The sequence below is a fragment of the Mesoplodon mirus genome (genome assembly GCF_964341445.2).
Source record: "Mesoplodon mirus genome assembly, chromosome: 9".
Classification (NCBI taxonomy): domain Eukaryota; kingdom Metazoa; phylum Chordata; class Mammalia; order Artiodactyla; family Ziphiidae; genus Mesoplodon; species Mesoplodon mirus.
Window position 1 is genome coordinate 18,136,309 of NC_138985.1, and position 576,716 is coordinate 18,713,024.

Below are 576,716 nucleotides of genomic sequence, written 5' to 3' on the forward strand. Positions count from 1 at the left end.
AACCCATGTTCACTGGCTCCAAATTCCTGACCCTTTTCCATTGAACCCTACAGGACACTTGCCGTGGCCTTAGCAAAGCCCTTTCCTCTAGGCCTCCATAGTGGAAAGCAGGATCAAGAATACAGGCAGGCTGATTGAATGAATGCAACTTCTGTCACCCCAAAGGTGTAAGGCTAGGACCCCTTCAGCAAAGAGCAGGCCAGCAGCAGAGTGTAAATCAGTTAAAACCAAATATTCTTGTAGAGAAGTAATTATTAGGCAGTCCATGAGGTCTTAAGATTGAGCTGTGCAAAACAATGGGCTGTAGAACTTGTTTTCTAGTTACAAACCAAAGGAACGCCTTCACATACACAGAGTATGACAAGAAATGCTGGATCTTATATCTGCAATAACTTACAGTCATTCTGCAAGCCCAGTCAGGCTTCAGAAATTCAAACAGTGCCTCAGAAGCCCTATTGGTCTCCCTAATAGTTTGCAAATAATTTAGTAGTAAGAAGAGACTGAGTTCCAAAGCCTGTGTGAGGTGTGGAATGCCCAAGTAGCTCAGAAGCTGACAGTCTTCCAGAAGGTCTGTTAAACAGAGATTCTGCATGTTTGCATGCAATCTAGAATCCTCACATTGCAAGCCATTCCTCACCCTTGCTATGAAAATGCCCACGTTTTTCAAATGCCATTATCTTTGCTTGCTCAAAAAATATGAAGAGACCTTCAAGATGGCGGGGGAGTAAGATGTGGAGATCACCTTCCTCCCCACAGATACATCAGAAATACATCTACGGGCCTCCCTGGTGGCGCAGTGGTTGAGAGTCCGCCTGCCGATGCAGGGGATACGGGTTCGTGCCCCGGTCTGGGAGGATCCCATATGCCGCGGAGCGGCTGGGCCCGTGAGCCATGGCCGCTGGGCCTGCGCGTCCGGAGCCTGTGCTCCGCAACGGGGGAGGCCACAACAGTGAGAGGCCCGCATACCGCAAAAAAAAAAAAAAAAAAAAAAAAAGAAATACATCTACACGTGGAACAACTCCTACAGAACACCTACTGAACGCTGGCAGGAGACGTCAGACCTCCCAAAGGGCAAGAAACTCCCCACGTACCTGGGTAGGGCAAAAGAAAACAGAAAAAACAGAGACAAAGAATAGGGATGGAACCTGCACCTCTGGGAGAGAGCTGTGAAGGAGGAAAGGTTTCCACACACTAGGAGTCCCTTCGTGGGCGGAGACTGCAGGTGGCGGAGGGGGAAGCTTCGGAGCCACGGAGGAGAGCACAGCCACAGGGCTGTGGAGGGCAAAGTGGAGAGATACCCACACAGAGGATCGGTGCCGACCGGCACTCACCAGCCCGAGAGGCTTGTCAGCTTGGCCGCCGGGGCGGGCGGGGCTGGGAGCTGAGGCTCAGGCTTCGGTCGGAGCGCAGGGAGAGGACTGGCGGCGTGAACACAGCCTGAAGGGGGCTAGTGCACCACGGCTGGCCGGGAGGGAGTCCGGGAAAAAGTCTGGAGCTGCCGAAGAGGCAAGAGACTTTTTTTTTCCCTCTTTGTTTCCTGGTGTGCGAGGAGAGGGGATTAAGAGCTCTGCTTAAAGGAGCTCCAGAGACGGGCGCGAGCCGCGGCTGAAAGCGCAGACCCCAAGACGGGCGTGGGACGCTAAGGCCACTGCTGCCGCCACCAAGAAGCCTGTGTGCGAGCGCAGGTCACTGTCCGCACCTCCCCGCCCGGGAGCCTGTGCAGCCCGCCACTGCCAGGGTCCAGTGATCCAGGGACAACTTCCCTGGGAGAACACAGGGCGCGCCTCGGGCTGGTGCAACGTCACGCCGGCCTCTGCCGCTGCAGGCTCGCCCCGCACTCCGTGCCCCTCCCTCCCCCCGGCCTGAGTGAGCCAGAGCCCCCTAATCAGCGGCTACTTTAACCCCGTCCTGCCTGAGCGAAAAACAGATGCCCTCAGGTGACATACATGCAGAGGCGGGGCCAAATCCAAAGCTGAACCCCAGGAGCTGTGCGAACAAAGAAGAGAAAGGCAAATCTCTCCCAGCAGCCTCAGGAGCAGTGGATTAAATCTCCACAATCAACTTGATGTACCCTGCATCTCTCGAATACCTGAATAGACAACAAATCATCCCAAAATTGAGGCGGTGGACTTTGGGGGCAACTGTAGACTTGGGGTTTGCTTTCTGCATCTAATTTTTTTCTGGTTTTATGTTTATCATAGTTTAGTATTTAGAGTTTATTATCATTGGTAGATTTGTTTATTGATTTGGTTGCTCTCTTCCTTTTTTTCTTTTCTATATATAGATTTTTTTTTCCTTTTTCTCTTTTGTGAGTGTGTATGTGTATGCTTCTCTGTGTGACTTTGTCTGTATAGCTTTGCTTTTACCATTTGTCCTAGGGGCCTGTTGGTCCACTTTTTTGTTTGTTTGTTTAGTATAGTTTTTAGCAATTGTTATCATTGGTGGCTTTATTTTCTGGTTTGGTTGCTCTCTTCTCTCTTTTATTACTTTTCAATTTTTTTTCATTTTTAATAATTTCTTTCTTTCTTTCTTTCTCTTTCTTTCTTCCCTCCCTCCCTCTCTCCTTCCCTTCCTTCCTTCTTTCTCCCTTTTCTTCTGAGCCGTGTGGCTGACAGGGTATTGGTGCTCTGGCCGGGTGTCAGGCCTGCGCCTCTGAGGTGGGAGAGCCGAGTTCAGGCCATTGGTCCACCAGAGACCTCCCAGCTCCACGTAATATCAAACAGCAAAAGCTCTCCCAGAGATCTCCATCTCAATGCTAAGACCCAGCTCCACTCAACGACCAGCAAGCTACAGTGCTGGACACCCTATGCCAAACAACTAGCAAGACAGGAACACAACCACAACCATTAGCAGAAAGGCTGCCTAAGATCATAATAAGGCCACAGTCACCCCAAAACACACCATGAGATGCAGTCCTCCCCACCATAAAGACAAGATCCAGCCTCATCCACCAGAACACAGGCACTAGGCCCCTCCACTAGGAAGCCTACACAACCCACTGAACCAACCTTACCCACTGGGGGCAGACACCAAAAACAACGGGAACTATGAACCTACAGCCTGCAAAAAGGAGACCCCAAACACAGTAAGTTAAGCAAAATGAGAAGACAGAGAAACACACAGCACTTGAAGGAGCAATGTAAAAACCCATGAGACCAAACAAAAGAAGAGGAAATAGGCAGTCTACCTGAGAAAGAATTCAGAATAATGATAGTAAAGATGATCCAAAATCTTGGAAACAGAATAGAGAAAATACAAGAAACGTTTAACCAGGACCTAGAAGAACTAAAGAGCAAACAAACAATGATGAACAACAAAATAAATGAAATTAAAAATTCTCTAGAAGGAATCAATAGAAGAATAACTGAGGCAGAAGAATGGATAAGTGACCTGGAAGATGAAATAGTGGAAATAACTACTGCAGAACAGAATAAAGAAAAAAGAATGAAAAGAATTGAGGCCAGTCTCAGAGACCTCTGTGACAACATTAAACACACCAACATTCAAATTATAGGGGTGTCAGAGAAGAAAAAGAAAGGGAATGAGAAAATATTTTAAGAGATTATAGTTGAAAACTTCCCTAATATGGGAAAGGAAATAGTTAATCAAGTCCAGGAAGTGCAGAGAGTCCCATACATGATAAATCCAAGGAGAAACATAACAAGACACATGTTATTCAAACTATCGAAAATTAAATACAAAGAAAAAATATTAAAAGCAGCAAGGGAAAAACAACAAATAACATACAAGGGAATCCCCATAAGGTTAACAGCTGATCTTTCAGCAGACACTCTGCAAGCCAGAAGGGAGTGGCAGGACATATTAAAAGTGATGAAAGGGAAAAACCTACAACCAAGATTACTCTACCCAGCAAGGATCTCACTCAGATTTGACAGAGAAATTAAAAGCTTACAGACAAGCAAAAGCTAAGAGAATTCAGCACCACCAAACCAGCGTTACAACCACGCTAAAGGAACTTCTCTAGGCAGGAAACACAACAGAAGGAAAAGAACTACAATAACAAACTCAAAATCATTAAGAAAATGGTAATAGGAACATACATATCGATAACTACCTTAAATGTAAATGGATTAAATGCTCCAACCAAAAGACAGAGACTGGCTGAATGGATACAAAAACAAGACCTGTATATATGCTGTCTACAAGAGACCTACTTCAGACCTAGGGATACATACAGACTGAAAGTGAGGGAATGGAAAAAGATATTCCATGCAAATGGAAATCAAAAGAAAGCTGGAGGAGCAATTCTCATATCAGACAAAATAGACTTTAAAATAAAGACTATTACAAGAAACAAAGAAGGACACTACATAATGATCAAGGGATCAATCCAAGAAGAAGATATAACAATTGTAAATATTTATGCAATGAACATAGGAGCACCTCAATACATAAGGCAAATGCTAACAGCCATAAAACGGGAAATCAACAGTAACACAATCATACTAGGGGACTTTAACACCCCACTTTCACCAATGGACAGATTATCCAAAATGAAAATAAATAAGGAAACACAAGCTTTAAATGATACATTAAACAGGATGGACTTAATTGATATTTATAGGACATTCCACCCAAAAACAACAGAATATACTTTCTTCTCAAGTGCTCATGGAACATTCTCCAGGATAGGTCATATCTTGGGTCACAAATCAAGCCCTGGTAAATTTAAGAGAATTGAAATGGTATCAAGTGTATTTTCTGACCAAAACACTATGAGCCTAGATATCAATTACAGAAAAAATCTGTAAAAAATACAAACACGTGGAGCCTAAACAATACACTACTAAATAACCTAGATCACTGAAGAAATCAAAGAGGAAATCAAAAATACCTAGAAACAAATGACAATGAAAACACAACGACCCAAAACTTATGAAATGCAGAAAAAGCAGTTCTAAGAGGGAAGTTTATAGCAATACAATCCTACCTCAAGAAACAAGAAACATCTCAAATAAACAACCTAACCTTACACCTAAAGCAATTAAAGAAGGAAGAACAAAAAAACCCTGAAGTTAGCAGAAGGAAAGAAATCATAAAGATCAGATCAAAGATAAATGAAAAAGAAATGAAGGAAACAAGAGCAAAGATGAATAAAACTAAAAGCTGGTTCTTTGAGAAGATAAACAAAATTGATAAACCATTAGCCAGACTCATCAAGAAAAAAAGGGAGAAGACTCAAATCAATAGAATTAGAAGTGAAAAAGGAGAAGTAACAACTGACACTGCAGAAATACAAAGGATCATGAGAGATTACTACATGCAACTATATGCCAGTAAAATGGACAACATGGAGGAAATGGACATATTCTTAGAAAAGCACAACCTTCGGAGACTGAACCAGGAAGAAATAGAAAATATAAACAGACCAATCACAAGCACTGAAATTAAGACTGTGATTAAAAATCTTCCAATAAACAAAACCCAGGACCAGATGGCTTCACAGGTGAATTCTATCAGACATTTAGAGAAGAGCTAACACGTATCATTCTCAAACTCCTCCAAAATATAGCAGAGGGAGGAACACTCCCAAACTCATTCTACGAGGTCACCATCACCCTGATACCAAAGCCAGACAAAGGTGCCACAAAGAAAGAGAACTGCAGGCCAATATCACTGATGAACATAGATGCAAAAATCCTCAACAAAATACTAGCAAACAGAATCCAACAGCACATTAAAAGGATCATACACCATGATCAAGTGGGGTTTATCCCAGGAATGCAAGGATTCTTCAATATACGCAAATCAATCAATGTGATACACCATATTAACAAACTGAAGGAGAAAAACCGTATGATCATCTCAATAGATGTAGTAAAAGCTTTAGACAAAATTCAAAACCCATTTATGATAAAAACCCTCCAGAAAGTAGACATAGAGGGAACTTACCTCAACATAATAAAGGTCATATATGACAAACCCACAGCCAACATCGTTCTCAGTGGAGAAAAACTGAAACTATTTCCTCTAAGATCAAGAACAAGACAAGGTTGTCCACTCTCACCACTATTATTCAACTTAGTTTTGGAAGTTTTAGCCACAGCAATCAGAGAAGAAAAGGAAATAAAAGGAATCCAAATTGGAAAAGAAGAAGTAAAGCTGTCACTGTTTGCAGATGACATGATACTATACATAGAGAATCCTAAAGACTCTACCAGAAAACTACTAGAGCTAATCAATGAATTTGGTAAAGTAGCAGGATACAAAGTTAATGCACAGAAATCTCTGGCATTCCTATACACTAGTAATGAAAAATTTGAAAGAGAAATTAAAGAAACACTCCCATTTACCATTGTCATAAAAAGAATAAAATAGCTAGGAATAAACCTACCTAAGGAGACCAAAGACCTGTATGCAGAAAACTATAAGACACTGATGAAAGAAATTAAAGATGATACAAACAGATGGAGAGATGTACCATGTTCTTGGATTGGAAGAATCAACATTGTGAAAATTACCATACTACCCAAAGCAATCTACAGATTCAATGTGATCCCTATCAAGCTACCACTGGCATTTTTCACAGAACTAGAACAAAAACTTTCACAATTTGTATGGAAACACAAAAGACCCCGGATAGTCAAATCAATCTTGAGAAAGAAAAACGGAGCTGGAGGAATCAGGCTCCTGGACTTCAGAGTATAGTACAAAGCTACAGTAATCAAGACAGTATGGTACTGGCACAAAAACAGAAATATACATAAATGGAGCAGTATAGAAAGCCCAGAGATAAACCCATGCACATATGGTCACCTTAATTTTGATAAAGGAGGCAAGAATATACAATGAACAAAAGACAGCCTCTTCAATAAGTGGTACTGGGAAAACTGGACAGCTACATGAAAAGAATGAAATTAGAACACTCCCTAATACCATACACAAAAATAAACTCAAACTTGATTAAAGACCTAAATGTAAGGCCAGACACTATCAAACTCTTAGAGGAAAACATAGGCAGAACAGTCTATGACATAAATCACAGCAAGATCCTTTTTGACCCACCTCCTAGAGAAATGGAAATAAAAACAAAAATAAACAAATGACACCTAATGTAACTTAAAAGCTTTTGCACAGCAAAGGAAACCATAAACAAAACGAAAAGACAACCCTCAGAATGGGAGAAAATATTTGCAAATGAAGCAACTGACAAAGGATTAATCTCCAAAATTTACAAGCAGCTCATGCAGCTCAATATCAGAAAAACAAACAACCCAATCCAAAAATGGGCCAAAGACCTAAATAGAGTAAGTAAGACAGAAAGAGAAAAACAAATCCCATATGGTAACACATATATATGGAAGCTTAAAAAAAAAAAGGTTCTGAAGAACCTAGGGGCAGGACAGGAATAAAGACACAGACGTAGAGAATGGACTTGAGGACACGGGGAGGGTTTAGGGTAAGCTGGGATGAAGTGAGAGAGTGGCATGGACTTTATATATATACACTACCAAATGTAAAATAGATAGCTAGTGGGAAGCAGCCTCATAGCACAGGGAGATCAGCTCAGTGCTTTGTGACCACCTAGAGGGGTGGGGTAGGGAAGGTGGGAGGGAGACGCAAGAGGGAGTGGATATGGGGATATATGTGTATGTATAGCTGATCTACTTTGTTACAGAGCAGAAACTAGCACACCATTGTACTCCAATAAAGATGTTAAAAAAAAAATGATACCAGAAAGCACATTCATAACATTACAACAGTTGTCTATCTTATCTAATTTGGCCATTGCCTTGCAAACCTCCTCTGTCATTTACACCTTTTCTCTTCCCCGTAGCATAGTCAGGAGAAACTGTGAGTCTACATGGGTCTGTTTCCTTAGCAAAGATCTTCATGAAACATGGGGTATCACTGAGACAGGCTGGGACCTGGGCCCCTTTGCTGCAGTGCTTGCACCCAGACACACCTCTCCTCCAGCAACAAAATACAAAGAAACTGTATGTGACTAAAAATAACCACGTGCATGTGCAGTTGGGGCAAATTATGGACCCCAAAGATACAAAAAGACCAAAAAACCCACCTGCCACTTTTGAGGAGCCTGGAGCAAAACCAGCGTGTTGGGAGCAAAAGCAGGGTACTGAGCATGCCCCCTGCACGCAACACCACCTAATGGGTGGGCAAAACAACTAAGCCACCCTTCTGGCTTGACCCCTGGACACACCCCTACCCTCACCCCATATAAGGGACAAGCTGGCCCTCCCCCACCCACACCCTTCGAGGGAGCAATCAAGGGAATCTGTTGTTTGTTCCTGCTCCCCCGCTGCTGCAGCAGGGACCCCAGTAAAGGCTTGCCTGAATTTCTTGTCTGGCCTCTAGTCAATTTCTCTAGACTGGGGAAGGCCAAGAACTCTGGTCGGTTTCATCACTGCCTCCCATCTGCAACAGCCCGGGTCTCTCCCTTCCTCCTCCTCCTTCTCCTGTTATTTCATCTAAGACTAGGATTAGTGGCTTTAACTCAGTCTACCAAGATGACAGCATGGCCTAATAGAATTGACTACTTGGAAGTTCCTCACTTTGGGCGTGAATCTCATTCCTCCCCTTCCTTTGTAAACTTTGGCAAGATATGTAGCCTCTAAGTGTCTGTTTCCTTAGCTGCAAGATGATTTAAGAGTTGTTGTGAAGATTAAATGGGACAACGCATGTGAAGTCTCAGCCCAGACCCAGCATATAGTCCTCAATAAATGGTAGCTTCCTCCCGTCACTGCCTGGTTCCTCAGCTTTCATGTATAATATGCCTTAGATTATTTTTATAGGGAAAAAATAAACAGAGGTCAGCCTGGGCCTGGACCAAATTATTTCAGGAATCTATGATCTGAAAAAGGCAATTTGGGTCCTCTTGAGCATGATTTTGTCCCAGAGCTCTCCTTAGGATTTGGTGTGAGAGTCCTGGTAAACCTAATCTTCAAATCCCACTGTGACATGTTTAAATCTAGGATAAGAAAGACTATATAGAATATTGGGTACTGGAGAGGGAGAAAGGGAGCAACTAAAAAATTTTAAAGTCCTTAAAAGAATAGGTGTCGGGCCTCCCTGGTGGCGCAGTGGTTGAGAGTCCGCCTGCCAATGCAGGGGATGCGGGTTCGTGCCCCGGTCTGGGAGGATCCCATATGCCGCGGAGCGGCTGGGCCCGTGAGCCATGGCTGCTGAGCCTGCGCGTCCGGAGCCTGTGCTCCGCAACGGGAGAGGCCACAACAGTGAGAGGCCCGCATACCACAAAAAAAAAAAAAAAAAAAAAAAAAAAAAAAAAGAATAGGTGTCAACTCTGAGTCAGGGAAGAGTCAGCTTTAGACAGTAAGTAAAGCAGGCAAATTTCCCTTTCCCATATCTAGAAATTTCACAAGCTCCTCTTTGCATTGCATGAGTATTTCCTGTTCTCAGGCTTCATCTGGCCCTAGGCAGATCTCTACTTTTGTCTTCCTCTCCCTGGGCAGCATCCCCTACTCAATTTCTTTCCTTCCTCTAAAGGCAAATGTTCTTACATTACTACTTATAGGATTAGAAGTATATTTAGCAAGACAATCTTCCTACTTTACATTGGAAGAGGAAATTAAAAATAAAAATAAACCAAAAACACCCTCTTTATGAGCTGGGGAACAAGGAGAGGTGGTGAGGAAACAAGTTGACATGGGCCCCTGAGGCACCCTGTCCACCCAGGATCAAGCTCAGGAAATGAAATAGTGCAACTTGGACTTCAAGGACATCAGAGGGATAATGTGCCTCCTTCCCCAAGTGGGACTTGGGGAAAGTGGCAAATTTCCAGAGCCATCATCAACTCTGCCCTTTCATGTGATAAAGCAAAGAAAACTGTCTAGGCAGAGAGGGGCCCAAAAGAGTTTAAAGAGTGGAGTGGGGTAGGTGTTGAGTGTGGCTGGGAGTGCTCTACCCCAAGAGCCCTTAGTGTTATGATGAAAAGACACTGCTTCAGAAAGCTCTGTGGACCACACAATTGAGCACCAGATGGGGTTGCAGAATTCTCAGAAGATGCCAGCATGAAGACCCATATCTGAGACCCAGGTGGATGCATATCTCAGGAGGAGTCAGCATGGTCAGACACCAACCACCCTGAAGTATTATGCTACCTAATAACCCCGAACTTGGGTCTCATGCTCAGGAGGAGGAGAGGAAAGGAGAAACATGAATTGATTAAATTTTTTAAAAATTCAGCTTTATTGAGGTATGTAATTTATGTTCAACAAAACTCATAATTTTAAGTATACTAATTTGATGAGTTTTTACAAATATTGACAGTTGTGTAATCACTGCCACAAACATTCCCGTCACTTTAAAAAAGTTCCTTTATGCCCCTTTACAGCCAGTTACCCCTTCTATCCCCATCCCCTCCATCCCAGGCGCCTGGTAACAACCAGTAGTTTTGCCTTTTCTAGAATTTCATATGTATAGAATCATATATATTTCTGTCTTCTACCATTTAAGCATAAGGTTTCTGAGGTTCATCTACACTGCTATGGATATCAGTATTTCATTTCTTGTATCGCTGAATGCTACTCCATTGTACAAATACACCATGATTTATTTGCCATTCTCCAGTTGATAGACATTTGTTTCTCATTTTTGGCTATTATGAATAAAGTTGCTATGAACATTCAAGTACAAGTCTTCATGTGAACATATGTTTTCATTTCTCTTGGGTAAATACCTAGGAGTAGAATTACTGGGTCATATGGTAAATTATGTTTAATTCTATAAGAAACTGTCAAATTGTTTTCCAAAGTGGCTGTACCATTTTATATACCCACCAGCAGTGTATGAAGGTTCCCACTGCTCCACATCCTTGTCAACACTTGGTATTGTCAGTATTTTTAGTTTTAGCCATTTTGGTGGGTATGTAGTGGTATCTAATTTTAATTTTGTGGTTTTAATTTACACTTCCATAATGACTTATTATGATGAGCATCTTTTTATGGGCTTAGTTGCCATTTATGTATCTTCTTAGTTTAAGCGTATATTCAGTTTTTTTTGCTCATTAAAAAAATCAGGTTTTGGGCTTCCCTGGTGGCCCAGTGGTTGAGAGTCTGCCTGCCGATGCAGGGGACACAGGTTCGTGCCCCGGTCCGGGAAGATCCCACATGCCACGGAGAGGCTGGGCGTGTGAGCCATGGCCGCTGAGCTTGCGCATCTGGAGCCTATGCTCCGCAACAGGAGAGGCCACAACAGTGAGAGGCCTGCGTACCGCAAAAAAAAAAAAGAAATCAGGTTTTCTTCTTATCACTGTTGTAAGAGTTCTTTGTGTATTCTGGATACAAGTCCTTTATCAATACGTTTCATAAATATTTTCTCTCAATCTCTCCTGGTCTCTTCATTCTGAAGAGCAAAACTTCTGAATTTTGAGGAAATCCAATTTATTGGATTTTTTTCTTTTATGGTTCATGCTTTTTTTTTTTTTTTTTTTTTTTTTGCGGTATGCGGGTCTCTCACTGTTGTGGCCTCTTCCGTTGCGGAGCACAGGCTCCAGACGCGCAGGCTCAGCGACCATGGCTCACAGGCCCAGCCGCTCCGCGGCATGTGGGATCTTCCCGGACCGGGGCACGAACCCGTGTCCCCTGCATCGGCAGGCGGACTCCCAACCACTGCGCCACCAGGGAAGCCCGTTCATGCTTTTTGTATCTTATTTAAGAAATCTTCACCAAACTCAAGGTCACAAGATTTCCTCCTGTATTTTCTTCCAGAACTTTTATAGTTTTAGCTCTTCTATTTGCATCTTTTAACTATTTCAAATTTTTGTGTATGGTGTGAAGTAAAGGTTGATGTTCTTTTGGAGAGTGATGGACAGGCATATGGATATTTAATGTTCCAGCACCATTTGTTGGGAAAAGCATCCTCTTCCCATTGTCATATTATAATTATAGTAATACCTTTCTCAAAAATTAACTAACCATATATGTGTAGGTCTATTTCTATAGTCTCTATTCTGTTCCATTGATTTAAATGTCTATTCTTATAGCCATACAACATTATGTTGATTATTGTAGTTTTACAGTAAGTCTTAAAATGAAGTAGTATAAGTCTTCAAACTTTGTTCTTTTTTCAAAATCGTTTTGGCTGTACTTGGTACTTTACATTTCCATAAACATTTTAGAAGTTACTTGTCAATTTCTATTTTTTGAAAAGGCTGCTAGAATTTTGACTGAGCAATGAATTAATACATCTGTGGAGTGATATGCCATCTTGAGTCTTATTTTACTTGAATATGGTATTTCTCTTCACTTATCTAGATCTTCTTCAGTTTCTCTCAGCAATGTTTTACAGCTTTCAGAAAATAGGTCTTGCATATATTTCATTAAATTTATCCCTAAGTATTTCACATTTTGTATGCTATTGTAAATGGTATTGTTTTTAAATTTCAATTTCCAAATGCCATTTTTAGTCCTTAGAAATAGAATTGATTTTTGTTATTGACCTTGTATCTTGTAAACTTGAAAACTTTTTAATTAATTCAGTTAGCTTTGTATAATATTCTTTAGAATTTTCTACTTAGATGATCATGTTGTCTGCACATAGACAATTTTACTTCTTTCTGTCCAATGTAGATTCCTTTCAGTTTTTTATTGCCTTATTGTACTGTATAGGACCTCTAGGACAATAAAGTGGTGAGAGTGAAAAACTTTGCCTTGTTTCAGATCTTAAAAGGAAAAAAGCATTCAGTCTTTTATGGTTAAATATGGTATTAAGTGTAAGTTTTTCATAGATGCCTACATTAGGTGGAGGAAATTCCTTCTCTTCCAAGTTTATGGAGGGTTTTTAATCAGGAATGGGTATTGAATTTTGCTAAATGTTTTCTTTTTAATCCATTAAGATCATCATATTTTCCAAAAAATGATGCTGGAACAACGGATCTTTAACATCCTTATGTAAAAGAATGCACCTCAACTCATACCCTGCATGATTTACAAAACCTAACTTGAAATGAGGCATAGGCCTAAATGTAAAACCTAAAAGTAAAAAACTTCCAAAAGAAAATGTAGAAGAAAATCTTTGCAACCTAGGTTTGGAGAAAGTTTTGGGTTTTTTTGTTTTGTTTTGTTTTCAGATGGGACACAAAACCACAATCATAAAAGAAAAAAATAGATAAATTGGGCTTTTTCAAATTTAAAAGATGTGCTCTTCAGGTGACAGTGTTGGGAAACTAAACAAGAGCCACAGGTGGGGAAAAAATGTGACCAAATAATGTATCTGACAAAAGACTGGTATCAAGAATATATAAAGAAATCTCAAAACTCAATAATAAGAAATCAAACAGACCAACAAAAAATGGGCAAAAGATTTGAATGGATATTTCACCTAAGAAGATATACAAATGGCAAATAAGAATGTGAAAATATGCTCACTTCATTAGTAATTGGGGAAATGCAAATCAAACTCATAATGAGAGAGAACTACACACCTATTAGAGTGATTTTTAAAAAAGTGACAATACCAAGTGTTGGTGAGGCTGTGGAGTAACTGGAACTCTCACATATTGCTAGTGGGAATGCAAAATTGGGTAGCTCCTTTGGAAAACAGTTTAAATATTAGTTATAAAGTTAAATACATTTACCACATGACCCAGCCATTCCCCACTCGTATGTAAATACACATTCAAGGGAAATGAAGAAATATATCCATTCAAAAACTATACACAAATGTTTATATTGACTTTATATAGTCACCAAAAACTAGAAACAACCCAAATATCAACTTGTGGATATATAAACAAATTGTGGTACATGCATGTAATGGAATAAAACTCTGAAACCAATTACTGATACATAAAACAACATGGATGAATCTCAAATACATTATACTAAGTCAAATGGCTATACACTATATGATTCCATTTACTATATGAGTTTCTGAAAAAGGCAAAAAGTATAGGGACAGATAATGGATCAGTGGTTGCCAGGGGTGAATGTTGGGGGACAAGGATTGACTACAAAGAGAAATGAGGGAACTTTTGGCAGTGATGGAAAAGTTCTATATCCTGATTGACATAGTGGGTACATGACTCTATGTATTTGCCAGAATTCATAGAGCTGTATACCTAAAAAGGGTGAGTTTTACTGTGTGTAAATTTTACCTCAATAAACTTGACTCTAAAACAAAGCAAAGCAAATAAAAAGAACTAAACCTACACAGAGTGCTGAAATGTAATCTATTAAAACAATGAAAAAAATTCCAAAAATCACCAAAGAGAAAAAGCAGACTCTCCACAAAGCAACTAAATTAAACAGATAGAAGACTTCTCATTAGTAAAAACTGTACCTCTTCAAAGTACTGAGAGACAGTATATGTCAGTTAAATTATTACTTAAGAGAGCAGGTAAAAATAAAAATATTTCAAAGTCTGAAGAAACTACTCAGAGACTCTCATTGGATATATACAATGAATATACTTCAGTAAAAAACTGAGGGGCTTCCCTGGTGGTGCAGTGGTTAAGAATCTGCCTGCCAATGCAGGGGACACAGGTTTGAGCCCTGGTCTGGGAAGATCTCACATGCCGCGGAGCAACTAAGCAGGTGTGCCACAACTACTGAGCCCGCATGCCACAACTACTGAAGCCCACGTGCCTGGAGCCCCTGCTCTGCTACAAGAGAAGCCACCGCAATAAGAAGCCCACACACCACGACAAAGAGTAGCCCCCGCTCAACACAACTAGAGAAAGCCCGTGTGCAGCAACGAAGACCCAACGCAGCCAAAAATAAATAAATAAATAAATAAATTTAAAACAAAACAAAACTGAATCTAGAAGGACAGAGATGAGCAAATAAATTGGTAAATGTTGCTAAATTTAAATAAGCATTAAATATAAATAGCAACAATAATAATAACTATTCATGTGTCTTCAAAAACAAGGTGGAACAAACATACACAAGACAATAAATGACATGGAAGATGGAAGGGAAAAGACATATGTTAAAGAATTCTATTCTTTGAGAGGAAGATGGAGATATTGATTAGCCATTTGCTAAGTCAAGTGAGTATGTGAAAAATTTAAGGATAATGATTAGAAGTAAAATAGCCTTTCAAATTACTACAGAGGGAAAAGGTGAACAAAGAAAAACATTTAAACTAAAGATATGAATGGAGAAAAAGAGGAACAACAGCAACAAAAAGGCCAAAAAAAGGCAAGGTTAATAGAAAACACAAAAGAAGATGGTAGGAATAATTACAAATATAATAGTAATTACCAAAAAAAGTAAGTGGCTTAAATTTACTTGTTGAGATAGATTGTTGAATTGGATTTAAAATATCTATCTGTATGCTGTTTATACGAGACAAGTCCCAAATATAATGTCACAGGTTTGAAATAAAAGGATGAAAATATTATTATTAGATAAAAATATACATCAAGATAGAAAGCAGTACTAGAGATAATGAGGATCATTATTTAATGACAGTAAAATTTTATCAGGAAGCAATATTAATCCTGAACCTATACATAACTAACAGCATAGCCTCAAATTATATAAAATGTAAATGGAATTTCTACTCAAACAGTATATTAATGCTACTACAGTGTAAATGGTTGCAACAGTACTGCTACTTTGTAGAAATGGAATGAAGTGTTAGCACATACAAGAACTCTAGCCTAAAGTGAGCTTTTAAAGTTTTTCTATTATAAGTTAGCTTTCTGTTTGCAATAAATATTATTTTACACACACACACAAATACATATTGCTTTAATGTACAAAGTACTCATATCCCCCGCAACCATGAGAATCTTCTTCAGATATTTGTAAACTAGGCAATTTCTCAAGGTGTTTAAAGTGAGGGAAATTTGACTACATTAAATAACAAGCTTTTTCCTGTACATCATCTACATGAAAATAAATAACATGTAGATTTCAAATAGGACTGCCTACATATTCATTAACTACTTCTTAGTATTGTTAGTTATTTGTTTAGATTATTGAGTTTATTAAGATTCATAAGAAGAACAGAGGTCATAAGATATATTTATTTCAAAAGTTTATGATTAAGAAAGTTAGCAAATTCCTAGGGCTTCCCCCACTTAAACTGAATTCCAGAATCCTGTCTTTAGGTTACATTTTTCCTGAAAACTCTCTCATGCCCTCTGCTGTCCATTTATTGAATTTTTTTATTGAAGTATAGTTGATTTCCAATGTTGTGTTAATTACTGCTGTACAGCAAAGTGATTTAGTTGTATATACATTCTTTTTTTTAATGTATTCTTTTCCATTATGGTTTATCATAGGATACTGAATATAGTTCTCTGGGCGATACAATAGGACCTTGTTATTTATACATTCTATACATAAAAGCTTACATCTGCTAACCCCAACTTCCCACTCCATCCGTCTCCCAACCCTCTCCCCCTTGGCAGCCACCAAATTGTTCTCTGTGTGTGATTCTGTTTCATAGATAATTTCATTTGTGTCATATTTTAGATTCACATATAAGTGATATGGTATTTGTCTTTCTCTTTCTGACTTCACTTAGTATGATAATCTCTAGGTCCATCCATGTTGCTGAAAATGCCATTATTTCTCTCTTCTTCATTGCTGAGTAGTATTCCATTGTGTCTATGTACTACATCTTCTTTATTCATTCATCTGTCAATGGACATTTAGGGTTGTTTCCATGTCCTGGCTATTGTGAATACTGCTGCTATGAACATAGGGGTGCATGTATCTTTTTGAATTATAGTTTTGTCTGGATATATGTCCAGGAGTGGCATTGCTGGATCATATGGTAATTCTATTTTTAGTTTTCTGAGGAAACTCCATACTGTTTTCCACAGTGACTGCATCAACTTACATTCCCACCAACAGTATAGGAGGGTTCCCTTTTCTCCACACCCTCTCCAGCATTTGTTATTTTAGACTTTTTAATGATGGCCATTCTGATTGGTGTGAGGTGATACCTCATTGTAGGTTTTTTTTTTTTTTTTTTTTGCGGTACGCGGGCCTCTCACTGTTGTGGCCTCTCCTGTTGCGGAGCACAGGCTCCGGACGCGAAGGCACAGCGGCCCTGGCTCACAGACCTAGCCGCTCTGCGGCATATAGGATCTTCCCATACCGGGGCACGAACCCGTGTCCCCTGCATTGGCAGGCGGACTCTCAACCACTGCGCCACCAGGGAAGCCCCTCATTGGAGTTTTGATTTGCATTTCTCTAATAATTAGTGATGTTAAGCATCTTTTCATGTGCCTATTGGCCATCTGTATGTCTTCTTTGGAGAAATGTCTATTTAGGTCTTCTGCCCATTTTTGGATTGCATTGTTTGTTTTTCTGTTGTTGAGTTGTATGAGCTGTTTGTATATTTTGGAAAGTAAGCCCTTGTTGGTCACATCGTTTGCAAATATTTTCTCCTGTTCTGTAGGTTGTCTTTTCATTTTTGTGACAGTCTGTTGTGGCTGTCCACACATGGTTTTTGTGACTGATGTCACTCAGAGCATCTTGTAAATCCTAGGGCTTCCTGGAAGACAGTTGCCAATTTCATGCAACTATCATCTGTCATTCGTAAGGTGTAGGAGTTGTAGAGTTCCTCAACTTATAAAACGTACCTGGCATTTTTTAATGCTGTAATGAAAGTACTTATAACAAGTTATCCTCGCCTAGGACCTTGAAGTTGCCAGTCATTGGATCTTTAAGGACAAATCTTTAAGTTTCTTATTTTTGTAGCACAAGGCAAGTAAATTTCCCTTTTTTAAACTTGAGAGAGATCCCTTTCTGAATAGATTCAGTCCACAGAACTTAACATGGCGACCATTTCCTATCATGGACAAGAGGCCTTGGATATTTATGACTTTGCAGCCTGAGAGCCTCAGGGGCTGAGATGGGTCACTCCAAGAGGACTCTCTAAGCCACAGCAGCTGGCCCCTCTGAATGGGATGGAAGACAAACAGAGGGGATCTCCTGAGCTCGGCCAGGAGCCAGGGGACTTCAGCCAAAGTTCAGGAAAGTCTGAAGGAGAGCCCGGGGGGGGGGGGAACTCCCAGCTGCAGGGGCCCCGCCCTCCCTGCCCCAACACTTGAAAAGACTCGGTCCCTCAATAAGAGAATGTAACTCACTTTACAGAATGTATAATCCAGTGTTGAATAAATTTGTTCCATTAGGCTGTCTGAAGTATGTTAATACTTCATCACAGGACAAGGTGTCAAGATTTAATCACTAGGCTAGTTTAGGCAACAGCTGCTTAAATTGTGGCTTTAACTATCAGAATAGTCAATCATAAACTATCTCAGACAAAATTTCAATATGGAATTTTCATTTGGTATATTAAATTGTAGATTTATTGAATATTAATTATTAAATTAAGTAAAATATTCATTTAGAATATTTAGATGGCATTTAGATGGTAAGAAAGACTGGCTCACTATTTGAGTCAGTCTTAGGAAACAATATATGCTAAGAAGTGCGTTTAAATTTTTTAAATTATAAATGTAATATATGTTCATTATTGAAGACACATAAAAAATGAAGAAATAATTCATCTTACTACTTGGAGATAAGCATTGTTATCAAGTTGTGTGTTTCTCTCTGCAATTGTTTCTATGGAATATATGTTAAAATTCCTATTATTATTATTATAGAATTGAGATCATACTATACATACAATTTGGTATTCTACTCATGTCACTTAACATTACTATGAGATAATAGAAATATATATATATATATATATATATATATATATATATATATATATATATATATATATATATATTGGTCTCTGCCCTTGGCTCCTAACAAAGGCTTCCTGAAACCCTTGTAGTTTCCTGGGTGATAGGAGTGTCTTTTGTTCTAATGAAGCACCTTTGGGTAGACTCCTGGATGAGGGCTGGTCACCAGAAAAAACAAGACATGATTAGGAGCTTGGAATCTACAGCCCTACCCCCCAGTCTCTTGAGAAGGAAGAGGGACTGAAAATATAGTTAATGATCGATCATGCCTACGTGATGAAGCTTCCATAAAATTCCCACTAGTATGGGGTCTGGAGAGCTTCCAGGCTGGTGAACACACCCACACCAGGAGGGGGGACACATCCCAGCTCCACGGGGACAGAAGCTCGTGTGGTCCAGACCCTCCCAGGCCTCACCCTCTGCATCTCTTCACCTGGCTGTTCATCTGCATCCTTTATCAAATCCTTTAGTAAAGTGGTAAATTTAAGTGTTTCCCTGAGTTCTGTGAGCCACGCTAGCAAATTAATAGAACCTGAGGAGAGGGTTGTCGGAATCTCCAGTTTGTAGCCAAAGGAGATAGAAGTTGTGGGTAACCTGACGACCTACTGCTTGTGACTGGCATCTGAAGTGGATGGGAGTGGTTTTGGGGAAATGAGCCCCTAACCTGTGGGATCTAACATTAGTGTCAGAAGTGAGTTAAATTGTTGCTTGTTGCAGGGGGAAAACCTCCACACATTTGATTACTAGAAGTGTCAGAAGTGAAGCTATGTGAGTGTGGTAACTGTGTGAGAGTCAAGGAGACATACACAGAAGGAGAGTTGTAGGTTTTTCCTTTACAATTATGTTATGGAAGATTTCCCATTTCATTGAATGGTTTTCAAAATACAATTTTAAGTTGCATAATATTCCATATGTATACTAATTTATGTAACACCCTCCTATTTTTGGACATTTAAATTGCTTCAATTCTTTACTATTGTAAGTAATCCTGAAAAAAAATTCCATAAATGTTAAGTTTTTGTGAACATCCTTAATTTTATGTTTACATTAAATTCCAAGAAGTACAATTTCCAGGTCATGGATACACATATTTTTAAGGTGTTTTATGCATATTGCTAAACTGAACTCTGAAAGTTTCAATAACTTACACTCCTACCAGCTGGACATGTTCATGACCACAGGAATGGCTTTTTAAAAACTGAACGTGTAAAAGTACGCTACAAGTAAACTCTAAATATGCGGGAGAGTTATATATGACTCTCTATTCATTTCATAAATAACTTTTTTTTTCTCCAAAGGTGTCAGGAAGATAGAAGGACCTTTTGACAAAGTGGTAAGAGGGCCAGACCTTCTAATTGTTTTTTAATCTTTCAAAACTTGTTTCTTCATCAATAATGTGAGCAAAATAATACTTGCCCTGCCAAACACAGAGTGTTTTGTGAGGATACTATGAGATGATACATATAAACATGCTTTGAATACTATAATGTCATACAGGTGGAAGGTAGTACTTTTATTGGTCATTACTGATATGTGGACAGACTTGATACATGTCATTAGACTTTTAAAAGTATCAATATATTTTTAATATCTTACGTTAACCTTAATATACATAATTTTCTCCATTTTAAAACTCAGATGATCCAAAAAGTAATTTTTTGTCAATTTTCTTTTGTTTATTTGAAACTAGAAAAACAATGATTTTGCCACATATGCAATTATTGTTCAGTTGCCAATTCCACTAACTAGGTTTGTGTCAGAAAAGGAAAAATTACCATAGAAACAAAATTGTCTATTAGGGTTTTCTATTTAATCTAAAAATATTTGGCATGGGTACAACAAATTTAAGTGCATTCTCAACTTGCTTAAACCAATGCCTTTTTCAAAGTTATTCCCATGGGTTTTCATTAAAAAGACCGTTTGAAGATCAGTTTGAATAATTATAACCAAATGAAACACAAAGCCAAGGATAGAACTAGTATGCAGTGGGAACTTGGTGAACCTAAAACTTGCACCTATTGTGAGCCTTCATAAGGAGGAAGAATAAGGAGGGAGGAAGGACTGGGACAGAAAGGAGGAAAGGATAACTTAAGAAAAACACTGAATTTCTAACAAGGTAATGGCTTGCAAAGCACCCTATGACTTGGGCCCCTGAGGACTTGAGCTCAGTTCATTAGGACTTTAGCCCATTCCTCTACCACTATTACTCCCAGTAATTCTGGTTATTGCACTTGGCCAAGGGCTTCAATTTTTTACGGCATTCAGTTTCAGCCCTTGCATTTTATTGGACGTCATTGTTTGCAGTGTGTCTTTGCTAAAGAACTTAGGGAATAATTTGTAGGAGGAGGAACTGGCACAGAGAGGGAGAGATAGCAGGAAAGGAGAAAATAAATCTTTTCTCATTTTTAAATTGCCCACAAAATAATAAAAGGTAGACAGACCTTACAGAGTCATTTAGTACAATCCTTCTTCATCTTAAAGTGGAAGAAACAGGTGTAGGTGACACAGATAAACCAATGGCCGAGCCAGGAAAATAACCAATTTCATAACCAATTCCATACTCTTCCCATGGCACTATGTCTCTCTCCCTCTCCCCCACCCTCTCTCTCCCCCCACCCCATCTTATTTTAGTCCTAAAACCTAAAACCGAGGATCATTTGTAGTCAAAGAGAACAATGCTGCTGTCAACACAAATCGTGATCGCTCAGATTTTTCTTGGTAAGTTAGAGTCTATGCTATAAAATAAAAATATAATAATTTAAATTGCAACTTGGCAGCCTGTGCAGCGTGTTCACATCCATTATCTCATTTGATCCCTACAAAAACCCTTTGAGGCAAGACAAGGAAGGTATTATTGACCCCATTTTAAGAGCGAGCGGTTAAAACCCAGAGACGTTCAATGACTGACGTAAGATCATTTAGAGTCAGGAAGGAGACAGAACTCTAACGCTATTCCTACATTTGATATCAAAGAGGGAGTTTCCTCAGAAAACACTAACTGGTCTTGATCCTCTTGCCTAGGGATTCTCTATCCCAGGGTACCCCGCACTAGTTTAATGAAGTTTGGAACTAACCACTCACTGAGGGTACTCCTATTTTGCATCTAGTTCTCACCTTTAAAAGCGCAATTTCCTACCACTTCCCTCGGTCCTGATCCTTATTTAGGCTCCTATTTTTCTCTGTCAGTTTTGGCTTCCTCGTCTCGCTCCAAAGCTCCACCCTCTCCAAAGAAGTAGCGTCCTCGGTATCCAAGGAAACCACACAGCCTTGCCCATCTTTCGCCTTCCACGCTTTCCATTGGCCAGTTGGATTCTGGTGTGGTTTTTTTTTTTTTTCCCCCCTGTCCCTCCAATGGATAATTGGCTAGAGGGAAGGAGCGCTTGCCTTCCGAGTCCCGTGTAACCCCTGCTCTTACTAGCCTTAACAACCTTGCGCATTGCCTCTTGGGAAATGTAGTTTCTAAGCCGCCAGAGCCCTTCGACGTCTGACTCCATTAGAACTACCTATCCCACCGGCCTTTGCGAAAGGGGCGGGAGTAGGCGAGGAGTCAGGGTCAGGGTGGATACTTAAAGCTTTGAAATTCCAATTTGCCGCCGAGGCGTGCGTAGCTGAGGTTTAAATTGCTGAACGGAGTGAGCAGTCTTGCTGTTGCTTCAGCACACCCTCTCAAATGTCTCCCTTTTGACTTGCGCCGGCACAGAGGCCAAGTCGACTGGCCGTGGCGAGACTAGCCTGTGGCTGAGGTGATCTGAGGGAGCTTGAGAGCACGCCATGTTCGTCCCCTGCTCGGGATGGGGGCTGGGCTGCCTCCGGCTATGTCTGCGCCGAGTGTGGGCCAGCGAGGTCGCGGGGCGCTGTGCGTGCGGGGCCTGTCAGGTTCGGCTGTACGGCTCAGGTGGGTCCCAGCCCGACGTCTCTCGGTCTGGTCCCGCGCGCCGGACTCTGAAGGAGTGGGCGCTTCTGGTGAGCCCTTTCGGCCGGCTGCGGACGCGGCTCCCGTGCTCCCTAGCCGTGAGGCCCCTGGACCCTCTCACCTACCCGGATGGCGACCGCGTGCTGGTGGCGGTGAGCGGAGTGGAGGGTGGGGCCGTGGCCAGCCTGCAGGTGAGGTACGACGAGGCGCAGAAGGAGGTGGCCATCGTGTCCGACGTCATCGACCCCCAGGCGTCCGTGGAAGTGAACGCGCCCCTGAAGTTTGGCAAGTGAAGTTTAAACGGGCTTGGGTCCCAGGGCACATCCAGTGAATTTATAGAATTAGGCCGACGTGCGTTTTTAATTGGTCCCTTTGGATCTGACTTTCCAACCTAATTTACAATTTACGCCTTCGGAGGTTGCCTCTTTTTTTCTGCTGTGCTTTGGGTTTCTGGGCAGTAGTTAGGAATTAGGTTCTCAATTACAGCAATTTTATAAATTGAACGGAAACATGATTTGGAATAATCTAAGCCGAATAACATTTGTGGAGCCCCTTCTGTTCTCCTTTGGCACTTTGTTCCTATTTGTGTCACTGCACTTTGTCGGTAACAATGTGGTGTATTTTCCAGGGTTAAAGTATCTTGATAATCCACTCAGTGGCATGGCAGACCATCCGCGTTTCCCCTTGCTCACTGCCTGGCGTCTGTCCCCAAACAGCCTTGTCTATAGCATGTTCCATCGAACCTGGACCAGGTGTTTGGTTTCTGATAGGCACCCACCCGGCTTCTTACTGAAAACGTCACCACTCATTTTGGCCTAAGTAAATTTTCTCTGAGTAGCAGGCCATGAAGAAAAACACATAGTAGGATTGCCTGGGAAACTTCAACTGATAATGGCTGCCAGATATATTTCCTAGGTATTTGGGTTCCATGTTATTTCTCACATGGAAACGACTGTGTACGCAGCACTTTTCTAGGAGAGTCTTCCCTGGCTCTCCGACTTCCCGGGACTGAAGGAAGATACTAATGAAGATCGTAATAGCAACTAACACTTCTAAGATAATCTTTTCCAATCCTTACAGTTGCACTGTATTATAGACATTTATTGTCACCATTTAAGATGAGGGAATTGAGATACAGCAAGTTTCATATACTAAGTATTTATTGTGGGTGAACAAGTAGAAGAAATCCGTGCCTTCATGAAATTTAATTTGTCGTGGGGTTAGATCAAGAAATACGCCTATTTTCTCTCAGATATAAAGTGGTGGAGCTGAGATTTGAACTGACTGGGGTCTGCTGAACCACTATGCCTTACTGCTTCTCAACTTTTTTTTAACTAGCCTAGGTGAATAAGAGACCCTGATCTCAAAGTGTTAACAGTCTGGGGTGGGGAGGAAGATTTGCCAATGTATTATGTAGTACAAAATAGACTGAGTATTGAAATAGAGATAAGCAAAATTTTATGGCAGCACAGATAAAAATGGAACTACCCAAACCTTATTATTTGCTGATTCCTCTTTTTAGAGCCAGAATCTCATTTCCAATTTAGTGTTAACATGTGGCTATTCCACAGGCCCCTCAAATCAACATAATTCAATTTTACTCATACTTACTCGTGTTCCTCCAGTTCGTCTATAACTGTTTCAGTGAATGAGTGAGCGTAGCATTACTACCACTCAGTATCTAGCCTTAACTTCTCTACCCACCTACTGAGGCTAGAGTATATTTAGAATCTGTTTTCTTCTCCCCATGCCTATCATTACTGCTTGAGATCAAACCTTAATTTGTAACACTACTTAACTGGCTGAAAGTTTTTCAGTTACATTTGCATCCATGTAAGTATGGGGTAAAATTGTCTTTTTATGTATTTTATATTAATCCCAACCAAAATATTGCCTTTATAGAGACTGCCATATACTCAACTGTAGAAATTGATTTTTATGTCATGACTATTGGAATTGTAGTGCTAAGACCCCAGTAGTTTGTGTTTGGGGCAGCATTAATTCTCTCATCTGGTTTAAGGGAAATCATCAATATTTATTTGAACTGGGTATTAAATATCAGTGTTTTAAAGATTTTTAATTTTTATACGGAGACACCTAAGGTTACACCTTGTATTGAATTTAAAGTTAAACTTTAAAGCTAAGTATGGCTTATTTGCCAAACTTTCTTCATATATATCACTGTTATTTATCCACAATTTTGAGGTTTTAATATTATTCAGTACTAGATTTTTCAAAGTTGTTCCCACTTTTTATTACTTCAAATACCTTGTGATATAGCTGCATGATAATATCTTCATTTTTTACATATGAAAGGTTAGAGGTAGGATTTGAAAACCAAACTCATGGTCATATATACTGATCCATGCTACTCCTGCAGTAGGCTTTTAACTTGGGGGAAGTTTGGGAACAAATCTTTCAACTTTCATGAATATAGAAGAGAATAAGCTAACTGACTTATCCAGTTCACCATAATGACTTGTTAACTTGCTGCACTCTTACTCAAATCTGTGTTTGTGTATTTCCTCAGTGGCGCAGAGGCTTCTATGATCTTCTATAAGAACTGGAATCTTTGACCTGCTTTACTTATCTCCTATGTTACTTTCTCTCTTTAAATGATATCTGCCAACAGAAATAACTGCTTTTTAAAAACTGGTAGAAAAGGGCTTTACATTTGGTCCTGTTGCTGTGGTGGAGATCCCTTACCTTTAGAGAGAGTCTGCAGACAGCTGTGTTCTTTCCAGGATTCAGTAAACTGAGGAGCTGGATTTCTGCGGGACACTGAAATGCTTTGGAGCTCATTAACCGTAGTACTAACTTGGTTTTTCTTTTTTTCATTTCTAGATTTGAATATCAAGTCATCAGGGTCTGGCTGTGTAAAAGTCCAAAATATTGAGTGTGATAATTGCAAAATTGAAACGGAACAGGGGACCAGCATCTTACAGTCAGTTAAGGTAGAAATATTTTTCTAATTTTGTTTCAATGTTATTTTTTAAAACACCTTAAACTATGAACTGCGGTATCAAATTAAGGTTACTATTTGAGCATCATTTATTGGAAATATTGAGTATCATTTATTCATCACTCAGAAATTCCTGGCAAAAAGTTTGTCAGTTCTTTTATGAAAGTATAGAGGTTGTAGCAACTTTGAAGGTTTTTGTCATGTTCCTTTTAGATTTCATTTCAGAGTGTACAAGTGATACTAATAATACATTCTTGGTATTCTCAGATCTTACTAAGTTTAAGAAATTTTAGTTTTAACGAATGATTGTCTTCCATTTATTAAGGAGTAAGGAAAAGTCGTTAAGCATTATAAATTTGCTTAAAATATTAAATTAATCACATTTTTAATGTACCAGGTAGTTCATTACTTAAGGATTAAGTCGGTATTTGTGCTAAACAGCAAATGATTGTCTCACTTTGTAACAACGCTTTTATATTTAATTTTCTTAAAATTAGATTGGTCTCAGCTCTAAATGATTTCAAATACACCTCTGATAAGTTCTAGCTTATTGTTACTACTGATACTACTTACACTTGCATATTCAAAACTCAGTACTTTTTTTTTTTGCGGTACGCGGGCCTCTCCCTGCTGTGGCCTCTCCCGTTGAGGAGCACAGGCTCCGGACGCGCAGGCTCAGCGGCTGTGGCTCACGGGCCCAGCTGCTCCGCGGCATGTGGGATCTTCCCGGACCGGGGCACGAACCCGTGTCCCCTGCATCGGCAGGCAGACTCTCAACCACTGCGCTAGCAGGGAAGCCCCAAAACTCAATACTTTTGTGAACTTTGGTGGTATGTAACTTTGTTGAAGTCAGTCATCTTTGCTTCATAATTGCAAAACATTTTCATTTTTAGATGCATAAACAGTAATTAGTATGATTAATTGGATGCATTTAAAAATTTTTACATTATTTGTTTTGTCCCAGCCACTTTTATTTGCACACCTACCTTTGGCATGTCTTCACATGTGAACCATTTCAGTAAATTTAGTTGCACAGGGACTTCCCTGGTGGTCCAGTGGTTAAGACTCCATGCTCCCAATTCAGGGGTCCTGGGTTTGATCCCTGGTCAGGGAACTAGATCCTGCATGCCGCAACGAAGATCCCACGTGCCACAACTAAGACCCGGCGCAGCCAAAAAAAATAAGAAAAATTTAGTTGCACAAATATAAAAAAAGATTAAAGAATACTATTACATATCCTTCTGGAAAAATGAGATGGTTCCAGTTCTTGTAAAAGATTGCACAATGAAGTTTTCATGTTGAATGACTAAATGGATGAGAATACCATGGTTCCTTTTTGTCCTTATAAATATATTGGTCACTCATCAATGCCTGAATTGCAGAAATTCATCTAGAATATTGTTCTCTGGAGACTCAGAGTCTTAGATTTTCAATTTCACAGCCAAAATTAGAAGCTACTGTACTGCTGTCTGTCTCTTTGCAATCATCTTTTGATCCATCTGATAATTCTGAAAGATCTATTTTGTCAGTTTTCTGCCATTATGTGCATAAAATGAAAAATGATTTCTCAACTTTGGCACTGTTGACATTTTGGGCTGGATAATTCTTTGTTGTCTGGGCTGACCTATGCACTGTGGGATGGCTAGCAGTATTCCTGGCTTCTATCAACTAAGTGCCAAGAAACACACTCCTCACTTAGGACAATGAAAAATATCTCCACACATTGCCAAATGTCCTCTGGGGGACAAAAATCACCTTTAGTTGAGAACCACCACTTGAAGCAAGTTCATCATTCTTCTGTTGTCTTATTCTTTTAGACATTTTCTAGCATAGTTAGGAATAATTGACAAATAATAATGAAATAACTGCTAGGATAATGAAATAGCAAAATGTTATGAGACATATGAAAAATAAGAATACTAAGATCCCATAATGTATTTGAGATTTACAAAGGAGTCCAGTGAACCATTATGGTAATTTTAAGATAGAATGAGTTTTATTCTATTTTAAAAATGAGTAAATTTTCTATTTATTCTTTGGGAGACCTCTAAGAAAGAATAAAAGTCATGAAATTTCAGTCCTACAAATAGAATAGCTCAAAAAAGAAATTCAAGAATTAGAATTGGGTCTGCTGAATCTTAATGGTAGTTAGGAAAATTAAGAGGTAAGAGAATTATTCTTGAGATCTTAGGATTTAACTGACTTAAAATTCAGAATGGGAACGCTTCGTGAAATATCTGGTTTAAGTTTTTTTTTTTTTTTTTTTTTTGCGGTACTCGGGCCTCTCACCGTTGTGGCCTCTCCTGCTGCGGAGCACAGGCTCCAGACACGCAGGCTCAGCGGCCATGGCTCACGGGTCCAGCCGCTCCGCGGCATGCGGGATCCTCCCGGACCGGGGCATGAACCCACGTCCCCTGCATTGGCAGGCGGGCTACCAACCACTGGGCCACCAGGAAAGCCCTAAGTTTTAAATATGGTACAATATCATTATCTCTAATTAGTGATCACCTATTAATGTAAGTTTCTCTTCCACTCATTTTAAGGATTTGAAATATATTTGATCTATGTTATAAGATGTTTATAGCAATAATAACAGCTATTATTTACTGAGTCCTTATTATGTACCCAGAAATATAGCTAAGGCTTCATTTAATCCTTGAATTATCTTCTTTTTATCAAGGAAGAAACTGTGAGCTACCAAGAGATTAAGGAACTCATTTAGGTTCCCACAGCTAATAAATTGAGCTAAGATTTGAACTTGGGTCTTTCTGCATTCCAAGCTCATGCTCTTTCCACCTTTCCTTATTGTCTAAGCAAAATGTCTGGCAGTACTAACTCACTGAATGCCACATATTTGCATTTAAAAAAAATGCAATAGTAATAGTTTATATTACACTAAATTGCTTCTGATTTATTTAAACATTTTAACTACTTTGTTTTGCATATTGAGGCAGGAGATATATGGGCCCCAGGGTAAGCAGCTGGAGTTCATTCCCTGTGGCCAGAAACTTCAAAATATCAATAGCAGGACAATCGAGAGAGGAGGCTGGGCCCTGCCCAGATAAGAGATAAAAGACCACATATTCCTTATTCTCAAAGTCAAGGAGACCTTCCCGACTACACATGCCCAGAAAGGCTTCTTGGAGGCCCAAAAGGGAGGGGGCACCACCTCAGAGTAAGTGACGTCAACTATGCATAGGCCTCTTTGCTAGAATCCATCTTGGCTGAGAGATGCGTGCACGCACATACACGGGGAGGATCCTGAGATATACCAAATATGGACTCAGAACCAGGCAAAGCAAGATGATTGGTCAAAGGAAACCTGGAAGAAATGCCCCATAAAAGTGATTCAAACTACCACAAGGGGGCAACTCTCTCTCTGAGCCCACCCATGTGTCTACCCACAAGAACTGTACTTTTTCCTCCTAATAAACACTTTACTTGCTTCACTACTTTCCATCTCTGTGAAAATTCATTTCTACACAGCTGACAGTCTAGGGCCTTGTCATTGGCCACTGGTCCCCAGTGGTCTAGTGGCTAGGATTCAGAGCTCTCACTGCTGCTACCTGACTTCAATCTCTGTCGGGGAATGGAAATCTTGCTGCAGGCCAAGGCCACCCAAGATCAATATGTTTTTAAATTTTATAATCTACTTTACATTTTTTGAAATTAGATGAGCTTTGAACTTAATGAAAGCTATTAACATTTTTGTGCTTTAGACCTCTTTGAAAATATGACGATTATTTCCTTAGAAAAAATGCACACATATGAAATTTTGCTTACAATTTCATAAGTTTCACAGACTCTCTAGAATGTCGTGTAAACTTGGTTAAGAACTCCTGATTTAAATAAAATAACAGTTGTTGTGGAGATACTTTTTTCTAAAGTTCATCAGTTACTTGTCTTCTTGATAAAGACTATTAAATACAGTTTGACTTCTGACTCATGTTTCTGTGGGCATGAAGTCTACCATGCTGTAATATAGATAAACTTTTTAAGAATGATTCATTTTGCCCTTTTCACCGAATTTTTTTTTTTTTTTTTTTTTTTTTTTTTTTTTTGCTGTACGCGGGCCTCTCACTTCTGTGGCCTCTCCCGTTGCGGAGCACAGGCTCCGGACGCACAGGCCCAGCGGCCATGGCTCACGGGCCCAGCCGCTCCGCGGCACATGGGATCCTCCCAGACCGGGGCACGAACCCGCATCCCCTGCATCGGCAGGCGGACTCCCAACCACTGCGCCACCAGGGAGGCCCTCACCGAATTTTTTGAACTTCATTCCTGGGCCATTTTACCCAAGGTTTTACTGTTTTTCCCCCTGAGTCAAGCAACCAGAAGGTATATGGTTGTTTTGTATTTTTTTCCCCACTTTTTAGATAGATCTCTACCGTTGCTGGTTATGATATTGGTGGGTTTGCTTTTGCTATTTTTCTTCTTCTGGTATTTACCTATTCTTTTTCTCTTTATAGATATGTTAGAACTGAAGACTTATGCAAATATTAAGGTGAAGTAAGCCACCCTAAAAAAATAGACCAAACATCTAATGGCTCACACACAGCTATAGTTTATTTCTCATTTGTGTCCAAGTGTGTGGGTGACTCGTTTCTATTCAGGCATTGTAGGTTCCCGTCATCTTCTGGCACTGCTGTCTGTTAGAGCCTTATTGTAATATACATTCACCTGGTGGAAGGGTCAGAGCACGGAGAACACACATTAGTTCTTCTAAAAGCTCCAGCCTGGAAACTGCACATGACATTTCTGTTTATGTTCTATTGGCAAGAACTGAGCAGCACCTAAGAGGTAAGGGAAGCTGGAAAACATTGTCTCTTCATGGGCCCAGCTACACTCTGTACTTTGGGAAAAAGTGGATTTTTGTGGACCTATCATAGTTTCTGCCACACTTGCCAAGTGTGAAATCAAGTGTTACATACACACACATTTTTTTTTTATCTAGCAGAGGAGGCTAACTGTAACTGCTATTTTCTTAGAGACATTTTCATTTAGTTCCAGTTTCTGGGCTGTGTTGTACTAGAAAGTTTAACAGTCAGTGGGTTGTGTATCCTAAGTGTGAATATAATATACTTCTTCAGGTGACTCCAGCAATAAGAGTGTAGGATTTGAAATCATACAGAGCTTGATTCTGTTAGTTTAGATTTTGTTGTTTTCTAACGTGTCACCTGATAAGGTTGTTTAACCTTTCTCATTCTTGGATTCCTTCCTCTGTAAAATGGGAAAAATATAATACTCATCTCTGAATTGTGAGAATTAAATGTTAGTTCATGTAAAGTAGTGAACGTTGTTATTTGGTGCAAAGAAAATGCCAAGTAAGTAATAAATATTACTGTTATTAATGATGAATATTAATAATGATGAACAGTGATTATTGTTGTCATCCTCATCATGATTTATGTTTAGTTAGCCATTGTGATCTTTGATTCCCAACCCTTTCTTCAGTGAAGCTACCAGAACACCCAAGTATCTTTTTTCCTTTGAGTCCAAGAAGCTTTATTTAATCACTTTAACAGCAGTTGACACTCTTTTCTCACTGATATTATTATTCCAAACAGTGCATTTCTATTCATTTCTACTTCCTCTTTTACTGCTTTATTATTATTTTAAAAGAAATGTATAAAATGTTGGAACATTTTTTATTAGTATAAGTCAAATTTATTCTCTTTTTCTATGTGTGAATTTTTGTATTTGTCTTTCAGAGTCAAAAATTACATATTCAAACAAAAGGAGGTAAAGTGATCTGCCTGGGAACAGTTTATGGAAATATAGATATTCATGCATCAGATAAAAGTGTAAGATTGTAATTTTCTTTTTTAGTACTTGCTATTTTGCATCTGGTTGGCTCACACAGTGGGTAGATTCTACAATATTTGTGGCAAAACATTCCCTTTTTAATGCATTTGCGTTCATTAGTAAATTCAAATTTGAACTGACATGATTAAATATTATACAATTTAATTTTAAATTTGTGATTTAATACTTTTGATAGATATTTAGTTACTTATTTGGAATCAATAACATCTTTTTTTAACTTTTATTTTATTTTTTTTTAAGTTTTTTTTTTTGATGTGAAGCATTTTTAAAGTCTTTATTGAATTTGTTACAGTATTGCGCCTGTTTTATGATTTGTTTTTTGGCTGTGAGGCATGTGGGATCTTAGTTTCCCGACCAGGGATTGAACCCACACCCCTTGCATTGGAAGGCGAAGTCTTAACCACTGGACCACCAGGGAACTCCCTCAATAACATCTTTAAATTCTTAATATTTCTTTAAAAATTTTTTTGTATTGAAGTGTAGTTGATTTACAGTGTTGTGTTAATTTCTGCTGTACAGCAAAGTGACTCAGTTATACACACATATACATTCTTTTTTATACTCTTTTCCATTATGGTTTATCCCAGGATATTGAATATAGTTACCTGTGCTATACAGTAGGACCTTGTTGTTTATCCATTCTATATGTAATAACCCCAAACTCCCAGTTCATCCCTTGCAAATACTTAATATTGAATTCTAATTCTGAAGAGATTTTAATCTTAATGATCATGGGTTAAAATCAGTCATTACATAATACCAAAATAACTGGGATTAAATTTTTCTTATTGTTAGGTTTATTTGAGTATTTTTTCTGAGACCTGTTTATTTTGCCTTTAGGCAATTTTAGGAGTTTCAAAACTCAACTTTCTTCAGTGTTTTCCACAAGATGGCACCATTAGACAGCATTACTGTTCTCCAAAAGCTTTTATTAGCCATAGGAACTTTGATCGTTATAAGACAGTTTGCATTTTTTCAGTCAACTTTTGTTGCTTTCTGTGGTTTAGCATAGTATTAAGAATAAAGGTATAATTTTGAAGTATAAATTGTCACAATTTTTTAGCATGATCAGTAATGTTTTAAATCTTTTAGAAAGGTCTAAGCCACCTTTTATTTTTTTTTTTTTTTTTTTTTTTTTTTTTTTTTTTTTTTTTTGCTGTACGCGGGCCTCTCACTGTTGTGGCCTCTCCCGTTGCGGAGCACAGGCTCCGGACGCACAGGCTCAGCGGCCATGGCTCACGGGCCCAGCCGCTCCGCGGCATATGGGATCCTCCCAGACCGGGGCACGAACCCGTATCCCCTGCATCGGCAGGCGGACTCTCAACCACTGCGCCACCAGGGAGGCCCTAAGCCACCTTTTATTTTACAGTTAGACAATTTGCAAGGATTCTTTTGTCATAAATTTGTTCAATTCCATACTCGGCTGTATTCTCAGATAATTGGTGGGGAGGAATTGTATCTTATATATAGATTATTGTTGGCATAATTAAACAAGGTAGGTTATAACAGTAATTGTTCTACTATTGTCACTTTTATTTTCCATCACCTTTCTCTTAGAACCTGTGAGAGACTGTTTAAACCCAAATATTCAAATTTATCTTTTTAAAAAGTGTTGAAAGACACTGCCTGGCTTTATGTGGCAGCCGTTTTGAGACAGCATTTAGTTTCACCTCTCTGATTGTTGTGGTCTTGGAGGTGCAAAAGGGAAATTGGACAACTGCAGTTGCAGAATATTGCATATTGATGTTCACATGTAACTATCAAAGAAGAATTTAAATCATCTTAATTATTTTCTGTTTTTAATATTTTGACCACTATTTCCACTCATTATTTATCCTCTCAACTTTCATGGTTTATTGAATATTCATTTATTCCTACTTTCTGTTATACTCTTTTGTTTCCTGCCTGATGGAGTTTTGTGTTGTACTAAAGAATCAGTTTTGATATTTCTTTCTATTTACATTATGCATAGTGTTAATTTTTAAGGCGTATTTCTAAGTTTGTGGGGTTTTATATAAATTCTTATGAAATATGTTAACTTTTAATATACAACTTCCATAGAAATGTGTTTTGGTTATTTGAGAGGCAGCATAGTGAATTGGTTTAGAGCACGTAATTGAGAACCAGAGTACCTGGGTTTGAATCCTGGCTCAGCCACTTACTAAGCTCTTTAACTTCAGATGAGTTATTTAACCTCTATGTGTCTTGGTTTTCTGGAAAATAGAATACTAGTAATGACAGTAACTCACACTGGTTGTTTTGAGGATTAAATGAGTTAATGCAAAATACAGATAAGGTACTTAAGATAATGTCTTGCATAGCTAACTCCATTATAGTGTCTATAATGATGATGATAAAGGTACATAAAACACAGGAAAGGTAATTTGGCCAGTCCTAGACCTACCAGTTAACTTTACTGAGACTCTGTTTCATTATTCATAAAATAGGGATGGTATTGTTTGTTTTTTCTGCTCAACAAGATTGTGAGAATCAAGTGAGCATTATAAACACTTAACAGTATATTCTTTATGTATCATTTTATATGGAATGGCTGTTTTTAAATTGTATCCTTAATGTCAGTATCCTAAGTTTGATACAGACAAGGTAGAAATCCATTGTGTGAATGGATTGTTGAATGAATGATTGTAGAATGAATTGATAATATAGTTATCAGTTGACCTTTCTTTCTTAGTTTGGGCTACAAGGCCACAGTTTTTCCTTAAAACTTCATTTTCATTTTATGATGTTGCTTTATAATAACTAAACTTTATGAAAAAAATTTCCTCTTGTGTAGAAAAGCAAATTAATTTATAGCAGTATCTCCCTAAGAAAGGTATTTTTGGATCTACTTTTTGTTCTTTCTTTAAATATCTACTTCACTTAATAAGCAAGTACAGTTTAATCTATTTTTTTGAGTGTTTGTTCCATTAGCATTAGTAACTATAAATAAGATCCTCAATATTTTGCTGTAAACTATGGTGTCCTAAGTTTAATTGTTCTAGTTAGTATCTGATATAGTACATTATATATGGCCCTTAGTGAATTTTCTATTTCTTTGAAATTAATTTTACGGATTGATTGGTTAAAATAGCTATATTATTGTGATGCGGAGTGTTGTACTTTTGCTTGCTTTCATTTAGTTTGGTGGGGCAGGGGAGGATACTTTTTAGCTTCCTACAGGGTAAGATATTTAGTGTTTAATGAACAAAGTAAATCCTTGGCATTTTCCTGATACTCATATAAGGAGTGTCTTAAAAGCTTTATTTGGTTGTGAGGAGAGTCTAATCAAAAATTCCCCCTTGCCAATTCAATTAAGTTTCAAATATTCTTTCAACATTTATCTTTTGATATTCCCTAAAACAGCCTCACTATTTATAAAAAGCTAGAGTATTCAAACTTGTTGTCTGCTTTATGGAAATACTTGGAGAATTTTAAGCTATGCATAAAGCAACTTTTCATGAAGAAATTTTGTAGGTAAAGGATACATTTTTTCAGAAATTTTAAACCTTACTGTTTACACTGAGGAATGCAAAATGTGTATTCTCACAAATCTGAATGTATATCAAATATCTATCTTTCTTTGACAGATTTATTGAAACTAGATTTTTAAAAAAATCCTATGAATCCACAATTAGCTATAGCAGATAAGAAGCAATTGGGTGTATTTTATATACCTAATAAAAGTCCATTAAAAAACAAAATTATATACTTGGAATCTGGACAGCAAAGTAATTTTAGTTTGCTTCCCATAACAACCTCTGGGTACTTTAATTTCTCTTTTCATACTTTATCTGTCTTCTAATATTTTAGTATTCTTGAAACTCAATTCTTATGTAATATTTTGAACTCAACAATTTTTGAAGGAAGTATAACGATTGAATATAATACTGATGCCAATGTGTTGAAAAACAATGATGTTCTTTCTTTAAATACCTCAGTGTAATGCTTGAATTTGACCCTGGGCAAAACTGTGGCAAGCCTTCCTAGTGATTCAGTTTTTATGTCAACAATTTTATATTAATGCTCACTTTATGCTTATAAAACATTTGTTTAAAATACTATAAAGATAATTTGGAATCCTTAATTAGATACCTTCATTTTACATTGGGCTCAATATTTGAGACATAAATGCATACTGAATTTTGTTAGAGAAGTTTAGGGATAAACACAAAAATCCTTCCATTTTGTTCAGTGGAAAGCTACTGACTAATTAGATGTAAAGTGGAAAAATTCTAGAGGTAATAGTGTATTCACTACATTAACAGATGAAATGAGAAAAATCATACGAGAGTCCAATAAAATAAGATAAAGTATATGCTAGGATCTAAAACCAATTCATGAGTTAAACAGCAACAACAACAAAACAGATTTGAAATAGAAGGGAACTTCTTTAATCTAAAAAAAAGGGATCTAGAAGCTATCTATAGCAAACACCATACTTAATGATGCAATGTTGTAAGCTTTCCCTCTGAGAATAGGAATAAGATAAGGATGCTTACTTGTTATCTCATCACTTCTATTCACTGTTAAATTGGAGGCCTGAGCCAGATTGTAAGGCGGGAAAGAACAGGAAAAACAGTATTAATATGAGGATTAGAAGGGAAGAAATGAAAGGATCACTTGTAAAGAATATAATTATACATGTAGAAAAATTGTTTTAATTCAGGTAGATTATTAGAATCAGTTAAGTGAGTTTAGTGAGGTTTTGGATTTAATTAAGGTCAAATACAAAAGCCAGTTAAGATAAAATGAAGTTTAAAAAGCTATCTTTTATAATAACATTTAGTAAACATCAAATAGGAATAAATTTAACAAAAGATGAAGAACTCTACATAGAAAATGCAAAACATTATTAAGAGAAATTAAAGATCTAAATAAATGAAGGAATATAATGGGTCTATTCCACAGAGAAAACACTGTTGCTCATAATCTTGTAATTAGAACTGGGGGATTGAAGTCAATAAATTGACCGTGTACTGTACATATTAGTTGCCCACTAATTCTGGCTTTTTACCAGTCTTCATTTTATAATGAACTGATTTGAGTCTTTCTCTTACTAGACTGTGACCGTAGATAAACTGCAGGGAAGTTCTGTTAATGTATCTACTGAAGATGGTTTGCTGAAAGCCAAGTGTCTTTACACAGAATCGTCATTTCTATCTTCTGCTGCTGGGGATATTACATTAGGAAGTGTTCATGGTAAGGTGACAGAGGCCTAATACATCTTAGATATGCCACATGACATAAATTTTAAGAGATGACTGTTTCTTTGTAGGTGAAGGAGGATCTGCCGTTAGGAAGCTGCCCCTCTAAATAATTAATTTCAGACTAACCATCTTTTAAAAAACCCACAAAATAAAGTGACTCATGTGGTACTGAATTTTATTTTGGCAAGAAATTGAATATTATGCTGTTATACATGAAGCTAATAATAATTCTGATTTTTAATGCATTTCTTTATAGAAGGCAACAAACAACAAGGAAATATGTGCAGGGATATTCAGAGGAAAGCACAATGAAATAAAAGCAGTGTTAAAAAATAAAGATGGGTTCTGGGTGATTGCTTTTATGTTATGATGGGAAAGCTAAGGATTAAATAAATTAATGAAACATTTGTGTGGGATCTGATTATAGCAATTCAGTGATACTAATTTTGGCTGAAATGCTTTATGTGTATTAGTACTAGCACCAGCTCCTCCCAGTGCCCTGCCATTTTCAGTTTTCTTTAATTAAAAATCATCTTGTGACTTTTAAAACATGTCTCTGCAGATATGTAATATTACTTAGTTAACTTTTGTGTTATTGAAAGAAAAGAAGAGAATGTAATGGTGAAGTAATATGGCAAAGGGCATGCTGGTATTCAGTGTCACTCAGCATGCTTCTTAAATTCCCACATAGCAGACGATTTAAGTCCAGATGTTTTCTGAAATATGTACACATAGAATTAAGAATCTCTTATCCTGGCAAGTAGTATATACACATCTGCTAAGTGCCTTTTGGACCATTTTCCAGGAGTTATAGACAAACTTCTGCTGTACGTAGTCCACTCATTTAACTTCTATAGGAAAGCTGAATATATTTATCTATACACTTTGGTAAAACCTCCAGATTTTAGTAGTCAGCATGAATTATTAGGTGGTATTAGAAAACCTAGCTAGTGCTAACCATGCTATTTAGCAAATTGGCAGGTAGTCTTACAGTTAAAAAAAAATCTGAAAAAATGAGTACTTATGTGCTTGAAATAATTCTTGAACCTCAATTTCATAGTTAAACCTCATCAACCATTCTTGTAGGGTTAAGGTATTATTTGAGTCCAAAATAAAGCAAATAATTTTGTTAGTTATTCATCAGTTTTGTTGTTTTTTGTTTTGTTTTGTTTTGTTTACTCAGGTGTGCCTTGAATAGTTCTGGTAATTTGTAACTCCATATTTCAACAATGACTTTTATGTAAGCATTGTATTTTTAACTGTTAATTGTAACTAAAAGTACTGTACTTAATATATTGAGTAATTTTTAGTGGAAAAGCAATTCCTTATCATGTCACATGTTGATTAACACCCATGATAAGAACAGCCCTGTTCTCTGCAGTGCTTTACACCATGTTTACATGGAATTCATTAATGTTTAAATTTTTTTGCTTTCTTTTAAGTAAGTTGAGAATTGAACTTGGTACATTAGTAGCTTACATGATAGTAAAACAGATGTACTTTTTTGAAGCAGTCCTCAAAATACTCTAGGTCTCTTTTTTTTTTTTTAACATCTTTATTGGAGTATAGTTGCTTTACAATGGTGTGTTAGTTTCTGCTTTATAACAAAGTGAATCAGCTGTACATATACATATATCCCCATATCCCCTCCCTCTTGCGTCTCCCTCCCACCCTCCCTATCCCACCCCTCTAGGTGGCCACAAAGCACCTAGCTGATCTCCCTGTGCTATGCGGCTGCTTCCCACTAGCTATCTTATTTGACATTTGGTAGTATATATAAGTCCATGCCACTCTCTCACTTCATCCCAGCTTACCCTTCCCCCTCCCCGTGTCCTCAAGTCCATTCTCTACGTCTGCATCTTTATTCCTATCCTGCCCCTAGGTTCTTCAGAACAATTTTTTTTTTTTTTTTAGATTCCATATATATGTGTTAGCATATGGCATTTGTTTTTCTCTTTCTGACTTATTTCACTCCGTAAAATACTGTAGGTCTCTTGATTACTTACAGTGGCTGAAATGGAAACAAATTGCTAGGAATAGAAGAGTTCATTCTTTAGCCTTTATAAAACCTTTTATATTTACTGACCTTTAATGTGAAGTCAGTTAGCTTTCCTTCGGTGGTTTCACTCTGAGCCAGACCTAGATCCTCTTTTGAACTGTTGTCTCTGGTTGGGATTTTGCAAGAAGACTCTGAGATGGAAATTAGAGTGTAGCCAATTTACCAGGGAGGCCTCTGGGGACCAGTGCCATACAGAGGAACAAAGCCCAGTTTCCACGGGAGAGGTTAGACTTGATAAGTCTCAACAACCCCAAAGGGGTGCTCTGAAGCTGGGATGGTCCTCAGAATTGTCTCAAGTTGGGGTGAGGGGAGATGGACCTTTATATCCCCAATCCTTAGATGCAAACTGCCCCAGAAGCACCATGATCTTGGATCAAATGGCTCTCTTCAGATAAGGCAATTCCCTAAGAGAGCAGAGAGCTGAAGACTGTCTGCCAGCAGTATTCCCAATAGATAGGAAAATAAGCCCTGCAGTTACAGAGGGGTTCTGAATGATGGCTCATAGCACCTACTACCGTTATATTTATTCATTTGTGCAGCACATTTATTGACCACCTACTGTGTGCCAGATTTTCAGGCACCAAGGGTATGAAGTTGGGCAGGAGATGATACCTATCCTTAAAGAACTCATGGTCTAGTGGAAGGATTGAGCATCATCGTTCTTGTTTGTAATACTAGTAGAGCGGAGAGAAGTAGGAGAAGGGAAAATTTGATCCAGTTGCCACTGTAGAAGAGGTTCCATGTTGTTCAGCCCTGCTTTCTCCATGTAGTCCTTGGCCCTCACTCTGCTTGGTTTTTCAGTGGTAGTAAGTATATGAAAGAGAGATTGGAGAAAACCATCTGCATTTCTTAGTCATACTCTGTGCCTGCCTACTTTTTAAATTACCCTTAAGAGAGGCCCAAGTTTCTTGCCTCCCCCTCCTATGCCATCCCTATTTCCATCCTTGTCCTGAGGGATTATATGCACATGTTCCTTGAGTTTGGAGTGTGGAGGTGGGATGGGTACGGAAGAACAGGCAGTGTTCTAGCCCTACATCCTAATAGGTTAGAAGATTAGAGTCATGACTGGTGGAAGGAAGTCCCTATGCTGTAGCTACTGGGATTTTAGTAGGGAGAGATACCTCCCAGGGATCATCCCAAGCTGGAACTCTGAATATATATTCCACTGAAGTCTTTGTTCTAAGTGGTGATGGTCATATAACACCAATTAGATCCATATTTTGGCTGTATTTAAATAAACTAGCTTGGGAATCTTAAAAACTTATTTTTACAGGAAAATATGTTGCTACTTTTATACATCTGACTTACAGAAAACAAATTCATAGAATATACACATTCTAAGACCTGCCTGTTCAGGATTTATTTAGTTTGGCTTCTTTTTCTTTTTTTTAATGTAAATTTATTACTATTTTATTTATTTGTTTATTTTTGGCTGCATTGAGTTTTCGTTGCTGCGCGTGGGCTTCTCATTGCAGTGGCTTTTCTTGTTGCAGAGCACGGGCTCTAGGCGCAAGGGCTTCAGTAGTTGTGCCTCGTGGGCTCTAGAGCACAGGCTCAGTGGTTGTGGTGCACGGGCTTAGTTGCTCTGCGGGATGTGGGATCTTTCCAGACCAGGGCTTGAACCCATGTCCCCTGCATTGGCAGGTGGATTCTTAACCACTGCACCACCAGGGAAGTCCAAGTTTGGCTTCTTTCTCTTAAGGTAGATTTTTTTAAAACCCAACATACAGATGTTGTAAAAAGCCATTTGTACCACAAATATGATGACAATAACTGTCTTTTTCATAGATTCACCGGGTATATGAGTTTGGAGCCCTTGTGTTAATAGGTTGGGGGTGGTTGTTTGAAAGCATGTTGAAAGCAAACATGTATTGAGTGCCTAAGTGAGCCAGCCCATTTTATTTAATGGATAATTGGCTGTTTACAAATGAAGAAAACAAAACTTAGAAATGTCAAATTGTTTGCTCTCAATTATAAATTAATTAGTGGAAGAGCAAGAATTTGATCCAGGTTTCTTGACTTTTTTTTTTTTTTTTTTGCGGTATGCGGGCCTCTCACTGTTGTGGCCTCTCCCGTTGCGGAGCACAGGCTCCGGATGCGCAGGCCCAGCGGCCATGGCTCACGGGCCCAGCCGCTCCGCGGCATGTGGGATCCTCCCAGACCGGGGCACGAACCCGTATCCCCTGCATCGGCAGGCGGACTCTCAACCACTGCGCCACCAGGGAGGCCCGGGTTTCTTGACTTTTTAGGAGATGTTTTTAAACAGTGTTCAAACAAATATGTGCACATAGCCATGGTGAATTTCTTGATTGCAACCCAAATTCCATCATTGCTTTTAGGGCTACCTGGGTCACTCTAGAGATGTTTCCTCTAGACAGACAGCACTACAGCACAGATGCACTGCTTCAGCTGGGTTCTAACTTGTCAATTCCAATTTCAGGATTTTTGTGCCTTATGAAAATGTGGTGTTCCATATAGTGTTTGGGTTCAGCTTAGCTCCGTGGAGCCATTGAGGGACTCGGTTCATTCTTTAAAAGTGATGCTGCTATCTTCAGTGTGTGGCTTCTAAGTCTTCCATGAAAGGAAGACAGCATGAAATTTATTTCTTGTCTGTATATTCTTTTTGTTCATATACCCTGATGCAAACTAATACCCAACATACTGCTGAATACTTAAGAGGTAATGAGGAAAGGGAAAATGAAAGGAGTAATATGTCTATCCTGGCTTTGCAAATTGACTCCTGTGTGTAGAGAAGGGAAAAATCTGTCTTAAATGGTTTTCAAAATGAAATTTTTAAGTAGAGCTAACAATATTTTCTTGGTAAGAAAATGAGTAATCTAATTGACTAGTAATATTTACTATTTGTAATGTTGGTTGAATCACATCTATTAAGTATGTGTGCCTTCTAATACAAAAGAAACTAGTTTATTCACTGACTCAACAAATATTCCCCAATGTTCTGGCACTGAGAACCTAGTGGGAGAATGAGTACTTGGATAGTTTGTGTTTAGATATAAAGTTTTGTGACAGTTTACTACCTTGATTTCCTTCTAAATTATAAAAAATTAGATTCTGTGTAAAGTACATTTTATTATATTCTGCTATTTGAATATTTGTGATTTTAAAAGAATTCTGTACATGTATATATGAGATATACATGTATTTATATATATTCTAGTAAATATATTTTTAAAATATAGATATATAGTCTCCTGACTTAGAAAGAAAAGCTTCCTTGAAAGGCTTGCTGGGATTGATTTTATTTATGACATAATTTAAACAAATTAATTAGGGTTAATATGTAGGAGTACTCATGACAGTCATTTTAGTGTTTTATATTTAACTTATGTTATTATTTGGAATACATGATTAATGAATAAAACTGCATTTAAAATATTTAGATTCCCTATATAACTTGGGGTCTTATCTTAGCCTCTTCGGGAACATACATTAATACATAAACTGATGACTATTAGTTCTCTCATTTTTCTTTACTTCAGACGTCCTTTGTTCCCCAAAGATGTAGCAACTTGTACACGCTTAAACTCTTCCTTAAATAATTACTTTGGATTTTAGAAACTTTCACAGAAGTAAAAGTTATACAGACTATACAAATACAGTTGATCATTTTGATAGCACTCAAAATTTCTTAAAGAGATGTCTCAATTTGCTTCAAGAAGGACAGATAGGCTCTGGTGAATTTATAAATCTGCCTTGTGAATTTAGAAAGTCAGAAGTAATATAAAATTTTAAAAGAAAGGAACTTTTATTGGATTAAATGGAACTCTTCATGAAGTTCATGAAAATGCTTTGTTCTAATTCTAGTGTTTATTCTTAAGTTCCTTGTGAAGTTTGTTTGTCATTTTAACACATGATAATTTATGTTAATGTTGAATCTGGACACTTAAAACTTTTTTATACGAAATACCAGAGGGGAATTACAGCTTCCTTTGTGGTGCAGACAGCATAGGTTTTTTTTCATGATTTAGACATATGATAAAATATGTTGCTATTTCATGCAGTGTTTGGACTCCGCTCAGGTCCTTAGAGGGACTGGGCTCCTTTCATAAAGGTGATGCCGCCATTTTCAGTGTGTGGCTTCCAAGCTTCCACTAAAGGAAGAGAGATCATAGAGGATCATGTGAGAAATTTGTTAGCCAGAATGTTTTCAAATGACTTTAACTGCAGAAGTCTGAGATAAAGAGTTTAGTGTGTTCTAAGGAAGGAGAAAGGCACACAGGTATTAGGGGTACTGGCAGTCTGTGTCACATCTTATATTTATAATTGCTCTTTCTCAAATGTCTATGAGTTCCTCCTCTTTTCACACCCCCTTGCTGTTCTCCAGGATTTCATCCTTGTTTCATTGTTTTTCCATTCTTTCTTTTCCTTGGGCATCTTATACACTTTTGAGTCTCAACTACCCTTGTATTCTGATAATTCAAATATGTATCTCTAGTGCTGACTTCCAGCTTATACATCCATCTCCTTAGTAGATGTAGCCATTTGGATCTTTACAGGCTTCTCAAACGACTTCACATTTCTAACTTCTTTTCTCCTACTTTCCCAGCCCTCACCTCCCCAACCTCATCCATAATATAATCCTCCTCCTTTATTTCCATTTGCAGACTCTAATATTACCATGTACCTAATTTCCCAAGCTAGAATCTAGAAGTAACCCTAAATTCCTCTCTCTATCACCTTCCACATCTATCAATCCCAAAGTATAGGTAGGTTTTATCATCTAAATATTTCTTCAGTCTATCCCAGTTTTTTCTTTCAAACTTCTACAGTTCTTTTGTTTTTTTTAATTTTATTGATTGATTGATTATTTTTGGCTGCATTGGGTCTTCGTTGCTGTGCGTGGGCTTTCTCTAGTTGCGACGAGCGGGGGCTACACTTCGTTGTGGTGCATGGGCTTCTTACTGCTGTGGCTTCTCTTGTTGCAGAGCATGGTCTCTAGGCACGTGGGCTTCAGTAGTTGCAGCACGTGGGCTCAGTAGTTGTGGCTCACGGGCTCTAGTGCGCAGGCTCAGTAGTTGTGGCACACGGGCTTAGTTGCTCTGCGGCATGTGAGATCTTCCCGGACCAGAGATCAAACCCATGTCCCCTGCATCGGCAGGTGGATTCTTAACCACTGCACCACCAGGGAAGTCCCCAAACTTGTACTATTCTAATTCAGATTCTTGTCATCTCTTGTCTCAACTCTCACAGTAAGTTTGCTTCCAGTCTTGCGTTCTTCAAATTCATCCTCTTCACTGTAGCTATGGCTGGTTACTAGAAAGGCACATTGAACGTGGCATTCTCTTACCCAAACCCTTTTCCACTGCCACAGTGACTTAGCTAACTTACTAATTCCTTTTTCTGACCTTATGCTTTGTCTTCTAGAATTACACAGTCTCTTACTTCTTCCTGTATATATTCTTACTTGTTCTTTACTTCTGAGTTTTTGATCAGAGCCCTTGATCATACTGGTCAATTATAGTCTTCCTAAAATGATTTTCCCGGCTTTCTTTATCTCATTGACTTTTAGTAATCTTTTAGTACTCAGCTAAAGCAGCCTTCTCCCATCTCTGGCCTTCCATTGACCCATAAATTCTTGCCTTATTAAAGAGCAAAGGTCGTGTTTTATTTACCTCCATGTTCTTAGCATTTAACCCTGTGGCTTGCAAATAAAAAAATCTCTCTCTTCCTGCTCCCACAGCCCTCCCCCTAAGAAAGAAGCACAAAAAGGATTTAACTTTTAAGGATATTTCCTTTCTCTGTTTGGATTACGAAAGTATATGTGCTGTTTTTACCATAATTACATTTATTTTAGTGAAGAAAAATAAACTGATGTTTATCTTTAAATTGATAGCTTATTTTTCCTCTGACCACACTAGAATGAAGAGTTGCTAGTTAAGGAGAACTATATAATTTCTCAAAAATTGGGGTTTGTGGAAAAGTTTCATAACTTGAAAGAAGAGTAAGCACACATAATTATTACAGACCATATGGCATCTGCTTTATTGGAAGGAAGGCTTTTGCAAAGATCTACTCCTCTCAAATAGTTGATTTGTTTATTTTCAGTGCTTGGAGATGAAATAGGTGAAACCAAAATATAGAAAATTGTGTTAGTAATGCCCATTTGGTTGATTTGTGTACTTTACAATATTCTACCTTATTCCACAAAGTATTGGAGATAAGAGTTCCATGTTGTATATTTTAATGACTTTGGAATATTTCTGTTTAGGGTAGAGGTTTTCTAAATATTTTGATATAAGTGGAGAATATTTTTTTTGTTTATTGCTTTAAAAATCCTTTAGCGTTGATAAAAATATTTTGTTATATTCTTTATATTTAAAATTAGTTCCATACTTTTCTTGTTCTGTTATGCTTTCACTGTACAGAACTCTAACATTCAAGAGAGAGGTAGTTTGAGACTGTACAGATTCTGCTATAATGTGAACTAGTCCTCATTTTTTAATGGATCTAAAGCTTCTATTTTATGGCTCTAAAACCGTTGTTTTCTTGATCACTTCACTTTCATTACAAGCACTAATGATTAACTTTTTGAGAAAGACCACATTTTCTGTTTTCATTTAGAAAAGTAATTTTTACTGCATTCATTGAAGACTAATATAAGGTAATAAAGCTCCAAAATTTTGTCTTTCTGAGTGGGTGACTGAACTTACTACTAGCTAAATGACTGACTGTAGAACTATGTCATAGTTCTTTACTAACAGTTAAAATCACAAATATCAGGGGTCTGCTTTACCTTATTTTTGAAGTATTCATAAGGTGAAAACAGTAAAGAGAATTCTGAGTGTCTCACTCTAGCTTAATTTTCCTAAAGATTAGGAAGGAATACAAGATGTTTTTCTTGTATTGTTGCCTATCTTGAAATTCTTCATTGACTCCTTCAGTATAGGATAAAGTCAATAGACTAAGCACTCTATGGTTCTTCTACAGATTTATTTTTACCTATTTTTCCAAACTAATTTTGAACATTTGTTCAAAAAATAATAGTATTTACTATGTACTGGGCAATATACTAAGCTCTCAAAATATAACCCTAAATAAGAAAGACTTAATTCCTGTCCTCATAGACTTGCCTAATTGCTCCAGCCTAACTGATGAGCATGATTTAAATAATAGCGTGTATAGTTATGCCTTTTTACTTTTGCTTACTTCATTATTTTTTCCACAAAATCCTTTCCCTTCAGCATCAAATTTTACCCACATTTCAAACTTCCACTCTGGTGATATCTCGAATATCACTATTCTCCCTGTTCATGCCAGGTCTTTTTAGTCTGTTTCCTCTGAATGGCTGTGGCACCTAATTCATACTGTTCAGTTACAACGTTCACTTATAATTATTAATAAATTCTAATTTTTAACTTCTCATATGTGCATCTCCCCAGATAGCCTATAAGGTTTTGGATGGCCAGTCCGTTCTCTGCAACCCCTGCAAGTGATTCGGGTCCTTCCTACATGCAAAACACACTCCCTTCATTTCAAGTTTCCCAAAGTCTCATCCCATTACATATCTCCTCAGAGTCCAGGATCTCTACATCAAAATCAGATCCAGATGTAGATGAGCCTCCTTGGGTATAGTTGCTTAAGTATAACTCAAGTATCGTTCTTCTGAATCTGAAGACCTGCGAACTGAAGAGACAAGTTCTTTAGCCCCCTCAACCCACATACACTACCTACACACTCAGAATACAAGGATGGGATATGCATAGGATAATTTCTATAGACTTTCCTGTCCAAAGAGGAGAAAATAAGGGGCGCAAAGGAGTCATTGGTCCATAATGATTTTGAAATTCAGGTGGGCAAACGTTGGAGGTTACTTGATTAGATCTCAAGGCCTTGCAGTAATTCTTTAGGGTTCCAGGTTTGCCCTCTGAGTCATCCTTCCTTTTTCATGAAATGTAGCATGTGTTTGAAGCTGAGGAGTTTTCTCAGTTTGCTTCCTGCCAGCAGAATTTTGGGGGTTGAATGGTCTCATTTCACTTTGTACTGTCACTGTCCTTTTCAGTTGAAGTTAGCAATGTGTTTGCTGATACACTTCTCTCAAAAATTTTGTCAGCCTCCTGTGAATCATATTGGGGTTTATTCCATTAGATAAAAGCCACAGCCAAGCATCTCTTCAAAATATGGACTTCTGCAGAGATATTAAGATACAGTGCTCTCAAGCTTTCTAGAGGACCTATCATTTGAGAGGATCTGTGAGATACCCATAATCTGTTTAACGGACTTTTTGTATAACTGATTAATACTGTGAGGTATCACCCTTGAGCTTTCTGGATTCTTAACAAAAGACTTCACAGTCAATCCACCAGTTTTATTTTTAGGCCGTGTTCTGGCCGTGCCCTGGATTCAAACTTTGTATAGAAGCCATTCTTACCTTGAGCATCTTTTGCCATCTTGAGAAGCTGAGACTTTTTAAAATTACTCATGTCCTGGTCTTTCTGTTGTTTAACAGTCCTTTCTTTAGTTTAGCTTATCTTTCTTCTCTTGCATTTTACTGAAGCGTCAAGGAAAAACAGGCAGCACCTACCACACTTTGACTCTGCTTGGCAGTCTCGGTGGCTAGATCATTCAGTTCATTAGGCACATTTCCTACTTTCCACGGTGCTGATAGTGACAGTGTTGCAGAGTTTCCGATACTACTTAACAGGGATCTGCCTTCCTCCAGTTTCCAAAAACATTTTCTTCTCTTCCTTTTGAGCCTTCATGGGAACTAGACGCAGATTCCAACTTTCTACTAACACATTGTTCAAGCAGTTTGGGCTTTCTCTACCATGCTCCTAAAAATCCTTCCAACCTATGCCTACTGTCAAGTTCCAAAGCTATTCCAATATTTTTAGTTAGTTATTGTGGCATCACCCCACTTCCAGCTTTCAAAATCTTTTCTAGTTACCTCTTCCTGTGTAACAAATTTAGCAGCTGAAAACAACGAACATTTATCTTCTTACACTTTGAATGGGTCAGGAATCTGGGTGTCGCTTAACTGGGTCCTCTGCCTCCAGATCTCTCTCGAAGTTGTAATCAAGGTATCAGCTGGGGCCATGGGCTTATTTGAAGGTTCAGCCAAGAGAGAATCTGCTTCCTGGTTCACTCGTGGTTGTTGGCAGGATTCAGTTTAGATTCTGTTGGCTTGGGGCCTCTTGCAGGTCCTTGCTCTTGGGCCTTTTTCATAGGGCAGTTGACAGCATGGCAAGCTGGCTTCCATCAGAGCAAAAGAGAGCTGGCAAGACAGAAGCCAGAATCTTTTTGTTACCTAGTCTTGGAAGTAACATCCCATCACTTTTGCCCTTAGTATTCTCTTTGGTAAAAGCAAAGCAAATCTCCTACACATGAGTGGAGGAGATTATACAAGGGCATGAATACCGGGAGGCAGGGATCATTGGAAGCCATCTTAGAAGCTATAAGATCTTTGGCTACTACTTGCATGTGAATCTGCATTTACTGGGTTTGAAAATTGGAAGAGTATCTAGAGCACACCGATGAAATAATATTTATTTACTTAACCATTTAACAGGAGGATCTTCACAACCTTGTAACTTACTGAAACTTAAAAATAGTTTTATAAGCTTAACTTCACACAAGCCCAATTTTTTTTTTTTTTTCGGTACGCGGGCCTCTCACTGCTGCGGCCTCTCCCGTTGCGGAGCACAGGCTCCAGACGCGCAGGCCCAGCGGCCATGGCTCACGGGCCCAGCCGCTCCGCGGCATGTGGGATCTTCCCTGTCCGGGGCACGAACCCGTGTCCCCTGCATCGGCAGGCGGACTCTCAACCACTGCACCACCAGGGAAGCCCACACAAGCCCAATTTTATTCATATATTCACATGAAGTATGATGGAATATAAAACTTTTAGAGCACATTTGACTTTGGACAAATGAATCAAGTGCCTTTTTTTTTTTTTTCTTTTTCCCAGGTACTGATACATGTCAGTATTTACAAGAGGTATGAAATGAAGTAAATTATTTCACTTACTCTAGATTAATTCTGAGATGTTATTCCTTTATTTTTACTGTAGTTTTGGAATTATGGTAGAAGAGATAATATTGCCTACACTTTCAGTGCAGTAAATATAGGTAGTATGACTCTACGAGTAATTATACATGCAAACACATATGAAGAAAAATCCTACTGTTTTTGGTATTGGAGGAAGGGGCTGGGAAGAATGGTTGTAATATCCTATACATATCCTGGAAAATATATTTTCATTGAGAGGTGGAAATATTTGAAGATTTTTTTCTTTGTTGGTCATATTTCAGTGTTTTCATTATTCCTGCCCCAAAACTTTTAAACTCTTGGCACAGAAACCGCTTTAATCTAACAGATAGACATGCCAAACTGGCCTGAAAAATAATAGTAATTACTTTTTTCCATGGATTATTTTAGTGTTATTTGGTTCAAAACTTGGCTTTGTGTGGTCTGATAAATATTGTGATGTTTAGATTGAAAATGAGTATTGAGCACATTTAAGTAATTTTTTCGTTTTTGGGTTTTAGAAGAATCATTATTTTTCTTCCATATTTCCCAGAAAGTATGGGGGTTTGTTTTTTAGTTATGCTATAAAAGATTAAGGTGGGGTGGAGGAAGAGATTTTGTATAGTTGCCTAAATCTGTTTATTTTCGAGTTGCAACTGAATCTCTCACTAGGTTTGTGGTCTGAGAAAAATTGCCAACAACAATAACAATGTTATTAAATAACGTTGTGGATAGCTAACCATGTTTTAGGATACCATTAACACAGTTCCTTTTTAGATTATCCCTAATGTATAAAGTTGTCTTTTTCTCTTTTGCAGGTAATGTAACATTACAAAGCAAGATGGGTAACATCACAGTAGGTATGTGCTAAGTGGTTGGTAAATTTTGTGTGCTTTTTAAAATAGCTATATTTGTGATATTTAATTAGAGTAAATAAAGTCTACAGTTTAGCTGATGAACCTAATAGGATCCTGATATACCTATTAGGATTCTGCCTGGTCAAATATAGGCAGACCCAGTATAGGAATATGTGAAATTATTTCTGGAAGTTCATTGGTTCATCATCCTATAAATACTGTATAATTATAGGTTTGGTATCAATCAGAATACTGTTAGAATTCTGATTTCATCACTTTCTACACATAGGCAAATTACCTAACTTCTCTGTACCTCAGCTTACACATCTGAAAAAAATAGAAATAACAGTAAGTACCTATCGTATGGGGTTCTTGTAAGGATTAAATGAGGTATATAAAGTACTTTAGCACAGTGTCTGACGTATGCTTAAATACTCAATAAATAATAGCCATTTAAATTATTGTAATTGTTCTAATCCTAGGCCAGAACTAATAGCGGCTAATGGTACTTTAGACCTAATCACCACACGTGATGCTGTGCCTGTGGGAGCAAAAGTTAAGATTTCCAGATTGTTTGTTTGTTTGTTTTTGGCTGCGTTGGTTCTTCGTTGCTGCGCGTGGGCTTTCTCTAGCTGCAGTGAGCGGGGGCTACTCTTTGTTGCGGTGCGCGGGCTTCTCATTGCGGTGGCTTCTTTTGTTGCAGAGCACAGGCTCTAGGCACGCGGGCTTCAGTAGTTGTGGTTCACGGGCTCTAGAGCGCAGGCTCAGTAGTTGTGGTGCATGGGCTTAGTTGCTCCGCGGCATGTGGGATCTTCCCAGGCCAGGGATCGAACCCGTGTCCCCCACACTGGCAGGCGGATTGTTAACCACTGTGCCACCACGGAAGTCTCTTCCAGATGGTTTAGACAGAGCTTTTCTCTAACCCAAATAGCACCTGCTTGCCTGTTGGGTGAAGGAACACTGTGAGCTCTAAGAATGGTGGTTGTTTTTTAGGCCTTAGAGGGTGGGGATTTGGGGATGGGAAACTCCCTCTTTATTGAGCAGCTGTGGCTTATTGCCAGTGTGAATGCCCAGGCCTCCTGGTTTTGTCCTTTTTGACATTTGACATTTTCTTTTTCTTTGTGCTGACTGAAATAGTGAATATACCCAACAATCCTTTTCACTGTCATTCCTTCTGGATTCTCTGGCTTAGAGTGCACATCCTTTTTTAAGTTTTCTAGACATTATAACTTTTATGTTCAGTGAGGGATAAATAGAAGATAAAGGCTTCCTAAGTGATGATTATAAATCATTTTAACTAAAACATGACAGGATTTACCTGTTTTCCAGTGAGAAAGCAAAGTTCACTGCTGACTCTTCAGGCCATTTCATCAGAGGGTACATCTGGGGATAGTAAGGGAAGTTTCTAGGGTGAAAAAAAAGGTACACTAGTGAGAAGCTGAGCTAGCTGAGGAGAGAAAGTCCTAGACATGGGTGGAGTTTGTAGCAGTAGGGAAGGAGGAAAAAGAAGGGGAATATTCCACATTGGGAGGCATGAGAAGTTTCATTACCCACTAGCAGGCCCTTTAGGCAGATGTGAATATGAGGAATACTTATAATCTAATATAATCGATAATGCTAGGATTATTGTTGGATGGAAGTGTGGGAACATAAAGGGAAAACCATTCTCTCTAAAACTGGAAATAAATGTGTTATTTATCCATACTGAAAAAGAATAGTAATAACAAGGATGAAATGATCAGTAATTTACATCTTTGAAGATGCTTTCACACTCTGTATAATTGATTAGCATTATGAATTCTTGTTAATTTCCCCTATTAACTTTCCCCTTTTCCCAGTATTAAGTATTCGAGAGATTTTAAGGCAAAGTGTTTTATTTTTCTTAAATAAATCTCTGTTCATTCAGAGAAAATTACCTGAGCTCAGTGTTAAGAAATATAACTGACCACAATTATAGAAGTATTTAACGAGCCTTTATAATTTTCTTCAGTGAAACATAAATGGCATCTGTGGCTTTAGGTTGTTCTTAAAAATTCCAAATAAGTGAAGGTAAATAAAGGTTGAATTTCTAATTTTGTAAACATCATTGATAAATTTTGAGTCCTATTTTGGAAGAGTCTTTCAAAATAAGAGAAAAAGTATGCATTTATTAAGTTATGATCTGTGATAGTGTAGAAAAGCATGGACTTCAGAAGACTGTGAATTTTGGTCCTACCACATGTTAGCTGTGTGGCTTTGAAAAAATTACTAAATCTCTCTGAATTTGCATTTTTATACATGGTTACCACCCATATAGCCCAAGGTTTTTGAGAAATTAAATAATGTAAAGCACAGCCCAATGCGTGGTAGTCATTCAGTGTTTAACCTTAATAATAAGGGAAGTGTTCATTTCTTAAATTCCTTTAATTCTTTGAATATCTCTATTAAGACTTTGGAAGAAAGTATAAACTATGTCACTGTTTATATTGATCTTAAGATTGTGTTAGCATTTGAAGACAACCATATGGCAATAACTAGTCTACGTATATTTACCGAGTGCCTGCTTTATAATAGGAAATCGTTTAGGTACTGAGGAATATGTTGGTCAACAAGATGTCTTTATGCTCACCTTCGGGCTGAGAAAAAAAACGGTAGGTATGTAAATAACAAAAGATAATTTCACATAGTACAATGAATAAATAAGAGAGGGTAATGAGATAGAGAGAGGGGAAAAGAAAGCTACTTCGTTTAGCAATCGGGGAGGGTCTGGAGAAGAGATATTTGAATTAAGCCCAGAGTAATGGAAAAGAGGCCTGTAAAATTCTGGATGCACAGCTGCCCAGATAGAGGACAGCCAGTGCAAGCCCTTAAAATGGAATGAGTTTATAATTTTTGAGATATAGAAGGGAGACTTGTGGAGAAAGTGGTGTGAGGTGAGGTAAGTGAGAGCTAGATCACAGGGCCTTATAGATGTGGTAAGAGTTGGGACTTTATTCCAACTACAACAGGGTGTAGCAGGGGAGATATACAATTTGTATTTAAAGAGAACCACCTCGTTGTTGTATCAGAGGGGTGCCAACGTGGAAGCAGGTGACTAGAAAGCTTAGTTTGTTTATCCATTCTCCTGTTGATGGCTACCTGAGCTGTTTCTAGTTTTTGGCAATTGTAAATAAAGCCGCTATGAACATTCTTAGACAAGTTATTTTATGGATATGGAGATTTTATATATAAAATTGACCCTTGAACAGTGCAGGAGTTGTTTCAACCCTCCCTGCAGTCAGAAATCCACATATAACTTTGCAGTTGGCCCTCCGCATCTGTGATTCTCCATCTACAGAGTCAGCCCACTTTAGATTGTCTAGTACTGCAGTATGTATTTAGTGAAAGAAATCATGTATAAGTGGACCTGCGCAGTTCAATCCCGTGTTGTGTGTATGTATTTATTTTATATGTATGTACATATGTATTATATATATGTACGTATATGTATGTATATACATTTATTTTATTTATATGTGTATATATAATATATATGTGTGTATATATCACACATACACACATATATGTATATGTATTTTTTTTTCCTTCTTAATACCTAGGAATAGAATTGCTGGTTTGAGGGAATTCCCTGGTGGTCCAGTGGTTAGGACTCCACGCTTTCACTGTTGAGGGCCTGGGTTCAATCCCTGGTCAGGGAACTAAGGTCCTGCAAGCCACACGGCGTGGCCAAATAAATAAATGAAGAGGGCAGGTGAGGGGGTGACAATAAAATATGGATTAAATTCTAAAATACCAAGTAAAATAATTTTTAAAAAAGAGAATTGCTGGTTTGAGTAGGTATGTTTATGTTTAGTTTTATGGTGAACTACCAGACTTTTCCCAAAGTTCCATTTTACATTTTCTTCTACAGTGTATGAGAATTCTAGTTGCTCTGTATCCTTACCAACATATATTATTGTCAGTCTTTTTGTTTTTACCCATTCTGGCATGTGGATAGTAGTATATCTCTGGTATTAATTTACATTTCCCTAATGGCTAATGGTGTTCAGCACTTTTTTTTTTTTTGAAGTATAGTTGATTTACAGTGTTGTGTTTCTGATGTACAGCAAAGTGATTCAATTATACATATATATTTTTTCATATTCTTTTTTCATTAGAGGTTATTACAAGATAGTGAATATAGTTCCCTGTGCTATACAGTTTATCTATTTTATGTATAGTAGTTTGTATCTGCTCATTCCAGACTCCTAATTTATCCCTCCCCCCATTTCCCCCTTGGTAATCTTAAGTCTGTGAGTCTGCTTTGTAAATAAGTTCATTTGTATCATATTTTAGTTTCTACATAAAGTGATATCATATGTTATTTGTCTTTCTCTGACTGTTTTGCCGAAAGCCTGTTTTCGGTTTTAAGGTTCATTGGATTCGCTGCCAAAATCACCACTTGTCTCACACAAATAAAGTTTTAATCAATTCTTTAATGAGAGGTGATTTAACTTAATTTTAATGTAAAATCATTAGAAGGAGAAGAATAAGAATATTAGAAAAACATTACAGGGTATTTACATCACCGAATTGGGCCAACACCTACTTCCAGATCCAAACAGCAGCTGGGAAGTCCCAAGTAACAGCAATATGGAGCCCCAATTGGGAAGGGTCCTGGGTGGTACGTCCACCACACAGGTGAGACTTCAGACTGGAGTTCTGGGGGCTTCTGTTTATAATTAGAGGCAGCAAACCATTATCAGTTTTTGCTCAGAAATTCAGCTCTGGTTCAGTTGTAACAATGCTGTTAATTTCATCATGTAAGTCACAAGATTTTCCAGACCCCAGGGGACTGGCCAGGTCCCCAGGGCTCAAGAAATTCCAAGACCCATTCCCTTTCTTACCGTAAGTGCTGCTTGGCTTGCCAGCAGCGGTTGTTAGGTGTGCAAGCTGGCATGCAGTCCAGGCAGGGTCACAGGTCCATCAGAGGCCTGCTTCTGCCTCTGACGCCTGAAGGAGACCATTTTACTAGTTTTCCCAACACTGACTTACTTCACTTAGTATGATAATCTCTAGGTCCATCCTTCAGCACTTTCTCACATGCATATTGGTCATTAGTGTACCTTTTGTGAAGTTTTGTTCAGATCTTTTGCCCATTTTTCCATTGGGTTATTTCTTTTTATTATTGAGTTGTAGGAGTTCTTTATATATCCTAGGAACAAGTCCGTTGCCAGATATTGTTTTTCTGTGTTTTCTCTCAGTCTGTGGCTTGCCTGATTATTTTCTTAACAGTGTATTTTGATGAGAAGATGATTTCCATTTTGATGAAGTCTAATTTACCAGTTATTTTTATGGTTATTGCTTTTTGTGTCCTTAGAAATCTTTGTCTGCCTTCAATCATGGAACTGTTATCCTTTGTTTCTTTTAACAGCTTTAAAATTGTTGCTTTTACCTTTGATCCATCTCTAATTTTCGTATTTGTTGTGAGTTAGGAATCAAGATTCATTTTTTCCCATATAGATGCCTAGTTTTACATCACCATTTGTTGAAAAAACTTCCTTTCTCCAATGGATTACTTCCACATCTTTGTCTGAAATCAAATGACTGTATAAGTATGGATCTATTTCTGTACTGTCTCTCCTGTTTCATTGATCTATTTGTCAGTTCTTAGGCTAGTACCACACTGTCTTGATTATTGTAGCTTTATAACAGTAAGTCTCTTTGGGATTAGCAGATGTAAACTAGTATATATAGGATGGATAAACAACAAGGTCCTACTGTATAGTACAGAGAACTATATTCAATAACCTGTGATAAGCCATAATGGAAAAGAATATATATATATATATATATAAAACTGAGTCACTTTACAGCAGAAATTAACACAACATTGTAAATCAACTATACTTCAATAAAATTTAAAAAAATAGTCTCTAAAATAGGTAGTTTTACAAATTTGTTCTTCTTTTTTTAAATTTATTTATTTTATTTATTTACTTTTGGCTGCGTTGGGTCTTTGTTGCTGCGTACAGGCTTTCTCTAGTTGCGACGAGCGGGGGCTACTCTTCCTTGTGGCGCGTGGGCTTCTTATTGCCGTGGCTTCTCTTGCTGTGGAGCACAGGCTCTAGGTGCGCGGGCTTCAGTAGTTGTGGCTCGTGGGCTCTAGAGCACTGGCTCATTAGTTGTGGTGCATGGGCTTAGTTGCTCCATGGCATGTGGGATCTTCCCGGACCAGGGATCGAACCCATGTGCCCTGCATTGGCAGATAGATTCTTAACCACTGTGTCACCAGGGAAGTCCCTGTTCTTCTTTAAAAGTGTTTTGAATTTGATTTTCTATATAAAATTTAAAATTAGCTAGTCAATTTTTTGCCAAAAATCCAGTTGCAATTATATTTGGAATTGTACTGAATCAGTTTGAAGAGAGGAGACACTCACAAAAATTGAGTCTTTCAATTCATGAGCATAGTGTAATTCTTCATTTATATATATGTTTAATTTCTGTCATCTTGTTTTGTAGTTTCCAGTGTAGAGGTCTGACACATCTTTTGTTAAATTTATTTGTGTTTTTGATCCTATTATAAATGGAATTTTAGAAAATTTCATTTTCTAATGGTCTGCTGCTGGTATATAAAAAATACAACTGATTTTTATACATGTACCATATATCTTGTGACCTTGCTAAATTTATTTATTTGTTCTAATAGTGTACTTTTTAGAATCCAGAATTCTTTTCTATGTAAGCAGTCACTCTGTTTGCAAATTAATACAGTTTTACCTCTTTCTTTCCAATCTGTATTTCTTTTTTTTTTCTTTTGCCTTATTAGACTAGCTAGGTTCTTCAGTACGATATTGAATAGTAGTGGTGAAAGTAAGATTCCTTACTCTTGTTCCCAATCCTAGTATACAATATTAGAGGGAATGCATTCATTGTTTTACCTTTTAGGTATGATGTTAGCTATACAGGCTTTTTCTAGATGTTCTTTACCGGACTGAGGAAATTCTTTTTTATTATTAGTTTTCTGAAAGTTTTTTTCTTTTCTTTGATCATGAATGGTTGTTGAATTTTGTCAAATGCATTTTCTGTATTTCTTGAAATTATTGCATGTTTTATTCTTTTTTTACGCTATTAATATGATCAACTACATAGATTTTTGCATGTTAACCAACCTTGTGTTCCTGGGATAAACTGTACCTAATCATGATTTATTATCCTTTTTATACATTGTTGGGTTTGGGTTGCTAATATTTTGTCAAGGATTTTTGCATTCATGTTTATGATGAATGTTGATCTGTAATTTTTTATTTTGTAAAATCTCTGTAGGTTTTGCTATTAGGCGTATGCTGTTCTTTTAAAATGAAGTTGAATAGATTCCCTCCTTTCTCTTTTCTAAATTTATGTAAGATTGGTATAATTTCTTCCTTAAATGTTAGATAGAATTCACCAGTGAAAGCTTCCTTGCAAGTAGGAATGTTGTTGATAATGAATTAAATTTTGTTAATAGATATTCTGTTATTCTATTTCTGTTTTATCTGGTATTACATTTTGGTAAGTGGTATTTTGAAGGGGTTTGTCTGTTTCATTAAATTGTCAAATTTGTTCACATAATGTTCATAGTATTCCCTTATACTCATTTTTATGCTTATAGGATCTATACTGATACCCCCTGTTTCATTCCTGATATTGATATTTATATTCTCTTTTTCCTGATTAATGAGGCTAGACTTTATCAATTTTGTTGATCTTTTCAAAGAACCAACTTTTTACTTTGTTAATTTCTCTGTTGTTTGTTTTCTAATTTATTGATTTTTGCTCTTTATTTTGTTCTTCCTTTTATTTACCTTGAATTTCCTTTGCTCTTCTCTAGCTTCTTCAGGTAAAATGTTAGGTCATTGATTTTAGACTTTGTTAATATTAGTTTTTAAATGATAAGTTCTTTTAAGCAGTGCATCCCCCAAATTTTGAAATGTTGCATTTTTCATTATTATTCATTTTAAAAGATTTTAAATTTTGCTTGTGATTTCATCTTTGGTCTGTACAAGTCTCTTGTTTAATTTTCATATATTTAAGATTTTTCTAGATCTCTTATTTTTATTGATTTCTAATTAAATTTCATTCTGCTTAGAGAACATACTCTGTGTGATTTCAGTTGTCTTACATTTATTATGATTTATTTTATCATCCGGCCTGTGGTTCTAGCCTAGTGCTACATGCCCTTAAAATGATGTGTAAGGCAATTATTTTTTTGTTGTTGTTCTAGTTGTTGTATCAGTTGCTGAGAGAAGGGGTTTAAGTTTTCAACTAATTCTGTCAGCTTTACGTTTGGCTTTTGAATCTCTGTTATTTAGGTACATATGTATTCATGATTGTTATGTCTTCCTGATGAATTAAACCTTTTGTCATTATAAAATGTCTTTCTTTATCTTAGGTAATATTTGTTGTCTTGAATCTACTTTGTCTAATCATAATAAAGGCACTCTTTCCTTCTTATGCTTAATGTTAATAATAATAAAGGCACTCTTGTCATCTTATGCTGAATGTTAGCGTGGTGTATCATTTTCTGTCCATTAACTCTCAATTGGTCTTTATGCTTAAAAAGCATCTTTTATACATAGCATATGGTTGGAACTTGCTTTTTTTAAACTCATTTTTAGAATTCTGTCTTAAAAAAATTTTTTTTAATTAATTTATTTTTGGCTGCGTTGGGTCTTCATTGCTGTATGCGGGCTTTCTCCAGTTGTGGTGAGCCGGGGCTACTCTTTGATGCGGTGTAAAGTCTTCTCATTGTGGTGGCTTCTCTTGTTGCGGAGCACGGGCTCTAGGCACGCGGGCTTCAGTAGTTGTGGTTCACGGGCTCAGTAGTTGTGGCTCATGGGCTCTAGAGCGCAGGCTCAGTAGTTGCAGTGCACAGGCTTAGTTGCTCCGCAGCATGTGGGATCTTCCCAGACCAGGGATCGAAGTCATGTCCCCTGCATTGGCAGGTGAATTCTTAACCACTGTGCCACCAGGGAAGTCCCTAGAATTCTCTGTCTTTTAATTGGAGTGTGTAGTCCATTAGCATTTAATATGATTATTGTTATGGTTAGGTATTGGTATATGGTTGGGTATTGGTCTACCATTTTGTTATTTATTTTGTCCCTTCTATTTTTGTTTCTTTCTTCCTCCCTTTTTTTGACTTCTTTTGCATTAAATGGATATTTTTCAGAATTCCATTTTAATTTTCCTTTTGACTTTTTAGCTATACCTTTTTGCATTTTTTATTGGAGTTTCCAGTGATTTCAATATAGAAATTTAACTTTTCTCAGTCTATTTAGAATTAATATTATGCCACTTCCTATAAAATGCATAAGACTTGCAACCAGATAGATCCATTTACCTGTTCTTGTTCTTTATAGTATAGGCTATCATATCTACATATATTATAGATCCCTTAATATTGATTCATTGATATGACTTTTGCTTTATATTGTTATATGTATTTTAAAGAACTTAAAAGAGAGGAAAGTAATATTTTATATTTATCTAGATATTTACCATTTCCAGTGCTCTTTATTTCTTCCTGAAAATATGATTTTACAAGTGGTATCATTTCCTTACCATTTCTTATAGTCAGTCCAAGTCTGCTGGCAATAAATTCTCTTAGTTTTCTCTGATCAAAAATGTCTTCATTTTGCCTTCTTTTTGGAAGGATATTATCATTAGGTGTATAATTCTGAGTTGATTGATTTTCTTTTCTGTATGAATAAAATATAAACCAGAATAAAAGACAGGTAACAAACTAGAAAGATATCTGATACATATATATAAAATCTCCATCCATATGTACGTACAACAAATGAGAAGAAAAGGAACAATCAGTGGGATGGGAGCATGGATAAACATGAACAAGCAGTTCACAGGAGAAATAGTCCATATACATGTACAATGTTGTTCCACCTTACTGCTAATCCAAAACATCTAAATATAAACAGTCATGATTTAAAACATTGATAATATCCATTGTTGAGAAAGTTATGGTGAAACAGAGATTCCTATCAGTTGTTAGTTCAAGTATGAATTGATCAACCATTTTGTAGGTCAGTTTGGAAGCGTATATCAGAATTGGAAGTATCTACATTTGCTTTGCTCTAGCACTTCCCCTTTTAGAACTTTATCTCAAGGAAAAATCTGGTAAGGATATAAAGATATATGCATGAGGGCATTTATCTCTTTGTTTATGATAGCAAAAGAGAGTGTACATTTTAAGTTGTTCCCAGTAAGAGAATAATTATAGTATGGTACATTCATAAAGTGAATATTACTCAGCCTTTAACAATACAATAACCTAGCTCTATAGTATACAGTATACAATATAGAAAGATATGCCTGACATTTTATTAAATGAATAAAAAAGAGTAAAACATTGTACTATCATTTCAAAGTATTATGTATATTTTTATGTTGAACATTAATTCAGAAAAAGAAGGGAGGGAAAGAGAATGGGAGAGGAAGTGAGAGAGGAGCACAGCAGAAATCATCCAAAATTTATATAGAAATCAAAGCTGTTTAGATCCTGTGATAGGTTTCTTCCTTTGAATATATCTGGACCTAAGTCACTGATTTGGGGGAATACATCCCATTTCTACTGACAACTGGATCAGGAGATGCCATACAATTTTTCAAGAACCCACTCAAGCTCTTTCATAAGTCAAAAAACATTGCTAAATTTTTTGTTTAATAATAGCATACTGCTTAAGAGGTTAAACAAATAAACAGAAAGTTGACATAATCTTTAAGCAAGTCAGCAAAGTCCTAGTTATCTACTTGGTGATGTGCTATTTCTCACTTTAGTAAATTGGATGGAAGCAACTCTATTACCCCTAGAAAATAGTAAGCAGTCAGGGTCAATGAAAAGCTTGAAATACCTTAAGACAACAACTTTTTTCATTTCTATAAGCAAGAATTGTATACCTATCTGTGTACATTACTGAAGCCTTAGAAAAAAGGGCTGGTTTCATTCATAAATCTCTTTGTCTTAAATAGAATCAAATTTTACATTTTGTTTTTTTTGGGGGAAAAAAGCTCAAAACAAAATGTTTTGCTCTAGGAACAGCAGATTTTATCTATAAAAGGCCAGATAGTAAAATTTTTAAACTTTGTAAGCAACACGGTCTATCTGTACTATGCACTTCTCTCACTTTAACATGAAAGCAGCCATTGACAATATACGAACAAATAGTTGTGTCTGTGTTACAATAATACTTTATTAAGAAAAACAAGAGGGGGGCTCTAATTTGGCGACCCTGCTGTAGAGTCTAAAAACCACTATTGTTATGATTCTGGAGAAATTTGGGGTTTGATGCCTTAATCCCAAAGATGACAAGTGGGTAATGTTTATTTGAAATTTCTTGATTGATTGGTTTGCGTTTTCCTTAGAGTAAAAGATCTGCTGGAGAAAGTTGAAGGCAACTGCAAATCATGACACCCTAATTAAAGTCAATTGAGTAACTTGGATTTTGAGAAATTGAGATCAGTAGAAGCAAAACAATTACAAAGAAACACAAAGTGACTTAGGTACCTGAGAGGGAAATTTGTTAGATTAGCAGAGGCTTCAAAATATTGGAATGGATATAAGGAAAAGGCCATTTAATAGTATCAAATTGGGATATTATGAGACTAGAGGTGATTTAGGTATTATACTATCTGATTTCAGGAAAATAGATTGTGTCATCTCCATGATTCCTTTAAGAAGAATATGTGTAATTATGGTCCTTTAATTCTAGTTTAGATAATATAATTGATTAGCTTCTTAGGTAATCTCATCAGTCACTTGGATTTTGTAAATATATTCTAACCTACATCCCCAAACCCTGTTCTTCCTAATTTCCGTAATACATATAGTAGTCTCTTAGAAGCTGAAGTGCTATAAAAAATTTGATTATGTATATCAAAACCCTGATTTTTCCCTAGTCTCATATTTTTAAAAATAATATCTTTCTTCTGGAATACCTGGTCATCTTCCATTTAAAAAAAGTCAGCAGGAGAAAGCAGAGCTTGATATTAGATAATGGTGGAATAGAAGTTGCTCACCCAGCTTTACTTTCCCTGCCCTATGTTGCCTCTTTTGGAAGGCACTGCCAGAAGCCGTATACTGGTAATTATATCTTTTAAAAAAGAATATCTTCATAGGTTTTTTTGGGAGTGTGGGGAGCAGTAGGGGTTGCCTTGTGTGTCTCTCATAAGCCCAGCCTCCTATATGCTATCTCCCTAACATAGAATACCTAGGCAGGACATTAATTTAGAAAACTTTCCTTGAAGTGACCTTAAAATTCTGCCTTTGCAAATCCTTTACATCCTATATATAAAACTCGTTCCTTGTTCTTGCAATTAGTGTAGCTTTGGAAGTGTAGGAATCAAGTTGCAGAAATCAAGAAATATCTTTTGTGTTGCTGTTCCTTAGTTACCTACGTGTTGACACTTGAGGTGAAATTATAAAAATTCAGAAGAATTTTCTGAACATGCTTGAACAATTTCAAGAGAATTCTCCCTTTATCTGAAGGAAAATAGAAAAGTTTGGAATTTTAGCCTTTTGAGCTTAGCTGTTATTCTTTGCTTAATAGCAGAGTACATATCACAAATATCTGTTTATTTGATTATATGTTGTTTTAGCTGGTAGTTGACATCAGTTTTTCTCTTTTGTCTGTGTAATTGTCCAGGAAAACTCAGTGGTCTCTGTCAGATGAACTAAATCTTTGTCCAAAATTGTGGTGATAGAAAACTCTTTGTGGGAGTTTATTCCAGTCACTGTCTGGACTAATAATTTTCTGTTTACTTCTTAATCTCTAATGCATATTTCCCTTAAGTCTTCCTCCAAGAGCTATAATAGAATTTTTCTGTATTGTGAGTCTCCAAAAAATGAAATTCTGTGAATGAAGCCTTAATTTGACTCTTGATAATTAATTTTTCTTTCCAATCATTTGTATTATAGAATACAAAAGAAAATTAGTATTTTTCTTACTATATAGCTTTTAAAATACCACCTTTGCTTTCTCTTTTGAAAACACATCTTGAGTTTTAATTTTTTTGACAGCCTCCAGTGGATGGGCCATGATTAGAGCTCAAGATCGATAACATGAGGATGTAATTAATTAGTGGCTTAGGATATAATTATTTAGGTGTTGTTTATGTCCCATGTGAAGAGGAAAAGAAATAAAAAGTATTGTTTATGAACCATATAAAAATCTTGTGGGTTTTTTCCCCCTAGAGAAAGCAAGAAATTAAACTGTTGTTTCAAATATTTTACTTTGTTCAATTTGGGATAATAGACACTTTGTAGTTCACATTTTTTTACCGTAATATATTTTTACTTACTTATTTAGGATGTAGTAAGAGATTTTTAAAGGAGTTTCTCTTGGTGCCTGAGAAGAGAAATATTCATCCTTTTCCAGCTATTCTGTCATTTATATCCAGTGACTTTTAACTTCCCAGCTTCAGTGTTCGGTTTTGACACTCAAAAATTAAATGCACTGGATCCGATAAATGGCATTTTGATTATAGGTTAGAGATAAATTATTATAAATTATCTTGAAGTCACATTTTAAGCAGTTTCTTCCCAAGTTTTTGTCTTTGTTGAGAGTCATTTAACATTTATTGTAAAGAAGAATGTTGGCTCCTTTGTGAGTATACAAATGTTTTTTTCCTTCACATTTTGCAAAAAGTACAATGTAATTTTTGGCATTATTTTCACCATACTCCCTACTTGGTTTCTACTTTGAAGTAATAAAACCTCCTGATAAAATATGCTTTTTGAGAGATCTCTCTAAAAAAATATGCTTTGCTCTTTTCAGGGCAATCAGATAGAATATTGAGCTGAAAGTTCTGTTGCTGTGGGAGAGGAGGAAAAAGGAGAAGCTACCTAGCACTGACTCTTCAACATAATTCTCTTCTTTATCTGACTGTCAGCTTTCCCTGGAACTTGAAATGTTGGCTGATTAAAAACTGGGTTCAGTGTTGACATAGGGAAATTTGAGTGTCAAATCAGGACCACCTTAATTGTAATTTTCTTCCCCTGACTTAAAGATAATCTGTTCAATTCCAGAAACTTGAAATATTTAGATATTAACAAGCTTCTCCCACTTTTCAGGTCATTCCTTCCCTCCCCCCCCATCTCTGTCCCTCTGAGAAATGCAACAAAACCTTATCTAGAGTAATCTTTCACTATTAGCTGCACTTTTTAGTACTAGCAAATTTGCTAAAAGGAGAAAATATAAGAGTTTTGATTTTTGTTAACTTCGCTACTACTTATACGTGACTGTACGTGAAATAGAGTTCTTTAGTAAATATTGAAAGTTGATAATAAACTAAATGTATCAGTGGTGCTTAATGGTCTTGGCTGTCATTGCTTGTGTACTGTCCTTCCTACACATTAGGTTTTAGAGTAAACATGTTTAGAGTTAAGTTTTGGAGATTACTACAAGCATAGGGATTTTCTTATTAGTTATCCAGCTGTGTATTTCTAGATTGCTGATTCTGTTTTCATTTTAAAACAAAAGATGGTATAGTTATAAGGAAAATACAAAACCTTGCAGGACTCTTAGCTCCTTATCCTAATGCTGAAGTAGAGCCTTTTATTTCAAGTTTATAATTACAGTTACTTAAATAAGACGATTATGCTTATGGTTCTTCCTTCCTCCTAGATTCGTCTTCTGGATGTCTAAATGCCTTGACTTATCAGGGTGCCATAGATGTTTATGTCAGCCAACTGGGAAAAGTGGAATTGAAATCCCATGAAGGTTAGTAAGTAGAATGTTTTATTTTGACATATGGTGTAAGGAAGGTTTTATGTAACATTCAGGAAACAGATGGTCAAATTGTCTTATCTACACTGACATAGAGATTTCAATAAAATTTTTCTCTGTTAGAACCTGATTTAAAGACTGGAACACTAGCCCTCCAGACCAGTGATCTTTGAAACTTTTGGAACAGATGGCCATGAAGACTATCTTTCCTTTTGTAATACAAACAAAAATGTTGTAATTTATTGACTCTTATCGTGGAATTTTTTAGTGTTAGTGTTTGGGTTTTTTCAGTTTAGTTTTATGTCGGAAATAGAATATTCTTTGGAGGGAAAGTGCTCTCATACATTCTTTTGGAAGCTTTCCTACTAACTTATAAGAGGACCTTCTCAGGCCATTACTCTAGAGTAATACTTTTAAAAGCGTGATCCTGCAATAAAGGTATCACCAAAAGGTCCTGTAAAGTGATTATTGACTTAGTCTCTTGTAGTATCAGGCTTATGATGTGTCTCTTTCTGTAATCTTATTTCTAATACAAATAGCTTATTCTAAGAGTCCAAGTCTTTCATTAATAATTATACACTTTTTAATCATCTGAAGGCTGAATATACAAGTCTTTGTGTGCGTGCATGCTGGCAAGTGACTTGGGTACTTGGAGTAGCTTGGCTATAGTGGCTTAAGTGACCTGGGTTCAGAAAGTTAAGAACCATAGCTCTGTATAAAAAATTTTTTAGAGAAAGTCTGGAAGCTCTTGCATATGGGCCAGAACAAGGCTATGTGTATAACAAGGAAAAAACCTCTACAGAGACCAGTTGTTCCTGCTGTTAGTAATTTCTTTGCCATGTTGGCAAAGTTTAGATACTTTAAACCTTAAAGTTTAAATTTTAAATACTTTAAAATTTAAAGTTTTAACACTTTTTAATAGCTTTTTGTCCAGTGAGGCTCTCTTGTCAATGTCAAAATAAAACTACAAACACAGACGTCTGAAACTGAAGTTATTGCTGAGACACAGGTATTTTTTGATTTCTCAAGATCATATTTTTTTTCCTTTTAAATAGGATAATATTATGTTCTCACTAAATTTCTAAGAGCTTCAATAATACTATTCAGGGTATTTTGTAAATGTCAAAGAAAGTCATATAATTGCATTCTTGTATTATGAAGACCCAAGGAGAATAAACATTACTACATTTAACGTAACTAGTAACAGAGTAAAAGCAAAGTTTTGAATAGCAGCTCTTACATGAAAATTATTTCCTGTTTTGTATGGATGGGCAAAAAAGTAAAACAAAACAAACAAAAGGCATTGCTAATCTTCATCCACTTGAATTATTTTTAACTATTATTTGGATTGTTGTTGCAGTAACTTATTGAAATAGCATATGATGTTACAAGATTTGATTGGGATTACAATTTTGTGTTTTCTCCTCTTGGGACCATGATACTGGCAGGAGCTTAAAGATAACTGGAAACAAAGATTTCTGTCTTAATTCAGGTCTCTAATTCTCACTACACTTGGGAACAGTAACTTTCTGGAGTGATGGAAAGTTATTCAGGATTCTATTGCTTAATAGTAAAGACATCTGGAGTCCTTTCCAACTCTGCCACTGTCTTGCTGTAGGGTTTAAGAGCCAGCTACTTGAGTCTCTTAGGCTGTCCTTTCAACTCCTATGGCCATTTTGCCAAGTGAAAAAATGTCACAATGCTTGTTTCCTCTCTTCCTATGAAACTTAACATAGTGACCTTATTCATTCATTCAGAAAGGCTGTGTTATGGCTTGAGAGTCAGAACTGCATCTGAGTACTGACTTTTCCACTTAAAAATTGTCCTTGATAAAGCCACTAATCTTAATATATAGTATCCCTTCAATAAATAATGCTGTTGTTAGTATTAGTTCACCTTTTAATTTTTAAAAAATGGTATTGATGTCAATAACCGTGAAGCAGTTTTTGAAGTGAAAAGAGGTTGAAGACATACAGGAGCTCTCCTTTCTAAAGAAGATAGTCTTAGAGATGGGACATTTGGGAAAGCTTTCAAGTTATGAGAATTCTTCATTCACAAATAGGAGTGGAGTTTTAATAGTGATAGTTTTTGCTTTTAAGGATGTGGAGAGAGATGGGGATAGAACTATCTGCATTGCTTAACATTTTTAAAACTCTGACAGATTTAAGATCCCTTATTTAAGAACAGAAAAGAAAGATGTTCATAAAATTATTATATTTGATGTATTTAGAGATAATGTCCTAGAAAAAGTTTTTAAAATCTGTTATTTTCTACTTTTTAAAGTATGTTTGGTAGAAAAAACATGTATCTTCTATTCTTCCTGACATTTTCCAGGTTTGTTTTTGTTTTGTATTTTCCTAAAGCTCTCATATCTGTTTTTATGGGCAACTCCTGTTAGTAGTTTACATTTAAACCCTGAAAAGCAATTTGTTTTTTAAATAAGATAAACCAATTGTAGTTATGTGCTTTCTTCCCCCCTTTTTGAGTAGTAAATATGAAACGTCATCAGTCTTAACCCCAGATTTCCAGCTCCCATTAGAAAGGCTGAGAAGATATGGAATTATTTAGTGAAACTTAAGCTTATGTTAACCAAACTAGAAAGCACACAAAGACCCATAAATCAATGCCTTCTAAAAGGAATCTTTACAACATTCACAATGGATGTCATCCTGACCATCTTTGTCCACAGAGTTGGGGTGACTGTTTTATGGGAAAGGCCTCTCTTATTTATTTGATACATGAGAAATAGAGAAAGAAAAACTCTTGAAACAGGAGTGTACTGGTGATTTTGCACTGCAAACCACATAATTGTTTTGAAAAATGATTCCTTCCTAACAGACTACTTTTTCTTATTTCGTCCTTTAGAAGTTGAATTATTGTAAGATTGTAGATGGAATAAAGTTGAGTGTCTTGCTTCAGGTACCCAAAAAGTCTGTAATCCATTAAAAAGAAACGTTAGTCAGTTGAAATTTAAATAAATTTTTGTTATCGCCCTCTCCACACCCCCAACCAAACAAGGTACCACTGAAAGCACAAGAACTCAGGGTTCTGGTTGTATTATAATGATCAGGGAGGTTACAAGTTCTGTAATACAATGAGGTAGCCGTGTATGAAACACGACAATGGTTAAGAGCATAGGTTTGTTGTCACTGAAGTGGATCTTGATTCCAGCAGTAGCTGTAGTGGAAACCTGAGCAAGTTCTTATCTGTAAAATCGGAATTATAATAAAACCTCATAAAGTTGAGAGAGAAATTAAAAGATAATATAATGAAGGTGTTTGGCTCTTAGTAAATGCTCAATTAATGGTAAATTCTGTCTATAAGCTGCATGTGTATTAAACTTCACTTTTCTGGTATTGGATGAGCTGACTAGGGCTGTTGGCAAAAAGAGAAATAGTAGTTCATGATGTCCTAATGACTCATTCTTGACAGAAGATACTGTGAATGCCTTGGGAATACCTGGGAGTAAGGAAAAGGTACAGCTATTTAAATAAAATAAGCTGATGAGTAAAGACAGTGTATCAGGAGCAATGCTACGTGTTCAATCATTTTTTATAATAGGCTCTAGTACTTTTTATTTCTTTGCATTAATAAGCTCTCCTTTAAATTTATCACAGGATCTGTTCTTGTCAAGGTTGCATCTTCTCTTCAAGCTTATTTACAGTTATCAGGGAAAGAGATTGATGTGAACTCAGAAGTCCATGTTGAAGAAATGGATGAAGCTCATAAAGATGATGGTATAATAATTACTGGTAAGAAGGCTGCATTTTGCTATGTAAGATGAATAGTCATTGTCCATCTATGAGTAGAAATATGCTACATTTAACTGAAGTTTTAGTCTTTATTCCTTTCTAATGTCACATGTTGGTGTTTGACACTTTTTTCTTCCAACTGCTTATCAGTAACACAATTGCAGACATTTAGTTTGAAGCACTCACTATTCCTAGATAGTGAATAGTCATTGGATAAAATTTATTTGAAAAACTTCCCTATCAAAGAGATATTTGCACACTCATCTTCATAGCAGCATTATTCACAGTAGCCAAGAGGTAGAAGCACCCCAAATGTCTATTGATGGATGAAAGCAAAAATGAAATGTGATATATAAACATCCAACAGAATACTGTTCAGCCTTAAAAAGGAAGGAAATCCTGTCACATGCTACAACATGGATGCACCTTGAGGACACTATGCTAAGTGAAATAAGCCAATCACAAAAAAGACAAATAATGTATGATTGCATTTATACAAGATATCTAAGGAAACAAAGTAGGGGGAGAGGAAAATGAGTTGTTCAGCCGGTGTGAAGTTTCAGTTTTGCAAGATGAAAAAGTTCTGGAGATCTATTGCACAACAATATGAATATACTTAACACTAGTAAACTGTAAACTTAAAAGTAGTTAAAATGGTAAATTTTATGTGTTTTTTACCATAATCAAAAATCTGAAAACCATTAAATTTTTTTTTCTTTTTTGGCACAGCTGCTTTCTGATTCTTGGACTTGAAAATCAACTACAGTTGACCCTTGAACTACAGGGGGTTAGGGGCACTGGTCCCCTGCCCCAGGGCAGTCGAAAATCCACCTGTAACTTTGCAGTCAGCCCTCCATATTTGTGGTTCCACATCTGTAGATTCAACCAACTACAGATCGTGTAGTACTGTCTTACGTATTTATTGAAAAAATCTGTGTATAAGTGGATTCGCATAGTTCAAACCTGTGTTGTTCAAGGGCCAACTGTAAATACATATATTACAGTGTAAGATATAAAGTTAATTTTGTATGATTATAATAAATAGGAGTTTGGTTTGGTATTATGCACATTGTAAACTTGCTCTTTTAGTACGACCTGACCTTTTAGTACAAATTCTCAGTTCCAGAAATGTAAAGAACTTTTCCACATTTTTTCTAATTACCTGTGGATGTATTAATGGCTGATACTACTTTTAAAAAAATATTTATGGTATAGATAATATATTTATATAGTAAAAAAAATTGCTGGCAAACTTTTAAAAATCTTAACCAGAATGACATTGAGAAGGACATTGAAATTACCATGAGGTTTTGATATAGCAATCTATGTATATATACAAGATTGTTTTAAGTTTCTGGTCTCTTAGTTTCAAATGCATTTCCAATATCCTGAATTTGTACTGTCCTCTTCTCATGATTGCTGGTTTTGATATCGTGTGTGTGGATGATTTCCTACCTTTTTTCTATGTTTGCCTTTCCCATTTGTTAGTTTTCTTGTTTCTAATTGTGGCCTTTTCTTTTCTGCATATAGAAGTTCCTTTAGCATTTGTTGCAAAGCTGATCTAGTGGCGCTGAATTCTCTTAACTTTTGCCTGTCTGTAAAGCTTTTGATTTCTCTATCAAATCTGAACATATGTATCTTAAGTATATCATGCCACTCCCCTTCTGGTCTGAAGAGTTTCTGCTGAAAAATCAGCTGATAACCGTATGGGGATTCCCTTGTATGTTATTTGTTGCTTTTCCCTTATCTTTTAATATTTTAAAATATTTTTTAAATTTTCTCTTTGTCTTTAATTATTGTCAATTTGATTAATAGGTGTCTCAGTGTGTTCTTCCTTGGGTTAATCCTGTATGGGACTCTGTGATTCCTGGACTTGAGTGAGTGTTTCCTTTCCCATGTTAGGGAAGTTCTCAGCTATTATCTTTTCAGATATTTTCTCAGTCCCTTTCTCTCTCTCTTCTCCTTTTGGGACCCCTATGATGCAAATGTTCATGCATTTAGTGTTGTCCCAGAGGTGTCTGAGATTGTCTTTATTTCTTTTCATTTTTTTTCTTTTGTTCCGTTCGGCAGCAGTGATTTCTACCAATCTGTCTTCCAGCTCACTCATTCGGTCTTCTGCCTTATTTATTCTGCTATTGATTCCTTCTAGCGTGTTTTTCACTTCAGTTATTGTATTGTTCATTTCTGTTTGCTCTTTAAAGCTTTTAGCTCTTTATTAAACATTTCTTGTATCCTCAGTCTGTGCACCATTCATTTCCTGAGATCTTGGATCATGTTTACTATCATTACTTCTGAATTCTTTTTCAGGTAGATTGCCTATCTCTGCTTCACTTAGTTTTTCTTCCGTGGTTTTATCTTCTTCCTTCGTCTGTGACCTACTTCTCTGCCATCTCATTTTGTTTAACTTCCTCTGTTTGTGGTCTCCATTCCTCAGGCTTTAGGATTGTAGTTCTTCTTGGTTTTAGTGTCTGCCCCCTGGTGGGTGAAGTTGGTCCAGGGGTGTGTGCAGGCTTCCTGGTGAGAGGGGCTGGTGCCTGCCCACTGGTGGGTGGAGCTGCATCTTGTCCCTCTGGTGGGCAGGGTCATGTCAAGGGGTGTGTTTATAGGTGGCTGTTTGCTCAGGACGACTTTAAGCAGCCTGTCTGCTGATGGGTGGAGCTGTGTTCCCACCCTGTTGGTTGTTTGGACTGAGGAGCCTGCAGCCTGTTGGTGGGGCCAGGTCTCGGTGCCAAAATGGCAACCTCCAGGAGAGCTCACGCTGATAAGTGTTTCCTGGAGCGTCCACCACCAGTGTCCTTGACTCCACAGTGAGCCACAGCTGACCCCTGCCTCCACAGGAGACCCTCCATAACCCACAGGTAGGTCTGGCCCAGGTTTCTATGGAGTCACTGTTTTGCCCTGGGTCCCAGTGCATGTGAAAACTTGTGTACATCCTCCAAGAGTGGAGTCTCTGCTTCCTCAGACCTGTGGAGCTCCTGCACTCAAGCCCCACTGACCTTCAAAGCCAAATGCTCTGGGGGCTCCTCCTCGTGATATCAGACCCCCAGGCTGGGGAGCCTGACATGGGACTTGGAGCTCTCACCCTGTGGGAGGACCTCTGCAATATAATTATTTTCCAGTTTGTGGGTCGCCCACCCAGTGGGTATGGAATTTGATTATATTGTGAAAGTGCCCCTCCTACTATCTTGCTGTGGCTTCTTCTTTGTTTTGGGGTGTAGAGAATCACTTTTGATAGGTCTGAGTCCTTTTTGTTAATGATCATTCAGCAGTTAGTTGTGATTTTGGTGTTTTTTTGAGAGGAGGTGAGCTTAAATCCTTCTACTGCGCCATCTTGTCTCCAGCCCAGAGGACATTGAAATTAAAGTGTGTATACGCACTGCACGTATGCCACAGGCTTACCCATGAGATAGTCTCAAGAAAAAGAAAGTGTGGTGGTGGTGTGTGGTTATGGTGGCAGTGGGGTGTCTTCATAGGATCAAGTTTCACAATTATTAACAGACACTATATTAAATCTTGGCAGAGAGTAAAGATTATTTGGGGGAGGGAGTATTTTTTTTTCTCAAAAATAAAGTAATTTATTTAATGACCAAGAAAAAAGATCTCAGTTTTAAATATTCATTTTATATATCGTAAAGGTTAAGAAGTCAGTCTTAAAAATCATAGAATATTAACAAGAAGCACAGCAGTAATAAAAATAACACCTGTACACTTTCAGATTAACTCAGTACCTAATGGGTAGACTCTTAGTTACGCAGAGAAAATTTGATGAAAATTTAAGTGTATTAAATGTGGTAAGAATCAATTTCTTGTGATCTGATATCTTGAATTTGATAGGGAGCTGATACAGTTACCTTTTTTGGCCCTGGTAATGTAAAAATAATACAAATTTGTTTAATAATGCTCTGAATGATAGCATAATCAAATTATTTTACATAAGTTAAGAATGTTTGAATTATAAATTATTTTTTCATTTTTCTTCTGTAACTCATAGAATCATTTGCCTTTTTAAAATTTAGATTTAGTTTAAGTTGCATTTCAAAACCCTGTTCTCATCATTTCAACCATTAAAAAAAAGACCTTATTAAATCCTCTAAAAACAGTTACTAGTCCTGTGATTGGATAAAATCATTATCTGCGGACCCGATCTCTTTATTAAGTCTTGCCCATTTCCATTCCACTAAACAGGTACCACCTCAAACTTAGTATATTTGAAAACAAATATTATTTTTTCCTAGCCTAGTTCCTCTTCCACTTGTCATCTCTATTTTCCTTTATTTGTTCAGTCAGTCCCTCAGCAAACATTTATTGAGTCGGGTACTGCTAGAAATTAGGAGTGCAAAGATAAGAGAATAAAGTATGATCTCTCTGCCATCTGAGGAGGTTACATCCTAGTGAAGCAAGACAGACAAACCAGTGAATACAATACAATAAATGTTATAATAAAAATAAGTACGTGGTACTGTGAGAGCATGGAGGTAGCGCATCTAAATTACACTAGCATTGTGAGTTTGAGGAAGTGAGACAAGTCCAGTATAGCTAGAGTGTAGCGAGTAAGGGCCACAGTGGCATAAAAGGAGGCTGGAGAGTTTGAGAGGGATCAGATCACATAGGGCAGATTTGGCTTTTATACTCTGTGCTTTGCAAAGGCACTGAAAGGTTTTAATCTGGGGTTCATATAATCAGATCTGTGTATTAGAAAGATCACTGAATGTTGAGTGGGGAAAAATTAGAAAGGACAATGGTGGATGAAGGAAAAGTTAATTTTAATTAGCAGGTTACTGTAGTAATTCAGGAGAAAGAGTTCAGTGGCCTGGACTCCACAGTGATCTATTTTAAACTAAACAAATGAATAAATAAGCCTTGGATAAATTTTGCTGGAAAAAATTGATATAGGTGTACCTCATTTTATTGTACTTTGCTTTACTGCAGTTCACAGATACAATTTGTGTTTTTCACAAATCGAAGTTTTGTGACAGCTGTGCGTGGAGTTGTTTGTTGGCGCCATTTTTCCAAGAGCACTTGCTCACTTTGCATCTCAGTATTTCGTTTGGTAATTCTCACAGTATTTCAAACTTTTAAAATTATTATTTGTTTTGTTGATATGTGGTCAGTGGTCTTTGATGTTACTGTTGCAGTTATTTGGGGGCACCATGAACGACATCGCCCGTATAAGACATCAAACTTAATTGATAAATGTTCTATGTCTTCTGACTGCTCTACTGATTGGCTGGTCCCCTGTTTCTCTCCCTCTCCTCAGACCTCCCTATTCCCTGAGACAGAACAATATTGAAATGGGCCAGTGAATAACCCTACCATGGCCTCTAAGTCATCAAGTGAAGGGAAGAGTCGCACATCTCACTTTAAATCAAAAGCTAGAAATGATTAAGCTTAATGAGGAAGGCATATTGAAGCCAAGATAGGATGAGAGTTAGGCCTCATCCAGGTAGCCCAAGTTGTGAATGCAAAGGAACAGTTCTTAAAGGAAATGAAAAGTGCTACTCCAGTGAACACGTGGATGATAAGAAAGCGAAACAGCCTTATTGCTGATATGGAGAAAATTTTAGTGGTTTGGATAGAAGATCAAGCCAGCCACAACTTTCCTTTAAGCCAAAACCTAATCCAGAGCAAGGTCCTAACTCTCTCCAATTCAGTAAAGGCTGAGAGGGATGAGGAAGCTGCAGAAGGAAAGTTTGAAGCTAGCAGAGTTTGGTTTAAGGAGGTTTAAGGAAATAAGCCGTCTCCATATCATAAAAGGGCAAAGTGAAAGCAGCAAGTGCTGATGTATAAGCTGTAGCAGGTTATCCAGAAGATCTAGCTAAGGTAATTAATGAATGTGACTTCACTAAACAACAGATTTTCAATGTAGAAGAAGCAGCCTTATATTGGAAGAAAATTCCATCTAGGCCTTTCATAGCTAGAGAAGAGAAGTCAGTGCCTGGCTTCACAGCTTCAAAGGACTGAATGACTCTCTGCTTAAGGGCTAATGCAGCTGGGGACTTAAAGTTGAAGCCAGTGTTCATTTACCATACTGAAAATCCTACACGCCTTCAGAAATTACGCTCAATCTACTCTGCCTGTGCTCTATAAACGGAACAACAAAGCCTGGGTGACAACACATCCGTTTACAACATGGTTTAGTGAATATTTTAAGCCCACTGTTGATACCTACTGCTCAGGAAAAAAAAAAAAAAAAACGAAAAAAAAGATGCCTTTCAAAATATTACTGTGCACTGACAATGAAGCTAGCCACCCAAGAGCTCTGATGGAGATGTACAATGATATTAACGTTTTCATGCCTGCTAACACAGCATCCATCCTGCAGCCCACAGATCTGGAGTAAATTCGACGAGTCTTATTATTTAAGAAACACATTTTGTAAGGCTCTAGCTGCCGTAGATAGTGATTCCTCTGATGGATCTGAGCAAAGTGAGCTGAAACCTTCTGGAAAGGATTCACCATTCTAGATGCCACTAGAACATTTGTGATTTATGGGAAGAGGTCAAAATAGCAACATTAACAGGAATTTGGAAGGAGTTGAGTCCAACCCTCATGGGTGACTTTGAAGGAAGTCATGACTTTGGAGGAAGTAACTGCAGATGTGGTGGAAGTAGCCAGAGAGCTAGAATTAGAAGTGGAGCTGGAAGATGTGACTGAATTGCTGCAATTTCATGATGAAACTTTAATGGATGAAGAATTGCTTCTTACGGATGAGCAAAGAAAGTGGTTTCTTGAGATGGAATCTAGTCCCGGTGAAGATGCCAGCAGATTGTTGAAATTATAACAAAGGATTTAAAATATTACACAAATTTAGTTTATAAAGCAGCAGCAAGATTTGAGAGGATTGGCTCCAATTTTGAAAGAAGTTCTACTGTGGGTAAAATGCTATCAAACAGTATTGCATGCTACAGAGAAACAATGAAAGGAAGAGTCAGTCAATACACCAAACTTCGTTGTTGTCTTATTGTAGGAAATGGCCATATCCACTCCAGCCTTCAGCAGCCACCAGCCTAATCAGTCAGCAGCCATCAATACTGAAGCAAGACCCTCCACCAGCAAAAAGTATCAGATAATGGTTAGCATTTTTTGTTTTACTCTTTATAAATTTTTATTATATAAAAAATTTATAAAATTTTAAATTATGCTTATAAATGGATGCTATGAGGAAGATGCATGCTTACCTCATTGGTTATTATGAAGTTCCTTAGTCCATTTAATTATTTTTCTGTTATTTGTTACTGTATCTTATACTCTAGCCCCTATTTCCTAAACCAGGAAGGTCCAAACTTTAGAGCAAAGTTTATTTCCTGCCCACAGTCCAAGAATCTGGGTACTGATCAGCAGATTTCTTTTGGAGAGTAGCACATGATGTACAATGAGGTTGGGCCCCAGGTGGATCTGTAGGTTGTCTCTGATATTAGATTAAATCCGTTAAAGTAATAGTACAGAGGGGCTTCAGATAAACACAACTATCTCCTGTGGAGAGAGCTGTATGAACAAGTTATTGGGTTTAGAGAAACTTTTGTTTCATTTTGATTCCAAAACTGGTGCCCAAAAGGCCACAGACCTATTTATCAAGTGGATGGAATAATTTGAGACCTAGAAAATTAAAGCAGATTGCTTTTTCTATGGCGATTTCCAGTCTGAAACCCAAGTTTGGAAGTAATGAGCAAACTTTATGTGTGAGTTGTTATTATAGGCAGCTGAGCTCAGCTCTTTTGGGCCTTCCGTACAGAGCCTATGAGGCATAGAAACAGAAATACTCTCACTGCTAAGAGGTCTGGATTGTACCTGTAGCATGATTTCTGCAAGAAACCATGCCAAATAACTTTAGTTCCTGGGGCTCAGGCTTCCCACAGGGTTTGATGTGTCAGCCCTGTAATTTTATTTAAATTCCTGCTCCATAGTTTCCCTTGTTGTTGCCGTCACTGATAAATAACTGTGTGTTGTGTAATTCTTTTTTTTTTTTGAATTTTTGAATTTTATTTTATTTTTTTATACAGCAGGTTCTTATTAGACATCAATTTTATACACATCAGTGTACACATGTCAATCCCAATCGCCCACTTCATCCCACCACCACCCCCACCCCTGCACCGCTTTCCCCCCTTGGTGTCCATACGTTTGTTCTCTACATCTGTGTCTCAGTTTCAGCCCTCCACACTGGTTCATCTATACCATTTTTCTGGGTTCCACATATATGCGTTAATATACGATATTTGTTTTTCTCTTTCTGACTTACTTCACTCTGTGTGACAGTCTCTAGGTTCATCCAGGTCTCTACAAATGACCCAGTTTCGTTCCTTTTTATGGCTGAGTAGTATTCCACTGTATATACGTACCACATCTTCTTTATCCACTCGTCTGTCGATGGGCATTTAGGTTGCTTCCATGACCTGGCTATTGTAAATAGTGCTGCAGTTAACATTGGGGTGCATGTGTCTTTTTGAATTGTGGTTTTATCTGGATATATGCCCAGTAGTGGGATTGCTGGGTCATATGGTAATTCTGTTTTTAGTTTTTTAAGGAACCTCTATATTGTTCTCCATAGTGGCTGTATCAATTTACATTCCCACCAACAGTGCAAGAGAGTTCCCTTTTCTCCACACCCTCTCCAGCATTTGTTGTTTGTAGATTTTCTGATGATGCCCATTCTAACTGGTGTGAGGTGATTCCTCATTGTAGTTTTGATTTGCATTTCTCTAGTAATTAGTCATGTTGAGCAGCTTTTCATGTGCCTCTTGGCCATCTGTATGTCTTCTTTGGAGAAATGTCTACTTAGGTCTTCTGCCCATTTTTGGACTGGGTTGTTTGTTTTTTTAATATTGAGCTGCATGAGCTGTTTATATATTTTGGAGATTAATCCTTTCTCCATTGATTCGTTTGCAAATATTTTCTCCCATTCTGAGGGTTGTCATTTCATCTTGTTTGTAGTTTCCTTTGCTTTGCAAAAGCTTTTAAGTTTCACTAGGTCCCATTGGTTTATTTTTGTTTTTATTTCCATTACTCTAGGAGGTGGATCAAAAAAGATCTTGCTGTGATTTATGTCAGAGAGTGTTCTTCCTGTGTTTTCCTCTAAGAGTTTTATAGTGTCCGGTCTTACATTTAGGTCTCGAATCCATTTTTAGTTTCTTTTTGTGTATGGTATTAGGGAGTGTTCTAATTTCATTGTTTTACATGTAGCTGTCCAGTTTTCCCAGCACCACTTATTGAAGAGACTGTCTTTTTTCTCCGTTGTATATCCTTGCCTCCTTTGTCATAGATCAGTTGACCATAGGTGCGTGGGTTTATCTCTGGGCTTTCTATCTTGTTTCATTGATCTATGTTTCTGTTTTTGTGCCAGTACCGTATTGTCTTGATTACTGTAGCTTTGTAGTATAGTCTGAAGTCAGGGAGTCTGATTCCTCCAGTTTGGTTTTTTTCCCTCAAGACTACTTTGGCTCTTCAGGGTCTTCTGTGTCTCCATACAAATTTTAAGATTTTTTGTTCTAGTTCCATAAAAAATGCCATTGGTAACTTGATAGGGATTGCATTGAATCTGTAGATTGCTTTGGGTAGTATAGTCATTTTCACAATGTTGATTCTTCCAGTCCAAGAACATGGTATATCTCTTGATCAGTTTCTATCATCTTTAATTTCTTTCATCAGTGTCTTATAGTTTTCTGCATACAGGTCTTTTGTCTCCCTAGGTAGGTTTATTCCTAGGTATTTTATTCTTTTTGTTGCAGTGGTAAATGGGAGTGTTTCCTTAATTTCTCGTTCATATTTTTCATCCTTAATGTATAGGAATTCAAGAGATTTCTGTGCATTAATTTTGTATCCTGCAACTTTACCAGATTCATTGATTAGCTCTAGTAGTTTTCTGGTGGCATCTTTAGGATTCTCTATGTATAGTATCATATCATCTGCAAACAGTGACAGTTTTACTTCTTCTTTTCCAATTTGTATTCCTTTTATTTATTTTTCTTCTCTGATTGTCGTGGCTAGGACTTCCAAAACTATGTTGAATAATACTGGTGAGAGTGGACATCCTTGTCTTGCTCCTGATCTTAGAGGAGATGCTATCAGTTTTTCACTATTGAGAATGATGTTTGCTATGAGTTTGTCATATATGGCCTTTATTATAGGTTCCTTGATGCCCACTTTCTGGAGAGTTTTTATCATAAATGGGTGTTGAATTTTGTCAAAAGCTTTTTCTGCATCTATTGAGATGATCATATGGTTTTTATTCTTCAATTTGTTAATATGGTGTATCACATTGATTGATTTGCATATATTGAAGAATCCTTGCATCCCTGGGATAAATCCCACTTGATCATGGTGTGTGATTCTTTTAATGTGTTGTTGGATTCTGTTTGCTAGTATTTTGTTGAGGATTTTTGCATCTATATTCATGGGTGAGATTGGTCTGTAATTTTTTTTTTTTTTTAGTATCTTTTTCTGGTTTTGGTATCAGGGTGATGGTGGCCTCATAGAATGAGTTTGGGAGTGTTCCATCCTCTGTAATTTATTGGAAGAGTTTGAAAAGGATAGGTGTTAGCTCTTCTCTAATGTTTGATAGAATTCACCTGTGAAGCCATCTGGTCCTGGACTTCTGTTTGTTGGAAGATTATTAATCACAGTTTCAATTTCATTACTTGTGATTGGTCTGTTCATATTTTCTATTTCTTCCTGGTTCAGTCTTGGAAGGTTATACCTTTCTAAGAATTTGTCCCATTTCTTCCAGGTTGTCCATTTTATTGGCATAGAGTTGCTTGTAGTAATCTCTTAGGATGCTTTGCATTTCTGTGGTGCCTGTTGTAACTTTTCCTTTTTCATTTCTAATTTTATTGATTTGAGTCCTCTGTCTTGTGTTCTTGATGAGTCTGGCTAATGGTTTATCAATTTTGTTTATCTTCTCAAAAAACCAGCTTTTATTAGTTTTATTTATGTTTGCTATTGTTTTCTTTGTTTCTATTTTATTTATTTCTGCTCTGATCTTTATGATTTCTTTCCTTCTGCTAACTTTGGGTTTTGTTTGTTCTTCTTTCTCTAGTTCCTTTAGGTGTAAGGTTAAATTGTTTATTTGAGATATTTGTTGTTTCTTCAGGTAGGCTTGTATTGCTGTAAACTTCCCTCTTAGAACTGCTTTTGCTGCATCCCATAGGTTTTGGATCGTCATGTTTTCATTGTCATTTGTCTCTAGGTATTTTTTTATTTCTTCTGTGATCTCTTGGTTATTTAGTAATGTATTGTTTAGCCTTCATGTGTTTGTGTTTTTTACATTTTTTTCCCTGTAATTGATCTCTAATCTCATAGCGTTGTTGGCAGAAAAGATGCTTGATAGGATTTCAATTCTGTTAAATTCACTGAGGCTTGATTTGTGACCCAAGATGTGATCTATCCTGGAGAATGTTCCGTGCGCACTTGAGCAGAAAGTGTAATCTGCTTTTTTTGGATGGAATGTCCTATAAATATCAATTAAATCTATCTGGTCTATTGTGTCATTTAAAGCTTGTGTTTCCTTATTAATTTTCTGTTTGGATGATCTGTCCATTGGTGTAAGTGAGGTGTTAAAGTCCCCCACTATTATTGTGTACCATCGATTTCCTCTTTTATAGCTGTTAGCAGTTGCCATATGTATTGAGGTGCTCCTATGTTGGGTGCATATATATTTATAATTGTTATATCTTCTTCTTGGATTGATCCCTTGATCATTATGTAGTGTCCTTCCTTGTCTCTTGTAACATTCTTTATTTTAAAGTCTATTTTATCCGCCATGAGAATTTCTACTCCAGCTTCCTTTTGATTTACATTTGCATGAAATATTTTTTTCCATCCCCTCACTTTCAGTCTGTATGTGTCCCTAGGTCTGAAGTGGGTCTCTTGTAGACAGCATATATATGGGTCTTGTTTTTGTATCCGTTCAGCAAGCCTGTGTCTTTTGTTTGGAGCATTTAATCCATTCACATTTAAGGTACTTATTGATATGTATGTTCCTATTACCATTTTCTTAATTGTTTGGGGTTAGTTTTTGTAGGTCCTTTTCTTCTCTTGTGTTTCCCACTTAGAGAAGTTCCTTTAGCATTTGTTGTGGAGCTGGTTTGGTGGTGCTGAATTCTCTTAGCTTTTGCTTGCCTGTAAAGCTTTGATTTCTCCATTGAATCTGAATGAGATGCTTGCCTGGTAGAGCAATCTCGGTTGTAGTTTCTAGCCTTTCATCACTTTAAGTATATCATGCCACGACCTTCTGGCTTTTAGAGTTTCTGCTGAGAAATCAGCTCTTAACGTTATTGGAGTTCCCTTGTATGTTATTTGTCATTATTCCCTTGCTGCTTTCAGTAATTTTTCTTTGTCTTTAATTTTTGCCAATTCAATTACTATGTGTCTCAGAGTGTTTCTCCTTGGGTTTATCCTGTATGGGAGTCTCTTTGTTTCCTGGACTTGGGTGGCTATTTCCTTTCCCATGTCAGGCAAGTTTTTGACTATAATCTCTTCAAATTTTTCTCGGGTCCTTACTCTCTCTCTTCTTCTGGGACCCCTATAATGTGAATGTTGTTGTGTTTAAGTGGTCTCTTAGGCTGTCTTCATTTCTTTTCATTCTTTTTTCTTTATTCTGTTCCACAGCAGTGAATTCCACCATTCTGTCTTCCAGGTCACTTATCCATTCTTCTGCCTCAGTTATTCTGCTATTGATTCCTTCTAGTGTAGTTTTCATTTCAGTTATTGTATTGTCCACCTCTGTTTGTTTGTTCTTTAATTCTTCTAGATCTTTGTTAAACATTTCTTGCATCTTCTTGATGTTTACCTCCATTCTTTTTCCGACGTCCTGGATCATCTTCACTATCATTATTCTGAATTCTTTTTCTGGAAGGTTACCTATCTCCACTTCATTTAGTTGTTTTTCTGGGGTTTTATCTTGTTCCTTCATCTGGTACATAGCCCTCTGCCTTTTCATCTTGTCTGTCATTCTGTGAACGTGTTTTTTGTTCCACAGGCTGCAGGATTGTAGTTTTTCTTGCTTCTGCTGTGTGCCCTCTGGTGCATGAGGCTCTCTAAGAGGCTTGTGCAAGTTTTTTGATGGGAGGGACCGGTTGTGGGTAGAGCTGACTGTTGCTCTGGTGGGCAGAGCTCAGTAAAACTTTAATCCGCTTGTCTGCTGATGGGTGGGGCTGGGTTCCCTCCCTGTTGTTTGTTTGGCCTGAGGCCACCCAACACTGGAGCTTACCAGGGCTCTTTGGTGGGGCAAATGGCGAACTCTGGGAGGGCTAATGCCAAGGAGTACTTCCCAGAACTTCTGCTGCCAGTGTCCTTGTCCTCACAGTGAGACACAGCCACCCCCCGCCTCTGCAGGAGAGCCTCCAACACTAACAGGTACGTCTGGTTCAGTCTCCCCTGGGGTCACTGCTCCTTCTCCTGGGTCCCAATGCACACACTACTTTGTGTGTGCTCTCCAAGAGTGGAGTCTCTGTTTCCCCCAGTCCTGTCAAACTCCTGCAGTCAAATCCTGTTAGCCTTCAAAGTCTGATTCTCTAGGAATTCCTCATCCTGCTGCTACACCCCCAGGTTGGGAAGCCTGACATGGGGCTCAGAACCTTCACTCCAGTGTGTGGACTTCTGTGGTATAAGTGTTCTCCAGTCTGTGAGTCACCCACCCAGCAGTTATGGGATTCCATTTTGCTGTGATTGCACCCCCCCTACTGTCTCATTGTGGCTTCTCCTTTGTCTTTGGATGTGGGGTATCTTTTTTGATGAGTTCCAGTGTCTTCCTGTTGATGATTGTTCATCAGTTAGTTGTCACTGTGTGTTGTATAATTCTTAAAGTGATTTACAAATACGTGGTATTCTGAGGTCAAAAGAAAGCCTGGAACTCTCTTAAGGTAAAACATTTACCTACTAAAGAGTTGTGCACAGTGTGTATTCTTTGGGATGAATTCTCTAATCCTTATGAGATCCTTGATTCTAAGTTTTATGCTCTACCCATATATGGCAAATTGGATAGGTGGTGAATACCTTAGATAAGATATTTCTGGGAATAAGTTGACTTCTCTGTTAAGTTTTAGACTGGGTTCATCAACTTAAATATGAAACCTCACCATTGTATATCAAGCCATTTTTAAGACCAAAAATGCATGTGGTACAAAGTCTTTTGGTCTTAAAAATGCCCCAATTTAGATGATTAGAGATAAAGTATGTTGTCAGCCAAATGATTATTGTTTGTCATTGTCTGCATGGTAGGGAAGGTGGTATTACTGGGTTCACTTCATTTTAGTCATACTGGAAATGTAAAGCATAATAAAAATAAGTTCATTTGGTATTAAAATAAACTACCAAGTCAGAAGAGAGTTCTTGTTTGTAGGCTGGAGACTTATACATTTAATGGTATTGTGATTTATAATGGAAAACAGGTTCATTTGTTGGAAAAGATGTTGAAATGGGACCAAGCCCATTGGATGCCGCTTTTAAGAGCTAGAGACAGTATTTTCTCTCCAAATGGCGAAAAAATCTAGTCTTTTGATATGACTCATAGAAATAACTTTTTTTTAAGAACACACTTAAGTTTTGGTTTTCTCCAAGTTTATAGCATATGGATTTGTCAGTCATGTAGATGTGCTTCTGGATGACATGGAAGAAATTTGGTAACAGAATGAAGAATGCTGTAGGTTTATGGCTGTCTGCTCAAAAATACTTTGACAGGGAGTTAATGTAGGAACTGCCTTCAGATTGTTTGTGCTTTTATGGTGTTTTTATTTCTCCATTTTGTCAAAGTGTAAGATCCTGGGAGAGTGTAATAGGTAGACATCAGCTTTGTTTGTTAAGGTTTCCAAAAAAAAAGGAAGATCAGATTTTGTCCCCATTCACCTGTAAACTTTATCTGTTAAGGACAGATTGTAAATGTTAGACTTTGCAGGCTACATATGGTTTCTGTTGTTTATTCTCTTTTGTTCTGTTTTTTATAACCCTTTAAAAGTGTAGAAGTTGGGCTTCCCTGGTGGCGCAGTGGTTGAGAGTCTGCCTGCTGATGCAGGGGACACGGGTTTGTGCCCCGGTCCGGGAAGATCCCACATGCCGCGGAGCGGCTAGGCCCGTGAGCCATGGCCGCTGAGCCTGCACGTCCGGAGCCTGTGCTCCACAACAGGAGAGGCCCGCGTACCGCGGAAAAAAAAAAAAAAAAAAGTGTAGCAGTCATTCTTAGCTCTTAGGCTATAAAAACAGGCGTCAGGCCAGATTTGGCCTGGGGGCCATAGTTTGCTTACCCCTAGACTAGAGATCAAAGTACAGGCCCCACCCAGTCTTAGAGCATGTGAATTCTGTTTGTAATGCCTGGGTTTTTTTGGGGTTTTTTTTTAGTTTTTGTTTTCATGTTTATTTTGGTCATATACCAAACACTGAAGCACAGCCAAATCTTACCCTGAGGAAACTCTTCCCAGTAATGAAGAAAAAAAGATTTGTGCACCTAAAAGTATAATCATGTAAAATTTAAGAAACAGTACAGCCATAGAAGATATAAGATGCCAAGTAAAAACACAAAAACCTGTTCAACATCACTAGCCATTGGTATGGTACAAATTAGAACCAGAATGAGATACTACTACATACCTATTAGAATGGCTAAAATAAGTAATACTGATAATATCAAATGCTGGCAAGGATGTGGAGGGATTGGATCTCTCCTGCATTGGTATTGGGCATGGAAAATAATATAGCCACTCCTGAATTCAGCCTGGCATTTGGTTAAAAAGAAAGTACCATATGACCCAACAATTACATTCCTGGGCATTTATCTTGGAGAAATGAAACTTAATGTTCACATAAAAACCTCTACATAAGTATTCATAGCTTTATTTATAATAGCCAAAAAATGGAAATGACTAAAATATACTTCTACCAGTAAATGGTCACACAAACTATGGTATGTCCATACAGTGGAGTAGTATTCAACAGTGAAAAAGAACAGTCTGTTAATACACACAACTTGGATAGAAGTTAAGGGTATTATGCTGAGTGAAAATAGCCAGTCTCAAAATACTGCATACTGTATGATTACATTTATCTAACACTCTTGAAGTGACATTATTATGGATATGAAGAACAGACAAGTTGTTGCAAAAAGTTAAGAAAGGAGAGGGAAGATAAAACTATAAAGAGATATCACATAGAACTTTCTTTGTGATGATAAAACAATTCTGTATCTTGATTTTAATGATGGTTATGTGAATCTATACATGTGATAAAATCTCATAAAAGTATACACAAAAACGTGTAAAAGAGTGAGTGCATGTAAAAAATGGTGAAGTCTGAGTAAGCTCTGTAGTCTAATTAATTGTATGCCAAACAATTACCTATTTTTGATAATGCACGATGGTTATTATAAGATGTCAACATTGGAGAAACTGGGTAATGGGTGCACAGGACCTCTTTGTACTATTTTTACAGGTTCTTTTGAGTCTTTAATTATTTCCCAACAAGAAATTACAGAGAGCATGATGTAGGGAGGGGGAAAAAGATGGGAAGAGGGAGAAAGAGAGAAAGATTGAAACAGTGAGGGCTTCTAGGCTAGAAGTAGAATAAAAAGGACTGACTTACCCTCTACTTAAACCAAGAACAAAAAAATTTTTTAAATAGACAAAATACATGAAAAAACAGTTTCTAAGATACTGTACATCAGGCAATAAAAGAAAGTGATCACTAAGAGCTGGGAAACAAGCAAAATGAGTCCCTGCTTACTCCCTCGGGAGAGTCTGCAGGCTGTAGTACATGGAGGAGGGACTAATGTAGAGCCCAGCAGACTCCTTGAATTGAGGAAACCATAAGGAGAGTCCACAGAGATTGACAGCTAGAGTTTATAAAGTACCAGAAGGAATAGAACCTAATGCTCACACAAGTCCAGGAAAAATGCCTATCCCACCTGCCAGACTGGAAAATACCATAACTCATGGAGCATTGGGTAGAACACTTAGTAGTTGGAAACAGCCCTAGACTGCTCATTCCTCCAGAACTGCCTAACAAATCATAAAAGCAAGAGATGAAAAGTTGAAATTGTTTCCAAGTACTTTAACTGCATAACGGAACAAAGCTTGAGATTTATAGAAATACAGAAATGCCTGGCACCCAACAAAATAAAATTCACCATGTCTGGCATCCAGTCAAAGGTTATCAGACATGCAAAGAGGCAAGAAATCATGACCCAAAATGAAGTGAATATCAATCGAAAGCTATACAGAAAAGACACAGATGTTAGAATTAGCAGAGAAGAAAAATAAAATAGTTATTATAACTGAATTCCACATGTTGGAATAAAGTTAAGTAAGACATGGAAGATATAAAAAAACCAAAATTGAATTTCTAGAAATGAAAACCACAATATCTGAGATGAAAAATACAGTGGATGGGATTAGACATAAAAGGATATTTCTTGGGCAAAACTGATTAATTGCATACTTGCTCAAAACTTAGTGTACTATTGACTTTTTCATTATTCCAAATAATTGAGAAAATATAATGATGGGCAGCATTATAACTAGCTCAAAAATATTTGCTTGTAAAAATTTGTTGTTAAGATGTCCTGGGTAGCACTTTTCTCAAGGGAAGAACAGATGAAAAATGTTGACAACATTAAAATATTTGGTTTTATGGGATTGTGTGTGGTGTTAGAGCTTTTGTTTGTGAAAAACGTGCATTAAAAATAAGATTTCAGAGTAGTTATTTAAATGCTTTTTCAAAAGTGTATAATTTATTTTCCTAGCCAGCTGGTAAGCTTTTTGAGGGCATTACCATGTCTTTTTACATGTTTTGACCTCCCTAAAGTACTTAGCATGGTGTTTCCCATAGTGGGTGGTCAGTAGTGTTTATAATGTAAAAGAGGGAATCCTCCAACTGTGATGCACTGAAATTTAACCTGTTCCTAATAAGGCAGCACCAGAATTATCCCTCAGAATGTAAGTAAACAAAGTCTGTTACAAGGTTTGGAGTGGGGAGTGGTGGGGTAGGGGACAGAAAGAAGCTCACCTTAGCCAAGAGGCTTAAGCCTATTTTTAAACAAGGAACAGAAATTCTGCCGATTACTCCTTAGAGCCCTATCTTTGTCCGTGACTAGTGCTGATTAGATCAGGTGCATTTTGGGTTAAATAATGAGTAATGCTTATCAACCAGGTATTTGGAAATCAATCAGTCAGTCAAACTTTTGGATATTTATATACTTGAGTAGATTTGGACATGGCAGATTTTGAGAGCAAATGCTAGAGTTTAAAAACATGTCCTGAGAAGAAACTTTTCTCTCACTTAAAGGAAGCCAAGCCACATGGGGATAGGTTAGTCATTTCCCATTTCTTGGTCAAAAAAAATTGTCTGATTTTCATTGGTAAAGGGGATTAAATAAGGAACAAGGTTTCTGCAGCCCCAAGTTCCAATCTCTGTTGCAAGATTTTTGTAGGAAGGAATTTATAAACTTTACAAATAAGAATTAGAATCTCCACAGATTCAACCCAAAGTACAGAGCTTTCAGTAAATTTCTTATTCGCAAGATAAAGCTATTTTCCAGCAACTTAAATGGAACTTTACAAACTGTCTTGCTTGTGAGTATTGTCCCTAAGCTAAAATCACTTGCGTGTTCATTTTGTTAGTAACAATATTACTGTGCATGGTCTGTTCTGCTGCAGAAGGAAATGGGTAGATTTGGCTTCTCTTTCCATAAGCAAGAAACTCATGATCGAGGAGGTAAAAGATCTTAGATATTTGGGAAACCCTTACTATTGTTGATGCTTTACTATTGATATTAAAATGTGTAAAAAAAATAATAGAACAACCAATATTCAGGATTACCAGTTCTTTCCTCTACGTTTATTTGAATTACTAGAAAAAGAAATTCTGTACTATACAAAAACTATTGGGTGTAGATACCTTGAAATCCTGACCTGCTAAATGTGGTAAGGCACAAAAAGATGAACAGATTAAAATTGATAAAGTTGAACCCCTTAATGATGAAGATTAGGGGGAAAAGAGAAGCTTCTAATACAGGGATTTACTAGTTGGAATGAGAGAGATTTTAAGCAGTTTAATGAGAAGTGGGGTTGTGATGATACTGAAAATACAGCAAGAGAAGTGGAAGGAAAAAAAACTCTAGAGGAAGTCATTGAATACGCTGCTGTCTTTTGGGAAAGATCCAGTGAAGATGTAGATAGACAAGATTGTGGCTCAGATTAAAGGGGAGAGACAAGAATTCACAGGAGAATTTGTATCACACAAAAGCACTTGACACAAAGATTGAATGGTACAAAGCACCTTTTCAGCAGCTGGGAACATCATATGATACTAACAAAGAAGAAAACTGTCCTAGAAAAGAGAGTTGTTTCCTGATTTGTGTGCTTGGATTCAACAAAGAACATGTATATGATGAATTGAGCCAGTGTATTCATAACATTCATCAGTTCAGATTTGACTGGTCTCTTAAGTTCAGAATTGCAATGGAGCTCCAGAGGAGGTGTAGCATCGTAACTACCTTGATTGAAAGAAAAAACAGAACTAGAAGACTAGAGATGGGAAACAAACCAGGTGAGCTCCATGATTGCCATAGCCTATTACCTTGAGTGTGTTTCCAGGCTTCAGGGCAGGGATGGGTAACATAGGCAGAGCCCAACAGACTCACCAAGTGGAGGAGACCAGGGCTGCTGGAGTTAACAAGAGAAAGTTCCAGAGCAAACAGAGGTACACAGGGTGCCCATGACAGTTCAGCAAAGTATAGATCAGCATCTATGTGAGGAAACCACCTGATACATGCTACAATATGAATGAACCTCATAATAATTATGCTGAAATAACCTAGATATTTCTTAAAAGACTACGTATTGTATATTTTGTATGACTCCATTTATTAAAATCTTAGAAAATGCAACTAATCCAAAGTGACACAAAGTAGATTAGTAATTATCAAGGGATTGGTGGGGGGGGGTAGAGGTGACAGGCAGGGTGGGGCATGAGGGAAAGATTACAGAGGGGCACAAGGAAACTTTTAGGAGTGATGGGTATGTTCATTATCTTGATTGAGGAGATGGTTTTGCAGACTTTTACATATGTAAAAACTTATTACGTACTTTAAATACATGTATTATTTTGTCAATTGTACTTAAATAAAGCTCTTTATAAAACCTGCATCCAAAAAAGATACAAACAAAAAACAGAGTAGTTTCCCTTTCAGAGTTGTTCTGAGGAAAAGAAAGGAGAGAACAAGCCCAAGTAACCTATTTGTAACTCTCTTCCAACTCAGGTTGTCTTTACTAAGATTTTTGCAGTTCAAAAGTGTTTTTCAGTTTTAGAGATGTAGTGTTAGGATCTGTGTAGTCAAATATTGCTCTTGTCAATCAGGATATAACTTTATGCAATTTTGTATTTCAGGGCTCCTGAATCAAGCAAGCAAACATGAAAAATGGATTAAGGCTGATGCTCCAAAAGGCACTGTAAGCTTTAGAAGCCAAAGCTGGTTTCAGTCCCTGAAACTGCAGGACTGAGAATGGTTTGAGTTATGTTTCTAAATTTTAACAACGATTAGTAGATCTGTGACTACAAAAACTCAAATACCACTGTTCATATAAATGTTGAAAACAATAAATTGGGATGTCTTGGGGCAGGCTTTTCAAAATTTGTACTTAGCTATTAGTTTTCTTCTGTAACAAATTACCACAAACTTTTTGACTTAAAATAATACCTGTTTGCCCTGGGATCTCCTGGACCCTGACTCCACCCAGCAGTAACCCAGCGCTAGCCCCAGGGCCTCCCAGGGTTCTGCCGTCAACCATCAGCCAGTGGCCAGCAGCATCTGCACAAGGCAGGACCTGGCAACCAAGCAGACCAGGGGCCAACCTAGCCTATCAGACCACCTACATAGTCACCCTGCCAAAACAGAAAGACCCACACATCCCTCATAGGAGGAACCCCTAGAGCATATAACTGTTGATGAGAGGAGAGTGCACTGCTGGAACACAAAAGGTCACTTCTTCAAGGTTGGGAAACGTAACCAACCTACCAGGTACATAAAAATAAACACAACTAGTTAGGCAAAATGAGGCAACAGAGGAACATATTCCAAACAAAGGATTAAGATAAAACCCCAGAAGAAGAACTAAGTGAAGTGGAGATATGCAGTCTAACCAAGAAAGAGTTCAGGGGTGTGATTGTACAGATGATCAAAGAACTTGGGAAACAAATGGATGCACAAAGTGAGACGTTAGAAGTTTTTAACAGAGAGTTAGAAAATATAAAGAACAACCGAACAGAGATGAAGAATACAATAACTGAAATGAAAAATACACTAGAGGGAATCAATAGTAGACCAAATGATACAGGGAAACGGATTAGTGAGCTGGAAGACAGAGTAGTGGAAATCAGTGATGCTGAAGGAAAAAAAAAATGAAATGAGGACAGTTTAGGAGACTTCTGGGACATCAAGCTCACTAATATTTGCATTATAGGGTTCCCAGAAGGAGAAGAGAGAGAGAAAGGGGCTGAGAACATAATTGAAGACATAATAGCTGAAAACTTCCCTAACCTGGGAAGGGAAATAGACATCTAAGTCCAGGAAGTGCAGTGAGCGCCATACAGGATTAACCTAAAGAGGAAGACACCAAGACACATTGTAATTAAAATGGCAAAAATTAAAGATAAAAGAGAATATTAAAAGCAGCAAGGGAAAAGCAACATGTTACATAAAAGGGAACTCCCATAAGGCTATCACCTGACTTTTCAACAGAAGCTCTTCAGGCCAGAGGGGCATGGCATGATATATTTGAAGTGATGAAAGGGAAAAACCAAAAACCAATAATACTCTTCAAGGCTCTCATTCAGATTTGATGGAGAGATAAAAAGCTTTACAGAGAAGCAAAAGCCAAAAGAGTTCAGCATCACCAAATCAGCTTTAAAGAAATGTTGAAGGAACTTCTCTAAGCAAAAAAGGACACAAGAAACATGAAAATCATGAAAGGAGAAAGCTCATTGGTAAAGGCAAACATATAGTAAAGGTAGGAAATCATTCATGTACAAAGCTAGTAGGAAGGTTGAAAGACAAAAGTAGTAAAATTGTCTGTATCCACAATAAGTAGTTAAGGGATACACAAGAAAATTATATGTAAAAAATGATATCAAAAACAGTAATCATGAGGGTAGGAGAGTACAAATTCTGTGTTGTTAAAATGCATTGGAAATTAAGAGATCAGCAACTTCAAACAATCGTATATATATAGATTGCGATATGTAAATCTCATGGTAACCACAAGCCAAAAATCTATAAAAGATACACATGCAAAAAAGAAAAAGGAATCCAAACATAACACTAAAGGTAGTCATCAAATCACAAAAGAAGAGAACAAAAGAAGGAACAAAAAAGACATACAAAAACAACCCCAAAACAATGAACAATATGGCAATAAGAATATACATATCAATAATTACTTTAAATATAGATGGATTAAATGCTCCAATCAAAAGACATAGAGTGGGGCCTCCCTGGTGGCGCAGTGGTTGAGAGTCCGCCTGCCGATGCAGGGGATACGGGTTCGTGCCCTGGTCTGGGGGGATCCCATATGCCGCGGAGCGGCTGGGCCCGTGAGCCATGGCCGCTGGGCCTGCGCCTCCGGAGCCTGTGCTCCGCAACGGGAGAGGCCACAACAGTGAGAGGCCCGCGTACCGCAAAAAAAAAAAAAAAAAAAAAAAAAAAAGACATAGAGTGACTGAATGGATTCAAAAACAAGAATAGTATATATGCTGCCTACAGGTGACTCACTTCAGATCTAAAGACACACACAGACTGAAAGAGGATAGAAAAAGGTATTCCATGCAAATGGAAATCAAAAGAAAGCCAGGGTAGCAATATTTATATCAGATGAAATAGACCTTAAAACAAAGACTGTAAGAAAAGACAAAAGACATTACATAAAGATCAAGGGATCAATCCAAAGAAAAGATACAACAATTATAAATATATATGCACCCAGCATAAGCAAAGCTAAACACACAAAGCAAATATTAACAGACATACAGGGAGCAATAGAAAGTAACACAATAGTAGGGAATTTAATACCCCATTTACATCAATGGACAGCTCATCCAGACAAAATCAATAAGGAAACACAGGCTTTAAATGATACACTAAACAAGATGGAACTTACATAAACATTCCATCAGAAAGCAACAGAATACACATTCTTTTCAAGTGCACATGGAACATTCTCCAGGATAGATAACATGCTAGGCCAGAAAACAAGCCTTGGTAAATTTAAGAAAATTGAAATCATGTCAAGCATCTTTTCTGACCACAGTGCTGTGAGACTAGAAATCAACTACAAGAAAAAAAAACCTGCAAAAAATATAAACATGTGGAGGCTAAACAGTATGCTACTAAACAACCAATAGATCACTGGTGAAATCAAAGAAGAGATAAAAGAATACCTAGAGACAAATGAAAACAAAAACACAACAGTCTAGAATCTCTGGGATGCAGCCAAAGCAGTTCTCAGAGGGCAGTTTATAGCAATACAAGCCTGCCTCAGGAAACAAGAAAAATCTCCAATACACAACCTAACATTACACGTAAACGAGCTAGAAAAAGAACAAACAAAACCCAAAATTAGTCAAAGGAAAGAAATCATAAAGGTCAGAGCAGAAATAAATGAAATAGACTCTTTAAAAAAGATCAGTGAAGAGCTGGTTCTTTGAAAAAATAAAGAAAATTGATAAACCTTTAGCCAGATTCATGAAGAAAAAAAGAGGATCCAAATCAAATCAGAAATGAAAAAGGAGAAGTTGCAACTGATGCCATGGAAATACAGAGGATCATAAGAGACTACTAGAAACAACTATATGTCAATAAAATGGACAATGTTGAAGAAATGGGCAAATCCTAGAAATGTATAATCTTCCAAGAGTGAACCAGCAAGAAGTAGAAAATATGAACAGACCAATTAGAAATAATGAAATTGAATTAGTAATAATTAAAAAAACCCTCCCAACAAACAAAAGTCCATGACCTGATGGCTTCACAGATGAGTTCTACCAAACATTTAGAGAAGAGTTAACACTTAACGCTTATTATACTATTCCCAAAAATTGCAGAGGAAGGAACACTTCCAAACTGATTCTACATGGCCAGCATCACCCTGATACCAAAAGTAGACAAAGATATCTCACACACAAATTACAGGCCATTATCACTGATGAACATTGATGTAAAAATCCTCAATAAAACATTAGCATACCGAATCCAACAATACATCAAAAGGATCATATACCATGATCAAGTGGGATTTATCCTAGGGATGCAAGAATTTTTCAATATCCACAAATCAATCAGTGCGATACGCCACATTAACAAATTGAAGAATAAAAACCATATGATCATCTCAATAGATGCAGAAAAAGCTTTTGACAAAATTCAGCCTCCATTTGTGATTAAAAACTCTCCAGAAGATGGGCCTAGAGGGAACACACCTCAACATAATAAAGGCCATATATGACAAACCAATGCTAACATCATACTTGGTGAAAAGCTGAAAGCATTTCTTCTAAGATCAGTAACAAGACAAGGATGCCCATTCTTGCCACTTTTATTCAGCATAGTTTTGGAAGTCCTAGCCACAGCAGTCAGACAAGAAAAAGAAATAAATGGAATCCAAATTGGAAAGGAAGAAGAAAAACTGTACTGTTTGCAGATGACATACTATACATAGAAAATCCTGAAGATACCACCAAAAACTACTAGAGCTCATCACTAAATTTGTAAAGTTGCAGGATACAAAATTAATACACAGAAATCTGTTGTGTCTCTATACACTAACTGAACTATCAGAGAAATTAAGAAAACAATCCCATGTACAATCACATCAAAAAGAATAAAATACCTAGGAATAAACCTACCTAAGGAGGTAGAAGACCTGTACTTGGAAAACTATAAGACACTTATGAAAGAAATTGAAGGCAATCCAAACAGATGGAAAGGTATGCTGTGTTCATGGATTGGAAGAATTAATATTTTTAAATGACCATACTAGCCAAGGCAATCTACAGATTCAATGCAATCTATATCAAAATACCAAGGGCATTTTTTCACACAACTAAAATAATTATTCATAAAATTTGTGTGGAAACACAGAAGACCCTGAATAACTAAAACAATCGTCAGAAAGAAGAACAGAGCTGGAGGAATCACGCTCCCTGTCTTCAGACTATACTGTAAAGCTACAGTTATCAAAACAGTATGGGATTGGCACAGAAAGATATGTAGATCAGTGGAACAGAATAGAGACCCAAGAAATAAACCCACACACTTACAGTCAATTAATCTATGACAAAGGAGGCAAGAATATATTACAATGAAAAAAAGACAGTATTTTCAATAAGTGGCGCTGGGAAAACTGGACAGCTACATGTAAAAGAATAAAATTAGAATATTCTCTAAAACCGTATGCAAAAACAGACTCAAAATGGATTAAAGACCTAAATGTAATACCAGAAAGCAAAACTTGTAGAAGAAAGCATGGGTGGAACACTCTGACATAAATTGTAGCAATATTTTGGGAGATCTGTCTCCTAAAGCAAAGGAAATAAAAGCAAAGATAAGCAAATGGGACCTAATTAAATTTAAAAGCTTTAGCACAGCAAAGGAAATCATTGACAAAATAAAAAGGCAACCTACTGAATGGGAGAAAATATTTGTAAATGATATGACCCATAGAGGTTTATATCCAAAATATACAACAGCTCTTACAACTCAACATCAAAAAAACAGAAAAAAGAAAAAACAAACCTGATTAAAAAGTGGGCAGAAGACCCAAATAGATATTTTTCTAAACAAGTCATACAGATGGGCACAGGCACTTGAAAAGATGCTCAACATCATTAATAATCAGAGAAATTAAAATCCCAATGAGACATCACCTCACATTTGTCAAAATGACTATCATAAAAGATCACAAAAAATGTTGGCAAGGATGTGGAGAAAAGGCAAACTTCTTACACTTGGTGAGAATGTAGATTGGTGCAGCCACCATGGAAAACAGTATGGAGGTTTATCAAAAAAACAAAAAATAGGACTAACATGACCCAGCAATTCCACTCCTGGGTATTTATCTGAAAAAAACAAAAATACTAATTTAAAAAGATACATGTACCCCAGTAGTCATAGCAGTATTATTTATAATTGGTAAAATATGGAAGCAACCTAAGTGTTCATTAACAGATGAATGAATAAAGAAGATGTGGTACACACACACACACACACACACACACACACACTCTGGAATACTACTCAGCCATGAAAAAGAATGAAATTTTGCCATTTGCAGCAACATGGATGGACCTGGAGGGTATTATGCTAAGTGAAATAAGTCAGAGAAAGACAAATACTGTATGATATCACTTGTATGTGGAATCTAAAAAATAAAACAAACTAGTGAATATAACAAAAAATGAAGCAGACTCATAGAGAACACACATCAGTGGTTACCAATGGGGAGAGGGAAGTGGGGAGGGGCAGGATAGGGGTAGGGGATTAAGAGGTACAAACTATATAAAATAAGCTACAAGGATATGTAGTACAACACAGGAAATATAGCCAATATTTTATAATAACTATAAATGGAACATAACCTTTAAAAATTGTCAATCACTATGTTGTACACCTGAAACTTATATAATATTGTATATCAACTATACCTCATTAAAATTTTTTGAAAAATAAAATCAGTTGTAAAGCTGAAAATAAAAATACTAACACCTGTTTATCAGCTCACAGTTCTGTAGGTCGAGCTCAGCATGGTTAGATTCTCTGCTCGAGTTATCCACAAGGCTGGACTTAAGGTGTTGTCCAGGCTGAGCTCTCACCTAGATGATCCGAGGAATAGTCTACTTCCAAGCTCATTCGTATTGTTGGCAAAATGCAGTTCCTTGTGACTGTGTGACTGAGATCTCTGTTTCCATGCTGGCTGTCAGTTGGCAATCACTCTAAACTTCTAGAGGCCACCTGCATCTCTTTTCACATGGCCTTCTCTTCAGGCCAGCACTAATGCAATCAGTCCTTGTCATGCTGTGAATATCTGAGCTCTTTTTCTTCAGCCACCTTGGGATAACTCCGCTTTTAAAGAGCTCAGAGGATTAGGTCAGGCCTACTCAGGATAATCTTTGTTTTGCCATACAGTGTAACAGTCATGGAGTGATATCTCATCATATTCATAGTTTTCACTTACACTCAAGAAGAAGACATTTTACAAAAATATAGGTAATAGGGGGTAGCTATTTTGAAATTCTTTGTACCAGAGCTCTTGGGTAACATGTTTTCTACTTAGTATTGTGCTTACTATGACAACAGTATAACTTTAAACTGAATAAAACACATCACAAATATGATGCAGTTGCTACTGATTCTTATTTTTTGTATGTAATTTAAGACATAATGCATTGGGGGGAGGGGGCATTCAGCTACTTTATATCCTGGTGTATGAAGACAGATTTTCACTTTTACAATGGTGTACTATATAAAGTTATTTTATGAATTCTCTTTCTTTCAAACCTTACATGTTTACTCCTGGAACATTTAAATTATACAACACTGAATAGGCCTATCTACTGGCCTATCCTTATAGGCCTATCCTTATAGGCCTATCCTTATGCTTAGGATAAATCAGTTCTTAACCTCCGATTTTCTAATAAGCCTTTCCAAATATGACTTGTAGTAGTCTCTTTTTGTTAATATTTAATTTATTTGGAGTTCTGTGTTTAAATTCTTATTTATGAAACAAGTCAGCTTTGCAGGGTGTTCTCAAAGTCACTTTTTAGTTCACCCTTCATGAAATCAAAATTTGTATGAGTTTGGACAACACTTACATGTTAGTATGTTTGATGTGGTTGTGGTGTGTGTGTGTTAAATTATTAAGTAGAGGAAACTGGGAAGCAATGAGGCAATTTTTATAATCTTTTTCACCTTATGCAATTATATAAATACTTTCATGACTAAAAATAAAGTTTATGAAATTGGTCAACAGCAGCCAGAAAGGTCATGAGCATAAACAGCAGTCAACTGTATTTAAAATTATTAAAGGAATGGTACATCTTTGGATAACATAGTCAAGTCCAAACAGAAAGGAAATGTGACATGTTTTACTCTCTTGAACACAGACCTATATATTTCAAATGCTTAATATCTGAAGACCTAAGTAATATTTTGGATACCTTGAGTACTTTGCACTGAGAACTTAAAGATTTCACCACCTGTTCTCTCTACTCCTTGGTCCCCTTTCATAGCCCACTTTTTCTAACACCTACCCTTTTTCTTTCATTTCTGTAACTATAAAATGTGTCTCCTCATAATTAACAAATGTGTCTCCTCTTCTTGTTTAAAAGAAGACCTTACTCAAAGAGTTTTGGAGCAAACTTTGACAGTTAAATACCCTGTCTGGTTTCTAGAGAACATAACGGGGTATGTTTCTCCTTAACTCTGGTCTTCCCCATGCAGGTGTTTTTCCTTTAGAAAGCAGTTGCCTCTTGTATAGGTCTCTCCAGTTGTGTGCTTGTGACACTTAGGGGTCAGAAGCCAATTTATATGCAGCTGCCAGAATCTCCAAATTTAGTAAAAAATCACCCTCTGGAACAGTCATCTATGTCTGTTGGGTTAGGTCTTAAAATTTCCTACTCGGCTGATTCCCCTGTCCACTTCCAGGAACGATTCTACAGCTAAATGATACTACCTACTTCAAAAACTTTCAAAACCAACCTAAGAAAGGGGAGAATTACTAAAAGCATTTAGCTGATATCAGAGTACCCTATAATAATACCTTGTAAAATACCTTTTAAAAAAATAAGACCTTTCAAAACTTTTCAAAATAACTTTCATATCTTTTACCTTAAGTTTTATCCTTACTTCACATTTTTGGGTACAAAAGACAGTAACCCCATTTAAGAGATGAATAATGGAGGAAATAGAAAAGTTAAAAGACTGATCTAATATTACCAACATTGTTTGTGGCAGTCAGAACAGATTTCTTCCTTTCCTGGACTCTATAAACATCAGTGTTACGTAGTATCAAATAATGATACACTGGCATGTGATAATTTGAATTCTGTTAAAATCCAAAGAGAGTTATCTTTTACCAGAATGGTAAAAATTCATAGATTAAAGCTTTTAAAAATTAATCTGTAGATACACAATCAGTAACCCATATCTCCTAGCATAAAATTGGGAGCTTTTTTGATATAGCATAGTTTGAAAAATTCTCCTATAGTGCAAATTTGATTAAAAGAAGATCTTTCTGTTTTTTAAGGAGCCTCCATACTGTTCCATAGTGGCTGTACCAATTTACATTTCCACCAACCGTATAGGAGGGTTCCCTTTCTCCACTCCCTCCCCAGCATTTATTACTGTAGGCATTCTGATCAGAGTGAGGTGATACCTTGTTATAATTTTGATTTGCATTTCTCTAATATTTAGCGATGTTGAGCATTTTTTCATGTGCCTGTTGGCCATCTGTATGTCTTTTTTTGGAGAAATGTCTATTTACATCTTCTGCTCATTTTTTTTTTTTTTTTCGGTACGCGGGCCTCTCACTGCTGTGGCCACTCCCACTGCAGAGCACAGGCTCCGGACGTGCAGGCCCAGCGGCCATGGCTCACGGGCCCAGCCGCTCCGCGGCATGTGGGATCTTCCCAGACCGGGGCACAAACCCGTATCCCCTGCATCGGCAGGCGGACTCTCAACCACTGCGCCACCAGGGAAGCCCATCTTCTGCCCATTTTTGGATTGGGCTGTTTGGGTTTGTTTGATATTGAGCTATATGAGCTGTTTGTATATGTTGTATATTAATCCCTTGTCTGTTGCATCATTTGCAAATATTTTCTCCCATTCTGTAGGTTGTCTTTTCATTTTGTTTAAGGTTTCCTTTGCTGTGCAAAAGCTTTTATGTTTAATTAGGTCCCATTTGTTTATTTATTTATTTATTTATTTGTGGTACACGGGCCTCTCACTGTTGTGGCCTCTCCCGTTGCGGAGCACAGGCTCTGGATGCGCAGGCTTATCGGCCATGGCTCACGGGCCCAGCCGCTCCGCGGCATGTGGGATCTTCCCAGACTGGGGCACGAACCCGTGTCCCCTGCATCAGCAGGCGGACTCTCAACCACTTCGCCACCAGAGAAGCCCCCATTTGTTTATTTTTGATTTTATTTCCATTACTCTAGGAGATGGATCCAAAAAGATATTTCTGCAATTTATGTCAGAGTGTTCTGCCTGTGTTTTCCTCTAGGAGATTTATAGTATTTGGTCTTACATTTAGGTCTTTAATCTACTTCGAGTTTATTTTTGTATATGGTGTTAGAGAATGTTATAATCTCATTCTTTTATATATAGCTGTCCAGTTTTCCCAGCAGCACTTATTAAGGAGACTCTTGTCTCCATTGTTCTTCTTGTCTCCTTTTTCATAGATTAATTGACCATAGGTGTGTGGGTTTATTTCTGGGCTTTCTATCCTCTTCCATTGACCTATATTTCTGTTTTTGTGCCAGTACCATACTGTCTTGATTACTGTAGCTTTGTAGTATAGTCTGAAGTCAGAGAGTCTCATTCCTCTTGCTCTGTTTTTCTTTCTCAAGATTGCTTTGGCTATTCAGGATCTATTTTGTTTCCATACAAATTAAAAATTTATTTTTGTTCTAGTTCTGTGGAAAGTGCCATTGGTAAATTGATAGGGATTGCATTGAATCTGTAGGTTGCCTTGGGTAGTATAGTCATTTTAAAAAATATTGATTCTTGCAATTCAAGAACACGTTATATCTTTCCATCTGTTTGTGTCATCTTCAGTTTCTTTCATATGATCCAGCAATCCCACTCCTGGGCATATATCTGGAGAAAACTATAATTCGAAAAGATACTTGCACCCCAATGTTCATTGAAGCACTATTTGCAATAGCCAAGACATGGAAGCTACCTAAGTGTCCATCGACAGATGAATGGAGAAAGAAGATGTGGGGTGTGTGTGTGTGTGTGTGTGTGTGTAATGGAATATTAGTCTTAAAAATAATGAAGTAATACCATTTGCAGCAACAAGGATGGACCTAGAGATTATCACATTAAGTGAAGTAAGCCAAAGACAAGTATCATATGATATCTCTTATACATGGAATCTAAAAAAAGAAAAGATACAAATGAACTTATTTACAAAATAAAAATAGACCCACAGACATAGAAAGCAAACTTACGGTTACCAAAGGGGAAAGGTGGTAGGGGGAGGGATAAATTAGGAGTCTGGGATTAACATGTACTGACTACTATATGTAAAATATATAGAGATCCTTAAAGTCATTGCCCTTACTCAAACTCTTACTCTGATTTATATAGCCTTCTGCTTTCTTTTCAAAAGAGAAGCTTCTAAATTCCTTGTCAATAATATCACATCTCTCAGGATTGTTTCATACAACTGTAACCTTAAATTTGATAATCTCATCAAAACGATTGGTTTGATTAAGATAAATTTAAGTGGAAAATTTACATAGTAGCAGTGCTTGATTTGGCTTTTAATCATGACTGTGAGACAGAAGAACTTATAGATGTATTTAGAAACATTTGTAGCTGGAATAAGAACCTGGAGATGATTTGCTGCTTGTTTACACAGTTAAGATCCAGCTAGTAAAAATACTTGGACAAAATGAAGTTGCCAAGTTCTACATTTTTTGTTCTTCCTGCTTGAGGTTGAAGGTCATACTGCTTCCTCTTGACTACTGTATGTTGACTCTTCCGCCATCAACTCTGAATCTTTAAGTTGTGTTATATCTTATTGCTCTGGAAGAGGCTTGCCTTCGCAATCAGCCAAACCAAAGTGGAGGGTCAGTAGCACTATATTCCTGCTGCTGAACTATAGATGACATTCTCTTAGCTGCTTCCCTGTAATAACAGTGATGAGCATTAGCTAGTTGCAGAAGTAATCACTAGTGCAGAATTTTCAAACTAGATCACAATTTGGAGTTAAAGAACTCACTGTCACAACTTGAATTCCTTTCACATCTCTCTTGCCTTCCAGAGGGGGAGGGTGTGGGTAAATTGTGCTAATAATCAGGATCCCAAAGCTTAAGTAGCTCAATAGTTCTCTGGTTCAGCCAGTTCAGAGATTAACAGATACAGTAAATGGGTAAGGAAACTGCATGGCCGAGGCGTAGGAACACTGAGGGCACTCTATAGCACTGTTAAATGAGCCCTCTGCCTGATATTTCCAGTTTCTTTGATGAGGGAGTATCCTAACCAGCCAACCTGTGAAGGCTGGCCGTGTACCAGAGCAGGAGCTCTTAACCTAGAGTCCGCAGATCCCTGTTGGCTACATGGATGAACTTCAGGGAAGCCCATGAACTTCGTGAAAATTCATGCAGTTTTGTATCTACTATGCATTTTTTTGAGGAGAGGGTTTGTGACTTTTCATCAAAGTCTCAAAGGTGTTCCATGGTCAGAATGACTAAAAATATTGTTACTGTCTCTCTTAGGAGGAAGGAAGCAAAGAAGTCATCTAAAAGTTGTTCAGGACCCCAATTCCAACATGGCGGGAGGAGGGCATTCCCGACACCACCAAGCAATTCTCAGATACCAGCTGGATGTCCTATACAACTCAATTCTGAAGCTATCTACCTGGAAATAGCTTTAGATTCCACAAATTAAGGGCTCAGTTCCACAGATCACCCTCCACTTCAGATACCAGGTTGTTACCTGGGCTTCTGATCTACCAGCTAGAGCTGCTCACAGGACACAGAAACATTTTACTTGCTGGATCACTGGTTTATTAAAGGATATTACTCAAGAACAACCAGGTATCAGAGATGCATAGGGCAAGGTATAGGGAAAGGATGCTGAGCTTCTGTGCTCTCTCCAGGCATACCACTCTCCAGATATATATGAGAAATATATTTTGATCATCTGAATGACCAAATGTATATGTCTTATAAAGCACAATATTGCAGCATCAGAAAAAAAAAGTATATCTAACTTGAAAATAATGTCATTTCCAAGACAGAAGGATTTTCCTAGAAAGTTGGTTTGAATCTTGAGACCAGTACCAAACAGGAAATGAGTAATTGGCAGCTTCCCTAGGATCAGAAATGAGTAATAATGTTTGCCCATGTAGGGGCTACTGTGCCTGTTTTTGCTGTGTATTACGTTGAGTTATTAATTGCAGCAGTTTGGAAACAGTCATTGATATGGAGGCTGGTATTATCATATACTTTGACTTAAGTTTGTGCTCAATGGCTATATGAGTTCTGGTAGGGTAATGAAATCAAAAAGGCTAAGATACATCAGTAGTTTGAAATACTGTTTCACTTGAATCAAATCTTAGGTGTTTTAAAATAACTGTAAGCGGGCTTCCCTGGTGGCACAGTAGTTGAGAGTCTGCCTGCCGATGCGGGGGATGCGGGTTCGTGCCCCGGTCCGGGAAGATCCCACATGCTGCGGAGCGGCTGGGCCCGTGAGCCATGGCCGCTGAGCCTGCGTGTCCAGAGCCTGTGCTCCGCAACGGGAGAGACCACAACAGTGAGAAGCCCATGTACCGCAAAAAAAAAAAAAAAAAAAAAAAAAAAAAAAAAAAAAGTGTGATCCTATGTTTTAAACTTCTTGTATAATCTTTCTATGTCCTCTAAGTAGGATATTATTTTTGCATAATGTAAACACAAGCATTTTTTAAAAGTATCAGGAAACTTGAAAATGTAGAAACTGAATTCTCCTGCCAGAAACACGTCTGTCTGTCTGTCTCAGACTCCTCTCTCTCTTTTTAATAGCTTAATGCTCTAGTATAGATGACAGCTGGGAAATATTGAAAAGAAAATGTCTACTTAGGAATCACTGTGTGTTCTAAGTTTCTTCAAGTGCATGTGGAATCCTTTGAGTACCTTCTACTCAGGTACTTAGGTCTGAGTGACTCCAAGAACTTTTAGGAAATGATTTGGGAATTGAAGCCGTCTACTGCAATGGTTAGTCATTACACATTTAACCTGGCGAGAGAGGTTTCTTTGGATCAGTATAGAACAATGATTTTCAAACACGATATGCCACACAGTTGTAAAGTATCATATGGTTAATAATAATGATATTTTGAAGTTTGTGATTTTTGTTTTTTCTAAATTAAAGGGGATTCAAGGTTATCCCTGTAATAACATCACTTGCCCTCACATTTCCTTCTAGTTTCTTGAGTAAGCTAAAAGAAAGGGGAATTTGGAGCCTACACCAAAGACTACTTGTAATCAGCCTCTTATTTATGCATCAGCAAGTAAATTGGGCAAACAGTACTTGTCTCCCCTTATTGATCAAATCTCTTGAATGTTAGAGCTTTAAAAAACTTGAAAACCACTAATCTAAAGATAAAAGAGCAGCATAACAATGATAAGACCTAGGTACAAAGTATGGCTCTGTCTTTTATTTGTATGACTTTGGGTATGTTATTTAAACTGTTTATACCAGTTTCCTTATTCATTTTTATGGTAATAGGGTATTTGTGAGGATTAGATAATAAACATAAAATAGGATTTAGCACAGTACATGGCAAATGATAATTGTTAAGTAATATTATTTGTTCATATTAATAATAAAATTCAGTAGGTCCAAATTACAAAGGCCTTTCCACAAAGACCTTTCCGTGAGCTAGAGAGGAGAACTCTGAGTTTTATTTCCTAACAACACAGACCTTAGAGTACCTAGGTAGTAATTTATGCTGCCAGGAACTGCTAAATAAGGTCTTCAAGGAATCTCTATACTGCTGTTTGGGGCTCTGAAGACTACCTAGACTTTGTCTACTCATCTCTCTAAAGTTTAAAGTTTTGGACTCCAGACACAAAAATATCAGAAAGGTCCCTTTGCTCTTTGCTAATTATAGACTTAATGGCTCTTCTGCCTCTGTGGTTCAGACCCTCCTGGGTTGTGGAGACCATTGTTTGGGTCTTTCTCCCTCTTTTCCACTATGCTTTTCTTCATCTCCATTGACTGTCTTGCTTTCCCCACAGAGGTCCATAAATTGAAAGGTTAGTTGAATACAACTGCTTCAAATGTAGACAGCTAGATTTTCCCATCAAATTTATCATCTCAGTTATTATTTCTCCTTGAATTAAAGGAGCCTTTATTATGTCTCCACATGGGACTTCTGGAATCACTTCCTGGAATCCCTTCAGGCTCTGGGGTTGTAGAATGACAGCATATCTCATGCTGGAAGCGCTTCAGCCAGTTTGCTCATTGACCAAAAGTTTTCTACTCCCCTAGTTCAGATAGGGTGGGCTGAACAGACCTCTTTGATTTGTAAAGCTGGTGCAGTGTTTTCAGATTCCATTGAATGTGGGGGAATTTGTATATAAAACAGTTTCTTCTGAGGGCTATAATTGGATTTTAAGGGCTGTGTCGTACACTTTTATGTTCAAATGGAATCAGATGTGTGGGAATACATTGCTTTGTGATTCAAAGTCGTTGAACCTCTTCCCAAGAAAAATCTCCTATATCCTAATTACTAAATGTTCCATTTCACCCAGACAAAACAAAGCTCTTGCTGTTGAGGGAGCAGGTGCAAACAGCTGTGCTTTTTTAGAGTGAACATAGGTAAGGGATTAGATGTCATCATGAGCTCGTGTCTTGAAGGGTCCACATTATCTGCAGCACTTCCAGTTCCACCCAAGGATCCCATGGATCTAAGTGGAGAAGAAGATGCTCTACAGTCTCTAGAGCTGACCCCAAACAGCAGAATGTGGCCAGGCCTTACCACTTTTCTAATCAAAGTTTTGAAGCCCAAGTATCTTGGGAGCTCTTTGACTGACAAACAGCATCCTCTCCTAGAAGCAGGATGTCAAGACAGATGCTCCTGGAGCCTAACTAGTCTAGCCACCCTGCTGTGGGGATAGCCCTTCTCCATTGCTAGACAAGGATAGAATCAGAGAATTCTAGGCCTCTTTCTTGCTGGATCTTAGCAGGAGTGGAGCTATAAGGGAGACTACAGTGGTTTGGCCTCTTTAGACAATGAGATGGGCAGACAAGCCAGCTCCCTTCTAGGTATCAGGGCCAAGTCTCTGCTTCTTGCTGATAGGGACAGGCAGGCTTGGTGGTAGAAAACAAAATAGGCCTTTTGGCTGTCCTGGATTAGGTAAAGGAATTTTCCATAGATTCAGTTAGTTAACTAGAGTTTTGCATTGGGTTTTGGGGGCCAACCCCTAGTAGTAAAATCTTATTTGTTTTATTTTCTTTGCATATTTTTAACTAAGGACCTTGCAAGAGGAGTGGGTAGTCAAAGGCAGGAATTGGAAATTACTAGATATCTTGGGTCTTCTTGACCAAGCACCATATTTATTACACTTTAACATCCCGTACCATGATTATGTCCACCATGTTTAGGATCAGAGAGGCCCTGGCTAGAAAGTCTTCATTCATTCTACTTAAAATCCTACGTTTTAGAAGTTCAATAATATTACCTCCCCAAAAGAATGATTGGCAAAATAAAGTCAAAAGATTAGAAGTGCTACACTTGGGCTTCCCTGGTGGCGCAGTGGTTGAGAGTCCGCCTGCCAATGCGGGGGACGTGGGTTCGTGTCCCGGTCTGGGGGGATCCCACGTGCCGCGGAGCGGCTGGGCCCGTGGGCCATGGCCGCTGGGCCTGCGTGTCCGGAGCCTGTGCTCCACAACGGGAGAGGCCACAGCGGTTAGATGCCCGCGTACCACACACACAAAAAAAGATTAGAAGCTAAACTCCTTTGTGTAATATATTAATTCATTTACTGTCATCTTGACCAAAGTTGGCTGTTTAACGATATGACAGGGTCAGCAGGGACTTGTAGGACCTCATTTCATGGTACACACTTTAAATGAAGTTAATAATATCCATGTCAGTCATCTCCATACCTATCAAGAAGGGCTGAGTCTCCACTCCTCTCCAAACATTTTTAAGAACCTGCCCCCTCTTTTCTGATCCAGCTTCAGTTGGCTGCCCTCCTCCCCGGCAAGCCTGGGCCCAGTGGGAGTGCCTATTTTACAAGTAATAGTTTTGTTTTTGTTTTGTTTTTCATTTCATTTTAGCACACACATCCTTAGATCAGAAATCATTTTCTTCCTCAGGCATCAAGTGACCAGATCTCATGGTTCAGCTCATGCCAGGGCTGCTTAATTAAGAAAGTTCTTCTGTGAAGTCTACATGCTTAGAACACATTATGTACTTTGTACTTTGATAATATTAATTCTTAGTATTCATTTTTCCAACCTTCAGAAAAGAACCTGACCTTCAGGGATGGGTCAAGAATTCTCATTTGAACACTCCACAGGTTACTTCAAGAGGTCAGTTAAAATACTTGCACATTTTTACTTTCAGTCAATAGGAAAAAAAATGAGCAATGGAGCAAATAACTGCTTTCTATCTAAAAACTCACAGGACGGACACCTAATACCTTCCACCTTTATAGATTGCTTATTTACCCAACAGTTATTTCATTGGAAACATTTTGTAAATTGAGTAAATAGACATTTGGCCTGTAGCATCAGAATACCTTACTCTGAGCTCTAGATCTTAGTTAAATAACAACTGTTAAACAAATAGCTTTGGGAGAGATGGGGCTCTTAGGATAACTGTTAGTAATTTGTCCATAATTGTGAACTAGTTTAGTCTGATTAGTTTCTTAACCCCTAGAGGAGATTAACTGAATGGAAATATTTTGAGAGAGTAGTAGAGGAAGAGCTAGTGATTATTCTATGAGGAACAGAGTTAAGGCTTTGAGCATCTGCATGGTCAAAGAAGGGGAAGTACTAAGAGTAGAAGGGCTACTGGGAAAGGAATGTGAAGCCACAAAGACTATTTTAGAGGGAGCTTCCCTTGGTTCAGCCCAAAATATTGGCTTCAATTAGTTAAAAAATAAAATGAAACCTTCCTAACTCTGAAAGCCACTATGTATTATGAATGCCGTGGTGACATATTCTATTTTCTCAGAAAGTAGTTCTCAAAGCTTTTCATATTCAGGTACATACTTACTTGGAAATAAGTCTGCAGTATAGCATCTTTAGGATCCGGAGTTGTTTGCAGGCCATCTGAAGGTTCACAAGCATTTGGTCAGTAAGCAGGATACAACCGGAAACATCCAAAATGTGCAGGTAATGGCATTTTGCCGATAACATCTCCAATGCTGAGTCAGTAATCTAAACACACAGCCAAAGTAACTCTGATTATTCCAACAAACTCCATCCCAGGGAAGAATAGTGTATTGGTCAGTTTGGGCTGCTATAACAAAATACCACAGACTAGATGGTTTAAATAGCATACATTTATTTCTCACAGCTCTAGAGGCTGAGGAGTCCAAGATCAAGTTACCCACAGGTTCAGTGTCTGGTGAGGGCCCTCTTCCTGGTTTGCAGATGGCTACCTTCTTGCTGTAGCCTCACATGGCCGAGAGTGAGCTCTAGTTTCTTCCTATTCTTTAAGGACACTAATTCCATCATGGGGGCTCTACCCTTGTGACCTCGGTCTAAACCTAATTAGCCCCCAAAGCCTCACCTCCTAATACTATCACATCAGGGATGAGGGTTTCAACATACGAATTTTGGAAGGACATAAACACTCAGTCCATAACAAATAGAATCAGAACCATTGCAGATTCTCTTTAACTAGCTTGTCACGTGATGAGCCTATATAACTCAAGTTAGTGATTTAAGTCTGTTTCCAGAACAGTAAGATGTCTGTTTCAAGTGACACTAATAGAATTTGTGATCTTGCTGTTATTTTCATTTTAGAGTTGTCTGTTTGGGATTGGAAACTTCATCAAAATTTCCCTAGTAATACCTGTCACACCAATATGAGCAATTTATGAAATGCTGCAATAATGGGATTTAACTTTAAACTTGAAATCCACTGTAAGGCATCATCAATTGGAGAAACATAAGTTTAATGACATCACATGTTACAAAACTATAAAATATATATATCCACTGAAGTTAACCTGCAGACAGGATCAGATTGCTGTGAGAAGGGATCTGGGCATCTCTGATGATTTGTGTATGGAGTAATTGGTTCTGGAAAGGGACAAGTAGGTAAGACAGATGTTTGTAGGCAGCAGGGGAGAGAAGAGTAGAAGCCACAGAGACTGCATGAATCTCACTCTGAGAATTTCTGCTCAGGGTTCCAGTATCTTGAGAGTTTGCCCAGACGTTCTGCAGAGGTAATTCAACTCCACTTCTTGGATTACTTCACTTACTCAAGGTTTAGCTTTTGAATTTATAGCTGAACTGGGACTTGCTGCAAAATCAACTAGATTACTCTTCCCAAAGGAATTTTTTTCCAACTGGATTTAATTTCTTATTTTAAATGTTTGAACATTCTAAAAAACATGCCATGAGGCTAAGCTCTTGTTTTTAACATAAAATTGAGAGAATTATGCCGAAAAACCCTTCAGTTTGAGATGTATACTTTTTTTTTTTGTGGTATGCGGGCCTCTCACTGTTGTGGCCTCTCCCGTTGCGGAGCACAGGCTCCGGACGCGCAGGCTCAGCGGCCATGGCTCACGGGCCCAGCCGCTTCGCGGCATGTGGGATCTTCCCGGACCAGGGCACGAACCCGTGTCCCCTGCATCGGCAGGCGGACTCTGAACCACTGCACCACCAGGGAAGCCCAAAATGTATACTTTTTATGTTTGGAAAAATAGATGTCATTATCTAAGCATGCCCTGTTTCCAGAACTTGCTCAGAACCAAGGTTTAACATTGCATCTGATTCTCACAAAAATGCTTCAGACATTCTTGCTATTCTTTGTGGGTCTCTGAGGATCTGATGTCACTGGGGGTGGGGGTTAACTCTCAGAATTGTAGAGAAAATGAAAGACAATGAGATGATGGAAAAATCCTGGATAGGTAGAGCTCTCAGAATGCTAGGTTTTATTGATACTGTGAGAACTGAAAAGTAGCCCAACATTTCCTGTAGATCAGAATCCCAAATGTTCAGTGACTGAGGTGATGTTTTGGGGACTTATGGGAGCTGGAAACTGGAGGTGGAGATGACTGGCCATGCTCTTAACTCCCAGATACATGGTCTTGATCTCAGTCCTACTGAGCAGAGATTATGTTATTCTCATTTTAGTGCTGGGTGGGATGAGGTCACAGTACTACTCACTGACCTTGGCGGCGAGCTGGTTGAAGGGACCTTCCAGGAGATGGACAAGATGGCCATTCAAGATTGATCCATGGGCTTTGGGGAAACCTAGCCTAGAATGCTGAGCCAGACACTAATGTGTTTCATGGCTCATCAGAAGCAATGGAGCTGAAATGTATTAGGACCACAGCCTTATGATTTCTAAGGCTGTGAGGAGTGTCCACATTGGCCCAACTTATGGCCACTACATCTTCTGAATCAGGATACTCATTTCACCGGCATAGATGGTAAAGCTAAATCCTTCTCCCTTACACTGAGGTTCTGAAATAACTACTCCCCTTCCTTTTTCTCAGCGTAGATCTTCAGTGTAGAGTGATTCATTTTATAATATCTTACTTGTGTGATATCCTCCTTTCTAGGCCGCAAGACAATATCCACCGCACGATTTATAGAAGGAACTCTCAGTTTTTCCTTACCAAAAAAAAAAAAAAACCAAAGTGAAACGAAACAACAACAAAAAATTCTCTGCCTCAATTCCTGTTCTCATTGGAGTCTTTCCTTTTCTCATTCTCCTACTTTCCTCCCTTATTAGTGGAGCCTCTTAAAAGCCCAGTCGACATCTGTGCCTGCTTTACAGCCAAGGCAGTTCCCAGTGAGCCATGTGTTACCCATGTGTCCGTGTGCAGTGGAAGCAAGGACCCTGCGAACCATGACTGCTCAAGCTGCAGAGGGTTCATGGTCGGTGCTGCTAGTGTCCTGAGTTCCTTGACCCAGCTCACTTCTAGAAAAAGATGATGTTGACCGGAAAGGCATCTGGTTTCCCTAGTTCTAAACAAGTACACTATTGTACAAAGAGAATTTTACTGTGACTTTTTTAGATTAATGTCATGATTCACCACGTCTTTCCCACCACTGCCTCCTTTTCCTTATTGTGGCACAGTTAATGATGGAGGAATCAGGAGTTCCTAGCATCACTTTCTTAATCTACTCACCACCCAGACTGAACAACTGAGAAGCTGAATTTTTAGACTAGCTAGAATGAAGGCATCTTGAAAGTTCAGGTGTTGCTTTGGTAAACAGAAGCCCATCAGTGTGCACAAGAGAAGAGGACAAGGTTGTTAATAACCTTGCAATTTCTGAGGATTTTTTTAAAGTTTTTTTAGTTTTCTTCCCTCTGAGTATTTTACTTCCTCTAAGTTTTTCCTGTTAATTTGGTTTGGTCTTTATCTTCCACTTTAGAGGCTTTTCTCTTAAGTCTAGTCTCTTATGTCCTTGATGTCTGCTCATGATTAATAGTGGAGAGCTAAAAGCTGATTGGAAGGTCTGAGTGCATGATATGAGCCTTCTCTACATTAAACTTCAATGGTTTGGATGGGTTATTTGTTGGAAAATCCACATATGTCAGTATTTTTCAATCTTTCATCTTTGGCTAGTCAGAGTCCCCAGAAAAGAGGCTTCCAATCTGCTGCCTGGAGGCAAAGATCTGGCAACCAAATTCTGAATGCTCTGTTGGAAGAGTGCTGAATGTCTCTGCGTTCAGCATTTAGTCACTTAATTCCCATTTTCACTTTTGTACCCAAGCTCTCAATTATACGTGAGTCTCCCAGCTCAGCAACCTTCTGTTTTATTATCTGGAGAGCAGATAATAGAGAGATTTCACTCCCCCGCTCCCAGAGGACACTTAGCAATATCTGGAGACATTTTTTATTATGACTGGAGGTGTGGGGGGCTAGGTGCTACTGACATATAGTGGATAGAGGGCAAGGATGCTGTTAAACATCCTACAGTACACAGAAAAATCCCCCACTACAAAGAATGATCTTGTCCAAAATATCAGTAACGCCAAGGCTGAGAAATCTGGCTGTAGGAAATACATCTCAAATCTGGTGAGAGTGGGGAGGGGCAGTTGCCCAGAGGTATGTAGAGGAGGAGATCTAGAGATCTGTCTACTTCTCAAGAACTTTTAACCCAGTCTTCCTTACTTTAGCCACCCTCTTAACCTCCTTCCAGAAGTACACAGTATTGCCAAGTTTGAAGATATGGTGTAAATCCACTTTTTTCCCAGCTTTCTCTATGTTGTCTTAGGATTCAAAGCTATCTCTGGTATGCTAAATTAGTCCATCTATTTTCAAGTTTCCAAAATTTCGTTGCTCTTGTCTCCTCTACTGTTTTCCCTATCAAAGTGGCCCCTCACCCTTCTTCTGCAGTTTTGGTAGGGTTTCAAGAGGGAACAAAATTGTATGTGTATATTCAATCTGCCATATTAATCCATAACCAGAGATCTCTATTTCTTGACATGGGGATATATGCATGGTATATTAAGAGAAAAGAAAGTAGGTTACAATGTATTTTAGAAAGTATGATTCTGTTCTTTAAAAAACAAGACAAAGCACAAACCTGTAACTATTTATAATTTCTGTACATAGAAAAGAATTCTAGAAGAATAAGTATAAAATGCAACAGTGGTTGTGTCCTGGTTGGTGGTATGACTTTGAATTTTTACTTTCTCCTTCACACTTTTATATGTAGTCCAGAGATTTTGCAATGAGTATATATTCCTTTCAAAGACACATGTCAAGAAAAATTATCCAACACTTGAAAATAAGACAAAAGATGATTGCATATCCTTTCAGTGTCTTACCGGAACTTTGCTTTAACAGGTCCAACTGAGAAATTCTGTAAGAAATTATGCTTTGGTTTGACATACTGTTTAGTATTGATTAGGGCCCAAACTCTGTTATATTTTTGCCCAGGAAAGATGCAAATTATTTTTGTCTGGTAGAAACTATAGCTCCAAGGTTATGGATTTGTTACCTCGTAGGACATTAACCAATTTTGGATTTAACCTAACAATCATATTCCAACATTCTTTCTTCAGTTCCTATAAATACCCAGTTTGATCAAATGCTCTATGAACTGACTTTACCATTTTGCTGGTTCTCTCATTGAATTAAATAATATTTGACACATTTTTATATTTGTATAAGAGTTGTCTTTAACTTCTTGCGGATTCTACTTTGACACAAATGAAATCATAAAGCTATTTCCAATTTGGGGAAAGAAGAAAACTCTAATGAATACCTCAGACATGGCAAAGAAAACAAGTTCTCTTTAAATAATATTTGACACATTTTTATATTTGTATAAGAGTTGTCTTTAACTTCTTGCAGATTCTACTTTGACACAAATGAAATCATAAAGCTATTTCCAATTTTGGGAAAGAAGAAAACTCTAATGAATACCTCAGACATGGCAAAGAAAACAAGTTCTCTGGTGAGTCCAACTGCTAATTGCTACCCTGCCTGGGTTCTTTGGCAATACTTCAATCTGATATGTCTGAGCTGACTCCTGCACATACCTTTGGACAGCCAGCAATGCTGAGAGATGTGAGATTAATACAATAAATGGCCAGTGCTTTAATAATCTCATCTGACAGCTGGGGGCAATAAGAGACATTCAGATGTTCCAAGATCAGTGAGACTTTGCAGAATGCCTGCAAGAAATTCCAAAGTTAAAGGTTTTTTTTCTTTTTCTTTTTCTTAGTCTTTATTCAAATGTTGTGTACATCTATAGCCATCTTACCCATAGCAGTTTACCTAGTATGCATTTCAGTTTCTGAAATATAGATGTGTTACATTTTGTTACAAACAAAAGCCATTATGTCCAGAATTTCTTTATAACAAAAGATACTCACACACCAGTTAACAGTTCAGTAATATTCAAATTCCTGCTAACAGAATTTAGTTTTCCTGAGGTTAGCGCTAATGGAATTTTACCCATGTGGTTAGTAATTATTACAGTTATATTCAGTCCAATGAGTGGAGGAAAGGAAATCTGGAGATGAGAATTGGAAGGCAAACACTCTGGGGTTGACAGTATAATATAATGGAAAAAGCACAGTCTTTGGAACCAGGCCGACCTGAGTTTTAATTTCATTCTACCACCTTATTAGCTTTGAAACCTTAGCAAGTCACTCAATCTTTCTGAGCCTCAGTGTCCTCTTCTTCAAATTAGGGAAAATATCTACCCTCCAGCATTGTTCTGAAATGCCAAATGTTCATCTGAAATTTTTAGGGCTAGAAAAGATCTGGAAATCATGGAAATTCTTCCTTTATCTCAGTAGTTCTTAATTTTCATTCCTACTTTTCAGTAAAAACAAAAAACAAACCAACAAAAAACCTGAGTGATAAGAAGAATCCATGAGGAAATAATGGTCAAATTTTTATAGTTCAGCAGTTATACAAGAACAAAATGATCCGCAGAAGTAAACTAACAGTAACTGTAAAAATATCTTAAGTCAAGATGAGTAGAAATTGGAAACCATGACCAATTCAAGATAACATTAACACTAATAAGAAAAGTCCCTCCCCCAAATTAACAAGAATTACAACTATCAACATGTGCTCAGTCACTCTAAAGGTTTAGCCTCATTGTGAAGCAGCTCAAATTCTTAGAGTACTAAATTAGAGACCTCGGTATATGATAGTTTACCATTTTTAGTTATAGGTATTAGATTTTAGTAATCCTAGAGGATGACTAGTAAGGCATTCCTTATTTATATGTAAAAGTGGATGTCTATCAGACATTTTCCTCTCAGACCTGAGGGAAGGACCTGGGCTGATGGATCAGTAATGGCCATCAGGATGACTCCAGAGGTAAAACCACCAGTGGGCTTCCCTCCCATTGAGTATGCCAATTTCCCCTTATTTTAGCCCTAAGGAAGACTGGAAAGAACTAGTCAGCCACCTGTTTTCTTTAGTAAGTTAATAGAAGAGGGATGGTTTCCTGGAGGGGCAGTTTAGCACAGTAGATAAGACTAGGACGGTGGCATCAGATATAGTGGGTTTAAAAGCCTTGCTCTGCCACTATGGGTTACTGAAACTCACTGAGCCACAGTGTCTCTTTGGGTAAAGTGCCAATGATAACACCCATATCAAAGTTTAGTTGTGCAGATAATATGAAATAATATATGTACCTGATATGGTTCCTAGAACAAAGTCGATTCTCTAGCTAGCTATAAAATTGTATATACAGTGTTACTTGAGACACAGTATAACATGCTTGGCATGTAGTAAGCACTCAGTAACTGTTAACTGTTATTGGGATTTGCATATGATACCAGTAATAATAAAATGCACATTTGTATTGCACTTCAGAGAAAACTAAAAGATATTGGTTATTTTACCCTAAATCATCCTTTTCTGACCACAGCAACCAACAGTGATTCCTCTTTCCTTTGACCTCATACAGAACTTGTCTTTTTCAACTGATTCAGCACTTATAGTACTTGACTCATTCCTGTTTTGTGGCTAAATTTATATGGAGATTTGTTTCCTCTAGCAACTAAGTGATGTCAGAAATTGGAAGGAGCAGTTTGTCAGGAAATATTGAGGTCCCTGTCACTGGAGATAATCAAGCATAGCGGGCACAACTAGTGTGGTGCAGAGGGAAATCTAGCTTTAAAGGACTGGAATTGGTGGTCTTGAAGCTCAGCTCAGATTCAACAAGTTTTTCAACTAGAATGCAATAAGTCTCTCAGAGGTACTGTCTGGAACCCTGCTAGTTTTTTATACCCTTTTCACAAGCATCATATTTAGAATACAGTAAGTTCTCAATAAATACTAATTGCTTCCTCAACCCTTTATGGGTATCTTCAAGGATATAAAGAATTGTTTTAATAATACAAGAATTCTTATGTTGCAAGGGGTAGGATAACATTGTTTCCTGCTTAGAGAATGGTTAGAGTTCAAGGAACCAGAGAAAACGTAAAGCAAGAAGGAATATTTAAACAATAAGAATAGTTTATTGAAAGATGAAACAAGCTTCAGAGGGAGATTCAAGGCTCTTGGTGTCTGCAGACCCTTTTCAGTAGCATCTGTCAATATCTTGGACAGCTTGAATCACTTCTGATTTAAGCCTTTTTTAAAGCTCTGATATTTTTTGAAGTTAAACTTTCTCAGAGGTTTTAAATTAAGAATAACTTATAAAAATGATTACAAGGTCTGTGATACATTCATGGTAGCATTCTCACTCACGGAAAATCTGAGGAACAAAGATGAGTCCAAGGCATTATGCTTGGCATAAATCAGGGCAGATCTGAGAAATAAGTCAGAACTTTTCCTCTCTTATAATGCATATTTTCCTTTAGAGATATGTAAGTCGTATTAAGTACTTAAGTCTGCAGGCATGTTTCAACATAATCATTCATGAAATTCCATTTCCCCCCTACTGATAAGATTATTATATGCTCTTCTGGCTACAGTGTTACAGAATCACACATATATCAGTGCTGTTGATTTTCTTTTCTCGGAAAATGTTAGACTGAGATTCTTAATCTTTTATAGTGAAAATGGAGAGAAAGTCAAAAATTACCAAGTTTGACTTCCATCCCATGTATCAACCAATTTGGCTGTGGGTTAACAATCTTGAAGACAACTTCCACATCACTTAGTGAGTTGAATAATTTCTTCTCTGTATCTTATGAGCTGAGTCACAGTATGGAGGCTTAATGACTGCATTCCTAAGTTGGGTATGTAGAGGAAACTGAGTTTCACTAACATTTACTGACTGTCACAATAATGTGCTTCTCCCAAAATCCTGATTTAAACCACCTCGACAGGTGGCAGCTCCCAGTCTCAAAAAAGCTCACCTCATGGTGCATACTCATAACACCATCTCCTGACTATTTGCCTCATTACATTCTGATTAATTCTGCTACCAACTTCTGTTTGGGGGCGGGGTGGGGTTTCCTGTTGATAATTACAGAAAAATCTTGTGCTACCAAGAACCATTTTCTATAATGAAGACTATTTTGTGCTGCTTCAAAGGCTGAAATACGGGGCTTCCCTGGTGGCGCAGTGGTTGAGAGTCCGCCTGCTGATGCAGGGGACACGGGTTCGTGCCCCAGTATGGGAAGATCCCACATGCCCCGGAGCGGCTGGGCCCGTGAGCCATGGCCGCTGAGCCTGCGCGTCCGGAGCCTGTGCTCCGCAACGGGAGAGGCCACAACAGGGAGAGACCCGCGTACCGCCAAAAAAAAAAAAAAAAAGGTTGAAATACGGGCTTCCCTGGTGGCACAGTGGTTGGGAGTCAGCCTGCCCGTGCTAGGGGACACGGGTTCGTGCCCTGGTCCGGGAGGATCCCACATGCCATGGAGCGGCTGGGCCCGTGAGCCATGGCCGGTGAGCCTGTGTGTCCGGAGCCTGTGCTCCGCAACAGGAGAGGCCACGGCAGTGAGAGGCCCGCGTACAGCAGAAGGAAAAAAAAAAAGGCTGAAATACAACTTCCACAATTCTAAGTTATAAACTGAATTCATAACTACAGTATCTCAAATATCCTTTCTGACCACAACACTATGAGACTAGATATCAATTACAGGAAAAAAAACTGTAAAAAATATAAACATATGGAGGCTAAACAATACACTACTAAATAACCAAGAGATCACTGAAGAAATCAAAGAGGAAATCAAAAAATACCTAGAAACTAATGACAATGAAAACACGACGACCCAAAACCTATGGAATGCAGCAAAAGCAGTTCTAAGAAGGAAGTTTATAGCTATACAAGCCTACCTCGAGAAACAAGAAACATCTTATGTAAACAACCAAACCTTACACCTAGAGCAATTAGAAAAGGAAGAACCAAAAAACCCCAAAGTTAGCAGACGGAAAGAAATCATAAAAATTAGATCAGAAATAAATGAAAAAGAAAAGAAGGAAACAGTAGCAAAGATCAATAAAACTAAAAGCTGGTTCTTTGAGAAGATAAACAAAATTGATAAACCATTAGCCAGACTCATCAAGATTTTTCTTGAGTCTTGGAGAAGACTCAAATTAATAGAATTAGAAATGAAAAAGAAGTAACAACTGACACTGCAGAAATACAAAGAATCATGAGAGATTACTACAAGCAACTATAGACCAATAAAATGGACAACCTGGAAGAAATGGACAAATTCTTAGAAATGCACAACCTTCTGAGACTGAACCAGGAAGAAATAGAAAGTATAAACTGACCAATCACAAGCACTGAAATTGAAACTGTGATTAAAAATCTTCCAACAAACAAAAGTCCAGGACCAGATGGCTTCAAGGTGAATTCTATGAAACATTTAGAGAAGAGCTAACACCTATCCTTCTCAGACTCTTCCAAAATATAGCAGAGGGAGGAACACTCCCAAACTCATTCTATGAGGCCACCATCACCCTGATACCAAAACCAGACAAAGATGTCACAAAGAGATAAAACTACAAGCCAAAATCACTGATGAACGTAGATGCAAAAATCCTCAACAAAATACTAGCAAACAGAATCCAACAGCACATTAAAAGGATCGTACACCACGATCAAGTGGGCTTTATCCCAGGGATGCAAGGATTCTTCAATACATGCAAATCAATCAATGTGATACACCATATTAACAAATTGGAGGATAAAACCCATATGATCATCTCAATAGATGCAGAAAAAGCTTTCAACAAAATTCAACACTTTTTATGATAAAAACTCTCCAGAAAGTAGGCATAGAGGGAACTTACCTCAACATAATAAAGGCCATATATGACAAACCCACAGCCAACATCGTCCTCAATGGTGAAAAACTGAAACCATTTCCACTAAGATCAGGAACGAGACAAGGTTGCCCACTCTCACCACTGTTATTCAACATAGTTTTGGAAATTTTAGCCACAGCAATCAGTGAAGACAAAAAAAGAAAAGGAATCCAAATCGGAAAAGAAGAAGTAAAACTGTCACTGTTTGCAGATGACATGATACTATACATGGAGAACCCTAAAGATGCTACCAGAAAACTACTAGAGCTAATCAATGAATTTGGTAAAGTAGCAGGATACAAAATTAATGCACAGAAATCTCTTCCATTCCTATACACTAATGATGAAAAATCTAAAAGAGAAATTAAGGAAACACTCCCATTTACCATTGCAACAAAAAGCATAAAATACCTAGGAATAAACTTACCTAAGGAGACAAAAGACCTGTATGCAGAAAACTGTAAGACACTGATGAAAGAAATTACAGGTGATACAGACAGATGGAGAGATATACCATGTTCTTGGATTGGAAGAATCAACATTGTGAAAATGACTGTACTACCCAAAGTAATCTACAGATTCAATGCAATCCCTATCAAAGTACCAATGGCATTTTTCACAGAAAAAAATTTCACAATTTGTATGGAAATACAAAAGACCCTGAATAGCCAAATCGATCTGGAAAAAGAAAAACAGAGCCGGAGGAATCAGGCTCCCTGACTTCAGACTATACTATAAAGCTACAGTAATAAAGACAGTATGGTACTGGCACAAAAACAGAGAGATAGATCAATGGAACAGAATAGAAAGCCCAGAGATAAACCCATGCACCTATGTTCATCTTATGTTTGATAAAGGAGGCAAGAATGTACAATGGAGAAAAGACAGCCTCTTCAATAAGTGGTGCTGGGAAAACTGGACAGCTATATGTAAAAGGATGAAATTAGAACACTTCCTAACACCATACACAAAAATAAACTCAAAATGGATTAAAGACCTAAATGTAAGACCGGACACTATCAAACTCTTAGAGGAAAACATAGGCAGAACAGTCTATGACATAAATCACAGCAAGATCCTTTTTGACCCACCTCCTAGAGAAATGGAAATAAAGACAAAAATAAACACATGGGACCTAATGAAACTTAAAAGCTTTTGCACAGCAAAGGAAACCATAAACAAGATGAAAAGACAACCCTCAGTATGGGAGAAAATATTTGCAAATGAAGCAACTGACAAAGGATTAATCTCCAAAATTTATAAGCAGCTCATGCAGCTCAATATCAAAAAAAAAACCCAATCCAAAAATGGGCAGAAGACGTAAATAGACATTTCTCCAAAGAAGATATACGGATTACCAACAGACACATGAAAGGATGCTCAACATCACTAATCACTAGAGAAATGCAAATCAAAACTACAATGAGGTATCACCTCACACCGGTCAGAATGGCCATCATCAAAAAGTCTACAAACAATAAATGCTGGAGAGGGTGTGGAGAAAAGGGAACCCTCTTGCACTGTTGTTGGGAATGTAAATTGATACAGCCACTGTGGAGAACAGTATGGAGGTTCCTTGAAAAACTAAAAATAGAACTACTTATGACCCAGCAATCCCACTACTGGGCAAAGACCCTGAGAAAACCATAATTCAAAAAGAGACATGTACCACAGTGTTCATTGCAGGTCTATTTACAATAGCCAGGACATGGAAGTAACGTAAGTGTCCATCGACAGAAGAATGGGCAAAGAAGATGTGGCACATATATACAATGGAATATTACTCAGCCATAGAAAGAAATGAAATTGAGTTATTTGTAGTGAGGTGGATGGACCTAGATTCTGTCATACAGAGTGAAATAAGTCGGAAAGAAAAAACTAAATATCATATGCTAACACATATATATGGAATCTAAAAAAAAAAAATGGTTCTGAAGAACCTAGGGGCAGAACAGGAATAAAGACACAGACGTAGAGGATGGACTTGAGGACATGCAGAGGAGGAAGTGTAAGAAGGGATGAAGTGAGAGAGTGGCATTGACATATATACACTACCAAATGTAAAATAGATAGCTAGTGGTAAGCAGCTACATAGCACAGGGAGATCAGCTCGGTGCTTTGTGACCACCTAGAGGGGTGGCATAGGGAGGGTGGGAAGGAGATGCAAGAGGGAGGCATTATGGGAATATATGTATACGTATAGCTGATTCACTTTGTTATACAGCAGAAACTAACACAACATTGTAAAGCAGTTATACTCCAATAAGGATGTTAAAAGAAAAAAGGAAAAGAAAAAGAATGTATATATAAATTTATCACTGTCATATTGCTGTAAAACAGAAATTCACACAACATTGTAATTCGACTGTACTTCAATAAAATTTTTTTGTTTGTAAAAAAAAAATTATTTCTTCTAAGAGCATATTCTGAATTTCCTTACCATAGGAAATAGAGCCTTGCCATTTACATAGATATTTAATTTTTAAAGTTAAAGTATAAACAAAAAGATAATTCTTTAACAAACTAATTTTATTTGTCTTGAATATTGACCATCATTTATTTGGTGTTAGCCCAGAAATAAATAATCTTATAACATCTCTATACACAGTTTGGGCATAATAATTTATCCACACACATGGACATATTCAGGTAGTCTAACAACCACTAAGATGTGTACATATATTTAATTTACACACAGGTACTAGACAATTAGGTATATACTTACATGTATTTACATGTAAATATATGTAGTCTAACATGTGCTAAAACTTGTAAATATTTAATTTGCACACATATACTACACATAGGTATACATTTACATACATACTTACAATGTAAACACACACAGGCATATTTTCAGTGCGTACATACATGTGTAAGTCCTTGTGGTGAGACATAACTAAACCTGATTTTCTCCTCTTTAGTGCTGTTTCTTAATCAACTACCTCAACATATGAAAACTGAAATAATAAAAGATTTTTGTCAATCTCCAAGATTTTCACTCTCAAATAACCTGCATAAAGAAAAATATGCACATTCATATGTATGGATATTGCATTAATGTATTTATAGCATACTTCATTCCCCAAAAAAGGGAATGAGAAATAAAAGCTAGATTAAGGGAATGTAAAAAGCAACTAGAGTAAATAATTTTATTTATTCCTTTGGTTCTACCCAAACAACTTAATAAGACAGGGCTTCCAATTTATTTGTATTGTAACATCCCAGTTAGACCAGTTTTTTGCCAAACTTGACAGTCTTTTATTTAAATTCGCAAAATGCTCAAGGAAAAAGTTTCTTAAGAAACGCTCAATTATGACTGTATCAAACATTGCTTCCAAAATAAATGTGTCTTTCAAGAGCACCAAATAATTTTAGTTTAACATGATCCTTGAATGCCTAACGTTCTCAGAACAAAACTAAAGTTGGGGAAAGTAATTAAAACCAGATCCTAAAAAGTCAATACATCTGAGGCTCCAGACACTCAAACTGCATGTGCTGTGGTTTCCAGTAAAACTAAAATGAGGTAATTTTTTATTCCTATAATGTTCATGATTCGTGCAAAACCAAATCAGGGTAAAAATGCTCATCTCCTCCTTTTTCTCATTAAATCATTATGTAGTTTTCAATGTTTTAAGCTAAAAAGAAAGTCTCCTATAGTTATCTTCTAAAGTAATAAGAAACAATGTCCTGGTAAATTTAGGATAACCTAAACATCTCAGTTTAACCACCTTAGGTTATTCTCTTCCCCCTCTCTTGTAAATCCAGATAAGGAATTGTGAAATTGGCTCTAGTGTCACTTTCTCCTCCCCCTTCTTTGTTTCATCTCTTTTGGAACTTAAGTCATTGGGCTGGAGGAGGGAAGGAGGAGGAGGATTACCACATGCCCAGAAGTGTGAACCTTGGAAACTTGGAAGAGGTAAAAGGAGGTTAAATGCCATGACACTCGAGTGTGCACACACACACACACACACACACACACACACTCCAAAAGCAGGGAGGAGAAAAAGAGGGATGATGAGAAAGAGAAAAATTTTTTTTCATGAACTTGAATAGAACAGCTGATCTTATGCAACTAATAATTAAATAATTCTGTATTTCCATATGCTTGTATTCCCCCTGTTTTATTTTAGGTCACTGAAAATCAATACATACCAGTTTTTAAAAGGTTACTTTTTTTTTTTTTTTTTTTTTTTGCGATACGTGGGCCTCTCACTGCTGTGGCCTCTCCCGTTGCGGAGCACAGGCTCCGGACACGCAGGCTCAGCGGCCATGGCTCACTCACGGGCCCAGCCGCTCCGCGGCATGTGGGATCTTCCCGAACCGGAGCACGAATCCGCGTCCCCTGCATCGGCAGGCAGACTCTCAACCACTGCGCCACCAGGGAAGCCCCAAAAGTTTACATTTTTTAAAACTAGGCCAAACTCAGCTGTATGATCATATTCTTAGCATATGGGTAAACGCTTTAATCTAAAATCTCAGAGCACCTAAAAATAGTATGATTTTTCAGGCTCCAAAGAATGTAAATAAAAAGGCCTGGAACCTGTAGACTCAAAGATAAATGGCAGAAAGCACTGGCTTCCTGATACGTAGCCTCAGACTTTGGTCAACCCTCTCTCTCATCCAAAGAAGCATCTTAAAATTAATAAGTGATGGCTATTAAGAGGCCATGTATGTCATCACCATGGTAGCTTTTAATACTTCTGAATGATTTGTAGTTGTTGATCAAATGTGACTGATCACCATATAAGAAATATAACCCAGTATTAGAAATGTTAACACTTAACCATTTTATTTTAATAAACTTTATTCTATCACTTTGTCAGAGACCTTTTGAAAGCCTGACTAGATCATATTCATGGATAAAGTTTTAGGTAAATGCATGTTTAATCCTTAAATGAACTGCAATACGTAAACCATGGTTTAGCCTTACAGGAACCTCTTGACTTTTTCTTCTAGTGGGTTACATGCATTATAACCCCTTTTGTTATTGTAGAGTTACAATCTTGTCCTATATGCAAGTTGTTAGTCCTCTCTGGGATCTTTGTTTTGAAAGCTAGTGTTCGTTCTTTTTAACTCTTTATACAATTGAATGTACTACTAGGTAGATTTCTTAGGAACCTGCTAGAACCTTTGGAACCAGGGTCTGAAACTGGGGGAAATTGACATTGCTTGACACTAATGCCTCTAAAAGGAGACTTCTTAATGGTGTTACATTTTCCTCTTAAGTACCATTACATTGTCCAGATGCAGTGAAATACAGCAAAAATCATTTGAAAACAATTTTTCCCACTGTCATGTTGCCAATCAACCATTTAGAACAGCAGTTCTCTACTTCTACTCTTCGTTTCTGTAAAACTAGATGAGTTAGATTAGTTTGCTGAGATGGCATAGGACTTTGGACTAATCATTTAAGACCTCTGGGCCATAGTTTCCTCACTTGTAAAATTACAGAGTGGTTTAAATGGTTCTAAGATTCCTTGAGCTTCAGAACACTAGAATTCTATGCTGAAGTCTAGGGCACCGTTTGGCCTGGCCCTCTCTATAGCCCACCAGTTCATATAATATTTTAACATTCTCCTATTAGTAATGTTAGAACTTGCAAAGTCCATTTCAAATTCATGGAAGAGAGCTTAACTTCAAGTCTGCCATGCTCTGGTGGACTTCTCAGCTATCATTTGCAGTATCTTTCCACATGTGAGATAAATCCTTTTACCTCAATAAGGGTTTCTATTAAAAAAATTTTTTTTTCTGAGTTTAGCCCCAGATTTTCATAAATGCTTGGGGTTTTGAACTCTCAGGATACTTTAAATGGAGTTTCTGATGCATTTAACAGTTTCCGCATCCCTAGATTATTGGTTCCCTTTAAGAATGTTATCATCCATTATTTTACTAATAAGTAACCAGATTTTGCCCTAGTTCAATACATGTGTGACATATGATTGCAACTTTTCTTCTTTTAACAGCAAATTGAGTTGCTTAATGTTGTGATAAACATTACATGTGGCTTACTCACAATAGCCACTTTATGACTTCCTATATATCACTCAACACCAGGTCTAGGAAATGTGCTTCTCATGAGTTCTTAAAGTACCATTTGAGCACATAATCATTTATCCTATCCAGTTACTTATCTCACGCTTTCCATCCGGGTAAACTATGCTACCAACTATGTTTGAGTAACTTAAGTCCCTAATTGTTAAGTACCTGGTATAGGTTTTCAAAGTCCCCCAATTTTTATGGTTAGATGATATAACACAGATTATCTACAGAACACTTCCATTATATGAGAAGACTTTTACCACATTGCAGTTTATCATTCTACAAGTAAAATGTCAACCTATCCCTAGTTATCCTGTAAGTCTGACATCTGGAAGGGAGAGAGTAGACAAGAAAAGTGGGAAAGCAAACCTCTCAGTCACCTTGGGCTGTGGAGACCTGACTATTGGCAGATGTTGATCTTGGCTCAACCGAGATCACATACGTATTGTTACAGTTCCAATCCATCTCTTTTTTCTGTTGTTACCTACAAAGATTATTTGATTTGTGCTTAATTTTCTATCTTAATTCTTTAACAAAAAACTGTAATTATCTTACCTGAATTCCAATATCGGTGATTTTATCACACTCAGAGAAAGTTCCTTTAATTTTTTATGCCTGGAAAGTGTCATCAAACCCTAAAAATGTTTAATATAAAGATTATTTGATGATTATAATTTAGTATGGAAGGTATATTTCCAATAAGGTAACAATTATGCAAACTAAAAAAATTTAGCTTCTGTCTTCTTAGCTTCTGTAACAAATCATAAAATCACTTTGGTTAGACAATATTGTTAAATAAAATTTTCAGGTTGTCTCTAATGTTTTACAAAAAGTATTAGAAATCCCAGAGCCAGGAAACTTCTTATCTTGCCTTCTGTTTCCAGGTAAATGTTATACGAATCAATATAAAGAAACCTTAAAGACCCCTAAGCTTACAGCTTTGTTTTGAAGACACTTCATGTGGCTAATGAATCTATTTATCAATAAATTCTTTTTTATGCCTAGCCTAAACATCTGAAAATCTTTAGCTCATTTTATTATGTTTAACTGCTTGGAGGGAGAAGAAACATCTTTATATAAAGGCCTATAGACAGATAATCATTCATCAATAGCTCACTTCTTTTTTCAGGCTAAAAGCTTTGTTTCTTTTTATTAAAAAAAAATAGATTGTACTTTTAGCCCTTCATTTTTTTATGTGTGGTTTTGCTGGCCCATTTCTCCATACCTTACCGCCCTAAACTGGCACAACATTCAGATAAGGAACTGACTAATGTGCATTATAGATGCCATCCTCCTGTTTTGCATTCAGGATCATATTACTTTTCAATTTCTGTTAGATATGCTTCCTAGAGCATTTTCCTCATTCTATGGTCCCAGAGCTGGCTGGCAGGGAAAATGCCAGAAATGGTATATGATTTGTCCTTTTTACTTTTTTTATTTTTATTTTTTTTTGTGGTTCGCGGGCCTCTCACTGTTGTGGCCTCTCCCGTTGCGGAGCACAGGCTCCAGACGCGCAGACTCAGCGGCCATGGCTCACGGGCCCAGCCGCTCCGCGGCATGTGGGATCCTCCTGGACCGGGGCACGAACCCATGTCCCCTGCATCGGCAGGCGGACTCTCAACCACTGCGCCACCAGGGAAGCCCTGCCCTTTTTACATTTTATTTGCAGGACTGGTTTACATTTTATTGATCGTAAAAACCACATTTGGATTGTAATTGAAAATGGGTCCTGCAAATATTATATCCCGCTTTTTTCACTGATGTACATATTAGGCCCTTTCATTTTCCAAAAACAAAAGCCAGATCAAGGAGAAAAGTGCTTGAAATTCTGCTTCATTGAAGTCACTGTTTAAATTGCAGTTTCTAATTTCATTTAACAGTCCTGTATACCACACAAAAATAAAATCACTCCGTTTATTCTTTTAATTTTATTGCAAATGTGGATTCTTTTGCTAGGAGCACATTATGTTTTCTGTCTCCTTATTTCAAAACAAAGAATGGTCAAACCCTGTGAAGCCATCACACGTGGTCTGGGTTCCAGATGTGGATGCTGTTTTATTCATGTTAGAAGAATTGGAGTTTAGATACTACCCCAACAGAAACTAAATTGTTTGAACAAAAATATCAAGTAAGAGATGCAAAGTTTTCCTCTTTGCACTGTACTTGATAATAGCTAAATATGTTTTATTATTCTATGTGGAATTTGTCTTATGAAACTATCTCTGAATAGTTTCTCTGAAGTTTTCACTTTTTTTTGTCTATGTAGCCATGTTAGAATTTTTTAAAGATGAGCTGTAATGAAGTATACTTGCTAAGTATGACATTTAACAGACTATAATATCTTTACCATTTTGTTCAAAATTATTTTAAAATATTATTAATTAGTATTAAAATGGAGTGCCACATTTCATCACTGTGGTTGTTCATTAAAATGTATGGCCTCAAAATTTAATTAGTTAAATATCATTAGCCATTAAGTAAATACAAATCAAAACCACAGTGAGATACTAAATACTACATACCTACTAGGATGGCTATAATTAAAAGGACAGATAATAAGATGCCTTAGCATTTTGAAGCTTATAAATGCTCCAAATTAGAAGGTGAAGCAAGTGATGGTTCCAACATTTTACAGTCTTTCTTTATACCTTAAAGAGTCTTAAATCTCAGGTCTAGGTAAAATTCATTCATTCTTAATTCATCATTCAATAAATTTTTTTTTTTTTTTTTTTTTTTTTTTGCGGTATGCGGGCCTCTCACTGTTGTGGCCTCTCCCGTTGCGGAGCACAGGCTCCGGACACGCAGGCTCAGCGGCCACGGCTCACGGGCCCAGCCGCTCCGCGGCATATGGGATCCTCCCAGACCGGGGCACGAACCCGTATCCCCTGCATCGGCAGGCGGACTCTCAACCACTGCGCCACCAGGGAGGCCCCCATTCAATAAATATTTATTTAGCATGTATTATATTGTTCAGGCTCTGGGATAGAAGCTGGGAGTATAAAGGTCAATGAGGTGCAGTGTTTACTGTCAAGGAGCCCATAGTCCGGCATTAAAGACAGACATGTACACTAGATCATTACAACCCTGTGAAAGGTAAATACTGGGCACAGTGGTCGAACCAAAGAGGAAAGATGAGGGCACTACTTTGGATTAGAGGAGACTGCATGGAGGAGAGTCGTGAGTGGGGAAGTGTAAATTGCCAAGAAAGCTACAAAGGGAAGGACATTCCAGGCTGAAGGAACAGAATGTGCAAAAGCATTGAGGTATGAAATAGTATGGCATGTGTATGGAACTATATAGCATGGCATGATTAGATTTACATGGATTTTTAAAAAATCTGAAAAGCTGATCTAAGAATTTCTCTTAAGGAAGAAACTGCAGGGTTTTGTTTTTGTTTTGTTTTGTTTAATACCTTGTTAAGTGCTTGCGGGGGAGAAGTCCTGGGGGTTGGCTGTGCCAAGCTTTTACTTCTGGGAGGGATAAAAAGAGGAAAGTGGGAGGACAAGACAAAGAAAGAAGCACAGAGGAGCCAACCAGATGGAGTGACTGGGCCTCAGTGGGGCAAAGAGCAGGTGGGTACTTAAATTTTCAGGGGAGTTGTAGCATCATGAAAATGTAAATCCTCCTTCATCTCCCTCAGACGTCAGCCAAACTCACGAATGCTTTGCAGGAAAGGTTCTGGTTTATTTTCCCAAAATTTAGAAGGGGCTAAATTTTGTAATCAGGTAAAATGCAAAGGAAAGCAGATGGTGTGGTAGCCTGGAGAAGTCACTAGCATTGCAGGTTGTATGAGAATGCGAAGCTCTAGGAATTCATAGGAATCCTGGGGAGCACTTGGCTCCTTCATAGGCCATGGAATTGAGAGACCTGGATCTTAGGGGTCCAGGCGTCCCTAGTGAAAAATTGGCTTATATTGTAGCTCTGGTCCATTGAAGGGAGTGTCAAGACTGAAGACTCAGAAGGAAGCAGGCACCAAGCCATGAGAGCCTCGTACATTATTCTGGAATGTGGATTTTATCCTATGCAACATTGTTAAACAAAACTTTCCCTCTTTAGGGAATAAGTGACAATAATGCCAAAAGAATGAGGATGTGTTTCAAAAGAGGTATAGAGATCACAGGGCAGGGGGTGATTGCTTTTAGTTGGAAGGAATAGGTGACGGTCTAGAAGAGACTTTCACAGAGGAAGAAGAATCTGAATTAAGCCTTAAAGTCTGGGTAAGATTTTGACAAAGGAATAGGAACAGTGTTTCAAGCATGAAACACTGGAAGCAGCATGAACAAAGGCTTCATTTGGAAAGTGTGAGTTGTTTGGAAAATAGTTCAGACTGGGGTCACTGGGAGTAGTGGGTGGGAACACTGCATGCTGCCAGGAACAGATAGACGTACACCAGATAGTTGGGAGCAAACAAATACTTTGAAAGCTATTCTTTTTTTCCCCCAATTTTACATCTGGAATTGTTTAGCTGATGTAGATAGACATCAGCAATGAACGAGTTACCAAATATTGGAATGGTATGTGTGTCTGTGTGTACTTACTATATGACTGAGTCATACTACGCCAAGCTTAGAATATTACCAACATAAACATCAAACATACTTCCCCCAACTCTTTATTTTGAAAATATTCAAATCTACAGCCAGGTTCAAAGAATGGTATAATGAACACTTATATATCCTTTACCTAAATTCACCAATTATAAATACTTCGCCACATTTTGCTTAATTGCTGTGATAGTTTTACTTTTATGTGTGAATAGAGTTTTATATGTATATATAATATATATTTTTAAAATTCATATGTGTAGTGTGAACCAAATGAAAATAAGTTTCAGCTATCATGATGCTTTACCTCTGAATATTCTATATGCATCTTCCTAGGAATAAGGACATTTTCCTATGTAACTATATAGGATTACGTATATGTAATATGATACTGAAGATTAACAGTACTACCCTAGTATATAATATAGAGTCAATATTCAAATTTGCTTTTTATCCAGTCCTCAGAGTTCACACGTTGCATTTGGTTGCATGTCTCTTTAGCCTTTTTTTTTTTTTTTCTTTAAATGTTGTCTTTCAAGATCCCAGGCCAGCCATTACATAAAATGTCCCACATTCTGGATTTGTCTGACTGTTCCTTATGATTAGATTCTAGGTAAACATTTTCTGTAAAACTACTACCTAGGTGCAGTTTCATTAGAACTGTATTTTTCCTGTTTATTTAATAAATAATCCAAGATGTGATCCTTTGAGACCACATGAATTCCCTGTTTCCCAACAACGTTTCAGTCAATGATTTGAGCGTTAATTGATGATCCTTGCCGAAATCAGTTATTTTGTTGAAAGTTGCAAAATGCTGAGTTTTCTGATTCTATCCTTCCTTCTAAATTTAGAATCTGTTATTTATTTAAACCTTTTTTCCCATCACTCTCTCTTATTTCCTGCTGAATAATTTGAGAGGTACTTTGAACCAAAGATTATTTTAGACATAACAACTAGCTGTCCCAGTTAATTTGTTGTGTTACCTATTAACAGTCTTTTTTATTAAGATATAATTAACATACAACATTATATTAGTTTTAGGTGTACATATAGTGATTCAGTATTTGTATATATCGTGAAATGACCGTCACAATAAGCCTGATTAACATCTGTCAACATATATAGTTACAATTTTTTTTTCTTGTGATGAGAACTTCTAAGATCTCTCTTAGCAACTTTCAGATATACAATACATTATTATTAACTGTAGTCACCATGCTGTACTTTACACCCCATGACTTCTTTATTTTATAACTAGAAGTTTGTACCTTTTAGCCCCCTTCACCCATTTTGCCCACACCCCCCAACTCCACCTCTACCAATTACCAATCTCTTCTATGTGTCTATGAGGTTTTTGTTTGTTTTTTTTTAGATTCCACATATAAATGAGATCCTTCAGTATTTATCCCTCTGTGTCTGACTTTTTTCACTTGGCATTGTGCCCTCAAGGTCCATCCATGTTGTCACAAATGGCAAGATTTCCTTCTTTTTTATGGCTGAATATATATATACACCACATTTTCTTTACCCAGTCATCATCAGTGGACACTTTGGTTGTTCCCATGTCTTGGCTATTGTAAATAATGCTGCAATGAACAGGGGGGTTACATATATCTTTCTAGATTAATGTTTTCATTTCCTTTGGAGATGCTAGATCATATGGTAGTTCTATTTTTGATTTTTTGAGGAACCCTCATACTGTTTTCCACAGCGGCTGCACCAATTTACATTCCTACCAACAGTGCACAAGCAGTCCCATTTCTCCACATTCTCACAAACACTTGTTATTTCTTTTTTTTTTTTTTTTTTTTTTTTTGCTGTACGCGGGCCTCTCACTGCTGTGGCCTCTCCCGTTGCGGAGCACAGGCTCCGGACACACAGGCTCCACGGCCATGGCTCGCGGGCCCAGCCGCTCCGCGGCATGTGGGATCTTCCGGGATCGGGGCACGAACCCGTGTCCCCTGCATCGGCAGGCGGACTCTCAACCACTGCGCCACCAGGGAAGCCCCAACACTTGTTATTTCTTATCTGTTTGGTAATAGCCATTCTAACAGGCAACAGTCTTTTAATTTTCCCAAACTCCTGTTAAGTGCATTTACAAAATGGAGTTACTGTTTTGCTTGGTGTAATTATGTTGTTTGTTGGCAAAAGATGACACACTGAGGAAAATAAAAACATCAGTATTTCGCCCTGTTATAAGACTAAATATTTGGTCATAATTAAAAAACAAGTTTTATATATTGTTGAGGAAACCTTGTTAATCGGCTTCACAATCTGAAAGATTTAGTCTTTACAACTTGCACGTGGCTTTTCTTCTGAGAGTCTGTGCTTTTAGAAAAAGTCTGGAAGATGGTCTAGGCATTATGGAATACTAACTTCAGAATAAAATACAATGTAGTTTATCTGATAGCCACAAACCATCCTTCTTTATGGTATATTTCAGTTTGGAAACTGTCAACACTTTAATACAGGCACACCAGAACAGTAAATAAGCATAAATAAATTTTATAATCTGTTCTGCATATGACTAAAGAAAGTCTCTTGAAAAAATCTGTATAAAATTACATAAGATTGCATAGTTTGTCCAACTTTTAATTCATTTTTTCTTGAATACTCTTTATAAGCAGCAGCTTGTAGGCTTTCAATATTAAAACACTAAAACAAACCTCTCTTCCATAGTCATGACATAAGCCATTGTAAAGTATGGAGAAAATATGAAAATATGACAAATGATTAATAACTACATTATTATAAGGAGTTCATACAAATTGGCAGGAATATTGAGACCCCTCAATATATAAATGACTAAAGAACATAAACAAAATTCACATAAGATAAAATACAATCACAAATATAAACAAATATAGGGGGGAAATTAACTGAGAAATCTATAAATATAATCTATACAATTGAGGATATTTAATATTTGAATATAGGCTGTTGGAAAATACATTCTATGAAATAAGATGGAATGAGGTACCCAGGAGTCTAGGATGACTGAGTACTTTGATGTAATTATTGGGGGTGTAGATCATGAGAAATCTAAAAAGAACAAAAGGTCCCTAACAGCAAACATAAGAAGCCTCCTTTCTTGCTGCTTTTTTTTTTTTTGAGGGTAAAATGGGATATAAGTTGTTGTGATAGAGGGGATACAGTTAGAAGGTGTTGTTGAATATCTTTTGTGTAAATTTTCTGCTTTCAGTAATGCTTAAATTGTAATATATGGAATGCTTATGATTCCTTGTCAAACATACTGAGAAACAAAACAAAAGGGAAGATTCTGAAGTCAAATGGGTGTCTGTCTTTTTTGTCAACCAGGACCAAATGAGCTCTTAGTCAGGAGAGGTGTGTCCTGGTACTGGATTGAAACATGTTGAAATGGAATTCAGCATCTTGTGTCCAAGTCCTAATCCTTTTCTTAGGATTCTTTGCCTGGTTAATGGTACCACCATGTCCACAACTGACCAAATAAAAACCTGGATATTATCTGTGTCTACTCCTCTCACCACTGCTCCCCATATCCAATCAATCACCAAGCCCACCCTACCTATACTACCTCCTAAAAATCTCTTATGCATGCCTCATCTGCCACCATGATCAAAACCTCATTCTTTCTAGTGTCATTGCAATACCTTTCCCATTCTTAAATAGAACCCCCTTACTGTTATGTCTGTGTACACAAATCTGTATGAGTCCTACTCAGAGTTCTTCAGTGGCTCCCACTGCATATAGCACAGTCTGAACCGCTTTGCGAGGCCATACGCATTCTGCCCTCCACCTCTTTCTCCATCCTCATATCCTGCCACATCCTCTGTCTTCTCAGGCCATGCTATGACAATACAAAGTCACCTGTGGATCCCCCAACATATAACCCTCTGTCATGTCTCTGTGCCTTCCCCCCTGCTTCTTCCTACATTGAGAATGCCCTTCTCTTCTTTACCTCACAAACACCTACTGAAGCTCTTAGCTGCACCTCAAAAGCTGAAGAGCATCTCCTGACTCCTCCACAGAGACAACAGAGACAAAAGCAGTCACTTTCCAACTCATCCATGCTGCCAAGATGCAGTGCAGTGCACATATCTCCATAACAGCAGATATACCTCATTATGTCATAATTCCAATAAATTAGTGCTAAGATGCATCGAGTGTTTACCGTGTGCCAGACACTTACGTTAAGCAGTTTACAAATCCTCACGACACTATGAGGAAAGTAATACTATAATAACTGTTTTAAAGAGAGGGTAATGGAGGCACAGAGTAACTTGCCTGAACTCTCATAGTGTTGTGACACCGGGAAGGATGTGAAGCCACACTCTGAACTCATGCTTTTAGTAACTTTTAGCCATGTAATGTTGTTACTCTTGTTGTTGTTGTTTTGCCACTAAGCTGTACCTTGAGACCAGGACTGTGTAAGTTTAGTACTCCTATAACCTTGCATAACATTTGACACACAGTTGACAATGAATAAGTATTTGTGAATGAATGAGTAGTCTATAAAATTATTTTTATGGACCCAGTTTTCCCTTATCTTGCTGGCATACTCTCAGAATACTTGGATGAGAGCTAGTTCCCTTTGTAATTGTGTGAATCAGTTTTACATTTATATAATGTTTCTTTCTGAAAGATTCGCTCTGTTTGGTGTTGCCTACCACATTCTCTTAGGAGTAAAGAACAAAACTTTTATCGGAAATATGTTTTATCTCAATTAACACATCCTCTTTCTAAAATCATTGATAATGCTATCTTGTACAGTGTCCATGAAAATGTATCTTAACCTCACAAGAGATCTTCCCTTTTATACTCTGGTTAGCAATTACAATTTTATAAAAATAATTTACCTTTTCTTCTTAATTATTTTTATTTATTTTTACTTACTTGATTATTAGTATGAATTTTGTATCATACTTCTTTTTAAAACGTGTCAACCTTTCCACCCTAATTTACCAACCTACAAGTCTAAAGGAAAGCAGGCTTTGGTCAATACACAGAAATTGGTCCTCTATATGTTTATGGAGGGAAGGAAAATAAGCATCTCTGTTACCTGGAAATAGAACAAGTCACCTTGAGTCTACTTGCCTCCTACCTGATGGAGGTTGAGAGGAAAGTTATATCAACCAGATCTTCTCCTTGAGGGAAAAAACAAGCTCAGGTTGGTCACTTCTTTTTGCAATGATTTTAGTAGGCATTTTGCTGGAAACAGGAGAAAATTGACTGGAACTTCTATGAGGAAAACCACTATTGCTAGTGATGGAACCAGCAGACTCATATAAGGCCACTGGCTGGGAAGAAGGTCCTGGAATGGACTAAGGAGAGGTCCAGCTTCATATGAAAAAGTTCAGTAAGGCAGACTTCTAATGTGTTTTTTGTTTTTAATCCAAGGCAAATCCATTTGTCTCTGAGTTATTCTGCTTTCTTTTAACTCCCATTCTTTCTATTTCTTAAATCTCAAGTGATTTCATGTGCTTCCTCCTTTAGGGGTTGTGCTGCACTAAACCTCAGGCTTTATTTGTATGTGTGTTCCATGCAGATGGGTGGTCTCTTGAAAGCATATCATCAGATTAAGACATGCAACTGTAAGCTTTCCCACTCCAGCTCAGATCATAGCTAAGAAAATGTGGAATTTTTAAAAGTCTAAGTGTTTGGTTTATAGGAAGGAAATGGTACCAGATCCATTCATTCCCTCACTCACTGACTCACTGATCAAATATTTTACACGCCTCTATGTACTAAGCATTATGCTGGGCATCCCAAAGATAGGATGATCCAGCCTCTACCCTCAAGAAACTTACAATTTGTAAGGAGACAGACATGGAAAAAATATTAAAATATATTGAGCTGATTGCTTTATTGGAGGCATTATAAAGTACAGCAGAAGCACAAGGTAGGTAGATCCTAAGCCTGCCCAGGAATTCCAGAAGAGCTTCACACAGCTGAAACTTGAGGAATAAGCAAGAATTTACTAGGTGGACAAGAAGAAAGGCTGTTTCAGACAGAGAGATTAACTCACAGAAATGGGAAGGCAAGGAGAGCATGACGTGTTTGCGGAGCTGTAGGAGAGTCAGTTCTATGTCTCTGGAGCAAAGATGAAAGGTGGGAGTCATCTGGAAGTGAGGCTGCACAAGTAGGCAGGAACCACTTCAGGAAGGACTTGGCTCTCCACACTAGACTATTTAGACTTTATGCTGAGAGCAACGTAGAGCTCCTGAAGAAGTCTGAGCAAGGAAGTGAAGGGCTCAGATTTGCATGCTGGAAGATCACACCACAGCACAGTGGAGAACAGATTTGAGGACAGTGATACTTAAGGCAAGAGGTTAGTAAGGAGAAATGGTGCTTGAACTATGGCAGTGGCAGCCAGGTTGGAGAGGAGGCAGGGGACAGATATAGGAGATATTGTTAAAGTTCTCACATTGGCTTCTTTTTTTTTTTTTGGCTAGAAATATCTGAAACTAAATGACCTTATAACATATACAATTAAAATTAAGATGGAAACCACACGCCAATAGTCAGTTAGGATTACTGGGTTTTTTTGTTTGTTTTGCAGTTCAATTTGAAAATAATTTGGGTGCTACCCAAATGAGGCCATCTAAAAGCATAACACCCCTCTAGGGGGCTATGCTGTAATGTGGCAGAGATAAGATACAATATATTAGGAACTAAAGAACGCTTACTTATTTAGGAAACCATCTAAAGTAATTAATCTCACCATGTGATTTATGTTTTCTTAAAGAGAGAATGCATCAATAAAATAAAACCTATTGATATTGCATTGAAATGACGTAGGTTGAGTGTGATTTTTAAAAAATTTTATTTAATTAATTTTTTTATACAGCAGGTTCTTATTAGTTATCGATTTTATACATATTAGTGTATACATGTCAATCCCAATCTCCCAATTCATCACACCACCACCACCATCCCCCCTGCCACTTTCCCCCCTTGGTGTCCATACGTTTGTTCTCTATATCTGTGTCTCAATTTCTGCCCTGCAAACCGGTTCATCTATACCATTTTTCTAGGTTCCGCATATATGTGGAACAAATGACTCAATTTCGTTCCTTTTTATGGCTGAGTAATATTCCATTGTATATATGTACCACATTGTCTTTATCCATTTGTCTGTCGATGGGCATTTAGGTTGCTTCCATGACCTGGCTATTGTAAATAGTGCTGCAATGAACATTGGGGTGCATGTGTCTTTTTGAATTATGGTTTTCTCTGGGTATATGCCCAGTAGTGGGATTGCTGGGTCATATGGTCATTCTATTTTTAGTTTTTTAATGAACCTCCATACTATTCTCCATAGTGGCTGTATCAATTTACATTCCCACCAACAGTGCAAGAGAGTTCCCTTTTCTCCACACCCTTTCCAGCATTTGTTGTTTGTAGATTTTCTGATGATGCCCATTCTAACTGGTGTGAAGTGATACCTCATTGTAGTTTTGATTTGCATTTCTCTAGTAATTAGTCATGTTGAGCAGCTTTTCATGTGCCTCTTGGCCATCTGTATATCTTCTTTGGAGAAATGTCTATTTAGGTCTTCTGCCCATTTTTGGATTGGGTTGTTTGTTTTTTTAATATTGAGCTGCATGAGCTGTTTATATATTTTGGAGATTAATCCTTAGTCCATTGATTCGTTTACAAATATTTTCTCCCATTCTGTGGGTTGTCTTTTCATCTTGTTTGTAGTTTCCTTTGCTGTGCAAAAGCTTTTAAGTTTCATTAGGTCCCATTTGTTTATTTTTGTTTTTATTTCCATTACTCTAGGAGGTGGATCAAAAAAGATCTTGCTGTGATTTATGTCAAAGAGTTATCCATTCTTCCTATGTTTTCCTCTAAGAATTTTACAGTGTCGGTCTTACATATAGATCTCGAATCCATTTTGAGTTTATTTTTGTGTACGGTGATAGGAAGTGTTCTAATTTCATTCCTTTACATGTAGCTGTCCAGTTTTCCCAGCACCACTTATTGAAGAGACTGTCCTTTCTCCATTGTATAACCTTGCCTCCTTTGTCAGAGATTAGTTGAACATAGGTTCGTGGGTTTATCTCTGGGCTTTCTGTCCTATTCCTATTGATCTGTATTTCTGTTTTTGTGTCAGTACCATATTGTCTTTATTACTGTAGCTTTGTATATAGTCTGAAGTCAGGGAGTCTGATTCCTCCAGCTCCGTTTTTTTCCCTCAAGACTGCTTTGGCTATTTGGGGTCTTTTGTGTCTCCATACAAATTTTATGATTTTTTGTTCTAGTTCTGTAAAAAATGCCATTGGTAACTTGATAGGGATTGCATTGAATCTGTAGATTGCTTTGGGTAGTACAGTCATTTTCACACTGTTGATTCTTCCAATCCAAGAGCATGGTATATCTCTCCATCTGTTGGTATCATCTTTAATTTCTCTCATCAGTGTCTTATAGTCTTCTGAATACAGGTCTTTTGTCTCCCTCGGTAGGTTTATTCCTAGGCATTTTATTCTTTTTGTTGCAGTGGTAAATGGGAGTGTTTCCTTGATTTCACTTTCAGATTTTGCACCATTAGTGTATAGGAGTGCAAGAGATTTCTGTGCATTAACTTTGTATCCTGCAACTTTACCAAATTCACTGATTAGCTCTAGTAGTTTTCTGGTGGCATCTTTAGGATTCTCTATGTATAGTATCATGTCATCTGCAAACAGTGACAGTTTTACTTCTTCTTTTCCAATTTGTATTCCTTTTATTTCTTTTTCTTCTCTGATTGCCATGGCTAGGACTTCCAAAACTATGTTGAATAATAGTGGTGAGAGTGGACATCCTTGTCTTGTTCCTGATCTTAGAGGAAATGCTTTCAGTTTTTCACCATTGAGAATGATGTTTGCTGTGGGTTTGTTGTATATGGCCTTTATTATGTTGAGGTAAGTTCCCTCTATGCCCACTTTCTGGAGAGTTTTTGTCATAAATAGATGTTGAATTTTGTTGAAAGCTTTTTCTGCATCTATTGAGATGATCCTATGGTTTTTATTCTTCAGTTTGTTAATGTGGTGTATCACATTGATTGATTTGCATATATTGAAGAATCCTTGCATCCCTGGGATAAATCCTACTTGATCATGGTGTATGATCCTTTTAATGTGTTGCTGGATTCTGTTTGCTAGTATTTTGTTGAGGATTTTTGCATCTATATTCGTGGGTGATATTGGTCTATAATTTTTTTTTGTAGTATCTTTGTCTGGTTTTGGTATCAGGGTGATGGTGGCCTCATAGAATGAGTTTGGGGGTGTTCCTTCTGCGATTTTTTGGAAGAGTTTGAGAAGGATGGGTGTTAGCTCTTCTCTAAATGTTTGATAGAATTCACTTGTGAAGCCATCTGGTCCTGAACTTTTGTTTGTTGGAAGATTTTAAATCACAGTTTCAATTTCATTACTTGTGATTTGTCTGTTCATATTTTCTATTTCTTCCTGGTTCAGTCTTGGAAGGTTATACCTTTCTAAGAATTTGTCCATTTCTTCCAGGTTGTCCATTTTATTGGCATAGAGTTGCTTGTAGTAATCTCTTAGCATGCTTTGTATTTCTGTGGTGTCTGTTGTTACTTCTCCTTTTTCATTTCTAATTTTATTGATTTGAGTCCTCTCCCTCGTTTTCTCGATGGGTATGGCTAATGGTTTATCAATTTTGTTTATCTTCTCAAAGAACCAGCTTTTAGTTTTATTGATCTTTGCTCTTGTGTTCTCTTTTTCTATTTCATTTATTTATGCTCTGATCTTTATGATTTCTTTCCTTCTGCTAACTTTGGGTTTTGTTTGTTCCTCTTTCTCTAGTTCCTTTAGATATAAGGTTAGATTGTTTATTTGAGATATTTGTTGTTTCTTGAGGTAGGCTTGTATTGCTATAAAATTCCCTCTTACAACTGCTTTTGCTGCATCCCATAGGTTTTGGATCGTTGTGTTTTCATTGTCATTTGTCTCTAGGTATTTTTTGATGTTCTCCTTGATTTCTTCAGTGATCTCTTGGTTATTCAGTAATGTGCTGTTTAGCCTCCATGTGTTTATGTTTTTAATGTTTTTTTTCCCTGTAATTGATTTCTAATTTCATAGTGTTGTGGTCAGAAAAGATGCTTGATATGATTTCAATTTTCTTAAATTTACTGAGGCTTGATTTGTGACCCAAGATTTGATCTTTCTTGGAGAATGTTCCATGTGCACTTGAGAAGAAAGTGTAATCTGCTGTTTTGGGATGGAATGTCCTATAAATATCAATTAAATCTATCTGGTCTATTGTGTCATTTAAAGTTTGTGTTTCCTTATTAATTCTCTGTTTGGACAATCTGTCCATTAGTGTAAGTGAGGTGTTAAAGTCCCCCACTATTATTGTGTTACTGTTGATTTCCTCTTTTATAGCTGTTAGCAGTTACCTTATGCATTGAGGTGTTCCTATGCTGGGTGCATATATATTTATAATTGTTATATCTTTTCTTGGATTGATCCCTTGATCATTGTGTAGTGTCCTTCCTTGTCTCTTGTAACATTCTTTATTTTAAAGTCTGTTTTATCTGATATGAGTATTGGTACTCCAGCGTTCTTTTGATTTCTGTTTTGCAAGGAATATCTTTTTCCATCTCCTCACTTTCAGTCTGTATGTGTCCCTAGGTCTGAAGTAGGTCTCTTGTAGACAGCATATGTATGAGTCTTGTTTTTGTATGCATTCAGCGAGCCTGTGTCCTTTGGTTGGAGCATTTAATTCGTTCACTCTTAAGGTACTTATTGATATGTATGTTCCTATTACCATTTTCTTAATTGTTTGGGGTTTGTTTTTGTAGGTCCTTTTCTTCTCTTGTATTTCCCACTTAGAGAAGTTCCTTTAGCAATTGTTGTAGAGCTGGTTTGGTGGTGCTGAATTCTCTTAGCTTTTGCTTGCCTGTAAAGCTTTTGATTTCTCCATCAAATCTGAATGAGATCCTTGCTGGGTAGAGTAATCTTGGTTGTAGCTTCTTCCCTCTCCTCACTTTGAATATGTCATGCCACTCCCTTCTGGCTTGTAGAGTTTCTGGTGAGAAATCAGCTGTTAAGGTTATGGGAGTTCCCTTGTATGTTATTTGTCATTTTTCCCTTGCTGCTTTCAGTAATTTTTCTTTGTCTTTAATTTTTGCCAAATTGATTACTGTGTGTCTTGATGTGTTTCTCCTTGGGTTTAACCTGCCTCGGACTCTCTGCACTTCCTGGACTTGGATGGCTATTTCCTTTTCCTGTTAGGGAAGTTTTCGACTTCCCTAACATGGGAAATATTTTCTCGGGTCTTTCTCTCTCTCTTCTCCTTCTGGGACGCATATAATGCGAATGTTATTGTGTTTAATGTTGTCCCAGAGGTCTCTTAGGCTATCCTCATTTCTTTTCATTCTTTTTTCTTTATTCTGTTCCGTGGCAGTGAATTCCACCATTCTGTCTTCCAGGTCACTTATCCATTCTTCTGCCTCAGTTATTCTGCTACTGATTCTTTCTAGTGTATTTTTCATTTCAGTTATTTTATTGTTCATCTCTGTTTGTTTTTTCTTTAAATCTTCTAGGTGTTTTTTCTTTAATTCTAGGTCTTTGTTAAACATTTCTTGCATCTGCTTGATCTTTGCCTCCATTCTTTTTCCGAGGTCCTGGATCATCTTCACTATCATTATTCTGAATTCTTTTTCTGGAAGGTTGCCTATCTCCATTTCATTTAGTTGTTTTTCTGGGGTTTTATCTTGTTCCTTCATCTGGTACATAGCCCTCTGCATTTTCATCTTGTCTATCTTTCTGTGAATGTGGTTTTTGTTCCACAGGCTGCAGGATTGTAGTTCTTCTTGCTTCTGCTGTCTGCCCTCTGGTGGATGAGGCTATCTAAGAGGCTTGTGAGAGTGTGATTTTCTGATAACTACAGATAGCATGCCTAATGTTTAGTATTTATAAAATTACATCCAGAATATCTTAAAAGGCATTATCAGCTTATGTCAAGATGCTACAGCTATTGTCGGGAACATCAGGGATTACTTGCTTAGCATCTACCTACTCAAGCACAAGGATGGGAGGAGGAGCATCCCAAGCAGAAAGTACAATATGTATAAAGATCCTGAGGTAGGAGAGAATTTGGCTTGTTTGAGGAACTTGAAAGTGGCAGTGGGGCTGGAGCAAAGAGAATGAGAGGAGCAGGCACATGAAATGGTATCAGAGGAGTTGGCAGGCATCTGTTTAATTAATGGTAAATGTTCCTTCAAATTTTGGTCTTTCTCCAATTTTATTTTTGTTTTGTTTTTTTTTATTAGTTTCTGCTTTATAACAAAGTGAATCAGTCATACATATACATCTGTTCCCATATCCCTTGCCTCTTGCGTCTCCCTCCCTCCCACCCTCCCTATCGCACCCCTCCAGGTGGTCACAAAGCACCGAGCTGATCTCCCTGTGCTATGCGGCTGCTTCCCACTAGCTATCTACCTTACGTTTGGTACTGTATATATGTCCATGCCTCTCTCTCTCCCTCAACATTCCACACATGACTACACTCACTTGATTCTCTTACAACATTTTTCATCTTCTATCTTTAGTATCCTTCATGGATTCATCTTCTTCCCGTTCTTTAAATATTGATGTTCTATTGTGTTCTTCCTGGGTGCACATATCTCCTTACTCTCTACACTGTCTCTCAGGATCTTGGCCACATTCACACCTCCATGCTGATGACTCCTAAATCTGAGTCTTCCTTCAGGATCTCTCTCCCAAGCCTTTGGCCTGAATATCCCACACATTCTAACTCAGTCTGATAAAACTGAAATCACCTTTCCCTCAAAACATGTTACTTTTCCTACATTACCTAACTTTCTTTCAGGTAGGACTTCCATCTGCCCAAAGCCAGATTTTGGAATCATTCTTATCCTCCCCCTCACCCCCAGGCTCTTATCTTCCACACCTAATCAGTCATCAAGTTCTTTCAATTTTACCTCCTAAGTAGTCTTGAATATGTTCTTTCCATACTACTTCTGTCCTCTGACCTAGTTTATGAACTCCTCATCTCTTTCTTTAACTACTGAAGTAACGCCCACTGGTCTCCCCTCCAGTCTGTCACCCAGAGAATAACCCAAATAATCTAAAATGGGAGCCTGACTCTGACTGTGGCTCCCCTTCTAGATGCTACTTCATCATCCATTGATTCAAGTCCAGGCTCCTTGGGGATAACATGATATTCCCTCAGTGACATCTCCTTTCACAGTATATTCTAGCAGTACTAAGCTACATAAAGTTCCTTGAACAAGCATGCATTTGCATGCTTCTATGTTAGACAGACTGAGTTAATAGATCCTTTTCTCTGCTTCCTCTACCACTACACCATATTTAAATTAGTCACACCCTTCCAAACTGAGCTGCAGGGAACAGATCTTAATCACATTTGGTGCCCTAGAGCTCAGCATTTGTTCCTTCATTCAATGTGTATTTATCGAGTGTCTACTACCCCCAGGGTTCTGGGAAAACAGCAGTGAACAAAACAAAGTCTCAGCCTCATGGATCTCACATTCTAGTGAGGGGACTCCAGGAGATGGCCTACACAGTAGGCACCCATGGCGAAAACTTTTGAAAATCAGGCAAATGAAAGAGTCTTCTTAAACTTCTGACTGAGCATACTGTCTGGAACATTGCTCTGACTCATTTTTCCTTTAAACAAGTATGGTGGTGACTAAAACAGTTTAAGCAACAGATTGAACTGCCCTAACTGTGGATCCTGTGGTCTTCAGCAAATGAGAATTCTCCTAACTAGAGTAGAAAACATTTTCCTGTATACATGGAGATATAACCTTATATTCAAACAATCCTCTGGGGTAAGTAGAGAACAGATAACATCCCACTGAGTTAGACATTAAGAAAAAGTTATAGAAAATTAAAGAATTTTAAAGATAGTTTAAAATACCATCACATTAATAAGCTATTTCCTTCACTTACAAACCCTATCCTGTTTATATTGGAAGAGAAAAATTGATGTTTTTCCTCTTTCTGTAAAATATGCTTATTAGATAACTTCCTAAACAACTTTTATTCATGGATGATGTATGTAATACATTAGTCACTATTCTCCACAAAAGGAATGGCTGAAGACAATAAAATAATTATAAAAAATGTATAAAGTTTGAAATAACTGTGTTCTCTTCTTGGCTTCCCCCATTTAAATTAGCTCTCTCAATTGAACATCTTTTTGGATTTCTAAACATCTATAGTTTTGCCTTTGCTGATTAACTTCCTCATAAGTATCCATGATTTTCTGAACACAATGCCCCATCACCCACTGCAACCCTAGAGAGCTTTTCTACCTCCAAGGAGTAACTTTCACTGATTTCCCTGCTTATTTCCGGAGCTCTTATACATCTCTATAAAGCTGTCTTGCACGTGACTCAAACTAAACATGCCTATTTTCCCAACCTGTAGCCAACCTGTTCCTCCCCCTATGGCAGGGACACAGCTCAGTAAAGGACACCACCATCTATACAGATGCTCAAGCCAAAACTCTGGCATCGTCCGTGATTCCCTCCCTCTCTTCCTTACCCCCATACCCCTTCTATCCCTAGCTCCCATTGATTCTTTCTTCTAAATGTCCCTCAATCTGCTGTGCCAGCCCTACGACCATCTCCCTGGTTATAGCCCTAATATAGACCCTCATAATGTGTCACCTGGATTACTGCTTTATAATTGGTCACTAGTGCATCTATCATCCCCATGTCTATCCAGCCGATAGAGTGGCCTTTTCAAAATGTCAGTCTGACTCTGTTACTGTCTAATTGACAATACTGAATGTCCTTCCATTGCCAACAAGGCAGAGAGCAAATTCCGCACTGTGGCTTCTGGGCCCCTTATGGCCTGGCCCCCGCCTACCTCTCAAACATCATCTCTCACCACTCTCCTCCTAATCAAGCTATACCTAAATGTGCAGATTTCCTTGATACGACCATACTTTCAACCCCTTTACCTTTGTGCGAGCTTTTTCTTTGGCTCACCACATACTCTTTCTCCTTCTCTCGTAAAAGATCTTCTCTGACTCTCTGAGCCAGGTTAAGTTTCCCATCTGTTTGTTTCCCACACCCATCATGTTTTGTAACCACTTGTCTCACACCTGTCTTCCACTAGAATGTAAGGGCTAGGAGGAGGGGCCCTGTCTGTTTTGTTCATTCCAGTATCCCCAGCACCAAGCACAATGTAATTAGAGTAAATATTTGTTAACTAAGTAAGTAGTGTGATTGTAACTAAAAACTCACTATTGAAAAGAATTGTGAGTGAACATAATTATTAGAAAACATAAATTGTTTTTTTCCCAAAGGCGTAAGTGGTCACATTTGATCTCTGGTGACTATCTGTAACATTCCAGAGTTTAGATCTTGAATGTTAAGTCTATAGTCATATTTGCACTTCATCAGACCTATAATCCAGGCTGGTGTTTAGCTGCCTGAGTTGACATCTGGGCTGACTCATTTTAATTTGACTGTTTGAGGTTAGCTTCCACAGCTGTCGTAGCACCATGTTGTCAATCATTTGACTTTTAGATCACAATTTAACTTACTTGGAGGAAGAAAACAACAGCCTTCAGTAGACTTATTTTTCAGTCTTTTAGCAGAAAACAACTAGCTTTCTTCTCCGTAGGTGCTCTTTCAGATTGTGTGTATTCTTTACAAGAAAATTAAAACAGTGAATGGGACTTCAGGCTATATTCCTAAGTTTTTAACTTTTCCTCAGTTAAAAATTGTAATATATGGTCTTCGAAAATAAAAACTGAGCTTTTCACAAATGCTAAAAACTAGCATAGAGCATCTAAGCCTACCTTCGTTAATTCAACAAATGTTCACCAGATACTTCAGGCTTGTGATGAGTGCTGTGGTGGAATTATATTTTGATGTACTTTGTAATGTGCTTTGATCCTTCTTGTTACCCTGTGACCCTTCAGACCCAACAGCCGGGCCTTCTACTTATATGTGTCAGGGAAGGGTTTTTACAGAACAACACAAGAGAAAAACATCCTAGACTTGTAAGCTTTAAATTCTAAACCCTGAAAGACTTGGAACATGACATTTTTAAAAACCATGTAATCAGTTGGCACATTTCTTCCACCCTCAGATTAGACAAAGAATCTATGCCAAGAGAAGAGACGGGGAGCAAAGAAGAGAAGAGGGGAGAGAAGCAGAGGGGGAAGGAGAAGAGAAAGGAGAGAGAAGGGGGGACGGAGGGGAGGGTGGAGGAGGAAAAGGGGAAGGGAGAGCAGGAGGGAAGCAAAGGAATGAGGTGCTGGGATACAGGGCCCTGTTGCAGACCTCCCTGGACTCTATCTCCTGGTAGGCTTGGGGGTCTAAGAGTACATGAGAACTCATTCTACCTTTCCCTGGTATGGCTGTGCAGAGCAACAAGGCAGGAGAGTTTTCCTGCGCTCATCATTGTACCAGCTAAGATCTAATGAGGAAAATAAAAACAACTCTAATTTCAAACTGAGGAAATTTAATTGTGAAAGAGAATTGACGACCTAGGTGTTAGAGAACTGAGGAACCTAATGGAATAATGACAAATCTAGAGATTTAGCAGCAGGAAACCACTACCACCCCTATGCTTGAAGGACAGTGGGAAGCAATGGTGTTTATCAGAGCCCAGAGTCCGAGGTCACGAGGGAACCTAGAACCACAGCAGTTCTGACTAAAGGGACTAGATCACAAAAGACAGCTGATGGTAATAATGAAAGGAAAGGTGGAGGAAAACCCTGGCCTCTCCCTCCTTCTGACCCTCCCATTGTGCACAAATGCCTCGCAAGCACCAAACCCAACTGGAATCTAACGGACATGAATCAGCCATTCTGTAGGAGAGTGAGAAGGGTGAGGCATGGGTCTGAGGGCAAATACACCCAGATGTAACAGCAGGAAAATGTCTGCAGGGGATGTCTGGGATTGTGGACCTAAGAAGGGCCTCACAGAGTCCCCATGCCCCAGGATGACCCAGAGGGGCCCAGAGCAAGGGCCCCTATGACAAAGGAGCCTGAAGACTTGAAGGGGGGCTTGGAGCCAAGAAAGGGAAGACACATCAGGAATTTACCAGGAAGGAAACCAAATGGGCCCTCAGACATCTCACTGGATTCCACCTTGGACAAAAGACAGCATTGAGAAGACCAGGCTTGATTCCACCATGAGTTGACTCCATGTAACTGCCCTGAGCTCCCACTCTCATACTACATTTAGACAACACTCCAGGGAAGGAGAGAGGAGACCACCTAGCAGAATGGAGGCTGAATCTAAATTCAGTCTTAGATAAAGAAAGGAAAGAACCTGAACGAATGAACAGACATAGGTATTTAAAAGAGCCCACTGAATATGTAGGGCAGGATGGACATATAACACAGGTATCAGTAATGCAGTGAGAAACAGAAACAGGTCGTGTTAAAGAATGCACTGTGGCTGGAGACGTACATAGAGAAGTTCCTGTACTTGCCTGTAAGGTAGGACTTCTCAGAGAAGGCCTCAGAGACAGGTGATATTTGATGAGCTTGAGGGATGAATAGGGATCTAGCAAGCAGATTGGGGAGAGATCCTCACCTCTGTTGTCTTCTTCTATCCCTCCCAAAGCTCTGATTTTTAAGAGAAGCCAGTACATTCCTTATCTAACTAGAGTCCATTAAAGTCTTTCAGAAACATGACAGATCTCTGGGTTTATCTTCATTTTCATTAGTAAATGGGGCAGTGCTGGAGTGATAGGATAGGTGTGACCTGTGTTTCAACTCTGACGAGTAGCAACAGCAGCTTGCAAGAAATGAGTTTCTTAAAATGTAGCCTCTTATAGATTTGTAGAGGCCATTTCTAGACTTCAGTTTTGAACTAAGGACTTGGATCTCAAGGCACTCAGGTAGTCTTATAGAATATACAATCCACAGGAAAAATATACCTAAGCCATCCAAAATATATCTCCACAATAAGCAAATGTCTATAATTGAAACACGTTTCAGATCTATCACATAAAACTCTGATCTCTCAGGACTTTCCTCAAAATATTGTGTTTTGCCAATTTTTAAAGCAGAGAAACAAGACCATTGATTTACAAATAACCTCACCTATCGCTATTCCAGAAACAATATTCCCAAACTTGCCCTTTATAATCCAATATTCTAAGAAATAAAAATAATTGTTGTTCTCTTCATTGTTTACACAATGGAAAATGATTATATTACAGAAAGCAATAGAAGTCATTGAATTGTTTGAACACTTTTTTTTTTTACCTCATTAGAGATGTCTGTTCCAGAGAGATCTACTGATACCAAAGAAAAGATGTTTACAATAAATTCAACTCCTAGGTCAGTCAGATGTTCACAATTTCGTAAACTCAAGTAGTTTAAATTAGAGCAGCTGAAAGAAAGTAGCATGAAGAGTTCATTTTAGCTTTTAATCACACTGTCAGTAGAAATTTCTTCATATTAAAAACTACTTGGGGAAAGCAAATGCTATTGAAACAAGGATTTTCCTTTTCTTGTCACAAAAGTAAGCTTAAACGTGTAAATAATTGGGGCTTCCCTGGCTGTCCAGTGGTTAGGACTCCACGCTTCCACTGCACAGGGCGCGGGTTCGATCCCTGGTCGGGAATTAAGATCCCACATGCTGTGGGCAGCACGGCCAAGGAAAAAAAAAAAGTGGGAATAATTGACATTACAAAGTTGAATGAAAGAGAGGTGGATTATTTTATAAAACATTCTGTGATTTCATTTCATATTGCAATTTCTAATAAGAAAAAATATATTACATGCATACAAAAACTATCATGTAAATACCACGGTGAATGACCACTAAAAGTGCAAAGTTAAATTTCTCACTTATCTTTACAAGATTGTTACAAGAATTGTACTTAACCTCTTAGTGTACACAAGACCTTTTACAAGTAAACAGGATCAAGAATAAACCCACCAACTAGAATAACCCTTGGGAAACACTGTAAAGGTTTACATAGAGATGATATCCTTGAAAAGTACAGAGAAGTCACCCAGGTATAGTTATTCATAACTTCATGAGTGATTTCATCTCAAACTTTCTCCAAGTTGAAATTTAATTAGAAACGTCTTAGATATAGTCAAAAGATTAATTCATTCCATGACTCCAATGTCTTATTTTGTTTCGCTGAATATTGGACCAGCTTCTGGGCATCCCTTATGTTTTCCAAATGGCTTCAAAAGTCTGTCTCTGATCTGTCCTATTAACAAATATACAATTACTAATAGCATGATGTAAAATATTATTGTTTTATCATACCGCACTGATAGTTTTGCAATGGAGGCATCACCCAGGTGGATACAGTTACTTAAATTTAGCTCTCTTATCTTTGTGCTTGCAGGACCATCAAGAAACTGCTTTAGTCCCATGTCACCAATTCTGTAGGAAAGAGTAACAAAAGCTCTGCATGTGACTTTATGTATAAATATGTAGAATACTATTAAAATAATAGTTACTAAACCCAATATATTCCAAAACAGCAAGGTGATATCTATATCTGGTATTTTGCCAACATTTGTAAACCAAATTTGATTATATAGCTTTTATTTTAATAGAAAATATATAAATGATAATAATGGGAGAAATATTACTAAAAATGCCATTCCTATTCATTTGTTCATTTAATTAGGTGGCCTAATTATTAATAAAACAGATAGCCTATAAGGTTTCTTCCCTGGGGTTAAAATGTGATCATGTTAAACAGTGCCTGATGCAATCTGCAAAAGAAAAAGACAAAAACTTAGGATAGGGAGAACCAAGCCTAACAGTCAAACTACTGTCAAAATCTTGGAGGAATTTCCACTAAGTACAAGTCAATTTAGCTGGACTGGAAACCTAATAAGTTACCTAAATGTCCTTTCTTTCTGAAACAGAGAAAATCTGAGGCTGTAAGAAGGTCTTGACCTCAGTCTTCCCATACTTTCCTTAATCATAGACACCTATGTGTCAGTGCCATCCCTTCCACCCCTCCCATGTAAGTCCACATTTATAAATGATTCTCTAAATTATAGTCAACCAGAAACACAGTTATAATAAAATGACAACAAAAACAAAGAAAATTGTGCAGTGGTATTAGGTAAAGGTAAATAAAATTAACACAGGGGTGATAGTTTTACATAGAGTTAGAATACTAGTAAAAATATTAAACAAGACTAACAGGGTAATTTTACATTGATTAGGTATCACCCCAATGAAGATAATATGGTTGGGTATAGAATTTGGGGATCATATTCTTTACTGCCATGAAACTGCATACAGTGAAATGGTGTAATGATGTAACAATTTAAAAATATATATATACATGTGTGTGTGTGATCAAAAAAAATCAGACTATCCATAGAAATTAACACAACATTGTAAATCAACTATACTTCAATAAAATAATTTTTTTAAAAACTCAGGGTGGTTAAGACTCCATGCTTCCAATGCAGGGGGCACTGGTTCGATCCCTGGTTGGGGAACTAAGATCCCACATGCTGTGCAGTGCAGCCAAAAAAAACCAAAAAACAACCCCCCCCAAAAAAAACCCTAAAAAATCAGGCTGGCCTTGGATTTCTCCTCTGCAACAGAAATACCAAACATATAAATGTATATATATTATTTAACAATATAAACAATATTAATAAAAATATCAATTATAAATATATTTTCTGTTACAGAAGAGAAATCCAAGGCCAGTCTGGCTCCTTTTTTTTTTTTTGGTAATTTTAGTCATGAACTTTTATGCAACATATAATATAGCATAAATCCAAAATGAAAGAAAAATAAAAATTCAAAAAGAACTTAAGATATAATTTTGTATTAGACTTAACTTTTGACAAACAAAAAAGGGGCCTAAAGTTTAAGTAATATAATTAATGTAATTTAAGTTCCATGGACTATTCATATATATTCAACATGATAAACAACATAACCATCATCTTTTTCACCAGCATTACCCCTAAATAAAGATCCCAAAAGACAGAAGTTGTGCAGCCTGTATTTTTATACTATGATGTCATAAAAGGAAAAATAAGTAACAATGATAATTAGATATAAACTACATGGATATCTGAATACATTTTTAATAAATAATTCTTGGGTAGAGAGAAAATCAGATAAGTATTATAAAACTATATATCTTTCCAAAATTTATATATTTAACATAATTTCAATTAATATCTCAATAGGATTTTTTCTAAAATATGACAAAATTATTCTAAAGTTCACTTGGAAGAATAAACTGGCAAAAATATCTAATAACTTAAAAGAAGACTACTAATAAAGAGAGTCTCATTCTATTAGATATTAAAACATAAAGCAGTAATAATAATAAAGGGTAACATTTCTTGAGTGCTTATTATGTGCCAGACACTATTCTAAGTACATTACATGAATTAACTTATTTGATCCTCACAACAATCCTGAGTATATACTCTTTCTTTTCCCCATTTTACAGATAAAGTACTGTGCAAGATTAGACAGAAAATAGATAAGTGAATGGAACAGAAAAGATAGCCTGAAAACAGACATTTATATACTAACACACACACATATACTGACATGTGTATGTGTATATATATGGATGTGTATATATAGATGTATATATACATTTATATGATAATCCTGGAGGCATAAAAGCCAATAGAAAAGGACTTTTCAGGTAATGGTCCAAGTTAATGGGTTAATGCAGTTAATCCTAAACCTGGCTGTGCATCAGAAGCACCCATGTTGTTTTTTTAAAAATATATAAGCTAGTGTTCCATCCCTAGATATTCAGATTCAGTATCTCTGGGGTAGGGCTTGGGCATATGTAGTTTTATTCAGCTCTTCAGGTGATTCTGCTGCCCTGGAATTTTCACTTTTAAATCATATATATTTTTGAAATTTATCTTTTTATTACTGATTCCTAATTTAACTGCATTGTAGTTAGAAAATATAGTTTGTTTGTTACTAATACTATGAAAGTTGTGGGAACTTGCTTTAAAACTTCATACATAGGGGCTTCCCTGGCGGCGCAGTGGTTGAGGGTCTGCCTGCCGATTCAGGGGACACAGGTTCATGCCCCGGTCCGGGAGGATCCCACATGCCGCGGAGCGGCTGGGCCCATGAGCCATGGCCGCTGAGCCTGCACGTGCGGAGCCTGTGCTCCGCAACGGGAGAGGCCGCAGCAGTGAGAGGCCCGCGTACCACAAAAAAAAAAAAAAAAAAGAAAAGAAAACACAATAAAACTTCATACGTAGTCTATTTTTTGAAGGATTGATATGTGGTTGAGAAAAATGTATACTTTGACTCTCAAACTTCCTGTTTTAGGTGTATCTCTTATAGATGAATTTTAAGAATCTAATCTAAAATGCTGATATTAAACCTTCTCTGTCTGTTGTTATACTCTATCACATTTTTCTTTTTATTTTTTCACTCTGCTGTCATTTCTTCAGTTATCTTCCAGCTCTGTACTTCTCTCTTCAGTGAGTTCTAATCTGCTGATAAGCAATTCATTTTCTTTATTTCAATAACTATGTTTTTTATTTCTAAAAGTTAGTTTTTCAAGTAAACCTAGTTATTTTTATCACATTTTGTTGTCTGCTCATGTTTCTGGTTCCATTACTTATTTCTTCAAATATTTCATACATAGTTACTTAATATTCTATGATAATTCTAATATATGAATTATGGAAGTTCAAATTTATTTTGCTTCATGGTGACTCATATCTTTGTACATTTGATGGTCTTCAGTTGTGAGCACCTATTTATTTGACTTTAACCTATGGGAACTTTGGATGCCTAAAGAGAAGGTGCTTTCCTTCAGAAAAGCTTTGAGCTAACTAACTTCTTCCAGGGGCCTCGGTACTATCTACCTGAGACCACTTTGTCCCCCTTGAAGCGGTCTAGAGACTGCAGAAGTCTCATCCTGCTTCCCTATCTTGAGTCTCGCTAAAACTGATTGTCTCAATGCCTATGTTGAAATGAACATTTATGCTCATAGCATCTCTATGTTTGCTTGGTATTCACTGTTCGTCTTAGAGAGTCTACTCATTGAGAAGGTGGTGAAGAATCATGATATTGGATACTTCTCGTACTCTTTGTGGGCTCAGCAATGTATTGAAAGTATGTTTCATCCAAGATCTAAATTGTTTGTAGCGAGGAGTCCTTTGAAGTGTTTTGTCAACTATGCGGCTAGACGCAGAAAAACCTCCATTTCTTTTAAAAATTAGGTAACCTGCAGAAGCCTGAGTGAAATATATGAATGCAATTCAATTTTATTTCACATGTTAATACAGATAGGGTTAGCTGTTACACACACACACACACACACACACACACATACACACATCCTGCTTGCATTATGATGCCAGCTTGCTCATGAGCTTGCAACCAAGATGCCAGCTGGAACTTTAATCATCCGAAGGACTGACTAAGGGTGGAGGGTCTGCTTCCAAGTTCACTCACATGACTGTTGACAGGAGGCCTCAGTTCCTTGCTGGCTGTTGACTAGAGGCTTCATTTTGTAATCCAGGTTTTTCCCATTCCAAATCCTGTCTTTACCTCCCCTCCACAACCCATGGTGCCTCCCCATTTTAATAATAGGGAACATGGGTTAAGATTTTGTGTAGCTTAGCTTATTACTCTGACTTGTCTTATGTTTTCCCAAATATTAACCAATTTCATTATAGATCAAATGCTATTTTGTTATCATCTGGCCCTTTAATATTATAAGAAATTTATACAAGCAAGAGGCTGAGATATCCACCAGGGAAGAAATTTTAGCAAGAATTTGATCCTTGCCCACCTGAGAATACCAGGATAGAAGCCCATTTGTAACCCAGCTAAAGAAAGGGTTTCAGTAAGAACTTGCCATCTGTCCATCTGTGAGCAAACCCACACAGAGGAGAAATATAACTAGTACCCAAGAGGAAACACTTCAGTAAGATTGGTTCTTCATAAGCAAGTTGGAAAGTCCATTTGGGAAAAAGACCTATTAACTGAACTAGCTGTGAGAACCTTCACTAGGAAAGGTAGCCCATAAGTGTTCCAGCAAATTCATTTAATCTTACAAGGGCCTGTGATTCCACATATCCTGAGCATTCCCTGACAATCTCCCCCTGCCCCTACATAAGTAGTCTGGGTTGGGTGCCCCTCCTTTGTTTTACCGCAGAACTCTGCATTTACCTCCACTTGGACTCCTGACTTTCATGTTTACTCTCCTAACCAATGAGCATCTTGAGGAAGTCTGAAACATTCTAGATAATCAGTGTTTCTTGACTGAATGACTCATTACCTTACACAATTTGCCAGATTCAACATAGTAAGCTGCTTCAAAGCTGAGAGGGACTTGAGGCTACCATCTGTTATTCCCTTGCAGTCCACCATGTAAATGTGACTGATATTTGGAGAATTGTTGTTATAAATTTGAAGCACACATCGGTAATCCTTTTATTTCCTGTTTTTTAAAAAAAGAAGTATTGTATTTGAATTGCCACAAGATTAAAAGTAAAAATTAATGCTAAACCACTTTTTAACATCACAGACCTTCAAATCGGATCTTTCTGAGGTCACAAGTAGAAAGAGCTTTGAAAGTACAATTGGAAATATGTGGTGCACCAATGAAAACTACTGATGTAATTCGATGGCATTTTTCAACTAAAGCCTTTAGAAGAAAAAAAAAAAAAAGGTTAACCAGAGTATAGAGAACAAGGCTTATGAAAGTGATGAGGTTATTTTTTTCCTCTCAATATTTTCAGAAACAGACACATTAACTATTAAATTGTCCTAATTTCAAAGAAAATGGGACGTTTTTTCAATATATTTTAGTACACTTTCATTGAGTAATGCATAGGAATCAACTAAATGATGTTACAAAAGTAAGAGAGGGCTTCCCTGGTGGCGCAGTGGTTGAGAGTCCGCCTGCCAATGCAGGAGACACGGGTTCGTGCCCCGATCCGGGAAGATCCCACATGCCGCGGAGCAGCTGGGCCCGTGAGCCATGCCCGCTGAGCCTGTGTGTCCGGAGCCTGTGCTCCGCAACGGGAGAGGCCACAACAGTGAGAGGCCCGCGTACCGCAAAAAAAAAAAAAAAAAAAAAAAGTAAGGGAAAACATGAGAAAATGGAATGCTGAAAAGAATCACTACATTTAGAAGCTTGACATGTAGAATTAGACTTAAAGTTTATGCTTAAGCTACAATATCATTGAAATAAAAATATCCTAACTATGAAACGAAGCATCTCAAGGTATTTAAGGATTCAAATGTTCAAATGTGTGTGTATAAATTTCCTAATGATTTTCTTATATAAAAAAACTAAAATGAAAAACCCATTCATATTTTTCAATAATTCAAGCCGCTAGAAAATGTGCCAACCAAATGAGACTGAAAAGAAAATATAGTTTCCAACTATGTACTTTTACACAGTTGTCCATCAGAGTTGGCATGTCATTGATGGTCAGATGCCTAATCCCACTGCAGCTGTTTGCAATGTTCCTGAAGCCTTGGACTGAAATCTGAATTGTACAGAGTTGGTGAAAATGTGGGAGAACCCATTAGTATGACCTCTAATAAAACCCTAAGATAGTAATAGCCAAAGTTATGTCATGATTTTGCTACTGTTTTAAAGTTGAAACCGTAAAATATTGCAGACATAAAAGGAAACAAAGAATCTAATATTGATTTCTTTAATTTTTATATGTATGTTTTGTGAAATTATCATCACAGTTAGTCTAGTTAACTTGTTATTCTATTTTTTATTGAGGTAAAATTCATATAACATAAAATCAGTCACTTAAAAGGTCATTTAACCATTCATAATTTTGTATAACCACAACTTCTACATAGTTCCAAAACATTTTATCACCCTAAAAAGAAAGCTTTTACCTATTAAGCAGTTGCTCCCCATACTCACCTTTTCCCAGCCCCTGGCAATCACTAATCTGTTTTCTGTCTCTATGGATTTACCTATTCTAAATATTTCATATAAGTGGAATTATACAGTATGTGGTCTTTTGTGTCTAGTTTCTTTCACTTGCCTTAATGTTTTTGAAGTTCATCCACAATGTGGTATATATCAGTACTTTTTTCATTTTTTATGGCTGAATAATGTTCTATTTTATGGATATACCACATTTTGTTTATCCACTCATCTGTTGATAGATATTTTGTATATTTTGAATAGTGCTGCTATAAACATATGTGTACATCTATTTGTTTGAGTACCGGTTTAAAATTCTTCTCAGTATATACTTAGGAGTGAGATTGCCAGATCATATGGCATTTCTATGTTTAACTTTTTAAGGAACAACCAAAATATTTTCTACACTGGCCGTACTATTTCACATTCTCATCAGCAATCTACAAGCGTTCCAGTTTCTCCACATCTTTGCCAAAACTTATTTTTTATTTTTCCATATTTTCCTTTTTCAAAAAATTTCCTAATGAGTTTGAGGTGGTACCTCATTGTGATTTTGATTTGCATCTCCCTAATGCCTAATGAGATTGAACATCTTTTCATGTGCTTATTAGTCATTTGAATGTCTTCTTTAGGGAAATGTCTACTCAAGTCCTTTGACTAATTTTCAATTGGGTCATTTGTCATTTTGTTGAGTTGTAAGAGTTCCTTATATATTCTGGATTCTAGACCCTTAGGTATATGACTTACGAATATTTTCCCCATTCTTTAGGTTGTCTTTTCACCTTTTAATAATGTCCTTTCATGCACAGTTTTTAATTTTTTTTTTTTTGCTGTACGCGGGCCTCTCACTGCTGTGGCCTCTCCCGCCGCGGAGCACAGGCTCCGGACACACAGGCTCCGCGGCCATGGCTCGTGGGCCCAGCCGCTCCGCGGCATGTGGGACCCTCCGGGATCGGGGCACGAACCCGCGTCCCCTGCATCGGCAGGCGGACTCTCAACCACTGCGCCACCAGGGAAGCCCCTCAGTTTTTAATTTTGATGAAGTCCATTTCTCTGTTTTTTCTTTTGTTGCATATGCTTTTTTTTTAAAGCAATGAATATTTATTTATTTTATTATTTTTTTAACGTTTTTATTGGAGTATAATTGCTTTACAATGCTCTGTTAGTTTCTGCTTTATAACGAAGTGAATCAGTTATACATATACATATATCCCCATATCTCTTCCCTGTTATGTCTCCCTCCCTCCCACCCTCCCTATCCCACCCTTCTAGCTGGTCACAAAGCACTGAGCTGATCTCCCTGTGCTATCCGACTGCTTCCCACTAGCTATCTATTTTACATTTGGTAGTATATATATATATATATATGTCCATAAATACACTACCACTCTCTCACTTTGTCCCAACTTACCCTTCCCCCTCCCCATGTCCTCAAGTCCATTCTCTAGCAGGTCTGCATCTTTATTCCCATCTTGCCCCTAGGTTCTTCATGACCTTTTTTTTTTTTTTTTTTAGATTCCATATATATGTGTTAGCATATGGTATTTGTTTTTCTCTTTCTGACTTACTTCACTCTCTATGTCAGACTCTAGGTCCATCCACCTCACTACAAATAACTCAATTTCGTTTCTTTTTATGGCTGAGTAATATTCCATTTATATATGTGCCACATCTTCTTTATCCATTCATCTGTCGATGGACACTTAGGTTGCTTCCATGTCCTGGCTATTGTAAATAGAGCTGCAATGAACATTGTGGTACAAGACTATGCTTTCAGGGATCATTTCTATAGTTTGTTGCATATGCTTTTGATGTCATAACTAATAATCCATTGCCAAATCCAAGGTCATGTAGATTTACCCTGAGTATTTTCTTGTAATTTTTATCATTTTAGCTCTTATATTTAGGTCATTGTTCCCTTTTCAGTTGATCTTTATATATGGTGTGAGGTAGGGATCCAATTTCATTTTTTTTTTATAATAGTGTTTATTTTTACCTGTTGACAGTTTTGCTTTATTTATTTATTTATTTATGGCTGTGTTGGGTCTTCGTTTCTGTGCGAGGGCTTTCTCTAGTTGTGGAGAGCGGGGGCCACTCTTCATCGCGGCGCGCAGGCCTCTCACTATTGCGGCTTCTCTTGTTGCGGAGCACAGGCTCCAGATGCGCAGGCTCAGCAATTTTGGCTCACGGGCCCAGTTGCTCCGCAGCATGTGGGATCCTCCCAGACTGGGGCACGAACCCGTGTCCCCTGCATCGCCAGGCAGACTCTCAACCACTGCGCCACCAGGGAAGCCCCCAATTTCATTTTTTTTTGCATGCATATATCTAGTTGTCCAGCACCAGCTGTTGAAGAGAATATTTTTTCCCCCACTGAATGGTCTTGGCACCTCTGTTGAAAATCAATTGGCCATAACAGTATAGGTTTATTTCTGGACTCTCAATTCTATACGTCTGTCTGTATGCCAGTACCACACTGTTTTGATTACTATAGCTTTGTATACTGATTTATTTCTTTCAACTATCATTATCCACATTAATGGAAGCAGCAGTGGTAGAGAGTATTCAAACTAATTACTGATCAAGAGATCAAATACCTTCACCTATGAATGAATTACCTTAAAATAACATGTTATTTAGGCTCCATTTCCTAAAATGGTCATGAATGGGAAATGATGTACTGATTCAGTAATGGGAAACTGAGACTCTATCCAGAAACAAACATCAGGGGGATCTCTCCCGCAGAGTCATCTTCACAATAGCATGACAGTGAGAACGAGGAACAGCAGTTGTATATATTATGATCTTAATCTTGTTTTAAAAAAGTATGTGTTGGGACTTCCCTGGCAGTTCAGTAGTTAAGACTCCACACTTCCAATGCAGGGGGCATGGGTTCAATCCCTGGTCAGGGAACTACATGCCACATGGTGCAGCCAAAATAAATAAAAATAAATTAAAAAATTAAAAAAGGTATGTGTCACAGACAAATGGACAAAAAACTAGAAAGACACATTTCAAAATATTGTTTGTTATCTTTGGATGCTAGGAGTATGGATTATTTTTATTTTCTTTTATAATTTTATATAATGAGTGTGTAATTCTTCTCTAATCAGAAAGCAATTTATATCAAAGGAAAGAAGGAAATTCAGTCCTCTTCTTCACACAGTAGGCTTGCAGTCACATACCTAAAGAAAGTGCTGCTGAAATAAGCTGAAAGTGAGCATCTACTGAGAACTTCTGCTCCAGGACATGGTCCTTTTAACTTATTGAAAAGCCAAGACACTGGGTGATACTTGGCCTAAAAGTATCTTGTTAGATGATTTCAAAGACTTCCTGGTAAAGCTCAGGAAAACTTCTGTGGAACTCCTCTTCCTCCCACTCCTTAGTCAGTGACTGGAAGAAAAAGTTGCTGATCAGAAGATCCAAAATGTTCTATGAGAGACTGTGGTGAGCTCAGTGAGTCCAGGAGGGTTTATAATAACTACCATTTAAGTAACACTTATTGTGTACCAGATACTCTTTTAGGCAATTTTCATATACTGGTCTGTGTAATCCTCACAACCACCTATTGGGAGGTTTTTTTTTACAAATGAGAAAAATGAGGCCCAGAGCAGTTAAGTAATGTGTTCAAGGTCATCTAGCTCATAAATAGTGGAGCCAGGATAAGAATCCAGGCAGTCTAGTTCCAATGTACTCATTACACTACCCCTTAAGAAGATCAGCTTGCATTACTGTGCTTAAAAGGACACAAAAGACCTTTCTTTTTTCTTGAATTTTATTTAATTTATTTTTTTATACAGCAGGTTATTATTAGTTATCCATTGTATACATACGTCAATCCCAATCTCCCAATTCATCACACCACCACCACCATCCCCCCGCCGCTTTCCCCCCTTGGTGTCCATACATTTGTTCTCTATATCTGTGTCTCAATTTCTGCCCTGCAAACTGGTTCATCTGTACCATTTTTCTAGGTTCCACATATATATGTTAATATATGATATTTGTTTTTCTCTTTCTGACTTACTTCACTCTGTATTACAGTCTCTAGATCCGTCCACGTCTCTACAGATGACCCAATTTCATTCCTTTTTATGGCTGAGTAATATTCCATTGTGTATATGTACCACATTTTCTTTATCCATTTGTCTGTCGATGGGCATTTAGGTTACTTCCCTGACCTGGCTATTGTAAATAGTGCTGCAGTGAACACTGGGGTACATGTGTCTTTAAAAGGACACAAAAGACCTTTTGCCACTGGACTCTGAGGGAAACCTGCTGCCTTGTTCCTTCACTTTTGGATCCAGATGCTAATGCTACTGTGTTAGTCAGGGTTCCCCAGAGAAAGAGATCCAATAGGAGATGGATGGATGGATGGATGGATGGATAGATAGATAGATAGAAACATACATACATACATACGTAGATACATAGTTATTATAAGGAATTGGCTCATACAACAATAGAGACTAAGAAGTCCCAAGATCTGCAGTTGGTAAGCTGGAGGCTCAGATGAGCTGAAGGTATTGTTCCAGTCTGAGTCCAAGTCTGAAGGTAGGAAAAGACCAGTGTTGTAGCTTGAAGACAGGCAGAGAGTGTATTTTCTCTTTCTCAGCCTTTTTGTTCTATTCAGGCCCTCAACAGATTGGATGAGACCCCCACACTGGGGAGGGCAATCTGCTTTACTTAGTCTACTGACTTAAATATTGATCTCATCCAGAAACACCCTCACAAACAAACCTAGAAAAATGTTTATCCAAAACACTGGGCACCCCATGGCCCATTCAAGTTGACACACTAAAATTAACATCACAGCTTCCTTGAAGACTTTGGATATTGACTTTTCCTAAGACTCATGGTTGATGCTCTTTTTGCTCTTGCCTGCTTTGTCCTGGCTGATCATCTGAGCTTGCCTGGCCACATTTTTTTTTCCAGATTAGCATCTTTGAGACCATTCATCCTATCTTGTACCACTAACTCTCTGAATCATACACAAGTGAAAAGAAAGCCCTAAGACCTTATTGTTGCCTCACATTTTCAAGTTAAAACAGAAACTCTCTAGCCTTAAAGTTTTAATTCTAAATATTTAATTAAGGAACTTTAGTGTCTTAAATTATGAAATTGGTAGGGTAAAAATTCCATTTTTTAATATTTTATTGAAGTATAGTTAATTTACAATGTGTTAATTTCTGCTGTACAGCAAAGTGATTCAGTTATACATATATATTCTTTTTCATATTCTTTTCCATTATGGTTTATCACAGGATATTGAATATAATAGTTCCCTGTGCTATATAGTAGGACCTTGTTTATCCATCCTATATATACTAGTTTGCGTCTGCTAATCCCAAACTCATGATCAAAAATTCAATTTTTAATGCGTATGTATGAGTATTATTTAACTTGTGTAGCCTGATTTCATTATTTAAATTGTATAGCTTAATTTTTATTATTTAACTTGTGTACCTTTATGAGAAATCATGTTTTTCAGCACTGTGAGCGTTCTCACAGAGTACATGTGATTATACCATGTTGTGAAAGGGCTTAGCTCATAACTGACTCCTCACACGTAAAGACATACTATAAAATGGCTAGAGGTGGGAACAGTAGAAAAAGAGACAGGCTATTCTAAGGAGCTTGGACTTCTATAGACCGAGGTAGCCCCAGGAGATAAGGAAATGGAGACTCAGGTCTCTTGATCAATTTTCTCCAGATTACAAATTGATCAGGCAAGAACACAGATGTGCAAACTCTTAATCCAGTACTCCTTCTGATTAACACTCTTCAACAATAACATCCAGTTCAAATGTTCCATTCCAGCTTCCAGAGTTCTTCAAACCTAGTCACTCCAGCCAGAAAGACATCCAACTTCTTCAATACTCAGTGGACCTCTCTGCTCTTTGTCTGACCATCTTACGTTTCCCTGCCTCTTTCTCTTTTCATCTAATCAAGCCTTAACTATTCCTCAAGTTCCAATGACTCCAGCCCTATTCTGCTACCTTCCTTCTCTTTCCCTTACAGGTCTATAAGTATTTTAGCCTATAACTTTCCTATAATCTGTGCATATCTTATTTCCCCTAAGGAGATGATCTTATACTCTTTTTTTTAACTTCTTACTGTGTTGGATAACTATTAGGGGGTGAATGAATTAAATTTAGGAGTAAGACAGAGTCTGGGAAAGAGTACAGAATTTGGCTGAAGACAAGATTGAAAATGATTCCAAGCTGAAAGTAAAGCACAAGCAAAGGCAAAGCAGTGGAAGCACTGGGCTTAAATGAAGTGGCAAGATCACCCTTGAGATGAATAAGAAAACTTAGTAGGTAAAGAGGGAAGGAAAACTAATGGAAGACCCATAAGGCAAAAGTTACGTATTTCATATTGTACTGCCATGGATTCTTGAATAAGTTTTCCATAAATATTCCCAGAGAAAAGTCCAGGGGAGATGAATTAACATTATAAATCTGGAGAACAGAGGAGGGGGAAAGAATGCTGGGCTTGGAGTCAGCAGAGCTGGGTTTGAGTCTGGCACTGCCTCTTTCTCACTTACAACAAAAGGTAACTCAACCTCTCTGATGCTTTATAGATGTTTTCTCATCTATCAAATGGATATAATAATGCTTATGTTAGGAGTTTCTTGAGAAAACAAATAGAGTAATATATATAAAAGTGATTAGTTAGCACAATATCTGGCATGTGCTTTGAGAACCAGTTTTCCTGTTACTGTTCTTCTGGGCACATTGTGAGCCCACAGAAAAATAAAGATTCAGGGCCTTGAAAGATCATTCTAGTCCATCCCTCACATTGTAAACATAAAGAAAAGGTATTTAGAGACATTGTGTGATTTGAGAACAGGTTCCTTATCTGTTCCTCACTGTGCGTCCCCAGTGCTGGACATAGTGTCAGACACAGAGTGGGTGCTCCGTACGTGCTGAATGAATGAAAGTGTTCCCGAGTCACACCGTCAATGGCGGAGCCAAGGATAGAGACCATTTCTCTCGTTGTGACTCACAACTCCAGGGATGGAAACAGTTGTTTTTCACAACATTTCTAAATTCCTCCCCTTTATCTCAGCCCTAGTCTATTACCCTAACACTAGCCTCTTCAATAATGGCTTCCCCAAAACAAGCGAAAACCTTTTTCTGTCTTGCTTTCTTGGAAACATGCTCATGACAAGATTTCCGGAACAAGGGGAAAAAATGAGAGCAGTAATCAGCCACAGCTGAGTGGTTCCTTGCAATGCAGCCAAAAACTGGGTGCTATCAACCAGTAAGATTGTATACAGAAAAGTGGGGGCAGGGAGACTTCTGAGAAAAGCTTTTTAGTTTTGTCCTGGCATGAAACACTTAGTTCTCTACACAGTTTATTTTAGAATATCCAAAGAGTTGCTTGGCTAATATTTCATGACTCAAGTATTCCTGCCAGAATCCTTTGGGGTAACCAACTATTAGTTGTCCTTTCTCTTCACTGAAAGAATGGTGATATAAGCCTGAAATTAAAGATTCCTCTCTAGGAGGAAAAAGCAAACCATTTTACCACGTTAAAATAACGGGTTTCACCACATCTGGTATCTGTGCATTTTCTGTATAGGATTCTTACAAAACTTGGGATCTAATCTCTTGTTGTTCCGTTTTGAGGTGATTTGGGCTTCAGTTTGGGCACCAACTGGAGCCCTGCCACTCTGCTATTTTCTGGTTTAAGTTCCCATTGATTTAGGAACTTGGGGAAGTTGGCCACACCAGTGGTGTTCCAGTCTCAAGTCCCAGCAGACTGCTACTGCTGCTAATGGGGGAGAAACCTTGGTGATCACAGGGAAATTCTCTCCATCTGCCTCATGTGTCTCAACCCATCAGCACAACAGGACAGAGCTGTCTGTGTGGGAAATGAGCTATCGGTGAACCATACAAAATGAAGACGAAAGTGCTGTGCATCAGGGTCTAGCTCAGATCCCTCCTAGCCACTCCAAAGTGGTAAAAAGAAGGAAGAGACTTACCTCAATGAGGATGGCATCTTACCAAGCTCCCACTTTCCACTTCTTAACAACAGTGTCTTTGAATCAGTTAGCTCAACAGCACAGAAAAGAGGTATATATAGGGCCAGACCCACTATGACAGCTAGAAATATCCATCTTAGGTAGACATGGCCCACATTGTGTTCCTGTACCATTTCCAGCTGTTTCTCTCATTCTAACCAGCACTGCAACCAGTGACTAATGTGTAATGTGATGACTTTAGTCATATCCATATATCCTTCATGACTTCTTGGTGACCTCAGAGAAGCCTGGCTTAGCAAGTAGAATGAATTGTTGGAGAGAAAGACAAAGATTTCTCCCAAAACATTATGGAATATTATGTTTTATTACATTCAAATGTGCCACAAGCTTCAATAGCAACACTTCCCAGGATCTGTGTTAACAGGGCTTGACAGGCTTTCAAATATTGTGTCCTCTGTGGCGACAGGAAGAGAGGTCTAATTATTATCCCTGCCAATCTCTCTCTTTGGATGATGCTGTACTTCCCAGTCTATATATTCTTCATGGCCACCCCCTCCTCTATGTTCACTAATGCACTTCTCCCAGGTAGCCCTGGAAGAAGCTTCAGATAGAGCAGTCTCTTTCTGTTACATCTCAGAGCACCAACGACCAGAGCCCTCACTTTGCATTTTGCATCTTCTGCCTTATATGCACATGTCTAATATCTAAACAGCATCTTATCCCTCATGTCCTTTACAGTACAGCACCGTGCTTAGCGCAAAGTATGATGCAACAACCACTTGTTAGTAGACCAAGTAGTTGTCAAACAAGTTGTTTGTAGAATGTAAATTTGTAGTTCCAAAGTGTGTGGGGGGGTGGGGCATAGTCAATACGGTCATTTGTTAAAGATTGCCATATATATCTAAAAACACTGAACAGGGCTTCCCTGGTGGCGCAGTGGTTGAGAGTCCGCCTGCCAATGCAGGGGACACGGGTTCGTGCCCCGGTCCGGGAAGATCCCACATGCCGCGGAGCGGCTGGGCCCTTGAGCCACGGCCGCTGAGCTTGCGCGTCTGGAGCCTGTGCTCCGCAACGGGAGAGGCCACAACAGTGAGAGGCCCGTGTATCACCAAAAAAAAAAAAGAACCCCAAAACACTGAACAGCCAAACATGAAAAAAAACCTTTCATTTTCCAATGTGAGTAAGGAACTAGAACACAAGATTATTAAAGCCTGCAGATGCCAGGAAGGCAAACATGCGTGCCAACTCTGCATGTACTCACCGCGCAATGACTCAGAGCTGCGATCTGCAGAAGCAGGCTGACCCTTCCTAAACTTTACCGTTCTTGTCTAGAGTATACTATGTTGTTCTCTTCCTCACCCACTGGCCAAATTACTTATAGCTTCCCCTGTATTATAACGGAGCTTTATCTCCTTTTTTTTTAAGATTTTTTTTATGTGGACCATTTTTAAAGTCTTTATTGAATTTGTTACAATATTGCTTCTGTTTTTTATGTTTTGGTTTTTTTGGCTGTGAGGCATGTGGGATCTTAGCTACCCGACCAGGGATCAAATCCTCACCCCCTACACTGGAAGGCGAAGTATTAACCACTAGACCACCAGGGAAGTCCCTATCTCTTTTTTAACCAAGAGAATCACAGCTAGAATACTTTATTTTTACAACACAATGATCCATAGAGCTACTTGGTTTGTCTAGATTTATTGAGCTAGATGGTGGCTTTACAGCTACAATCCTAACTACAGGCTTCAACCAGGTCCAGAGACCTAAGTAGAGTTTTATGATCAGTTCATGAAATTCTGTGTGTAAGTCATTTCCTATGATAGGGAACAGAGGAGAAACTAAAATAAGTATGTTTTTTCAGAAAGCATTAAAATTTTTTTCAAACCTTTTCTCCAGAGGGGTAAATATGATCTTAGTGCCCTGAGGCTCATCATTTTGTCTTCTGATTCTTCAAGATCTAAAAATTGTTTCCAGATGTTTTATTTTTTACTACTTAATGTAATAAACATCCTTATACATTTTGGCTACAAAGAGATTGCCTTAATCTATGGATGTTAAACGATGGGTGTTTGTTATATTTCTTTATATTTTATTTTCAGTATGGCTAGTATAAAGTTATAGTCAAACTAATAATAACAACCATTTAAACTTCCCTGAGTCCTGTCTACAAGAAACATAAAAAGATGTTAATAACTTCTTCTATTTTTTTTTCCCAACACGGGTTGAAGTGCGATTCAAACAGGACACAAAGCATTCCTTCAACAAAGGGAAACTCAGGCACAAGAACTGACCCAGAAAAGCAGAAATTGCGCTGTGACTTTTCTGATTAATGGCTGCTTTTCCACTAGAACCCCTCCTTATTGATGACACTTAAGACCACATAACATTTTTTTCAGATACGAAATGCAGCAATAATTTTTTACCATACACAGTATATAGCACTTTATAGTTTTACAGATGATAGTCTAGTGGTTAAGAGCCTGGTCTTCAGAATTAGGTGGATCAAGGTTCTAATCTTGACCCTGACATTTTCTATGTGACCTTAGGCAAGTTACTTCCTCTGTCTTAGCATCGTTTTCAGTGGTGTGTGGAGCCAGCTTATACTAGCTTGCAAGAGCAGATTGTTAAAATGTTAGGAGCTATGGAAGCCAGTTGTTAAACACAGCTAGTTAAAAGATTAAATCATATAAACTTAAATAAACTATATTAACAAGTGTAGTGAATACCCAAACTCATGACCTTCTAATTATTTTACCACATGTTACCATTATCTATGCTCTTGAAGATATGTATGTTTATTATATCTGTATGGTGACCGTATTACATAAGGCACATTTCTTCCTATCTCTCTGTTCAGTGACCTCTTGTTGTTAGCTTGAAATAGGCCATGGTGAGAGTTTTTACACCATGGAAGTCAACAACCACTGTAACTCTGGGATTTGCATGTTCCTATCCAGTTGTTAGATGTTTACCAACTGACCAGTGTTCAGTTTCCACATCTCAAAAATGGGAATAGTGATACTGACCTCATGTAGTTATTTATAAATATTAAATGAGATAATAAATGTAAAACACTTTCTTCAACACCTAGCTCATAGCCAATACCCAACAAATGGTAGCAGTTATTATTACCATCCATTAAAATACAGAATAAGGGAAAATGTAATCAAATAAATATTAACTGAATGATAATTTTGAATTTGGCTGTTACCAATTTATTTTGGTACAGAATCTGTTCATTCACAACTGGTTTAGCTGGTCACATAACTCTTATTGTTCCGTTTACCTCCTGCTGATAAAGTACCGGATCTGTACCTCCACTCCCAGCTGTGCTCCAAGGACCAGACTTCCACTTTCAATTGGTTCTTGTCATTGACGACCAGGTATATCACAGGAACCTCAAAGTCAGCTTTTCCAAACTAACATTCATTATTCTTTTCCCCGAGTCTTACTCCTCCTTTAGTTATCTTGGTTAGCCATCATACAGAAACACAAAATCCTAAAGCTGAAAAATATCTCAGAGATCATCTAGCTAACCTAGCCATTCTACAGAAGAGAGAACTGAAGCAGAAAAAGCAAGTAAATGTCCAGAGTTGCACGAGTGCTTAGTGGCATAGCAAGGACTAGATCCCGGGTCTCTTAACTTCAGTTTGGGGCTCCTTTCACCATCCCACTGCTTTCTGCTGTATGAGAGAGAGGGTGAGAGAGATTGCTCTGCTTATGCAGTCTCTGTTCCATTTGGCTAATACATTCATCCCTGGATGTGCCTCCGTGGCTTTCTCCCACCTCCACCCCAAACCCCAGGGGTGAATAAGTAAGACCTTCCATGATCTTTGCCTCTCTGAAAGGGGAGGTTGGAATTTATGTAGCCTAGAGAGAACTGAAATGTCCTTAGAATCTTCCAGTTTGCAGTTTACACAGTGTACCTTTAAGATTCACGGGTCCCAGAGAGATTTAATAGTACAGGAACTACTGATAAACCATTATTACTATATTGAGTGTTCCAATCATTTGAACATTTCTGGGATGCTGTCCCTTTTCATTGCTGTTGACTTGTGTAGTAACTGAAAAATAATTGATGAAAACATACTTTCACTTTAGTATTTTGTAGTTTCCTAGGCTCTTTTCTCCCTGTAAATCGAAAGAAATGTCAGACCCAACTCTTACCAAGAAAAGATCATCAGACCTTGCTGTGGCAAGTTGCCAACTTCTCAGATACCTAACAAGCCTCCTGAGCGTCCACCTGAAGAACCTGGCTAGCCATACCCTGAAATTGGCTGCAGTTTCATTCATTCATTCATGAAACATTGATCACAGCCCTACTATGTGCCAGGTATTTATTATGCACTGAGGATACAGATACAGGTAAATAAGGCACCATCCTGGCCATCAAGGAGCTCACAGTGGGGCGGAGAGCAGACAAATAAGCAGACCATCAAACACATAGAGGATGCTTAGTGGAGGTGGAATGAAGGGATCTTAACCCAGCTTGGGTTAGGGGAAAGGAGGGGTCAGCGAGGGGTTCCTAGAGAAGGTTGTGACTGAGCAGAGCCTCAAAGGGTATGTGAAAGTTAACCTGGTGAATGGAAGAAAGGGACAGTATGCCGGTGTTTAGTCAGAGGGCAAAAAGTGAGCCTAGTGGAAGTACTTAGGCTGGAAATGAAGAGCACGGGAACAGAGAGGCAGAAACTGTTGTAAGCTCTCTTGCTCTCTGGTTTAACTGAAATCTTAAATCTGAACATGTAAATCTGTACCTTGGCCCAAACTCCCCACTCTTCATCTGGCTCCTTTTCCCACTTCATGTTCAGAGTTACTGGTTTCTGGGCATTTGGGTTTCAACCAGAGATTGGCTTCAGCCTAGCCTTCCTTCCCAGCATAGCTGTGATTATTCCATGCCTAGCTTCCTACATAATGGTATAACCCACTGCTAAACACAATTGGAGATACATGCATCTGTAGAAAAAGTGGCTACCCAAAGGCAATATCAACATGAGAACCCTTGGAGTTACACACAAACAGAGCAGAGGGTAAAGGAAAAGCATAACCAGGAATCACTGCCCTCCTAATTGGCACTTTCTCATGTACGTGTAAGATAGACTTATCCTTTCCATTAAAACTCTTAATCCTACCCGTATTTTCTTCTTTGAGATTTTGAAAGAAACAAGACCATATGTTAGAGAGCTCTGATATGAACATGGAACTAATATGGATCTCTTTGGAGCATTTTAGCTGATGTATTTTTATCCACTTATTCATTCATTTGGGGATATGTGAGAAAGACTTAAAGGAGGTGAGAAAGCCATACAGGTAGCTGCAGAAAGAGTGTTCCCGGCAAGGAAAACAGCCAGTGCAAAAAACCCGAAGGCAAGAGCTTGTGTGTTGAAAGAACATCAAGGAAGCCAGTGTGGCTGGAGCAGAGTTGGCAAGAGGAAGAGTAGTAGGAAGTGATGTCAGAGAGACAATGAGGGAAGGAGGCAGATTCTATGGGATCCTGAAGGTCCTTCCAAGGCTTTTGTTTGATTGAGTAAATAGGAAGACTTGCCAGGTATTTGAACTGAGGCAGAACATTGACTTGGGTTTTCAAAAGACCATTCTAGATGCTACTGTGTTGAGAGGAAACTTAGAGGTTGAAGTGAAAGCACAGAGACCAGTTAGGAAGCTATCACAATAATCCGGGCAAGAGATGATGGTGACCTGGACCTGGGTAGTAACTGTGAAAATGGTGAGGAGTGGTCAGATCCTGGAGAGATTCTGAAGTGATAGTCAACTGGACTTCCTGACAGAGTGCATGTGGAGTGTGAGAGAAAAAGTCAAGAATATTGTAATAGTTGGCTAGGTCTGCTGTAACTAAGTACCACAAACTGGTGGCTTAAACAACAGAATTTTGTTGTCTAACAGTTCTGGAGGCCAAAAGGTCCAAGATCACAGTGTTAGCAGGGTTGGTTCCTTCAATGTGAGGGAAGGATATGGTTCAGGCCTCTCTCATTGGTTTGTAGATGGCTATCTTCATGTTTACATGGCGCTCTCCAGTATGCATGTGTCCGTGTCCAAATTTCCCCTTTTTATAAGGACATCAGTCACATTGGATTAGGGCCCACCCTAATGATCTCATCTTAACTGATTACATCTGTAATGACCTTATTTCCAAACAAGGTCACATTCTAAGATACCAGGGGTTAGGAATTCAACATATTAATTTGGAGCGGATACAATTCAGTCTGTAACAGATGACTCCAAGACTTTTGGCCTAAGCAGCTGTAAACATGGAGCTGTCATTAACTGAGATAGGAAAGGCCAAAGGTGGAGCAAGGAGTTACATTTTCGAGCGGAGATTTTTTTTTTTTTTTTTAAGATTTAAGAGTCTAGGGACTTCGTTCGTGGTCCAATGGTAAAGAATCCACCTTGCGGGCCTCCCTGGTGGCGCAGTGGTTGAGAGTCCGCCTGCTGATGCAGGGGATACGGGTTCGTGCCCCGGTCTGGGAGGATCCCATATGCCGCGGAGCGGCTGGGCCCGTGAGCCATGGCCGCTGGGCCTGCGCATCCGGAGCCTGTGCTCCGCAACGGGGGAGGCCACAACAGTGAGAGGCCCGCATACCGCAAAAAAAAAAAAAAAAAAAAAAAAAAAAAAAAAAAGAATCCACCTTGCAATTCAGGGGACGCAGGTTTGATCCCTGGTCAGGGAAGTTAGATCCCACGTGCCGCGGGGCAACTAAGCCCACGTGCCACAACTGCTGAGCTTGCGTGCCTCAACTAGAGCCCTCGTGCTGCAACTAAGACCCGATGCAGCCAAAAATAAATAAATGAATAAATTTTTTAAAAGATATGAGTCTAAAATTCGAGAGAGAACTCTGGGTTGAAGATATATATTATCTATCATATATATGTGTCTGTGTATGTATACATAATATGTGTATATGTATATATATGTACATGCATATATACATATATTACTTCTCTCTATATATAACATATATAAGTACTCCTAATACATATATACTCCTATAAACACATATACATGCACATGTATATATGCATATATAAACGTACTCCTATGTGCATACATTACATATATATGTATGTGTATATACGTATGTGAGCATATATTCGTGTGTGTATATTATGCATATACATATGTAATGATTTTATATATACATTATATATTTTTTATATATATACATATATGAGTGTTTGTTGTTGGGTTTTTTCGGCATAATTTTAGATTTATAGAAAATTTGCAAAGATAATACAGAGATTTCCCACATACCTCTTACCCAGCTTCTCCTGATGTTAACATCTAAAATAACCATGGTACATTTGTCAAAACTAAAAAATTAACATTGTTACAGTGCTATTAACTAAACTACAAATTCTATTCCTGTTTCACCAGTTTTTCTATAATGTCTTTTTTCCTGTTCTAGGATCTAGTCCAGGATACCATACTACATTTAAAATTTTCTAATTGACATGTGTTGAATTTTTGACATCAGATGGTACAAAACTAGATACAGTCCAGGATTTATATATGATGTAAAGCAAGGATTAGCATTCTCTGAGGCCTGTATATTAAAGATTTCTATGATTATGAGGGCTGGTTGGCTGCACCATATTTCCTTCCCTTCCATTTTTAAGTCGCTGTCCATTGTCATACTCTGTAGCCCCAGTTAAAGAACAGGAAATAAAACCATATATCCTACTTTTGAAACGCTAGTGACCTCTGGTCTGAAGACATGCATGGCACAGACCAGTGTCCTCTAAAGAAAGAGGGAAAGTCAAACTGACCACAAGCCAGAGCTGACAGATCACGTGAGAATGAGGGGTTTGTCTGGATATTCACTACTCAGTCTTCTGCTCTCATTGGAACTGCAGATCTTGGCTTTGTAGAGCCCATGGCAACAGTTTTCAGCTAGGGTGCTTCTGTAATTCTCACTACCCACTTTCAATAGGGCACAGCCTTGTTGTCATAAAAGGACCCGAGACACCCACATGAACAGATTCGTTGGTATTGTAGAGTGTCTCTGAGGGAGCATCTCAGACAGGAAGTGGAAAGTCAGACCTTACATTCTGGTCAGGAACCTGTCCTCTGAGCCTTCTCCCAGTGATGGCTGTGTTCCTGATGCTGAGTGCTGCAGCAGAGGTTGCTGGAAGCAGGTGGCTAATTCTGTATGGGTTTCCGGGCTTGTCTGAAGGAGGGGTCCCTGAGGACAGGAGGCTGATGGTTCATCTCTCACCACGGTTTGTCTAGTCAGGGATTCAGTTCCCTGGCTCCAGCTCTGGTGATAGTATACTGAAATTCCACACCTTTGCCTTACTCTTTTCTGCTAACTGTTCATAGCAGTTCACACACTTCCTTTGACTGACTAGGAAGGCAGAAAAGAAGGAAGCCACTGCCGAAAAAGGTCAACCTGAGCCCTACAGAGAACAGAAAATGAGTATAGATAAAGGAAAATTGTTCTGCTGCTGGAAGGCAGTTGAGAATGAGGACATTATTACTGGACTATCTCTATTGTACCTAGATGCTGTTAATACCTTTTTCACACTGTTGTTGATGGTAATTGTTGGTCTTCCATCTCTACTTTGCTGTGATAACCCTTTTTTTTTTTTTTTTTTTTTTTTCGGTACGCGGGCCGCCTCTCACTGTTGTGGCCTCTCCCGTTGCGGAGCACAGGCTCCGGCTGCGCAAGCCCAGCGGCCATGGCTCACGGGCCCAGCCGCATGTGGGATCTTCGCGGACCGGGGCACGAACCCACGTCCCCTGCATCGGCAGGCGGACTCTCAACCACTGCGCCACCAGGGAAGCCCCTGTGATAACTCTTTATTGGAGTTCTTTTTCTTGATTTAATGTAAGAACACCTTTGGGTTTCCACTCCAACTTTTTTTTTTTCTTTTGTACGCAGAGGAGTTTCTTCCTATTTCTTCTTTATTAGAACCTGTCTTCCCAAAGTCTCCTGCTTACTGATCCAGTGGTCTTCCCTTTCTCTGTAGATGTCTTGTGGCAAGAAGGAAAGGCCTCCAGAGCGGTGTACAGTAGTGAGAAGGAGCTCACTGACCTCCTTGTGAAGGCGAGTGAGTGCCCAGAACTTGAAGGGAGTGTGTGGCCCTGCCACTTTAGATTACCGCATTTTTTCCTCCTTATTTTTGTAATTAAAAAAAATTACTTAATGAAAGTTTATTGTTAAAATAAAACTAAAGAGGTTTAGAAAGTGTCTCTTTACCCAGACATAGGCGAATATGCGTAATATTGTCAAAGACATCTTCAATCTGTAAAAAAGTAAAATGTTACTTATGTTTCCAGGCTTCATAGACGCCCTGTGTAGAAGGCAGATTTAGATATCTTGTCTTAATGACAAGATATGTTTTGTTGGATCAGAAGAGACAAAGGATGGAAACTGGGTCGTAATTTCCTGTACTACCTGAGTCTCAAATCACATGATCTGAGAATGAGCAGTGGTCTCAATTATAATTCAAATAATTCTCATTTTTTGTTGACTTTAAAATTGCCTTTAGCTTTTTCCATTTCTAATCAAATTTATTTTTTAAACCCCACTTTGTCGTATAAAATTGGCATTGGACTGCTGGTCTCTAAGGTCTTTGTGTTTGATCATTGTAACTATGAAACTGCCCATACCTTACTAAATATTGTAGGTTTTGCTCAGCTGTATCTTGACATGATACCCGACCTTACTTCTGTGCTTAAGAATCTTTCAGTGGCTTCCCATTATCTACAGGACAAAACTCAAGCTGCTTATGCAGCAGGAAATACAAGTCCCTTCGTGAGCCAGCTCCCACCTATTTTTTTTCAGCCATTCCTGTTATTTTCCCACATGCACACTAACTACTGCCTTTCTCTTTACAGAGTACACCTTGCTCCTATGTTGTTTTCCTTTCTCTCCTGTTCTTTTTTTTTTGTGTGTGTGTGTGGTACGCGGGCCTCTCACTGTTGTGGCCTCTCCCGTTGCGGAGCACAGGCTCTGGACGCGCAGGCCTATCGGCCATGGCTCACGGGCCCAGCCGCTCCACGGCATGTGGGATCCTCCCGGACCGGGGCACGAACCCGTGTCCCCTGCATCGGCAGGCAGACTCTCAACCACTGAGCTACCAGGGAAGCCCCCCCTCCTGTTCTTAATGATGAATTCCTATTCATGTCTCAAGGTTCCACTCAACAGATAACCTCCAGACCACTCAGGATGTTTGTTATTCCCTCTTTAAGGCTCCTTACCCTCATGTACAGATGTACATCTGGTATCGCACTTAAAATAGTTGTTCCAGACACTCTACTAAGTGGTTCACATGCGTTATCTTATTTACTTATGGCTAGAACCCCATCAGGTAGGTACTATGATTATCCCCTTTAGTATATGTGGAAACTGAGCCTTAGAGAGGTTATTTGACCTAAGAATACACAGCTAGAAGTGATAGGTAAAGCTAAGATTTCAAACTGGGTCTGTTTGGTGTTTTAGTCTGTGCTTTTAACCACAATTATACTTCCTCTCTTACCACATTGTAAAATAATTTTTATGCCTGTCTGTCTCCTCCACTATATTTTGATCTTCTTTAGATTAGTGAACATATCTTACCATTTTTCCAGTTTCTATTGTTGTGTCTCATACCTAGAAACTTTTGTTTGTTGCGTGGTTCTTTTTTTTTTTTTTTGGCGGTACGCAGGCCTCTCACTGCTGTGGCCTCTCCCGCCGCGGAGCACAGGCCCCGGACTCGCAGGCCCAGTGGCCATGGCTCACGGGCCCAGCCACTCCGCGGCATGCGGGATCCTCCCGGACCGGGGCACGAACCCGCGTCCCCTGCATCGGCAGGCGGACTCTCAACCACTGCGCCACCAGGAAAGCCCACATGATTCTTTTTTTTATATGAGTGTTTGTTGTTGTAGGTGATATTTAAAGCCATGATCTAGGTAACATCACCAAGTGCGTGATGAGAAGAAAAGGAGACCAAGAACTGAACCTTGGGGCTCTCTATGATTAAGAGATTAAGGGGTTCGAGAGAAGAGGTGACTGAGGCACCTTTAGAAACATTGTCAGAAATAAGAGAAAGAGCCAGAGCTATAGCACAATATCGTTTATGAGGATTAAAACCCACACACAGAACCACAATATAAGAATGCAAGAAAACATTGATATATATATTAATATATTCCTTTTTGTTGCTAGAGAAAGACTTTTATGTTTTGCTCATTTTTTGAATTGAAGTATGGTTGAATTACAATATTGTGTTAGTTTCAGATGTACAGCATAGTGACTCAGTTTTTTTGCAGATTATATTCCATTATAGGTTATTATAAGATATTGGGTATAATTCCCTGTGCTATACAGTAAATCCTTGTTGCTTATCTATTTTATGTATAGTAGTTTGTATCTGTTAATCCCATACTCCTAATTTGTCCCTCCCCCTCCCCTTCCCCTTTTGTAACCATAAATTTGTTTTCTATGTCTGTGACTCTGTTTCTCTTTTGTATATACATTTGTTCGTATTATTTTTTAGATTCATATCATATGTCATGTCATATAGACTTGTCTTTCACTGTCTGACTTATTTCACTAAGCATAATATTCTCTAGGTCCATCCACATTGCTGCAAATGACAATATTTCCTTTTTTATGGCTGAGTAATATTCCATTGTGTATGTGTGTGTATATATGTGTGTGTGTGATATATATGTGTGTAAATATATATATACACACACACAACAGATGATTGGCTTAAGAAAATGTGATATATATATGTGTATATATATATATATATATATGTATATCTCATCTGTTGATGGGCACTTGGGTTTCTTCTGTGTCTTGACTATTAAATAGTGCCGCTATGATCATTGGGGTACAAGTATCTTTTCAAATGAAAGTTTTAAGAATATATTTGTATATGGAACCACATAAAACAAATTAGAGGGTTTGCTTGTGTAGAGAAAGGGGAACATGAGTGGGAAATGTAGATAAAAGGGAATAAATAAAACAAGAGATCAGCCTTGCATGGACTGATGATGAAAGTGTGCCATGAATTGAGGAGTGTGATTAAATCTGTTACTGGTACCTGAGTTCCAAAATAAGGAAAATAAAATAAATCTAGTATGAAATAAAACAGAAATCCCTGGTTATGTTTCTTCCCTTGAGTACTTTTCCTCTCCTGAAAAATACTGCAGAGAACACACAATATTTTTAAACCTCTCTTCTTATTTTCTTTTATTGAAAGTAGTCACCAGTGATGGATTCTAAATGTTTGATTAAAATAGTTGAAAAGAGGGAAGTTTAATGAAACCGGCTTGCTATGGAAGTGTATATAAGGTGACTTAAATACTTACTGCTAATTTCTGAGAAGGGAAGAGTACTCATCAGCATAGAAGCCCACTCTAGGTTTGAATGTTGTTCTCCTACCTCTCCTGTACTGCACTTTAATTATAGTGTTGCTATGAAAATAAATTATGTGGGTAAATATAGGGAGTAAGTCTGTGGAGCCACAGCATTAGCTTTCTTGCAGAAATCACATCCACATGAGTTTTCTAAATCATAATCATTAGAATTGACACAGCCAATTTAGGAAACTAACGATGATATCAACAAAAGCCAAACATACACGTACTTCACACCCAGCCCATTTGATTCCTATGTGTATACTCAACAGAAATACATTCTGTGTTCACCAAAGGACATGTATATAGCACTTTGTGCACTTTTCTGTATATTATACTTACCCTCAAAAAAGTCATTAGGGAATGCCTTTGCTCAGTATGTCCCAGCTGTCAGTGCCAGCAAAACAGGAAGCAGATTTAATTCAGTTTCTTGGGTGTTAAGGATTGCTTTGTGGTCAGCCACAGGCATGCTCAAAGCAACAAATTCAGGTACATGGTAGAATACAAGCATGTGAAGAGCTATGAGAAACCTTCACAAACTTCCTCTCTTGGGCCTTAGTTTTTTCCTTGAGAAAGGCTTTCCATCAAAGTATTCAGTACCCCAACTAAAAGCTAAATAAGAATCACATCCTCAACAGTTGTACCAGTCAGCTTCCTTGAGTCACAATGACCCAACATAAACTAGCGTAGGTAAAAAGGGAATTAGTGGTATCTCTAACTGAAAGTCCAGCCAAGCAAAAATATACCATCTCTCCTTCTCGAACACAGCATCTCTCCCTCTTGAAGGTCAGCCTCTTTGTGATGATTTTATTCTTTCCCATTGCAGACAAATTTCCTCCATGTTCCTGAGCAAGAGAACCACAAACCAGCCTAGACGTACACATTCCAGGCCCTGGAACCTCAGAAAAAACTGAATTTATTTTTCCCAATGTTGAGCACCTAAAAGAGTTCTGAATAGTTCTGCTAAGGTCATGCTCTTCCTGGAAAAATCATAGCCACTGCACATGGAATTTAGGAATGTCTAGGCCTGGGCCAAATGATAGCGGCCATTGGAAAAATACTAATAGTAATCTAATAATAATAGCTAATGGTGGCTAAGCATTTGCTATATGAAGCCATCATTCTAAGACTCTTTTGTGTATCAAATAATTTCATTCACACAACACACTTAGGAAGTTACTAGTATTTTCCCCATTTCATAGATAAGGAAAGTGAGGTATACAGAAAGCTTAAGTAACCTGCCCCTGTCCCATACCTAGTAAATAGCAAACTCAAGATTAAAATGCAGGTGCCCCAGAACCAATGCTTCCAATTACTGTAGTGTGTTGCTTTCAAGGTGCCACGACTGACAGCTCCCCAGAACCACAAGGGAAGGGAGAGGAGTGGTTCCTTGAAGCAGAGTATGAGATGCAAAGGAAAACTACCAACATCTCATACAGTGGTTCATTAGTTTCACTCATTTAACTAAACATTAATCCAAAAATTCAACAAATATCTGACAAATGTCTACCATGAGTTAGGTTACACATCATTCCTTAGAGCATAAAAAAAGATGGATCCATTCACTGTCGCCAAATGTCTCCCAGATTATAGATGACAAAGGAGCACAGGAAAGAGTACCTTCTTTACGTGATAAAACCATTTTGTCTCCAGAGTCTTTCCAAATTGTATTTAAACATGGTTTTTAAAAAATTATTTTATGGCATGAGGTTAGATTTTATAACTTTGAGTAAGTAGCAAATATAAAAGCAAACAAATTAAATTTGTTCAACGGATTCAGCCAGAATCATTTTGTTAAATGAATGTAGATTTTTTTTTTCTTCTGAAACTACTATAATGAAAATGTTGCACTCAGGCTCTGAAGAAATTTTTTTAGAGAAATATACTAATAGGTTTTCTTTTTTTATCACCAACTGTGTCAGGCACTTAACTTACATTATCTCCAATATTCCCCAGTTTGAAAGAGATTTTTTAATTAATTTGAAAAATATTTTAACATTGGCGCCCTGTTGGGATAAGAATGCTGTCATTCAACAGATATTTATTAAATGCCTGTGTATGGTTTAACTTTGCCTGGTAATCAAAGAAATACAAATTGAAAATATAAAATATCATATTCAATGTCAAATTGGCAAAATTTTTTTATATATAATATATTTATGAAGAGAACAAACTATTTTACATTTATTGTAAGTGTAAACTGACAATCTTTGTAGGGTATGGATGGCCTTAAAAATAACTATATCCTCTGACCATTTCACTTCTAAAAATTTGTACCAAAAAATTGCATAGACATATGCAAAGATATGGCTACAATAATTTTCCTCACAGGTTATTTATGATAGCAAAAAAAATGGTAGGCCAAAAAAAAAGAATTGTAGGCCAATAATGAATAGTTAAATACATATTGGTATTTTGATACAATGAAATACTATATAGCTATTAAAAGTAAGTTACAGGGGGCTTCCCTGGTGGCGCAGTGGTTGAGAGTCCGCCTGCCGACGCAGGGGACACGGGTTCGTGCCCCAGTCCGGGAAGATCCCACATGCCGCAGAGCGGCTGGGCCCGTGAGCCATGGCCGCTGGGCCTGCGCATCCAGAGCCTGTGCTCTGCAACGGGAGAGGCCACAACAGTGAGAGGCCTGCGTACCGCAAAAAAAAAAAAAAAAAAAAGTAAGTTACAGGAAAAATATTTAATGGAATAAAGAGATATTCACTTTATAAAACATTAAATGAAAGATATGTGTACTATATAACCCATTTCAGTTTTTTTAAACTCTAGACAGGCATAGAATAAAGACCCTGAATTCTAGTAGTGTTTATTATTTCTGGTGATGAATTTTCAGGTAATTAAAATTTTTTTCTCTTGTTTTTTTTTTAAATTAATTAATTAATTTATTTATTTATTTTTGGCTGTGTTGGGACTTTGTTGCATACGGGCTTTCTCTAGTTGGGGCGAGCAGGGGCCACTCTTCATTGTGGTGCACAGGCTTCTCATTGCGGTGGCTTCTCTTGTTGCAGAGCAGGGGCTCTAGGCACGCAGGCTTCAGTAGTTGTGGCACGTGGGCTCAGTAGTTGTGGCTCGCGGGGTCTAGAGTGCAGGCTCAGTAGTTGTGGCGCATGGGCTTAGTTGCTCCGCAGCATCTGGGATCTTCCCGGACAAGGGCTTGAACCCGTGTCCCCTGCAATGGCAGGCAGATTCTTAACCACTGAACCACCAGGGAAGTCCCTTTTTCTCCTTTTTTTCTTGTATTTTTCTGCATTTAGCATGTAATAAGAAAAAAAGCAGGTTTTTTAAAAGTGAAAAAAGAAAACTCAAAGTGGCAAGTATATGACTAGAAATTTGCAGAGGATAGTGAGAGCTCACTGGAGCAGCCCTCTCCCAGTTCAGGCCACGTGTGAGCAGAGGCTTTTTCAAGGAGGAGAAACTGGGCATAGGCATCACCTCAACCCCATCAAAGAGGATGACATGCAGGGGAACGTGCAAGTACTGGTACTCATTAGGAAATCGGTCATATTACTTAGGGCACCCTACAGTGTTTATCCAATCCCATAAGAATGCAGAATATTTCTAAAACATATGTAATTGATTTTCACTTTTCTTTGTAGTTCTCCATCATCCACTTATTTAGTTTTTCTAACAAATATGGTTCAAATTCTTTCACAATACTGTATACATCTTTCCTTTTTCGGGCAGCTGTGACTGCATGAACATTTAGCCCTTAACATAATTCATTTATGTTCATCCAGAGCTTCCAAAAGACAGAGATGCTATGTGACTCGTCATTGTGCCCAGTATGCAGCAGGCACTCAATAAACACCAGTGTAAAGCATTTAGTTGTAAGCTTCTATTCTCAACTTTTTGTTTTATTAGGGCCTTTTTCCTTGATCAGATACACTAACACATGACTTCATAGTGCAAAATTCCAAACATAAAAAGAAAATACATTTTACTTTCCAAGGGAAGAACCTGAAAAACCTGTGAATAGTCAACTTTCCTTCTTTGAAACCATTTTATACTGTCATATCAATGCAAGTAGGTCTGGAAGGGTGAAACTATCCTCACACCCAGAGCTAGGGAGGTAGATGGAGCCTCCTCAAAAGACTTAATAAGTCCCTCAGAAGCAGTAACATCCAAGATTCACTGATTCTCTGAAGTTACAGCAGCAGCCATTATTAAGATATCTGTGGTTCATAATGAGCCCGTTTCTTACAAAGTTTCAAATGGTACAGTTTCCAGTGCCTGACACCTAGGGCTAAATCTCTCAAGTAATTAGATTATTAAATGAACAAATGCAAATGGAAGACGGATGAACAAAAAAAAAAAACCTAACATTATTTTGCATAATGATGTGAAATACTAATGTCACTGTAGTTTGAGACTTGCAAATTAAGGGTCAGTTAGGAAAAGAAATCTATTCTTTAGAAATTCAGACCAAACTCAAATACCTACTGGGGCAGGCAGGCAATGCAGTGAATTGGTAGCAGTCCCAGAGTCAGTGCATGTGTGGACGTTACTGAGTGGAGGAGAGGGCGGCATACTGAGGAGGGGACTCCATCTCAAGGGGGTGAGGCTGACTCAGCTCCAGCCTGTTGTTGCCATGTGGGAAAGCAGGCCCAGTTTTGCTAGTTCTTCTGGTTTTTTAAGAGAAGCTTGAAGTCTAGATTTTTATTTGAAAACTCCAAAATTCCAACTGTTGGCTCAAAATTTAAAGACAGACTGTGTCTATATGTTTTGCATATATATCTAGCCAGAGGGTCATCAGTTTGAAACCTCTAATTTTGACCTTAGTGTGTCTGAAAATATTTAACCTTAGGACATGTGTATGTGTGTTTGTGTGTCTGTGCATGTGTTGTGTGTTTTTGCTACAATAGTTACCTGGTGGAAGCTGAGAAGAACAAGGAGGTAAGTCACACTGTACAGAGGGTTCTGAAGCACTGAGGCAAGCTAGGCACGACTGTATGTAAAATAGATAACTAGTAAGGACCTACCGTATAGTACAGGGAGCTCTGCTCAGTACTCTGCAATGGGCTATATGAGAAAAGGATCTAAAAAGGAGCAGATATATGTATATGTATAACTGATTCACTTTGCTGGACAGCAGAGACTAACACAACATTGTAAATCAACTAAACTCCAATAAAAATTAATTTTTAAAAAAGTACTGGAGCATGTATCTTTAGGGGAGAGATTGATCAGTTAGATGTGTCAAGCACATTATTTCTGAATTTGAAGGTATTCTTCCTTTGTGATTAGGCCGTCTGTGTTTGCTAATTGACATCCATGTGGAAGTCAGGCTCCCATCCTCCCACAGAGATGGGGAGATACTGATGCTCTCTCTCTTGATGATTACATATTAAAGGCCGGCTCCCAGGTCTTTGAGGAAGACATTCCTGGGTTGTAAAACTGGCAAGAAGCTTTTTAAGGGCTTTACATCTCCACAGGAGCAGAGAAAGAATGTGCAACCACAAGTTTTCTAAAGTAAACGCTCTAAGAAAAGGGAGGTCAGGGGTCCAGAGTCAAGAAGAAGCCTGTCTGAAGTTTTGTCCATCTGGAGGGAACATTAAGCCCATCTTGGCCACAGAGTGATGGTAGATGTTGATGCTCAGCAAGCTATGTCGCAGTGGACTGGATGTTAAACAAATGCACCTTCTAGCCGTGTCAGCCCTAGCTTGACGTCCCCCCCTTCCCTGAATCCCCTCCACTGAGTGGTGAACCAGGAGACCATGATATGTCAGTAGCAGTGCCATGTAAGATCTCTGTCTGTTCAAGAACTCGGAGGAGAAATCTGTTCGGTCCTTGTATTCCTTCCAGGGAATCTACCTGCTTATAACTGTACCAGTACCATGTGCTTTCACCAGCCATGCAGCCCTGGGAGCCTTGGTCTTTTCATGTCTAAATGGGCATGATAAATACATACTGCACAGCATCTGTATGAGCAGTGAATTTGATCTGTATGAAACAGTCAACATGGTGCCTGGCATATAGTAACAGTTCTCATTTGTGTTCTTAGTCTCATAGAATGATGAACATTCTGTGACACAAATATCAATAAAATACACAGAGAGGTGAAAGAAAAATTAAAAGAACCATGACTGAAATCAAACAAAACAGAGCAGAAGAAACTATCAAGGAGGTAGTAACTGCTTCCGAAGTGCCATGCCCTACCCTCCACAATTCCACTCTTTTCTGCCCAGTTTTCCTTAGTCGTGTTCCTTCAAACTTAAATATTTCCCCATATAGACCTCAAATCGTCATGTTATTTAGCCCAAGGATATAATGCAGTTTTTAAAATCATAATCTTTGGGCTTCCCTGGTGGTGTGGTTAAGAATCTGTCTGCCAGTGCAGGGGACACGGGTTTGATCCCTGGCCCGGGAAGATCCCACATGCCACAGAGCAACTAAGCCCGTGTGCCACAGCTACTGGGCCTGCACTCTAGAGCCCGTGTGCCACAACTACTGAAGCCTGTGTGCCACAACTACTGAAGCCTGTGTGCCTAGAGCCTGTGCTCTGCAACAAGAGAGACCACTGCAGTGAGAAGCCCGCGCCCTGCAACGAAGAGTAGCCTCCGCTCGCCGCAACTAGAGAAAGCCTGCGCACAACAACAAAGACCCAGCACAGCCAAAAATAAAAACAAATAAAAAATAAATAAATAAAATCATAATCTTTGTGTCTTTCCTTTCATGCATTTATCACTTGTAGCATCTTACCCAATACTATTTACTCTCTGAGAGCCCACGTGAGAGCAAACTGACTTTTCAGGAAGTTCTTTGCAAATTCTCCCCACAAAAGGTTTTTCTTTGTTTGTATCTTGGTATCAATTCTAAAAAGTTTTCAAGATTTGGACTCTGGTATTATAACTGTGCTCAGAGTATCTACAGAGAAGTGTTCTGTCTGCTTCATCATCCAGTGAACTCTGCCTGTTAGTGGATGTGGCACTCCAGTGGAAGGAAGCCAAGAGCCTATAGTAGCGATCCTGGGGAAAATTTAAGCAGCTGTGGCCATGTAATTTAAAACCTCCAAAAAGTGTGCTGCGGTCCGTGCACAGCGTTAGTATAACATGAGGGCTGGATATAGCCCGTTCTCATTCTCTGGAGGACTTCTTCGCCTGCTGCAGGAAAGAGAAGGCTGAAAGACAAACCTGGGTGCAGCCGGAAAGGTCCAGATAGATGAGCTTGTGGCATCCATTCCCCAAATTCAGGTACTGTAAACCTTTGTCTGTAAACTTTCTGCAATAAGCCAAACTAAGATTCTGTAAATTGTGGAAGTACCTGAAAAGACAGGGCGAGAGAAGAGAGGAAGGAAAGTGATTATACTTTCGTTGTTTTCTCACATCTTTGTTAAGCCACTGTGACAACGAGAAGTAAAACTGTAAATTAATCTTTTCTCCTTACAGATATTCAAGAGTTGAACTTTATTGTTAATACTCTTACTGTTAAGCAAAGGAGATTGCAGTAGCATATCAGATAATGCATAATCACATTTCAAATGAAAATAATTAAAGATTTGTCTAGATTTTTAAGAAAGCTGATTGGGATAAAGCTTTGGGGGTGGGGGAGGTTTGTGCATTCCTATTGTTTGGAAGTTAGTGTTTGAAAGCAGTTTCAGAGTTTGTGTTATTGCTGCATTTAGGTTTTATCTTTGGAGCACCAAAATAACATGCAAAATGTCTAGGAGGACAAACCCTTTGTAAACATTTAAGTGGCGATTAACTGTTACATGAGAGTTAGGATTTGGGGCAGAAAGGAGGCAAATTGAATATAACAGGCTCTTAAAATGGACATGGTAAGCAAATGGCTTGAAAAAAATAGATTTTTTTTGTAACAGTGCATGATTTTGTATGTAACAGTTTCATTATTATGGATAAAGAAAGACATTGATATACAGAGCTTAAAAATGGGTTAAGAACATTCTGCAAATGAGTGGGCAACATATGAGAGGAATAAAAACTACAATCAGAGGCTATCAATCTCACTGGAGTTGAAACAGATTAAATATGGCATTACCACCGTGACCAAAATGAGTGGACGATTTTCAAAGCCCTCCTAAGCCTGGCATTTTATAAAAGTGCAAGAATTCCCACTACTGCCTGCTCTTGCAATGGAATTAAAAACGTGCTTTTGGTTTGTGATCTGCAACAGTTTAACAGCAAATTAGAAAGCAAAAAGAATGAAAAGTAGGAAGAAAACTCCTCTCTGTGCCTCAAAAGCCCACAAATGACTAATAAAGTTTACCTTCACATAAATGGGAAATTAGATATGCAAACTTTGACCATTAATCAGATTTATTTCCCAAATCTGAAAAAACACAACTATATGATATGATTCACATTCCATAGCAAATTATTTGACTCAGAACACACATTTCCCTCTGGTAATGGCTGTGTCCGTGAGATTCAGGAGAACGGAGAGGGAAGCCTTCTGGATTCCCCAGTGGCTGGGTGGGCAGGGTTCTGAAGGAGAAAGGAGCACTAACATCCCAAAGAACGTCCCTTCTCCTGGGGCCCTTGAGTTAGCTAAGAACATTGCCAAAGTTTTGGAAATGCTCCATCTTCTTCTCCCTGAAGCATACCCTTGTGATTCAGCTGAGTAAGTACAATTTTCTTGGGGGTTGTCATTCCTAACAACCCTTTAGCTCTCTAATTTGGAGAAAGGAATAGTGTGGCAGGCAGCATGACACAATGGAAAATACACAAGGGTTTGGAATCTGACGAAATTGGATTTGAATCCCAGTCCTGACACTTACTGCAACTTCTCCTAACCTCTCAGAGATTGTTTCTGCATCTGTTAAGTGGATATTTTAACATTATCTTTTTTTTTTTTAACCCTCACCAACTGTGGGGCCTCCAGCTTTCCTGAACCTCAGTTTACTCATCTGTAGCATGGATGTAATCCTATCTGCTCTTTCCTCTTAGAGATGTGATAATTACGTAAGCACATAGATGTCATAGTATTATAATGAGGGTGATCTTTTTTTTTTTACATCTTTATTTGAGTATAATTGATTAACAATGGTGTGTTAGTTTCTGCTGTATAACAAAATGAATCAGTTATACATATACATATGTCCCCATATCCCCTCCCTCTTGCGTCTCCCTCCCACCCTCCCTATCCCACCCCTCCAGGCGGTCACAAAGCACCGAGCTGATCTCATGAGGGTGATCTTTGATGATAAATATTAGCAGGGATATGGTAAAACCTTTAAATATATATACATTGTTATTGTTACCACTACCTCAAATAATAATTACACATGAATTATTCTTATGGAGTTTGTACTATCTTCCTTCCATTGAATGGAATAAGTACTCACCTGACAAGAGTGGTGCATACAACTGATACTAAGAGTTTGGGGGGCCTCATATGCCATCTATACCCTCATTTTGGTCATGGTGGCAATACCATATGTAATCTGTCAACTCTAGCGAGATTGATAGCCTCTGGCATGGTTTCTGTTCCTCCCATGTGTTGCCCACTCATTTGAAGACTGTTCTTCCTAACCTATTTCTAAGCTCTGTATATCAGTCAATCTTTCTTTAGATATAATAATCAAACTGTTACTTATGAAATCATGCATATTCAAATATATTCAAATCTGGTCCAAGCCTATTGTTCAATTTCTTTAAGTGCATGCGGTCAGTTAACAAATACCAAAAATGAGAATTGAGCGAGGAATTCTTAATAGATACCTATGGATACCTAATAGATACCTTTGTCAGCATAATGTTTTTTTTTTTATTGGAGTATAGTTGCTTTATAATGTATTATCAACATAATGTTTTTGGACAGTAAGGGAAGAGTCTAGACCTTAAGGATATCAAAGACGTGATAAGACTAAGTTCAGGATGATACGTCTAGCAGCATAAGGCAGAGCATATTGAAGGGAAGAGAGACCAAGAGTGAACCATCAGGATGCTGCGCCAAATGAGGTGCTGAGAGTGCCACCTAGATTGTGGCAATGGGAATAAATGGAGAGGGTTTAATTCAGGAAATATTTAAAAGCAAAAAATGTTTTGGAATGGGCATGAGCTGTGGGCAGCCCTCATTTTCAACTTTAGAAAACTGAGCAAGTCCCCAAAGAAGTGAGGAAAAATATTGAAATAAAAAAGCGGCAAATCACTTTTGCTAAGAAAGGCAAACAAATTACATTTTTCTTTGGAAGGAAACACTAAAGACACAAGAGAGACAATGAGAACAGCAACAAATAACACATCTCTGGTTATTTACAGCTTAACAAATGCTTTTGCATACCCAAGCATGTTTGAAACAATAGAGAGCAGAGCAAAAATAGAGAATCGTTATGAAATGTATTTTTATTATAGATAAGAAAGTCAATGTACATTTTTTTCATATGGCGAAAAACATCAATATCAAGTAGTTTTATCCTAAGTGTTGTCTCAATAGCAAGAACTAGAAGTTAAAATCAAAACAGAATTCTCATTTTGGGTCCTATTTTTCTATCTGTTGCCCACTAAAGGTATAGCTTCATTTGTAAAATAAATGTCCTTAAAAAATTATGCAGAGCTGTAGTGTTATTTTAAATTTCCTAGGAGAAAAAAAGTTTATCTCAAACTATGATTGGAAGGGATGTTTTAAGTTAAAAAAAAAATTTGTACTGTGATATATGCTACTCCCAAATCATCTACATTGAGAGTGCAGATTTTCACATATGGATTTTTTAATATATATATTTCTCTCTTCCCTCTTCACCCCCCACTCTCTTTCTATCTATAGATACATACACACATACATACATAGACACAGGCACATATAATCTCTCTATATATATAAACACACACATTCATACACATTCATGCACATATATTCATCACATATATATCTTAATATGAAAGGTCTAAAGAAAAGTACTGAGTGATGTTCTATATTGCAGGACAAAGAATCCTACAGAATTCCTGAAACGGTCAGGGGCCCTCCACAGTGGTGCTTCTGGAGCTGGCTTGTACCAGCCCATGAGAACCAATTGTTAGCATCTATTCCCAATTCCACATTCAGTGGCATCACGTTGGTAGCTTAAAGTTGGCCATGATGGAATTATTTATATCACAGAAATCAATAAACCCTACAAATCAAAACACACTTTTAGGGCTTCCCTGGTGGCACAGTGGTTGAGAGTCCGCCTGCCGATGCAGGGGATGCGGGTTCATGCCCCGGTCCGGGAAGATCCCACGTGCCGCGGAGTGGCTGGGCCTGTGAGCCATGGCCGCTGAGCCTGCACGTCCTGAGCCTGTGCTCCGCAATGGGAGAGGCCACAACAGTGAGAGGCCTGCGTACCGCAAAAAAAACCACAAACAAAACAAAAAAAACCACACCTTTACTCCCTACCCCAGCCAGTTATTAAACATTTATCGGGACACTGCTGTCCTTGGAACACACTTTCAGAACTACTGACATAGAGAATGCAGTATGCTGAGAAATGTATACAGAAATAAAAATGATGAGAGAGAAGATGACAGCTTTGAAGGACAAGAATAAAAATCGATCTAAAAATAAAAGGGGATTCTTAAGATAAAACCTGAACAAATGGAATAGAAGCATTTAAAAAGAAAAATATCCATCAGATAAACCCAAATTGAGGGACATTATATAAAATAAATAATTAAACCGTATTCTTCAAGTGTCGAGGTCATGAAATACAAGGAACTGCTGAGGACTGGCACAGATTTGAGGAGACTAAGGAGAAATGACAACTGAATGCAATATGGAACCCTACATTGGATCCTAGAGCAAAAATAAAAGGACATGAGTGGACAACTTGATGAAATTTGTATAAAGACTTTAATTAATAGAAAAAAAAAAAAGAGGGCTTCCCTGGTGGCGCAGTGGTTAAGAATCCGCCTGCCAATTCAGGGGACACAGGTTCGAGCTCTGGTCCAGGAAGATCCCACATGCTGTGGAGCAACTAAGCCCTCGAGCCACAACTACTGAGCCCGTATGCCACAACTACTGAAGCCCACGCACCTAGAGCCTGTGCTCTGCAACAAGAGAAGCCACCACAATGAGAAGCCCACGCACTGCGACGACGAGTAGCCCCCGCTCGCCACAACTAGAGGAAGCCTGCGCGCAGCAATGAAGACCCAACGCAGCCAAAAGTAAATAAATAAATAAATTTATTTAAAAAAAAAGAAGGAAGGAAGAGAAAAACACCTTCCTTGGCTGAGAAAAATCTAAGTTTTAATGTTCAGAAGATTTACTATGTTCCAGGAAAAGTTAGTTGAAACAACACAGTTAAGTTTGGAAGATGTTTTTAATTTCTCAGAGAAAAGGAAGTTCATGCCAGCATCTTGGCAGAAAAAAAATAGGTTATCAACAAAGGAAGAGAAAAATCAGGCTGGCTTTAGACTTCTCTTTAACTTGAAATAGTAAAGATTATGGAGCAACATTTGTAGGGTTTTAAGGATAGAGTAAGGGACATGATTCAAGAACCATACACCAAGAGAATTTGTTGTTCATCTTTCAAGACAACAGAAAGTCATCTTCAGAAAGTAATGACTGAAAATCTAATACTTGCACATCTTTCCAGATAAAGAGTTTTTAAAACTATATTTCCAGTCATCCTAGGGTGAATCAAAATCGAAATTAAAGAATAAGGAAATTGTGGAACAAATGGACCATCAATGAATGATAAAACTAGAGTTAGGACTACATAATCATTATAAATATGATTACAATGTTGAGTTCAAACACCAAAAATCAACATTAAAAAGAAAGTTAAATGATTAACAAAAATCACAATTAATAGGTATTTACATATAGGTGAGTGGAAGTAGAAGAACGTCAAGTTTAAGGGAGAATTAAAGTGTATCATATCTCTTGCCTAACACGGGGGAGCCAAAGTTACTGTTTTATCGTGACTTTGATAATTAGAGAAATGCATGTTTTTAAAAAACATACAAATATCCACTAGTAAGAATACACAAGAGAATATGCATATATCTTTGAAATGCATTCAGATTATAGAAATAACACTTTTTATAGCAAAAGGCAGAAAAGATGAGTACAGTGCAGTAACATAAAAAAAATCTAAAACATAAAGCAAGATGATAAAAATAAGACCATACACTCAGTTTTGACAAGAAATATTAGTCTTTTAAACTTCCCTCTTAAAAAGGCAAAGAGATTGAAATTTTTAAAAATAGAAGTTAGCTATGTGCTGCATGTAAAAGATAAACCTAAAATACAGCAACACAAAGGTTAAAAATATGGGTATACATAAAGTTATTCCACAAAACCACAAAAGAAACCAAAGGTGACTGTATAAATAATAGATTAAAAAGAATTTAAGGCAAAGAAATATCAACCAGGATAAAAAATATAATTTTATGTGAACAAATGCTACAATCTGTAATGAAACATACTACTTATTAATCTTTATGTGTAAAATAACAAAAATAAATTAATAGAAGCTTTATCATAATAGGCAACTAATATATCACTTATCTATGACATATCAAGAATTTATACATATATGTGCATATACACCTAGAAATGTTGTTCTCTGAAAGAAACTCTCTTGTTTTAAACATTCATGGATGATTTACTGAAATTGATTATATAAACTAGTCCACCAAGAAATCTCAATAAATTTCAAAAAGTAGAAATAATTCAGTCCACATTTCTTGATGACAGTGTAAGAAACTATAATTAAAAACATAAGCTTAACAAACTTCAACAATTTGAAACCAAAAATCCTCTTCTAAATAATTATTAGGTCAAAGTGGTAGTCAACATATAATCAAATATACAAGTTTGTTTAGAAAACGAGAACAATATTTATCAAATCTTATAAGCTTTGCCTAAGTTCTTCTTTAGAAGTAATTTCATAGCTCTATTTTTTATTTTAAAAGGAAAGAAATCAATTAAATCATACAAATGAAAAGTTTAAAAAGATACATGTACATCATGCCCAAGTCCAAAAGTAACCATTTAGAAAATATAATGAGAAATCATAATCAGAAAAGATACTATTCACAATGGCAATGAAAAAGACACCACAGACTATCCATATGAATAAAACAAAATTTTGAGACATTTAAGAACATTTGAAAGAAGTATACTATGTTCCTGATAGGGAGACTAAATATTATAAAAATATGGATTAGTTCCCAACTTATTTTACCTTTAATTATTGACATACTGGTAAATATCTTACAGCTGGTTCTTCAAAAACATGTATGCATATAAATGTATATATGTTTACTGTAAATTTGTACATCTTACTATTTTCTTAAATACATTATTTTATTTTATTTTATTTATTTTTGGCTGCATTGGGTCTTTGTTGCGGTGCATAGGCTTATTGCAGTGGCTTCTCTTATTGCAGAGCACGGACTCTAGGTGCACAGGCTTCAGTAGTTGTAGCATGTGGGCTCAGTAGTTGTGGCTTGTGGGCTCTAGAGCGCAGGCTCAGTAGTTGTGGCTCACGGGCTTAGTTGCTCCGCGGCATGTGGGATATTCCTTGACCAGGGCTTGAACCCGTGTCCCCTGCATTGGCAGGTGGATTCTTAACCACTGCGTGACCAGGGAAGCCCACATCTTACTATTTTACATTAACTATTTTACATATATAAAAGATGTACAGCACACAAATTACAAATAATAACATACACAATACTGTTTACTGCTAATTTCATATAGTCAGTTGATTCTCACACAATGTTTTCATTCATTGACTTTTGCCAAACTCATAAATATAGCTAGTACTTTTGTCTTCTCCTTTGTGCACACAAAGGAAAAATAAAATTGTTCACTCTGATGTATTTCTTTTTTTTAAACAAAAAATAAAAATAAAGTTCAAAAGCTTGAGGAATGGGTATAATTCCAATACAAATATTTTTATTTATATTAATGGGTAAGACAAAAGTAAAACCACAAAGATTTATGTCCAAATTTCACTCATCCATCAATGATGTGACAGTTTTCAAGTACTGAAAAGGTATTTCCTCAACTTTTTTGTGCTAATCATAATGTTGCAGGTACAGACATGACATACTTTTTTTCAATATTTTTTATTGAAGTATAGTTGATTTACAATGTTGTGTTAATTTCTGCTGTACAGCAAAATGATTCAGTTATACATATATATACATTCTTTGTTAATATTATTTTCTATTATGGTTTATTATAGGATATTGAATATAGTTCTCTGTGCTATACAGTAGGACCTTGTTGCTTTTCCATTCTATACATAAAAGCTTACATCTGCTAACCCCAACCTCCCACTCCATCCTTCCCCCAACCCCCTGCCCCCTTGGCAACCACAAGTCTGTTCTCTATGTCCATGATTCTGTTTCTGTTTCATAGATATGTTCATTTGTGTCATATTTTAGATTCCACATATAAGTGATATCATATGGTATTTGTCTTTCTCTTTCTGACTTACTTCACTTAGTATGATAATCTCTAGTTGCATCCATGTTGCTGCAAATGGCTTTATTTCATTCCGTTTTATGGCTGAGTAGTATTACATTGTATTATGTATCTTCTTTAACCATTCATCTGTCAATGGACGTTTAGGTTGTTTCCATGTCTTGGCTATTGTGAATAGTGCTGCTATAAAATAGCGATGCATGTATTTTTTGAATTATAGTTTTCTCTGAATATATGCCCAGGAATGGGATTGTTGGATCATATGGTAATTCTATTTTTAGTTTTCTGAGGAACTTCCATAATGTTTTCCACAGTGGCTGCACCAACTTACACTCTCACCAGCAGTGTAGGAGGGTTCCCTTCTCTCCACACCCTCTCCAGCGTTTGTTATTTGTAGACTTTTTAATGATGACCATTCTGACTGGTGTGAGATGATACCTCGTTGTAGTTTATTTTTTTTAATTGTTGACTTCTGATAGTTACCTTTTTTTAAAATTTTTATTTATTTATTTATTTATTTATTTATCTATTTTTGGCTGTGTTGTGTCTTCATTTCTGTGCATGGGCTTTCTCTAGTTGTGGCGAGTGGGGGCTACGCTTCATCGCGGTGCGTGGGCCTCTCACTGTTGCGGCCTCTCTTGTTGTGGACTACAAGCTCCAGATGTGCAGGCTCAATAGTTGTGGCTCACGGGCCTAGTTGCTCCGCGGCATGTGGGATCTTCCCAGACCAGGGCTCGAACCCGTGTCCCCTGCATTGGCAGGCAGATTCTCAACCACTGCGCCACCAGGGAAGCCCTCATTGTAGTTTTGATTTGCATTTCTGTAATAATTAGTGATGTTGAGCACCTTTTCATGTGCCTATTGGCCATCTGTATTTCTTCTTTGGAGAAATGTGTATTTAGGTCTTCTGCCCATTTTGGGATTGGGTTATTTGGTTTTTTTTGTTGTTGACTTGTATGAGCTGTTTGTATATTTTGGAAACTAAGCCCTTGTCGGTCACATCGTTTGCAAATATTTTCTCCCATTCTGTAGGTTGTAGACACGACACACTTCTAATCTGCTATCTTGTCTTCTCCAGTCTAAACAATCAACAAAAAAATAAATCAAACCCTAATTTGTATCATATGGCATTTTTCATGGTATGGAGCACTCCCATTTTGGCTGGTTCTGAGCTACCAATGAGAGGTTACTGAACATGGAGTTGGGAAGAGATGCACAGTGCTGTAATATTTTAACCATACAGATACAATGGACATAACCTCTAGAACATAGAGAATAGTAACATGTACAAAAACATTAGAAGGTGATGAGTTTTTAGTATGTACTACCTATATAAAAATTTTAGATATATAAAGAGGTATCACACATCACTTAAGAAAAGTTTTATTCAATAAATGATGCTGGAATAATTGGTTAGTTACTTAACAACTCTTTTTTTTAAATTGCTGAAGTATAGTTAATTTACAATGTGTTAGTTTCGGTGTACAGCAAAGTGATTCAGTTATACATACAAGTATACATATATATATTCTTTTTCAGATTCTTTTCCATTATAGGTTATCACAAGATATTGAATAGGGTTCCCTGTGCTATACAGTAGGTCCCTGTTGTTCATCTGTTTTATATATAGTAGCGTGTATATGTTAATCCCAAACTCGTAATTTATCTCTCCCCCTCCCCTGTCCTGCCCCGCTATCCCCAAGAGTTTAACAACTCTTGATGTGCAAAAAAAATATTCTTAGCCCATGGACTGCACAAAAACAGGCTTTGGGCTGCACAAGTCATAGTTTGATGAACCTGTTAGATCACTGCTTCATTTATCTACCAAAATTAATTCTAGGTTGATTATAAATTTAAATAAAAACAAATCATATAAGAAAAAAAAATAAATGCATATCAAATGCCTGGAAGGAGGAAAACCCTCTGTTTTTTAAAAGACTCGAGAAATTTCAAAGGAAATGTTTGATAGATTTGACTGACTAGAATATGGAAAGTCAATTAATGAGATAAAGCAAATATGTTACCACCTTTTTTTAGTCTTGCATATTTCCAGAAAATGGTTAGAGAGAAAAGATAAGGAAAATTACCACCTATAATTTTCTCTGTTTAAGCTTCTCTAAATGCCTCACTGTTATTTTTCGAAGGATCTCAAAAAAGTTACATTCTCAAAAATGGTTCATTCTTTCGCAGTAGTTTGAAAACTGTTTTGAATCTCTCCCAATATGAGCATATACTCTTCCTGATTAGTCTTTCCTTGGTGAAAATAAAGAATAATTGAATGACATAAATTTTTGATAAAATTGAATATTCTGTCAACTCTTAGTGATGTCTTATATTCTTTCCCTTCTTCTCCAAAGAAGTGCTGGCTTGTCAACAGTCCATAGATCAAATAAACGCAAGCATCAGGTTTCCTGGAGGTGATGGGGGTCCCAACAGGTAACCAGAGCATGGCAACAGGGAACCTGGCTCTGCAGTGCTCAGGGTCTAAGGAGGCAGGATATTGGGGTCCTGTTGTAGAGAAGTCCAAACACTGGATGGGGATTGATGGGCCAGGCTCCAAAGCCCAGGAACGAGGACCAGAAAGAGATAGGCAGAGCCTAACTCAACCTACTGGGCAAACTGCTACAAGAGTGACCCCCAAATACTGGCCAAGGCAAGGCTAAGGAGGGAGAGGTTAGGCACTAGCTTGGGGACTTGAAAGCAGTCCTGTTATCAGAATAGGGGTACCAAGGTGGTGGGGTGTTAGTAAAAGGATCACTGCCTTTGGGGAATACTAGAGCAAGTCAGAGCCTAGAGGAGCATAACTATTTTCAGTGTAATACAGATGACACAAGCATTACCTCGGCAGGAGTCGCATCGTCCTGTTGGTGATAGTTGTGTTAGATAGATTGAGATACAGGACTCCAGGACAGCTCTCAGAGATGTATCTCATTGATTCATCCTGCATAAAAACACAGGGAAGAATCTTATCAAAGTCTAACAGGCTTTGCTCTTTCCCCATTATCTCTCTAGTATCTCACTCCCTGCTCCAAAAAAGTATATGCAAGTCTTGGTCTCTTCATAGTCTTTGTTATCATTTATAAATCAAATTAAGTAGGGCTTCGCTGGTGGCGCCGTGGTGGAGAGTCCGCCTGCCGGTGCAGGGGACACGGGTTCGTGTCCCGGTCCGGGAAGATCCCACATGCCGTGGAGCGGCTGGGCCCGTGAGCCATGGCCGTTGAGCCTGCGTGTCCGGAGCCTGTGCTCCGCAATGGGAGAGGCCACAACAGTGAGAGGCCCGCGTACCGCAAAAAAAAAAAAAAAATTAAGTAGAAGGTGGTGGCTTTGCTTGAAGGTTCATTACTCCCTCCCGTTCCCTTTCTTTGGAAATAAAGTCCCATTGCATCACAATGACACTTCATTAAAATCTGAACCCTTGCCAGTTCAACCCTTTAAGCTCGTGCCAAAGTGTCAAACACTACTGACTGGTTAGATACATGAAAATGATTAAAAATGGATCCATTTTTAAATTTACTAAAATCATTCTGAAAGACAGGATGAAACTCTTTCAACTGGACTTCATTAAAAAGTGAGTCCATATTTATACATGTATATTTATACAGAGGTGTGTGTGTGTGATTAAGTTTCTGTGGTTCTGTTACTGAAGATATTAAAACAGCTAAACAGACTTGCACCAAATTTATGGTAAGTTTGAGATGTCCTGAGGTAAAATATAGGCTGCATACATGTTGGACATGAAATTCAATGCAGAGGGTACTGTAGTGGAGAATATCAAAGATTCAGGGAACCCTCTCCCAGGGAGCTGAAATCCAGTACAAGAGAACAGTATGACTGCAACATGAGAAAGACAGAAAAACACAGAGTGATTTCAAGCATGAGCCCTAAATTGACATTTACAAGACAGATGTTTCAAGCTTTGATTGCAATGGTGTGCTTCTTGTATTGGTAACTATTTATAAAATGTTCTAGAATGAGTAGCAGCGGGTTTGTATTTATTTAATGATTTATGAGTCTCCCCAGGAACACTGAAGAAGTCTGCTAGTTTTAAATATTTGTGGTACATTGTCCTGGAAGAATAAGCCTTTGCAGGAAGAGGTAAACTGGCACTAGGCTAGGAGATGAGGTTCGGGGAAGAATTCTGCATGGTCAATATGGCTTCCCTGAACTCCACTAAGGATGGCAAAGGTTTACTTCCAGCAGGACCATCAATGCCTAACATTCTGTTCCTAGCTACTTCCTGGAATCATGAATATTAAAATAACAAAATCCTGTAGGTCAGAGCATCTTGCACATGGGATAAGAATTGGTTGATTTACAGGGGAAGCAAACCGCACCTTAAAGAGAACACAAGGGTTTTTTTTAAGTTGTAAAACTGTAGTTCTGTTGTCTAAAGGTTCTATGTGCCAATGACGCATGAGAACAAGTGCAGGGCTTTCAATAAACACTGTACTCTTGCCACTGCGTTCAAGATACCAGCAATTTTTCTAGACACTCCACCACCGAAATGTAGGATTTGGATATACATGTACAGATTAAAAAGTATACAGTACACTTTTTCCCAGCAGGAATGGAGAGAACAAACATAATGTGTGGCATTATAGTTCAATACAAAGAATCTATCTTCAAAAATGTTCATGGTGCCAATCACCCGTCAAAGTGATTGTGCACCTGGTGGAAGACACCAGCAAAACTGCAAATGAAATGGGACAAGGAGGAAGATAGAAAGCTGGTTTACACCCTAGAGAAGTGGCCACACAGATGAAAATATATGGGAGCCAGCAAGAGGAAGATGAAGTAGGCATTATGTAACATAGAATAATCTGATTTTCCCTTTGAGATGAGGAGGAAGTTCAAAGGAATTTTGTTCTCAATATTTAAAAGAACTCAAATTTCAATCCCCAAATGTTCGAGCACATAAATGCAAAAATTGTTTCAGTGTCTACATTGCAGGATGGTCCATGAATTTGTCCATGATGCACTCAAAATCTTTCAGGATGTAATATATTCATAAGGCAAGCTTCTTAGAAATCAGAGCTTTTTGAATGAATGTTACTCAACTCCTTAAATGTAAGCCTGTCTCTCAGTCTTTGTCTCAAAGGGAAAGACAATAGTAAAATGTAGCTGGATAAAGTTATCAGCCCTGTACATTATTAAACTCTAAAACTGGAAAAGACTTTGATGTTCACAAATTCAACACAGATGGAATTCTTTTGACTTTCCTATTAGAAAGCCAAATTAAAGAATATGATCTTTTATTCAAGTGAGAACTAAAGCTCCCTGAGGGCAAGAACTGAAACTTAATTCATCTTAAATTCCCTATAAAACCTCTATTTTATAACATGTAAGTTCCCTATATATCTTTATATATAAAGATAAATATATCTTTAACATAGTAGGTGCTAAAAATATCCACAGAAAGAATGAAATCGAGTAGAAATCTGAAAGAAAGAACTGTTAATGAAGAGGCTGGGTAGGTAGCAAGGAAGAGCCAATTCACAAAGTCTTTTCACCTGTGCTGAGGGGCATGGACTTCATCCTGGAGCTGGTGCTTAATGAGGAGGGGGAAGCAATCAGGCTGTTCATTCTTTTCCCTCCTCTCTCCAAGCAAAGAGCACAGCCGGAGCAAAGGCAAAACAGCAAGAGGAGCTTGGTGCATGCAGGAAAGAAAGCATAGCAGCTTGTGGCTGCTGAAACTTAATGTGCATGTAGGATTTATAAGAAGATGAGGCTGGAAAGGGAGGCAGAGACAAGACGACCGAGGGTCTCCAAGGTACAGTAATGTTAAAGAGCTTTGTCTCTATCCAATAGTGTAGATGATAAGTGTGTGTATAAATGATGGCAGATGGTGGTGAAGTGGTCAGATCTGCCTTTAAGAAGGAATATTCTGTGTCCACAGGGTGTAAGACAGATTGGAAGTAGAGGAAAGCCTGGAGACAGGGACCAGGAAGGAGTTGGCTAGAGTTACATATTCATTTCCATCTTCTTTGGCGCCACAGTTGATAGCCATGAAGACTTATAAATTGAGCCTATTGTCTCTGCTGGGGCCCAATTTTTTCTGTCTCATGCACACATGGCCTTAAACATAAATATAATTCATTTTTGTCTAATTGTTGAATAGTTTCCACTTTCCAGAGACTCCAACCTTGGACATATCTACAGAAATAATAAGAGCATTACATAAGTTGGATAAAATTTCTTGCCAGTGTTTAACATAGTTTGCTTTTCTCCATATTTAATCCTAAATGAGCACACAGGCATGTATTTTGGCAGAATCTCTGTGGATTAGTGCTCCAGTGGAGCAAGTCTGAATCTATATAAACAACAGTAAAATAAGCTTCTTATACTCACCGTGAGCATTGGACAGTCAGAGACATTCAGCTCTTGCAAGTTTCTACAGAGGCCTAAATCAAACAAGTTACACATTATTAAACACCATATTACAAATATTTAAAGTTTTTCCATCCTACATTCACTGCTGTGTATTCATCAGAAAACAAACAAAAACCCTGGCAAATAACTTGTTCCAAGTATATGGGTTCCTTTCCCCCCCAAAAAATGATTTATTTTGGCTTTAAAATTAAAAAGTATGCACATGTTTATTATTGTTTGAGGATTAAAGAAGGAAGGAGGAAAGAGAAAACTACTATTTTGGGAAGAAACTGTATATACTTAGAGCTTTCAGCTTTGAAGCACTTGAAGAAAACCAGTCTGCTTTTTTGTGGCATGACATTTTTGTTAATTTGGGGGGTTTTGTTTCCTTTTAACATTCAGACATACAAAAAAGTTGAGAGAATTGAAGAACTGTACAGTGAATGTACCCATCACCCACCCATATTCTACAATTTATATTTTACTATATTTGCTTTATCACATATCCACCTGCACATCCATCTCTCTGTCCCTCAATCCATCTTAATTTTTTATGCCTTTTAAAGTTGCAGACATCAGCACACTTCTTCCCCACAAATAATTAAGCATGAATATCATGAATATCATCATGCATAGTAATTAACAAAATATTTCTATCTTAGGTTAGATTTACATACAGTTTACAACGAGTTGCAGATTGAGATGTGGAGAGTCAGAAAGGTCAAGTGCCTGATTAGTTCTGGAACCAGAGACACCTGCACAGCTTGTGATCTGGCAGGGGAAGCAAGACTTGTGTTATACAGTCAGCTCTCTGGGTCCAGACTAACAGTAAGTAAAACTCCAAATCTGAGACAGAAGAGAAGCAGTGAGGGCAGGGGACACAACACAGTGAATGGGAGGAATGCTTGGGGCAAAGAAGGGGAAAGGCATTCTAGATGGAGGAGACCTGTACAAGCAGGAAACTCCAGGTAAGGGGGTGCTCCTGGCATTCACACGGTTACAATGAATAGGAGACACATCTGCCAGTTATAACCAAAGAGCCCCACAACAATAACAACAGAAATGTTATTAATTATAAATCCATTTTGAATATTTCTGTCTCTGCCAAGAATGAGCTATGTCCTAAGTAATAAGTGCAAACCAAAACCAATTTCAGAATTTTAAAGATGAAAACAATTCTTAAAAATGTACAGCTCTTGACAGCAAAGGAAACCATAAACAAGACAAAAAGACAACCCTCAGAATGGGAGAAAATATTTGCAAACAAAGCAGCTGACAAAGGATTCATCTCCAAAATATACAGGCAGCAGCAGCTCATGCAGCTCCATATCAAAAAAACAAACAACCCAATCCAAAAATGGGCAGAAGACCTAAATAGACATTTCTCCAAAGAAGATATACAGATTGCCAACAAACACATGAAAGGATGCTCAACATCACCAATCATTAGAGAAATGCAAAGCAAAACTACAATGAAGTATCACCTCACAATGGTCAGAATGGCCATCATCAAAAAATCTACAAACAATAAATGCTGGAGAGGGTGTGGAGAAAAGGGAACACTCTTGCACTGTTGGTGGGAATGTAAATTGATACAGCCACTATGGAGAACAGTATGGAGGTTCCTTAAAAAACTACAAATAGAACTACCATATGACCCAGCAGTCCCACTACAGGGCATATACCCTGAGAAAACCATAATTCAATAAGAGTCATGTACCACAATGTTCATTGCAGCTCTATTTACAGTAGCCAGGACATGGAAGCAACCTAAGTGTCCATCGACAGATGAATGGATAAAGAAGATGTGGCACATATATACAATGGAATATTACTCAGCCATAAAAAGAAACGAAATTGAGTTATTTGTAGTGAGGTGGATGGACCTAGAGTCTGTCCTACAGAGTGAAGTGAGTCAGAAAGAGAAAAACAAATACTGTATGCTAACACAAATATGGAATCTAAAAAAAAAAAAAGGTTCTGAAGCACCTAAGGGCAGGACAGGAATAAAGACACAGACGTAGACAATGGACTTGAGGACAGCACGGGGAGGGAGGAAGGGTGAGCTGGGACGAAGTGAGAGAGTGGCATGGACATATATACACCACCAAATGTAAAACAGATAGCTAGTGGGAAGCAGCCACATAGCACAGGGAGATCATGTCGGCGCTCTGACCACCTAGAGGGGTAGGATAGCGAGGGTGGGAGGGAGATGCAAGAGGGATAAGATATGGGGATAGATGTATATGTATAGCTGATTGACTTTGTGATACAGCAGAAACTAACACACCATTGTAAAGCAATTTTACTCCAATAAAGATGTTAAAAAAAATGTGCAGCTCTTGGAAGTCATCAGTAATACGTAAGGGAATAATAGATACCAAAAAATATAATAACTAAATTTATGAGATTATTAATATTTTTATAGAGTGGTTACCTGAATTCATGCAATTCAACAAATATTTATCAAGAACCTGCTATGTGCTAAAAACTCTACGGGTGCTGGAAATACAGCAGTGAACAAAACAGAGAAAAATGTCTGCCCTTACGAAGTTTACATCCTAGTTGAGGGAGAAGGACAATAAACAAAAGAAGCAAAATATCTGTTTTGACAGATGGTGATACGTGCCCTGGAGAGAAATAAAACCAGAAACGGACTAGAGGGCAACCAGCGAGTGGGAAGGGGTACTACTTTTAAATAGAGCAATCAGAGAAGGTTTTGCTGAGAAGGGGACATTTAAGCCAAGATGTGCAGGAAATGACAAGGACAGTTGCAGTTTACCCTGAGCATTTCTGGAGCCCACATTCAACATGATTGGTGATTGGGAGACAGTAAAGGAAAGAAAAAAATAAGCTCAGGAGAACATTCGTTGGAGCCCTACTCTTAATTGCGCATCTCAAAGCTGTAAGGAGAATCCCTTTAATGTCTTGAATCCAGCTTCAGTTTTCATAACGCTAAGTCCTAACAGTGTGGAGTACTTCCCCTGGATCAGGCACTGCGAAGGGTCTGATGCACATGAGCCTGTTTCATCTTCCCAACAATACTAGAGGTATCCTCAGTCCCACTTTACAGATGCTGGAGATGAGGTTAAATAATTAGCCTGAGGTCACACAGTTCAGCAAGTAGAAGAGTCTTGATTCATACTCAGGGCCCAAACACTTAGCCACTAAACCAGGCAAGTAGGAGGGTGTGGAGCCTTCTACAGCACTCTTCTCTACCACTCTTCTGCATGTGCCTTTATTAAGGGAATGCCTTTGCTTAAAAATTAAAGTAACTTGAAAACGTGCACTTATTTGTCAATTGCGGTGCTCACAATGGTCTCAATATTTTTTCCTCCTGCAATCTAGGGACTCCACCGTACCTCAGCTGGGTCTCATGGTTCCTGAACTGCGTTAGTTAGGATTACCCAAACGTGGATTTCAAAGGAATACTTTCATTGTTCCATCTGTCACACCAAGTAATTGGGGCCAGCTGGATGTCAGGATGCGCGTGGTTACCATCTTAATCCTGCTCTTCTTTTGTAAAGCCGCTGAGCGCAAAGGAAGCCCTGGGGGTGCGAAAAACCGAGTGAATCACAGCCGGGCTGGTGGGAGCCGGAAAAGCTCCAGCCTGTTCAAACGCTATGCTCCAGGCCTCCCCTGTGAAGTGTACACATACCTTCATGAGAAATACTTAGATTGTCAAGAGAGAAAACAAGTTTATGTGCTGCCGGGCTGGCCTCAGGATTTACTGCACATGCTGTTAGCAAGAAACAAAATCCGCATACTGAAGAACAACATGTTTTCCAAGTTTAAAAAGCTGAAAAGCTTGGATTTGCAACAGAATGAGATCTCCAAAATTGAGAGTGAGGCTTTCTTTGGTTTAAATAAACTTACCACTCTCTTACTGCAGCACAACCAGATCAAAGTCTTGACAGAGGAAGTGTTCATTTACACACCTCTCCTGAGCTACCTGCGTCTTTATGACAATCCCTGGCATTGTACTTGTGAGATGGAAACGCTTATTTCAATGTTGCAGATTCCAAGGAACCGGAATTTGGGGAACTACGCCAAGTGTGAAAGCCCACAAGGACTAAAAAATAAAAAACTGAGACAGATAAAATCTGAACAGTTATGTAATGAAGGAGAAAAGGAACATTTGGATCCGAGACCCCAAGTGTCAGGGAAACCCCCAGTCATCAAGCCCGAGGTGGACTCTTCTCTTTGCCACAACTACGTGTTTCCCATACGAACACTGGACTGCAAAAGAAAAGGTTTGTAAGTTTCTTACTTTTTCATTTTCATGGATGATTAAAAATGCTTTTTGAATCTTAGGAATCTCTGCATCCCACCATGACTTAGAATTTTGGGAGCATTTCCACCAGAAATCTTTCCCCAATGACAATGGAATTTACTCCGAGCTCAAGGTGGTTTAGTGATTTGGGGAACATTAGAGGAGGGTAGGAGGTATGCTCAGGAGGGGCAGCCATTTGGGTCCTACTCTTATTTGCTCATCGCAAGCTGTGGCTGTAAGAAATTTCTTTAGTCTTAAATCCAATGTAATTTAACTTATGTAGGTAAACCAGTGGGTATGAAATAAAGTGCCAGTGCGCTGTCCGTATAACCTGATTTACACCAGTTAAATTCAAAACATGGTGTGCATCTGTGGGAAGATAGTAACCTTAAGGAAAACCATGTGCAGAGCAGGACAGGTGAGAACACCACGAGAAGGAAGCCAAGTGGGCTGTAGTGATGGTGTGTCTGTAGTTCTTATAATTTAGTCTCAAGGTTTTCAAAAACACTTGCTACCATCCTGTATCTTAATTGTTCCCAAATTATCCAAAATAAAACATAAGAATATTGAAAAAAACTAAGTTGAAAGTATTAATCCAAGAACTATGAGACTAAGAATAGCTTTCTAGAATATTACTTACTTTCTGCAAATCATTACTGGCTTTTACATCACACACAATCTTGGGCTAGTAGTGTGCAGGATTTGTGCATACAGGACAAATTCATGAAATAAGAAAACAGATGGGAGATTTCAGTAAGGCTCTTGACACGTTAGTGAAGACATTCTCAAAGTGTGGTCTGGGCACCGCTAATCTACCCTAGGACAACAAGGCATTTGAGTGTCTGTTTCATTTCTGGCGTGGGTTAATAACTTATATGTAATATTAAATTAAAGCCAGATGTCATTGAATTAGGGTCATATAGAGCATAGTATCATTCCTTCCAGTTATTTTAGGAGGGTTTGTTTTAAGAACAGAAAGAGGAACATGGAGACTGGCTTCTCTCAAGGAAACCCTAGGCAGGAATAAATTTGTTCATTTATCAGCAAAGCATGCTCAAGACTTGCTCCCTCTCTCTGACTGTGGAAGGTGGCACCTGGTTAGGTCACACCATGACTACATGACACCAAAAGGTTTGCTTACGATGACACTCTGTGAATTGTATAGCATTGATGCTAGAGTAAAGCAATTACAGTATCATAACCTGGGAGATGCCGTTATGGGATCCTCTGAGTTTGAGAGAAAGTGCTCATTAATTGAGAACCTACTATGCTCCAGGTATTCCACACACATGCTGTCTACAGCTGCCAGCAAGGTAGTATTGATAGTATCCCCATCTACAGTTGAGGAAAATGAGGCTAAGGGAGGTTCAGTCACTTGCTCAAGGTCTCGCAGGTAAGCAGCAAAACTAAGATTTGAAACTTGGTCCACCTGAGCCTGCTGGCATCCAGAATTAATCTAACCATGTTCAAACAAGCAGCTGGAACAAGGAAAGCATTAAAGAATTGCAGAAAAGTCAGTACATGAAGTTTCTCTGTAGCCAGATTGGGTGGAATTTCCCTAACGCGGTTAATGGTGGGTACTTGGTGCGTCATGCTAAAGAGCATGTTTTACTAGGATTTCCTTTGTGATGCTTAAACACTTGAATTATATATTTTAAAAACTAATACAAAGCTCCTATTCCTAGACTTGAGTTAGAAAAACTACTTGATATCGCTAAGGTTCTATCCTCAAGCTAAAGTTAATTTGCACTTGCTGCATCAGGTGACAAAGAGAAAATAGTAGAGTTAAGCCCATTAATTATCTGAGAAAAATGCTGTTAAGACAAAATTGAAGATTTCTACAGCTATACCACACTGTAATTTAAGAAAAGATAACATAGTAGGAAATAGCTTTCTTTTTTACTGCTTTTCTCCTCTTTGGCCATTCCCTCTCCAGTGAGCCTATTTCTGCCTTTGTCTTTTTTTCCATGATATTTTTCTCTTTTTTCTTGGCAAAAATCAACTTATAAAAATACAAATATATTTTTTATTGCTTTCCTTCCTCAAGTTACTGCTGTCTACACACAACCTTCCAGATATGCCCCATAAATTCATTCCTCATGCTTTAAAAACACATGATTTACTGGGAAACGGTATAAATAAAGTTTATATGACATGCACAGTTAGTACATCTATACTAACACTAAAGGACAACTCAAGTTCCTCCACTTGTTAATGACGACGTAAATCAGAGCCTATACTTTTTAGATTATAAAATGAAGGGTAGTTGTGTCTTTTAGTATCATCAATATAAATCACTCTCACTATGGTTGATATCAGTCCATTGATTCAGCTGATAATTTACTTTTCATTTTTTGATATATTGTTGATTCCCATAAGTTTAAAGTCAAAGGTCTTCTCTATTAAATTCCCTTTGGTACTGCCGGGCACAGGGCCATGTTCTTTAGATTGATGATAATAATTGAGCTGCTTTCTTTGCTCTTAAAAAGCAGTAATTTAAGCAACTTTTAAACATAAAAATACATAGAAGTTAAAAATCATGGCTGGAATTCAAATATGACACTGAATTTTATCCATTATAGTTTTCCTTATCCCATTCTATAACTAGATAATAAATGTCAAATACTGAGAATAAATGTTCAGCAGTGTTCATCTCTAACTCCCTGCCAGAGGGTAGTAATACTTTTGATTGTGCTCACACGTTGGACACTATGGAGGATCCAAAGAAGCCTAAAACATGCCATCAAGAGTGGAACTAGCAGTGATATTCATGAGAGCTGCCATCTAAATGCTCTGTGTGCCTAAGACATAGCAGTTTCATGCATTGTCATTTACTCCTCACAACCTTAAAAGAAATACTAGTATTCTCCTCATTTTAGGAAGGAAGAAGTTGAGGAGTAGAGAAGTTAGGTTGCCCTTTGAAGATCACATAGGCAATCCCTAAGCAGTTCCCAAGCCATTGGCCACCATGCACTGTCCTCTCTTCCTTCAAGATTCTGGTTATGCCTATTAACCAAGAAGAATATATAAGAGCCTTCTGGGTGCTTCCTTCCGGTATTGAACCCTCCTCTTAGGCTCTGTACAATTCATCATGTACATGATCACACTCAAGGAAGCCAAATACAGATTCCCTTAACTCGGGAATTAGTTGTGCCTTTCCCAGCTGACAGATGATGAGTCAGATGGTGTGTGTAGGGTACCTAATACATGCCAATTTGACCACATAGACCTCAGAGATCACTATTTTTGCCTTAAACATCTGACAGCAAGAGAAGGAAACAATAGCTTTATATTCACTGGGTGACAGGCACTTTGCCAACAAAACTTAGTCTTTCAAAGGGAATAGATGTGAGATTAGTTGAAAGCCATGTTTATGCCATATTGAGATGGATGGATTTGCCAAAAATACATGAGAGAGTTTTAAAACTGCTTTTTAGCTTCACATTTACCAGAATAATTTACCATTTTAAGGATTTATTTTACTTCTAAGATTAGGGCTGGGGAGAATTATGACCATAAATTGCTCCCAGCTGCCTCTGAAGATAATTTCACCATTAGTTTGAACAATAATTAAGAATCTTTTATTTGCAATACACAGGGCCATTTATATCTCTTTACCTACCACTACCAAGCCTTCAGAGTAGTTCTGACATTGCTGACAATCAAGGTAGCCTACTAAATGAGAAATTACATGGAAAAAATTTCCCAATTTCCTCCTCAAAATCAGCAAGGTTTGGTTGGGGGAGAGGCAGTCTTGTCAGGGGTGATAATCAAGTAAATATGATATTTGTTGAAGGTTTACCAAAAATCTCAGCAGCAAATAACCGTGTGGTGCCTGGTCTAGAAATGGGGGCATTGACCAAATTTGACTTCTGGTCTGGGGAAATTTGTATTTGTGTAATCTTTATCAAAGACAAACCTACTTCACATCAACATTTGCATTTCTCATTCAAGTTTAAGGTTAAAAACTAAAGAACCGTTTTTACTCATCAATACAACAAATAAGATTTTTCCATGTTTTTCTAAGCCTACTAGTAAAGGCTTTGATTTGCATTTCCTGGTATTACTTGTGGATCCTATTTTTACTCAAGTCTGCTGGTAACAATGCCAAAGTTGGTTCTGCAGTTCATATTCCTCTTCCACAGGTCTGCCACATTGCTTAAGCTGGGTTTCAGGGTGTTCTCATAAGCATTTTTTTCTACCCATTTATTTGTGGTTAACCCACTTTAGCTTGTCCTACAGTGGTTGCTTGGGAGGTCTCTGTCATTCACCCTCATGTGCAGCCCAGCAGATGTGGGTTCAGCAAGCAAGTACTGATAAATAGGCTGTTTTCCAGGACCTAGGAGATACTAACTCTGGTGGCAAGCAAGACCTACAGCCCTTAATGGCTTTGTAGGGCCTTGGTGAGGACTTGGGCTTTTATTCATAGTGAGATGGGAAGCAAAGGGTTCTGCCATCTGGAGGATGGCAAGCCATCTGGTAAAATGATAGGATCTCACATGTTTTAACATGATCACCTGGGCTTAGGACAATATTGGGATAATCCAGATAAGAGGTGCTGGTGGCTTGGACCAATGTGGTAGCAGTGAAGGAAGAGAGGAGAGGTGGGATCCTGGGTATTTTGAAATAAAACTCTATTCCTTTTTTTAAAATCTTCTAAGAAAATGCCACAGCCATTCTCAATAGTTATTCCAAATGCTAAATGTCAAGAAATTATTTCTTCTGCCTGTCCTCAAGTGTCTCTGTGGTTTTCAGTTTTTCCTGGGATATCCATCTCCTTGTTTACATGTAGTGCCCAAGAGAGAATATAGATCTCCAGTCAGGGTCTTGCTGGTCCTAAAGGGAGGATTACCTCAGCGTTGCAATATTATAATAAGTTCAAGTCTTAAAACCTTTCACCTTTCTATATGTTGGCAGACACAACTCTAGGTCAAACAAAACAATGTCTTATCAGAGGATGGAAATAAAATCAATCCAAATTTTCGAAGCATTTTTATTACAAGAGGGCTCAATATTCCTGAATCATTAAACTCAACACATTTAATGAGCTCATTATTTCCCATATGTTAGTTAGATAACTTTATTGCTGCCTAAGAAACTACCCCAAAACTTTGTGGCTTAAAACAACACACTTTATTATCTCACAGTTTCTGTAGGTCAGGAAACCAGACATGGGTTAGCTGGGTCCTCTACTTGAGGATCTCTCACAAGGCTGCAATTAGATGTGGTTTCACCTGAAGGCTCAACTGGAAAAATATCCTCTTCCAAGCTCATATGACTGCTGGCAGGATTCAGTTCCTCAAGGACTGTTGGACTGAGGGCCTGAGTTCCTTGCTGGTTGTTGGCCAGAGGCCAACCTTAATTACTTGCCATGTGAGCCTCTTCAGAATGGCAACTTGCTTCATCAAAACCAGCAAAAGAGAGTCTGCTAGCCAGACAAAAGTCACAGTTTCTTATAACCTAATTATGGAAGTGAGCTCCTATCATATTTGCTGCATTCTATTATTAGAAGCAAGTCACTAGGTTCAGCCCATACTTAAGGGGAAGAGTTTATACAAGGGCATGAATATCAGTAGAGGAGATTGTTGGATGACATTTTAGAAGCTGGCTGCCACATACCACTTATTTATTTATGATATATTAGGCACTGTTCTAAACTTCTCTCAGGAAGCTTCCATGGCAAGGAGGATGCAAAAATGAAAAAAATCAGTAAGATGTACACTGTGCCTGATGCTGATAACTGCCATTGAGAAAAAGCAGGAAATGGTATTAGCATTGCTGCTGTTGCCTACTTGAAAGCAGGGAGATGTCATTTTAAATACAGAGCCAGAAAGGTATTATGGCCATTCCAATATATTGACCCCCACCCCAGTTGCTCCCCAATCCCCACTTAACCCTACATGACAAGCTTGAGGATTCTAAGCGGATGGAACAGCATAAGTGAAGCAGAAAGGTACCATGAATAGGCAGCAGAGCATAGTGGTTAGAAGCATAGTTCTGGGGGCTAGCATGTCTGTGTTTAAATCCTAGAGTGTGTATCAAACGTAAAATAGATAACTAGTGGGAAGCAGCCGCATAGCACAGGGAGATCGGCTCGGTGCTTTGTGACCACCTATAGGGGTGGGATAGGGAGGGTGGGAGGGAGGGAGATGCAAGAGGGAGGGGATAGGGGGACATATGTATATGTATAACTGATTCACTTTGTTATAAAGCAGAAACTAACACACCATTGTAAAGCAATTATACTCCAATAAAGATGTTAAAAAAAAAAAAAAAAAACCCAAACACTCAAGGCAGAGATACAGCAGCAAAATTGTCAGCTGCTTCCCTTTATACCTGCTGAGCCTGGGTGTTATTAAAAAAAAAAAATCCTAGAGAGTGACTATGGGCAAGTTGTGCCTCAGTTTCTTCATCTGTAAAATGGGGATAATGTACTTAGCTCATAGGGTTCTTGTCACATAATACTTGTTAGGGCACCTAGAAAAAGTTCTTGTACATAGGTACTAAGATACCAAGATCCCATCAAGAAGAAAAAGCAAACTTAACAGTAATAAGTATACCAAAGAAGGAACTACCAATACCATCCCATTAACCATGGATTCTGAGCCGTTAAAAGAAGGGATATAAGACTGAGTCTTTATGAAAGTAAACATACTATGAGTTAAGAAATCATATATACCAGAAGGGGTTTTTAAAAAATATTTGGAAAAAATTATCAGTAAGTCAGTTATTCTGTAGCAAAAAGGGAATTATGGATAAATGGATACCACCTTTCATAAACTTACTGTACCTCGTTCAAGGAATTTCTACTTATTCAGAAAGTCGTTGGGTCATGCTGTTTCTCAGGTGTGAACTAATCTGGCCATTTTATTTGTTGCTTCTAATTTTCTTTTGTCTGAACAGCTTTGTTTCTCTTCACAGGCTTCACTTGCCCTACTTAAAATTGAATAAAACCTCTTCAGAATCTTGTGCTAAAGCTTAAAAGAAAGGGCAAGTATTATGCTACAATATAAAATAAACACACTTTATAGTATTTTAAAGCATGATTTAACGACAAATATAAATAGTCAGAGACAAATTCGGTGAACCTTGATTTCCTATTACCCTATGAACCATAACTAGACTCCTCTTCCAGAGGCTGTCTTGGAGTAGTCATTGCCGTCTCAGCAGCAGCAGTCACAGCAGCAGTATTGTTCTCACTGTTTTCCCTGAGGAGTCCAGGTACTTCAGTACCGTGCGAAGAGTCAGCGAGGAGTGGCGGAGTATAAATTGAGTCACAGGAGTCAGGGAATAAGTGGGTGATGAGGAAGCAGGGGGAGCAAATGAGGACTATTCTTCCTCCAATTGTAGCATCCAAGGAAAGGAGAAATAAGGTAACAGCCTGAGGGTCATCAAGGTCCAGGGCTTTTTGTTTCTCTCTTAGGATGGCAAGATCTGAGCTTATTTGTTGACAGAAGGAGTCTGAGGAGAGGGATAAAAGGAAGATGCAACAAAGAGGCAATAATTAATAGTGAAAGCTCTTCGAGGAGTGGGAAGGGAATGGGAGGAGATGCAGGTAGAGTGGTTTGATTTGTGGGTTTCATTTTGTTTCAGCTTTCTGTGTTTAAGAGCATCCCAGGTGATTCTAACAGGCGGCCAGGCTTGAGCCCCACCACCCCGCCTGATGCCCAGCCAGCTGAGCTGCACTGCCTGCTGTCCTGCTCTTGATTTCTTGCCGCCTCTAGGACGTTTCTCAGAACAGTTCAGCAAGGAGTGATATCTGCTCCTCTAAGTGTGATGCACTTGGTTCGCTGGGCTTTGGTGGAATTTAGCATATTCTGAGGCTTGTTCATATAGTAATGTTCTTCGGCTTTAGATGGGATATCCTTTTCCCCTTCAAGAGCTGACTCTTCAGTCACACAGGGATAAGAGTGATAGAGCAAATGGGGGCAAGAGGAGAGCTTGATAACCTGAACATTTTAATTTTTTCCAGAGTTGAAGAAAGTTCCAAACAACATCCCTCCAGACATTGTTAAACTTGACTTGTCACACAACAAAATCAACCAGCTTCGACCCAAGGAGTTTGAAGATGCTCATGAGCTAAAGAAATTAAACCTCAGCAGCAACGGCATTCAATTCATAGATCCCGGTAAGTTCCACAGAATAGCCCTTTAAACAGGTGACAGGTGTTCTCTGTTTTTTCATTATGGCAACATTTATAGTAAATACAATTTAGTTTTTAAAAAACTAGTAAGAAGTTTGAATTTAAATTAAACATGATGCTTATAGTAGAACTTGCTTGGCCCTCAGAAATATTTGCCAAACTGCTGCTTTATGAAGTATGTAATAAGCAACAGTTATTCAGTTGGTCCAAATAAAAGAAGTGTTTTGTAGAATATATTTTAAAAATAAGAGTGTATGGCTAGGGCTTCCCTGGGGCACAGTGGTTAAGAATCCACCTGCCAATGCAGGGGACACGGGTTCGAGCCCTGGTCCAGGAAGATCCCACGTGCCGCGGAGCAGCTAAGCCCCTGAACCACAGCTACTGAGCCTGCGCTCTAGAGCCCACACGCAACAACTACTGAAGCCTGCGCACCTAGAGCCCATGCTCCGCCACAAGAGAAGGCACCACAATGAGAAGCCCGCGTACTGCAACAAAGAGTAGCCCCGGCTCACCACAACTAAAGAAAACCCGCACGCAGCAATGAAGACCCAAAGCAGCCAAAAAAAAAAAAAAAAAAAAAAAATAGGGTATGTGGCTAGTGGTCAATAATATGCTAAACATGTTGTGATTTTTAAAAGGAAATTCAGATCTGGCATTTTCATTGCTTTTCATTAAGTCCAAACTTATTTAAAATAAGGCTTTAACTTGTTTAAAGTAAATTTGAAACAATCTGCTAAGCAGAATAAATTAAGCTCATAAAATTAAGATCTAGTGTGCTCATAAATTAAGATAAAATGTGCTTTAAAAAAAACAAAAAGATAAAATGTGCTCAAACTAGAGCCAGATGGATTTTATCTAATCCTAGATCAAGATCAATTCTCTTTTTCATCCTTCAAATCTCTTCTCCCTTTGCTAAGCAAAGCCTCTGACAAAAATGAGCATGGTAAGTTAACTCACTGAATTTTAGAAAGAACTGAGAATTACTGCAATGTTGATCAGATTTGTAACGTACATGATATTTGTGCCTTCGCAGTGCCTTCGTAATTTGAAAAGCTGTCTTTAAAAATGTGTATTACTACTATTAATAGTACAATGTTAATGTCATAAACATTTTGAGTACAATTGTTTCTTGTTTTCTCAAAGGTAATTTAATACCATTAACAGAACATTAGGATTTTAACATTGTAGAAGTAAAAACTGAAAATGAATATTCTAGAGCTACCAAGGCATATTTTAGTATTAATAACATTTTTAAGTATTAAGAAATCATAATTTTTAAAAATTTTGAAAGGAACAGCAATATGCTACGCTCATACCTTAGCCTGTACAGATAGTGTAAACTTGGGAGTATCTTCAAATTTTGAGATCAAAAGCAATTTTCATTTTACATTGAATAAGAATACTGTAGAGATACTCTTCTCCCAAATGAAGCGGTCATTGTATTAGTGCGCAGGTCAGTCACTGGTAGCCGGTCTCCACAAAGCCAGGCCACAGGGTGAAGAATCTGGAGGTGGAGATCCTCTTTTGCTCAATGAGAACCAAAGAACTGCAAGACAAGCATGCCTGTCTCGGGTCCCTGGGCAAGTGTCTAATTTCCCCCCCGGCTCGCCTGCATGCAGCAACAAAGACCCAACGCAGCCAAAAATAAATAGATAATTTTTTAAAAAAAAAAGAAAAGAGGGCTTCCCTGGTGGCGCAGTGGTTGAGAGTCCGCCTGCCGATGCAGGGGACGCGGGTTCGTGCCCCAGTCCGGGAAGATCCCACATGCCGCGGAGCGGCTGGGCCCGTGAGCCATGGCCGCTGAGCCTGCGCGTCCGGAGCCTGTGCTCCGCAACGGGAGAGGCCACAACAGTGAGAGGCCCGCGTACCGCAAAAAAAAAAAGAAAAGAAAATTGTGAGATCATTAACTCACAAAATGTTAGCAAATCTTTGAAAATGCAGTGTCTTCAGAACTATCATTGCAAGGGCTGACCTTTTGCTCCTCCTCAGCCACCTGCTCCCCTCTCCCAATGACCCAAGTCATTGCTTTGCAACAAAATAGACTTCTTTTAGGGGGAATTAAGGGTTTTGTCTGAGAACAAATAATATGAAAATAGTTAATGGTATTAGTTTGAGAGCATATTTTTCAAATTCAAAATAAGGGCAATGAGAAAAAGAGCAATGAGAAAATGTTTGAAACAGAAACAAAATATTTGAAATCAGCATTGACCTGTAAATTCTAGAGTACCTGGTCATTTTACATCAACTGAAGTAGGGATAATTTAGGTTTAGATTTCTTTACTCTCAGAGGGGGGGAAAAAGCTTTTTGTTGTATTATTTTGTGTTATGTGTTTGATATTTGTTTTAATTATCCACCCTCCAGCAGAATTAAATACATATGAATTCAAAGCTGATAGCTACCATAGCTTGCCAAAATACAACCAGATGTCTTCAAAATGTTGATAAAAATTTTTTTGGTTTTGGACAATGCAAGAATATAATTCCTTCCCCCTGGGAAGGAAACTGGGAAACGGCTATTTTCTAGGCATTTTCAGAGTTATATCCCAGAGAGCTGTCAAATCACCCCCAAACACATTTCTCATTTTTTATGCACTTATGTCTTACATTTGAGATATTTTCCTAATTCATGCCTTTTTTGTGGCATCTTTCCAGTGAGTATTAAAAAATGCACATGAGCACAAAGTACATTTTTAGAAAGCTAACTTAAAACTGATTTTTCAAATAAAATATTGTATTCTAGTCAATTTAATCAAGGGCAAAGCTTTGTCTGAGTAAAAACATATTTCAGAATTTTGCATTTAGACACGTATACTGTTAGGGAAATATAATTAAAACCGAAGTCTTCACTCAGCACAGAAATCCTCTCCACAGTGGTAATAGAGAAAGAAGATTCTTTTATTATTGAATAAGCATTAAACCAGAATGTGATGTACATCACAGGCAATCTGCTAAGAGATTGCAGAAACAGAAAGAAATCTCACCCTTCGTATAGCCAAGCAGATACAACCTAATACATACGTGTTTTCATGATAAATAATAACTAGTTCTTAAGTAAGAAGACTTGACAGCACCATTTGTCAAACATTGTTCATTCTAACCTTACTTCGCAAGTGAGTTGGCATCTGTGTTAGCTAATTGGCTTTATCAAGAGGAAAACAAACTTCTATCTTTATGACAAGAGGTAATTTTGTGACTTGAAAGAAGGCTCCTATCCCCCCACAGAAACTGGGAGACAGGTGTTATCTTCCTTGATGTTTCCATTTCAAAGAGATGGCTCCCAGGTTCTTAAGAAGGACGATCCTCATAAAGCTGAAGAAGGCCTCTTTAGTCTTCTAAAGGATATGTACACAGTTCAAAGAGAAGAGAAAGTACTTGCAAGTTTTCTAAAGTAAGAACTCTGAGAAAAAGGAGGGGAGGGAAATCTTTTCCTTTATTTTCAATAGAGAGAATTAACTCTCTTATTTTTAATTTAAATTTGTCCTTATAATATACAGTGCACTTAACCCAATTACCCAATTGGTTTAATAAATATTTTCTGTTTCTAGCTGCTTTTTTAGGACTCACACATTTAGAAGAGTTAGATTTATCAAACAACAGTCTGCAAAACTTTGACTATGGAGTATTAGAAGACTTGTATTTTTTGAAACTCTTGTGGCTCAGAGATAACCCTTGGAGCTGTGACTACAACATCCACTACCTCTACTACTGGTTAATGCATCACTACAACGTGCATTATAATGGCCTGGAGTGCAAAATGCCCAAAGAATACAAAGGGTGGTTTGTGGGAAAATACGTTCGGAGTTACTATGAAGAATGCCCCAAAGACAAATTACCAGCATACCCTGAAACATTTGACCAGGATACAGAAGATGATGAATGGGAAGAAATACATAAGGATCACACAGCAAAGAAACAAAGTGTAAGAATCACTATTGTGGGATAACTTAGAAATTGTTCTGGTTGCAGCTAATTTTGTATTTGCTAAACCGGTGTCGGAAAACCGCATGTTTAGATTTTGATTAACTGTTTTACCTATTTAGGCAAGGTTACCCAGCTGAAGGAAGGTTCCCTTAATTATTATTATTGTTGTCACAGTATAGTAATCAAGGGAATACTCTCATGCTGCTTGCCTGCCTCTTTGCAGAACAGCTTTTGATGGTGACTCCACACTGGTAACCTGCAGGAGTTGGGTCCTAATGATGGCGTTAGGAGGTCATAATGTTCTGTATAAATGTTTTTACTGCTTTTTGAAAATTAAAAAAAACCTGGTTCATTTTTACATGCTTTTCAAGAGCTGCTTGCATATACCTAAAAATGATCAAAATGAAGAGATACAAATGCTTAGTAATAATAAAATGTAATTCTCTCCCCTCTGCCCCCCAACGTTTTTTTTTTCAGTAAGTCAGCTTATGCATTGAATAAATTTCCATTTCTGATTCCTGTGCACTCCAAAATGAGGTCCTGGTAAACCCAAATTCTCAACTACTTTTCACTGATCCTTGCAAAAATCTGTCAAGCTAGACCTGGAGGAGAATTGCCACAGGCAATAAGCCAAGAATCTGAGAATTATATTAGAGACCGCTCAGAAGATGGGACTCTCAGAAGCAGTTGTAGATGATGTGAACATGAGCTCTGAACAGGTATAAACACTAGTAAATGTGGAAACAGCACTGTTTTTTTAACAGAGTTCAGACTAGGGAGCCACCTGTCAGTGGGAAGGATCTGAGAGCCCTTCCTGCTAAACTAATATGTCAAGGAAAATAAAACAGGATGAAATTAGGATTCAGGGTCAGGAGCTGGGATGAAAAAGAAGCAAACAAAAAGGGAAGTGATATCAGAAGTAACTGAGGGCAGAGGTGGTACCCAAGAGAAGCCCCATGATTTGCATTGCAGGTTAAAATTAGCTCACCTGGAGAAACAATCACCAGAAAGAGAGGAAGTGTCTGGAGACTGACCCCATTAGTTTGTATTTTGATAGTACTGTACTATTAGAAAAATAAAATGCAAAGAAATACGTACCTATCATTAGAAATACCACTTTTTCCTTTTTATGCAGATTTTCTTTTCACTGAGTTGAATGTATTTCCATTTCTTATATCAAGGTATTCATACAAAGTTTAACAACTGGTCTTATCTGATACTTGTACAAATTTCCAATGTATAGAACATGGTAAATAACAAATAGTATTGAGCATTTCTTTTTTTTTTTTTTTGGCTGCACCATGCAGCTTGCAGGATCTTAGTTCCCCAACCAGGAATTGAACCCAGGCCACAGCAGTGGAAGCACCAAGTCCTAACCACTGGTCCTCCAGGGAATTCCCTTGAACATTTCTTAAACACCTATTAGAGGCCAGACACTGTGCTAAGAGCTTCATGTATTCTATTTCTGATTCTCACAAGATCCCTCTGAAGTACATAATATTATCTGCCTTTTCTAGATGAGGAAACCAAGGCTTAGAATGTAGATAACCTGGATAGAGCCACAAAGCTGGCAGGTGGCAGAGCCTGGACTCAGGTCCGCCTAAGTCCTTTCTACTGTGCAAGGCTACAGAGCATTCTAAACGTTACCTTTAGTCATGGCTGCCTCACATCAGAACTTCCAGAAACAGACACTAAAAGAATAGTAGGTGCTTTTTCTCCTGAAACACCTATGAGGGCAGGGGATAATCTTTGGGTCATGTCAGTTAATTCTATTAATATGTATAGGAAACCAAGAGAGTGGGAAGCTGGAACAATTGCTGGAGCTGGTGGTTCAGGAAATGATGCTGGATTGTAAGGTTCTAACCGCTATGCGCATTTTGTCAATGGTTTGGGTCAGGGTGGAGACTTAGAAATACTGGTTCTCAATGCAAATTCTCACATTGTTCAACATGAGGTATTGAAGGTAGCTGTTAAGTCTGAAGTGTTACCAGAGAGATGTAATAAATTCACTTATTGTTGATGAGCACTCAGAGTGGACTATTAAAGAAAACCTCCAAGATTTGATGGTGGAGAAAGCCAGGTGGGACCTCAGTGGAAGACAGAGGCACACAATGGGAATGTGAGGGTTCTGGAAAGAAATAAGGGCATTAAATCTGATTCAGAGAAAGGACCCAAGTTACTCTCTGGTTTAATTTTTGGAGGCTAGCTGGGAATTTTATTGGTTTATTTTTATATTCAGGATCATTCCCAGGGATCTATTTGAAAATAAAGCTCTGGAACACATCATGATAGAAATTGATCCAGACCATCCAAAAGTAAGTCATTTAGAATTGCTAATATCTCCCAGGGTCAAAATTTAAATACATTTTTAAAACCTTAAAATTTGCTTTTTTTTTTTTGTATCAGAGTTTATATTTTTTCAGGGAAGCATAGTTGATCAGTGATGGAATTAATAATTAGATACCTCCTCTTCTGCTAATTTCTTTTTTTAGTTAATTTTTATTGGAATATAGTTGATCTATAATGTTACGTTAGTTTCTGCTGTACAGCAAAGTGAATCAGTTATACATATACATATATCCACCCTTTCTGCCAATTTCATACTTGATTGATTAATAACTTGCCTTTGCAACTTCCTTCTGTTCAATAGGTGATGAAATTCAAGAGATTTTTTAAAAGTATATTTTATGGTAGTCAAAAATAATACAATCCTGAGATCTACATATTTGAACATAAATGTTTAAATATCACTTGAGTTTTTATCCAAATACCCAAGTGTTTTTTTTTTCAACTAGTTCTAAGATTCTTTGATTTTTCTGAAGTAAATAAGATTTACTACAAGCTGAGTTCTCCTGAGTCCTAAGCCTGAGTCAGCTCTGACCTAATTTTTGATTATTTGGGAAATATATTTAACATTAAACAGTTCAGATTATTCATTTACTAACCATCCCCTCCTCTGGAGTTAACGCCCTGGATCAATTAAGGTCTGTTTCTGAGAAATCTGAACAAGTCTCCTGCTCTAGCAAATAGAAGCGATTCAGTAATAAGAATCTACTTGCCTAAATTCTGTGAGATGTTGGGGCTTCTTTCTGCAGGAGGTGGATGGAGTGTTGGTGAATGATGGGGAGATGTAATATGTATCAGTCAGCAGTGTAACAAGGGAACTCCTATGAGACCATCAGCTGCCTTTTCAGCAGAAACTCTTCACGCCAGAAGGGAGTGGCATGATATTTTTAAAATGATAAAAGGAAAAAGAATAATCTACTCAAGGCTATCATTCAGATTCAAAGAAAAGATCAAGAGTTTTATAGACAAGCAAAAGCTGAAAGAAACAGGGTTTACAAGAAATGTTAAAGGGACTTCACTAAGTGGAAAAGAAAAGGCCACAACTAGAAATATAAAAATTACAAAAGGAAAACAATCTCATCGGTAAAGGCAAATATACAGTAAAGATAGCACATCAACCACTTATAAAGCTAGTAGGAAGTTTAAAAGACAAAAGTAGTAAAATCATCTATATCAACAATAAGTAGTTAAGAGATGCACGAAACGAAAGATGTAAACTATGATGTCCAAAACAAACTTGGGGGCTTCCCTGGTGGCGCAGTGGTTGAGAGTCCTTCTGCCAATGCAGGGGACACGGGTTCATGCCCCGGTCCGGGAAGATCCCACATGCCACGGAGCGGCTGGGCCCGTGAGCCATGGCCGCTGAGCCTGCGCGTCCGGAGCCTGTGCTCCGCAACGGGAGAGGCCGCAACAGTGAGAGAGGCCCGCGTACCGCAAAAAAAAAAAAAGAAACTTGGGGGAGTAAAAATGCAGGGTTGTTAAAATGCATTCAAACTTAAGAGATTAGGAACTTAATCAAATATGTATAAAGATTGCTGTATATACACCTCATGGTAACCACAAACCAAAAATTTATAATAGATACACACACACAAAAAAAGAAAAAAAATCCAAACAAAACACTAAAGATAGTCATCAAATCACAAGGAGAGAGAGCAAAAGAAGAAAAAAGTAACAAATTGGTTTAAGATGGCAGACTAAGCACATGTTTCAGTTTTCCTCTCCTACCTAAATTACAAGAAATAAATGATTTTTAATCTATAATATCCTTGGAAAACAAAAAGGAATGGTCTTGGTGGATCAGAAGTTAATAGTTCCTAAAAATCCAAAGGCAGACATGACCAGATTGAATGAGGAACATGCATAAGATGGCTACTGTAAAAGATGGAGCAGCATTATATCTTTATGAAGCGTGTGTCCCAGAAATTAAAAGATATAATAATATTAACACCATTCTCTTTAACAATATGAGAAAAGGACTCAAGAACAAGACAAGATGGCTACATATCCTTGCTACTGAAAAAAAGAAGTAAAAGATACAAGAATAGGAATGAATGGAAATAAAACTGTTAGTATTTCCAGATGACATGATAGTCTACCTAGAAAACCTAAAAGGTTCAACCAACAAACTTAAAACCAAGAAGATAGTTTAATACATGATCAGGTAAAATAACATCATATATAAAGCTACTGCTTTCTTCAGCACCAGCAATAACCAATTAGAATTATTCCATTTTGTATTTTTTCTTTTTTCAATGAAAAAAATATTACAGATAACAGTTGAGACCCCTTGTGAACCTCTTCCCCATTTCATTCAACCCTCTCCACCTCAGAGGTAACCACTATCTTGCATTTGGGGTTTTTGATTCCCATGCATGCTTTTTATATTTTACTGTGTGTGTGTGTATGTACAAGTGCCCTTGAATACACAGTATTGAAATTATTTCCACATATAAAGTATATAGTATTATTTTACACATTGAAAAGTTGTATACAAATGGTATTAGATTATATATATCATTCTGCAACTTGCTTTTGCCCATTAATATCTTTAGACTCATCCATGTTGATATTTACATGTGTTTAGGGCATTCTTTCTCATTATCTGAAGTCAACATGGATGTATACTTTTTGAAATCTATTTTTTCTCTCATTTCCAGAAATACATATGGAAACTTAAAAATGTACCTCAAAGGACATAGGGGTTAATGCAGTGGGCTGAATGTGTTCCCCCACAATTCATATGTTGGAATCCTAACCCCCAGTGTGATGGTATTAGGAGGTGGGGCCTTTGGGATGTAATTAAGGTGGAACTCTCATGAATAGGATTAGTGCCCTTACACAAGGGATTCCAGAGAGCGCTCTCTCCTGCTCTCTACAATGTGAGGATACAGGGAGAAGACGGAAGTCCATGACCCAGAACAGGGCCCTTACTAGAGCCCAGCCATGTTGGCACCCTGATCTTGGACTTTCAGCCTCTAGAACTATAAGAAATAAGTTTTTGTGGTTTATAAACCACCCAGCCAAAATGGAACTTTATTATAGCAGCCTGAACTAGGACAATTAAATACAGACTTCACAAAACAGCTTGGAAAAAACTGGAAATAACCTCAATGTCCATCAATAGGAAGAAAGTTAAATAAGTTACAGTATAGCCATAGTATGGGAAAATAACTTAGTAGTTCTATATGTACTGACATGAAAAGATTTCCAAGACATAATAGAAAATATAAGTATGATCCCTTTAATGTTAAAAATTAAAAATGTGTGTTTTTAATCACAAATACATAAATGTATTTTAGAAAAACAGAAAGACTGATAATGTTGAGTACCATGGGGTAAGTGAATGGGTTTGAGGGAGATGAAGGTAGATTTCTGCTTCTACCGTCTATTGTTAGAATTTCTTTAATGAGAAGTTCTTATATTGTGTTTTATTAGTGGATAAACTAATGACATATAGATAGAAAAATGTTAGACAAAAAAAAAAAAAAAGCAGTCAATAAGAATGACCAAAGGACCAACTCCCAAGGCATACAATCCAGCAAGAGCTGGCTATATTATAGGACTTTTAAATAGTTTTAATAGGCATTCTTATGGCCTAAGGTGGTAATTGAAGTTTCCATTTTAAAATACAGGAAAGCAAGACAAACAGTTGTAATGAACATACTTACTGATAGATCTCAAAGTTTTCAATCGGAGAACACAACCACGAAAATTCAAGCACAGCACATTTAGACGCCACCTTTGCAAAGTAGACACTATGTGTTTATCTGTGATTATATTTTTTACTGCGGAAAAATCAATCTGAAAAGGATAAACAAAAACATTAAGAAATGAGAGATCTTTTGCATGTAAAACTTTAAAAATATTTTTAAAGCATCAAAGAACTAAAATTTCTTCATCTCACCACTCTTTTTTTTTTTTTTTTTGGTTTGGGTTTTTTGTGGTCATTCCCAGGTTTAATTACAAATAGATTTTTTTTTTCATGGTCATTCCTAGGTTTAATTAAAAACAGATTCCAAATGTCCAGTCCAGGTTGACAGCTGGGAGGGCAGGGGTCTCACATCCACCCCTCATCAGAGTCAACTGTCTTAGAGTGGCCTGGATGCCCCCCTATAATTCCAGGTGAGCCCCAAGGCTTCCCCCTTCTTCAGTGTCAGTGAACCCTCCTGGGTTCATCATTAACGTGTGCCTGCTTCTTTTTTCATGAGCACAAACTATACATTGAGTCCTTGACTATGGGAAAGACAATTTAGAGTGTGTGGTCTGTAATGGCCTTTTCATAACTCATAATTTGGAGGGGATAGTTCTAGAGAAAAGGAAAGATGACCTGAGTGTACCTGGCTGATTGAAGAGCACAGAGGTTTAGTGAGCTCCGAATGGCCAGGGCTGGTTGATAAACACTTACATAGTATTTTTTAAATTGAAGTATAGTTGATAATAATAACGTAGTATTAATACTGTCTTTCAGCTAAAAGGTTAAGTATATGAACATTCACTTTCTCATTCTGAACAAAACTATTCTTTGTGCTAAAATGTTTGTTATAGTTGCGCCACATTTGAGCACTCACAAATAAAGGAAAAAATAACTGCAAATGAAGGACAACGCATAACTGAGGAAACAGAAATTTGCTGAACATAAAGCAGCTTAACTTCCTATCCTGGCTTTGTTCTTCACTGCCATATGCTCATATTTTCTTCATCTTTACCCAGTGAAGTCTTGGCAGAAGAGCTGGCTTTTTCTTCCAGTTTTCTGCAAGATTTGTCCTGATTTTAATATTCTACATATTCTTTCTCTTCCAGATCATTTGGATTTATTTATTTTTCTTCTTTATGGGTTTTCCAAAGGAAAAGGTAACACCTAATCTGTCACATAAGTAAGAGATTTATTACTTTAAATCAGTGGTTCTTAGCGTGGTCCTGGGACCAGCAGCATCAGCATCACCCAGGAACTTGTTGGAAATGCAAATTCTCAAGCCCGACCCCAGACCTACTAAGTCAGAAACTCTGGGGGTGGCAACCATCAATCTGTCTTAACAATCCCTTCAAATGATTCTAATGCATTCTAAAGCTTAAGAATCACTGCCTTCAACTAAAAATACATCTACGACAGGAATACTAAATTTGGTAGCTAAGAGGGGTTAACTAAGACAGAAGCACGTTTTCTTATTGCCGTTGCTGCATAAGGTCAGAGTAGAGCAGTATAGCCAAGAATGGGGTGGTGTTCTGATGAGATGTAAAGATTCTGAGTTGACTTACGGAGCTAGAGTCCCTGTACCTTGTCAACTCCTCTTAGTTTCTTTGTCAAAGTTTCTGCAGAATGACCCCGACCACCTATTCATAGATCAGTCTGAGCACATGATATCATTTGTCCTTCAATCAATAGCAATTAAGGAGGGGTGGTGAAGCCAGCTATTGACTGGACTTAGGCAACAAGGAAAATGTTACTACTCCAACATTTGTTGATGGCATAAATGATCACAGTTGTTAAGATTAAATCAATCAACCAAGAAAAAGAAAAGAAAGGTCATCAGGGATAACACATGCTTATTTTCTGTTGTTGGCTAAGACCTACCACCCAATGTCTCTTTGGAATGAAAAATATAAGCTTGTTCTAGTTTATGAGAATAGTACAAAAATAGTGCAATGACAAGAACAGTACAGAGGCATGAGCCTAGGAGTCTGCATTAGAAGCTTCCTGAGTGTGTGTGTGTACATGTGCATGCAAATACACTAAGAATTATCAAATAAGCTTTGCTTACATGTTATATATTTTAGCCCTATTTCATGCTCAGTAATTTTTTCCTTTACTCCATATTTTGTGCTGCTTTGTTGTATTTTTTGAACCAACAATAATAGCTAATATTTACTGAGTGCTGCCTACATGCCAGGCTCTACAGTAAGCACCTTGCTTGCATTTTCTCAATATATCTCTGGAGCTCCTTGAGTAAGGCAATGTTAAGCCTAACTCAGATATAATGGAGCTTTGTTTCAATCCAAAAATAATATTCAATTTATTTCTGTCATGTAAATTAGAAAATACTCATATTAAATCTCTTCAAATAACATTTTTTTATCTTGTCCTTCAGTCTTGTGCCTGGACAAAAGAGAAACAAATGCACCTACTTTTTGTGGCCCCATGTTGTGGAGCAGGGAAGAAGGTATTCCCCATTACAGGTGGCTTTATAGCAGTCTCTTCTCCTTTGAGAACTAGAATAAAGACATAGCTTCAGGTCATGTCTACTTACACCATTCCACAATGAGCTCATTTGTGTCATCAACAACCAGGAGCGATTAACTTGACCACATATTACCACATCTCTTAAACTGAGGTAGGAGAAAATCTAAACACAAAGAAAAACATTCACGATTTTGAAAAAATATGTGAATTTTGATCTAACTCTTTAATTTACCATTTTGTGTGAGTGTGTGTGTGTGTGTGTGTGTGTGTGTATAATGGTAATGTAATCTGTATATTGTAGCAGGGGTTTATGTGCTTGAATTTTATCTGAAGTTAGGAATTTTATCTAGAGTTCTAGAACTTATCTGATGCTGCCTTTGATATAATGTGATCAAATTGATAGCTGCAGAAGGATGGTGAGGAAGATAGATAGATTTATTTTATTTTCTGAGTGAAAGTGGTATTCTGCTAGAAAGTGAATAATTTCCCTAAATAGTAGCTGGTACTACATAGAAAGCATTCAATAATTATTTGCTGAACTGGATTCTTTTTAAAGTTATAGGATTCCTGGGAAAGATCAATAAACCCACTTTGGCTTCTATTTCTAGAATACTGGTAGACTAGAAAATCTGGAAATCCTGTTGATACAAAACATCAGTAAATGCTAAAACAAACATTTTTAAAAATATTTCCTTTTTAATTTTTTTAAAATTTCAGCTTTATTGAGGTATATTGACATAAAATTGTAAGATATTTAAAGTGTACATCATAGTGAGTTGATTTATGTATACATTGTAAAAGGATTCCCCCATCTAGTTAAATTAAACATATCCAACATCTCACATACTTATCTTTATTTATTTTTATGAGAACATTTAAGTTCTACTCTGTGAGCAAATTTCAATTATACAACACAGTGTTATCAACCATAGTCATTATTTAGATTACTTTTAATCTAAAGTGTATTAGATTATTTATCTCCGTGTATTACTTTAGATTCTCAGACCTTATTCATCTTATAGCTGAAAGTTTATACCCTTTTTCCAAACTCCCTATTTCCCCTACCCCATAACCCCTAATAATCACTTTTCTACTCTCTAAAACAAACATTTGTTTTTAAAAAATAACTGAGTTTTCAAGAAAGTAAGGAAAATACCCAGGGCCCCAGTCTTTGTAAACCCAGACGCACACTAAGATATCCATGCCATAGTTGCTTGGGATGGGAGAACGGTGGAGGTGGTTGCTGCTTTTCATAACAAATAAGTTCAGATTTTACTGGCCATGCAGGGACAGAAAAAGTTACCAGGCTTATACAAAGCTGGAGGTCATAACTGAGTCAGAGAGAGAAAGAGAAGGAGACAGAGAAAGGGAGAGACACAGAGAAATCCAGGATTATAAAAAAGAGAGATGTAAAAACAAAACAAAAAACTGCTATTGACAGGAGAAAAACTAAAGTACCTAGCCTGGGATGAAAAAAATTTCCCAAAGAATTTGTAACCAAAGACCACTTATTGTGTGCATTGGAATTTGAATTTTAATTATTTGTGGAATCTAACGTGAATTTATTACCTTTGTAATTGTATTTGATACATTAACATGAAAAGAGTTTTCAACTTGGTAGTAACTATGGGGCATTTGGCAGAAATGAATACCCTCTCTCTAAAGAAACACACCCTCAAACCTGGCCTTGTAGAATTCCTACAGATTAAGCCACAACAAAATGAGCTCTCAATAAAAATTACAAAACACAGGAAGGGAAAAAAGTCCAATAAGAGTCAACAACAGAAAAACAATAACTTCATGAATAAAATTGTCAGTAATCATGAAAACATTAAGGTGATGAAGACAAAAAAATTCTTGAGAAAAGCTGTTGTTGGGCAGATTTATAAAGAAACCAAATAAAATTCATGGCAGTTAAAAACATAATGATTGAAACTAAAAACTCAACAGATGAGTTAAATAGCAGAAGAAACCCAGCTAATACAAGAAATAGCAAACTGGATGATGTATAATGAAATTACACAGGATAAAGCACAGAGAGATAAAGAGATGGAAAATATAAAGGAGGCTAAGAGACACATTATATAACATAAAAAGGTCCAATATTCTATATATCTTTATAGAACTTCCAGAAGGAAGGAACAGAGCAAATGGAATCAAAGCAAACTCAAAAATATTACAGACAAAACTGCTTTAGAAGTGATGAAAAGCAACAATTCTCAGACTTAAGAAGCACAAGAAATCCCAAACAGGATAATCAAGATACTATGGGTTTGTAGTGAAATTGCAAAAGACCATAAGCAAAGGAAAACCTTAAATGCAGCCGGAGACAGATTACATACAAAAGAATGTCACTTAGCAGTCGCAGAAAGCATAGTCAGCAGAAAATACTTACCAATCTCAGATACCACATGCAAGTAAATTACAACTCAAGGATGAGTATTAAGTAAAGACACTCTATGACAAAGACTGAGAGAGTTTGCCTCCAATAGACCCATCACAAAACAACTTCTAAAGGACACTGAAATCAGAGGAAAGGAGTGAGATGAAATAGTAATGATGGGCAAAGAAATTTAATAAGCATAAGGGTAAACCCAGCAACCTTATAAAAACATATAAGGGGGCTTCCCTGGTGGCGCAGTGGTTAAGAGTCCGCCTGCTGATGCAGGGGACATGGGTTCGTGCCCCGGTCCGGGAGGATCCCACATGCTGCAGAGCGGCTGGGCCTGTGAGCCATGGCTACTGAGTCTGCACGTCTGGAGCCTGTGCTCCGCAACAGGAGAGGCCACAACAGTGAGAGGCCCGCGTACCGCAAAAAAAAAAAAAAAAAAAAAAAAAAAACATATAAGGATGATGACACGTGGGAGTACAAAAAACAAGGGACAAAACTGCTGGAATATATTCATATTCTAAGACTGGAGAAAGTAATCAGAATTTAAATGTTCTAAATTCCATTAATTAGGAAGAAAATATAGCTATTAATTTACTTTAGGCTTTATTAAGGTAAATGCACATGTCAAAAATATTTAAGAGAAGCCACCGAAATAGTGGAAATAGAATGGATATCTTCTAACACATGAAAATGGGGACAAGGGGGTAGTTTTTAAAATTCAATAAATAAAGGCAGGAAAGGACAAAACAGAAGCACACAAAAGAGAATAAATAATATAAAATAAGATGAGAAAAATGAATCTAAGTATATCTAATAATAATAAATTTAACAAAATTCACTGCTTGGAAGACAAAGATTATCCCTAATAATGCTTTTGCTTTAAAGTTTTCCCCTCTGATATCAATATAGCTATCAAATTTCCTTTCAGTTGTGTTCATCTTGTTCAGTATTGTATTTTAGGTGGATTTTTAAAATTTGTCTGATAAAGAGGGTCACTACATTATAATTAAAGAAAACAATTCAAATAATTTACTAAATATATATAATAATTCTAAATGAAAGTATCCAGTAGTATAGCTGCAAAGATACAAGGAAAAATTGACAGATCCCAATCATGATGAAAGATTATATCAGAACTCTCAATTGTTGATAAATCAGGGTGAGGAAATAAAAATCTTTCCTAGATTCCTCAATGCTCCTGTAAAACGCTCTAGCCTCTGGAGACAGAAATCTATATGATAAAAAGGTAATGTTTTGTCTTCACTTCCTCTATAAACATTTTACTTTCCACATACTGTGGAGATTAGATCTGTAGCTTTCTGTCTAGTTAATTTCTCTGATCTAAAAGGATAATAAAACTTCTCTTTTCTCCCCAAGAAGGTCAAATGTGTATAATCTGGCCTAGTTCCCTAGGTCAAGCTCCCAAGATGTCAGGAAGATCCCTAATAATTTACATTCAAGGAGATATGTGTTGCAGGACCTGGGAGACATCTATAGATCATAAAAGCTAGAGACACTGGTGCTTATCTGGCCCTTGGAGAGATGTATTTACAAGGAGTCCTACCTCCTCTTTTACTCACAAGGACCCTTGTGATTACGTTGGATCCACCCAGATAAACAAGGATAATATCACCATCTCAAGATCTTTAACTTGAGTCTGCAAAGACTTTTGCCATGTATTCACAGGTTCTGAGGATTGGGGTGGGGGTGGGGGGTGGGTAGCACGGGGGACTATTATTCTGCCTATCAAACTATGTAAGGAAATGATAAACACTAAATTTAAGAGAGCAGTTACTTTTTTTTTTTAAGATCTTTATTGGAGTATAATTGCTTTACAATGTTGTGTTCGTTTCTGCTGTATCACAAAGTGAGTCAGCTATACATATACATATATCCCCATATCTCCTCCCTCTTGCGTCTTCCTCCCACCCCCCCATCCCACCCCTCTAGGTGGTCATAAAGCACCGAGCTGATTTCCCTGTGCTATGTGGCTGCTTCCCACTAGCTATCTATTTTACATTTGGTAGTGTATATATGTCCATGCCACTCTCTCACTTCATCCCAGCTTACCCTTCCCGCTCCCCATGTCCTCAAGTCCATGCTCTACATCTGTGTCTTTATTCCTGTCCTGCACCTATGTTCTTCAGAACCATTTTTTTTTTTTAGATTCCATATATACATGTTGGCATGCAGTATTTGTTTTTCTCTTTCTGACTTACTCTGTATGACAGACTCTAGGTCCATCCACCTCATTACAAATAACTCAATTTCATTTCTTTTTATGGCTGAGTAATATTCCATCGTATATATGTGCCACATCTTCTTTATCCATTCATCTGTCGATGGACACTTAGGTTACTTCCATGTCCTGGCTATCGTAAATGGAGCTGCAGTGAACATTGTGGTACATGACTCTTATTGAATTATGGTTTTCTCAGGGTATATGTCCAGTAGTGGGATTGCTGGGTCATATGATAGTTCTATTTTTAGTTTTTTAAGGAACCTCCATACTGTTCTCCATAGTGGCTGTATCAATTTACATTCCCACCAACAGTGCAAGAGGGTTCCCTTTTCTCCACACCCTTTCCAGCATTTACTGTTTGTAGATTTTTTGATGATGGCCATTCTGACCATTGTGAGGTGATACCTCATTGTAGTTTTGATTTGCATTTCTCTGATGATTAGTGTTGTTGAGCATCCTTTCATGTGTTTGTTGGCAATCTGTATATCTTCTTTGGAGAAATGTCTATTTAGGTCTTCTGCCCATTTTTGGATTGGGTTTTTTGTTTTTTTGATATGGAGCTGCATGAGTTGCTGCTGCTTGTATATTTTGGAGATTAATCCTTTGTCAGTTGCTTCGTTTGCAAATATTTTCTCCCATTCTGAGGGTTGTCTTTTTGTCTTGTTTATGGTTTCCTTTGTTGTGCAAAAGCTTTGAAGTTTCATTAAGTCCCATCTGTTTATTTTTGTTTTTGTTTCCATTGCTCTAGGAGGTGGGTCACGAAAGATCTTGGTGTGATTTATGTCATAGAGTGTTCTGCCTGTGTTTTCCTCTAAGAGTTTTATAGTGTCTGGCCTTACATTTAGGTCTTTAATCCATTTTGAGTTTATTTTTGTGTGTGTAAGAGAGCAGTTACTTCTGAGAGAGGGGGAAAAATGCAGTTAGAGAGGCTTTAATTGTATTTGTTAAGTTTTATTTCTTAAACTGAGTAGTGATTACACATGTTCATTACATTATATTTCTTTTCATGCCTAAAATATTTTATTTTAAAAACCTCACTTTTGAATAAAGTACCCAGGAATAAATTTAACTAAGGAGGTGGAAGACTAGTACACTGAAATTTCTTTCTTTACTGAAAGAAATTAAAGAAGACCTAAATAAATGGAAAAATATCTCAAGTTAATAGATTGGAAGACATAACAACAATAACAATAAAATAAATTTAATTAGACCTTGAAATCTGTCTATGAATAAACACCAAAAACAAACAAACAAACCCACAGGCTCAAAGAGTTTACAAGACTATTCTATCAAATATCCAAGGAATAGGTAATACTAACACGAATAATATTAAGATGTCAGTACTACCCAAAGTGATCTACAAATTCAGTATAATCCCTATCAAAATGCCAGTGGTCCTTTTTTTTCCCCAGAAACACAGAAAAGCCAATCCTCAAATTCATATGGAATCGCAAGGGGCCCCAAGTAGCTAAAACAATTTTGAAAAAGAAAAGCAAATTTAAAGGAGACACACTTCCCAATTTTGAAACTTATTGCAAAGCTACAGTAATCAAAACTGCATTGTACTGGCATAAGGATAGGTAAATAGACTGTTGTAGTAGAATTAAGAGCATAAAAATAAAACAATACATCTATGGTCAATTGATTTTTGCAAGGATGCCAAGAACATTCAATGTGTCAGGAACAGTCTCTTCAACAAACAGTGCTGGGACAACTGGATATCAAAATGCAGAAGAATAAATTTTGGACCTCCTACCTCACATCATACACAAGATTTACTCAAAATGGATCAATAACCTAAATATAAGGCTAAAATCTATAAAACTCTTAGAAGAGAACATAGGGGTAAATCTCCATGACCTTGGGCTTGGCAATGGACTCTTAGATATGACAACAAAAGCATGAGCAATAAAGGAAAAAATAAGTTAGGATTCATCAAAGTTTAAAACTTCTGTGCATCAAATGACTTTATCAGAAAGTAAAAACTCTACCTTTTGTCTGTATGTGCTGCAAAGGGAAAAAATGTGCCACAAATTGTCAGTCATTGAAATGGCCTAGAAGTACTGGAAAGGTATTATGGTCAATCAGATGGCCTGAAAAGTGTACCTGTACAGTTTTGCACATATACTATACTTGAGGAAGTATTATAATAGACAGGGTTTATGCCCAGGGGTAAAAGCAACCTAGAAAATAGAAGTAGCAGCACAGAATAGCAGTAAAAGTGTAGGGCCAAATTTCTGAGACACTAAGCAATGTGAGAACAAGTGACTTGTGTAAGAGTTGGGTAAGAACAGCTTGGAGTAAGAGGGGGCCAGAAAGCAAAGCCCTAAGGGTAGCAAACTGTAATAGAACTAATGAAGACATAAAGTCACTGAAGAGAGCACCTCTGAGTCTCCTCAACACACAAGGAAATGGACACGCCACTGCTCAGGATGGATTGAGCCTTTATTCCAGAGTCACTGCTACTCCTTGGAAGGTTACTCTCTTAGTTTCCCAAGGCTGCTGTAACAAATTATCACAAACTCTGTGGCTTAAAACAACAGAAAAGGGTACAAGTCTGAAATCACAGTGTTGGCAGGGCCATGCTCCCTCTGAAGGCTCTAGAGGTGGCTCCCTCCTTGCCTCGTTCTAGCTTCTGCTGTTTGCTGGCATTCCTTGGCATTCCTTGGCTCATAGCTACATCACTCCCATCTTTTTCACATGGCCTTCTTCCCTCCTGTGTGTTTCTGTGTATCTGGATCTCCCTCTCCTTTCTTTTATGAAGAAACCAGTCATTAGATTTAAGACCCACCCTAATCCAGCGTGATGTTTTCTTAGCTAATTACATCTATTTTCAAACAAGGTCACATTCTGAGGCTCTGGTTGGACATGAATTTTGGAGCAATACTACTCATTTCAATTACCTAACTTCCCTGAGTCCATTTCCATATCTGCAAAATGAGGGTCTTTGATGAGCAAATCTCCCATAGCCTCTTCCATACTGAAAATTTTATGATTACTGTTGTGATTCATGGCCAGATAGTTAAAACTAGACTTCTAATTGTATTACCATTGTGTGATCTTTAATGTTAAGTTTAAAAGGTTGATTTTTCCCATATCATGTAATTAAATTACTTTTAAATGAGAAATCTAACAGAATATTAATTATAACCAAAAGAAAGTCCATTTCTAACTGGATTGTACCCATCATCCAGGTGCAAATTCTTGCATAAATGGAGACAGACTTTTATATGAAAGGCATTCCTGCATTCTTGTCTACCTAGTAGAAAAGCAAGGGGCTAATAGAAAAAGACCATATAATGCCATTTCCGATATGTGGTATTAATTTATTCACTAATTCATTTAACACTTATTGTTAAGCACCTGCTCTATGACAATCATACCTCACTAATCCTATAGAACATTACCCAGAAATATTTAAGAGGCAGGTTTTCCACATCTCAGTGTGGAATAAATTTTTGTAAAGAATTTAAGTGCAATTACCATAAACTTACACTTTCTCCTAGGGAGTCATGCCATTGTTGTGCAATACATATTGAGAGTTCTAAAACATTCATATGCGTTTATACTTGGAAAAACGGAAAATAACTCCACAAGGAACGGGGGCTGTTGCCAACATGGAAACCTGGGAAGAACATCAGGGCAGGTGAGTGTGGATTTCTAATTCAATTCCATAGAAAATTATTGTGTGGTTATTCTATGCAAGGGATTCTAATAACAACAGCAAAAAAAACTGACAAGATGTGACAGAGAATAAAAAGCGAAGTTTTAAGAAAACTTAATACCATGAAACTATATATAAGTATCAAGTATGAGGCTATTCAGTCTTCCTATTTTATATGTATCAGTCAGTACCCACTATGTGCCAGGTGGAGTTGGGATCTTTAGGAGAAGAAAGAACATCTAGTGGTCGTGAAAACATAGTGAGGTGAGCTAGAGAAATGAAAGCCCATATCACAAGGGAATTGGAGGGATGTAACAAAGAAGACAAAATAGGAGAGAAGAACCTTGCGCCCCTAGTAGGGGGAGAACAAAAGAAAAAGAATTCACAAGTTCAAGGAAGCCTGCTTCGCCCCTAAGAACTCAAAAAACAGGTGCTGGTGGTATATGATCCCAGCTAAGGAATATGGCAGCAGCTGGAAGAAGAGTCTACGTAGAGTCTGAGACCTTTCACACTTAATGCCCACTCCTCACTCCTCCTGACTCATGTGGTAATGAATGACACGTGCAAGAGACCAGGAATGGTTCTTGGGTCGGGGAGACTATGAAATGCTGACAGTAAGCTGAAGCACCAGGTGTACAACAGATATTTTCATTTTGACCTCAAATGATAGAACTAGGATCCCTGGGGGGAAATCAATCGCTGACAGATTTCAGCTTTATGTAAGGAAAGTCCTCTAGGCTAGTCCCTTCTAGCACAAAGACTCTATGGTTTTAGGATTTTGTAATTCTCTGCTCTCCCAAGCAAGCAAGTTCCAGAAGAAAAGAATGTATAATGGTCATGGTGAGAATTAACTATATTCTCTAACCCTCTGTGGTGTTCGATTGGTATTGGAACACATATCAGCACATGTGTTCCACATAAGAGCAGGGAGAAGGATCAAGGAAGAGCTGAAGTGAAGTGGGCTGACTAGGAAGGCTGTCTGCTCACTGACTGTGATAGAACATTGAGTGTGTTACCGAGGAGATACTGACTTGGGTAGAGGAGCCTGTTGGAAAAGATGAACTTTAAGTTCCTCCTAGACAAAGATCCTGTTATTCTAAGATTTTGTAATTCCTTGCTTTCCAAGACAAGCCAGCTCTTAAAAAAAAAAAAAAAAGACCTTCATGAGAATTACATCTATCCTCTAGTAACGCCAGCATTCCCTACGTATTTGTTAGGTTGCCTGGATAGTAATGCATTTCGTGTGGCAGTTCTTGCTGTAAGCACAGTGGAAACCAAACAAAAATAAGTCCAGACACTATTGGCACTGGAGGGGGAAAATGTCACAGTATAAATCGTCTAAATCAGACACAATTTACGCATCACAGAATTATGCGACAGTGTGCACCATCAAATAACTGTAGCAAAGCCTCCTGAGCAACTGTATAGCACTCGGTTTACAAAATGCTGTTAACGTGCATGCTGGCCAAGTCATTCTGCAAGGCCTGTGTATTCAAGTTGCTTGGTAAAGCTGAAGAGGGATTCCCTTCAGGTCAAGATATCTGTATTTCTCGAGGTTTATGAAAGAGAAAAAGTAGAAATGAGAAAAACATGCCTGCGAAAGGCTGATTTCCACTAAGCTAAGTCAGGTACCACTCACTGGTACCTCTATCCAATGACTGAGTAGGTGAGTCTGTCAGTGAGTTCTAAACCAAGAGACCATACCTCAGAGCTGGAGAAATGGAGAAGGTCCTTTCTCTTGATGGAAATAAGATATAATACAAATTAAAGGTTCAGTTTTGGTCCATTACACATAATGTGCCAAAGCCTGTGTCACAACCGTCAGGTAGGCCTGGTCCTCTGCCCAGGACTAAAAGAACAAGGGAGGGATGTGAAAACCCGAACCCATCATCTTTCTAAACCTATTACGTGGGACTAACACAGTAGGCCTCTGAGTGGAATGTGAGTAATAGCCACTCCCAGAGGAGGGTGTCCACTTAGGACGGCTACCCAGTGCAGATGTTGGAGCTTCACTTGGGGAGGCGGGCATCCAAGTGAGGCAGGGGTGAGGGGTGAGGGCATGGTGTCGGAGGTGGGGCACCAACAGCATGAGGAAGCTGGCCTGGCGCAGGGCTTAGAGCCCAAGTGCACAGGAAAGTGATCTAGTCAAGCAATGGGGACCCCAGGAGAGATAAGGCAGGTGGTCACCCTGGGGGGAGATGGAGCTTGGTGGTGTGAGAAGCACATCGAATCTTGAGATGAGGGACTGGCCTGTGTGGAATGTCAGAACCAGAGGAGTGTAAGGGGGTGGTACTTGCACAGGAAAGGTGGCCGTGACGGTAGGAGATCAGTACATATGGGGAAGAGGTGGATTGATCAAGTAAGTTAAAAGGCTAAAAATTGGGAGCCGGGTTTCTCCCTCTAGGAGAAGGTAGTTATGAGTGTGGAAAGGAAGAAAACTAGAATGAACCCTGTGGTGTTACACTGGAATTGGGTGTTGGTGGGAAGTCGTGGTTTTCGATTATACACAACTAGATAAATAGGGGAGGCTAGGAGCAGGAAAATCATCCCCTGAAGCTCATGCAGAGTGGACTCTTGAACCAAATCAAGGTTCTGTTAACAAGAAAGAGGGGAGGGATTGACTATTAAGCAGCATCTTGCCAGTCCACCACCCAACAGATCATCAAAGTAGGGAGCAAACACCCTTGGCTTCAGGACGCTTTCACCACCTCTTTGATTTCCTGGGTCATACTCACTAACCTATAGTATTTCTAGGTTATTGCTAGACCAGGGGTCAGCAAACATTTTCTAAAAAGGGCCAAAAAGTAAATATTTTGACTTTGTGGGCCAAGAGGAAATGTCCTCAACTCACTGAACAACAAATCACCAAAAGATGAATGGTCTTTTTTATTTTACATCTGAAAATGTAAAAACTATTTTTAGTTAGAAATTCATACAAAAATAGGTGGTGGTGGGCAGGTTTGTCCCATAGGCCACAGTTTGCCACCCTTGCTGTAGACCATCCCCATCCTCAGCACTCCCAAGATGGGCCCAGCTTGGTGGCTCTTCTGGGACTTAACCTAAAAGAGCTGTGGCAAGATCCCTGGGGGCAAGCCAAATTCTTAACCCTATATGTTTCTTGTCACCCCTGTCCTGAGGGCAACCTGTGTCCTGAAACACTCATTTCATCAGAACAAATAGACCCAAATTTAGGGGCAAGAAATGAAAAATCCCCAAAGATCTTTTTTGGCAACACTGCTTTGCCTCAAAAGGGCCAGTTTTCACAATTCCCAGAGATTAAAAATAGAGTTCTGTTAGAATGTGAATATATTTAAACATTCACTAGTAATTGAGGTCATCATTAGGCAGCTTAGGCCTAAGTGCTTTTTAAATGTCAGAGTAGTCCTCTTGGGTCCATTCCACTATTGACTGTCTACCAGTGGGATTGTTTAGTATTGGTTTAGTCATGTTTAGTATTGGTAGGCTCATTCACAAACATAGTTCACATCAGCTTTATCCCTTTATACAAATCACGAAACTGAAGATCTAAGAGATTAAATTACATGCTGTAGGTTACACAATGTCTCAGTCAGCTCAGGCTACTATAACAAAATACCATGGACTGAGTGGCTTGAACAACAGACATTTATTTCTCACAGTTCTGGAGGCTGGGAAGTCCAATATCAAAGTACTGGCAGATTTGGTTCTTGGTAAGGGCTTTTTTCCTGGCTTGTAGACAACTGCCTTCTTGTTGTGTCCTCACATGGTAAAGAAAGGAAGCTCTGGTGTCTCTTTCTCTTCTTCTAAGGGCAGCAATCCCATTATGGGGGATAATTCTAAACCTAATTATCTCCCCAAGATCCTACTTCCTAACCATCTCATTGGGAGTTAATACTTAAATGTATGAATTTGGTAGGGGCACAAACATTCAGTCCATAACACACAGTTATCCAGAGCTCAGATTCATACTTTGACTTTCTACATTTAGGATTCATTTCCCTACACAATTTCCACTGAAACTTTACCCCATTCTAGAATGATATATTGTTCTCACCTGACTGCCACCTGCCTAGAACAGAGTGAGTCATAAAACACCTTTCAGCATAAATTTTAATCCTCACCATATAACCTCTATTTTGAATATTTTTCCGAAGCCTCATAGTTATTGGACATTTTCCAATAATAAACTACTTGACAGTATGAAAAGACTTACATCATTTTGCTGACAAATTGTCCTAACAGGTATTTGTGTCAAAATTCTGCAAACACCCATTTACTTGAAGAAAAAATTTGTTCGAAAGTAAACCTCAATTGTTTAATGAAGTCATTCTCCTCATCCAAAATCAAAATGGAACTTTTACCAGTACAAGGTCAAGAGTTTTCTGTTCCCTGTTTAAACTAACCATTCCTTTTTGCACAACATCTAATGTCAAAAAATATAACAACACTTTCCCTTCCAAACAGAGGAAAATTTAACCATATCCCATTAGAAATAGAACTCCCAAGAATAGAACACTTAACAATTAATCTGTTTCCATGGCTAAATTGCATGTTCTATTTTAACTTAATCTTAAAAAAATTTAAATATTATTTCAATTCCTGGACCATTCATAGCAACTATCCTGTTCTGCTTACCCAAAGTAGGACATTCTAGAGAAGTTATTTTTGTTTTTAATGCAGTATTTCTGATGTATAAAATGGTAGATATTCTAAAAACTTAACTGTGAGCTTCTTCTCATGTATATAGAATCTTAAGGAAAAATAATAAATTAATGTGAGTTTTTCACTCTGTATCTTTCTTCTATTTCTCCCTAACTTAAACTTATTCTCAAAGGAGACATATGCTCTCTAGAAGGCAGTATCCTAAAAGCAATTCTATATGATTCCCAAATGCCATTAAAAGTCAAAATATTGTTTTGGATATAATAAGTTCCATATGGGTCTGAACTATGGTTTGGTGGTTATAGCCTGACATTCACGAGTTAGATCCCAGGGACATATAGACCAATATTTCCACAAGTGTTACTTAAAATATTAAAAAATATTTGGTAGGAAAAAATAATTATGTGGCCAAATAAGTTTGGGAAGTTCAGATCAAAGCAAAGTAAAATATTATGAAACATTTAAGCATCTAGAGGAAGAAAGAAATTAATAATAAGCACATATCCATTAATCACATTTAACAAATATTACCCTTTTAGAAACTAAAGTCAAGAACTTTTTTCTTTAGGACCTTCTTTTATCTCCAGAAAGACAGTGACGTTAACCACTTACTGTGAACCTCATTTTTGTTTTTTTAATGTAAATTCTCTATTCTCACAGCTTCCAAGATGCCACATGATCCTGGTTTTTCCCTGACTCTCCACCCTGGTTCTCTGCTCTCTCCATTTTTCTATTAGTCTAGGGAAACAATAGGATATATACATATGCGTGCACGCGTGTGCACGCGCGCGCACGCGCACACACACACACACACACACACACACACACTATAAGGAATTGGCTCCCACAATTATGGAAGCTGAGAAGTCCAAGATCTGCAGTTGGCAAGCTGGCTATTCGGCCTTCAATGGCTTGGATGATACCCACTCACACTGGGGAGGGCCATCTGCTTTACTCAGTGTACTAATTCAAATGTTAATCTCATCCAAAAACATCCTCACAGACACACCCAGAAATAAGGATTAGCTAAATATCTGGGCACCCCATGGCCCATTCAAGTTGACACATAAAATTAACCATAACAGTCCCCAGTTGGCTTCCCTGCCTTTTCTTGAATCATGGGTATTTCCCAAGGCTCACCCTTTGGCACCAGCAAATTTTTAAAAATTCTCTCCCTCAAAGAATTTGTTCACTCTTATGGCTTATGTGATATTTTATTTATGACAACTACCTAATCAAAATTTTAATGCTAGACTTTCAGTAAGAAGGGAAAGAAGCTTGTGTGAATGTGGAAAGGGCATTTACATTTATTGTGCACTTCCTCTGTGCTAGGCGTTTCATTTTAATTCTTAGAAGACCCCTGTTATGTGTCCATTGTTATCCTAGTCTAAAGATAGAGGGACCTAACTCTACACCATTTTCCAGGATTAGGCTTTTTTTTACCTGGATTAGGCTTGCTACATAAAATACAGGATGTCCAATTAAATTTGAATTTACATAAACAACTAATAAATTCTTAGTATAAGTATATGCCACATATTGTACAGGACAAAGTTATACTACAAAGAAAAGGAAAACTTTACCTGAAACTTAAATTTAATTGAGCATCCTGTATTTTTACTTGCTAACTCTGGCAACCCTCACCTGAATTGGGGTCCTCCATTGCTTGTTCTGGTCCCTTAGCTCTGTATACAGACTCTCAGTGTCTGCCTGACCACCCGTCCCTCACCACCTGCCTGTTGCCATGGTCACCACATGTAGACAGCTGCCATACCCCGATCCCTGTGTTCTACACACCTGCAGACTCTCACCAGATGGGAATTCTTCCATGCTCACTACCTGGCCTGGCTGTGGCTGTTTGGCCAAATCCTCTGAAGACCATTCTCTACCACAATCAGCTATGGAACAGTCTTCCCCTCACTCCACCCAGAACTAGCACCACCCTGGTGGTCGTGATCCTGGTTAAGTGTCCCACCAGCATATAAACCATGCCCACTTTCCATACAATACAAGGTCTTGTGGGAAGGGGGAAAATATGGATAGAAAACTGATTTTAAAAACACAAAAGGGCCTCCCTGGTGGCGCAGTGGTTGAGAGTCCGCCTGCCGATGCAGGGGATACGGGTTCGTGCCCCGGTCTGGGAGGATCCCATATGCCGCGGAGCGGCTGGGCCCGTGAGCCATGGCCGCTGAGCCTGTGCGTCCGGAGCCTGTGCTCCTCAACGGGAGAGGCCACAACAGTGAGAGGCCCGCGTACAGCAAAAAAAAAAAAAAAAAAAAAAAAAAAAAAAAAAACAAACACAAAAAAGCAAAGCCAGAGAGGCATCTTACAGCTCAGGGCAGCAGAATGAGCCCCAGAAAGGAAGAGTAGACAGGATTTTTGTTCAACATTTTTTCACCATTGATAAAACTGTAAGCATCATGTTTATCAAAGCAGTGAATTCCACAGGCTGTATGACATAGCTAACTCACTGAATATTGGAATTAGAACCAAAATCAACAAGATGAAATTGAACAGGAATAACAGGAACTGCTGTGTTTAGGTTGAGAATAGCAGTGACATAAGGTAAAACTGCTGGCCAACAGTTCAGATAAAAAAGACCTCAGCATTTTTGTTCAACACAAGTTCAAGGATAGGCATTATGATGTAGTAGATGAAAAAACAAGACTTAGATTCAAACATACCCTATCTCAATTCCTGATTTCACCACTTAGGGAAAGAATGGGAGCTTATGGCAGACATCTGTGCTGGATTCCCATGCCAACCCTCCTAAGAGGTGACAGGCCCCATAATGGGAGCCCTCTGAAGGCCACAGCAACTGACCACTAAAAAGCCTGCCTTGAGCGCCATGGTAAAAATCCCTGTGTCCAAGCTTGGTTCAGAAACTGTGGAGCCTCTTGCCTTCAAGGGACTGAATCAACTTAGGAAGCACAAGTGTGGTGGCCAGCACTGGACTTAGTGGGCTCAAGTCCAGTGCTCTTCTTGGGTACTTGAGCTCTAAGAGACCTTTAAGACTCTTGCACAACCAAGGAGCAGGGGCCAAGGGGGATTAGGATTATATTTCATGATTGAGATTGACTTTACTGGCTGCCAAATGGGTGGGGACATGTAGCAGATGGACCTGACATAGGGGAATAAATAAATATGACATTTATTTTCATCCAAATATTAGGGAGTATAATTCACACTCTACAAAGTTTAAAGGACTTGTTCAGTCAGACAGACTCAGACCAATCCCAACCATTACCACTGCGATTTAACCTACTTTCCAAGCATCATTTCATTTATTTGCAAAAAAGAAAAAATAATGCCAAATTCACAAAGCTTTTAGGAGAATTACATGAGATAACTTGTGGTAAAAACCCTAACATATTTCTTAGTGTGGTATGGTTTCATTTTATACAAATATGAATTCTGTGGATTTAACATAGTGCAATAAAAAATATGAGACCCATTATATGGCAAAATTTGAAAAAAACGTGAATCCCATTTTATATTTTTATTCTTATGTGGAAAAACATCTTGAATGGGTATCATTTGCTAATCACTAATTGGATGTGGAGAATAAAAATAAAAGGGGATGTTTAGGATGACCCTCACAGTTAAGATTTGGGTGACAAGTGATGATGCTGTTTACCAAGAAAGGCCAGGAATATGGAGGGGTGGGGAGGAGTCCCCCAAGGGCAGTAGGGAGGTGATGTTTTTAAGTTGGACAAGCTAGGGGTAGATTCTGTGGAACATTCAGGTAGAGGTGCTCAGCAGGTATTGCTGATAGTGGCCTGGGTGTCAGAAGAGAAAGCTGGCTGGAGATACATAGATTTGAAAGTCAGGAGTAAACAGCATATAACCTAAAGCATATATTTGAAATCACCCAGGGATTGAGGATGGAATGAGAAGATCAAAGAAGCAATGATGTAGCCTTTACAAATACTATCATATAAGAAGTGAATAGGAACACATTATCTCTAGAGGAATCTTAAAAGGAATGTTCAGAGAGGTGGACAGAAAACCAGGAGGGAGTGTTGTCACTGAGGCTGAGTTTAAAGAGAGATTTTTCTTCAGTTTTTTAATTGAAGTATAGTTTTTTTACAATGTTCTGTTAATTTCTGCTGTACAGCAAAGTGATTCACTTATACATATAAATACATTTTTAATATTCTTTTCCATTATGGTTTATCATAGGATATTGAATATAGTTCTCTGTCCTATACAATAGGACCATGTTGTTTATCCATTCTATATAAAATAGTTTACATGTGCTAACCCCAAACTCCCAGTCCATCCCTCCCACACCCTCCTGCCCCTTGGCAACCACAAGTCTGTTCTCTTTGTCCATGATTCTGTTTCTGTTTCATAGATAGGTTCATTTGTGTCATTTAGATTCCACATATAACTGATATCATATGGTGTTTGTCTTTCTCTTTCTGACTTCACTTAGTTGATAATCTCTAGTTGCATCCATGTTGCTGTAAGTGGCATTATTTCATTCTTTTTTATGGCTGAGTTGTATTCCACTATATATATGTACCACATCTTCTTTATCCATTCATCTATCAGTGGACATTTAGGTTGTTTCCATGTCTTGGCTATTGTGAATAGTGCTGCTATGAACACAGGGGTGCATGTATCTGTTTGAATTACAGTTTTGTCTGCGTATATGCCTAGGAAGGACTGCTGGATCATATGGTAATTCTGTTTTTAGTTTTCTGGGGAACCTCCGTACTGTTCTCCATAGTGGCTGCACCATCTTACATTCCCACCAACAGTGTAGGAGGGTTTCCTTTTCTCCACACCCTCCCCAGCATTTGTTATTTGTAGACTTTTTAATGATGGCCATTGTGACTGGTGGTGGTACCTCATTGTAGTTTTGATTTGCATTTACAGAGAGATTTAATGCTAAAGAAGTTGTCATCCATGTCAGGTCACAGAAAGGTCAATAAAGTCATAACATTTTCATCAGCTGTTGAAGGTCAATGGAGAGTCTAGCTAGCACAACTTCAGTGGAAAAGTGGGAGCAAAGATGGGCTTCAGGAATGTCCATTTTAAAGGAGGTGATACTTGCACTGGATGCTGCCCTGATCAAATCACACTTGGAATATTTCTTCTAACTTTGGCACTGTTGAGTGTGAAGTACTGATTGGAGGAGACAGCCATTGCATAGGAGAAGAGAGGCAGGCAGGCATCAAGATTAGGTAGTGAAAGAGAAAAACAAATATCATGTATTAACGCTTATATGTGGAACCTAGAAAAATGGTATAGATGAACTGGTTTGCAGGGCAGAAATAGAGACACAAATGTAGACAACAAACCTATGGACAGCAGGGGGAAAGTGGCGGGGGGTTGGTGGTGGTGTGATGAATTGGGAGATTGGGATTGACATGCATACACTAATATGTATAAAATAGATAACCAGTAAGAACCTGCTGTATAAAAAATAAATAAAATTCAAAAAAAAATTAGGTAGTGAAAATAGAAGATAAATTAGAAGGCTCAGGAAAAACCAAACTGATAAGCCATGTTGTATGGAAATTAGACAAAACGAAGGGGGCAGAGGCAGGAATATGGAGTGATTTATATTTTTTAACCACAGAAGTAACAGCAGCCAGGAACACAGTGTGGATCAGACCCCATGGGGTTGAGGGTCTCAGCATGGTGCACATTCCACACCCTATGACTCCGGCAAAGGATGCCTTCATGATGCAAACAGCATTATGAGGAAATCCTCAAGCTCTGAATAAACCCATAACTGGTCAGAGCCTTAAATGACCTGGGTATCTCTATCTGGGAGATAGAGCTTTCCATATAAAAGGATTAACTTGAACCTGGGTGCACGAGACCCACCCTGGGTGCTGTTACTCCCACTGATTCACATCTGACTCAGTGTTGAGTAGTACATCACATGAGTGAATATTCACATTGTCTAGTGTCGTTTTCTCTCACACTGCTACTTGAAGGGAAACCTCAGGACCAGGATAAGGAGGGAGCTGAGTATAAAAGCACAAAGCGATCCAGGCCACCTATTACCTGGAGAGCTCCCCTGTATTGAGAAAGTTGGGCCCATTCAGGGTGGGGAGAAAACATGGTCCATACCACTCTATGAGGGACCTACAAATAGAGAATTCTCAGAAAATGGCAACCAAGACAGTAGCAGGAGTGGAGGAGGGAAGAGTTGAGACTAGAAACTGTGAGAGAAGAATAGACAGTTGACTGAACTGGGAATTTGTAACCACATAAGTACTAGAAAATAAAATCATAGCTATGTTTAATAATTGACAAATTTGTTCTTATTCCTTGTGGATGCAGCAGAAAGAACTAGGGACAAAGGGTGCTTGGGAAGCTGCTTTCTCTGCTTTGATATGAGAAACAACTTGCTAATTACATACCTACTCCTCCCCAAAAGGGAACAGGATGCACCCCAAAGTCAACAGCCTCTCAAGCACAGAAAGTGTTAGACCAGAGGCTGGATACACATTGCTATTACTGGAGATGCTTCATTTTCTTGGCCTCCTATTCCCATCTGAAAGCACTTCAGCAACACTCCAGGGCTCTGTCTCCACCCCTCCCATCTCCCCAGGAGAAGAGGAGGGAGGTACCTGACTGGCGAATTTGGGAGAAATAACCAGGCCTACAATTCAGCTCCCGGTCCACTCTGCCCTGACTCAAAAGCAAATGCATGCATCCTGGCTGCCCTCAGCAGCCTGAGGGAAGGCTGTGGTAGTCCAGGCTGTGCAGTGACTGAGGGTAAGTCTGTCTGATCCAGGTGTAAAGTACTAGCAAGTCACCTTGGTCAATGTCTTAAGCCATGGTTTCCTACCATCTGTATCAGATAATAGCTCTCCAGCTGTCTACTTCCCAGCTGTTTCCAAACTCAGACAAGGAAGAGGGTGTGATTATATTGTCCCCTAAGACTCTAAGAATATCTGTGAGGAATACCGTCCTGGGGGAAATGTTAGACCATATAACTCAGAAGTTGTTCTAAATGGAGGATTCTGTGACTTAATGACTTCTCAGATACTTCTACAATCTTCTAACGTAGTGTCCAGTTGACACTAAATTGAAATTCAATGAATCTAAAATTAAATTTCCCTTCCCCCCACACCAGCTCACTGCCCCAACATTGCAGCACATCAGAAGTGCAACTAGGGCTTCCCTGGTGGCGCAGTGGTTGAGTTTGCCTGCCAATGCAGCGGACACGGGTTCGTGCCCCGGTCCGGGAAGATCCCACATGCCGCGGAGCAGCTGGGCCCGTGAGCCATGGCCGTTGAGCCTGCACGTCCGGAGCCTGTGCTCTGCAACGGGAGAGGGCACAACAGTGAGAGGCCCACTTACTGCAAAAAAAAAAAAAAAAAAAAAAAAAAAAAGTACAACTGGCCTCACATTCATTGAGATTTAAAAGGTTAAAGTTCCCAAATGGTAGGGAAGTTGAAAACATCCCTATCATGATTGCAAATCAATACTGACATAACCAAGTGGTGTTTGAAAATCTGTGATCACAAAGATCTAGTGAGAGTATGGAGAAAAGAGAAGGGGCCAAGGTCAATATCCACAGGTGCTGTGAGGAAGCTGGGGGAGAGGGAAGAGCAAGAAACCTAACATGAGGACAAATAATTCCCAGAGGAAACGACTAGGACGTGTCATGCCGTAGAACCACCCCCCTCCAAAAAGAGCATTTCAAAAAGCATAATCAAATGCTACTCAAAGAACAGGGAAGGAGTGAGCATGAGCTATTGGATTTGATGATTAAGAAATTCCTGGGAGGGGCTTCCCTGGTGGCGCAGTGGTTGAGAGTCCGCCTGCCAATGCAGGGGACACGGGTTCGTGCCCCGGTCCGGGAGGATCCCACATGCCGCGGAGCGGCTGGGCCCGTGAGCCATGGCCGCTGAGCCTGCGCATCCGGAGCCTGTGCTCTGCAGCGGGAGAGGCCACAACAGTGAGAGGCCCGCATACCGCAAAAAAAAAAAAGAAAAAAAAATTCCTGGGAATGAGACCAAGTTTGTGGTGGTGGGGCTGAAAGTGGAAACATCATTTCCCATTCATTTATTCAACCAACATTTATTGAGCATCTAGGGGTTATGAATTCAAAGCATGTAAGCCACCATCCGTGTCCTCAAGGCACTTACCGTCCAAGAGGAAAACAGAAAATAGCAGTTATAACAGACAGTAAGAAATGCTTCAGGGGCTCTGGGAACACATATGAAGAGTAACTAACCAAGACTAGGGGAGAGAACAGAAGATGAAAGGTAGCCTTTCTGGAAAAGATGGCATCTGAGCTGTGCCTAGACAGGAGGGAGCCAGTCAAAGAAGAGAAGGGGACCCTATACAGAAAGGGCATAATGGTTGGAGAGAGTGTCTTACACTTGAGTAGTAGGCTAGGTAACTCAGTATGGCTAGAGCCAGAGTCCTGTGGAGAAATGGTGCAGAATGAAGCTGAAAGGTAATGAGGGGGACAGAAAGGGCTTTGTGGGCAATGATAGAGCCGATGGGAGTCAAGGAGAGATTTTAAGCAGGAAAGTAACACGAATAAATGTGACTTTAGAAAGACATCTCTGGTGGGCAAATGAAGAATGAGTTGGAAGGTCAAGGTCAAGAATAGATGCTGGTACAAAGCTACAGTAATCAAGACAGTATGGTACTGGCACAAAAACAGAAAGATAGATCAATGGAACAGGATAGAAAGCCCAGAGTTAAACCCACGGACATATGGTCACCTTATCTTTGATAAAGGAGGCAGGAATGTACAGTGGAGAAAGGACAGTCTCTTCAATAAGTGGTGCTGGGAAAACTGGATAGGGACATGTAAAAGTATGAGATTAGATCACTCCCTAACACCATACACAAAAATAAGCTCAAAATGGATTAAAGACCTAAATGTAAGGCCAGACACTATCAAACTCTTAGAGGAACACATAGGCAGAACACTCTATGACGTAAATCACAGCAAGATCCTTTTTGACCCACCTCCTAGAGAAATGGAAATAAAGACAAAAATAAACACATGGGACCTAATGAAACTTAAAAGCTTTTGCACAGCAAAGGAAACCATAAACAAGACCAAAAGACAACCCTCAGAATGGGAGAAAATATTTGCAAATGAAGCAACTGACAAAGGATTAATCTCCAAAATTTATAAGCAGCTCATGCAGCTCAATAACAAAAAAACAAACAACCCAATCCAAAAATGGGCAGAAGACCTAAATAGACGTTTCTCCACAGAAGATATACAGACTGCCAACAAACACATGAAAGGATGCTCAACATCTTTACTCATTAGAGAAATGCAAATCAAAACTACAATGAGATATCATCTCACACCAGTCAGAATGGCCATCATCAACAAATCTAGAAACAATAAATGCTGGAGAGGGTGTGGAAAAAAGGGAACACTCTTGCACTGCTGGTGGGAATGTGAATTGGTACATCCACTATGGAGAACGGTATGAAGGTTCCTTAAAAAACTACAAATAGAACTACCATCTGACCCAGCAATCCCACTACTGGGCATATACCCTGAGAAAACCATAATTCAAAAAGAGACATGTACCAAAATGTTCATAGCAGCCCTATTTACAATAGCCTGGAGATGGAAACAACCTAAGTGTCCATCATCGGATGAATGGATAAAGAAGATGTGGCACATATATACAATGGAATATTACTCAGCCATAAAAAGAAATGAAATTGAGCTATTTGTAATGAGGTGGATAGACCTAGAGTCTGTCATACAGAGTGAAGTAAGTCAGAAAGAGAAAGACAAATACTGTATGCTGACACATATATATGGAATTTAAGAAAAAAAAATGTCATGAAGAACATAGGGGTAAGACAGGAATAAAGACACAGACCTACTAGAGAATGGACTTGAGGATATGGGGAGGGGGAAGGGTAAGCTGTGACAAAGTGAAAGAGCGGCATGGACATATATACACTACCAAACGTGAGGTAGATAGCTAGTGGGAAGCAGCCGCATAGCACAGGGAGATCAGCTCGGTACTTTGTGACCGCCTGGAGGGGTGGGATAGGGAGGGTGGGAGGGAGATGCAAAAGGGAGGGGATATGGAAACATATGTATATGTATAACTGATTAAATTTGTTATAAAGCAAAAAAAAAAAAAAAAAAAGAATAGATGCTGGAAGACCCAACTAAGGGTTGGGTCTTTATACATAGATATAGATATAGATATCTAGATATATCTAGGTATCTATATATATCACATTTTCTTTTATCCATTCATCTGTCGATGGATACTCAGGTTGTTTCCATGTCTTGGCTAATTGTAAATAATGCTGCAGTGAACATGGGGCATCTTTTTGAGTTAGTGTTTTTGTTCCCTTCAGATAAATACCCAGAAGTGGAATTGCTGAATAATATGGTAGTTCTGTTTTTAATTTTTTGAGGAACTTCAATGTTTTTCATAGCGGCCACAACAATTTACATCCCCACCTTTGCTTTTGTGGTTCCTTTTCGTAAAGGTGTTCATCTTTTACCCTGATATATTTTCTTCACAGCATTTAATTCTATATGACATGTCCTTGTGTATTTGTTTCCTTGTTTGCTGTCTGATTCTTCACACTAAAATATAAGCCCCTTGAGAGCAAGGTATTTGTCTAATCCACCACTATTTCCCCAATACCTAAAACAAAGCCTTGTACATTGTAGGCGTTCAACGTAGTTATTAAATAAATAAAATAAAATCTTTATTGAGCACCTGCTTGTGCCAACCTCTTAGGTGCTGAGGATAAAGAAATGTAAACAATCAATAAACAGAAACTTCAATTAAATAGATTTGGGAGACCAGAAAGGAGAGCTCTTACACCTGCAAGGATAGCAGAGCCCAACAGGAAGAACTCTTCTTTCCATGGCAAAGACTCAGGCAGGGAGAAGCCATGGGATCTTTGTTTACTTAGCCCTCCCAACTTCCTTTTCCTTCTTATAAAAGCACTCTCCTTCCCTTGCCATTGGGGGACTTGCGCAGGACTCATAATGGTTACAGACCTCCAACTGAAATTCTCTTCCGCTCCTGAATAAACACATTTTGCTGGAGAATTGCCTGACAGTATATTTGTTTTAGGTCAACAGAAGTAATCAAAACAGATGTAATTCCAAAACCCCCAAAGCATACAATTTAGTGGGAGAGACAGACAAAAAAAAACAAGAACACTATTAAAAATAATAGTTATGTACAATGAGAAGTGCTGTGAAGGAAAAGAATAGGCCTTAGAGCAAGGATTGATTTTAGATTGAGTAATCAGGAGAGGTCTTTCCAATGGGGAACATTCTGAGACGTAAGCAGAGACCTAGTCAAACTAACAGCAGATGGAGAAGAGTTCCCTATGGGATATGAGCACGGGCAAAGCCCTCTGTAGGATTTTCTGCGTTCACTTCTTACATTTTCCTCTACTGGGATGCTTGTTTTCATCCAAGAGTCATAGATGTTTAAAGCTGGAAGTGATCCTAGAAGCTATCTAGCCCACCCTCATTTTACAGAAGAAACTACGAACACATACGTACTTTTTGCTGGGAATTTTCAAAGTCTTTAAACTGAGGGTAAGAGAACTTAGATGCCCTGTGGGAGGTCAGCAAGCTGACAGAACCAGCAGGGCTACGTTTAGAATCCAGTCTTCCTGACTTTCTCTTCAGTGGCTTCCTGTCATTCAGCCATCTAAATTCAATATATTAAAAATAGTAACTTCTGAGAAATTAGGTGTGCTGGGCATTGTTCTAAGCACTTTGTGTGTATTAACTCATTTAATCCTCACAATAGCAAGTGCAGGAGATATTATTATTTTCCTTTCATTATAAATGAGACAGCTTAGAAACAAAAAATTAAGCAAGATGCCCAAGGTCATGCAGCTAGTGATGGAATCAGCTATTCGGACTCCAGAGCACACTCTCAATTTCCATGTAGCTGCCTTTCTGTGCTGTAGTTTTTCATCTTACAAATGATGTATCATTTTGCAAGGGTGGTTCCTGCTAAAATTAATGTAGCATCTTCTACAATTTAAAAGTCATGAAAACTTTATATCAGAATCATTTGTAAACTTCTTAACTTAGGTAGTGTTACTGATTAGGGCTGAAGTGATGAAAGCCAGGTCTATGGGCACAGCAATCTTATACCCAAAATAAACTGATCCTAAAGCAATTTTTAGATGTTGGGCTTCATCTGCTTTTTCACCCACACCACAGATTGAGCCAACACACACATAGTTCTTTGATGGAGCAGTGTGGTTTTGGAAGCTCCCTTATCTGAAGTTCACGCAGTACATGCCTAAGAAACTTGGAACCACTCTGCTTTAGTGAATTGAGGTCAGACTGACCTCTGAGGTTATCAAAACATAAACTCAAAAAGTCATTGAGACCACTCTTTTGTTTTAGAATTCCAAGTAATTTAATCTAACAGGCCTGAACCATCTGGTTTCTCTCCTGCAACATGGTACAAGTTTTAACGTTTTTCCAGGGACTTTATTCCCCAAGTGAGATGAGTCATCAACACTATAAAATCTGAAGGTGATTTTACAAGTCTTTGCAAGTCCACACACTATTATCTTTTACAAACAAACAAAAAGTTACAGTTGTTTAAAATGAAAGACAGCCCTAAGATACTACTTATATTATTAAACTAATCAAGCACTTTTTCATTTTAGGACAACTGCATTACTTGACTAGATTATTTAGACTTTCCAAATTCATCAGCATAAGGGTTTTCTCTGTATTGCTTGTCAAACTACACACATACAAAAAAAACGTTGCATTTCCATGGAAAATGATCTTTGCCAAACTTCCCAAATAGCTCTGAGTTTGACTGATAGTGTATGAGCTCTACCATCTAACAAAGCAGCCTTTCGTAATGGGTAAATGATACTAAGGAAACTGATAGTGAAACAGAACCTGACTTGTTTTCATGAGTTGATGCAACTGAACCTAAAAAGCAAGCCTACAGTTTTCCAAGTTAGGTTCAAATTGTATCACAATAATTGAAACTGATTGCTGTTTTCAATTATTCCTTCAAAACATTAGGCAGTCTAAATATACAAATCTCTATTTTGAAAACTAACACTTCCAAACACTTTAAAGTTTAGATCCAACTCACGTTACATTTTTATGTTTTGTTTCTTAAGTCCCTGAGAATTCATTGACCAGAGAAGTCACCAAATTAAATGCCATTTTAAAACTATGATTTAAAAAATTAATTCTGCAAATCTATTGCATTAATAAGCTTAATAAACCCAACTGTTTAAGACAGGAATGTTAGAATCATTAATTTCCAATTTTATAATATTATATAAATTCACTCTTTTATTACCTATACATTTTAATGGATATTCTTGACAATTTATTTGATTGGGAAAAATTTGAGACTATCTCCAAAAATAATTCTGTGCTTTAGTGTCATGTCAAGATTGAGTAATTTTTAAAAGTTCCTCTTGTATTTTTTTAAGGGTAGTACAACTAAACAGATGTATTGAATATAATGGTTCTTTTTTTTAAACATCTTTATTGGAGTATAATTGCTTTACAATGGTGTGTTAGTTTCTGCTTTATAACAAAGTGTGTCAGCTATACATATACATACATCCCCAAATCTCCTCTCTCTTGCGTCTCCCTTCCACCCTCCCTATCCCACCCTTCTAGGTGGTCGCAAAGAACCCAGCTGATCTCCCTGTGCTGTGCAGCTGCTTCCCACTAGCTATCTATTTTGAACATAATGGTTCTTAATTATTGTTTTTTGTTTCACAATTATTTTACTCATATGTACACATATTATAAATGATTATTTTACATATATCAATATAATTACATATATATGTGTGCGTATATATTCTTATTCTATTTCTTTAGAATTCTCCAAGAGGAAAAACCAGAGTGATATAGAGGCTATAATTTTACCCAAGTAGTCAGTAAAACCAGATTCTGGTCTCAGTTTTGTAGTTGTCTGGCTTTGGGGATGTCATTTAATTTCTCAGATCCTCAGCTGTCCCTCCTGAAAAAGGTCATAGCTCAGCACAAAAATCTCTATGTTCTTTTCTAGATCATGCTGTGGTTTGAGCACTCTGGTAGACTCTATAAATCTGATCCCAAAAGGCCTCAATATCATTCCACAAAGAGGTGGGGGTGAGAATTAGGGTGGAAGGAGGGACAGGAAGGCTGATCATAACCCATGACATGACATCATAAAGAAACATTTAAAATGCAAAAACTGGCAATGATTTTCATTGTCCTGAGCAAAATCCCCAGTAATTCTACATGTTTCCCATATCCTGATATGAGATTTTTCCAAAGTGAATCCAAACGTCAATTAATTCAACATAAACTCGTCTCTGTAAGTTTAGAGTTTTGTCGGGGTGATGAGAATGCGGAAGTCTTAAAAATCAAGGGCCAAGAGGGTTGAAACTGCCCAAGGTCGTATTGCTAGTGAGTAGCTAAGGCAAGATATGAACCTAGTTCTCCTGAGCCCTATGCCTGGACTTTTAATCATATTATCAAACCAAAAGACTTCTTATGAGAAAGCATGCAAGTTCATAGCTCATCATAACTGTTGAAGTTTCCATGTACAAGTTTCTGTTAGGGCCCGGATCACATTATAAAGTGGTTTACTGGCTCTGGGTTCTGTGGTTCTTTATTAGTTGACATTTTTGTTTATCTGAACTGGAAGACAGAAGAGTATTAAACCAGAGTTCCTCTGCAGCAACTATGTAAAACATCTTCTTGTTTCTTATCTGTTGTAATTGCTATTTTGCTTTTTACTGAAACCAACATTTTTTTCTGACAAGGAGGAACGCCCTTTTAAATACTGTCTGATGACTGGCAGTTCAAATGCACCTTCAGTGAGGCTGATTGCCCAATTATCTCACCCAATCCCCCACTCAAAGTCCCCTCCTGCCCATAGCAATCTTGCAGTTAGACCTGGCCTAGTGACAAAGTTCTAACCTAAAGCACATCACTGAAATTCTTGACTGTGGGGTCTTGGGGAAACTTTGGCTTTCCTAATAAACAAAGGTAGGGAACCATTTGCCTTCTACCACTGTGATTTTCCCCCTTCTCCTGGCCTGGTGAATGAATATGAGGCTGGAAGAGGAGTAGCCATATTGGAACCATGAGACAATAAGCAAGAGGATACTAAGGACTGTGGAGTGAAAAGACAGAAAATTTCCACTTTTATTGGCATTATGGAGAACGAGCCCTGGATTGCCTTCCTCTGGACTTTGTGTTATAGGAGAAAAATAAGCCCTTATTTCTTTAAGCCCCACTATCAGTCAGGTTTTCCTATATTGGTAGGTGAAGGCAGTATAGGCTGATACCTTAGAGAATTACTAGACCCAGAATATTGTGCATAAAATAGCTACTTTGAAGCACACCGAAGTGTTTGCATCCAATCAGCTTCTGAGACTAGGGACTTAAATGTTTTTATGCTCTCCTTAAGTCATCTGTATGGAGGCCCATAAAAAGAAAGGTGCTGTGTTCTTAAGACCTAAAGATCTTTCAGAACCTTACCCCTTTTCTCTTCTGTTTCAATCAGCCCTAGGATTATTTTTCAGTGACTGAAAGCTTACCTTTTATGTCTATTCATCAATAATTGTTTAGAGATTTGACTGTCACAAGCACAAGAAACAGCCTGAGGAAAACTTTGATGTTTTTATTCTAGATCTGCACCATCTTTCTTAACCTTGAATTGGAGCAGCACAGTATAATTTCTTAAATGACATATTCATTCACTTGATAAATATTTAAAAATATTCTGTATGCTTGTAAATCAGGGAATATAATATGAATAAGACATACTCCTAGACATCCAGGAATAATCTAGTATGTGTATACCATTGAGTGCCTTGACTAACAGGCAACAAAACCATGTTGAGAAACTGTGTTGTATTTGAAGTTCATTATGCAACTTTCTGTCGACTACTCCTCACTGACTCAAAACTGATATTAATAATGGCCTGATAATAGCTTTCATCACTACCCATGGCAGAAATTAGAGAAAAACATCTAATATAAATATGCTACATTATATAGGCAAAATGCCCTTAGAACAGAAGAGGAAGCAAAGATGGGCATGGTTGGTACATTTGAAAAGAGGGTAGAGAGATCAGGAGAACAGGATTGAGGAAAAGGGTCAGGAAGTAAGTTGAAGGAGTTCCTACCTGATGGCATGTATTTTCTCAGTGAAGAAAGATGGAAAGTGAAGGTGAAGGTCAGTGAAGTGGGGGATTTAGCCTGAAAAACTGAAGAGTGGTCATAGTCTGCTCAGGGTACCATAACAAAATACCATAGATGAGGTGGCTTAAACAACAGAAGTGTATTTCTCATAGTTTTGGATGGTGGGAAGTCCGAGATCAAGATTGTGTCCAGTTTGGTTCCTGGTGGGAGTTCTCTCTTCTCTGCCTTCTTGCTGTGTACTCACATGGCGGAGAGAGAGCGCTGGCGTCTCTGCCGCTTCTTATACAGGCAACCACCCTATTGGATTAGGACCCCAACCTCATGATTTAACCCTAATCATCTCTTCACAGGCCCTATCTCCAAATACAGTCACATTGGAAGTTAGGGCTTCAGCACAGGAATGGGGAGGGGAGGACACAAACATTTAGTCCATAAATAAGAGCTGAAACAGTCTCTGTAAGCAATGGAAGGAAGAGACCCATAGAAGGATAGACAGGCATTGTTTGGAGCGACTGAAGTTAAATACCACTCAGGAAAACCATCAACAGTCTTCCACTTCCAGCCACGATAAGGTAATGGTATGAAACTATCCTTCCCACCATATATAACTAGAGAAATGGACAAAATATGTGAAACAACTGCTTTCAGATGTTGGACAACAGTCATCACAATATTCGGATCTGTGAAAGAAGGAAAATAAATGAGATGAGACTTATGATAGCCCAGGCTTTCTGCATGGAGACATTTTTTGGCTACTTGTGAGAGAAAGAGTGCCAGGCAGTCTCACTAAGCCAAGGAGATAGTGGGATTCAAGGATGTTGAGGTTGCTGGAATTTATCGGCAAAGTACTGGAAAAGTGGGAGTTACACAGAAAAGATAGCTTGAGAAGTCTGCATAGGGATCCTTGCATCTTTGCATTTTAAACAATGTGTGTGCAGGGGACACTCCATGAGGCTGAACAAAAAAATGACTACTGGGGACAAAACATCTGTGGGGAATCTGTAAGCAGAACAACTACTATAGTTTGTACAGGATTGGAAAATTTGCAAATTGAGACAAATCAGAGTACAGACATGCCACAGAACACTTGGGGCATTCAGTAAAGACCCAGGAAGGTCACATGATAGGAGTAAGGAAAAACTAGCCTAGAGTATAAGTTATTCTAGTCTTTCCTTAACAAAGCTTAAGTAAAAGCTGAGAAAAGATGAAGCTTAGGGCTTCCCTGGTGGCGCAGTGGTTAAGAGTCTGCCTGCCGATGCAAGGGACACGGGTTCGTGCCCCAGTCCAGGAAGATCCCACATGCCGCAGAGCAGCTGGGCCCGTGAGCCATGACCGCTGAGCCTGCGCGTCCGGAGCCTGTGCTCCGCAATGAGAGAGGCCACAACAGTGAGAGGCCCACGTACCACAAAAAAAAAAAAAAAGATGAATCTTATCTTCAAGTAAGTTAACTGACTACCAAAACCAGTTCAACACTTCTTAAAAATAACAACATAATATACTCAACAATGTAACTTACTAAACATCCAGCATATGATAAAAAAATTACTGTATCTGTAAAGAAGGAAAATCTGACACAACACATAACCAAGAGAAAAATTTAGAATGTAAACACACAGAGAAATTACAGGGATAATAAAACTAGTAAACAAGTTCTTTAAAACAGCTGTTATAAAAATGCTCAAGGATTTCAAAGAAAAATGAGAGAGAAGTGGAGATTTTTTTTAATGAACCACATAAAACTTCTAGAGATGAATACAACATCTATAGTGAAAAAATTCACTGGAATGGCTTAATAGCAGATTAGACACTGACTTTTTTTTTCCCTAAACAAACACTGTTTAATTATTTTGGAGGGAGGCAGTCAATAAAAACAAAAAAATCCCTACTATAAAACTAGGCAAATGCCACTAACGACCAATGATTTTCTTGCTGTACATTATGAGGAAGTTATCGTTTATTGTGCCCTTCCTCTCTGCATCTTTCTGAGATGTTTCTTAACTCAGAATTGACTCATGCATTTTTATCCCCTTTTAAGGTAGTTGAAGAAAAAGGAGGTTAACAAAAGCTAGTAAGAATTTTAAAATATGCTAAGTTCATCCTACTTACAAAATTCAGCAGTATGTTGCAGGCTATCTATTATGCAAATGGTTGGTGCCCTTTTTTTGCCAGTTTTGGTGAGTAATTAAACAGAAGTTAATGGCTTTTTAAAGACAGTTGCATATTTACTGTGCTGAACTTGAAGACATAGCAATAAACACTATTCATAATGAAGCACAGAAAGAAAAAAAAAGGCTTAAAAAATGAACAGGAGCTCAGTGAAATGTGGGACAATATTAAGTTGTTTAATATATGTGTAATCGTTCCAGAAAGAGGAAGAAGACAGAAAAATATTTGAAGAAATAATGGCTGAAAAATATAAACATGTATATCCAAGAGTTCAATGAATTCTAAGAAGGATAAACACAAAGAAAACTACAAGGCATATCAAAATCAGATTGCTAAAGATTCAGTAATAAAAAGAAAAATCTTCAAAGCAACCAGAAAGAAAAAGACACATACATACAAAGGAAGAAAAAAAATATTCCACTGATTCCTCATTTAAAATAACGCAATCCAGGAGACAATGGAATGACATCTTTTAAATGGAATGAATGAAATTTTTAAAAACCTGTCAGTCTAGAAGTCAATGTCTAGAGAAACTCTCTCTCAGAAACGGAGTAAAAATAAAGACTTTTTCAGAGAAATACAAGTTGAGAAAATTAAACACCAACAGACAGACCTGTGCTTCAAGAAATGTTAAAGGAGGTTCTTCATGCTGAAGGAAAATAGTTCCAGATGAAAACTCAAATCTAAACCAAAAGAAAGAAGACCAGAATCAACCTATCTGTGGAAAAATAGAAAATACTTTTTTCTGAGTTTTAAATTTCTTTAAAAGATAATGAACCCTGGGCTTCCCTGGTGGCTCAGTGGCTAAGAATCTACCTGCCAATGCAGGGAACACAGGTTCGAGTCCTGGTCCGGGAAGATCCCACATGCCGCGGAGCAACTAAGCCCGTGCGCCACAACTACTGAGCCTGCGCTCTAGAGCCCACAAGCCACAACTACTGAAGCCTGCTTGCCTAGAGCCCATGCTCCACAACAAGAGAAGCCACCACAATGAGAAGCCTGTGCACCGCAACAAAGAGTAGCCCCCGCTCTCCGCAACTAGAGAAAGCCCGCGCACAGCAACGAAGACACAACCCAGACAAAAATTAAAAAAATAAAATAAATTTATATTAAAAAAAAAGATAATGAATCCCTTCCACTACCCTTTCGCTTTCTTCTTTCAATACAATTCAGTCCTAAAGCCATTAGATTGGTCCAAGCAAAGCAGGCATCCATGCCAGGGTAAGGGACGCAGAGGGGGCTCTTTTGGCCTAGAACAGGGCATCAGAACTAGGGTACATAAAGGGGAGCATCCACTCAGTGGAGCAGCCTTCCTTGCACAAAACAGGTGAGGAGGGTGTCCCCAAGGAGGAATGTCCCAGAGTAGACTATCAGAGCCCCAGTGGAAAAAGGAAGACAGATGAGGAAGCATGGCTCACTGTGGGATGCTGGAGCCCAAAGTAGATGGAGCCCAAAAAGAGGACATCTGCCCAGCACAGGCAATCAGAGAACAAGCAGACTGAGAAGGGCCTTCGTCCACATAGAAGTATAATGTAAGATGTCGAAGTCTGCAAGGAACGAGGAGGAAGTCCCTAAGGAGGGGCAGCCACTGTGGGATGTCAGAACCTGAGCAGGACAAGGAGGGGGAACCAAGGAAGTGAAACCCTGTGTAACATACCAGGAGCTAAGTGGGATGTGGAGAGTGGCTCTACTGGGGGAGGAGGGAGGCATGTGGTGACAGAACCTATTCAGTATAAGGTGGGCATCCCCAAAGAGGGGCAGCCCACGCATGGAGCGTCAGAGCCTGAGTAGGGTAAGGAGGGCACCTACATAGGAAGGTACTCAGTGCAGGGCGTGTTAGCCCAAACAGAGTTAGAAAGGCAACTACGTAGGAGGAAAAGCAACTGGCATAGGATGTCAGAGCCCAAGCAGCGTGAGGAGGGCCTCTGCATGGCGAGGGATGTCAAAGCCTGAGCAGGATGAGGAAGGTAGCCACACAGGGAGGGAACAGTGGCAGCCACGTGTGTGACTGCTTACACACAGGGGGAGTGATCAAATAGGTAAATACATGAGGAATAATGAGAGCTGGGATTCTTACTGTTGGAGAAGGACATTGCAGATATGTAACAGGAGAAGACTAGTATGAGCCGTGTGGTGCTAAATTGGACCTGGAAGTATCTACATACAGTTTAGGTTTAGTTTAGGTTTTTTTTTTTTTTTTTGCGGTACGCGGGCCTCTCACTGTTGTGGCCTCTCCCCGTTGCGCTCTGGACGTGCAGGCTCAACGGCCATGGCTCACGGGCCCAGCCGTTCAGCGGCATGTGGGATCTTCCCAGACCGGGGCACGAACCCATGTCCCCTGCATCGGCAGGCGGACTCTCAACCACTGCACCACCAGGGAAGCCCTATTTTAGGTTTTTTAGGTATATAGAGGTACATAGATATGGGGGAAAATATGTATATGTGTGTTCCTACTTACAGTCTCTAGTTCTGTCTACTGAGAAGGCATGGGAGAAGTAACACTTCAATGGTGATGAACACAGATGGAGTTCAAATCTTGGTTCCTATGTGCAATTCTCCATTAAAAAGGATTCAAAATAAATAAATAAATAAAAGGATTCAAAGAGTCCTAGAGAAATGACCTATCCAGGGTGGAGCACGGAAAGTACAAGAGGAGCCTGGGACATCATGCTGTGCTATAAAGTAAGGAAGTGCTCAGAGGGTGATAGTTATACATCAAAGGGACAGAGAAGACAACCTGAAAGGACTCCCACTGAATCTGGAACAATTTGAGCACCAAAATAAACAGTGATAGTAATGGGTTATAACCCATTGAATAAAATAGAAAACCATGAGTCCATACTGATATAAATAAACTAAAAGTTTGATGAGGAATGGGTATATTTGTATAATTGTAAAGTACCTACCCACGAAATGCACATCCATTACAAAGGGGGCAACTGAATAGTGGAGAAGCCTAGCAGACACCACTTTCAACAAGCAGCCACCGTGAAATCACCAATCCTGGGCAAATCCAAATCCTGTGCCACTGATAGGATGCAGTGAGAAGAGCACGGCATGATGTCTGTGGTATTTCCAGCAAAAAGGCAGAACCCGAATCTATTCTTGAGGAAACATAAAACAAGCTCAAATTAAGAGATCTTCTACAGTAAACCTGGCCTGATCTTCATGTCAAGGGAATGAAAATTAAAGAAAGGCAGACTAAAGGAGAGGAAAGGCCATGATAATCAACTGTTCTGTGTGATTCTGGACTGCATCCTTTTACATTATTGGGACAACTGGGGATACCCAAATTAGGTCCGAGGATTTTGATGGCTGACTGTAAGAGGATGCCCTTGTTTTTTTGTTGTTGGTTTTTTTTTTTGTTTTTTTTGCGGTACGTGGGCCTCTCACTGTTGTGGCCTCTCCCATTGCAGAGCACAGGCTCCGGACGCGCAGGCTCAGCGGCCATGGCTCACGGGCCTAGCAGCTCCGCGGCACGTGGGATCCTCCCGGACCGGGGCACGAACCCGTGTCCCCTGCATCAGCAGGCGGACTCTCAACCACTGCGCCACCAGGGAAGCCCGATGCCCTTGTTTATAGTAAATACACCAATAATATTTAGGGGTGATAGGGCATCATGTCAGCAACTTACTCCCAACTAGTTCAGGAAAAAAAGTTCTTTGTGTTGTACTTGCAACTTTTCTGTTTGAGATTGTTAAAAATGAAAAATACATGCTGAATAAAATATAATTGACCGTTTAAAGCAAAAATAAATTCTAATATAGGGTTTATAAATACATAGAAATAAAATGCATCAATAATAGCATGAAGCACAGGAGGGGGGAAGTGAAAGCATACTCTTGTTAGGTTCTTACATCCTATGTAAAGGGATAAAAAATTATTCTAAGGCATAATGTGCAATATATTAAAAATGCAGCTGCTTACAATGTAAATAAAGAAACAGCAGTCAAAACGTAGGAGTTCAAAGACAAAAAGCAGCTGCATAAGTGTAGGAAGGAGTGTGATATGGCTTAGAAAAATAGCTAAGAATGACATATTAATATGACACAAAAAGAGAAACAATTAGGGCAACAGTAATAGACTCTGTTACTTAAAGCTTTAAAATTTATCTCATCAAAAGACTCCATGGGGGCTTCCCTGGTGGCGCAGTGGTTGAGAGTCCGCCTGCCGATGCAGGGGACACGGGTTCGTGCCCCGGTCCGGGAGGATCCCACATGCCGCGGGGCGGCTGGGCCCGTGAGCCATGGCTGCTGAGCCTGCGTGTCCAGAGCCTGTGCTCCGCAACGGGAGAGGCCACAACAGTGAGAGGCCCGCGTACCGCAAAAAAAAAAAAAAAAGACTCCATGGGCAAAATTGAAAGCAAGCATCAAGTGTAGGGGAAAAAATCTCAAATACATTCCAGGCAAAGGGTGAATATTACCAGTATATAAAGAGCTATTATGAACTGTTAGAAAATTATAAGAATTCCAATTTAAAAACAAGCAAGAGATGAGCAGGCAATTTATAAAGAGGAAACAGTGGACAAAAATGTCCTCATCCTAACTCTATACCATACATAAAGTGCAAGATTAGATATAAATATAGGTATAGATATCTTGTTTCCCAAAATAACCTGAGCTCAAGTCTCTACATTTAGAAGGATGGATTTAATACATGGAATTTTATAATGTAAATCTGCCATCAACCAGAATAAGACGATATTTTACAACTATCCCACCATTTATCAGGTAGTCCCACAAAGTAGAAATTGCTTATTTATCAAAATAGGAAAGAATATAACCAGTAGTTGGAATTATGGCTTATATTTCAGAGATCAATTCAATGAGTTGTAAGCTATAGATACATGATTCTTGTTGTTATGAACTCATGATCTATGGAAGAAAAATGATAGGCATAAATATTTTAACTAACTGAAAGGTGCAATATGACAAGCCCCATTTATATTCTGGGGTGTAGGTATAACGTAAAGATTAAAAGATTAGGGGGCTTCCCTCATGGCACAGTGGTTGGGAGTCTGCCTGCCACACCGGTTCGTGCCCCGGTCCGTGAAGATCCCACATGCCGTGGAGCGGCTGGGCCCGTGAGCCATGGCCACTGAGCGTGCACGTCTGGAGCCTGTGCTCTGAAAAGGGAGAGGCCACAGCAGTGAGAGACCCGCATACCACAAAACAAACAAACAAACAAACAAAAAAAGATTAAAAGATTAGGGATTAGAGATTAAAAGCTAAGCATTGGGTTATCTAAAATCTATTGTACCTTAAATGACAATATATGCTTGAAGGAGGAAGACAGGCATTCCTTTCATTCTTATTTACTATAGCTTTAATTTCTCCATTTTTGATTGTTATAACAATTTACAGCCATCCAAATTGATGACTTCCAAAAAATGAAATAGCCCAAAGCTAGTTGTAAAAAAATATTTTTCTTCAAAATATGGCTTCCATCATTCATGCAAGGTTCATAAAACCACTCTTTAAACAAACATTGTGAAAATAACTAGTTAAGACATATGAATTCATACGAACCTGTAATACTGTTCTTTTGGGTAACTGTGAAACGTCAAATTCAGGAATCTCACCTACAAGAAAGACTTCAGACACATTTTGTTCAGGAGAAATGTATTCTTCTTTAGAATTTACTCTGAGTTTTAACTTGCTTCTCCATTTTTTTAATTGAAGTTCATGCTTTAACATCTGCCATGAAAATAATTTACAAATTCCATGGAACTCTTGTAAGGATTAAATGAGATGATACATGTAAAACACAATGCTTGATACAATCATAGCACCAATTAAACATTATTTATTATCATCGTTGTCATTATATAAATTATCATTACATAGCATGTGTAATAATGTGTAGTCTCTGAATCACCATTATAGATCATTTCCACCAGTTGTCATACAACATTGGCATAGGCAGTCACCTTGAAGGTGTGGTCCAGCCTTCTCTTTTAGAGATGAGGAAGCTGAATCCCAGAGAGTCAAGGTTCTGGTAATGCCAGAACTGGTATGTGGGGCATGGAAGGGTGAGGGTTAGCATGGAGCTGTAGAAGGAGAGTTAGGGGAATTCCCCAGCGGTCTGCTGCTTAGGACTCTGTGCTCTCACTGCCTAGAGCCTGGGTTCAATCCCTGGTTGGGGAACTAAGATCCCACAAGCCACATGGTATAGCCAAAGATGAAAAAAATAAATTAAAAATAAAAATAAATAAATATTTTAAAAAAGAGAGAGAGTCAGAAGGAAAGAATTTGGAGAATTGCCTAATCTATCATTACAGGAAGTCCCCATTTTAACTTTCAATACATTCCTTAAAACTGCATAATCAAGAAAACACCCACAGGGTAAATAAGTGTTGTGCCCATACAAAGACACACACACACACACGATTTTGGTGTAATATATGGATATATTAGAGCCTAAGGAAGAGCACACACTGGAGAGCTAGCACATACAAGTGTTCCCTGCCTCTCCTCCCAGCAGACACCTGCCATCCTCACTCCACCCTAGTGAATACTGGCCTAGTAATATTGTTAGGCCAAGATATCACATAGCTAAAAGAGAACATTTTCTCTAACTATTTAATACATATCTATATTGAGGATATTATTATCATATATATTAATATATATCAACGACTACAAAACATTATGCTCAGTGTATGGGGATGATTAAGAGAACAATACGGCCTGCTCTCAGGGATGTTCAGTTTAAGGGGATGGAAAAGGGGCAACCTGGTCATGCACAGTTACCTTTTCACCATTAGACAATCAATGACCAGGCTAGGGGCCAGGTCAAAACGTTAGCTTAGTACAAAAAGTGGTGGAAAACACAGAACGACCAGACTAAAACATTGGTACCCAAAGTACAACCATTTAACTGGCAACGTTGAAAATGTAGTCCACAAAAGGCAGGTGCTAGAGGACATCCGGTAAGAACACCAGTTCAATACCAGGGGATGATAAACTTTTAGAGAGCAAGAATGATCAGTGCTTTATGCGTCTCAGTCTCCTCCGCAGACTCTAGCACTGTTTCAAGCATTATGTGAGTAATAAATCTTTTCTTACTCTCTTGGTACATACGTAGTATCGTCAGTGTCAATATCTGAAACAATCTGGGGTGAGAGGCACTGATCTTCCCCTCCACAGGGCAACCATAAAACAGGGGGGTTAATTTCTTCCTATTTTTCTCTTTCCTATTTATCCCAACTTTGTATTTCAAAGAATATTAATAAAACGTTACCTACTAAATAATGTAACTACAAAAAATTCCAGCATGTTTCTATGTCTGTTCCTACTAGTTACTATGAATATTCTAAAACAACATTAAATGATAATATACTGTACTGATAGCTAAAGCAAACTAGAGATACTTTTAAGTTTGGAGGAGTTTGCTTGGATCCTCTGTTTTGATTGATTTAATTCCTAATGGGTGTCCCAGTTAAGAATGATCCTTTAGGGCCTCCCTGGTGGCGCGGTGGTTGAGAGTCCGCCTGCCGATGCAGGGGATACGGGTTCGTGCCCCGGTCTGGGAGGATCCCATATGCCGCGGAGCGGCTGGGCCCGTGAGCCATGGCCGCTGGGCCTGCGCGTCCGGAGCCTGTGCTCCGCAACGGGAGAGGCCACAACAGTGAGAGGCCCGCATATCGCAAAAAAAAAAAAAAAAAAAAGAATGATCCTTTAAATTTAGCAATTTAGTAGTTTAAAAAATAATTTAGTATTAAGATTATAATTTATTAAATTGAATGTTGAAAAAGAATAAATAGCAATTTAATCTTATCTAGAAAAGAATAAATTTAGTCTTTATCATTTATTTCTCTGTTATAATCATATCAAACAGTTTCTCTTCCACTTTAGACATCTATATGCACCTAAACACTTGCTTAAACAAAAAATCTTGGTGTCTTTATCAATAAATTTAAACAAAATGTTAAAAAGATTTTTCCTTGATGTTCATAGTTCAAATGAAACAACAAAATTTTTTAGGAAATATTTTGGGTAGCTGAGGTGACATTTAAATTACTAAGTTAAAAGAACAAGGACCCCATTAAAAGTATATAATATTCAGGACTTTAGTGTTTTCCACACAGCATTATTATCTGAGGCAACATCAATGTAACAGCAAAATTCAGTTTCTAAGAAAATTGTTTCCAATATGCCATGCCAGCTCATCGTCTCTCTTTTTATACTTATGTCTTGCTTTATCCCTCCATTTAGTTAGGATAATTATCAGCTTGTAGCAGTAGAACATCTGTTGTACCCGCAGTAGTGTATCTGAAGAAAGTGCATTAGATTACTGTATATAGTTAAAGCTGCTCTAAAAAAACAAAGTGTTTAAGACTCTATCATGTTTATAATATGAACCAATGTTGCATCTGATAGTTTTTTATTTTAATTACATATGAAATTACTTTTGACAGCAGTAGATAGTACTCCTGAGACTTTATTAACCTGTAAACATCACCTTTGCCCTTATAAATTAAGATATAATAGATGCAATAAAATGTCAAGATATATATCATTTCTTTTTTAACAAATCTGTTCTTTATAAAACCAGAACTTCCAAATTTATTCATAGAAATACAATCAAGAGGTAGTATTCTGATTTAGTTAAATACCCTATGATTAAATAGATTGTTCCATATATATATATATATATATATATATATATTTTTTTTTTTTTTTTTTTTTTTCCTAACCAGGGGTCCAAAGCTTAAACATAGGAGCCAGGCTGGGAAGGAGGATGATTAAGGCGGGCCCTGGGGACACCACTCTTAGATAATTGTTTCCTCTCAGAAATAGAGACCCACTACCCTTATGTTAAAACCATCAGAGGGTCCACTCTGAGATACCAACAGGAGCCAATCAAGAGGAAATGATTCTCTGATTTGCAGCAGCCATAAACAAATCAGTATCTAGTGAGCTGGATAAAATCTCTATTCTTGCTCCTAAGAGCATATACATGCGCTGTCCACTCATTACAACTATCAAGGGTTTAAGTAAAACTTAAACTTATTTTTCTTTAAGTTTTCTTAGGTATTCATTAAATGAAATATCTATAAAGAATGAAGAGCTCTCTACAAAAAATAGTCAGTTTTGATATCTATCTATCTATCTATATGTATACCAGCTCTCTGTTATGTAAAAAAGTTAATAGTAGATCCCTATTTATATTGAAACTTGTATATATATATATCACACAAATACATATAGAATTTTATTTTAAATATGCCTGTTTTCTATTACACTAAAACCCTTTGAGACATATCTCATTAAATATTTTAAATTAGTGGCTTTATATTTCATGACCATCCTCTAGACATAAAAATAATAAAAAATTCTTTAGTACAAATTATGTTTAACTGTTAAGTTTGTTGAAACTTTGGATACATGAAAACAAAAAACCAATTGTTACTATGTAAGGATTTACCTTTAAGTCGTTCTTTTCGACCTTTCACATAAGAGTGCCAGTGATGAAATACACATTTTTTAAGTCTGAAATTGTCATATTCTATTGCTTTTTCCATTTTTTCAGCCAGAAGTTCATCTTCATTTGTAGGAGGTATTGCTATCTCTCTCCATGTTCTGTAAGCAGAAAATACAGAAACATAATATTTTGATGTTATGGCAATACATTAGTAAATAAATTGAGAGAGAGAAGAAGAAATACACTGGGCTTCCTTTACCTCCTCAAAAACCACAGCATGAAAGAAATTGTTATTTTTATTGTTTTATTTACAGCCAGTCCTTGCATTTCCTTTAAGCTTGCACTTCCCTTGTCTACATTTCTAAAGCCCAGAAAGCTCTGAAATCCAAAAGTTTTTTTTTTTTTCATAACCTATTTAAGGGCAAAGCTAGACCTGACCTAAACTAATTTTGCAACAAAACCTCTCTGAATCTGACACATAGCTGTTCATAGTCTTTCTTCATTTTACTTAGTAAGAATATGCATATATGTTTTACTGTTGAAATACTAATATGTTCAGATATGTTTGGTTCCAACGTGCCATCCCAGACACCACTGAACATGTTATACAGTACACAGTATGTGCAGAGATTTCCTTTCTAAAAATTTTTCTTAGAAAGGGAATCTAGATTCCAAAACATGTTGTCTCCAAGGGCTTCAGATAAGTGGATTGTGGACCTATACTTTCAATTTTGGAGTTCTATTAAAAAAAAAAAGTGACACCTCAAAGAAGTAAAGAACATCTTTTAAGTAAAAACCAATTAAATATAAAAGAAATATATAATACAAAATTGTGGAAACAAGATTAAATAGGTAGGGACTTCTGTGGTGGCACAGTGGTTAAGAATCCGCCTGCCAATGCAGGGGGACACGGGTTCAAGCCCTGGTCCAGGAAGATCCTACATGCCGTGGAGCAACTAAGCCCATGCGCCACAACTACTGAGCCCACGCACCCTAGAGCCCCTGCTCCACAACAAGAGAAGCCACCGCAATGAGAAGCACGTGCACCACAACGAAGAGTAGCCCCCGCTCGCTGCAACTAGAGAAAGCCCACCAGCAGCAACGAAGACCCAATGCAGCCAAAAATAAACACAATTAATTAATTTTAAAAAAAGATTAAACAGGTAAAATCAGCACAACTGGCCAAAAGTGATGTTCTTCACATGGAGAATGTCAAGAATAAGAACACAAAGAGGAAGAAATAGTGTATAAAAATCATGTTCTTACTAAAAGTGGGTCTTCAGTAAACGTCCAGTATAAAAAGTACATGCTTTTATCATTAATTCTGGAGTCACCTAAAACAAAGAAATGAAATAACAAGCATTAGAAATAAATGGAATGCACAGGCTACCTCTGGAAGATGTACAAGAGAATGAGAGCGATGGTTGCATTTGGGAAGTAGAATAAGGCGGTAGGGAGACAGGAACAGACTAGAAGAACTACATACCATGTATATATTCTGGAATTTTATTGTGTATGCCTATTACCCATTTTTTTAAGTTAAAATCACAGCTTAAAAATTTCCCATTATATTGCACTTACTTTAAAGCATTTTCAGGTAAGTACTATGACATTATTATTATCAAGTATATTGATAGGAAATATTGATAGTTGTGGGTTGGCTGGTCACTATTAAGCTGAATGATTTTGCCTTCTCAAGGGTAGAAAATGAGGGAGGGATAAATTGGGAGATTGGGATTGACATATACACACTACTATATATAAAATAGATAACTAATAAGGACCTACTGTACAGCACAGGGAACTCTACTCAATACTCTGTAATGGCCTATATGGGAAAAGAATCTAAAAAAGAGCAGATATATGTATATGTATAACTAATCCACTTTGCTGTACACCTGAAACTAATACAACATTGTAAATCAACTATACTCCAATAAAAATTTTTAAATAAAAATAAAAATAAATAAATAAAATTAGGGGATGAGCCCCCCCCCCACAAAAAAGAGTAGAAAATGAGATTCTCTGTTTAAAAAAATACAAGAATGCCTCACTTGCCAAGCAGGAATAGGAAAACTATATAAATTAAAAGTCTAAACTGTGGAATATGCTGAAAGAGATGCAGATATCACCTGCAGTTATTCACAGGAACACACATTAATGTGGGAATGGCTCACTGAGGATTGCTGAACTCGTCTGTACTTTCTGTACATTCTTTAAAGAGTAAAGGTCGTATTATATTAACAGTAGGTTAACATAATATAGGTATCTTTACTCCACCTCAGTTGGACCTCAAAGCTCTTAGGAAGGCAACAGCAGCAGCACTAAGCCTCCACCTTCAGATGGCTTCACAGGTTTGGGACAGACACTTGGATTTCTTGAATTCACACAGGACAGCTTTGAGATTCCCAGAAGCAACTGGTTGGACTTTTAAGGAGAAACCGACCTCCTGGGTTACGGAGATTAGGGGCTAGAAGCAGTGAAACTTGGACACTACTATCAACACTGTTACTATCCCAGGATGGTGAGACCTGGGGAAATTTTGTAATAAATGAAAAGATAATGAAACACCATTTACAAATCATGAATGCTAACTTACAAACAGATACCGAATTTATGGCTCTTTAATGTCAGTAGTACTTGGTCCCATTACTTTTCTTTTCTTTTCTTTTTTTTTTTTTTTGGCTGTGATGGTCTTCATTGCTGAGCATTTTCTCTAGTTGCGGAGAGCGGGAGCTACTCTTCGTTGCAGTGTGTGGGCTTCTCATTGCGGTGGCTTCTCTTGTTGCGGAGCACAGGCTCTAGGTGCGTGAACTCAGTAGTTGTGGCTCATGGGCTCTAGAGCGCAGGCTCAGTAGTTGTGGCACATGGGCTTAGTTGCTCAACAGCATGTGGGATCTTCCTGGACCAGGGATCAAACCCGTGTCCCCTGTATTGGCAGGTGGATTCTTAACCACTGTGCCACCAGGGAAATCCCCCCATTAACTTTTAACTTTGTAAGATACTCATTTTATTATATATGAGAAAATGGATGTATTTAAATAATACCTATAGAAAAAAGGTTTTACTTCTATAATACTTGATGTACCTAGTATAGTATAAGTTAATCATTAACTTCAGATTATAATTTTTGGTTTCTGGCATATTATAACATAATTTTTCGTCTGGTGGGCAATTCCTCTTTTTGCTCAGTTAATCCTTGAAACAAGAAATTATATATTAATTGTCTTAACATATCTTACCATATTTTAAAGCACCATGCCTTTATTTCATTCGTGAGCTTTATTAATATCGCATATAGTATCATTCTAGAATAATGCTAGCAAAATAGTATGGAGTTTGCTATAGATTGAATGTTTGTGTTCCCCAAAATTCATCTGCTGAAACCTAATCCCCAGTGTGATGGTATTTGGAGGTGGGACCTTTTGGAGGTGATTAGGTCATGAGGGTGGAGCTCTCATGAATGAGATTAGTGCCTTTAAAAAAGAGACCCCAGATGGGCTTCCCTGGTGGCTCAGTGGTTAAGAATCTGCCTGCCAATTCAGGGGACGTGGGTTCGAGCCCTGGTCTGGGAAGATCCCACATGCCGTGGAGCAATTAAGCTCATGTGCCACTGCTACTGAGCCTGCGCTCTAGAGCCTGTGCACCACAGCTACTGAGCCCACGCGCCACAACTACTGAAGCCCACGTGCCTAGAACCCGTGTTCCGCAACAAGAGAAGCCACGGAAATGAGAAGCCCACGCACCGCAATGAAGAGTAGCCCCTGCCCGCTGCAACTAGAGAAAGCCCACATGCAGCAACAAAGACCCAACGCAGCCAAAAATAAAATAAATAAATAAACCAAAAGAGACCCCAGAGAGTTCCGTCTCCCCTTCTGCCATGTAAGAGTATAGCAAGAAGATGGCAGTTTGTGAACTAGGAAGCAGGCTCTCAAGACATCAAATCTGCCAGCACCTTGATCTTGGACTTCCCAGCCTCCAGAACTGTGAGAAATAAATTTCTCTTGTTTGTAACCACCCAGTCTATGATATTTTCATTATAGCATCCTGAACAGACTAAGAGTTTGTAAATATGTGTTGAATGCATTAATTTAAATCCCTCCCAACTCTGAATTGTTTATTTTTCATAGGCTATAAAAGCTCATAGTAATAACAACAATAGTGAAAAGAAAGCATGTCTTTAATGCAGAAGTGATCACAGTCTAACATACAGTACCATGGCCTGACACAAGTATTGGATGTTTCATGCTGAGTAGTTTTCTTATTTTTTGACCTTCTGCAAATTATTGACAGACCATTTAATGCTCAAGGAGTTTTTGTGCATGGAGGGAAACACTCACTGCTATTTGTATTTTAGAGCTCTGTTTAATAAACACATAGTTAATTCAGTACAACTTGGAAAAATCGATTTTTCTTAAACATGTAAATGTTTATTGCAAATTTCATTGGGTAAAGTCCCTGAAACAACTTAAACTAAATTAAAAACTTACAAAGATGTTCCTTAGAACTCTCAAATGCCATACACAGCAGACACACACACATAAATGCTATATCATTAGCTATTATTACTTATTTTATATTTAAACTTATCCTAAAGTAAACAACATGAATCTAGTTTGTATCTTCACTATTTCTATGCTTCATTATTTTTATGCCTTCCAGATTACAGTAACACTTATTTTGATTCCTCCTCAGGAAACAGTAATCTACCCAATCTCAAAAGACTACTTTGCAAACCAGCAAGGATATAGGATGTGGTTGTCTTGTTTAGGGCACAAGATCTGTCTGCTTCTCCCAAATTGTTAAAACCCCAGCCCCTGGGTTCATAAAATTAAGTTCCCTTTTCATAGTTAAGCTTTGGTTGTTATATCAGTAAGACTTTTTAAGTCTACATCTTTCATTTAGATTTTAGAGTTTTGTTACTCAGTGCTCTCTCTGATAGCATCATTTTAAAAGTCGTATAAGGGAGTGATCTCTAGGACATACTGAGGGAGAAAAGCAAGAAGCAGAAGGCTATATGTAGTCTGCTACTTCTGTGTAGGAAGTCAAGGGGGAGGGGAATACATGTATTTGCTCATATTTTTTCAAAAAAAACAATGGAGAGATAAACTAAATGGTACTAAAATTGGTTACCTAGAGAAAAGGATGGAATAGAGTAGATAAAGAGGCAGGAAAGGGAGCAATACTTCTCTGCGAACTCCTCATTTATTGTTTTGATTTTTGCTGTCATGTAATGTTACAAGTAATTGAAAAAGCATAATTATATCAAAGAAAAAAAAGATGACCATCGACACACAAAAAAGTATTATTTTAATGAAAATACTGGGTAAGATAGATATATCTTAAAAGCAAAAAGAATTGCATAATTTTCTTAAACTGTTTTCCATAATTCTTTGGTTAGTGGTCTTGTGGTATTGTTATTTCAAAACCATCATATGGATGTTACTAATAAGCACTTAGTTAATGTCAGGCAGACCATGGGTGCCTCCTGCTGCGATGCATTAGAAGGAACCCAACATCTCCTCTGCCTTATTCTTGTCATCAGAGAAAAAGAAGGAAAAAAGAGCCTGAATATCGAGTTTGTAGATCTAACTGCAAACTTGCAGGAAATACAAGAAACAGAACAAATGAAAGGATTCTAGAGGAAATGAGCATGTGGGACATTTTACATGACAGATGATCTGTTTTCTTTAATAAATAAGTGGCGTGGGAAAAAAGAAGAAAGGGGAACTATTGCAGATGACAAGAGACATTAGATACATAACAACCAAGTGTAATGTGCGGACCCTGTATGGATTTCAGCTTAACAGAGCCATATGTGAAAAGGCATTTTCGAGGCAATTTGGAAAAAACCCAAATATGGACTGAATATGGAGTCTATATATATCTGAATGTAATCATCACTAGATGATATTCAGGAATTATTACTCATTTCATTACATTTCATAGACAATTGCCCTGTGCTATGCTCTCTAAAAACACCATTTGTTGTTAAAGATGCACACTGAAGTATTTACTGGTAAAGTAATACAATTCCTGGGATTTACTTTCTAATACTCCAGCAAAAAGGGGGAGGGGAAAATAATTAACAAGATGGGCAAAATGTTGATTATTGTTTAAGCTGAATGAAGGGGGCTCATTATACATTCTCTCTACTTCTGAGTCATATTTAAATTCTTCGGTAATCAAAAGATGTTTTTAATGTTACAGATGCCTTTTCTTCTTGTAATTAGTAGGCCCATCTGGAGATTTCATTTCCTAAGAAATGAGAATCAAGTCTGGGAATTTAGTTTCCTCCTTACAATGGTTGATTCTTTAATCTTGGAATACACAGTTAAACTGTCTTTCTGTCTACTGTCATGAGAGTAGTTTCTCTCTTTTTGTTTTTTTTGTAACTGTTTGGCTTACAGTTTCTTGTATTCAATCTTCTCTGTTTGCACAAATAGAAACAAATACATATTTATAAATAGACATGTCCTTGCTGTGGAGGACTTCATAGCGTAAGCCCATAAAAATGACTGCATGCTGAAACCGTGCGAAGCAATCTTAATAATCCATGGGGAAAATTACAATTGTTTGTGATCTGTAAAATATTTTATCAAACCATTAAAAACTCTCTGACTGGCAGTTATAACTATAGGAAAGAAAAATGGGGGGTGGGGAGCAAAGCTAATGTTTATTTAGTATACTGTAATTTAAAATATTAGAAACATTGAGGATTAAAGTGTTTTATGTCTTTGTGGGGAAAAAAAAAACCTTCATTTTTCTCTGAGGGTGAAAGAGAAATGAATTATCTATCCAGCCTAGGTTGAGCCCTCTAAGCAATCCTAGGCATCTAGAGATTTACAGTTTGCAAAGTCATATCTAGTTTCTGTTTTTTCTAACTTATGAAGTGGGCAGCCTTTCTATGCCTTGATGAATTGTCATACTCCTTTCTAAATCTGGATCAGCTTCCAATATTTTGTGCTTTTAATGTCATGAAATATCTCTATGAATTCCTTTTCAAATAAAACTTTAGATTTGAAGTAGCTACAGTGTCTCTTAGAATTCTGTGCAAACTTTTAAAGATTCTCTATAGGCTTCTAGCTAGACATTGGACACAATCTGATTGTTTTATAAGGTCATTTTCAAAATATTGACAATATTTACCCCTCTAGATCAGTGGTTTTTAATAATTTTACTATCTTATAGCAATGGTTTTCAAGTGTTTTTCATGTGACATTATACTCAGTGCAGTACTATTCTAGAGGATAAGGGGTGAGGAGGGGAGGACCAAGAATCCCATGCCCTGGGGCTTCTCTCCCCAGCTCCTGAGGTTGCCCCCAAACACCTCCAAGAACACAGTTTGCAGATATCTGCACTCCATAGTGGATCAAAATTCTGTGGTTGATAAAGTCGTTAAGACACCCACACACCATGATACAGATCAACTATGATCAAACATAAGGGTTCTTCCCAGTGTATTGGTGCCTCTGAGTCATCCCAGGCTTGGCAGAAATATCCCATCCCTCTATTTCTGTCTCTCTGTCGTAGATCACTGATTAGGATCTGGTGTTACTCTCCACCCATCCTTCTAAATGATGCTTCAGATTGTTCCTGGCTCTCAGCACCCACCGTGACCTTGGCTTTGATTCTACTTTGCAGTGCCTGATGTCACCAGCAACTAGCCCTGCCTGTGCTCACTGAGACATCAGCCTGGGATCTAGAGGTATGACACATGGTCCCACACACATCTAATTCGTGTTGCCCTTTCTCTCCGCACATGCCTTTTGCTATTTTAGCTTCTCTCAGGTGCACAGTCTTTGTTCTGAAAGTCTCCATATTCTGAATTACTTCCTTCCCCTCTTTACAGGATCAAAACCAGTTGTTGGAGCTGGTTGTTCCTTTCATTAACTTGGTCTGGTTTTTAAGTTAGGTCTCATTAATGTTTCGGCCATATCTTTGCGAGCATAATTCCCAGGCAGATAGCAGAGAGAATGGAGGGGGCGTGGAATACAGAGGAAGTAGATTAGAATGGAAAGAAAATATCCTCCTTTAAAAAGCTTTCCATAATGCTATTTTTGTCATTATAAAGATACAAGAGAGGAGGAGAAGGAGAAAGGGGGAGATTTAGTAGAGAGATTTTGTCAGAAAGAGAAAGAATAGCTGCCTGTCCAAATGCTTCTTGGAAATTTGGGGAGGTTTCTATGAGTGTGGCTTTGTGCATATGTGTGTAGGGGAGTGGGGTGGGATGTTTGTATATGTGTATGTGATGTTCTTTCATGTCTCTGAGTGGCCCCAATTTCAAAAACAGTGTGACCTCACACCTCTCATGAAATCTAAAATCTTTTTGAGAGCTTCCATCCAAACTTAAGATGTATAGTGTAGAGTGTTTGGTTAATAATACTTACCAGATGATCATCCAGTCCAAAAAGTTGTTCCATGTAAGTTTCCAACAGTCTCCGAATTTTGGGTTTCATTGATGGATCAATGCACGTATCCCTTTAATAAAATCATAAAATGCAGTCAAAAATTAATTTCATTTCATGGTAATTAGTTCCATAATTAGTGATTTTAATGGGTGGAGGGGAAGGGAAGGGAAGGAAAAACACTTCCCCTTGGGAGAGGCATGTCAGAATCACCTGGAGGGCTTTTTCAAACTACTCTCCCTCAGGATCCTGCTGTGCTCCCCAAGAAGGCATAACCTCCCTGTCCTCATCCTCAACTTGAAATAAACTGCCCTATGAGCACACGTTGTTGATGAGAGTGTGCTATGTTTCTAACTTAAGAACCAGTGGAGAAATTGTTCCTATTGAAGTTTGGGGGACTTAAAAGCCTGTGGAGGGGGACTTCCCTGGTGGCACAGTGGTGAAGAATCCGCCTGCCAATGCAGGGGTCACGGGTTAGATCCCTGGTCCAGGAAGATCACACATGCCGTGGAGCAGCTAAGCCCACAACTACAGAAAGCCCGCGTGCAGCAACGAAGACCCAACACAACCAAAAATAAATAAATAAATAAATTTATATATATATAAAAAAATAATAGACTGAAAACTACTTGGGGTAACAATGTCCTAGCTCAATAAACAATCATGATGGTCATGAAGAACCTAGGGGTAAAACAGGAATAAAGACACAGACCTACTTGAGAATGGACTTGAGGATATGGGGAGGGGGAAGGGTAAGCTGTGACAAAGCGAAAGAGAGGCATGGACATATATACAGTACCAAACGTAAGGTAGGTAGATAGTAGGAAGCAGCCGCAGAGCACAGGGCGATCAGCTCGGTGCTTTGTGACCGCCTGGAGGGGTGGGATGGGGAGGGTGGGAGGGAGGGAGACACAAGAGGGAAGGGATGTGGGAACAGATGTATATGTATGACTGATTCACTTTGTTATAAAGCAGAAACTAATAAAAAAAAACAATCATGATGATTATATATATATATAAAAGCCTATGGAGGGATTCTTTGACAATCTTAAGATTGGAAACATTTATTAGCAAGACCTTTTTTTGATAGTATACAATGAGTGTTTTACCTTCAAAATAAAATATCTCCCTACCATAAATCAAAACAATACTTACCAGAGAAGACTTTCAAGACCATTTTCCATTACAGCAGTGATCATTTCCTCTAAATACCTCAGGGGATCCTCAGGACTTGTAACAAGTAGACCACAGAACAGAGCCTGGGAAAATGAAATGGAATCAGTGTTTCTGGATTTGCATGTTCTTACTAAGCAAGAAACTTTCTGTCAGACAAGGTCCAATAATGTGACAGTTTTTAAACTAAACGTGCTTTATAGATACCCCTCTGTATTTATTCAATGTTACCAAATAACCAGAGCAACATGCAGTTTACCTTTACTCCTAAAAATCTTCCATTGTAAATGGCGAGTTGTTGCACAGTGTTTTGCATTATGTGAGGAGTACTTTACAGTCCAATTGAAGAAATAGTTGTGATTACCTTAGATCAATTTTTAAATTGATTTTACCATTTTTAAATATGAGGAACTCCTTTTTTATTGAAGTATAGTTGATTTACAATGTTGTGTTAGTTTCTGTTGTACAGAAAAGTGATTCAGATATAGATATAGATATATTCTTTTTCATTATGGTTTATTATAGGATATTGAATATAATTCCCTGTGCTATACATTAGGACCTTGTGGTTTATCTTTTTTATATATAGTAGTTTGTATCTGCTAATCCCAAACTCCTAATTTATCTTTTCCCCCTCCTCCTTTTCCCTTTGGTAACCATAAGTTTGTTTTCTGTGTCTGTGAGTCTGTTTCTGTTTTGTAAATAAGTTCATTTGTATCATATTTTAGATTCCACATATAAGTGATATCATATGGTATTTGTCTTTCTCTTTCTGGCTTACTTCACTTAGTATGATAATCTCTAGGTCCATCATGTTGCTGCAAATGGCATTATTTCATTCTTTTCTTATGGCTGAGTTGTTTTCCATTATATATATATAATGGAAATTGAATCAGTGATTTTAATGGGTGGAGGGAAAGGACCCTCCACATATATATATATATATATATATATATACATGTGTATATATATATATATATATACATGTATATATATATATGTTCCGCACACAGCAACAAAGACCCAATGCAGCCAAAAGTAAGTAAATAAAATAAAATAAATTTTAAAAATGTATTGGTGAGTCATATATTGAATACCTCTCCATTTGAGACAGAGAAAAAGATTTACAGCACACATCCCACAGAAACCACCTGGAGTGCTTAGACATTTCTCTTTGCCTCTTTGGTTCACTGGTGGGTCTCCTGGTACAGGTGTGGGGATGTGTATGTGTGTATAGTGGGTGAGGCACTCTCTTTGGCCCTCCCTCCACATAAGGCCTCCTCTTGCTTGCTTTTTTCCTACTCCTCTCTCTCATGAACAAAATAATTCCACCTCTGAGTCATGCAGAGTTCTTCCCACCTACCTCCATGAGCCAAGTGTCAACAGATCCAGGCCTGGGGGTCCTGGGTTTTAGACTCTCAGCAGTTCTCATAGTGTTCCTCCACATAAGAGGATAAGTCTCCTGACTGAACCTGCACAACACATTTTCCCATTTGCAGTAGCTCCATGTCCCCCCCCCCACCGCACCTTAGTGTGCAGCCTGTGGGCTGGGAACCTAGCCACTAGGGCTATTGCCAAAGGGTAAGACCTCGATGTCTCTCCCTTCCCAGCTCTGCCTGCGATGTAGCCCCACCCCAGATGCTTACAGTGAGCACTCAGCCATCTGCAGACTAATTTCTTTCTCCCCCAAACCTAAAGAATATAGTGATACAGGAGATCAGTGTTCTCACCAAAGTTGTCAAGCTGGATTTGAATAGTCTTCTATTACCTAAGGGCTGAAGTTGTCTATTCCCTGGAGGCTAGACTTCAGACAGCTCCCTAAATAGCCCTGATGAAAAGCCCATCTGCTTTCTAGCCCTTCTGTGCCTCGATCACTAGAGTACTGAGTTTCTCCACATCCTCCCCTTCATCCTAGTCTGGTACCCAGAGGACATCTGCAGCAGAATAACCTGGGGAGTAAATTGGTCTCAGAGGATGAAGTCTAGGAACCTGCATTTTGATTGGCTCCCCAGTTGATTCCTATCACGCTGAAGCCTTACTGGAATTCAGCTTTAAAGTAAATTATTGAGAAAATTGGGATCTGCTAAATGAATATGAGGAGTTGCTTATTTCTTTATATTTCCAAGCTCCACGGATCAGAAAACTACTTTTCCTGAAAAGTTATCCCGCAGAAATCAAATCAAGTTGAAAGGATAAGTCTATGGAATGCTAATAAAGTCATATGGAACTAGCATAGTTCACATGTTCACTTCTTGCATAAGAAATCTCACTGTTCATAGTTTCCCACTGGGCAAAATAAAATATCCTGAGGTTTCACATCTTAATGTGTGAACAGTGCATAGCTCCATGCAAATAGGAAAGCATCGTTCGTGAATCAATAGATTTTTTTTCTGCTAGAAAACCATTAGCTTGGTCTTTATAAGGAGAGACAAAATATGCAAACATGCCCGCAAAAGGAATGTTTGACTCTCAGAAACAATGAGTAGGGCTTTATTATTGCTAGCCTTCTTAGTAAAAACTTACATGGTCAAGGACAAAAGAAAGACCATGACTTCCTTGGCTTTCTCAGGCTTGTAAATTCACAAAACAATTGTGCAATCCTCCAGTGTCTTTGTCTCTGCCTCCCTGATCTCAGTCCAGAATATTTCTCAAATATTCTGAAAAATGTCTGGGTACTGAGGACAAAGAAGGGTTTATCCAAGACGGTTGTTTCTACTCCTTTTCAGTAACCATCTTACAAGAAGCAAGACAGTGCAGTGAATGGAGGCCTCTGGGTTTAACTCCTGGATCTGTAATTTTCTGGTACGTAACCTCTGACAAGCTACTTCTCTTGTGCTTCTGTTTCCTTAACCATACATGGGATAATAAAGGTATATATGTCATAGGGCTATCATGATAATTAAATGAATTAATATATGTAAAGTACTTTCAATTGTTTTCTAGCACAAAATAAGTACTCAATAGATAATAATGATAGCAAGCCATCATCTTTTTTTTTTTTTTTTTTTTTGCGGTACGCGGGCCTCTCACTGTTGCGGCCTCTCCCGTTGCGGAGCACAGGCTCCGGACGCGCAGGCTCAGCGGCCATGGCTCACGGGCCCAGCTGCTCTGCGGCATGTGGGATCTTTCCGGACCGGGGCACGAACCTGTGTCCCCTGCATCAGCAGGCGGACTCTCAACCACTGCGCCACCAGGGAAGCCCCATCATCATTTTTTAAACGATTCCACTGCTAATTATCACTTCCATTACAGGAAAAGACTTGGACAAAGAAAAAAGAAATTTTAAAATATTCCCTTGTACCATTCAAAGGCCAGTGTAATGACAGAGAAAGAGAGACTTTATACCAAGTCTATTGGAAGAGATTAAGACCAATGCATTTGGTCTTGGTTAGGAGAGAGAAATGGTTAGGAGAGAGAAGTTAATAGAACAATAGTTTAAATATAAATAGCAAGGTAGGAACTGTATATTAGAACTATGGGTAGATATAAGACACTTGAGAGAGCAAGTCTTGTTTATCTTTTTAGATAAACATAGAACAAATGCTAAGGGCCTAAATAGCAATATAGAAGATAATTGCTTCATGAGGGCAGAGATAAAAGTGATTACCAAATGCTTGTGGGGTCCTCAGCAGTTGGAGAAACGTCCAACTGGTAAGGAGAGGGCAAGGGTCTTTCTCTTGGCAAGAACAGAGCCTCAGGGGCACAGATCAGTTTGGCTGGAATGGAGGATAAATGTAAAAGGGAAGCAGACAGAGTCACTCTGTGACGACGTCAGAATTCCATACCGGGACCCAGGGCTGGATCCTCCTCTAGACACGATAGGTCATTCATGATCAAACCCCTGCAAGATCAATCACGTGGCTAAGGTCACAGATGGCCATACAACAGAGAGTCGCAGCTCAGTGTGTTTCCAAGATCCCTCTAGGGTTGACCTTGGCTTTTAGAGGGTATATTCTTGCTTCTGGATTTCACAGATGAGGCAAAGAAGGGCCAAGTGATTCACAGAGCCAGCATGTTTTTAAACTACAAACCTAGGACTCCCCCCTGGCCCATACCATGCACTCAAACAAAATTGTGTGCATGTGTATCTTCCTCCAGAACTTGAGAGGTTTTTTTTCACGTTATCTATTCCAAAATATTTTATTCATATGCCAACCCCCAAACACATTCTTCTTTCAAGTAGACGGTAATCAACATATAGTTTACACCTTGTTTTTTTTCCAGATGAGATTGCTTTTATTTTATTTTATTTATTTATGTATTTTTTTTTTGCGGTACGTGGGCCTCTCACTGTTGTGGCCTCTCCCGTTGCTGAGCACAGGCTCTGGACGCGCAGGCCCAGCGGCCATGGCTCACGGGCCTAGCCGCTCCACGGCATGTGGGATCTTCCCGGATGGGGCACGAACCCATGTCCCCTGCATCGGCAGGCGGACTCTCTACCACTACGCCACCAGGGAAGCCCGAGATTGCTTTTATTTTTTTTTATTTTTTATTGTTTTTTTAATGTATACGTCAACTTTATTACCAGAGGGTATATTTTCAAGGATAGATTCAACTTATCAATAACTTTTAAATACATACACATGAAATACGTTTTGCCCATATACAAATGGGATCGTCTGACTTGTTTCATTTAGATGACAGACACGCACACAATGGGTATTATTGTAAAGCACTAAGCGGGAGTCATAACATTATTAAATATGCCACAGGTTCCAGGTGCTGTATCAAATGTGTCCCAGACATGATTAGCTCAGGGATAGGTAAAGGCTAATTTGCTTCTTCTGAGTTTAACTATGTCTGGGAAGGAGCTGCAGCGTGAAACATCTTCGCAGATCCCAGCAAGAAGCTCCTCTTCCCTGGCATCTGCCAGCAGTAGGCCCTGCAAGCGGAAGATTCCCCTGACAAGGGATTGTGCTGAGCGGCCCCCTCCTCCTAAGCTTCCATGCTTAGCTGCTGCTAAAAACCCAGGCACCTGGCTTCAGAGAATCTCCTGCCCTTGTAGTCAGAATTGCCTCCCAGAAACAGGGTTGATATCCGGCTTGCCTCTAGTAGTTCCACACCTTTTCTCTCTGTGGTGCCACAACCGGGAAATTTACTGTGCAACTTACGTACCCGGCCCCGCCAATGCTGGCCCCGCCGTGGGGCCCCACTGGGCCGTCATCCGCTGGTTTTGCCCTCCCGGGAGGCTGCCCCATCTGACCGGGAGCACCCCGCTGCTCCAGCGCGTGCCTTCTGACCTGGTCGCAGGCTGTCCCACCGGCATCGATCGCCTTTATCGCCTGCCCTTTACATTGCGCCAAGAAGGCGCGGTACAAGGCAGGCCAGGTACAAGGCCCTGCGGGTGCTTCTCTTGGTGAACTGGAGGGGACTCGCCAGAGAAGCCCGTGCTGGCTGCTTTTATTTCCATGACGTTCGGCCACTCGAGAGCCATCAGGATTCCTCCGCGCAGGCTCCAATTTACCCTCCTGCGTTCACCACCTGCTCAGATGGAGATCCTGGAGATGTCCTGCTTCCTTGGAAGCCTGAGTCGCATGCCATGGTGCTCTGTGTCCCAGCCGCATGCCGCTGCCCGCTGTTTCAAATGAAGCTGGTCATCATCAATCGGTGATGGTCATAGCTTCATTTGTATTCATCGACCTGCAGGATGCTCCTGGTAAGATTGTCAGGTTTTAACCAAGTCATTTTCCAGCAAACCTTCTCCCATACGTTTTGGAACTTTCCTTTGCATCTCTGCTTCTCCACGGAACAGCTCCGTTCCACCGAAAGCCATTGCTCTTGCGGGGCATCTGTTTAAAATTAAGCGTTCTCACAGAATGTCATAGTTCAAGGTTTTCAGCACTAAACTCCTCCCCTTCAATAATCCTATTTGCACACAGCGCCACCTGGGCACAATACAACTCAAGTCTCACGCCGAGTCCGGGGCTACCCATTTTGAAATAACCGTTGATCTGGCCATGGGAGAAAGACACCCTATCACAGGCCTCTCGCTCTTAACGTTAGGGTAACCCCCCGCCCCCAAATCCCAGGAATGTTGTCTTCTGCCGGCCGCCTCCCAGGCTCAGTCAGCGGTTGCCCGGGCGTTAACAACCAGACCGCGCGCAGCGCCGCAGCCACCAGCGGCCGCCTCCGCACGCCTAAGCTCGAAGCCGGCCGCCACCACGACTCGGGACACGTGGCGGCCCGGCGGCGCGTTCCTCACGTCCAAGTTTTCATCACCGCACTCTAAGTTCCAATTTCTGAAATCGTTTCACCGTACTGCATCCCCCAACCTAAGCTGCGCCGCCCGGGTTCGCTCGGACAACCGCCCGTAACGCCCGCTTACCTAGTACCACCCGAGATTGCTTTTAAAATTGCAATGTCAGCACCACATAGTTACAGAAACCCCTTTACTTAGGAAGAGGCTTAAGTTTCTAAACATTGTCCAAAGTCCCTTCAACCTCCCTACCCTCCAACCCCCAAAACAAGTCCAAAGTGACATCTCAGAAATGCTCACCATCCCCATCTGTAGTAGAGACGGTGTTGGCATGCTGTAGTTCTAGGAGTGTCTTAATTTTTTTCTATGGAAGTTAGTAAGTTAAAAATTTGTAAATAAAGGGGGTTCTGTGTCTTGTCAACATTTAAATAGACGGTGCTAAATTTTTATTTTAGAAACTCTATAACTAAAAACATATTGACGATTATCGAAAGGGATCAACTGGATTTAGCCATTAAGGAGGGACCCCAGGGACAGGAAGATGCCCCCAAGGCCAGAACTTGAGGGGGTTTTAAGGCAGACTGGACAGGAGAGGAGACGAGGTCTCTATGAGGTGAGAGCAAGACAATAAAAGCAGGATCCTAATACCTGTGGGATTGTGCCTGGCCCAGCAGGGAGGTGGTCACCAGCCATGTAATCCCTAGAAGTAATAAGCCTTTGGGTTGTCATATGCCTTTGGGTTGTTTAAGTGTACCATGGGTTTGCCTCTGGAACTGCATCTATGAACTGGCTGGCTGGGCTAAGGGAACACAGCAAACATAACTGCCCTCAGGGGAAGCCACAACCTTCTAGTCCCAGGGTCCAGCAAAATGAGTTAGTGTGACCAGTTCCTTCTCATCTACATAAGCTTGTGGTCTCTTGCTCATATATTTAGTAATTCCTGATTCTTGCATCTCTGGCAAGTATTTGCAGCTATTAGTCTCTAAAAAAAACTTCTGATAGTAGAGTCTATGTGATTTAGAAATAAATACGTTTTTTTAAAATACAGATTGGAAACTTAATCATGAAAGAAACACAAAGCATAAAAACTGCATAAGAATTTTTTAAAACATGTATTTATTTATTAATTTCTAAAAATAGAAAACTTTGCATAAAGATCATGGTTTGTAACTTAAATATGCCCTCTGCTGGGCAGATCTAGTTTTGCAAACTCCTTTAATCTTTCCTAGTTGTTAAACCGAAACCTGAGCTAACACTTTCTCACTCGCAGATGCTATCTTTATATGTAGGGACTAAAGAGTTTTGTAGACATTATACCCTTAATATCTTGCCCATCTTTGGTCCCTATGGGGCAGGCCTTGTTTGTAGACAGTGTGCTGCCTTCTGCCTAGTATGTAGAAAATTGAGAGAGAAACAGATTTCTAAATACTTCTGATAACCTACCGTTTGATATTCTACCAATAGGGCTTCATTGTATGGACTCCTAGCTTAGTGATAGCTTTTAAAATACAAATGTCTTTTGGAAGGAATATCTCCAAGGAAGGCGATTCCAACAGTGGTGGGATGAGTATTTCAGAGTTCTCAGAGAGAGAAACAATGAATATAGTGAGAGTGAAGAATTAGAAGGCAATATTCAGTTTCCCCACAATTGTATCGAGGCACAGGCTCTCAGTGTCTACATGTAGATAGTTTTTTAAAAAACTTTGAATTTCTGAAATATACTTTTGCCAAATCTTAGAATAATATATAGAAAGTAAATATTTTATTGCCCAAATTCCCAAGTCTTTGATCATTTAGTTCACTTTTTTTTTTCAAATCTAAAATTAAAGTTTAAAACAATACTTGACTCCAAGGTCTAAAAAAAGGTCTCTATGTTTATATCTGTTGTATAAATAATACACCTAGGTTGCATGACACTGTGCTAGGTGCTGATGGTCTATGAGGTCTACTCACTTGCTGCAACATGGAGGACATGAACCATGAAGGAAGAGATTATTTCCTGTGATTGATCACAGTGGTTTCAAATTTTGTTTTTTAAATCAGAAAAAAAAAATCTTAAAAAAACTCCCAAACTCATGAGAATCGCCAAATATAATCTAGATCCTTTCTTAACCTCTAGAGCATCCCCCATAGGAGTCCTTAGAACCCTGGGATTCTGCTAAAAAAGCAAAAAAAAAAACTTTGGAAATCTATCAGTATGCAATTACTCACACACAGGCATACCTGAAAGCAGAGTGAGAAGATTTTATGAAAGTGCCATCGTAAGCAGGAAAAGAGGCTGACCCATCTAGGAAAGAGGGTGTCCAGGAGATCTCAGCTGGCACAGCAGCCAGAGGAAAAGGGCTCTCATCCCAGGGAGACCAGACACAGGCCTGCAAACTGGCCAGCCAGCTGGTTTCCTAGGATGAGAAACCAGCACTTGCCAGCAATGAGTGTTTTTATGCTTCCTATGCTTTCTTTGTTTTTTTTCTAATTCTCCATCAATAAATTTCACTTGATAATAGTATGGGAAAGCAAAAAAGGAGGCACTTTTCCCTACACATAAGCCTGTTTTCATTATTTTGTTTAAATATATGAATTTTTTCTGATTATAAATATAGTATATGTTCTATGTAATTTGGAAAGTTGAAAAAAAATACAAAGAAATAAAAAGCAACCATCATCCTGACAACCAGAAATAGCCTCTAATAAAAATTTTAATTTCAGTCTTTCCTCAATACATATATTTTTACAAAATTAAAATTAGGATCATACTACATATAGTTTTTTTTTAATACATGTATTTATTTTATTTTTGGCTGCGTTGGGTCTTTGCTGCTGCGTGCGGGCTTTCTCTAGTTGTGGTGAGCGGGGGCTACTCTTCATCGCAGTGCATGGGCTTCTCATTGCTGTGGCTTCTCTTTGTTGCGGAGCATGGGCTCTAGGCATGCCAGCTTCAGTAGTTGCAGCATGCAGGCTCAGTAGTTGTGGCTCGTGGGCTCTAGAGCACAGGCTCAGTAGTTGTGGCGCACGGGCTTAGTTGCTCCACAGCATGTAGGATCTTCCTGGACGAGGGCTCGAACCCGTGTCCCCTGCTTTGGCAGGAGGATTCTTAACCACTCTGCCACCAGGGAAGTACCTATATATACCTTCATTTAGTCCTGGCTAGTTATTACATTGCGAACATTTTTCCATGCCACCAAAAATTCTTCAAAACATCACGTATTGAGGTTGGTTGATAACCTATTGCATAAAATTATACCATAAAAGTTTAAAATTTATAAATGGTTGGGCATTTAGGTGTTTTTAACTTTTTCCCATTATTAAAAATTATATGATATACATATTATCACTACTAATGATGAAATGTACATATCTTCACCTCTATTTCCTTAGAAATAGAATATAGAATCAAAATGTATATTTTGAAGATCTTCATACATTTCTCAAAATTGCTTTTCTAAAAAGATATTATCAGTTTATACTTTCATTGATAGCCAGTGGGAGTGTCCCATTCACCTTGCCAACACTGAGAATTAAAACATTTTTATATTTGTTGATTTGATGAAAATAATTCACTTTCATCTACATTTCCTTTTTTTCAGTACAGTTAAATTAGTTTTCTTCAATTTACTAGCTGCTATAGACTGAACCGTGTCCCTGCAAAATTCATATATTGAGGGGCTTCCTTGGTGGCGCGGTGGTTAAGAATCCACCTGCCAATGCAGGGGACACGGGTTCAAGCCCTGGTCCGGGAAGATCCCACATGCCACGGAGCAACTGAGCCCGTGCGCCACTACTACTGAGCCTGCGCTCTAGAGCCCGTGAGCCACAACTACTTAGCCTATGAGTCACAACTACTGAAGCCCGCACACCTAGAGCCCATGTTCCACAACAAGAGAAGCCACCGCAATGAGAAGCCCACACCCTGCAACAAAGAGTAGCCACCGCTCGCTGCAACTAGAGAAAGCCCGCATGCAGCAATGAAGACCAAATGCAGCCAAAAATAACTAAGTAAATTTATTTTTTAAAATTCATATTTTGAAACTGTATTCCCCAGTGTGATGGTATTTGGAGATAGGGCCTTTGGGAGATAATTAGGTTTAGATGAGGTCCTGAGGGGAGGATCCTCACGATGGGATTAGCGCCCTCATATAAAGAGACACCAGACAGCTTGCTCTCTTTCTTTCTCTGCCAAGTGAGGACACAGTGAGAAGGCAGCCATCTGCAAGCTAGGAAGGGAGCCATCAACAGAACTCAGCCATGCTGGCACCCTGATCTTAGACTTGCAGCCTCCAGAACTGAGAAAATAAATTTTTGTTATTTAAGCCACCCAGTCTATGGTATTTTATTATAGCAGTCCAAGCCAACCAAGATACTAGCCATCTATGATTTTCTATACATTCGATATGTCATTTTTGGGGACAGGCTTTATTTAGATAAGGATGCAAGATATAACAGTAACCAAAGAGAGAATCTCAAAAGGATGGTAAAATTCAGAAAGATAGCAGGGCCACTTGTTGAATCTCTACTTATGTCCCCCGAAGTCTCCCCTGGAGTCTTTCTCAGCTAAGGGTTTAAAGGGTTTTGTGGTTTGAGACAAGCCATGGCAGCAGTTAGTCCATGACTTACTCTCTATCTTAGTCCATTTGGACTCCTATAACAGAACACCATAGACTGGGGGACTAATAAACAACAGAAACGTATTTCTCACAGTTCTAGAGACTGGGAGGTCCAAGATCAAAGTGCAGGAAGATTCTGTGTCTGGTGAGCACCACTTCCTGGTTCATAGATGGCCATCTTCTGACAGTGCCCTTACATGATGAAAGGAGCAATGGAGCTCTCTGGACTCTTCACTGTAAGTATTCTAACCCCATCCATGATGGCTCCACCCTCATGACCTAATCACCTCCCAAAAGCCCCACCTCCTGATACCATCACATTGGAGATTGGGTTTTTGTTTTTGTTTTTGTTTTTGTTTTGCGGTACACGGGCCTCTCACTGTTGTGGCCTCTCCCATTGCGGAGCACAGGCTCCGGACGCGCAGGCTCAGCGGCCATGGGTCACGGGCCCAGCCGCTCCGCGGCATGTGGGATCCTCCCGGACCGGGGCACGAGCCTGTGTCCCCTGCATCGGCAGGCGGACTCTCAACCGCTGCGCCACCAGGGAAGCCCTGGAGATTGGGTTTTAACATATGAATTTTGGGGAGACATAAACGTTCAGTCTATAGCATGTTCATATCACTTTGTTCATTTTTCACAATATGAAACTAATCACTGTGATTCCTGAAGATTTGAAAATAGGTATCAATTTATTTCGGTGCATGTGAGAACAACTGTCCCATGTGTGACTCTGATTGCAGGTGACCAGCCTGACTAGACAGCCTCTCCACCCTCCCTGTGCCACTCAGACTCTTCCTGAAGTTCCAGAAGCTTGGTGCCTGTGAAAGCAACAGCCTTCTCCAAGACACAATGATCATATCTGGGTCAAAGGTAACTTTCTCTGGCTTCTTAAATATGTTAATGCATTCTAGACCTGCACTGATACGGCAGCTACTCATTTCACGTGGCTGTTGAGCACTTCGAGTGTGGCTAGTCCAAACTGAGATGTGCTGCAAGTGTAAACTACACACTCAGGTTTGAAGACTTAATATGGTTTTATACGGAGTCCACGTTGAAATGATTATAGCCTGGATAGATTGGTTTGTAGAAAATCTATTGTTAAAATTAACTTCGCCTATTTCTTTTCACTTCTTCAGTGTGTCTGTAGGACACCCAAAGGGATAATGCACAGAACACTCAGGAGAAAGTGTGAGCTAGAGACAGCTTCAGAGTCATAGCTGCAAATGGTCGAAGCTGTTTTCTACTAGCACATGGTAGATTCCCGGCAAATGCCTGCTGATGAAATGGTCAAATGTACCCTTCTTAGCTGACCACTCTTGTCATCCCCTCCAAGAAAAAAAGGCTGGCTGGTGTCCAGAGCCTAATCTGTTGTTAAAAGGAAAAAAAAAAAACCTAACTTGAATTGAACATAAAATCCAGCAGATTTTAAGCGGGTGTGCAAACCTCTAGAAGTCCACAGAGGCTTTCCAAGGGATATGTGAGAGTGAATACTATAAAGGACTCCATTTCCAGATCCTCACCTTTCCCGTGTATTCCTTCCAGAACCTGATTTGCCTCAGGACACATTTTGTGATTTTCTTTTCCCGTTCTTCCCATTCACAATTGCTTTCTCCCACTCTAGAAACTAAAGGCCTGTCTCTCATCCATCTGGAATCTCACTACACAGAACACTGAGGCAGAGAGATTTAGAAACTTGCTCAAAGTCACACAATTAGTAATTGGCAAAGCCAAGAATCAAACCTAGGCAATCTCGTAATAATAGATAATCCTCTTGTATTGCTTTACACACTTTAGGGTTCAATTAATAAGCCCCAACTAAACATGGAGTTTATTGGCTCCTACACTAGAAATTCTAAAGGTAGATCATGCTTTGGATGAATTTAACCCAGTGACTTACTGATGTCACTAGAGGCCTGATTTCTTTCCATTTCCTGACTCTACCTTCCTCAGAATCCACTCACCCTAAAACCATCTTTCCTTGTGGACACAGGAGAATTGGCAATGGCTCCCAGGGCTACATGCTTCCCCACAAACATCCAGAGATGCTATATCTCTGTCCCAGCATTCCAGCCAAGCAACCTGATCTAAACTGGTTTAGGTCACATCTTGCCCCCTCCCATGATCCTCACCACCACCCGTCAGGGAACTTGTGGCCAGGGAACTTGAATGTGCTGGTTGTCATAAGCCAATCAGGGTCCAACCCCAGAGATAGGGATAGTCAGTTTCCCTGAAGCATATGGGCTATATGGGGAAGAGGTAGTTTATGGAATAAGAGTGTAAGAAATATTAGGAAGAGGGAAGTAGATGTTGTGTAGGCAACTTGTTAATGTCCAGTATACATCTGCTCCTGGGGAACACAGAAAAGAAAGAAGAAGGGATATTTATAGAAGGGTTGAGGCCCACTTACTGGGTGATAGTGTTGTAATCCACATCTTATTCGTTCAGATAATACTTTGAGATCCAGCTTGATCCCAGATGCCCCTTGAATGAACAAGCCAGGTATATAGCTGATTGTATTTCCTTAAATGGCCATAACAATATATCCCATCCCATGAGCTCTTTTTGCAATGTGACTTTGATACACTTCCCATCAAGAAGTGGGGCATATGTTCCCTCCTCTTGAATCTAGGTGAAAATAATGTTATGTTGACTTCCGAGCCTAGGTCATAAATGGTGATATAACTTCTACCTAGTTCTCTCTGGGGACACCTGCTCTTAGAACTCAGCCACCATACTGTGAGGAAGTCCAGGCAGCCCATGGAGAGGCCCATATGGAGGAACCAAGCCTCCTGGTTCACAGACCTAACTGAACTCCCAGCCAACATCTGACACCAACTTGCCAGGCATGTGAGTGAACCATCTGAAAAGTGGATCTTTAACTCTCTGCTGATCCACCCTGGATGGTACCACATGGAGCAGAGACAAGCTCGCCCTAAAAAATCTTACAAGAATTTCAGATTTTTGAGCAAACTAAATGAGTCATGTTGTTTTAGGCCATGAAGTTTTGCAGTTGTGTTACACAGAAATGAATAATTGATACAGCAAGCTAACAAAAAATGACTACACAGCCAAATCAAGCCTGTCATTTCATCCATCCCTAGCTACATACATTATGAGAAAAAACACCCAGCCATGACTATCACTTATTTTAACTTTTTATTATGGAAAACTTCAAACGTATATAAAGTAAACAATAGTATAATGAACCCCTATGTGCCCATCACCCAGTTTCAACAATTATCACCATTCTGTGATCTTTGTATTATCTACATATTCACCCATTTTTCCACCTGTTCTCAATTATAATTTTTTTAGGTAAAGTTTACATGAATTCAACACAAATCCTAGCTGTATAATTCTGACAATGGATACACCTACACCTCAGTCATTTTCCAATTCCCCAGAAAGTCCCCTGTGTAGCGTTCCACTTAAGCCTTCTGTATCAGTCAGCGTCCAGTCAGGAGACAGAAATCACACCAGTAAGTTGAGTAAAGAACATTTATTCTATTCTAATCACTAAATTATAATAATTTAATTCAAAGTTATTCATTTTAACAGACAATGGTTTTAAATTAATAATAACTAGCATGTTAAAGAAAACAGGAAATGATAGACAAAATGGATGAAAAGATGCAGAATATTAATTGGAATGTATAAAAAAATCAAATGGACATTCTAGAACTGAAAAATATACCATCTGAAATTAAGAACTCATTTGATTCGAGGTATTTAACAGTAGACGAGACTCAGGATAAAACAGAATCTGTAAACGTGAAGACAATCAATGAAAAATATCCAAACTTAAGCACAGAAAAGAGAATGGGGAAAAAAACAGAATAGAGCAAAAGAGGCATAGGCATGTAGGACTAAATTTTAAAAAAAGAAACTAACATATTTATGATCGGAGTCCCAGAGGGAGAAGAGAGAATTAGGTAGAAGCAGAATTTGAAAATGACCAAGAATTTTCTAAAACAGATGAAAAATATCAATCAACAGATTCAGTAAGCCCAGTGAATCAAGCAGGATTGAAAAAAAAATCAGCCTCTATTCAAAAGTTGGCAGGGAAATGATATCCTAAGTAGACAGCCAGGTTTTATTCAGGACAGGTAGGTGGAGTTCAGAAGAGGTTAAATATACATAGAAATCTGTGATGAAAGATGATGTATTCCAAAACTTGCAGAAGATAGGTTTTAGAAGAGTGCTAGGCATGGAAAATTGGGTCAGGCGAATACATGTACAGGGATATGAGACACAATGGGATTCAGCCTGATAGTCTCTTAGGGGAAGCAGGTAACCAGGTTAAGGTGGGTGTGTGAGGCTCTCTTGCACCTGCTGGTAACGTGGTAGCAGAGGTGAGTGAAGGACTCCTCGGAAGACTATCGTCTTGGGCAATGGGGAGCACTTCTAAGGGCCTCTTTTCTCTAGGGGCAAAACAGTATGGTAGGCTGGTGAGGAAGAGGAGCTCCCATCCAGAGGAGGAACCAGGGATGCCTCTTGCAGCCATGTAGTGTTATGGCAAGTGGAGAGCAAGGCAAGGAGAGGTTCCTACTTTCCTGATGTTCCCTGACCCTCACCTTGAGTCCGTTTGTGCTACCTGCTCCATGGCCAACTTGGACTGAGTCATCACTCAGAATGGCTTTAGCCTGAATCTTAAATAGCCTTCTGTATCTGCAGGTTCTTCATGCGTGGATTCAACCAAATGTGGATCCAAAATGTTTGGGGAAGAATTCTATTGTTTCAAAAAGCAAAAGAGTTCACTATGTGCCGGCAACTATTTACATAGCATTTACATTGGATTAGGTCCTATAAGTGATCTAGAGATGATTTATTTAGAGGTGACTTATACAGTGGCATGTATGTATGCAAATACTATGCCATTTTGTATAAGGTCCTTGAGCATGCACAGATTTTAGTATCCACGGCGGGTCCTGGAACCAACCCTGAGGATACTGAGGGACAACTGTATTAGGTCCTTTGAGGAGGCTCTTTCTCCCCAGGATAGTTTCACCCCTCCAGGCCTACTTGCATTGATATGACAGTACAAAAATGGTTTCAAAGAGGGAAAATTGATGATCCACAGATTTTTCAGGTTCTCCCCTTGGAAACTAAGTCCATTGCCTTTTTATAAGTTTGGAATTTTGCACTATGAAGTCATGTGTTAATATATCTGACCAAGAAAAAGGTCTAATAAAACAAAAAGATGAAGATACTGAGAGAGAACTATACTAACATTCCACTTTCTGACCCCCATCTCCTGTTTTCCAGCTCCCTCACTCGATTACTCCTTCTACCCCTCTTCATTCTCCTCTTACAAACGTCTGCTTTCTACCCACATATCAGTATTATGTCGTGTTCTCATTCCCACCCAGTCCTTAGAGTCCTTGGCCTATCACTTCAGGCACTCTCAAAAGCTTAGCTCCCTCACCATTGCCCTTCCATTATATATGTCTGGCAAACTCCTATCCTGGATGAAGTCAACTCTTATTTGTGTACCTGCATCTGACTTACTGAGTGCTGCTTGAGAAAATCATATAACTGGGAAGATGAGTCCCATGCTTTCTACACATTTTCAAATATAATTGTACAGAGGTAAAACATGAATGAAACTCATCATAAAAAAATTAAAACAATACAGACGTATATGGAGTAAAAGATGAGAGTTCTCTCCTAAAACCACTCCCCAAAACATTGCTGTTAAGTTTGCCATATGTTCTATGCATGTATTATTGTCTTAAATATAGATATATATATATATGCATGTACATATATATACATATAAACACACATATACACACATATACATACATATATGAAATCAGATAGGTAGCTAGATTGTAGTAGACACTTTGTTAAGCAGTTTGCAGTTTTTTCTTTTCTTTTTAAAATTTAATATGTCACGGAGAGCCCTTCTTCTCAAAAGGTACTGGTGTATTTTATTCTACATAATATCCCATTCCCTTACTTACACTTAGGTAATAACCATTTTCACTATGAACAATGTTATAATGAATATACTTGTACATCCTTCTGGTTACATGTGCAAATATGTCTCTAAAGTGGATCCTCAGAAGTGGAAATGCTTGGTCAAAGGGTATTCATATTTAACATTTTAATACATATTTCTAAATTACCATCCAAAAAGGAGGAGCTATACCGAATTGCCCTCCCACCTGCGTAGGAGAGTTACTACCCCACGCTGGGCTCTCAACACTGCCTGGCTCTCCTTCTCTTTCCTTCCCTAGACTTCTAACTCTCCCTCCTTCTCCGCATAACTTAACTACTCAAAACCTCTTCTGCACCCTCCATCCCCACCCAAACATGCTCATTCTTGGCAAATATTTCACCTAATATGAGCAGAGAAAATGGAAGTCACCAGAAGAGAACTTTCTTGACTTCCTGTCCCCAAACCTACAAAACCTATCCACCCCTGTCCTCCTTCCCTCCTGTTACAAGGCGGGTGGGTGAGGACAGTTCTTCCTCCCGTGTTTTAAGTCCTGGTTGTGCGGTCCTTCCCTTCACAAAGGGCTAACTACCTTCCATCTAAAGGTCTCAGCTTCCACTCCTCAGCCAACTTAAATCTATTTTCTGCTTTCATCGCTCTACTGAAAACCCAAACTCACCTTGGGTCAAATCCACTACACCTTTTCAGGTCCTTATCTTAGGTGACACTATTACCCACTCTCTTCATAAAGCCACACTCTCCTGCTTTTCCTTCTCTGTCTCCACAGCACTTCATTCTCACTCCTCTAGTCTTCAGGCTCCTCTTTCCAAAACTTAAAAGTTGGAGTTTGGGGTTTCTGTCCTGAGGCCCTTTGTTCCTTCTCTCTGGGACATGTCACCCATTCCCCCCTTTCAGCCACTGTCACCCCTCTGTCTTCAACTCTCTGATCTGTATGTTCAGCCCAGACCGCCGACCTGCCCAAATCTGACTTCATCCTTTCCTTTCTCGCTCCTCTGAACCTCCACTCCCTCTCTCCACCAAACCCCAGTCCCTCGTCTGGCAAATCTCCTCCAATTCCTTTCTCTTCTAACTCCGGCGCCACTTGGCTCCAGCACCTCGCAGACCTGAGGAGTGTAGTTCTCCTTGAAGTAGTTCCTCAGCCTGGGGCTGGCAAGGCGCAGCGAGGCCATGACCAGAGGCCCTGCTGAAACTCTGCGCTTCCAGCCTGCTCTTCACGCCCCGCGCAGCAGGAGCCGCGCCTGGCTAGGGGCTAGAGCGTCTCGGCGTTGCCCCGGCAACCACGCTGCGTGGAAGGGAGGGGCTAGGCGCTGGCTAGGGGCTAGCGCGTCTCGGCGTTGCCCCGGCAACCACGCTGCGTGGAAGGGAGGGGCTAGGCGCTGCGTTACCCCGAGCGACCACTCTGGGGCCGCGGATTGCCGGGAGGAAGGTGAACCTTGGGCCGGCCCGGGGGAGGCCCCTGGTGTGTGCTCTTGGGGCGTTCAGTCCTTGCAGCTCTTCACCGAGTCTCGCTCTCCTTCACCCGCGCCCCGCCCAGACTCGAGGAAGCCGCCGGGACGCGTCCGGGCCCACAGGGCGGTTTCCGAGAGGCGGAGCTCAGTCTCCCATTTCCTTTCTCCGTCGGCTAGAACCCGGACGGCGACAGCACCCTCTGGCTTCGGACCATCCTGCGCCAGGCCCAGCGCTGCGCGTGGCCCCAGCGGCAGCATGGGCGGCGCCCGGTATGTGGGCTGGGTGGCGGCGGGCCTGGTCCTAGCGGCCGGCGTCTGCTACTGCTTCTACAGGCTGACGCGGGGCCGGCGGCGAGGCGGCCCTGGGCTACGGCCTCGCCCCTCGCCGTCTGCAGGTGAGGCCACGGGGTGCCTGGCAGGTGGGCGGGGACTGGGACTGTGGCTTTCCCAGAGTGGGGGTTGAAGACGCCACAGGTGCTCGTGGCTTTCCAGTGCTGGGAGCAAATAAGGAGCCCAGCCAGGGAGGGAGGCTAATGAGAAGGGCAAAGTCGGGAAGCCCAGGTGCAAAAGACGGGTCTTCCACTTGATTGGGTGAGTGTAGGGTTCACAACTGGTTCCCTGCCTCCATTTCTTTGTTCAAAATTCCGGGATGAAAAATTGCCCAGACTTTCTTGTCTGAGTCTGACGTCACAGCGGAGGACTGTTTCTCAAAAGCGTGTTGATTGCCTCTCAACGTTAAAGCTTGCTCCCGGCCTTTGTGTTACCAGGGGGATTCTGGGGTGATAGATGAAATTCTGCGTGCAGTTAGCCTGGAAGAAGGGACGCCAGAGGGGCAGTTCTGAGGGGAGGTACTTTGAAGTCGCCGTGGTCTATATATACATGCAAAGTACGCGAAAGATCCTGGAGATACAGATATAGCTATGTATATCAAATTAGAACAATTATCTACATGGAGGACACCCTCCTGGCGGACAAGTGCATGGTTAGGTTTCGGTCCAAAAATTGATTACTGCATTCAGGATTCTAACAACTTGTTGAATGTTCTGGGGGGTATTTCAGGTCATGGAAGCTGTTACAGAAATAATTAAAAATAAAATCTCCTGCCAACCAAGAAATTTTTCTGTACAAATGTAGGAAAGAAGTAAATAGCTTTATTAGAGAATAAGCATTAAACCAGATGGCTACGCCCATCACGGGCAATCTGCTAATGGGATGGCAAAGACAGAATTCTCACCCCCTTTATGTATCCAGCCAGATATAACCTATAACTTATTTCGTATTAAGTACATGCCCTCAAGATAAACAGTAATTTGTCCTTAAGAGGACTTGACAACCATTTGCTACACATAGTTCATTCTAAATTCACAGGTAGTTGGGGTGGTATTTGTGTTAGCTAATAGCCGTTATGTAGAAGAAAAATAAGACTTCTCAATATCTATGATAACCGCGTAGTTACAACACAGAGCCAAGAACCGAGCTCTGACTCACACAGAGACAAGGAGATGGGGACTCCATCTTCCTTGATGTTTACACTTCAGATGACACCAAAGCCGCTAAGAAAGATTTTTCTTGGGTTTTAAACCGGCAAGAGGCTTACTTAGCTTTAAAAAAGATGTATATTTATATCAAAGGGACAAAGGATTTACAATTACTAGTTTGCTCAAGGAAATGTTCTCAGAAAAGGGAGTGGATGAAAGGTTTCTTTCCCTTTTGTCACAAGGGGAAAAAAATTCATTTTAAAAAAGATTTGGACTTACCCTTACTTCCAGAGCCTACTTAGTTGTCTTTGTGTCAGAGATATTTCTGTATAAGTAGTCAGGTGACCCGAACTCAGATACCTTCTCACTTATACTTACTCAACATGATGAACACTGACAAAGTCTTACTACCCCCCCCCCCAAAATCACGAGTACCTTGGCCAGGCAGCTTACAAAATACGTTGCTCACAGCCCCTTCCTGAAGCTACACTTTTTTCTTTGAAGAAGACTCGAGAAATACCCGTTTTGTCAGCATCACCCTTATGTTTTGGAGGGTGATTTTTTTTTTTTTTTTTTTGCGGTACGCGGGCCTCTCACTGCCGTGGCCTCTCCCGTTGCGGAGCACAGGCTCCGGACGCGCAGGCTCCGCGGCCATGGCTCACGGGCCTAGCCACTCCGCGGCATGTGGAATCCTCCCGGACCGGGGCACGAACCCGTGTCCCCTGCATCGGCAGGCGGACTCTCAACCACTGCGCCACCAGGGAACCTCTCTTTTTTTTTTTTTAATTGAGATAAACACTGTATTAGCTTTAGGTGTACAGCATAATGGTTTGATATTTGTATGTATTGCAAAATGATCACCATCGTAAGTTCAGTTGACATCCATCACCACAAACTTTCTTGTGATGAGGACTTTGAAGGTCTACTCTCTTAGCAACTCTCAAGTGTACAATACAGTATTGTTAACTGTGGTCACCAAGCTGTTCTTTACACTCCTAGTACGCAGTGCCCTTGCAACTGGAAGTTTGTACCCTTTGACCCAGATCTTCCCATTTCCTTCAGCCCCCAGCCCCTGGCAACCACCTTGACACTCTTTCTATGAGTTGAGTGTTTTAGATTCCACATAAAAGTGAGATCGTTGTGTATTTGTCTTTCATTGTCTGACTTATTTCTCTGGACATGATGCCCTCAGGATCCATCCGTGTTGTCACAAATGGCAGGATTTTCTTCTTTTTTATGGCTGAATAACATTCCATTGTATGTATGTGTGAGTGTGAGTGTGTGTGTGTGTTACCACGTTTTCTTTATACATTCATCCGTCGATGGACACTTAGGTTGTTTCCGTGTCTTGGCTATTGTAAATAATGCTGCAGTGAACATGGTGGTGCAAATATCTTTACAAGGTGGTGATTTCATGGAATCACGAAGTGGAATTGCTAGCTCATGTGGTAGTTCTATTTTTTTAGAAGTTTTTAAAGTTTTTTTTGATGTGGACCATTTTAAAAGTCTTTATTGAATTGTTACAATATTGCTTCTGTTTTCTGTTTTGGTTTTTTTGGCCACAAGGCCTGTGGGATCTTAGCTCCCTCACCAGGGATTGAACCTGCACCCCCTGCATTGGAAGGTGAAGTCTTAAATCACTAGACCGCCGGGAAGTCCCTGGTAGTTCTATTTTTAATTTTTTGAGGAACCTCCATATTTTCCGTAGTGATTGGAAATTTACATCCCCACCAACAGTGCACAAGGGTTCCCTATTCTCTACATCCTAACCAACACTTGTTATCTATTGTCTTTTTGAGGCTAGCCATGCTAACAGGTGTGAGGTGATAGCTAATTGTGGTTTTGGTTTGCATTTCCCTGAAGATTAGTGACGTTGAGCCCCTTTTCATATACTTGTTGGCCATTTGAATGTCTTTGGGGAAAGGTCCATTCAGAGCCTCTGCCCATTTTATAATTAGATTGTTTCTTTTTTTTTTTTTCCTATTGAGTTGCTTGAGGTTTTTACTATATTTTAGATAGTAACCATTTATCAGATATATGATTTACAAATACTTTCTCCCATTTCATGGGTTGCCTTTTTATTTTGTTGATGGCTTCCTTTGCTGTACAGAAGATTTTTTCATGTAGTTCCACTTGTTTATTTTGCTTTTGTTGCTTTTGCTTTTGGTCAAATCCAAAAAATCATGTCAAGACCCATGTCAAGGAGCTTACCATTTATTTTTTTTTTAGGAGTTTTAGGTTTCAGGTCTTGTTTTTTTAAAAGAATTTATTTATTTATTTATTTATTTATTGGCTGCTTTTGGGTCTTCGTTGCTGCACAAGGGCTTTTCTCTAGTTGCGCCAAGTGGGGGCTTCTCTTTGTTGTCGTGCGTGGGCTTCTCACTGCAGTGGCTTCTCATTGTGGAGCATGGGCTCTAGGCGCAGGGGCTTCACTAGTTGTGGCTCGCGGGCTCTAGAGCGCAGGCTTAGTAGTTGTGGTGCACGGGCTTAGTTGCTCCGTGGCATGTGGGATCTTCCCGGACCAGGGCTCGAACCCGTGTCCCCTGCATTGGCAGTCAGATTCTTAACCACTGAGCCACCAGGGAAGCCTCTAGGTTTCAGGTCTTATATTTAAGACTTTAATCCTTTATGAGTTGATTTTTGTGTATTGTGTGAGATAGTGGTTCGGTTTCCTTCTTTTTTGTGTGAATTTTATTTTATTTTTTATACAGCAGGTTCTTATTAGGTACCTATTTTATACATATTAGTGTATATATGTCAATCCCAATCTCCCAATTCATCCCACCACCACCCACTGCTTTCCCCCCTTGGTGTCCATACATTTGTTCTCTACATCTTTGTCTTTATTTCTGCTTTGCAGACTGGTTCATCTGTAGAAAAATGGTACAGATGAACTGGTTTGATTCTTTGGCGTGTAGCTGGCCAGTTTTTCCAACATCATTTATTGATGAGACTCTTCTTTCCCCATTGTATAGTCCTGGCTCCTTTGTCATAAATTAATTGATCATATATGTGTGGGTTTATTTCTGGGCTCTCTGTTCTATTCCACTCATCTATGTGTCTGTTTTTGTGCCGATACCATACTGTTTTGATTACTATAATATAGTTTGAAATCAGGAAGCATGTGAGTTTCTGTTGTGGATTTTTGGTTTGCAGTTACCATCCATGAGGTTTTTTTTTTTTTGCGGTATGTGGGCCTCTCACTGTTGCGGCCTCTCCCATTGCGGAGCACAGGCTCCGGACGCGCAGGCTCAGTGGCCATGGCCCACGGGCCCAGCCGCTCCACGGCATGCGGGATCCTCCCAGACCGGGGCATGAACCCGCATCCCCTGCATCGGCAGGCGGACTCCCAACCACTGCACCACCAGGGAAGCCCCCATGAGGTTTTGATATAGCAGTATATATATATATAAACAAGATAGTTTTGATAGTTTTGAGTTGCTGGTCTCTTAATCTCAAATACATTTCCAGTGTCCTGCATTTCTACTCTCCTCACAGTTGATGTTTTTGATATTTGTGTGTGGATGATTTCCTAACTTTACTGTACGTTTGCCTTTACCAGTGAGCTTTACCCCTTCATAATTTTCTTGTTTTTAGTTTTGGGCTTTTCTTTTTCACCTAGAGAAGTTCCTTTAGCATTTGTTGTAAAGCTGGTTTGGTGATGCTGAATTCCCTTAACTTTTGCTTGTCTGTAAAGCTGTTTGATTTCTCTGTCAAATCCGAACGAGAGCCTTGCTGGGTAGAGTATTCTTTTTTTTTTTTTTTAATATTTTATTAATATTTTGTTGTTGTTTTGTTTTGTTTCCTTTTTCACACACACACACACACACACACACTGTATTTTATTTTCACAAGAGATAAATAGACTGACACCAAGCATTGTAAATGGATGACCACAACAAAAGCAACAATGACTGCAATTACCAAACACGAAACACACTCACACTATGTCATAATATTGACATTCAGTCCAGTGATCCTCCACTGTAACAGCTCTGTTACTTTGCAGTGAAAATTGATTGGTATATTTTTTGCCTCTGAGTCCTTGTGGGATTTTTTTTTTATTCAAACAGAAAGTCACAAAAATTATAATCATCCTCATCAGTTCCCTCAGTCCCGTGTAATTAATTTTTTTTAATTTTGATCTTTTGTTAGCACTTTTATGAGTTCATCAGTTTTCCACTAAAGTTCTGAAAATTCTTATTCATTCAGTTCAGCAGTATAGTCAGTTACCAGAAACCTGTACTTGTCAGAGTCTTTTCCATGAATTCCTTGAAGATGAAACCCTTTTATAGGAACATATTAGCAAAAGCATCAGAGTACACCCAGAACTGTCTGTAAATGACAAAAGACTTAAAAGTGACCACGGTTAAAGATTTGATGAAAGTTCATAATAATGCAGTTGACAAAGAAATTTAGTTATTTCTGAGATATACATTTTAAAGTAATAACTAGAATTATGACTTATAATACCAGAACATATAAGATTTTTAGAAATTTCATGTAATGTCTGAAACATTTATATTAACATATTTCCATACAAATAACCCAAAGAAAGTTTAGTATTAGTTGTTTGTTTGTTTTTTTATGCTGCAGGTTCTTATTAGTCATCGATTTTATACACATCAGTGTATACATGTCAAACCCAATTGCGCAATTCAGCACACCACCGTCCCCACCCCCCCACGACTTTCCCCCCTTGGTGTCCACACGTCTGTTCTCTAAATCTGTGTCTCAACTTCTGCCCTGCAAACTGGCTCATCCGTACCACTTTTCTAGGTTCCACATACGTGCGTTAATATACGATATTTGTTTTTCTCTTTCTGACTTACTTCACTCTGTATGACAGTCGCTAGATCCGTCCGCGTCTCAACAAATGACTCAGTTTCATTCCTGTTTATGGCTGAGTTATATTCCGTTGTATATATGTGCCACAACTTCTTTATCCATTTGTCTGTCGATGGGCATTTAGGTTGCTTCCATGACCTGGCTATTGTAAATAGTGCTGCAATGAACATTGGGGTGCATGTGTCTTTTTGGATTACGGTTTGCTCTGGGTATATGCCCAGTTGTGGGATTGCTGGATCATATGGTAATTCTATTTTTAGTTTTTTAAGGAACCTCCATACTGTTCTCCGTAGTGGCTGTATCAATTTACATTCCCACCAACAGTGCAAGAGGGTTCCCGTTTCTCCACACCCTCTCCAGCATTTGTTGTTTGTAGATTTTCTGATGATGCCCATTCTAACTGGTGTGAGGTGGTACCTCATTGTAGTTTTGATTTGCATTTCTCTAATAATTAGTGATGTTGAGCAGCTTTTCATATGCTTCTTAGCCATCTGTATGTATTCTTTGGAGAAATGTCTATTTAGGTCTTCTGCCCATTTTTGGATTGGGTTGTTTGTTTCTTTAATATTGAGCTGCATGAACTGTTTATATATTTTGGAGATTAATCCTTTGTCTATTGATTCGTTTGCAAATATTTTCTCCCATTCTGAGGGCTGTCTTTTCGTCTTGTTTATGGTTTCCTTTGCTGTGCAAAAGCTTTGAAGTTTCATTAGGTCCCATTTCTTTATTTTTGTTTTTATTTCCATTACTCTAGGAGGTGGATCAAAAAAGATCTTGCTGTGATTTATGTCAAAGAGTGTTCTTCCTATGTTTTCCTCTAAGAGTTTTATAGTGTCTGATCTTACATTTAGGTCTCGAATCCATTTTGAGTTTATTTTTGTGTATGGTGTTAGGGACTGTTCTAATTTCATTCTTCTACATGTAGCTGTCCAGTTTTCCTGGCACCACTTACTGAAGAGACTGTCTTTTCTCCATTGTATATCTTTGCCTCCTTTGTCATAGATTAGTGGACCATAGGTGTGTGGGTTTATCTCTGGGCTTTCTATCTTGTTCCATTGATCTGTGTTTCTGTTTTTGTGCCAGTACCATATTGTCTTGATTACTGTAGCTTTGTAGTATAGTCTGAAGGCAGGGAGTCTGATTCTTCCAGCTCCGTTTTTTTCCCCTGAAGACTGCTTTGGCTATTCGGGGTCTTCTGTGTCTCCATACAAATTTTAAGATGATTTGTTCTAGTTCCGTAAAAAAATGCCATTGGTAATTTGATAGGGATTGCATTGAATCTGTAGATTGCTTTGGTTAGTATAGTCATTTTCACAATATTGATTCTTCCAATTCAAAAACATGGTATATCTCTCCATCTATTTGTATCATCTTTAATTTCTTTCATCAGTGTCTTATAGTTTACTGCATACAGGTCTTTTGTCTCCCTAGGTAGGTTTATTCCTAGGTATTTTATTCTTTTTGTTGCAATGGTAAATGGGAGTATTTCCATAATTTCTCTTTCAGATTTTTCATCATTAGTGTATAGGAATTCAAGAGATTTCTGTGCATTAATTTTGTATCGTGCAACCTTACCAAATTCACTGATTAGCTCTAGTAGTTTTCTGGTGGCATTTTTAGGATTCTCCATGTATAGTATCATGTCATCTGCAAACAGCGACAGTTTTACTTCTTCTTTTCCAATTTGTATTCCTTTTATTTATTTTTCTTCTCTGATTGCCATGGCTAGGACTTCCAAAACTATGTTGAATAATAGTGGTTAGAGTGGACATCCTTGTCTCATTCCTGATCTTAGAGGAAATGCTTTCAGTTTTTCACCATTGAGAATGATTTTTGATGTGGGTTTGTCATATATGGCCTTTATTATGTTGAGGTAGATTCCCTCTATGCCCACTTTCTGGAGAGTTTTTATCATAAATGGGTGTTGAATTTTGTCAAAAGCTTTTTCTGCATCTATTGAGATGATCATATGGTTTTTCTTCTTCAATTTGTTAATATGGTGTATCACATTGATTGATTTGCGTATATTGAAGAATCCTTGCATCCCTGGGATAAATCCCACTTGATCATGGTGTATGATCCTTTTAATGTGTTGTTGGATTCTGTTTGCTAGCATTTTGTTGAGGAGTTTTGCATCTATATTCATGGGTGATACTGGTCTGTAATTTTCTTTTTTTGTAGTATCTTTGTCTGGTTTTGGTATCAGGGTGATGGTGGCCTTATAGAATGAGTTTGGGAGTATTCCTTCTTCTGCGATTTTTTGGAAGAGTTTGAAAAGGATGGGTGTTAGCTCTTCTCTAAATGTTTGGTAGAATTCACCTGTGAAGCCATCTGGTCCTGGACTTTTGTTTGTTGGAAGGTTTTAAATCATAGTTTCAATTTCATTACTTGTGATTGGTTTGTTCATATTTTCTGTTTCTTCCTGGTTCAGTCTTGGAAGGTTATACCTTTCTAAGAATTTGTCCATTTCTTCCAGGTTGTCCATTTTATTGGCATAGAGTTGCTTGTAGTAGTCTCTTAGGATGCTTTGTATTTCTGTGGTGTCTGTTGTAACTTCTTTTTCACTTTTCCTTTTTGCCTAGAGAAGTTCCTTTAGCATTTGTTGTAACGCTGGTTTGGTGATGCTGGATTCCTTAACTTTTGCTTGTCTGTAAAGCTTTTTGCTTTCTCTGTCAAATCTGAACGAAAGCCTTGCTGGGTAGAGTATTCTTGGTTGTAGGTTTTTCCTTTCATCATTTGAAATACATTGTGCCACTCCCTTCTGGCCTGCAGAGTTTCTGCTGAAAAATCAGCTGATAACCTTATGGGGATTCCCTTGTATGTTATTTGTTGCTTTTCTCTTACTGCTCTTCATGTTTTCTCTTTGTCTTTAATTTTTGTCAGTTTGATTAATATGTGTCTCAGCCTGTTCCTCCTTGGGTTTATCCTGTATGGGACTCTTTGAGCTTCCTGGACTTGAGTGTTTCCCTTCCCATGTTAGGGAAATTTTCAGTTACTATCTCTTCAAATATTTTCTCAGGCCCTTTCTCTCTTCTCTTTCTGGGACCCCTATAACGTGAATGTTGGTGCCTTTAATGTCGTTCCAGAAGTCTCTTAGACTGTCCTCGTTTCTTTTGTTTTTTCTTTGTCCTGTTCTGCAGCACTGATTTCCACCAGTCTGTCTTCCAGCTCACTTTTTCATTCTTTTGCGCCATTTATTCTGCTACTGATTCCTTCTAGTGTATTTTTCATTTCAGTTATTGTATTGTTCATCTCTGTTCTTTAAATCTTCTAACTCTTTGTTTAACATTTCTTGTATCTTCTCAGTCTGTGCCTCCATTGTTTTTCCGAGATCTTGAATCATCTTTACTATCATTGTTCTGAATTCTTTTTCAGGCAGATTGCCTATCTCCACTTCAATTAGTTGTTCTTCTGGGGTTTTATCTTGTTCCTTCGTCTGGAAGATATTTCTCTGCCATTTCATTTTTTTCTAACTTTCTGGGTTTGTGGGCTCTGTTCTGCAGGCTGCAATATTGTAGTTCTTCTTGCTTCTGATGTCTGCCCTCTGGTGGGTGAGGTTGGTCCGGGAGCTAGTGCAGGCTTCCTCGTGGGAGGGACTCATGTCTGCCCACTGGTGAGTGGAGCTGAGTCTTGTCCTTCTGGTGGACAGTGCCATGTCAAGTGGCATGTCTAGAAGTGGCTCTGGGCTCACGACAACTTTAGGCAGCCTATCTGCTGATGGGTGGGGCTGTGTTCCCACCCTGTGGGTTGTTTGGCCTGAGGCATCCCAGCACTGGAGTCTGCAGGCTGTTGGGTGGGGCCAGGTCTCAGTGCCAAAATGGTGACCTCCAGGAGAGCTCACACTGAGGAATATTTCCTAGGGGCCTCTGCCACCAGTGACCTTGTCCCTGTATTGGGCCACAACCAACCCCCACCTCCCCAGGAGTCTTTCTAAGATCCGCAGGTAGGTCTGGTCCAGGCCTCTGTGGATTCACTGCTTTACCCTGGGTCCCAGTGTACATGAAACCTTGTGTGCACCCTCTAAGAGTGGAGTCTCTGTTTCCCCCAGTCCTGTGGAGTCCTGCACTAAAGCCTCACTGACCCTCAAAGCCAAGTGCTCTGAAGTCTCCTACTCCCAATTCCAGACCCTCAGGCTGGGAGCCTCATGTGGGGCTCAGAACCCTAATTCCTGTGGGAGAACCTCTGTGATATAATTATTTTTCAGTTTGTGGGTCACCCACTTGGCAGGTATGGGATTTGATTATATCACAGAAGCACCCCTCCTACTGTCTTATTGTGGCTTCTTCTTTGTTTTTCGGTGCACAATACCTTTTTTGGTAGGTTCAAGTCTTTTTTTTTTTTTTTTTTTTTTCTGTATGCGGGCCTCTCACTGTTGTGGCCTCTCCCGTTGCGGAGCACAGGCTCCAGATGCGCAGGCTCAGCAGCCATGGCTCATGGACCCAGCCACTCTGTGGCATGTGGGATCTTCCCGTACCAGGGCACAAACCCGTGTCCCCTGCATCGGCAGGTGGACTCTCAACCACTGCGCCACCAGGGAAGCCCGGTTCAAGTCTTTTTTTTGTCGACTTGAACAAAAAACGTGGTTATTTGGCAGTTAGTTGTGTTTTTGGTGTTTTTGTAAGAGAAGGTGAGCTCAAGTCCTTCTACTCTACCATCTTGTCTCCCATCACCTCTACAAGAATTGTTAAACTGACTATTTTATTTTTATTTTTTTTTACAACTTTATCAGAGTATAATTGCTTTACAATGGTGTGTTAGTTTCTGCTTTATAACAAAGTGAGTCAGTTATACATATACATCTGTTCCCAAATCCCTTCCCTCTTGCGTCTCCCTCCCTCCCACCCTCCCTATCCCACCCCTCCAGTCGGTCACAAAGCACCGAGCTGATCTCCCTGTGCTATGCGGCTTCTTCCCACTAGCTATCTGTTTTACATTTGGTAGTGTGTATATGTCCATGCCACTCTCTCGCTTCGTCCCAGCTTACCCTTCCCCCTCCCCATATCCTCAACTCCATTCTCTAGTAGGTCTGTGTCTTTATTCCTTTCTTACCCCTAGGTTCTTCATGACACTTTTTTTTCTTAAATTCCATATATATGTGTTAGCATATGGTATTTGTCTTTCTCTTTCTGACTTACTTCACTCTGTATGACAGACTCTAGGTCCATCCACCTCATTACAAATAGCTCAGTTTCGTTTCTTTTTATGGCTGAGTAATATTCCATTGTATATATGTGCCACATCTTCTTTATCCATTCATCCGATGATGGACACTTAGGTTGTTTCCAGCTCCGGGCTATTGTGAATAGAGCTGCAATGAACATTTTGGTACATGACTCTTTTTGAATTATGGTTTTCTCAGGGTATATGCCCAGTAGTGGGATTGCTGGGTCATATGGTAGTTCTATTTGTAGTTTTTTAAGGAACCTCCATACCGTTCTCCATAGCGGCTGTACCAATTCACATTTCCACCAGCAGTGCAAGAGGGTTCCCTTTACTCCACACCCTCTCCAGCATTTATTGTTTCTAGATTTTTTGATGATGGCCATTCTGACTGGTGTGAGATGATATCTCATTGTAGTTTTGATTTGCATTTCTCTAATGATTAATGATGTTGAGCATTCTTTCATGTGTTTGTTGGCAGTCTGTATATCTTCTTCGGAGAAATGTCTATTTCGGTCTTCTGCCCATTTTTGGATTGGGTTGTTTGTTTTTTTGTTATTGAGCTGCATGAGCTGCTTATAAATTTTGGAGATTAATCCTTTGTCAGTTGCTTCATTTGCAAATATTTTCTCCCATTCTGAGGGTTGTCTTTTGGTCTTGTTTATGGTTTCCTGTGCTGTGCAAAAGCTTTGAAGTTTCATTAGGTCCCATGTGTTTATTTTTGTCTTTATTTCCATTTCTCTAGGAGGTGGGTCAAAAAAGATCTTGTTGTGATTTATGTCATAGAGTGTTCTGCCTATGTTTTCCTCTAAGAGTTTGATAGTGTCTGGCCTTACATTTAGGTCTTTAATCCACTTTGAGCTTATTTTTGTGTATGGTGTTAGGGAGTGATCTAATCTCATACTTTTACATGTCCCTATCCAGTTTTCCCAGCACCACTTATTGAAGAAGCTGTCCTTTCTCCACTGTACATTCCTGCCTCCTTTATCAAAGATAAGGTGACCATATGTGCATCGGTTTATCTCTGGGCTTTCTATTCTGTTCCATTGATCTATCTTTCTGTTTTTGTGCCAGTATCATACTGTCTTTATTACTGTAGCTTTATAGTATAGTCTGAAGTCAGGGAGCCTGATTCCTCCAGCTCCGTTTTTCATTCTCAAGATTGCTTTGGCTTTTCGGGGTCTTTTGTGTTTCCATACGAATTGTGAATTTTTTGTTCTAGTTCTGTGAAAAATGCCAGTGGTAGTTTGATAGGGATTGCATTGAATCTGTAGATTGCTTTGGGTAGTAGAGTCATTTTCACAATGTTGATTCTTCCAATCCAAGAACATGGTACATCTCTCCATCTATTTTTATCATCTTTAATTTCTTTCATCAGTGTCTTATAATTTTCTGCATACAGGTCTTTTTTCTCCTTAGGTAGGTTTATTCCTAGATATTTTATTCTTTTTGTTGCAATGGTAAATGGGAGTGTTTTCTTGATTTCACTTTCAGATTTTTCATCATTAGTGTACAGGAATGCCAGAGATTTCTGTGTATTAATTTTGTATCCTGCTACTTTACCAAATTCACTGATTAGCTCTAGTAGTTTTCTGGTAGCATCTTTAGGATTCTCTATGTATAGTATCATGTCATCTGCAAACAGTGACAGCTTTACTTCTTCTTTTCTGATTTGGATTCCTTTTATTTCCTTTTCTTCTCTGATTGCTGTGGCTAAAACTTCCAAAACTATGTTGAGTAAGAGTGGTGAGAGTGGGCAGCCTTGTCTTGTTCCTGATCTTAGTGGAAATGGTTTCAGTTTTTCACCATTGAGGACGATGTTGGCTGTGGGTTTGTCATATATGGCCTTTATTATGTTGAGGAAAGTTCCCTCTATGCCTACTTTCTGCAGGGTTTTTATCATAAATGGGTGTTGAATTTTGTCGAAAGCTTTCTCTGCATCTATTGAGATGATCATATGGTTTTTCTCCTTCAATTTGTTAGTATTTTTTTTTATTTTTTGCTTTATAACAAATTTAATCAGTTATACATATACATATGTTTCCATATCCCCTCCCTTTTGCGTCTCCCTCCCACCCTCCCTATCCCACCCCTCCAGGCGGTCACAAAGCACCGAGCTGATCTCCCTGTGCTATGCGGCTGCTTCCCACTAGCTATCTACCTTACGTTTGGTAGTGTATATATGTCCATGCCGCTCTTTCACTTTGTCACAGCTTACCCTTCCCCCTCCCCATATCCTCAAGTCCATTCTCTAGTAGGTCTGTGTCTTTATTCCTGTCTTACCCCTATGTTCTTCATGACATTTTTTTTTCTTAAATTCCATATATATGTGTTAGCATACAGTATTTGTCTTTCTCTTTCTGACTTACTTCACTCTGTATGACAGACTCTAGGTCTATCCACCTCATTACAAATAGCTCAATTTCATTTCTTTTTATGGCTGAGTAATATTCCATTGTATATATGTGCCACATCTTCTTTATCCATTCATCCGATGATGGACACTTAGGTTGTTTCCATCTCCGGGCTATTGTAAATAGGGCTGCTATGAACATTTTGGTACATGTCTCTTTTTGAATTATGGTTTTCTCAGGGTATATGCCTAGTAGTGGGATTGCTGGGTCATATGGTAGTTCTATTTGTAGTTTTTTAAGGAACCTCCATACCGTTCTCCATAGCGGCTGTACCAATTCACATTCCCACCAGCAGTGCAAGAGTGTTCCCTTTTCTCCACACCCTCTCCAGCATTTATTGTTTCTAGATTTTTTGATGATGGCCATTCTGACTGGTGTGAGATGATATCTCATTGTAGTTTTGATTTGCATTTCTCTAATGAGTAAAGATGTTGAGCATCCTTTCATGTGTTTGTTGGCAGTCTGTATATCTTCTGTGGAGAAATGTCTATTTAGGTCTTCTGCCCATTTTTGGATTGGGTTGTTTGTTTTTTTGCTATTGAGCTGCATGAGCTGCTTATAAATTTTGGAGATTAATCCTTTGTCAGTTGCTTCATTTGCAAATATTTTCTCCCATTCTGAGGGTTGTCTTTTGGTCTTGTTTATGGTTTCCTTTGCTGTGCAAAAGCTTTTAAGTTTCATTAGGTCCCATGTGTTTATTTTTGTCTTTATTTCCATTTCTCTAGAAGGTGGGTCAAAAAGGATCTTGCTGTGATTTATGTCATAGAGTGTTCTGCCTATGTTTTCCTCTAAGAGTTTGATAGTGTCTGGCCTTACATTTAGGTCTTTAATCCATTTTGAGCTTATTTTTGTGTATGGTGTTAGGGAGTGATCTAATCTCATACTTTTACATGTCCCTATCCAGTTTTCCCAGCACCACTTATTGAAGAGACTGTCCTTTCTCCACTGTACATTCCTGCCTCCTTTATCAAAGATAAGGTGACCATATGTCCGTGGGTTTATCTCTGGGCTTTCTATCCTGTTCCATTGATCTATCTTTCTGTTTTTGTGCCAGTACCATACTGTCTTTATTACTGTAGCTTTGTAGTATAGTCTGAAGTCAGGGAGCCTGATTCCTCCAGCTCCGTTTTTCATTCTCAAGATTGCTTTGGCTTTTCGGGGTCTTTTGTGTTTCCATACGAATTGTGAATTTTTTGTTCTAGTTCTGTGAAAAATGCCAGTGGTAGTTTGATAGGGATTGCATTGAACCTGTAGATTGCTTTGGGTAGTAGAGTCATTTTCACAATGTTGATTCTTCCAATCCAAGAACATGGTACATCTCTCCATCTATTTGTATCATCTTTAATTTCTTTCATCAGTGTCTTATAATTTTCTGCATACAGGTCTTTTGTGTCCTTAGGTAGGTTTATTCCTAGATATTTTATTCTTTTTGTTGCAGTGGTAAATGGGAGTGTTTCCTTGATTTCACTTTCAGATTTTTCATCACTAGTGTACAGGAATGCCAGAGATTTCTGTGCATTAATTTTGTATCCTGCAACTTTACCAAATTCATTGATTAGCTCTAGTAGTTTTCTGGTAGCATCTTTAGGATTCTCTATGTATAGTATCATGTCATCTGCAAACAGTGACAGCTTTACTTCTTCTTTTCCAATTTGGATTCCTTTTATTTCCTTTTCTTCTCTGATTGCTGTGGCTAAAACTTCCAAAACTATGTTGAATAAGAGTGGTGAGAGTGGGCAACCTTGTCTTGTTCCTGATCTTAGTGGAAATGGTTTCAGTTTTTCACCATTGAGGACGATGCTGGCTGTGGGTTTGTCATATATGGCCTTTATTATGTTGAGGAAAGTTCCCTCTATGCCTACTTTCTGCAGGGTTTTTATCATAAATGAGTGTTGAATTTTGTCGAAAGCTTTCTCTGCATCTATTGAGATGATCATATGGTTTTTCTCCTTCAATTTGTTAATATGGTGTATCACGTTGATTGATTTGCGTATATTGAAGAATCCTTGCATTCCTGGAATAAACCCCACTTGGTCATGGTGTATGATCCTTTTAATGTGCTGTTGGATTCTGTTTGCTAGTATTTTGTTGAGGATTTTTGCATCTATGTTCATCAGTGATATTGGCCTGTAGTTTTCTTTCTTTGTGACCTCCTTGTCTGGTTTTGGTATCAAGGTGATGGTGGCCTCGTAGAATGAGTTTGGGAGTGTTCCTCCCTCTGCTATATTTTGGAAGAGTTTGAGAAGGATAGGTGTTAGCTCTTCTCTAAATGCTTGGTAGAATTCGCCTGTGAAGCCATCTGGTCCTGGGCTTTTGTTTGTTGGAAGATTTTTTATCACAGTTTCAATTTCAGTGCTTGTGATTGGTCTGTTCATATTTTCTATTTCTTCCTGGTTCAGTCTCGGCAGGTTGTGCATTTCTAAGAATTTGTCCATTTCTTCCAGGTTGTCCATTTTATTGGCATAGAGTTGCTTATAGTAATCTCTCATGATCTTTTGTATTTCTGCAGTGTCAGTGGTTACTTCTCCTTTTTCATTTCTAATTCTATTGATTTGAGTCTTCTCCCTTTTTTTCTTGATGAGTCTGGCTAATGGTTTATCAATTTTGTTTATCTTCTCAACGAACCAGCTTTTAGTTTTATTGATCTTTGCTATCGTTTCCTTCATTTCTTTTTCATTTATTTCTGATCTGATTTTTATGATTTCTTTCCTTCTGCTAACTTTGGGATGTTTTTGTTCTTCTTTCTCTAATTGCTTTAGGTGCAAGGTTAGGTTGTTTATTCGAGATGTTTCCTCTTTCTTAAGGTGGGATTGTATTGCTATAAACTTCCCTCTTAGCACTGCTTTCGCTGCATCCCATAGGTTTTGGGTCATCGTGTCTCCATTGTCATTTGTTTCTAGGTATTTTTTAATTTCCTCTTTGATTTCTTCAGTGATCACTTTGTTATTAAGTAGTGTATTGTTTAGCCTCCATGTGTTTGTATTTTTTACAGCTCTTTTCCTGTAATTGATATCTAGTCTCATAGCATTGTGGTCGGAAAAGATACTTGATACAATTTCAATTTTCTTAAATTTACCAAGGCTTGATTTGTGACCCAAGATATGATCTATCCTGGAGAATGTTCCATGAGCACTTGAGAAAAATGTGTATTCTGTTGTTTGGGGATGGAATGTCCTATAAATATCAATTAAGTCCATCTTGTTTAATGTATCATTTAAAGCTTGTGTTTCCTTATTTATTTTCATTTTGGATGATCTGTCCATTGGTGAAAGTTGGGTGTTAAAGTCCCCTACTATGATAGTGTTACTGTCGATTTCCCCTTTTATGGCTGTTAGCATTTGCCTTATGTATTGAGGTGCTCCTATGTTGAGTGCATAAATATTTAAAATTGTTGTATCTTCTTCTTGGATCGATCCCTTGATCTTTATGTAGTGTCCCTCTTTGTCTCTTGCAATAATCTTTATTTTAAAGTCTATTTTGTCTGATATGAGAATTGCTACTCCAGCTTTCTTTCTATTTCCATTTGCATGGAATATCTTTTTCCATCCCCTTACTTTCAGTCCATATGTGTCTCTAGGTCTGAAGTGGGTCTCTTGTAGACAGCATATATATGGGTCTTGTTTTTGTATCCATTCAGCCACTCTGTGTCTTTTGGTGGGAGCATTTAGTCCATTTACATTTAAGGTAATTATTGATATGTATGTTCCTATTCCCATTTTCTTAATTGTTTTGGGTTTGTTATTGTAGGTCTTTTCCTTCATTGTGTTTCTTGCCTAGAGAAGTTCCTTTAGCATTTGTTGTAAAGCTGGTTTGGTGGTGCTGAACTCTCTCAGCTTTTGCTTGTCTGTAAACGTTTTAATTTCTCCATCAAATCTGAATGAGATCCTTGCTGGGTAGAGTAATCTTGGTTGCAGGTTTTTCTCCTTCAGCACTTTAAATATGTCCTGCCAGTCCCTTCTGGCTTGTAGAGTTTCTGCTGAAAGATCAGCTGTTAACCTTATGGGGATTCCCTTGTGTGTTAGTTGTTGTTTTTCCCTTGCTGCTTTTAATATGTTTTCTTTATATTTAATTTTTGACAGTTTGATTAATATGTGTCTTGGCATATTTCTCCTTGGATTCATTCTGTATGGGACTCTCTGTGCCTCCTGGACTTGATTAACTATTTCCTTTCCCATATTAGGGGAGTTTTCAACTATAATCTCTTCAAATATTTTCTCAGTCCCTTTCTTTTTCTCTTCTTCTTCTGGAACCCCTATAATTCGAATGTTGTTGCGTTTAATGTTGTCCCAGAGGTCTGTGAGACTGTCCTCAGTTCTTTTCATTCTTTTTTCTTTATTCTGCTCTGCAGTAGTTATTTCCACTATTTTATCTTCCACGTCACTTATCCGTTCTTCTGCCTCAGTTATTCTGCTATTGATCCCATCTAGAGTATTTTTAATTTCATTTATTGTGTTGCTCATCGTTGCTTGATTCATCTTTAGTTCTTCTAGGTCCTTGTTAACTGTTTCTTGCATTTTGTCTATTCTATTTCCAAGATTTTGGATCATCTTTACTATCATTATTCTGAATTCTTTTTCAGGTAGACTGCCTATTTCCTCTTTATTTGTTAGGTCTGGTGGGTGTTCATCTTGCTCCTTCACCTGCTGTGTGTTTTTCTGTCTTCTCATTTTGCTTATCTTACTGTGTTTGGGGGTCTCCTTTTTGCAGGATGCAGGTTCGTAGTTCCCGTTGTTTTTGGTGTCTGTCCCCAGTGGCTAAGGTTGTTTCAGTGGGTTGTGTAGGCTTCCTGGTGGAGGGGACTAGTGCCTGTGTTCTGGTGGATGAGGCTGGATCTTGTCTTTCTGGTGGACAGGTCCACATCTGGTGGTGTGTTTTGGGGTGCCTGTGGCCTTATGTTTTTAGGCAGCCTCTCTGTTAATGGGTGGGGTTGTGTTCCTGCCTTGCTAGTTGCTTGGCATAGGGTGACCAGCACTGTAGTTTGCTGGTCGTTGACTGAAGCTGGGTGCTGGTGTTGAGATGGAGATCTCTGGGAGATTTTCGCTGCTTGATATTATGTGGAGCTGGGAGGTCTCTTGTGGACCCGTGTCCTGAAGTTGGCTCTCCCTCCTCAGAGGCACAGCACTGACTCCTGGCTGCAGCACCAAGAGCCTTTCATCCACATGGCTGAGGATAAAAGGGAGAAAAATTAGAAAGAATTAATAGAAGAAAGAAAGAAAGAAAGAGAGGGAGGGAGGGTGGAAGGAAGGAAGGAGGAAAGAAGGAAAGAAAGGGAGGGAGGGAGGAAGGAGGGAAGGTAGGAGAAAAGAAAGAGAAGATAAAGTAAAATAGAATAAAGTATGATAAAATACAATAAAGTTATTAAAATGAAAAATAATTATTTAAAAAAAAATAAGAAAAAATCAGACGCTAGAACCCTGGGACAAATGGTGGAAGCAAAACTATACAGACAAAATCTCACACAGAAGCATACACATACACATTCACAAAAAGAGGAAAAGGGGAAAAAATGAAAAATCTTGCTCTCAAAGCCCACCTCCTCAATTTGGGATGATTCGTTGTCTAAAGGAGGGAAGGAAGGAAGGAAAGAAAGAAAGAAAGAATATAAAGTAAAATAAAATAAAGATAAAATAAAATAATTTAAAAAAATAATTATTAAGAAAAAAAATTAAAAAACAAAACAGACAAAACGGACGGATAGAACCCTAGGACAAATGGTGGAAGCATAGCTGTACAGACAAAATCTCCCGCAGAAGCATACACATACACACTCACAAAAACAGGAAAAGGGGAAAAAATCATAAATCTTGTTCTCAAAGTCCACCTCCTCAATTTGGGATGATTCGTTGTCTATTCATGTATTCCACAGATGCGGGGTACATCAAGTTGATTGTGGAGCTTTAATCCGCTGCTTCTGAGGCTGCTGGGAGAGATTTCCCTTTCTCTTCTTTGTTCTCACAGCTCCTGGGTCTCAGCTTTGGATTTGGCCCCGCCTCTGCGTGTAGGTCGCCGGAGGGCGTCTGTTCTTCGCTCAGACAGGACAGGGTTAAAGGAGCAGCCGCTTAGGGGGCTCTGGCTCACTCAGGCCAGGGGTTGGGGGGGAGGGGCACGGAGGCGGGGCGAGCCTGCGATGGCAGAGGCCGGCGTGACGTTGCACCAGCCCGAGGTGCTCTGTGCGCTCTCCCGGGGAAGCCGTCCCTGGGTCCCGGGACCCCGGCAGTGGCGGGCTGCCCAGGCTCCCCGGAAAGGGGTTGTGGACAGTGACCTGCGCTTGCACACAGGCCTCTTGGCGGCAGCAGCAGCAGCCCCAGCGTCCCACGCCCGTCTCTGGGGTCCGCGCTTTTAGCTGTAGCTGGCGTCCGTCTGTGGAGCTCCTTTAAGCAGCGCTCTTAATCCCCTCTCCTCGCGCACCAGCAAACAAAGAGGGAAGAAAAAGTCTCTTGCCTCTTCGGCAGCTCCAGACTTTTTCCCGGACTCCCTCCCGGCCAGCCATGGCGCACTAACCCCTTCAGGCTGTGTTCACGCCGCCAACCCCAGTCCTCTCCCTGCGCTCCGACCGAAGCCCGAGCCTCAGCTCCCAGCCCCGCCGGCCCCACCGGCCGAGCAGACAAGCCTCTGGGGCTGGTGAGTGCTGCACCGATCCTCTGTGCGGGAATCTCTCCGCTTTGCCCTCCGCACCCCTGTTGCTATGCTCTCCTCCGCTACTCCGAAGCTTCCCCCCTCCGCCACCCCCGTCTCCGTCCGCGAAGGGGCTTCTAGTGTGTGGAAACCGTTCCTCCTTCACGGCTCCCTCCCACTGGTGCAGGTCCCGTCCCTATTCCTTTGTCTCTGTTTATTCTTTTTTCTTTTGCCCTACCCAGGTACGTGGGGAGTTTCTTGCCTTTTGGGGGGTCTGAGGTCTTCTGCCAGCGTTCAGTAGGTGTTCTGTAGGAGTTGTTCCACGTGTAGATGTATTTCTGGTGTATCTGTGGGGAGGAAGGTGCTCTCCGCATCTTACTCTTCCGCCATCTTCCAAAGAGCTTACTTTTAACTTACTTTTACTTTTAACCACATTGCACTTCCTTCCTTCAAGTGAAAAGTCTATGATTTAACACTTTTCCCTGCCAATTTTTATTTGGCTATTTATAAATTATGTATCTATAAAACTTTTTAATGGCCTTGTGGGAAAATGTATAAGGAAGTTATAGGATTTTGAAATGTTTTGGAAGTATGAATGAGTTAAATTTATCCTGTTTTTGTCATGTGTATATGTATAAAATTACACAACTTCAGGGCTGTACAGGAAGTTTTGGAACCAGTTATAGTGTTTGACCAACCTTATTTTACATGTGAGAAGACTGAGACCCAAAAGAGGTTAAGTGGTTGTCTGTAGCTTTGTATTTTCATTTCTCTGGTCTCTGCTACTAACTCCTTTGTGACATTAGGCAAATCCTTAAATGATCCTGGTCTCAGTTTCCTAGTGTGTAAAGTAAGAGGTTTGGATGAACCCCCCCAAAATCTTTCCATTCTAAAAATCTGTGTTTTTGTCATTGTTTCACTTACCTTTTCAAGTATTCTTTGGGTGAAATTCTTTTATAAGGTGTTAATGAGGCAGGTAGTGGATTCAGGCGTAAAAGCATGGTACAGAGGTTCTGATTATAAGACATGGGAGTGAGAATCTGCTGGCTTTTTGGCTTTTAGATTTTCCTAATGATTGGTTTCTTGTTTGGCTTCTTCAGGACATCATATCACTTATTGGCTCCCATAATCTAAACTTGTCTGTTTACCTCATATTTGTCTGTGTTTCCTCTTTAAGTAATATACTCAATTATTTTAATAAAGTGTACATATTTACTGTAAAAAAATCAGAAAGTATTCATGAGCACAGGGGTAGAAAATAAGTCATTCATAATCCCAGCATCCGAAGATAACTTTTAATAATTTGAGAGACATTTTTAAAAACAAAAAGCACAGCTGTGACATCATACAGCACCTCTTGTTATAAACTGCCCCCTCAGCCCCACCCTGGGCAATGTACGGTGGACACTTGCACTGTCTGACCTATTCTCATAGTTTAATTTGGAGAGAACCATGTTCTATGTTTATAACACAATTATATCATTATACAAATGGTTTCTGTTTTTCCTGTGGTGATTTCTATAAAGAGGATTTTTTTTTTAAAGGTTAGAGCTATAAATTTCAAATGTTCCTGAGCAGATACAGCATTTGACTACTTGACCTATTCCTCAGAACAACAGCTTTTGTCATCACCCCCAGGTGGACTGCTGTTCTTGCGTCTCGGTCATCATGCCTTGCTCAAAATTGGGCCACTCCCATAGCTTTTGCTCCAGCCTGAGGCACTCTTAAAACTGTGATCAGAACAGTTCTCCCTAATGCAAATTCTGTTTCTTAATAATCTATGTCTGTAGGGAAGTGTTCCACTGGATGGGTGTACCTGATTTTTAGAAAGGAGAAATAGAAAATGCTGTTGGCATGCAATGCCTTACTAAAAAAGAAATGCTGTTGGCGTGCAGTGCCTTACTAAAAGAGAAAAGTAACCATTGGCTAATTTCTTAACTTCTATAAGCCTCAGTATTCTGTCTGTAAATTGAGAATTATAATAGTATCTTCCAAGGGTCACTTGAAGATTAAATGAGATAAGGCATTCGAAGTGCTTAAACTTGTGCCTGGTATCGGAATATGCATTCAGTATTGTTCGTAAAAGAAATTTGTCTCATTGATTTTAAATGAACTTTAAATAACTTTATTCTTATGCAGAAGACTTAACCAATGACTCGTATGATGATATCCTAAATGCTGAACAGCTTCAGAAACTCCTTTACCTGCTTGAGTCTACTGAGGATCCTGTCATTATCGAAAGAGCTCTGGTCACTCTGGGTAACAATGCAGCCTTTTCAGTCAACCAAGTGAGTACCCTAGTCTCTGCCAACACGTTCCTCCTATTCTCACACACCAGCACTAATTGTGACCCTGACAAGTTACTTAACCTCCCAGAGAGCCTCAGTTTTTTCATCTGTATAGTGTGGCTGTGGCTACCTACAGAATAACGTGTGTGCACGTCTGAGAAGCACAGCCTAATAGTAACACGGTTAGTAGTAGGATTCTAGATCAAGATCCTATGAAGTTGGTCGCTGGCATCACATTTGTAATACGTGTATCTAATCAGCACTCAGCCTTGCATGACCTTTTTAATTATTTAAAGTTCAGCAGTAGAGCAACAAAAGCATCTGACATTTAAGTACATGCTTGACATTGTGCACAGGGCTTATGAGGATGGTTCTGATGCAGGTGCTCCCAGACCACACGCTGACAACCACGGACCAATGTAAATGGCCTCTGTTTCCTCCCCCCACTACCCATGGAGAAAAGTAAAACAGTTTTTGTCATTATTTTCAGCTAATGCCCTTTCTTAACATTGTCATGCATGCACAGTTTTGAATTTATACTTCATTTTAGTCCATATTTATCCATCATGTCCAGGTTTACTCTAAAGCTCTAGAGATTTATCGGGAGATACAAGGAATATTTGTCTGTTACTCACATTTCAGTTGTAAATGACAGAACCCAACTTAAATTATTTCAAACCAAAAAGGGAAAATATTGAGCTCAGTTAACTTGGACGTCCAAGGGTATCATTGGTTTCAGGCACAAGTGTGAATATAGTTCAAGGTTACAGAAAGCATTATCAGACCTTCTCTTTCTCTGTCTTTTGGCTGCTTACCCCTGCTTCTTTTTGTGTTTTGATCTCTGTCTCTCTGGCCACAAAGAGGTTTTCTTCACAGGGATGGAAAGAAAGCCACTGGCCTCTCAAGCCTTCATCATTGTAGCTCATGATCTGAAAGGTGGAGTTGCTCTGCTTGGATAAGTGCCAACCCTTTTGACTGATTGTTGGGCCAAAGCACCCTGGACCATGATTAGCAAGGCCTGGCTCACATGTGCATCCTGCAGCCAAAAACAACAGGGATGGATGTAAACACAATTGACCAGCAGTCCCACCAGGGACTATATAGGATAGAGGAGGTGCTGTGTCTGCCCCATTAGAAAGAGGGGTGCCAGGCAGACAAAAACAACAGATGGTGACTAGCTTATTAGCATGTCTGTATTGGGGTTATTTATGATGCCATAGTTTTATATTCCTCTGAAACAAACTGTAGTCAGAGTGAGTGGGTCAGAAGCCACTGGTGAACAAGTACTTTCTTCAGTAATGGGAGTTGGTGTCCCTCGTCATCTATTATAGTGCCTTCATCTGCTTTAACAGTACAGTTTTTTTGTTGTTGTTTTTAAAAGGGCTGTTTTCTAGTAACCACACATTCTTTGGAAGAACCTGGAATTGCAGAGGGAAAACTTCTTTCTCTCTTTTTCTGATAGAACGGCATGTTTTTGCCTGACAGGAGTCATTTTCAGCTTATTTTTCTTGTAAGAAATGAAAGTTTATGTCTCTTTCAATGTTGGGACAAAGGCACATAGTATTTAGTGTTGCAATTGATTGTGAGAAATCTCCAGATTATTTTTCCTCTGAAAATTTGGGCACCATTTCCAAACTGTGTGGAACTTTAATACTTCAAGATGTTAATAAGTTTTCTTCCTCTCCCCAACTGAAAAATGATCTTCTTTATGGATAAAGTTTATAGAAGTACTATATTCAATACTCCCCTCTCAGAGATTCTAATGCACACGAACATAGGATTGCATCAAAATAAAGAGACATGTTTAGTCTTGTTATACCCAGAGTTTCTCAAAGTTACTTATCCATGAAAGCTCCCTTTTTTTTAATGGAGCATCTACTAAAATCTTGAGGGATTAGTGTTCCAAAGTATTCATTTTAGCAAAACACTACTATAGTGTTCGAAATCTTAATGCATTTCCAAATTGGCCTGTAATAGAGATATAACTTATTTCAAAGTAAAATAATTTTGTTTGTAAATTGCTTTGAGATCATTGTAGTAGCTCTTCTGGTAGATATAAATCTTCATTGTATATCTCCATGCTATAGTTTAAATATTACATATATTAGGAATTTATTTTCAATTGGTTTCTTTACCTATAAAATTATGGGTAGTAAACTTTTTTAAAATATAGGAATTAGAGGTTGTATATGGGAACAGTATTTCCAAAGAGTCATTAGTTTTTATTTGTATTTGTAGATGCAAAGAATATAATGAAGGGGGCTGCATATTGAAGTCATGGTCCTGTTTTTTCCCTCTTAGGTCATGATTCGTGAATTGGGTGGTATTCCAATCATTGGAAGCAAAATCAACAATCCCAACCAGAGTATTAAAGAGAAAGCTTTAAATGCACTGAATAACCTGAGTGTGAATGTTGAAAATCAAATAAAGATAAAGGTAAGTTATCTGAAATCACAAAAGGTAAGGATTTCTGTAAATGAAAGAGAAAAATAACAAAAAGGTAAGTAATGAAATTTTAGTAGGCCATACTTTATAACTTTATAGCCAAGAATTATTTTTTTTCCAGCTTTATTGAGATATAATTGACATAAATATTGTGTAAGTTTAAGGTATACAACATGATGATTTGATACACATACATATTGCAAAATGATTACTGCTACTGTATAGCATTGGCAAACACCTCCGTCACCTCATAATTACCTGTGCATGCATGTGTGTGTAGTGAGAACATTTGAGATCTACTGTCTTAGCAACGTGCAAGTATACAATGTAGTATTGTTAACCAGTCACCTTGCTGTACATTTGATTCCACAACTTATTCACCTGATAACTTGAAGTTTGTCTGCTTTGATCACATCTCCCCATTTCCTTCACCTGAACATTCTCCTCTCTGTTTCTGTGAGTTTGGCTTTTTCAGATCCCACATGTAAATAAGATCATTCATTGTTTGTCTTTGTCAGACTTATTTCACTTAACATAATGCCCTCAAGGTCCGTCCATTTTTCACAAATAGCAGGATTTCCTTCTTTTTTATAGTGAATAATATTCCATTGTATATACACACCACATTTCCTTTATCCATTTGTCCATTGATTGACACTTAGGTTATTTCTATGTCTTGGCTATTGTGACTAACGCTGCAGTGAACATGGGGGTGCAGGTGTCGCTTTGAGATGGTGATTTTGTTTTCTTTGGATATATACCCAGTAGTGGGATTACTGGATCATATGGTAATTCTATTTTTAATTTTTTGAAGAATATCCATACTGGTTTCCATAGTGGCTGCACCAACCACCAGCAGTACACAAGGGTTCCTTTTTCTCCACATCCTTGCCAGCACTTGTTACTTCTTGTCTTTTTGATAACCACTCTACTGGGTGTGAGGTGATATTTCACTGTGGTTTTGATTTGCGTTTCCCTGATGATTAGTGATGTTGAACGTCTCTTTGTGAACCTATTGACCATTTGTATGTCTTTGGAAACATGTCTATTCAGGCCCTCTGCTCATTTTTATGGAGACTAAGTCAGAGGAAGGAGGGACCTGAACCAGCCAATAAGAAGTGCAGTGGACTTTTGAATTTGGGGTTCAGTTTAATCCAAACGTGGTAAAGGAACCAGGCCAAAGTCAGATAACATCAGCAGGAAGACACAATAAATGAGGAAATTATGTTAATTCAACATTTATTGAGCTCCTGCTCTGTGTTACCGAGTTTAGAAATGAACATGATTAGCTCTTGTTTTAAGAAAGCTAGAAGGAGGGATAAGGCAAGTCCACAAATAGTTGTAATTCAAGGCAGAACATGATGAAATACTTTAAGGAAAAATACAAGTAAAATATCGTTGAATACACAGAAAGGAGAGATTTCATTCAGAAGTTTCTGTAAAAGCTAGAGCCCAGGATGGCTCTTAAGACTGTCTAAGCTTTCTACAGGCAGAGTTGGGAATCACAAGAGAAAGGAACAAGGTGAGGTGGGCACGGCTCCAGGAATATCTGAGCTGGCCCATTTCTTTTTTTTTTTTTTTTTTTTTTTTTCTTTTTGCGGTATGCGGGCCTCTCGCTGCTGTGGCCCCTCCCGTTGCGGAGCACAGGCTCCGGATGCGCAGGCCCAGCGGCCATGGCTCACGGGCCCAGCCGCTCCGCGGCATATGGGATCCTCCCAGACCGGGGCACGAACCCGTATCCCCTGCATCGGCAGGCGGACTCTCAACCACTGCGCCACCAGGGAGGCCCTGGCCCATTTCTTGTTGCTAGAACTGAAGTGGAGAAAAGATTCAGAGCTAATAAGGATGTAAATGCTCGGCACATTTTAGGAAATGCTTTGAAAGACATGAGCATCCTGTGAAAATACATGATTTATAATGATTCTAAGGAAATGCCATTTTTTTTAAAGGATGGATGTATAATGAAATGGTGACCCAGGACAGCCAGATTGATGTGTAAATATCATTTAGATCTTGAAACCAGATTAAAAATCTAATCTCTCTTTGCTTTACTGCCATTAGGTAACATGAATACATTTGGATATTTTTAAAAGTTAATACTGGCTTATGGGACGGTTGGTAATTCCTTAGCATTTTTTTTTTTTTGAGGTACGCGGGCCTCTCACTGTTGTGGCCTCTTCCGTTGCGGAGCACAGCCTCTGGACGTGCAGGCTCAGCGGCCATGGCTCACGGGCCCAGCCGCTCCACGGCACGTGGGATCTTCCCGGACCGGGGCACGAACCCGCGTCCCCTGCACCGGCAGGCGGACTCTCAACCACTGCGCCACCAGGGAAGCCCATTAGCATTTTATGTTAGGGAATTTTTCTTACCAATTAGAATGTTTGGTGGAGTTCAGACTTAGGTGAACACCAATTATTTGTGAGACATAATTTTTCCAAGCTGGAGAGATCATGGCCAAACATGGAAAATAGAGTTTCAGACAACTTTCCACCAGCCTGGGTTTAGTTTAGGTCTGTCACGTGTGGGATAGGAGTACTACTGGCATCGCATTACTTTTTGCCAGTGGCGGTTTACAAATTACCAAGGAGTAGTTCATACACATATACCTTGGTAAATAAGAACCTTGGGCCACATAGAGTTTGCCTCTGGTTACTTTTTTTTTTTTTTTTAATTTATTTATGGCTGTGTTGGGTCTTAGTTGCTGCGCGCAGGTTTTTCTCTAGTTGTGGTGAGCGGGGGCTACTCTTCGTTGCGGTGCGCAGGCTTCTCATTGTCGAGGCTTCTCTTGTTGTGGAGCGTGGGCTCTAGGTGCGCGGGCTTCAATAGTTGTGGTACGTGGGCTCAGTAGTTGTGATGCGTGGGCTCTAGAGCGCAGGCTCAGTAGTTGTGGCGCATGGGTTTAGTTGCTCCACGGCATGTGGGATCTTCCTGGACGAGGGCTTGAACCCGTGTCCCCTTGCATTGGCAGGCGGATTCTTAACCACTGCGCCACCAGGGAAGCCCTCTGCTTACTTTTGAAGAAAAGAACTCTAAAGAAAAGTTCTATTTGACTTTGTGTCCCCCCCATTCTTTACTTCTAACATGATATCGCCCCTACATCCTACTGTTCAGGTACTTAACCATGGTACACAATGGCCCTACAGGTCTTCCTCCTCATCCTAGTGTGCCCAGACACAGAAAGGCAGACTGGGTTGGGAGGTCCCCCACTGGTGTTGGGAGCATGGTCTCTGGGGTTGGACACTGCTCCACCAGCTCGTTACATTGGGCAGGGGGTCCAAGCTCCTGGAAGAGTTTAAAGTCAGTAAAATGGCCATACTAACACTGCCTCATTAGAGTTGTCTCGGGGCTGAAGTGAGGTATATCTGTAAAATGCTCTGTGCCTCCCATTAACAAGGGCAGCTTAAAAGAAAAAGTCACCCAAGTTTGAGGGCTGGATACAAATGCCATCTTTCCTAAGGAGCAAGTCTCATCCTGAACAATCACCCTGTTCTGCTGTGCAGAAAAGTTACGGTTCAATAGAAAAATTTTGGAGATCCTAAGACGCTCACTTTTTCCCTGCCTTCAGGTGTACGTCAGTCAAGTCTGTGAGGATGTCTTCTCCGGCCCCCTGAACTCCGCTGTGCAGCTGGCCGGACTGAGGTTGTTAACAAACATGACAGTGACCAATGACCACCAGCACATGCTTAGCAGTTACATTACAGACCTGTTCCACTTGCTGCTCACGGGAAATGGAAGCACCAAGGTATGAAGGAAGTGGGTGGTCATTACTTGCAGTACAAACAGCTGTTGCCTCCAGTTTATTAAGATTGGAATTCAGTTTACAAGTGACCCGTCTTAAGTTGATACTCCTCGAAAAAGAAAGTTCGAAGTTTACTGAAAACCCTTACATGGGCGCAAGAAAGTATATTATTTTTATACCCTAATATTGAATTTCAAAGTTAACTTGTGAAAATAATCTGTCGTTTCACTTATCAATAGATGGGTATTCATTTGGTTCTCTGAAAATCAGTTTACCTTTTACTGAAGTGAAGTAGCTAGCTTCACCCGCACCAGATACAGGACCATTGTGATTAAAAGAAGTCTTTGAGTGACAGTGCTGGCTAATTGAATTTTTTGCTTACCTCAGGGTTAACAGAACTTTTTTTTTTTGATTCGACCATTATGTGTTGTAAAATCTTTCCGAAACTTGTAAGTTTCAGTAATGCATGTCTCAGTGCTCCACTTTGACCTGTTTTGTATCAATAGATGTAGGAGGCAACAGAGTTGGAGCTGAATTAACTGGGGCATCCTGTGAAAACTGCTTGAGTAAACCCCTCATATTGGTGTGCATTCTTATCAAGCACCATTTTTCAAGAAATACCATAAAAACAGAAGGTAGAGTAATCAAAGGTTCTAATTAGTTGAGTCAGTTGTTCATCAGTGTTTTACTGTATTGGTCTGTGTTCTCTGGCACAGTTGAAAAAAATGCATGAGCATTTTAGAAGGACTAAATGTGAAGCCAAACTCCAGATAATCAACTTCACTGAAGTTACTTCTGAGGTTATCAAATTGTGATTACAGCAGAGCCTTACTATATAGTCCTTTAAAAATTTGTTCTGAGATGTTTTTATATGGGCTTTCCACATTTCAGGTAGCCAAACTTACTTAGATCTGGTCCAAGAGGTACCCGAAGGCATTCAAAATTAAATGTAATAATCATATTAGCAATATTGTAGGAATAATGCTCCATCCATAGGCAATTTCCAAATGCACACACCCGTCAACACCCCTCTCTCCAGGGGAGCAAGGTAACTTCCAGCCCTTGACTCCCATAGAAACTGCATTCTCTCTACCCCATGGCATTGGGGCTGTTGGAAACTCTTCTATTTCTCTCTGCAGCTACTTTGCCCAGAACCTCAGAGGCATGTTGTGTTCAGAGCCAAGCACCTCTGGCCTTGGGGCTGTATATATCTGTCTCAGAGATGGTTTATATTTTATGACATTTTGAAAGTGACTCACACCACAATACTATGTTCATTTTTGGTTTGTTTTGTTTTTCCACTACATTGCCTAGCAGGTATTTCTGGGATAGAAAATTTGCTTTTTTCGTCTGTCTGGGAGGCTAACCACCAATTGTTTCTCCATTAAACAATGACTTTAGGGACTTCCCTGGCAGTCCAGTGGTTAAGACTTCGCCTTCCAATGCAGGGGGTGCGGGTTCGATCCCTGGTCCGGGCCGCTTGGCCAAAAATCCAAAACATAAAACAGATGCAATATTGTAACAAATTCAGTAAAGACTTAAAAAATGGTCCACATCAGAAAAGTCTTTTAAAAAAAATGAGTTTAAAGTTGCAACTTAACTTTCGGATAATAATCCATTTGTAAGTGGAAAAATGTATCCATTTTAGATATTTTCTTAGTAAAAAACCACCAACATGAATTTAAAAAATATTTTTAATAAGTGATCTCACTCTACTATAATAATCTCTTGGGTTCAACAGTGTTTCATAACTAAATATGAATAGTAGAAGGTGAATTTAAATAAACCTTGTGTTTGCTACATCTGCCGTGAGAACAAAAGAAAGTAATGGCTTAAAAGAAATGTTCTAGAGCCACCACAAGATGGCATGTGTGACACAAGAAAAAGTTAGGACAGACCGTGGTTTCAAAACAAAATACATATACGTTAACTGTTTAATCTGTAGTTGTACTCTAACTTTATATATAGTTTTTCTCACCTTTAACACACGAGATGTAAACCCGGGTCACGAGTCTAAAAGTAGGCAGCTGATTTCTATCTTTCTATCTTCATACTTTTTATTTTATATTGGAGTATTGTTGATTTACAATGTTGTGTTAGTTTCAGGTGTACAGCAAAGTGATTCAGGTATACATATACATATTACTTTTCAAATTCTTTTCCCATTTAGATAATAAATACAAAATATTGAGTAGAGTTACCCGTGCTATAGAGTAAGTCCTTCATGGTTATCTATTTTAAATAGTGTTTATATGTTAAACCAAAACTCCTAATTTATCCCTCCCAACACTATTCCCCAGTGGTCACCCTCAGTTTGTTTTTGAAGACTGTGAGTCTGTTTCTGTTTTGTAAATTAGTTCATTTGTATCATTTTTTTTAGATTCCACATACAAGCGATATCATATGATGTTTATCTTTCTCTGTCTGATTGACTTCACTTAGTATGATCATATCCAGGTCCATTCACGTTGCTACAGATGGCATTATTACATTTTCTTAAGGCTGAGTAATATTTCCTTATATATGTACCACATCTTCTTTATCCATCCACCCGTCGATGGACATTTTAGTTGCTTCCATGTCTGGGCTAGTGTAAATAGCCCTGCAAGGAAGGTTGGGGTGTATGTGTCTTTTTGAATTATGGTTTTCTCCGGATATACACCTACTCCATAGTGGCAGTCACCAATTAACATTCCCACCGACAGTGTAGGAGGGTTCCCTTTTCTCCATGCCCTCTCCAGTGTTTATTGTTTGTAGATTTTTGGATGATGACCATTCTGACTGGTACCCCTTGACACCCCCTCGTGCTTTTTTTTTTCTTTCTATTGGAGTATAATTGCTTTACAATATTGTGTTAGTTTCTGCTGTACAATGAAGTGAATCAGCTATATGTATACCTATATCCCCTCCCTTTTGGTCCTCCCTCCCATCCGCCCATCCCACCCCCCATCCCACCCACCTAGGTCATGTCAGAGCACCGAGGTTAATAACTTCCTGTGTTTTATAGCAGGTACCTGCTAGCTCTCTGTTTTATGTGTGGTGGTGTATATATGTCAGTACTGATCTCCCAGTTCATCCCACCCTCCGCTTCCCCCACCCCGTGTCCACATGTCCTTTCTCTACGTCTGCATCTCTATTCCTGCCCTGCAAATAGGTTAATGTGTCCCATTTTTCTAGATTCCATGTATATGCGTTAATATATAGCGCCTGTTACCAATTTACATTCCCACCGATAGAGTAAGAAGGTTCCTTTTTCTCCATGTGCTCTCCGGTGTTTATTGTTTGTAGATTTAAAGATGATGGCCATTCTGACTGATGGGACATGATGCCTCATTTTATTTTCATTTGCATTTCTCTAGAAATAAGTGATGTTGAGCATCTTTTTTGTTCCTCTTGGCCACATGTATGTCTTCTTTGGAGAAATGTTTATTTAGGTCTTCTCATTGTTTGATTGGGCTATTTTTTTATATTGAGCTTCATGAGCTCTTTGTATATTTTGGAAATTAACCCCTGTTGGTCACATCATTTGCAAATATCTTCTCCCATCCTGTAGGTTGTCTCATCGTTTTTATGGTTTCTTTTGCTGTGCAGAACCCTCCTGCACTCTGAAATTTATCATGAACATGTATTAATTTTATTTAAAAGTTTTGAATAAAAACAGTAAAAGTAGGGAAAGTCATATCTTTCTACTTAAATTAATATGTACAGTGTGATCAAAGGAATGTGTATTAGGATATGTATATGAGAAAATACCAAACTTAATATCATTTCTAGTCATAGAAATGTGAATTTCCTTTTCCTTTCTGCTTTTCTGTAGTTAAAAATAATGTTCTATAGTAAACACATAATGCCTTTGTAATTCAAAAAAGGTTTATATAATAATATCCGGGTCTCTTCCAGGGAGTAATGGAGGGCACATTTGTCACTTTTTCCTGATTTCAGTCTGCTCTCCCTGCTCCTCACGTTCTGCAATTTCAAGTACCTTGTAGAAAGTATACTTTTACATGACTTGCTTTTTTTTTTTTTTTTTTTTTTTTTTTGGCTGCGTTGGGTCTTCGTTGCTGCGCGCGGGCTTTCTCTAGTTGTGGCGAGCCGGGGTTACTCTTCATTGCGGTGCGTGGGCTCCTTATCACGGTGGCTTCTCTTGTTGCAGAGCGCGGGCTCTAGAGTGCTGGCTCAGTAGTTGTGGCGCACGGGCTTAATTGCCCCGCTGCATGTGGGATCTTCCCGGACCAGGGCTCGAACCCTTGTCCCCTGCATTGGCAGGTGGATTCTTTTTTTTTTTTTGAATTTTACCTTTTTATACAGCAAGTTCTTATCAGTTATCTGTTTTATACATGTTAGTGTATACATGTCAATCCCAATCTCCCAGTTCATCCCACCACCACCATCCCCCCCGCCACTTTCCCCCTTTCGTGTCCACACGTTCGTCCTCTGCATCTGTGTGGCAGGCGGGTTCTTAACCACTGCACCACCAGTGAGGCGCCACGACTCGCATTTTTAAAGGAAGAATTCCATTTGAATGTTCTCATGACTGACTTTTCAGTTATAAGTGATAAGAGTTCTGATAGTTTGGCTAGTCAGCTATAAGGTAACATTTGTTTGCTTATTATTTATGTCACTGCGTAGTTAAATGATTGTACTTTTTCACATGGAAAAGATAAGCTCCAAGAATCATAGAAACCTAGTATAAAGCACCATATTGTTAGTCTTCATAACCAAACTATCCCCAAATTTTCATACTTGAAGTAGAAAGAAACAGCTTTGAGAGATTCCTTTTTTTTGTTCTAAAGATCATATTTCACTTAACAGTAATCGTGATAAAGATTATTTATGTAACACATGCTAAACTTACTCTGTGTTAGGTATTTCTGTGCGCCAGGGGTGGGTAGCTAAGATGTTCATTATTTTCTCCCTGTCTCCCTATCAGTATAATTGGAAAACTAAGGTTTTAAATAAGAGGAATTGAGAAAGCTTCATGGAATGGAGAAAATTTGAGTCAGACATTGAATAGGCAGGACTTTAAAATGTGGACTTGGTTGGGGGACGGCCTGCCAGGGAGAGAAAACCCACGCTTGCTAGTCTGAAATAAACCAGTGTTCTTATTTCAGGTTCAAGTTTTAAAACTGCTTTTGAATTTGTCGGAAAATCCAGCCATGACAGATGGACTCCTTGGTGCCAAAGTAAGTTCAGTAGCTTACATATTTGTTTTGTCCGTACAAATATATAGATTTGGACAGACAGATCTGGAAGGAAAGGACTTACCTCAAATATTAACAGGGCTTATCTCTGAGGAGCAATATTAGAGGTGGGGTTTTTTTTTGGTTCTTTTTGCTGATGTGAATTTCCTAAAATTTCTGTAATGAACGTATTTTACTTTTAAAAATCATTTTGAAAAGTTCTCCCTAGCAATAATGAATTATAATTTTTCTGTCTCTGTCCAATTTGGGGTACTTGTGTATCATCACATCTTATATATTTGACCTGCTTATGTTCAGTGTATCTTAGTATCCACTGAAACACTAGTATTTCTGGAGGTCGCAGTATGTGCCTGATGCCGGGCTGAGCGCCAAGATACACCAGTGAGTCCAGCATTACATGGTGCTTGTCCTCATGAGCTTACAATCTAGGAGAGGAGACAAAAATATGTAAGAAAGGAGCAGTTAAAAGCTGTGGCATTTTGGGCTTCCCTGGTGGCGCAGTGGTTGGGAGTCCGCCTGCCGATGCAGGGGACATGGGTTCGTGCCCCGGTCCGGGAAGATCCCACATGCCGCGGAGCGGCTGGGCCCGTGAGCCATGGCCGCTGAGCCTGCGCGTCCAGAGCCTGTGCTCCGCAGCGGGAGAGGCCACAGCAGTGAGAGGCCCGCGTACCGCAAAAAAAAAAAAAAAAAAAAAAAGCTGTGGTATTTTGAAGGAAGCCTAGGTAGTGCTGTGGTAGAATGGACCTCACGTCCTATAGGGAAGGGACCCTGTCATATTCATCTGCTCAGCTCGATGCCCTGCACACTGTGTGTTAATGAGTTTCCATGAGGACTACATATGACGGGTCTTAAAGAGGAAATGGGTGTTTTTCCAAATGACTACATTCTAGGATTCCAAGGAAATAGTATTTTTTAGCTAAAACACAAAACCTCTTTTTTCCATTAGTATATGATGTAGGAGTGCCTAAGATTTTACACATTTATGTTATGCAGTCTTAGGGATAGTTTTCTATGACAAGATTTCTTAAATGCATTCACTACAGCTTTAAAATGTGAACATACACATGGAAAGTGTTTTCGTATATTTTTAGTTTTCATTGTTTCCTACTTCAGGTGGATTCATCATTCCTTTCCCTTTATGATGGCCATGTAGCAAAGGAGATTCTTCTTCGAGTTCTCACACTGTTGCAGAATATAACTACCTGCCTCGAAAAGGACGGCCATTTAGTTATTCAGCCAACTTTCACTGAAGGTTCACTGTTTTACCTGTTATATGGAGAAGAATGTGCCCAGAAAATGAGAGCTTTAGTTTATCACCATGATGCAGATGTGAAGGAAAAGGTAACAATGATACCAAAATTCTAACTGGTTGGTCATATTTTTCCAAAGAGTAATGCAGTCTAGAAATAATACACATAAACTTCTCATTTTTCACCTTCCTTACAAAGGGATTCTTTCAACTGCTGAATTTAAACAAACAGTAAATATCACCTTTCATCACTAACACAGCTACAACTTGCCCTGGTCTCGGATCATTTTATTGATACCAAAAGAATATAAGAGCTTGTTCTGAAACCATTTTCTTTGTTTTTGTTTTGCTTTTTGCTAAGCTACTTCAGTTATTTCCTCTACACGGAGTGACAGTGACCTTTTTATGTGTAAGCTACCCTTCCACTGTTGGCAGTGATTTGCAGTTAGTTATTCATCTGGGATAGCAGCAGTATGTTTCATAAGCGCCCTAGGAAGGACCCTGTTCTTTTAGTAGTGATGAGATCGATCCCATACTCCCAAGGCCACCTGCCACTCTTTCAGGTCTGTTCTAATCATTAGAATCTATTCTAGTCCATGAAAACTGTAAACTGTTAGAAATGTTTCCTAGTACTCACCCACTCCCATTCGGTTTGATGTGTATAACATACTGGTATCAGTCAAAATCCATCCAAAGGCCAAGGCAATGGGTTAAATCAGTTATATAGTCTTTAAAGAGAATGAAGCAAGTCTGAATGTGCTGATGTGGAAAGACATCCATGAAATATGGTTGTTTTTCAAAATACATGTTGTAGAAAAATATGACCCCATTTGTGGTTTTTTTAAATCAAAAAAATTATGCTTTATATATGGACAGAACACTTCTATCATTCATATAAAGGCATTTTGGTATATATATCTAGAATGAAAGCCAGACTCCTGAGAATACGATTAGGGAGTAAGGAAATGACTTTTCTATGTACACCTTCTTCTAGTGTTTGAATTTCTTACTCTGGGCATAAATTTCATAATTTAAAAAAATAAATTAGAAAAATGTCACAGGATTATTTTCTCCCCTTAATTGAAAGAAGTTTTATTCATTAATTTTCACCCATATTTTACATGATGAAAATGACAAGATATGAAAAATTCTCAGCAGTTATTTTTTAATAGTATTTTTATCCCATAAGCTACTCTAACAATTTATTGATATATTTGAATTCAGCCAGGTTCCCCCCCACCAGGTTTTGTAATATTCAAGTTCATAACCACCACCATGCTTAATTATTAAGTAAATCAATTTGTAAGCAGAAGCTTTCCTACTCATGTATTTAAGGCAAAGCTTTAAGAGAAGAGTACTTTAAATTTCATTTGTAAATACATAGATTTCCATAGGAAGTCACAAATCCTCAAACAGAAAAATGTGCTTTCTAAGGGTTATCCTGATACAGAAATGAAACTTGGGAGACATATTTTTACAACAGAAATATGATGAAAACATGAAAATTCTAAATTAGCTACAGCAGTAATAATGTACATTATGAAGGCTAAGGATCATTTATCAAGTGATGCAAACATAAGTATTAACTCCCTGAAAGGCACATTTCTTTATAACAATTTTGCTTAATCTTCCTCCTTGTTTAATGAAAATATATATTCAAAATGTACACACATTAAAACGAAGATTTGATTTCAATGTGCGGTAGCAGCATTGGATTCTAAAACACCCTCTCTTCTTTTCCTCTATTATTAGTTTGAACAAATAACATTTCCTGGAGATCAGAGCATTGAGTTTGAAATGTCCAAAATGCTAGAGAAAAGGGGGGAGTCATCCAGAAAAAATTCCACAGGGAAAGTGCACAGTTCGATCTTTACCTATGTAGGTCATGGCACATCTTACCTTTTTTAGGTGGGCTTTCTCCTAATTGATGGTCCCACCCTCTTGGGCAGTGAGTTTCAAAGTGTTCTTCAGTTATCACGGGAGAAAGGGATTTCAATAAAATCTTACATGTTGGTATGGATGCTGGCTAATCAAAGAGGAAAATGAAATTGACTTAGAGGATGAGACAAACGAAAAGGTATGACATGTATTAGACAGAATGGAAGGAACAGAGTGGATTACTCTTATTTTTCAAAATTTGTTTTTGCTTTGTACATAAAACCCTTCAAAATGTAGATAGGAGAGATGAAGCTCAATGTACTTCCTAATGAACAGAATGCAAATGGTCATAAAAATTACAGCTTGGAGGAAGCCTAGAAAATGAAGCAGGCCCAATTAAGTGGAACTTAGAACATAATTTAAAGTGCTTGGAGACCCCTCAGTTAAACAGTACATGTGAATACAAAATTAATATTAAGGCCACTCAAGGAGAAGAAATAATTAAGCAAGATGTGCTTGGCTTGCTTCATAGAGCAGAGGTAAGAGATGAATTTTCCATCTGGCGTGCAACAGCGAGGAAGGTGACCACAGAACTCTGGCTAGTGTTAGGGCGACCCATGCCAAAGCTAATCCACCATAAGCCAAACATCTTGATTCCCATCTGTTTGCTAAATGTTCCTTTGGAGTGAAAAAGTGTTGTTTTTTTTTTTCCTGAAGGTTTATTTTATGGGGAAATTTTTTGTGCTTTAGTGCCCACGAATCATATACATTTACCTATATTACATATACATTTCCCCTTGACAGATTTGCATCTTTGTAGATAAAAATGCTAAATTTTGATAAATATTATTTACATTTATCTTGGCTATTATTCTCCAAATTTACAAAATGTGGGAGACAAAGTTGTTAGTCCTCAATGTTTAGTGTCCTTATATGCTTGAATATATATTATCAAAAGCATTAGCCTATTTTCCACTTTCAAATCTACCTATCTGTATTAGGCAGTGATATCTTAAGATATCATTTTCTCCCTTATATTTTCAAACTGTTTTTTTTAAAAAAAGACTTATTCTTCACAGTTTTTGGAGGTAGGTGAAAATCATCCCCTTGTTGCACATGAGGACACTGAGGCACACTGAGCTTAGGTGACTTGTTTTAGGGCACACAGAAAATCCAAGGTGGAAGCAGGATTAAAATTCAGATTAAGTGGCTAACGTGCATATATATATGTGAAAATAAATTACAGGGCACTACCTGGGTAGCATTTGGTGTAGGAAACCTATTTTGATTATTTATTTGTATGAATAAAGTTCATTTCACTGAGGCTGGATTGGGAAGACAGAACGGGCCTCGAATCAGCTCTCTCATTTAGGAAGGTTCAGAGTAACGGAGTGCGTGTAGAGCCTGTCTAGGACCAAGACTCAGGGCAGTGGACTCCCAGAATCACGGTCTTTTTTTTCAACCACTAATATTCCACACTGGCTTAATAAAAGTAGAACCGTGCTTAAGGATCGTGTAATATAAAAATATAAGAGAATCATGTAAAACAGAAAATATTTATAAAGCTCACTGACATACTGGGGTTTGAGCTAAGAAACCAGAAAAAATAATGAGTATATATATATAGAGAGAAGATGGAATATGGAAAGAATAAAATTTAACTCAAAGTATATGGTCTATTAACATTTAAGATCTGCATTTATCTTTGTAAATTATTTCCTGGCAGCTACATTTGTGCTGAGTAGGTCTGACGTTTAGATTAAAAACAGAACATTTCACAAATCCTGTTCTCATAACCACACTCCCCCTCCTCGGCCCAGCTCAGAGGGCTTTTGATTTGGGGATTGTAGATATGCCACAGAGTATATTATTCCTTTCTTTAAAAAAAAGGTTACTTAGCCCAAACTCCTATGTTTTTATGTTGAAAAAAATAAATCTCTTAACATTTGGCATATAACCACGTGGGGAATCAATGTCATCATTTGCTCTAACATGACTGTAAGAAATATGTTTCTATGTGCAGGCCTGTGAGAAAATCTGACAGCCTTGACTTACCATGCAGAAGGCCCCTAAGAATAGGAGAACAGAAATGAGTTTTTAAAATCAGTTTTTCATAATCTCAAAACTCTACCACTAAAGTAGAATGCTTTAGTAAAAAAAATTCCATTGCAATGTTTATGTCACTGAGACATGACTTAAAATCCACATTAGCCTTCATTATTTAAATGACCCACCTCTGAACTCTTCTCTGTTTATAAGAACTGGCAATCATGTTAGTAAGCAGGTTACAACATAGAACACAAACCTGCAGAAGTTGTTTCCAAATGTAAAAAATCGTAATATTCATGAATTTCTTAGTCTTTTTAGATTTACATCAGATGATGCCTTTTTCATTAAAAGCCCCTGTGCTCATATTTACTCAAAGTTGTCATCATCAGTATTAAGGTATCTTGACTCTCCATGCTTCAAGACAAAAAACTCTTCAGTCTTAAGTCCGTATCTTTCTAGAGCCTCACTCAGTTTCACTGGAGGTTCTAAGTAATGCTGGCAAAGGGCAGAGAGAAACAAAAATGGAAAAAGATGAAGCATACATATATTTGAGGGGATATGTCAAACAAGAGTTCAAACTAAAATAACCAACACAGCCTACTTAAAGTAATGCTCTTCCTTTTCACTGAAGCATTAGCAAATGAGTCAATCACACTTTCTAATATAGAATCATTAAGCCAATAGAAATGTCATATTTATCAATCTGTTAACACCATGCATGTCAAATTTGGCCAACTTAGATTGAGCATTATTAGACTGCATGAACTCTGATCACTATTTCCCTACATGAAATCCCAGTCTAAATGGAATCAATGCTAAAGAATTAAGTGTTACCAATATTTGGGGAGAACATAGACACTTAGATTATAAGGAAGAGTATGTGTGTATAAGCAAACGCTAGAGAAAATACTTTTGGCTGCAGAAGGGTTGTCATCCCCAAACCCCAACCAAATACCGATTCTGTAGTCTATGGATTGAACAGGGGCCTGAGGAAAAGAGATGTAACAGATGGAGTTACCGTTTGTTTCCTCACCTTTTCATAACTCAAAAAAAAATAAAGACAGCACACTGTTGAAGAATGTTTCAGCATACTCAAATGTTTACCAAATAAATTGAAACCACTTGAATATGTGTTCTAGTTAAAGAAAGCAAAAGGTATAAAAGAAATCATTTCACCAGTTGTTTCTCTTTCGAGCTAAATCTTTACAGTGTACAGTAGCTATTTTTACAGCAAATAAAGGAAGAAAACAGGTATTACACAAAGGGTTTTTTCCCCAATTTCAATTAGAAAAGCTATAAAATGTTAAAATTAAAGCAGAAATAAAAATCAAACACTCTCTGCTCTGATCACCGGCGGTAAGTCGGCTTCTACCCTCCATGCAGCAGTGGCTGGTGAGCACCCAGAGAGCGGCCAGGTCTGTGAACTAAATAAAAACCCTTGCCTTCCTAGAGCTTTCATCCCAATACAGAGACAGATAAGAAATAAATAAAGAAAACAGTATCTGAGTGGGTGACATGTTCTGGGGAGAACACAGTTGGTAGGTGTCGGGGGTGGAGGTTTAATTTTAAATACAACCGTCTAAGAAGTCCTCTTGGAGACGGCAACCTTTGAACAAAGCCCTGAGGGAGCGGCCTGCACCAGGCTTTGCGGGCAGCTGTGAGGGCTGCGGCTTTGACTGGGAGTGTGATGGAAAGCTGCGGGTCCTTCTGGCACAGGAGTGTCACAGTCTGACCTAAGGGGTACGGTCGCTGCCCTCTGCAGCGTTGAGAACAGACTGTAAGGGGCAGCGTGGCATCAGTGACGGGGGTAAGAGGTACTCAAAGTCTAAATACAATCTAAAGGATGAGCTGACTGCAAGTGGGGAAAAGCTGGAGGGAGGATATGAGAGAAAGAGAGTACAGGGTTTGGCCTGAGGAACTGGAAGGAGGGTGTTGCCATTTACTGAGATTAGGAGAAATGATTTTGAGGGAAGATCAGGAAGTTTGGTTTTAGACTGAAGTTTTGGGTACCTGATGGGCATCCAAGTGGAGACGTCAAGTAGGCAGCTGGATACATAAACATGGATTGTAGGGGGAAACCTGGGCTAGAGTGGTACAGTGGATAGATGGTGTTTAAAGCCATAAGACTCATGAGATGCCCAAGGGATGCCCAACTAGAGAAGAAATGGGGCCCCTGGACTGAGTCCCAAGGCAATCACTGTGGACGAGGAACTAGCAGCAGAGAGTAGGAAGGGCCAGCCAGTGATGTACTAGGAAAACCAGGCATGTTTTCTGTGGCTTCACATGTACAGATTGCTAACAGTTACTGGCCACACGTGGGTCTTTTCTCCCCGCCTGCTCACTTCTAGGTTTATGGCTATGTTTCGAGGGTCAGGGATGCCTTCCCACTGACTACGGAGTAACTGAGGTTACCTGTGCATTAGTTACCCGGTATTCCTAGAGAGAGCCACTTATTAGTGGGTTAGTTGACAACAGAAATCTACTTTTACTCTTTTTTATGCATATAGGAGATTGCTAATATATCCCCCATGAAATTTAACTATAAATAATAGCCTAAGTCAAGAAGCTTCCCTTGCAAAATTGTTTTTAAGAGATTTCAAAATGACAAAATTCTTTCCCAATGAAAAATAACTGTTCTGTTAAATTTTTTCTCCCCTGTGCTCTCTCTTACAAGTCTTGGCCAACAATGCACTTACACAACTGCCCTACACTAATAATGTCTTTCCTAAACTGTAACTTTAGTTATAAGCTATAATTCAGTATGCATTTTGATGTTGCAGTATCTTTCTGAGTTTCTCCATAGGTCAATTCGTGGCTGCTTCAACCATCTAGAAGGGAGCTCTAGAAGTAGGCAAGAAAGCCTCTGGGTGACTGATAGCTAGCTCTTAGTGCAAGCACATTAATCCTGCAGGGAAGGTAAAAAGGCCTAATAGCCATGGGACCAAATAATATGTATAAAGCAAGATAGTAGGTTAGAGACATATATACCATGGAATATTACTCAGCCATAAAAAGGAAAACTGAGTCATCTGTGGTGATGTGGATGGCCCTGGAGTCCGTCATACAGAGTAAAGTAAGTCACAAAGAAAAACAGATACCGTGTATTAACGCATATTTATGGAAACTAGAAAAATGGTACTGATGACCCTAGTGGCGGGGCAGGGCTAAAGACGCAGACGTAGAGAACGGACTTGTGGACACAGTGGGGGAAGGGGAGGGTGGGACGAACTGAGAGAAGCATTGACATATATACACTACCATGTGTAAAACAGACAGCTAGTGGGAAGCAGCTGCATAGCACAGGGAGATCAGCTCAGTGCTTTGTGACCACCTAGGGGGGTGTGATGGGGAGGGGATATAGGTATGCATATACCTGTGCAGCAGAAACTAACACAACATTGTAAAGCAATTTTAATCCAATAAAGATGTGGGAAAAGAAAAAGAGTAAGTGGTGAAAGCAGAAGCTCCCAGCAGTGTGGACCCATTAAGGGCCAGGCAACCCGCCCCAGACAGCTCATACATTCCCTTTCAAAGGGGTCACTGTTTTATGATCTACTGCAACAGAAGAGACTCAAAATAAAGACCCTGGTCATTTAAGAAGTTAACATATATTATGTAGTGCCTACAGTTTGTTTCTACCAAAACTAGTCAGTTAAGTTTAAGTGCTTAAATACATCATTTAGGAAATTCACTCATCATTCCTTAGATAAATCAGATGTTGCCTTACATACAGTTTTAGTGTTGCCAAGTCAATAACATCCTTAAGCTGCTTATATTATAGTAAGCAGTTATTACAACTATTTACATGCAAATCATTTAAAACTGTTTGCAAAGCATAGGCTAAACATCCTCCTCCCAAATTCCATGTACTTTATAATTTATTTAGCAAACTCGTAGTTCTCAATTTATGCAACTAATGTCAAAAAGACTAAATGAGAGTGTATTTTATATTTCATTAAGAAATAAAGGTGAAGTTTAGATTTAAAACAGGAGTAATTCTTGAAGGCTGAATAACACAATAACTCTTGAAGACTGAGGTTTCCTCTCCTCTCCTCATCTTCCCATCTCAGTCAAGAACACAGCCACCTTCCCAGTTACTCAAGTTAAAAATTTAGGAGTCACCCTTGATTCTTCTCTTTGCAAGGTTTAATAAAATACTATTACTTCATCTAAGTTGCTGAAATATGTTATATATGGAACATAAACATGCATGTATCTAAATTTACCTATATACATATGGAACACACATACATGCACGGAGTAAGACACTGCCTCTAAATAATAGTGGTAACCCAATGGAAACCAGTATCAAACTTCCCCCTTCTCCAAATACACAGACACAGAAACACACACACTCATCATATTCTCCTTCACCCTTCCCATGCCCGTGGACATTCATTTATTGATTCCAATCTGTCCCCCAACAGTGTGGCTCAGGGCCACAGCATTGCGGAATGGGAATTCTGACTAGGGGGGAGTCGGCAGGGGGCAGGCAGTGTATTAATTCTGGAATAAGATGCAACTAGGGAGAGGGCGGGCCAGAAATAGGACAGAGAGGGAGTGCTTAAAACAGCAGGAAAGCACAGGGCTCCTGCAGAGAGGCCCCGGAATGGGGAAGATGCCACACAGAGCAAAATAGAAGAAGCCAAGTTCAGTCATCTGTTTCTAAATTTTGCTTAGGGCAGGCCCTGGCTCGAGGAAAGGAGAGAATGCTTTTTGCTAAGCTTCTGTTTGATGCCACAACCCTGGCCAGTAGCAGAGTTCCAGGGTTCAGCCACCTTAAGGAAAAATAAGCTCTTTACTAGTCTAGGAATAAAACCGCCATTTATCCCAATGCCTGGCACACGGCAGACACCAAGTCAGTGTTTACTGGATGAATAACGTACCTCTGGAAATTTCCAAGCTGCCCAGCCTCACTTCCCCCATTGCCCTCCTGTCATCCATACTCTGGCTGAACGGATTCCTCACTGTTCCCCATGCTGGCTGCCTCCAGTCCCACACTTCCCTCCTCTTGAAACGCCTTCCTCCTTTTGCCTTTTCACAGCCAAGTTCAAATGTCAACTCTTCCACAAAGCTCTCCCTGATCCCCGCAATTAGTAACAGTCCCTGACTCTGAGACCACTTTATCTGTCCCACTTTACAGCACTCTGAGTAATTATGTGCATGTCTTGTATCTTCTGCCAGAACAAAAGCCTCCCTTGAGGGGGATGACATGATGGTCGACTTTTCTATTTACTAAGGCTACACACATTTTCGGTTATATGAACACATGCTTCATTAACTACAGAAATAAGCCAAAAGAACAACATGCAATGAGGATTTTTTTTCCCCACTGTATATAAATATTGTTTTACTAATTAATATGATTTACCACCCTAATTCACTTGATGACCATGCAGGTTCTGATTCTACTTTGGTTTCTGAACACACTGCAGGGTACAGTGATCGATCCTATCATCGGTCAGACACGTAACGAGTTCTTGTTACCACAGTCACACTCACCTCATTCGCTAAGGCAAAAGTTCCCCAGTGAATTGCCACAGATCTCTTCGTCTGCACATCAATGTGAATCTTTACAGCCTCTTCTGGGTCTACATGCTGGTATTTCATAAACCACCTGATAAAACACAATAACTTATTAAATCTGGGCTTTTAAGTATACAATAAATTCTAATTGCTGCTTCATATAATCAACCTTTAACATTCTGCACAGGAATAAATCACAGTAGGCAAAACCATCTCCCTTCAGTCCACTTTTCTGCTGGAAAAAAATAAATAAAAATCTTTCTTGTACAAACGCTATACAGTAGATAATTCTCAAGCAAAACTTCCCTTTGAATAGGAGGATTTTGTTTCACATGTATTTTTATTTTACTGATGATTTATTCTGAAGATATCTTACTACCTTAAAAAGCAGATATTTTGCAATCCTGGTATGAATGAAAGAGATGGAATAATGGGTAAAGCACTAGAAATCAAAACTCCAGTTGCAAATAACCTTGCGGAAACAATTGTTTTTTAACGTGCTAAAGTGAAAAGGAAACAAAAATTAGTGTATAATTTGTAAGATCAGGAGCAAAAAAAATCCAGTTATAATTCAAGGATTTTATTTAAATACCATACAACTGACGAGTGAGGCGCTTGGTTTGGCAAGAAGAAAGGCCCCATCAGGGGGACTAAACAGAGAGAGTTTAGCAACGTGAAAGGCTGCCCCATGCCTGGGAAGAGACTGCTCTGGAGGCAGGGGGCCTGGGCGTGAATCCCAGCTCTGCCAATTCCTGGGAATGCCTTTGGAGCTGCTTCAGTTTCTCCAGCTGCCACTTCCTGGTCTGTGAAATAGAAACGATGCCCACTTCACAAGGGTATTGTGAGGATTAAACAAGACAAAATGTATTCCAAGCATGAAGTACAGCAGCTACTTCATAGAATTCTTCCAAAAGAGTAGGGAGTTGACAAAGCCAGCACTTTCAGGAGAAAGAATTATTTCTGATACAAAAGTAGAATGTACTACATACAGGCAAATCCTTTGCTTGCCCAGCCAGCAGTTTATTTATTTATTTATTTTTATAAATTTATTTTATTTATTTATTTTTGGCTGTGCTGGGTCTTTGTTGCTGCGCACCGGCTTTCTCTAGTTGCGTCGAGCAGGGGCTGCTCTTCGTTGCAGTGTGCGGGCTTCTCATTGTGGTGGCTTCTTGTTGCAGAGCGCGAGCTCTAGGCGCGTGGACTTCAGTAGTTGCGGCATGCAGGCTTCAGTAGTTGTGGCTCGCGGGCTCTAGAGCACAGGCTCAGTAGTTGTGGCGCATGAGCTTAGTTGCTCCGCGGCATGTGGGATCTTCCTGGACCAGGGCTCGAACCCGTGTCCCCTGCATTGGCAGGCGGATCCTTAACCACTGTGCCACCAGGGAAGCCAGCCAGCAGTTTAGAAGAGGAAAAACAACAGTGTCTTCACATTATATATATCCTGGGTCTGCTACTGGCAATGAACACTGCAGTGAAGATGAAGGGATCTGGATTCAGCAGAGGGGCTGCCGCACTTTGTAGAACACGTCATGGAAAAGTTCATCCATCTGCACAGCACAAGGGTTGTTATTTACTGTTAGGAGTCGCCGGGCCTGATGGGAGTCCCAAAACAAAGCCACTGTGTTCTCAACAAGAGATTAGAGAAGCATTTGTTCTGCTTTATCTCCTGACACTTAGAATTCAGGCCAAGATGAAAACAGTTTTGGCTGTTTCTCTCTATTGATTTTTTTTTTTTTTTTTTTTTTTTTGCGGTACGCGGGCCTCTCACTGTTGTGGCCTCTCCCGTTGTGGAGCACAGGCTCCGGACGCGCAGGCTCAGCGGCCATGGCTCACGGGCCCAGCCGCTCCGCGGCATGTGGGATCTTCCCGGACCGGGGCACGAACCCGTGTCCCCTGCGTCGGCAGGCGGACTCTCAACCACTGCGCCACCAGGGAAGCCCTCTATTGATTTTTTAAGAACTCCTACTTCAAATCAAAGGGATAGACATATTCCTTTTCATGTCTGAAATAAATTTAAAGTGTTTACTCTGGTATACAAATTAAAATAAAAAGTTAAAATCCTAACCGACTTGGATAGAATGCCCGATGACAGGAGATCCCAAAAGTAAGGGTGAAAACATTCTAAGCAGATTATTAAAAATCGTTTTGGGTGTGATCATCTTACATTTATAGACTATTCTGAAGTTTTGTTGATAACAACATTTCTAAAACTTTAGTACTGGGGCTTCCCTGGTGGTCCAGTGGTTAAGACTCCAGGCTTCCAATGCACGGAGCATGGGTTCGATCCCCGGTCAGTGAACTAAGATCCCATGTGCCGTGCAGCACGGCCACAAAATAATAAAATAAAAATGAAACTTTAGAACTGACTAGAGAACTGGAATACAGAGTGGAGGCTACTACAATTTAATTCTTTAGGGCAAATACTGTCCTCCCCATCCTTCTCCCATCTTAGTGACAAGACAGCTGCAGTGCAAGCAGCAAGGGGGAGTTATGTGAGTGCACTTTGCAGACTTCGGCTGTACACATTGTATCATCACCTGTGTATGACAAGTCTGTATATTTCTACATGTGAAAATTTTATTTTCACAATGTCAATTAGATTTCACAATCTAATATACTAAGAACAGATATTGAATAAGGACCAATACCATATAAAACTGATTTGTGAACAGGTTGACTGTTGTTTTAAGAGGCTTCATTAGAATTCAGAATTAGAATCATGTGGAAAAGTGAAATTCAAGCACTATTGGCTTTTAATAATTTTTTAGTAAGGTAAAAATATCTAGTCCCTTAAATGAAGAAACTAGAAAAAAGGGAGAAATAAGCATTAATATACTTAGCAATGAAATGGTTTTGGTGAACTTAAAAAGTTAATGAAAAGTAAGTATAACAATCTGATGGAAACCAGTGATCAGATTTGCTCAATTCATCTATGTATCAGTGTTCTGTTTGTAGGATCGCCTACATGAAATGCCATCCTACATACCATTCTGTATGAGTCTGTGCGTGCACTTCAGAAAATAAAACATTTTTTAAATTAGCCCCTACTTTGTCGCTTTTAGTGTTCATTTTCTCTTAACTTGTACATATCAACCAGAGTTGACTGAAATCTAACTGAATTCTTGGAAATCACTTCTTTTTTCCTTCAATAGGCAGTATTAAGGAAAACAGAGGCAGCGGATGGGTCTCCTGGGTCTCAAACGCTCGTGTGACCTTTATCTGCTCTGTGCTCTGAAGACAGGCAGTCAGTACAGAGAGGCTGCAAGGCAAGTGGTCAGTAGTGCATCAATGTCTTTAGCAGACTAACCTCAGTGCTGCCTGCAGTAAGACGGCCACAAGGGACTGATGCCATAGGCCAAGCCCTTGTTCTCCACTAAACACAGGACAGGGCATGGGTGCATTCCACTCACGGAGAGTATCCTCCACGTGAAAGACAGACCAAGAGGTAGGTCTGAGTACTGGCTGACAGGTTTAGCTTCAGCCGCAACAGTGCACGGACTTCGGGCTATAGGCAGAGTAATTCTTTAAACCCTCGTCCTTTTTTCTTGGTAATATAATTTCAGTAACTACAATAATTATTCAACTGATATGACTGTAATGAAAGCATTTTAAAATTCAAAGAAAAATCTTAACTGACTCTGGCCCACCAACCCCCCACCCAATGTATAACAAAGTCCACCATTAAAACCACAGATTACTCGGAGTCCAGTTAATTTATCATGTAGCAGGAATGCTTGCTTTAGACATCTACATACCTCGGTTCATACGCTCCAATGGGAATAGCTGCAAGGTCAAAAGGTCCAAATCTTTTTCCTATCTCTTCAAAAGCAGAGCAATAACCAGTGTCTCCTGCGAAAAAAAATCGGTTCCAAGGCCCCAAGACAGACCAGCTGCCCCAGAGAACCCTGTTGTCATCCGTCAGAGTCCTTTTACACCAGTGCTGGGAAGGTGTGAACACAAACGTCACCTTATCGTGGCCGGGGACGCAGTTCTCCTCCCACCAGTCCAGCTCGATCACATTCTCACAGCCACATTTCTGCATCCAGTCCAGGAGCCCCAGAGGCACAAACCACCTCAGCTCGTTACCAAATCGCTCGTTCAGAGCAGTGACGGAACTGTAGTCCAGGTGGTCGTAGTGGTTGTGGCTGATGAGGACCGCGTCTATCTGGGGCAGTTCACCGACGGTGCAAGGGGGACGCCGGAACCGCTTGGGACCCACGTGCTGCGATGGGGAGGCCCGGGCGCTAAAGACGGGATCCGTGAGCAAGATGAGCTCATCCATTTCCACCATCACTGTCGCGTGTCCCAGCCACGTGACCCGTAAGCCAGCTTCCCTCACTCCAGCTTCTTCAGGGTCATCGATAAAATACGGCTTAAGCACTGGGAGTTCTTTATCAAGCTCCTACATATATGAAGAAAGAAAGAAAAGCAGCTATTGAAAAAGAAAGTATTATATGCCATCATAAATACATTTTTGACCTAAATTATAGAGAGAAGGGTTATTTGGGGAGAACTGAAGTCATTCGATAAATGTGTTATTTTTGCTTTTCTCTTGAAAGTGCATACTTCTTTCTGAATCTGACTCAATAATCACTATATAGTGATGTAAGATGTTACTCCCAAATGCAACCAACAAAGGGAAAATTAAACTTAAAACTTTGAGTACTGCTGACTTTACGAAAGGTTTTTAAAGGCTCTCTTCTGTAAGTGCCAGAAGTAGACCAACCGAGATGCAGTCCCTTTGCTACTGCTGTTTACTCAGCTGGTGCATTCGCTGCTGAAAACTGCCTCAGGAGGTCAGCCCCTAGAAATAGTAAAGAAAACTTTTGACCACATATGTGTAGATTGTGGATCTCACATGAACCTGACTTCCTGAGTACACAGAATTCAGAGCAGAGTACTGTGATGACTGCTGGGAAAGTCATGGGCGTAGATGGTTCTCATCGCTTACCTCTGAGGTTTTTCTACCACTGATCAAACCAAAGCACAACACGGTCCCTGCCCATGAGAAGATGATCGCTTTTGGGGGCAAACAGGTGTGAAACAATAACTACAACATAATGTGTTAAGTATTATTCCTTTCTTTATTATTCATTTTATCCTTGGATTAAGCTGGACCAACAAGAAGCTGTGTTCTAGCGTCACAGTCCTGGCTTTTATAAAACTTTCATAAACTGTGCTTTGGTGTTAGGCCATACAGCTGCATGGAGGTGTCTTCCTTGTGAAACTTGCCGGGCATGTACCGTGGGGCTGGCTGTCTTGATGACTGGGTACCAGCCCACACCGACCCCACCTTCCCACACACAACCCAGAAACACTGCTCTTGATTCCTGTAACAGGAAAAGCTCTTCTGCAGAGCAATTGGCTTTATTCCTTTGACTACCATTGGGAAAACTGACAATCCTGCTTTGACTTTTGCTTTGACAGGAAGTTCAGGGTAAAAGCTGAAGACTCCTCCAGCCCATATGCAGAAGGGAACAGGGCAGGGCACATCGCAGGGAACAATGGAACAGATTTCTATGCTAACCTCTTTCTTGGCTTTATTTTTCTACCCGAATTGTCCATTTGCTCTTGTACGTTTATCCATCTGGTTTTTTACTGCTACATGTCTTTTTATAAGTTGCTGCAAATCAGTGTTGAAAAAGGCATAGTATTGACTAATTAAATAAAATAGAAGGCATGCTGTAGCCCAGTAAGAAGGAATGAGGAGGCCAGCTGCGGAAGGCATTACAGACACAGTAACCTGTGTGCGTCCCTGAAGGATGGTGAAAAGTTCCTGATGCAGAGGAAAGGGGGAAGGGCATTTCAGGTGGAGAAAATGCCCGAGCACAGGCACAGAGCCAAGCAGGAATGTGGCGCTCGGGGGCAGAAGACAAGCTGAAATCTGTAAAGGATCAGGACCCAGTAAAAGCCTGGAATCCCACGCTTCACCCAGAGACAGTGAGGAAGCATCGATAAGAAAAGAAAAGACATGACCCCATTCATGTTTAGAGAAACCACTTTTCAAGTTTAAATGATGACCTGGGGTGTGTCACAGTAGCTGCCAGGAGAGACAAAGAGCTGGACAAAGGAGACAGCAAAGGGCAGAGAGAGAGGGCAGATAGGGGAGATGCAGGTGAAGGGAAACTGAGAGGTCACTGAGCCGGTCCAAACAGGAAATGGGCCCAGAAGGTGGAGAATGACAAGAGAGCTCTTAGCCAGCCTAAGCCTTAGTTTCCTCATCTGAAAAATGGGTATAATAATTGCACCTACATGTCATTACTGGGGGCTGAATTAGGAGAGGCTGGCACAGAGTAAGCCCTCTGCAAGTACTGCAAAAGAAGAAGGAAGCACGCCCCAACCCCGACAAGCAATCAGGCACCACCCCTATCGATCCCTTACATATTTACTTGTTTCCTTACTCATAGTTAGGAGTTAAGATCCGAGTTAAGATCCTAAGTAACATCTAGGCATGTTCAAGTCCTCCTGATGGCTCACCCATCTTCCTTTAACTCATTCCACACACTAGAGCCACTCAAACACTTTTCTTACGGCGTAACTCTCTCCCCTGCTGAAAAATCGTCACTGGTTCTGTACTGCTTGGCAAAGCACGTCTCACCTCCTTAGCCCAGTGGTAAGCCTGTGGGTGGACTGCCGCTCCTCCTTTCCAGCTGTTTCACTCAGTTCCTGCACACGGCTCTGTGTTCCCCCCAACACTGGGACTGCACCTCGCTCCCAGCCTGAGCTTGGGAGCCCGGCATGACACTGACCCTCTTTCTTCTCTCTCTCATCCCTTCGAGACCTTAATCACATCGCACGCCCGTCACGGAGCCAGCCCTGAGTCCACAGCCGGCAGTGCTCTCTCCCTCTCCACTCCCATGCCACCCGTTTGCACACCGTCTCTGGATGTTCTGCTTGTTACCCTGGTTCACTGCACACAGGATGCAGCCCATGTCTTATTCAACGTGGAGTCATTCACAGTGCCTGCTTCAACGACTGATACACAGCCTGCACGATAAAATTGTGGAATGGATGAGTGAATGAATTTTTCAACTCGGTTCTCAAAGCTGGTAGTTAGGGTTGGTGAACAAATGCCATACGGTGTGCTTATCAAGAATTATGATAGGGCTTCCCTGGTGGCGCAGTGGTTGAGAGTCTGCCTGCCGATGCAGGGGACACGGGTTCGTGCCCCGGACCGGGAAGATCCCACGTGCCGCGGAGCGGCTGGGCCCGTGAGCCATGGCCGCTGAGCCTGCGCGTCCGGAGCCTGTGCTCCGCAACGGGAGAGGCCGCAACAGTGAGAGACCCACGTACCACAAAAAAAAAAAAAAAAAAAAAAAGAATTATGATAGAAAGGAGAGGGAATGAGGATCAATTGAGTCCCTAGCATGTGTTAGGCTTCATACGAGGCACACGATGCTGATGATGATGCAGCATTATCTAATGTATCAAGTACTTTCGTATAACAAAATACATGCATGGAGTGCTTACCATGTGGCAGAAACTGTGCTAAATGCTTCATAAATTGTTTTCATTTCATACCAGAATGCTAGAGGTAGGTGTTATTAACTCTCCCCATTTTACAGACAAAAAAACAGAGAAGTTACAGCATTCACACGAGGGCACGCCGCCTGCCTCCACACATTCTGCCTCACGCCACTAGACTTACTCCCAAGTATTCTCATTTAATACATATTTTTCAAAAACACAAGTACAGGCATACCTTGTTTTATTGCACTTCACAGATACTGTGGTGTTTTGTTTGTTTTTTTACAAATTGAAGGTTTGTGGCAACCCTGCATTGTTAGATGATGGTTAGCATTTTTAGCAATAAAGTATTTTTAATTAACTACAGTATATGCAAACATAACTTTCATATGCACTGAGAAACCAAAAAATTGGTGTGACTGGTTTTACTTGCAGTGGTCTGGAACTGAACCCGCAATATCTCCAGGGTGAGTCCGTAACAGCCTGGGAATCAGGTCGGGGAGAATCAGAGGTGGATTACTGTGGACACAAGGACACTTTTAGAGATGACGGATATGTCCATTTTCTTGATCATGGTGATCATTTTGCAGGTTTATACAGATATCCAAACTCACCAGATTTTACTTTTTGAATATGTGGAGCTTCTATTATGTTAATAAAACTATCATGTTTAAACAGTGCATCAAAACATCTGAAACAAAACTCCCTGAAAATTGTTGCATTTTTTTTGCTCTAAGTTTAAAAGTCATTTTAAAGTTTAATATCTGGCATTATCCACTGACAACTGAGAGGAAACGAAACCTTGAGCACCTCTGGCAGCCTCAACTTGTTCTCCAAATGCAGTACTAACAGGTGAAGTGTGGAAAGAAGCCCATCACAAAGGATCATACACTGTGCGGTCCTATTTATATGAAGTTTCCAGAATAGGCAAATCCATAGAGACAGAAAATAGGTGAGTGATTTCCAGGGGCTGGAGAACTGGGGGGTGATGACTAAGGACACAGGGTTTCTTTTGGGATAATAAAAGTGTATTAGATTGTAGGGACGGTTGCACAACTCTGAATGTACTGGAAAACTGCCAAATTGTATACTTTAACCAGGTCAATTGTATAATACGGGAATTATATCTCAACAAAGCTGTTTTTTAAAAAAGGTAAACGTCTGACAAGAGACCTGAATTAAGCAGTTACACTTTTCTTCAAGGTCCTTTCCTCATGCTATATTGTTTCTAAGCCCATCCATCGCAAAAGAGTAGCTTATTTTAAAGAATTTGATCTCTAACACTACTGGCCCATGAAACTCAAAGAAATAGTGTCTACAATTGAGATTCCAAAAAGAAAAAAGTAGTTTTTTACTTTTTATCCTAATCAGAGTTTGAAAAAGTATGTAGAGTGGGGAAATTCTTTTTTATTTAAAGAAATCAAGCACCCACTTGGCATTTTTCTTTACTAGATCCAGATTTTTCTTGGCTGGTCCTCCTTTTTTAAAGCTACAAGTGGGAAAATCCCAAAGCCTGTTAGTAACCTGTACACTAGTTAATGTTTCAGTTTTCTTGGGGAAAGGGAAAAATCCCAACATTTATTCAACCACTACTCTGCCAGATGCTTTAAGTACACTGTCATCTAACTCTGTGAAGCAGATGTTACTGCCATTTCACAGAAAACCAGACCAAGGCAGAGGGTCACTAAGACACTTGCCAAGGTCATACAACAAGTAAGTGTCCAATCAGGAGTGGAATCAAGGTCTTCTGACTCTCAAGACCCTCTCTCTTCACTCTTTCCATGGCATAGATAATGTTAACTTCCAAACAATGAAACCCACATTCTTGTTAATATACTTATTAAGTGTATGTGTTTGTGTACATGAATGAGACAGAAAGATTCGACAAAAATCTGTTCAAACCATACTTTCTAAAAAAAAAAAATCACTTTTAAAGAGGACTTGAGTTAATCCTTTTCTTCCAACTGAAAGTATCTTTGTACTGTTTTAGGAAACTTTAATATCTGTACTTTGCAACTCATATTTAAGATTTAAATTAAAAATATTTGTTTTTCATATTTATTTTGACGATATATGTGAACAGTGAATAGAGATTGATTTTACCAAAATACCACCAATTCAATTAAATATGAATGCTAATGTTTTATATTTTTGCCATACTATCTGTATTAGGAGTATAAGATCCATCAAAATGGCTTAATATTTTTAAACTCCTCCTTGATTATAAAAGAAAATGTGCTTTATAAAATATTTGGAAAATATAAAGATAAGAAGAGTAGCCATCCATTATATCCATGTGCAGAGATTATAACCACTGTTAAACATTATGCTATTTTTTTTTTTTTTTTTTTTTTTTGGCTGTGTTGGGTCTCCGTTTCTGTGCAAGGGTTTTCTCTAGTTGTGGCAAGCGGGGGCCACTCCTCATCGCGGTGCGTGGACCTCTCACTATCGCAGCCTCTCTTGCTGCAGAGCACAGGCTCCAGACGCGCAGGCTCAGTAGTTGTGGCTCACGGGCCTAGTTGCTCCATGGCATGTGGGATCCTCCCAGACCAGGGCACGAACCCGTGTCCCCTGCACTAGCAGGCGGACTCTCAACCACTGCGCCACCAGGGAAGCCCCATTATGCTATTTTTATGCACAGTTCTATTTTTATGCATGGTTAAGATCATAGGATATTCATATTTTCTACTCTTTTTAAAAATTTCATATTACGACATTTTCACCCATCACATAAAAAAGTGAAAGACATACTGACTTAAAAATGAAACAAATTCTTGAGGAAACCTGTCAGAAAGCAAAACAAAAAGATAAAAAGAAATGAAATACAGGGGAAATAAAGTTACAGAGGGTTGATCTAGGAGATCCAAAATATAATCAGTAGTTGTTTTACAATGAAAAGAGAAGGAAATTTTCAAGGAAATAGACAAGAAAATTTCCTAGAACTGAAGGCAACAGATTTTTACATCTAAAGGGCCCACGAGGCATCGAGCATGATAAAAAAAGAACCACACGTCATGGTGAAACTTCAGAACATTGGTGCCAAAGAGATGATCCTCAGAGTTTCCACAGAGGAAATCAAAGTCCCACACAAAGGATCAAGAATGGCACTGAACTTCTCTAAAGCAATACTAAAAAGAAGGTCATGGAGGTAATGCTTTCAAATTGAGAGAAAACTGTTTGCAAACTAAAATTCCATTACCCACACTATCAATCAATAATGAGAATAAACTCAGCCATAAAAAACGAAATAATGCCATGTGCAGCATCATGGATGCAACCAGAGATTATCATACTAAGTGAAGCAAGTCAGAAAGAGAAACACAAATACCATATGATATCCCTTATATGTGGAATCTAAAATATGGCACAAATGAACCTATCTACAAAACAGAAAAAGACTCACATATATAGAGAACAGACCTGTGGTTACCAAAGGGTAGGCGGGTAGGGGAGCCAAGGACTGGAAGTGTGGGATTAGCAGATGTAAACTATTATATAGGACGGATAAACAACAAGGTCCTACCGTAGAGCACAGGGAACTATATTCAGTATCATATGCTAAATCATAATGGAAAAGAATATAAAAAAAGAATGTCTCTATGTGTATAAATGAGTCTCTGCTGTACAGCAGAGATTGGCACAGCATTGTAAACCAACTATACTTTAATTTAAAATAAAGAGTGAGAATAAAGACATTTTAGACAAGCAAGATGCCAAAAAACTGACGTCCCGTGTACCCCCTTCTCAGGAAGCTCATTAAGAGTACGCTCCACCAAAAGGAGAAAATATCCAAGATGGGGAACAGGTGGAATGCAGGAAACAGGGCCACAGTGAGGAGGGAAAGGGGCCCAGGAGGACGGTGAGGGAGAGCCCGGAAGGAAGCCACAGAGAGCCTGGAGGGCATCAGCCCAGATTAGAGCCTGGTGCTGAAAACCTCCTGAAGGTCTCCCCCTCGGGAAAATGGTCCTGAGAAGCCATGGGAAGGAGGGAAATGATTAGTCATAAAGACATAGAAAGTTCAACAGATGAAAAAAGAGGGATCATTAACCTCAGAGGGAAAAGTATGTAAGACAGGAGACATGGCCATACTACATTACCTGGTTCATCAGTGAAAAATACTGACATAGTCACAATAATGTAAATAGTAAGGGGAAAGCTCAAGTAGAAGCACGGGCGAGATGGGGAGGGGTACAGAGTGGGTTACATCTGATAGTAATGTGGAGGCCCACAGAAGAACGAACACTGCATGATTCCACGTATCTGAGGGATCTACAATAGTCAAACTCATGGAATCAAGGAGTGGAATGGTGGTCGCCAGGGGCTGGCGGGGAGAGGAACGTGGGGAGTTCCTATCAGTGGGCACACAGCTTCAGTTCAGCAAGATGGGGAAGCTCCAGGGATCTGTTGTACAACATGGTCCCTGCAGGCAACAACAGTGCATTGTACACTGACAAGTTTAAGACGGCAGGTCTCGTGCTAAGTGTTCACACCACAATAAAAAGAAAAGAAATACGAAGACAAACTCCAAAGAAATAAAGGGGCCTGCGTGGCAGACGCTGGCTAGGGGACTGGTATGTATCTTATAAGCCTATCGTTACTATGATATTTTTTAAAAAACCTGTATACATGCATTTTTCCCCCTCGATAAAAATAAAAAAGCAACCTGCTGGCCTACTACAGTACAAATATAAAATAATTGGTACGTATCATTTTTTCACAGGGCATCCTATTCTTCAATATCATACACCTAAAGAATGCATGAGATTTTCAAAGTACTTGCATGTGTCACATGAGTCTCAAAACAATCCTCATCACCGAAACTCTCTTATCCTAACTTCATAGATCCCTCCCCCCCCAAAAAAAAAGAGTTCCTTGAGGGACTGTGACAGGATGCCTGAGCCTGGTTCTCAGACCCCTGGTGAACCAGGCCATACTGTGCAGCCTCAGTCCCGTGTCTCTCTCCTACTCCAATATGACTGTCCCTCTCACTTCTACAGCAGTAACTGATAAGGAGGTGCCTGCCTCCCTCCCTCTTTGAAGTTCTCCAACCTCCTTTCTCCTAACTATTGGAGACTATCATCAACACTAACAACCAGAGAAGGTCACTGAGCCACTGCAAGAGCACAAAGCACATGAACAACTTGAAGCCTGTGAGCGGGCCCACTGCTCCAATGACCCAGAAAAGGCAAATATCCGGAACGAAGTCCTGTTTTCTAACCAGGCAATGCAACTGTGTAGCTCTGCTAATAACACATTTTCACGTTGTTTAGAGCTGTTCTATTAGTTATTTTATACTTTAATCACATGTTTTTCCCAGAACACTTTCATATTCATATACCTAAACATAACATACTATAATGATGTAAGTTCCGTTATATATAGTCATCATAACCCTACATATATCATATTACCCTCTTCTTCCAAAACAATAATTTGAAGATCTGTATTATTAAACTCTAGCGTCCCAATATCTAATTAAAATAATTTCGAGAAATCTGATTAAATTCTGAACTGGCCCAACGATCTGAAGTAAGTATTCTTTACATAGTCTTTAAATTTTTTTAAATGAATAACTCTATCACACTTAGCAGTTCATAAAAATTAATAATCTGGGCAACTTAAAGGGATAAAGTATGGACTTATAGTTATCTACGAAAATAACAGAAGTCAACATGCATTTAATCTAGTTCTAGGCTTTTACTGGAAACAAGGGGAAACAAGATGTAGGTAAATGATAAGAAAGAAGATAAAAATTGGATTAAGGGGACTTCCCTGGTGGTGCAGTGGTTAAGAATCCGCCTGCCAATGCAGGGGACATGGGTTCGAGCCCTGGTATGGGAAGATCCCACATGCCGTGGAGCAGCTAAGCCCGTGCACCACAACTACTGAGCCTGAGCTCTAGAACCCTCGAGCCACAACTACTGAGCCCGCGTGCCACAACTACTGAAGCCCGAGTGCCTAGAGCTCGTGCTCCGCAGCAAGAGAAGCCACAGCAATGAGAAGCTGCACATTGAAATGAAGAGTAGCCCCCGCTCGCCACAACTAGAGAAAGCCGGCGTGCAGCAACGAAGACCCAACAGAGCCAAAAATAAATTTAAAAAAAAAATTGGATTAAGACAAATGAGTCTTCTCTCTTACATGATGCCGCATCTGTTTAAATGCGTTCATATTGAGCCTTCTTTTTGACATTTTCTTAAAAAACTGCCTTAAAAAAAAAGCTTACACTTCATTAAAGAATGCAGTTCTCACCCTTTTCTGCCTTATTATTCCTCAAAGCACTAATCATCTTCGTTTTCTGCCTTATTATTCCTTTTCCTTCCTTTTCTGCCTTATTATTCCTCAAAGCACTAATCATCTTTCAATATTCTACATCATTTACTTGACTACTGTCTCTCTTCCAATAAACCTAACTTCCAAGGAGGCCAGGTTTCCTTTCTGCCTTGTTCATGGCTGTATCTCTTGCACCTACAACAGTGGAGTTTAAGAACCACTCATAAGCCACAATCACCCTGATACCAAAACCAGAAAAAGATACCACAAAATAGAAAATTACAGGCCAATATCACTGAAAAACATAGTTGCAAAAATCCTCAACAAAATACTATCAAACTGAATCTAACAATCCATTAAAAACATCACTCAATATGATCAAGTGGTATTTATCCCAGGGATGCAAGGATCTTCAGTATCTCAAATCAATCACTGTGATACACCACATAAACAAACTGAAGAATAAAAACCATATGATCATCTGAATAGATGCAGGAAACGTTTGACAAAATTCAACACCCATTTATGATAAAAACTCTCCAAAAAGTGGTCATAGAGGGAACCTACCTAAACATAATAAAGGCCATATATGACAAACGCACAGCTAATATCATTCTCAACAGTAAAAGCTGAAAGCATTTCCCTCAAGATCAGGAAAAAGACAAGGATGTCGACTCTTGCCACTTTTATTCAACATAGTTTTGGAAGTCCTAACAATGGCAATCAGAAAAGAAAAAGAAATGAATCCAAACTGGAAAAGAAGTACAACTTCCACTGTTTGCAGATGACATGATATCATACATAGAGAATCCTAAAGATGCCACCAGAAAACTACTAGAGCTCATCTATGAATTCAGTAAACTGCAGGATACAAAATTAATACACAAATTTCTTGCATTACTAACACTAAAAATGAAAGATCAGAAAGAGAAATTAAAGAAACGATCACATTTACCATCGCATCAAAAAGAATAAACTACCTAGGAATAAACCAACCTAAAGAGGCTAAAGGCCTGTACTCTAAAAACTATAAGACGTTGATGAAAGAAATCGAAAATGACACAAACAGATGGAAAAATATACCATGTGGTTGGATTAGAACCATCAGTAGTGTCAAAACCACTATAATACCAAAGGCAATCTACAGATTCAATACAATCACAACCAAATTGCCAATGGCATTTTTCACAGAACTTGAACAAAAATTTTTTTTAATTTGTATGGAAACAAAAAAGACGGAGAATACAAAAACCAATCCTTAGAAAGAAAAACAGAGATGGATGAATCAGACTCCCTGACTTCAGACTATACTACAAAGTTACAGTCATCAAAAAAGTATGGTACTAGCACAAAAACAGAAACATAAATAAATAGAAAAGAAGAGAAAAACCAGAAGTGAACTCAAGCACCAATTAATCTACCAAAGGAGGCAAGACTATACATACAATGGAAAAAAGACAGTCACTTCAATAAGTGGTGCTGGGAAAACTGGAAAACTATGTGTAAAAGAGTAAAACAAGAACATTCTCTAACACCATACATAAAAAAGAACTCAAGGGGCTTCCCTGGTAGCACAGTGGTTGAGAGTCCGCCTGCCGATGCAGGGGACACGGGTTCGTGCCCCGGTCCGGGAGGATCCCACATGCCGTGGAGCAGCTGGGCCCGTGAGCCATGGCCGCTGAGCCTGCGCATCCGGAGCCTGTGTTCCGCAACAGGAGAGGCCACAATAGTGAGAGGCCCGCGTACCGCAAAAAAAAAAAAAGAACTCAAAATAGATTAAAGACCTAAATGTGAGAACAGGCACTATAAAATTCTTAGACATAAACATAGCCAGAATTGTTTGACAAAAATCGGAGCAGTATCTTTCCGGATCCACCTCCTAGAGTAATGAAAATAAACACAAAATAAAAAGGGGGATATAATAAAAGTTAAAAGCTTTTGAATAGCAAAGTAAATCATGAACAAAAAGACAATCCACAGAATGGAAGAAAATATTTGCAAATGAAGTATGAACAAAAGGATTAATCTCCAAAATATACAAAGAGCTCATGAGGCTCTAAATCAAACAAATAACCCAGTCAAAAACAGGGGAAGAAGATCTAAATTTGACAATCTCCAAAGAACACATAGAGATGAACAAAACTCACATGAAAAGATGCCAAAACCCCTAATTATTACAGACATGAAAATCAAAACTACAACGAGGTATCACATACTACCAGGCAAAATGACCATCATCCAAGGTCAATAAGCAATACATGCTGAAGAGAGCGTGGAGAAAAGGAAATCCTCCTAGGCTGTTGATGCAAATGTACCCCAGTAACAGCCACTATGGAGAACAATATAGAGGTTCCATAAAATATTAAATTTGAGGGACCACATGATCCAGCAATCCCACTACTAGGTGTATATCTGGAAAAAACATATTTGAAAAGACACATACACTCCAAAATTCATTGTACCACTATTTAAGATAGCAACGAAATGAAAGCAACCAAAATATCCATTGACAGAGGACTGGATAAAAAAGATGTGGAACATAAAAAGGTTATTACTCACCCATAAAGAGAATGAAATAATGCCATTTGCAGCAACATGGATGGACCTGAAGGTGACAATACTAAGTGAAATAAGCCAGACAGAGAAAGACAAATAGCATATGATATCACCTACAGGTGAGATCGAAAAATTGATACAAATAACCAAATTTACAAAACAGAAACAGACTCGCGGACTTAGAACTAACGAACATATGGTTACCAAAGGGGAAAGGTGGGGCTGGAGGGATACCTTAGGTTGGGATTAACACCTGCATACTAATATCCATAAAATAGATCATCAACAAGGATCTACTGTCTAACACAGGGAACGCTACTCAACAATCTGAAAGAACTTATATAGGAAGGGTCCGAGAAAGAGTAGATATGTGTCTCTGTTTACCTGAATCAAGCTGCTTAAAGCTAAAACAAACACAACATCGTAAAGCCACTATACTCCAATATAAACTAAATGTTAAATTAGAAAACAAAAACGAAATGCCTACAACATTCTCCTCGGGCCTTGGGACTCAGGCAGCTTCACATCCCTGGAGCCCGAGCAGCCTTGGTTTCCAAAGGCTGGATGGCATGGGGGTTAGGGAGCTGGGAAGGATGTGCCAGCAAATGAGCTCTCCTTGGACCTGCAGTGCCTGATCCCTTCAGGATGGACCACAATCTCCAGATCCACGATGGACCTCTGACAGCAAGGCCAAGCCTAGTGCAGCCAAAGGATGGTGGACCCTCTGGGCCGGAAGAGCTCTGAAAAGTCACCAGGTCCCCACGTCTCCTGGTGCTGAGGTTCCCACCTCCAGCCTCCTTCCGCAGAGTCACCCCACCTACGGATGCCAGCACCCTCAGCACAGCGCTTTGGCAGGGATTGGGATTTGTCCCAGGGGGAAAGGGAAGGGGGTGGAAGTATTGAGACACAAGTCCTTGGGTGTCTGTTCTGGCACATTCCACTCATTTAAAACCCAGCAGCAGGACTTTGCCTAAGCCTCTCATTGCCCGAGTAACCAGAGTTGGGCAACCAGAAACGCTGCTGCCTTGTTTCCTGGAATGACAACTTTAAAACCAGTGCTTATGGGCACTTCACATTCACAAGGCCTGTGAGGCTTAAATGAACAACGCCCTCTAGAAATGTAGTGTGGTAGGTGATCGAAAGAAAATTCAAAACAGAGCCGGCTTTCAATCAGCCCATTTCAGGAAGTAAATTTTACTCACAAGGTTTTTTCTTGTTTTGTTTTGTTTTTTAAAGCACATAAAAAGATGCTTAACATCACTCATTATCATAGCACATCAAAACTACAAGGAGGTATTACCCTGTACCAGTTACAGTGGACACGATTAAAAAGTCAACAAACAGCAAATCCTCGAGAGTGCGTACAGAAAAGGAACGCTCCTATGCTGTTGGTGGGAACATAAACTGGTAACAGCCACTATGCAGATTGGTATGAAGCTTCCTTAAAAAACTAAAATAAATCTACCATATGATCCAGCAATCCCACTCCTGGGCATATATCCAGAGAAAACCGTACTTTAGAAAGACACATGCACCCCAACGTTCATTGCAGGGCTATTTTCAATAGCCAAGTTGTGGAAGCCACCAAATTGTCCACCAGCAGACGAATGCATAAAGAAGATGTGGTACATATATACAAGGGAATATTAGCCATAAAAAAGAATGAAACAACACCATTTGCAGCAACTGGCTGGACCTGGCAATGATCACATCAAGCGAAGTAGCCAGACACAGAAAGACAAATGTCACCTGATATAGCTTGAATAGAGTCTAAGGTGAAAATGATACAAATGAACTTATTGGCAAAACAGAAACATACAGACTTTGAACGCCGACTTATGGTTGCCGGGGGTGGGTGGAAACATGGCTGGTAGGGATAAATTAGGAGTTCACAATTAACATATACCCACTAGTATATAAAATAGATAATCAACAAGGACCTTCTGTTTAGCACAGGGAACTGTACTCGATATTTAGGTAATACCCTAAATGGGAAAAGAACTTGAAAAAGAATAGATACATGTGTATGTACAACTGAATCACTTAGCTGCACATCGGAAACTAACACCACACTGTATATCAACTATACTCCAATATAAAATAAAAATTAAAATAAAAAGCAAAGAAAAACAAAGAACTCCTGCCTTTAAAGAAAGAAAGCTTACACTTCATTAAAGAATTCAGCTCCCACCCCCCAACTTCCTTTTCTGCCTCATTATTCCTCAAAGCATCAATCATCTTTCAGTATCCCACGGCATTTTCTTATCTGTTTATTGTCTCTCTTCCATTAAACCGAAGGCCCAAGGAGGCCGGGCTGTCTTTCTGCCTTTTTTTTTTTTTTTTTTTTGCGGTACCCGGGCCTCTCACTATTGTGGCCTCTCCCGCCGCGGAGCACAGGCTCTGGACGCGCAGGCTCAGCGGCCATGGCTCACGGGCCTAGCCGCTCCGCGGCATGTGGGATCTTCCCGGACCGGGGCACGAACCCGCGTCCCCTGCATCGGCAGGCGGACTCTCAACCACTGCGCCACCAGGGAAGCCCTTGTCTTTCTGCTTTTTCATGGCTCTCTCTCTAGCACCTAGAATAGTGGAGTTTAAGAACAACTGGCCTCGTGAGTTCTCAGAAATTGAACCCAGTTTCTTCAATATCTCCAAATCATCAGAGTTCAGAGATGTATTTCCACCTTCATGTGGTCACTCACTTTCTTGTTTGAAATGAAAGAAAACTAAAGACACCATTACTACTTCTGTATCTTTAGAAACTGTGGCCCAAAAACCAGGACGGAATTTTTACCGAACAGGTAACCTACCCATCTTGGCCTCCTGCCCTAAACCCTTCTGCTCACCGCTTGACTCCCTGTTTCCCTTCATACCAGGTTCTCCAGAAGACATAAAATTTTCTTGTTCCTCCCATCCACAAAGTCGAAACATACACGAAGGTTTTATCTATTAATATCCTGACTCATTCTTAAACAGTGCTGGGAAAATATTATTCACGTTACTCAATTCTGTTAACTAGGATTAATACTACGAACATTCCTTAGCATCAAAGTGACAATATGGGTTTTTTGGGGGGTTTTAAATCTCGTATCCTTTCAAGAAAAATGGACACACTTACTAAGGTAAACGATCTGACACTACCGCCACCGACCCCCTCCCCAGCCTCCTGCCTTACTGCAGATCAACGCTTCAGGGATACCTCCACTCTTTTCATCCCATCCACTTCCAATGTCTAGTTCCTTATCTCTCAGTTCCCCACAAGGCGTGGCAGGACAGGGGTTGTTGGAAAAGAGAGGCCAAGCGGGGTAGGAGGTGTAGCGGGGCAAGAAACTAAGAAGGGAGAAAAAAGCAGTACTGCCATTGGGAGCCACCGACTCCCTGCTGAAGTGAAATCCCACTCATCTCATAAACCACAGGCCAAAGGTTAATAGTCCCATCCTAAGTATAACTAGCATATTGAAAGCCCAGTAACCTATTCCCAATTTTTAAAGGAGTGGAAGGTTACCTGACGATTTCTTTTATAACTTTAGCAGCTTTTTCCAAGGATGAAGAGCCAAGCGCTCCAGGCTTAACCCTTATAATTCATATTCCAAAACACAGGTTACTACTTTCTGGAACATGCCATGCACTTGCTCACCTCTGTGACCTTCCTCATGCCCATCATCCACCTGGAAAACCACTACCAAATAGTTTTTATCTTTCTAGGCCCAGCTCAAATATCATCTCCTCTGTAAAGCCATTTCCAATCCCACCAGTCAGAATTAATTGCGTCCTTTCCTATATTTTTAAGGCATCTGTTCCTACTTCTAGTTGCCAGCAGATCAGAGCTGGTTATTCACACATGTACTTTGCTGCTCAACTATGAACTTGAAGGCACCTTATTCATGTCATCTCCCCAGAGGGCTCAATTAGCTAACTGGAGTGTCATAGTACAATTCACAGCAACGTTAAGTAATGCATATATTAAGAGCAAATACACAGCACTCAAAAAGCCAAATGCTACCTCTTTGGAGCATGGAACGCTGCTGTGATCTTTTTCCATCATCAGCCATCTGAGAACATTTGGAATAGAGGGATTTTTCCATGTCGGCCAAGGGTTAACAAATCTCCCATCCTTTCCTTTCTTTGATTTAGTTACATCTTCTTCTAGTCTGTAATCCAGTTTGAAACTCTTCCTGGAAAACCTAGAAGAATCACTTCCTCCAGAATTCCGTGAATTTTGGCGCTTTCTTACTGCTTCTTTAGGATATTGGCAACTTGTCCTCAGGGACTGGTTGCTTTCATTTTCATCCATGTCCTTTCGTGAAGAGCTAAAAAAAAGGGGGAGGGGGAATATACTGAGTTTAACATACAGACATTAAAACATACACATAGTATTATTTCTTAACCAATAAAAATTTCTTCAAACTTATAACAATGTTTCTATTAGGCTCAAACTTTCTTCCTGCAAAATACAATGTTAGAATTGTATTGCTAAATAGAAAAGGTGTTTGCTTTACTTATTACTGCCAAACCTTTAAAAAATTCCTTATGTGGGGCTTCCCTGGTGGCGCAGTGGTTGAGAGTCTGCCTGCCGATGCAGGGGACACGGGTTCGTGCCCCGGTCCGGGAGGATCCCACATGCCGCGGAGCGGCTGGGCCCGTGAGCCGTGGCCGCTGAGCCTGCGTGTCCGGAGCCTGTGCTCCGCAACGGGAGAGGCCACAACAGTGAGAGGCCCGCGTACCGCCAAAAAAAAAAAAATTCCTTATGTGCTATAATTCAAAACAAATCTACTCTACCAGCCAGCATTTAAACATATGAAAATTTTCCATTTCAATGACATTCTGTAGAAAAAAGCACCTTCATGAATCTGTAATACTTTCATACCTTCATTTTAAAGTATTATTGTTAATAACATAACATAAATAAGAAGGATCATCTTAGTTCCTCCAAGATACTTCAGTAATTCAGATGACTTACGTAGAACCCCATTAGGCCTAGTTATTTTTACTTTGTAGACAATCTGTTACTAATGCCCCCCAAAAAGTACAATGAGTCCAAATCCCCAGAAAGGAGGTACACATTAGTTGAGAAACATTTCAATAATGTATTTAAGTGGTTAACAATACAAATTTGAATTAACTCAGATGTGGAACTGTGCATGTAACCTAGCTCTGTGACCTTAGGCAAGTGTCCTATCCTCTCTGTGCCTTGATTTCTTCATCTGTAAAGTGGAGATAATAATACTACCTGCCTCCAAAGGGTTATTGAGAGGACTGAAAAAGCAAATGCAAGTCAAGCACTTAGAACACGTATGTAAAACGTATATAGCAAATGTAACATACATGTATGCATATGGTCACGTGCATCACATACATCAGCTCAAGAAACGTGAGGGGCTGTTGCTGCCCCTTTCTTTACTGCTCCTACGCCCACTTACACCATTTAACTCGAGGCACTGAAATCCTTGCTTTGGAACGATACAGGATTCCAGACACGTGAAAGTGAGACACAGTGCAGTAAGAATAGACATTCTTCTTCCATGAATTTCATCTCTTTCCTATTCTGTTAAACAAACGTTTGCTTTCTGTTTAGTCTAAGTGTACTGTGTATACACAATACACAATACTCTTTATAACCCCAAGAAAAATAAGCACAATAACAGAGAAACAAGTATTATTTTTTGACTACAGTGCTGTTTAAATAGAAATATTACCCAGGAAGAGAGGGAAATAACTCAAACCCCAGGATGAGGTACACATACACGTACACTCAACCAGAACTTTTTCTCCCCCAAACTTTCTGGAGTAAATAGTCTATGATCTGGAGAAAAACAGGTGTTAAGAAACCACAGCTCACAAAAGCTGAAGCACCCGCTGCTGCTCAGGCACAGCTGGTAGTGGGACAGCCTGACAGCTAAGGCGGTCTAACCAGTGTTATGTCTTGGGCAAATGATGTCACCTTTCGAGCCCTCAACCTCAATTGTCTTATCTGGAAAATACCTACTTACCTCAAGTGGGGCTTCAGAGGATCCAAGGACATAATAATGTACGTAAAACGCTCGCCACTCGGCCCAGGGCTAATTCTTTTCCCCTAAACCATCTAAATTCTTTAAATTCTGTTAGAAAGCAATGGATCTGGGAGAGTTATCTCAGTTCCTCTTATAGAATGGCTTTACCTGGGTCATAATTACATTCAGGCCGAGGCCTTTACAAAGGGCAGAAACAAAGACCAGCCATTTAAACCTTACTTCACTGAACAGATGAAAATACACAGGTTTAGAGAGTTTCAGTCACTTCTGGACAAGATAATGTCCAACGGCAGAGCTGACCTCACGCCGCCCCGTGTGATGGTAAACAGTTTGTGAGATTGTTTGCATTTGTTACACACAGACATAAATATTCACATACAAACACACATATGTAATAATTCTACCAAATATATATAAAGTATTGGCTCATTGTTTTAAACAATCAAGAAATAAGGGGGAAAAAATAAAGGGCACTCTGATTGAAAACCACACAAAAAAGTCAATGCAGGGTTTTCAGACAACATCTAGTTGTCTAGTGTACCTGGGACATAAGCAAGAGAAGCTTGTGACAGTCGAGGTGGTAAAGGTGTAAAGGACGGGATGAAAAGGATGGGACTGGACTGCAGGCCTGGGCTGTGACATTAAGGGGGTTTGGCTACACTCAGGCAACGGGGAAACACTAAAGGTACTTAATTAAAAAGGGCATATGTGGGGAAGACAACTCTGGTCACAGGATAAAAACAAAAAGGGAGGGGGCTTCCCTGGTGGCGCAGTGGTTAAAAACCCGCCTGCCAATGCAGGGGACACAGGTTTGGGCCCTGGGTGGGGAAGATCCCACATGCCGGCGAGCAACTAAGCCCGTGCGCCCCAACTACTGAGCCTATGCTCTAGAGCCCACGAGCCACAACTACTGAAGCCCAGGTACCTAGAGCCCGAGCTCTGCAACGAGAATCCACTGCAGTGAGAAGGCCGCACACTGCAATGAAGAGTAGCCCCCCTTTGCTGCCACCAGAGAAAGCCCACATGCAGCAACAAAGACCCAACGCAGCCAAAAATTAATAAATAAAGATTAAAAAAATTAAAAACAAAAACAAAAACAAAAAGGGAGTGGCTAAAAACTGGAGCCAGGGACATAAATTAGTAGGAAACAGAAGAAACCCAGAACATCCACTAATAGCGAGGCCCTATGCTACGTGTTTTATATGGTGCATTTAAATTAACGTTCCCAGCAAAATTTCAAGGTAGGTATTATGATCTCATTTTTTAAATGAAAAACTAAGAGGTACATAGCAGCCCAGTCAAAAGATGATGAGGCAAAGACTTCCCTGGTGGTCCAGTGGCTAAGACTCTGCACTCCCAACGCAGAGGGCCCGGGTTCGACCTCACGTGCCGCAACTAAGAGTTCACATGCCACAGCTAAAGATCCCGCACGCCGCAACTAAAGATCCTGCATGCCGCAACGAAGATCCCACGTTCCGCAACTAAGACCCAGTACAGCCAAATAAATAAGTAAATAAAATATTTTTTTAAAAAAAGATGAGGAGGCAGTGACAGTGAGAAGGGAAAGAATAATTCCAAGAGACAATAAAGCAGCTGAATCCCTAAGAACTGAGAGTCTCTGGATGGCGGCAAACTTTGGCCACTTTGCAGGGCAGGTTGGGGAGGGGGTCAAAGTGGGAGGAGCACCACTAGCCCAGTAAGGGAATTGGGGGAAAGTAAGTGCATATTCGGAGCGTGGAGGAGAAGGCAGATCTCTGCCCCAGCGAGTCCGAGGCAGGGTTTGAGGCCACAGGGAAGGAAGGATCCAAGAGGAAGTGGGCACTGACACCCAGTACAAATGGATGACTCTGGGATCCAGGTTGCTCTGGGGGGTGATGAAAGTGGAACAGCAGAGAGGTTTCCAGGGGCCTGGAGATTGAAAGGACAGTGAAAAGTGGGTTTGGTGACTCTTTTCTATCTGGAAGATAAACGTTTTGTAAAGTTGTCTATTCACACGGTCCCCATTTTCTTAACTCCCACTAACTCAGGCTTTCACCCTGGTCAATCCTTGGAAGCAGGTCTCGACCAAAAGCAATCCTTTCTTACAAACCCCAGCCGCAACACACACAAAATCCAGACTTCAGGAGTGAGCTTTTTACAGGCAAATCTGATTTAAGAAAAAAAAAAGTGGGGGGGGGGACCTCCAGAGGATGCCCTTTACTCTCAGAATGAGGGCAAAGGTAAGATGGCCCATGAGGGTGTGTATTTCTAGCCCCGCCCACACTCTCCTCAGTTCCAAACACAGGCCCTTCATCTCTTTCTTCAAATGCATCATGCTCCCGCCTCAGGGCCACCTTGCTATCTATCACAGGGCTTTTGCACACGATTTTTTAAAATATCCTTGGGGTGGGAGGAGGGAGTAGCATATGGACGTGGGTACTCACAGGATTATGTATGACCACAAACTGTGTTCAAAACAACACAAAATGCTGGCACTATGGTGCAGCATTTCACACTATGCACTCTAAGTGTGAGATGATGGGAAGGAACCAGAAAGACATAACCTGAACTGCGACAACCTGGACTCATTCTTTTGGAGGAAAAGTACTAGAACTCCGGCTGGTGAATGCGCACAATGATGGGCTCTGTCAACAGGTGGTCCCATGACCAAGGGAGCATCAGCTCGTGGAGACGTACCAAGCCTGCCTGAGGGCTGGGTCATGAGAAGGCTCCGCATCAAACATCACTCTTCTGGTCACTCTGTAGTGGATACAGCAACAATCTCACAAAGGTCATCCTTAAATACCAAAGATAAAATGACAGGAAAACTAGAACTAAGGAAGACTGGATCCTACTACGTTAACTAGCTTTCAGATTTGCCGATTCAGAAAACATATCTAGCTTAACATATCAAGGCTGGAGTTTCCTTATTTAAATGTAGCAGATTTCCCTATTATTTATATTATATATTATATTTATATATCTGTCTCCAAAGTTAACAACGTTAAATGAAAACTCTGCCTTGACTTCAGGCCAACACTAAGCGCGAGGGGAGGGATATACTCATGAGTCCATGTACACCATCAACAACCTGTGCTTCAAAAGGGAGGTTCAAAACTTGATGAAGATCTTTACGTTATCCTGATGTTCATCCAATTTAAGACACCATGAATTTGTAAGGCAGTTATTTTAGGTGCCACTAAGAAAGTTAAAATGTTATCAACTATAATTATGTCATGCACTGTATAATTCATCCTGATATGGGTGGTATTAAAGCCAGAATAAAATGTCTGTCTTAAAACTGATGAAATACACCATTTTATAGTGTGCTCCTAGGTACTATGTATTAAGTTTCTGTTTGCTTTGCTTTCCTTTAGCTTTTTAGCAAAACTGGTTGTTAAGTCAATAAACTGAGTTAAAAATGAAATTCACGGAAAAACAAAGCAGTATTTTCTTTGCCGATGCATGTCGTGTACATAACTCCCACAGGACATTCTCTATTATCCAGTGTACTTCCCATGCTTGGGACATATCTGCCCGCCCATCAGTCTCCTAAATGCCTGTGGGGTTAACACCCTTCTCAAGGGAAATCTGTACTGCATGCAAAGGGAGGGGAGGACAGTTTACTTTTAACCTGCAAAGCCCTGTGCAGGCATTTCAATGAACTGAAATAGTTTCATTAGCTATGTTATCTAGCAGTGTATTAAAGGACGCTTTTCTTCACTAAAGATAGGAGAGCAAGTATAAAATCGTGAATTCATAGGCAGGAGACAAGATGGCGGAGCAGAAGGATTTGAGCTCACCTCCCCTCATGAAAACACCAAAATCACAACGAACTGCTGAACCACCATTGACAAAAAAAGACTCGAACCTACAAAAAAAGATATTCTACACCCAAAGACAAAGAAGAAGCCACAACAAGACGGTAGGAGGGGTGCTTTCACAGTATAATCAAATCCCATACCCACCAGGTGGGCAACCCACAAACTGGAAAATTACTATATCACAGAGGGTCTTCAACAGAAGACAGAGCTCTGAGACCCATGTCAGGCTCCCAAGCCTGGGGGTCTGGCATTGGCAGGAGGAGCCCCCAGAGCATTTGGCTTTGAAGGCCAGTGGGGCTTGAGTGCAGGAGCCACACGGTCCCGGGGGAAACAGAGACACTACTCTTCGAGGGTGCACACATGGTTTCATGTGCACTGGGACCCAGGGCAAAGCAGTGACTCCATAGAAGTCTGGGCCAGATCTACCTGAGGGTCTTGGAGGGTCTCCTGGGGAGACGGGGTCGGCTGTGGCTCACTGTGAGGGCAAGGACACTGGTGACAGAGGCCCCAGGAAATATTCATCAGCGTGAGCTCCCGTGGAGGTTTTGGCACCCTGAGACCTGGCCCCAGCAACAGCCTGCAGGCTCCTGCGCTGGGACGCCTCAGGCCAAACAACCAATAGGGTGGGAACACAGCCCCACCCATCAGCAGACACTGCTTAAAGTCATCCTGACCCCACAGCCGCCTATAAGCACACCCCTTGACACGGCCCTGCCCCCCAGAGGGACAAGACCCAGCTCCACCCACCAGCAGGCAGGGACCAGTCTCTCCCACCAGGAAGCCTGCACAAGCCCCTGGACCAACTTCACCCACCAGAGGACAGACACCAGAAGCAAGAAGAACTACAATCCAGATCATCCAGACAGAAAATCAATAAGGAAACAGAAGGCTTAAATGACACATTCGACCAATGTACTTAATTGATACTTATAGAACATTCCATCCAAATGCAGCAGAATACACATTTTTTTTTTTTTTTTTTTTTTTGCGGTACGCGGGCCCCTCACCACTGCAGCCTCTCCCGCTGCGGAGCACAGGCTCCGGACGCACAGGCCCAGCGGCCATGGCCCACGGGCCCAGCCGCTCCGCGGCACGCGGGATCCTCCCGGACCGGGGCACGAACCCGCACCCCCTGCATCAGCAGGCGGACTCTCAACCACTGCGCCACCAGGGAAGCCCAGAATACACATTCTTGAGCGCACATGGAACATTCTCCAGGATTGATCACATGCTGGGCCACAAAGTGAGCCTCAGTAAATCTGAGAAAATTGAAATCATATCAAGCATCTTCTCTGACCACAATGCTATGAGATTAGAAACTAATCACAAAGAAAGAAAACTGTAAAAAAAAAAAACACGTGGAGGCTAAACAATACATTACTAAACAACCAATGGATCACTGAGGAAATCAAAAAATACCTAGAGACAAATGACAGTGAAAAGATGATTCAAAACCTATGTGACATAGCAAAAGCAGTTCTAAGAGGGAAGTTATAGCTATACAGTCTCACCTCAGGAAACAAGAAAAATCTCAAATAACCTAACCTTACACCTAAAGCAACTAGAGAAAGAAGAATAAACAAAACCCAAAGTTAGTAGAAGGAAAGAAATCATAAAGATCAGAGCAGAAATAAATAAAATAGAGACAAAGAAAAGAACAGAAAAGATAAAAGAATTTGAAGCTGGTTCTTTGAAAAGATAAACAAAATACATAAACCTTTAGCCAGACTCATCAAGAAAAAAAGGGAGAGGGCTTAAATCAATAAAATTAGAAATGAAAAAGGAGGAACTTCCCTGGTGGTCCAGTGGTTAAGATGCCGTGCTCCCAATGCAGGGGGCACGGGTTCAATCCCTGGTCGGGGAACTAAGATCCCACATGCTGCATGGTGCAGCCAAAAAAGAAAAAGAAAGAAAAAAAACAAAAAAGAAGTGAAAAAGGAGAAGTTACAATGGACACTACAGAAATACAAAGGATCATAAGAGACTACTGCAAGCAACTATATGCCAATAAAATGGACAACCTAGGGACTTCCCTCGTGGCGCAGTGGTTAGGAATACGCCTGCCAATGCAGGGCACACGGGCTCGAGCCCTGGTCCGGGAAGATCCCACATGCCAGACAGCAACTAAGCCCGATGCCACAACTACTGAAGTCCAGGCACCTAGAGCCCGTGCTCTGCAACGGGAGAGGCCACTGCAATGGGAAGCATGCGCATCTCAACTAGAGAAAGCCCACGTGCAGCAGCGAAGGCCCAACGCAGCCAAAAAAAAAAAAAAAAAAAAAGGACAACCTAGAAGAAATGGACAAATTCTTAGAAACATACAATTTTCCAAGACTGAACCAGGAAAAAATAGAAAATATGACCAGACCTATCACAAGTACTGAAATTGAAACTGTGATTTAAAATTTCCAACAAGCAAAAGTCCAAGACCAGATGGCTTCACAGGCGAAGTCTATCAAACATTTAGAGAAGAGCTAACACCTATCCTTCTCAAACTATTCCCAAAAATCGCAGTGGAAGGAACACTCCCAAGCTCATTCTATGAGGACACCATTACCCTGATACCGAAACCAGACCAAGATACCACACAAAAAAGAAAATTACAGGCCAATATCACTGATTAGCATAGACACAAAAATCTTCAACAAAATACTAGCAGACAGAATCCAACAATACATTTAAAGGATCATACACCATGATCAAGTGGGATTCATCCCAGGGAGGCAAGGATTTTTCAGTATCAACAAAGCAATCAGTACAATACACCACATTAACAAACTGAAGAATAAAAACCATATGATCATCTCAATAGATGCAGAAAAAGCGTCTGACAAAATTCAACACCCATTTATGATAGGGGCTTCCCTGGTGGCGCAGTGGTTGAGAGTCCACCTGCTGATGCAGGGGACATGGGTTCGTGCCCCGGTTCGGGAGGATCCCACATGCCGCGGAGCGGCTGGGCCCGTGAGCCATGGCCGCTGAGCCTGCGCGTCCGGAGCCTGTGCTCCGCAACGGGAGAGGCCACAACCGTGAGAGGCCTGCGTACTGGAAAAAAAAAAAAAAAAAAATGAACAGGAGCTTAAATCCTAATCACTCTTCACTGAGACAGAATTAATTGTTTGAGAGAATCTGCTGGGAATAAAATTACAGGAGAAGCAAAAGTAACCAAAGGACAATGAGACAAAATTCAACAAAGGGCATTCTCACTAAGTCTACTAATTATGGAGATAAAAATTGAAAAATCTTAGGGAATACTTCAGTAGTTGAATTCTATGGTGGTAAAGTGGTGACAAAGTGGTAGAGACCAGAAGATGCCTACCATAAAATCTAGTCCCCCTTTTCTCCTCAGTAACAGAATGCCAGTTTTACTTAGGGTAGCTATGCACCAGTTAATGACTACATTTCCACACCTTCCAGCTAGGGATGGCTGATGCGATCGAAGCAGAAGTCTTATATGGGAAAGGGAGGCATTCTGGATTCTTCCTGTGTCCTGCTGCCTGGAGCCATCTTGAGCCATGAGTATCATGGCCACTTCTAGGAATGGCATCGAGAACTAGGACTTCAGACAGAGGCCACGTACCAAGGCTGGACCCTGCAACTCTGGACTTCCCCAAACTAATCCTAACTGATACAGTGACCATAACTTGGAAGTTTAGGGAAGCTATAAAAACACACACGGTAACTATCCAAAAATAGAGCCTTCCTAATCCAAACATGGGTACACAGAGCAGCACCCATGACTTGCTATAGGTGTATCGTTTATTGAGCACTTATATGGGTCAGACATTTTATACACATTCATTATCTCACTTAATCCTCACAGCATTCCCTCCAGGTAGACAGATATTATCCTCACGTCACAGGCGACATACCAGAGGTTCACCGAGGTTAGTAGTTTACCTGAAGTCAAAAAGCTGGTAACAGTCGGACCTGGAAATCCAACCCAAGTTGATCAGACTCCAAAATCCATGCTCTTTCCACTAATCATGTTGAATATGCAAGGAAAATCCAATAAATTTATCTTAAACAGATACCTAGGTTCTAAAGTTAGTTGCATACAGCCAACAGTATGGTCTCACTGACAAGGCTAGCCTTTCTTGCTTTCAACAATGTCTTTTTTCTCCAATGTCTTTTTTCTCCCCTTTCAAAGTAAAAAGCACTTAGTAGACATTCAATAAATACCAGTTCCCTTATTTTTCTTTTTATAAATGTATTTATTTATTTATTATTATTTTTTTTTGGCTGTGCTGGGTCTTCGTTGCGGCGAGCGGGGGCTACTCTTCATTGTGGTGAGCGGGCTTCTCATCGCAGTGGCTTCTCTCATTGCAGAGCACGGGCTGTAGGCGCGCGGGCTTCAGTAGTTGTGGATCGTGGGCTTCTAGAGTCAGGCGCAGTAGTTGTGGCGCACAGGCTTAGTTGCTCTGCGGCATGTGGGATCTTCCCAGACCAGGGCTCGAACCTGTGTCCCCTGCATTGGCAGGTGGATTCTTAACCCCTGCACCACCAGGGAAGTCCTATAATTGCCCTTTTAATATTACACGGCGATTTCAAATGATGTAACTATCCTATTTAATTGCTAAATTATTTTCGTTTAAAATCACACAGAAAAGAATAATAAATTAGTCCTATATTTCAGTCATATAAACAGAAAATATACATGGGGTCTTAAAGATATTTCCCTTGCCTTGAAAAGATGCCTTTGAGTTCATCCAGCATATTAACCACCTGGCATTTTATCCTTCCAGCTGTAAGAATTTTTAATCAAGTCCAATGAAGAGACACTTTCAGGTAAGAGGATCAACACCTCGGGGCTTTCCCAGTTTTAGCACTGAAAGTCCTGTATCCTGGGAATGCCCTCAGTCCTGGGAAAACCTGAAAGACTGATCACTCTGCAGCCGCAGGGTACCATATATATGCATAGTAATGCCTTCAACAAAATGTATTAAAATGTGGGCAGTGTATACTAAATTGGAGATGAGCTTTATCATAAAGTATGATTTTAAGATATTTGGGCAGCTAAGCAAAAAGAAATTATAAATCTCTACATAATCATGCTTAACCGAGAGAATGTTGCCGAGAACATCAGACGTTTATGTCAAATTCTTCTGTGATCATATTCGATACGCGCTCCGGCATTCACATTCACCCAGTTAAAACATGGGCTCCGGGGCTTCCCTGGTGGCGCAGTGGTTGAGAGTCCGCCTGCCGATGCAGGGGATACAGGTTCGTGCCCCGGTCCGGGAGGACCCCACATGCCACGGAGCGGCTGGGCCCGTGAGCCATGGCCGCTGAGCCTGCGCGTCCGGAGCCTGTGTTCCGCAACGGGAGAGGCCACAACAGTGAGAGGCCCGCGTAACGCAAAAATGAAAAAAAGGGCTCCGAAAGGCACGCATACATTTACACACAATGGGCAGCTCATCTACATATAAAATTGAGGCACTATATGAGGAAAGAATAAGAAAGGAATGGACTTTCAAGTAAGAATTTTAAAGTACGAACAGTCCCCGACTTACAATGGTCCAACTTATGATTTTTTGACTTTACAATGGTGCAAAAGCGATACGCATTCAGTAGAAACACTACTTCGAACTGTGAATTTCCATCTTTTCCCGGGCTAGTAATATGTGGACCAAAAGATACTCTCTTCCCTTGCTGGGCAGAGACAGCAAGTCGCAGCTCCCAGTGGGTGACTGGGGTCGCTGGCTAGCCATCACCAGGGTAAACAACCCATACACTTACAACCATTCTGTTTTTCACTTTTACTATAGTATTCAGTAAAGTACATGGGATATACAACACTCTCCTATAAAATAGGCTTTGTGTCAGACTGTGGACTAATGTAAGTGTTCAGAGCATGCTTAAAGTAGGCTAAGCTATGATGTCCGATAGATTAGGTGTATTAAATGCATTTTCAAATTATGATATTTTCAACTTCAGTCACGTTTATGAAGATGTAAACCCATCGTAAGTCAGGAAGATCTGTACCTCATCTCTGTGAAATGGTGGAAAAGTCTAATTTTGACGTTTCACTTTTGTGGCATCATGAGAGGCTAAAAACTCTTGCAAGAGTAGAAATACTAGAGACTTCCCGAGTGGCACAGTAGTTAAGAATCTGCCTGCCAGTGCAGGGGACACAGGTTCGAGCCCTCGTCCGGGAAGATCCCACATGCAGCAGAGCAACTAAGCCCGTGTCCCACAACTACGGAGCCTGTGCTCTAGAGCCCGCGAGCCACAACTACTGAAACCAGCGCGCCCTAGAGCCCGTGCTCTCCAACGAGAAGCCACCGCAATGAGAAGCCCACGCACCACAACGAAGAGTAGCCCCCGCTCGCCGCAACTAGAGAAAGCCTGTGCACAGCAGCAAAGACCCAACGCAGCCAAAAAAAAAAAAAAAAAGTAGAAACAGGAAATCTGTAAGTTAAGGGGTTGGACCAGCCACATACGAAGGTCCTTTCTAACTTGAACACTCCATGACTCAAGTCAACATTCTGTGACCCCTTTCTTTTACAGGAGAAGCAAGTCAGGGCAGAGAGGTACATGGCACTCCAAGGGTCCAGCTCTGTCTGGTGATGGAGCCTGGACTGCTGATTAGCCATATTCTCACCTGAATTATGCCTAGCAACACTTAGAACCAACAGAGCATGTGGTCAGCAAGGGGAGATAAATGATACCTTTCACCTCATGGTGGGTATTTCACTTGCTTTAGCTCATAAACAGATAAACTGGCCTCAAGTTTAAAAAAGAACTTCGAGCTCAGAACTTCTTTAAACCATCATTACTTACTTCAATCACAGAACAGCACAATACAGATAGTATTACTTTGCACGAACTCTCTAAACAAGCCAAAGGAATGAACACAGTAACTTGAAAAGAAATCAAACATCTCTGTAGTTTGAAGGACCTTCAAAATACAGAAAACAACGTTCAGAACAAATGATTGCGGTCGTCCAGTTTTCCTAGCAACAGGATCTTCTGTAAGCAAATCAAGTGTCTGCCCGTTTTAAGGGGTGCCGGAACAATGAGGAAGCTTGGCTTTTCTACATTCTGGCCATTTCATTCTTATAACTGAGAGAGATCACAGAGGAGCACGGACGTCTACAGGCATCTTGTACTGTCCCTTGAATCTGGGAAGGCCCTCCAATTAAATACACAGGAAAATCTGCTGCCCCCGGGGGGAAAGGTGAATTGTTCTAGGTAGCAGGCGTATACTGAGTTGATTTTCAATCATTTCTGAATTTATGCTGATCCATCTAGATGCCAGCCCTGTGCCCCCATAGCCAATGGTAGTTATCATTCACAACCAACAGGTTTAGGGCTGCAACTTATGGCTGTGATGCTGACCAAAGTTTGCTGATCCCAGCCACTCTTACCTTGGCTTCAGTTGGTACCCCCCTTTCTAATAAGCAGCAGCTGTGTATACGCGTATTGGGCCAAAGGCCAGGACTGTTGTGCTAAGGAACCCCGGGTAAATTACTAAAATCTCCCAGGCTCTCAGTTTCCTGTTTCCCTCATCGGTGGAAGGGCATTAATAATCTCACATATTGTACGTCTCTAAAACCAAAGTAAATATAAATATATACAAGAATACTTCAAAGAGCTTTGTAAATTATAAAGTTATAATACATTATTTAACCAGCTGAGTTGGCAAAAGACTATCTCTGACATAACAAGACTGCCCCTGGGGATGTATGAGTTCATACATAATCTGTCACAAAAGTCTGTTAATAAATATTTACTTTGTTATAAGGTAGAAACTAACAAACCAGTGTAAAGCAATTATACTCCAATAAAAATGTTTAAAAAAAGTATTAAAAAATTTAAATACACAATAAATGGTTATTAAATTCAAAAGACAAGTCAAGGAAAGCACTATAGATATAGATAGGTAGAATTTTTCGGTATTCTAGCAGTTAGAATACCACATTACTAGACTCTCATGCTGGAAATCACATGGGTGATTTTTTTAATGCCAGTTTTACATATGCCCTCACAGGCCTTCAGGATAAAGGTGCTCGTTAACCATTAATTATGTGCTCAATCCATTTCCCTAGTAATACTTCAACGAAAACATTTTTTACTTGTATGCATTTCAATCTAAAATGCCCAGATCAACACAGTCCTTCAGCTACAGCCATATTCTAATTTACAAAAAAAGAGCAGAATGGAATGGAAAAACCCACTATATCTGTTAGGTAGTTAGACATTAGCAGCAAGGAGGTGACAGTGGCGAAAAGAGGGGACTAGTGGAATTACACCCCGACCATCTGACGACCCTCCCCTGACTCCACTCAGAACGGGGGGAACTATGGTCGTGTGGCGAGCAATTTAACCTGATAAAGAGGGAGCACAGTAACACAAGGGGACTTCCCTGGGCTGTGCGTGCCCAGACTAGACAGACGTATAACCTAGAGTAAACCAAACTCATTATACCATCATTACAATAAAATCTGCAGGTGGTTTTGCCGCCCCCTTGGGCTTTTCTTAGCGAATCAAGGGTAAGCGCATGCGCAATAAGGAACTTGTTACCTAGCTCGGGACTGTCAATCAAATAATGACCCCCTGTCACTCACCCACGATTGCGCCCCGCCTCCTCGCAGAGCGCTCCTTATAAACACCCTTAAGCCTGCACAGGAGCTCCTGGCTTCACTTCACAGAAACAGCCCGCTCTCCCTCTGAGAGTATATAACTATGCGTATAGGCTGGTTTCACTTCGCAGAAACAGCCCGCTCTCCCTCTGAGAGTGTAATTATGCTTTAATAAAACTCTGCTTTGTGCTTAAGCCCTAAGTGGTAGTCTGCAATCCTTTGCATGCTATCACAAGGACCGAGATTGCTGGTCCGGGTCTTCCGCTGACCTCCTCGGTTGAAGCTATTTTGACACTACCCACGCCAACCCGGTAACATAACTACAGCTATCTACCACTACAATGAAAAAGCAGAATGAAACAACAAAATTAAAGGCAAATAGTACTTTGTCAAACACGGACAACATGTTCTTAAAAATTTCCCCAATTTCCCAAGCCCACTAATACTCAAAGTAACATAATACCCTTTTCATACAGGATGACTGTATCATCTAAAGCATAACCAAAACCAAAACCCGATGATGGAATGCTTATATTAAAATATCAGTCAGTTATAACTGACTAATTTAAAAATTAAATTTTGCAATATGAAATCTGTACAATATAATTTGAAACTATGAAGGAAAATAAGAGTATGAGAAATACACTATTTTCATCCCTTGGAGACATGAAATTCTTGCAGCAGGAAAGCCAGCAGAATGTAATGAAATAAAATCTGAAAATTGCGACAATATCTTCAGTTAACTTAAAACAGTTTGAATTGAAATCAGTATCTCTCTTACATTTTAAACAGGCCCTAAATTTCTTCTCCAGCAGATCTAAATTTTCTTGCAACAAAATCAGACTACTGTGGGAAATAGGTAATCTTTTTAAAGATTACATAACTTCTTTCTAAATGATATCGACGTCTGCGGCTAAATCAAAACCAGTGAAACTGAAAATAGAAATGGAACTGCTAGATATGCATTCTTAACAAAGATGGAAATTATTTCTTAATTTCCAGAGAGCTGTATCTCAGGAATGACTTTCTCAATAACTTAATCAGAATGATCAAATAGCAAACACGTGATGCTAATTAGCCAAAGTAAACCAGGTGAGTCATATTACAACATATATAGAACAACTGCAATAAAGACAAGGCCGAAAACCTAGCTACTTTTTGAAGGTTAACTTTTCTCATACTCAATATTTTCCAGGTTCAACTGAGATGTGATGCATCTCAGACTCAGGAGCCTGTATCAGCGTATTTATCTCAACTACCAGGATTACAACTGAAAAATAAAAAAACTATCTGAATACCTGGTCTGAAAAGCCTGCGATAATATTCAATTTGAGAAACAAACGACCACCGAACAGAAAACTCAAGAAAGCGCCGGCTTCCACCACCTCGCCGCACCTTGCTCCAATCTTTCTTCATTTCTATTCCATGGTTAGTTTTCAAGATAAAAGGGGAGAAACCTGGTGGAACGGATTTTTAGAAATAAATACTACAGGTGAAGCAGAAATAAATTGCTCCAAGGAAGTTGTCCACCCACTCATTTACATACAACCAAAAAATACACCCACATGTATTCCAATCGGTGAAGATGCAACCTCGTGATTTGCAGAGGAGATTGGACTTATAACAAATCCCAGAGACGGCTACTCTCCCAAGCGAAAAAAATCATGTGGCTCTTCATCCAGGCAGCCTCAGAGATGCGGGCTCCGCACCCCGTGAGGTGCGGAATTTCAAACGAATCCCTGCCACTCACAAGTGCAGCATCTCCGGGATGAGGCAGGGATCCACCCACATTCCGCTCTACCCCCGGAAGAGTCCAAGCAGCCCCAAGCTGGGGAGTGTGGACCGTTCCACCCAGAGACCGAGAGAAAGCAGGCGGAGCCGGGCGAAGGAAAGGCGCTGGGGAGGGGGGTGGGGGAGGCAGGGAGGCGGGCACGGAGCGCGGGCTCACCTGACGCGATGGTCGGTCAGGCGCGCGCGCCGCCGCCGCCTCTGCTGCTGCTCTTCGGCTATGGGCCACAGCGCCCCGGGACACAGCGCCCCAGCGCAGCGGAAGGGGCGACGGTGGCCAGCGCCCGGGTTCCTCCGCCCCCGGCCCCGCCGCGCCGGCTCCGCCGAGGGCGTTAACAGCTGGAGGCAGCGCCTCAGCGCTCGCCGCCTCACCATCCTGGGGGCGAGCCGGCGCCGCATCCGAGGCCCACCGGGCGCCCCCACGCCGCGCGGAGCCCTGGCCGAGCTAGATTCCGCTCCACGTTGCCCGGTCGCTCACTCATTGTGTCCTTCGAATCTGGCTGCCCCGCCAGCGTCAGCCCCGCGCCGGCCGCCGCTCAGGCCTTTACCAACATGGCCGCCCCACCTCCCGCCCCCAGGCCCCGGCGCCGAGGCCTTGTTGGTTACAGGAGGCGCCGCGGCACTTTTGCCCTTCCTGGCCGGGCCCATGCTTCTCTCGCACTCTGCGCAAGCCCTTCTGACACCAAACTTGCTTTCCTGTCCTAGACCTAGAAGCTAACTTTCAGATCGCATGAACACCTTCTAGAACACCCGCCCTAATTGCTAAAATTAAATGGGATCTTGGTGGCCTCTCGTAGCCTGCGCGATCGTAGTAGACCAGCACCTGGGAGCAGGATACTTACAACCTATGGTGCCACGAGCCCCGTAGCGAAGAAACGAAACTGTAATTTGAAGTGTGTACAGTAGGTATTGAATATTCACGGCAAGCATTTCCTTGTCACGGTCTGTGCTCATTAACTATTAAAAAGATGTCACAGCTTCCTGGTATACACAGTTCTCAACTAAATTTGCTTTTTAAAAAAAAAATCTCAGGATGATGACAACGGAGCACCAAATTATGATTCCCAGCTTTTCCCAGGTTTTCCTTTTTGAACTGCAGGATGAAATATACCGTTTCAATCAGTAATTTAAGTATAGACAGATGGAAATAGAATTCAACAATGGGTGGTTGGGCAGAGATTCCTCTATAAGAGTCCTCGGGGGTGTGTCCACGGGCCAGAAAGAAATGCCCTCTGGGACTAAGAATGCAGATACGACTGGTGGAAAATGCAAACCAAATGCAAACGACTGGTGGGAAATGCAAACCAAACTATTTTGCCATTTGAAAGTGACCGTGCCCGTGAAATAGCGTAGTAATGTAAAGAAGATTATGCCAGGTGTGGACTTTTACCCCCACAGGGTAGCTTGCAGCTGTTGCTGAAACTTATTCACTGAAGTGTGACTAAGAGCTGCTTGCTTGTGGGCTGGGCTGAGACGGCACTCAGTGGTACCTGAGGTGCAACAGGAAAAAAAAAAAAAAAGACAAAGCGCTACAAACCCAAACTGTAAATTGAAGCTACGGTTAGCTCAGGAGGTCTTCACAATGCTCTTGGCTAAGGAACTTTAAAAAGATGCCCTCTGTTCCCCTCACTCCCATTCTTTATGATGACTTTCAAACCTACAGAAAATAGAGATGCCTTTTTGTTACACCGTTGGAATAAACTGCAGACAACAAAATCAATCACCCCTAAGTATTTCAGCCTGCCTCTTCCAAAGAAAGGACATTCGCCTCAATCACAATACCATTAGCACAGCTAAGGAGACAATTCCCTGATACCATTTAATGTTCAGTCCAGTTTCAAGTTTGTGTGATTGTCCCAAGAATGTCTTTTATAGCCTTTTTATTTTCTGAACTAGGCTTATTAACTGCCTAGGCTCATGCATGGCATTCGCTTATTATGTTGTTTAAGAAGCAATTTGAAAGGTTCGCTTGATAACTCTTCTCTACAAACTTACAGATAAATGGAGACAAATGTTTACAGCTTGTTTTTCACTGAGACCAGGTGCTTTTGATAAGCACATTTATGTAGACCAGGAAAGTCTAGGAGGAATGAATAGTAACCTTTTAGTACAACACAGAGATAACTGAAGCTGTATTAATTAATGTTTATGCTTTCTAAACATCAACTTTTATGTAGTTTACTACATAAACTTTATGGATTGTGTTGTAATTTCTACTTGACTTCCAACGCTTAATTTTTCTAGACAATGAAAAGCTGTTTAGTAAAACAATTTCTATCATTCCAGGTAAAACCTCTAGCTTGCCCTGCTTCACAGTACAGAGCAGAATGAACGCTGTGCCTCTCACTCATGGTTTAATTTTAGATCCTGACCTGCTGAACTGGGTTTTATTTGTCCTTCCTTCTTACGCCACCCCTAGGAAGTCAGGCATGCAGCAAATAACTGTTTGTCTTTTAAGCTGTCACTGTTAAAACAACAGGTCTAAAATGGAGTCACTTATGCTAAGCTCCACATCACCAAATGGAGACTTAGAATGTCAGCCTCTCCCAGAATAGGAATCTTAAACCAGTCAATCAGGAATCACCTGGTCAGCACTAGTTAATCGGCCTGATAGACCCATGCCATCCCCTAAAGGAAAGTGACCTGTCACAACCAATCCACTTTCTGCTATTATAACTTCCTGGTCCACTCCCTTCTGCCTGTAAAGGTCTTTCATTTTGTACAACTCCTTGGAGCTTCTTTCTATCTGCTAAATGAGACGCTGCCCAATTCATGTATCATTGAAAAAAGCCTATAAGATCTTTAAAATTTACTCAGTTGAATTTGTTTTAACATTACTTCATTTTTAAATGTTAATTAATGCTGTAAAGAAGATGGGCAAATTTACACAGTTCCCTTAAAGTGGCTGGTGGCCAAGGTAACGTTTCTGGAGACTAGTATTAAATGAGCTTATTTTATTTAATATATTTTTTAAAGATTTTTTCGATGTGGACCATTTTTTAAAGTCTTAATTGAATTTGTTACAACATTCCTTCCGTTTTATGTTTTGGGTTTTTCTTTTTTTTTTTTTGGCTCTGAGACATGTGGGATCCCAGCTCTCCAACCAGGCATCGAACCCACAATCCCTGCACTGGAAGGTGAAATTCCAACCACTGGACTGCCAGGGAAGTCCCACATGAGCTTATTTTAAATACTTCACAAAATGTTAGTTAAATTACTTCTGGGAAACCACATATAAACCAATGTTAGCACAACAGCTCATGTGTAAAGCGAGTTCTGCAATCAGTACCGTCCTTTCTTCTCCCAGCTCCAGGCCTAAAGGCACAGGGGACTAGAGCACAGCGTGACTACTTACTAGAGGGCTTTAATTCAATGTGTATTTATAGCAGCACCTGTGGAATTCAGTTAACTACTGAGTTCACCTCCAGTTAAATCCAAATTTATCTGCATGATCATTAACAATCTATAGATAACTCAGAAAAGCAATAAGGCAGCTAACTTCTACATCAATGCTCTGCCATTAACTACGTCTTCGACCTTGGAAAATACCCGTCCCACCTCACCAGGCCCCCACTCCTACCCTCCAAAATGACTGAAGTTTCCGTGGCCACTTGCAGTTGTAACATTTGGTGACTCTATAAAAAGATTTTGGGGGAAAATATGTGAAGACAGCATGCCGATTACAGGGGGAGTTGGATTACATTAGGCCAATGGTCAGCAAAATTTGACCTGAGGGCCAAATCTCGCCTGCCCCCTGGTTTGTTTTGTTTTTGATTCAAACTATTTTTTTTTTTCAGAATATAAAGTCCTCAACATGTATATTATAGTGATACTTTTTCACTTCTTGTATTGGGGTAAAAAACACATAACATAAAAATGGTTAAGGTGGTAAATTTTAAATGTACAGTTCGGTAGCATTAAGTATATTCACATTGTTGGGAAACAGATCTCCAGAACTTTTTCATCTTGCAAATCTAAAACTCTATACCCATTAAACAATACCCATTCTTCCCCTACCCCCAGGCCTTGGTAACCACCATTCTACTTTCTGTTTCTGTGGATTTGACTATTTAAATACCTCATCCAAATGGAATTATCCTGTACTTGTTTTTTTTGTGACTGACTTACTTCTCTTAGCGTAATCTTCTCAAGGTTCATCCCGTGTTGTATTGCAGCACGTGACGAGATTTTCTTCCTTTCTTTAAGGCTGAATAATATTCCATTTGCCACATTTTATTGATCCATTCATCCATCAATGGACATTTGGCTTGCTTCCACCTCTCAGCTACCGTGAATGGTGCTGCTATGAACGTGCGTGTGCAAATCTCTCTTCAAGACCCTGCCTCCCATGTTTCCAAACAGATACCCAGAGGTGGGATTGCTAGATCATATGGCAATTCTATTTTTTGAGGAACCTCAATACTGCTTTATTGATCTGAAACAAATAGACTGCCAGATATTTCTCCAGCAAAGATGGACTTGGTATCAGCAGAGAACTGCAGTTCAGGGTCTGCAACCATGGTGAGCCATGTGCAAGGCTCCGTATAGCAAGGGAAGGAGCACACTTTTATAGAGGAGAGAAGGAAGTTGGGAGGGCTCAGTAAACAAGGAGTCCATGACTTCTCATTGGCTGAATGCTTGTCAGGAAAGTAGAAGAGTCTTTCTTCTTCCTGTTGGGCTCTACTATCATCGCAGGGTGTGAGAGCTCTCCCTTCTGGTCTCCCGACTCTATTGAATTGAGGTTTCCGTTTATTAAATTTTTAATACTTTCCATAGTGGCTACATCAGTTTACAATTCCACCAATAGTGCACAAGTGTTTCAACGTCTCCATATCCTCATCAACACTTGTCATTTTCTGTTTTCTAGATATTAGCCATCCTAACGGGTATGAGGTGATATCTCATTGTGATTTTGATTTGTATTTCTCTGATGATTAGGAATCTTGAACATCTTTTTGTGTACTTGTTGGCCATTTATATATCATCTTTAGAGAAATGTCTATTGAAGTCCTTTGCCCATTTTTAAATTGAGTTGATTTTTTGTTGTTGAGTTATATGATTCTTTATATATTCTGGATATTAACCCCTTATCAGATATATGATTTGCAAATATTTTCTTCCATTCCATGGGTTGCCTTTTCACTCCATTAGCTGTGTCCTTGATGCACTAAAGTTTGTTTGGTATAGACCCATTTGTCTATTCTTACTTTTGTTTCCTGTGCTTTTACTGTCATATCTAAGAAATCATTGCCAAGTCAAATGTCATGTTTTTCTTCTGTTTTCTTCAGTGGTTTTATAGTTTTAGGTTGCCACCTGTTTTTGTGTGGCCTGTGAGCTAAGAATGACTTTTTAACAGTTTTACATGGTTGGGGGAAAAAAATCAAAATCAAAAATAATATTTTGCGATACCTGAAAATTACGTAAGGTTCAAATTTCAGGGTTCATAAAAAAGTTTTATTGACATAAAGCCACATGAACTCATTTACATATCACCTGACTACTTCTGCACTAGCGGGGGCAGGGCTGAGTTGTTGCAACAGAGACATATGACCCACAAAGCCTAAAATATTCACTATCTGACCCTTTACCAAAAAATTTGCTGACCTCTGTGTTAGGCTATTTTTAATCATGAAACTTTAGATGCATTTAAAAAGGAAAAGTGAAAGAGGAAACCAAAGTCACCAATACATATGTATTTTGTGATTAAGAAAAATTATTAGATTTCCAGGGTTTTTTTGAACTTTTATATTTGAGTTTATTCTTCATTTAACTTTTAAAACACCAGTTTTAACTTTAAAAACACTGCTTGTGTTGAATATAGACTTCAATTTTTAATCCTTATTAGACTGTCAGGAGGAATCCACTGACAAATTAACCAGAAGAAAATGGGAAGACCCGCCGTGGTTTTCTCCAATGAGAGAGGAGCCCTCCTACACCTAAGTGGTTCAAAGAATATGATTTGAGGGATGTCTTCTTCTGGGCACACTGATTGTGAAATATCACTCATTCTTTGTTCTCGTGCTTTTTTGCTAATGTTATTTTGGGTTTCCATGCAGCTGAATTACACAGTTACAACACAAGATTGGAATTTAGAATATAGAATCAAACATTTTCCAAAATCTAAACATCAAAAACTGACTGTTAATGTTGAAGGCATTACATCTTATCTATCCTCTTCACCCTAGCTAACTAAATATTCTATCTTATGAAGGTTGGGCCCTAAGATAGATACTTTCCCTAATGACTTGTTGGATTAATTGAACTTCTTTTTACATTCAGTTTGCTGCCCAAAGAAACTTGACTTGGTTCCTTCACATTATGATGCTTTCATTGCACTGCTTTGTGCAATGGGTGGGGTACCTCCGATTTAGGCATTGCTATTCATAGCAGTGAGTGTAGCTCTGGCCAGACCTGCCACAAGCATATACAGAGCCCAAGGCAAGAGTATTAACAAGGGACATAGTCTACAAGTCATAAATCAAGCTGATACTTGGTTAAGTAAAACATATTCGCTCCTCCTACCTTGACAAAATACACCTTCATAAAGACAAGGAAGCCCAGGTTCTTTGGAGTTCTCAGCCTCCCCAGAGTTCTCCACCAGACCCTGGCCACCCGTCTGGGAGAGCTGGCCTTTGGTCCGTGATATCAGCTCCAAAGCTTTGCTCTGTACCGTGATGGCCTGGAGCTTACCCATATGAACCCTTCCCTGTATCTAAGTTCCTTCCATTCCCGAAAGAGCCACCCCTTGGCCACCCATGGGCCTTGGGATGCACACAGCAGTGTGCTGCCTGACCTCAGGAGGATGGACATGGGGAAGAGGTTTGTGCAGGCCCTGGAAGCAAGCTTGGGAGCATTTTGGCAGGACTCCAAATTCCTGGGTACCTGGAGAGCATTTAGACAGGTCCCCGTGGCACACCCGAGGAGAGGTGCAGCCAAAGGAGGCCAGAGTGGGCTCTCAAGCACAGGGCTTTTTACCTGGGTCTGAGGGTAAAAGACTCAGAACAGTCTTCAGCATGTCCCGAACTGTACACACAGCCAATCCAGAATCAAAAACTGTGAACTTCCCGCATCTCTAAAAAAGTTTACTCAGCTAGTCACGTGGCTCTGCCATCAGTGATTTTCAGGAGTCCCTTAACCCTTTTTAAATTGCCAACCACATTTCCAGCACAATGTTAATTCAACTTGCATGGCATTTATTATGGGCAGGGAGAGAAAAGACTTCTTCTTGCCTTCTTCCCCCCAGACCCCTCTGGTATCTGACTGTCCAGAGGCTGAGCAACTAATGAGGGTTACTTGTCCCAGTCTTTCCCATCTACCCCTAAATTCCCAAGTCTCCAGCCACAAAGAGGTGTGTGTCATCTGCTCCCAATTCAAGAACAAAGAATACTGTTCTCTGTGGTAAACGGAAGAATCCTCTCTTCCCCAGAAAATATTCACCTCCTAAGCCCCAGAATCTGTGAATGTTACCTATGTGGCAAAAGAGATGTACACATGTCATCAGGGATCTTAAGATGGGGAGATTAGCCTGGATCATCCAGGTGGGCCTTAAATGTAATCACAAGGGTCCTTAGAAGAGGGAGCGTAGAAGGTCAAAGAGAGAAGAAGTCAAGGCACTTCCCTCGTGGTGCAGTAGTTAAGAATCTGCCTGCCAATGCAGGCGACACGGGTTCGATCCCTGGTCTGGGAAGATCCCACATGTCGCGGAGCAACTAAGCCTGTGTGCCACAACTACTGAGCCTGTGCTCTAGAGCCTGCGAGCCATAACTACTGAGCCCACGCGCTACAACTACTGAAGCCCACGGGCCTAGAGTCTGGGAAGAGCCCACATGCCATGGAGCAACTAAGCCCATGCACCACAACTACTGAGCCTTTGTGCCACAACTACTGAAGCCCGCGCACCTAGAGCCCGTGCTCCACAACAAGAGAAGCCACCACAATGATTAGAAGCCTGCACACTGCAGCGAAGAGTAGGCCCCTGTTTGCCTCAACTAGAGAAAGCCTACGCACAACAACAAAGACCCAACGCAGCCAAAAATAAATAAATAAATTAATTTTTAAAAAAAAGAAAAAAGAAGGCAATGTGGCAACAGCAGCAGGGATTGGTGGGATGTAGTCACAGCCAAGGAAGGTGGGCAGCCTCTGGAAGAAACCAGCCTTGCTGACACACTGAGTTGAGCCCAGTGAAAGTGATTGTGGCTTTTGGCCTCCAGAACCGTAAGAAAATATATAAATGTGTATAAATCACCAAATTTAAGGTACTTTGTTACAGTAGCAATGGAAAACCAACACATCTCCTTTAAGCAGTCTTTGAAGCGTGGTAACTATATATATATATATATATATATAAAATATTTGTCCATTAGCATAACATTCACGAGTAGACACATAGGTCTAAACTCTATACTGTGATTTCCAGGTTGAGCTCTGAGAGACCCAATTTCCAGGCTTTAGAGGATCAAATTTCCAGGTTGGTGCTAGAAGTCATGGTTGGAAGATTCAGAGAAACGAGCAGAAGTCCTAGTGTTGGGAGGCATTGGTAGGGAAGCAAAATTTACCAAACCAAAATGTGTCTCTTGGCGTGAGGAAGGAACAGAAAACTCGGGAAGTTTCTCTTTACAACTCTCACTTAACTGCTTAAAAGAATCTAGATAGAGGGCCTATTCCAGGAAAGAGAACTATCACGAGAGGCATCTATAGTATAATATGAACTAGGGGTGGTAGACAAGGGAGGAACCTAGCAAAGCCTATTCAAATTCCCCTTTGTGTCCCATTGTTGGTTTGGCCCAGTAAACATTTATTGATACTAAACATTTGCTCTCTTCATTCTTCCTATGAATTTACTTCTTTACTTTTGAAGTCCCAGACCCCTACTCCCTTCTCCTTGGTCCAGGATGACATATATACCTCATTTTACTTGGTTCTTTGGAATTTCCTGTGTTTATGTGGATTCCCTGTATGTTCATAATTAAATTTCTTTTTTTTCTCTCCTGTTCATCTGTCTTATGTCATTTTAATTATTCAACCAGCCAAAAGAACTAAAAGGGGAAGTGGGAAATGTTTTCCCCTCCTGATAGATTGCTTCTGGTCCTGCCATGAACATGTCATTAAGCTCCCTGAGCCTCTGGGAGGTTGACCTGTACAATCACTAAGATCCCTTCCAATTCTAAAATTCGGAGCTGTAGCAAAACATGGTTTCCCTTTGAACTTTACATTCACATGTTACTGCTGTTACAATCGCTCTCCAGCCAACCTTTCCAGCCTCCCTGTCCACCACGAAGCCTGCATGTCAACCACACACACATCCGAGCTTTTGCACACATTGTTTCTTCTGCTTAAAATTATCTAACCTGGGACTTCCCTGGTGGCGCAGTGCTTAAGAATCTGCCTGCCAATATAGGGGACATGGGTTCGATCCCTGGTCCGGGAAGATCCCACATGCCACGGAGCAACTAAGCCCGTGTGCTACAACTACCGAGCCTGCGTGGCACAACTACTGAAGGCCGCTTGCCTAGAGTCCATGCTCTGCAACAAGAGAAGTCACCACAATGAGAAGCATGTGCACTGCAACGAAGACCCAACATAGCCAAAAATAAATAAATTTATTTAAAGAAATAAAAAGAATTTATCTTCCCTGGCTTCATCCCTGAGCACTCAGGCTCATCCCTCAACCACTCAAATCAAGAATCACCACCTTTGAGGAGCTCTCCCACCTTCTCAAAGCAGAATGGTCATCTCTGTCTTGGTGCTGTCAGAGAACTATTAAAGCAGGTAGCAAATTATAGTATGACTATTTGTTTCCATTTGTTTCCCAAACCAGAATGTGGGCTACTCATATGGAGACACTCTGCCTGATCCATATGTATACCTCTAGCACCTACTCCTGTGCTTGGCACACAGCAGACACTCCTATTGTGTCTGTGGACTGAATAAATGAATGATGATTCCCTGAATTCTGCAGAGCCTACTTGGGACTGGGCAGGAGTGGGATGTGGGGAGGGATGGAAAGGAAATACAAGAGGACAGGAAATTTATGTTTCTGCAAGACTTCCAGAGCCTTGGAGAAAAAGCTGAGTCTGATGTGTGCGATGATTTAATTCAAGGCTATCCTCAGATACTCATTGTACATGCAATCTAGCATCTCTCTTGACCTTGCTTCAAAGTCAGTTTTTAAGCGGAGTTATCAGTATGAGCTACCTTGCACAACAATCTGCTGATTAGAAGCTCTTAACTGGGGCAGATGGCAGGCAGCCATGTATGATTTGTCAGCTTTGCATCCTTGTGTGCCCCTAGGCAGAGGCTACAACTTTAGAATTTTATGGTAGCTAGTTAACACCTCTGGCCTTATAGACCATTCTGAGTAACAACTCATAAAACCGTCTACATTCAGTGTTCTTTCTTAAGCATAAGAAATACCCTCCCCCTACTCCTTGAGTGATCTGGATATGTCTTACCATTTTCTTGATACAAAGTACAAAGGACAAACGTACTCAGAAAACCTCCTTAAAGTGGAAATGAGGTTATCATTTCCACACACCTTAGAAAACCCATGAAATCTTTTCACAATATAGAGACTGATGATAATTTACAATGTGTCTTTGATCATGCATCTCTCTTTATGATGTAGTCATCTCCGTATGTTCCTTTGCTGTTTCATTCCATATATTTGTGTCATTTTAGAATTTTACATTTGAGATTCAGCTTATTATTTAAAGGCACCACTTACTGTACCTTTTTCATGTACCAGACACTATGCTAAGGGCTTTACAAATCTTATTTAATTCTCATAACAAACTCAGGCACTAAGCATTTTTATAGAGGACAAAGCTGAGATTTTGAGAGGCTAATTAACTTTCCCGAGGGCACAAAGCTAGTAGGATGTGGATGCAAGACCCAGGCCTGTGTCTGTTGGAGAGTTCCTCTTCTGTTTCAATTCTTCTTAAAAAAAATAGTTAATTGATAATAGTATATTAGTTTCAGGTGTACAGCATAGTGATTCAGTATTTTTACAGATTGTATTCCATTAAAAGTTATTAGAAAACAATGGCTATAATTTCCTGTGTTGTAAGATATATCCTTGTTACTTACCTACTTTATACATAGTAGTTTTATCAATCCTCTGTCTTGCTCCTCCTCCCTCCCCTCTCCCCACTGGTAACTCCTAGTTTGTTTTCTGTCTGTGAGTCTGTTTCTGTTTTGCTATATACATTCATTTGTTTTGTTTGTAGATTCCACATGTAAGTGATATCCTATAGTATTTGCCTTTCTGTCTGACTTATTTTGCCAATAGGATATTCTCTAGGTCCACCCACATTGCTACAAATGGGAGAATTTTATTCCTTTTTTATGGCTGAGTAGTATTTCACTGTATGTGTATATACAGACACACAATGTGTGTGTGTGTGTATATATATATGCCACATCTTCTTTATCCATTCATCTCTTGATGGACACTTGGATTGCTTCTATATCTTGGCTATTGTAAACAGTGCTGTTATGAACACTGAGGTGCATGTATCTCTTCAAATTAGTGTTTTCATTTTTCCAGATATATACCCAGGAATGGACTTGCTGGGTCATATGGTAGTTCTATTTTTTAGTTTTTTGAGGAAACGCCAAACTGTCTTCCATAGTGGCCGCACCAATCTATATTCCCACCAACAGTGTACAAGGGTTTCCTTTTCTCCATATCTTCACCAACATTTGTTATTTGTGGTCTTTTTGATGATAGCCATTCTGACAGATGCAAGGTGATATCTCATTGTAGATTTGATTTGCATTTCTCTAATAATTAGTGATATTGAGCATCTTTTCATGTGCCTGTTAGCCATCTGTATGTTTTCTTTGGAAAAATGTCTATTCAGGTCTTCTGCCCATTTCTTTTTTTTTTTTTTTTTTGCGGTATGTGGGCCTCTCACGGTTGTGGCCTCTCCCGCTGCGGAGCACAGGCTCCGGACGCACAGGCTCAGCGGCCATGGCTCACGGGCCCAGCCGCTCTGCAGCATGTGGGATCTTCCCAGACCGGGGCACGAACCCGTTTCCCCTGCATCGGCAGGCGGACTCTCAACCACTGCGCCACCAGGGAAGCCCCTGCCCATTTCTTGATTGGGTTGTTTGTTTTTTTGATATTGAGTTGTATGAACTGTTTATGTATTTTAGATATTAACCCCTTATTGGTCGTATCATTTGCAAATATTTTCTCCCACTCCAAAGTTTGTCTTTTCATTTTATCGATGGCTTCCTTTGCTGTGCAAAAGCTTTTCAGTTTAATTAGGTCCCATTTGTTTCTTTTGGCTTTTATTTCTTTTGTCTTAGGAGACAGATCCAAAAAAATATTGCTATGATTTATGTGAGAGTCTTCTGCCTATGTTCTCTTCTAGGAGTTTTACGGTTTCAGGTCTTACATTGAGGTCTTTAATCCATTTAGAGTTTATCTTTGTATATGGTGAGAGGAAATGTTCTAATCTCACTGTTTTACATGTAGTTGTCCAGTTTTCCCAGAACCACTTATTGAAAAGACTGTCTTTTCTCCATAGTATATTCTGGCCACCTTTTTCATAGATTAATTGACCATAGGCATAGGGGTTTATTTCTGGGCTCTATTCTGTTCCATTGATCCATGTGTCTGGTTTTGTGCCAGTACCATGCTGTTTTGATTACAATGGCTCTGTAGTAGTCTGAGGCCAGGCAGCGTGATTCCCCCAGCTCTGTTCTTTTTTTTCAAAATTGCTTTGGCAATTCTGGGTCTTTTGTGGTTCCATATGAATTTTAGGATTATTTGTCCTAGTTCTGTGAAAAATGTCACAGGTATTTTGATAGGAATTGACTTAAATCTGTAGATTGCTTTGGGTAGTATGGTCATTTTAACAATTTTGATTCTTCCAGTACAAAAGCATGGGACATCTTTTTACTTCTTTGTATCATGTTCACTTTCCTTCATTAGTGTTTTATAGTTTTCAGGGTAAAGGTCTTTCACCTCCTTGGCTAAATTTATTCCTAGGTATTTTACTCTTTTTGATGTGATTTTAAACAGGATTTTTAAAAAAACTTTTTCTGATAGTTCATTATTAGGGCAGGTGGGGCCCACATGGACTCTCAGCAGTGTGTGAGCTATGGTCGAGCAATTGCCATCAGAGATTTGGGCTGCTTCTGATGCACGGCTTGAGTTAGCACTAACGAGAGCCACCACTGCCCCACCTAGGCTCTGCCCTGGGTCCGGGTCACATCCGTGTCCCATGATCAAGTCTTCTCCCTGGTTGTGGCCACCCCAGATCCAGTGCTGTGCTGTGGCTTGGAGTGAGCAGGTCACAGAAACCTGGGGGCCATTAGAGCAGACTTCTCTCCACCTGCCTCGAGGGCAAGCCAGCATGCGCGCTCCTCATGGGTGGAGTCGAGGCTTCCCACAGACCCTCTGTTAGTCTCGGCAGTCCTCCAACCAGCCAAAGGGGCTCATCTCCCCTTCGTAGGACCCCAGGACCAGTGCATCCAATCTGCGGCTCTCACCACTCACACCCCAGGGCAGGTGTCTGCCTGTGCAATCTCCCTTTTCTTCTGAGTCCCCTCCCAGGGGCATGGATCCTGACACAATTGCTTTTCTTTCCTTCCTACCCGATAACGTGTGGATCTTCTTACAGCCTTGGTTGTACGGGGGTCCTTCTGTTTCTAGTTAGTTTTCAGTGAGAACTGTTCCACACGTAGATGTATTTTTGACTTGTTTGTGGAGGGAGGTGAAATCCATGCCCTCTTCTCCTCCATCTTCATGGATCTCCTCTTTGTTTTAGTTTTTGAAGTCAGAGAGAGCAAAGCTAGAGCCCTAAGGACTGCCTACATGGATCCAGGCCGGAAATGACATATAGGTTTATGATGTACATGTAAATGAACGCTGAGGGGGATATTAGTGGAAATTACAATGCTTTGTAGAAATTCAGATTAACCTAGAGCCCCTGTCATGTTCTGTGCCATCATTAAGGTGAAACTTTGACTGTGGATTAGGTTTTATTTATTCCTTTAAAAAATAAAATAAAAACAAGATCTGTATTATATCCTACAACTTAGTTCTTCTGTGGAAGGATAAGGACTTCTGAGAGGATGTCCAACACAACCGTAGTGAGCTTAGGATTCATGGAATGTCCCCGATTTGCAAGGACAGTCTGAGATCCACTCTTGGGTTGGTCTACAGGAAGCTACCCAACTCCCAAAGAGCAAGAATCATAGACTTCAGTGGTTTCCCAGATGTCTATGGATAAGAACAGCTGATTGCATTACGATCACTGGGGAGGTATGTTTCAAATACAAACAGATAGGCCTCACCCAGGAGAGGTTTTGGTAATAACAACAACTAACACTAACAGTGTTTAGTATGTCCCATGCACTGTTTTAAGCGTTTTACAAGCATTTACTCATTTAACTTGCTTAACAATGCTGTGAGGTAAATACTATTATTGTATCACCATCTATTAACAATGAAACTGAGGCACAGAGAGGTTAAGGAACTTGCCCAAGGTCACCTCGCCATTCAGGGGCTCAGCCAGACTTGAACATAAGCTGTCTGGCTCCAGATCTGCACTTTTAACCTCTACGCTGTAGTCTCCATAATCTATATGTTAACGAGCTGTCCAGGTGATTCTGATGTGCATCAAGGCTTGGAAATCCTGACAAACCTCGATGATATCTGAATCTCCTTCTCTTACAACCCTGTCCCCAGCAGTCCCTCAGCTAGGGTTGGAAGCCAACCACCTCAGGACAGTCTATTTTTGAATTTCCAGTCAGTAGCTATAGCAACCTCTGCTTCATGGAGACTAAGACATATCCTGGGAAGCAGCATATAGGATGGAGAGAGTGTGCAGATAAGGTGGTGTACTGTACTGGCTCATATGGCTTGGAAGAGCTGTCTGTGTGTTCCCAGCACTGTGTTTAATGGCGTTATGTTGGTAGCTGGAAGTCCACCCTGATGGGAGAATTTACACCACAGAAGTCAGCAAGGCTTCTTTATCCCCCAAAGAGGTAATAGTTAAACATTTACCAGCACACCACTGGATTTATGGCCTCATCCCAGCTCAACCACCTATTGGCTACATCACTTCAGGCACATTGTTTAAAACCTTCCAAGCTTCAGTTTTCTCCTTTGTAAATATGGGAGGAATGACAACTATGGAAACTCAAAGGAGGTAAGAAATGTGGAAGCGGGCTTCCCTGGTGGCACAGTGGTTGAGAGCCCGCCTGCCGATGCAGAGGACACGGGTTCGTGCCCCGGTCCGGGAGGATCCCACATGCCGCGGAGCGGCTGGGCCCGTGAGCCATGGCCGCTGAGTCTGCGCGTCCGGAGCCTGTGCTCCGCAACGGGAGAGGCCACAACAGTGAGAGGCCCGCGTACCACACACACAAAAAAGAAATTAAAAAAAAAAAATGTGGAAGCATTGGCACAGTTTTGAAAAGATGAATAAAGAATAGGCGCTTTACAAATAATGTTCCTTTTTCTTCCCATTTCCCAATTGCTCCCCAACAGTGAAAGACATCTGTCAAATTCCTCCATGTCTCCCCTTTCCCAAGCTAAAATTTCTTTCAATTGTTACTCACTTTTCAGTGTTTCCAGATCCTTTTTCATATTGGGATACCTCGGACAGAGATCCCAGCTCTAGCTCCCTTTGGGAAGTGTTCTGGCTATTTCTCTGAGTCCCCAAAGAGCACCTGTGCTCTCAGTCTGCTCAGCTGCCTTTCCTGGTCCCGCTCGCTCTGCTTGCGGCCCCTCCGCCTGCGCCAGCCATTCTGTCGCTTTCAGTACCATTAGTGGTTCACCAGAGCAAGAAAAGCACATTTCTGTGGCAAAGGGGGAAGACCACTCCTATTCCCATAGGGTTTGGTTGATTATCTTTCATAAGTACCAAGGATGTGCTGCTTAGACCCCAAAGGCCCCAAAGTCTTGAAGATTGTATGAAATTGCTGTTTAGTTGTTTTACTCCCAATCCCTCTCCATAGGAATCAGGTATGAATTTGAAGGGGAGGGATTGTCTGAATCAGGAGCTACATTCAAGGGACAAAACTTAAGCCCACACCACTCCTTGCAACACTTAAGGCTTTGCAACTGGGCCAAGGTTAGCTGTCGGACTCTTCCTTTTGGTTCTGTTCTCTCAAGAGGTTCATCTGTCCATCAACCAGCCAGACAAACCCATGCCAATCTGACTTCCAGTGGTGAGCTCACATAGACTCAGCTTGGGGGCTCCTACAGAATTCCTCATAAAGCATGTACCCAGAGCTGAATACCATATTCCAGGCAGTGTGGATATGCAGCATGGAGAGGGAAGATCCCTTCTCCAGGGTGAAACACTACAGTTTTATAAAAGTTGCCTAAGATGGAATTACTTTTTAAAAAATCATCACACACATCACCTGCTCTATAAAAAATAAAATTAAAAAATCATCACGCTGTTTTTAATATCAAGTGAACTTGCAGTTTGCAAAAAGATTGTTTTTAGGTTGCGGCTTACTTACATCTTCCACTAATCTCCTATTTTTATGGTTGATTCTTTGAACATAAATGGAGAGCTTTTAAGTTTATACCTATGAAATCTTAATGTATTGCATTAGGCCCATCACCCCAGCCTATTGAGCCTATCATCTTAGGTTACAGTTTGCTCTCTGTCAAATATCCTTTCATGTGGCAAAAACGTGACTAGGGTGATAGGTTTTTACTGAAAGATATAAGAAAAAGGCCTCTTGGACAACCAGACAAATGTTGATCATTTACGACACAGCAGTAACTCTCCTGGCTCAAAACATCTTTGGTAACCCGAGCAATCCAAATGCTAGTGACACTGTTTTGGAGGCCCCAGATCTGTCTTTGTTTCTCTCTCTCTGCTTTTTTATTCACTTTGCTTCTACTGCCCCCTTTGCTGCTGCTGATTTCTACTGCCTTTCCCCTATATCTTGGATTCAAAATGCCCTTAATGTGAATCTGATGGGGTCTGATAGTCACCACACAATCTGTGGGGCAGATTTCTTATGAGGACCACTCACAGGCCACTGCTCTGTTGTGACTAGCTTAACAGAGGATTTTTGCTAGAATAGCAATTATTAGTCCACTCAGATGTGGCCGACACAATGAAGTCACTTGACAAAAATGTGTTCATTCAACAGATATTAATTGATCACTTATTGTGTGCCAGCTGTTGTCATAGTGGCTGGTGGTATACACCAAGTCCCTGCTCTCAGGAAGCACTCATAAAAAGAAAGACAGTAATTTGACAAAAATTTAGTGGTAAGTGCCATTATATATATACATAGAAGAGGTAATGAGAGAGACTGGGCTGGGGGAAGGGATTAGAGAGAGTTGACAGGGAAGACCTCTTTGAAACGATAAAATTTAAGCTAAGACTTAAATGATGAGGAGTTACTCTTGTCAAAAATCTCTGTAAGCGTATTCTCACACATTCCAGAGAAGTCTAGCGAAGGTCTGAGTATGGGAATGAGGCTGGTGTCCAGGGACAGAAAGAAGGCCAGTGTGGTCGAACTATGGGGCGTAAGGGGAAGAGAGGCAGAAGATAAAATTGGAAAGGCAGGCAGAGGCCAGATCATTTAGGAGCCACTTAGGAGTTTTAAATACAGAATGTGTGTTGTGGGTGGGAAGCATGATCTGGTTTAAACAAGATGAGAATTTGGCACCATCAGAAGGTACCGCCTGGAGGTGTCTTATTCAAGGTGTCCGGCCCTGGCAGGCACTTAGCATTTCATACGTTGTTCAGTCCACTCATCCAGAAATTCCTGTTCCTACATCTTTCTGTCACTTATGACTTTAAAAAAAAATAAATTTATTTATTTATTTTTGGCTGTGTTGGGTCTTCATTGCTGCGTGCGGGCTTCCTCTAGTTGCGGCGAGCGGGGGCTACACTCCTCGTTGCGGTGCGCGGGCTTCTCACTGCAGTGGCTTCTCTTGTTGTGGAGCATGGGCTCTAGGTGCGTGGGCTTCAGTAGTTGTGGCACATGGGCTCAGTAGTTGTGGCTCACGGGCTTAGTTGCTCTGTGGCGTGTGGGATCTTCCTGGACCAGGGCTCAAACCCGCGTCCCCTGCATTGGCAGGCGGATTCTTAACCACTGTGCCACCAGGGAAGTCCCCGCTTATGACTTTATAAGCGTGCTTTTCAATGTTCTCATCCAGGTTATGATATGAACATTGCTTAAGAGAGAGCATCTGAAGGTCGCAGCCATCAATGATAATGGAAAAATCCGAAACCAAGGTCCAGATCCCAGTACAGGAGAGTCAGCTGAATGACCAAGGGGATCGCACAACTTTCCTCCCCATGCTCTCCCCCACCCCACTGAAAGAGTGAAAACCTGTCTGGAACTAAAAGATTAAAAAAAATCAGCTAAACTGAAAAAGAAAAAAAGGTGGTGGGGGGGGGAAGCAGCCCTGCTGCTGGGAGGATGAACACAGAGCCAGCTGCAGAGTTAACAGGAAGCACTGCTCCCCGCCAGTCCTATGGCAGCTGTAAAACACCACATCCCTCCTCTTTGACTGGCTGCTTCTTTCCTTCCAATGATGTCCCAAGCCACCTTATTATTTCCACATCTTACTGGGGATTCCTAATTGCTAAATAGCCGTCCATTCATGGCAGCGCCCACCCCCTGGTTTACTTCTTCTCTTAAACTCACAGCAGAAACAGCATCCAATACAGAGCTGTTCCCTGCTTCCCTTACGCCCCCCTCAGAATCCTTCGGAAGGAACCTAAGACTTACAGAATGCTTCCCTCCTCCCTCTCTTTAGTGCTCCCCCTCACCGCGCGGGGTCAATAAACCTGGTTTTGTGGGACCACAGGTTTGTGCCTGGGGATCTTAATACCCTGCTCACTCTGACCCCTCCCTGCTTCCTTTCCCCTAGTGACTCTGAAATATGGTCCTGGTGAGGGAGTCATTCAATTTTAAAACTGAGATACTAGAATTTGAAATTATAAATGATAAAGATGCACTCACCTCTCATCTGTGTGCTATTTGATTAGTGGAGTAGGCAGTGATATTGCTAGTTCTGCTACAGAAGAGTGGGTAGGGGACTGTGTCTCGACGTGCTCTCAGAAGCCCATGTCCTCCAATCCCACCAGGATTCCTGTTCCTATTGGCAATTTCCTTCAACATACACTCTTTTAAAAACTACTCTAGGGCTTCCCTGGTGGCGCAGTGGTTGAGAGTCCGCCTGCCGATGCAGGGGACGCAGGTTCGTGCCCCGGTCCGGGAAGATCCCACATGCTGCGGAGCAGCTGGGCCCGTGAGCCATGGCCGCTGAGCCTGCGTGTCCGGAGCCTGTGCTCCGCAACGGGAGAGGCCACAGCAGTGAGAGGCCCGCGTACCGCAAAAAAAAAAAAAAAAAAAAAGAAAGAAAGAAACAGAATAACATTTCGAATAGAGAGGTTAATCATAAACTCAGCATGGGAACTTGATTTAAGGGGGACTCAGTTTCCTATATATGTATTTATCTATATACATGTGCATACATATAGCATATGTTTTCCCAAAGAAATTTCCATTTATTTGCTGCAAATAAGTAAGTCATTTTATTTGTCATTCCCCTCATTTTATTTTCAAGGTAGAGAAAGGATTTCATGAATTATTCAAACTGTCTTTTTATGGCTGAGAAACATCCTGCTATCTTAAAAGCAGCCTGATTTGAGACAATTAAAAACAGGCCTACTTTTTGTGTGACTTTTAAAGTTCTTGGTAGCTAATGTCTAGAAGCAAAAACTGTGTGTAGACATTGCAGCCTGATCCTTCCAGAAGGAAAATCCTAAATCACCAATTTCAAAAGCCTTAGCTTTGCTAATAAGGAACATTGAAATCTGCAGCCATTATGTTTTACTTTAAGCAGATTTCCTTACAATTCAAAAGTACAAAGAATCAATCTCAATGCCCTGAAGGCTCTTCAGGCTACTGCTCAGCTATTAATCATGGGAGAAAAAAAAAAAGCTATTTTCAACTTAATTGGTTGGAAGACAACCTATAGATATAAAAAATGTAATTTACGGCCCACTAATGAACAGCTATTTAAGAAATGCTCACATTGAAAACATTATTTATATACATTATAAGAAGTGTATAAAGCAGAATACTGCTTAATTCACATAAATTCTTTCTGGTCTTATTTGCTTGCTCTGTTTTTTCAGTTCCTATCTGCTGTTTCAATGAGTGAAAAGAACCTCTAGGCAGAAGCCATTGAAATACTCTTTAAACTCTGTGAGTACTTTCATTATATATTGCTGGCTGAATCATAAATGCTGATGCTGGCAAAGTAGTCACAGTAGAACAAAGGGGATTTTTAGGTGCTTCATCTTCTCAACACCACTTTATTACTATTGTCATAAAGCTTTGGACAATCAGTTACAGTTTGACCGCCTGTTTAGCCAGCTTTTGTTATATTTTGTTATAGCTCAAAAATCAGTTGAGAAACTCTCTCTCAAGGCTTAGAATGATAGAATTTCAGATTCAGAAGAGATCCTAAATCAGTGAAGCGCCTATCAGAAAACAGAATTCCATGCGAAGGGTTTACCTGAAGATAATTTAATGGCAAGTTGATTTATAGGGATGTGGGCAAGGTTAAGGGATCCAAAAAGGGATGAGGAACTGAGGCGGGAGATAGATGGGCCCCAGGCTGAGCAGCTGGAGTTTGTCCCCTGAGGGCAGATACACCAAGATGAAGAGGAGGAGAAGCTAAGCCCTGCCCAGATAAGAGACCACATATTTCTCATTCTCGAGGTCAAGGAGACATTCCCGACTACACATGCGCAGAAAGGCTCCTCAGAGGTCAAAAGGGAGGGGGCGTCACCTCATAGGAAGGGATGTCAACCTACCCATAGATCTCTTTACTAGAATCCATCTTGGCTAAGAGATGTGTGTGTGCGCACACACACACACACACACACACACACACACACACACACGCGCGCGCGCGGGAGGATCCTGAGATAAACCAAATACGGACTCAGAACCAGGCAAAGCAAGATGATTGGCCAAAGGAAACCTGGAAGACATGCCCCATAAAAGTGATTCAAACTACCACGAGGGCACGACTCTCTCTCTGAGCCTGCCCGTGTGTGCCCATTCCTCCTAATAAACACTTTACTTGTTTCACTACTTTCCGTCTTTGTGGGAACTCATTTCTACAACGACAAAGGGCCAGGGCCTTGTCACTGGGCCCTGGTGGTCTAGTGGCTGAGACTCAGCACCCTCGCTGCTGCACCCTGACTTCAGTCTCTGGCTGGGAACCGAAATCCTGCTTCAAGCCGCTGCGGGCCAAGCCACCCAAGATCAGAACCACCCAGGACTAACAGTGGGGCTGTTACTACCTTGACCGAAAAGGGCAAGGGCGGAAGACAGTGTCATGAGTGCTGGGAGAGTTAGAACTGTGGAGGGAGCAAGCTGCAGCACCACCCAGAGGAAGACACAAGCACCTGCTGGAACTGAAATGCTGGGGCAGGGAAGCAGCAGGGGGAAGGACCTCCACCTCCCGCTCTCCATCCCCGGCAGTGCCTCCTACTGGATGAACCCCAAGGGAAGCCAAAGGCGGGGAGCCTAGATGACGATGTCTGTAAGGCTCAGCTCCCGCTTGGGTACAGAGATCAGGGTAGAGAGCGACAGAATGGATGAAGGGGAGGGGGAGAGAATAACCCAGCAAACCCCTTAGAGGCCCGCAGGTCTAGTGATCCTCAGACATGTGCAGGCAGCAAAGCATGTGGAGATGAGCTTAGCCCTCACACAATAACTTGAGTCTAGCTAACTTTAACTGCACGCCCACCACATGCCAAGCCCTGCTAAAAGCAGGTAAATTTGGAGATGCCTAAAGCATCTCCACATTCAATTCAACAGAATCCTATATAATTGTATATTTACCATTACAATTTAAAATTGTACATTAAAAGACCGTTTAAAAATTCAAGACCTTTATGCAGTGTTATAGAATGATCTGAGATTTGTTTTAAAACACAGGAGCACAAGGTTGTATGTAATATGCTGCCATGTATATTTTCAAAAGGGAGAAAAAAGAATATAGAGTATAAATACATATGTTTGCTTGTACAGTTGAACAACACAGGTTACTACACAACAATCAAAGATGCTGTGAGGGGTGGCAGGGAGTGCACAGGACTGACTCTAGGTTATACTGGGGTTTTCAACTGCATGGAGGGTCGGCGCCCCAACCCGGGTGCTGTTCAAGGGTCAACTGACTGTACTAGTCAGTCTCTCAAAGGAGTCATGAGGAAGTCGTAATGTCGATTGTCTCTATGGAAAGGAAATGGGTGGCCAAATGGGTGGTAAAAAGGCATATTGTTTACTTTCTTGAGCCTTTTGAATTTTGAACCATGTGAATATATTATCAATTTAAAAAAATAATGAAAAGTAAAAAATTTTAAGTTAGCATAAAATGGTAACTGCACAGGGCATATGGCACCCACAGGACGGATCTATAGGCTGGTCTGGGGGTGGGGATGGGGTCAGGCCAGGCCTCCTAGAGAACGTGATGCCTGAACTGAACACTGAAAGAAGGCAGAGACTGGCAGGAGGCGCTGAGGCAGCTGAGGTGGTTTAAGCAGGAGCACAGAGGAAACGTGGCAGAAGCTGTGCATGACTGAGCCAAAGGCTGCAGGGGCAAGTGACAGCAAGGGGGGCAGGAGAGCTGGCAGGGCCAGACTGTGGGAGCCTTGTGGACCCTGCTCTGAAGTTTGGATTTCATCCTGAAAACGAAGAGTCATCGCACCAACTTACACTCCCACCAACAATGCAGGAGGGATCCCCTTTTTCCACACCCTCTCCAGCATTTATTGTTTGTAGACTTTTTAATGATGGCCATTCTGACCGGTGTGAGGCGATACCTCATTGTAGTTTTGATTTGCATTTCTCTAACAATGAGTAATGTTGAGCATCTTTTCGTGTGCCTACTGGCCAGCTGAATGTCTTCTTTGGAGAAATGTCTATTAAGGTCTTCTGCCCGTTTTTGGATTGGGTTGTTCGTTTTTTTGATATTGAGATGCATGAGCTGTTTGTATATTTTGGAGATTAATCCCTTGTCGGTCCCATCACTTGCAAATATTTTCTCCCATTCCATAGCTTGACTTTTCTTTTTTTTTTTTTCTTTTTTTTTTGTGGTACGCAGGCCTCTCACTGTTGTGGCCTCTCCCGTTGCGGAGCACAGGCTCCGGACGCGCAGGCTCAGCAGCCATGGCTCATGGGCCCAGCCGCTCCGTGGCATGTGGGATCCTCCCGGACCGGGGCACGAACCCGTGTCCCCTGCATCAGCAGGCGGACTCTCAACCACTGTGCCATCAGAAAAGCCCTGTCTTTTCATTTTGTTTGTTGTTTCCTTTGCTGTGCAAAAGCTTGTAAGTTTGATTAGGTCCCATTTGTTTTTTAAGTTAGTGCAGCCACTATGGAAAACAGTATGGAGGTTTCTCAGAAAACTAAAAATATAATTACCATATGATCCAGCAATCCCACTCCTGGGCATACACCTGGACAAAACTGTAATTCAAAAAGATACACGCACTCCTATGTTGATAGCAGTACTATTCACAATAGCCAAAACATGGAAACAACCTAAATGTCCATCGACAGATGGATAAAGAAGATGGGGTACATATCTACAATGGAATATTACTCAGCCATAAAAAAGAACGAAATAATGCCATTTGCAGCAACATGGATGGACCTAGAGATGATCATACTAAGTGAAGTCAGAGAGACAAAGACAGATACCCTATGATATCACTTATATGTGGAATCTAAAACATGGCACAAATGAGCCTATCTACAAAACAGAAACAGACTCACAGACATAGAAATCAGACTTGTGGTTGCCAAGGGGGAGGCAGGGATGGAGAGGGATGGACTGAGAGTTTGGGGTTGCAAACTATTACATTTAGAATGGATAAACAACAAGGTCCTACTGTATAGCATAGGGAACTATATCCAATCTCCTGGGATTAACCATAGTGGAAAAGAATGTAAAAAAAAAAGAATGTATACATGTGTACACCTGAGTCGCATCGCTGTACAGCAGAGATTGGCACAGCACTGTAAATCAACTCTACTTCAATAAACAAAAAAAGAGTCATTGTAAACTCTGGGGTTAAGGATGGCTTTGAGGGAGGTGAAACTGCAGATACAGAAGCTATTGTTCCAGTCCTTGAAACACGGGTACACTTTATTCCATCAGGTGACCCTAGAACAACTAGGCCAGCAAGAAATCCAAAAACAAAATCATCTTGAATTACAAAGACGATGTGGCATATATATACAATGTACTATTACTCAGCCACAAAAAAGAATGAAATATGGCCATTTGCAGCAATATGGATGGACCTAGAGAATATCACACTAAGGGAAGTGAGTCAGATAAAGATAATCACTTACATATGATATCACTTATATGTGGAATCTAAAAAGTAACACAAATGAATCTGTATACAAAAGAGAAACAGACTCACAGACATAGAAAACAAACTTATGGTTACCAAAGGGGAAAGGGATGGGGAAGGGATAATTAGGAGTATAGGATTAACAGACACACACTGCTGTATATAAAGCAGATGAACAACAAGGATTTACTATATAGGACAGGGACCTATATTCAATATCTTGTAATAACCTATAATGGAAAAGAATCTGAAATATATATACATAACTGAATCACTTTGCTGTACACCTGAAACCAACACAATACTGTAAATCAACTGTACTTTAATTTTAAAAAATCATCTCCAATCAATTTCCCTTTTTAGTCATGGTGAGATCAATGTTTAACACTTTATAGGTGTTCAATACAATATCACATATTGACTAATGGTAGTTTATAAGACTAACAGTATTTTAAGATTTATATCTAGTTTTGACATTAACTCAAAGTTCACGTATTTAAACTTTTGCTTATATTTGGTCCAAGATAATTTAATAAGTTAGTAGGTTGAGAGAGAAGGAAAACCTAGGAGGAGGAAAGCATGGGTTTTAGAGCCAGAAAGCCCTAGATTAGGTTCCCAGCTCAGACTTTGATTCATTTTGTGCCTTGGCAAGTGGCCTAATCCCCTTGAACCTCAGTTTTCTCATCTCTCTAATGTGAATAAAGAAACACCGCCACTTGCCATTCTATTTTCTCCCCCCCACCCTCCTCCTCATGAGGCAAGAATGTTAATTAATGAAGCCTAGTTTTCTAAGTGCTTCCACTTAGAAACACATAAAGGAGCAGCACAGAACTTCCAAGGCCTGGTCTAAGGTACAATGTATGCATTACCTCCACTGCCAGCTACACTCATCTTGAAGGCAGACACCACAGTCAGACATTCATTCATCTGTTCAACAACTTATGAGCTCCCCCATGGTACTGGACATGGTGCTGTTGGGGATGGAGAGGTGGGTGAAACAGGCATGGTCCCCACCCTGACAGAGATCATGGCTAACAGGGAAGCAGGTGAAATTAATCAACCCACAAACAAATATAAAATCGCTACTTGTGAAAAGTGCAGGGAAGGAAAAGAGGATGTACGTGAGACAGTTACGAATGTCATTTCTATTGCGAGCATCTTGGGGCAAGTTCTCTAGAAGTAGAACCTGAAGTGGGGACACTTGTGCAAGTGATTCATTCAGAGAGTGCTCTCTGGAGAGGCCTCTAAGGGACTGACAGCCGCAGAGTGAGGACGGGGGGAGAATCTGGGTAAAGAGGGGTTTCAGGAGAACTCTAGCCTCAGCCTGATCCTACCAGGAGCTCTGAAGCTTCCCTTCAGGACCAAATTTGTCTCAGAGGCAAGAGGACTGAGCTGTTTTACCCCCATATCACTTAATAATTGGTTAAGGTCGCCCTCTTTGGGGAGAATAACCTCCTAGGCATCTTTCAGCCAGGCAGTTCCCATCAGCCAAAGGCAATTCTCTATAGAAAGGTGCAGGTGTGAGCAGTTAGCAGCAGCCACACCTGTAGTGGCTAAGGAACGTTCACTACCTGGGTACAGGTGATGATGCGGGGCTTCAATAGCATCTGCTACAGAGCGTCTGGGGAGGCTTCTCTAAAGAAGTGAGTTTTGAGCTAAGACTTGAAGGATGAGTGAGAATTAGCCAAAAAAGTGTATTCCAGGCTCAAGAGATGATATGTGCCTAATGAAAAACAAAAAGATCAGCAGGGCTGGAGAATTGTGCTGTAGAGGAAAGTGGATCAAGATTACTTTGAGGAGAACCCGAGTCAGTTTGGATTTTATCCTAAGAACAATGAAAAACCATTGAAAGGCTTTAAGTGGGGAAGAGACATAGTCCTCCCCCCCAGTGTTTTCATAGCTCCTTGGACTGGTCAGGAAAGAGTGAGAAGAGGGAAAGGGAAGTTGTTGGGAAACTAGATAGGAGGCTGGTTTCTACTCATCTGGGCTATGAGGGATGGTGGTTTCAACTAGGGTGGAATGGGGACTGAAAGGAAAAAATGGACTCAGGATATATTTTGAACTTAGAACCAACAGAATTTGGTAATGAATTGTCTGCAATGGGGAAAGTTTTATATCTCGATGGAGGATCAAAATAAGAATTTATATTTATACTATTTCCCCTCTTTTGTCTATAGTATGCAAAACACAGGCTCAGAGCCTGGTGTTAAGGGGTGTTTTTTTCCCTGCCTTCCCCTGTTAGCTGATAGGGCATACTGAAAGAGACTGACAATAAAGCAAGGTAATAAAATAGCCACTCTGCAACAGCTAACCAAACATCTAGGGATTAAATTGTGTATGAGCTTTCTACAGCAGCACAAGTTGACACATATTTAGGGGCGTATAACAACATCTATCTATGACCTCACAGGGTCCATGGGTTACGAGGCCGAGCATGGCTTACCTGTGTTCTCTGCTCCAGGGTCTCACAAGACTACAATCTTGTCAGTCAGAGCTGGGGTCTCATCTGGGGCTTGGGGTCCTCTTCCAAGTACACACGGTTGTTGGAAGAATTCATTTCCTTGCGGCTGTAGAACTGCCGACATCTTACTCCTTCAAGACCAGCAGAGGAATGGCTTGCCGCTATACCCTTTTAAAGGGCTCACCTGATGAGGTGAAGTCCCCCCAGGGCTAATTAACTTAAACTCACCTGATTAGGTGCTTTAATTCCATCTGAAAAAATCCCTTCACCTTTTCCATATAATGTAACCTGATTACAGGAATGAGATTCCATGGGGAGGGGATTATATAAGGGCGTGGGTCACTGGGGGTCATCTTAGAATTCTGCCCACTGCATGCTGAAACTAAAAAGACATCAATAAAAAAGAGTTTGATGCCAGTTTATAGATTTGGTAGGAATTTTAAAAAATACCTTTATCATTAAATTCTACTTCAGGAGTAGCAATCTCTATACACATTTGGTGAAATCAGCCAGGGTTAAGAAGAGAGGGATGCACACAGGAGATCCAGGTAGATAGATAACCAACTGATGTGACTAGCTTCTCTCCCTGGAAATCTAAAGTACTGAATTGGCAGATCATCATTCCTATAGTTTCTGAATTGCCTATTCTTTTCTCAGATATGAGATAACTGAGCAAATGTTGAAAACAAGTTCAATTCTTACTTCTATAAGAATCTTACACCCATGTCTGAAGAATAGCATCTTGTGACTCAGGTGATTTCATACTCTTGCAAATTTGTTTTGAGACCTTTATAGAAGCTTTCCACACATTAAATTAGATCCTAGACTTTGTCTTCTTCATCCCGTCTCTACCAAGCCTGTTGGAGTCTTCTCGTGAAGATTTAGCAAGTTTAAGTCTACCCTAAAGGTAACCACTGGAGTCATTTAGAGCAGAATATTTGTCTAGAAGGCACTGTAGGTCTTCACTACAGGAAAGGCAGTCTCTAGGAAGGTTTGTGGAGTGAATAGAGCCCAGGGGCAGAAACTTTCGGTACATATCAATCCAGTGTGAGTCAAGGAGCACTGAGTGGATAATCAGTGGAGAAGAACAAGATGAGGAGGCAATTCATGATTTAAGAGTCCCAGAAAGACCACTGGGTGTGCAAAGATCATCGCACTTTGGGGTCATCTAGACCAGGAGGAAATGAAGGTGAGGAAGACAGAAAGTCAAATTTTGCTAGCATCATAAATGCTGGACTTAGTCTCCTATAGAAGAGACATGGTGGCCTGAATGGAGGTAAGTGGGAGTTCAGATTGTTCAGAAATTACTTTTCTTCTACTATACTTGATCACAATTGATTCCTAGCTAATAAACACAAACCAGAAGTTTGAGGAATGTGACGTTGTCTGTATAAAGTGCCCAACGTTTTCCTTTGCCTCTGCCCTCAAGGATAAACCAGGTAACCTATAATATTATACACACAGGCATTCACTCAAACTCAGAAGCATTCAAAACATAGAAAGTGCATAAGAAGGACTTTGACAATAGTTATGTGGGGGCCATGAGCTACATTCCCAGGGATTGATTGTGGCCTCTGTTCCCATGGTGATTATACATTCAACTCAGGACTTCCTTCCCACTCAGTGTAACCTCCATTAAGAAGCAAGAAACAAAAGGAAATAAGGCCAAAGCACTTCAATGAGTTCAGACTGGGCACAAAGACTGCCAGCGCCACAGCCAGACTCAGGGAGCTGCTCAAACTGCCACGTTACACATCGCATGGCACACCAATCGCTCCTTCCTCATTAGGCGGCCATCGTAGAAAAGGTTGGATCAGGAAAGCTTTAGGAACATGCAAAGATTTTTTGCTCCAATTCATTTGCAGTTCCCTTTATTACCTTATTAGTTATGCCCAGATGAACAATTCTAAATTTCCTTTCCTATGTCAATTTGTAAGAACCTCTGTGACTAATACATCTCTGTGTGTGTGCGTTTGAGTGTGTGACTGTGATAACCCTTTTATGGGTTATGCTTTTGATATCAAGTCTAAAAATTTTTCACCTAGCCCTACATCCCAAAGATTTTATGTTGTGTGTTTCTCTAAAATTTTATAGTTTTATGTTTAAGTCTATGATTCATTTTGAGTTAATTTTTGTATCAGGTGTGAGGTTTAGGCTGAGGTTCATTGAGCGGCAGGGGGCAGGGGACTCTAGGAATATCCAATTTCTCCAGTACCATTTGTGGGAAAAGGTATCCTTCAACCATTGCCTTACTTTTGCATCTTTGCCAAAAATTAGTTGGGCAGATGCGTGTGGGCCTATTTCTGGTTTGAGATAATCACAAAAGATGCAGATGAAAATGACGAAGCTTCAAGAGCCTAGAGAGATGCTAATAAATGTGGAAGACAGATAAAGTATTGTAATTCAGCATAAAGATAACTGTTATCCCCAATAAAGAATCCACTGAGTGGAATGTCAGATGATGTAATCAAAGAGAATTTTCCTAAATGAAGGAAGAAGTGAATCTGCAGATTGAAAGAATATATCATGTTCCCTGAAATTATGACAAAAATCACTGAACACTCGGGAATTCCCTTGCAGCCTGGTGGTTAGGACTCCGTGCTTTCACTGCGGAGGTCCCAGGTTCAATCCTTGGTCAGGGAAACTAAGATCCCGCAAGCCGTGTGGCATGCCCACCACCCACCAAAAAAATCACTGAACACAAAGCTACACAATATTAATATATATCCTTAGTTAAGTTATTAGACTTCAAGAATAAAATAATTTTTTAGGTTTTCAAACAGACAAAGCAAGCCATATTTAAAAGTGGTAAAAAAAAGATATGGTTAGCCTCAGACTTCTCCAAAGCAACATTCAATTCAAGAAAATAATAGTACTATGGGTTTTTTTTGTTTTTTTGCGGTACGCGGGCCTCTCACTGCTGTGGCCTCTCCCATTGCAGAGCACAGGCTCCAGACACGCAGGCTCAGCGGCCATGGCTCATGGGCCTAGCCGCTCCGCGGCATGTGGGATCTTCCCAGACCGGGGCACGAACCCGTGTCCCCTGCATTGGCAGGCGGACTCTCAACCGCTGCGCCACCAGGGAAGCCCTGTTCTTCATTTTTGAAGGATCATTTTACTAGATATAGAATTCTTGACTGACAGTCTTTTCCTTTCAGGACTTCGAATATGTTATCTCAGTACCTTTTGTCCTCCATGGTTTCTGATGAAAAATGAGCTATTAACCTTATTGGATCAAGTGTATGTGACAAATTGCTTTTCTCTTGCTGCTTTTAAGATTTTCTCTTTCTGTAGTTTTATTATTATGATGTCTTGGTGTGGATCTCTTTGAGTTTATTCTACTTGGAATTTGTTCAGATGTTTAGACATGGAGATTTGTGTTTTTCATCAAATTTGGGTGTTTTGGATCATTATCTCTTTAAAGATTCTTTCTCTCCCTAGCTCTCTGTCCTTTCCTTCTGGAACTCCCATTATGTGTATGTTGGGATGCTTGAAGGTATCCCAAAGGATTCTGAGGCTCTGTTCATTTTCCTTCATTCTTTTTTCTTTTAAACCCACAGACTGTTAATCTCAGTTGATTTATCGTCACATTTTCTGGTTCTTTCTTCTACCTGTTCATATCTGCTGTTGAGCCCTTTTAGTGAATTTTTCACTTCATTTATTGTACTTTTTAATTCCAGGATTTTGATCTAAAAATAATTACTATCTCTTTATTGATATCCTGTATTTGATGAGACATAATTCTCATACCTTCCTTTAGTTTTTTAGACATTGTTTCCTTTAGTTTTGTGAACATTTTAAAAACAGCTTATTTTAAAAAGTTTTTGTCTTTTAAGTCCAATGTCTTGGCTTCCTCAAGGACGTTTTCTATTGATTTTTTTTCCTGTGCATGACCATATTTTCTTAGTTCTTTGAATGTCTTGTAATTTTTTTGTTAAGAACTGGACATTTAAAATAATATAATGTGTCAATTCTGAATATCAGATTCCACCCCCTCCCAGACTTTGTTGTTGCTGTTTGCTTTTGTTTGTTTAGTGACTTTTCTAAGTAAATTCCTTAAAGTCATGTGTTACCACTGAAGTCTCTGCTCAACTAGCTTAATGTCAGCTAATGATTATACAGATACTTCGATAAATGCCTAGAACCACTGAACTTCTCAGTTGTTTTTGAGGAGCTCTGTGTATGGTATACCTTCAACACTTAGCCAGACAGTTGACAACTGTGCCTTAGCCTTCACTTCCTGCTTTCACAGACCCTCAAGGTCAGTGCCATGGGAGGGTTTAGGGCCTTCTCCGGTCTTTCCTGGGCATGTGTACAGCCCTGGGTATGCACACAGCCCTATACATGTGCATGGCCTTCCAGATTCCCAGGAATACATCTGGGCTTCTCAAAGTCTCTATAGGTATACCTCAGATATATTACAGGTTCAGTTCCAGACCACCACAATAAAGTGAATATTGCAATAAAATGATTCACATGAATTTTTCAGTTTCTCGCTGCATATAAAAGTTACATTTATACTATACTATAGTCTATTGAGTGTGCAGTAGCATTATGTCTAACAAAACAATGTACAGACCTTAATTTAAAAGTTATCTCTTGCTAAAAATTGGTACCCATCATGTGGCCCTTAGTAACATTCAAGATCACTGACATCACAGATCATCATAACAAATATAATAATAATGAAAAAAGTTAGGAATATTGTCAGAATTACCAAAATGTGACACAGAGACACAGAGTGAGCAAATGCTGTTGGGAAAATGGTTCTAATAGGGTTGCCACAAAACTTCAATTTGTAAAAGACAGAATATCTGTGAAGCACAAAAAAGCAAAGCGCAATAAAACGAGGTATCCTGTATAGACAGCTCAGGCCCTAGCTTTTCCTTTTAAGCTTCCTGGTTTGCCTATTGTTTGCCCTTACTGTTATTTACTACCTCCAGGCAGCCACCCAAAGTTAGATAACTGCCTCCAAATAGTTTTGACAAACATCCCCAGAAAAAGCTTTTTGCTTTGAGTCAGGTCAAATAAAGGCAAACTTGCAAGTGAGATCATCCAGGGAAGCATGAGACAGGTCAAATAATTCCAATTCTCTGGATTTGAGGCCTTGAAGGAACTCCAGCCCAATTTTGCCCCCTCTGGTGGCCGCCAGGCTGCTGATTTTCATCTTGGTTGTGGGATCCTGGTTTTCAAGGCTACCATGGAGTTAGGAGGAAGGGGTTAAGGATAGAGTTTTAAACACTATAAAGCACTATAAAGCTCCCTTTGCTTATTGCAATTTAGGTGTTTTTATTGGGGGGGGGAGGAGCTCCCCAGATTACTGCAAGACTTGTTTAATTTCCAGAGTTTTGAAAATGTCGATTCTGGCCATTTTTATTTTGGCCACACCACATGGTACGTGGGATCTTCATTCCCTGACCAGGGATGGAACCCATGCCCCTTGCAGTGGAAGCATGGAGTCTTAACCACTGGACCGCCAGAGAAGTTCCAGATTCTGGCCATTTTTAAAACCAGTTTTCTCATTTATTTTATGAAAAGCATGGAGGATTTTCAGAGGTTTTATTCTGTCATTTTCCCTGACGTCTTAAACTAAGTTTGAATTAAGATGTGCTAAAATTTCCCAGGTGCTTCCTGCGATTATACCTAAATATTTTTGTATATATGTGTGATGTTTGTATTTCTTTATTAATGTTAACACACATGTGTTTTAGAAACATGAAGGGATAACCTTGGTTGTCCTTATTATATAATAGATCCTGTGGGCTGAACCTGTGGTTCATAGCAGAAGGGAGATGTGGAGAGAGATGAGTCTGGAAAGATAAGTAGGAGTCAGCTCATGGAGGGACCTATCTTCCAAACTAAGGAGGCTTCACTTTATCCTGACCAAGGGAAATTACTGGGGAGTTCTTCATAATGGTACTATCATACTAAAAGTTGCATTCTAAAAAGATCCCTTGGGCTTCCCTGGTGGCGCAGTGGTTGGGAGTCCACCTGCCGATGCAGGGGACACGGGTTCGTGCCCCAGTCCGGGAAGATCCCACATGCCGTGGAGCGGCTGGGCCCGTGAGCCATGGCCGCTGAGCCTGCACGTCCGGAGCCTGTGCTCTGTAATGGGAGAGGCTACAGCAGTGAGAGGCCCACGTACCACACAAAAAAGAAAAGATCCCTTGGGCCAAAAACTATGACAGTGGGGCTGGAGTAGATTGAAGAGGCAGGAAAGGGGTGTATCAATTGGATGTTGCGAGTGGGGGAAAAGGGAGGAGCTGAGGAGGAACCTGGGTCTCTGGTTTGGGTGTCTCTGCTGAACGGAGGTAACATTGGCTGTTTTGCATTGAATATACAGGAATAGACTCCTGGGCAAGACAGTGAAGCGCATTTTGGACAAGTTGATATTGAGGTGCCAATGGGATACTCCAGTGTAGTTGTCTAGTCACTGAGTGGTTAAGGGGGCCTGGAGCTCAAGAGAGAGGCCTGGTTGGGTAGACAGGAAAGGCCTCAGGTGAAAGTGGAAACCATCAGGGAGAGTGTGCGGTAGAAGAGGCCCAGGCCCAGGTCCAGAACCCTGGGGAACAGCAACTTTCAGGGCAAAATGGTGTGGTGCTGAAGTGCAAAGGCTTTGGAGCCCCACAGCCTGTTATTAGTGTCCTGACCTCAGGGAAGTTATTTACAGTTTCTGCACCTGTAAAATGAGCATGCTGAATAGCACAGTTAGAACAGTGCTTGCGATGTTTCGTTTCACTGACATCTGTGGATAAAGAGCTGCCCAAGGAGGTGAAGAAGAAGGGAGTAGAAGGAGGAGGAGGAGCTCTGAAGGTGCAATGAGGAAAGACAGCTTCACAGAGGTTTACCTTGTCGAATTCAGCCAAGAGGACTGTACCAGAAGGTCTATAAAGTGTCCATCTTTCAGCAGTTAGTGGCTTCCCCAAGAGCAATTTCTATGGAATGGAATGAGCCCGACTGTAAAGTGTTGAAAAGTGAGTAGCGGTCAACACTGATACTTTCTTCCCTCCCCTCACCGCGCCTCTCTCTCCCACTAGAGGCTTCCTCTAAGGACAGTGAGTTATGGATCATATTCCCCTTTTTCCAATCAATTTCGGCCACCAATGGGATAATATGTTGTACCAGGTTACCTTTCATTCTTCTACTTTTGTGCCTTGCACGTCGTAGGCGATTGAAGTGACTGCTTATACAGGGGCTTCTACAGACTCCTTAATTCGCGTTATTAGACGGCTCGCACCACGTCCAGGTCCATTCCTTCCACGACTGCTTAGACGAGTGTCATTCCCATCACGGTCACTTGGTGGGGCCCGCCCTCCCGTCTGGGACCTCAGGTCACGACCCCGGAAGCACATCCTTCGCACAGGCCCGAGGGAAGATGATGATGGCGGCGGCGGCGGCGGCCCGAGCGGTGGTGTTTCCCGCGGTGCGGCGGAGGCTCTGCGGTTTCACCGAGAGGCTCCTGGCCGGAGGTGCTGCCGGACGGGTGAGCTTCCCTCCACTTGTTTGGGTGCCGCCGGGACCAGGCTAGGCCGGGCCTCTCCCGCAGAACTCCGCGCGGCGAGCCTGAGTCTCGGGCGCCCGGCCGGGTCTCGGGCGCCCGGCCGGGCCGCGGGCGTCGGATCCACATCCCCCCCCCCCCCCGCAACGGCGGGTCGGGCCTTCCCAGCCGGGAGCCGTGGGGCATCAGGCGGCCGGGGACGCTTATCTCCCGCCGGCGCTGGGCTGGCTTTGGTCCCCCGCAGCGCGTGACCCGCCAGTGACGTGGGGCATGACCCTGGCTTACCGGCCCCCTGCCCTAGTCACTTGGGAGTCATTATAAAGAGTGCGTGTTGATCACTAAAATCGCAGTGGTTGCCATTGGGGGAAATTAAAAAGTGAGGACCCCACCCCGCCCGCCCGAGTTCTGTGTTTTCTTAAAACCGAGCGTCATCATCAGCTCTGCTTGCTGTGAACCAAGGGGTAGCTAAAGGAAAAGTGTGTCTGTATATGTATATTTCTCGTGCGAGACTAGCTTTGTCTAGAGGAAAAGAAAAGCTGGGGACAGGCGAATAGTCCGTAGCCAACAAGTCAGTCAGCCAGAGTGTATCGTGAGCACCTGCGCTTCTTCCTGCCTTCTCGTTTTCTGCCTTTTTCAAGACTTTGCTTTTCTTAAACGGTGGACACCTTAAGCATGTCTCCGTTGTGTATAGGTATTTTTATATCTTTCGCTCCCTTTCTTGGCTTCCCCCACTCACCCACCCCCGCTTGTGCCCTCTATGGTGAATATTAAACATTTCTAGGAGAAGTATTGAAATAAAAGTAGTTTCTTTCAGGATAATTATACTAACTGTTTATTTGCCTTAAGGAAAGGGCATGTGTAGACATGTTGCTGGCTTTAGGAAAGTGGTTGGTTGAGGAATGGTCTCAACATAGGCCAGCCAAGGGGTGGGTCTCAGTGGAATAAAAGTTACGGAGGAAGGAGTACTTTATAGAGTCTCTTTGGGATAGATTTGGTTTTCTAATCAACATTTCATATTAGAACAGTGATAGGTTTTGCTTCTTCCCTCCACCCCCAACCAGTCACTATATTTTGGAGGAAACAGATTGAGAAGTACACAGGCTGCTAAACAAGTTGTTCTGAATGTCCCTGAAACGCGCGTAACCTGTTTGGAGAATGGACTCAGAGTGGCCTCTGAAGACTCTGGGCTGTCAACATGCACAGTAAGTGATTTAGTTTGACCCCTCATCAGGCGAGAGAGCAAACTGTTGATTTTAATTTAAGCTTTTCAGTTGGTTGGCAGGTGGTTGAAAGTAGCAGCAATTATTTTGCCTTGACAAGTGACTGTCACTTGTGAATCTCTTCCTGTGATACTTCCATACCACACAAGTGTCTGCATCTGGTTCTTGTAGCCTGTTGTGTCATGTAGTGTTGATAATAATGAGAGAGATATATTTGCTGGACTACTCTGTGCCAAATGTTTTTACATATATTATTTGATCTTTAAAATAGTTCCTTGTAGCAGGGATCATCACATCCATTTTACAGTTGAAAAACGAGATCAGAGAAGTTAAATGGTTTTGTCCAGGGTCACACAGCTAATACATGACAGAACCAGAATTCGAACCTAGATTTTCTGACAGTCTCTGATGTTCTTTATACTATACTTGTTAATTGACTGTAGTAACACATTGGGCTAAGAATCTGGGTCCTCAGTAAAGCTGGCAAGTAGGTATTTGTGGCACCCAGCAGTAGCCTGATGACCGAAATTTTTAAATCTCATAGTTCATAGGACTGTACTGTCAATCCACTCAAGAAGACTTTAATGTTAAGGCTGGAAAACATTTGTCAGAAAAAAGAAGAAGACTGCCCCCTACCCCTATCCCATCCCCTCAAAAGAAAGAAGATGATGTCTTATTTAATTCTTACTTGATTGCATTAAGGTTGGGCTCTGGATTGATGCTGGAAGTAGATATGAAAATGAGAAGAATAATGGAACAGCTCACTTTCTGGAGCATATGGCTTTCAAGGCAAGTTGTAAGACTTTTTTTTTAATGCATTTTCTTCAAGAGGCAGTACACACAAAATCTCATTCTCAGGTAAGGAGAACCATAATAGAATAGCATGTTTTACTTTTATTTTTAAAATCTTGTTTTCAGGATAATTACCTGAAATAATTACTGATAATTGCTCTGTAGAGCGAAACAAGGATTTTCTCTTGGGATGTAAGGGTCATCTGAAAGTATGCCACCATTTCTGAAGCCTGATGTACTTTAGAAACCAAATTTGGTCCTTACATAGGCTTATGTCCTCATATTCATTGTCTGAAGTGTTTAGAACAGATGAGGGATAAAGGAAGAGGTCATATTTTTTTTTTCTTCTTTTATTTCAGGGCACCAAAAAGAGATCCCAGTTAGATCTGGAACTTGAGATTGAAAACATGGGTGCTCATCTCAATGCCTATACCTCCAGAGAGCAGACTGTATATTATGCCAAAGCATTCTCTAAAGATTTGCCAAGAGGTATTGTTATTATTTATACTGCAGATGTGTAATTTCCACAGGAATTCAGAAATAATTTAGTGCTGTTTACATGTTTGTTGAGAAAGAAAATGAAAAAAATGAACCAAACTTTGGGTGAGGGGGCACCTGTTTTTATTTTTTCCTCCAAATATGAGAAACGATAAAAATATTTGTAGGCTGCAGGACTTGTGCAAACCAGGCCCTAACACTTGATTCACATATTACTTCCTCCAGAGCCATACCTGTGTAGTGAACCATTTTTAATTGTTTTATTATTTGTTTACTTTTACTGCCTACTTTTTGTTTTTTCTCTATCCTGTTATCTGAATGTTTTATTTCTACAAGTCAGAACAGATTTTCTATCTACTGACTGCTGGGCTTTGTTTTTTTTTTTTGCGGTACGCAGGCCTCTCACTGTTGTGGCCTCTCCCGTTGCGAAGCACAGGCTCTGGATGCGCAGGCCCAGCGGCCATGGCTCACGGGCCCAGCCGCTCTGCGGCATGTGGGATCTTCCCGGACCGGGGCACGAACTCGCGTCCCCTGCATTGGCAGGCGGACTCTCAACCACTGCGCCACCAGGGAAGCCCTGGGCTTTGTTTTTGAACAAAACTTGCTTGCTTCTTTATTGCATTTGCACATTCTGGTTCCTCATCCTGGAGTGCACTTCTTTCTTACTGTCCTTTCCATTAATTTTTTTCAAAATTCAATTTATTTAAGCTAAAAAAAAAAAAAACCAATACAGATCACTGATCCCCCACCCCCCGCCCCAGCAATGATCAGTCTGTTCTCTGTATCTATGAGCTTGGGTGTTTTTTTGTTTTCGACTTTTTTTCCCCACATATAAGAGAGATCATATGATATTTGTTATTTCTCTGACTTTTTCGCTTAGCATAATGCCATTGAAGTTCATCCATGCCATTGCAAATGGCAAGATTTCATTCTTTTTTATGGCTGAGTAATAATACTCCTCTCTTTGTATGTGTGTATTTGTGTATCACAACTTCTTTATCCATTCATTCATTGATGAACACCTAGGTTGTTTCCATATCTTGGCTGTTGTACATAACGCAGTGAACACAGAGGTAGGTCTTTTCAAGTTAGTGTTTTTGTTTTCTTTGGATAAATATGCAGAAGTGGAATTGCTGGATTGTATGGTAGTTCTATTTTTAATTTTTTAAAGAAATTCCATATTGTTTTCTATCGTGGCTGCACCAGTTTACATTCCCACCAGCAGTGTACAAGGGTTTCCTTTTCTCCACATCCTTGCTAACCCTTGTCTCTAGTCTTTTTGATAGTAGCCATTCTAACAGTTATGGGGTGATATCTCACTGTCGTTTTGATTTGCACTTTCCTGATGATTAATGATGTTGAGAATCTTTTCATGTACTCGTTGGCCATCTGTGTGTCTTCTTTGGAAAAATGTTTATTTAGATCTTCTGCCCATCTTTTAATCTGATTGTTTGTTTTCTTTCTGTTGGTTTCTATGAGTTCTTCATATATTTTGGATATTCGCCCCTTATCAGATATATGATTTGCAAATATCGTCTTCCATTCAGGAGGTTGCATTTTCATTTTGTTGATGTGCAGAAGCTTTTTAGTTTGATGTAGTTGTACTTGTTTGTTTTTGCTTTTGATGTCAGGGTCAAAAAATCATCACCAAGACTTACGTCAAGGAGCTGACTACTTCCTCAGTTTTCTTCTAGCAGCTTTATGGTTTCAGGCCTTCTGTTCAAGCCTTCAATTAATTTTGAGTTAATTTTTGTGTATAATAGGTGTCCAGTTTCTTTCTTTTCCATGTGGCCGATTTTCCCAACACCATTTATTGAAGAGACTATCCTTCCTTTGTTGTATATTTTTGGATCTTTGTTGTAAATTAATTGATCATATATGCTTGGGTTTATTCTGGGCTCTCTGTTGTGTTCCACTGATTCAGTACCTGGTTATATGTACCATACTGTTTTTTTTTTTTTTTTTTTCCCCCGTACGCGGGCCTCTCACTGTCGCGGCCTCTCCCGCTGCAGAGCACAGGCTCCGGACGCGCAGGCCCAGCGGCCATGGCTCACGGGCCCAGCTGCTCCGCGGCACATGGGATCCTCCCAGACCGGGGCACGAACCCATATCCCCTGCATCGGCAGGCGGACTCTCAACCACTGCGCCACCAGGGAGGCCCTACCATACTGTTTTGATTACTATTCTTTGTAATGTTTGAAATCAGGGAGCATGATGCTTTCAGCTTTGTTTTTCTTTCTCAAGATTGCTTTGGCTATTTGGGGTCTTTTGTGGTTCCATACAAATTTTAGGATTGTTCATTATATTTCTGTGAAAAATGCCATTGGAATTTTTTTTTTTTTTTTTTTTTTTTTTTGTGGTACGCGGGCCTCTCACTGCTGTGGCCTCTCCCGTTGCGGAGCACAGGCTCCGGACGCGCAGGCCCAGCGGCCATGGCTCACGGGCCCAGCGGCCATGGCTCACGGGCCCAGGCGCTCCGCGGCATGTGGGATCTTCCCGGACCGGGGCACGAACCCGCGTCCCCTGCATCGGCAGGAGGACTCTCAACCACTGCGCCACCAGGGAAGCCCCACCATTGGAATTTTGATAGGGATTGCACTGAGTCTGTATATTGCTTTTGGTAGCTTGGACATTTTAACAACATTAATTCTTCTGATCCATGAGCATGGACTATCTTTCCATTTCCTGTGTTGTCTTCAGTTTATTTCATTAATGTCTTGTAGTTTTCCTCGATTAAATTTATTCCTAAGTATTTTATTCCTTTTGATGCAATTGTAAATGGGATTACTTCTTATTTTCTTTTTCTTATAGTTCATTATTAGTGTATAGGAACACAACAGATTTTTGCTTATTGACTTTGTATCCTGCAACTTCACTGAATTCGTTCATTAGTCCTAACAGTTTTTTTGATGGAGTCTTTAGTGTTTTTTATATGTAATATGTCGTCTGCAAATAGTGATAGTTTTACTTCTTCCTTTCCAATTTGGATGCCTTTGATTTATTTCTCTTGCCTAATTGCTCTGACTAGGAGCAATTTTTTTTATTCCTTTTTTGTTACAAAAACTCTGAAGCAGAATAAGCAAGTGTTCACTTAAACGATTATTGATGATTGTTTTCATAGGAATAAAATAAAATATTTTATTTTTATTTTGTAGAAGTAAAATAATTATTCTGACAGCATAGATACTTTTTGTAGTTACCATGTTGTAGAGTGTTTTGGATATCTTAAGGGAAAGTTATTACACAAAACATTTTCCCAATGGGAGAATTAACCAAAAAGTGTAGCAGTTTTAGTGCTAATTGGTGAGACTATTAATCTTTAAGGTCCTTGTATAGTTGTAGCTAATTTCATTACTTTGAAATTTTGGATTCCTAATAGGCTTTCATTAATAATGTTTGAATGCCACTTTACACAAGTACCTTTGTACATATGTAATTTGTGTATATATCATCTCATTTGATCAGCATAGTAATCAGATAAGTGTCTCCACTGTGCAGTTGTGGAAATTGAGGCCCAGCCCAGACTGTGACTTTCCCCGGATCACATAACTTAGTAGCTTACTGTGGACTCAAATGTGTGTCTTCTCACTCAGATTCACTGTGTCAGGTTGCTTTGTCAAAACAACAACAAAACAAAACACCTACCACCTGCAAATAAATAAAGTAAAATTTTCATAACATGGTAGCCTAACTTGTGCATTAAAACCAATGAAAATGAAAACAGTGGAGGGTGTGTTGGTTTGAACTGCAAAAAACATTGGTTAGATTCTTAATGATTTCCCTAGAAACAGTTTTTGCCCCAGGACTAGTTAGGCACTACGAACAGAGGGCTGGGCCAGGCTACTTGAAGGGACCGTTGATTCTAGCCTGTTTCTCTCCTTTATTTACACAGAGAACAGCAAAGAAAGCAAAAAAGAGGACTAGAGAAAGGAAGAGAGAATTTAGAAGACCTTTTTTTTTTCTTCCTGGCTTCTGGCTGGGAAGGACAGAGTCCCTGCCAGTGGGAGTAGAAATGGGAAAGAGAGGCGCTCTTTGAGGAATCCAAAATGGAAGTGCTCTCTGAGGCAGATCCCACTTTGGGAATTTGCTTGAGGCTTTTATACTCTCAGTTGGGTGAAACCTGGTGTGTGAGGTAATAATTAGATGTTTAGACAAGTGGTCTTCAAACTTTTATCATGATCCATTCTTATCAGTAGGAGACTTGAACATATATCCTCAATATAGGTATATGTATAAATTAAGTACATGTACTGCTGTACTAACGTATATAGTATTACATATACATTAGAAAGAGAGAAGATTCTGAGTAAAACATAAATATTGGGAAATATGAATCCCCACTTTAGAAGGTACCAGTCTAGACTACTACTTCCACATAAAGGAGGGTCTTCACACAGGATCCCTTGTCCTCCCACCTGTCTTTGGGCTCTTCCTTACCCACCTGGGCCTTTATTTCTCTTGTCTGGATAAGGTTTTTTGTTTGTTTTTGTTTTTAAATTTTATTGGAGCATAGTTGATTTACAACATTGTATTAGACAGAGAGATGGTTTTACAGAAAATTTTTTCTTTTTGCCCAGGATCTCGGTCCCAGCCTATTCTAGCAGTCTGTTTTGTCATGTTCGGTAGTCTGCAGAGGTAATTAATTACAGGAGGTCCTTGGTATTTGAACGTTATTGCTTCTGAGACAAGTCACCTTAAAGTGAACTTAAAACAAGGAACAGAAATTTACAGCAGAGTAACAAAATGAAACTAAAGTTTATAAATTTGTTTTATATTGACTAAAATTTAGATTGTGATTGCAACTATATACTAATTCTTCAAGGATAGTTTAGGTTTTCCTTTTTTGGAGAAGTATGTACTTTTTCTGATAAAATTGCTTAATAGCATGATATATCCTTTAGTTCACTTGTGGCTTTTTGCAAATTAGGGTCATTTTTGTATAAATACTTGAGGGTTTTATCAGTTTTTCCAATGGTCACTTTTAATCCTTTGATAGTCATGTTATCTCTTTTGGGGTACCTATCGTCTTTGTCAAATGTTAACTGCTCCAGCTCTGTTGGATCATCATTTATCAGTGACTTTACTAATTAATGGTCAGAATCTAACCAGCATTGACCAGAATCTAACCAGCATTGACCATTAACTGCAGTTAAGTGGGGAAAGATATTTGAGAGGACACTAATTCTGTAAGTGGTTCATTGGGGGTATATATTAGATTACGATGGTTCTTGGCTTCTTAATATAGTAGCCTCGTTGCTGTGGAATCTTGGGTAGTAGATATTTGGGTGATGTCGGCTCTCTGTGTGTACCTGTGTGCTCTGGATAGATAATTTTCTCCTTACCATTGTCACAGAGAACAATATACAGTTATATGCAGATTTCCATGACCGTTTTGAAGTAGTTGTAGGCAGTCATTACAAGTGTTGTGGGGACTTCTGGCAAATTTAGTTTTCCTCAAGTTCATCTGTACCACAGGGGATTGCATTTCTCATTTTAATTTAGTCCTTTTAGGTATATCAAATTATAGAAACATTTATTTCTTCCCAGTTTAATCATTTAGTCAATATTGAGTGATGGTCACTATCATGGCTTCTGATGCTAATTTAATAGATTTTAAATAGCGAAAATTTAAGATTTTAATGTTTCTTCTTGTGTTTTATTTTCAATAAGCTGTAGAAATTCTTGCTGATATAATACAAAACAGCACATTGGGAGAAGCAGAGATCGAACGTGAACGTGGAGTAATCCTTAGAGAGATGCAGGAAGTTGAAACCAATTTACAAGAAGTTGTTTTTGATTATCTTCATGCCACAGCTTATCAAAATACTGCACTTGGACGGACAATTTTGGGACCAACTGAAAATATCAAGTAGGTATAATTTTCAGATTTTTTTTTTTGAGAAAAAATTTGAATTGTGAAAATTAAGATTCACAAACATTCAAAAAGTATGTTTCAAAAAGTAATTTTTTACCCCCAATAATCTGAATGAAATTGTACTTACGCTACACTTTAGCCCCACCTAACTCCCAGGTGTCTGGGTTTGTAGCTACTTCTGGAATAAACAAGTGATGGTATTAAATCTTTTTTTTTTTTTGATATATAAATGTTGAAATTCTTTGATACTTGTTGCATATATCCTATTTCTGACTTCATTTAACTTAGAATACCTTTAAGGTCCAATTTAATTTCAGGTATATTATGTGAGGATCTGTGCTTTTAAATTTCCTTTTAATATTGCTTTTCTTACTCCATTTACAGATCTATAAATCGTAAGGACTTAGTGGATTATATAACCACACATTATAAGGGGCCAAGAATAGTACTTGCTGCTGCTGGAGGTTAGTTTAAATTTCTGTGACTGTTTTAAACACAGAGTGATGTGCTTATCAGTTTGATGCTATTGGGAGATGTCTTTAGAGTTTTTAGAGAGCAGATTGTTAAATGTGCTGGGTAAGGGCAGTGTGGAGCCCTGGAACCACACTTTTCCTCTGTCTTCTCTTTAGTAGAGTTTTTCTTTTTTTTTCTTTATTTATTTTTGGCTGTGTTGGGTCTTCGTTGCTGCACGTGGGCTTCCTCTCGTTGTGGCGAGCGGGGCCACCCTTCGTTGCAATGTACGGGCTTCTCATTGCGGTGGCTTCTCGTTGCGGAGCATGGGCTCTAGGCACGCGGGCTCAGTAGTTGTGGCTCGCGGGCTCCAGAGCGCCGGCTCAGTAGTTGTAGCGCACGGGCTTAGTTGCTCTGCAGCATATGGGATCTTCCTGGGCCAGGGCGTGAACCCGTGTCCCCTGCATTGGCAGGCAGATTCTTAACCACTGGCCACCAGGGAAGCCCGGTAGAGTTTTTCAATGGGAAAACTTAGTGACCCTCCAATATATAAGTGTGCACACATAATGGAATTTACTTGTAAGAAAAGGGCAAATGAGTGAACTGGGAGATAATGAGACTTGGAAGATGGTGTTCTACGGTTTGGGAATCTCTCGAGATTTTAAATTACTTCTTGAGAACCAGCTTCATCCTTGGTCAGGCATGGTATGAGTATGTTATGTTGTTTATTCATTCTTTGATTTGTTCGTTCTTTCAGTAAGATCTGCTAGTTACTGAGAAGGGGAAGTATATCGGGGATTAGGAGAATATTTAATGGGAATCTGAACATGCAAGTGGCATCAGGACAAGTCTTCCTTGTGAGAACATGTTTGAAGCCAGTGAATGAAAGAAAATTCACATTAGATTTTGCTAGATTTCCTGGTAGTCTGAATTTAGGCAAATTGTACATTTTATTGGTTTCCAGTTTTGTGTTCTTTCTCTTTTTAGGACAAAGTGAAGATACATGGAATGTTCTTTTGTGTAAATTTAATTTTTCTCTCTTTAGAAATGACAATAAATTAAAATCCTAGTTGCCCTGGATAGACTTTAGGCTCATTACTTGGGAATAATGGAGAAGATGAAAATGAGGGTTAAATATCTTAAAACATGTTACCTTTTTGTGGCAGATAAGTGTGCTCTGAAGTTATCTTGAGTTAGTAACATTGTTTCTAAAATGGCTGGGGTTCAACTGGGGTTCAACAATTGAATCTGCCTTGGAAAGGGGAACACTATTGGTTGGATGGGGCCTCAGCAGCTAAGCTGTCTGGGATGTCTCTGCCATTGTTGGTGGCATATGGATGCAGTGGGTTTTATCACAGTTCATTGGTTCATTTTGACATCACCAGAGTTGGGATATCTTACAATTAATTAATGGCCTATCCTAGATTAATTAGCATTTTGCCTTTGGTACATAAGTGATGATGTTTCTTATCAACAGTGGCATCTTAACCTCAGTGAAAGAGGCCAGACCTAGCTTGATTTAAAAAAAATAAAATTTACCGGCTGCCTGCTTTTTGGATAGAGGTAAGCAGAGGTGGTGCTGGGGCAGGAGCTGAATATCTGGAACATCCAACCAGGAGGGCTATAGGTGAAGGTAGTAAAACAGTGGAAGTGGTTGTTAAGTGCTGAGAACTGTGTGCATGTTTGTGGTTCTACACTCTCTGCTTGTCATCCTTGTATCACCAGGGTCTTCCTATTGTTTTGTCACCCTCTGGATTGATACCTAAGGCGGCTCTCCTACATAGTGATTGTGAAAACGTGTGTAATCATTCACTGTCTTGTTTTATACCAGAGATTTGTTTGGAAAATATGGGTGTTAAGTAGTGCTTTTATGTTCTAATGGAATGTTTCATTAAAAAAAAATCTTGTGATGATATTTTTTAAGGCACTTACCCATGTTTAAATTTGTCTTGTAAGTTTAGGAATCTTTCACTGACTGAATCTGTTTGGATCCCAAGTTTGGAAAATAAGGGATATAGAATCTAAGTAACTGATAAGTTTTGGATGGCAAGTAGTGAGTGTTTGAATAGCTATGAATTTATTGAGAAATTTATGAGGTTATCTTTTGTTCCTGTATTTTGACAGCAGAGCACAGAGAATGAAGCATGTCTTGTATCCAGCTTTCTTTAAATGATATAGTTATTCTTTTCTACTTTAAAAAATTTATTGAAAAGTGACTTTTCCTTGCTAGTTTGCATTCTAGGACTTTTAATTATTTCATATAACATGATTCTGTATGGAAAATGGTATTTTCAAGCTATCTTATTATCCTTATCTGTGAATCCATTGGTAGGCTATGAAAACTGTGATTGTTCTTCAGAATGAGAAAGCCGTGCAGCCCTAAATAAGCCTTATAACCAGGGAAATCGTGTGCTCTGTGAGCTTACTTTTTTTTTTTTTTTTTTTGCGTTAGGCGGGCCTCTCACTGTTGTGGCCTCTCCCGTTGCGGAGCACAGGCTCCGGACGCGCAGGCCCAGCGGCCATGGCTCACGGGCCCAGCCGCTCCGCGGCATGTGGGATCTTCCCGGACCGGGGCACGAACCCGTGTCCCCTGCATCGGCAGGCGGACTCTCAACCACTGTGCCACCAGGGAGGCCCTGTGAGCTTACTCTTAAGAAGGCTTTTAGTCAGAGCCAGCAGTCCGTGTGTAACCTGTATCACATTATACCACCTTGAGCTTATTGTAAACAGAAGTCTTGGCAGTTCGTTGTGTGCTTTACGTTGCACTGCTACTGGATATATAACGCATTTTCCTTCCATTTAGGAGTTTCCCATGATGCACTGCTCGAGTTAGCACAGTCTCATTTTGGTGACCCTTTGTCCACACACACAGGGGAAACACCAGCCGTGCCTCCCTGCAGATTCACAGGAAGTGAGGTAGGGCAAGCCCCCTAAGCTAGTGTAAACCCTTGGGGTGTCTTGTGTTGTATTTATGAACGTATGTAGCAAATGTGCCTGTTTCTAACAGTAAAATGGAAGACGCCAAAGGAGTCCAGCCGAGGATGGACTCAGTTGTTTATATTCTTTCCTGTGCCATATATTTAACCACCTATTTTTCTTTCCTAAAGAAGTAAGGTTTTAAGGAAAACATAATTTGGTCTTTTTGTGCTTTTTCTTTGATACTATGCCCATTTTCCTATTGTAGGGCATAAAAGTAATCTTTTATTTTAAAAACACCCCAAAATTTGACTTTTAATCAGGTTTATTCTTGGCTAGGTTCTGCCCACAGTACATTTCTGGGGGGGTAGCTGTTAAAGCCAGAACTTGTAGAGAACCTGCTACGTGTCAGCTGTATCTTTAAGCCTCATTAGAAGCTTAGTTTGCCACATTAGGGATGATGCTCATATAGTTGTATCTGGAAAGAAGCCTTATGTTGGCAGTTGAATAAGACTGTAGCATTGGCAGTACAAAAATAAGCCTGTTATGTCAAGATTAGCTTAAATTTAGAGAGTCAGAAAAATTCAGACTGACAGAAGATTATTTCTACCAGTGAAATAATGCATCGCTTTTTGACCAGGTAATTATCTGGTGGCTGTGTCTGGACTATTTCAATTGGAGATCTTTTGGTGAAATTCTTCTAGACTAGACTATACAGTGTAAAGAGGCCTAGTTGTTTAAAAAACAAAGGAGTGTCATGGTGAGCATTTTAACTTTGCAATTAATGGAGCTGGTGAGTTTGTTTCTTGTTAAGCATGTTATATAGTGGTAATCTTAACTAGAGCTTTGTATCCTTTATCCTAACTAGATTCGAGTGAGGGATGACAAGATGCCTTTGGCACATCTTGCAATAGCTGTTGAAGCTGTTGGTTGGGCACATCCAGATACAATCTGTCTCATGGTTGCAAACACACTGATTGGCAACTGGGATCGCTCTTTCGGAGGAGGAATGGTAAGGGATTTTAAAAGTAAATTTCCGTAGTAAGTGAGAAGATGAAACTGTACTATGAATTCTGACTCAAAATATAAACTGATCCTGGATTGCATCCTGGGCCAGAAAAAAACAAATTTTTTTTTGCCATATTGGCAAATTTTGAATAAGGATAGAAGGATTTGTTAATAGTAATATATCAGTGTTAATATCCTAATTTTAATAATTGTACTGAGGTTAATATCCTTGTTTTCCAGAAGTGCACATTAAAAAGAATTCAGGGGTAAAAAGGATATCTGCACTGTACTCTCAAACAATTGAAAAATATGTTAAAGAGAATGATAAAGCAAAACAAAAATGGTAAAGTAACAGGTGTTAAGGAATTTGGACAAAGGAAATTCTTTGTACTATTTATGTTACTAGTCTGTAGTCTGAAATTACTTCAAAATACAAAGTGTATATATTTATACTCAAAGATTTTGAGAAAATACATGTCATACAAGTATCTTAGGCTTCACATGCAATATAATTTCAATTTTTTAAGCAAACAGCCCAAAGCTCTACAAATTGGGCTGATAATAGCTAATTATTTTTATTTTAAATTTTTGTTGTTGTTGGCAAAGCATATTGGCATGGGTTATTCAATTTTTTGGTTGATACGGTTATAAATGATTATTAAACAAAGCTGGAACACAGAATTAGAAGTCATAACCATATCTCACATCAATCACTGCTAGAAGTGGAATGCTGGGCTGGATTGACCAAGGGACCCTGTAAACATGCCTGAACTACAACCTGTGAGGTCAACCCATTTTTAATTTTAGGGACAGCTTTGGCCTGATTGGATTTTTCCCTTTTTTTAATTTTAATTTTTATTTTATATTGGAGTATCGTTGATTTACAATGTTGTGTTAGTTTCATGTGTACAGCTAAGTGATTCAGTTATATATACACGTATATATCCATTCTTTTTCAGATTCTTTTCCCATTTAGGTTATTACAGAATATTGAGTAGAGTTCCCTGTGCTATACCGTAGGTTCCTTGTTGATTATTTTATACACAGTAGTGTGTATATGTTAATCCCAAACTCCTAATTTATCCCTCCCCCAACCACGTTTCCCCTTTGGTAACCATGAGTTTGTTTTCAAAGTCTGTGAGTCTGTTTCTGTTTTGTAAATAAGTTCATTTGTATCTTTTTTTTTTTAGATTACACATGTAAGTGATATCACTGACTTCACTTAGTATGATAATCTCTAGGTCCATCAAAATATATTATTTTAGAAGTGGGTGCAGCTACTAAATTAATTATAAGGATTCACTGCTTTAACATTATGAATTTCTCTGGGGATGATGCATTGGGCTGGTGAGATTACTATAATTCTTAGTTTCAGTGAACTTTAGCTTTATTATTCAGATACTGCTGGATAAAACTGAGAAACTCGGCCTTTTAAGGCAGTCACGATTTTCACATCTCATTTTTCTTTCTGGTAATTTGGACACGTATACCTACAGTTCTCTTGGACAGTTTTTTTCCCTTACAGAATTTATCTAGTAAGCTGGCCCAGCTCACCTGTCATGGCAACCTCTGCCATAGCTTCCAGTCTTTCAACACTTCCTACACAGATACAGGATTATGGGGCATCTATATGGTTTGTGAACCAGCCACTGTTGCAGACATGCTACATGTTGTTCAGAAAGAATGGTGAGAAAAAATTTAAATCATCCTTAGAATTCCCACTTTAGACTAGTTTCTTTTTACACTGTTGATGCTGATTAATTTTTTATGGTGATGTTATTAGCATTTTATTAAGAGAACAAGACTTAAGTAGTAGCAGTTACTGCCATGTTTTTAAAGATCACAGATGTTTCTTTTAAGTCTCATGTGAAGCTGATTTATACTATAGAAAATTCTTAATCATTAAGAAGCAGATTACTTCAGAAAGATCTTAAAAGTTAAAAATGTTTAAATGCCAACTAGAATTCTAGGAAATATTTCTAAAAGTTATCTGGCTTGGAAAGGCTGTTATGAAAATGAACCTGAAGTTGCCATTGCTAAAAGAAAAATGTAGTGTTTTAGTCAAAACTAGTACCTTGAGACAGGCAGAAGGGCCCAAAGCTTCTTGGAAAACTTTTATTTAGCTCTGGTCCCTTTCCTCCACCATTCTTAAATGGCTTACATCTCTCTAAGTCTAGTTGGGAGTGTAATCATTAATTATTAGGTTTAAGTTAGACTCAACTGGATTCTTTTGAGAAACCAATGACCCACTGACCTATCTATCCCCTTAGCAAGTCAGATCCTATCAGATGAGGATTCATGAATTTTCAAAATGACTGTAGCATTTCTCAAAATGCGGTCAGCCTATTTTTATATTGTATTGAATCTCTGCTAACCATATCATTTTTGAGAAATTAACACTACCAGGAAAATAATCAGTATTATTTTAACTTCTGCTTAACTGTTGGGATCATTAGTAATTTCAACTTTTTACTAAATTGAAATCATAATCGCTTGTACATTTGTGGTGTAATACATAGGAATATGGCATCCTTTCTAGGAATATGGCATCCTTTCTTTCTTTAGGTCATTAACTCATGAAACGCATAACATTTTCAAACTACTTTGACATTTGATTTTTCCAAATGGTTTTTAGGATGCGACTCTGTACAAGTGTCACTGAAAGTGAAGTTGCACGAGCCAAGAATCTTCTGAAAACAAACATGTTGCTGCAACTTGATGGTAAAAGAATTAAAGACACAAGTCCTATTTTCACATGGTTGACTTACGTTCCAGTACTTAGTTTTCCCTTTTCTTTAAAACAGGTTCCACTCCCATCTGTGAAGATATTGGTAGGCAAATGTTATGCTATAATCGAAGAATTCCCATCCCTGAGCTTGAAGCAAGAATTGATGTAAGTAGTCCTTAGATACTATTGGGCCTTGTGTAAAATGATGCTCGTTACAACACCTGGAGATATGCATCATAAATCTTGCTTTAGCTCAAAAACAGGTATAGAATGTCTTCACTACTACAAAAAGGTCTGAATGCTTGTGTCTTCAATTTTTCAGGCTGTAAATGCTGAGATAATTCGAGAAGTGTGTACCAAATATATTTATGATAAGAGCCCAGCTGTTGCTGCTGTTGGTAAGCCTGGCTCCTTTTCTCCTATGCAGAAAGTTGGCTAAGGACTTTCCTTCTATTTAGTTGTAACTGTCTTTTCTTTTAATCTTTAGGTCCTATTGAGCAGCTACCAGATTTTAACCAGATTTGCAGTAACATGTGCTGGCTTCATGATTAAAATGCTCCTAATAAACATATTTTGAACATATATATTTATAAAACCGAGACCTGCAAGTCCTAAAGAAAAAAAAAATGAACATCTATACTGGTAAATATGAATGAAATAACTAGCTCAGATTTTGAAAGAATAAGACCACAATGAATGGTAGATCTCTGAGCTCTGAGAAATTATACTGGAACAACACACTTTAAGTGTAGTTTTAAGAATAAAATTTTGTACAGTATTTTCAGTTTTATTATAAAAATGCACACACAACAAAGATTGTCATAAGTCATTTCTTGCCTCTACTTGCGTTCAGCACTTGCTCTTGAGCAGCTTTCTTTGCTTTTACCATTTCGACAAGTTCCTAGGAAGGGAGAAAGATGTTACTTACACCAAGAAGTTGTCAGAATTTGCAGACATTTCTAGTGTTTGGTATAAGTATGTAAAACATCCAGACTGGGGTAAATCTATACTGAAAAGGTTGATTTTTTTTAGTAATGGCCAGAGCTAGAAAGTTTCTAGGGTTGGTTATTTCTAATATTGGCCCCACGACTACTGTGGTATTGAATAAGCACAAAAACATAACTTAAATGATTGATAATGGAATCTATACACTAAAGATCTACAACCTTATATCGTTTCATGCAGTCCTTCTTTGTCCTGCCAGGCACTGCTTCTGCTATTTTTTCCCATCTTTCAGGTGTATTTACTGGGTACGTTTTCAAAGCTTGTTCCAAAAGCTTCTGTTCTTCTGTTGTCCAAGGGGTGAAATCTGTGCTTGGACCTGTTTAAGAAAAAATTTTGTTTGGAAAATTTTATCCTAATTGATAGAAAACTGTCCTGGAACACCTTCCCAGATGAGTCTTTTGGTTCACACCTTGGTAAGTGCCCATTTGAATCTGTGATGTGCAATCTTGAACAGACCAAATTAGACGCACATATATACCTCTAGGTATTAATTAGGGAAAAAACTTTGGATAGCTCACATCCCAGAAAAATATGAGGCTTTAAAGCACAATATGCTTTGTATTTCTGGTCTATCACAATCTAATCATATATTCACCAGACTTAAAAAAAAATCAGATTTAACATACACAGTTGGACTGTTGGGTTCGAAACCACAATCAAGTCATTTAAGATTTCTGATAAATCTAGTTCCTTATATCATAGGGAAAAGAGCTGCCTCCTACTTAAAAACTTAGCTCGATGAGAGCCTGGAAACCATTCTCGTTTTACACTGGAAGAAACAAGTTTAACAAAGCTAAGCCAGGCTCCCATGGTTTCAATGCTGTAGAGCCAAGGTGAGATTAGATTCCATTTCCAGTGTGGCACTGTCATCACGTCCACTAAAAGCTTGTGGAGCCTACACTGTGCATCTCTACTAAACCAGACCTTTATGTTTGATAGAACACCTCATACATGTATCAGAAACAAATATATTCCTTCCTAAGGATGTAAGAAGTACACATCCCACTTCTGTAGGAAAATGAAAATGTGAAAATGGTTAAAAAGCTGATTTGGTTATTCTAAGTTAATGGACTACTGACAGCTTAGTTATTTCAGATCATGCAGTGAAAACACAGTGGCACCTATCCTACCAGTAGTGAGACTACCTCTTGAAATTGTATCCTGTGAGATCAGGTACAAAGTAAAGCCTAGAAATCTAAGTTATTTCCCAATTAAAAACACACTCACAGACACAGTGAACAAGTTGAATAACAACACACCTTAGAACAAGGCAGAGAACTTGTATTTGAAGACAGATTAAAGACTGAAGCTTTTTTTGAAATCAGCTTTTAAATTCCAGGAACCCTTTAGTGGAATTTCCTTTTATTAGTCTGAAGCCCCATTTAACACCATAGATTTAATTCATTTCCTCTCTCTTGGAAAAAAGATGGAACTGACATATAATTATTATCTGCTGCTTATTATCTGCTGTTATGATCCAGGGACTTCCCAATACCAAAATGAATGAAACATGTAAAATTCCTATAAGAAATCACTATTCGAAAAAATGTGGCCAGCTTGCTGTTTACTGGAGCAGTTGAAGAGACAGGGACCTGCCCATTAAATCCATAAAAAGAGGTAAAGGAGTCAGGCCCAAGTACCATATCACTCCTGCCTTCACAGGGTCACCCATCTGCCAGAAAGCACAACCATCAGTGTCTGCCTCCAGCACGGAAACTAGTCCCACAAGAAAGGGCTGAGAATAACGCAGTGATATCTGAATGTGTCTGATTTTTGTGGACGGCGTAAGGGGCAAGAGAATTACCTCCTTTAGACGTGCCTTCCAAGTGTTCTGAAATTTCTACTTTGTTACTTATCTTTCTGAAAAGAGCCAAAATAATGCCCAGCCTAGACAAAAGTCACCCGATTTTGCAAATGCAACTTGCAAACGCAGAATGATTTTTTCCTCTTTATAGGACATTAAGTCTCTCCTGATATTTTCAAATTGAAATTTTGGGATAATGAACCAGACCAAGAATACAGGAAAAGTGGGACTGTTAAAGACAGGGACAGGTCATCATGAAGAGTCCAGGCTGTCAGTTAATCCCCAAACATACATTTGGCACTCACTGTGGTCTGGAAAGCATATCCAAGATTAGCTTAGTGTAGGGAGAAAAGGACTGGTGGTTCACAAATGCGTGTAGTGAAAGAGAACTTTTCAAAGTTTTGTCAGCAACTCACAGTAGGAAAAAACTGTCACACCCCAGACACTTATACACATGAACAAAAGTTTCACAAATACCCACTTATGTAATAGGTGTAATGCTCTTGATATTTTCTATTCATGACCCATTAAACTGATTTCATGACTCACTTCCGAGTCATAATTTGCATTTGAAACATACTGGTCCAGAGTAATCAAATCAACTAGAACACCCAAGACATGTCAGCACAACAAATTGTGTCTGTATATAACTAGTTCTGAGCCACATAAATTGCGGGCATGCTGCCCCTTTATTCCTGTCTTCCCTTAAAAACAAGGACCTTTCAAAATCAGGAAATCAACCTTGATAAAAAATTATCTAGTCTACAGACCTTATTCAAATTTCAATTGTCCCAATATCCTTTAACACTGATTGTAAAATCTTGTGAACAAAACAAACACAACCCCTTCCCTCATGGCATATGAAATGGAAGAACTGTAATTCTCAATGGTGCTGAAGTAAATCTGTCCTGAAAACATCTGCTTTATACCTTTCAGTCTGCTAAATGCTTTCTATTCCAGTCATTCTGAATGTAGACCGTAGATCTTGTATACTCTCACACAGATACATGGTTAGCATTTTCTACTCATAGAAAAATAAAATTTCATTACCTTCGAATCGTTCTGAAGGTGTTGCATTGTCTGCTTGACACACCACACCATGTTCTTTTTTAAACTTATCAAAAGCCTTTCTGTTTATGTCATCTTTTTGATGAGGGTCTGAAAAGGGGAAAAAACTTTAATACAGATCATCTCATTTAGTCTTTCATTAAATTGCGTAATTATTTTTAAAATATGTATTCAAGGTAGCAAAAAAATTGATTTGGCAAAACTAACTCACCAAGTTTTTGAAGACTCTTTGCTTTGCCAATTACATCTTTGGCGGTTCTCTTGACTCCAGAAGAAGAATGTATGTTCATGTAATTAGCAATAACTTCCCATCTAGAGCAACCAATACAAAAATAACGAAAAACCCCAAACAAAACCCAGAATGATCCCACGTTTTTAATGCAGAAGGGTTAGCTAAAACATCTAAAGAATTAGCTCTAAATTGGTGGTCTAATTATTACTATTGCCTGGACTATGGTTTTTGCTTTTCGTATGTTTAAATCAACTGTGTATAATCTTGGTTTCAAGTTTGTACAAAACCTTACTGATTCTGTGTAAAAATCAACAGAAATAGAAGCACACATTTGTGTATACTGCCATTTGGACACACACTTAAGGAGACAGATCATTCTGAAAAGAGAACCTTAGTTTCCTCATATACAGAATAAGGGAGGCTGGATCTCTGAGGTTTCTTTGCGTTCTCAGCTCAGACTCTGCAGTGAGCTCCAGTTTGAGGTCAGAAGCAACAAAGAAGGATTAAGACTGAAAGAGAAACTATGGAGCACAAAACCTAGTGCCTCGTATAAACCAGAATGGAATAAGCCAACATGAGAGTCAAGGTTTATGTCTTATGATCCTTAATTTCCTGAGAAACTGATGAAGCATCCTGCTGTATGTATGGATATATATATGTGTGTTGGTATAAGCTGCTAAGACTAGCAGGTTGAAAATGCACTCTGCTTTTCACACTTTGCACAGAACTTAGTGTCTAGATCCAAGCACATCTCTGGAAGTTTGCTGTAACGTGCTGCTGTTTGGATGTCGACATTATCCCTAGGCTCCAGTATGTGTTGAAGATAAGTTTCATTAGAACCAGTACCTTGAGTTTGTTCCAGCAGGGAAGAGATTCACAGCTTTAATTAGTAATTGCAGATCATCTTCTGACCAGTGTTTACTGCCGTTTCCACCTGCGCCAGTTGATTTCTCTGCATTCTTAGATGCTTGTCGCATACGAGCCTCAGCTTCCTCTTTCTCTTTTCTAATTTGCTCATTTATTTCTTCTATCTACACAAATATCATAGGTAAGTCAGGGACTTAAAGCATCTTACTACTCTACACTCCCTTGCTGGCTTGTGGTTCTCGACCCTCAGCATCATCCAGGCAAGGACCCTACACTCCCCCAGGCCAACCCCAAAACCACAATCAGCCTTTTCACTCTGGCTTCCAGGCTGCATATCTCTGCTTGAGGAACAAGAACCAGCCTTGGCCTGACCTACCCTGTATTCCTATCATATCTCTATTTGCCTTGGACACTACTTGTCAAGTCTACAGTCATTGGGTTATTCACCCACAAGGCCATTTCAAAGCTCATACCCACTCTTTCGCAGATAATGTCATTTACTCTCTACAAAAAGGTAAAAGCACAGCAAAGTGGCCTTTGGTTTATCTTGAAGTTCTACCTTTTACACTGTCACTTCCGGTGTACCTTCAAACATGCACAAGAGAAAAAAAATCTTTACTTGATGTTGTTGCTCTGTCAGGTGCTACCTTGGAGTCATCTCTGACTCATTTCCCCACTTCAATCCCTTAGAACCCGTCGCCAAGTCCCAAGACTTCAGTGATTCCCGTTATCACTCACAGTCCAAGCCCTTCCAGTGAGATTCTTACACTAGTCACTTACGCTCATCCAATGCCTCTTGTCTACAAATGCCAGGTGAGTAGCACAGTGTTAACCCTGTGCTACTCAAAGATCTGTGGTCATGGAAACTGGTCATCTTGGTATTCAAAACCTGCGCAATTTGGCTCTACTCGTCTTTTTTTTTTTTTTGCGGTACGCGGGCCTCTCACTGTTGTGGCCTCTCCCGTTGCGGAGCACAGGCTCCGGACGCGCAGGCCCAGCGGCCATGGCTCACGGGCCCAGCCGCTCCGCGGCATGTGGGATCCTCCCGGACCGGGCCAGGAACCCGTGTCCCCTGCACCGGCAGGCGGACTCCCAACCACTGCGCCACCAGGGAAGCCCCTCTACTCTTCTTAACCAACTTAATCTCCCGCTTCTTCTTCCCCTAACTTTCTACTCCTACCTGTATTTTACGCTGTCGTCCTTCAAAACTGGCTCAAACCCTTCACTAAGCCTCCCTGACCACTCCAACCTGGTGTTGGTACTTCCTCTCTAACCTACAGCGTTTACTGGGGGCCCTCCATCTTTTGGTCCTTAGGCCTTTTCTCTTCAGCATAACTGTTCCTGAACTCCTTTGTGGCAGCAATAGCATTAGGCTGTTCTCCAAATCACCTAGGCACGGGGCTATATATGGTTGGTTCTAACACTTGTTAGCAGTGAATTGAACTTCTGGGCCTGTTTCTTTGTCTGTACAGTAAAAGGTGTAGACTAGACAGTAAAAATCTCTTGGTTCTAAATTTATTATCCAACAAAAATGCCCAAGGAATAGTCAACACAATGATTTTTTTCTAACAGTGATTCTGAAAAATCTATGATTAATGTGCTAGATAACCCCAAATCAAACAACTATATATGGTAACAACTATACACACTTAAATCCAATTTAAGTCAACCCAAAGAGAAATGAGACCTTCTTTGCCCCTATAGTAACTTACATGTTAGGTGGGGAAACACTGAGGTGAAAACAATACTAAAGCAGAATTAAATGCTAAATACAGGTAGAAGTGATGTGTTCTTCTATTACCTGTTTTTCCAGAGCAGCTTTTCCTACTTCTTTTGTAGACGATGTGAGTGTTTCATTCAAGCACTGTAAACTTAAAGGAAAAAAGGGGATGAAACTTTATCCTAAGCCCAAAAGAAGACTTCAACAGCAGCTCTACAGTTATACCTCGCTAGTTCAAGCCGATCACAAAGCTTTTCCACTTCCTCCATCATTTTAACACGTTCTGCCTCATTGTCAGAAAAGTGATTCCAGGTCTAGAAGTATGAACACAAACATTTTCATCATCTCTACTGGCACTTAAGAGTACATCCATAAACACAACTACCAAGCATGAAGTCCTTGAGAGGTTCTTAAGTTGACTGTATGGCCTCTTGGCCACCGACAAGCACATTCCCTGGGCACCATGCAAGGCCTTCCCTGACCAGCCAGCAATAAGGAGGCATCACTAAATGGATGGAGGCGCAAAACAGAAGCAAGGTGATGGTGCAGGAGGCCTCTGGATGATATAAAACAATGATTCCTCACAGAACCACTGAAGAATCAAGAAATGCTATATAATGACAAGTTAAAATCCCTTCGTTAGGCTGCCTGTTCTGTTTAGTGTGTGCCAAACTGTAAAAAAGACAGTGTGTTAAGAAACAGGAAGTTCAGCAAAACCTGATATAACTAGAGATTATGCTTAGAATGGAATATCGTGATGTGCCTGGGTGAACAAGAATTGGAAAGTGTCGGTACTTCTCGTGCTTTAAGCTGCTGCTGACCCATCTCTCATTCCTCACTTTTCCTTGCTTCCTTAATCCATGCAATCTGGTGCTAAGGTTCCAATGCTTCTTTTACTGTGACACTTCCCTCGGCCTCCAAAAGCCTTACTGATTTTCTTCGTACCTGCTTGGGTCACTCCTTCTCAGGCTCCACTTCCTCCGTCAGTGCCTTAAGTACTGGTGTTTGCCAGTGTCCCGTCTCCACCCTCCTTGCTCTACACTCTCTCCCCTGGGGGATCTCCACTACTCGCCATTGAGATGTAGACGACTCTGTGACGATCCCACTCAACTCCAGACTAGTACGTCAAAGTCAAGTTACCTACTGAGCATCTTCATCTGAGTATCTCAATGCACTCAACATGCCCTAAACTGAAATCATTCTTCCCTAGCCTTTTCCTCTTCCTTTGTTTTCTATTTCACTGAATAATGCCATCACCCATCCAGTATTCCACGCGAGAAACCAGGACATGTATTAACCCTTATGCCTCTTCCACCTCCAACATATAATCAATACCCAACAGGCAACAGCCAGTCTTACCTCCTAAATGTTGGTTCATTTAATCTACCTTCTTCTATTCCCACCGTCTCTTCTAGGTCAAGGCCCATGCTCTCACCTGGATTATGCAAAAGACTCAATTTGGCTCTGCCTCTAGTGTTCTCTCAGCATCCTGAGCATAAGGGACTCAGGATCAGCGTCACGTTTAAGCTAGCAAGATACATAATGCTCTTCCTTCCTCTGGCTCATTAAACCTCACTTTTCTGGATCTCTACTCTCTCTCAGTGCTCCCTGATCTCTTTCATCTCTAATCCCATACACACACTGCTTCACCTGGCTGAATCCCACTAGATCCAGAAAGCCTTCCTTGACCACCTGTTCGGTACCTTCTTGTCCTAGTACCCATCTTAAAGTGTTTCACTGGCCTGTTTTCTTGTCATTCTCTATCGTTAACCAGCAGATTCTTGAAGGCAAAGACGGTGTCATCATAGAATCAACATCAATTATAACCGCTTGACACATAGTTAAGTGCTCATCAGATATTTGATGAATGAATAAATGAACTCATGCTGGAAAGGAGCTATAATAAGTTACCAAAGGCCAGAACTTTAACCCTCATTTAGGCACCATCTCTAAGAACTATTCAAGTTTTCTGTTTTCTAACTGACCTTTTCAAGTTGTTGATTCAGTTCTCATTATGCCAAATCTAACAAGTGCTACATGTGAATGATCTCATTTTATCTTCACAACTCTATTTCTAGGTATTATTTCAGTTACTGTATAGGTGAGGAAACTGAGACATAAATGGGTTGAGGGAACCTCCTGAGGACCACAGCCAGGACATGGGAAGTGGAAAATTACTTCAAATCTGAGTCCATGCTCTCAACTACTATGATTATACTGCATTCTTCTCAGTATAATTTTCTAGGTGAAATCTGAGGAAAATCTTTCATTTTTTCTATTTAGATTTTCCTCTTACTTATCAAAAGCTTAGAGACATCCTGTGCTTGTATTTTTTTTTTTTTTTTTTTTTTGCGGTACGTGGGCCTCTCACTGCTGTGGCCTCTCCCGTTGCGGAGCACAGGCTCCAGACACGCAGGCCCAGCGGCCGTGGCTCACGGGCCCAGCCGCTCCATGGCATGTGGGATCTTCCCGGACCGGGGCACGAACCCGTGTCCCCTGCATCGGCAGGCGGACTCTCAACCACTGCGCCACCAGGGAAGCCCCTGTGCTTGTATTTTTATTTTTATTTTTATTTTTATTTTATTTTTTTTTTTATTTTTTATTTTTTTGCTGTACGCGGGCCTCTCACTGCTGTGGCCTCTCCCGTTGCGGAGCACAGGCTCCGGACACACAGGCTCCGCGGCCATGGCTCGCGGGCCCAGCCGCTCCGCGGCATGTGGGATCTTCCGGGATCGGGGCACAAACCCGTGTCCCCTGCATCGGCAGGCGGACTCTCAACCACTGCGCCACCAGGGAAGCCCTGTATTTTTATTAAATGTCTTTCAAAGCCTGCTAATGGGGCACGTTAATTTCAATTTTATTAACTGAAGATTTAGGATGGCATATATTAGAATACATATACTAGTGTCTAGAGCCTCTGGACAGTACATGAAAAAGTCTTCTATACACAGTAAACATACTTGCTGAATTTAACTACAATGGTGTAGTATACTGTGCAGCAATCTCTACTATAGCTTGGAATTTCATTAATTTATTCATTCGATGCTACTTGATATGGAACAACACTGGTCTCTAACTTTACCAGTTTAAAAAGTAAGACCATCTCTTGGACAAAACTATATTTGAAAACTTTTGGGGTTTTTTAAGTCAATATTTTTTAGTAAAAACTGTACCTGAACACAAACTACCAGTACTCAACTGAATGATATCCCTTTATTTAGATAAAAATGAAGCTTTTAGATCCTTAAAAACAACCCAAGTTTAACTTCTTAAAGAACTTTTTCTTTGATAAAAATTAATTATACACCATTAAGGAAGTAACCAGTCAAAACCAATTTGTGGCACATTTTCAGAACAAACGATCCGATTTCTCCAACCAGGGGAAGGGGGAGAGATGGTGATGGTAGGGGACCTGCAACAGACACAACCAGGAGACACACAGCGGAAATCTTTGATCTTCTTTAGATAAAAAGACATTGAGATAATCAAGGAGATGTGAATATGGAACAAATATTAGAATAATAAACAACTTTTTTTTTAGGTTTGAAAATGGCAAGATGGTTATGTTAAAAAAAACAAAAACAAAAACACAACCAACCCTATCAGGGTTGCATACTGAATATGCATGTGTGAAATTTTTAAAAAGTGAATTTAAAAACGTTTATATTCTGAGATAAAATGTGTACAGTAGTTTATATTTCCATAGTATAGAAATATTTTTAAGCTTAATCAGCAATTTGCTTTACTTGTATGTAGTGCTTGTTCAATCAGTCTGACGTACCTTGCATGAGTTTCGAAGTTTTTGTCTTTCCTTCTTAATGGCTTTTTTCTGGATATCTTTTTCCTTCTTTGCCAATAACGCTTGTTGTCTAACTTCCTCTTCTTCTTTTTCCTTTGCTAACCGAGCAGCTTCTAATTCAGCTTGTCTTTGCTTTAATAATGGAAAATAAAATGATTTAATAAGAAAATTAGAATTCCAAAATGCTCTATAATCTTATTCAAAAAATACAATTTTTAATAACTTAAATTACACAAAGGTAAACATCAACTTATCAAAGACTGAAGGAAAAGCAGATGGTAAAGTTCTATAAAAATTTATTAGAAATGTAAAAAGGACATATTAGAAGTGAGTGTAGTATTAAGAAATTTATATGACATTATGTTTTTGCTCAATAAGAATTTGCTGGTAAGGAAGATCGTTCTATCAACTGTGCCAAATGTCACAATTCTTTCATAGTAGCACCTAATTCTCTACTGCTAGATTACAGTATTTAAAAATAGATCTGAAGATTGAAGATTTTATGAATATTTAAAATCCAACTTTGTCAAATGTCATCTTACTTTCTCTTTAGCTTCTTGCTCCTTCCGTTTTGCCTCTGCTTTTGCTTTCTTTTCTGCTTCTTTCTTGGCTTTTTCTTCTTCCTTAAATTTTTTTATCCTTGGATCACAGCTATATGCATTATCTACCAGAAAAAAAGTTAATCTTTTGAATTTCTAACATTTAATTACAGAACTTTAAAAAAACCATCAATTATCCTTACCAACTAATGTTCTTATTCTGTTCATTTCTTCTTTTTTCCTTTGGGCCCTTGTTGCTCTGTTCTGCTTTTCAATCCACCTCCTTTCGTCACGACTATAAAGTAGGAAATATTGGAAATAAACTAGTGCTTATGGATGGTATGATAGGAAAATGTAATACTTTATAATTTAGCTACAATGCAAATAATGTCTTGAAAGGTTAAAATGCTATGTCATTATTAACATTAAAGGGTAATAGTACTTACTATTATTTTTGGTTAATTTTTTGGGAACATTCATGTCAAAAGAATTTCCCTACACATATAGGGAAAATGAAAAGAAAACTGGTTAAGCAACCAGAAGAAAAAGAATTTGCTGACTTGAGCTTTATTGACAATTACATTCCTTGGCAATTTCTTAAGCTTCATAACCAACTACTGATCTGGCACTATCAAGCTTAATTTGTGAGATAGGATCTCAAAATATCAAAAAAACTCATTTAAAACGGATACACAAAGAGAAAATGCAAAAGAAAATATATGTGGTATATTTTTACATCATCACAAATACCAAAGAACTAAACAAATATCTTCCTTTATTAATGATTTACATACATACCATTCTGCTTTTTCTTTTTCTTCTTCGTCTAAATAAGAGAATTCTCTCCAAGAATCAAAATTATACCTAATATAAACAGAAATAAAATAAAATCAAGCCAAAACAAATGAAAAAAAAATCTTCTTTTTAAAATTAAGTTAGGTGCATATAATTTTAAGTAACTTTAATGATAAGTGGATGAGTTCATTTTAATAGATCCCTATCCCTCCCCTCTCTTTTGATACTGAACTAGCACCACACAAGTCTTTTTCTTCTTCTTTTTAAAATGACATTGTATTTGGTATGAAAGTCTAAAATACTCATCACCCCTAAAAAAAAATCCCAGCTCCCTGCTATCTCTTCTGAATATTAGGTTTCTCTCTTGCCTGGGACTTCATCAAGTTTTCCCTGCCTTCACCTCCACTAGTCTGTCAAGTTTTAAGGGAACCTAGTAGTGATTACTTTATCTGGTTTGTAGAGCTAAATTTTGTCATTTTTGTCTTACAGTGATTTTGTGTTTTCATATTTAACAGATACTTAATGAGAAAATATAGCACACATAATATAAAAATGGAAAATGAATACTGCGTATTAAAAATTAATGAATTAGTTATAGAGACAACATCATCTTCATCATATATTCAAGTACTTAAAGAAACAGCTAAATGAAAAATTATTTTTTAATGATTCAAATAACTCATTTTTCATTTTTTACTGCTACAGTGTGCTTGATATCTAGAAATCTGATAAATAGAAAACAGACTGAAAAAATAATCATAAAAGCCTAAATATTACATAGGAGATAATAAAGCATTCTGTGAAAACCTTTTTTTTTTTTTTTTTTTAGTGGTACGCGGGCCTCTCACTGCTGTGGCCTCTCCCGCTGCGGAGCACAGGCTCCGGACACGCAGGCTCAGTGGCCATGGCTCACGGGCCCAGCCGCTCCGCGGCATGTGGGATCTTCCCGGACCGGGGCGCGAACCCGTGTCCCCTGCATCGGCAGGCGGACTCTCAACCACTGCGCCACCAGGGAAGCCCTGTGAAAACCTTTTTGATTTCTAAACACAGTGCTTTTGTTCAGTGAAGGTTCTGCAATTTTCCCACCCCTCAATTAATTTACAGAAGTCAGTCGAGCACTTATTGAATACTTACCTTCTTAAAAAATGAAAGCATGGGAGAAACAGTGTATTCACTCACCAGAAAGAATAAAATGCATCTACATCTCCAAATGATGAATTCATATCACCAAGTTTAGGGACATTTTTTTTATTGGACCATCTGAAATATTGAAAAAAAGAAAAACTCAAAACATTTTGTACAAAAAGTTCAACAAGCTGATTTATTAAAAACAACAGTTTTTACTAGTCCCCTACAATATCCCTCCCCTATGTCCTCCATGACTAAGAGATGGAACTGGGAAGTCAGCAGTGCAGTGCTGAAAAATGCAGATGCAGTAAAAGGGAGGGCAAGGGGGGAGGGGGTGTGAGGGGGAGAAACCAATGGAACAGTGTTCTAACCCTCAGGTAATCTTCAGTTCTGTAAATTACAGGGGGGTAGCAGCTGCCAAGCTGGCCAGGAAAAACAGGCTCTAACCCCACTTTTCAAGCTCACTTAGTCCTGCCCCTAAACAGGCAGTACGGAAGCGACCGGTAGGCCTTGCATTTAAAAAAATGTGAATACTCACAAATGGAATAGATTTCCACCCCCTCATTGCCACCACTTTCCCCCTAAGAGTCAGACTTGTAGGTTCAGCACTTCACCCACCATCTCTAAAAGGACCCTGAGTTTGCTACTGACCCATGTTTTTCCACTCTGTGAAACCATCCCACAAAAAAATATAATACACTATATATATATATATAAATTTTTTTTAAACCACCTTCAGCACTGTTACAAAACAAATGTGAGGAGAAAGGGTGGAGGAAATAATTAGTCTGCATCAAACCGCTAATCAAAGTGCTTCTCAAGCTTAGCTGCCCATTAGAATCACCTGGAAGCATTAAAAAAACCTACAGGCATTCCAAACCAATTAAATTAAAATTACAGTTTCTCCAGGTGGAACCCAGGCAGTGGGAACTGTTCAAGCTCTCCAACTGATTCCAATACGCAACTAAGATGCACTCTCAGGAAACCTTCCAATGCAGATGGAACCAAAAAATGTAGATTATTGGTTCACACTACTTAAAAACTGATTTTAATGAAATAAATTACATATGCTTTAATCTTAAATATAAATCATCCTTTGTCAGAGAACCTTATGATAATCAGACGCTCAAAAATAGAACAAAAGCTTTCCTAAATGATAATGGGCCAAATGCAGCAGTGTACCCATTAACAAAGGGGAAGGAAAGAATGGGAAATTACTGTCACTTAAGTATCAGCATCACACTACATAAAGTCAAGCATCGTTCCCCCAAAGGAAATTTAAAAGAAAAACATCCCATGAGTTGTAATTTCACCAAGGAAAGGAAGAACTTCCATTTAGAGAGCAAAACAAATTAGTATAGTAAGTTCACCAGAGGCGCTCAATATTGTAGAGGATGAGGAGGACAAACACAAAACTATTACTAGCTATTACTAGAGGAAAAAACCAGAAACTTGGAACTACAAGAAGCCAACCAACAGAGCATCATAGTACAACCAACCTCTGCATTCAGTTCAATTAAAGCTCATTTTTCTAAAAAAAAAAAAAAAAAGCCAGCCAATAGAGCATATGATCACAAGGGGATGCCTTAACGCACCTGGAATTCCTTTCAAACACTGGGGAAAACACTTCAAAGAAATTGTCCTTTGCTTCACTTTTAGAAGGAACTGAGTTATCAAAAGTAGGATCTACACTGTTAAATGCTCGTCTTTTCACTGGATCAGATAACATTTCATAAGCTGAGGAAAAAAATCATAAGGTCACATCACCACAATGCTACATTTTTTTCTTAAAAAAAGTTATTTTTCATATTTAAAAATTTTGTGTGCTTGTGGGGAAGGGAGGATTTAGGTCATAGCTCCAGCACGACTGAACTTAAGAACTTCTTTAAGTACCTCTTCTGGAAGGCAAAGGACAAAACAAACACTCAACCGCTTTTTTTTTTCAATAATCCTGATGTTTATTTATCAAATTTCACCAGTGGAGTCATCGACCGGCTTTTAAAATAAGGGCAGTTTCATTATAATAGCATACTTGGCAAACCATATAAGTACAGAAGCACTCAACCCTTAGGAAAGCATGACTGAGAAAAAAGAAATAGCTAGAAGACTAACTGTTAGATCCCAAGGGTGTGAAAGATCAAAGGATCTTTGACATCCTGAGCACTATGTACGAGTGGGCCAACAAAGAATAAGTTTGAAAGGTGTGTATACAATTTTTTAAAAATTAGCATCAAACTGTAAAATTACATTTAAGGAAATATTTAGGTATGGTGACTCCCTCTATTAATTCGCTTAATGAGGATATGGCTATTTAAATATCCATTGATGGCTGGGGGGCATCCCCTTAGTAGGATAGAATCAACTTCTTCATTTAAATCAGCAAAACATCTGAGGAACAGCTTAGCCCCGCAAAGTGTCTGAAATGGGAAAAGATCTTAGTATTCTCATCATTAAACATAACAGGTATATGAATTAACTCTAGGATGCGCTTCTCAAAAGAACCACCTGGGGAATCTTGTGAAAATGCAGACTCCAATTCAGGAGGTCTGGGGCAGGGCCTGAGCTGCTGCAGTTCTGACAAGCTACCAGGGTTGCTGATGCTGCTGGGTAGGAGAGCCTCACTTTGTGCGGTGAGGCCCTGGGGGAGATTACCAGAAATAACCAGATGTTAACTAAAGATGTTCTTAAATGTTACGGTATAAATGAAGTACAACGCATAGGACACCTAATCCCAGCAATTAATACATAATCTTCACTAACAGAAATTTCTGACTCTAAAGCGATTTCTTACCTTTAGTTATGCAAGTGAAGTAGTCATTATCTCCTTCTTTTATTGGTTCACCAGCTGCTTTCCGTTTGTCTGGGTGATGTTTTAAAACCATTGCTTTATCTACAAAATAAGTCAGATTTAGATAATTTGTCCTTTTAGGCATCAAAGCTAAAAATAAAGATGAGCTAAAAAGAGCCATTTCTAATAGCATAGTATTAGTTTAAAAAATATTTTCTCCTACAGTAAAATATATGCTTATTAAACAGAAATTACAGAGAAACTGAAATAATTATTTTAAGAACTGGCCAAAGTGCCAGCACCCAAAGACAAGTGCCGTTCATATTTTGGTGTATTTCCACACAGACTTCTTCCTCCTTAAGCATATGCTTTCAAAAATGTAGCTATAATCATTTTATATATACCAATTTAAGTTGTGATTTTTTTCAGCTTAACATTACAGCAGTTCCATTTTCCACACTGTTGCAAACTCTTCAAAAAATTTTAATGACTACTTAATACAGTATTTCAAGTAGATTTATCATAACTTATGTAACTGTTTCTCTACTGCTGGATATTTAGATTGTTTCCAATTCTTCACTACTGTAAGTTAGTCAATTTGAATCATTTTGTAGAGAAGTATTTTTCCATATTTAGGACTCTTTCTTCTTAGGATATACTCAGAGAAGTGAATTACTGACTGAAAATGTAGGAGCAAGTCCCGTTCTAAAAGTCATACCACTGCACACCCCTATGGGAACATCCTTTTCACCACAACCTCAACACTGGACCCAATTATTTAAAACATGATTATCACTGGTGCTCAACAAATTTTTTGTTGTTCTTTATTTCTACCCTTCATCCTTCATTTATGGAGGAAAGAGAGTCTGTCTCAGTTTTTTCTTCTTAGTTTGTGTGAGTCACTTTACAATGACTAATGGCTGGCTGTTAACATCTACTGAGCATTTAATATGTGCCAGCATTTTTTTTTTTTTTTTTTTTTGCCGTACGCGGGCCTCCCACCGCTGTGGCCTCTCCTGTTGCGGAGCACAGGCTCCGGACGCGCAGGCTCAGCGGCCATGGCTCACGGGCCCAGCCGCTCCGCGGCATGTGGGATCTTCCCGGACCAGGGCACGAACCCGTGTCCCCTGCATCGGCAGGCGGACTCCCAACCACTGCGCCACCAGGGAAGCCAGCCAGCACTATTTTTATCAGTTGATCTTCTCAGTAACCTGCTGAGGAAAGTACTATTAGTTTCTCCCTTTTACAGATGAGGAAAATGAGGCACAGAGAGGTGAAATAACCATTAAGCCTCTATGCAACCTGTCCAAAGTCCTGGCCAAGTTGGGCTCCGACCCAAGCAGCCTGACTCCTAAGCCTGTGCTTGTGTGCTGCCTGTCCTAGTCCGTCCTGTTTGATGCTAATGCTTTCCACAACTGCTGTGATTATTCTTGTTTTCAAAAAACATTCAGTTTTTTAATTTCTATTTACTGATCATTTCCTTTATAATTTTATTCCAGTACTTATAAAGGTAGAAGGTCCTTCATTCTGCAAAAGTTTGAGATATATGTTTCTATTTTAATATTTTCTACGGTCGGAATTGAAAAGCTTAGTTTTTTTTCAAAGTCCTAATACCATTTAATAATCCTCCCTTCTCTACTAATTTGTGATGCCTCCTTTATCACAGTAAATTTTCCCAGGGTCTGTTTCTGGTTACCTATTCCTGTCCCAGGATTATCTTTAAAATGACTATAGCTTTCTAATTTGATGGTAACTTCCAAAAACTGTGTATTATTTTTGTGTATTTTTCTTGCATCTGGCTACCTGACTCAGCTCTTTCAGTTTTTAGGTAGATCCTATATTACCTACAAATAATATATTTCTTTCTTTCTTTCTAATAGTTCTCTCTCCTTTAATATCATTAATTCACTGACCCAAACTCCCAAATAGCATAACAGTAATGGGCAGGTAAGTTTCCCCCATGGGCTTTTATGGGAATATCACTAATGTCACACAGTTAAAAGTTTGTTGGCAGTGAGTCTGAAATACTTATCTAAGTAGGGAATTAACTGCATTTCTTTTCAAAGTTGTATTTACCAAAAAGGAGTGGATATTAAATTATACTATATGTACTTTCACATTCTTCTTAGGACATCATACTGACATATTTCCTAAGAGAAATCTTGTTCATGGGCATTATTCTTTTAATATACTGTTGAATTCAATTTGCTATTTTTTTAATTAATTAATTTTGTTTTATTTATTTATATTTTTGGCTGTGTTGGGTCTTCATTGCTGCACATGGGCTTTTCTCTGGTTGTGGCGAGCAGTGTGCGGGCTTCTCATTGCGGTGGCTTCTCTTGCTGTGGAGCACGGGCTCTAGGCACGCGGGTTCAGTAGTTGTGGCTCGTGGGCTCTACAGCGCAGGCTCAGTAGTTGTGGCGCACGGGCTTAGTTGCTCTGCGGCATGTGGGATCTTCCCAGGCCAGGGACTGAACCCGTGTCCCCTTCGTTGGCAGGAGGATTCTTAACCACTGCGCCACCAGGGAAGCCCTAATTTGCTATTATTTTAACTGGGTGCTTTTTTTTTTTGGTATTATATTCATGGGTGATATTTGTAGTTTTTTTTAAAAAAGCTCTCTTTGCCAGGTTTTAAAAATTAATTAGAGTCGTTTTAGGTTCACAGAAACATTAAGAGGATGATTAAGAGATCCATATACCCTCTGCGCCCATACATGCACAGCCTTCCCTCCCTGCCCCTCCTCCTCAACATCCCCCACAAGAGCAGTACACTTGCTACAATTTTGTTTTCATCTAGCTTTTTTTTTTTTTTTTTTTTAATTTGGCTGCACCATGTGCCTTGTGGGATCTTAGTTCCCCGACCAGGGAGGGAACCCAGGCCCCAGCAGTGAAAGCGCTGAGTCCTAACCACTGGACCACCAGGGAATTCCCGCGGTTTGTTAACAATTGATGAACCTACACTGACCCATCATAATCACCCAAAGGCCACAGCTTTCACTCTTGGTGGTATACATTCTGTGGGTTTGGATAAATGTATAATGACATGTATGCATCATAATATATAAAGTAGTTTCACTGCCCTAAAAATCCTCTGTGTTCTACCTGTTCATCCCTCCTCGACACCCCCAACCCCTGGCAACCATGAACTTTTTAGTGTCTCCATAATTCTGCCTTTCAATGCCAGGTTTTCATACTAGGATGACATTAATGTCACAAAATGAATTGTTCCAAAAACAGTTTACATTCAGCATGAGAATGTTCAATTCCTTAAGCATTTGAAAAAAAATTCATCTAAGAAATCACCTAGGCCTAAAACATTTTTTAGGAGATAATTCTTGGTAACTCTTTACATTTCTTCAATTCCAAAAAAGCCAATTTTATCAAATTTTCAAATTCACTGCATTTAATAGTGGTCTCAGTTAAAAATATCTTCTGTAATTGTTTTCATCCTTTCTGTATTTCATGATTGTTTTTTCTTCTCACAAATCCACTGGAAGATATTGTTTTATCTAGTTTTTCCCTCTACCCTCCTTAGTACTATTCTTTTAAACATTCGAATTGAACGCCCATTTTATTTTTTCCCTCCTTCAAAAAAGGTAACATAGGGCTTCCCTGGCAGTCCAGTGGTTCAAGCTCCACGCTTCCACCGCAGGGGGCCCGGGTTCGATTCCTGGTTGGGGAACTAAGATCCCACATGCCACACAGCGTGGCCAAAACCAAACAAACAAACAAAAAACGTAACACAATAGCTGAAGGCAATGAACTTATTGATGGTACAGATCTAGCTGCCATCCCATATGTTTTGACAGGCAATGATCTTACTTTCATGAAAAGAATCTATTAATACAATTTTTATTTCTGTCTAGGTGCAAAAGAGTCTATTTAATTTCCCAAGTGATTTTTTTTGGTTTGTTTAATCAGATCTATTTTATTAAATTGAGAGAAAATTTACACAGAATAAAATGTTCAGATTTTAAGTATTCGGTTCAGTAAGTTGTGACAACTGTATACACTCGCTTAACTACCACCCAAAATAAAATACAGACTATTTCCAGCACTCAGAGTTCCCTTTTCCAGTCAACTCCTACCCCCTACCATCTGGGGCAACCTCTTTCTGATTTCTGTCACCACAGATTATGTTCGCTTGTTCTTGAAGTTCATGTAAATGGAATCATACAGTATGTCTTTGTATCTGACATAATGTTTCCAGATTCACCACCTTGTGTATATTAGTAATTTTTTGAAAACTGCTGAGTACTATTCTATTGTATACAGCAGTTTGCTTATCCATCATCCTGTTGGTGAACATCTGGGTAGTTTCCAGTTTTTGGATATCGTGAATAAGGCTGCTATGAATATTTTTGTACAAATCTTTTTATGGGCATATTTAGTTGTTTCTACATATACTGCAAGGGTTCAGAAACTGACAAATACACTTTTGGTTTTTTTTGAGCTCCAAGATTTTTCTTATAGTCAAGTGTATTATCAGTTTCTCCACTAACACTCAAGAGAAGACATTTTCACCTTCTAGCTGGTTTGAGCAGGAAAGGAATTTATTTAAAGGTTATTAGGCGGCTCACAGGAACTGAGCGTCTGACCATCAGGCTTGGAAGCTAAGCAGCCAGGAACAATAATCACAGCATGCCAGACAGTTCAGAGGTGTGATGACCGCACCACTGTTGGGCACTGCGGGACGGAGCACAGGCTCCTCCCACGGCCAGTGCTCGGGGAAAGCCATAGCTCCTCAAGGCACTGCTCTTCCACCCCTGCTGTCAAAACAGATGCTGTTCAGCTCGGCCTAACTCACATCGGTTCCCCTTTGAAACGCTGAGGAGTAAAACCTAAGTCACGTGCCTACAAACATTCTCAATCTCAAGTCATATCTTTTTATAATAAATCAGGCAACTTTTCTTCTTTATCTGCAATTACTGTCTCTGTTACATTCATTCTGACCTCTTCTTTGGGGAAATCTGACATCTCTTTATTCTTTCCTTCTGAGTCTTGCGAACATTCCTCAAGGCTGTCCTCTGCTTTACTTTGTTTTCTAATTGTACGTCAGCCTTTCGAATTCTAAATGCTGCTCTCCTGTTTTTAGTTTCCAGGCAATTCTACTTTTTTCTCGCGAGTCTCCTTCTGCAGTGCCTGTGCTGCTCCCCCCGCCCCCAAGGCAGTGTCTTCATATCTCACTGACAACGTGGAGCAATTAAGTTTTCTTTTGAACCTGATTGTAGAGTCTGAGACAGGTGATGTCTCAGTGTTTTCTTGGATAGTCTCCTCTTATGCTACAGTGTTTTTTTCTTCATTGACTTTTCCACCTAATCACATCTAGTCATTCATGTGCAGTAGGGCATCCTGAGATTCTCCTATATTCTGTCCCAGGGGTGGGGTTGGGAGAGGCAAAAGATGTCACCCAATATTAAAAATAAGGCAACGGAGGCCAAAGAACAGCTGTTGTGTATATTTACTGAAATTTCAAAGACCTACCTCTCCACCCTTCCCCACCAAAGATAGTTTCTGGGGTGTTTTGAGGGTACATTAGCAAATGGGCTTTTATTGTACATTCATACCTCTATTATTATAAAAAGTCTCTATGAATCTTTTAAATATTATAGTTGATTTACAATACTGTGTTAATTTCAGGTGTACAGCAAAGTGATTCAGTTTTATATATATATATATATATATATATATATGTATTTTTTTTTTCTGATTCTCTTCCATTACAGATTATTACAAAAAGTCTCTGATTTCAACTTTTTAAGAGGCATAATATGAAACTTTTCAGTTTAAAACATGGGAAGTATTTTAAGCTAAAATGATTAAATTTAGAAAATTCAAATCAAAGATTTTACTTCCACGTTAAGAATAGCAAACCTACATGCATCATTTGCCACTGTGGCAATTTTTCTTCAAGAAAAAAATTGAAATACCACTGTTAGTACTCAAGTACTTTCTCTTAGCCCATCATTCAACTTTCCTAGTATACTCTTTTCAGATAATGCAGAAAAGGAAAAAAAGACCACTTACTTTATCCACACGTAATTGAATCCCTAATTTTCATTACAGCAATTCAAAATATCAATACATTAAACAAAATTAAAACTTTTTACAAACTATTATGTATAAAATAAGCTGTACAACAAATAAGCTGTACAACACAGGGAATACAACCAATATTTTATAGTAACTATAAACGAGTATAACCTTTAAAAATTGTGACTCGCTATACTGTACACCTGGAACTTATATGATATTGTACATCAACTATACTTCAATTAAAAAAATAAATTAATTAAATAAATAAAATGTTAAAAAACCCCCACCAACCTCCTTTATGTGTGTGTTTGTGAAAGGATTCAAGAACTAGAAGGATCTCAAATGTCATCAGTCTTACATTATTATTAGGTTTGTCTGTGCTAATGATGATAAATTTGCAAACAATAACTTTGTATTTTTACTTCTGGACAAGATTTCAGAGAGCAGTAAGTAGCAACTGTCTATTTTACAGTGACAGAGGAAAGAGAACAACAGTCTGCTTCTGAATAAATACTGAGAATATTCAGCAAGGTGGCAGAGAGTGAATCGTAAACCCACATAACGTTAATAATCTGTACAGTCAGGGTGCAAAACTTCTGGCAACAGAATATTCAAAAATTAATCTCGGGGCTTCCCTGGTGGCGCAGTGGTTGAGAGTCCGCCTGCCGATGCAGGGGACGTGGGTTCGTGCCCCAGTCCGGAAAGATCCCACGTGCCGCAGAGCGGCTGGGCCCATGAGCCATGGCCGCTGAGCCTGGGCGTCCGGAGCCTGTGCTCCGCAACGGGAGAGGCCACAGCGGTGAGAGGCCCGCGTACCGCAAAGAAAAAAAAAAAAAGAGAGAGTGGTATCAACAAAGATGTGACCTAAGATCACAAAAAAACATTGAAAAATCTAAGTAACAAGGCAACTTCCACTAAGTACAGCTGGCCATACTTCCAAGGGGAGGTGAAATATTATTTTTTAAAAGCTTGCTATTGGAGGAGTGTTCTTTATCCTGTCACAAACACACACACACACACCCTGATTTCTTGTTCCTAATGAGAAAGTCCATTCACGAGACTGCATTTTTCTGGTTTTGCAGGTAAGAGACTGTGGTTACACATCGTTATACCATAGAATACATGTTAAATCTAGAGTTATGGCTATAAACTGTGATCTTGCATATCTTTTCAAGAGGATAACATTTCCTATACCAGATATTTGATTATTTCAAAATAACTAAGTACTTACGAGCTGCTTTAATCTGTCTCTGTGTAGCTTTGTATCTTACATGGCCGAGTCCAAGTACTGCATAATGATCTTGGTTCTGATAAAGACACAAAATGGGAGTCAAGTTTGAAATGAAGCCATATATCCTATTCCTTGTGTTGGTACCCTAAAACAGTTTCCCAAAGTGAGACTCTCATAACAGAAATCTAGTGAGATGTTCCATATAAAATGGGTTCTGGGACTTCCCTGGTGGTGCAGTGGTTAAGAATCCGCCTGCCAGTGCAGGAGACATGGGTTCCAGCCCTGGTCCGAGGAGATCCCACATGCTGTGGAGCAACTAAGCCCGTGCGCCACAACTACTGAGCCTGTGCTCTAGAGCCCATGAGCCACAACTACTGAAGCCCAAACACCTATAGCCCGTGCTCCTCGAGAAGCCACCGCAATGAGAAGCCCATGCACCACAATGAAGAGTAGCCCCAGCTCGCTGCAACTAGAGGAAGCCCATGCGCAGGAACGAAGACCCAATGCAACCAAAAAATAAGTAAATAAATGAATAAAAAATTTAAAAAAAAACGGGTTCTGAGGTCATGGAAGTTTGGGAAATGTGGAGCATTGTATATAGCCTTCTTAATAATTTGTACGCACAGAAGCCAAACAAAGGCTCTGAGAAGTCCTGCAATTAAAAACAAAAACAAAAACAAGCAGATGGAAACCTATATAGCCCAGCATTTTCCAAAACTTGACTGAAGAACTCTTGGTCTTGTATTTCTCTTAATACATATATGCTATGGCCATCCTTAAATCAAGGTACAGCCAGAAGATTTCAGAACTGAGGGGAGCATATTACAGTAGGTTGGGCCAGTGGCAATGACAGGACAGGAGCCGTGGAGCAAAGAAGGCTGGATGGAAATTTTGAGAAACTGGGGATGAGGCTTCTCTGGATAGGAAGCACCTGCTTTTATTTCTGCTTTGGTTAACATCCTTGCAAATCTAGAGATTGAGGTAGCACCTGAGTGAAGGCTCCTTACCCAAAGGGTGTATCTAGTATTGGAGAATGAGTGGGGAGAAAGAGGGCTTGAGGGCATAAAACACAGGAGAAAAAAGTCAAATAGGGTTGATTGGTTTTCCTTTAAATTCAGGACTGCAAACTCCCTAAGGATGTGCTCCTTTTATTATGTCTGGCACTCACTTTGTTCCAGTTGGTTTGCTTTTCCACTCCCTAAGACTATTATTACGTATTATTACATACTTCAGTCCTCTAGCCTTTCCTTAAACCTCACAGACCCTGCCCCACCCTCTCATCAATGGCCTTGCCTCCTGCTTAATGAAAAACTTTAAATTATCCTACTCAAATTCCAGCATCTTTCTGCCATCTTACCTGCACCCGTGCATCTTTCCCTTTCCCTCACCATTGAGAAAGCCCATCCTACCGAGACAAATTACTCCACTCCTCCTGAATACCACCTTCTCTAGGTCTCTCAAATGCTAGCATCTTTCAATTGTCTTCTGAATTTCAACTGGATTATTTTCATCATTGTAAGAAGCAGCTCTGTTATCTCTCATCTTTAAGACCCTCCCATGACCCCACTTCCACTTCTTTGCTGCCCATCAGAATTACACTTCTTGAAAAAGCCACCCACAGAATATTTCTACCCGCCCGCCCCCAGCATTCGTTTTCAAACCACTCCAATCTAGCTCTGCTCGGTCCATCCTCACCCCCGGGGCTATGAAGCTGCTCTCGTCAGTATCAATTTCCAGCTGTCAAACACAAGATGACCCAGCTGCCTTCACTTTACTTCAACTCTCAGTGGCAGCACAGCTGACTCTTCTCTTGAAACGTTATCTTCCTTTAGTTTCTGTGAATCCACTCTGTTTTCCTCCCGTCTTCCAGTAGCGTTTTTCAGCCATTTTGACTGGCTTCTCGAAGCCCCGCAAAGCTCAGTCCTCGGGTTTCTTTCTCTCTATATACTTTGGTCCAAGGTGACGTGACCCATGCCAGGGCTAGAAGACGGTAGGTGCCCTGTAAATGCTCACAACTCCGCAGTTCACTCTAGCGTGGACTCGTGAGCTCCAGATGCAGAGACACGACGCTCCCCACAAACTACCTTTCCCTGCAACCCCGTGCTGGTGACTGACACCACAGTCTAGCAGGTGACTCAAGCTGGGATGATCACGGGTCTTCCCAATATATTCCCTTCTCTTGGGCGGCACAGCCCAGGTCTCCAAGACCTGTCAAGTCTACCTCCCCAAAAAGCAAATCTGTCCCTTTGTCCTCAAAACTTGGCTACAAATTTAGTTCAAGCATCAAGCACTCATTCGCAGGCTTGGATTATGGCACTAGCCCCATAACAGCGAACTGTTCCCTTCCCCTCTGGTCCTGCCCTCCCTTTTCAAGCAAGTTTCTGTACTGCCAGGAGAATTACTTTTCTAAAATTAGCTCAGAAACTTTTGATGACATCTTACTGCCCCCAAAATAAAATATAAAGCCCTTCCTTGGCATGGCATGAAAAGGACACAACAGAGTGTCATCTCGACTCTGTTTTCAGTCTAATTTCTCACTGCCACCCCTCAATACGCTACTCTACCCTTCACCAGTCCCCGAAGAGGCAGTGCATATTCTTTTACTCCTTTGTGTCTTTGCGTATCTATTCCTTCTGCCCGTAACACCTTTTTTCCCTTCTTGTTTCATAAACTGTCACTTAACCTTTTAAGACCAACTCAGACATGGCTTTTTCTGGATTTCTCCAGCAGAGATAGTATCCTAGGGCTACTGCTATCCCACTCAGGGCTTAACAATAAACAGGTGCTCAATCATGATTATTTTGTTGAAGCATCTTAAAACATGGTTTAATAATGGAAAACTGCCATCGGACCGAACAAGATTCAGATATTAAGTACCTTCCAGTCTTTGGGATCAAGTGTTTTCAGCATGGGAAACTCTTCTAACTGCAATTCTTCATCTTCTGACTCCTCTGATAATTCTTTCTTATCCTCCAGTTCCTGAAAAGAGGCAGAAGCATTTCTGTTTCTCCTCTTAACAAAAGCTTCAAACCATCTTCCCACAGGTTCAACTTGACAGAGTGTTGAGGCTGTGATTGAAAGCGTTAAGAGAGGCTTCAATGTATTGCATGGAATAAATCTGTTCCAAGGCAATAAATAAGATCAAAACAGTGACACCATCAGAATATAATTTTAAAACCATCAGCTGAGAAAATAACTGCAGTAATCCAGTTAACATGAGGGCTAGCAATAAATAATCATTTCCTAGTATTTACAGAGAGAGATTCAATCAACCTCTTCCAGCTATCTGACAAAACAAGACATTGAGCAATGTCAACAATAAACCAATACCTTCCTGGGGATATGAAAGGAAGATGAGGAAAAGGGAGAGATGTTGCAATCTGCTTTCTTTTTAGACTTGTAATAAAGCAGTAAATAATTATAAACTGTCAAGAGCCAGCCTCATCAAAAAAATCTAAAAATAACTCAAAATATCTTAATTATTAATACCTGAATTTAGATAGCTTTCAAAAATTTTAGGAATTCACTAGCAATGATTTTTTCTGAAAGACAATTTTCAAGCAGCTAACAGGAATTTACTAATGAAACCGTGCTTTAGTGGAACACCTTTGAATCTGAAATTAGAAGCTCTGGATTTCAGTGCAGGTCTGACAATTAGTAGCTATATGAAATGAGTCAACGATGGCTTCAACTGTAAAATGGGAACAATACCTATCTTATCTGGTTCCTTGGAAGGATTGAATCACAAACGATAAAAGCACTTTGAAAGTCACAAAGTGTTAAATAAATGTAAGTCTTTATCATTATTTCTGGGAAGTGGGGTAAGTCATTATATATGTGTACATTAACAATTCAAAAAAGGTAGTTTGGGTCAGGAAAAAAGTGAACATCTTAATTTCATATTTCAAATGAAAGCAAAAAGCTTTACTGTCTGGTAAAAACTCAGAGTTAAGGGCTTCCCTGGTGGCACAGTGGTTGAGAGTCCGCCTGCCGATGCAGGGAACACGGGTTCGTGCCCCGGTCCAGGAAGATCCCACATACCACGGAGCAGCTAGGCCCGTGAGCCATGGCCGCTGAGCCTGCGCTCCGCAACGGGAGAGGCCACAGCAGTGAGAGGCCCGCGTACAACAACAACAAAAAACTCAGATTTAAGTCTTCCCTTGTACCTAAGGGCCACAATTTTGTAAAAATAGCTGACTTTTCATGTTTTGTGTTCGTAAATTAAGATTTCTTCTACCATTCACAGGAGAGCATTCAAAACCACTATATTCAAGAAGTACTACCTCTGTAGTGTGGGTGTGGCTTTCAAGAACATGACCTTTCAAGCCTTTCCCTCTACTTGTGAGATTACACAGAAACTTCTGTAAGCAGGAACACAACACGTCCCGTGAGATACGTCCAAAATCACATACAACAAGCGTCTGTATACGTGGCTATGGTAATCAATGAAATCACTGAAATTAGAGACTCTTTAAGTTTACAATACCATGACTGTCCTGGGCTATAAATCTAAGAACCTACAGCAGCAGGACAAGTTTCACCCCCCCCCTTTTTTAAAAAAAAACTGAAGATAGTTGATTTCCACAGAACAAGCTTCACTTAATGACTGCCTTTAAAAGTCTGTGTACACGGGTCTTAGCACCAGCATACACAGTGGTGTTTTCATACTGAATATGAGGAGCACCGTCTGAGTCGGGACATTTAAAAAACGAAGCCGGAGCAAACGTAAAAGGGGAGAGAGGTGTTTAACTGAGCGCCAGCTGCAAGGCTGTGTAGGGCCCCCGGCACGTGGGGTGCTCGCTGTGGGCAGTCTCCTGCCGTAGGCAAGATTCTTATGAGAACCTTCTTAGGGTACTGGAGGGTTCGGTCCCGAACTCCTCCGCCCAATCCATGAGTCAGCAGCCGCGAGACAAGGAAGAAACTGCGGGGGCAGAAGGAAGACGCCCCCCTTCCTCCCTCCTTCCAGTCTGGGGAAGGACTTCTGTATAGCAGGGAGCAAAAAGACACCTGTCACGGCCCCACACTCTATAAGCTAGCTGCCAGGGGCAAGGGTAGAGAGGTTTCGGGGTCGCCAAGGTGGAGGACCGAGGCAGGGGCTGCTGAGGCTAGACTGAGCAGGGGTTGAGTGGGCACGTACCAGAGGTCAGAGCATGGGTGATGGCGGTGCCCCGGCCGTCCGCAGCGCTTGGCAGGAGCAGCATGATGGCGCCGGAGCCAGCCCCGCGGGCGCAGTAGTTCCCGTCCCAGGCGCAGGGCTCTTAGAGTCCCGCCAGCTCTACCTCCCGTTCCGAGCCTCGCGCCTTGGTTCTACGATGTCCAGGAACCGGCGCATGGAGACGACCAACAACTACTTCCGGGATGAATCTTCCGTGGTGCGTAGGCCAATCCCACCCCCGCCAACGTATGCGGCTGTCTAGGTCCTACTGACTCAGATCCGGGTGGGGACCAAGATTCACGAATGGAAGGTTCCTAGGTTTATCAGTTCCCCGGTAAAAAGGATTATTTGCCTCGTCCAGGTGGAATAGGGAATACGTAGGACATGATTTTCTCTAGCAGCTCTCACTATATTCTTTTCCTTTTTAAGTTAATGACTACTTTATTAATTTGAATTGAACCGTTGATTTTAGTAGTAGCTGTACTTGTATAAATAGAAAGTGAGATGTGTATGAATTGTATGTATTGTATGTATTGACAATAACTGTCTATACATTCGTAGAGAATTCTGTACATAAACCTGTAATGCGTTTGTGTTTACCTAAATAATAATAGGAGCTAACGTTTGTGCTATTACTAATTTACCTGGGCTATCGCATTTAATACCCATATCATTTGCAGAAGAAACCCCTCTGTAGTATTAGATTCTAATCCAAGGCCAGCAATCATTTTACCCTGCTCTAGCAGCATGAAGTTTTCTTTCAAGATATTCCCAATTACAGGACTCTACTGTTTAATGTTTAATTGTTTAATAAAATTAATTATACTTCTGCTGTATGATTCCTTCTAGGACTGAGGTCAAATGCAAGAATTAGCAAAAAGAAATCAGTGGGTGGAAATTCACAGACTCCACCTCCCATCCTCCACCCCATACACAGTTATCTGGAATAGGTTGTGCAAAAGAGAAGAATTGATGTGCCACTCTTCTGCAAAGAGAACCAGAAATTAGTAAATTATTATCTAGGAATTACATTTTCACTGTTAAATACATTGAATTTCCCTGTGTATCTGCTGCATGACAAAATTGTTACTTCAAAACTGACATTTCAAAAACTAAGCTAATTATCCCACCCTAAAACTCTTCCTGACCTGTAGCCACTGTTAAAACAAGCTCTAAGGCTCAAGGTAACCTGACTCCACTTTCTTAATAATTTTTTCTCACACCTATCCCAATTATTCTCACCATAACCTCTAAGAGCATGAAGGTTATTTTTTTTAATTGTGGTAAAATACACATAAAATTCTCATCGTAACCACTTGAAACTGTGCAGTTCAGTAGTGCTAAGTACATTCACTCTGTTGTGCAACCAATATCCAGAACTCTTTTCATCTTGCAAAACTGAAACTCTTACATGCGTTAAACACCTCCCCGTTTCCACCGCCCCTCAGTCCCTAGCAACCATCGTTGAACTTTCTATCTCTGTGAATTTGACTACTATAGGTACCTCATATAAGTGGAATCATACACTATTTGTCTTCTTGTCACTGACTTATTCCCTTAGCATAATGTCCTCACAATTGCAGTATGTGCCAGAATTCTTCTTTTTAATATTCCATTGTATGTGCATTTTATTTATCCATTCATCTGTTGACTGGGTTGCTTCCACCTTTCGGCTATAGTGAATAATGTTGCTATGAACATGGAGGTACAAATTTCTCTTTGAGACCCTGCTTTCAATTCTTGTGTGTATATACCCAGAACTGGAATTGCTGGGTTATTTGATAATTCTATTTTTAATTTTTTGAGGTACTGCCATACTGTTTTCCTCAGTGGTTGCACCATTTTACATTTCCACCAGCAGTACACAACGTTTCCATTTTCTCCACGTCCTCACCAACACTTTTTTTTTTTTTTTGATAATAGCCATTCTAACAAGTATGAGGTGGTATTTCATGGTTTTGATGTGCATTTCCCCAGGGCCTAGTGAAGCTGAGTGTCTTTCCATGTGCTTCTTGACCATTTGTATAACTTCTTGTGAGAGATGTCCATTCAAGTACATTGTCCAGTTAAAAAATTGGGTTGTGTTTTGTTATTGAGTTTTAGTTCTTTCTTTCTTGGCGGCTCCACAGGCTTGTGGGAACTTAGCTCCCCATCCAGGGACTGAACCTGGGCCCCTGCAGTGAAAGCTCTGAGTTCTAAACTCTGGACCGCCAGGGAATTCCCGAGTTTTAGTTTTTATATATTCTGGATATTAGCCCCTTATAAGATATATGATTTACAAATATTTTCTCTCATTCTGTAGGTTGCCTTTTCACTGCTGACTGGGTACAGAAAGGTTAGGCTTTTTTTTTTTTTTTTTCCCATTTCTAACTTCTACAATTGTCTAACTGCTCTCTTCCATTCCTCATCTCCCGAATTCATTTCTTTCAAAACCTGCTCTCTTCTCTGGCTCTCCTGTATCTGAAGACGGTACCGCTCTTTGGCCGCAGTGTCAAACATGGAAACCGTTTACCTCCTCATCCCTTGTTAATGTCAAATTAGTGAACAACTTCTATTTACCTTCACTCTATGTATAAATCTAGTCACTACTCATTACGTATCGAATAAGCCAGGTACTTTACAAACATTGCTATTTAATGCATCCACAATGCTGTGAGGTCAAGGGGGAAATTAAAGCACAGGGATTAAAGAAGTTACCCAAGAGTACAAAGTTTAAATGACTAAAGCAGGATTTACACTCAGCGACGTGGGCCTGAGTTGATCTTGCACTCTCTTGCTCAGGGAACTCGCCACGGTGAGGGGCTAAGGGAGAACGACGTTCCCTCCTAACAGCGAAACCTTCTCACTCCCCTCCGCTGCTCTCCCGCCGCAGCGCGTGTCCTCCGTGGCGTTCTTCCGCCCGTTTCTGGGGCAAAAGGGCCCGCGGAGCCGGCTTTACTTCCGGTGAGGAAGGGAAAGGCGGGGGCGCCACCGGAAGCGAGGAAGGTGCTGTGTAATCAACCAGCAAGCTGAGGTCCTTGGATCTCCTAAAATGCCGGATTACCTCGGTGCAGATCAGCGGAAAACCAAAGAAGAGGAGAAGGAAGACAAGCCCATACGAGGTCAGTTGACGTAGGCAGGAGCTCCGGGCCGGGGCAGGACCAGTCTTGGCCCGGGGTCCGGGATCGGGGTGGGGGGTGTTGATTCCTGCTCGGCGCTCTGTCGCTTTTGTGCCGCTAGTGATTTGAGTCTGGTGCGGCAGCCGGGTTGACCGGCCTGTCCTCTCCGTCTCCCTCTACCAGCCCCGCGTCCTGTGTTCATCTCCCGCTGATCGAAATTTTTATTCACATTCAGCTCTCAGGTCTTGAAGGAGTCACGCGCCACGCTTGGCCTTGCAGGCCTTGAAAAGTTCCCCGCCTGGCGGTGCTTGGTCGCCTGGACCCTCTTTGCTGCCCTTCCTCCCCCTCAAGTGACAGCTTGCTCTTATCACTGTATAGCCAGGATCCTGAGACATAATTTTCTTTTTTAAAAAACATTCCTTTGACTAGATAATTCATTCACATGATTCAAAACACGAAAGGAAAAGATAAATGGAAAAGTGTCTCATCCTTGACCCCGGCCACCTCTTATCCACGGAGGCAACTGATGTTGCCGTTTTGCCTCATCTTTCTAGGCATTTTATGTGTACATTCAAGCAAGTTTGTTTGTATATATATATTTTTTACATAAATGTAACATGCTGTACATTTAAAAATCTTAATGATATATGTTCATATCATTATGTAGAGTCAGTGTGGTCTGTATAGTATCCCAAATGATTGGGTGTTCAGTAATAATCATTATTGATGGACATTGTAGACCAATGAATAACCTTGTTAATATAACTCTTTACTACATGCACAGACACAAGCTGTAGGGTAAATTTTAGAAATGAAGTTGTAATTTTTATAGACACTGCTGGGTTACTCTCCTTAGAGACTATACCACTTGACCCTTTCCCCGCAGCACGTTCGTTCATGATTTCTTCCCAGTAGCCCCTTTTGTAAAAGCCTCATCTTTATGCTGTTTTCTTTTGTTCCTTATAGGCTATTTTAAAACATTCTTATGGTGGATTTTTGTTGTCTTTCCTTCCTAAACAACTTCAGCCTCTCCTAGCACCCTCTCCTTAATATCCACCCACCCCTCAGAGAAGGAGCATTTCCTCTCCACTTTCATCTCACTCTTTTCCCTTGAAAGAGGTACTCAGTCACCTAGTGTAAAATTTAGTCACAGAGATGTAACATTTCATCTGGGTATTTCTCTGGGTAAGTTATAATTCTATAAACATATTAACAAATTTATCCCTTGGATACACTTATGACTAATGTGTGTAGCATTTTTCTGTGCTTCTTCATCCATGTCTTACTTGATCTTTAGAGCAACACTGAGGCTAACATTTTTCCAGGCGAGAAGACTGATGCTCAGAGAACTTAAATGGTTTTTCCATGGTTACTTAGCAAATGCATGATCTTGCTAGGACTAGTGCTCAGGTCGTTTTGAATCTCAAAGTCTGTTCTTTGGGCTCCGTGTTCTTGTTATGTCATATCACTTTGAAGTTATGTTATGTACTTTTTAAAATCTGCCTTCACCCAGTTAGATAAAAGTTCCTTGAGTCCAGGAACTATTTGATGGTTGTGTTTATATCATTACAACTTTTCACAGTTTTTCTCACTCAATGCAATCTGAATTGAACAGAAAAGAATTGTAAGCTCTAGTTTCTTTTGTTTGAATTCATGTATTATCTCTTTTCTTTTAGCTCTGGATGAGGGGGATATTGCCTTGCTGAAAACTTATGTAAGTCCTTTCAATGTCTACAAAATATAGATGTTTTGTGTTGAAATAAGGACTCTTGTTGGTATTGGCCTTCCAGAATAGTTGGAAGAGACTGTCCAGCTGTTTAATCTTCACTGATAAAAAGCTATCTACCTACAGTTTCTATTTAGAATAGATCAGAGAGTAAATACTCAGTGTGTCTAAGCTTATACATTATCTCTGTACTATTTGTAATTAAAGTGCGGTACTATATTGAAAGATATTTGAAATAATTTACTATATTTAGAAATATTTATTATATTTAAAATGTATGAAAATGAATTAGGTCTGAAATGGTAAGTTTTAATGCATAGAAATAGACTTGAATTTTAGGCATGATTTTCATTTGTTACCTTGCATAACGGTGTGTTGCCTGTTTAGGGGAATATATTGGTTCAGGAATAGTTCTGAAAATGATAGATTCCCTCCCTCTACCTCATTTCACAAGCTTTAGGACAATAATAGCTATTACAAGTGTAACTGTTAAAAGTTTTTGTTTATAGTTTAATACATTGTCGGTATCGATATTCTAATTAAACTGACCTTTATCTCCTAGGGTCAGAGCACTTACTCTAGGCAAATCAAACAGGTTGAAGATGACATTCAACAACTTCTCAAGAAAATTAATGAGCTCACGGGTATGTATAGTTTTTATTTCTGTCTCTCCTCTTTATGGGTAATGGTTTGATTGTATCAAAGGAGCTGAAATACCAATGTCACTCTTCCATGAATCACAGATTTAAGAAAATTATTATCCTTCCTATCTGTTAAGAAATTGGATCTCATTTAATAATCTCTTTTCATTACCTTTTACAAGAAAGTTTAATGCTTAAGCAATTAAGAAACATCATCCTTTAAGCAAGTATTGTTTCTGTTGGTCAAAGCCAAGTTCAGTTGACTATAATAAACAAGTCAAAATTTCTTATTGAATAAAAATATGATCTCAAATGGTACTGCTTGAAGTAAGCAGGCTATGGCCTAGTAGTCAGAAACTTTTCTTTTTGGGAACTTGAGTGGTGAAGTTTTATATTGATAGTATTTGACTTGCACAAAAAAATGTCAAATATGGCATCGCATCACATTTTTGGCCTGTGACTACTTTAGGGCCATGGTTTTCAACTGGGGTCATCCCCCTAGGACATTCGGCAGCATCTAGACTCATTGTTGATTCTCCCAACTTAAGGGGGAGGTGGTGCTAGTGACTAGTGGCTAGAGGCCGGGGACGCTCCTAACCATCCTGGAATGCACAGGATGCCCCCCACAGCAAATTATTCAGTCCAGGATGGTAGCGGTGCTGGGGTGAGAAAGCTTGCGTTACAGTCCAGTGAATTTTGTAATCTTTCTTTACGTAGGTATTAAAGAGTCTGACACTGGCCTGGCCCCACCAGCACTCTGGGATTTGGCTGCCGATAAGCAGACACTCCAGAGTGAACAGCCTTTGCAGGTTGCAAGGTATGCATAGTGCTCTGTGGAAATTTATTTTTATCTGTACTTTCAGGTACTTTTTCAAGCCTTGGGTATAATGTAATAGTTCGTAAAGAATTTTTATGCCATATTCCAAGTAAATGCAGCTTTCTCCAGAAGTATCTGGGGTTAAAACTTTATACTTTAGACAGTTATTTAAGAAATAGGTGAAGACATAATCATGTAAAAGATTCAAATGATACAGGAAGATACAGAGCAAACTATGAAACCCTTCTTTCCCATCTAACTACTGAAAATCCTTTGGTCCTCTTAATCGTCCAGTGCATCTTCACGTATATATTTACATACAAAGAAACATCCTGTTTTCTTTTTAGATATAACTACATATTTTAGAAATCTTTCATTGTCTTTGTTATAGATGTACTTTTTATTGTTTTATTTTTTTATTTTTTATTTTTGGCTGCGCTGGGTCTTCATTGCTGTGCGCAGGCTTTCTCTAGTTGTGGTGAGTGGGGGCTACTCTTCATTGCGGCGCGTGGGCTTCTCACTGCAGTTGCTTCTCGTTGTGGAGCACGGCCTCTAGGCGTACGGGCTTCAGTAGTTGCAGCACACGGGCTTCAGTAGTTGTGGCTCGTGGGCTTTAGAGCGCAGGCTCAGTAGTTGTGGCACATGGGGTTAGTTGCTCCTCAGCATGTGGGATCTTCCCGGACCAGGGCTTAAACCCATGTCCCCTGCATTGGCAGGTGGATTCTTAACCACTGTGCCACCAGGGAAGCCCAAATGTACCTTTTTTATTTCTTGTTTCTCTTGTTTTTTAAAAATTACATAATATTCTATAGGTGTTGGGTTGTTTGCAATTTCTGTTATGATACCATTGCTGGACTGAATACGCATGTTAAATATTTCTCTACATATGTGCATACATTTCTATAGTATAGCTTACTATAAGTGGAATTATGGGGGCAGAGGCATTTACCATTTTGAAAATGTGTGAAAACAAAAGTGGTTTGGCCAGTCTACACTCTTTTTTTTTTTTCTTTCTTTTTTTTATTAGTTTCTGCTTTATAACAAAGTGAATCAGTCATACATATACAACTGTTCCCACATCCCTTCCCTCTTGCGTCTCCCTCCCTCCCACCCTCCCTATCCCACCCCTCCAGGCGGTCACAAAGCACCGAGCTGATCTCCGGGCCGAGCTGATCTCCGGGCCGATCTCCCTGTGCTATGCGGCTGCTTCCCACTGTCTATCTACCTTACGTTTGGTAGTGTATATATGTCCATGCCTCTCTTTCGCTTCAGTCTACACTCTTACCCAAAGGTTTTGAGGGAAATGCCTATTTGCCTGATCAATGTAAGATATGTGATTATTGATTTTTACACTTTTGCCATTTGAGCAAAAAAATTAAAAAAAAAACAATTCACTTTAATTTGTATCATGCTGATTAGTAGTATGATAGCTACTTCTTATACTTATTAAACATTTGTATTTTTTGACCATTCATGTTTTGTTCCATTGGATTGTTTCTTGTTAATTTTTAGGAATGCTTCATATATTGTACATATTAATCTTTTCTTAAATATGTTACAAATATTTTTTCTCAGTCTCTCACTTGACTTTTAACTTCTCAGTACTTTTTGTTGTACTGTTTTAACTTTTTAGGAGGTAAATAAAATATATTAGCTTTTTCATTATACCTTTTGGGTTTTCATGTTGCTTAGAAAGGCTAGCACAGTCCAAGATTATAAACATGTTCTCCTGTGTTTTATTCTAATTACTGAAAGTGTTGTTTTAATTCTGCCTCTTTACTACAGTCACAGGTTATTTTTCTTTCGTCTTATCCTCCTTTCCTTTTTGTCTTTCCATGCTTTCATTTATTTGCTTTTTAGTTTTATCATGGTTTCAAAGAGTTAAATAGTTCTATAACAAAAGTTTTTCCTAATTCCTCTTTACTAGAGACACCTATTTTCAAAATTTTTAGGTGGTTATTTTGGTTCCTGCCTTTCTATCTCTAATGGATAGTGTCAAGTTTTGTATATTGTAGATCACTTCTTGATTTTTTTAGTTTCAGGTGGTGTTTATTGGCTTTCCCACCATGAAAGATGAGGATTTTGTTTTGCTTTGTTTCCTCTACCTTCATCCCAAAGACATGCGCTTCTCATCCTTACGGCCTCCTAATGTAATTATATTAAAATTTTGGTTAGATCCGTATTTAGTGTTTTCATAATTATGGCTAAGTAAACCCTGTTCGCAAAGAGCCGTTAGTAAACTGTGATTACTTTTCCTTTTTTCTGCCACTTTTTGTTTTCCTTGCCCTAACTGTCTTGTTTTTTCATTTGCCTTGTTGTCTATGTATATTACTAACTCAACCCCCCGCCCCCTGGGTTTTCCCGATCATCTCAGTTATTCTTCAGATGCCTTAGGTCCATCAGGTTTTCTCATGTGTACCTCAGGGGCATCAGCTGCATCAGGTATTCTCTCAGGTTCATCTTCCCGAGCAGGCCTTTCCCAGCACTTTCTGACCTGCTTCAGTTTGGACTGGTTGCCTGAACGCCTGCTGAATCACGAGCATCCTGTGACTTCTTACCCTGGAGGTTCCCTTTGACTCTCTCCTGTTGCTCGTGTATCACGAGTTTCTCTTTCTGATTTATTTACACCCTCATTAGGTGGCCTGTATTCTCTGGTAGCTTCCTGAAAGGGTCATTTGGGAGGTACCATCTGAGACCACATATGTCTGGAAATATCTTGGCTGATAGAAAATTCTTCTTCAGAATTTTGAAGGCATTGTTACATTGTCCTCTGCCTGCCGGTGTTAGTCTGAAGCCATTCCGATTCCCAGTCCTATATATGTGACCTGTTCTTCCTCTGAACGTTGTAGGGTCTTCCCTTGTTCTCAGTGTTCTGAAATTCCATGGCTTCCTGCCTTGGTGTTGGTGTGTTTTCAGCTGTGGTGCTGGGCTCTCATGTCCTTCAGTGTGCACATTTTCTTGAAGCTATTTATTTGTAAATAGTTTCTTTGCCCTCTGTTCTGGACTACTGTTACAGGGATATTGGACCTCCTGGAAATGCTAATCTTTCTCTCCTGCTTTTCTTTGTTTTTGTTCTACTTTTTTGTTAGATTTTCTTAACTTTGAGTCTGTGTATTGATTTTCTTCCCTCTCACTTAGGTTTTTAATTTCCAAGAGCTTTTCTTTCTTTCAGTGTGTATGTTGTGTTGTCCTGTTCTCATATCATGGTTGTAATATGCTGTTACCTCTAAGGAAGTTAAGGATAACTGGAAGGTTTCTGTTTCCTCTAAGATGCTTTTTTCCTCTTTGCTTGCTTGGTGTCTGTCTTTTATGTTCGATGTCTGGTAATCTTACTTTGTGCTTTTGTTTAGTGGGAGACCAAAAAGCTGTTAGAAGCTCTAGATTCAATAGTGAGGCATGTCCATCTCAGGCTTCACTGTAGCTTATACGGTTGAATGTTTAGTTGGGGAGCCTTCAGGGTCATTATCTTTAGACCTTTTCATTTGGATGGTCACTTTTCCCAGAGAAGTTGTCTTCAGTCTCATGTTGTCTCCAATCTCCAATATTTTGGAAGAACAGTGGAGATAGAGGGCTAGGGAATGTCAGTGGCAGGTTCACTTATGTTTAATCACCCTTCCCCTCTCACCTCCACACTCTCATTTTCAGTGAAGTTACCACCACCCTACCCCTTGCCCCAGCATTTCTTGACGCTTTGTTTTACTCTCGAGAACATTTTCATCACCTCCAAAAGAAACCCCGTACTTATTAACTCTCCCTATTCCCCTCTCTCACTGGCCCCTGGCAACCACTCACCTACTTCCTGTCTCTATGGATTTGCCTCTCCTGGACATTTCATATAAATGTAATCATACAAGGCATGACCTTTTTCTGGCTTCTTTAGCTTAGCATAGTGTTTTAAGCTTCATTCATGTTGTAGCTTGTATCAGAACATTTTTTTTAATAGCCAAATTATATTCTAGTCTAATTTCTCTCTTCGTTGATACTCTCTGATGAGACGTTGTTCTCATACCTCCCATTAATTCTTTAGACATGGTTTCCTTTGGTTTTTAAAAAAATATTTATGACACTGCTGAAAGTTTTTGTTTAGTAAGACCAATATCTAGGCTTTCTCAAGGACAGTTTCTATGGACTTTTTTCCCTATGTATGGGCCATATTTTATTTCTTTTTGTGTCTCATAATTTTTTGATAGAAACTGGACATTTTAATTAATGTCAGTTCTGGAACTCAGATTTCCACTTTCCCCAGGGTTTGTTACTGTTGCTGTTCCTTGCTGTTTTTTCTTTGAAGTTTTTTGGTCAGCCTCTTGTTAGCCCCAACTGGTAAATGCCACCTCAGACAGTTGATGTTAAACAGTTGCCACCGATTGTTTCCAGTAAATGTCCTGTGGGTAGGGGGTGTGTAGACAGTGAGCTCTGAGTCCGGTCAAATAAAAGCAAGTCCTGAGAATGAAGCTTTCCAGCTAGCTGCCAGACAGGTCAAATAGTTCTCTGGGGTTGGGCTTTTGGGGAGCTCCAGTTCTTTGTCCCTGCCTTCCCCCAGGAAGGCTGCTTGTTTTCACATCTACCATGGCTGTGAGGCTGTTGGCTTTCAAGTCTTGTGCAGAGCTGGGGAGAGGGCTATGGGATGAAGGTGAATTTAAACGCAGAATGCTCGCTGTTCTTACCAGGATTCAGCCCTTTTCTTTTTTTCTGAATAAACATTCTTTGGATTGTTACAAACCCATAGTTTGAGTTCTGAAAAATGTTGATTTTGAATGTTTTTGCCAGTGTTCTCTTTGCTTTCAAGGATGAGCAGGTTTTCAAAGGTCCTTATTTAACGTTCTGCAAGTTGAGGTCCCTGTATGTATACTTTTTCAGCTGAGAATTAAAAAAATCCCTATCTGTGCAACAGTGTTGGCAGGGTCTGTCAGATAAAGTAGTGATAGATACTTTCTATGTATAAAATTCTACTTCCCTGGTGGACCTTTTCCAATAACAGAAAATGGAGTCCTGTCCACAATTTATGCTGCAAGGACAAAGAATTCTTTACCTTACTCTTAGCTCTACCTATATGCACACGCCAGAGACTATTTTGTATTTCCCTGTATTTGTTGCTACAGCTTATGATATAAGCTCTTTCCAATATGAGTTCTGTTTTTTGTTTTTGGGTTTCTTCTGTAGGGAGGTAGTATAGAAAATAGGCAGTAGACTACCTTCTACTGTGATGTATGTGGGGTTTCAGATTCGCCTTCACCACAACCCACAGGAAAGGAATATATTTAAGTTAAAAACAGCAACAGTAATAATGGATTTGAAGTATAAACTCAGGAAAGAATGAACATATTTATTACTTGACGTAAGACAAGATGACTGTCTTTTTATAGGAAAAATAAAAAGGAGAATACCTGAAGATATAGAGCTAATACTAATAAATACTAATAAAGCCATATAGTTATGAAAATCAAAAAAGAACTTTTTTTGTAGTTGAGCATTTTTTTTAATTTTATTTTTTTATACAGCAGGTTCTTATTAGTTGTCTATTTTATACATATTACTGTATATATGTTAATCCCAATCTCCCAATTCATCACACCACCATCCCGCCTCCCCGCCACTTTCCCCCCTTGGTAAAGAGAACTTCTTAATGATGAAATATTTGGGTTTAATTTTCCAGGGGAATGTATCTTTTGAAATTTTTATGGCTTGGCTAAAGTTGAGCAGACCCTTGGGATTGCGCATATTCTGTAGAGAAGGATCCTTAACGGTGGCCCAGTTTCTGCAGTTCTAGTTTACACCTGCTTATTAGTGTACTGCATACCCAGGGGAGAATCTAGTTACTTGAATTCATTATTAGTGGTTCAGGTTCCTTACTCTAATCAAGCCTTTTGCCATGTTAGATGCACAAAGATAATCAATGCTGATTCGGAGGACCCGAAGTACATTATCAATGTGAAGCAGTTTGCCAAGTTTGTGGTGGACCTCAGTGATCAGGTTGCACCTACTGACATTGAAGAAGGGATGAGAGTCGGGTAAGATTTCTATTTGCCGTAAATACTCGTCTTTCACTGAAGATGCCATGTCACGTTCACACCCTTGGCTTGCTTTTGAATGGGTGAACCGGCTGCCATGGAATACTGGGGTAACCTAGGAGAGGGCTGCAGTTGGACAGCCTTGCTGCTGCTGCATCTGTTTCCTGACCTCCCCACCCCCACTTGGCCTTTTATGGCCTCAAATGTCATGATCAGACTAAGTATAGAATTGTAGAATTGAGTTTGCCAGTCTGTTTAAGGTAATACGGTGTAGGTGGAGGAAACACTTGCTCTAGGATGGTTATGAGGATTAAGTGAGTTAATGTAAATAATGTATATAGAACACATGATAATTCACTCAGTAAATTTTTTGAATGTATTGGTGAGGCTCTTTTTTACCTCCTTAGTGTGGACAGAAATAAGTATCAGATTCACATTCCACTGCCTCCTAAGATTGACCCAACAGTTACCATGATGCAGGTAAGAAACCATGAGGGAAAAGGAATGGCATGACTAATTGCATCCATCTCAAAAAAACGTTGAAACTTTTAACTAATAAAATACTAATACGTGGGTATGTATTGAAGAGTTGCCAAAATTTTTAAAACAATTTTTCAGATGAGAAAGTCTTTTATCGGTCTTTATTTTAGTAGTTTGTCTCTCACTTAGTGTCATAACAAGTAATATAGCAAGTGGGTCTGGGACACTGGGCAGTGTATTCCATTTTTATTAAAATTCTTACTTGCTATAAATCTGATTTTTCTTTTAGGGTATTGGGTCTGCTGTACTGGATAGAACAATTGGATTAGTATGCAAAAGTGTGTGGCTCTATGTTGTACATTTTCATCCCTCTCTTAGGTGGAGGAAAAACCTGATGTTACATACAGTGACGTGGGTGGCTGTAAGGAACAGATTGAGAAACTTCGAGAAGTAGTTGAAACCCCACTACTTCATGTAAGTGGTCGAGTCTGTTGCCTTTTAAATTTCTTTGTACAAAGATGTGAGAGCCTTTTGTGTACTGTGCACTAAAATTATGCCTATATATTAGTTTTAAAATTTTATGTTTTCCTAATTGAAAATTTTCGATGGGGTGGAGGGTAAAGGTGTGGAGAACCGGTAAAAGTTCCAGAAGAGAAAGTAAAAGGATGGAGTCGTCAAGCCTATTCAAACACAGAAGAGTCTGCTACTTAGAGTGACAAGGGAGGGTGAGGCGTAACCTTTAGCGTAGGTTATTGTAGAAGAAACAATGTGTTTTAATGCTATCAAGAAGAAATGGGCTTTAATTGAATCAAATTAAGCCTGGGGGGATAATGGACAAAACTAGAATATTAAATATGAGATCATACTTTTGTTCTTTAAACACTGTCGTTTTTTAAAATTAGGGGAAAAAATGTTTTGTTAACCCTGGATAATAGAAATACCTTTAAAAGCCATTCAGCCTTGTGTATTAATATGAGTCTAGTTTAGATCTTATGTCTAATTCATAAGTAAAATTCTTATTTAGATCAAGTATATAAATTGTGGACTGAATAACTTTGATTTAAATATATTGATGTAGAAGTAGTCTTGTTTTTATTATAGAGAATTGATAAGTGTAAAAATCGTGTCTCCATCACAGCCAGAGAGGTTTGTTAACCTTGGCATTGAGCCTCCTAAGGGTGTGCTGCTCTTTGGTCCACCGGGTACAGGCAAGACACTCTGTGCTCGGGCAGTTGCTAATAGGACTGATGCTTGCTTCATTCGAGTTATTGGATCTGAACTTGTACAGAAGTACGTCGGTGAGGTAAAGTAAATTGATAATAATCAAAGAATATGTAGCTCTGTGAAAGATTTATAAAGCATAGATGAAATTAAAATGGGAATTCCACATTGAAGATTGAGACTTGAAATGTTTTGATTGATGGATTGTAGTTAGTAGGTCAGAAGCCCAGAAGCCACCAGCATTCCCGTGTGGTCATTTGGAAGTAAACTGCTTAACTTTTTTAATCAGTATGCTCCCTACTCAGAAGGGTGACATTTTCTACAGATTCGGTTTGTAAGATCAATAACCCAGTAATGCCCAGTGAATGCATTCGAAAGTGTATTCACTTCAGGGGCAGTGTTTTATGTTATTCTGAGAAAGAGAACAGAGATTGTCTATGTGTATGTGCGTGGGTGTATGTACACACATGTATGTACACACACACACATTTTTTTCATTAGAGAGTAAGTCTAGGGCTGAATATATTATATCTGAAACATTAATGATTAGTATGTTTACAATGAGAATTAGAAAAAGGATCTGCATGAGTTGAGATATACTTTTATTCCCTTATCAAAACCTACAAATCAAATTCATTGATCAGAAATGCCAAGTGATGGATCAAATGCTTTTGTTTCCTCAAGTTTTATTGATTGAAATGGTGCCTTTATTTTATTTAATCGTGTTAATTTGACCTCTTCAGGTCTTAAAGTTATTGGCTATTTAATAGGTACAGAATCAAGAAATTACTTAATATTGTTTTAAAGCTAGTAAGATTAATTTGATGGGATAGGTAACAAACTTCAGTCTTTCTGAAAAAGCTTTAGGTAATAATGGTTGAGAATAACTGTTAGGAATATTAAAAAGTTTGAAGTATAACTTATTATATTTTTAAAAAATTTTAAAACCAACTCTGAATGAACACTTGTTTTCATCAGGGGGCTCGAATGGTTCGGGAGCTCTTTGAAATGGCCAGAACAAAGAAAGCCTGCCTTATCTTCTTTGATGAAATTGATGCTATTGGAGGTATGAATGGTATCTCAGAGAACTTTACAGCTGGGTTTCGTGAGAATTCTGTAGTAGTATGTGTAAAGTTCCCCTGATACATTAATCTTGTACAGAATTTTAATTCCAACTCTTTTATGAGCTTTAGCACATCAGAGTCACGGATCTAATAAACTTTAGGGCCACACCATAAAGGACAGAAGCAGCATTATATAGCATTGGTATTTCTCAAAGTCTTTATCTTTGAACTTTCCCAGTTTCTTTCCTAGGGCACATATTTTCACTTTAGCAACTCCTAACTTGGGATACAGCTTCACTTAATCGGATCAGAAAGCACTGGGGCATAATTTAATTGGTGGTAGTTTTTCATAAAGTGTACATAAAATAACATAATTGGCTTCATAGATTTGATGAAATACAGTATTAGCTGTGCAATCTAGACAAGTTATTTTAACTACCTCTGAGCGCCAGTTTGCTCCTTTTATAAAAGAAATGATAATTCCAGCCTTGTTTATTTCATGGGTTTTTGAGAGGTTTGAAGTCAGTCATAAATGTGATTGACTTGGAAAACTCTATACTGTTCTATAGGCCTTGGCTATTGTTACAGTCTATAAGAGTAATAGTTCCTATTAGCTGCAGAAGTGTCGTATTACCAGACAGTTGTTATTTAATGAACTCAGTGACAAAAAAATTCTTAAAAAATATAGCGGATGCTGTAACACTGTTTGGGGACTGTGGTTAGGATACCTAAAGTCTTGCTTTTAGACTGGATGGATGTTGTGGGCTTTGGACATTCTGTAGGTAATGTTCAAGGGCCATAATTTGACCACAGTCTGTAGATGCAGTGTTGTGACCCTGAAGTCATTTTTGTAGTATCATTGGAATAAGCCTTATGATGTCAGGATGCTCTGAAACTGTGGCTTCCAAAATGGATTTTGTATAAAACAGTATTAGGGTGAAGGAAGAAAATACTGGTACTTTTCTTCATATTTAATTTTAATCTCATTTTTTTAATTTCTATTTTTTATTTTATAATGTATGTAATGCATTAATACAAGAGTATGTATCTATACAATTTTAAAATGAAAAAATGTATATGGAGGCCTCTTCTTGTGCTATTTTGGTTGAAATGAAGAGTATTGACATTAACCTAGAGTATTCTAATATATCCAAATCAGTGTGATAGTAAGCTGTTACAGTTCTACTGTATTATGGATTTAGCCATATTTTTAAGGACAGTTTTGAGAAATTTAGAAGAGTATGGCATTTTCTTACGTATACTCAAATACCATTATAGAGCTAAACTTTGCATGTATTCTTTTGCCTAGTCCAGGTGTATATTGTGTTGAATGGGGGTGTTCTTGAGTGACTTAAACCAAAATCCTTAAAGAGGATTTAAAAAATACTTTAAAGGAACCTATGTTAAATCAACCTATGAGTCCTTTTCTCGTTAGTTTTGTGTAAATCAGGCTGTTCTTACAGGATTTGCTTAAAACTGAGAAGTTCCCTTGGGCTGGAGGGTGTGCTCTGAACTGAGATTTACTGAGCAGAGTGCTGCTCTGAGTAGGTGTGAAGAGTGTCTTTCCTCCTGTCTTCTCAGGGGCTCGTTTTGACGATGGTGCTGGGGGTGACAATGAAGTGCAGAGGACCATGTTGGAACTGATCAATCAGCTGGATGGGTTTGATCCTCGAGGCAACATTAAAGTTCTGATGGCCACAAACAGACCTGACACTCTGGACCCAGCGCTGATGAGGCCCGGGAGACTGGACAGGAAGATTGAGTTTAGCTTACCTGATCTAGAGGTGGGAACATCATTTCACTGTAGAAAAGGGATTCTTGAAATTTTTTCTTCCTGTGCTGTTTTCCATTTTAATATTTGTCAACTCCCCTATTTTTAGGGTCGGACTCACATTTTTAAGATTCATGCCCGTTCAATGAGCGTTGAAAGAGATATCAGATTTGAATTGTTAGCGCGACTGTGTCCAAATAGCACTGGTAGGTAGAAAGGTCTTGCTACTATTTGCTGATCTGTCTATTTGGGCTGCTTTAATTAAGCCTGTTATTTTCTTTTTGTTTGAAAGGTGCTGAGATCAGAAGCGTCTGCACAGAAGCTGGTATGTTTGCCATCCGAGCACGGCGAAAAATTGCTACTGAGAAGGATTTCTTGGAAGCTGTAAATAAGGTCATCAAGTCCTATGCCAAATTCAGTGCTACTCCGCGCTACATGACATACAACTGAGCCGTGGAGGTGTTCGTGAGAACACTTTTCTTTGGAATCCTAACCTTATACAGACTTCTTAATAACCATGTCACACACAAAATAAATGGTTTTCAAAATTGTATGCTTTTTTTTCAGATGTCTTTTCTCTGTGGTACAATAAAGGGTGATATCTAATGCCGTTAAGCAGAAAAGCTGTTTTTTGACTTGCTACCATTTTTAAAGGTTCCAAATTGTGAAGTGCTTGCTTTGACCACATATGTTCTAGGCATATGCTGGTTGAGTGCTGTACATATATTATTTTATCTTCCCATCTGCCCAGTGACGTGGATTTAACAGATGCAGGATTTTCCTACCTCGTTTCCTTGTAGCAGAGCTGGGATTCAAGTCCAAGTTTGACAGCTCCATCCCCGATGTCCCGTCCATTATGCTCTTCTGCCCTCATCACAACGGCCCATCCAGGCACATGATCACATGTGTTTCGACAGGTTTTTTCCTACAACGTTGAATAAAGCAGCTTTGGCTAAACTATGTTTAAAGTGTAGGCAGCATCTGATGTAATGTGTTTTGCTTTGCCATTTGAGTTGATTTCAAATTAATCAAGAAGGATTGCTGATTTTAATGACTAGCGAAGTAGTAAAGCAAATAATCTCATTTAGAAAATCCGAAATTGGCTTTATACAGAAAAGTACTTATTTTCATTTTATAAATTAATGGTTTAAAATTTCAGTAAAGCTCCCGTTAGACTTCTGGTCTATAGTGAGGTATTTCTAAAATAAAAGTTTTTATTAGAATCTTAAACAAAGCTCTTTAAAACTATTTCTTGTGCAGCCACCACCAAATTTCCTCCCCTCTTCCACCACAATTACCCCCTTCCAGGCCCCTGCTAAACACTGAGACCCAAACACAATAAAGAATATTTTTATTGTAGTTCAGCATTCACAAGTAATGCAAAATAGTGAGAGATGGATACATTTTAATTCACAAAAGAAAAAGGTGACAACATAGAAAATGCTGTGTTGCACTGAAATATTTAAAATATGAAAGTTTTAAAGCAGAATAAAGCCGTTCATTCATAAAGTCCAACCAACATCCTTTCTCTTCTCATTTTTGTGAACTTGATGAGAAAATTTTTTTCTAATCCTGCCCTAGTCTTTCATGAGGTATGAAAGCGAACCATTTCCAGGTTATGCTGATAAGTGAATGACTAAAGATGTCTGTTTTTGTGCTGTTTTGATCAATGTAAGCATTTAGAACACAGTCCTTCAAGTCTTACCACTTGTTCACATTGCCACATACATCAGATGCACCAATGTGAGACAACTCAAGTTGGTCATGTGGGGCTCACTCAGGCCTAACGTGTCACAGGCTGTGAATAATCTTGACATCTCAGTTTCATGATGAAAATCTAACTGGCTACACATCAAATCAACGCACAATGAATTATCTGAAAAATCTGGGTGTTTCTACCGAGGCATATGTATGCAGATAGCATCAACACTATCTAGATTAGCATGTTTGTACCCCATTTAAAAAGAAAAAATACACATTCACTGGTAACTCCCTCCACCTAAAATATGTATGTGTGTGTGCATAAACACATGTATATGTGTGTACAGACATACATGTTTACACATATTAGCGTGCTGATAAATCAATACAAAGGGTTTATGACTTCAGAAAAATACTGTAGCGATCCTTTTAAAAAAACTTTTAAAAAACATTTTAAAAATGTGATTAGATTTATAAAATTTAATTTTCACAAAGCTCAGGTTCATCTGTTACATAAAGCTGAAATGCTATACACCAGTACAATGAAAAACCTGGTAAGCCTTTTTTAAAGGCAAAGTGGGTTTTTGAGATGCTCAAACTTGTTTAAATCCAAGTCAGTAAGCAGGCAGGTTACCTGGTGCAGTCCTGGCTTTTGAACGTTTTGCTGCTGGGATTTGAGGGGTTTCAAAACCACTGCACACATTTTGGTTAGCTATATGTTTGGAGAATTAGAGAACACTTTTATCAGTCCTCAAATCAACTTTTATCAGCACTCAATCCATGTTATCAACAATCTACACCACTGAATCCTAAAAGCATTGCTGAAAAAAAGGACCAACAGCATTTTTGCACTCACTAAAAAAGCATACAGGCTCACACCAAGGAACTTGTGTTTGATTTTAGAATTTGAATTAATTAAAGGGGCAGATGTGATAAAGTCGTCTTCACCACATACCCTTCCTTCCCTCAGCCCCACACAAGGGTACCCCCTCGCCCCCCACTCCCCAAACAGGACAACATACCCACCCACTCTGGGGCAGATTCTCTGGGTTTGCTACCCTCTCCACACACTGGAGGGCAGTCTCATTTTCTCAACATGTACCTTTGGAGGCAGGCACCTCCTTTCTCTGTGAAACAGGTAAGGATACAGGATCAAACCACGTGGATATTTTAGATGTTACCTGAAAACTACAAAATGCTTCTCCCAGAGCCTGCAGAGGATTCATACCCTTCACTGTTTCTCTGAGTCCCACTGCAGATGAGATTGGCATTGGGATCCCACTCTCAGCTGCCATATGATTGTACAGTCAGCGTCTATGACCTGAATGAGGAGTTTCCCGGGCCCTGGTTCAAAACTGTTTGCAAACATATTCCATCCAGTCATGAGACAGAGAACAACCATGGTCATGTTGCACAGGATTTGAGAAAGACCACATCACTATATGGGACCTTCCTGGAAATAGGGCTTTCCCATATTCCCATAAAATAAGGCTAGTCTAGTCCCTATATCCATCAGTGTGGATTATGCCGTTTTTGATAGGGCAGTAAGAATCTGAATTTGAACCAGGGCTGAAAAACATAGAAAGGTATATACTAGCAGCTTTTAAGGTCCAGAAAGAAGGAGGTAGAGACAAAACTTGATTGTAAGTAAAAGAATTCAGGAAATTTCCCACTGTAGGAAATAACTCTAAGTAAAACATTCCAAAATATTTACATATAGATAGAATACATTTTGAAATACATTCTTATGATATCAGAGGCATGCCAAAACAAAAACATATTACCCCTCAGTAAGACTTAAATGCTTTTTATGTACATGGTAGAATTCTATTCAAAATAGGTTAAAAATTAAAGGACAGAAAAGTTAAATACAAATCTGTAAGCTACAGACAAGTATTTTTTTTGTATACTGCTTTCAATCTATCAGTAACCAGGACTTGAATATCTGCTGTGTGTAAAGCATTTATTGAAGACTGGTGCTAAAGATTATGCAATAAAATATTTTATAATATTGTTTAAAATCCTTAAGTTCTACTTTCATGGCTGAAATGATACAAGCCCTATTATAAAAGTTTCTAGTATAAGCTGAGGTCCTATAACTACATGCTCTTTCAGAAGGCAGTCTGTATCAGAATGCAGATGTATCTGATGATTGCAAAGGAAATAACTGACTGCAAATCTAATTTCACTCTAGATCTAGATAAAGTATTGATTAGAAAGGGGCGGGGGTCTACTCTGAATTAAATTAGTAAAGTCACTGAGAAACCTGATAAGACTTAAAGCAAACAAGCCATAGGGTTTGGTTTGGACTAGACCCATGCTAACCTACTTCTTTCCTGATGCACTTTTCCCCTGGAAGTGTTTTCTTCGTGAAAACTAAAACAAGGAGCCAAAAAGGAAACACGTAAAACAAAAACAAAAACAACTATTAGCAGGAAATCTTAGCAGATGAGGCTTCAGGCAGGTTGGCTAATACTTGTGCTGTGATTTGGAGTGAGCAGGTGGTTAGAATTATAGGAGCAGGAACTTCTGATGACAAACTGGCTTAAAGGTCTCCCCACTCCTTTTGAACAACTGTAGAGAAAATGCTTCAAACAGCATTTTACTCACTCATCGGCTTAAAACTGAGTTTGACGAAGAATTAACTAACTCTATGGACTTAGAAGGAAGGTATTAAATTATACCCAGGAGTTTTCTAAAATATGTGGTAAATCACTTTTAGCAACAACCACAAAACTTCTAGGGCCTCCTACTAGCCACAGGTGTGACAATTTGAACACCAAGAAGAATAACTATAATGCACTGAAACACATTCAAACTACAACAATTCATGAGTGTATAATTATACGAAAAAGGAAAAATCAAAAAGAACCTAATTCATCACCATCTATTAAACCAACTCCTTACTTTGAAGTTGATAACTAAATGGAAAAAAAAAAATTTAACCTGCCCTTCCAGTAAGAACTATACTTAAGGATGACTAAATAATTCAAGTTGAGGGAAAGCTGTAGTTTACACAGAAACACCAACTGATAAATGCAGAAGAAATGAAAGAATTAGAAAAGAAAATTCACACACCTTAATAAAATTGATGCTTTAGGCAAGGATTAACACTAGACGTTAAAAACCCTGGGTGAACGGCTAATGGAGAACTGGGCATTCATTCAATGCCAAAGGAACACCATACAGCTAACTCACTAGTCACAAAGGAGAAAATGTAATTGGGGGATTGGTTGTCATGTTAATCCCAGTGATTTATTTTAGCATCATTAATGGTAGGTCAACTAGCTATTACTTGTTTTCTGTTGTGATGCGATTTGAAGCATGTGTTCATCTATGATATATTCTAGCAAGAAATGTTTTATTCAAATTCATGACGCCTTTAGTTAGACATAACTTCTAGATCATAGGTAGTTCAGGAAATAAAGGGACAAAGTAAATAACACCTTGAAAAAGCGAGTGGACACGTTCACAAGATGGGATTCTACAGGACAACGGCCCCAACTCCCTTTAACAAGTCAAGGTCATCAAAAAAGGGACAGTGCTAGATTAAGACACAGTTATGGGACTTAGAGGGACATGACCATTTGTCGTGTAAGGTCACAGGATAAATACTAGTTTGGATAAACCAACTACAACTGTGGAGACAATTGGGGAAGTCTGAATATGGTCTGAGGTAAACATGTTCTAGAATGAGAAAGCAGAGATGGATGACTGAAAAAGAACAGGTCACACACAGAACACTATGCAGAGTATGATCTTATTTTGATTAAAAGATGTAAATATATATGGATAGAAAAAGATCTGGAAGGACATGCATTAAGGTGTTAGCAATAATCTTTGCTGGTAATGTAATGTTTTTCTTATTTTTGCTTGTCTATATTTTCTAATTTTCTGCAATGTACTTACATTGCTTCTGTAACAATAAATGGTTATTTTAAAAGAAAAACTTCTAGAAAACTGTGGGTTTGCCTCCTCTGTGAGATAACTGATTACAGAAAGTCTGTAGATCAACAAGTACAAAAGCAAAGAACTACTACCCACCTGGTGACAGGGTATCTGATTTGTGGATAAAGTACTTAAATAAATACCTTAAGTTCACAAAGATAATACTAAGAGTAACAGAAATGTCACTACACAATAAATGCAGGCAAGAGGCTAATAATATCTTTGAAATAGTCAATTAAAAAAATACAAGTAAGATACATCTTGCTATGCGTCATTCACCCTCCAAATCAAGCCTTGTATTTACTAGTATTTACCTACTACTAGTATTTACCCTTAGGAAAAAAACATTTAGTGTCTACTATTTAAAGTGTGTAGGTTAGTAATTTCACGAGAAGCTCATACCCCATTGCAGGCTGAGCTCCTCGTCTAAGCTTCCGGAGTGGCGTTGGGCTCAGAGTCCTCCTGCGGAGGAACAGCCGTGGCTTCCTGTTCGGCAAGCGCCTCTCGAACTTGGCTGCCTAAGACTGCGTCGTGAATGCTGTGGAACAGCAGCTCCAGTAAGGCAGGATTTTCAAAGAATTGATTTCGAGTGAGGTCACTCACGACTTGTGCTATAAAAGAAGAGGGGAAAATTAGCCCAGGGACCTCCCTGGTGGTCCAGTGGTAAAGAATCCACCTTCCAATACAGGGGACGTGGTTCAATCCCTGGTTGGGGAACTAAGATCCCACATGCCGCGGGGCAACTAAGCCCGCCCACCAGAACTACTGAGCTGGCGCGCCTCAGCTAGAGAGCCCGCGTGCCACAAACTACAGAGCCCACGTGCCCTGGAGCCTGCACGCCACAACTAGAGAGAAAACCTGCATGCCACAACTAGAGAGAAGCCTGCGCGCTGCAATGAAAGATCCTGCATGCCTCAACAAAGATCCCGCAACTAAGACCTGATGCAGCCAAGAATAAATAAAATAAATCAGTAAATAATAAATAAAAAGAAGAAAATTAGCCCACACTCTGGATGTCAGTCTTAAACATTAAAAAACGTAACACTTTCATATAGTTTAAATATTAAAATGATATAATAAAAATTATTTTTTACTATACATGGTGTTACTCTATGGTGTAAATGTGCCCTAGTTTATTTAACTGGTCCCTTTTGTTTGACAATTACTTATTTTCTAGTGTTTTGTTCTTAGAGACAGTACTATGATCATTAACCATGTACATGTGTTATTTTGAATGTGTGTAGCATACTGTTGGATTTGCTGGGTTAAAGGTAAATGCATTGTAATTTTGAAAGAAAATGCCTGTCTGCCCTCCACAGAGGCTGCTCCAGTTTGCGCTCCCACCAGCAACGTCTGAGGGTTCCTGTCGTCCCACAGTGAGCCTACAGAGCCTGCTGTCAAACATTTTCGATTTTTGCCATTTTGGTAGGTGAAAAGTGATGCCTTTATGTGAATTTCATTTTCAAGCACTGTTTTAGCCAAAATTTATATTAAAACAAAAAGAGCAGGCACTGTCTGGAAAAACCTAAATGATTTTATATAACTATGTTTATAGCAGCCATTACATAAATAATTACTAAAAAATATACCAGCCCTGAACAATGGTTTATTAGCTCCTTTCCTCCAACTCCAGTGCAGGAGGCCTACCACCAAGTAACCCAGGGATGTGAGTGCTGTAAGTGGCAAATTTCAAAGCTAGCTTTAGAGTTTCAGAAGAATAATTTTCGTTTTCACCTAAAACTAAAATTAAGGGAAAATACTTCCAAATGCAGTTATTTAAAAAACAGAAACAAAACCAAAAGGTTAAACCTTCTCCCATTCTACAAGTGTACTCACCGCTGCATCCTGCTAAATACACATAAATGCCGACATCTCCATATTCTTTTACAATCTGTAATAACGTTGAAATAAAGTTTAATTTCTCTTGACTCTGTGAGGTGCAAGTTTCTTTCTATCAATACGTATTTAGTGATGTAAGATGCTCTGGTTCATTCACTTGAGCTACTCCACTTCAATAATTATGCATTTTGAACTAATCATTTAAAAATCTGTATTTTGTTTGATTTTTATATCAACAGTGATAATTTGGAACATCAAAGGATTCTTGTCAAATTTTATTCAAGTGTACTAAAGGTATTATGGTAATGGTTTTTAAAAGAATCTTCTCGAAGAGATATATACTGTAATATTTATAGATGATGAGTGGGATGTGCTTCAAAATAAGAGAAGGGGAAAATGGGTGTGGAGATAAATGAAACAAAATTGACCATGAACTGATAATAGTTGAATCTGAGTGATAGTTACATGGGGGTTCATTACACTCTGCTCTTTATTTTGTATATTTTCGATATATTCCACAATCAAAAGTTGAAAAACAAAAAAAACAACAAAATTTTGAGAGTTGAAAAAGGACCCTAGTTCAATTCTCTGATTTTACTGATGGTGACACTGGGCACAGAGATATTAAAAGACGTGTTGAAGATGATGCTTACCCCTGCCAGAGTTTTTACACCAACGGAATCAATAAAATTGACTTGCGTAAAATCCAGAATGATGGTGTGGACATTATCCCCTGGCGGCATAAATCTTTGCAGTTCCTCAGGAAGTGTGCTCTTGGTGACTATTGGGGGATATTTTATTTCATTCTCCTCTTCCTCAGGCTTGGTGCCATCTTCTCCATCTACTTCTGCATCCTATGTTAAAAATCAAACCAAACCAGAGTGCTATGAACAACTCATATTTCGGTTCTGAGAAAGATTTATGAGGGAAAACTTAGTCCTCATATGCTCAAGTTTCTGACTATACCAGACCGTTTCCAAAATATCTGCTATATCCTAGCCCTGTAATATGACAAAAAAGGATATGTACACAATATTTAGTGTTAGCTGTTTCTTTTTTTCTTCCTCCTCTTCCTCTTTTTCTTTTGTCCAATGAAATCCACTCTCTTTAGTCATCATATACATTTTCCCCTAACTTCTAAAATAGTCCCATTAACTTCAACATGACAGACCACAGTTATATAAGCCCAAACAGCAAAAACCATTCTGAGGTTTTTTTTTTTTTACTATCAGCTGAATGAATCTCTGACAAAGTAATAGTGGTAACATTTATTAAGATACTGTGTGATTTCTATTTTTTAAAACCATGTTTTCCTGGGCTCCTATCACTACTTATTTCAGAAGCATTCTCATAACTGACCTTACCATGTATCTTTAATATACAAAGGATACTTAGCTTGTTTCTAACCTTTCCTACTTTAGGGACTTTATGCTGTGTTAAAACTTCAATCATGAATAAAGGTGGGGGGCACTGCAGATCAAGTGACAAGGGAAAGTTACAATGAAGGGATCACTCACCACTTTGACGACGGTTGCATTGGCCATGTTGGCATTTCCAACTTCCTTAGCATACTTCTTCATGGCCTTTCTTCTTGCTCCCATTATGAAGGCTGGGTTCACTCCAGTCTTTACAGAAGGGCAATAGATGCAAAAATCACTTCTTGGCTCCCAGGAACCCACCCAAAGCAATTAATCTTCAAATCTCTCCATCTGACTGTTTTCTACGCCCAATCATCACCATAACCCTTGCTCTACCTTTCCCTCAGATGCCCTGAACTGGGTTATCCCTCATTAAAAGAACAGTAGTAACTTTTCTTATTCTTGGTCTTGAAGCTAAATACTAAAGAGAATTTTAAAGGAGTATTTTTCAAACTTAGATCTCTCAGAGACTCTGTGGGTTGACTGGAAGGTTTTCCTCCTTGCTGGATAGTGTGGGGTGGAGTCCTAATCACGATCAAAGGAACCCAAGAATAAGAAATTCAAAATTAGTTTTTCGCTTTTTTAAAAAAAATATTTTTGAAAAGGTAATACATGCATATGATAAAAGAGAATGAATAGCGGTGTTGGTTACACAACAATGCGAACATACTTAATTCCAGCCACTGACGTGTACAGTTCCAAATGGTTAAAATGATAAATTTTAAGTTATGTAAAGAAAAATAAAACAAAAAAGATACATTTTAAGTGATGTATATTATACCACAATTTAAAAAACAGAGGCGGAGAAAAACAAATAGTGTAAAAGGTAGACCAAGACATTTAAGTGACCTCCCAGGCCTATCAGTCCTCAGATTCCCTCCTCAGAAATAATCACTCTTAGTTTCTTGTGACTCACCTTTCTTTTTAATGCACTGCTGTATAAGTCACTATTTGCATAATAAATTGGGGCATTTATTTGGAATATTTTTATTCCAGGAACTTCTTTCACCTGAGAAATAAAATGTTAGTGAATTTAATATATGGAAATATTTCAGAATTGAAACAGCAATTGCCTCCCTCTTCTAACTTGAAAATTAATACAGAAGTTGCTAAGGGCCCTCTGACAGTGTTTAAATAAAATAATGTCACTCTAGCTGACCTACTCATGCTCTGGAGGAATGCATGCTGAGCAGAACGCTTTTAAAAATGCACATATTTTCATTTCTTTTAAAAGTCTTTCTTTGTTTCATTTTTACCATAAAGTACAAAGAAGAAACTGAAATATGTTAAAAAAAAAAAAAAAAAAAGAGAAGTGGGTAGGAAAGTCGAAGCTGCCACTCAGACTGTGACAAGCAGCCAAATAAAATGAACAGAGTCTGATATTGGTTGAGTCACAGAACGTAGGCAGGAGTGAAAATAGACCCGAGTGAAACAGAGTGAAAATTTTATCAAGAAGCCTCATGGAACTCTAGAGTGCAGCTGGAAACAAGTAACCCAGCACATAATTCTTTAGGAAGGGGGAAGAAATAGAATCCTAACACCAGTTTGATTTCTTAATATCTTATAGTGAGTTTGAGAATTTCTTCCCAAGCATAAAACAAAACAAACAGATAAAACTAGTTTAAGAAGACTTTGTAGGGCTTCCCTGGTGGTGCAGCGGTTGAGAGTCTGCCTGCCGATGCAGGGGACACAGGTTCGTGCCCCGGTCCGGGGAGGTCCCACATGCCGCGGAGCGGCTGGGCCCGTGAGCCATGGCCGCTGAGCCTGCGCATCTGGAGCCTGTGCTCCACAATGGGAGAGGCCACAGCAGTGAGAGGCCCCCGTACCGCAAAAAACAAAAACAAAAACAAAACAAGAAGACTTTGTAAAAGATGATTCCACATAAGAACATTCAAAGTCAAGAATATTTTAAGCCATAATTTTAACGATTAAAAATGAAGCAGGCGGGCTTCCCTGGTGGCACAGTGGTTGAGAGTCCGCCTGCCGATGCAGGGGACACGGGTTTGTGCCCCAGTCCGGGAAGATCCCACGTGCCGCGGAGCGGCTGGGCCCGTGAGCCATGGCCACTGAGTCTGCGCGTCCGGAGCCTGTGCTCCCCAACGGGAGAGGCCACAACAGTGAGAGGCCCACGTACCACCAAAAAAAAAAAAAAAAAAAGCAGCAGGGCTTCCCTGGTGGTGCAGTGGTTAAGAATCCGCCTGCCGATGCAGGGGACACGGGTTGGAGCCCCGGTCCAGGAAGATCCCACATGCCGCAGAGCAACTAAGCCTGTGCGCCACAACTACTGAGGCTGCGCTCTAGAGCTCGTGAGCCACAACTACTGAAGTCCGTGCGCCTAGAGCCCGTGCTCCGCGACGAGAAGCCACCACAGTGAGAAGCCCGTGCACTGCAACGAAGACCCAACGTGGCCAAAAATAAATAAAATATAATAGATAAATTTATATATAAAACAAATGAAGCAGGAGAACTCCACAGCCCCACCACCCACATTTTACACTGCTAATACTAGTATTTTACCACCAGTTTACATTCATCAGAAGGAAATCATGCCCATACAGACCACCGTGGCGAGCAGTCTCAGTATTTTGTAAACATATACTTTAAGTCCAAGAATGTATGTGTATCCTCATTAAAAAAAGAGGAAAAATAAATATCAGGAGGTTGTGTAACTGACGCGTAGTATAAACTGTAAAACTGAATCCAGACAGTAAACTGAAGTTCAGGCTTTTCACTTTGACCACCACACCTGCCTGCTCTCCACCCCACTCTTTGTCCTAAGTAAAAATAATATCTAGTTGGCCAGTCACATCACATGCTTACAACCATTTAAAATGATAGAAAAAGGTCCTACCTCCTCATACGCGTCTATGTCAATGTACACATCAGTGTCAGGAAGCTGCCCAAGGACTATGTAGCTCGGACTGAAGACAGAGAAGGAGCGTGTTAAAATACCAATGTGCTGATGTGCAGGACTTGACGGAAACACGAGGTTCTGCACCTTGGATTTGCTAGTGACTTCAGGGATACTTGATCCTTTTATGGTGCCTTTTCAGAAGGGCTCCACATATGTTCACATTCCCAGTGCCATTCCAAGCCTAACACACCCCACATACATCCCCAAGACGTATGCAATATACACACACAACACATACACCTCACAACACACATACCCCCCCCACACAGCACATACGTACACTACGTACATACCCACTACATGACACTACACACATCCTGTATCCTGTATAGCACACACACAACCTGATCAAGACAAAAGACTCAGGCATCTAAAGATGGGGGCAAAAATGAATTGTGCCAGGGACATGTGTAACTCGATCTCATGTTACTGGGTAGACAGAATTATCTTCCTGTTTTAATTCTAAAGCAGGAGAGGGGATTTTCATTTTGTCTCTTATTATAAGAGTCTCTGACTCATGGAGCAGTGGGCGGGGGGTTAGTCAACAGAAGGTGTGGGGGGAAAAATCTCAAATCAGCATAGAAAGTTTTCTGAAGTCTGGTGTGAATAGATTTTAAACATTATTTTTTAAAAGCACAAATTCCGAATTCTTTTTATAGGACAGTCTGGCTCAAATTAGATACTGAAATGATGACAGGTACTACTTCTTAAGCACCTGATATTACCTTATTGTAGCCCATGAAAAACCCTAGTGGGCTTATTTCTGCCATCATGTGGAAGGGAAATCGAAGTCCAGGGGGCTAGGTGAACTGTTCAAGGTCAGAGAGCTTGGCAGAGCCAGAATATGGCTCAAGGTCTTGTACAGACATTCCATGGTCTCATTACTATGCTCTGGTGTTCTCAGCGCGTATGTGCAAGTGGTTTGTGAGTTAGAATCTATAGCAGAAATGTCAGGGGTCTTTCGAGGTGGATTCCTTCAACAAGCATTCAGGGAACACACACTATATGCTGGTACTGGGCTCTAGGAGCCTCGCGTACACAACCAAGGTGCTCACAGTCTAGTGACGTCTGAGGACAAATATAACACCAACAACTGATACTGGAGATGAGAGGCAAGGTTCTCAGTTGAGTTCCCAATTATGAGAAAACCTTCCATACGAGACTCGAAATGTTGTCCGCATGTTGCAGTCTAGTGCCAGCGGACGGAGGTGAGCGAGGGGTGGACACAGGGACCACACAAGTACACAAGTAACTGGGAGACATGTGAGGTGCTGGAGGACCACAATGCTGCTGTGGGCGCACAGGGGAGTTGGGATCTCTCTGGCTTGGTGAGCGGGGTCTAAACTTACATGGATTTCAACAGGCAGATGAGGAAAAGGCCTTCCTGACCAGCTGGAGTGTGCTGGAATCCCACTTCCTCAGGTCTAAATACTCCTTGTTTCTTCCCTAGTCACCCCAGGAGCAAGAAAGTCTCTCTTTATGAACTCTGATGGGGTTTTATTTGGCCATGTCTTATGCTTATTATCACTTGTACCTTGCTTACACTTAACTGAAGCAATTACAACTGTGTATTCCAATTTCTTGAAGACGGATTATAAAATGCTGATTAAGAGTTAGCCTCTGGATTCACAAAAACTCACATTTGAATCATTGCCTACCACTTGCTGTGTGATCCAAGTTACTCAATCGATCTAGGCCTCAGTTTCCCCATCTGTGAAACGGGGATGCTAACAGTCATTGGGCAGGAAGGATGAGTGACATAAAGCGTGGATCTTGGCACACAGCCAGGCACATAACTAACTACAATAATTTAGTGCCACCATTACTTCATTATCATGATTAGCATCATCATTATCATTATGTATCTGTCATCCTTAGGAGAGTGCAGCCTTTGTGAAGGGAAGGACCATGTTTTATTTACTGCAATATCCCTAGAGTCTAGTATCTCCCTGGGAACCTAGTAGTCCCCCCAAAAAACTGTCCAAGTAAGATTATAAGATTATAATTATTTTAACATGCTTTGCCCCCGCTTGGGGGCAAAAACTGAATTTCCGTCACATTTATAGCATCACCCACAACGCCTGCACGGAGGAGGCATGAGGAACTAGTTGTTGATGAACTGATTGTCCCTTAACCATGTGGGCTTTGAGGGAATCTGGGTGTTTGGAAGACAAGCAAAGCCAGTGAAGCACCAGCCCTCTCTGGACAGCATGCCCTAATTACAGAGAAAGAAGCAGCTGAAAATAAACACGTAGCCTTGGTACTGGCTCCCCACACTCTAACCTACAAACACCCAGCACAGTCACCAACAGGGACAGAACATTAAAAATGAACTTTAGTTAATTATTTGGGGGAGAAAAAGCAGTAGTGCATTTAAAAAACAACCTGCCTGGGCTTCCCTGGTGGCGCAGTGGTTGAGAGTCCGCCTGCCGATGCAGGGGACGCAGGTTCGTGCCCCGGTCCGGGAAGATCCCACATGCCGTGGAGCGGCTGGGCCCGTGAGCCATGGCCGCTGAGCCTGCGCATCCGGAGCCTGTGCTCCGCAACGGGAGAGGCCACAACAGTTAGAGGCCCGTGTACCAAAAAAAATAAAAAAATAAAAAATAAAAAAATAAAAATAAAAAACAACCTGCCTAACTTTAAATTTTATGATAAGAAATCATAAACTATTATTTGGGTAAAAAAACACCAAAAAGTGAAAAAAAAATCTCCAATTCTATACCATGGCTTGTTAAAGGATATCGATATTTTTAAACCATGATGTTCACTAAAGCTCTGAGATAAAGAACTCTTGCATGTACTAATAACACTCATATAAAAACGGAGGGGAGGGCTTCCCTGGTGGCGCAGTGGCTGAGAGTCCGCCTGCCGATGCAGGGGACACGGGTTCATGCCCCGGTCTGGGAAGATCCCACATGCTGCGGAGCAACTAAGCCCGTGAGCCATGGCCGCTGAGCCTGCGCGTCCGGAGCGTGTGCTCCACAAAGGGAGAGGCCACAACAGTGAGAGGCCTGCGTACCGCAGGAAAAAACAATAAAACAAACAAACAAAAAAAAATGGGGGAGAGGGTGAACTTCTTTTACATAAAAGTGGGTGACAGGGTAGAGTTTGTTATTAAAAACAGTGTAATTTTTGAGTTTAGATCCCACATGTTGTTTACATTTCCCTCTATGTCGTTTCTGAGGAGGAAAATGCTCATTTCCTACTCTGTAGAGTGGGGAGCATCCCATCATTTCCATCTAGCAGCCCTTCAATATACCACAATCAAAACTTTAAGAACTATCGTGTGATTTGCAACTCCAGGCAAAATCAGACTAACCTCATTTTCATTCCTCCCGTGTTAAATTTGTTGCGTGCATAGGATGTGTCAGGCACTGCGCCAGGCTCTTCACGTGCATTATTCTCATTTGAACCTTACTGTGACTGTTTGAGGCAGCAAGTACTGGTCTCATTTTATAGAGGCAGAGACGGAGGCTCCAAGAGGTCACGTAAAATCACAGAGCTTATATAGAGTGTGCAGCCAGGACTTGAACCTAAGGTTGTCTGACTCCAAAGTCAGGCTATTTGAAAACATAATGTTTCTTTTTTTTTTCTTTATAGTGACTTATTTATTTATCACGAGCAGAGTATTTTTTTAAAGTTATTTTATACCTTCCCCATTGGGCTCAGCTTCGTACTAGGAGAAGAGATGACAGGCGATACTATTTCAGGGTGGAGGAAGGAACAGCTGAAGCCCCACATATGATAACTTGGTGTCAGCGTCTGCTCCATGTTATCAAAACCTATGTCAGCACCCGGTGCCAAAGCAGACTGCAAGAACACACAGTTCATTTACCCTCACAAGAGGGTAAATAAGCCAGGGTGCCACAGGGGCCAGATTGGCAGGAACCATGAGACAAATGAGGCTCTTTTAAGAAAACCACTGATGGAATTATAAACTGTGATAGGGTAGAGCATCTGGCATGATCACATTGAGTTTTTCATTTGGCATTTTGTTTATTTAGTCAACAAGCCCCATGAGTCCTCAGGTCCCTTTCACGCTGACCAGAAGTAACCAAAGAGCTTACTTTGACCAGATCGAGCTGTGATCTACGTTTAAACTCACTGTTGCAGTCTCAGGCAGGATGCACACCCGTGCCCGTCTGTGCACTCACCTCTGTGTTCTGTAAATCACAGTCATCAGTGCGATGATCACAGCAGTAATCAAGCCATAGTCCAATCCCAGGAACAAGGAGGAAACAAAGGTGGTAAGCCAGATGGTCTAAACAGAAGACAGAGAGCTTCAGGGAGAACCATGTGAAAAATCTCCTAAAAGTTACACAGACACAGACACACACACACACACACAGAGTACCTAGCCTTGTTGCCTAACTGGATACTGCATATAATAACTGGCCACAGTAACTTATCTTTCTCACATTTTTATCAGCAACAGTACATTTGTTGCTATGGCATATTCACCTAGCAATCACCTTTGTTACTTACCAGCTCTATCTTGCTGGTTCTCCAGAAAAAGGGGAGATCTGAGAATTGCATAAACATTCCTTTCAGGTTGACGATCACAATGGCCGACAGCACAGCCTGAAACACAGCACATTCATGCATGCCTCTCCTCTTATGTCCAGAGACCCCCTTTGCTGGCCCCTCACTGTCCTGCGGCTGCCCTCCCACCGTCCTTTCCCCACTCCCTTCCTACAGGGCAGTGATGGTACATGTGGAGACAAGAACACCTGGATGTTCAGGACTTGGTTAGCTAAAATGAGACTTGAAAACCAGGCTTATAACCTCGTAGCAAACCTGCACGGTGGTCAAGAGGTTCAGAATTAAATGGTACTCAAGGACTTATCTCACCCATGGTCTTCCTGCGTTATGATTTTCTCTGTACTATAGCATTCCTGAGCTCTACTAGATTTAAATGTTCCAGTAACTAAATGTTTTGTGAGTGTAGGCCATCTCAACTTTTTAATGGGAGTATAAGGTCATAGCAGATCAAAGAGGGAAGGACCTTGGAGATTAGCCAAACCAAAACCTCCACTTTGCAGATAAAGAAACTGAGAATCAAAGATGCTGAGATGGCTTTCCCTAGGTCCCAGTTGCTGGCAGATTGTGGAACAGGATATTGATCCTAGCCTTGGCCCTTTCTCATACCACCTCACTAGGGTTAGAGTAAAAACCCATGAGACAGCCACAAAAATATAAACAAATAAAATAGCAAAATCTCTATACATGAGAAAACCTCACACCAAGTCCAAGCTACATACCTGGGGTAATGATTCAAAGAGGAATCCAGTGGCTAATATGACCAGCAGAATCATTAATGAGGCCAAACAACCTGCAAGCTGAATGAGAGAAGACACGTGGAAGGGGCTTTTAGGAGACCTGAGTAAGAGGTGGGGCATAGGTTGGTCTTAGTCTTTTGATAATCACTGTGGGAAGATATGGCTTCACATAAGTCATCCATACCATTACATAAACCTGTAACTTGTTCCCACTCTCTTTCTGAGGTTTTGGTTCCTCATATAGCCTTTAAACAGGAGCTGAAATATTTAAATACCCTGAATGAAATGCCCGTGCCAGGGGTGGGGGAAAGGAGATGTATGGTGCTGACCCAAGACTCACAGGGGTCAGAAGAGTTCAGATAAGACTCTGCCATCCAAAGTGGTAGCCACTAGCCACATGTGGCTATTTAAATTTTAAAAAGTAAAATTAAATAAAATTAAAAATTCGGGTCTTGGTTGCACGAGCTACATTTCAAGTGCTCAAGAGCTACATGTGGCTGGCGGCTGCCATACTGGACAGTACAAATATCAAACATTTCCATCATAGCAGAAAGGTCTATCGGATGGTGCTGGCATCCTGCCCATACTCACTCTCAGGCTTTCATGACAACATCCTATGTCTGAACTTTGAGGTTTACTGGTAGCAGGGAGTGTTGTTTAATTTTTCGATTTGACTGGCGAATATACCCCTTTTCTGCAGATTCAGTTCCTTGTGATTTGCTTCAACCAATCATGCCTTTCTCTGATTCATACACAGCTCACTGGAGCATGGATCTTCAGGCAGAATACAATCAACAGATTAAAGTTTATCACCCAAATCACCAGACCTTGGAGGCCAGTTGCATACGCACCTGTGTCTTCCCTCCAGTTCCCTCCTGAACAAGGCTTCGAGACAAGGAGCATGAAATTGCAAAAGTCTGGAAGAGTGAGCCAGTGGAATTGCACAGTCCCAGGGCAATGAGCTCCTTTTCCACACGGAAGCAAAGCACAAAAGAGATCAGTTATTTTTCAGGAAACCAGGCATGATGGCCCATTTAATGCACATTTTCAGCAGTACAGGCTCTCTCTTCATTCTCTTTCCAGATACAAGGATTTGTTTAACATGAGTTCAAAACAGGAATTAATGCATAATTTACGGTGGGAGAGAAACACCTTGAATTTTTATTGTGTTGGAGATAAATGCTGCGCTCACCACCTAGCCCCCTCTTTCCCAAACACACTCTCTACACAGATAATGCTTTTGTTTTTAAAGAAAACTGCAGCAAAATGGACAAAATATTTTTGTTGTTTAAGAGAAAGTTACTGGTGAACAGGACTACTGGCATCTTTTAAATGCCCGGGCTCTTGCTTGTCAAGGAGCCCATGCCAGTGTCCTCTTGGGACCAGTGAGTGAGTCCTGATCTCAGGGCAACTTCCGGTTTTCCTAGATGGATTACTGTGTCTCGTATGAATATGGAGCGTCTAGTCTCCTCTTAGAAATACACAGTGTGAATTTCTAAGATAAATACACACTGGGTATTTATCTTAGAAATAAATAATGGCTCATGGTATTCAGATTAAATACTTTATCTGTAGCTATCTTATAAAAGGCAGTGGCAAATAATGTATTGTGGAGTTTAAGTGATGAATCATAAACTCAAAGTTCAGTGAACAAAGAGAAGGCTTTCTTGTGGAGTAAAAATGGTTCTGGAAAAACGTTAGATTCTCAGGCTGTGAGCTTTAAAAATAAGGATAGCGCCTAGAGGAGTATGGTGAACTGTAAACCTCAGAGTGGAGATTGCACCTACTAATGAGGTGAGGTAGGTGTAGGTCTGTACCTCAGGGTTCTGATGAGTTAAGGCACACAAACCACGAAAAAACTGTAGTGTTGAATAAATACATGCTTCAAATACATCCATCACCAAAGTAATTTTTTTTTTCTACCAAGATGGAGAAATCCAGTTTATTTGTCTCCTATAGTAGAGCAAGATGATTGTGCCACCAGGAAACATCCGCAGGAAATTAATGATTTTTACCTGATTGCCATCAACCTGGTAGCCATGCTTATTTGCCAAGGTCTTGGCCATTGAGATGGTCACTGAAAATCCAACGATGGCTATGGCAATGGCATCCACGTACACAAGGTGGAAGAGGCTGGTGTCCGGATTGGCCGGAGGTAGCAGCCTGAAAGGTGAAGCTGACTTTAACCTGGGCATTGTGACCACTGGAAAAAAACATGCAGCTAGAGGGGAGCATTGTAGGGGGGCATTATCTACAGATGAGGTGATCAACACCTGGGTACCTGTTTGGCAAAAAGCAGGGCCCTCTTTGACACACAAGTTCTTTCCAGGCCCCAACCCCAGAGTGCCGGCTTTCTACCTGAATGGGTTATCAGCAGAGATCAAATGCCGTTTTATTTAGAAAAGGAGTAACCTCACACCTCACGGCAGCCTGTATGGCAGGTGTAAGTAAGACTCAGAGCAGGAAGAGGAGAGGGTCAGCGAAGCGCTCAGATGCCACAAGACATTCGAACCAAAAACTGAGGTGAGGAGGGAGGTGGACAGGGGCTGTCATATCAGAGAATTACTGCTGTCCGGGCAACACTAGGTACTCAGTGCTCTCCCTTGCTGTTTGATGTCAGGACCCTGCTTCTCCCCTGGATCCCTTTAGGTGAGTGTCTGACATGGGAAACGAGCAGCAGCAGATTATTCTCCTTGGGTTACCTCTGGGAATCTTAGGAATCTGGAGGGGCCAAAAGTGTGGCTCCTGGAGCTCCCCAATGGGGAACCTAACTTTTGTGGTCCATTCTTATAGTTTGGAACCTTTGTCCTAAAAGAACAGAACAGGTGTTCCCCAGAATGGTATGGGGGAAGGGGCAAGAGAGGTTTTCGAAGGCACGTGCTCCAATGCAGGGCACTGGGCTAAATAATAATATCAGTTAATTGATGTACAATATTATTACTGTTACAGTCATTCATTAGGTGCTTCCTCTTGTGCCAGGTTCTGTGTTTATCTCCAGCAGCACTGTGAGCTAGGTACCATTATAATCCCCATTTTACATATGAGGAAAATGAGGCACCGTGAGGCCAAGTAACGTGTCCAAGGTCAAACAGCTCATCTATTAAGTACAACAAAAACCACGAAGAACACGTCTCTCCACACTATTTCTCATACTGTGTCATATCACAGTGACAAAGGGGCTGTCTCGGGTTCTGAGGTAAGGGAAAGGGAAGGGAGCAAAGGAACCTAACACATGTTAAGCCTAGATTGTGTGCTACATGCTTGATATGTGTCATCTCATTTGCCCTCACAACAATCCTTTTAGAGGGGTGCCATTCTTACCCCAATTTATACGTGAAAAAATGGATGCTTGCAGATGTTAAGTAATCTGCTGAAGATGGAGCAGGGAATCAGACACAGGGGGTCTGACTACAGAACTCACTGTCTTTTCCTTGCACTTTGCTACATAAGCACTAACCAGGAGAGAAGGCCTGGCAGCAGGTTTGGGTCTGAGGAGTAAGAATATGAGAAAAGAATGTATGCTGCAATGAGTTAAGAGAAGTAAACCAAGGAACATGATATATTGCCGTGAATGGGATCTCTAACAGTCAGCTGTCACCTTCTGGACACTGTATTATATATTTATGGATGGGTGTGTGTGTGTGTGTGTGTGTGTGTGTGTAGATAAGTGTGGTAGTTTGTTTCCAAATACAACCACCATCAATTCCTCCCATACTTCTGTGTGCTGCTCCCCTATCTAGATGTGGTCTGTTTCCCCTCTGGTTGAATCTGGGCTGGCCTTGTGATTTGCTTTGACCAAAAGAATGTGGTGGGAGTGATGTTGTATGAGTGCTGTAAGCAGCCTGGCAGCTTCTGCTTTTCGGTCCTGTTGCCCTGAGCTGACACATAAAGAACCTGGCTACCCTGCTGGAGACCCGTATGGAGAGAAGATGCCAGCCAGCCCTCAGCTGTTCCAGCCACTGCAGCTGAGCTGTCAGACATGTGAGCGAGGCCTTCTTGGATCCTCCAGCCCTGGTCACCCCTTCAGAGTCTGCAGCTGCCTGAGAGACCCCAAGGGAGACAACCACTCAGCTGAGCCCCACCTACACTGACAAACTGCGAGCAGATGAACGGACATTGTTATAAGCCACTGTTCTTTGGCGGTGGGACTCACAGATCACTGAAGCAGTATGACTGTTACAGACAGGAAGTTAGGGAGGCACGACTGGTTGCCTGCCTGGTTTTGGGCAAAGTTCCAGAAAGATAAGGTTTCTGGGAAGCCAAGTTTCAAAAAGGTAAAATGTTCTTAGTTTTTAAAAACATGTTTAGCTCTCCTAGAGCCTGCGTGCCACAACTACTGAAGCCCGTGCTCTGCAACAAGAGAAGCCACTGCAACGAGTAGCCCGTGCACTGCACTGCAGAGCAGTCCCCGCTCGCCGCCAACTAGAGAAAGCCTGTGTGCAGCAACGAAGACCCAACACAGCCAAAAATAGATAAATAAATAAATTTATTTAAAAAAAAGTTTAGCTCTCACACATAGAGGGAAAGCACCATATTTGGGTATGATGCAATAGGGAGAGGAAGGTATTAGGTAGGGATGATGGTGGCATGTGAACTTTTAAAAGGAGAAATCTAAGCGTGAGAATTCACGTGTAGATTATTTGTGATTAGTTGTTGAATAGGGTTATCTACTGGATCCAAAGACACATGTTTATCACATGACGAATTACGTCAGTGAGCCAGGTGTGAGGTAGTGGAAAGATCACACAACTGGGTATTAGAAGATTGAGTTCTGGGTCCACGCTGGGACATACCAAACTGCACTCGTGTCTCTCAAATGTCGCCTTCCTTGATACCCTACCTAAAACAGCAACGCCAGCCCCGCCTATCTCTTACCTGGCTGCCCTTGTCTTTGTAGCATGTCTCACTATCGATGTATTGTCTATCTCTCCTAGTAGAATATAAGTTCCATGAGACCAAAGGCTTTTTTGCCTGCATGTTCACTTTCGTTTTTAACTGCTGTGTCCCTGGCACATAATAGGCACTCAATAAACATATGCTGAATAAATGGGAATAAATGAACTTTCTTCTCTGTTAAATGAAGATAATATATATCAACAGTGTAATTGTGAGCATCAACGGACATGGCGGGTATAACAGTACTTAAAAAACTATAAGTGCAAATAGAAAAACAAGGGTTATCCCTGTGTTACACCTTTACACTGAGTCATAAGTAACACGTTTATGACAGAAGTTCGCTGAAGTTAAATGCAGGCTTCTGAACTTTGGCTTAAGGAGCAACTCCTGCTGCCTGTGCTTCCCTGGAGATTCCTAGGTGGTTCCAGGGGCAAGGCCTGATGGAATATACCGGGTCCTGTCAACGTCCAGCATCTGGGCAAATGTCTGACTCTTCTTTTGGAAAGAGAGAACAGAGTGGCAAGGAAGAGACAGTACCAGGGACGGAAAGACAGAGACACGCAGAGAGGCACAGAGACAGCCAGAGGGTCAGAGAGGGGCAGGGGGAGACCAGGAGAGGCTCGCAGTCACGCTCACTCCTTCAAATATACAAGTAATAGTAACATTTTTAAAATGTAGACTTTGGTGAAAGAAAAACAGAGGAAGCAAAGAAGTAATATATGATTTACAACTAGAAACCTGGTTGAAATGATGAGCCACAGAACTTTCAAGGAACATGTCTTGAACATGCACTGTGCATGCCAAATGCTACACTGGCCGCTTCAGACACATTGTCTCCTGTAACTCTCACAACCGCTCTTGAGATAGTCATTCATTGCCATGCTTACCTAGCAGGGGAGGAAACTGAGGCTTTGAGAGGATAAGTGACTTGCCCAAGGTCACAGAGCTACTAAGTGGCAGGCTAGATTTAGGTCGTTTTGCTTTTAGCTCCAAAGCTACCCAGGAAGAGATCTAAAAAACTGATAAATGCTAAACAGGAAACAGAACAAAACGAAAAACCACATGCCATAGTTGGTAGGACTGTAAAATGGTGCCACCACTTTGGAAAACGTTATGGAGGTTCCTCAAAAAGTTTAAGCAGACTATCATATGATCCAGCCATCCCACTTCTATATGTATATCCAAAAGAACTGAAAGCAGGGTCTTGAAAAGACACTTGCACACCCATGCTCATAGCAGGATTATTCACAATAGCTAAGAGGTGGAAGCAACCCACATGTCCATCAACAGATGAATGCAAAAACAAAATGTGGTATATACATAAGGTGGAATTTTATTCTGCTTTAAAGAGGAAGGAAATCCTGTCACATGCTACAACATGGATGAACCTTGGTATTATGCTAAATGAAATAAGCCAGTCACAAAGAAGGCAAGTAGTGTATGATTCCACTTACGAGTACTAGAGTAATCGGATTCATAGAGATAGAAAGTAGGGGCTGGAGGGAAAGGAGAATGGAGAGTTATTGTTTAACGGTATAGTTTCAGATTTGCAAGATGAAAAAGTTCTGGAGATCTGTTTCACAACAGTGTGAATATACTTAACACTACTGGACTGTACACTTATGAATGGTTAAAATGGTTAAGTTTCATGTTATTTTTTTTTAACCACAATAAACCAACCCCACCCCCACACAGCCAAAAAAACCAAACTCAAAACCCCCAAACCCTCAGCTATTTGATATGTAGGGAAAAAAAAAAGATTGTTCATTGCAATACTAAAGCAGGAGTTAGAAGCAATAACAGATCCCTTGATTACTCAAGTCACACGGTTACTTGAAACTATTTTCCTACCCCAGAGGAAGTGTCCCAACGACATCCACATTGTACGATTCATGCAGGTTAAACCCAGCTGAAATGCCAGTTCCCATAACCACCTGAAACAAACACAAAACCAAACGTACCTTTAGAAATGAACATTCAAACACTACAAAAATAAGCTTCAAAGAACTTGTTAGCCAAGCCAAATCTATTCTCACTTTCTCGGTTTTTTAAAAAAAGAATTATAGTTAGCTTCCAGCAATTCTAACTTCTCCTAATGACCCTTCTCCGCAAAATTAAAATGGACGCTACAGTCTCCTTGTGGCCTGGAATTCTTTTCTCTTTACTTTGTTCTGTTCCATCCTGAGGCATTTGGCTAGTTGGCTACAAACAAAGAAGCCATAAAACCTTTCAGGAGTTGGCTTTGCCTTTGGGGCAGGTAAAATGAGGCTCTGGCCAAGGTGGCACAAATAAAGGACATGAAATGTGTATTGGGAGGGCGGTACAGTGACAGGGTATCATTATAACATGTAGGTTTGGATCTACTGCACAATCTTCCTATGGACTCTTGTTTCCAGGACAGCAGCACCAAGGTGGTTAGAGGCCTCCACCAGCACCCCATGGCTATCTTCTCCCATGTCTGTTGCCGAGTCAGGGTCAGGGTGAAACCGCCCATCACAGAGTGTCCTTGTACGTAAGGTTGCCTGGATTGTCGGGGCACAGATTCAGTCTGTGTATAAAGTACAAGCCCTAGTGAGCTACAAGGAGAGGAAAAATAACAGAAGGATAGACAGCAACTTTCTTCATCCCAAAGAACCACTGCTTGTGGAACTTTCTGAGTGGCTTAGCCAGGAGGGAAGGCATACGGCTGGCCAGGGACGGGAGCCAGGCCCCTGCCAGAGGGGGCTGCTGCAGGGAACCAAGAAGAAGGTGGGCTCATTATCAGACACAGCGGCCCGAGAGACCGAGGGCGTGGCTGCTTCTGGCCGCCACGATGAAATGCCCCTTCTCTGTTGGTTTCAATGTCTGTCACCCTTAATTGCATCTGTTGTGCATCGCAAACTGGGGGAGTGCCCAGAAAATTCAAATCCACGGGACACACATGGCTCAAGTTCCTGGAGCATCAACTTTATGCAGTGATAAATAAATTGAAACCAAAGCTTTCCGACCAACACAAACACATGCATTGTGAAACAGAATGCAGAACCCCAAACAACTTTATGATAAGAAAGGAACTGTATGTTTAAAGAGAGTCATGAAGATTCTGTCCCAAATTTTCCAGTATGGCTTCCCTCTCCCTTGCTCTGAGGAGCATACAGATAAGACGTTAAAAAAAACCCCTTCGAGCCCTGGTCTGGGAAGATCCCACATGCCACGGAGCAGCTGGCCCCGTGAGCCACAATTACTGAGCCTGCGCGTCTGGAGCCTGTGCTCCGCAACAAGAGAGGCCGCGATAATGAGAGGCCCGCGCACCGCGATGAGGAGTGGCCCCCACTTGCCACAACTAGAGAAAGCCCTCTCACAGAAACGAAGACCCAACACAGCCATAAATTAAAAAAAAAAAAAAAAAAAAAAAAAAAAAAAAAAAAAAAAACCCCAAGGGCTTCCCTGGTGGCGCAGTGGTTGAGAGTCCGCCTGCCGATGCAGGGGACACAGGTTCGTGCCCCGGTCTGGGAAGATCCCATATGCCGCGGAGCGGCTGGGCCCGTGAGCCATGGCCGCTGGGCCTGCGCGTCCGGAGCCTGTGCTCCGCAACGGGAGAGGCCACAGCGGTGAGAGGCCCGCGTAATGCAAAAAAAAACCCAAAACAAAACAAAACAAAAAAACCCCCAAAAAACAAAAAACAGGTTCAACCATAATTATAATGACAGAATTCTGGAGAACCATTGCCCTGGGAAACATAAAGGAAACTTTAAAGGGAATCTGGAAAGTGGACAAAAGTAGGATCTGAAGCCAGGAAAGTCAGTCTTCATCATTTACTTCATGATTAGGGCTTGCCTTTCTCCACTGCCATGCGAAGGAGCTGAGAACCTCTTGCTGTTCTCCAAGAGGAAACAGGAACTCTGGGCCCAGCCCCAATGAGAGAACAGGTCTTAAGACAGCGAGAGACAGTCCTATTCGGGTATAGACAAGACGAAAGCAAGGAAAAGGGTCAAAGGGCCTGGCTTCTTTGTGAGCTATACGAGCCAGTGGTTTTTGTGGCTGGAACTTTTTGCTAGATTTGGATCAGACACCTATACTTTTTATTTCTTCTCCTTGTGGCTCCCAAACTATACACCAGACGCAAGAGGGAAGAGATATGGGAACATATGTATATGTATAACTGATTCACTTTGTTATAAAGCAGAAACTAACACACCATTGTAAAGCAATTATCCTCCAATAAAGATGTTAAAAAAACAAAAAACAACAACAAAAAAACTATACACCAAAGTGCTCCAGGCTCCCAAGGAGAACTCACCAGGACACTGTGGGACATGACTTTGAAGGAAAACAGTGACACCTGTCAGACACCATGCAAACTTCTAGTTTGAGGTAGTTCACAGTTTCGATATTAGTTCCTACTACATTCCTTTCAGTCACACCACATGTTTGCAAAGCTGGGCATTCAGTGGTCACTGTGATAAAAAAGCAGGTACCATGCAAAAATCAAAGTGAACAGGAAATGATGGTAGTGGTGTCCATCTGATTCCCAGGTTTGAGGGACTGTGAAGTGCCCACCAGCCGCCATACGCATTCATTAATAAATTACTGTGGTGATTTAAGAATGTCATAAAATATATTTATTTCAATTTATGTGCATTATTTTTACAAACAATTCTTAAGTTGTTAAACATAAATACGTATGAAGTTGTTTGGACCTTACTACTTAGTAAATGGAACTATCAGTTAGGTATTTCTTTTGGCCTAGGAGTGCCAGGAACCAAGAAAGTTTGGGAACCTTTGTCATTTGCTCTTTTCAGAATGGAAACAGCTTAATTTTTTCAGGTTATTAAAGTTTATATGTTCATTATAAAACAATTAGACAATAAAAACTTTGAAAAAGAAAAATCTCCATAATGTCATTCAAAGATAATTTACATTCACATTTTTATGGACAGACTTCAGCTATATTTTAAAAACGATCCATGACTCTGCTTTAATGCTTTTCTTATTTTGTCAGTGTATTTGTAAAAGTTCCCCTTGACAAATTCCAACCTTCTCTTGGAAGAAGTGAGAGAAAAGAGGTTGAATTTCCTCCTCCGGGTCCACTTCTAAACCCCGCACAGAAATAGGTAGGTGTATGCTGCTGGAAGTTGACTTACCGCAAAGAACTCTAAAGGGATGGGCGCTGGCAATTTCTCTTTAAATCTCTCATTAAACTCCTTGCCACCCAGCAGCAAACCAAAGACCATCAGCCCAACGCCTAGGGAACACACGTTGAGGTTTTTAACATTCTGCAACACAGCAACTGTACTCTGCAACACAGTGAACGCCGGATGTTACATCAAGCAAGAGCCCCTGAAGAGACAGAGACAGTCTAGTGCTCTAATTCACACCAGCCAGCCCGTTAGTGGACATTTCTAGCTAAAGGTTCTCAGGCTGAAGTCTCTCTCTCTGCAACTTTCACCAATTAGGAGTCATTTTTACCCAGTCATACAACTTGGTAGTTGTAATCCTTACCTGACAATCTTATATTACAGTGTTCTTTGCTACGCTAACATCTCAATGTAGAATTGTAAAATTCAGAAAAGTAACCCTGAAGCTGAGTCCTGAGCATTAGGAAAGGATTAGGGGTAATATCAGCAAAAAAATCCAAAGGTAAATACATACAAAAGCTTTTAGGAGCTGAAAGAGGGAGAGAAATCACTGTTAGCAGATGAAAGACGAATCAGGTGAGCTTTGAAGGGACGAGAGTGGCTGAAGCTTGGAAAGAAGCCCAGGAAAGTTAGAGAAGAAAGCCGCTTACTTTTCTCCTAAGGCTGCAGTCTCGGCACCCCAAATGCAGTTAGTACTTATCTGGACCCTGGGAAAGTAGGTTACCACCGAGCCCAGGCTACACACTTTTCCAATCAATGCCTAGGAGCATTCTCTAGTATACTTGTCTGTTCTATTTCCTTTGTGGCAAGGCATTTTGAGAAATCTCAGAGTAAGAAGCATGTTACCAGCTATTACGGGAAACGAGGAATTTAGTAATTTAGGGAATGCTCCCACAGTTGGACTCCATTCTAATCATTGAAGGACTCAATTTAACTGTGACTTCCTCAAAGCGACTTTCCTAGACACCTAATCTAAACGTCTCCCTATTCAACTTTCAGAGCAGCCTGATTTTTTCTTCATAGCACTTAACATAATTTGTACTTAATTACATATTTATGTGATTAGCAGTTGACTACTTGTCTTCCCATTGGACTGTAAACTCACTGCTCTGCCTAACACAGTGTCTGACACATCAATACCTCCAAAGGCTATAGATCTCTCATTCCAAGGATAGCTTTAGCAGCATCTCAGTTCTGGTATGTAGTACTTACACTGTCACTTGGTTTTAATTATTTCGTAACTTCCTCTTTATCCATGGGTTATTTAAAAATATGTTTTTGGTTTTCAAATGTATGGGGTTTTTAAAGCTATATTTAGTTATTGATTGCTACTGTACTGCACCATGTGAAACAACACTGCATTTTTAGAATTTGTGATCAGTTTTACATGACCACTCTCAACGTGATCAGTTATTACCACTGTTACCTACGTGCTTGCAAATAATTTATATTTTCTCTGAGTTGGGTAGAAGGATCTAGGTATACTTTATTAGATTAAACTGGTTAATTGTGATAGTTAAATCCTTTACAGACTTACTTTTTTGCCTGCTTGAGTAAGCAGTTTTTGAGAGAGATCTATTATCCCATAATGCCTTTAAATTATTTGTTAGTTCCCAAAGATAATCTAATTTGGTCTTAAGAAAAAAGCTGTTTCCTTAGCTAACTAGAGTCAAGGTGAAATAACCAAATAAAGACCTAACCAGGGACTTCCCTGGTGGTCCAGTGGTTAAGACTCCACACTCCCAATGCAGGGGGCCCGGATTGGATCCCTGGTCGGGGAACTAGATCCTGCATGCCGCAACTAAGACCCAGCACAGCCGAATAAATAAATAAATATTTAAAAAAGACCTAACCAAAAAATTCCTTGTGAGGTAGATAGTATCATATATTAAAGAAATGAGACTTTAAGGTTTAATTTTCCTTGTAGTGTTCTTCTCAGAAAAGCCTTAGAATAACTAAATCTTCTTCATTTTATTGAAATTCTTGGAAATAAGAAAAGTGAGCCTTGAAGGTAAAAGAGATACAGAAGAGAATGGGGAAAAATAAAGAAGGGAAAACAAGTACCAGTAAGTCGGGAAGTTGCTTACTTACATACACCACTGAAAAGATCCCACTGTACCGCTTTGTTTTAACTCCAAACAGGTATTTTAACATGGAGGTGAAGACATGCACAGCTGCCGCAGTGGTAAACCCACGGACCAGGGGCTCCGTGAGATATATGGCCACAAATCCGAACCTACAGACACCTAGGCAAAACTTTTTTTTTTTTAATGACAAAGAAACAAATAAATCACATGATAGGTCAGGAAGTTAAAACCAACAGAAAACATTAAAAAGTTCTTTCTGGACCACTTTCTAACACTACAGACTTGCACCTGCAGCAAGTAAGTAGCTAATAAGTCAATCACTGGTTATGCAGAAAACAATGGAAGGTGTGGAAGGGCCTAGAGCCCCACAGAGCAGTGGGCACCCCCGTACTCTCTCTGTCCCTCAGAAGTGGGGGTAGGCTTAGTCATGTCACTTCCTGTTCCCTCCAGGCCCTCTTCCCATTACTAACCCATCCCGCTTCAAGCTAGTCTTGCTTTTGGAATCTCTAAAGTATCCAACTGAAGCTAGCTAGTTCCTATTCAGTATCAATTTAAGTAAGGCATGCAGTGGGACTGGCGTTCCTGAGCTATGAACCCTGGGCTCTGGAGTTTTGCTGGCTGACCCTGTCCACCATGTAGACCAGCCAAGTGTGCTCAACAGATATTTATTAAATGAGCAAATGAGAGCCCATTTCCACATCTGTGAGTCTTACCTGAATGATTCCCGTAAGTAAGGTCACAGACATGGCGACTTTCACTCTCAAAGCATCTCTGGCCTCCGTACCGTTGGTTGCGTTTACTCCTCCTGGAATGACTATATCATCTGGTACTAATCGAACAGCCACGCCGCCTATCATCAGGCTAATAACTGCAAACGGACCTGAAATAAGGAAGCATTAATCAGGGAAATTATGTTCAGTGTGTCTGATGTGGTTGTTTCCAGCACCCCAGGAGACACAGGTGAGGTCAATAAATCCTCCTTGAAATAACACTGCACTGTGACAAAACCTTCGACCCCACACACTCTTCTAGAACCCCGCCATTTCCCCATGAAGAGGTGGTCTAATTCCTCTCTCCTTGAATCTGGGTGGACTTGTGACATGCTAGTAATCAAAAGAATGCAGCAGAAGTGATAATGCGTGACTGTTGAGGCCAGGTAACAGGTGATGCGGCTTCCACCTGAGAGCTGTACTGCTCGCTTGCGATGCAGCCCGACAAGCAAGAAAGCCCAGGTCAGGACCACGTGGAGAGAGGGTGAGGGCGGGAGGTAAGAAGAGACGGAGGGGGGAGTCCAGCCTTCCTGTAGCTGCTCTGGCTCTAGCTCCCGCCTGACCCTTAACTACTTGAGAGACGCTGAGCCTAAACTGCCCAGATGAGCCCATCCCAAATCCTGACCCACAGGAACTGTGAGAGATAATCACATGGTGGTTGTTTTTAGCTGCTAAACTTGGGGGGGTATGTGTTACCCAGCAACGGACAGCTGAGACCTTGTGTGTGCTGGCTGGTGGCAGCCTCAGGCAGCATCAACACTATTATGAAATCCATATAAATCTGATCCTGAATACACTAAAGAGAAACCAAGTACAATTCAGTGCCTAAAATAAGATGAAAATGCATTATATGCCTAGTAATTAGGAACTTGCAGTATCACTAATAAAACAGAGGAAAAATAAACAGATGCAGGCAAATTGTATTATGAACTCAAGCACTGATTTCAACAATTGCTCTTTTTACACAAGAAAATTGTCTTTTTCTATTATGCCCAGATTTTAAGAAAGCTGTTAGTTCTAGAAATCTTGAGGGGGAGTGTATTCTTTAAAAGCACCTATTGGGTATACAGTAACTAAAGTTGGTACTAAGCAGATGTCCTAATAACAAACAAGCTGTTTCTTTGGCACACCGCAAAGCTTGGAAATCCAAAAGGGAAGGTACTAAAGTATCAACTATAAGGTTTACCTATGGATATGTGTCTGGAGGTTCCAAAAAAACAATACATGATAACGGGGTAAAATGAAGAGTACAGGCCAAACACCGGAGGCACAGCCGCCAACATTGCAAAGGCTAAACCTGTGGGATTAAAAACCAGACAGAAATGGGGAGCTCATTAGAAAACAGAGGGCTATGTGTGTTTTTCTCTTGGTTCTTTATCTATGATGAACAAGTGAAAATCATGTTAATTTAAGCAGATGTGTTTGAACATGCCCACCCTTCCATCCCACTCTTACATGGAATCCTATATTTGTGTTCAGAGAGTCCAGGCTGAGACAGTTTTCCTTGTTATCTCCTCTTTGCCAGGGGTGGATTTTTTTCTGCTTTATTCTTTCCCAAATTACATAACGGCAGGAAGTCTTACTTGACTGGTGCAGTTGTAATCTGATGTTGATGCCCAAATGCCAGCTGTTTCTCCAATGGGGTGTTTTCAGGGTTCTCTGGAGACCCGTTTTCAGTGAGGAACTCTCATTGTACTATTCCTGGCCGATGTAATGCCACCCCCCCCCCCACCGACCTAGGCCCCTTACAGTTTCCAGTTCTTACACCTCCTCCAGGTTCTTTCTGCTGGCAGCTGCTCATCCTGTAGGCAGACTTCTTGGGCAGGTACCTTTCAAATGAGCCAAGCCTGGTTACCTCCCAGGGCGCCCAGTTATCTGATGCTTTACCCCAGGAAACTGTGCAAGTGCAGGCCATGCCCACAGGAAGGGTCCTCTTCATTTTGCCGTCATAGGCAGTTCACACCCTTTCACCTGTAGATTTATTTTTCTTGCAAGAATTAGGCAATAGTGCCCACAAACTCCAGGGGACACACGTCCAGTGCTCCAAGTGATTCTCTTGCAGTCCTTCCTTCCTTCCTTAACTTTAGGTGGAGGGAAAATGCATAGGGCTTTTCACCTTTCTCTCAAAAATTCTCTTTCCAAATCTAATATCAGTCTTCTTGTCCCCTTACATCCTGTTGGACTGATGCACTATAAACGATTCACTCATCGTTTTGCATGGATGGCCTGGAATCCCTCTTTAGAGCGTGTAAGCAATAAACACCCTTTGTTCTCAGCTTTGGGGCCTCACCAAGTATCTGGAATAACTAGAAAGTTCATGTAATGCATTGTCATGTTGTGGATAAGAACATTTTAGCAAAAGAAGAGTTGGGAAAGCATCCCTATTTCATATGTAATAATGTGGTAACTTTAATGTTGTAGTAAAAAATTTTTTTTATTTCTAGCAAAGAAACGCATGTCCATAGTATAAAAAGCCAAGCAGTACTAGGGAGGCTGGGAGGAAAAGCCAGCACTCTTCTGCCTTACTCTAGGTTCCACTCCCCAGAAGCACTCACTTCTCTTTCAGCTGCTTTTCTACCATTTACCTCCGTTTTTCTAAATCAGCACTTCCTACATCAGAGGACTCTGCCCACCCCCAGGGGACATCTGGCAGTGTCTGGAGACATTCTTTATGACCGAGCCTGGGAGTGGGGCTGCTGCTACATCTGGTGGGTAGAAGCCAGGGATGCTGCTACCCATCCTGCAACGCACAGGATGCCGCCCCCCCCACCAATGTACATGGTACGGGCTGAGAAACCCGTTCTACATGACCTGTTCACATCGTTACTTCTTGGTTTATCGTTGTAGATATAAACCGTTGACCTTCTGTAATGCCTATTTTTTCAGATTCCTCTAGGTTATGATTTCATGGTTATGTGACTTTTTTTTCCTTTCTACAAAGTTTTGGGATCTTCTATTTATTCCTGGTATTCTGATATTTTACAATGGTGTGTCTTAAGTTAATTTTTCATTAATTCTGATGGGTACCTGATGGTTGCTCTCAGTCTGAAAACTCATGTACTTCAGTTCTGAGAATATTCTTTGTCACTATCGCTCTTTTCTCTGGGGACAGGTGACCATCTGCCTTGTGCTGTAAGTTCTTGCAGGCTCTTTGGAGCTGAACAGGGCAAGGAAGAGCCTTTGTGAGCTCACAGTTCAATGGGTAGATGTTTACATAATGTCTACAGGTCCAAAAAACTTTGTGGAATGGCACGTCAGTGAAGACCCAACTAGGCTAAATTCTGAGCATTTCTTTGCCGTATCCGTTTACCTGCGTTCACTGCAGCCACTTCCGGTGGCTCTGTCAGTCCGACTTGACTGAATGTCAGTCTAGCTTCTATTTCCCACTCCAGATGCCCGGCCTCTGTCTGTCCCTTCCCCTGCCCTCACCTCTGCCTTTAAATACATCCCTTTCTCTATCCTTGGGGTGTGGGTGCCAAAATTGTTGTGGAGAATGGTCCTAAACCCGATTTAAGGCTTTTGTTTAACAGATTTAATAGATTCGATAACTCAGTCACTTGGAAAATTAAAAACTCAGCTAACAGATCACTGGGGAAAATAATTTTTTTTTTTACAAATTGATTGTTCAGTAATTAGTTTTGGGGCAACTGGAGAAGGGAATAGATTTTCTGCCAGCTTACCTAGAGGCTGTTCAAGCCATTATCACCTTTTGGCCACACTGAGTCACTGTCACCTCTAATTGGTCTCCCTACATTCATCCTGGGGACCTCTCGCCAGCCAAGTCCATTCCCCACACGACAGTCTCAGTGATCTCTTACTAGAAATACCCAACTGAAAAAAGCATGCTGACAGCTTTCATTGCGCTCAGAACGAAATCCAAAGGGGCCCGTCAAGGCTGTGCACACCTGCCACTGCTCGCCTTGCCGGCCACCAGCCCCTCACTCCCCACACTCCTAGCACCCTGCCTCTCTCATAATTCTCCAAACACCCGATTCTCTTCCTGCTAAATGCCTTCACACATGCCATCACTTCGTCCTGAAGTGCACTTCTTTGCATTCTTTACCTCCCTGCTACTCGTCCTTCAGGTCTCACTTCAATGTCACCTTCCTAAAGGGGTTTTTGTGACTTACCTGCTTAAATTAGGTCCCCCTAGTGTCACCACGTCAGAGCGCCCTGTATCTTCCTTCAGTGTTTACCATCATTTGCAATTAAAAACTGATGCGTGCTGTTATGTGCTTCGTGTTTCTCTCCCTGATTGGATAGTTAGTTCCCTGAAGATGGGTACGGCCAGGCAGATACTTGATCAATGTGTGTGAACAGATGAATAATCAATGAGTGTTTTCTTAAGTACTTATATCACATATAAAATCACACAAAGGCACAAGAATTCAGTATATCATGGCCCCTTGTAAGAAGAATATGGACTTATAAGTCAAGAACCTGAACAAGGACAACCCCTGAATGAAACAGAACATTGTAAATCAACTATACTTCAATAAAATTTAAAAAGCAACAAAAAAAAACCAACAACAAAAAAGGACAACCTCAACAACATGCTCACGGAATGACTGATTAACTTAGCGAGAGAAAGGCCAGGCCCAGCCGGCTCCTAAAGGTGCTGGTCTGTAAAACAGTATTACCACATTCTACAGCTAATATCTCCGGGGCTTTGAAAAGGTCATTTAAAAGGGTTATTTCTGGAGAATTCCTTTAAACAGGTGAAGGTTACTAGAACGATAATGATAAAAAACTATGAATTTCCAATCCCGATGAAATTAAACAGAAAAATGGTCAAGCAACGGTTTGAGGAGATGGTGGCAAAGGACAGAAAGAAAGAAAGATATTCTACTGACCTTGAGGAAGCTGCAGTACACCTGTGCTTATGCCCGAGACTAAGTCACCCAACACATACTCCTTGAATCTGTATGCAGGCAACCACTTGGTTATGGGGAGGAACATGTAAATGATATTTCGTATTTTCTTAGGAGTACATCTGGAGGACACAGAAATAGGTAAAATGAGGACCACTTCTGTAGAATTCACACCAAGGCCTTTTCCCTGTCTCATATCCTGGATCAGTTAAGGGAGAACTCAACACGGGGGCCGAGGATGACTCTTCTACACTGCAGAGGTCAGAGACAAGAAGACCTGCTTATTGTTATTATTATTTTTTAAAAATAGGAACATCTGAGTTGGCTCCACTCTAACGCTCTACAACCGACCATGAAAAAAAAAATTAGCTTCAAAATAGTTGAGATATCCCAGAAGCTATTATTTCAACAGGTGAAACCCTTAATGTGCTTCCTGTGTTGGTGTAAAGTGAAGTAGGGGAATTATTTACTGATGGAGTTAACTTTTGGATGTGGAACCAATGACCAGCATCTACCCACTTAGTTTTCCCTTTCCTTATAAAATGAAGGAAATTCACACAGGTATTATGAGCTTTATGAATATGTGTTCAGTGCTTTAGGGTCTCTGATTAGGTAAACTCAAAACACCATTTGTCACGGGAGCACTGTAGCTAAGTCTATGTCTGGTTGTCTTGGTTAGGTGAACACCATGCTGAAAAAACCAAGGCTTTGCATTTAATCCCTGGATGGTTTAATTAACTTTGATACACAGACTATATTCTGGACCTCAGCCAGTCCTTTTGCCAGTCTATGCCTATAATCAGAGACATCAGTGAGTAAGAGTATGGACAGATGAGTTCCATCGCTGCTATGACAGCCTCAAGTCCTCCTGGTGATGAGGAAGCAACTTATTCCATTTAAAAGGATAATGCATTACTGCAGCATGCATGGTATTTTATACAGTGCCTTTAGTGGTTAAGAGTATCTGGTAATTAGATGCAGGAAGATACGGGAAGCAAAATGTGAGGCAACTATGGCAAGAGCAATGAATTTGAGTGAAAGAAACCAGATTTCATAGCAGTCTCCTGGTTTAGAAAATTGAGATATTAATAACAGCTGCATTTATATAGTGCTTGCCATGTGCCTTGCACTTTGCATATATTAGTAGGTTTTAACCCCAGGAACTCGATGATCTAAGCACTAATTACTATTCCCATTTTACAAAGCAGGAAACTCAAGTGCACAGCTGGTGGGCGGTTGGGACTAGGATCAAAACTCAGACAGTCTGACTCTAGTGCATATACCTTCAACCTCTTGTGATGTCACACCTACAGCACAGGGTCACTGTGAAGCTTATATGAACCAGCACAGAAGCTGTGGTCTCAAGGGTTCAGAAGGCAGCAATCAGATGGTTTGCAAAATCAGGTGTGTAATCAGGTACACGTCAGGCACATATGTATTACACAGCCATGTTGCTGGCCTGGGAATGGTAAGTGTCCTAAGACACTGAGTGTCCTTGATAGCTTAGGTTGGGGACTTAAATGCATAGATTCAGGGTGTTGCCACACGGAGTAGAAGTCAAGTGGGAAAAAGAGGGGTTGGAACATTCCTGAGAGACAAATGGAAGAGGTGGATATTATGTAGGTGGGTGGAGAATTGGAAAGTGGGTTGTTTATATAAACCTTTATACAGACAGAAAGCATAGAAGGAATTTAATAAATATGGTGAAATATGTAATGAAGCTTGTGTTCCATCAAATATCTACCACTGAATGAACTGTGTGGACAGCTCTGCAAATCATGAGGGCTCACCATTTGTTTTTTCCTCCACATTGCCAGATTCTCTTTATACATTTGACCTTGCTTCTCTCATAACTGAATGGCAGATTAAAGGAAATAGGTTGAAACAACATACGTGAATGCCTGTTTCAGCTTATCCCCGATGGAATCCGGAATCTTGTCCTTCTTGTGCAGTCTTTCCTGGAGGACCGGATGACTAAAGATAGGTCTTTCCACATAGTACCGCTGGGTTGCTGCAAGGATTTCAGTTTCTTCAACATGATCCATAGTACTCTGAAATTATTCATCAATAGCAGGAGACGAGCATTTCCTGAGTTTCACTAAGGGAGAAAATAAAACTCTATGTCAGATGCCAAAATCCTACTGATGACTGTTCCGATGCATCTCTTCTTGGCAGTATGATTGCAAGTTATTCTGAGGACCTCTTCATCTTTGGACACCCAGAGCACCTAACCTAGTGATCTGGACAGAGTAGGCACTAATAAATGAAAGGAAAGCAAAGTCAGTAAAAAACATGTTGTCTCTCCCAGGGCAACGAGGGGGTAGTGTGCGTACTTTAAACAAAGGATCGTGTTAACTTCAGTGGCTAAATACTGCAGCAAGTTGACTCCAAGTCAATGTTAAGGGAACAGGGAATCAGGCTGACCCTAACCATTTACACATCAAAGAAAAAGAAAAAGGAGCAGGATCAGTGCTTAAATTGACCCTAAGTTTCTTGAAGGTACATTAGCCTCCTTTCAAATTCTGTATTCACATTTGGTTACTCCTTATTCTAGGGTTCAGAGCTGAGGCTTGTCTCCACAAGAGCTACAAGTTGAAAACATCAGTGCAATGTTATAATCATTTTGAAGTTTATTGTGTTGTCATGTGTAAGACTATCAGGATGACTGATATATCTATATTTATATCTATCTATCGATCTATCTACCTACCTACCTTCCTATCTACATAATGAATACTACTCATATGAGTAAAAGAAATGATTAAGGAATAAAAACCCAGTATGTTTCTGCACATGGGAATGTGTACAAGGATGTTAATTGCAGCTTTATGACAGTGAAAAGTTGGAAAAAACCCAAATGTCTACCTATATGCAATAAAACATAAATTTTTGTATAGTCATAAATTGATCGCTATGCAGTAATTTTAAAAAATGAACGAAATCTGTATGTCATCATCAATAAATCTCAAAAACTTAATTTTCAATAAAAATGCAAGGCACAGGTGGGTCCTTCAAGGATGCAATTATTTAAACAAGGTTTAAAAACCTCACCAAGCAATAATGTAGGTTGTTTGTGTACACACATATATGTAGCGAATGTACAAAAGCAAGCATGTCAATGATAAACACTAAGACCAGGATGGTGTTACCTCTGGAGAGACGGGGAACGAGACTCGGAAGAGACAGGGAGCTTCAACTAACCGAATCTGCAATGTTCAGTTTGTAGAAAAAGAACTGGCACAAAAAGAGCAAAATGTTAACATTTGACTAAGTCATGTGGTAAGTAAACTGGTGTTTCATACACGACTCTGTCTGTAAATTTGAATGATATATTTTATAAGAAAAATTAAGTGCTCAACAACAACTGAAGCCATCAGTCCTAACTGAAGGAAGTTAAAGGCAGAGGAGTTGGGGGTTAGCGTGGGTTAATGGTTAGGGGCCTGTGTGGTGACTGAGAGAAGGCGGGGGATTATTGATGCTGGTCAATCCAATTCCCTTATGGTGAAAGCTTAACATTCACATTGAAATCACGTTCGTGTTTTCAACCAGGAAACATCACGCAAAATAAATGCCTAAGTCCAAGGAGGCTGAAAATTTAAAAGTCTAGAATAAAAGGGAATTCTAGCAGCAAATGCAACTAAGTATCAGGACGGATGATATGAAAAGATAAGCCTGGAGAAAGAGGATTCTGCAGCAGACTCTGACAGAGTAAGATTGTACATCTTTTGTTTTAGAGTTAGCAAGGCTGGCTGGCTTCTCATCTAACTTTTTATTTATTATTCCAGGAACTCATCATAATATCCAAGAATGACGGGGCCGAGGTATGCGGGCGGGGTCTGAAACGCAGCAACACCACCACTCTGCCTTCCCCTGCCCCCAGCTCCTCCAGAACGTCACGCGACAGCATCACAGAACCATGTGCAATTCAGGCAACCTCCCGCGCTGCTTTAAGCCTCTGTGCGCGTGCCCAGAGTTCCACTCACTCTGACAAGAAACCATTTCTTTCCCCTCACCCTCCTTCCATTTTCTCCACACCCCAATCACTGCATCTTTCAAAAGCCAGGTTTTGTCCTTTGCTTTCCTGAGTCTCCTCTCACCTGTAATCCCCCAGGATGTCAGTGTATACTTGCTGCTTCGTATAATTTTCTATTTCTTCCCACTATATTGGTCTCCTCTTCTAGATTGCAAATTCCTTGAGGCAATACCATACTCTGAATTCCCAGGACCCCGTTCAGTCCTTGTCTCACTGGTTAACGTACGCAGCCTCTGGACGGGTGCATCATGTTGTTGAGAGTGTATGCCACGCCTCCTCTCTGTTACTTCATATTACAGAAGATTAAGTCTGCTCTGACATTTTTTTTTTTTTTTTTGCGGTACGCGGGCCTCTCACTGTTGTGGCCTCCCCCGTTGCGGAGCACAGGCTCCGGATGCGCAGGCCCAGCGGCCATGGCTCACAGGCCCAGCCGCTCCGCGGCATATGGGATCCTCCCAGACCGGGGCACGAACCCGTATCCCCTGCATCGGCAGGCGGACTCTCAACCACTGCGCCACCAGGGAAGCCCTGCTCTGACATTTTAATTTCATTATTTATGCTTCTGGACACCTCCTCCTTGGTTGTCTTCTGTCCTGCTTTAGAAAGGTCACTTCTTTCTTGATATAGCCACTCAAGGGGAAAAAGACCAGGTAGATCTGAGGGAGGTTTAATAAGAATCCCTGTTGCCAAAACCTACTTTTACCACTGATTTTACTATTATTCCACATGAATCTGCCCAGTTGTCGCTGGGATGAACTGTGATGACCACGTCTAGGGATGTGTTATTGTAGAAGGCAGCAGTGACCAAAGCGGCCCTCTCGCCACCTGGGGAAGGTTTCAAAGGACTGGTGTCTGGCCTCACTCTGAACCTCCTGAATTAGGGTCCCATAGGTGGGGCCTGGACCGTGGGCACTTACTCCGAGTAGGTGTGGGCACACACCCCTGTACCTGAGTGGCAACCTTCTTTCAAGTTTTCAGAGTAACATGATAGGTTAGGCTGAAGTGTAGCAGAAGAAGTAAAATATTTCTAAAATATTAGAGATCCTTCTCTTTATTCTCAAAAGCCCTTTGGCCACCCCCCACAGGAATGCCTCACTTATACCTACTACTCGGAAGGCCATTTATCACCCCCTCATTTCTCCTCCTCACAGAACCTGGAAATAATTTCTACCTCGTTAAGCAGGGCAATTCTATGTAAGTTTTAAATTCCTCCAGCAAGATTCAGATGATCAGCTAGGTAGGAATTTAACATATTTAGAAATACTGGCTTTCAACCCTGCCTAAACACGGAATCTCCTCAGGTGCTTTTGAAAAACAGCAATGCCTGGGCTCTACACCAGACCAATTAGCACAGACCCTCCGAGCAGGGCCTCTGGGAGGTGTGGCCCAGGCATCGTTTTTTAGTGCATTCTAAGATGATTCCAATGAGCAGATAAAGTTAAAAATCACTGTTTTATAACCTAAGAGAGAGAAATACATATGAAAAAGACATAGGGAAATCACAAAGAAACATCTGAAAACAAAAACCAATTATAGGCTTTTCCAAAATTAATAATGAATCAGTGACATGATTAAAGCCAGATGAGTTTTTTTAAAGTAAACTTTATAAAATAACATATGCTATGCTATAATACAATACATATAATGTGCTATAATGTAATATGCTTACTGAAAAATACACGAAATAAGTTTTGAGAGGAATATGAAATATAAGGACATGATTTACCAGTAAAAAATGTTTCTTTGCATTTGCCATTTTCATTCAGGGCACTGGTTCTCAGCCCTGGCTGCACACTGGAATCACCTGACGCTACTGCCAGGGATTCTGATTTAATTGGTCTGGGAGGCAGGCAGGGATTGAGAGTTTAAAAGCTCTCCAAGTGATTCAAATGCACAGCCAAGGTTCAAAACCACTGACTTAGGGGCTGGCAGTATACACACTCACATTTACCTACCCGACCAACCAAACAAAAAGAAGAAAACTGAATAGGGTGTAAATAAATTGTGTGCAATGCATTATATTACTGTCTTTGCTTATGTGTATCTTTGAAATATTTAATAAAAACTTAGAAAAGAGAGAATTATCTAGCTTAGGTTTCTCCAGCAAAGTCTTATTTCTATTTGTATATTCTCATAACAAAAGGGAGTTGTGTGTAGGTGGGCAGTGCAACATCCACTACACTTCATGCAAATGCTGAATAAAACTGAAGTCTTAGTTGTTACAAACATTCCATTCAAGGTTTAAATTAGGATCAAATATTAAAGGAATTTAGACCCCAAGACATGAGATGGACTTAGGAAAGCCTTAGGGTATGCACTCTCTGCAGTGTTGCCAAATAAAATACAGGATGTCCGATTAAATTTGAATGTCAGATAAGCAACAAATAGTTGGTTAGTGTAAGTATGTTCCAAATATTGCATGGGGCATACTTATATGAAAAATTTATTGTTTATCCCAACTTTAACTGAGTATCATATTTTTCTTTGCTAAACCTTGCAACAATAACTCTCTGTAGGTCAGGAAGAGACAGAGAAAAGACGGGATTCTCAAATTTTTGAGGTTTTAGGACCCTGGCTACAATCTATGTCCTCCTTGAGATACCTGGCAGTGCAAAGATGTCTCAACTGGGAAAGAAAAGGACTGCTGAGAAGAGTAAAGGAGAAGAGGATGTTATAATGAAAGGCTGTCCTATTGGGGAACTTTTTATGCTCATCACAATGATTAAATAATTAAAGCCTTGAAGGCTATCAATAACCACCTTATCAGAAGAAGAGAGGCAAAGTAACCAAGGGACCAACGCAGGAGATCAAATGACCAGACGCTTATCTGACAGATAATGAGCTTCCAGTGTGCTGATTGCAATTATAAATCACCAAGTTGTAAGACTAAGTACATAAACCCTCACATGAGAAAAGTCACCTCTCAGATGGCCCAAAGGGACAAGTCTTCTGGCAGGCCCTCCAACGAAAATACTAATAACAGAAAAGCAAATTGATCTAGACATCCAAGCCCTGCTTTCCACAGCTATGAAAGAAGGGATTTAAAAACAGTTTAGAACATCTTTCAACATAGATTTCTAGATCTGAAAGTAATCTTGGAAATCATACAATTTAACTCCCTCACTTTGTGAGAAAAGGAGCTCATCTTCACTCACTTGACTTATCCAAAAATATTCTCAGAATGCAAACCTTGTTTCCTATTCAAAGTAGTCATCAAATATAAAAGGCTCAGATATTTATAAATAAAAATGTAAAACTACATTTTTATTTATAACAGCAGCAACGTTTTAAACTTCAAACTAAAGGCAAGAATTGCTTGACAGTTATGAAGATTCACTATGCTTTTGTGGAAGATGCTCCAAACTGGAGGTTGGGGGTGGGGTCTGGCCCTAAGTTCTGCCTCTCAATCATCTCAGCTATTCTATACTGTTATGACAGGATCAACTAGACCGGGAGTCCCCATATTTGGAAGCACATTGGAATCACATGGAGAGCGTCAAAAACCAGATTTCCAGGCCCTCTAGAAATTCTGATTTAGTAATTCTGGAGCCTCTATTTTTCAAAGCTCACAGAGTAAGATTATAGTCCAGAAAAGAATTACAGTCCAGAAATAATTTTTCTTTCACCTATGACATTACCAGCCTTTCCCTGAAAGCAATTTGAAAAAGCTGCTTCCTCTTTTCTACACTTCTGGGACTTTCAGCATAACCAAGATAAATGCCCTGCTTTTCCTTATTAACAATCATTGATTAATTAAAGAGGCCCACTATGTAGAAAGAGCTAAAGGCTACGCAAAATCCATGCAAACTGGTCCTGAATGTAGACCGTAAGCTCCATGAGAGGAGGGCCACTGTCTGAAAACCTAGCACACAGTGGCATGCAGCGTGTTGACTGAATGCTCCCCGAGTGTTTTTGAGTGTTGGGGGCCAAGGCTGCTGGAGGATGTAGCCTCTTGCTAGGACATCTAGCAAGTTACCTGACCTCTCTAAATAGGGCGACCATAAGTCCTGGCTTATGCTTGCTGTCCCAGATTAATTCTTACTTCCAGAATGTCCTGGATTGGAAAATAAATTATATGTTTCCTTCCGATTCTTCAGCTATACCACTCAGATAAAACCTCGTTATGTATCTGTGAAAATAAATTAGAAAATGTTTCTAAAGTACTTACATGGGGTCTGGCACACAGTAAGTGCTCAATAAGTGTGACCATTATTATTACTGCCGTGGAGAGGGTACCTAATTTCCTTCAACCTCGGGTTGCTCATTTGTAAGTGGGGATAGTGATTTTCCTTTGTTTTCATTGAATTGTCTTTTTGAATCACTGACATATTCACAAGGCTCAAAAATTCATGTGTAGAAAGAATTAACGTGAAGTTACACTGCCATTCCGTGGCTGGGAGGCAATCATGGTGTCCGTTTCCTTCCTGTGTGTCTTTCCGGAGGTATTTTCTACATAAGCAGGTATGAGTATATGGTCTTCTTCTTATAAACGGTAGCATGACTTAACACCGTTCTACACCTTGCTGTTTTCACTTCCGATCTCTTGGTGCTCTTTCCATATCAGTACAACAGTTTCCTCATCCTTGTGCTTTTTAAACAGCTGCAGACTGCGCTGTTACGTGGACGTCCCTCAGTGTGCTTGGCCAGTACCAGTGGAGCTACACTGAGGCTTAACGTAAGAATTACGAAGCGCTTAGAAGAAGGCACTCAATATTTGTTATTTATAACTACTAGTACCTTTTAGACGAACCTCACATTTATTTCCTTTCACCTGCTCCATGTCTCGAGGCCTTGGGTCTCCATTTATTCATTGGTTCAATACAAACCTACTTAGTCCCTACTTATACGTTTGGTTGAAACATGCAAGTTGACTGTGCTTACAGATGAATAAACTATGGTTCATGCCCTCAGGGAACTTGTCATCTAATGTCTTTGCAGCAATCTGTATCCTTTTAAGGATGTCTTACAGGTGGCTAGGGGCATATGAAATAATGGAACATACAGGGGAACACAGGAGGTTCTGGGGATGGGAGCAAGAGATCACTGGTGAGGAAATACAGCACTTAGGAAATCAGATCAAGGGGCTTTGATATAAAAATCATGTTACTTTTTACCTTCTTATTATAAAAGTAATATATAAGCACTGTGAAAATTTGGAAATTTTCCATTTTTCTCATGCATAAATGATACATAGTAAATGTATCTTGCAAATACATATGTTTGTATGTATATGTAATGTATATTCACATGGCTGAAATAGTCTTAATAGTTTTGCATTAAAATTTTTTTTACCTAACGTTATATCATAAACATTTCGCCATGTCAATAAACAACTTCAGGGACTTCCCTGGTGGCGCAGTGGTTGAGAATTCACCTGCCAATGCAGAGGACACAGGTTCGATCCCTGGTCTGGGAAGATCCCACATGCCGTGGAGCAACTAAGCCCCTGTGCCACAACTACTGAAGCACACGTGCCTAGACCCTGTGCTCCACAACGAGAAGCCACCACAATGAGAAACCTGTACACCACAACAAAGAGTAGCCCTCACTCACCGCAACTAAAGAAAGCCTGCGCACAGCAACAAGGACCCAATGCAGCAAAAAATAAAGAATAAAATTAAAAAAAATAAACAACTTCAGAAGATATTTTTTAATGATTGTATAATATTTTCTAATATATATGTACCATGATTTAGTTAACCACCTTCCTTATTATTAGACACTTAGGCTACTTCTAATTTTTTGCTATCACAAGTGAGATTTTGTTTTTCGATCTGAGTTTATGTGTGTAATGGTAATAAAATATAGTTCATATTTAAACAACGTTAATGCTCACTTTAAGTAGTGGATAACTTACAAAGTGAGTACATAAAAACTTCAAACTGACTTAAAAATATTATGAATGATTGACATTTATGTGAGTTTGTCTATACACAATAATTAGTCATTATAGTATCACATTTGTTGAGACTCTGCCATTGAAGAATCGCAGTATCTACGTAAGGGAGGAGTTACCCACATTCTTCAGAGTGATCACAGCTGGGCTTGGAACTTAGGTCTGCTCACTGCAGAAACCATGCTCTTCTGCTATGCTGCCCCATTAACTGTGCAGCAGATTAATCACGTCAAAATGTTTATCTACTTGTATCGAAATTATATTAATTATAGGCACATGTTGTCACTTGTGATGTGTTGCTTAGGAAGCATGGTGGTCTTAACCAAACTAGAAGCAAGATGAGAGGTCAAGGAAGGTTTCGGAGAGGATACTGCATTGGAAGTAGCTCTTGAGGGATAGAAGGCAAAAAGTGAGGGTGTGTGACTGCACACAGAAGTGAAAGGTAAGCATTAATAGGACCTATTCACAGAATACCAAAAGCAGTGGTAACAACTTCGTTTTAGGTAGTTACAGGAAATGAAACTGGAGAGGTCGGATAGGATGAGGTCTTATAGGACCATAAAAGGCAGGCTACACGTTCAAATTTGAAGCCATGTGCTCTAGCTATTTGAATGTATTCCCATCCTCCTCTGTCCTATACAGAACTACTGATTAAAACCACCATACCAGGGACTTCCCTGATGGCACAGTGGTTAAGAATCCACTTGCCAATGCAGGGGACATGGGTTCGAGCCCTGGTCTGGGAAGATCCCACATGCTGCGAAGCAACTAAGCCCGTGAGCCACAACTACTGACTCTTCCCTCTAGAGCCTGCGGGCCACGACTACTGAGCCCGCGCGCGTAGAGCCTGTGCTCCACGACAAGAGAAGCCACCGCAATGAGAAGCCTGCGCACGGCAACAAAGAGTAGCCTCCACTCTCCACAACTAGAGAAAGCCTGTGGGCAGCAAGGAAGACCTGACACAGCCAAAAATAAATAAATAAATAAATTTATAAAAACCACCATACCATGGAAAAATTATTCAGTTCCACTAAAGATATTGAATCCCTTCCAGCACTAATTTTCTGTGACTCCTTAAGTTGATAAATTGCAAGATTTATTTTCCAACTAGGAACACATGAAACATCATTAATAGTCAGAAAATATGCCTCCAGAATCTTCTTTGGGACAAAAAGCTCAGTAATTCATATTGGTGCTTAAGTTTGAATGACAGATATTTTAATAAGAAAGAGTTCTCTAGTTTAAGTGAAAATGAAAGAACTACTGGCTTTCTTTTTCTAAAATAATAACTTTAGTCAAAATAATACAGACATGGGCTTCCCTGGTGGCGCAGTGGTTGAGAGTCCGCCTGCAGATGCAGGGGACACGGGTTTGTGCCCCGGTCCGGGAAGATCCCGCGTGCCACGGAGCGGCTGGGTCCGTGAGCCATGGCCGCTGAGCCTGCGCCTCAGGAGCCTGTGCTCCGCAACGGGAGAGGCCACAACAGTGAGAGGCCCACGTAACACACACACACACACACAAAATAATAATAATACAGACATGATAAAAATACAAGTATTATGGAAGGGCTAATCACAAAAATAAAGAGTTTTCCATCCCTCTTTTCCCCAACTCCAGCTGTATTCACTGAAGCGACCATTTTCTTTTTTTTTTTTTTTGCCTTATAACAAATTTAATCAGTTATACATATACATATGTTTCCATATCCCCTCCCTTTTGCGTCTCCCTCCCACCCTCCCTATCCCACCCCTCCAGGCGGTCACAAAGCACCGAGCTGATCTCCCTGTGCTATGCGGCTGCTTCCCACTAGCTATCTACCTTACGTTTGGTAGTGTATATATGTCCATGCCTCTCTCTCACTTCGTCCCAGCTTACCCTTCCCCCTCCCTGTCCATTCTCTACATCTGTGGTTTTTTTTGTGTGTGTGTGGTACACGGGCCTCTCACTGTTGTGGCCTCTCCCGTTGCGGAGCACAGGCTCCGGACGCACAGGCTCAGCGGCCATGGCTCACGGGCCCAGCCGCTCCGCGGCATGTGGGATCCTCCCAGACTGGGGCACGAACCCGTGTCCCCTGCATCGGCAGGCGGACTCTCAACCACTGTGCCACCAGCGAAGCCCTACCTCTGTGTCTTTATTCCTGTCCTGCCCCTAGGTTCTTCAGAACCTTTTTTTTTTTCTTTTTTTAAGATTCCACATATGTATTAGCATACAGTATTTTTCTCTTTCTGACTTACTTCACTCTGTATGACAGACTCTAGGTGCATCCACCTCACTACAAATAATTCAATTTCGTTTCTTTTCATGGCTGAGTCTTATCTTTTGATTTATCGAAATTAGACATAATTTATGAATGCTTACCATGAAAAATGAATATTTAAGTCTCCACACTCCCTGCAATTTTTTGCTAGATTGTATTACTTAAAAAATATATTATTTATTTTTGGCTGCGCTGGGTCTTCGTGGCTGCACGCAGGCTTTCTCTAGTTGTGGTGCGCGGGCTTCTCATTGCGGTGGCTTCTCTTGTTGCGGAGCACCAGCTCTAAGCGCGTGGGCTTCAGTACTTGTGGCACGCAGGCTCAGTAGTTGTGGTACACGGGCTTAGTTGCTCCACGGCATGTGGGATCTTCCCAGACCAGGGATCAAAGCCGGGTCCCCTGCATTGTCAGGGGGATTCTTAACCACTGCACCACCAGGGAAGTCCCTGTATTACCTTTTAATTTGTTTACCTATATAACCAATATAGGCTAAGTCATTCTCTCTATTCTTCCCTTCTGGAATTTCTATTAGACATTTGTTGGAGTGTCTCATTATACCATTGTATCTTTTAACCTCTGACATTTTCCATCTTTTAACCTCAATGGGTTGATTCTAGGCAATTTTCTCAGATTTGGCTTCCAGTTCACTAATCTACCTTTGGCTCTAATATGTTGTTTAGTTAGTACATTAATTTTTTTTAAAAAGCCTATATTTTTCGTTTATCTTCTTTTTGAAATATGCTTTTATTTGTGCACTATTTTTTCCTTTTTTCTATTCTTTTTACCCCTTTAATAATTTTTAACACACATGATTTTTTTCACATATTTCCATTATTTTCAATTCTTTGGGATCTGATTCTTCTATTTGTTTTGTTTGCTGAAATTCCCTTATGGTGGTTTGTACGCTTTTAAAATTGTGAGCTCATATTAAATGGGAGGGAGGTGAGAAGAGGTTCCCTGTCTCCTTGGGCCTGAGGTCAAGTCTTCCTTCCAGATTTAAATGGCATGACCCCATCCCCACACCCCAGGATCTGTATCCCCCAGAGAAACTGCTATGGTTGTGCTGAGTATAAGCTTGCACTTAGTGCTCTTTTAAACCATTTCCTGCATTCTTCTGGCAGTCTTTATTTTAAAGTTAACTACTTATTTAAACATGTCATTGTGTTTTATTCTTTATTTTTGTATGTTTGTACTAAAGGGAGGTCTGTACGACTCAGTTTAGTTCTCCAGGTTGCTAGATGTCCTGTTATTATAACTATGTGAATACAGTTCATTACTGGTTCTACCTGTTGAACAGAAATCACTTAGTTCTTCTTAAAGTCATTCTTCTTGGAGTTTACTGACTACTTGTTTTAATTTGTATCAGTTTCTTTCTAAGCCTGGTACAAAGCTGCCAGCCTAGGATTGCATTTGGGGAGTAACACTCTTATTTCACATGTTCCTCCTAATTGTCTTCATTTTACTCTCACTCTTAATAATTTTACTGGCAATAGAATTTTAAGTTCAAAATCATTTTCCCTCATATCTCTGAAGGCATTGCTCCACTGTAGTTTAGTATCCAGTTCAATGATGAGAAGCTTTATTTACATCAATCTTGAGTGACTTTATTTTCTCTTTCAGAAAGCTTTAGGAACCTCTCTGTATCCTTGACTCTGAAATTTTATAATGATTATATCTCTATATAGATATTTTTCCATTCATTTGATGGATCATTCTTATCTCATGCTTCTCCTCAACTACAGGAAATCTTTTCCTAGTATTTTTTTGGTCAACTTCTTCCCTTCCATTTTGTTTTCTCTTTCTAGAGCCCCAATAGGCTGAAATTGGACTTAATGGACTGTTTCTCTATGTCTCTTATCTTTTCTAGCATATATATTCTCCATCTCTTTGACATTTCATCGTACATTCCAGGAAATTTCTTAAACTTTATCTATCAGCTGCTCTAATAAACTAATTTTTATTGTAGTAATTACGTTTAAAATTTTCAAGATCCTTTTTTTGCCTGTTTTTTGATTATACTTTTTCTTTATAGAATTATGTTTTTGTTGTATGGAAACAATATCTTTTTTTTTTTTTTTTTTTTTTTTTTTTTTTTTTTTCTTTTTGCGGTATGCGGGCCTCTCACTGTTGTGGCCTCTCCCGTTGCGGAGCACAGGCTCCGGATGCGCAGGCCCAGCGGCCATGGCTCACGGGCCCAGCCGCTCCGCGGCATATGGGATCCTCCCAGACCGGGGCACGAACCCGTGTCCCCTGCATCGGCAGGCGGACTCTCAACCACTGCGCCACCAGGGAGGCCCTGGAAACAATATCTTTTTAATCACTGAGGGTACTCACATTTTTTTAAAGCTATTTTATTTCTTTTTTTTTTGATAGTCCTTAGATTTTTATTTTATTTTTTTAATTGAAGTATAGCTGATTTACAGTGCTGTGTAGCTTGACTTCAGGATGAGGAGGCAAGGGCTGGCCTTCAGGCTAGGGGCACCTCTCTTTTCAAATGCCAGAAACAGAAAGGGTTTACTCTACAAGGCCAAACTCACATCAGAAGAATTGGTTCACCTTAACTAATGCAGACTTGCCACCAGCCCCTCTGCTTTCAGGCCCCCCCGCTCATGCCTGCTGTCTGTCCTTGCTGACTTCATGCTCAGAGCTTCTTTCTAGAGGGTCACTCTCCCTCCCCTGGTGGTCCTTCCTGATCACGGTGGTGATCCAAATCTAGCTTCTGTTTCATCAGCAACTTGCCTCCAAACATTTCGCTATCCCATTCTCGTCAGAGTTCTTCCTACTATGTGTATCATGTTACAGCCATTTAAAAAGAGTTATAGGACATAGGGAAGGCAAATGCCTGTGCTTACTCTGTCATCTTTCATCTTTAACTTATTTTTTTTTCATTTTGCAAATTGGGTGACTGTGTGCTAAATTTTACATAGTAAACGTATTTTCAATATAAAGTATATACAGGTGTATGGAGAAAAATGTGAAAGCATTTACCACAAAATGGTAAACAGAGGTTATGTTTGGAATTGTGGGTAACTTTATTTTCTTCTTGCCTGTACTTTCTAGGATTTCCACAGTAGACCCTATTATTTTCATAACAAACATAATAAAAGTACGTTTTAAGTGCTGATAATAGGATTGAAAGGTACTTTCTGTTACACTTTCAGAGGAGGAGTCTGCAAACATAGGCGACCCTGACATTTGAGAGGAAAGGTGAGATTTATGTTCAGAGACCTCCGAGAATCCCAGATTTGAGAATACCGCTAATTGAGAGACAGATGGATCCAAGCTACCAGGTTTATGTTTTTGTTACATGCTTCACATACAACCCGAGGAGGCAGGTAATAATTTCGCCACCGCCAGTGAAGCATTATCAGGCCCTTTCAGATTTCTTCTCCATTGATAATTGAAACCAAAACCACTACTGCAGGAATCACACACCAATACCACCTACAGCGGCCAGGCAGGTAATGACAATGATTGAAGTGAACCAGGTGAGTCTGTGCCAATCTCAAGAGCACAGGCCAAGTCCAAAGTGGTCACTGCTAGTCGGCTCTCACTGAATGCTGGCTTCCATTTTAAACTTTCTTCATATTGAGGTTCGACTGACATATAGTGAACTGCACAGATCAGTGTATGGTTTAATGTGTTTTATCATGCATTTCAGACTACTATGCACAGAACCTTTTCATCATCCAGAATTTCTCCTAGTGGCCCTACCTAGTCAATCCCTGCCACACCCCCATGCCAGGGAGCCTCAGTTCCAATTTCCATCATCATAGATTAGTTTTGCTTATTCTAGAACTTCATATAAATAGAACATTCAATTTTCAAAGAGAACTTGAAACTGTATTTTAATGAAAACTTTCTTAATTTTTAAATGTTGGAAACCAACACAAATTTTTATAAAACAATGTGCGGACCCAACAAATCACACAGGCTAAATTCTATTCACTAGCAATGCAACCACTTTGTGTCTGGACTACAGTATAAACCAAGGATAGGGCTTCCCTGGTGGCGCAGTGGTTGAGAGTCCGCCTGCCGATGCAGGGGATACGGGTTCGTGCCCCGGTCTGGGAGGATCCCACATGCCACGGAGCGGCTGGGCCCGTGAGCCATGGCCGCTGAGCCTGCGCGTCCGGAGCCTGTGCTCCGCAACGGGAGAGGCCACAACAGTGAGAGGTCCGCATACCGCAAAAAAAAAAAAAACAAAAAAAACAAGGATATACATTGTATAAGTTTATTAATTTCTCTCATGATTGTTGGTTTTGGTACTGACAATTTTTGTTTCTTATAGACTAGTGGCACATTCTTTAAAAAGGAAGGGCAAGGGGGCTTCCCTGGTGGCGCAGTGGTTGGGGGTCTGCCTGCCGATGCAGGGGACACGGGTTCGTGCCCCGGTCCGGGAGGATCCCACATGCCGCGGAGCGGCTGGGCCCGTGAGCCATGGCCGCTGAGCCTGCGCGTCTGGAGCCTGTGCTCCGCAACGGGAGAGGCCACAACAGTGAGAGGCCCGTGTACCCCACCCCCCCACACACACACAAAAAAAGGAAGGGCAAGCCTCATCTTCAGGGCGTCAAGAAAGCAAAGATGGGAAGGAAGACTGAATCCCACTCAAGAGCCAATCTTGGGGATAAAGAAACCACAAGGGGAAATATCGGTATCGCCTGATTTGATGGTTAACATCCAGAGGGTGTAACAAAGAAGAAACAGAGATCACAGGGCTTCCGTTGTTTCGGCTAACCAGTAAGAAGCCGCATCTTCATTGCACCGTAGACGTATCCCACGGAAAAGGCCCTGCAGGATCTTCCCGACCCTCCCAGACTCCAGCACACAGCCGCCCCTTTCTTTGCTGATTTCATCTCCTTCCACTTCCCCCCTCATCACTCTGCTCCAGCCACTCGGGCCTCCCTGCTGTTTTGTGTATGTGCCAGGCCTACACCTGCCTCAGGGCCACTGTGTTGGCTAGAAAGCTCCACTCCCAGAAAGTTCCATAACCTATTCTTTTCTTTTCTTTTTTTTGATCATCTTCGGGTCTAGTCTCAGGGTCGCCTTCTCAGGCCACCTTATTTTAAATATTGCCCAACCAACTCCACCACTGCCTTCCTCCCAGCTTTCTTTTTCTCCACAGCACGTATCACCATCTAACTCACAATGTATTTTACTTCTTTATTTTCTGTCTCCCCTCCTCCCTTCGCAAAAATGAAAGCTACAGGAGGACAGGTGCAAAGCAGAAATTCATTAGACATTTGCTGAATGGGTAAGTGAATCAAGGAAGGAAGGAAGAAACAAAATACCATGTTAGCTTTGGAGACTGTTGTTAAAAGTGTTCAAGAAAACAGGGACCAGTTAAGAAGATGTTATCATTTCTAATTACCTTGAGGAAGTAAAGATTAAAAAGCAAACTAATGATAATCCTAAGAACCAGACCAACCCTGATTATACTTACTAGCTTCAAAAATTAGATTTGTGGGAGGACAAATGCTTATATATAAACACATAATTGGGTGTTTGAGTTTAGCAAGAATTAAGTTTTTCATTAGATTTAAAGTTATGATGATAAAACCATCCTTTTCTAGTATTTATTCCTATCTTAATTCATTTTAAGATGTAAAGAATAAACTGTGAAATAACAAAACAGCCTGTGCCCAATACCGCTAAATCTTTGGGAACAATGATCAGCAATAAACATAAAGAACAAATCCAATCTTAGAATTTTTTCTGAGCGCAGCCAGCTCTAGGAGGATGGAGAGTGCGGGGCTGAGCTGAATGTGTGCTTCTCCATCAGATTTTTGACGCCAGGTAAGGGCAGCTCCGAGACACAAAAGTAAAGAGCCCCAGAGCCAGTAGCTTTCCACTCCAGAAGAAAATATTCCCCAACCTAAGACATTATTTAGGATTAAGTCAGGCTCTGGGATTGGTCAAGGCTGAACTAGACCAAGTATGTCCAGGCTGCCAATTCACCCATGAAGATACCACTCCACGCACTGTGTATGGAAGATGCAGGGAACACGGAGGGATCATGGGCCACAAGCCCACGTCCACCAACACACAGCAGGTGGGATACAATTTGCCTAAAGTTTAGAAAACTTGAGAATCAATGTGTAGCGGCTCTAAGACCAATAGCAGAGAGAAAAGAAATTAAGTGTAGCTCCTTGCAATCCATGAGCCTCCTGAGCCTTGTTTTACGTTTCCTTCTTAATGCCTTTCCATCTTTTGTCAGCTTAGGTCCATTTCCCTTTACTGATCTGACAGTCACACATACACAGCTTAGGTCCATTTCCCTTTACTAATCTGACAGTCACACATACATAGTTTTTTTTCTTCTTCTAAGTGTTTTGGGATACGAAGGGTAGTGGGAGGAAAAAAAGGGTAGGATAAAGAGAAATAAATGTCACGGATTACACTTTAATAACTCCTATCTCTAAACTGAAGAATGATTTTCAAAGTGTGAACATGTACAGAATTTACAATGTAATGGCAACAAGATTAGGCCCCAACAACTGATGAAAGTAAACAATGTGCTCCTATCTCAGTTCTGGTAACTCGATAGTCTACAACTACTTGAGAAGGTGTGAGGATCATTTTTTTATCTCAGTTTGGACACAGGAGCTCACATTTCAGCAACAATCGATGTGATCATCCTTATCCCTTGCTGACACCTTCTCCCCAACCCCAGAAAGTCACAGGTCACCTCTAGGAGAAACTTTCATTAGGCTAGTAAACACTGACATGGATACCGAGAGAAGAGAGATAATCGTCTCTGGGGACCTTCAGGAACAGCTAATCATTTTAGATGGGCAGAGTTACACCTAATTCAGTCCATCAAAACAAACGAGGTGCAGAGAACTCGCAAAGCATTGTGGGAATATTGAACTGACGGGAAGGCACAGCATCTTCCCCGAATAAATTTAAATTGCTTGATTTGGACTGCTTCTTAGAAAGGCGTGTTTAGGCTTGGTTACCATGGAGTGGACGTAATGCTGGGCCAAGCTACGCATGAAAGCAGATTTTACTGCTTTTAGGTTACACAACCTTAGAATCAGTTCTTAGCGTTTATTTAACCCAGTGATTCTCAATCTTGGCTGGACATTAGTGCTTCCTGAGGGGGTGGGGGGACTTTTAAAAAACAGAGATGTCTGGGCCTGCCCCAGACCAATTAAATCAGAATCTCTGACCCAGTGTATACACATATTTTAAATAAACTCTCCAGTTCCATCAAATGCATGGAACTACACAGTAGCTGAGAACCACTGATCCCATGACACACACTTTATACATAGAAAAATTAAGGTCCAAATAATTTAATTGATTTGTTACTTAACCAAGATCACATACCTAGTTAAGGAGAGAACTTGGATTAAAACCATGATCTCCATTAATTTGGTGATCCAGCTAATGCCTATCAGTGACATTCTAGGGTTGTGACCAGTTACCTAGTTGTCAGTCAAAGATAAGTTAAAACTGGTTCATATCTAAGGATCAGTTAGGTTGGTCCTGATCCAAGTTAAAAGGAGACAATAAGCCGTGATGGTTCTGGCATTCTCTTTCTTACCATTTTCTTCCAAATAGTGCTACGTGATATAGGCTTCTGGAAATATTAAGGAATCTTGTAGTGCAGGTAAAATTCATCACTACCTATGACCCACTCTCCCATTTTACTAGTTCCAGGGGCCTCTACTTACCCAGATCCAACGTGCAGCACACAGAGCAGGGGGCAGGGTCCCCAGATGGGAGGCCTAGTGCAGCTCAGTGAAATCCTGATCTGTGAGGCTGAGAGCTGGAGACGGGAGAGCTTGCTCCTTGGCCCTGGGGATAGAAGAAGGAAAGTTAATCCACTGGTTACTGTTTCTTTTTAAAGGAAGTTACGTCCAGAACATTCTTAATGCTGCCCGCTCACCCCTAACGCGAACCGACTCTCTCCACGACACAACCACTGCTATCACAGTGGCTCACGCTGAATGTGGTAATTATATAACGCACCTCTCTCCTTCCCAAAGGTGAACTACGCGTGTGTGTGTTGGGTGAGAGCGAGCAAGTTCAAAGTGTGAACTCAACCATTCCCATAGGAGAAAAGTTGGCACGTGACAAACTGTTCTGAATGAGGCATCAGTGCCCAGAGAAAGATCATCTCAGAAACACGTTCCTTGAGAAGAACAAGAAAAATGGAAAAACGAGATTCATGATGTTCAAGATAAAAGCTGATCTTGAGCAACTAAAAAATTAATAGGACTAATTTGTCTTCAGTCTTTTACAACTAATACAACTATTACTTCCCATTCACAGAACACTTACTCAAAAGGCCAGGTATTTATTCCATTTGAAGTGAATTAAAACATACCTACAGTCTGTAGATTTACCCACATCCTTGCTTCATTTCCATTTTCTTCCATCTACCCACCTTCTGACTTATTTACTACTCCTGTTCTTTTTTTGTTTTTTTAATAAATGTATTTATTTATTTATTATTTTTGGCTGTGCTGGGTCTTTGTTGCTGCGCGTGGGCTTCTCACTGCGGTGGCTTCTCTTGGTGCACAGCACGGGCTCTAGGTGCACAGGCTCAGTAGTTGTGGCACATGGGCTCTAGAGCACAGGCTCAGTTGTTGTGGCTCACGGGCTTAGTTGCTCCGTGGCATGTGGGACCTTCCCGGACCAGGGCTCGAACCTGTGTCCCCTGCATTGGCAGGCAGATTCTTAACCACTGCCCCTGTTCTGAAGCAAGATACCATGAATCCTCCAAAAGATACACAACATTCTAAATGAGTGTGCATTTTTTCTAGGGATAAAGTCCCTAGCTTTGGCCAGATTTTTAAAAAGGCCTGTCCTCTCCCCCAAAGTCCCCTAGAATACAACTGTTTTCAAGGGTAAAATTGGGACGCTGAGGATGATGTTGATGGCTTCTGATATCTACAGTTAAAGGTTTTATGAAGTTGGCCTCTGGAACTATCTTTCAAAAGAAGGCTTGAAAGATTTCATGAAACTGGATCTATCTTCCAAAAGAATGGACTTAGATACAACAGTTTGGAAAGCACCAGAAATTAAATTTATTCATGCTGACTCTGTCTTCTTCTGTGCAAGATTTCACTAGTTTGAGACCAAAGGAAAGGAAAATCATCATCTAATTTTTCTTGTTGATTTTGACTTCATTAACTTAATGGTAATGCAAACGCTAAGGAAAACGTACTTACTTTCTTAAGTTGTATTACTTAGAAAACCTCTTACTTTGGAATTACTAAAATGCAGCCCACCTGCAATGGCAGGATAAAACTGCCAAACGATTAAGTTATCAGGGGCTACACGTGGCATTTCGCATGAAGAGAAGCCCAACTGTTTTTGATTTCAAATTGAACAGGCAGTGCACACCTGCACCTACACCTTACAAATCAGTCCACTGTTCCTGCTGTTGTTTTAATTACAAAGTTCCACCATCTTCCATTCTTCTGCAGCTCTTAGCAAAGCACCTCATACAGGAAAGGTGCTCAAATTCTTGTTGGATTGAGTCAATTCTTTTGGTATCACTCATAAATTAATGAGGAACGTGTAACTCTGTATAGTTTCAGAGTAGTTAAAGAGAGAGAAAAAAAAAGAAAGAAATGCTACGTAACAGAATTGGGGCTTTCGGTGTTACTTAACAGGCTAGAATGCTTTCCAGCAGTGCACTTAAGATATCAGCCATAGCAACCTTACCTAGGAATTCTTCCCCCTGTTTCTTTCTAATGCAAATTGGCTTGAATTTCTCTCTCTCCTGCCTCCCGTCCCCTGCCTGAAAGTCTTCAGAAACAAAGAAACACTACGGAAATAATTAGAAGGGTTGCCTGGCAAAAACCTATTTCAAATTTCACTTCAGAAAGGCTTATGCATCCTATTGCATGCTTCAAATTCCTCTCCATTTCCAAGCTCACCTTAAATGATACATTTATATAACACTAGAGATTGTTCCCCGTTCTCAGATAAGAAAAAGATGAAGCCGGGCTTCCCAGGTGCCGCAGTGGTTAAGAGTCCGCCTGCCGATTCAGGGTACACGGGTTCGTGCCCTGGTCTGGGAAGATCCCACATGCCGCGGAGCGGCTGGGCCCGTGAGCCATGGCCGCTGAGCCTGCGCGTCCGGAGCCTGTGCTCCGCAACGGAGAGGCCACGGCAGTGAGAGGCCCACATACCGCGAAAAAAAAAAAAAAAAGAAAGAAAAACATGAATCTCAGTCCAGCCTCCACCCCGAAACTGCCAGTTTTGTTGTAAGTTTCCATTCAGGGTTTGAAAGTTTTAGACTCCACACTGATACACAGTCCCAGCACGGGGAGGAAAAGAATCTCCCCACCTGCCTCGCAGCCTATCTGACCGCTGCTTTGGGGTTTCTATCCTGCTTCCTCGTGGGTCTGGCCCAGAGTGCGCCCCAGCGAGGCAGTCAATGCAAGCGAACTGATTTCCTGATCAACTGTTTTACAAGTCAGGGCTTTCAGAGGCCATCATATCAGGGCGGCTATGACGGTAGAGCGCCCACTGCTTAGGCCGGAGACTTGTCTTAGGCGGGAGGCCACCACTACCAAATTCTAGGGCAGGAAGCCTTTCAGCAAGCCCTCCGCTCAGGGAGAGGCCGGAGACCCGAGGTTCAAACGTCCCCCGGGCGCCGGGAGGAGGCGGGGGGCGGCCCAGTCTCCGAACCACACCTGGGGGAACCAGAGCCGTCCAAGCGGCGAGCGCACCCCGGCTCCCGGCTTGGCTGGGGGCGGCGCCGGGCTCCAGGGAGAAGACGAAAGGCAGCACCGGGGCTGGGGTACACGCGGCCTGAGGCTGCGCACAGCAGGGCAGGGCGGAGGGTTCTGGGCGCCTGAGAAGCTACGAAAACAAAACTGTAAAGACCAGAGGGTTGCGTTAGAACCACAGGGACGCACACGTCCAGGGAAGACGCAAACGTCGGGTAAAGAAGCTGTGCGGCCGCGGCCTCGGGGGTGGGGGGCAGGTTGGCAAAGGCAGGCGCTCCTTCAGACTTTATCCTGTCAGGGGTGAGAGACGGCCAAGGCGTGGGCACGCCAAATGTTGAATTCGTTTTAGGAAAGGGGTTTTCGGAGAGGTAGAGAGCCCGAAACACAGAGAGGGGCTAAAGACGCCAGGAGAGGCGACGACGCAGCGAGCCCCGTGGGCCCCCGCGGACCAGGCGGGGGGCGCTCCGCGCGCGCCGCGGCCGCTCCCGCCCCGGCCCCGGCCCCGGCCCCGGCCCCGGCCCCGGCCCCGGCCCGCGCGCACTCACCGGCCGGCGCTGCCCGGCGCTGCCCTGGGCGGAGCCGCCGCCCCGCCGCGCTCCGGAGCCGCTGCCGCCTCGACGCCGCGCCACTGCTCCCTAGACCGGCAGTGGAGGCGCGGCGCCCAGCGCGACCCGTAACCCGAGCCCGCCCCGCCCCCCGCCGCGCCTCGCCGCGCCTCGCCGCGCGACCCCTGCGACCCAGAGCCTCCTCTCGAACTTCTAAGGTGGAAGGAAAGCCACACCCCGCGCGTCCAGCCCCGCAGTGCTGCGCGAGCCACACCCACCCTCGTCTCCCGCGGCCCGCGGACTCCTCAAGATGGGATTCGTGCAGCAAACACAATAGACAAGCGAGAGTATTCAAGCGGGAAACACTGCTTACTGTCATTTTTTTTTAAATGAAAATACCCTAACAGATATTTCAAAATACACTCATTATGGAGACTCACATTGACACAGGAACAATGACAATACTGAATTGACAGTGCAGTTGTTTTGTTTTTTAAAGCTTTGACGAATTGCCTCGGATGAACACTACCTGCAAACATGCGCGACAGATTCTTTCCCAGGCATTCGAGTTAGAATTTACAAATCAGCTTTTGTTTTTTTATTAAGTAATGCAACATAATATGCAATTTAGGAGAAAGGAATATAAATGGAGGGGAAATGGAGACTGGAACGAAGGAAGTGATAAAAGAAGAAGCAAAGAGGGAAGGGAAGAGCCTGTTTTGGTTTTAGCACCTAGGATAAAAGAGAGCACCGTGGCCAGAGTGCTCGAATCCGAGAAGGTGAGGGGTAGAAATGATTTCAATATAAAAACTTTCCTCTGGCTTTGTCTTAGCAAGGACTATGGTTGGTTCATTAGGGTCATTTTTTTTTCTTTCTGCTTTTGTGCATTTCCAGAGTGCATACTTTTGTGACACATATGACGAGCTAGCTATTTGCGAGCGGGTCTTAAAGCTGAAAAGCGCACCTGGAAACCCAGTGCCTTCTGAGCAGACGCCGGGTATCACCCTCGCAGCACGCGACGGGAGAGCTGGAAATTTCCTCTCTACTCCACAGGGGGGCACTCTCTTCAAGGGCGCCACACCAGCCTGAGAGTCCTGTGATGAAGTTACTGGTATCTTGGCCTGTGTGTAAAACCAGTTTTGCTTTTCTTCAGGCTTTGATCATCTCTGAATAAATCCTAACAGAGTGAGATACTGAGAAGGAATGGGATTCCTGTGACATGACTTTCTGTTGTCGTCCATTTGACACTGGTCTTTGCCATTTTAGGAGATTACCTTGTCACCCACAGGTCCTGCAGCCCAGTACTTAAACTACAATGTACTTGGGAATCACCTGGGATTCTTGTTAAAAATGCAGATTCTGATTCAGTCGGTCTGGGTTGGGCCTGAGATATGCACTTCTAACAAGCTCCTAGGTGGGGCTGGTGGGCCGAATGGAGGACCAAATATTGAGTAGCAACACTGTAGATCGTTGGATTATAAACTGTTTTTGGAAGCAGTGCCCAGGTACCTAATATAATAACAATTGTCATAGTAATACTGAGTACCACTTATTCAGTGCTTGGCACACGTGCTGGGCATTGTTCTAAGCACCTTCCCTGTATTAACTTATATCACAACTTTGTGAGTTAGTGCTGTTGTTTCTCGTTTGGAGATGAGCTTACTTTCAGTTTGGTGGCTTGATTTAATTTTGGAACTTGTAGATTAACATTGACCTCCAAAGTGAAAGCTATACAAATGTTAATAGTCAGAGAAATGTCTTCCCTCCTTTGTTCCACTCATGCCACCCAATCCCCCCCGGAGTAACCAACTTCATGATTTTCTGTCTTATTCTTCCTGGTTTCTCTCCATAATGCTAAGCGGGTATAGCTATGTGTTCTGTTTTCTCTTCTTTCTTAAAGAGTGACTGTAAATGCTCTTTTGTGCTTAGCTTTTTTCATGTCCCAGTATCTATGGAAATCACTCCATATCACTTCACAGAGATTATCCTCATTCTTTTTTACAGCTATATAATACTCCATTGTGTATACGCACCACACTGTGTTCAAACACTCATGTATGTTTGGATATTCATGTAGTTTCCAACATTTTATAGTTATAAATATTTTATTACAGTTAGGAAATTTAGAGGAAGACCAAATAATCAACTTCGAATCACCTAAAATATGAACATGAAAGAAATTACATTAAAATTAGGAATGCCTGGGTTTCTACAGTGTTTAAGGGAGTTGTTTAGTTTTTGTTACGGTGATTGCAGAGGTGGTGAAAAGTGCCTGACTTATCATAGTATGTCTGGTTTCCATGGATAGTAACATTAAGGGATTCTTATAATAATTTTGCTGTAAGTTAGTTTACTGTCTCTAGATTTACTGAGGCAATATTTCTTACACACAGTTTCTGTGCCTTTTTATTATTCACATGTATATCCATATATTATTCAACCAGTATTCTCTCCATAAAAGTCATGTTTCCAGACTTAACTTTTCTTTCTCTGCTGTATTGACATGGTTTCTGGACACTGGAACCAGGGGCTGGAATAAGGTAATAAGGCCACTGGAGAGAGGCAGACTTTCCCATTGTCATTGCATGGTCTTCCGTGTCTATAAAGACAGCATCCATTTCCATCCATGTTGGGTTTAAAAAATACTGTAAAAATTCATTTATAATAAGCACCCAAAGGACTAAATAGAAGATACAGTTATGATGACAAGCCCCTCTCACCTCTGAACTGGAATTCTTTCAGTAACAGCTATTTTTTTTCTTTGCCTTCTGCACAATAAATAAACACATAGTCACTTTTTGTATTTACTACTATATTTTGTATGTGAAGCAGTTTGTAGTTTCTCTAGAGAAGTATGAATCCTTAGCAACATTCTTATCAGTCAACTTAAAATTATTCCTCAGCTGTTGTCCCAAATCTACCTGTTAATTCCAGTCTCCCAGCTTCTTTCCTTAACTCCGACCCCTCTCCACACTTTGGTCAGAGTGGACTTATCCCGGCGCCTCCTGGGTAAAGCGGAATTTTGTTAGTTTGAGAAAGTGCTCCCCTTCCCTCCCTCCTAAGGCCCCCAGCAACCCTGGACCCTGACGTCTCTCCAGGCTGCTCCCCGGCGCCCCTCCTCAAATACAAATGAGCTTTGACTCCCCCAAGGAGCCAAGCTGCTTCCCGCCTTCGCATTTTTGCACATGCTGCTCTATTGCTAGAATATATTTCCCCATTGAATCTGCCTGACAAAGCTGATTTATTCTTTTCTTGTTTTGCCCTTGTCACGCAGCTTGCGGGATATTGAACCCAGGCCCCCAGCAATGTGAGTGCCGAGTCCTAACCACTGGACCACCAGGGAATTCCCTATTCTTTTTTTTTTTTTTTGCTATACTATTTAGATCCTCACATGAGAACAGAAATATGACAAACCCATTTGTATGCACACAACTCATTCAAGTCTTAACATTATATTATCTTTCGACTTTTAAAAAAGAAATAAAATATTTTAGATACAATGTCTTCCACATCCCCCACTCTGATCTTATTTCCTCACGCGAAGTAACTACCATCATGCATTTATATGTATCACTCCCATACATGCTTTTATAGTTTTGCAACGTATGCATGTATTCATAAGCAATATACAGTATTTGTCTGCAAGTTTTAATATTTGATAAATGGCATCATATACTACATTTATAATTTTGCAACTTTTGTTGTTATCGTTAATAGGTATACTCTAAGTTTATCCATTTTCACCACCAAACAATGTTCTATTACGCAAATAAATCACAATTTATCCATTCTCTTGTTGATGTACGCTTGGATTGCTTCCCATTATTTGCAAGTACAAATAATGCTGCTGTGAACATTCTTGCACAAATCTCTTTGTGTATACATGTGAGAGTTTTACTATGGTAAATACCCAGAAGTAGCTTCGTCATGCTGTATACACAAATACAATTTTTACTGATATTGTAACCTATTCAATGTTACTGACACTATACTACTCTCTACAAAGATTTGTATTAACCGTATTTTCTTATTTTCAGTATTGTTGATGTCCTAGCATCTGGGGTCTTGCTGACATATACAATTTGCTGTCAAAAATATCAACTGGAAAACATTAAAATGAATGGGTACATGTTTTAAGTGATCCCCTCTAATTCTTTCTTTAACCTTGGAACATAAGGAAGAGAGTGCTAGTGACAACCTCAGTGTGGGGCATTTTTAAAGTAATATATGTGTTATTTCTTAGGTAAAAGGTAAAATACGTGTGATATTGAATATATTTAAATTAGACATGAGTGTAGTTTACATTACAATGTACAGTGAAGAAGAGACAACAGTGTAGAAACCATGGAAACTCGGCCATACAGATACTTTTTATCGGTTACTAAACTTTGTTTCCTTTAGCAAGATAAGTCAGTTGAGCCAACAATACTTGAATTCCTACTTTAACTATGTTTTCAAATTAAATAAACCAATAGATGTGAGTCCCAACTTACGGTTTTAAAATTTCGAGGAGATGAATTGGTGGGGAGTTCAAATCCTGTTCTGACGGCGAGACACATGGATGGGAGCACTGAAAATATCTCAGCTGTAGTCAGGGGGTAGTTCTATGGCGCATATAAGTTACTTGGAAAGATGAGGCTTTGGGAAAAATTCAACCCCTCGTACCAATGAAAAAAATGAAACAAAAATACCACCAAATGGTGAGCCAGCAGCAGACAATTTGTGAACGAAGAATCAACAATTAAGATACAATATTTAGAAACATTTATGGGCCACATATGCACTGAATTATACAATATGTCATATATTAGGTAGAAAAAAGAAGGCCTTGTATCTCCAAGGCAATGATTTACAATGGATTTGATACCAGACTCAAAATAAAATTTAACTAAACTTCTCAGTGAGATCATCCCTTATCGTTTCAATGAGAAATCCAATGATATCCAATCTCATTGGAGATCATCCAATGAGAAATACTACTGACATTCAGCCCTTTATTACCTGGGTATATTTTTTTAGCCCTCTGGAAAGCCAACAAATTCAACAATATCAACATATTTATTTATTTATTTATTTATTTTATTTATTTTATTTTTTTTTGCGGGCCTCTCACTGTTGTGGCCTCTCCCGTTGCGGAGCACAGGCTCCGGACGCGCAGGCCCAGCGGCCATGGCTCACGGGCCCAGCCGCTCCGCGGCATATGGGATCCTCCCAGACCGGGGCACGAACCCGTATCCCCTGCATCGGCAGGCGGACTCTCAACCACTGCGCCACCAGGGAGGCCCCAACATATTTATTTTTTTGTAGATGTTAAAAACAAGCAGGGAAAATGTCTCAATCAGCATTTTTATCCTCAACACTTAGCACAGTGCCTGTCAAATAGCAAGCACTCAGTAGATATTTGCTGAATGAATGCATGAGTACTTATTATGAGCTAGGCATTATGTCAGCAGCTAACAAAATTTTCAGGAGTTAAATAGTTTTCAAAATTCTCTACTGGCTTTTCTTAGTGTAATTACAGAGTGAAAAATAGAAAAAACCTGAGTAAGAGAAAAATGGCTACATTGAGAGTGTGACTTCATAATTGCTATTATCAATGATGAAACAAAATTAAAAAACCGTAAATATATTTGACACTGTTCTCTCCAAACCTGACCAGGTTTATAAATCCTACAGAAAATTTAATTAACAGTAAATAAAGACAAATGAACTTCAAATGGCTTTTGAACATAATTTTTATTTAAGCATGGTCTTTTAGCATGGTTCACCCTAGAGTGCAACCTTTTCGTTACGTTAATAGAGAGTTCAGGGCTACAGGGCCATTATAATGTTGCTGGTGTTGGTACAACTTCATCAGAAAGGTATGAATATGACCCGCAGGAAAAACAATCCACAAAGAGAACACAATGAAAACATCCACTGTTTTACAAATCACTCTGTTACCACAGACACAAAATGGCAGCCACTGTTAGTAAATCAGCCACAGAACACTTTAAAAGAATCTTTAGACAAGGAAATGGGAATTCCTTTGTGGGAGATAGGGTCTTCATCCACAATTTTTAAGTAGAAAATATTTCAAGGTCAGGCATCTTTCTTATCCACAAAACAACGCTAAGCCAACATACATTTCAAGGGGTATATTAAAGGAGATACAATATCTTTACAACTATCTTCTTGAGTAGGTATTTCAATGAATTTTCTGCAGGATATAAGTAGCCTGAAATTCAGCAGCAAAATATTGCAACATAAGTAAATACAGTGTCAATGTGTTGTTATATTGTAGAAGAGAATACATAAAGGACAAACAATGATAATTTAATCATATAAAATATGATACATAGCTGAAATACAGTCCACTTAAATAGCTTTGTGACCAAGAATGTTAAATACTGTACTAAATGCCATTTTAAACATAAAATCTCTTAAACTTTTGTGCTTAAACTTTTTTTTCTGTTAAACTATTTCTTATTTTCAATACTGCCACTGTAACTGATATTACCACAGATCACAATTTGCACAGACACATCAACAGGAAGACATTTACTTATGAGAAAATAAGTCACTTGTCATTAGTTCACAGTGTGGGAAAGTGGTGTATACTCAGTCTGGAGAAGGGCTTTCAGTTAATCACCAAGTCCTTCACAGAAATTTCCTGATATCAGATGCAGTACAAGATTTAAAAGAACGGAAAACAACACATCACAAGTTGGAAGGAAAAATAAACTTTTTCATTCCTCATGGGTATCGTCTAAGTGACCTTCGTCTTCTGTTGTAGAAGTGCCTGAGCCCATGTTGTCGTGAAAAATTCATCATGTAATTTTGTTTGCGAGTGCTGTTAAAATCAGAAAGGACAGAGGCAGGGGAGGGAAAGGAGAAAGAGCATGTAAGTCCCATCATTGAAAGCACAATCTAGAACCTTAGTCTAGGTCCTAAGTTACCCTGATACTTATTTGAAATTTTTCAGGGTTAATAGGTCATGCTGACATTACCACCCCAGGATAGAAGAACTAAAGGTTGACACCTGAATTCACTGCCTTTGGCCTTGAAGAAATTCCCTTCTTTTCATGAGTGAGGCCCGAACCAGAAAAAATGGTAAATTCTCTTGATTCATTGCAAAACTGGACCGAAACTTTTTGGATTTTTAATTTTATTCTTGAACTCTTTCTGAAAACATTTACTTGGATGGAGTTCATTTGAGACAAAGTGCGGGCTGTACCCATTACCTTATTTAAATACATCTTTAACAAGTAGAAAGCATAATCTGATTCTTTCAGCAAATATTTTCATTTAAAGCTTAAAAAGCAAAAACAAAGGGAAAACAAACTTGTTATCTGAATCAGCTTGAGCTTCCTATTTTATGCAGTCTCAGGGGCAAAATAAGGAAGAAAGTTTTTTTCTCAGAAGGTCAGATTCCACTGCCTTCCTCAAACAATAAGCAGCTTGGGTCATATTCTATACACATGGCCTTATGAAGGAGACACCCCACTGAAAAAAGATCATAAAATACTAAGAAAGTGTAATTCAATGTATAGATGTCAATGTATGTGTATATATTCCCTCCATGTATGTACATACACGTTCATGCATACATACTCTACGTGAAGCTGATAAAAATACTGAAAATGGATTTTAGGAGCCTGTAGGAATATGCACGATACTGGTAGAGACAGCTGTTAAAGTTTTGGTATCAAAATGTAATTTAAAAAGGATCATTATCCATAAGGTCACTGACAAGAATCAGACTCCTTTCACACATGGACTGGAGTGACAACATGTCTCTATGTAGCATTGAAGTGTGGTTTTTAAGTGTGAGCCTCTTAGTATTTTCCAAATTCACTGAGTCTCTTGAATACTGTCTGGTCCTAAAGTCTTTTCCTCCTTAATTTTATGGGAACATAAAATGGGTATGGAGCAGGATAATGTCATGTGATGTGCTATCACCATGAAGGTCAGTCAATATGACATGAACTTGAGTCACGGTAAAGAGGTGGGAATGGATAATTTTGCACTGAGCAGTGTATTCTTCTGAGTTATTAATGATCAACAGACCAGGCAAGGTGTAAAATGATACTGTTTTACCTAGGATATTATACTAACACTTGTAACATACAGAAACCTTTAAAATAGGATTTTCTAGATGTTTGATCATTAGAAAAGAAAATTTATAATAAAATCTCTCAAAGGAAAATGTATAAAGTGAACTTCATCAGATATGTTTAATCAAAAAGCAATAGTATCTGTGCTGAAAACTTGATAAAAAGAAGACATCACATTGATATATATTTTGCAAAATAAAGTGCTAATAACTTTTCACCCTGGATTTCTATACTATCAAAATGCTAGAAACTATAGAATGGAAACAAAATATACTCTGAAGACACTGTAGAGAAAAAGAAAAAAATCAGGTTTCGTCTTCAGGTAGCTTGACTATCCTCCTTGCTCCCCTGTGTCAACCAAGTTGACCTGTTTCAATGTCACAGTTGAAGAAGGAAATGAAGGCATCCTTTAGTTGACCTGTTTCAATGTCACAGTTGAAGAAGGAAATGAAGGCATCCTTTATTCATTAGCTGCTATAAGAACTAGTTGCTGCCTACGTAAAGTCTAGTTACAAAAAACGGACAACAACCTAATGTATTGAACTAATCAAGTGTCAGGAGAAAGAAACCTCTCACCTCTTTAGTCACAGAAGACTGGGACTGGCACTAGCTGTCTTCCTGCCAGCATCCTAGGATAACTTGTGGCCCTTTCCCTGAATTTCCCTGAGCTACTACAGTGGCCCCCTAAGCTAGCCTCCACATTCTCTCCCCTTATGAAAGAAACACCACTGAAAAGATACTATGAAATACTAAGAAAGTATCACCGAATGTGTAATTGTATGTATGTGTGTGTGTGCATCTTCCCACGCATACATACAATGAATTTTGCACACCAGTTTCAGTAAACTTTCCCTCAAATGCTGGCTTTATCTTGTTAAAAAAAAATACAACAAAACCATTCATAATCCTTGTAAGTCAACTTCGCCAGCTATTTCAAGTCCTCCACATGTTTCACTTACTCTGTTTTTCAAGTCCTTTCATCCGCTACACCTCACACAGACATCTCTATTCAGACTCACCTTGAGCCCCATCCATCTGCCTTATTGGACAATCCCCAACACAGCTTCCTAAAATTCCTACTCATTTTCAAGTATCACATTTTCTTTCTTGCTTACCCCCTGCAGTAGGGATTTCCGCCCCCTCCTGTGAACCCCCATAGTGCTCAGTTTCTGCTTTGCATGGAGATGATTTGTGTTCACCTCTTGGCTCCCCATTGACTAAACTGCGGTGGGTGTCGTGGATGTGCCCCACTCCCTCCAGCCCCACATCAGAGCACTGAGCCTCCTGCCTGACCCCTGGGGGGTCAAGGCATGTTTGTTGAACTTATGGTGACTTACTGATTGGATTCCTGTTGTAAATCATTACTCTTTAACTATAAGGAATAATTGCAAAGTTAAAGCAATGAAAATATTCCGTTGAAAACACATTTAAAGATATAAGGTACTCAAAGAGAATTTAAAATAGTTAAAATATCTTACACGGTAAAAAGATAAACTCAGAACACTCAAGATATTTAGTTACCTTAATGTGACCGAGATGGACATGAAAGTGACCTCCATATCCGGGAACAAAGGAACATTTAATTTGAACAAAAGTTGATGTGCATGTTTAATGGCTTTAAAGCCACTTCTCCATATAACTATTTACTTATTATGGACTGATTTAAATTCTTCATTTTTGTATGTGAGAAAATAAATATTAACAGGTTGCAGATCTTTTAATACCTTGATAATCGATCAGTCCAGCTTGGAAGCTGACCTCTACTTTAGGAGGCATTTTGATTCACTGGATACCCTTTAATTTTGAATACATTTTCGTATCAGTAGCATATCTTTGGATCTCTGCGCATGTTGATATGCACTCAGCATTTGCTATAGATGTCTAGTGTTTTGTAGTCACATTAGAAATGGCCACATTTTCAAAGCACACTTGAAACTAACTAGTAATTTTGTTATGTAAAGCATAAATATCTCTGGAGACAGTTAAGTTGGAATCTAACAAAGCAGATTTTTCCAGTTCATAAGCTTTTGAAAATCAAGCACCATGGGAAGCTATACCAAAGTGCTGCCTGCTTCGAGGACCATTTAATAAACTGACATGGTTATTAAACTTGTTGTGGCTTCTAAAATGTCTTAAGTTATAGGATTGGGAATTAGGGGAATTTTAAACAAGTTTAAAGATCTCATGCTTATTATCTTTTTTTGTGAAGCAGATCTGAGAGCCTATTTTTGTTTTTGATACATGTAGATGTATAGTTATAGATAAACCTATAACCAAAATAATTAAGGCGTGGTGGAATTTTAAGGATTTATTTCTTCACTGTGATTATAGGGGAAAGTATTTTTATTATAATTCCAGTGAAATCAGGTAATATTCATCCCAAGGCATATCAACTACAGTACTTATTAATTTGCTTTGATTCTGAATAGAACTAGGCCCATTTATAAACTCCCATTATGAGTTAAGTCATTGAAGGAAGGGAGAATGATGACTTCTTGGAAATGCTAACTTAAATTTCCATTATCACTGAGGGAATTTGGGGACTTTAGACAGCATATGGAATAATAAAATGCTTCCCTGTTTCTGCATAGGAAATACGGATATTGCAAGTTTTTTCAAGGACTAGTGACTGTGTTCTCTCGAACTGCTCTTCTGCACTGGAGCCACTATCTTAGGTTATTATTATGAAAAAAGTTGACTGATTTTTAATTGATTCTAAAGGAAATGGGGAAGATAGAGACTTGGTAGAAGTAATTTGAACTCACAGAAATTTAGGTATTTTTACTGTTCAGTAATTTATTTTTCATCAAAACAAAATGATACAATAAATAATATTTTATATCAATGCAAAAATAAGAATCCAGTGACTGCCATTATCTTTCAGAGAAATATTGATGAGAGTAGAATGGGAAGCTGCCACTGAAACTAATCAATGAAACTGCCCTGCATAGAAGAAAAAAAAGTACATTTTACTTTCAAGGCCATGTGTTTTCAGGAGGGCTACATGTAGGTAAGTGTGGGCTCATATATCTCACAAATGTAGAAGGTTTCATTCTTTTCCCTGCTGAATGGGGATAGGAATAATATCTGATATTGTGTGCCTTGGGGAGTTGTAAGGATTAAATGAAAGCTTCTAGTAGAATATGCATTTGTTTAATAAATGATAAACATTTTACCTTCTTTCCTAAGTTTAAAGTATCTCCATCAGAGGACCAATGTAAATATATATTAAAGAAGGCCAATCTTACCTAAGGATTCCTTCTTTCCTAAGTTTTAAAGTTTCTCTATTAGAGAGCAAATGTAAATATATATTTAAAAAGGCCAATCTTACCTAAGGATAGCATCTAGAACTCACAAATATCATGAATAAACCCATTCCCTTTTGCCTGTTCATTTATTAACTTAGAATAGAATTAAGAAGTCTAGGCATCCTCACTCATCTCCAGCACAAGAGATCTTTTGAAAGACACTCCATTTAATCAAAGCCCCTAGCTCTTTTCCACACATTTCTATTTTCACTTTCCCCTCATAACAAACTTATAAACTGTTAACGTTTCAAGAGCACCTAACAAAATCCCAGGCACAGAGTCAAACATTCAAATGAAGGAATGCTGATTGGTACTCTGGTCTATACTCTTGTGCCCCATATTGTATACATCAGAAAATTACCACAATTTGGCTGAACTCCGAGTTTACATGATATAGGTTTCAAGTGTTCCAGTATATTTCAGTATCACATATAACTTTGTTTTCACAGGTTTTTCTTTCAGTTGCAAAGGTCTTCTACAAAACTTCTCAGTTAACGTAGGTAACACTGACGAAACTATTAGTAAACAGTTCCCCGGAATTAGTAAGAGGACTTACCTTACTCTAGTGGAAAACCAATGACAGCAAATAATGAAATATAACACAAGTTAAAAAATGCCTTTCAACACATGCAGCACTGTGATTAGTCATAAAAGTCTGATCAGGTTTAGATGCGATATAGGATTTTTCATCTCTTTTGAAAATAAAAATTAAAGAAGTTATTTCTTATTCTCCTATACCTAATATATACATATATTTAACTTTTCTATGTAATGCAACATGCAATATTTGCTCATAACCGTATGTCAAGGTACATGTAGCTATAGTACTACATTTGGCATAAATGCTGCATATAAAGTATAAATATGAAAGTAATAGTTTAATAACTACCATTAATTTTATTATTTGATTTTTCAATTATTTACATTTTAGAACATACTTATTCCTGAATATATTAAGGAATGGGCTCTTAAAAATACATAAGTCCTCTATATCAAACAACACAATCAAATTTAATAAAGGATAAATATGCTTTGCAACAAATGTAATCTGCTGTTCTCCATAAATCATTTGTGCCAAAGCTGTGACAGAATCTTGATAATGAATACATGAGGGAATAGCCATGATGGAACTCATATTATAAAATCTGATAAGTGCCTTGAAGACCATAGTTAGCAGCATATGCGTTTCCAATTCTCAGCAAATGTGGTAATAATTCACTTTTTCGCACATCAATTCACAAAGGCTGACTCTTTACTGAGCCATTTGCTTTCAAGGGACACATGCAAAAATTGGCCCGCTTCCTTGTACACATGACAGGTTGTGACTTAGACACGTACACAGGAAATGTGATGTGTGAATGAAATGCATAGTCGGGTGAGGGAGATTCTTAGGGTAGAAGGGTGAGTGCCCAGCAATAAGACAAAGGATTCCCTTTTATCCTAAGAAGAACCCCACCAGCATGGATCTTGTAAGGGATCTGCCCAAATGTATTCAAAAACATTTACTGAAAAACAAATAGTCTACACTAGCCAATGAATTCAGAGACATTAGGTTTCTGATGCTTGATTGTCAATGACTGTGTTAAGCTGCATCACTCAGACTTTACGGATGAGGACTTTTTGTAAGCTAGTGAGGCTGGAAAAAAGTGATCTGTCAATTCAGTTCATCTGTTCTGTGGCAGATTAGCAAAGGCTTATCGTCATGAAGTGCTTTCCATGTGCAGGTTTTATTGAAAAACATCATCAGAGTGGGGAGATTACACTCTCAAACAAGCATAAGGCATAAGTGACTTCGCTTGTTAAATGCTAAAACTGTGGTTTTTATCTTTATGGTGTGGGGCTTATTCTGTATATCCATATTTATGAAACTCAAATCCTTCTGGATGGAGTATCTTAGAATTAAACCATTAAATTAAAACTATATTCTCTATCTTGCTCATTTAGGATGCACTCCTAAACTCTGAAATATTTTCAAAAGTGCTACATTTTTTTCTCATCAAACTCATGTATCTTCTTGGTTAATATGGGCAATACTGGGGTTAGACTCAAGATACCACGCGTGACCAGTTTTTCTTTCTAGGAGTTTTTAGCATGTGTTCTTAGTGCACATGCACAAAAGCTAAACTATGGTAATAAAGCTAGATTAGGGCCAATCTTTACTCAGAAAAGAAAATATGTTCTAAAAATGTATACCCCCAACCATTGGTTGCAAAAAACATATTAGTTGCCCTATCTGCAGCATTCAATTAGGCAGGGCTTGTATCTCTTGAGATATGCACCTCAGCCTCCTGTGCCCTCCACACTTAAGGAGTTAACATTATTATTATTATTTTTTTTTGCGGTACGCGGGCCTCTCACCGTTGTGGCCTCTCCCGTTGTGGAGCACAGGCTCCAGACGCGCAGGCTCAGCGGCCATGGCTCACGGGCCCAGCCGCTCCGTGGCATGTGGGATCTTCCCAGACCGGGGCACGAACCCGTGTCCCCTGCATCGGCAGGCGGACTCTCAACCACTGCGCCACCAGGGAAGCCCAGGAGTTAACATTATTAGTTCCTATAACTAAGTGTTATTATACAAAAGTATAGTTAATTAGGAGGATATTTTGAATTTAATAGGGCTTTATGGGAGTATTCCACCTCTCCATTTCTAAATATACATCTACTGCAGCAAAGTTATAATTAGTAATATTTGTGAATTGTGACATGAACCTTGGCTGGCTTCTTTGTGCTTTACTTGGTTGCAAGACACTTGGAAAAATTATTATATTTTATTTTTCTGAATTATCTGGAACTTCATTTTTAAGCTCATCAAATAAATGAATTAAAGTAACTGTTTTGTAGAGCTACTAAGGGCATATTAACTAGCAAATGCCTTAAAACTTTTTGTGACTCTTCTGAAAATAAGCAGTTTGAAAGAATACAGTGGCATAGAAATATTAAATCCTAAGACAAGAGCAAAACATCAAAAACATGGTTCTGAAAATATAATTTCTTTGTACCGCATTTTTTAAACAACTCATTGATTGAACTCAGCTTTATGAAGTATTTCTTCTTTCCAAAAAAGAAGGAAAACAAAGTGACTCCTTTAGTTTTAACAAATTTTAACATATTATATATATACACACACATATTTATATAAATATATAAAATTTTATGGTAACACGTGTAAAGCTATAATTTAAAATTATTCACCAAAAGAAGACTGAATAAAACTCAAGTCATGCAAGACTCTGCATGTGTGGCAATGCTGTTTTCTCATTTGAAATGTTTTAGTGCCCTGAGACTTTGAAACAATCATGCAGAATAAGAGCAGACAGGTGCCTACGTGCTAAACTCTTCGAAGTCTTAACATTCTGGAGATGGAATAAAAGTGAAGTCTTTATAAATACAGATGATTGCTCCAGAAAAATACCAGAAATGCTAGGTTTCTGGGATCTTATATAGTCTGACCTTGATTCTTGTAATAATATCATGGTTCTGGTTACTGCTTATAAAACTTAATACCAACAGCAGGTATACCAGAAGGTTCCCTGGGGCGCTGTGTGGTGAGAACCTCTGAAGCAGCAGGTCAACTCTGTTCTGCCCCCAAATTGTCAAGGGGTTATTTTATACCACGGAGTATATTTGTACTTCTGACCCCACCTACTCTTTAATCTTAGTACATGGGAGGGAACTGTGGTGATAATATGCCTTGGAAATCCAAACTGCATAACTGCAATTGCTTGGTTGTATGGGGGGATACGAAATATCCTTTCAAACCCATGACATGTTAACAGTTGTTGTATCTACCCAAGGTCAGTATTAGCATCCTGCCTTCTACTGAGGACTGTCAAGCTTTGAACTTTCCATAAACGTTGGTAATGCTTTGTCAGGCACAGGAAGCCCCATTAAGGTAAACTGTCTTGGCAAGAGACTTGAAAGATAAAAACTGGTTATTGACTCTAAATTTGATTCTCAACCAGTTTATTAGAATGAACTGAGGTGCTTTTACAAAAGACCGATGCTCAGGTCTCACTGAAGATCAATTTAAATCAAGTAATCCGTAGGTATGGGCATGGACATTGGGACACTCATTGATGCTTCCAAAAGCTCCTAAGTGATTCTGATGTTCAATCAGATTGAGAAGCTCTGCTCTGAAAGGAAAGTAGCCAGAGCATAATGGCTAGAGGGTTGGCTTTTGGTCTGTCTGGATATCTCTCTCTCTGAACTTACCATACATCATTCGTTTTAGAGCCCAGGTTAGTCTATTCTCCTGGAATAATGCAGTCTGAGGAAATCAAAATCTAAGTAAAACATCAGCCTCATAATATAGATTCAAGTGAGTCTGGACTGTTACTTTAAACTTCAACTCTATCTTATGGAGGCAGAGCCCAGCAAGTTGTCCAAAGCAGCAGAGCGCACAGTGGGAGCTTGTGTAGGAACCGGGTTGCTCTTGGATTTGGGGATTGATATGGATGCCATGCAAGCAGGTGCCTCAGTGAAAACTAAGACGAGGGCTAACTCAAGACTGAAAAATTCAGCTCATGGCTATGATTGAAAGAAAACAAATCTGGTAGGTTTCCTACCAATTAATCACTTAAATTTGCTTTCAAAATGACTGAAATCAGCCAAGGGACTGATTTCGTTTCCGATTTGGTAAACAGAATGAACATGTGAACCTATCTACCGAGAAGATTCGCCTCTCCTTGCCAACCACTTGGAGCCATCAGTCCGAACCCGTCGAGACATAAGCATTCCAGTTCTACAGGAACTAGATTGTTAGAGAAAAAGCAAGTCATCTCACTGTGGAACAGTCAACCCAGTTAGGTGAGAGCGCTGACAACTTTATTCTATGGGAGAAACCATGGGGGAACACTCTTGACTTCTTAGGCGCTGGGATTGGTCATGAGGAATCTGAAACCATAAATTCTTTCTTCTAGTTTTGACCATGTCATTAAATGAAAGAATGCCCCAGGCATCTGTTGCTAGGACAGGTGTTTGTAATTGGGCACATGTCCTAGTGATACTCTGTACATAGACCAGTACAGATCCTTTTTCTTTTCAGGATGTCATTCCATTTTATAAGGCAACTCAGATCTGGTAGTAGGCATTGTTTCCCATTTACCTGGAGACTTCTGTTCGATCCAATTTAATTAATATTGTCAAACCCTTAAATAAACCTTTGCTTATTGAAGTTTTCTAAGGTGTATTAAATTATATTTGGGGCTTTGTTATTTCACTGTTGACTAGAGCTGTAGTTTGCAATTGTGGAAGAGTATAAGCCAAAGTGGTCCCATGGGGGTTTCTCATCAGGGACAGTTCTTACTGAATTAAGGGGCATGCCATATCAAAGGAATTTCAAACCTTTCTGAAATGGACATGAGATGCTATGTATCAGATACTCACAGGACGACCTCCACATGGTCCAAAGCCCATTGATCATGACCTGTTCCATTGTGGCGTGGCTGCCACCAGCGCAATAAAACTCCTTTCATCCGTGCCTCCCTGGGTCACAGATAGAAGGACAAAGAGATTAAACACTAGAACACAGAGAACTTTCTGGTAGGTGACTTCCAGACTTCAACTACAATAGTCTAATCTTAATCAACATAACTTTGGGTATGGAATTTAGATTTGCTCAGGTCATAGTATTCTCCTAAGCAGCATCAAGTTTTACTGGCTACTCAAGGATTTGCAATCCTTCTACATCTCTCTCCCTTCTTCCCCTTGCTCCACTAGTACCTGGAAGAGTCACATCTTTAGTCAACAAATGTGACGTGCCTTCTATGTGATGGACACTGTACTAGACGCTGGGGTACCATGCCAGGCAAAACTGACTAAGCTGCCTATCCTCAGCAAATTTTTAAACCGGTGTACCCAGCAGAAGATTAAAAATGTTGTTTCCTAAACGACTAGAAACACTGGTTACTGGGAGGGAAATATGCACAATGCACCCTTGTATTTAATTGTTTTTCTCTCTTCCCTCTTGACCTTATCCTGGCTTCCAGTTGTGCCTGTTGTCCTAATAGAAAACGGTAACACAACTCGGGAGATCTGGATTAGTCTTGGTTCTGCCACCACCTACTTTTGCGGCGTTGGTTCAGTAACTTCACCAAACACTGTTAATTGTTAGGATCATGTGTGACACCATGCTTTTGCTCTCTGACCGCTTACAGGGGAACGTTGTAGGACACCCTCTGAGCCTGCGTGAAGTCCTTCGGCTGGTGCTGCGCGATGACGTGCCAGGTGATCCCGTTGTTGACACTGTACTGCAGCAGCACGGCCTTGTCCACGGCGTGGGGGCCACTCAGGTCGCTGTTGCAGCTGTCTGTCTGCGATGTACTCCCAATTTGCAAAACAAACATGATTTTGCTGAACAAACACAGGGGAAACCACATGTAAACAAAAGTCAGGAAGTATTCAAGGAGTTATACGTTCTATTTTTTTATCTTTCTCATTCCTAAAGTCCATAATTTTCATGTTCATAATACAGTAAAAGTAGAAGCATCCAGTCTTATGACTAAGTCACATAAATAACAAAATTTATTGAACTTATCTTTTACATTATACATGTGAAAAATAAGCCCAGAAGGCTGGTGTTCTACACGTGAAAATTTTGACTTTCAAAGATCTTTTTTCTTCTTATGATGTTAGAAATCTTATTAGAGCATTTCTCCTGAAACACCTTCTGTTCTCTGCAAAGTGATATGGGCCAAATAGGCAGCTGAGGACAAGAAATAAAACCACAGTATTTACGCTACATGCTTTTTACAAATAGCTTCAAGCTGGACAGAATCTGGACAAGGATAAATCATCATGTGTATTTTAGGAAAGGATGTCTGGAGATCAGAGCAGAAGGAAAACTGAGTTAGACACACAGGCTCTGGACAATATCTGCTATCGTGTTTGACGTGTCCTTTTGTTTTTCATAGGCATCCTTGCCCTTAGAAGATACAGTTTTTAAACATAGGAAATCTATCCTCGTAAGATTCCTAGGTGGTCAAATAAAGAGCCTGACTTAAACTGGTAAATGCATTATTTAAATGCATTAATTAATTTAAAGCAAAGTTACTTGCATGACATGGTGTGCAATCATTAACTAAGTGGCTAGTTGTAGCTATATATGGGGTCAAGGAAGACATCAGGTTGGTCTAGATTATGTACATCTTTTTGGTAGGAAAAATATTGGGGATGGGTGGACACAGCAACTTCTGGCGTCTATGGTTAGTTATATGGTTACTCTATAGGAATTAATTTTTTAATATTTTTATTGTTTATCATATTGAAGGCCCCCCAACCCGCCTTTCTGCCTCTGAAAATACATTACTAATATTAAGCTTCAAGTAAACATCTACATTCCCACTAACCCAACATTTAATTCTCAAAAATACTCATGCACTTTTCAGCATTCAGTGAGTAGTCTAGTATCTTGCAACCTTTATAAAGCCTTGGAATCTCTTCTTGAGTTACACAGACAATAAGCTGTTTTTGCTCTGGCTAAGGTGGCAGAGCTGGGAAGGGCAGGTGGGGAAGGAACCCTCTCGGGTCTCCTTTTCTCTGTCCTCTCTATTCTGCATTGCCGTGCAGCTCATAAAGCACGTGAACTTGTAAAGTTCCCATCCAGCCAGCCATCGGTCCTCCACTTCCTTTTATAGCTACACATGCTAAATACAGGAATATGTATGTGTGCATTACTACGCATCTTCTTCACATTCACATTTATATTTACATGCTTGCATATGGTCCATATTAAATTATCTATATAGATTATTCATAACCAATTATTTATTTTTGTCAACTTTATTGAGATACAATTGGCCTCTAACATTGTGCAAGTTCACGGTGTTCAACATGTTGATGTGATACACTTATCCATTTCTTATATTGGGCCATTTCTCCAGGCTTATGCCTATGTTACCAACACTCAGCCAGTGTGTGTGAAGAGATACAAGGTAATTCTACACTAAATTTAAGCAAAGCATGATTCTGAGTTGTGGAAACGTATAATGCTTTTTCATACCAAATTCAGATGATATTTAGGTTTCCACTGCTTAGTGACACCTGTGCCATAAAGTTCATGATCATTGCTAACAGCAGACAATGAGGCGCTTGTGACTGATTCTATGTCTGGACTACAACCTGGGAGTTGTATTACCTTGCTCGAGTGAGATCCAGAGGTTTGGTGGCAGCTTGCCTTATTTGACAGCCGTTAAAATAGAGTGAGTCTCCATGGGCATAGGGTGCCAGCTGCCCACAGCCACTTCCTATCGCTCCACCTTGAATAGTCTCCCAGTTTGCCTCAGTGACTCTTGCGGACTCAAAATTATCTTTAATATAACTGGGAAGATCATGACTGAAAACAGAGCAATCATCTCCTAGAGGGAAAGGAAAAGTTGCAAAAATGAGCTGGAACAAGCAGAATCATCCAAGATTAAGAACAAGCATTCAATTTCAGATTTAATCCAATCAATTTCAGATTTATTGTAAGAATGACAAAATACCAAGCAGATATAGACTCCCAGAAATGCATGTTTCTCTTTTATTTCAGTTGACTTGTGTTGCTGAAAAATACCATTATCTTTGAGTCAATGTTTACTAAAATATGTAGGTGCTAATGTGCTTATTTCTTGTGTAAGCCCATTGTTAAAAAAACTACAGCATCTGGTTGGGCCTGTATGTTTACCAATGACGTGTCTCCAGAGGGTGATCTCACCCTGGCATTAGAGACAACCTAATTACTTGTCCCCTAGCGTGATTTTGTAGCAGAAAATAAGTCATGTTCTTGTTCTCCTTCTAGCTCTTATATTTGATGATGCTTGAGAACAGAGTCTATATTTTATTCATTGTTGGATCCCAGCACCTAGCACAATATTGAACACATATAAATGTTGGATCCCAGCACCTAGCACAATACTGAGCACATATAAAATATTCCATCATGAAGCTGGGATAAATACATGAATAAAAAACTGGAAGTGTCTCTGAGAGACCACAGAGCTGAAATATGGGCATTTAAGGAAGGTGCTACTTTAGCTTATGTGTATGTCTTCGCATTTCTCCTTCACTGGAACAGCACAACTCTTCTCAATGTCTACAATAGTTCAAAATCAAAAGGTCATAGCTCTGTTGGATCAGGGAAGAGGGCAAATTCCAGACACCTAGGACTCCTTGTGAGACACTTGATTTGCTCATTTGCCTAAAGTTCAAATTCTCCAGCTAATATACAAACAGACCCAGTTGGTCTCAGTGGTAATGAGATCAGGGGAAAAAGAGGGCAGCTAAGTAATTTCTAACCTCAGAGATGTGCAGCGGTCTGCATTTACCATACTCATTTCACTTGGAGGCAAGGAAGTAGCATCCACCAAGAAATCTAGATGGATTCTACTCAGTGCAAATCTATGGGCTCTTCCACTGTACCCTTGGGGAAGCTGTATAGTTTGGTTCTCTTTGGGTAACTCTCTCAGCTCTGAGAGACAGCAAGGCTGACTGGAAAGGACAACTTGAGTTCTGGTCTTCTTACTGACATGTCCTTGCTATGTGACCTTAGGCAAGTCACTCAACCTCCCTGAGCCTCAGTTTCTTTACCTGTAAAGTGGGAATAATGATATTAACCATAGCTAATTTATGGGGAATACCATAAATACTAAATGACTCTGCTGAATGTATTGGTGGATACTGTGTAAATGGTAAGGGATAAGGCAGTGTAAGGATTCACTCAAAAAAGATTTATTGTGCATTGCTATTAGGCTCCGAGGGTATAAGGGTAATTAGATAGAGTGAACTTTGTAACATAGAGGCTGAAACCTATGAGAAACATTGCATCAAAAGAAAGTAGGGCTGCAGGCCTTCAAACAGGCCAACAGAGCAATCTCCTGGGATGTTAGGAGTTGACTGAATACTCTGCCCCAAATACACAGTTAGCCTCTAGAAATTCAAGCAGTAAAAGTATATTTTTTTGAGTCATGAAGGTTTTTTTGTATGTGACAGAGTGACCTGGGAAACAGAACATCTTGAATTGTCGGCTCCATCTTGGGAGGACAGTGGCTGCTCCCTGGACTGGGAAAGGTCCAGGGAGAAGGAATATTGGTCCAGTATCTAGGGACAGGCAGCCAGGCCAGGCAGGAGAGAGGTCCAGAGTGGAAATCAAGTGTGAAAGGTAGGGGTTGGAGCCGGGAGTTATACGGAAGTTGGAGAATGTGAGGTACTATAGAATGGCCTGGGAAGATAAACTCTGCGTTTTTAAACATTCAAGGAACAGAGCATAAAATTAACCTTGGTAATTCATTCCAAAGGTAAGTAACTGTGATCAAAGAGTGTATCCTCTATCTCGAGTCCCTCAGGCCAGAGTTTCTATCCCTGTCCTAGCGGCCCCTGCACACACGTTGAGATGAGGGGAGCTCCACGGCCTCCTGTGTCAAGATGGACAAAATGGGGCTCTGACCCTGGAAACCTTCATCGCAGATGCAGATGGTGCCGGTGGTGCAGTATCCGTGCCCACTGCAGAGCTTGCGGCAAGCCTCGCCGATGTACACGTGGTCAATTGCCCAGCTCTGCTTCTCCGTTTCTTCGCCCTTCTGGATCCAGCGAAACTGTGTTGCACTGAAAGTCCCACAGAGAGCAGAAGGGATTCAGGAGGCTGTTATTTGCCATGGCTATGTCCAGCATCCAGCCTCTGGGAATGGGGGCTATTTCTAAGAAAAGGGCTTCCCAAACTTCTCCCCGAAGCTTCCAAAGGGTGGAGGTGAGTAAATGTGTACCCCTCCCATTCTAGGAGTCTATACCCCAAAAGCCCTGAAATTTTTATGTGAGTTTCCTATTCTGTTCCATAATAGACCTGTCCGTGTTTCCTGTAGTGGTGTATCATGTTCAAATCTTTGAGGAAAATAAATGCTGCTCTAGGAAGACTGTGCTCCATTATATTTATCCTGCAGCTTTGCGTAACCCAACCAGCCTGGCCTAACCCAGAGGGCCCTGATTCTGGGAGAAACAGCACAACCTTTGGGGGCGCAGAACACTGGGGCAGATACGGTGCCAAGTCCAAGTCTCTGGGCATTTGTGACTCTGGGCCTGTGATTGAGTTTGGTGTGTGCTGTGGTATTTAATCGAAAGAAAATTTGACGTGTGTGAATCATTTACAAACAAGATCCTATTTCTTCTTGGGACATGCAATTGCCATTTAGGGGCATGGGTTGGTGAGAGGAGGGGGAGAGGAGGGGAAAGGGTACTAGGGCTGCAACTAAAAGTCTAGCCTCATTGTATCAGGTGCTCTTGCCTCATTGTATGTGCTCTGCAGAGACTGGCAGATGATTCCACAAAGTTTACCTTAGTGTGCAACCTACCTGGAGGAGACATGGTCAGGCAGCTGGATGGTGATTCTCTTCCAGCTGGAGCTGTTGACAGCGTTGTAGATGGTGGCTTCATGGAACTGGAAGGGGGAGCAGCCAATGCTGTTTGAAGAGGAAGGAAGGCACTGGGTCTGAACGAGCTGCCAGGAATCGGACCTGCAGAGACCAAAAAGGCTGCATTAGAAGCTCTTCAGAGAAATACATGACCTGTCTAATGTCAAGGGAATGCTTTAGGGCTGGGTTAATTTAAGACATTTTTATATAACTTTCCTATTTCCTATATATATTTATAATTACAGATAATAACAAGAAAAATTGAAAACTATCTCGTATGAGATAGATCCTAACTCTTTACAGGCACATTAATATATTCACAGATGACAGAATAAAATGATGGCAGGAACAGAGTGGCATTCTAGTGACTTCCTCCCACCGATATTGTTACAAGAACTACACCTGGAGTCGACTGACAAAGGTCTCTATCTACCCAAACTTTCTCACTATAATTCATTTTTCAAAGTGGTGGTGAGAGGCAGGCCTGCCAGCACCAACAAGGCAACCTTCCTCTGTCAGACTGATGCTCAGTACTGCTACTATGCTTTAGGAGGTGTGACTCTAGCTAAAGCATGTTCAGACCTTTCATTGATCTATATTTTTATTAGGGTTGGTTGAGAACAAGCAACGTGAATAAAAGAGGGTTCTACTTTGAGGACAAACATAGTGTCTTCCTTAACTTACAATGTAAAGTTTGTTGGCTGCAGCGTAATATAACATTGATTTTTCTTAGTTTGAAGGAAAAATTTGAAAATAAGATACGTGTGTGAATTTTATACAAATGAAATTTTTACATGTATACACAGGAACTGCCACTTTTAATACATAAGAATGCTCCCCTGTAAGCAGCTGCCTTAAAAGTAGACAAACATTTGAATTGTATATTCACGTGTGGAGGAAATGTAAAACAGTAGTTCACAAACCTTGCATCCTTAGTGTACTCCAACATTACAGAATGAAGGTCACCACAAGAAGTAGCTTCACAGCCCACCACAATCTAAAACAAACAAACGATTGATATGTGCCAGGCTAGATTAAATAATACCTCTCATTAATTAGAAATCCCATCTCTGTTCATTATGACTCTGAAAAGTAATCAAGAAGTATTTAGAGAAGCTTTTACAGAGCAGCCTGCCAGGACACCAAGAATACAGTCTTTTGAGCTTTGTTAAAGTCATGCCATTTTGCAAGGAGATGAGAATTAAGGTTAAAAAAATACTATTTCTATTTACTTAATTAGTATAACATATTAATCATAAATTTGGGGAAGATAAATTGGTCAAAAGGAAAGCAGTATTTGGAGAATTAAAGGAAAGAAACAAAGTATCATTGGTTCAAAACATGTTCATTGATATCCTATCTTCATTGATGCTATCATTAAATTTTTATTTGTAATTAAAAATAGCAATTTTTAACTACTTAATATTTATTCCTAGTCTTTTTCCATTTCCATGTGAATAAAAGCATTCCATATAAATGCTTGAATCATCAAAAATGCATAAATGCTAGAAAAATTTGGTGATTCAAATTTAAGTTCTAATCATCTACTCAATCAATAAGTCCTATGTCAGTGCTGATACTAGGGAAGGTTAATGATAAAAACTTTAGACTATACGCTTATTCATAAAACAACCCTGGTTTCAGAGGTAGAATAGAAAGTATCTTCCAATAGTGGAAATGGAAACCAGAACACATACAAATAAAATGCTGTGGTGTTTCACAGGAAGGAGAGATTGAATCTTATTACGTGGGTTAGAAAATAGTGCATCAGAAGTGGGAGATCTAAATTATTCCAGCTACAAAAAGAAAAGATAATTATGTGACGTGATAGAGGTGCTAATTATCACTATTGTGGCAGTCATATTACACTATATAAATGCATCAAATCAACATGTTGTATACCCTAAATTTACACAATGCTATATGTCAAATATATTTCAATTAAAAAAAAGAAAAGAATTCATCAGGTAGAGCGTATGTGAACTGTCCCTGAAGAATGGGAAGAGTCTGAGAGGTAGAGCCAGGAGATAGACATTTGGGTGGGAAAGCACTGTGGCATGTCTGGAGTGCGGCGTGTGGTGTGTTTTGGTCTAAGTGTAGAGTATGTGGAATATTGGTGGAATATTGGTGGAGGAGGTTGGAAAGATTGGTTGAGTTTGACAGACCATGAGTTGTAGTCAAAGGTGTTTGATCTTAATTTGGTAGGCAGTGGGGAGTCGGGAAGGGTTAATGAGCAGTGGAATGATGGGCTCAAAGCTGTGCTTTGTAAGGATCAATCTGACTGTGCTGTTGAAGACGGGTGGGAGTGGAGAGAGATTAGAAAGAAAAGGACTACTCAGTGGCCTACTCATTTAATTAGGGCCAGAATAAAGGTGGTAATAGTGCAAATAGAGGAGATGGGATGGGTGCCAGGAACACTGGGAGTTAGAATTAAAGGATGTAGTAACTGATTGGATGTGAAAAGTGCAAAGTCAAAGACTAAATTACAATTTAGAGCCAGTGAATAGGTGACAGGCAGTGCCATCAAGAGAAATAGGAAAATCAGAAAGAGAAGTTGGCATGGGGCAGGAAGATATGAAGTTCACTGTTAGACAGCTGAGTTGAAGTGCCAGTAAGACAGAGGTGTAGAAATGTACACAGGCTATTAAAAGTACTGAATTGACTGCTGATGAGCCAGTCAAGGTTGGATATGCAGATGAGGGAGTTGCTCTTAAAGATGGGATATTTGAAGCCAGAGGATGAATGAAGCTTCCAAAGGTGAGAATGTCTGTGAAGAGAGAAGAAAGCCAGGGAGAAGCACTAAGAAATGCTGATATTTACCAGGTTGAGGGAAGAAGAGGAACCAAAAAGGAGACAGACGTGGACATCAAGAAGGTAAGAGGAGAAGCAGCAGAGAACCCAGAGGCCAATAGCAAAGAGAATTTCACGAGCTGGAGAAGACAAGGACAAGAGTGCCAAATAGTACAAAGAAAAGGAAAAATGAGGAATGGGTGAAAGCTGTTGGATGTGGTGTTTAGAAAGTCTATGGTGACTTTATGTTTTTATTTTTTAAACTTTTTCTTTTATATATGGGTGTAGCCGATTAACAATGTTGTGACAGTTTCAGGCACACAGCAAAGCAACTCAGCCACACATATACAGGTAACCATTCTATGGTGACTGTAAAAATGCAGATTTAGTGACACTTTAATCATTAAATTTCTGGGGACAAGCTTTTGTTTTTTTTAAGAAACAAATTGACTTGGCTAGAGAAGAAAATTTCAGTCTCTTCAGTTCTGGGTTGATAGAGGCAGCAAAAGAGGAGGTCCCAACCAACTTAATCAAAAAATGCTCTGATGTGAGCCTGGTAGAGGGAAAGCCTTAAAGGACGTGGCTTGGAATTAGGGGTGGTATAACACTGGACATGACCTTGAGCATCCTTCATGTCACTAAATTAAAGACAGTACTGAGGGAGTGGTAGCATCTGGGGGGCTTGCCTCACCCTCCAGTCTCTGAAGGAGAGTTTAATACAGAGCTGAGGAAACCAGAAAATTTGTTTGTTTGTTTGTTTTTTTTGCAACATATCTCTAGGAATTTTTCATCTTGCAAAACTGAAACCCTATACATAATAAGTCCTCATTTTCCCCTTCTCCCAGTTGTGAATACATTTTTATTATACTGATAAGGATTCTTACTACTGTGATTGTAGCACCTCTTTTTTTTGTGTGTGGTACGCGGGCCTCTCACTGCCGTGGCCTCTCCCGTTGTGGAGCACAGGCTCCAGATGCGCAGGCTCAGCGGCCATGGCTCACGGGCCCAGCCGCTCCGCGGCATGTGGGATCTTCCCGGACCGGGGCATGAACCTGCGTTCCCTGCAACGGCAGGCAGACTCCCAACCACTGCGCCACCAGGGAAGCCCTGTAGCACATCTTTTTAAATAAGGGTATTAGAACTGATTTGCCTCTTTAAAATGATCTAGTAATAAACTGCATTTCTGTAATGCCCCTTTTTAGTGTGTTCTGCAGTGAGAAAGACATTAATTGATATTACTTTATCTAATTGTCTATTAATTACCTCCTATGCCTTCCCTTCCATTCTTCTATATGAATAAAATATGCAATTATAAGAAGTGAGAGTCCTTTTCAAATCTTTGAGGATTTGGTAAGTTCCAATTGGGCTAATGTACAGGTTCGTTTTTGGAAGTCAGAGACAAAAGGAAAATGGAAAGACATAATAAAAAAGGATAGCTAAAGAAGCAAAGTGGCTTGATGTATGAAATAGGCATAAAGAGAAAGTGGTAGAGAAATGGAGGAGACAGACAGACAGAGAGGGACAGAGACAAAGAAACTAATAAGCAGATGTGCCAATTTGAGCTTTTTATTTCCAAGTTTGGAAAAATGAACTCAGGATTACATATCTGAGGTACAATACAGTTACATTTCTTGCTATGTCCCAATATACTTAGATTTTAACCTGTGTTCAAATAATCCTACAAGATAAAGGTCTTTGTGAAAGATAACTTCTTTTATTGATAAAGTCTCTTTTAATGAATGAAATCAATCATTTCCTTGGAGTTGTTCAAGTAAGTATTCTCTCTATAGCCCCTCCCCCAAATGTAATGCCAGACTCTGGAAGAGCCACTTCCCCTTACTTTAAACTGCATCATGTATCCTGGCTGTATAATGAGTTCTCTGGAGGAGAGTGCATTGTGAGTCTTGTCCTTCTTTTTATTTGGCCAGTAGAGGTGGAAGGATGGATTGCCACAGAATCCTGCTGTCCTCACTGCATTAGGGTAAAAACTCCAGTTTTCTTCATGGGAAGTGCCTTCTGTTAAGGTAAATTGGAAGCAATATGGCATGTTATTCTCTTGAATTAATTGGTTTAGTGTTGAACTACTTGAATGTCTATGCTCTAGCTCTTTGCTTACTCTTTAAGATTGACTTTTATTTTATTTAATTGGTATAATATATAAATCCAAGATGAGAAATCACATCTAGAAAAGATTATTAAATGCTAGAACAATGATTACTCAACTTTTAAAATGTAATTGCTAGACTGGTAACTTTCACCACTGCAGAATTTTTCCTGGTATACTTTCAACCAATACAATGTGTATCTCTGCACAGAAATTCCTAAAGAAATGGAAATTATTTTGGGCTACTGAAATTTCAAATTATACTTAGAGCGAGACATTTTGTCTTTAATGAGATTTATTAAAGTCTTAGTTGACATTTCAACATAAATTCTTAGTTGACATTTCAACAAGCAGCCAACCTTGAAGATGTATAAACTATTGGGCAAACTAATAGCTAACATTCGTTGATCAGTAAATATGTGCTACGAACTCATCTAAAGGCTTTTCATATAGTAACTCATGTGAAGACATAAGCAGACAAAAGACTCACAGGAAAGATTGTTCAATGTCTTGTTTCTTACCATCATCAAAAGTGTCGACCAGTTGACTGGGATTGATTTCTGCTCCGCCAATCAAAATGTTGTCTAGTGCCCACTGAGCACGCTCTACCCCGGAGACCACAAGTCCATTGCTGATCACAAAAGGCTGCCACCAGCGAAGTCGAGTTGTGTTGGTGAGGGCATCCTCGGGAAGAAGGATGTAGTCGTGTCTGACAGAAATGTATTTTTGATAATCCATCTCATGGAGCAAAGTCCAAGTAATTCCTATAAAGCAAATACACCAAAAAAGTAACATATCTGGACAAAACAGCACAAACCACCAGTATACTGCAGTTACCATAAATTTCCCAAAGAAATCTTCAGCCAGATAATGAGAACTGATTTCACTGACTTTAATGTAAGTGTTCCCCACTTATACATATTGTTTCAAAATGAGGCTGATGATATAAGGGGAAGGAGGGTATTTAGAAATACTTGGCCACAAATAGAAACACTTAAGTAAAAATTATATACTTTCTGCTTCTAAAATTTTGTTCTCGATGCCTATATGCATTATTCTTATAAATAATGAGAAACACCCATGTTTTGCATGTTTCTGGACAAGAACTCCTAGTATTTTTAAATATAGCTATTATAATTCTATGCAATTTGTGATTTGTTGCACAAATATGAAGCTTCTGTCATCAACTGATAAAGAGAGCAGGTGGAATGTTTACATTACTTAAGAAAACACTTTGAATATCCTAAAATACTTTAGGGTCATCTATCTATCTGCCAGTTATTAAGAATGATACCTATCTGCTAAAGCTGATTTTCTAAAGACCTCATGGTACTACTGGCCTGGTTTCAGCTACTTCAAAATAATGAAACAGAATCTTCTTAAAAGTGGGACAGGCTCACGAATTGACTATCTTTTTTCACAACTAATGACGTTTTCTTGTAGCTCTTCTATAGCATTTATTACATGCTTGTTCACACAAAAGCTTTTTAAAACACTTTAAAATGTTTTTAAAATTATCTTTTACTTGGAAGACCAAGCAAAAATTTATTTCTTAATTGTATCATTTATAATCAAGCTTCAGCTAAGCATCGTGATTATTTTCTTTATTCATAAAGTTTGGAGTTTATTTTTTTTAATGTGATTTCTCTCTTGTCCTTTTTGGGGTAGATTTTGTATAACACAGAAGTCACACGTATATAGAATGTGTAATGCAACTAAGGTCTGTAGCTTTCTCTTTGTGGCTTTCACTATTTGCACTGCCAGGTCAGCAAAGTTTTGCAGGGACTTTGCTGAGGGGCACTGGATGGAATGTGGCAATCTGCTCCAGGGCGTGGCTTTCACCCCCAAAACGTGCCTCCATCGGTAGAGTAGTCCAACAGCACGCCTTCCTTCCGGCAGATGGGCCGATGGCAGGAGGTCATGTTATTCTCACTACCGATGCGCCCCCAGTATTGCAGGAATCTGAACGCAAGCACATATTATCCGTCAGAACAGTTAATTAGAACAAATCGTCTACTCAAGTCCTGGATAACAGCTTCTTCCACACGTATTCTGGTTCGGGGGCCAATATGCTAAGTTGTGACAAAAATAACAAAAAATTGACTTACTTTGCCCCTCTGAGATCTAAATCTTGGGTAATAGCTTGTCTCACTGTGGATCCCCCAAAATAGAGTGCAGTGTCCTCTGCAAGAATCCCACACTCAGTACAAGTACTTCCACCTTCCAAGGACATCCATAAATCAGGCTTGATTTCTTCACTGTCAAAGCGTTCCTTCAGGAAAGTCTGGAAAAGATTAAGTGGCATGTGTTTAAAAATAACAATTTTAAAGAATAATTACGGAATAGTTAAGACAATACAGAATTACATCTTGGACTTGAAAAAAATTAGAGCTGATTTCAAATGCTTTTCCAAAAGATACTAAAAGAAACCCAACAGGATACATCCACAGTATTCTTTTCCATCATATATTGAAACTCATTTAAACTGCTTAAATAGTGTTTAATAATTGGAATTTAAAATTTAGAATCTTAAAATAAGACAATTGTAAAGTTGAGTATAGTAATACTCCCACTGGTAAAATGTTACTTAAGCATGTACTCTCAAAATATACTTATTTATTTATATATTATATAAAAATACTTTTGTACTTTATTTTGATTCTATGAAACACGAACAAAAATTGAAAATTTAAAGGAGTAAGATAAAATAAAACAGATGTTTTAGCACTTTTCCCCCCAATATTCCCTGATTGATTGTCTTGTTCTCCCTGGGAGTACGTGCCCTCCACCTTGGAGATTGATTTAGGAATCCAGAACCCTTAAACCTAATGCATATTTTTAAAGTTTCCATACAAAGGATTTATTTACTGGGGGCCCCAAAGAATGTGGTTATAAATTATTAGTCTCACTCTTAAGTTGGTTCTTGATGCACGGTCCGCAATGCGAGTACATGCTTCCTTCAGGGGCTTTAACATTACCTTCAGAGTGTGAGTCAAGTAGCAGTTTGGCCCAGAGTATCCCGGATCACAGATGCACTGTTCCTTTAAGCAGTCCCCATGGCCTCTGCAGTTGTCCAAGCATTCAGGGCCCAGGTAGAAATTGTCAATTGCCCACTGCGTATCTGAGTGCTTCTGATAGAACCTAAACCTTACTGGACTATTGGCAACACAAGAGCAAAGGAGTGAAGAACAAAAGTTAACTTTACTCAGGTCCATTTTCCTGCATGTCTATTCAGTAGTCAAGAGAAAAAAAACATTTAAATCATTCTGACAAGATGAAATGGGTTAATAAAAGATGTCTTCAGAGTACCACTATCTTTCTAGAAATGGAAGTTTAAAGCCAGTTCAATTTACATTTTAAAATACGTGAGTAAACTTGTAAAAAAAAACCACCAAAACCACAGTGGAATCTCTATTTCAAGCAAAAGGAACATTTAAAAATGCAAATCCGTAACTATCATAAATCAGGGAGCTTATGAACTGGAGTCCAGTGGCTGCGACACAATTTCTATTCATTAATCGTATTCCTGAAATTGTACAGAAGGTGAATCAATCCTTTGACAGAGCCTTGTCAGCATACACACGGCCCTCAGGTGGTTGGGAAACAGCAACTTCTGAATTCCCCAAAGATAAAGAATATTCTCAGAGTAACTGTGCTAATAAGAAAACAATTGTGAAAGGGTTATATATTAAAGGAAAATTTCCCTGAGATTTCAATTTCATCATTGCTCTTCTCTGTCTTCTGGGGAACATACAAGCCTCATAATTAACCTGATATTAAAAGATGCCACCCTATTTTGGTGGAAAGAGTTCACAGTGCATGAGGGAACATTCTGGGACGATGTGAATGTTCTGTATCTTGTTTCATGTGGTGGTTACACGGGTTATACAATGGGAAGAACTCACGGTGAGGAACAATTAAAATGTGTTCATTTTACTGAATGTAAATTATACCTCATTATAAAAAACAGAGTAAAGATAGGAGGGGGAAATGAGGAAATGAGATTGTGGTGGCTCCCCAGCATCCATTTCAGCCCAGATGAGTCACATGAGATAATCACTGTAATATAATGCCCCTCAATATTGACGGAGTCAGGAACGGGCATTTTTTTTTTTTTTTTTTGGCGATACGCGGGCCTCTCACTGCTGCGGCCTCTCCCATTGCGGAGCACAGGCTCCAGATGCGCAGGCTCAGCGGCCATGGCTCACGGGCCCAGCCGCTCCGCGGCATGTGGGATCCTCCCGGACCAGGGCACGAACCCGTGTCCCCTGCATCGGCAGGCGGACTCTCAACCTCTGCGCCACCGGGGAAGCCCCGAGGAATGGGCATTCTTGAACTAATTTGTACCAATGGGATGCAAGGAGGCACTTGCTCCAGCTCTGTTAGAAAGAAAAGCGACTCTCTCTCTCTCCCATTGGACACAGGTAAGGATGCACTGTGCTCCAGCTTTCTGGAAGTCATCTATGTTCACGAGGGGAACCAGCCTGAAGACTGAGTGTGACATCCATGTGTGGACAGTGGAGCGAAGAGTAAGAGTAAGAGAGTAAGAAATAACAATGTCCTTGAAGACACTGTTGAGCTTGTCAATCAACCAATCCTAGAGTCCACTTATCTTTGGGTTTTTTTCATTATAGATATAATACATTTCATCTTCAATTGAGCCACATTTAATTTTAATTTGAATGGAGTTTTCTGTTACCTGCAGCTGAAAGTATCCTGATTGTTTTCTAGCACGTTAATTGACTAAGCCCTTTAGATATGTAGCAGAAAACTGAGTGGTCATGTAATAAATGATCTCTAAGGGACTTTTTTTTTTTTTTTTTGCCATGTGTAAGCACCTTATTCAAAGGCTCTATAGCTTCTGGTCCTATATCCTAACTCTGTTTCACAAGAAGGTTCTTCATTTAGCCAGAAACTGTGATTCATATGGTAGAAGTATACCTGTCATCTTCTTTAATGTATCTTTTCCCCTAATTTTATAGTTAAAGGGAAATTTTTTTTTTTTTTTTTTTGCAGTACCTGGGCCTCTCACTGCTGTGGCCTCTCCCGTTGCGGAGCACAGGCTCCGGACGCACAGCCTCAGCGGCCATGGCTCACGGGCCCAGCCGCTCCGCGGCATGTGGGATCTTCCCAGACCGGGGCACGAACCCGTGTCCCCTGCGTCGGCAGGCGGACTCCCAACTACTGCGCCACCAGGGAAGCCCGAAGGGAAATTTTTAAAATATATATATATATTTATTTATTTGGCTGCATGGGGTCTTAGTTGCAGCACGTGGCATCTTTGGACATTTTTTGTAATTGCCTAAATTAACTTATCCACATACTTTTCAGAAAACAGGTTAATCATCTTGGCTCACTACTGCTCCAGGCTAATTACTTTTCACTGCAGGTGCAGAACATAATGCTTTGATAAGAAAAAAATGAAACCTACCTACAAACTACATTTGTACAAATAGCATGAAGAGTTAGGATTTGTACAAATAGCATGATGAGTTAGGTTTTGTTCTTGGCTCTATCATGGATGGACAAGGCAGTAATGTGCAAAGTGTATGATGTACAGTGGACCACAATTTACAAGGTCCATAAGGTAGCATACATGTTTTCAACTGGCTCCAAGGCCATCACCATTTTCAGACACTGAGGTATGGAAAATGGAAGGGCCTGTCAAGGCCTATCTTGACAAGTCTGAGGATTACAATTTGAGGTCTCCTTAAATTAAGGAGGAGGTCACCAGTTAGAGAACCTTTAGAGTTAGGGAGGAAGAGAGCATTTTATCCACAATTACACAATACTTTCAGGCTGACCACAGTGTCCCTAAACCTATTTCTAGTGCTTAGAACTAGGCTTTATTTTAATTTTCTACTTACTTTCCAACTAAACTTTCAGGAAGTAGGTAGGTGATCCTTTTCCATCCTTTAGTTGGAAAGAATACAGATGGTTGAGAAACACTTCCAGAGCATTTTGGGTCTGCAGGTAAGCACTGAGGGACCAGATAATTCCAGCTCACACCAAAGTCAGTAGAGTACTGCACATGAATTTGATTCTGGGTGACTTTTTCAGATACTTTACATCCAACAGAGATCTAACAAATGGAAATGCAAGGTTATTAAGATATTAAAACCATATTACAGTTTCTGCTCTAAAGACTTGGTAGCCAGAAAGTTGCTGATCACTTGACAGACAACCACACCTGTCCTGTATTTTCAGGTTCATTATTTGCTCTGCTGATAGACGGCGGAGTTGACATGGTTGCCCAAGGTGACAAATTATAGAAAGTGTCACATATATTGTGCAGGGAGTTTGGAGAGAAGCTGAAATCTGTGCTTCTGCCATGGCTGGCTGATTGCCTTGGTAGGACTGGGCCTACTCTTACAAATTGTTGTTTGTTGTGCTAATGGTCTGGCACTTCTGTTTGGCAGAATGCTTGACCAAGAAGGATTACTAACAGCTTTACCAAGTTTACTGTTTTGTTATACAATTTATGACTCTCAATAAATCACTTTCAACTACAAGTAAGATGCAATGAAGTAATTACAGAAGGTACTTTCGACCCTAACCCTTTGTTGATGGAGATAGTCATAATGCAACATTTGTTGCTAATACAGTGGGAGTGAGGTAGACAGAATAAATTGATTGAAATAAAATCTTGGCCAAAATTGATGTTGGCATTAATGCTAATCATGCCTTTGTTTTCTATAATTTTCTTTCTCCAGAAACACTGAAATGCTTTTGTAAAGAAAGTAGGTATAAAAAAAGAAGTAGGTATAACTGCAATAGCTTTAATCTTCTCTTAAAGGAAAAAAATTGCCTAAATCATATAATGATTTAAACTCAGGGAATTGAAATCAGTATCCTACATTTTATTTATCAATATTTTGCTCTATCAGTATTTAATCCCAGACAGAAACACATTTACTCTTATGTAAGTTTCATCTTGAAATAGTTCAAAAATAAAATACTTTTAATCATTAAGTTATATATAGTTGGGATGTATTGATATATTATCTTAATATTAAATTTCATTTTTCAACGTATGTATTAAGTCAATAAAATACTGTATGATCGTTGTCTCCACAATTTTTTTCATTTTTATATTGCTGGTGTATGGCTATTTATGTAATTGAGGTCATCACATTTTCACCTTGAATTGCATGATCCAGCCTTCAGTGGGGGTCAGGTCATGGGTCACTGCATACACTTCTCTTCCGTCGTGACTACCACAAATCATGACACCATCAGGGGAGTCACAGAATCTTTCTACTGTACAATCATCATGGAATAGCCAGTGCTCATTTACTTAAAAAAAGAAAAACAAAAATTTTATGACAGATTTATGACAAAAATACTTTGAAACAAATTTTCACTTTAGGCAAGATCTAGAATTATTTTAAGTAGAAATCTCTCTTATTACATACCATCCATAGACAAAACACTAATGTAAGCACATAGTTTTAGGAACATGGATACTGAGAGATTGAGATATATCAAGTATCCAATACTAGCTAAGTCTACATTTAGAAAGAAAGAGTGTATTATATGTGTTACAGATGAAAAGCAAAGGAAAATATATACCCATTTATTTTTTCTGACAGGTGTTTAACTTTTTAGGCAGAACCTAAAGAAGGAGGAAGATTTTTAGTAACATGATAGAGGAAGATTTTTAGTAACATGATAGCCAAGTGAGTTAGTTATTTCTACTCAAATTTTGATAGTACCTTCTGGGCAATTAAAAAAATTGTAATAGTAAAACTCATAGAACCAGAGAGTAGAATAGTGGAAGGGGGAAATGGGGACTTGTCACTCAAAGGGCACAAAGTTTCAGTAATGCAAGGCTGAATAAGCTCAGGAGATCTACTGTACAACATGGGGCCTACAGTTAACAATTCTGCATTTCATACTTAAAAATTTGCTAAGAGAGATCTTAATGTTAAGTGCTCTTACTATAACAGAAAAATCAATATTAAAAAAGAAGGGGGGCAGGAGGAAACTTTTGGAGGTGATTGATAAATTATGGCCTTTATTGTGGTGACGGTTTCATGGGTGAACACTTATCTCCAAACTCATCAAATTGTATACATTAAATATCTAAAGCTTTTTGTACATCAATTACACCTCAATAAAGTGATTTTTTAAAAAAAGCTTCTAGGAGTCTAAGGAAAATTTAAGCAGCAAGGTTATGATCTGATCAGTGCAGAATAATCCTATTGTCCCTCTCTCTCTCTCACACACACACACACACACGTGCATGTGTGCACACATTTGTGTCCGTCACAATTTCCTTTCCCTTTCGGAAGTGTTTTTTTTTTTTATAAATTTATTTATTTTTGGCTGTGTTGGGTCTTCACTGCTGGGCATGGGCTTTCTCTAGTTGCAGCGAGTGGGGGCTACTCTCCGTTCCGGTGCCCAGGCCTCTCATTGCAGTGGCTTCCCCTGCTGCGGAGCACAGGCTCTAGGCACGCGGGCTGCAGCAGTTGTGGCACGCGGGCTCAGCAGCCGTGGCGCACAGGCTTAGTTGCTCCGCGGCATGCGAGATCCTACCGGACCAGGGCACGAACCCATGTCCCCTGCATGGGCAGGCGGATTCCCAACTACTGCGCCACCAAGGAAGCCTGGAAGAGGTGTTTTAACATAATGATTTTATCCCAGAAAGGTCAGACATTAAACATATCTGGAAATTTCATCTAATTCCTGATACACTTTGATTTCATAGGTCCAACGTTTCTCTGGCAGTTTCCTGGTTAGCTCCAGCATTCACAGTGAAGATGAATGGGTGCAACTGGAGGCTTGGGTTACTGTGCAAATCACAGAGTTGGCTGGCCTCAGAAGAGTCAGAGAAGAGACCAAACAATTTAATTGGAATTGAGCCTTCACTAGTGTTGTGTCTTTTTGATTTTGTCTGAGCATAACATATGTCTGTAGAACAAGCAGTTTATCTCCAGGACTCAAATGGCTACCACAATGCCATTATCTGTTAAGTTTTCATGGGATTTGGAGCTACATTTAGTCCTACAGCACAGATACAGGACTCAAGAATCAAAAAACACAGAAATATGAATTCCAATAAGAATACCCTGAGTTTATTCTGGGGTACATATTTTATTTTATGCTAGAACTCTGCAATCCTGATGAAAAAGGGCTTACATTAATCAGCTAACACCAATCTCTTCCACAATATCATAAACTACTTATATAAGTAGATATTACACTTTCTAGGAGCACTGTCCTTGCAAGACAAGCAGGAGCTTAATTGTACAACACGAATTAGTCTAAAGTAAAAATCACTATTTTAGGTACTTGAAAAATACGTATTTGCTTTTATTCGTACAGAAGTTGTACTAAAATTATTCTCTGATCATAAACTCACTTATGTAAACCATTACATAGGGAAAAATAAATAAGTACTTTAGCAAAGTTCTGAATCAGATCTATGTAAGTATGTATCTAGAAATGTATGTATCTATGTATCTAGAAATGAAAAATTTTTAAAAGAAAATTACCGTTAATAAAATTATTGAATGCTATTTATTAAAACAAACTTGCTGGCTTGACCGAAAGAAAAGATTTAGTTACAATGTAAACCAGGAAGGTTGAGAGAAGCAAAAGGGTGACACCCTTTTCACTGTTTCTGTACCACTTGAAAATCTGTAAAAGGTTCCACATTGCACTTTTTGGAAAAGACCCAAATGGATTTTCATTTAGCATCAGTGAAAAATTTACCTGAAGTTTTGTCTTCCATAAACATGTCGAAGGCAATTCTTCCCACAGGGCCAGCGTCCGAGGGTGAACGCTCGTGCTGGGGCACTGGGGCGCTGCTGAAGGTGTCCAGCATGACGGTCCTCTGGTCCGCAGACCCTGAGATGAGGACGTTGTCAATGGCCCAGTCGTTCTGGTCCAGGCCGTCGTGTCTCGGCTGCCACCAGCGGAAACGAGTAGCAATCTCTTTAGCGTCAGAGGGGAGAAGGATATTCACGAATCTGAAGAAAATGATGGTTGGGGTGGGGGGGAAAGTCTTGTCAAATATCTCATGCGAGGAAGGGATGTGCAACCAGAGATAAGATATTACATGTCACAGGGAGGATGAGGAGAGGACGTTAGCTAAAATCGTTTTTAAAAACCACGATAAACTGTCTTAATTTTACGAAGTCTCACAAATCACTAAATTGGGGAAACAGAATGTGAACAAATTCAAGCATCCTGGAACTACCCCCTTGCTCTAACTGTCCCTGGGCAGGACTAAGAGGGACCCTACAGTTTTCTGCTTGCCTAGAGACCCTCCAGATCGGTAGGCATAGGGTATATGCACTCTGGTAGACATAAACCAATACTGACTTTTTTCTGCCACTCAGGGGTTGGTTTCACCTGTTTCCTTCTCCTGCCACCTTGATTTTATTCCACTCCCATGTGTACCAGAAACTTGCTTGGAATTTGGACACTAGATTGTGGCAGGACATTTGGGTTCTCAGCCTGAGAGTACCAGGATATATGTAATTACTTCATCAGTTGCCTGGTTTGACATCCACTTTATGCTTTATTGAAAACGTTATACTTAGAAATGCTGAGTGAGAACCATGGGCTAACAAGCCGAGCAGGCTGTCCCTGACTCAATCACCAAAGACAGACATGGAAACACATGGCTCCACCCTCCAACATGAATCTTTACCAGCTACAAATAAGGTCGGAAATACCCCTTAATCACAATGATGCATTAAAACCCCAGGAAGATATCAAACCCCTTCGAAATGATATTCACAACTCATAAAGTCTGTTGGGGAATATAATTTCCTGAGGTTTACTCTCCTATAAAGTCTCATCTTTTTATCCATGCTAATCTACCTCCCTTTACATTCCAGGGCTGCCTCTGCGTGTTAGCACTGTAGTTCATCCTGGGAAGACCCCTTAAGCTGAGGGCTTCAATATGACCCCTGGGTTTTCATCTTTCACATGGAAGAGGTTTTGTTATTTTAGTTTTGCCTACATACTATCTCCTAGTTGATTTTATGTTCCCTTCTCCTTCTCTCTTTGATGTCTTCCTTGAAGTATAATGACCAGAAGAGCAGGAAGTATTCCAGATGAGGGGCAATCAAAATCCATTCAAGGCTAGGATGTTATTAGTTGGATTTCCAGTACTTGGATTTTAAATACTTTAAAAAATATATATATTTATTTATTTAATTTATTTGGCTGCTCTGGGTCTTAGTCACGGCATGCAGGATCTTTAGTTGTGGCATGTGGACTCTTAGTTGTGGCATGTCGGATCTAGTTCCCTGACCAGGGATCGAACCTGGGCCCCCTGCATTGGGAGTGCAGAGTCTTAGTCACTGGACCACCAGCGAAGTCCCTTAAATACTTTTTTTGATTATGTCCATCATTTTGTGTACCCTTTGGGCCATGATAACTCAGTGGATCTTGGTCTTAGGGAAGGGAAGTGTAGATTGTGAATCCCAGACCCTCAGCTGTGTAGTAACTGGCAGTTTGGAGACCATGAGTCTTTAGGTAAATAATCTTTTCCACAGTTCATTTCCCCATGCATCTCAGTTTTGAAGCTCACCTGTGCCCCTCCCTTCCCTCTTTTTTTGTATGCTCACCTTGTAAGATCTTTCTATAATTTTTTTCCTTTGAATTGGCATGTGTAATTAACATTTTAAAAAGTATTAAATAACATCAGAAATCTATCCGTTCCTGGAGGGACACACAATCACACTTCTTTATCCAGAGCAACAATCTTTTATCTTCATTTCTCTTTCCTGATAAATCCTTGACCACATTTTAAAAACCTTTGGAGTGGAAATTTATCCAAGGCTGCCGAAAAGTGTAAATAAATTATGACCACTGTTCCTACCTTGGTGAATTTGTTTCTCCTTCAGAGAACTAAAGTGGATTAGACAGTTATGCTTTTACCCTACAGAAACATAACTTCCTTCTCCCTGTGTATTATGCTGTTAAAGTGTTCAGGAACTCATATGTGAGAGTCATTATAACTTTCTCCATAAACAGTTTACTTGCCTTGCCTACTATCTCCTACTAATAGGTGAGCACATTTTTTTGCACTATTACACTGTGTACCACTTAGTTTCTATCTGGAATCCTTTACTGGTGTCCAACTTTAATGCAAGTGCAGTATTTAAAACTTTTGCTTATGGCAGAACTTTTGCTTATGTCCAGACTGCCTTGCATCTGGGTGTGTCTCTGTGACTAAGTTCTGGCTATTAGAATGTGAAAGGAAGTGTGGACAACTGTTAGGAAGTGTCCTTAAAGAGAGCCAGCACACTGCTCTTGCCCCATCCTCCTGCCTGCAGGCTGGAATGGGGGTCCTCTCAGACCAAAGCGTTGAGTGTGGCGGAAGTACCAGTTAGAAGGAACCTGGGTCTCTGGTCCTGGTGGAGCCGCTGTAGCAGCTCTGGGTTACTTCCTTCTGGATCTAACTTACATAAGAGAGGAAAAAAAACACCTTTTACGTTATTTTAGGTTTTCTGTAATTCACAGCTGAACATATCCTTGACCGATCGTTGAATTTAAATGATCATTTACAAGGTTCTTGATTGTTTTTATTTTACGTAATATTTAGCTTGTACCTGGTTTGCCGTGCACTGAGATTATCTACGTTTCTCCTTTTATTTATTCTGTTTCTTCACTGGGCTGCCGTCAGCCCTCCCCACCCCTCTGCTCTGCTCGCCTCCCACCTTCTCTCCTTCTCTCTTTCTCTCCTATATCACCTTCCTCTTCCCTATTCTCCTCCTCCTACTTTAATAAATATGCTCTTTTCCTTTGTAACAACCTTGGGACTTTTCTAATCAGCCGCAATTGTTTTTTGCCCTTCAAGAGTATATTCTTAAAACATGACCCATACATTGTGTTTCTTCAGGGTTTTTCAATAAGGAATTTAAAAATAGACTCTAGGCTTCTTAAGGATATTTACATTTTGCGTTTATTTTCTAGCCCCCAATTCTCTAAAATGGAGTGAACACTATATAAACAAACAAATAAATTACTTTTCTGTTTCCACTTTCCCAAAATGCTGTTGAAATTAATTATCATATATTCATTAATTTATATGAGTTTTTACAGTGGGTCTATTCATTATTGGCATTGTGATTGTGTATTTTATTTTATTTGCGGATTCACAAACTAGTTTTTTTTGAAATAAAAACCCCAAACCAGCTGTTTATGTAGCTCAGAAACCTTGTCTTCGTGTTGGTCTCAGAGGCATCCTCTACTGGTGAGTGTGGTCCAGGTCCCCTGTGGTCCCTGTGATGGATTGCTGGCAGGTCTTACTAAGCATCTTTGCTCAACATACTAGTTATAAGAGATAAAATAGAATACAAACCCAGGTTTACTGTACTGGTCATAGAAGATTTCCATTAGCAGGTTCCAGGTAATGCCTCCATTGACAGAATATTCCAAGAGAACACCTTGGTTACGGTTGTTTGGTGTGATCAGGCATCCATACATGAAGTAAAATTGGATAAACTCAGAATTAGTGAGGTTTAGATCCACTGTGACCAAGAGCCGACTGCAACCCTAAGGAAAAGAAGCAGAATGCAACAACACGGTGATAAGGAATCATCATTACAGGTTCTAGGTATTCTCTGGCTTCCATCCTTTCTTTTGCAATACAAGTCACACAGTATTGCAATAATGATTTTCTTATCTCTCCTATTATACTAACTCCTACTATTGCCTTTAGCACACAGTAGGTACACAGCAAATATATGCTGAACTTTGAAATTTCAGTATTAGAATTTACTTACAAAGGGCAATGTAGTCTAAAGAGATTCTCTTCTATTTTCTTCTAAGCAATAGGAGAGCTGAAATTAAGTAACTATTCTATATTTTTATTAAATTATTACTAGCTATTTATAGGTATCCTTTAGATTTTTAAAAAGGTATCAGCTATTAATAAAATAGTACACTGAGATGACTATTTTAATATGAAATTTAAAAATGATGTCCAAAAATGTAATACAACTTAATTATAATTAGCAATATTAGTTGTAAGCTTTTTAAACTTTTATAGTTGATTTTAATGTTTTCTATATTAATTCATTAACAGAGTCATTTCTTAGTTGAAACTATGAAGAAAACTAGGCCTCTTAGAGTTCCATCTAAGCTAGGAGGAGTACTGTGAACACTGCATTCTTTTTTTTTTTTTTTAACATCTTTATTGGAGTATAAATGCTTTACAATGGTGTGTTAGTTTCTACTTTATAACAAAGTGAATCAGTTATACATATACATATGTTCCCATATCTCTTCCCTCTTGCGTCTCCCTCCCTCCCACCCTCCCTAACCCACCCCTCTAGGTGGTCACTAAGCACCGAGCTGATCTCCCTGTGCTATGCGGCTGCTTCCCACTAGCTATCTATTTTACATTTGGTAGTGTATATATGTCCATGCCACTCTCTCACTCCGTCCCAGCTTACCCTTCCCCCTCCCCGTATCCTCAAGTCCATTCTCTAGTAGGTCTGTGTCTTTATTCCCATCTTGCCCCTAGGTTCTTCATGAACTTTTTTTTTTTCCTTAGATTCCATATATATGTGTGAGCATACGGTATTTGTTTTTCTCTTTCTGACTTACTTTACTCTGTATGACAGACTATAGGTCCATCCACCTCACTACAAATAACTCAATTTCATTTCTTTTTATGGCTGAGTAATATTCCATTGTATATATGTGCCACATCTTTATCCATTCATCTGCTGATGGACACTTAGGTTTCTTCCATGTCCTGGCTATTGTAAATAGAGCTGCAATGAACATTTTGGTACATGACTTTTTTTGAATTCTGGTTTTCTCAGGGTATATGCCCAGTAGTGGGATTGCTGGGCCATATGGTAGTTCTATTTTTAGTTTTTTAAGGAACCTCCATACTGTTCTCCATAGTGGCTGTATCAATTCACATTCCCACTAACAGTGCAAGAGGGTTCCCTTTTCTCCACATCCTCTCCAGCATTTACTGTTTCTAGATTTTTTGATGATGGCCATTCCGACCGGTGTGAGATGATATCTCATTGTAGTTTTGATTTGCATTTCTCTAATGATTAATGATGCTGAGCATTCTTTCATGAAACACTACATTCTTAATCACTGTTGATGATTATAAAAATCCAACATAATGTATGTCTTCTTGCTACTCTTGGGCTAAAATACTAGTATATTTCATTGGCACAAACGTAAACTCTAAGGTAGGACGTGGTAGGGCAGTAACGAACTGATAGTGAATTTGTAATTTTTAAAAATTAAATTGCCTGTAAAGGGTATTTAATTATAGTACTGGAGAAATTCTACTTTTAAACAAGTCATCTTTGGCAGCAATGCATAATGACTATGAAATTTCTCAAAGCAATTTTCTAACGTTGCTGCTACCATTCATAAAATAATCTGCTAAAAATACACGTTTAGTAATTACTAACAATTACTCTTTCTTGGATAATTTACATAAGGGATTAATTATTGTTAATAAATTCAGGAAACTGAAGCTCATTTTCCAGATTTTTGGCTCCCTAAATCCCAAATCTGTTGCAAGCTCAGGAATTTTCAATTAGAGCATCATTCAGGTGGAAGACCCTCACACATTGTGCAAGCTCTCTATCCCAGGGTGGAAATTCATTTAAGTCCTTTTTAAATGTGTACTTAAATATGCCTGTGCCGACACTACCCTGCATAATTAAATTGTCGCAGCTAATTTGTGATTGGAAAGTGTTGAAAATAATTAGCATTTTCTGATTTGTAGAAAGTTGTGAGTTCACATCAGGGTTGTGCATTTGGAGTGTCTAACTCTGCATCCTGATTTGCAAATTAAACTTCAAAAGAGACTTGACTTTTTGGGGGGGAACTCAGAGGATGCAGAAATGAATAAACAGCAGCCAAACACTAACCCCACTGAAATGCAGAGCCATTCCCGAAGCCACAGCTCCACACACAGTACTTAATTTCCCTCCATTCACAGTCAGCCAGTTCTGGTTGGATGGGGCCCGATTGAAGTTGTCTTTGAGTTGGGTTGGAAGGGAGGTCTGGGGCTCATCACAGTACAGGCCACCCCACTGCTCGTCACAGCTGGGAGTGGAGAAAGAGAAAAGAAAAGTCAACATCAAACAAAGCCCCTGCAAGTGTTCTCTCAAATTAGCGAAGCCAACTCCTTTTCCTAGTCCAAGATGATGAAAGGTTATCTTCACAGAGCTTGCTGGAATTCACCTGCTCTCCTTAACAGTGCTTTAGGTTAGAAATAAGCTGTGAATTAACTGCCTCTATGCTTTCCTAAAGTAGTGACTTGGGCTTACAGGTGGAGAGAGAAGCAATTTGAAAGAATTTACTAAAGCCCTGTCCCTGCATGACACAGCTCTGGATGGCTGATAAGTAATTGCAGCTACCAAAGTAAACTGGTTGGTCCTAATAATTTATGAAACTGGTCTTTTTTTTTTTTTTTTTTTTTTGTGGTACATGGGCTTCTCACTGTTGTGGCCTCTCCTGTTGCGGAGCACAGGCTCCAGACGTGCAGGCTCAGCGGCCATGGCTCACGGGCCTAGCCGCTCCGCGGCATGTGGGATCTTCCTGGACTGGGGCACGAACCCGTGTCCCCTGCATCAGCAGGAGGACTCTCAACCACTGCGCCACCAGGGAAGCCCGAAACTGGTCTTTTTAATAGAGGCTTTGAGCCAATCAGGAATCCAAGAGGCCATGTTCCAAACAGCAGAGGGTACTTTGGATAGCATCTGCCATCTCTGACCACAGAAGTGAATTCCCTGTTCAGTGTTGGAGGAAATATGAATATAGGACTGGGAGGCTCCGGGATCTCAGAGGTCGTGCTGGATATGGGCTAGAATCATTAATCAAAGGAAAGACTCCCCAGGTGTACAGGGATTAGTGGAGAAGGAACTGAATTCTCTATCAGCATTTTCATTCATAGTACCCCATCGAACAGCAGAGTCTTTGAAAATAAAGCCCAGAGCCCCGTAGTACACAACACACACACACACACACACACACACACTCTCTCTCTCTCTCTCTCTCTCTCTCTCTCTCTCTCTCTTTATTTAGATCCTTCCAAAGATACTAAGGCTCTCTGAGTAAAATTGTAGGTCTCTCCATCAAATACACCTGGCAAATTGATCAGGCATTTATATACTTCCTTATGCAAATACCACAGGAATACCACTGAAACCACAAGTAACGCATATCACTACATACATTCAGACCTAAGTGAGAAAAATACTTAGGATGTATTATTTTCAGTCAGAACATATTGAACTCCTGAACTTCTTCTAATGTCTTTTTCAAGGCTCATATCACAGAAACATAGAAGAAAATAAAACAAGTCAATTATAACTCAGCCTTCTCCCTACAAGATAGCTATTGTTCAGTTCCTAATCTCTAAGCAAGAACAAAGATAGCCATAAACTCCATAGTTAGCTCAAGGTCAGATTTCAGGAAAAATGTATCAATATAACCTAAAGCAGCTTGGAAGTGATTAAAAAAACGGTTTCAGAAAAATCTCCTGGCCGGAAAGTGAGTCAGGAACTTTCTGTAAAAGGAAGAAAAAAAACCTACTTACACACAGTTTCCTTGGATGCACCTTCCATGGCCACTGCACATATCTGTGCAGCCATCCCCGATATAGACATTATCTATTGCCCACGTCTGCTGCTTGTCAAAAGGAGCTGGTTGATGCCAACGGAAACGAGTGGCTTGGGACCTTTGAAGAAAAAGAGAATTATAATGAAGGATGTGATGGACAAGAGAACGTGTTCTGGTATGTTTGAACAAGTGCATGGAGGAGTGTACACAAATGCACGTACGTCCTCACTTGTGTTCCGAAAAATGTACTCATTATGGCCAATTCTTTGCCAAACTTTGATTAAGAAAACCAAACCAAACTGAACTGCAATAGCTTGAGAATATACTGTGTTGGCTGAGAAATTCATTCGTTTTTTTCCGTAAGATGGCTCTAGTACCGCTTAGTTGTCTTTAACTTCATTTGAAACAATTTTGTTAGATTGTACTGGGACAGCTGTCGTATCAGCATGGCAGAATGTAGTGGAACAAAACGGTGAATACGTTGTTCAATAAAGTTCTTGGCGAAAATGAAAAAATGTGTCTTTTATTTTTACTTAAAAGCTGAAGAAATTTTGGGCCAACCCAATATTTTAGGCCAATGAGCTTTCTGAGCCTTGTGAAAACAGACTAAAACAGATACTAAAATGAATGCTAAAATCAGTAGCCTCATGGGACCAGTGAGCCCTAAATTTTGTGTGGAAATCATTGTGGAGGGACAACAGGGCTGCTGCCAAGTTGTATTTGCATTTTAGGGAATGATGTTTGTCCTTGAGCAGCCATAACCCCTCTGCATTTGAGTTGGGGAGAGGATTTCAACTCCTACGTGCTCCCTAAGGCCAGACACTTTTGTACAGGAGGCACACTGCTCAGCAATTATGAGGAATTCTCACAATGAGAGCCTTAGGAAGACTGGGGGTGTATATCAGAAGGATCAGTGAAACCCTAGATAAGATAATTGGACAGAGAAGAGAGAGGATAGTAAGACCAGACTTATCTTATATTGATTTAAATGCAATGTAAATAAAACCCAAACAGGGATTCTCCCATTCTGGAGAATATATATTTGCTCATTTGCACAGCTTGGGGGAGAGTCTTGTTCATAAGGACAAATAAACTTATGTGTTTAGGGACACTAGATGGCAGTAAAATCCAAACAATGCCTGAGGCTCAAGTGAGCTTGAACATTCAAAGACCTTGGAGGAAATAATTAGCCAAAGCAACTCTTGTTTTATGGATTTATATACTTTTCTCATTAAGAGATATGCTAACCACTTGACTGAAAGATACCTGTTTTAGGCAGGGCCAAAGACCAAATAACAGCAAGGATTTAAAATTTTCCAACTGAACACATTTATATTAAGTTTAGAAAATAGAAAAGAAACAACAAAACTCAAATCTTCACTCTGAAAATAAATCGTTCAGTTTGATATCTGTTTGCTGAGCATCTATGCACTCATTTCTCCATAACCTGTCTTGCTCGCCAGCTCCCATCTGTTCGTCTCAGCAGAGAAACATCTACCTAATACCCTCCTGTCACTTGCTATTGCATTTAACTTCAATCCCAAGCTCCTCCTTGGCCCACAAGGCTCTGCCGGAGCTGAGCCCTCTCCTCTGGTCCCTCACCTCCCTTCTGGAGCCCGGCTCCTCCTCTCAGCTCCTGAAGCTCCTCCAACTCTTTCTTGCCTTCTGCTGGCATGTTTTTCCTTTCTGCCCGGTTAACCTCTGTGTGTCCTTCAGGTCTCAGAGGGAATGTTAGGTCCTCATAGAGAAATATTCTTTCAGATCCCTTTAAAAACTACATTTCTTCCATAGCAAATGGTTCTTTTCCTTTCATAGTATTTATCACAACTGTAGTCATATATTTGTTTGCATATGTATTTCTTAAATGTCTGTCTCTTCCTCAGAAAAGTTGTAAGGGAGCAGGGTGAATCTCCTTTTGTTTAACATTATACACTCAGTGTACAGCACCTAGCACTTAGTAGGTGCTCTAAGGTGCAGGGAGCGGGTATTCTCAGAGTAAGTAATATGAAGATGCCCCTGCTGTGGCTGTGTAACTCAGTGCTCTGATCATCAGTTAATTTTTATAATTTTTAAAGACTAAGTTTATTAATAGCTATGCCTGGTACATGCAGCAACATCTTATAAATAACATAGAGGAATATCGTATTTTCCATAGCACACCATTACTTGGATTTTAATAACAAGTCAACACTTAACATACTTATTCTGTCTTTTAGATTATATTTTTCTGAAGGGCAGGAAATATCTCTGTATTCCTTCAAGGAATATTGTTTTATATCTTCAGTGTGCATAGATAGTGGGCAAGTAATAATATTTCCTTGTTCCCCTAATATTTTATATATGCTCCATTACCTTTAAATTTTTTTAAAATTGAAGTATAGTTGATATACAATGTTTCACGTGTACGCAAAGTGATTCAGTTTATATACATATATTCAGTTATATATATATATATATATATATATATATATATATATACACACATATATATATATGTATATTGGGTTGGCCAAAATATTCATTTGGGCTTTTCTGTAACATCTTATATGTTCTTTTTCATATTCTTTTCCATTATAGTTTATTATAAGATATTGACTACAGTCTCCTGTGCTATACAGTAGGTACTTTTTTTTTTTTTGCGGTATGCGGGCCTCTCACTGTTGTGGCCTCTCCTGTTGCGGAGCACAGGCTCCGCATGCGCAGGCTCAGCGGCCATGGCTCACAGGCCCAGCCGCTCTGTGGCATGTGGGATCTTCCCAGACTGGGGCATGAACCCGAGTTCCTTGCATCGGCAGGTGGACTCTCAACCACTGCACCACCAGGGAAGCCCCGGTAGGTACTTTTTAAAATCTATTTTATACATAGTAGTGTGTATCTGTTACTCCCAAATTCCTAATTTATCTCTCCCCCCTCCCTTTCCCTTTGATAACCATAAATTTGTTTTCTATGTCTGTGAGTTTATTTCTCTTTTGTAAATAAGTTCATTTGTATCATTTTTTAAGATTCCACATATAAGCGATTCCATATGATATTTGTCTTTCTCTTTCTGACATATTTCACTTAGTATGATAACCTTCTGGTCCATCCATGTTGCTGCAAGTGGCATTATTTCATTCTTCTTTATGGCTGAGTAATATCCCATTGTATATATATATATCTCACATCTTCTTCATCTATTCATCTGTCAATGAGCATTTAGGTTGCTTCCATGCCTTGGATATTGTAATAGTGCTGTTATGAACATTAGGGTGCATGTATCTTTTTGAATGAGAGTTTTCGTCTTTTCCAGATGTATGCCCAGGAGTGGGATTGCTGGATCACATGGTAGCTCTGTTTTTAGTTTTTTAAGGAAACTCCATACTGTTCTCCATAGTGGCTGCACCAATTTATATTCTGACCAACAGAGTAGGAGGGTTCCCTTTTCTCCACATCCTCTCCAGCATTTATTATTTGTAGATTTTTTGATGATGGCCATTCTGACAAATCCATCACCTTTTATTAAAGCTCTTATCACGTTTTATTTATAAACTATTCATGCATAGTTTCCTCTGTTGGATTATTCTCCTTAATTACCATTTTACTGTTGGTGACTCCTACAGATGGGGCTTCATAAACCTTTACTGAAAGAATGTTTAATTGGCAGCAATAAAGGTGGCCAGAAAGAATCAAATAGGAGACGTCTTGAGAGTGGTCGGGCAGGGGCTGGGGGTCAGTGGTGGAGAGGGCAGTGATTTGATGATTGTTAAAGGCGGGGGAGATCTTCCTAGGAGTGGAGGATGGCAGAGCTGCCTAGCATGTGGTGGCCCTGCCCACCAGAAAGACAAGATCCAGCCCCACCCACTAGAACAAAGGCACCAGTACCCTACAACAGGAAGCCTACACAAGCCACTGAACCAGCCTCACCCACTGGGGGCAGACACCAAAAACAACGGGAACAATGAACCTGCAGCCTGTGAAAAGGAGACCCCAAACACAGTAAGTTATACAAAATAAGAAGACAGAGAAATGTGCAGCAGATGAAGGAGCAAGGTAAAAACCCACCAGACCAAACAAATGTAGAGGAAATAGGCAGTCTACCTGAAAAAGAATTCAGAGTAATGATAGTAAAGATGATCAAAAATCTTGGAAACAGAATGGAGAAAATACAAGAAACATTTAACAAGGACCTAGAAGAACTAAAGAGCAAACAAACAATGATGAACAACACAATAAATGAAATTAAAAATGAAATCAGTAGCAGAATAACTGAGGCAGAAGAACGGATAAGTGACCTGGAAGATAAAATAGTGGAAATAACTACCGCAGAGCAGAATAAAGAAAAAAGAATGAAAAGAATTGAGGACAGTCTCAGAGACCTCTGGGACAACACTAAATGCACCAACATATTCAAATTATAGGGGTCCAAGAAGAAGAAGAGAAAAAGAAAGTGTCTGAGAAAATATTTTAAGACATTGTCATTGAAAACTTCCGTAACATGGGAATGGAAATAGTCAAGCAAGTCCAGGAAACGTAGAGAGTCCCATACAGGAAAATCCAAGGAGAAACATGCCAAGACACATATTAATCAAACTATCAAAAATTAAATACAAAGAAAAAATATTAAAAGCAGCAAGGGAAAAGCAACAAATAACATATACGGGAATCCCCAGAAGGTTAACAGCTAATCTTTCAGCAGAAACTCTGCAAGCCAGAAAGGAGTGGCATGACATATTTAAAGAGATGAAAGGGAAAAACCTACAAATAAGATTACCCTTCCAGCCAGGATCTCATTCAGACTTGATGGAGAAATTAAAACCTTTACAGACAAGCAAAAGTTAAGAGACTTCAGCACCATCAAGCCAGCTTTACAACAAATGCTAAAGGAACTTCTGTAGGCAGGAAACACAAGAGAAGGAAAAGACCTACAAAAACAAACCCAAAACAATTAAGAAAATGGTAACAGGAACATACATGTCAATAATTACCTTAAATGCAAATGGATTAAATGCTCCAACCAAAAGACACAGACTGGCTGAATGGATACAAGAACAAGACCTGTATATATGCTGTCTACAAGAGACTAACTTAAGACTTAGGGACACATACAGGTAGAAAGTGAGGGGATGGAAAAGGATATTCCATGCAAATGGAAATCAAAAGAAATCTGGAGTAGCAATTCTCATATCAGACAAAATAGACTTTAAAATAAAGACTATTACAAGAGACAAAGAAGGACACTACATAATGATCAAGGGATCAATCCAAGAAGAAGATATAACAACTGTAAATATTTATGCACCCAACATAGGAGCACCTCAATACATAAGGCAAATGCTAACAGCCATAAAAGGGGAAATCGACAGTAACATAATCATAGTAGGGGACTTCAACACCCCACTTTCACCAATGGACAGATCATCCAAAATGAAAATAAATAAGGAAACACAAGCTTTAAATGATACACTAAACAAGATGGACTTAATTGATATTTATAGGACATTCCATCCCAAAACAACAGAATGAACTTTCTTCTTAAGTGCTCATGGAACATTCTCCAGGATAGATCATATCTTGGGTCACAAATCAAGCCTTAGTAAATTTAAGAAAATTGAAATCGTATCAAGTATGTTTTCTGACCACAACACTATGAGAGTAGATATCAATTACAGGAAAAAAACTAAAAAATACAAACACATGGAGGTAAACAATATGCTACTAAATAACCAAGAGATCACTGAAGAAATCAAAGAGGAAATAAAAAAATACCTAGAAACAAATGACAATGAAAACATGATGACCCAAAACTTATGGGACGCAGCAAAAGCAGTTCTAAGAGGGAAGTTTATAGCAATACAATCCTACCTCAAGAAACAAGAAAAATCTCAAATAAACAACCTAACCTTACACCTAAAGCAATTAGAGAAACAAACAAACAAAAAACCCCAAAGTCAGCAGAAGGAAAGAAAGCATAAGGATCAGATCAGAAATAAATGAAAAAGAAATGAAGGAAACAATAGCAAAGGTCAATAAAACTAAAAGCTGGTTCTTTGAGAAGATAAACAAAATTGATAAAACTATAAGCTAGACTCCTCAAGAAAAAAAAGGGAGAAGACTCAAATCAACAGAAATAGAAATGAAAAAGGAGAAGTAACAACTGATACTGCAGAAATACAAAGGATCATAAGAGATTACTACAAGCAACTATATGCCAATAAAATGGACAACCTGGAAGAAATGGACAAATTCTTAGAAAAGCACAACCTTCCAAGACTGAATCACGAAGAAATAGAAAATATGAACACACCAATCATAAGTAATGAAGTTGAAACTGTGATTAAAAATCTTCCAACAAACAAGAGCCCAGGACCAGCTGGTTCTACAGGTGAATGTGATCAAATATTTAGAGAAGAGATAACACCTATCCTTCTCAAACTCTTCCAAAATATAGCAGAGGGAGGAACACTCCCAAACTCATTCTACAAGGCCACCATCACCCTGATACCAACACCAGACAAAGATGTCACAAAAAAAGAAAACTACAGGCCAATATCACTGATGAACATAGATGTAAAAATCCTCAACAAAATACTAGCAAACAGAATCCAGCAGCACATTTAAAGGATCATACACCATGACATGTGGGGTTTATCCCAGGAATGCAAGGATTCTTCAATATACAAATCAATCAGTGTGATAAACCATATAAACAAACTGAAGGATAAAAACCATATGATCATCTCAATGCAGATGCAGAAAAAGCTTTCAACAAAATTCAACACCCATTTATGATAAAAACTCTGCAGAATGTAGGCATAGAGGGAATCTACCTCAACACAATACAGGTCATATATGACAAACCCCCAGCCAACATCATTCTCATTGGTGAGAAACTGAAACCATTTCCACTAAGATCAGGAACAAGACAAGGTTGCCCACTCTCACCGCTATTATTCAACATAGTTTTGGAAGTTTTAGTCACAGCAATCAGAGAAGAAAAAGAAATACACCGTTGTAAAGCAATTACACTCCAATAAAGATGTTAAAAAAATAAAATAAAAAAACAAACAAGCAAAAAAACATGGTCCACACCACCCCCCCCAAAAAAGGCATACAAATCAGAAAAGAAGAAGTAAAACTGTCACTGCTTGCAGATGACATGATACTACACATAGAAATCCTAAAGATGCTACCAGAAAACTACTAGAGCTAATCAATGGATTTGGTAAAGTTTCAGGATACAAAATTAATGCACAGAAGTCTCTTGCATTCTTATACACTAATGATGAAAAATCTGAAAGAGAAATGGGGGAAACACTCCCATTTACCATTGCAACAGAAAGAATAAAATACCTAGGAATAAACCTACCAAAGGAGACAAAAGACCTGTACGTAGAAAACTGTAAGAAAGTGATGAAAGAAATTAAAGACGATACAAACAGATGGAGAGATATACCATGTTCTTGGATTGGAAGAATCAACATTGTGAAAATGAGTATACTACCCAAAACAATCTACAGATTCAATGCAATCCCTATCAAACAGCAATGGCATTTTTCATAGAACTAGAACAAAAAAATTTCACAATTTGTATGGAAACACAAAAGACCCCAAATAGCCAAAGTGATCTTGAGAAAGAAAAATGGAGCTGGAGGAATCAGGCTGAGTTCAGGCTATACTACAAAGCTACAGTAATCAAGACAGTATGGTACTGGCACAAAAACAGAAATATAGGATAAAACAAAAACAAAAACAGGAAAAAAAGCCCAGAGATAAACCCATGCACATATGGTCACCTTACTTTAGATAAAGGAGGCGAGAATATATAATGGAGAAAAGACAGCGTCTTCAATAAGTGGTGCTGGGAAAACTGGACAGCTACATGCAAAAGAATGAAATTAGAACACTCCCGAACACCATACACAAAAATAAACTCAAACTGGAATAAAGACCTAAATGTAAGGCCAGACACTATAAAACTCTTAGAGGAAAACATAGGCAGAACACTCTATGACATAAATCACAGCAAGATTCTTTTTGACCCACCTCCTTGAGAAACTGAAATAAAGACAAAAATAAATTAATGGTACCTAATGAAACTTTAAGTGCTTTTTTAAGTGCTTTTGCACAGCAAAGGAAGCCATAAACAAGATGAAAAGACAACCCTCAGAACGGGAGAGAATATTTGCAAATGAAGCAACTGACAAAGGATTAATCTCTAAAATATACAAGCAGCTCATGCAGCTCAATATCAAAAAAACAAGTAACCCAATCCAAAAATGGGCAGAAGACCGAAAAGACATTCTCCAAAGAAGATATACAGATTGCCAACAAACACATTAAAGAATGCTCAACATCACTAATCATTAGAGAAATGCAAATCAAAACTACAGTGAGGTATCACCTCACACCAGTCAAAATGGCCATCATCAAAAAATCTACAAACAATAAATGCTGGAGAGGGTGTGGAGAAAAGGGAACCCTCTTGCACTGTTGGTGGGAATGTAAATTGATACAGTCACTATGGAGAACAGTATGGAGGTTCCTTAAAAAATTAAAAATAGAACTAC

The 576,716-nt window shown here is 39.6% G+C and overlaps 10 protein-coding genes across 21 annotated transcripts in view; 5 read left to right on the forward strand and 5 right to left on the reverse strand.

Annotated features, from left to right (window-relative positions):
• The first annotated feature begins 22,251 nt into the window (after window positions 1-22,251).
• Window positions 22,252-90,636, forward strand: FAM185A (family with sequence similarity 185 member A). Of its 4 annotated transcripts, none has more exons than XM_082632414.1 (8): window positions 22,252-22,862; window positions 25,422-25,531; window positions 31,248-31,340; window positions 36,423-36,561; window positions 49,431-49,472; window positions 64,106-64,201; window positions 67,825-67,959; window positions 88,327-90,634. In XM_082632414.1, the coding sequence occupies exons 1-8, from the start codon at window positions 22,436-22,438 to the stop codon at window positions 88,437-88,439; spliced, it is 1,155 nt and encodes a 384-aa protein (XP_082488540.1). In that variant the 5' UTR covers window positions 22,252-22,435; the 3' UTR covers window positions 88,440-90,634. The 4 variants fall into 4 exon arrangements, with proteins under 4 accessions (XP_082488540.1, XP_082488542.1, XP_082488541.1 ...); XM_082632416.1 differs by lacking the exon at window positions 88,327-90,634 and adding an exon at window positions 87,387-87,818; XM_082632415.1 differs by lacking the exon at window positions 88,327-90,634 and adding an exon at window positions 74,927-75,013.
• Window positions 90,637-99,731: 9,095 nt separating this feature from the next.
• FBXL13 (F-box and leucine rich repeat protein 13) lies at window positions 99,732-288,195 on the reverse strand (the record flags this gene model as incomplete). The annotated part of the gene is given in 24 exon segments (XM_082632412.1): window positions 99,732-99,765; window positions 99,767-99,841; window positions 105,924-106,087; window positions 111,387-111,521; window positions 123,181-123,218; window positions 123,221-123,260; window positions 145,386-145,512; window positions 146,407-146,526; window positions 151,406-151,529; window positions 151,532-151,567; window positions 151,657-151,774; window positions 152,526-152,624; window positions 180,522-180,651; window positions 191,607-191,707; window positions 195,115-195,167; window positions 217,490-217,622; window positions 220,067-220,162; window positions 256,789-256,956; window positions 259,424-259,533; window positions 260,690-260,843; window positions 261,955-262,020; window positions 269,077-269,167; window positions 270,250-270,353; window positions 288,121-288,195. Coding segments are annotated over 24 exon segments (2,391 nt in total).
• On the forward strand, window positions 180,116-211,901 carry LRRC17 (leucine rich repeat containing 17). The gene is made up of 4 exons (XM_082632413.1): window positions 180,116-180,581; window positions 198,484-199,388; window positions 207,381-207,536; window positions 211,097-211,901. Exons 2-4 carry the CDS (start codon window positions 198,620-198,622, stop codon window positions 211,492-211,494), a joined length of 1,323 nt encoding a protein of 440 aa, XP_082488539.1. The 5' UTR covers window positions 180,116-180,581; window positions 198,484-198,619; the 3' UTR covers window positions 211,495-211,901.
• Window positions 288,196-288,582: 387 nt separating the features above from the next.
• ARMC10 (armadillo repeat containing 10) lies at window positions 288,583-324,240 on the forward strand. Its single transcript, XM_082631591.1, has 6 exons — window positions 288,583-288,869; window positions 311,129-311,277; window positions 313,579-313,713; window positions 317,288-317,464; window positions 322,573-322,644; window positions 323,776-324,240. The coding sequence occupies exons 1-6, from the start codon at window positions 288,731-288,733 to the stop codon at window positions 324,025-324,027; spliced, it is 924 nt and encodes a 307-aa protein (XP_082487717.1). The 5' UTR covers window positions 288,583-288,730; the 3' UTR covers window positions 324,028-324,240.
• A 1,462-nt stretch (window positions 324,241-325,702) lies between these two features.
• Window positions 325,703-403,983, reverse strand: NAPEPLD (N-acyl phosphatidylethanolamine phospholipase D). 4 transcript variants are annotated; one of them, XM_082631587.1, is made up of 6 exons: window positions 403,816-403,956; window positions 403,534-403,620; window positions 353,655-353,961; window positions 337,117-337,763; window positions 333,341-333,455; window positions 325,703-328,333 (listed from the first exon to the last, which is right to left on the reverse strand). In XM_082631587.1, exons 3-6 carry the CDS (start codon window positions 353,943-353,945, stop codon window positions 328,205-328,207), a joined length of 1,182 nt encoding a protein of 393 aa, XP_082487713.1. In that variant the 5' UTR covers window positions 353,946-353,961; window positions 403,534-403,620; window positions 403,816-403,956; the 3' UTR covers window positions 325,703-328,204. The 4 variants fall into 4 exon arrangements, with proteins under 4 accessions (XP_082487713.1, XP_082487715.1, XP_082487712.1 ...); XM_082631589.1 differs by lacking the exon at window positions 403,534-403,620 and having other exon boundaries at window positions 403,816-403,983; XM_082631586.1 differs by lacking the exons at window positions 403,534-403,620; window positions 403,816-403,956 and adding an exon at window positions 369,999-370,374.
• A 41-nt stretch (window positions 403,984-404,024) lies between these two features.
• On the forward strand, window positions 404,025-420,840 carry PMPCB (peptidase, mitochondrial processing subunit beta). The gene is made up of 13 exons (XM_082631585.1): window positions 404,025-404,168; window positions 405,245-405,385; window positions 406,106-406,192; window positions 406,555-406,684; window positions 412,364-412,562; window positions 412,953-413,032; window positions 415,822-415,934; window positions 416,803-416,946; window positions 418,468-418,628; window positions 419,578-419,663; window positions 419,747-419,835; window positions 419,993-420,068; window positions 420,158-420,840. The coding sequence occupies exons 1-13, from the start codon at window positions 404,061-404,063 to the stop codon at window positions 420,220-420,222; spliced, it is 1,479 nt and encodes a 492-aa protein (XP_082487711.1). The 5' UTR covers window positions 404,025-404,060; the 3' UTR covers window positions 420,223-420,840.
• DNAJC2 (DnaJ heat shock protein family (Hsp40) member C2) lies at window positions 420,418-448,046 on the reverse strand. 2 transcript variants are annotated; one of them, XM_082631583.1, is made up of 17 exons: window positions 447,820-448,046; window positions 445,560-445,750; window positions 442,683-442,758; window positions 435,419-435,517; window positions 434,223-434,364; window positions 432,679-432,759; window positions 431,503-431,568; window positions 430,908-430,999; window positions 430,708-430,829; window positions 430,148-430,297; window positions 426,592-426,680; window positions 426,448-426,517; window positions 424,626-424,810; window positions 423,759-423,859; window positions 423,530-423,637; window positions 420,837-420,991; window positions 420,418-420,571 (listed from the first exon to the last, which is right to left on the reverse strand). In XM_082631583.1, the coding sequence occupies exons 1-17, from the start codon at window positions 447,881-447,883 to the stop codon at window positions 420,497-420,499; spliced, it is 1,866 nt and encodes a 621-aa protein (XP_082487709.1). In that variant the 5' UTR covers window positions 447,884-448,046; the 3' UTR covers window positions 420,418-420,496. The 2 variants fall into 2 exon arrangements, with proteins under 2 accessions (XP_082487709.1, XP_082487710.1); XM_082631584.1 differs by having other exon boundaries at window positions 445,560-445,661; window positions 447,820-447,905.
• Window positions 448,047-450,777: 2,731 nt separating this feature from the next.
• On the forward strand, window positions 450,778-465,273 carry PSMC2 (proteasome 26S subunit, ATPase 2). Its single transcript, XM_082631590.1, has 12 exons — window positions 450,778-450,938; window positions 452,612-452,649; window positions 453,224-453,305; window positions 454,020-454,119; window positions 459,996-460,127; window positions 460,535-460,607; window positions 460,986-461,081; window positions 461,746-461,910; window positions 462,807-462,894; window positions 464,474-464,676; window positions 464,773-464,869; window positions 464,956-465,273. Exons 1-12 carry the CDS (start codon window positions 450,869-450,871, stop codon window positions 465,111-465,113), a joined length of 1,302 nt encoding a protein of 433 aa, XP_082487716.1. The 5' UTR covers window positions 450,778-450,868; the 3' UTR covers window positions 465,114-465,273.
• Window positions 465,274-470,408: 5,135 nt separating this feature from the next.
• On the reverse strand, window positions 470,409-501,554 carry SLC26A5 (solute carrier family 26 member 5; the record flags this gene model as incomplete). 5 transcript variants are annotated; one of them, XM_082632739.1, is made up of 18 exons in its annotated part: window positions 470,409-470,923; window positions 472,149-472,203; window positions 472,805-473,005; window positions 473,669-473,776; window positions 474,486-474,578; window positions 476,421-476,490; window positions 480,638-480,744; window positions 480,969-481,064; window positions 481,745-481,822; window positions 482,614-482,727; window positions 483,778-483,925; window positions 488,510-488,592; window positions 491,782-491,934; window positions 493,867-494,031; window positions 494,576-494,742; window positions 495,819-495,929; window positions 499,486-499,625; window positions 501,397-501,554. In XM_082632739.1, the coding sequence occupies 18 exons, from the start codon at window positions 501,546-501,548 to the stop codon at window positions 470,739-470,741; spliced, it is 2,226 nt and encodes a 741-aa protein (XP_082488865.1). In that variant the 3' UTR covers window positions 470,409-470,738. The 5 variants fall into 5 exon arrangements, with proteins under 5 accessions (XP_082488865.1, XP_082488863.1, XP_082488864.1 ...); XM_082632737.1 differs by lacking the exon at window positions 495,819-495,929 and having other exon boundaries at window positions 501,397-501,548; XM_082632738.1 differs by lacking the exon at window positions 480,969-481,064 and having other exon boundaries at window positions 501,397-501,548.
• A 27,096-nt stretch (window positions 501,555-528,650) lies between these two features.
• Window positions 528,651-576,716, reverse strand: part of RELN (reelin) — a 525,441-nt gene continuing 477,375 nt past the window's right edge. Inside the window, exons 47-64 of the mRNA XM_082631643.1 lie at window positions 568,148-568,288; window positions 566,475-566,652; window positions 563,924-564,117; window positions 560,317-560,573; window positions 557,741-557,895; window positions 556,467-556,681; window positions 553,578-553,755; window positions 552,708-552,883; window positions 552,455-552,561; window positions 551,121-551,363; window positions 550,336-550,511; window positions 546,629-546,702; window positions 545,646-545,807; window positions 544,748-544,905; window positions 542,462-542,681; window positions 540,481-540,678; window positions 539,713-539,811; window positions 528,651-529,758 (exon numbers count right to left, since the gene is read on the reverse strand). Of these exons, the coding sequence (XP_082487769.1) occupies window positions 529,662-529,758; window positions 539,713-539,811; window positions 540,481-540,678; window positions 542,462-542,681; window positions 544,748-544,905; window positions 545,646-545,807; window positions 546,629-546,702; window positions 550,336-550,511; window positions 551,121-551,363; window positions 552,455-552,561; window positions 552,708-552,883; window positions 553,578-553,755; window positions 556,467-556,681; window positions 557,741-557,895; window positions 560,317-560,573; window positions 563,924-564,117; window positions 566,475-566,652; window positions 568,148-568,288 (3,028 nt within the window). The 3' untranslated portion in view covers window positions 528,651-529,661. The remainder of the gene's footprint in view (window positions 529,759-539,712; window positions 539,812-540,480; window positions 540,679-542,461; window positions 542,682-544,747; window positions 544,906-545,645; window positions 545,808-546,628; window positions 546,703-550,335; window positions 550,512-551,120; window positions 551,364-552,454; window positions 552,562-552,707; window positions 552,884-553,577; window positions 553,756-556,466; window positions 556,682-557,740; window positions 557,896-560,316; window positions 560,574-563,923; window positions 564,118-566,474; window positions 566,653-568,147; window positions 568,289-576,716) is intronic.

Excerpts from the sequence above, each read along its gene's own strand:
- FAM185A (XM_082632414.1), top strand. The coding sequence starts at position 22,436 with ATGTTCGTCCCCTGCTCGGGATGGGGGCTGGGCTGCCTCCGGCTATGT. Across the intron at positions 25,532-31,247 it reads GCATCTTACAGTCAGTTAAG|AGTCAAAAATTACATATTCA; the intron begins GTAGAAATATTT and ends TTTGTCTTTCAG. Across the intron at positions 49,473-64,105 it reads GATGGGTAACATCACAGTAG|ATTCGTCTTCTGGATGTCTA; the intron begins GTATGTGCTAAG and ends CCTTCCTCCTAG.
- LRRC17 (XM_082632413.1), top strand. The coding sequence starts at position 198,620 with ATGCGCGTGGTTACCATCTTAATCCTGCTCTTCTTTTGTAAAGCCGCT. Across the intron at positions 199,389-207,380 it reads ACTGGACTGCAAAAGAAAAG|AGTTGAAGAAAGTTCCAAAC; the intron begins GTTTGTAAGTTT and ends AATTTTTTCCAG. Across the intron at positions 207,537-211,096 it reads CATTCAATTCATAGATCCCG|CTGCTTTTTTAGGACTCACA; the intron begins GTAAGTTCCACA and ends TTCTGTTTCTAG.
- ARMC10 (XM_082631591.1), top strand. The coding sequence starts at position 288,731 with ATGGGCGGCGCCCGGTATGTGGGCTGGGTGGCGGCGGGCCTGGTCCTA. Across the intron at positions 288,870-311,128 it reads TCGCCCCTCGCCGTCTGCAG|AAGACTTAACCAATGACTCG; the intron begins GTGAGGCCACGG and ends ATTCTTATGCAG. Across the intron at positions 322,645-323,775 it reads ATGGACTCCTTGGTGCCAAA|GTGGATTCATCATTCCTTTC; the intron begins GTAAGTTCAGTA and ends TTCCTACTTCAG.
- NAPEPLD (XM_082631586.1), bottom strand. The coding sequence starts at position 370,237 with ATGCGGCGCCGGCTCGCCCCCAGGATGGTGAGGCGGCGAGCGCTGAGG. Across the intron at positions 337,764-353,654 it reads GCGTTCCATGCTCCAAAGAG|GAGCTTGATAAAGAACTCCC; the intron begins GTAGCATTTGGC and ends TCATATATGTAG. Across the intron at positions 328,334-333,340 it reads CTTTTGCCTTAGCGAATGAG|CATTACTTAGAACCTCCAGT; the intron begins GTGAGTGTGACT and ends GCCCTTTGCCAG.
- PMPCB (XM_082631585.1), top strand. The coding sequence starts at position 404,061 with ATGATGATGGCGGCGGCGGCGGCGGCCCGAGCGGTGGTGTTTCCCGCG. Across the intron at positions 406,685-412,363 it reads CTCTAAAGATTTGCCAAGAG|CTGTAGAAATTCTTGCTGAT; the intron begins GTATTGTTATTA and ends ATTTTCAATAAG. Across the intron at positions 420,069-420,157 it reads CCCAGCTGTTGCTGCTGTTG|GTCCTATTGAGCAGCTACCA; the intron begins GTAAGCCTGGCT and ends TTTAATCTTTAG.
- DNAJC2 (XM_082631583.1), bottom strand. The coding sequence starts at position 447,883 with ATGCTGCTCCTGCCAAGCGCTGCGGACGGCCGGGGCACCGCCATCACC. Across the intron at positions 434,365-435,418 it reads CTTCACTTGCATAACTAAAG|CTTATGAAATGTTATCTGAT; the intron begins GTAAGAAATCGC and ends TTTTTTCCTCAG. Across the intron at positions 423,860-424,625 it reads CCTGCTGGAACAAACTCAAG|ATGGGAAGTTATTGCTAATT; the intron begins GTACTGGTTCTA and ends TGGTTGCTCTAG.
- PSMC2 (XM_082631590.1), top strand. The coding sequence starts at position 450,869 with ATGCCGGATTACCTCGGTGCAGATCAGCGGAAAACCAAAGAAGAGGAG. Across the intron at positions 453,306-454,019 it reads GAAAATTAATGAGCTCACGG|GTATTAAAGAGTCTGACACT; the intron begins GTATGTATAGTT and ends TTCTTTACGTAG. Across the intron at positions 460,608-460,985 it reads CAACAGTTACCATGATGCAG|GTGGAGGAAAAACCTGATGT; the intron begins GTAAGAAACCAT and ends TCCCTCTCTTAG.